Below are 519,199 nucleotides of genomic sequence, written 5' to 3'. Positions count from 1 at the left end.
ATTATCTCCTTGGCATATCCCAACACCTTACTTATAGTGATTTATGCGAACTAGTGGTAGCTGGGCAACTGTTCCAGTTTGTCTTCGAGTTTTACTGTAATGGTGAGCTCTATCAGAGTCTTGGTGCTGAACATCACCCCGTGAGAAGGCTATTATACAGGACCTCTTTACGGGCCATGTGAACCCCAAAAGTATGCTCTCCATCCTCCAGCCCGACTAGGCCAAATGTCGTTCCAGATACACCTACGCTAAAAGGAGGAAGCAACTTCAGGATGTGGCAAGGAAATATGCGCAGTTTAATCCTATAGTGCACTGTGCTGCAGTGGCTAAGTAAACTAAGCATATAAGTTAAGTTAAGATGGTATGAAGGTAATTAAAATATCTAAAGTCTATCCGGGTGACACAGGGGTATATGTATATATATATATATATATATATATATATATATATTAGGGGTGAGCGGGTTCGGATTTCTGAAATCCGAACCCCCCCGAGCCCCCCGATCCGAGTCCGATCCGAGTCAGGCTCGACTTTTCCCGCCTGACTCGGATCTGAAATCGAGGCAAAACGTCATCATCCCGCCTTCCGAGTCTCGCGGGTTTTGGATCCTATATAAGGTACCCGCGTCGGCGCCATTTTCTCACTCGGCTGTGGACAGTGAAGAGGGAGGGTGGGAGTTAGGGCTGTGTAGTGTAGTGTAGTGTAGTGCTGCTGTTGTCCACTACTTCAAAGTCCATAGGGGCTGGCTGTGTTGTGCTGTGCTGCTGTTGTTAATAGGGGCTGTGTCCACTACTTCAAAGTCCATAGGGGCTGGCTGGACTGTGTTGTGCAGTCAGTTCTCCATAGGGGCTGTGTCCACTCCAAAGTCCTGTGCAGTGTCCCAGTCCTAAAGGGGTGCTGTAGTGTTGTCCAGGGGGTGCTCTGTCCGTCAGGGGTGCTCCCCCCAAGTGCTAAAAAAAATAATATATTTTCTGTGTTTGTGAATTGTGTGCGCAGTAGCCGCACGTGCATCAACAAAGTAGTGACAAGCGTGCGCCTGTGTCATAAGTAAAGGGCCGGCTGGCTTGACCGTTAAAGGGTGCTGTAACCCCCAAAGTACACTCCAGTCCAAACCAAAAAAATAATTATTTTCTGTGTTTGTGAATTGTGTGCGCAGTAGCCGCACGTGCATCAACAAAGTAGTGCCAAGCGTGCGCCTGTGTCATAAGTAAAGGGCCGGCTGGCTTGACCGTTAAAGGGTGCTGTAACTCCCAAAGTACACTCCAGTCCAAACCAAAAAAATAATTATTTTCTGTGTTTGTGAATTGTGTGCGCAGTAGCCGCACGTGCATCAACAAAGTAGTGCCAAGCGTGCACCTGTGTCATAAGTAAAGGGCCGGCTGGCTTGACCGTTAAGGGTGCTGTAACCCCCGAAAGTACACTCCAGTCCAAACCAAAAAAAAAATAATTTTCTGTGTTTGTGAATTGTATGCGCAGTAGCCGCACGTGCATCAACAAAGTAGTGCCAAGCGTGCGCCTGTGTCATAAGTAAAGGGCCGGCTGGCTTGACCGTTAAAGGGTGCTGTAACCCCCGAAAGTACACTCCAGTCCAAACCAAAAAAAAAATTATTTTCTGTGCTTGTGAATTGTGTGCGCAGTAGCCGCTCGTGCATCAACAAAGTAGTGCCAAGCGTGCGCCTGTGTCATAAGTAAAGGGCCGGCTGGCTTGACCGTTAAGGGTGCTGTAACCCCCGAAAGTACACTCCAGTCCAAACCAAAAAAAAAATTATTTTCTGTGTTTAGCCGCACGTATATATCAAATTGATATAACATAAATGGAGGACCAAACTTTCTCCGATAAAAATAAAATAGAGAAAGATCAAGAACCACTTCCTCCTAGTGCTGAAGCTGCTGCCACTAGTCATGACATAGACAATAACATGCCATCAACGTCGTCTGCCAAGGCCGATGCCCAATGTCATAGTAGAGGGCACATACAATCCCAAATGGCAAAGTTCAGGAAAATGACCTTGAAAAAGACATTTAAATCAGCTGAAGAGAAACGTAAACTTGCCAATATGCCATTTACGACACGGAGTGGCAAGGAACGGCTAAGGTCAATCCCTAGTATGTTCATGACTAGTGGTTCAGCTTCACATGACGATGGAAGCCCTCCTCCCACTAAAAAAATCAAAAGAGTTAAGCTGGCAAAAGCACAGCGAAGAACTGTGCTTTCTAAGAAGATATCACAAATCCCCAAGGAGAGTCCAAGTGTGGTGGTGGTTGCGATGCCTGACCTTCCCAGCACTGGACGGGAAGAGGTGGCTCTTTCCACCATTTGCACGCCCCCTGCAAGTGCTGAAAGGAGCACCCACAGTCCACTTGCTGATATGCAAATTGAAGATGTCACTGTTGAAGTACAACAGGATGAGGATACTGGTGTAGCTGGCGCTGAGGAGGAAGTTGGCGAGGAGGATTCTGATGGTGATGTGGTTTGTTTAAATCAGGCTCCGGGGGAGACAGTTGTTGTCCGTGGGATGAAAAAGCCCATCACGGTCATGCCTGGGCAGAAGACCAAACATTCCACCTCTTTGGTCTGGCAATATTTCTATCCAAATCCGGACAACAACTGTCTTGCCATATGTACCATATGTAAAGGTGAAATAAGTAGGGGTAGGGACGTCAACCACCTAGGAACATCCTCCCTTATACGGCACCTGCAGCGCGTTCATAAAAAGTTACTGTCAAGTTCAGAAACTTTGGCTAAGACCGTAAGCAGTCCAGGGACACCTAAATCCCGTTGTCCTGTTGTATCCAAGCGCCTGCAAACCACACCGTCAACTCCTTCCTCGTCAATTTCCTCCTTAGTCAGGATCGGAAGTAGTCCTGCAGGCCATGTCACTGGCATGACTGACTCTCCTATCCGGGATTCCTCCGGAGGATCCTGCATTGCTACGCCTACTGCTGCCGCTGCTGCTGTTGCTGCTGCTGGGAGTCGTTCATCATCCCAGAGAGGAAGTAGGAACACCACTACTTTTACTAAACAATTGACCCTCCAACAGTCCTTAGCGAGGAGGATGAAGTACGACAGCAGTCATCCTGAAGCAAAATGTATAACTGAGGCCTTGACTGCTATGTTGGTGTTAGACGTGCATCCGGTATCCGCCATTAGTGCAGTGGGATTTAGACAATTGATGGAGGTAGTGTGTCCCCGGTTCCAAATCCCGTCTAGATTCCACTTCACTAGGCAGGCGATACCGAGACTGTACAGAAACGTCAGAAAAAGTGTCCTCAGTGTCCTGAAAAATGCCGTTGTACACAATGTCCACTTAACCACGGACATGTGGACAAGTGGAACAGGGCAGACTAAGGACTATATGACTGTGACAGCCCACTGGGTAGATGTATCACCTTACGCAGCAACAGCAGCAGCGTCACCAGTAGCAGCATCTCAGAAACGCCAGCTCGTTACAAGGCAGGCTACGCTGTGTATCACCGGTTTCAGTAAGAGGCACACCGCCGACAACCTCTTAGAGAAACTGAGGGAAATCATCGCCCAGTGGCTTACCCCACTTAGACTCTCCTGGGGATTTGTGATATCTGACAACGCCACCAATATTGTGCGGGCATTACATCTGGGCAAATTCCAGCACGTCCCATGTTTTGCTCACACAATAAACTTGGTGGTGCAGAATTTTCTGAAAAGCGACAGGGGCGTGCAGGAGATGCTTTGGGTGGCCCGAAAAATTTCTGGCCACTTTCGCCATTCAGCGACTGCGTGCCGAAGACTGGAGCGCCAGCAAACACTCTTGAACCTGCCCCGCCATCACCTGAAGCAAGAGGTTGTGACGCGGTGGAACTCAACCCTCTATATGCTTCAGAGGATGGAGGAGCAGCAAAAGGCCATTCAAGCCTATACATCCACCTATGACATAGGCAAAGGAGGGGGTATGCACCTGACTCAAGCGCAGTGGAGAATGATTTCCGTGTTGTGCAAGGTTCTCCAGCCCTTCGAACTTGCCACACGTGAAGTCAGTTCAGACACTGCCAGCTTGAGTCAGGTCATTCCCCTCATCAGGCTTTTGCAGAAGCAGCTGGAGAAAGTGAAGGAGGAGCTAAGACGGAGCGATTCCGCTCGGCATGTGGGACTTGTGGATGAAGCCCTTCATTCGCTTTGCCAGGATTCCAGGGTGGTCAATCTGTTGAAATCAGACCACTACATTTTGGCCAGGGTTTAAAGCCTATGTGGTGTCTCTCTTTCCGGCCGACACAAGCCTGCAGAGGTGCAAAGACCTGCTGGTGAACACACTCTCAGCTGAAGCGGAACGTGACACGTCAACGGCTCCTTCTTCATTTTCTCCCGCAACTGGGGCTGCCAGGAAAAAACTTAGGTATCCTAAGCAACCCGCTGGCGGTGATGCAGGGCAGGCAGGACCAAGTTTGGACATCTGGTCCGGACTGAAGGACCTGGCAACAATTTCTGACATGTCTACTGTCACTGCATATGATACTGTCACCATTGACAGAATGGTGGAGGATTACATCGGTGACAGCATCCAAGTAGGCATGTCAGACAGTCCATACCTGTACTGGCAGGAAAAAGAGGCAATTTGGAGGCCCCTGTACAAACTGGCTCTATTTTACCTGAGTTGCCCCCCCTCCAGTGTGTACTCCGAAAGAGTGTTTAGTGCAGCCGGGAACCTTGTCAGCGAAAGGCGTAGGAGGTTGCTTCCACAGAATGTGGAGAAGATGATGTTCATCAAAATTAATTATCAGCTCTTCCAGGGAGACCAGCCTCCAGAAGGTACAGAGGGACCTGTGGTGGTGGATTCAAGTGGGGACGAGTTAATACTTTGTGAGGTTGAGGATGTACACACTGAAGAGGGTGAGGAATCGGTGGATGAGGAGGATGAGGATGACATCTTGCCTCCGTATAGCCAGTTTGTGCAGGGACACATTAATTGCCAGCTTGTTTTGTGGGGGCCCAAACGAACCAATCATTTCAGCCACAGTTGTGTGGCAGACCCTGGCGCTGAAATGATTGATTTGTTAAAGTGTGCATGTCCTGTTTATACAACATAAGGGTGGGTGGGAGGGCCCAAGGACAATTCCATCTTGCACCTCTTTTTTTTCTTTGCATTATGTACAGTTTGGGGCCTAGTTTTTCTAACTGCCATCCTGTCTGCCACTGCAGTGTCACTCCTAGATGGGTCACGTGTTTGTGCCGCCCACTTGTGTCGCTTAGCATAGTCATCCAGCTACCTCGGTGCAACCTTTTGGACATAAAAACACTATTGTGAGGTGTGAGGTGTACAGAATAGACTGGAAATGAGTGGAAATTAAGGTTATTGAGGTTAATAATAGCATAGGAGCAGAAAAACCTACAAATTCTGTGATTTTAGCTGTTTTTATGCTTTTTTTCAAAAAAATACAGATCCAAAACACAAAACCCAGAACCCAAAACACGGAAGGGTGGTTTTGGCAAAACCAATCCAGATCCAAAACACGAAGAAAGATCCAGATCCAAAACCAAAACACAAAACACGAAAAGTGGCCGGTGCACACCCCTAATATATATATATATATATATATATATATATTATATTTATATAAAACACTGCGCTTTGGCATACTCAGGCTTAGGCCTCGTGTTACATTAGAAAAAACTTAGTTATGTTAAGGACATTGGACCTCATTCAGAGTCGGTCGTAAGTGGCCGCTCGGTCGTACGCCTGACGACCGCAAAACTGAAAAAGGAAGCAATTGCACGGCCGGTCGGTCGCAACCAAAGTGACGCCCATACATGAACAAAGTACCTCCTCTAGCTTGTGAGTGATAGCAGCTAGCGAACGAGTCAATCGTTGTCAGTCGCTGTATGTTAATTTTCTTCTGATGGTTGCGGCCGCTTGTGTTGTGTGCAAATTACACCAAAAATTAACAAAAAAATGTACAGAATAAGCCATCCCCATGAAATATATTTATTGTTATTATTCTCTAATGCAAACGCAACTGAATCAATTACAAGCCAATTAGCAGTGTTATTATCAACAACAAACGATTATTAGCTGTTTGCATTGTGTGGCACAAAATAGAAACATCAAACATAACATCAGTCACATTCGATAGTATCGATTGTACTCTGGTGCTTGAGAGAGCACATACCCAACCTCAAGCTGTACGATCAGCCAGGCCTCGTACCTGCTCGCAGAGTGACGTTTTACTACTTCCGGCCTTCTATGTCGGTCGTAGCAGGAAATTTATGTACGCCCCTAAGACGCCCTGAAAACGGTGAGGAACGCCTGCGTTTTTAGATCACCACCCCCGTCAACACCCACAAACGGCCTTTCATGTCAATCAACTCCCGGAAGCCACTTCCTGCTCGTAAGCCGTACGATCGACAGCATTTTGGATCGCAAGGTCTCGTACACACATGCGCACAACTAACTGTACACATGCGTGGTTTGGAAAAATCAGATGCGTACGACCGAGCGGCCACTTACGACCGACTCTGAATGAGGTCCATTGTGTAATTTGCTGTGCAGTGCAAGAAAAACTGTTTGCATGTGTGTACTGAAAAAAAAAGTTACTTTCCTTTTACTAAGGTGCTTAAAGGTGCATACACACGGTCAGATTTGTCAGTTCATTGATTTCGTTGAACGATAACGATGAACGAATGAACGATTTCATCAACGATTTGAACTAATTTGTGAACGATGGACGATTGAACGATTTCTGACAGTATTAAAATGAATGAAATCATCCAAATCGTACTGCAAACACAGTCGATGTCAGATATAGTTATCTGACATGCGGGAACGCGCATCATTGGTCGATGCATGCCCAACATGTCAAAGATATGAAAGATTGAACGATTTTTACAATCGTTATCGCTCAGATCTTTAACAAAATCTGACTGAGTGTATGCAGCATAAGACATATCAAAATGCTGATTAGTATATTCACCAGCTATGTAATTAAGGCCCTGATTCAGAGCCGTTCGTTAACAGCAGTACGCTCGTTGCGTTCCGATGTTGAGTAACCGCGCATGCGTCGGTGTTACACTGCGCATGTGCGTACGGCAGATTACGAGTTTTTTTTGTCTCGTTCATCAAATAGCGTACAGGAAGTGACATGTCAAATGTGATTGACAGAACAGGGCGTTTTGGGGTGTTGCCGGGGGAGGAGATTGAAAAACGCAGGCGTGGCGAGGCGTTTTTTGGGCGTACATACATTACCAAATGCGAACGTCAAATGTGTTCGTACCAACTCATACGTCACTGGATGATCCTCTTTCCCTTCAAAATGCTCGCACAGCTTAGGGGCTGGATAACTCGACCACAGTGGCGATGGCCTTCTCCTCCGTCCCGGCACTCCACGATGTAGCATCGATTAATCACGGCTTGTCAGAAACTCAATTAGTGTTGGATTGAAAACCGGCTTGGTATGTGTTTGGAAAGCATTTTTTTTGGATAGCACAAAACCGAACGCAGGTGGAAATCATAGCTGCTAATGTCTGGATTACACAATCAATTAGCGTACATTTGTGGGGGTGTATTTTGGCCGCAATATGTTCTTTTTGGACTATTGTAACAATAATGTCATCATGTTTAGGTTTGGTCCCTCATTTTGTGTTTGCAAGGTGATTTTTCCTCCTTAGGTAATGTTTTAAACGTTCCTTAACGAGCCCTTTTTTTTCAATGTGTAATTTTTTAGTTTGAACGTTGTTGGCTTGTGTGCCCGGATTAAATGTAACCCATTTTTACAATAATGTCAGAATACAAAGTCGTACATTTGTGGTAAATTTATTGGTATCCCACAAAAAAAAAATACACATATTTAACTCAAACATATTTGGCAGTGTTCATTCCACAATATTTATTAATTGTGCAAACAATAATTTTTGGGTAAACGAAAAATCAAAAATTAAAAACAATTCACAAGAAAGGAGGGGGAAGTTTTGGCCAGAAAGGAATATGAGGCAAGCACAGAAGGAGTGTGGGAAAAGTAGCCAATGGTGTCACCGTTTTTTCGGCCGTTTGGCTGGGGGAGGGAGGGCGCCAGACTGGGTCCGGGATGTCATCGGGCTGGCCTGTCCAGAGGCAGATGTTGTGGCCTCTGGACTAGGCACAGGGCTAGGCACATTTGGAGGATTGGCTGATGTTGTGCCAGAGGTGGAGGATCCTGATGTTCCGGCAGGAAGGGAGGTCGGCTCCACCATGTGCTGGCGAACGAGCTGCTCCAGGGCAGTAGCGATGCGGATGTTGGCCCTGGCGGAAAATGGTCACGTTGGCCACAGCATTTTGCTCCAGGGCCTCAGCCACCCATACCAGACTGGCGTCCATCCTCTGCAGAATCTCCGTATGGAAATCCGATTTAAAATTGAGTTCTGTGAGGAGGGACACTGCCTGCGAGGGGGATTGCCCTGGACTGACTTCTGCAGGGTCCTCAGCCGGATGTACTGGTTCCTCCCCTGCAGAGCCAGCAGAAATTCTGCGGCCAAGGCTCCCCTCTGGAGCAGACTCATCCGCCTGTGTCTCTGTTGGAAAAATGAGAAAAGACTCACATTAGAATCTACATATTGGCACAATAACATTTCAGAGTTGGTGACATCACAACATTTACCTGGGACAACATGAGGAGCCACAAAGTCTGGCATGTCCGTATCCATGTTGGACACGCCAAACACCTCTACAGGCTGCACACACCCCTGTGCCAGCTCTTCTAAATCAGTCAACTCCAATGACACAGGGGTGGGACCCCCACCTGTCCCCCTTGCATGCCTAGCCCTGTCCGACAATTTTTGCTTCAGGCGATATTTGAAGTCGGCCCATCTGTGGGATGAAATTGGAACCATTACTTTTTATTTGATTTTGTTTTTGGTTTTAGGGTGGTCAAGTGTTTACTTACCGCCGTTTGACATCCCGGGCTAGACGGACATAATCACCCACCCTATTGAGATCCACGGCTACCTCTTCCCACATTCTCCACTTCTGGCTAGCACTCATATTCCTGTCTGCCTGTGGCAGGATGTCCACACATTTCTGAATCAAAACCTCCATCTCCTTTCTTGTGAATTGTGGCTGCCTTTTCTTTTTGGCAGCTTTGCCCGGAATACTGGGCCCTGCAGCTTCTTCCATGTCATCCTCCTCACCTATTTGTGTAATTTTGGAGAATTGTCAACTTCACAACTTGCACAATATTATGTTTCTAATTAATCATTGAGTCAAAATGCATGAAATACTTACCGCCTGACTGTTGTCCATTGTTTCCCTGGTCTGTAGCCATGTGTGAGCTTCAAACAAGAAATACACCAGAATTGTGTTTTTGTCTCGTGACGTATTTATACATGCGTCCTTATTTTGCGGCCGCATCATTGATTGTGCGTTCCTATGATCCCTCCTTAATTTGTGCGGGAAACTAAACACTATTTATGGCTTGGGGCGTCTGGAATCGAGGTGGCGTTTATTGAATGTTGGAGGTTACGTTGGTTGGAGTTGATTGTTGGCTGGTGTAGGAGATAGCGTTTTTTGAAGTTTTTATTTTGGATTTATTCTTTTTTTGATTTCCGTTCGTTTTTTTTCCCTTTTATTTTTTTTGGTCGTTTCCAGTTTTGGTAAGTTTGGGGAAGTCTAACTTTGGGTCAATTTGTCTCTCATTCTGGTGTCGATTTTTCTAATAAGTTTTTCCCGTCATTTCATCTCTCTTAGGTTTTATTTTAGCTCTGCCCCAAAGACATTTTGTTCCGGATTCTTATATATTATCTCTTGGTAAGATCATTTGTTAAACTGTTTTGGAAATGTTCTTGTTTGTCTTTACGCAACTTTGGTTGGCCTTACACATGTAACGTTTGTTTCTGGAAATTCGAACTCTGTGTTTTTTAAATTTTTATTTACGCGGCGTTGTTGTAACTTGTATTTGCGAACAAATTAGCGCATTTTTAATACTTACTATTGTGACTTGTATTTGCGAACTAATTAGCGCATTTTTAATACTTACTATTGTGACTTGTATTTGCAAACTAATTAGCGCATTTTTAATACTTACTATTGTGACTTGTATTTGCGAACTAATTAGCGCATTTTTAATACTTACTATTGTGACTTGTATTTGCGAACTAATTAGTGCTTTGTGAAATGTTTATTCATCCCTTAAAATTGTTTGTGTTTTTTCGGGAGCATTGGTTGCTTACATTTGGCCTCAATTTGACGTAGTGTGCGCAACGTCATTTTGCTCTTTGCCCAAATGTGTGTGTGTCCCCTTTTCTGTTTTTTCTTGCTTAAATTTTTGAAAATTACATGGCCAGCATAAAATGATGTATATTTTTGTTGTGATTATTTGCAGTTTCAACATATCATGACAATACCCCGGCATGTAAGCATCAATGGATGGTATTTTCAAGCTAAGTAAAACTTATTTTTAATGGGTGGGGTAAAAAGCCTGACATTCCAATGTTGCCATTTCAGGTTGATATGGGTCGGATTGTTCTGGCCCTGCTCCCGGAAGCCGACCAACCTCAATCTCGTCCCAGGCGTAGGCATCGTAGGCGTGCAAGGCCCCAGATATTTCGAACATGTGTCACCCTTTTTGGAATGCCAGATGATGAGGTTTTAAGATGATACCGTCTTCCTCCAAAAATCATCATAGACACTCTCTCATTAATAGAGAGTGATCTTGAGCGGCAAATTGACAGTCCTACAGCAATACCACCACTTACGCAATTTATGGCGGTGTTACAATTCTGTGCCTCAGGATCGTTCCAAACAACGGTGGAAATAGTGGCGGGCATCTCACAATCCTCCTTTTCCCAGATCCTGAGGGCAGTGATGGAGGCACTTTTCAAGCAACTCCATCATTTTATTTAAATGCCTTTGGATATGGGTGCCCTTAGTGTGGCCAAGGCCAATTTTTACCAAATAGCTGGCTTCCCACACATCATAGGGGTTGTGGATGGTACTCACATACCACTTCAGCCTCCAGCACGGCTGGAGGCAATATTTAGAAACCGGAAACACTATCACTCCCTCAATGTAATAGTGGTATGTGATGCCTCCCTCCAGATCCTGTCCCTGAATGCAAAATTACCAGGAAGTGCACATGACTCCTTCGTCATCCGGCAATCAGGGATATGGCACAAATTAACCAACCTACAAGCTGGTGATGCGTGGCTTCTGGGTAAGTGGAGACCTTTAGTACATAACAATGTTAAGCTTCATACAGAGTGAGCCTGATGTTGACTATTCTTTTTCACAGGAGACAGTGGCTACCCTTGCACGCCCTGGCTGCTCACTCCTTATTTGGCTCCCACACCAGGGCCACAAAGTGAGTATAATTCCGCACTTACAGCCACCAGGCAAGTGGTGGAGCGCTGTATCGGCCTTTTAAAAGGCCGATTCAGATGCCTCCACCGCTCTGGTGGCGAGCTCATGTATTTGCCGGATATGGTTTTGAAAATTGTGGTCCTGTGTGGGATATTTCACAACATCGCCATAAGGAGTGGTGTCCCAAGGATGCCAGAGGATGTCTTACCTGAGGATGGCCCCCCCGAGGTTGGTCGGAGGTCAGTATGTGGGGGGGCCATACGCGATGATGTGGTGGCCAGATTTTTTAGGTAATTATTGGAAAAAAAACAGTGTTGATACCTAATGTGGTTGGGTTTGTTTGAGAACATCTAATTTTTTGTTAATTTTTTTCTCCATCTTCTGTTTTTTAACATAATCTTTGGCACTCCAACGATGACTACTTCCTGCTACCCTTACAAAACCTGTATGTGGACATTTTGGGGATATATTCTGGAACCCTTATTGCAACGCCATATTTGTGGAATCATGTTGGCATGGTCCTTCGTCAACCAGTTCTTGATTTTTTGTTTTGTGATGTGGTTTTTTTGGTATGTGTTGTATTTGAGATTATCACTGTGTGTTTTGTTTGTGAGTGACCACTTTGATTTTTCAGTTATGTTGATAATAAATGTTTTGAGAGTGAAATGTTGTACCTTTTTTGGAACGTTACCAGCAAGTGTAACCAGGTTCACACACGTTACATTTGACTAAGGGGTAATCCAGTACTGACGCCAGTTGAGCTAAAATGTAATTTTTTTTTAGGGTCCAAACCAACACCAAAAGGAAGCCTGTACAATAATTTTGCTTCGTAAGATTGGCCTAAGCAGCTTGCACACCAACTAGGAACCTGTAAAATGTAGAAATATCTAATTGTGACTACTCCAAAAAAGGAAAATCAGATTGTTACTGTTAGGTGTTTCTTGTGGCTGTTTGACATAAAAATACAACACACACTCTTAGTGTAAAAAAATGGAAATCCTTGCAGGAACAGTCTACTTATGTCAGGGTAAACAATCTGTGCTTTAGAAAAAACGAATGAGCCAGAACGTTACTTCAAAAATAACAATTTATTTACATAATGGGCCAAAAAAAAACAACTAATCCCTAAGGAGGACCGACATACGGTCAAGGACCACCAGCACCCCGATTATATTGTTGTGCATCTGGGCCACACAGGCGGATAATTCGGCCCGACGCCTCTGTTCCTCTGTGGGTGAGAAAAGTGTGGGGATTAATACAACAATAGTGAAACCACATAAAAAAAAAGCCAAAACCAAACTCCACCAAAAAAACAAAAACAAAACAGCATTAAAACACATCAAACTAAAATGGTGTAGGCCAAAAATACAAGGCCTATGTACAAATTCCGACAGGTGTGATATGTGTATGTGGAAAACAGCAGTAACAGGTAAAGGCAATCGCCAAAATCCCCAAAAGTTTAGCCAAAAACCCCAAAAAAAGGAACCACCCATGATTACATACAAACAGTTTGTGTCGATAAAAAACCGCAAAGAAAAACATACCGGAAGACCCAACGCCAGCTACGGAAGGCCCTCCATCGTCCTCCTCGGAGGTGGCTCCATTCCTCAAAGATCGGGGCGGGGTAATGACCGACTCCGGGGAGGGGGTCATTCTAAGAGGGGTGGTTGGAGGAGAGGGGGAATTGGGACGGAGGGGAAGGAGGCCCGAAATTTCAGGCTGAGGGTCTAGGAAGGCTGGGGAGGAGTGGGAAATAGGGGAATGACTGGAGTTGGAGTGTTGGCTGGGGGTTGGGGAGAGTGGCCGTGATCGACGTCTGGCCAGACGCTGACGGCGTAGTCTTCGCTGGGCCCCTAAAAGATGTGAAACAAATTGTGGTTAGTTTCAACACAAATCCGCGCCACAAAACAATTTCAAATCCACCCCAAAAAAAAACAAAAAAGCAGATATGAGGAGAATGAATAAATATGAAATACAGGGAAAACATGGCCATGCAGATATGAGGAGAATGAATAAATATGAAATACAGGGAAAACATGGCCATGCAGATATGAGGAGAATGAATAAATATGAAATACAGGGAAAACATGGCCATGCAGATATGAGGAGAATGAATAAATATGAAATACAGGGAAAACATGGCCATGCAGATATGAGGAGAATGAATAAATATGAAATACAGGGAAAACATGGCCATGCAGATATGAGGAGAATGAATAAATATGAAATACAGGGAAAACATGGCCATGCAGATATGAGGAGAATGAATAAATATGAAATACAGGGAAAACATGGCCATGCAGATATGAGGAGAATGAATAAATATGAAATACAGGGAAAACATGCACACGCAGTTAGGGCCACAAAGACAAACATGAAAACCACAATCCATAAAACTTACTTTCTGCGATCTGCATGCGAAAGCATGCCAGCAAGCGGGGCGTCCGCCGTTGCAGGTCCGACCACCTGTGCTCCAGCTGCCCGATATGGCGGCGTGAGCCGAAGGAGCGCAGGCGGGCCCGTACCTCCGCATATGCGGAACGCTTCTCGCGGTTGGTGATGGGTGGAGGCTGGCTGGTGATCCGCCTATCCATCACCTCCGTAAGCACCAGCAGCTCGCGCCTGGTGAATGCGGAGGCTCTCATGATGGCAATGGTGTTTTTCAAAAAAATCATTTTTGATAAAGTGCACCCAAATTTTATGATTGGCTAATGTATTTGGGTAATTAACAGGAGCAATTCTATTGGTTAGTGTATGAGTCATGTGTTCAACAGGGCCAGAAATCTGTTGAGACTTATGATAGGCTTGATGCAGTGACATGCGTAAGCAAATTTACATAAAGAAATGAACTCCGGGAAATATGCGGGCTGAAAAACAAATAGAACAATTATTTAATTGAGGCTAACATGTATTTTGACAATTAAAAGCGAATGTTTAAGCCGTACGTATTCTGCGGGTAAACACAAACACGGACATGAATAAAGTTTATTGCATTGTGTAAAAAACAAACAAAAAAAACCAATTAAGCTAATTGATATATTGATTGGCATGTTACGATTGAGGGAGGTAGGCAGAATAAACGAGCAGTTAATCGAAATCTGACAGTCCAACTTCCGGGTAGTACTAGTGCGTGCGTTCCCTTCAAGCCACTTTGGGGATGTACGCTCGCTATTTGGCACGCTCGTTAGTTAGAGGAGGGGTCGCTTGAGTTTGGGGAGGATGTTTGGCTGCGAGCGAAAATACGAGCGTGTGCTTGAATTTAAATATTTTTTTACGTACGCCGAATGTACGAACGGTCACTTGCGTCCGGGTCTGAATGAGGGCCTAAGTTCACCTGATTGTTTGAACAGAACACACACACTGCAGTGCTGAAAGAGAAAAAACTTTTTTTCTTTTCCCTTGTGTTCTTTGTTAAACTTGAATAACAGTTGCTTTGCTGAAAGAAAGAGATATTTATTTGTGTAAACTGGCTTGTCATTGCTCTTATATAAAAGAACCTAGGCTTGTGTATACACCTCCCACGTAAAAATGGAGGAAGTTTTTTGCACTATAGCAACTTTGTTGGCCTCACACCAAAAGACAGAGGAACAAATGTTGCAGCTGGTGACCCAGTCAATGGGCACAATAGGTGCTGGGGATCTACTTACCCGACCCCTGTCGGGATACCAATCATCGGGATGCCGCTGTCTGTATTTTGACAGGGGGCATCCCGACAGCCGGCATTACATACCGATTTCAGGGGTCTCTATTCGGGAGCCGGTTGCAGAACTCACCAGAAGAGGCAAAGTTGGCTCCAGCCAGAAGACCGCACTGCTGCTCAGATTGTAGAGATGGTGGTTGTTGACCAGTGTATAAGAGCCCTAGGGCGGAATATGCAGCACTGAGTCATGCACGCTGATCCTCAGAATATAGAGGAATTAATTACAGTGTTGGAGCAGTATGAGACCACAGGAAATATGACAAAAATGGCAGAAAAGAAACAAGGGAATGGACAACCCGCTAAGATAGCACCCCATTGGCCCGTGACCCAGACTGTCACCCCTCCTCAATGGAACACCGCCGGAAATGTTAGGGTAGGTTGCTTTGAGTGTAGAGAGCCAGGTCATGTAAGGTGAGGCTGTCCCAGAAAAATGAAGCCTATGAAGTATGGGCACTACGTACCCCGCTTTTTGCACGATGGTGCTCCTGGATTCCAGTCCCCCGTTAATGTGGGAAACTGTGTTACTGAAAGGTTGAGAACTCCCAGCTATTATCGACTCAGGGAGTGAGCTAACCCTGATCCCAGAGGCTGTCCTGCCCATACCAGTGGAAAAGGTGCCAGGGTTAGTTGATGTACTCTGCATTCATAGATTCACAGAAAACTTCTCCCGAGTTCGAGTGAGCCTCACCATAATGGGGTGCACTTATGAGGTGATTGCTGCGGTTGGTCTTAAGCTCCCCTATCCTATCATATTGGGACACAATTTACCAGGATTTGTTGAGCTCGAACCACAGGAACCACAGAGACAATGCTAATGTAAAGTCTCCATGGTCCTTCCTCCGAAAAAGAAGAATAGTGGAAAAGCATGGACAGTCCTCTTTGGAGAGGGAACCTCTGCACACTTAAAGTCTGAGGAAAGAAATCCACAACACTTTGCCCGGTTACATCCAGACAAAAATATTGGCAAAGATGTTATACCCAATATAGATGTTGCCATGGATGTGCTAGAATCTGCCACCCCTCAGGTTCCTGGGGCCGCTCTAGTTCGCTTGGCCCTACAGAAGTTCCGCTGGCGGACACCTTGTCAGCAAAATGGTGAAAAGAATCGAAAGCCTTAGTTCGCCATAATCAATGTTTTCTTCCCTGCCTAGAGCACAAGATAAATACACCTGGAGGAGTGGGCAGAAAGCAACGACCATATAGCATTCCTAAGGCACCGTGACAAGCTATCCGGTAAGAAGAAATTCCGGTCCCTGTACTTTCTCGCTAGACCGCTCGGATGTCGCACTGGTTCTTTGAGGGATATTTTGTCTGTGGGGTAGTGGAAAAGAGAAGAACCCAGTGTCCGCAAGAACAGAAAGATGGTTGCTCCTCTGCCCGAACACGCCATGTTCAAGGGGTATGAAGAAGACACACCTGGAAAGGTGGTTTGGAAGGCTGATGGTCTCAGCTGTTGCGAAAGGAAAAGTGCGCTTCCCCAAGTTTAGAAAAGCGAAAGGGGGAGATGAGTAGTGACAGGGGTTGTCTCTTACCTGAATTGCCTACATTCTGGTGGGATCAGCTCCCTCCAAGGGAGAGGAAAACAAGACCGGCACTTTCTGCACCTGCAATAGAAGTTTGGACCAGAGCCTGCAGAAAGTCAGCAGCACAGGAAGAGACAAAAACTCTCATAAACCTGATGCTCATTGCCCTGATGCTTTTTAGCGGCCAGGTAGTAGACTAAGGCCCGTATTCAATTTGAGGTGAAAAGTCCCGAACTTTTCGCCTGCCGGACTTTCCGCCTACATCGCACTTTTCGCCTTATTCAGTTTCAAAGGACGCGAAAACGGCACCCGGCAAAACTGAAACAGGCGAAAAGTCCTGTCAGATTTGTGGAAATAGGCCTGACACCCCCCCAAAAGATCACTGACATGGGGGATCACTATGGATACCCCCGAATAGGCCTGCTGAAGGTATTTGGGATACTTAAATGTACTCAATAGGTTCTAATTAGCGTTTTTGCATAAGTGGTGAAGAATAGCATTTAGCAGGTTTTTTTGTGAAAATAACTAGTCCCAGCAAATTTGGGGTACCTGAACATGGGGGTAGTATATTTAAAAGCTAAAGTAAAGCTTTAAAAATCGTGAAAAATCCACCTTCCGCAAGCACATGCAATCAAAAAAACACCTGGGGCATACTTGGGGACCCTCCTGGAGTCTATTTTGCTAGTTTTGAACTTTGTCCCCCAATTTTTTTTTCTTTTTCACCCCCAAAACTGAAGTAGTTTTTTGGTGTGTTCTTAATAGAGATGTGCGCCGACCCCCGTGTTTTGGTTTTGGTTTGGGATCTGGATCTACCCTGGTTTTGGATCTGGATGGTTTTGCTAAAACCTCACCTCCGTGTTTTTGTTTCGTATTTTGGTTTTGGATCTGGATTTTTTTTTTAAAAATCATAAAAACAGCTATAATCACATAAAATGGGCCTGTTTTTGTTCCTACAGTATAATTAATATCAAGAACATTTATTTCTAGTAATTTCCAATCAATTTTGACCACCTCACAATATTATTTGCTTCATCTAGTTAAGGCCAAAAGGTTGCATCCAGCTTGCTGGCTGACTAAGCTAAGTGACACAGTGGGCGGCACTAACATGTGGCAGTTCAGTTTCTAATTTCCAACACGGATACAGTGTGTTATACAATGTGGGTTGGATACACCAATAGTGCACTTACTGTGACAGCAGTGTCGGCAGAGCGGGGTTGCTGACGGTGTCCTCAGTACATGGAATGGCAGTGCTGCGGTGCTGGCAGTGTCCTCAGTGAAGTGTACCAGTGATGTCAGCAGTGCGGGGGTGCCAGCGGGGTGTCTTTAGTGCAGGTTTCCTGGCTGTGTCGGCTGTGCAGGGGTGCCAGCGGTGTCTTAGTGCAGGTTTGCTGGCTGTGTCGGCAGTGCGGGGGTGCCAGTGGTGTCCTCATTGCAGGTTTGCTGACTGTGTCGGCAGTGCAGGGGTATTCTCAATACAGGGTGCCGGCGGTGTCAGCAGAGCGGGGGTGCCAGCGGTGTCCTCAGTGCAGGTTTTCTGACTGTGTCGGCAGTGCAGGGGTGCTGGTGGTGTCCTCAGTGTGGGAGTGTCGGCAGTGTGGGGGTCGCTGACGGTGTCCTCAGTACGTTGGGCAGCAGTGCAGGAGTGTCGGCAGTGGTGGTGTTGGCAGCGGGGGATGCTGCCAGTGGGGGTGGCGGCGGTGGCGGCAGCAGGGGGTGCCGGCGGTGTCAGGCGGCGGGGGATGATGGGCGCCATCTTCTGTTCTTTTTTTGTGCTGTTTTCAGTGGGCTTTACGCTGATTGGCTGAGAGCTCTCTCAGCCAATCAGCGTTAAGCCCGCTGAAAACAAAACCTCGCGACTTGACAGAGGGGTCACGGGGTTTTGCCTCGGGTCAGAAATCCGGGGTAGGCAGGGAGATCCGAGCTAGCTCGGATCGCCCCGGATCCCCCAAATTCTCTTAGATCCGAACCCGCTCATCTCTAGTTCTTAAGTTTCTTTTTTTTATTTTTTGATGCAGTTTACCTTTGGGGAACTATCTTAAGGCTGCAGGGGGGTTCCCGCAACGTTGCACCCCAAAACCCCCATTCTGCACTTTTTTCCGCCTGCTATGCATAGGCAAAACTTTTTCATTTCACCTAGGCGGAAAGTCTTTGAAATTGAATACGGCGATACTTTTCCGCCTGGCGAAATGACGTCATTGCCGAAACTTTTTTGCCAATCTCGGCTTTTCGCTCCAAATTGAATACAGGCCTAAGTGTCTGTAGTGCCAGGGAAGGGGCGATGTTGGGAGAGCATGGCCAATTGTGGCTGCAAGGCGTGCTGGAACCTTTTATGTTCGTTAACTTATTTTCTGATATGTGCCTCTTTGTGTCCAGGCCTGTGCTCTTGTATGCTAAAGAGCAGTGTCTGCTGCCATTAAAAGACACTGCTTTACGATATATTTATATATATAATATATATATATATATATATATATAATGACATCATTTTCTACATGTGTATATATATATATAGCGTGTGAATGCGATAGGGTGATGATTAATAGATATAAATAATGATGTGGTTAAAAAATAAAGTGATAAAAGAAAAGAAAACATAAGAAATGAATAAATGATAAAAAAACAAATAAAATCAAATAAAAGTTATGGTAAAAATATATATAAAACGGAGAGATGAACACTAAATGATATGGCAATGCTGCAAGAAAAAAGTTAGTAATTGTGGTGATACCACTGAATGTTTATAGCTTGTTATTGTATATTTGTGGAGCTGGGCATCGGGGGCTGTAGATGGAGCATACTCTGCGTCGGTCTGGATTGCTTGATGTGGGGAGACACTCAGACTACCTAACTAGCTTGCCCTGATCCTACCTCTGTCTCCTGGCAGCAGTCACCTCTTCCTAGCAGTGGTGCGGTGATGTCCCGCATACCCGTCAGTGTCTTCTTGTGGAATTACATGTCAGGACTTCTCTAAGTTTATGATGTTTTTTTTACTGTCCTCATCCCAAATTATTGGGGATTTTTCCATATGCTTGCGGAGGTTACGTTATTAATTTCAATAAGATAAAATGTTTTATTCTGATTAATTGAACCAACCTGTAAAGAGTTAATATGTATTCCAAAAGGCCTAATATCTATTCCAAACAGCTTGTAATCAAGGGTAATTACATCTAACGGCAAAAAACATGGTCATGCCAATTTATGCCTTACAGGAAATGAGGTAATAACTTTGGGGGATAATTGGGAGATCCCTGGGCCAGACACCATTCACTTCCAGACTGGTGAACTGAGCAGTATGCTGAGAAACTGACATTTTGAGTCTAGGCTAAAAGTAAGTAATCCTTGCCATTGATGACCTTAAATAAGAATTAGTGTGGATTAAACTATTTATTTAAATTACTATTGTTTAATAGGCTAACCTTCCTTGTGGATTTAAATCTCCAGTAGAAGTAGATGACCAGTTGCTAACAAGACAGACTGGCTGAGAGATTGATTGTTTGATCCTATGCTAATAGTAAGTAGTTAATGTTTATCCCTTTATGATTTTTCAATAAGAACTGGTTTATTCCAAACCATTATAAAAGTGATTATTGTTTCTTAGGGCTCTATTTATTAACATTATTTTTACTAAAATAAAGTGAAAAAGGGTGTTTCCACACCCTTTTCACATTATTTTAGTTTCACCTGTAGTTATTACAGGGCAATTGGAGTAGAATTGGAGCAGTGCACTGCGGCCCGGTCATCAGGTGATCGGGCCCCAGTGCAGTATGGGAGATCACCTGATCGGGAAGCCCGGAGAAGATTACCGGAGTCCAGGAGGAGGCAAGTGTAATGAAGGGAAGGGGGTGTCGCGGGGGGGAGGGGGGTCGCGGGGGTCCGCGATCGCAGGGGGCGGGGCTTAGCGTCGGTGGGGGTAGCAGCGACGGTGGGTCGGCGCATGCGCGGGCTCTTAGTCGCGGTATTTTTTCCGAAAATACCGCGACTAGAGTGCGGATGGGATCCGCAGGGACAGAGCTTTATCGCAAGCTCTGTCCCTGCAAAGGATTTATAGTAAATCCCTGTGATATTGCCTGAATTCGCAATGCGAATTCACTCGGTAATATCACACTACAATCCGCATTCAATATGCGGATTGTAGTAAATAGAGCCCTTAGGCATATTGTCCTTAAATTGATTTTCCTGGTGGATATATACTCCTGGTAAATGTAAATAACCAGTCCCTAACAAGTAAGTATTTTTAAGGCTTACTAATATTGTAATGTGCCAATTATATATAGGTAATTACCTTATTTGTATAGAGGTAAACTAATAAGGTCCATTGTCAAATGACAGGTGGTATCCAGGATTGCACCACAAATGTGATTAAGAGTTTGGAGGCATATAATTATCTGAAGCCCAACTGGGATTAACACATACACCATTGCAGTTAGTTCTGAAGCTATATTTACCAGCATCTAAATGTTTGTACTTGTTGTTTATGTTTTGATACTGAGACAACCCATTTATATCTTAAAGACACCCCTGAGGAAGTCCTTCATGACGAAACGCGTTGTGTGACAAGATATCAAGATCCAATGTGGGCCCTACAGGCTATCAAAGAGCTTGTCCCTATAAAGGAAGACAGAAGACCCACGAGGCTGTGGGGCTATTTACGAAGCAGTGTTAGGAGACAGAGTGAAAAGTGATAAGGTGCCAGCCAATCAGCTCCTAACTGCCATCTCACAGGCTGGGTTTGAAAAATGACAGTTGGGAGGTGATTGTCTGGCACCTTCTCACTTTTCACTCTGTCTCCTAACACTGCTTAGTAAATAGACCCCTAATGGTGCGTACACACTGGGCGATTAAAGTGGACGATTGAACGATAACGATATCGTTCAGTCGTCCACTTTATCGTCCATTTTTAACACAAAAAAGATGAACGATGACGACGATGCGCGTTCCCACGGGTCGTTCGTCATCCTCGTTCATCGGGCTGACATGCAGGCCAACCTGACGACCTCGTCAGGTTGCTGCATGTCAGGGAATGGGTGAGAGAGCCCGGTGCTGAACGATATCGCTAATGATATCGTTCAGCGGCTGTGCTCAATGTCATGAACGACATTGAGCACAGCCTGCCGGGGACACACTAGACGATATCGCTCAGGGAGCATATCGTCTAGTGTGTATGCACCTTAAGTCTGTTCTCCTGGCTGATTTAGGCTGTTAGGAATTGTATCTGATTATCACACCTCCGACCACGAGAAAGAGTAATTATTATTCCTGAATTGACCCTAGTTTTGCCTTTATCCAATATGGCCAGTATTATCTTAGATGAATCCATCTTGGATCCTGTTTCCTGTTTGGGCCTATAAATAGGCACTTCCTTAGTTAAACCATACTTGAGTATCATGCTTGCTTAGCTCTTGTTACTTGCTCCTGCATTCTTTGCTTACCTGTATCTGCTTGTGTACCAACTTTGGCATATGTCTGACCTCCCGCTTGGATACTGATCTGGGCCTACATCTATTTTGCTCAGCTCCTGTTACTTCCTCCTGAATACCCGGCTTACTTGTATACCTTCTGTCTGTCATTGGACTTCAGTTACGTCTCCAGGGACGTGACAGTGGCTTCTTGAGAGTACAGTATATACAAATACAATGAACTATTCATTTGACTACTGATCACAATAACAAGTGTGTCCCTAACATTCAGTCTCCACTGTCTGAGACATTTATTTATTATTATGTCCCTTTTAAAGCTGCCCATATGTAGACATGTTGTTGTAAAAAGTATGTAATGTAAAACTTTCAAATTAGTTTTCCAAAGTAAAAAAATAAATAAAAATGACATATCTTTGAGAATAAGGCAGAGTACCATAACATACAGTACCAACCTGTTACACTTTGGGGTAAAATTAAATCCCAGAAATACCGGAATTGAGTTTGTTTTTTAATCCAGAGATTACAAAAATGGGTCAGGATTGGCTTCCCTAATCCCAATAACAGAGTCATTGGAATGCTAAAACAGCACAGTGTGATAGTTTGGGGGCTCAGATCTGAGGCAGGGCCCTTAGACTGGGCTGATGATGTGAATTGAAACCTGGAAGGCTTGATAGGACTTCTGTGCATATACCAGCGTAGACCAACAAGTGGGGACGACTCTCTGAACCACGATGGCTACTGAAACAGCGAAACTTGAACCCACCAGCCAGTTCCTGAAACCTAGTGAGAGGAGCTCAACTCCAGGTCTGAATCCCAGAAACGTGAAGCTGGAACCTTCAGCTTTGAACCCAGGTAACTGAACTAAAGGGAACTCAGGAAACTGTAACCAGGTTGGAATCTGGTAACTTGCACATTTCCCAGAAAATCAGACTGGGCAGCTGAGATATGTTCCCTAATGTAGGGACACAACCCAGGACCCACACCTCAGAACCAAGGACTGTCCAAGCAACCAGAAACTCAGCACAGACCTCAGCAACCAATCAACTGAACCAAAAGTATGAACCACCACTATCGTTTGTGCCACCAAATGTCTGATGGAAAGTGTCTGTCTCAGAAGCAGGTAATGATTCTGATGTATACTTGCTGAGAGGTAAGGCGGAAGCTGAGTGCTGGTGGTGCAGCTGGTAATGCAGCTTTGAAACGCTGGAGTTGCTGAGCACTGGTAGGTAATTTGGTAATTGAGCAGATTAAAGTAATGATCGCTGTAGACAGGTCTATAGCCTAGAGCAGGGCTTGAGAATACAGGCTGATGACAGAGTTACTGGAATCCGGCTGTTTAACAGAAGCACTGGCACAGCCTGACAATAGGAGCAGACTGGTGGTAGCGGTACTGGACACAGACTGCCAACAGGAGTGCTGGTACTGCCTGGAAATGGAGGCACTGAGTACAAATAACTGCTCAGAGTGAGCAGGAGTCAGTGAACACATGCACAATGAAGTGAGCATGGACTATAACGTCAGGTAGATGGTAGTACTGCTGAATGTTCTTGCTTATAACTGGAGTACTGGTCACAGAATACAACATATAATTGTCCCCACACTGGTGCAATTAAGAGTTACTTGAAGTGAATGGATTATATCACACCACCTACAAAGTGGAAACCCACCACCTTGAGGGAAGAGGAAAAAAAAGTCTTACTGATATATTATGTGAATCAACTGCACATTTTACTATGTCCCAAATGAGTGTAACTTTGTCCTAGTGTTCAATCCAGCAGAAAGATGACATTCTTTTTTAATTGTGGTCAAACATTCCCCATTGAATTCCATATTAGGACAATTTAAATGCCCGCCTAATCGAGTTATCAAGCCAGGCACATCGGGCAGAAGAATTGGTAAGTGTGTATACACTTACCGATCATCAGATAGGTCGTCAACCTAGTGTGTACCCAGTTTAACCTAGGAGCTAATCTAATTGAAATAAGTGTTCTTGAAAGGAGAGGAGTCCAATCTGCAAAAGGTCAGTGTTTTGTGTACAACCAAAGAGGGACTGTAATTGCTGCAGCGACCCGGTACCAACAACTATATACCTTAGACATAGTGGAATGTCATGCAATGGTAGCTACTGAATTCAATCAATCAATGGAGCTGTAGCACAGATGGCAAGGACACATAGGATATGACAATGTACACAAGCTTCAAAATGGTATGGCGACTGGGATGTCAATGGTTAGTTGTGTAACACCAGCATGTGAGAGCTGTATAAAGGGCAAGCAAACACACTGCACCTTTCCTAAGTTTGCATCCAAATCACAAGTGCCACTGAAGTTAGTGCATACTGTGTGAAAAATGGAAGTAGAATCCACTAATGGGAAACATTACTTCATGACACTCATTAATGATGCTACAAGGAAGACATTTATTTCCTAAGAATCAAAAGAGAAGTCACAAATAAGTTCAAGAACCTCGCAGAAAACCAAATAGGTCTGATCCTGAAAGAACTAAGAGGGTCATTCAGACCCACTCGCAAGCGGCAGTACGCTCGCAAGTGGGTCGATGTTCCCCACTGCGCATGCGCACGACGGAGGGAGCTCCGTCGTGCGCATGCGTGAGACCCGGACTGCGACAGCCAAGCTGTTGCTCCAGGTCTCGCACCAAAGGGGGCGTGCTGTCGATGGTGACTGACAGCACGCCCCCTTTGGTGGGCGTGCCGGGGGCGTGCCTGCCAGACGGAGGCGTTCCCATGGGAACGCCTACCGTCTGAAGCCGGCCCCACTGACATCACTAGTGATGTCAGTGGGAGTGATTTTGGCTCTGATAGAGCCAAAATCACTCCAGGGCTTGTGGCTGGGAAACCCTACCGCAGGGTTTCCGTCGCAAGTCCGATGGTCGCGATGGTCAAGACCATCGCGACCATCTTTTTGGACGCTCGTATATGCTGTGGGTGGTGACCCACAGCTATACGAGCGTCCAGGAGGACGCTCCATTTTAATGGAGGAGGGCCCTGATTCAGAGCGAGCGCTCTGGTCAGAGCGTCCGGCTCTGAATCAGGGCCTAAGATCAGATAATGGTGGACAATACGAGAACAAAGCTCTAGCCAATATCTTCGAGAAAATGACATACTGTACATCAGCGAACTATTGGAACAGAATGGCGTAAGTGAAAGGAAAAATCATTATGCTCTTCCCTCATTTGCATTTCCTTCCCTTACTTTTACTTTTATTCCATATTCCATACAATGGCACCTAACCTTTGGTTTCTGTCGTCCTACAGCTTTTTTGAGTATTATAACTGCTGTTGCAGCAATGTTTATAAACCATACCCTTGTCCTGCAATGTTTTGTAATGAGTCACTGTTTTCTAGGTACTTTGTAAGGTGCTGTGGAACCCTTGTAGCAGAATTGCCAACTTCCTGGCTGATTGGGGTGCAGGGGGATGGTGTCCAGTCTGGTAGACTTGCCTTCTCCGGTGGGGGGCAGGGAGCACCACCTGATTTTCGGGAGCCTCACGGCCATTGCGGGAGAGTCAACAAGTATGCCTTATGGCACCATATAAATAAAAAATAATATTAATGCTGAATGATTGAAGTCTTGAAAAGAGATTTTGGTCCTAAGCAGTAGAAACAGCTATTTAGCCCTAAAATCGATCACCTACAGTGGCAGTTAAGGACAAGACAAATGTTTTTCTGATTCTTTTTGTCAATAAAAATATTTTTGTTTTCAAACAGACAAGACCCCATTGCCGGAGTGGACTGGTAAAAAGCCAAATATCAGTCACCTACGTGTATTTGAGAGTAAAACTTATGCTCACATACCTAAAGAGAAAAGACACAAATGTGATCATAAATCCATAAAGTGCATCATGTTGGGTTACTGTAAACAGAGAAAAGTTACTTTTCTATGAGATCTTAACAAATACTATCATGGGCAATTGTGTTCTCCAGTTAATATCAACCAGAGTATTGTGCAGCCACAGAGACATGTGTTGCTAGATATGTCTGCAGCTGAAAGTGTGGCAGAAAGTGAGTGAGACAACAACAAATGTAAACAACCATTCGACGAACAGGAGTTCAATGAGGAGAAACAAGGGGAATCCTCAAATAAAGTATAGTGAGGAGTATAGTGAGGAGTTTGCTGGACTTATTCACTGTGTACCTCAGACACTTTATGGTCCTAAACCAAATTGTAATTGACAAGAGTGGAAGTCTATACAGATGCATCCAGTTACATTGTAGTAACGTACGCGCGCATCGCGCCATGCGATTCCCCGTGACTCCATTCTCCACAGTACACTATGGTGCGCACTGCGATCACACCATTCATTCCTATGGAGTCGCATACACAGTGCGCATACCTGATCGTGGGTGTGCATCTCGCAGTATGCGAGGCGCAATTTGCTGCGCCATCGGCAACACTATAGCTGGGCATATCTGTAGTTCCTAAAATTCAAAATAAATCTCCAAGAAGCATGAAGTCATCAAGTGTTGTGTACCCAACTGTAAAAAAATAAGTAGGAAAGAAGAAACTTGCAGTTGCACCACTTACTTTTGGGATTTAAGGGTTAATTCAATTACCCGCGGTAAATTACAGCAGGTAATCACCTGGTAGCTGTGTTAATGCCCGTTAAATGAACTTGATTATAGAACATTAACACACTTGGTTTGTCTCTCCTTGTAGCACATTTGGTACAGTATATATGCATGGGTGGTGGGAAGGGATGTGTGAGTACCTGGGCCCCACAATGCTAGGGCCATGCCCTGTGTAGGTGTACACTATAGCTTATTACTGAACAAGTTGGTGTAGCCACCCCCACACACACACACACTCTCCTGTGGCCATATTCCCCAGCTCATGGGCTGCCAGAAGTCTCAGTGGCCCTGGGTGTCTGTGTAGACAGCATAGAGGGCACAGCATATAGATAAATTGATCCATAGTTGAGACCTTAGTGCTACAAAGAAGCTAATACATTCAATTCTCAAATGTGGTTTTACAATCTTGTGACAGTAAAAAAGTGTATAGTATTGTAGTCAGATCATCTATTATGAAACAGTTGATTTAAAACCCTTTAAGATCACAGTAAGATGAAACTGACCTGGCCACAAGCCCAGTTTGCCTGCTCATTTTCATAAGGGCTCTATTTATTAACAATATTTTTTACTAATATAAAGTGAAAAAGGGTGTTTTAAATTTACTAAAGGGCAATTGGAGTAGAATTTGTAAAATTCTACTCCAAGCCATAATTATCACATAGTTTTAGTAAGCAGATTGCATTTCCCATAATTGTAATGGGAAATGTGATCTGCCTGAGATCTACTAAAAATAAAATGTGAAAAAATACCAGGGGAAGCCCTGTGATAATAATGCCACCTGGAGATGGCTTTATCCAGGGTTTCCCCCGGTTCCCCGACTCCTACTCTGCTCTAACAGGCAAAGCAGAGCCGGAAGCCGGCCCCATTGATGAGCCCACACATTGATCACTGCTAAAAAAAAAAACTTACCTGAGTCCAGGGCTGGTGAGCGGTGCTCCGGTGATGTCCTCCAGGGCTCCGATCAGCTGGTCTTCTGGTTCCTGCACTGTGACCCTGGTCAGCTGCTGCACAGAACAGCTGACTGGGTCACAGTGCTAGATGGGAGACCAGCTGACCGGAGCCCTGGAGAGAGGACATCACTGGAGCAGCAATGACCGGAGGTAAGTGAAATAAAGGGGGGGGATCACGGGGGGGAGGGAGCGCTGGGATGGTCGTGGGGGTTTGCAATTGCGGGGCGGGTGTAGTGGCGGCAAGTCGGCGCATGCGCGGTACCTTGTCACTGTATTTGTTCAGGAAAATACAGAGATAAGGCTGCGGAGGGGATTCACAGGGACTTATCGCAAGCTTTGTACCCGCAAGGGATTTTTAATAAATCCCTGTGATGTTGCCTGAATTCGCAATGCAAATTCTCAGTCGGAAATATCACACTACAATCTGCATTCTAAATGCGGATTGTAGTAAATAGGGCCCTAAATCCCAAGCACTCTGGGGATATGGTGAAGTGGTGTTTCTGGGAGCTGTGATTTAGAGATATTGCTGTCAGCTAATATCCTAGAGCCCTGCTGAATATTATAAAAGCTGGCTAAAGGACCAATTCCATTAACAATTAGGTATCTTGGTAATTGCCATTTTTCCTTGGTTTGTCTCTTCAGGCTGCTATTAATGATTTATAATTCTGCAGTGGCACAAGAAGAAGTGGCTGTAGAATATCCCTCTGAGCCCTGTCTCCACTGAAATATCCTCCTCCCCTTTCTGCCTTCCATGTCATGTTGAGAGATGTGAATCTGTGTGTGCATGTGGCAACCATACCTGTTTGGCCTCCAGAGAGTTTTTGAAAAGGACATGTTAAATTAGAAACACCAGAATTACAATCTGCAAACCAATTTCAGCATTCCATTTTTTGTTCTATAAATGCTGACTAGAAAGTGTATTTCTATTGGAAGTATTAAACAACTTGGATTACAATTTTATGGCAATTATGTGAAAATACCAGTATCATGCTTGCAAGGTCATTTTAAAACATCATCTTTAGTTTAGAGTGAAAACTTTAGAACTGTAAGTGAAACATTTATATTCATTTTGTTAATCCATGGAAATGCTCTGCATGAAAGCTGTGAGAAGAATACAATTTCAGATATCAAAGCTGCAGCATAAAAAATGCACAAGTGAACTTGAACCAGGATACACCATTAGAGTTGAAAGTTATGACTCTGTCGGAACTGAAAGTTATTAGATAATACAATTAATTGAGCTCATCTCTCACACTGTCAGGGGAATATCCAACATCCACTGGAGCAGCCTGCATACAGATAGATATTAAATATGGAATGCTAATTAAATGATCTTCAAACAACTAAAATGAATACTAAACCCATTTCTTTGTACATATTGCAAACAAATCATATGTATCAGCAAACAATAGCAAATACGATAATATATTTGCAAACAACAAACCTTGAAATATACTCCTTACTTAAATCACTGGTCCCATCATTAAAGAGAACCTGGTGCACTTGTGACATCTCCTCTTTTGTTAATTATAGCAAAGCCTATCAAACCCACCCATCAAACTCTCATTGCTAATCTGGCTACTTGTATAGTAATCAGGTTATTAGTTATTGTTGATGCTACAGTACATAGCTGTTCCGATGTCCTACATCACCACCTTAGACCAATATATACTATACTTCTCAACAGTCCCAATGTTGGCAGAACTGTCCTGACTTCATGGCTTGGATCATGAAAGTTGGAGTGGTTTTAGGACAATATTAACATGGTTGGGCAAAGTTTAGGCAAAATGGGTATATGCTTTGGTGTATCAGGGCTGAGCCTTATTTTTTCCTAATTTTCTTTATGAAAATGTTGGGAGGTATACAGTAACTGAACTCTCTCTGTTGGAGGGGTTGTAGCAACTACAGAGCAGGGAGGTCAGGGTGTGTGTGTGTGTGTGTGTGTGTGTGTGGTATCCTATGTCGACAGGTGCAGCGGCTTCCAATTCCCGACAGTCACCTGACTGTGACTTCTGGGTCAGACCTGTGATCCTCCAATAGGTATTCTGCTTCCCTTAACCCTAATCCCTACCTCTAACCCTCCCTCTAGTGCCTCATCCTCCCCTGCAGCATAACCCTAACCTCTGCAGCCTTTCTCTACTGTCAACATTCTGACAATATTGACATTTAACATGTAAATCTTAACCTAATGACTACATCCCCCCTTTTGTCTAGTACTATATTTCTAGCTCAAATGACTAAAGTATTATTTAAATTAGCTGTGGTGTAAGTGGTCCTATAGTCTGAAGGCTCTAAGGCTGATTCGGAGTTGCACGCTATTGCAACCGCATTAGCTGTAGTCGCATCTGTGACTATATATGCCAATGCTAGTGTGAGTCCTCCCCTGTTGTACATGTATGTGTGTGGTGCAAGGGCTGGGACGCCAACTTTGAGCATCTCCAGATGCTGTAATACAGCTTGCTGCGTCTTTAGATTCCACCATCGGTTGCACCATTGAAACTTGCACCAGCCCAATGCTACTGTAGGTGCAGATTCTCTGTCTGACTATGGCCTTCAATGTGAGTAATTAAGCACCTGTGTACACAACCACAGTTGACACACAGTGACCAGGGCCGGCGCTATACATTCAGCTCTTCTCCATTTGCCGGGTGCCTGCTCAGATGTTGTTACCAGCAGGCGCCCGGCGGCTCCTTCCCTGCAGCCAAAGGCTGGAGCTCACTCCTGAGCTCCACCTGCTGGTTCCCGCAGTGTGTGAAGGGAGAAGTCATGATGTCACTGCCATAATGGCAGGCGGGCGCAGGAGTGTGGCTTCAGATAAGTACAGTGTTGTGTGTGTGTATGTGTGTCATGTGTAAGGGGCACTTCAAGTGTGGGCATTGTGTAAGGCACACTACTACTGTTGGCATTATATAAGGGTCACTACTACTGTGGTCATTGCATAAGGGGCACTACTAATTTGGGAATTGCATAAGGGACACATACCCACTACCTTGTGGGTACTATGTGTAAGGGGCACTACTACTGTGGGCACTGCATAAGGGACACTACTACTGTGGGCACTGTATAAGGGGCACTACTGTGGGCATTGTGTATAAGGGGCACTACTGTGGGCATTTATGTGTCATAATGTGAATAAGGGATGTGGTGTAATGTGATCGGGCACTATGCGCGGTGTAATGTCAATAAGATTGTGCTAATGTGTGGCATAATTTGGGGTACTGTGTGACCACGCCCCTTTCTTGTGAGACCACGCCCCTCTTTTTCCAGTGCACGCTGTCCCTTTATAGAAAATGGGAGGGAGGAATCACACTTCTAGTTTGCAGTGGGGGGTGCCAATCACCCTAGCACCACTGTGACACTCCCATAAAATGCCCATAAGACAGTCCGTCTCCATGTGTCTGCTTAGCCACCTCCCAGTCATCACTCAGGAATAGATTTTCAAAACATTTTTCAGACTGTGCGTCTCAATCACAACTACGACACAGATTCTGGGCGTATGCTCGGTGCAGTATTGATGCATGTGCAGTAGCAAAAATCTGACATCGACATAGTGTGTAACTTAGAATCACGTCCTTTATGTAACAACTCAATTCTAGGTTGATATGTGAAGCTGCGCATATTGCCAAGAATTATGGTAGGAGCAACATCGCTCATTTTCCTGCACAACCCTATGGGAGTGAGAGACTTATGCAACTAGTAGAAAACAAGTGGGCCAAGGCTGCGCTAAACCTGTATACTCTGTAAGGGATGCTAAGTTAGTAGGGATTTTTTTCTATTTTAAGCAACTAGTGTAGCCTTTGCCACATGCCCCCGTTACAAGTGTTCTGACATGACGGTGCGTCATCCACATCTGAATCATCCCCAAAGAAGGTATTTTTAGGGGGGGAAATAACTTGCACAATAAACTGTAAAGAAGCCTTTACTGTCATTTTGTTTCTCATGAAAAAGTGTGATGGGTACGATGAGCTATCCCATTTCCATTATATACAGGATTCGCGCATGTCGTAGGATATCGGGGGAGATTTATCATGCCAAGAGGACAAGTGTAGGTGTTGTCCCTTAGCAACTAATCAGCTGCTAGCTATCATTTATCTTGTACATTCTATAAAATGATTTCTACAATCTTATTGGTTGTTATGGGCAACTTCTCCACTTATCCCCTTTAGAAGTTTTAATAAACATATTAGAGATTAGGGTTCAGAGATGGTTGGTAATGCATATTTTAGGGGCAGGGGGCCTGGACTGCACACCCTAGCTCTTTATAATGGGATGTGCTACCTAGCTGCGACTTAATACTAGAACATAAAAAAAAGAGAGACCAGATGCACCATACAACCATTAATAATTATACATAATATACAAGGTTTTTGACATAAATTTGGCCAAAGTTATGAGCTTAACCACCAACGTCAAGGTAACCTCATCGGGTAAGTCCCTAACACTATGGGGGTTCATCTCTGGGGCATGGGGCACCCCCAAACCATCCCAGCCAAACCACCCCAGGGCACCACACATAAATAAAAAAAATAAAATAAAAAAATGAGTGGTTAGAAGCCCATTTTCAGGCTCCATGATCTGTGTGTTTGTGACTAACCGACGCAATGTCACACCATCAACATTTGCTGTAACTTAGGGTCTACTGTAGCTTCTCTCCTGTAATGCAACTAAACATGGCCTCTGTGTTTGCAATTAGAAATGCAGCAGCGTTCCTAGACACGCCTGTGACACTACCCTAACATGCCCCTTTTTGCCATCAGTTTAGGTAACCTCCCAGTCTCCACCCTGATACACCCAGGGATTGCAAACTCCTTCTCAAGTGTTAAGGTGCCCATTCACTAGCAGACATGAACACGACTGCACGATTATGACATTGTAATCGTGCAGGCGTTTGTCAGTCTGTGATGTGCCTACACTGAACGAGCAGTCATTCAGTGCAGGCTCATCAATCATCTGCAAACATGCAATACCTGACATTATCGTCAGGTTTACCAGCATGTATGCACGATGATAGATATCTAAACGACCAGCGGGCATGCGATTGCTGGTCGTTTTAGACATTTTTGCAAACGATTTGCAAATGATTAATGAATGATTGTTATCGTTCAATCGCTCAACTTAATCGTCTAGTGCAGGGGTTCTCAAACTCAGTCCTCAGGATCCCACACAGGTCATGGTTTCTAGGTCACCCAGCAGATGCACAGGTGTAGTAATTACTCACTGACACATTTTAAAAGATTCACAGGTGGAGCTAATTATACCACTTGTGATTCTGTGAGAACTGAAAAACATGCACTTTTTGGTGTCCTGAGGACCGAGTTTGAGAACCTGTGGTCTAGTGGATGGGCACCTCTAGCGATTCCGTACGCAATTGCGAACGGCATCGCTCACTTTGGTACATGCATGCTCAGTAAGGGTTTTCGAGACTTTTTGGGCAGCAAAAAAACATTGCTCAACTGCATAAATATCGGCACTATGTCCACCACTAAATCAGGCCTTGTGTGCTTATTATAATGCAAATAGGTAGATACCAAATGTTTCCTTTCTTTTACCCAGTGAGATGGTAATGGTCCAAGGAATGATGGGAAAAAAACTATTTAAAAAAAATTATTAACAAAATAAAAGAATGAAGAATATTGAGATTACGGCTATTATAATTGGGAAAGCATTTTATTCTCATTCTTACTATACTTATCTCCTTTTTGTGCTGCCTACTGAAGAATGGCAGGCTATTAAAGGGGTTGTCTATATTCATATGACTTATTAAATGGTTAGTAGATGCCTTCCTGGAACTGTTCCTAAATACTTAATTACTTTTTAAGGACATTAGACTATGCTCAGAACACCTTCTTGTTATCAATCAATTTCCTGCATGTCCCCAATTTTGAAATTGGCAGGGATAAAATCACAAGCATGCTCACAGCACCACAAGGTATTTCAGGAGATTAATGTGCTGATCTTGTGGGAAGCAGCGATCTGTCTTGTGTGATTATGTTAGTGAATACAGGATGTATATGACAAGGTCAAAAAATATAGAAAGGTGAATGGATGCTAGAAAAGCCACACAGCAAGGAGCAAAATTATTATAGGTTTATTTACTAACAACGATTTTCTATCAACACTCTGAAATCAGTTATACCTGCAATTTACTATATTTAACTGGGGCAGATAGTTAGATCCCCAGCGATACTGTTAGGCAATGGGTAAGAGTTCACTTAACGCTTCGCCAGCCAGTTCTGTATGTTCCCCTTTAGTAGCTGATCACCAGGCAATGACTGAAAGAGCACAAAAACATATTTTTGCACAGATGTGGGACATCTAAAGCCCATGTCTCCCCATCTTGTGTCAAGTAAAAGAGGAGTTCCTTATTTTAATGCAGTAGCTTACCTAGTTTAAAAAATGTTAAGCTTTGTTGGGTGAACGTATTATTCTTACTCATGATTAGTAAATTGAGAATGTGAAACTTATCAAAAGGAAAAAACGCATTCCTATTTTCCTGTGCAGATTTCTTTTGTGACAACCTACACATAGAATCCTGCTGATTTTGGAAAGGTGGATTAATGTCAAAGCAAGAACCACAAAGTATTTCTTTGTAGTGTTTATTTTAAATAAATGTTTTCCATTGGTTCACTTTATTGAAATTTTAAAAAAATGTTTATGCCAATTTTGGTTACTTTTTTGACATGACTTTGAAGAAAAACAAATGCATTAAAAATCAGTGACACATGGTTCTATTTACTAAGCTTTGTTAGGAGATAAAGCGAACGGAGATAACGTACCAGCCAATCAGCTCCTGTCATTTTTCAAACACAGCCTGTGACATGGAATTAGGAGCTGATTGGCTGGTATCTTATTTCTGTTCATTTTATTTCCTAACAAAGCTTGGTAAATAGACCCTATAGACTGTAGTCAGGATCCCGATGGTGAGAATGCCGATGGTCACAGTACTGACAGATTCCGTCGGTGAATATTAGGATTTGGCATTAGGGAGAGGGTTATGGTTAGGCCAAAATCTGTTTTGACTGTCTGGATGCTGCTGTCTGCATTGTTACCGTCGGTATTGTGACAGTCAGAATCCCGTACCCAACCCAGTGATATTGATGCTAGAAAGTGACAAGTGCAAAAGTCAAAAAATGGCCTCAGCACAGGGGTGAGAAATCCTCCAGCAGTGAAGAGGTTAAACTATATATAAAATTTATTTTTTTCTCAAACAAAGAGAAAAAAAAAAATTTTTTTTTGTAAAGACAATGTTTTAGATTTTATTTATATGGGGAAGCTTTTGCCAGAGCAGCTCAGTGAATAGATCCTCTGGTGTGGTCTACCTCCGTCAATAACCAGCAGGAAGAAGGAAGAAGCCTTTATTAGATAGGGTAAAGCCCTAATTCTGCTTATCTCCCTTTAATCAATAGACTCCTGCAGTACGTACTGACTGACAAAGTTTTATATACTGTATGCTATATTCACTGTTTGGATTTTAATCTTTTAAATGCAGTAAAAAGTAATTTGTTTTACCTACGCCAGGAGCCCGATGCCCAGGAGCCTGATGCCCAGCATCCCGATCGAAAGTAAGCCGGGCGCCAGGTGTGGACCGCCGCATGGGGGAAGGGTTAGGTTAGCGGGGGCGGGGGTGACTTAGGGTTACGCACCCCCCAGGGAGGGTTAGGGTTAGACTAGGGGAAGGGGGGTTAGGGTTAGGCACTTAGAGGGGGGTTAGGGTTAGTCACTAGGGAGGGAGGTTAGGGTTAGGCACCCCTAAAGGAGGGTTAGGGTTGGGGGGGGGGTTAGGTTAGTTACCGTGTTCCCCCGATAATAAGACACTGTCTTCTTTTATTTTTTGGTCAAAAAAACTCCATAGGGCTTATTTTCGGGGTAGGGCTTATTTTAATTAACATTGACAGCATCATGCCCTCAGTCCTGCTTTTATCCCCATCATGGCCTCAGTCCTGCTTTTATCCCCATCATGCCCTCAGTCCTGCTTTTATCCCCATCATGCCCTCAGTCCTGCTCTTATCCCCATCATGCCCTCAGTCCTGCTTTTATCCCCATCATGCCCTCAGTCCTGCTTTTATCCCCATCATGCCCTCAGTCCTGCTCTTATCCCCATCATGCCCTCAGTCCTGCTTTTATCCCCATCATGCCCTCAGTCCTGCTTTTATCCCCATCATGCCCTCAGTCCTGCTTTTATCCCCATCATGCCCTCAGTCCTGCTCTTATCCCCATCATGCCCTCAGTCCTGCTCTTATCCCCATCATGCCCTCAGTCCTGCTCTTATCCCCATTATGCCATCAGTCCTGCTTTTATCCCCATCACGGCCTCAGTCCTGCTTTTATCCCCATCACGGCCTCAGTCCTGCTTTTATCCCCATCACGGCCTCAGTCCTGCTTTTATCCCCATCACGCCCTCAGTCCTGCTCTTATCCCCATCACGCCCTCAGTCCTGCTTTTATCCCCATCACGGCCTCAGTCCTGCTTTTATCCCCATCATGCCCTCAGTCCTGCTTTTATCCCCATCATGCCCTCAGTCCTGCTTTTATCCCCATCATGCCCTCAGTCCTGCTTTTATCCCCATCATGCCCTCAGTCCTGCTCTTATCCCCATCATGCCCTCAGTCCTGCTCTTATCCCCATCATGCCCTCAGTCCTGCTCTTATCCCCATCATGCCCTCAGTCCTGCTCTTATCCCCATCATGCCATCAGTCCTGCTTTTATCCCCATCATACCCTCAGTCCTGCTTTTATCCCCATCATGCCCTCAGTCCTGCTTTTATCCCCATCATGCCCTCAGTCCTGCTTTTATCCCCATCATGCCCTCAGTCCTGCTTTTATCCCCATCATGCCCTCAGTCCTGCTTTTATCCCCATCATGCCCTCAGTCCTGCTTTTATCCCCATCATGCCCTCAGTCCTGCTTTTATCCCCATCATGCCCTCAGTCCTGCTTTTATCCCCATCATGGCCTCAGTCCTGCTCTTATCCCCATCATGCCCTCAGTCCTGCTTTTATCCCCATCATGCCCTCAGTCCTGCTTTTATCCCCATCATGCCCTCAGTCCTGCTTTTATCCCCATCATGGCCTCAGTCCTGCTTTTATACCCATCATGCCCTCAGTCCTGCTTTTATCCCCATCATGGCCTCAGTCCTGCTTTTATCCACATCATGCCCTCAGTCCTGCTTTTATCCACATCATGCCCTCAGTCCTGCTTTTATCCCCATCATGCCCTCAGTCCTGCTTTTATCCCCATCATGCGCTCAGTCCTGCTTTTATCCCCATCATGCGCTCAGTCCTGCTTTTATCCCCATCATGCCCTCAGTCCTGCTTTTATCCCCATCATGCCCTCAGTCCTGCTTTTATCCCCATCATGCCCTCAGTCCTGCTTTTATCCCCATCATGCCCTCAGTCCTTCTTTTATCCACACCATGCCCTCAGTCCTGCTTTTATCCCCATCATGCCCTCAGTCCTGCTTTACAATTCTTTACTTACCATTATTTTTTTTCCCTCTATTTTTTGTTAGGGCTAATTATTGGGGTAGGGCTTATTTTGGACCGTTTTTCAAAAGTAAGGGTAGGGCTTATTTTCGGGGTAGGTCTTATTATCCGGGAAACACGGTAGTACTTGCCTTTAGCACAGTCGGGATTTTCACTGGTGCCGGTCTTCTGGCGTTGGCGTCCAGCGGTAATTCATACCGATCCCGAACACAACAATTGCCAGCAGTAGCCTTTAAGTTGATTGGGAGAAGCCGGAGAAAGGGCTTATTTCCATTTAGTATATAGATAGACGCCCATGTCTTAATATACACAGGCATTGTTTATTTGTCCAATGCTGCAATATAGAGCAAAGCTGCAGCCTGGGGACTGTTGTATCCCATATGGAAAGCTAGAGCAGAGCCAGGTAGTACCTCAGGGCAACATAAATAAACAACTTTCCATAATAATATACCTTTATGTCTAAAACGTACTTGAATGTGGCTATATATAATAAAGCATTGTAGTAAAAGTTGCAAGAAAGCATATATAAGCCAAACAATATGTCATCTGAATTTGGAAAACAACTTTGTTTCCAACCACTATGCAATTTATATTCTATAAATATTACTGAGACATTTATTGTACAGCAGCCTCAAAATCAAGTGATTTTTTTTAAACACAGTTGTAAACCTGATTTGAATGGAAAAAATACAGAATTCTCATATATTTTTAAAGGAGAACATCATTTTATTTGTTACTCCTATACATATTGTTTAGGGGAATTGACCAGATAATGCCATTGTTACACCCCCTGAGTTTTACATTATTGGTACAATATAATACAATATCTTATTGCTATAAGAAAGAATGAATGACATCATACACTTTAAATACCCATGTGTAGATTACTGGAACAAACAGAACTAAATTTTGCTTTTTCTTGCAAGCAGTATGTGCACTAACATATTTAATATCATCTGATTCACACAGTTTTTTCCCAGATTTATTTTCCTGAAGACCACAGATAACATAAAATTTAAATATGGTTTTAATAAAATATTGGAATGGTATTTAAATTAATTGAGTGTCAGTATGTTGGCTACACATTGTGGTGGCAGCCATTTTGTGGCCTGAGCTAATGTTTATGAGAAATGAGTTGATTAGGAATTAGTGACATCACTATCTCAGTGATGTCATTAGCTCACAGTAAATTGACAGTCTGCACTTACATAGATTTTACTTCAGTAGACAAAATGGCTGCCACCACTATGTTTATGCGATGGGTACACAAACCGAGATTGCTGGAGTTAACCATAGAGGTGTGCTTTCTTATGCTAACAAATTAGATATATGATCATGAATACTGTCTGAATCAGTACCTTTGTAGAGCTTGATCACTGTCATTATTGAGAAATAAAAAAATTGGAAATCATATAACTTTTCACTCAGGGATTTAAAAGAAATATAAAAATAGATAACATTCAAGCTTATGAAAATACTGATTCATTGGCAGAAAATACTAAAACATAAAGCATGCCTACACACATTGATTGCTTTTTCCTTCATCATTCACAACAATAAGTGAAAAAAAATATATAGTGCACTATTCGGATGGTTACATTGGTTTCTGAGGCAGCAATTTATGGAGAGACTTCATTCACAAGTTACTAGATATTTCCAGTAGCAAACAGTTTATTGTTCGATTGTAGATCATTTCTTTTTCTGGGAGCTAATGTTCATCTGAGTTGGCACCAATAAGGTGCCCATTTATTCCATTTGAACTGTTGACGCCATTGGTACTGGCTTTGTGTGTTCTTTGTGCATGTGGTACTGAATCTTCCTCATCCGAGCTGGATTCAATATCACTTCTGTCATCCTTTGACACCTGAGAATGTAAAAAAAAAAAATCGGTGAGAATAATTAAATATTGACAAAATAAAATGAATGCAAGAGACATTTATAGTTTCCAATAAATATGAGCACATGAACTTGTGACATACTGTACTTGCTTACACTTTTGGAATGACCAAAAGACTCTCCACTTACACATTTACTTACATTTCAGGATTGGACCCAGACTTGCTAGTGCGTTTTTCCTGCAGCTGCGCAAGTGAAGTGTAAAGAAGTTTGCAACGAGCATCGTGCTCAGCTACACCCCAATGGGGAGGGATCACAAGATCCTTCTCCATCCTGGTTGCCCCATTGAGGTAAGTAGAGTAATTGTGCATACACACGGTCAGATCTGTCAGACGAATGATGAACTACGTAAACGATTTGAATGATTTTACCAACGATTTCACGAACAATGAACGATTTTTGATAGTATTAAAATGAATGAAAATCGACCAAATCTGACTGCAAACACATCAGATGTCAGATATCGTTATCTGACAAACGGGAACGTGCATCGTTCATCGTTGCAGGGAAACATGTCAGATTTTCTTTCAGATATGAACGTTTTTTAAAATCGATAATGTACAAATCTGAAGGAAAATCTGACCGTGTGTATGCACTAGTGGCGGATTCAGGGGGGGGGGGGGGCACTAAGGCACGTGCCCCCTTGTCGTTTTGGATTTTTTTTTTTCATATTTATTATGCCACAGCAAAACACTCGCATGGCCACCTGCTGGAGAGGGTAAGGTCGGATCCTCCTGGCTGTCAGTCGGCCTTTTAGACCTCCCCTGGGCAGCCCAGCCAATCAGCCTCCCGCATTCTGTTTCGTGTGCTAGGCTTGTTAATCTATTGGCTCCCGCTGCCAGACACACGTGATATGTGCAGGGCAGAGAAGAGAAGCCCAGCTGCCACCACGTGGATACCATCTTCACAGTGACAGGCACATGGGCATCAGCGCCGAGGTGTGACAACGCCTGCCGCCACCGACTGCAGTTTGGACTCCAAGCCAGGCCAGCCATAGCCACCGTAACCGGGGATGACATGCGTGATGCCAGGCATCGTGGTGGTCCAGAGAGTAATCAAGTGAAGCCGTGAGGAGGACGCAGTTCAGCCAGGCCTGTTTCAGCAGCCAACACCCAAGCGGTGAGAAGATCATGAGCGGTGCGGGGACTGGGAGAAGGGCCTGGAGGTGGAATGTTGCTGCTGAGAAGAGGAGTGGGTGAGGTTGGCTGCTGTGCCAGGGCCGGAGAGTGGGTAAATAAACAGAGGAGGCTAGCTGCTGGAGGCAATGATTTTTGCATGAGACTGGTAAGTGGCTGAGTGAGGGTTCTGGCAAATGGAGAGAAGGATGGTGCTGGTCTAAGGTGAGCTACTGAGTGGTTGAGGAGGTTGATATGGGGTACATGAGGATGGGAGAAAAGGAGGCTGGTATGAAGGAGTATGAGGCCCCAACCTTGTTGACAGGATGCCAGGAGTCGGGCAATTTATGAGAGATGGGGTCCGTTAGGAGAATACCCTGTGCAGGCAACCTTCTCTCGGTGGTGCAATATACTCTGGCATTGTTTCAGTGTCTACTGCGCATGCGCAGGTCTCTGGTAATATGGGACCATGTTACCGGGGACACCTTTTCTGCGTAGGTCTCGGGTAATATGGCAAGCGCGCCTTGTTACTCGGGACACCTCTACTATTCATGCTCAAATTTCCAGGAAAATGGCCGCCATGCCATTTCCAGGTGATTTGCGCTGCTACTTCAGCACCATCACGGGTCTCCAGATAGGTAAGTATTAAACATGGATGCAGGATGTGCGGTGTGGGACCCTATGGACTCTGGGGCCCATTTACACTGTACACCCTGCACCCATTATAGATGATCCAATGCTGGGACAAGGGTGATTTCACGTTTAGCCTTTCATACTCTCCCATGGGGACAAGATACACACAGTCAGGTGTACAGCAGGGTCTGGTGGGTTGGAGTATCAGTTTAGACAACTAATGGCCTGATTCAGAGATGAGCGCAGATCAATCAGCCACCGTGTCTTTGTGCGCAGTGACTGTATGAGAGTATGCTAAAGCCATAGGAAGCATTTTGTTAAACCAGATGCCTCCTGTCGACTTCTATGATCCGCTGATGCATCCAAAGATGTAGCACTGGATTGTCTTGTGTGAACATCGGTCATTTGAGTAACCCACAGGGTATACAGGACAGTCATGCTGCTAGGGCCACTTAAGCTGCGCCCAAGAACGCAGCCTCTGCCCTTCAGCACATGTAGTAAATGGGGCCGACACTCCCATCTCTGTAACATTTCCTGTCACCACCCCATATGCCAGCACCATGTCAATCATGCTGCTGCATTTTGGGCACTGTGAGCGACATTGCAGCCATGGATCTGCACTTGCGCAGTGCAGCCACTTTGCTTGCGTAAATCTAATAACTTCAGCGATGTGTGTAAACATCAGGTTTATGTACATCTCTGAATTACACACTACAAGTCTCCACTGAATGGGGGCTGATATTAGAAGGCATGAGGTGACAATATGCCTCCATCCCCCGGGTGGTTGCAATGGTTTACTATTAAATAGGTTGACATTTGGAGAGAATAAAATAGATGTTCTTCCTTCCCCGAACGTTATTATACCAGTAACTTATGAGTGTCTAAAGAATGAATCCATGCTTTTATAAGTACACAAGACTGGTAGAGTGAAACTAAAACTTGCTCTTTAAACAAGTTATGGTTTATTAGGGGGAGATTCAAATCAAATGTTGCTCCATTCAGGCATCCGTTAGTCATGGGAGAGACATTTCTTTTCTTTGCCTCCTAAGGCAGCAAAGAGAAATGTGCACAAAGTCTGTGGTTGAGGCGTCTCAGTTGGACACCCTAACCAGGACTTTAGACGGGATTAGCCGCTGTTTGTGGCTAAACGCCGTCTATTTGGGATATTAAAAAGTAATGGGCACCTCATATGGGCAACATTTTGATTTGCTCTGATGTGTTATCATTACTTTGGGCACCCATAAACACATATGAATCACCCCCTTAGATCAACCCTGTTTCTTTGATAACTGGATGCTTGCATCCCTGGAGTCCACACACGTCGACATGTATTTTTTCAATCATTACCACACAGTTATCAACAAAACAGTGCTGATATAATAAACCATAACTTTTACAAAGAGCAAATTTGTAGTTTCACTGTAACACTTGTGGATTAATTTTTTTGACAAGCATAACCTAGTGGTGTAATCGCATTGCATGCACTTGCCAAGGAAATCTTTTCTCTCAATCTGTCAACCCGTTTTATAGGAAACTATTGCAACCACCCCGGGGAGGGGGTGGGAGATATAGTCAGCAGAGGGCTTTCTAATATCAGTCACAACTCAGAGGAGAGGCTTAGTTGTCTGTCCTGTTATTCAAGTCCAACCCACCACATCCCGCTGTATGCCTGACTAAGTTGATTTTGTCCTCATGGGTGGGTATGAAGGTAAAGTGGAATCACCCTTTTTCTCATTCCCAGCATCACATCAAGAGGGTTGGGGCCTCAAACTCCTTACAAAAATTGTGATCTTCCTCCTTATGATCTCTAACACTCACAGGTCTATCACTGAGTTCTTGTTCTCAGTCCTAGACTCACATCTCTCTCTCTCTCTCTCTCTCTCTCTCTCTCTCTCTCTCTCTCTCTCTCTCTCTGCGAGCCCATGCCTGCTACAAGCCTGAGCAGGCAATGGGCCTTTTCTGGTCGGTGACATGCTGGGCCATCGCTGAGGCATCCTGCTAAAGCAGTAGATGCTACCTGGGGTGCTGATGGAGATCTCGGGAACTTACTGTATGTGCTCTGCTAAGGACCGTGGTAGGTAGCGCATCACTGAACAAGGTACATTTTGTTGCTGTTTAGCTTATAATCTACTTACTACAGGAAATCATTGTCACCAGTATGTATGTAGGCCACAGAATTCAGGTGCTGCAATTGAAATTTGGGTGTAATTCTATTAGCCATATTTCACCTAAGTGGCTGGTATTTATTAAAACATGTAAATACTCGTCATGTCTTAAGTTAGCAACACTTGTAAAAGGCTATAAGTAGCATTACTACGTTTGTTTAAGATTCTTTGCTCATGTAATTTCTGTCTTCGGTTATTTTTGAAAACTATATTATTATTTTAGTTATGTTTTAACAATATCCTGATCTACTACCAAAAATAATTTTGAAGATTTTGGTTAGAGAGTACCAGTGCTACAGTACACGTGGCATTGGGAGAGGGGGTGCTGGGCAGGGGACGGGGCATTGGGGCAGGTGCTGGGCAGGGGATGTGGCATTGGGGAGGGAAGAGTGCTGGGCAGGGGATGTGGCATTGGGGCAGGGGGAGGTGCCGGGCAGGGGACGCGGCATTGGGGGAGAGGGGGGCGGGGTTGGGCTGTGGCATTGGGGCAGGGGGAGGCACTGGGCAGGGGATGCAGCATTGGGGCAGGGGAGAGTTCCGGGCATGGGATGTGGCATTTGGGCTGGGGGAGCTGCCGGACAGGGGACGCGACATTGGGGCAGGGGAGCGTGCCGGGCAGGGGATGTGGCATTGGGGTCGGGGAGGTTGTCCATCACAGTGCAGGAGCGGTGTCAGGCTGGAGGGCAAACACCCCTCCTCCTGTATAAAAGCATGGGCACACTGTTCAGGCGGAAATAGTCACCTGAACTGATTAAAGAGAGCCTGCAAGTGGGGCCAGTATCTGGAGCTGTATAAAAATTATATTCTTTGTAGCCTGCAAGTTGGGACAGTGGGCCTGATTCAGAGCCGCTCGTAAGCGGCCGCTCGTTCGCTCCAAGCATGCGTATGGGTCGTAATGCGCGTGCGCCAACCAGTCATTGCGGTCAGAAATCGAGCGCTCGCAAAATAGCGAGTGCCTGCTAATTTGAGTGACAGGATGAGGCGTTTGTGGGTGGTAGCAGGGGAAGGTGCTTGAAAATGGGGAGTGGAGATCCGAACGCAGGCGTGCCAAACGGTCAACACGGGCGTTTTAAGGGTGTGCATAATTAACAAAGCAGCGTCATTGACCACGTCACTTGGTTGTTTCTTAGCCTGAACTGTTCGCATGATTGCGGTAGGAAAATCCAACCACAAGCACTGCGAGCAGTTCAGACGCCTTTCGATGTACTCGATTAATCAAATAAATAGCGGAGATGACGTATGATGCGAGCGGCCAGGGGGCGTCTTTACAAAATAGCGAGCGCATGTTTCGTTCGCTCGCTCAGACATAGAGGCGTCAACAGACCGCAAAGAGCGAGCGCTCAATTTAAATAGCCGGCCCCTTTTTCTGAACGAGCGAGCGCAAATAGCGTCCGGCTCTGAATCAGGCCCAGTATCTGAGGGCTGTATAAAAAATATAGTCTGTGTAGCCTTCAAATGGGGCTGTATAAAAAATAAATTCTTTGGTGCCAGCAAGTGGGGCCTGTATCTGGGCCTCTAAGAAGAAGAGGAGAATTAATATATAAATTGTTATTTCAAGTTTAAATCATTATAAGGTCAGGATTCGAAACATTTTGTTATTGCGAAGGCCCCCACCCGGCTACTTCTTGATGACACCCGGCTGGAAACATTTTCTGGGGAGAACACTGACAGATGTTACATGCATCATTTTCATCAATGATACATAAGGTTATCACTTTCCTTGTTTCACAAAAACACTGTATTTTATTGACTTATTTTTTAACACTGGTAGTGCTACACTTTATCACTGCTGTTATGTCTATACTTTCTCTGCATCACTAATAAAAGTAGCATTTTTTCCAGCAGTCTGCAACACATGGAATTGTCTTTTATATTACTTTATACATAAAAGAAAACAGTTGTCTTCAGTTACAGTATATGCTGTTTTCTGACATGTTACATGCTCATTAATGAAAAAGAATACTATGGTTACTACTTTCCTAGCTTCACATGAACACTATTTTCCTTTGTTCATTTACTGTACTATTGCATTATCTGTTTTTTATTTGTACACTCTTTATTACTGCTGCTTTGTCTACAAATAGCATATTTTATAGCATTCGGGCCTTGTTGCGATTTCCATACTGTATTATCCAAATGTCTTTTTGCAAAAGAAATGGATATGAAAATAAATAGTTTAAAAGCTATTTTTTTGTAAATTTGATTTATTATTACCCCTAAATATATTATTGGGTTAACATATGTATATAACATTATTTTCATTTTTTGGGGCGTTTAAGCTAAGATTAAGTACTAGTCTAACCACAATTGTCTTTTTATACATCCAAACTTATAAAACATGTTTACATTTGTTTTTTTATATTTGCCAATAGGCTAAATACAAAATAAATGTAAACAGTTATAAGGTATAGGATATTACTGTGGACCTGTACCTCCTCTAGCAGGGTACATCTACCATAGACACACACAATATTATCATTGAGCACTTGGCCACACAATTGGTCACACCAATTCATTTATGGTCATGCCTGCTCCACCTCTAACTCCACCCCTCCTCTACCCCGTCCACTTATGGTGCCCCCCCCTGTCATTTTTTTCTGGATCCGTCCCTGGTATGCACCATAAGGTTATCCATAAACTCTTTGCAATAAAAAGGATGCTAATGTAACTTTTTTCTGAGAGACAGAGATTTATGATATTCCTCTGTACAAGTTATGAACATACAGTGCCTTGAAAAGGTATTCACCCCCCTTTGCATTTTTCATGTTTTGTTGCCTCACAACCTGGAATTAAAATGGATTGTTTGAAGGTGTGCATCATTTCATTCACAGAACATGCCTACTACTGTGAAGTTGTGTTTTTTGTTTTTTAGATTGTGAATCAAACAACATTTAGGACAACATAACAGAAAACTTCAGCGTGCATAACTATTCACCCCCATAAAGTCAGTACTTTGTCGAGCCACCTTTTGCGGCAATTACAGCTGCAAGTCACTTTGGATAAGTCTCTATGAGCTCGCCACATCTTGCCCCTGAGATTTTTGCCCATTCCTCAAGACAAAACTGCTCCAGCTCCTTCATGTTGGAAGGTTTCCCCTTGTGAACAGCAATCTTCAAGTCTGACCACAGATTCTCAATTGGTTTGAGATCTGGGCTTTGACTAGGCCATTCCAACACATTTAAATGTTTCCCCCTAAACCACTCGAGTGTTGCTTTAGCAGTATGCTTCGGGTCATTGTCCTGCTGGAAGGTGAACCTCCGTCCCAGTCTCAAATCACAGGCAGACTGAAACAGGTTTTGCTCATGAATATCGTTGTATTTAGCACCATCACTGTGGGGATGGTGTTCTTGGGGTGATGGGATGTGTTGGGTTTGCGCCAGACATAGCGTTTTCCTTGGTGACCGAAAAGTTAAATTTTAGTCTCATCTGACCAGAGCACCTTCCTCCATACATTTGGGGAGTCGCACACATGCCTTTTGGCAAACTTAAATCGTGTTGTCTTATTTTTATTACTAAGTAATGGCTTTTTTCTGGCCACTCTTCCATAAAGCCCAGCTCTATGGAGTGTATGGCTTATTGTGGTCACATGCACAGATACACCAGTCTCTGCTGTGGAACTATGCAGCTCCTTCAGGGTTACCTTTGGTCTCTGTGCTGCCTCTCTGATTAATTCCCTCCTTGCCCAGTCTGTGAGTTTTGGTGGGTGGCCCCTCTTGGCAGGTTTGTTGTGGTACCATGTTCTTTCCATTTAATGATGATGGATTTGATGGTGCTCTGGGGGATCATCAAAGATTTGGATATTTTTTTATAACCCAACCCAGAACTGTACTTCTCAAAAACTTTGTCCCTGACTTGTTTGGAGATCTCCTTGGTCTTCATGGTATGATGCCTCATGCTTAGTGGTGTTGCAGCCTCTGGGGCCTTTCAGAAAAGGTGTGTTTATACTGACAGATCATGACACTTAGATTTCACACAGGTGGACTTAATTTCACTAATTATGTGACTTCTGCAGGTAATTGGTTGCATCAGAACTTTTGAGAGGCTTCATAGCAAAGGGGGTGATTACATATGCACATGCCAATTTTCAGAAATGTATTTATAAAGATTCTTTTTTATATATATTTTTTTCATTTCACTTCACCAAATTAGACTATTTTGTGCAGACCCATTACATAAAAGTCAGATAAAAAATAAATAAAAATAAATTACAGGTTGTAATGTAACAATAAAGGTAAAAAGCCAAGGGGGTGAATACCTTTGCAAGGCATTGATATATAGGGGTTTGTAACTGCTCGCTCTTTGCCTGCTCTCTACCATTTTTTGACCCTTCCAGACCTGGTCAAGCACCTAATATGTCATGCCAGAATCTAGGAACATTCCTGCATCATTAATATTATTGTACATCAATCCATACTTGTCTACTCTCCCGGAATGGGCGGGAGGCTCCCGAAAAATGGATGTCATTCCCGGCAGCCCGCAAAAGAGGTCAAGTCTCCCGGCTGCCACCTGTGGAAAACCCAACATCCCTGCAGCTGCCCACTTATCGAGTGAATCTCATCATCATAGCCCTGCTCCCTACTTCACAATGCCGGTAATCTCTGCATTGTATGGTTGGGGGCGGGGCCGTGATGAAGCAAACACGCTGCCATGCCCCGTTATGCCCACCATTACCGCCGCCACACCCCGTGCAGCGTCAACCTGGTTGCACCCTCCCACGGGGCAGCCAGAAAGTTGGCATATATGCATCAATATGTTGTTATCGGCGTAAGGCAGAAAAAAAAGCAGGTAACAATAATGTTCGTGTGCCTTCAATGGCCACTAGAAATATGATGACTAGTAGATTTAGGGATCTATTTACTAAGCAGTGTTAGGAGACAGCGTGAAAAGTGATAAGGTGCCAGCCAATCAGCTCCCAACTGTTATCACTTTCTTATCGCTTAGCAAATAGACCCCTTAGTATGCTATATACTAGAGTTTTGTTTCATGGGTTAACAAACAAGAGACCACTGACAGTACCAGAACATTTACACCTGTATAATGAAAGGTATTTGTATTGTGAAACCAGCCTGCTGTCAGTTTACACTGTATGCACATTCTGTAACTGTAACTTACATGCAAAGGATTCCATTTCCCAGTCTTCCGTGATAGCACAAGGAAAAGAGCATAACGGTACAAGCGTGAGAAAATAAATATATATATGGAAATGTGGATTCTCAAGAGTAACATGCTATAATCATCCACAAAGCGACATACGGCAATAAAGCTACATTATAAGATACTTAATTATGAATCATATGTAAACAACTCCACAAACTAAATTATCCATCATTACATGAATTAAACAAGACCCTTAAGATTTATTATAAATGAAAGTATGGCAAAATTTAATATATTCTTTGTAACAGCATGCACATTTATAAAGGTGAAGTAAATTATAATAAAGGTGGACTTAAATGCAGTGTAAAGTCACTAAGGCTCACATTTCAATCTGCAAACCCACTTCCCTGTCCCTGGAACCTCTGTCGGGTGTGTCTAGTTTTGCAGAAAATGCGCATTGTGGAAACAGTTCAAATGTCCCTTTCAAGTTCAATCTACTTTATGTCATTTTACATTTGGACAACCTCTTAATATTTCTAATACATTATTACATGGTGCAGTTTCTTTATGTCTTATGAGAGGAGATATAGGAGTATATTTACTAAACGTTCTAAAATAGACAAGTGGTGGTGTTGCCTATAGCAACCAATCAGATTTTAGCTATCATTTCTTTATTGCATTCTAGAACATAATACAGAATCTGATTGGTTGCTATGGGCAACACCACTACTTTAGCTTTAGTAAATCTACCCCCTGGACTATCTTTATTAAATGAGCCACCGTCATGTATATAAATGTTTTGTTTTTAATTACATTGGTTACATTACACCTGAATAGGCTTTTCTGTAAAAGTACAACTGCAAAGAGCAACATGCATTCCATTAAAGTGTAGGATAAAAGTAAATTTTCTGAATCTCAAAAAAGACTTTTGCATGTTCATAAATGAGCAGGGTTGGACTGGCCACGGGGTACAGGTGAAGTCATCGTTTGGTCCCACTACTGTAGTTGAGGACCCATTACCTCCACTAGAGGCTAGACTCCAGATTGTACACTTGAAATGTACATTGTTACTCTACTAAAGAGTCAGTTACGTGGTGGAGCAGGACTACTGATGCATATGGAAGCTTCGTTGGCTTCTATAGAATTAGAAAAAATACCAAGATTTGCCTCCTACCAATCAAAGTGGGTGGTCACAACATACTGTACTCTTGTCTTCTCAACACAGTTCCTGCCAGAGATTGGAATGGCATTGTAGCTCTGCATTTATTCACTAACCAACAATTAAGTCATCCCAGTGGTAAGAGCTTAGACAGTTTAATTTATTTACCATGGCATGCATTTGCCTTTACTAGACCTAATGCAGTTCTCATTGAGTTTTAGACACTGGCTGGTCACTAATAGGGTCACCTCTCATATGTACAGTACATTAATGTTGTACTGTACATACTGTATGGACAGAATCACCATTATGTGCTTCATTATTATACATGTTACATTATACTGCATTTCCAGGACTATGGCATGTTTGCTGTGGAGTGCACTCTGTGCTGTGTCTGTGTCGGTCATGCATGCACTATAAGTATTTACTATATTTATAAAGGAGCCCAGACCATGCACTTTCTAATTGGCCCAACACCCTCTGGTGACTGACCACACTCCTTAAGCATGGTCCCCTACCACTGCATTCCCCCAGTGGGCCTTAATGCACCTGCCCAACACTGTATATGAGCCTTACTGAATCATACAACTGTAAAGGCAGTATCAACTGTTTGCACCTTTATAACTACCCAGTTTCAGCATATGTGAAGTGCCTTCAAGTATTAAAATAACCTATGAGACACTTAAAAAGGGTTATAGCTTATACCAGAGGTTCCCAAACTTTTTTGAATCACGGAGCCCTAGAGTGTCAGCATTGGTTTCACGGCGCCCCTAAGCCAAACGTTAGCTATTGAGAAATTCAGAAAAAAATGTAGTAAAGTAATAAAGTGAAGTAAATTGTGCTTACCTGTCATTCTTAGGATCAGCTATGTAGTGATGGACAGGTTTGAGCTTCTGTTTGTCTACATATTTACATTACATTGACCATAAATAATATGATTTAGCGCTGGACCACCAGCCTGATGCACCCCCGCAAGTGTCCCAAGGCACCCCATGGCGCACAGTTTGGGAACCACTGGCTTATACCTTTCTACAACAACAATTAAGTAATATTAAAGTATAACTACAAAAAATCCATGTCAGGGGCATCTGTTCTGTCTCTGGTGGCTGTGTACAAGTGTGCTTCTATTATTTGTGAAAGTGCATGTTTTAGAATGAAACTGTCTGCCCTGTAAAGTTTAGTCAAGTGTGTCTGCCTATTGGTATACACATTATAGTGTGTACATTATAGGCGGACAATAAGCGTCCCTCCAGCTGTTGTATAACGGCTTATTGCCCACCCCTGGTGTAGATACAAGAAAGCCTGGATCACTGTCTGTGGTCAAGCTTTATCTATCCTTATGGGTATGTTATGGCGTACATGCACTGCACAGTACACAAAAGTACGCATACATCCAGCCACAGAATCAGATGCACATAGCTCATATTCACAAGATTTACTGATCTCATTTCCAACACACACTGCACCTATTGCATTACCAGCGACCCAATATGGCGGCCTCAATGCTAGTCGCATACTATGCTAACCATATTATAAAGATAACTGCAAACTTATATTATTACTTTACAGACTAATGTGTTTGCTGGTCTATAGAAAATCAATCTTCTTACCAATCTAACACTTTTTAGCACCAAGGGCCGGATTCAATTAGATGCGATAAGCCACGTTATGGCGATAAATTATCGCGATGGCAATAATTTCGCAATAGCACAATTCAATTATCGCTTGTGCAATAATTGCATAGACAGAAACCGGTGATAAGTTTTCACCATCTCAGAGCAGGTGAAAAAAAAACTACATTTTTGGCCAAAAGTTTGGGGATTTGTTTTAGAACCATTTGGACCCCCCCAATGCTAAATTAGCCAAAAAGTTGTGTTTAATTAGCGTAATTTGTTAAATAATGACATGTCAATTTTAGTTAAAAAAAAATAAAAGTAGTGGAAAATGGGTTTAAAGTAGTGGGCCTGGTATTTTGGGGGGCTGTATAAATGCGACAGTTGTTTTAAACATTACAGGTGGCTGCTGCAGGTTTATTTTACACATTTTTGCACTTTATTTACACAAAAATATACGTACACCCATTTTAATGCACCCACAATTTACATCCAGCAGTAATTTTCTCATAAAAATATTGCTTTTTATAATTTTGCAACACTTATGCAAATACGTAGATAGCAGCCAATTGGCCCAATTTAAGAACCCAAAATACTTTTATTGCGGCCATTAATACACTTCTATATTCATTTTCTATGTCAGTTAGCCATTTTTTGGGGTACAGACTGATTTCTCTAACTGTGGAGAAACTTTTTGCCTGTTTCGCCATGAAAAATTATCGCACCTGCTCTTAATGCCAGCCAGACAGTGCACTACTCCCAATGCTAGCAATAGAATACACTGCTCCCAATGCCAGCCAGGCACTGCACAGCTCCCAATGCCAGCAACACAATGCACTGCTCCCAATACCAGTTAAACACTGCACTGCTCCCAATGGCAGCCACACACTGCACTGTTCCCAATGCCAGCCACACACTGCACTGCTCCCAATGCCAGCAACTCACTGCACTGCTCCCAATGCCAGCAACACACTGCACTGCTCCCAACTCCAGCCACACAATGCACTGCTCCTAATGCCAGCCACACACTTGACTGCTCCATGCCAACCACATACTGCACTGCTGCCGCAGCCAACCACCAACTGCACTGCTCCCACAGCCAGCCACAGAATACACTGCTCCCAATGCCAGCAACACAATGCACTGCTCCTAATGCCAGCCACACACTAGACTGCTCCATGCCAACCACATATTGCACTGCTGCCACAGCCAACCACCAACTGCACTGCTCCCAAAGCCAACTATGCCAAACAATGCACTGCACTGCTCCCAATGCCAGCCACACACTTGAGTGCTCCATGCCAGCCACATACTGCACTGCTGCCACAGCCAACCACCAACTGCACTGCTCCCAAAGCCAACTATGCCAAACAATGCACTGCATTGCTCCCAATGCCAGCCACACACTGCACTGCTCCCAATGCCAACCACACTGCACTGCTTCCAATGCCAGTCACACACTGCACTGTTTCCAAATGTCAGCCACATACTGCACTGCTCCCTATGCCAGCATCACACTGCAATGTGCCCAAAGCCAACCACACACTGCACTACTCTTAATGCCAACCACACACTACGCTGCTTCCAATGCCAAGCACACACTACACTGCTCCCAATGCCAGCCACATACTGCAAATATTCCAATGCCAGCTACACACTGCCCTGTTCCCAATGCCAGCCACACACTGCACTGCTCCCTATGCCAGCCACACAATGCACTGCTCCCAATGCCAGCCACACACTAGACTGCTCCATGCCAGCCACATACTGCAATGCTGCCACAGTCAACCACCAACTGCACTGCTCCCAAAGCCAACTATGCCAAACAATGCACTGCATTGCTCCCAATGCCAGCCACACACTGCACTGCTCCCAATGCCAACCACACTGCACTGCTCCCAATGCCAGTCACACACTGCACTGTTTCCAAATGTCAGCCACATACTGCACTGCTCCCTATGCCAGCAACACACTGCAATGTGCCCAAAGCCAACCACACACTGCACTACTCTTAATGCCAACCACACACTACGCTGCTTCCAATGCCAAGCACACACTACACTGCTCCCAATGCCAGCCACATACTGCAAATATTCCAATGCCAGCTACACACTGCCCTGTTCCCAATGCCAGCCACACACTGCACTGCTCCCTATGCCAGCCACACAATGCACTGCTCCCAATGCCAGCCACACACTAGACTGCTCCATGCCAGCCACATACTGCAATGCTGCCACAGTCAACCACCAACTGCACTGCTCCCAAAGCCAACTATGCCAAACAATGCACTGCATTGCTCCCAATGCCAGCCACACACTGCACTGCTCCCAATGCCAACCACACTGCACTGCTCCCAATGCCAGTCACACACTGCACTGTTTCCAAATGTCAGCCACATACTGCACTGCTCCCTATGCCAGCAACACACTGCAATGTGCCCAAAGCCAACCACACACTGCACTACTCTTAATGCCAGCAACCCAATGCACCTTTCCCAAAGGCAGCCACACACTGCACTGCTTCCAATGTCAGCTACACACTACACTGCTTCCTATGCCAGCCACACACTGCACTGATCACAATTCCAGCCACACACTGCACTGCTCCCTATGCCAGCTACACACTGTACTGCTCCAAATGCCAACCACACACTGCAGTGTTTCCAATGCCAACCACATGCTGCAATGCCCCCAATGCCAACCACACACTACACTGCTTCCAATGCCAAGCACACACTACACTGCTCCCAATGCCAGCCACATACTGCAAATATTCCAATGCCAGCTACACACTGCCCTGTTCCCAATGCCAGCCACACACTGCACTGCTGCCTATGCCAGCCACACAATGCACTGCTCCCAATGCCAGCCACACACTAGACTGCTCCATGCCAGCCACATACTGCAATGCTGCCACAGTCAACCACCAACTGCACTGCTCCCAAAGCCAACTATGCCAAACAATGCACTGCATTGCTCCCAATGCCAGCCACACACTGCACTGCTCCCAATGCCAACCACACTGCACTGCTCCCAATGCCAGTCACACACTGCACTGTTTCCAAATGTCAGCCACATACTGCACTACTCTTAATGCCAGCAACCCAATGCACCTTTCCCAAAGGCAGCCACACACTGCACTGCTTCCAATGTCAGCTACACACTACACTGCTTCCTATGCCAGCCACACACTGCACTGATCACAATTCCAGCCACACACTGCACTGCTCCCTATGCCAGCTACACACTGTACTGCTCCAAATGCCAACCACACACTGCAGTGTTTCCAATGCCAACCACATGCTGCAATGCCCCCAATGCCAACCACACACTACACTGCTTCCAATGCCAAGCACACACTACACTGCTCCCAATGCCAGCCACATACTGCAAATATTCCAATGCCAGCTACACACTGCCCTGTTCCCAATGCCAGCCACACACTGCACTGCTGCCTATGCCAGCCACACAATGCACTGCTCCCAATGCCAGCCACACACTAGACTGCTCCATGCCAGCCACATACTGCAATGCTGCCACAGTCAACCACCAACTGCACTGCTCCCAAAGCCAACTATGCCAAACAATGCACTGCATTGCTCCCAATGCCAGCCACACACTGCACTGCTCCCAATGCCAACCACACTGCACTGCTCCCAATGCCAGTCACACACTGCACTGTTTCCAAATGTCAGCCACATACTGCACTGCTCCCTATGCCAGCAACACACTGCAATGTGCCCAAAGCCAACCACACTCTGCACTACTCTTAATGCCAGCAACACAATACACCTTTCCCAAAGGCAGCCACACACTGCACTGCTTCCAATGTCAGCTACACACTACACTGCTTCCAATGCCAGCCACACACTGCACTGATCACAATTCCAGCCACACACTGCACTGCTCCCTATGCCAGCTACACACTGTACTGCTCCAAATGCCAACCACACACTGCAGTGTTTCCAATGCCAACCACATGCTGCAATGCCCCCAATGCCAACCACACACTACACTGCTTCCAATGCCAAGCACACACTACACTGCTCCCAATGCCAGCCACACACTAGACTGCTCCATGCCAGCCACATACTGCAATGCTGCCACAGTCAACCACCAACTGCACTGCTCCCAAAGCCAACTATGCCAAACAATGCACTGCATTGCTCCCAATGCCAACCACACACTGCACTGCTCCCAATGCCAACCACACTGCACTGCTCCCAATGCCAGTCACACACTGCACTGTTTCCAAATGTCAGCCACACACTACACTGCTCCCTAAGCCATTAACACACTGCACTGCTTCCAATGCCAGCCACACACTGCACTGATCACATTACCAGCCACACACGGGTGGGGTCGCGGGGGGGTCTGCGATCGTGGGGGGCGGGGCTTAACGATGGGGCTTAGTGCCAGGGGGCAGCAGCGATGGTCAGTCGGCGCATGCGCAGGCACTTTGTCACGGTATTTTTTGCGAAAATCCTGTGACTAGAGTGCAGAGGGGATTCGCAGGGACAGAGCTTTATCGCAAGTAAATCCCTATGATATTGCCTGAATTCGCAATGCAAATTCAGTCGATAATATCACACTACAATCTGCATTACAAATGTGGATTGTAGTAAATAGAGCCCTAAGACAGCTACACACTGCATCTTGGTCACCTTAATCACAACACCTTTGGTCTCACTTTTACTCACACTTTTGATTTCACTACCATTAACTATCTTGACATTCATGTCAAAGGATCAGATGGGAAATTACACTCAGCTACATATATTAAAGATGTAGACTGTCAGAATTTTTTACATTATAATAGCAGTCACTATAGACCTTGGAAGAACAATATTCCTAAAGGACAATTCCTTCGTCTGAAGAGAAATTGTTCTACAGAACTATCATTCACGGCTCAAAGCCAAGATCTATATCAAGCCATTTATTAAAAAGGGCTATCCCACATTTATTTTAGATCATGCCCTTAGTGAGGTTCAATAGATATCCAGGTCCACTATTCTGTTTAATAATAATACAAATAAAAACAAAAGAACTAATAACTCTCAAAATAATATGATTTCAGACAGATCTCTTACTTTTGTCACTCAATTCAAAACAGCTGCCAATGACATTAAGACAATTATTAAGAATAACATGACTATTTTACATCATGACAGACACCTTAAACCTATCCTTCTACAAAATAATAGGTTTAATCTCTTACGTAAACATGAAGCCTTTTGGATTTTCAATTTAGACACTCTTTCACCCAAGGGCCTTAACGATACTATCGAACTCAATCACTGTTGATACCTTTGGCACACTTGAGTCCCACACCCTAGGTCCCTAGGAGTGGTTCTACCATGTGTCACAGGGGATTTCTTGATCTTGACGTGGTATCAGTTGCCTACTTTGATATCGGACGCTTAGTGTATTGCTGGCTAGTCCTTATACTTTGAGTCCAGGAGTTCTCACTGTTGGGATTGGCTATTACTGACATATGGTGTTTTCTTATTCACCTATTTTTCTTCACCACATTCCCTCACATGTCACAAGGGATATCTTGATTCATAAATGTCATCAGTTGCTAACTTTTATACTGAATACCTCATGTCATGTACGTGTTGCGCTGCTGGCCAGTCCCTTTACTTTGAGTTTAAATATATCTCACTGTTGGGATTGGCTGGCACCACAACACTTATATTGACACGTGGTGGTTTCATATTCACTCCTATCCAATTATATTCATTCTTATTTATTTATTTTTCTTCAGCATATTCATTATTTATTAGATTTACACCAATTTGTATTTATCATTTAAGTATTATTTGTTGTTCATGATTTATTTTTTATTTAATATTTTATATTCTTTATTTATTATTTTTTATACATCCTTCATTGAAAGAGATTGGGTCTCTCTGTTTATGATAAATAAATTATTAGATTGATTTCTTTTACAAAATAATAAATATAAGTATGTTCCACCTACACTTTGTTACTACAGAATATGAATGTTCTATTTAAATAAATTATATTTTATTCATAATAGTGGATATCCTGATTTATATATGTCATCAGTTGCTAACTTTTATACCATACACTTCGTGTCATGTGCGTGGTACGCTGCTGGTTGGTCCCCTTTGAGTTTAAATATATCTCACTGTTGGGATCGACTGGCACCGTGACACTTATATTGACACACGGTGGTTTCATATTCACTCCTATTCAATTCACCTTCACTCCTGTTCATTAATTTTTATTTTATTTCTCTGCACTACATTCATAATTTATTAGATTTACACTATTTTATATTACCTATTATTTATTTATCATTTACATTCTTCACTGAAAGAGATTGTATCTTTCTATTTTTGATAAATGTTTAGATTGATCTCTTTTACAAATGTAAAAATATAAGTATGCTCCACCTATACTTTGTTACTACAGAATATGAATGTTCTGTTTAAATAAACCTATCTATATTTTATTCATAATAATAATGGAAGATTCTGTGATTACTCATTATGGTAAATACAAATGTTATATGCATCTCTTCTTAGTTACACCTATTTAAATGCTTATTTAAACGTTTACTTAATGGTCTTTAAAATATCTGAATATTGTCTACTATTGTTACATATATGACCAGACCTAAATAATTTCTGCTATTATTGCATTATGCACATCATGTTTAGTATAATTGTTTTTTACATTTATACTTATCTATTTTTCAGTATCATTATTTTTCAATTTAAATTTATCTTGAGTCTATTCTATTTTAAATTTTTTATATCTACTTTTAATTTTAATTTTTATATCTATTATATGAGAATGTTTATACTCTTGATAAAAGCCATTGAAAAGTGTATTACCTTAGAGATTACCTTTGATACATTTATTCTATATACAAGTCTGCTGTTACAGAGTTCTATTTCTCTAATCAATTTGCAACAAATGAGTGCCTCACCTGCAATGGATCATTATAATTTTCTAGAGTATAAGGCTCACCTATCTAAGTGGGAATTTTTACCTCTGAGGAAACGGCCAGCTGACTCAGGTCGAGAAACGCGTTAGTGTTCCCACTTTGACTACTCACTACTAAAGAATTTATCTTACAAATCTCTCTGCTATATTGAGAGGTTATACAGAGAGGGATTGTTCGGTTTTGAAGCTCAGCTCAGCTCAGCGTAACACCGCTCGAACACAAGCGGCTCTTGTCCTTCATAGCCGCACTTCAATCAGAGCCTCACCAAAACAGACGTCGCTTTGGTTCCTCCACCTTCTCTCCTGGCCGGGATCCACGAGTGTACACTCATCGGAGACACTTTGTGCTGTACAGCTCATGAACCCATTATCTGCGCCATTGTTGCCACACTATTTAAGGACTGCAAAATCTATACAGTGGGTAAGCCACCCGAGTTTTTTATATACTCTTTTATATGATCCTTTAATTTACAAGCGTTTGTTCTGGAACTTTATAACTGCTCAACACACACAGCAGTCCTTGTCACTCAATGACTCTATCCATCTAAGATTATGGGGCCTATTCATTAAACCTAAAAATTCTCTAGAGATAATTAGGTTTAGAACTCTCATGGAGTTCTACCTAATTATAGGTGGAATTCATCATTCCACCTCTCCATAAGTATCTATTCCGAAAAGCTGTAATTTTTGCGATGACAGCTTTTCGGGAAATACTTTTCCCTGCCTACACTACCTTATCGCATCTGGAAACAGTGCTGCGCATGCGCTGTTACATCTGTAAAACCAGCGCATGCGCAGCACTGCCTACAGATGCGTTAAGTTTGTGTAATGGCACACTCTAGTGCCCAGAGTCTATAACTCCGGCGCTGGCTGCGCACAGCTCAGTGCGCTGCCGTCCGCCGGGCGGAGAGGGGGGGGCCGTGTCGGAGACTGCACACGGGCCACCTCCTCTCTAGAAACGCCCCTGTGCGGCTGCATTATGTTTCACAGCATGGAACCCACAGTAGCCATATTTTGAGAAAGCTACAAGGGAGGCTGTGTGCCAGGCAGGGGCTGCTCAGGGAGTTGATGTAGGGTTGCAGGTTAGCTCAGTCTGGCACATGGAAGTGTACAAGAGGATTGCTCAAGCTGACTGACATTTGCATATTTTCACACTTGCAAAGCCGTAAGAAATCGCAGATGCACATGAACTGCTCGCACTTCTAAATCAGGCCCTTAATGAATAGTATGGGGACTTTGTGACTGTCTCTATTTCACGTCACGTCTGCACATTAGAATTTTTTTCATTTAAATGAGCTCTTCCATATAAGGTAGCCATGGAGGTGCAACAAGCATCCTAATGAAAATAACTGCAGACGCCTGATCACTAACAACTCAGAGGACATGCACAAATCAGGTCATTTTGCAGGAATAAAAAAAGCTCTGCTGACACGCACAGTCTCTGCCCTGGAAATTCATTAGACTATCTCATTTTGCAGCACACAATCTAATTTTACAATTGGGTGCGAACCGTGCACCATTCTTGCAACTACCCAGCATTCAGCAAGAGCACGCCCATCCGCAAAGCTGTTATCAGAAGAAGAGACATTTGCATCCGCAATCGTAAATCATTAAGCCAAACAAACCTTAATTTCAGTTCCCAAGTTACTCCAAGTCTGTGCTTTAGCTTATGAAAAATACTAAATATAATAAGGTCCTGAAATGATCTCACTAGTAGAGCCCGATAATGTATTTTTCACATAGCCTATATCAAAGAAACAGTACTGCATAAAATAAATTCTCAAGTAGCATCGTGCTGTATTATGCGGTTCCTGAGTAGGTCGAGCATAATGGGAACAGAGAACATAATTCTCACCTTGCCTTTAGAGATGGATTTGCAGGCGATCTTTATAATTAAGTAAGACCAGAATAGATGCAAAGATTGAAGTAGTAACAGCAGTAGATTAAAGACCCACCAGGAAGGATAAGGACCCACAATTTCCCAGCTTTCAAACAGCGTGGTGTTCAGTATCCTGCAATACATAGATGAAAGATTTTAAGAAATTAAAGTGTTGTCTCACATGATACTACTGTATGTTGTTTATTAAATAAAGCTTTTTTTAAAAACACCAGTGTCAAAAAAGAAACTTAATTTTACTATCCTCTTCCCATAGTTCTTATTGCACTACAAAATTGCTGTTGACTCTGTAACTAATCCAGAGTTAAAATGAGTGTAAATTACATAAACCAATAAATGAGTATAAACCACATGCCTTATTTCCGCTCATATTCAGAGCTCAAGTTGTGTTCTGGTCGCCACCAATAGCATATGCATGTGGGTTACGCCGGGCACATGTCACACTTACATGCCACAGGTACACTTGTAGTTAACTATTTACATTATGTGCAACAAACACATTTGATATTAGTCATCAATCTATACTAATATTATTAGAACGTCCGTTTGTTCCAAGTTGGCTCAAAAAACGTCTGAACCGATATTTATTAAAACGGTATCATTTTGTAGTGGAAACTTCTAGAAATAACCTGCACTGTGTTGCATCTCGATCTGTGAAGATAATGTTGAGCAATAACAAACACAAAATGTATTGACATTATCAATGCAACACATAGGAATGGGACCATTTGCGTGGCTGGTAAGGGTTGAGGGTGGAGAGGTGTTTTGGGGCCGCGTTCACTTGAATAGGATAGGCTACATAGCAGTCTGTGCACAGGGCACACAGTGACATATTGGTGTTAGTGGTGGGTGAATAGGATAGGCTACATAGCAGTCTGTGCACAGGGCACACAGTGACATTGGTATGAGTGGTGGGTGAATAGGATAGGCTACATAGCAGTCTGTGCACAGGGCACACAGTGACATTGGCGTGAGTGGTGGGTGAATAGGATAGGCTACATAGCAGTCTGTGCACAGGGCACACAGTGACATTGGCGTGAGTGGTGGGTGAATAGGATAGGCTACATAGCAGTCTGTGCACAGGGCACACAGTGACATTGGCGTGAGTGGTGGGTGAATAGGATAGGCTACATTGCAGTCTGTGCACAGGGCACACAGTGACATTGGTGTGAGTGGTGGGTGAATAGGATAGGCTACATAGCAGTCTGTGCACAGGGCACACAGTGACATTGGCGTGAGTGGTGGGTGAATAGGATAGGCTACATAGCAGTCTGTGCACAGGGCACACAGTGACATTGGTGTGAGTGGTGGGTGAATAGGATAGGCTACATAGCAGTCTGTGCACAGGGCACACAGTGACATTGGTGTGAGTGGTGGGTGAATAGGATAGGCTACATAGCAGTCTGTGCACAGGGCACACAGTGACATTGGTATGAGTGGTGGGTGAATAGGATAGGCTACATAGCAGTCTGTACACAGGACACACAGTGACATTGGTATGAGTGGTGGGTGAATAGGATAGGCTACATAGCAGTCTGTGCACAGGGTACACAGTGACATTGGTGTGAGTGGTGGGTGAAGGCACTGCTGCCACCAGTCTGTATAGCGCTGCTGGTCATGTGGGGCACTCCCGCTACAGGGCCCCTATGCAAAGCAACACAACCAGAGCACCTCAATTAAAAAATGTTGGCAGAAGTGATTTTATCATGGGAGCAGCTGCAGGCAACAGCTAGTTGAACTATAAACACCTTTCCTATTCAGCAGAAGCAACTCTTAACTTGCATACAGAAAAAAAATATAATATAATAAAATATATAAGTAATATAAAGCACTAATGAGTGTGTGGGAAGTATTAGCAGGCAGTCATTCACAATCAGTTGGCTTTTGCTAGTGACCATCATGATCTGTTATTTGTACCTGTCCCTGACCACCCGTAAATAATACTGCTCTCGCAGGTGCATATTCGCCTTTACCCTGGTTTGCTACGCAAGGTCAATGTAAGCTAGTATATCCCCTTTGCTGCCTGTCTTCCTCACTGTCCGGGTCTATAGACATTTGCATGCATCAGCTTTATGGGCATAATAAGTAGTGCAAATTCACGCAAGGTACACTATGCCCACAGGCGTAGCAGTAATCACTCTGCATTAGCCCTCCATCTCCTGTCTTAATATGCATGAAAATTAAAGGGTACTAAGCACCCACGCTGAAGCTTCAGTCAGTGCGCTGTCACCCTGCCATTGGAGGGTACGTGACCATGAAATTGGGGATGTTATGGCTATGTAGCCCGCTGTCCAAACTGTCTCCTCATTAATTTAACCCAGACATTGTGAGCACGCTTAGCTTGGCAGAACAGCATTAAGTGGAACATACCAACCGACTATCTCTAGAGAAGGGATGAAGTGCGGCTCTATCTCTCGTCATTCATTTCCCACCGCAACCCCTTTAATTCACCTCCCCACTGCAAATGATTCCTCCCTATTTACATAATAAATACATGTGCTTATTCCCCACCATCAGCCAACGAGAAAGAGGGTACAGGTTTCATTTAAATTCCTGAATGTCTGATGTTCAATGCAGGTGCCCCATAAATCTTGGGTATTTAGACAGTAAAATTAGTGGTAACACTGAGATGATCCTGATGGGAAGACACTTAAAAAGGTGAATAATTATAGGGGTAATGGTCATTGACGCTAAATAAAAATGATGACGAGGATCCATAGCGAGCACAGACAACAAACTGTTACTTAGGTGGGCACCTACTAATAGGTGAGAGCTGTCACAAAGTGGATAAACTATTTCTTTAACTACAGTACTATCTCATTTTCCTTATCTAACAGATAGATAGAAGCCATTGTCTGTTTCTCCTCACTCCCACCTAGCTACATCAACAGCGCATCAGCCATTATTATTACATTAGGAGTTTCTACTTTTAAATAACATTAAAGGCAGGTACAGCTGGGCATTCTGGAGCTCATTCAGACCCGCTCGCTATGCTGCGCTCTCTCGCAGCTGTCAGGGGGCGGATATGCAAATGCCGCGATCGCACGGCCAGGCTAAAGGACGCCCTCTATGTCTTAGAGAGCGACGGCAGAGTAATTGCAAGCCGCTGTAATGACACCCTCTTTTCTTTCTAAGCACAAGTCATCTCCAGGAAGTGTATGATTAATCGGTACCATCGAGAGCTATCAGAGTTGCTCGCAGCCCTTGAGGTAGACCCTACCCCGCCACAAGCACTGCGATCACTGCAGGCTGAAATACAAGCAGGTGACTTGTACAATGACGCTTCCATGCTAATTACGCATGCCCAAAGAATGCCGTTTTGATGTTCAGGCATGCCTGCGTGCGCACATCCACTCCCCCGTTTCCAAGGACCATCCCCTGTTACTACCCACAAATGGCACTATCTGTCACTCAAAGTAGCGCTCAGTCTGTGTACTACGAGCGCACGATTCCCGATCGCAGTGGCTGGCTCGCACACTGCGACACATACGCATGTGCAGATGGGCGAATATCGGTCATAGCGTGCGATCGCAGCTTAGCGAGCGGGTCTGAATTGCCCCCTGTATTTGAACATATTATTAAAGCACATTGCAAATACACAAAAGCAGTGTCACTGTAATGGGCTTATCCTTTAATACACTCAACATTATACAAACACAACTACAGTACTAACATTTTTTTTTGCTTTTATTCTTTTTTTTCAGCATATATTATACATTATTATTATTATTATTATTATTATTCACTTCTGTAATAAAACAGACATTTAACATGTTTGACCACTAGATGGCATTTATTCCCAGACAGTAGTAGAAATAAACTCTGGCTGACAATCTGCACCTTGAATAGTATGCTTCCTAGAGTATTTTGCAGTCAGCAACTCTTTAAATACGCAGATAATGGAAGCAGTAAAATATAAACAAGTACGCACATACAGTATTATAATGCTTTCTTATCAAAATAATTTATTCTTGTGCTGATTTAAGTTTACCCTTTTATTTTTATCTTCTGAACCTGATTAAATCTGGAACAGATTCAGTTTTCTGAAAGCAATTTAAAAATGTAATACATTACTGAAAGGAAATATATCATTTATTTACCAGCAGTAACTATTTGACATTATTTAGTACATAATTCAACACATAATTCAAATAAAAAAGAAAACTGAACATGTCATAGGCAACCGCAGGGGGGGGGGGGTCCGGTTGCCTGGAAACCCCCAGCCCACATTAGAAATAGTAATATAATAGAATTTTACCAGTGCTGCATGTTCTTCTCAGTATCCCAAATCAAATAATTAGCACTACCTGTGGATCTTTTAACGTGTCAGCCAGTAATAAATACACCTGTACATCAACTAGGAGATCTGGGAAACATGCACTGTTAGGGGTGCACTGCTATAGACCATCAATAGGGATAATTATTAATACATAATATATAATAATACACTATCCAGTACATAATGAGACCAATATGTACATATATGTCCATGGCAGTGCTAGGTTTTTCTGCTGCTCCCCCAGACTCCTGGACTTGCTCCAATGCTATGAAATGGTGCCCACATCTGAAATAAAAAGATTCAGCACAGGCAGGATGGCCCTACTGCCGCTTACTGTGATAGCTGGAAACCCCCCCTCTAGAAATCCTGCGTTTGCCACTGCATGTCATAGATGTTTTATCTATAATTGTTAATGCCCTAACATTCCTCTCTGTGCCAAGCAAGAGTCACACACAGACTGATTGCCGTCACCTGCCAAGCACATATACAGAATACAGTACTTGCTTACTGACCTGTCGTCAGGGCGAGAACAATCATAAAAAGAAATCACCTTTGTGTTCAATAAAATGTAAGAAGAGAAGAAATGTACAGTATAAAGGTGATGCTATTTATCTATTATGCAGAATGAGCAGTAGTGTAGCTGATGTGAGCAGTGGCGTAACTACCGAAGGTGCAGGGGGTGCGGCTGATATGTGGCCCAGACCGACCTGGGGCCCAGCCCTCCCCCTGCACCTACGGTGACGGGCCTTGGTCCGTGCACCCCCCCCTCCGCACTCCCCCCCCACATAATCCTCACCCCTCTCCTCGACTTACCTGCTCCGTGGCCGCCTCCTTCCAGCATCAGTCAATGAGGAGAGATGCCTGCCCTGCGCAGCGCGATCACGGAGCAGGTAAGTCGAGGAGAGGGGAGTGAGGAGGGAGCAGGGAGGGAGTGCAGAGGGGGGGGCCACGGACCGATGGGGTGGGGGATGGGAACCTAGGGGGGCCTGTGAAATTTTGCTATGTGGCCCCCGTAAGGTCTTGTTACGCCCCTGGATGTGAGGATAGTAATAACGCAAATCAAATTATGTATAATCATAAAATACTTTACTGTTCCACAATAATATAGTCACAAAATATTATTTTATATCATACTCAAAGCAGAATAAATTCAACAAAAAAGCATAAACAATAAACCAATAATAAAAATAAAATTATTACAAATCCTAAAAAATGCTCTGAAGCTATCTTTGCCCATCTTTATACCACTGCAGTAACATACTGTGAAATATATTATATCCACAGACAAGTGCCATATGTTGTCAATAAGTAACTTTAGGTGATATAGGCCCTGATTCAGAGCCGGACGCTCTGACAGAGCACTTGCTCTGAATCAGGAACGTCCTTCTTCATTTTTAGAGCGGCCTCCTGGCCACTCATATAGCTGTGGGTGACCACCCACAGCTATAGCGAGCGGCCAGGAAGATGGTCGCGCTGTCAAGACCATTGCGACCATCGGGCTTGCGACGAGACCCTTGTGGTAGGGTCTCGTTGCTGCAAGCCCTGGAGTGCTTTCGGCTCTATCACTTTCCATGGGAACGCCTCCGTCTGGGCAGCCACGCCCCCGGCACGCCCACCAAAGGGGGCGTGCTGTCACTCACCATCGACAGCACGCCACCTTTGTAGCGAGACCCGGAGCGACGGCTTGCCCGTCGCTATCCAGGTCTCGTGCATGCGCATGATGGAGCCGCCTCCGTCGTGCGCATGCGCATGATGGAGCCGCCTCCGTCGTGCGCATGCGCACTGGGCCAACATCGACCCGCTTGTGAGCGGGTCTGAATTAGGCCCATATTTCGATGCTGAATACTCAGGGTTAAATAGATTCCTTATTGCCAGTCACCAGAATATTTTTCCACAAGGTAGTAATTAGTAACTTGCAGTGCAAATAGAAATATTTGTTAAATATTTTCCAAACACACAGTTAACAAGTCTTCTTCAAACTCTATTCATTTAGCACATTAATGTCCTTAGCAATCTAAGAGACAATGGGCCTGATTCATTAGGGATCGCTATTGCGATCGCAGCAGCGATTACGTATTCAGTCTCACTACAAATATATGCTAATGATTGCTATCGCAATGCCGTCACAGCCTAACATAAGGACGCTCACTTCACCTTACACCAGGGGTACCCAAACGCGGTCCTCAAGGCTCCTCAACAGTTCATGTTTTAGAGCTATCCATGTTTGAGCACAGGTGGTTAAATCAAATTGACTGAGATACTAATTAAGTCACCTGTGCTCAAACATGGATATCTCTAAAACCTGGACTGTTGGGGAGCCTTGAGGACAGCGTTTGGGAACCTCTGCCTTACACATATCCGTAATACTTAGCAAGTCTGCGAAACCATCGGTAACATTGAGTAACATCGGAGCCTCACGCACAAGGTCTGACCTTACTCAGAAATTGCTAACCTCATCGCACAGTGGCCCTGTTCAGAGCCGGACGCTCTGACAGAGCGCTCGCTCTGAATCAGGGACGTCCTTCTCTTTTTTTTAGAGCGGCCTCCTGGTCGCTCGCATAGCTGTGGCTGACCACCCACAACTATAGCGAGCGGCGAAGGAAGATGGTCGCGATGGTCAAGACCATCGGGCTTGCGACGAGACCCTTGTGGTAGGGTCTCGTTGCCGCAAGCCCTGGACTGTTTTTGGCTCTATCAGAGCCGAAAGCACTCCCACGGACATCACTTGTGATGTCAGTGGGGCCGGCCCCAGACGGTAGGCGTTCCCATGGGAAAGCCTCCGTCTGGCCAGCCACGCCCCCAGCATGCCCACCAAAGGGGCCGTGCTGTCACTCACCATCGACAGCACGCCCCCTTTGTAGCGAGACCCATAGCGACAGCTTGCCCGTCGCTATCCGGGTCTCGCGCATGCGCACGACGGAGCCGGATCCGTCATGCGCATGCGCACTGGGCCAACATTGACCCGCTTGCAAGCGCTCAGCGCTCGCGAGCGGGTCTGAATCAGGCCCAGAATGAAAGCCCAAACTGCGTATGGCATCACAGTGGCTAATTTATGCACGCCCCTGTAACAGCGTTCAAACGCACTGGCACGACTGCGTTTCGCCAACTACCCCCCGTCACCACACCCAAATACTCACTTCCTGTCAATCACTCTGTGTAGTCACTGCGATCGCAGTCCGATCACAGTGAGACCTTTGCCACACTGCAATACAAACTCATACACAGAACTCAACAATCGGTCATCTGCGTGCGTAACCGCACTTGCGATCTGTAATGAATCAGGCCGAATGTCCGGTATAGCGGACTCTCAGTTAATATATAGTGTTGGTGGAATCCTCCACTGTCTGAACTACAGTAAAGCTGGGTTCACACACCTATACAATCGGCGGGCCGTTCTTCGATTTCAAGCAGTTAGTTCGATATCGGAAGAGTGTGTATGCACTAGGGGTGTGCACCGGCCACTTTTCGTGTTTTGTGTTTTGGTTTTGGATCTGGATCTTTCTTCGTGTTTTGGATCTGGATTGGTTTTGCCAAAACCACCCTTCCGTGTTTTGGGTTCTGGGTTTTGTGTTTTGGACCTGTATTTTTTAAAAAAAAATAAAAAAAAACGCTAAAATCGCATAAAATGGGTCTTTTTTTGTTCCTACGCTATTAATAACCCCGATAACATTAATTTCCACTCATTTCCACTCTATTCTGAACACCTCACACCTCACAATATTGTTTTTAGGCCAAAAGGTTGCACCGAGATAGCTGAATGACTATGCTAAGCGACACAAGTGGGCGGCACAAACACGTGGCCCATCTAGGAGTGGCACTGCAGTGGCAGACAGGAAGCCAATCAGCGTTATGGTGCCCATTTGCATGTAGCACGAACCCGGGAGATCCGTGCTACATGCATCTGTGTGATTGGCACAGAGCAATGACAGGTTCGTGAGACCCATCTGTGCTGCTGTGGTAAAAAAAAAAAACCTGTGTAAAAACAGAAAAAATGGCGTGCACCCCCCCAAAAAAGAGCAACCAGCCCCGGGCATTAGTAACCCAGTGCTGGGTGTGCTTAAATACAGGGGACAAATGACGTAGGGGTCCCCTGTACTTAAGCACAACCAGCACCGGGCTAGTCAGAACCAGCGCTGGTTGCCAAAATACGGGGGACAAACGACGTAGGGGTCCCCCGTATTCTGCGCAACCAGCTCTGGGCTCTGATCCGGTCCTGGTTCTGGAAATACAGGGGAAAAAAATTAGTAGGGTTCCCCTGTATGTTTCAGAACCAGCACTGGACTTTTTCTAGCGGGGGGCTGATGCCACAGCCAGGGGAGCCCTTTCACTGGGCCCCCCAGCCGCAGCATCAGCCCTGACTGCTAGTCAGCCCAGGCCGGGGATCCCTGGAGAGCTGGGGACCCCCCAATAAAGGGGTCACCCTCTCCAGGGCACCCCAGGCCCAGGCTGATATCCCGGGGCTATCCCCGCCACCCCTGGTGGCGGTGGGTGGGGGTTGATTTTGTGGTGTGGTGTAAATAAAGAATATCAAACATTGTCTTTACAAGTAGAACTGCAAGTCCCAGCTAGCCTGCCCCGCATGCTGGTACTTGGAGAACCACAAGTACCAGCATGCAGGGCATTAAGGGCCCACTAGTACCTGTAGTTCACCTGTAAAAAAAATGTTTAAAAAAACACAGGACACACACACCGTGACAGTATAAGTTTATTAAACATACATACACACACACACACACACACATGTACACATACTCACCTATGTAACCCTGTAACATCGGTCCACTTGTCCGGTAAAGTATCCATAGGGGACCTGTGAAAAAAAACATACTCACCATCTCCTATGCGAGGTTCTGTCCTCTTCGTTCCAAAGTAGGCATCCCCGGACTTGGCAAAAAAAAAAAACGAAAACGCGATCCACGAACTTAGTACCGTTCTATAGAACGGTACTTCCCGAATGAGAGCTTAGTGGCGGGGTATCACCATGGAAACCCCGCTGCTAAGCGTTCATTGGCTGAGAGAGGTCATCTCCCCTCTCTCAGCAAATGAACGCTCCCTCAATTGTAGTCAATGGTGGGAACCGCAGGGTAAACTTTAATAACCTTGCGGCTCCCACCATTGACTACAATGGAGGGAGCCGTTCATTGGCTGAGAGAGACAGGAGATGGCCTCTCTCAGCCAATGAACGCTTAGCAGCGGAGTTTCCATGGTGATACCCCGCCGCTAAGCTCTCATTCGGGAAGTACCGTTCTATAGAACGGTACTAAGTTCGTGGATCGCGTTTTCGTTTTTTTTTTTTGCCAAGTCCGGGGATGCCTACTTTGGAACGAAGAGGACAGAACCTCGCATAGGAGATGGTGAGTATGTTTTTTTTCACAGGTCCCCTATGGATACTTTACCGGACAAGTGGACCGATGCTACAGGGTTACATAGGTGATTATGTGTACATGTGTGTGTGTATGTATGTTTAATAAACTTATACTGTCACGGTGTGTGTGTCCTGTGTTTTTTTTAAACATTTTTTTACAGGTGAACTACAGATACTAGTGGGCCCTTAATGCCCTGCATGCTGGTACTCCAAGTACCAGCATGCGGGGCAGGCTTGCTGGGACTTGCAGTTCTACTTGTAAAGACAATGTTTGATATTCTTTATTTACACCACACCACACAATGAACCCACCACCCACCGCCACCAGGGGTGGCGGGGATAGCCCTGTGCTATCAGCCTGGGCCTGGGGTGCCCTGGAGAGGGTGACCCCTTTATTGGGGGGGTCCCCAGCTCTCCAGGGATCCCCGGTCTGGGCTGACAAGCGGTCAGGGCTGATGCTGCGGCTGGGGGGCCCAGTGAAAGGGCTCCCCTGGCTGTGGCATCAGCCCCCCGCTAGAAAAAGTCCAGTGCTGGTTCTGGAACATACAGGGGAACCCTACTAATTTTTTTCCCCTGTATTTCCAGAACCAGGACCGGATCAGAGCCCAGAGGTGGTTGCGCAGAATACGGGGGACCCCTACGTCGTTTGTCCCCCGTATTTTGGCAACCAGCGCTGGTTCTGACTAGCCCGGTGCTGGTTGTGCTTAAGTACAGGGGACCCCTACGTCGTTTGTCCCCTGTATTTAAGCACACCCAGCAATTGGTCACTAATGCCCGGAGCTGGTTGCTCTCTTTTGGGGGGGGCACGCCATTTTTTCCTTTTTTTACACAGGTTTTTTTTTTTTTTTAACCACAGCAGCACAGACGGGTCTCACGGACCCGTCAGTGCTCTGTGTTAGTGACACAGATGCAAGTAGCACGGATCTCCTGGTCCGTGCGTGCATCTGTGTCATTGAAATACACAGCAGCACAGACGGGTCTCACTGACCCATCTGTGCTCTGTGTCACTGTCAATCACACAGATGCATGTAGCACGGATCTCACGAGTCCATGCTACATGCAAATGAGCACATAATGCTGATTGGCTGAGAGCCATGACAGACGGCTCTGTCAGCCAATCAGCACTGTGCCCATTAAAGGCAAAGGCATTTTTTTTTTAAATGGCCGCTTGAGACAAAACCTCGAGATCCGACAGCAGATCTCGAGGTTTTGCCTCGGGAGAGGGATCCGGGGCAGACAGGGAAATCCGAGCTTGGGTTCAGATCGCCCCGGATCCCCGAAGTTCTGGTGGGTTCGGTTCTCAGGGAACCGAACCCGCTCATCCGTAGTATGCACGTACAATCATGTTTTGTCAGAAGAAAACCGGTCGAATCGTAGGATCACATCTTCTGTGCAGTTTAATTTTCTTCCGGTTTGACAGGGCCAAGTCGATCCAAGAGTGCTCTGTTTATGTACCTACGACCGTTCTTACGATTGTACACTAAACCAGGGGCCGCTTCTGTGGGCGCTCATAATTAGACACAGTTCGGGAAGCATTCTGTGTGTCACGCTCCTCTTCATGTAAATATTCACCCTTTTTCTGTTTGGTCTGCATTGCTGAATACATCCTTTTACTCTTGCCCCACCACCTACACTGCAAGGCTGGGCATGCTGGTGTGTGTAGTTCCACAACTTGCTGGGGTGTAGTAATGCAATTGATAGTAGACACAAGCATTCATACTTTACCTTAAAACCTTTCCCCACCAACTATACTGCAAGGAAGGACTGGCTGGTGTGTGTAGTTCAACAACTTGGTGGGACATGTAATAATGCAAGTGCATTCTTTTTTTATTTTCTGTAAAACCTTTTCCCGCCATGTACGGTATACTCCATATTGTTATCAAACATCATGGCTTTATGGCATGTCGCAGCTCAACATCAAGTTTTGTCCAAAGAAAGTTTTTATTTCTATTAAGGAATAATATACAACTTTTTGTTTTCCAGAGCATTTGCAAATATATTACACCAAGTATGGTTCTGCAAACATGTAGTGATGTGTGTCGGTCATGCCGCCCCGACAGCAGCGCATCACGTCAACATCCCGGCCTGCCTCCATGTGATGCGTCAATGCCATGGTCCCATATGTCTGACATACAACAGTATAGTTTGCAGGCCCAGAGATTTGTACTTTATAAACAGAATTTTACAGAGAAATTAGACAAAAATCACACACCACAAAAAACCTTGCCTAAATAACCATAGTGCAAACATAGTACTCCACTCTGAATTGAAATTCTTCTAATTGCATTTACAAACAGACCAAAACATTTATACTGATGCAATATAGAAAAAACAAATATTGTAGATCAGTATTTAATTTACCAACAAGGTATAAAATAAACCACTAATTTACAATTTTGCTGTGGCCAAATTCTGCTGCTTGTGACAGCTGTATTTGTTTGCCTCACTATTCACCCTGGCTTTCATGTTATAATTGCCGTCCCTGATTAATGTACATGTATGTTTTTACAGTGATCATATTTAAATGTTTACTACTTTGTTGTTAAATATGATGATGCCAGTTACCTTTGTTGCCTATGTAATACTTTGGTGATGTGTGTGTATATGTATATATATATATATATATATATTATTATCCTTTATTTATATGGCGCCACAAGTGTTCCGCAGCGCCTTACATAGTACATAGAACTAATAGGTGAACAAGAAACTTACAGTACATTACAGTGCAGGACAAGGACACAACTTATATACATTGCTGAAAGAGTGATTAAAGCACTCACAATAAGCTGCCGGGAGTTGGCAGTCACGTGTTAGGTGCCCTATGGGGAGTAGAGAGTAGAAGAAAATGTAAAAAGAAGCACATGAGGGAAGAGGTCCTTGCTCATGAGAGCTTACATTCTAATATATATATATATACTATAGTATTGACATACATATGTCCCAAATGTCCCGCTTTGGGTGGGAAAGTCCTGATTTGAAGGGACTGTACCATGTAATCATACCGGGTAAGGGATCCCTCCCCCCCTGCAGCCTAGCCTTCCCCCTAGTGCCTAACCCCTACCCCTAATACTTACCGTCGGGATGCTAGTGGTCGAGATCCTGGAGATGGAATTCTGGCACCAGTATTCTGAGTTCCGGTATTGTGACCACCAGGATGCCAACTATATCCCATCATTCCACTGCCCAGAATGCAAGGGAGGTGTCCTGATTAGTGCCCAATTGGTGCCACAGTTCTGTTGTAATTTTAGCTCAGGGCGGAAAAGATGGATGTATTTTGATGCTACTAAAGCTCTAGGTAAATTCACGTGGGACACTGCACACTCCCAGCATGGTGTTATCCTGCCCTCTGCCCTGGCAGAACAACACTTTATTTTGAGAGCTATGGCAGGGGAAAGCTAATGAAAATATTTGGGTAATGTTTCTGATTAAGTGCTTTGTGATTACACAATTACCAAGAGTAGTGCTTTGCAGTTACACTTTTTCATGGTACACTGGTTACGTTTGTTCACCCTGAAAATGTTTTCAAAGTTGGCAGGTCTCTTAATATGTGTGTATTTGTTACGTGTTTCTACTTTGTACAGTAGAAAACTCAGTACAGTAGTCAACTGATGGTAGAAGACACACTTGGGTCTGTCTTTATTTATTAAAGGCACATACTGTAAGCCCTAATTTTAGGATATGTTTATTTATCAAAACCCGCTCCTGGTGATGACTATTGCCCAAGGTAGCCTTCACTGGAGGCCTCCTGTGATGCCTATTCATTATCGCTGTCCTCTGAATGTTATTACTAACTGAGAATGGTGTCGGCCGGGGTGCACACAGGAAAAATGCTTTATTATTAAAACAAAGCATTTTTTTCTTTTTAGGTTTAATTAAGAACTTTTTTCTATTTTTTTTTTTTTATTTCTTTCACAAAATTGTATTTTTATTCTAACTTGTTCATATGGCTTTAAGTGACCAGGGCTACCCGTTGGGGTCCAAGACATATAAACATGGTCTTGTTTTTTTTGTGATGTTTATTGTTACTGTTACAAATACTATTGTCATCATTACTTTATGACATGCATCATACTCACTCCTATACAAAGCACATAATAATAAAATAAAAACTGCCGGCAATTGCAGATATTAATTAGAGGGAAATTTGGCTGCAATCCCTTCAGAAACGTTGTACTATCAATTAGAACATCAGAACCTCACACATTGTAATATAATTACCAGTGTTTGATGTTTTCATTTTTAAAATGACCCTTGTTTTATGCAGAATATAACATTAATCTAAGCCATTACCTACCCTGCACGGCCTATGAAACTACTAGTATAAAAAAACCTACGCTAAGGGATTTTTTAATCTGTTTCTGTGCCAGTGGTGTCAGCCATTTTGTGAGCTCTACCAATATTCGAGCCCCCAGCCACAGTGATGACACTAGTTCCTAGGGAATTGCTATTGCAATGTCTGAGACCACTTTATATTTCTTTTACCAGAGGCTTCCCTAAGGCAAGTCATGATTAAAACCTTAGCATCCAGCAGTAACTGTATGAGTGCTGTTTGATCTTTGCTAAATTGCTTAAGGCTTCTACAGTATCAAGTTTAACAGCAGCAATCAAAAGGTACATTGGTGGCAGCAAGGAGCAAAATCAGCCAGAATAATATCTCTCTCAAGAGAACTGAGCTGACCTGGAAAATAAACACTGCATCACCTGTATAAATTTCTCATTTTTCCCCCTGAAAATGTAGGGACTCTAAGGCAGTGGTCAGGGAACAGGAGTAAATTACCCCACATGGGGTAAAAATGAAATTCCTGGGGATAATGGACGGACAGCCGGACATGCATATGAATCATTCTATAATATAGAATGAGTCATATGCATGCCCGGCTGTGCCGCAGGGAGGCTCTAAGCCGGACGCCTGGTTAGATGTTATTACCAGCGGGCGCCCGGCTCCTTCCCTGCAGCGCAGCGTTAGCCGGAGGCTGGAGTTCTCTTCTGAACTCCAGCTTCCGGCTCTCTCCATACGTACTATGGGAGAAACGTCATGACGTTTCTCCCATAGTTCCGAGAAGCAGCCGGGCGGACAGGATGGCGGCAGATGCAGGAACGGGGATTAAGGTAAGTGTTTTTTGAGGTTTTTTTTGTACAAGCGGCACTACTACAGGGGCACTACTACAGGGGCATTATAAGGGGGAACTACTACAGGGGCATTATATGGGGGCACTACTACAGGGGCATAACTATGGGGGCACTACTACACGGGCATAACTATGGGGGGACTACTATATGAATTCCTTCCTTTCAAATCAAGGGGGTAACGTCGGCGTATCTAAATATATTTTGGGGTAAAAGGTAAAAAAGTTCCCTGATCCCTGCTCTGAGGAGCCTGTTTGTCAATGTGATTCCTTCCGAAAATTAAGCAGAAAAGATAATTTTAAGTGTCATCCTAGTTTAAGAAAAGCCTAGCGCAGGAGATATCTGAAATAGCTGCACCATTTGACAACTAACACTGAAAACCTCAGTCTTCATTATTGTCAATATGAACTGTGGTAGGATCAAGTTAAGTACGGCTCCCAACAGCTAACACCATCTTCACATTGCATTGGCTGTGCTAACCCGATGGTTAGAGCATTGCCCACAAGGGATCTTCTGATGCCTCCCCACAGCCTAAATGCTGCTCCCCACTCGGTTACAGCAATTGTGTTCTGCACATTCACAGCCTAATTGATAACCTGCACCCTAAATTCATTTCTTATACCTGCCATATGCAGCCATAACAAATTATAATTACCGGGGTGGGAAATTATTTTAGTTATATAGGCCACTTAATCTAAAATACAAGTTAGCTTACTTACCTAAGAGATCTATAAAGAACATTCAGAAATACAAGTGAAGTTTCAGAAACTTATCAGAATGAACTGTAAACTATTAAAATAAAGTTGCCACCTTCATAAAGGATATTTTTCAAACACAACACGCTTCCTGTCAGCAATTCCATTAAAGACCATTTCTGTCAGCCCTTAAATCAGCTGTAATGGCTGATGGCAGAGACCATGCCTGGCCAATTTAGATTATACACATGTAATTTTAATTGTGGGAGGGAGAGAGCTTAGCAATGCTCATCCTGAGCATGTGTAGGGACAGGGTGCATACTGTACATGGAGGAGGGTGCACATGCAGATAAGTCCAGTATAGGCCTTATTGCACATATGCTGGACTGATACATGCTAATTTTAAACATTAAACACCCACTCTGTGATGATCCGAGACATTGGCACAGTATAGATGCAAAGTTTGCTATGTACTGTGCTGCCATGCATGAGTTAATGGAGCCTGGATAGAAAACTACAGTAGACAAGCGGTCATCTCCACTACTGAGTGTCCGAGAAAAACAAGACACAACATTACACAGAGGGGAGTCTCCTCTTACAAGATTTAAGCTTCAGTACTTTACCCAATTTTGGTCAAATAAAAAAAACTATAAAAAAGAAAAACATCTGAACTACAACCTCAAACTTAATTATTTCATTTACTTCATCCTAACTTTACTCTACTTCAATCTTTAACACTAGAATGAACAACATCAATCCAAGCCCTGATACTAGCTTAAGTTCTAACCATAGTGGTGGACACATAGAAGGGAACTGCTGGTTCTACCAAATAAAGGGGATACTGTATATAAGTAAATAGAAAGTAATAATTTATGGCCTTATTTAGATCATTTCTAACAACCGAGAACCCGTATACCGGGGCATAACTAGGTATTTGAAGCAAAAAAGTGTGTAAGGGATTCTATGTACCACCCAATGGTGAAAAATGTTTATAACACATGCAACTTTGACAAGAAAGCTGGGCCCCCCTCAGCTCTGGGCCCATAGCAGCTGCACCCCTGGCACCTATGGTAGTTACGCCCCATGCCATTACAGCTATTTCTACCTCACTTCCTTGTCTCTCTTGTATTTGAGTAACTGAAGTACCAGTCTGCATACCCTTAGGCAAAACACTTCTGAAGCACGTGAACATTTGGTCTGACTTTTCTTAACTGTTCTTAAACTTGTGAACTCAGAAGTGCAGAAAACACACACAATGGACATATAGGACCTGATTCAGTTATAATTGAAGGAATGCGTTTGTGAATGGTTTTATCAGCAAAATGCCAAAACGCTCATGCTTAAACACAGGCCAATCGCCTGATTATTTACATTGTATCTAGCTTTACTCATACCCAGAATCTCCACATACAAGCTAGACATTCTTTGCTGCTTCCATTGTAATAAAGGTTACTGCTGTGAAGGATTCTTGAGTGCAGATGTGTAGATCTGATTCAAACCTACAGTATGTTGCAGTTTTTCTTTACAAAAACTGCATGAAAAGAAACGAGCATTTGAATTAAGCAAGTCAATGGCGTACAGCTAGATATTTTCAGGAACCTGCCCTTGACCTTTTGAAAAATGTTTGGATGCTGTAGGCAGAACACACAATGAGAAGGGAATTCCAATGTCCTGGCTACATAAATGGAATTGCTCACAACAATATAATAACCTGTTGATAATATAACAAGAGATATCAGACTAATCTCTTATTTCATAAGGGTCATTGATTATAAATGTTTTAAATGTTTTAAAATGAATGCTGAATACCAGCGAAGGCTATACATCAGAATTACGAGCTTCATATAGAGTCACATGAGCACTTACTGACTTCTGGGATCTCTTTCTGGAAGACCCCAGTGCCAAGTGCAGGAGTTGTGGTGGCATCATTTGCATCATCATGGCCCACTCCATGAAGTGTAATTGAGAATACTGCAGTGAACCACATCTTCAAGCACTGCCCACTTCACTAGAGGGTTCCCTGCTCTTTCCAGGAGTCTCCCAGACATTCCAGGGGAGTAGGAATTATGGTTGCATGTAACTGCATGTAAAGATGTGCCAAGCGTAAACTTGCGTTTTTGTGCAAAATATGTCTTTATGGATTATGCATGGGCAAAACTGGCATCACTATTCCATGTATATTATACTTGCGGCTCCTTGCACTTGGAGAGGCAGGGGCATTAAACAGCAAGTACAGTACAGCACGGTCTCCTCTTTGAGATCACAGATCTGAAATACAGTAGCTAATAGATATAAATATTGCATTTGCACAGGGCAACCATCAGGGGGGTACAGCCGGTACTAATGTACCGGGCCCAGGCTCAGAGGGAATCCTGCACAGTGTAGATGATCCTGATTGTGAACTGCTACAGGCCGATATCTGCCTGTGGGGGGATGCAGTCAGGAAGCCGACGGTCAAATCCCAGGAAGCCGCTGGCTTCCTGACTGTCAAATCCCGGCAGGGTACTTATGACAGGCGTCAAAACCCTGATGCCTGTCATTATACCTACGCCAGGAGCCCGACGCCCAGCATACCGAACGATGAAGGTAAGCCGGGCGGTGGGCGCCGGGGGAGGGTTAAGTTAGGGGCTCACAGGGGGGACTTAGGGATAGGCACCCTCCTGGAAGGGTTAGGGTCAGGCTAGGGGAAGGGAGGGTTAGGGTTACGCACCCTCGGGGGGAGGTTAGGTTTAGGCACCCCCCCCGGGAGACTTAGGTTTAGGCTGCGGGGACAGTGGGGTTAGGTTTAGGCACTTAGTGGGGGGGGTTAGGGATAGGCACTAGGGGGGGTTAGAGTTAGGCACCCCTAAGGAAGGGTAAGGGGGTGTGGTAGGGTTAGTTATACTTACCTAAATACCCTAGAACTCCTTGTCTGGTTTAGTCAGAGTCATTAGCAAAATTTTTGGTTAACCAGGACATATTCATTTGATTCCATTGACTTTAGATCCAGGCTTTTTTAATTTAGATGAATTAAGGTGCATAGTACAGGTATATCATGTTTAGGAGCAGCTTTTTTCTTAGACATTATTGGTTTTTTGAGTAAAGATATAACATTCCATGTGCACCTGAATAGTATATGTGAACATATATATATATATATATATATATATATATTTTGTACTTACCTAAATCCCGTCGGGATCTTCACTGTTGCCGGTCTGCCGGCGTCGAGATTTCAAGTTGAACCACCAGCCATAGAGCCGGCAGTCATTCATACTGATTCCGCTGTGGGGCCCCCTGTCACTGTTATCACTGTAGGGGGCAGCTGCGGGCCCTCCTTCTCATAGGAGGGCAGAGCAAAGGCTTCAGCACTGACTGTCCTATTTACAATCTGCATCTCTGCTGACCATCTGTCCTTCCTCCTCCCATACAGGGGATGAGTTAAGTCCCCTCTCCCCGCCCCCTTCCTGTGTTCTACCCCCTATTGCCTCTCTCCTGCTCTGCCTGGCCTGTCTCATTTCCTTACCCCTTCCAGAGTCCACTCCCTACCCCCTCCCAGAGGCTCTGCCCCCTCCTGATCTGTCCGGCCTGTGCATCTCCCATGCACAGCTGGTGTATGAGGAGCTGCAATAAGAGGTAAGTACCTTAGGGTGGATATGTACTTATTCATGTTATGTGGTTGAGGTGGGGGTATATACTTATATTACCTGGAGGGTGAGGTGGATTGAGGGTGTAATGTATGGGGGGGTATAGTAATGTATCAGGGGTGTGAGGGTTAGTTGAGGAGTATTATAATGTATCATGGGGGGGTATAGTAATGTATCAGGTATGGGAAGGGGGGATGAAAGGTATAGTAATGTATCTGGGGGTGTATATTTAAATTATCTGCGAAATAAGATTGGTTTAGGGATGTAATATATCAGGGGGTGTGTATACCTATTTTATCTGGTAGGGGAGGTAGGTAGGGGTGTGTAGTAATGAATTGTGGGGGTGTTGTATACTACTAGTTTTTTGGGTAGTGAGATGGGTTGAGGGTTGCAGTATTGTATCTGGGTTGTGTAGTAACATTTTGTGCGTTGGGGTATTTTAATGTTACGGGTTGTATACTATCTTCTTTTGGGATATCTTGAAGTTATTTGGCAATTATACTGCCTCACAGCACTGAGGTCGTGGGTTCGATTCCCACTATGGCCCTAACTGTGTGGAGTTTGTATATTCTCCCTGTGCTTGCGTGGGTTTCCTCCGGGTGCTCCGGTTTCCTCCCACACTCCAAAAATATACTGGTAGGTTAATTGGCCCCCAACAAAAAATTAACCCTAGTGTGTATGTGTGTGAGCATGTGATAGGGAATACAGAGTGTAAGCTTCACTGGGGCACGGACTAATGTGAATGGCCAAAAATTCTCTGTAAAGCGCTGCAGAATATGTGTGCACTATACAAATTACTGGTAATATATAAATATATATATATACATTTATATATATAAAATATAATATAGGGGGTGTAATAATGTCACGTTGGAGCTGACAAAAGGTTGTACTAACACACCACAGCAGGACACAGGGAAGGGGAGTCCAGTATCTTTCCTAGGTCCCCAGTGGTTCCTAATCCACTTTTGCAAGGATGGCATGTAAGAACAAATTTACTTTAATAAATCACTAGGGTCAGGGCAGTAACTAGGGGTGTGCGATTGGTGCCACGAGACAGAACTCTGTGTGTGGCACTGTCGCTTCCCCACAACCCTGTCTTCTGACTAGCAGGGTGCATGGAATGGCACCCTGCAGCCAGACTTGCTGCGGCAGTGCCACCCAGTTTTACATAGATGTGTTTGTGTTTATATGTGTAGAGCTCCATACCGCACCTCTGTATCCATTGGGCAGATGCAGTGTGGAGGGGGGTGGGACTTTTGGGTTAAGGAGGTGGAGGAGACCTGCTTGTTTCGTTGTACTGGGCCCCACAATTTCTGATGACAGCTCTGCACCTGCATAAACCGTTGTGGAGTTGATAATGACAGTTGCCACTTTGCTCTAGAGCAGGGGTCTTCAAACTTGGCCCTCCAGATGCTGTGGAACTACACATCCCAGCATGCACTGCACATAGTTTTAGCATGCTGTTATATCAAAAAGGTGGCAGTGCATGCTGGGATGTGTAGTTCCACAGCAGCTGGAGGGCCAAGTTTGAAGACCCCTGCTCTAGAGTCTAGACACTATGTGAAGGTGTATGCAACTCAAAATACATCTGTGAATGAGCAAATTTTCCTATATGTAAACAAGGCATATTTATGTTTAACTCAATAGCAGGCTTTGTGTGGTTATCTGTCCCGCTGGTGCAGCAGCCATACGTCCTCTCACCTAGGGGCATATTTATCAAATTATATTTGCAGAATATCCCCCCAAAACACCAGGTTTTAGGGGGTACCCACACATAATAAGTATTAGCTGAATGTATCCTTGGAGACCACAGCTGTTTTCAGAGATATCTGCCGCCATGGGTTTCTATGGGTACAAAATCAAGGGAAAGATTTGGAAAGGGAAAAAAAGGGAAAATAACCACTGCACCAGTTGAAATAGATGCCCTGATGTCATGTATTCACTGTATATCAATAGATGGGGGTGCTGCCCAGGACAATAACCATATATCCCTGAATCTCCTGGCCATTACTGAAACCTGGATTTTACCCTCTGACACCACTTCTCCTGCAGCTCTCTCTTATGGGGGCCTCACCTTCTCCCACACCCCCAGGCCTGGGGGTCGCCATGGTGGTGGTGTTGGGGTCCTTCTATCCCCTGGTTACTCATACCAACATATACCATCACAACCATCCCTTACATTCTCCACATTTGAAGTTCATGCTATACACCTCTTCCAACCAGTACACCTCAGAGTAGCTGTCATCTACCGTCCCCCTGGCCCTCCCTCCAAGTTCCTTGACAACTTTGCTTCCTGGCTCACTCACTTTCTCTCCGCAGACCTTCCCTCTATTATCCTCGGTGACTTCAATATTCCTATTGATATCCCCACAGAATCTGCTGCCTCCTAACTACTTACCCTCACTTCCTCATTTGGACTCTCCCAATGGACCTCCTCACCATCCCATGCGAGTGGGCATTCACTCGTTGTGATATTTCTGCTTACTCCAATTCCCCATTTCCCCTCTCTGACCATCACCTCCTCTCTTTTAATCTATCCCTCTCTCCTTCCCCTCCACTACCTCCGAAAGCCACCATCACTAAGGGTAACATTGAAGCTATCGACACTGCCTTCTTTTCTTCCCTACTTGACTCACTTCTCTCCCCTATCCTCTCTTTCTCCTGCGCTGAACAAGCTGCTTCCCTATACAATGCCTCCCTTACTTCTGCTCTTGACTCTGTTGCTCCGGCGATCACTACTCACCCTCGCAAATTCACACCTCAACCCTGGCATTCCAAATGCACCAGATACCTGCAAAAATGTTCACGAACCGCCGGGCGACAGTGGAGAAGATCACGCTCTCAGGCAGATTTTCTCCATTTCAAATTCATGCTGTCATCCTACAGTGCTGCCCTTTCCCTCTCTAAACAGTCATATTTCAAGAATCTCATCTCCTCCCTGTCCTCAAATCCCCAGCGTCTCTTTTCCACCTTCAACTCCCTCCTCTGTCCACCCCCTCCTCGTCTCCCCTCCTTGCTCTCTGCCACTGACTTTGCTAACTATTTCACATCTAAAATTGATTCCATACATCAGGACATCATATCCAACCAGTCCCCCAGCTCTCCACCTCCTCCTTTCCCGGATCACCCCTCCCCATCCATTTTACAGACTCTGACATCCTTCTCCCCTGTGACTGGAGAGGAAGTTAAGGCCCTTATCCAGTCCTCCCCCCCTTCCACCTCTCCCCTCGACCCTATCCCCTCCCACCTCCTCCACTACCTTTCTCCTTCTGCCTGCTCCCATCTTGCCCACATCCTTAATCTCTCCCTCTCATCTGGCACTGTTCCTTCTGCATTCAAGCATGCCCGTGTTTCCCCCATTCTTAAAAAACCTAACCTTGATCCTAACATTCTCTCTAACTACCGTCCAATCTCTCTCCTCCCTTTTGCCTCCAAACTCCTTGAGCATATTGTTTACAACCGCCTCACCACATTTCTTTCCTCCCACTCCCTCCTTGACCCTTTTCAGTCTGGCTTCCGTTCTCTCCACTCCACTGAAACTGCCCTCACAAAAGTCAGCAACGACCTCCTTGCTGCCAAATCCAAGGGCCACTACTCACTGCTCATTCTCCTTGATCTCTCTGCTGCTTTTGACACTGTGGACCACCCTCTACTGCTGCATATACTTCACTCCCTTGGTCTACGTGACACTGCTCTCTCCTGGCTGTCCTCCTACCTCTCTGACCGTTCCTTCTCTGTTTCCTCTCATGGCGACTCCTCCCCCCCACAGCCTCTTACAGTAGGTGTTCCCCAAAGTTCTGTTCTTGGACCTCTCCTATTCTCTCTCTATATGTCTTCTCTAGGTAAACTCATCAGCTCTTTTGACCTCCATTATCATCTCTATGCTGATGATACTCAGATCTACCTTTCCTCACCTGATCTTTCCCCCTCTATACTGACTCGTATCTCCAACTGTCTCTCTGCTATCTCTTCCTGGATGTCCCAGCGATTTCTCAAACGTAATATGTCTAAGACTGAGCTGATAGTCTTCCCACCCTCCCACATATCATCATGTCCCACTATTTCTTTATTAATAGATGGCATTACTATCTCATCTAGCCCCAAAGTGCGTTGTCTTGGAGTCATCCTGGACTCTTCCCTCTCCTTTAAACCACACATTCAGAACCTCTCACAGTCCTGTCGTTTCCATCTCAAGAATATTTCCAAGATCAGACCCTTTCTCACCCAGGATGCTACCAAAACCCTTGTACATTCACTGGTCATGTCCAGACTGGACTACTGTAACCTTCTCCTAGCTGGCCTCCCCAAATCCCATCTCTCTCCTCTCCAGTCTGTGCTCAATGCTGCTGCTCGGCTCATCTTCCTCTCCAAACGCTCTACATCTGCCTCCCCTCTTTTTCAAGCCCTCCACTGGCTCCCATTCCCTTTCAGAACCCAATTCAAGGCTCTTACACTCACTTACAAAGCCCTCACCCATTCCTCTCCCATTTACATCTCTGATCTGATCTCCCTTCACTCTTCTGTCCGCCCTCTTCGTTCACTTAATACACGCCGCCTTTCATGCCAATTGATTACTTCCTCCCACTCCCACCTCCAAGACTTTGCCCGTGCTGCTCCTCACCTTTGGAACTCTCTCCCTCTCCCTATCAGACTCTGCACCTCTCTACCATCTTTCAAACGAGCTCTTAAGACCCACTACTTCATTAAAGCCTTCCAGCTCTCATCCTAACTTGCTGCTACATCTTCCTTTCTCCTGGCCCACCCCATTCTGTGTCACTCCTGTTTGTCTTCCCCTCCCTTAAAGAAGGTAAGCTCTTTCGAGCAGGGCCCTCTACCCTCTTGTGCTTCTCCCTACTGTAATTTAATTTATCTCTTACTAGCCACTAGGGCAACCAACACTTGGCTGCTTATGCGGGCATTAATGTCACTAATATAGCAATGTTTATCCATGTCCTGTATTGTATTGTAAGTCAGTGGTTACTTTTTTGTCTATGTACTTTGTAAGGCGCTGCGGAACACTTGTGGCGCCATATAAATAAATGATAATAATAATAATAATATATACATACAAACTTCCAAGAGAGGAGAAAGAATGTCCTATATTGGCACACAAGTATGAAATATATATAAAATATAACTCTTAATAATGTAATCTATTAAAAAGCCTGTCAAGTGAAATATTAAAATGTTTATTCCAGAATAAAGAAAAAATAAAGAAATATTTAAAATACACGCTGAGTCATTATTGGCTGCTGTTTAATGAACGTAAGTATATTCAGTTAGGTATAAATAACCTTCATGTAATTTATGCGATTATTCCCAATCTTCCTCTCAAAATTAGTAACACTACACCACATATATATATAGAACAAAGTCATAATCTAATGGATATTTATAAATACACAGGTGAATCTTTTATCCATCAACAAGACATTCATTTGTCTCTTGTTGTCAAGAATTCACCTGAGAAATTCATATATATATATATATATATATATATATATATATATACATATATATATAGTGAGTGTATTAGCAATGTTAGAGACATGCAGCTCCCACTGTAGCACTCTTACTAATTAAGAATAGATACACTGTTACTGCTTTATATCACGGGTTGAAACATTTGTTGCAATAATGATCTATTGGAGTAAAGAGAAAAACTGAGCAGTTTAACAAGGAGTGTCCCATGTGCCTCTAATCAATATCTCTATACTGATGGTTTTATGATAAAACTATCGAATTAAATTATTGTAGGGTATGAATATTATTCCCTGCAGAGTCAGTAACTAGAATATAATTATTCCTATAACTATGTGGTAGTTAAAGTGGGTATCTATTACTAATATCCTACAAAAATTTTTTGCTGTGAGTAAGAGTACTAATGGTATTCAGGTACTAATTACTGGAATAAACTGATTATCAAATACATGCTGATCGTATTAACAGAGACAGACAGCACAAGGAATAATTATATTCTAATTACTTACCCTGCAGGGGATAATATTCATACCCTACAATAATTTAATTTGATAGTTCTATCATAAAACCATCACTATAGAGATATTGATTAGAGGCACACGGGACACTCCTTGTTAAACTGCTCAGTTTTCCTCTTTACTCCAATAGATCATTATTGCAACAAATGTTTCAACCCGTGATATAAAGCAGTAACAGTTTATCCATTCTTTATTAGTAAGAGTGCTACAGTAGGAGCTGCATGTCTCTAACATTGCTAATACACTCACTATATACAGTCAGGTCCATAAATATTGGGACATTGACAGAATTTTCAGATTTTGGCCTGTATTCACCACCACAATTGTTTTGAAATGAAACAAACAAGATGTGCTTTAACTGCAGACTTTCAGATTTAATTTGAGGGTAATTACATCCAAATCAGGTGAACGGTGTAGGATTTACAACAGTTTCAATATGTGCCTCCCACTTTTTAAGGGGCCAAAAGTAATGGGACTATCAACTCAAAAGCTATTTCATGGACAGGTGTGGGCTATTCCCTCGTTATTTCATTATCAATTAAGCAGGTAAAAGGACTGGAGTTGATTCTAGGTGTGACATTTGCATTTGGAATCAGTTGCTGTCAACTCTCAATATGAGATCCAAAGAGCTCTCACTATCAGTGAAGCAAGCCATCATTAGGCTGAAAAATCAAAACAAACCCATCAGAGAGATAGCAAAAACATTAGGTGTGGCCAAATCAACTGTTTGGAACATTCTTAAAAAGAAAGAACGCACCGGAGAGCTCAGCAACACCAAAAGACCCGGAAGACCACGGAAAACAACTGTGGTGGATGACAAAAGAATTATTTCCCTGGTGAAGAAAAACTCCTTCACAACAGTTGGCCAAATTAAGAACACTCTCCAGGAGGTAGATGTATATGTGTCAAAGTCAACAATCAAGAGAAGACTTCACAAGAGTGAATATAGAGGGTTCACCACAAGATGCAAACCATTGGTGAGCCACAAAAACAGGAAGACCAGATTAGAGTTTGCCAAACAACATCTCAAAAAGCCATTACAGTTCTGGAACAACATCCTATTGACAGATGAGACAAAGATCAACTTGTACCAGAGTGATTGGAAGAGAAGAGAAGGAAAGGAACTGCTCATGATCCAAAACATACCACCTCATCAGTGAAGCATGGTGGTGGTAGTGTCATGGCGTGGGCATGTATGGCTGCCAATGGAACTGGTTCCCTTGTATTTATTGATGATGTGACTGCTGACAAAAGCAGCAGAATGAATTCTGAAGTGTTTCGGGCAATATTATATGCTCATATTCAGTCAAATGCTTCAGAACTCATTGGACGGCGCTTCACAGTGCAGATGGACAATGACCCGAAGCATACTGCAAAAGCAACCAAAGAGTTTTTTAAGGCTAAAAAGTGGAATGTTATGCAATGGCCAAGTCAATTCCCTAACCTGAATCCGATTGAGCATGCATTTCACTTGATGAAGACAAAACTGAAGGGATGTAATTACCCTCAAATTAAATCTGAAAGTCTGCAGTTAAATCACATCTTGTTTGTTTCATTTCAAAGCCATTGTGGTGGTGAATAGAGGCCAAAATATGAAAATTCTGTCAATGTCCCAATATTTATGGACCTGACTGTATATATGAATTTCTCAGGTTAATTCTTGACAACAAGAGACAAATTAATGTCTTGTTGATGGATATAACATTCACCTGTGTATTTCTAAATATCCATTAGAATATGACTTTGTTCTATATATTACATGAAGGTTATTTATACCTAATTGAATATACTTAGGTTCATTAAACAGCAGCCAATAATGACTCAGCGTGTATTTTAAATATTTCTTTCATTTTTCTTTATTCTGGAATAAACATTTTAATATTTCAGTTGACAGGCTTTTTAACAGAATACATTATTAGGAGTTATTATATATATTTCATACTTGTGCTCCAAAATAGGACATTCTTTCTCCTCTCTTGGAAGTTTGTATGGGTTTCTATGGGGGCTGCTTCAATGCCGAATTTACCAAAGTCTGGAATACAACGAATTTCATTTGACAATAATTTCCAGGGGCACTTTGCTGTTGTGGCAGTGCGTCTAACCACGTCACATGCGATGGAATTTTGTTGAACCCTGGAAAAATTTACTTTTTATATTTTCAAACACCCAAGAGGGGCTTTCCTGTTGACCAGAATCCCCCCTACCTTGGCTGCTGAACTCATTTGTATACTTTTTCTTTCATGCAGGAGCAAACTGGGAATTACATTTGCCACACTCATTCTATGACGCAAAAGGCAACAACAAATCATGTTCACCTCTATAGAAATGGCGATACAAGTCATAGCCACCTTTGGTTTTTACACTCGTCGCCAATATCTCCCGGAGTGAGATAAGAAAAGCACTTTGGCAGGGCCGGTGCAAGGTTTCTTGGCACCCTAGGCATAGCTTCAGCCTAGAAGCCCCACCCCCTAACATCCCCTCCCTTCCCCCCTCATCCACACTCCCAGTTCCGCCTCTTTGGCGGTAAGGGTCCAAGGTGCACATGACTGTGCACAGCCACTTTTGTGCGTGCTCATTTTCCGAGCAGTCACACAAAATACTGTATGCTGAACAGGACTACATTCAGCACCGCTTCAACACCATAGTTCATACTGCATATTAGATTGAGCATGTAGTGATCCATCCAATATTCAATGCAACTTCTGTAATTATACTATTCCACATCATGTGTGAGCTGCCCCAGAAAGTGTCTGTAGTTTGGGCTGAATATACCACAAATGATTATAAATACCTCAGATCACCTGTATACTTTCAAAGAGGGGGAGAGGGGAAGAGGACTGACACTGCTATCTGCCTGCATTGCTGAACCAGCCAGGCATGTTATACATGAATAGAAGTACGGGTGCAGCAGCTGTCTATATAATCTGCTTCTGTTGTCAGTACTAAGTAGCAAAAGGATGGCTATTTCAGAGACTTCTTTAATTTTTGTGTTGGTGACCTCAGTCACCTCAACGGCACCCCTCAGGAGCCGGCGCCCTTAGGCACTGCCTAAAGCTGCCTAATGGTAGCTCCGGCCCTGAACTTTAGGATATACTTAGTAAATATTTAACTGGTCTATAAAAGAGATGATAATATAGTAAGTAGAGATGAGCGGTCTGGTTTTACCCGGATATATGTTCGGATCTCAAAAACTGCATCATATTGGCAATCCGGCTCTCACGTGTTTTGGATAGCCAATAAAATGAATCTGAACTTGCGCTAATTTGGCGAAAAGAACCGAGTGAAGACCGAACCGCTTATCTCGAATAGTAAGTATCTTCTGAAGTGAAAATAAAACTACAACACAATTACTAAACAGCACTGTAACCATTAAACAGGCCTCAGGTGCATATTGATAAAAGCTTAATCGTAATACTATGTGCTGTTATTTATTTGTCCCACGTCTTATAATTTACAGTGTTTGATAGTGTAGGAATGATTAATAGCTCTGTAGCGCTGGATACATAAAAGCTGAAGATGAATGCTGTAAGACTCTCAGCAGTCTCTAAAAAATAAATACATTTTTTTTAATAATAATTATTCTTCATGCAATGTTCACGATAAAAATTTAATCAGAACGGTTTGGTTTATTTTATTATTTATAGTGTAACTTATCAAGTTGCTAGTGACTGCCTTAGCTGTCAGTAGGTGAAGAGCATTACTTTTAGGGGTATATTTACTAAAGAGAGAGTTTTTAAAAGTGGAGATGTTGCCCATAGCAACTAGATTCTACTTAACATTTAACTAGCACCGTCTAGAAGAAAATAGCTAGAATCGGATTGGTTGCTATGGGCAACAGCTCCACTTCTAAAAACTCTCACTTTAGTAAATTTACCCCCTATCCATTTAAATTATCAACTCATAAAAGATGCTGCAGATACTATATATTGATAGAAGAACCACTCTACCCAACATTGATAAAGGGGTTGAAAAATTCTATGCTAAATGGGGCGTTTATTTCGACAGACTTGTCCCTCATACCCAGAGTCATATAGTCAAACTATTTGAGACTATGATCTTGAAAAGGAATCGGTATGTAATACCGCTGGCCGCATGGCTGGCAGTTCGATTCCCGGCAGCGTCCGTCCGACAGTGGAACAGATCCCGGCAGCGGCAACCCGACAGCGCTGGAAATCCTGATCGTCCCCAGGTAAGTATGAACTAACCTACCCCCCTAACCCTCCCTTAGGTGTGCCAAAACCCTAACCTCCCCCCCAAGTGCCTAACCCTAATCCCCCCTCTAAATGCCTAAACCTAACTCCCCCTTCCCTGCTGCCTAAACCTAAGTCCCCCGGGGGGGTGCCTAACTATAACCCTCCCTCCCCCTAGCCTAACCCTAACCTCCCAGGGGGGTGCCTATCCCTAAGTCCTCCCCAGGAGCCCTAAACCTAACCCTCCCCCCCGCGACTGTCCACTTGCGCCGGTCATTTCACCCTCGCTGGGATATGACAGTCGGGAAGCCGGCAGTCGGTATAATGTCAGCCGGCTTCCCGATTGCATCCCCTTGAAAAAGCTCCAAGAGGGGAGCGAAATGTGTCAAAGGGGTTAAGGAATATTGTGACCAGTGCTACTGCAACTCAAAGTGGACATTACTGCTCACCGCGACTACCCATTTACACGCAGTGAGACGTTGGCTTATACCAGAGCATAACCAGCCGATAGCTGAGATGCGGAGCAGTGCGGTGGAGCCCACATTGCGGACAGGGATGGGAAACCGTAATTAGACCGTGGCGTCGGTCAGACACTTGTGTTGAGCCATAGCTGCAACGCCGTCCTACCCACCACATGGAGACTTTGCTGTCTATCCCATTGTTATGTGGGGCATCGTCCTGGTGAACTTATCTTAGTACATCCAGCGCTTTGTACTATTATATTCAATAAGGGAGCTCCGGCGCACTACAAACACCAGCATACATTAGCCTATTCACTGGATACCAAAACACCCAATGTGTTAGCAAGCGGTGAGCATTTGAACTGAATTGTCCACATCTTGATTTAACCCAAGACTTTTATATGGGGACTTATTGTATCAATATACAGATACATTCTTACTAGGTATAAAAGTTGTAACAATTGTAGCATTGTGCTGAATACATTCTTTTTACAAAGACATTTTATGATGTTATATATATTTTTATTGTGTGTACAATAAATGTTTTTTGATTCAGAGAAGAATATTATTATTCAGATCAGTCAGGCATGTTTTATCACACAGTAGCTTGTGTTTTTGCAGTGTATGTCACACTAGCTACTGACATTAAGTTTTTGCAGCGCTGCGAACTGTGTAGGAGAACAACAATTATATAATTTGATCTATACAAAAATATATATCTTTATTCAATTATTGCAATCGTGTTTCATAAAGCTCCAGGTGTAAACTGAGGACTTCAGTTTTACTGATAATCCTCAGTTTATTTTATAGAGTTCTTTACAGAATGGTTTATGTATCATCAATTGGCATTGATACGGGTCAAGGATCACCAGTATAGTTAATCTTAAGCAAGTTAAGTTATTGTCTTGTTGTGATAGGTCTTCATTTTTCATTATTTCGCCAAATGTTGTATTACGTAGACTGTTCATTGAATTTATGTATGTACCATTTTTTTTTCCTCTCCTTGCCCTATCCTTAAGGTGGGTACACACCTAGCAGATATATTTGCAGATCGAGTAATCTGCAGATATATCTGTAGATGATGGTCGTTCATATACACTGAACGACCATCAACTTCCAGGCGGGTCCCGCTGGCCGGGGCGCAGGTTCGCCCACCTTCCCGCTGCTGCCGCTGCAGATATATCTATCCATCGGCTTTGCAGCACAGCCGATGCGATATGTCTGTGAACGACGTCATTCACAGACATATCGCTGGTACACACTGGCTGACGGGCACCTTATTTATTGGCCTATCAATATATCTGGCAGTGTGCACCCAGCTTAATTTAGATATATTGTCATACATGCTTACTGTATCACTACGTCTCTTGATTTACTGTTCTTATCTATTATTTTCATGTTTAGCCTATGCTCTGGACAATCATTGTGATATTCTTCTTTATTGTAAATCTTGAAAATCTCAATAAAAATCAGTTTAAAAGAAATAATTATCAACTCACGAAAGAATTGTAGGAAACACAACCTGAGGACAGTGCTGGCAACTAACATAGGAGATGGAAGTATAGGCCAGATTCAAGAGGGTAAATGCAAATGATAGACAATTGTAGCATATTTAATTGAAAATCTTATTGCTTCATAATTTCATATGAAGAATAAATTTATAATGAGGTAAACGTCACCTTTAAGACTTGCAGCAACATTACTTTATGTAAAGTGATTTTCTAAGATACTGAGATAATTTGTATAATTCCAAACTATCAGTAATGTAATTTGCAATAAAACTAACATGAGTAATGGACCGGATTTTAGTGTGTAATGAAGAGGGTAAAGGAACTGAATTGTAATCAACTTGCTGACACAATAAGCTCAGGAATGCAGGGTGAGTGAGGGTTCCCTGCACCAAGACATCATTAGTAGTGGTAATATAGAAGGACTTTAATATTCTGCAGGGGCAATAGCAGGATGGGGGGGGAGGGTGTTCCATATATCTATATATATATGTATATATATGTATGTATGTATATATATATATATGTATGTATATATATAATATATGTATATATATATATATATGTATATATATATATATGTTGAGTGTGTATGTGTATAGAGTATATACATATATGTGTATATATATATATACAGCATATATATATATATATATATATATATATGCATACAGAATTGCATATAAACATATGTAGATATTCTCACACACTCACACACATACATACCATGCCTGCCTACTCTCCCGGAAGTAGAGGGATTCGCGGGTAAACAGTGAAGAGACAGAGCCAGTATGACGTATTTCTAAGAAAAATACGTCATATTGGCCCCGCCCCCTCTCGACCAAACCACAATCTCTGTAAGGGACGGAGCTTAGTGACACATAGCGTCGGGCTCCGCTCCCACCTCAAGAGAGACTGAAAATGTAGGCAAGTATGATACAAACTCACACATACATACACACACACTTAACTTGGGGACAGGACTTGGCAGGCTGGCACTATACTATTAAGCCCTGCCCCCCTCGCAGCAAAATGCAGCGATTCGCGGGTCAGTCGGTAAGGGGACGGACCAAATGACACGATTCAAATGGAATCACATCATATTGGCTCATCCTCCCGATTAACCCGCAAATCACGTCATATTGTCACAATGGTGCCTGCTCTCACATATTGCCGGGGGGGTTCTTGGTACTCAGAAACCCCCCTGCTTGCGCTACTGCTGTATGTATATAAAAAAAAGTCCTCTTGAGAAATATTTAGGATGATTCAGCACCCAATGTTGGGAGTAAAATTAGGGTGATGTAGGCAGATGTTGCTCACTCCATCCAGGAGAGTGCTTGTTATTTCTCCTTATGCAAAATGCTGAATGCGAGCAGCAGAGGTGGACTTGTGCTTGCCCGTTGGTGGATGATGCCCTGGTTGAGTCCCCAATACCAACATTCATCAATTTCTTAGAGGAATGGAATGGGTACAGGCTGTGAGGTGTGGGCCCCCCCTGGACCCAGGGGCCTGTATGCGCCGCACACCCAGCTCCCATTATGGATACGCCACTGTTTTTAACACTGTGCGTTTTTATTAGGGGTGTGCACCGGCCACTTTTCGTGTTTTGTGTTTTGGTTTTGGATCTGGATCTTTCTTTGTGTTTTGGATCTGGATTGGTTTTGGGAAAAAAACACCCTTCCGTGTTTTGGGTTCTGGGTTTTGTGTTTTGGATCTGTATTTTTTAAAAAAAAATAAAAAAAAATGCTAAAATCACATAAAATGGGCCTTTTTTTGTTCCTACGCTATTAATAACCCCAATAACATTAATTTCCACTCATTTCCACTCTATTCTGAACACCTCACACCTCACAATATTGTTTTTAGGCCAAAAGGTTGCACTGAGGTAGCTGGATGACTATGCTAAGCGACACAAGTGGGCAGCACAAACACGTGGCCCATCTAGGAGTGGCACTGCAGTGGCAGACAGGAAGCCAATCAGCGTTATGGTGCCCATTTGCATGTAGCACGAACCCGGGAGATCCGTGCTACATGCATCTGTGTGATTGGCACAGAGCAATGACAGGTCGTGAGACCCATCTGTGCTGCTGTGGTAAAAAAAAAAAAACCTGTGTAAAAAAAGAAAAAAAATGGCGTGCACCCCCCCAAAAAAGAGCAACCAGCCCCGGGCATTAGTAACCCAGTGCTGGGTGTGCTTAAATACAGGGGACAAACGACGTAGGGGTCCCCTGTACTTAAGCACAACCAGCACCGGGCTAGTCAGAACCAGCACTGGTTGCCAAAATACGGGGGACAAACGACGTAGGGGTCCCCCGTATTCTGCGCAACCAGCTCTGGGCTCTGATCCGGTCCTGGTTCTGGAAATACAGGGGAAAAAAATTAGTGGGGTTCCCCTGTATGTTCCAGAACCAGCACTGGACTTTTTCTAGCGGGGGGCTGATGCCACAGCCAGGGGAGCCCTTTCACCAGGCCCCCCAGCCGCAGCATCAGCCCTGACTGCTAGTCAGCCCACGCTTGGGATCCCTGGAGAGCTGGGGACCCCCCCAATAAAGGGGTCACCCTCTCCAGGGCACCCCAGGCCCAGGCTGATAACCCGGGGCTATCCCCGCCACCCCTGGTGGCGGTGGGTGGCGGGTTGATTGTGTGGTGTGGTGTAAATAAAGAATATCAAACATTGTCTTTACAAGTAGAACTGCAAGTCCCAGCTAGCCTGCCCCGCATGCTGGTACTTGGAGAACCACAAGTACCAGCATGCAGGGCATTAAGGGCCTACTAGTACCTGTAGTTCACCTGTAAAAAAAATGTTTAAAAAAACACAGGACACACACACCGTGACAGTATAAGTTTATTAAACATACATACACACACACACACATGTACACATACTCACCTATGTAACCCTGTAACATCGGTCCACTTGTCCGGTAAAGTATCCATAGGGGACCTGTGAAAAAAAAAAAATACTCACCATCTCCTATGCGAGGTTCTGTCCTCTTCGTTCCAAAGTAGGCATCCCCGGACTTGGCAAAAAAAAAAAAACGAAAACGCGATCCACGAACTTAGTACCGTTCTATAGAACGGTACTTCCCGAATGAGAGCTTAGCGGCGGGGTATCACCATGGAAACCCCGCTGCTAAGCGTTCATTGGCTGAGAGAGGTCATCTCCCGTCTCTCAGCCAATGAACGGCTCCCTCCACTGTAGTCAATGGTGGGAACCGCAGGGTAAACTTTAATAACCTTGCGGCTCCCACCATTGACTACAATGGAGGGAGCCGTTCATTGGCTGAGAGAGACGGGAGATGGCGTCTCTCAGCCAATGAACGCTTAGCAGCGGGGTTTCCATGGTGATACCCCACCGCTAAGCTCTCATTCCGGAAGTACCGTTCTATAGAACGGTACTAAGTTCGTGGATTGCGTTTTCGTTTTTTTTTTTTTTTGCCAAGTCCGGGGATGCCTACTTTGGAATGAAGAGGTCAGAACCTCGCATAGGAGATGGTGAGTATGTTTTTTTTCACAGGTCCCCTATGGATACTTTACCGGACAAGTGGACCGATGCTACAGGGTTACATAGGTGAGTATGTGTACATGTGTGTGTGTATGTATGTTTAATAAACTTATACTGTCACGGTGTGTGTGTCCTGTTTTTTTTAAACATTTTTTTACAGGTGAACTACAGATACTAGTGGGCCCTTAATGCCCTGCATGCTGGTACTTGTGGTTCTCCAAGTACCAGCATGGGGGGCAGGCTTGCTGGGACTTGCAGTTCTACTTGTAAAGACAATGGCCCTCATTCAGAGCCGTTCGCTATTTGCGGTCGTTCGTTCAAAAACAAGGGGTGGCTATTCAAATGATCCGTTCGCAAATTGCAGTCTGTTCACACCTCTAAGTCTGAACGAGCGAGCAAAACATACGCTCGTTTATTTGATAAAAACGCCCACTGGCCGCTCGCACCATACGTCATGTCCGCTATTTATTTGATTCATCGAGTACATCGTACAGCGTATGAACTGCTCGCTATTCTTGTGGTTGGTTTTTTCAACCGCTATTTTGCGAGCAGTTCGAGTTTAAAAAAACCAAGTGACGTGGTCAATGACGCTGCTGGATTAATTATGCACACCCTTAAAACACCCGTTTTGACCTTTAAGCACGCCTGCGTTCGAATTCCACTCCCCTGTTTTCAAGCACCTTCCCCTGTTACCACCCACATACGTCTCATTCTGTCACTCAAAATAGCAGGCACTCGCTATATAGTGTACAAACGATTTTCGGCCGCACTGACTGGTTCGCGCATGCGTACTAAAAACCGTACGCATGCGCAGATGTGCGAACATCGCTCGGAACGAGCGTACTGCCGCTAACGAGCGGCTCTGAATGAGGGCCAATGTTTGATATTCTTTATTTACACCACACCACACAATCAACCCGCCACCCACCGCCACCAGGGGTGGCGGGGATAGTCCCGGGCTATCAGCCTGGGGTGCCCTGGAGAGGGTGACCCCTTTATTGGGGGGGTCCCCAGCTCTCCAGGGATCCCCGGCCTGGGCTGACTAGCGGTCAGGGCTGATGCTGCGGCTGGGGGGCCCGGTGAAAGGGCTCCCCTGGCTGTGGCATCAGCCCCCCGCTAGAAAAAGTCCAGTGCTGGTTCTGGAACATACAGGGGAACCCTACTAATTTTTTCCCCCTGTATTTCCAGATCCAGGACCGGATCAGAGCCCAGAGCTGGTTGCGCAGAATACGGGGGACCCCTACGTCGTTTGTCCCCCGTATTTTGGCAACCAGCGCTGGTTCTGACTAGCCCGGTGCTGGTTGTGCTTAAGTACAGGGGACCCCTACGTCATTTGTCCCCTGTATTTAAGCACACCCAGCACTGGGTCACTAATGCCCGGGGCTGGTTGCTCTCTTTTGGGGGGGGCACGCCATTTTTTTCTTTTTTTACACAGGTTTTTTTTTTTTTTACCACAGCAGCACAGACGGGTCTCACGGACCCGTCAGTGCTCTGTGTCAATGACACAGATGCAAGTAGCACGGATCTCCTGGTCCGTGCGTGCATCTGTGTCATTGAAATACACAGCAGCACAGACGGGTCTCACTGACCCATCTGTGCTCTGTGTCACTGTCAATCACACAGATGCATGTAGCACGGATCTCACGAGTCCGTGCTACATGCAAATGAGCACCATAATGCTGATTGGCTGAGAGCCATGACAGACGGCTCTGTCAGCCAATCAGCACTTTGCCCATTAAAGGCAAAGGCATTTTTTTTTAAATGGCCGCTCGAGGCAAAACCTCGAGATCCGACAGCAGATCTCGAGGTTTTGCCTCGGGAGAGGGATCCGGGGCAGACAGGGAAATCCGAGCTTGGGCTCAGATCACCCCGGATCCCCGAAGTTCGGGTGGGTTCGGTTCTCAGGGAACCGAACCCGCTCATCCCTAGTTTTTATATACTCCAGACATTTGAAACATTTTTTCAAATAACTAAGGACACAAAGAAATCCAGTTATATTGTATTAACATGCTGCTTCTATATAATTTATTCGACTGTGCTATTCCCAGAAATGGCAAAGGTAAATTTGCTGGAATTTCGGTCATCCACTCGGGGAGGGCGCATCAAGGTGGGAGGTACAGGGAAATCAAACAAAAATGAAAACTGGATACACCTAAAGAGGGATGCTTGGTATGCAGGGTCTGGGCTACAATATGAGAAAGCTCCTGGAGGCGTCTTAAGTAATGAGAGTCCCATCGCCGGCTTCTCTGATCCAGCCACTGGATTTGGCACACCCAGAAAACTGAGCGTGACATGCCTGTTTTCTGGAAGCTCTGTGTCACCGCCCCTTCCCCGCCCCCAAACGGCTGCAGTACTGTATGTCAATCATGCTGCAGCTTAGGGGGCACTTTGACCATCACCACAGACACAGATTTGCACATGCGCTGTCCAGACCCTGCAACATCAGAGATTTGTGTAAAGCATTGGGTTTGCATACAATTCTGAATTAGGCCCATAGTTAAAATCTCTATTACAGTGGTCCAATTTATTAATTGGTAGATGATTTTTTTCCCTTCTGTTTACAATCTGCATGATCACTTGATCGCCTCACCACAGCCAACCATTACCTAGCCACAACCACCACCTAATCAGAGAAGCACTCCCTGAGTGACAAGATCACCAACTAATCAGATACCTGAAACTGACAGCCAGTCAAATGTTGACATTGGACCCAAGATGGCTTCTTAACCCCTTTCTTGGCCGGCTCGCACCACTCATACTCCCTGAGGAAGGCCCGCGCTGGGGAGAAACGCGTTGGTGTTGCATCCACATCTTCCATACCAAGCGCTACACTATACCACAGCTAGCGCCAATATCCACACCCACAGCGGGCCATGCTACCCACCGGTCTGAGCTGATATCATTGCAGAGAACCACCTATACAACACCTAGCAGGAATCAATCCGCAAAACCCCAGGATTGGGGAATCGTGCCCCATCACACCGTGCCAGCAATGTACCTGGATATAACAGACAAGAAGGATCGATACACCACGGTCAGTCTACATTTGAGCTGCCGGAGGATGCATCTCCTGAAGGTCCCTATTGTGCGAGATAAACGTCACACGGTTAACCACACCAGGCCACCCATGCCCACGTCTCTCTGTTACATATCCACAAGTATCCAGGCACCAACCACGCATAACCAGGACGACCAGACAGGTAAGCGGGACGCTGCCCCAAGCTCTGAACAGTCCACAACACTAGGTGGAAACTAGACTCTGCTTAGCCACGTATTGGACTCTCTGAATACCGGAATAGACCATCCCGGGTACTGATAATACCCACTACCAACTTCCACTTTACAGCAAACACATGCCGCACTAACATTGTTACTGGACATCACCACTTTGACTTGTTTTGCATTTGTTTTTGTTTTGTTTTGTTGCATGTACAAGATTGCCCCACTTGTGTCATTTGCACATTACAATATTTGTTCATACCATCAACCCACATCTATGATTGCTACATTTCTATGTACAAGTACCAATATTCTGTTTATTGCTGCTGTCTATTGAGAACAGTAAACTATTATCTTGCAACATATTGGTTCCATTCTTCTTTACACATCACCCAATCATTTACCACTTAGCAATAGGTCTGAGCGCTACACAACCCAATTTTCTAGTATAACCAGTGAGGATGGGTATCCCCACTCAAGGCAGCAGTACTTCCCTTAGTTACACAAACACACATTCTGTGCGCTAGGATATCCATCCCAATGATGTTAAAGAGAAAAATGTGAAAACAAGTAGAAGAATATTCACATGTGCGGAAGTGAAGAAAGAAAAGCAATTAAAATGGTTACAGGAACCTAATAGGTATTAACGTTAAATGCTATTATATCTAATATATTTATATAATTTTCATATGATTACATTACTGCTCCAGTAACAGTGCATCAGAAATTATGTTTAAAAAAAAAGAAAATGTCTTATAGGGGCCTATTGATCGAACATTAACATTATTAGCAGTATAACACCCATATTCAGGGGTACCCGCAAATAATCAGTATCCACCAAATGTATGGACAGGGGACCACAGCAGATATCTGAGATTATCAGCTGCCGTCTCCCGTTTTTGACCACAAAAGGAGCCTCCATAGAAACCTTTCATAGATATCTTTAAAGAATAGTTATATGTATATATTTGCTGCTGTCTATTATTGTCATGAATCCGTAGGAATATTATGGAGTTTTCCCTCTTAGGAGGGAAAACCCTCTTATTATGGCAGAATATTCCTTGTTATTATAATTAGAGAGGACCAATTGTGTTAGAGGCAGGGTCACCATACAGATGTGTCCTTTTCCATCTAGCTCACCGCTGCGACTTGCGGGCACATTTGCAGATGGAAAAGGACACATCTGTCTGTAGGTCACATCTACCGAGAGTTAAGTATAATTTACAACAGTATTGATATTTAAAAGTGAGACATACTATAGTACATACATTTGTGGCCCCTAATTCTTTAATGCTGCTGAAAATATAATGTTCGCAGCCAAGTCGCGATATATTTCTAGGAGCTGTATAAACACTGATCCTAAATGTAACTGGGAAAACTGTGAGGTGTTGGATCCTGTTCTTGGCTCTCAGACCTGTGTAACAGTTGCTGATAGGAATGGTGTGAATACTGTATCCTTACTAATGCTATCAGTACAGTGTAAGCTGTGGCTGGTGAATGGTATGAATACTAAGGGCTCTATTTATTAACATTATTTTAATTAAAATAAAGTGAGAAGGGGTGCTTACACATAGTTTTCACATTATTTTAGTTTCACCTAAATTTACTAAACGGCAATATGTGATAATTAGGGCTTGGAGTAGAGCGAGTGCTCTGTCAGAGCGTCCAGCTCTGAATCAGGGCCTATTTTCCATCAGTGGTTATTAGTACAATGTAATCCGCACCTGCCAGGGAGGTGTGTAGCAGCGGCTCTGTTACAGCTATATGAACATAGGGCCTGATTCAGAGCCGGACGCTATTTGCGCTCGCTCGTTCAGAAAAAGGGGCCGGCTATTTAAATTGAGCGCTCGCTCTTTGCGGTCTGTTGACGCCTCTATGCCCCCTGGCCGCTTGCATCCTACGTCATCTCCGCTATTTATTAGATTAATCGAGTACATCAAAAGGCGTCTGAACTGCTCGCAGTGCTTGTGGTTGGATTTTCCTACGTGGTGCCTTGATTGCATCATCATGACCCCTGCCCCGCTATACAAAGCCATGATTCCCAGCAGTGTAAAGCAGAGGGAGGGACAGCAATGAAGCAAAGCCATTTGGACCACCCACTTCACTTAGGAAGAGGGCTGCAACACGCATCATGGAGTCTGGCCTACTCTGCCCCGGAGTCTGGAAATGCAGGACAGTTGGAAAGTATGAATTTACTACTCTGTTGACCAGGGCCCTCATTCAGAGCCGTACGCTCTGAGCAGAGCGCACGCTCTGAATGAGGGCCGCCCTCCATGAAAATGGAGCGTCCTCCTGGACGCTCGTATAGCTGTGGGTCACCACCCACAGGCTATACGAGCGTGCTGTTTGATGGCCGCGATGGTCTTGACCATCGCGACCATCGAAACTGCGAGCCGGAGCCTGCGGTTGAGGTTTTCAACCGCAAGCTCCGGAGTGATTTTGGCTCTATCAGAGCCAAAATCACTCCCACTGACATCACTAGTGATGTCAGTGGGCCGGCTTCTGACGGGAGGCGTTCCCGTGGGAACGCCCCCGTCAGGGAGGCACGCCCCCGGCACGCCTACCAAAGGGGGCGTGCTGTCAATCAACATCGACAGCACGCCCCCTTTGATCAGACACAACGAGCGAAGGACTTTCCTTCGCTCGTCGCGTCTGGCGCATGCGCACGACGGAGCTCCCTCCGTCGTGCGCATGCTCAGTGCACACCATCGACCCACTTCCGAGCGGACAGTCGCTTGCGAGTGGGTCTGAATCAGGCCCCAAATTTGATGCTTAATTTAAGGACTATACATCGGTCAAACTTAATTATGGTGCGTACACATGGGACAATTGACAATGATAACTATATCGTTGTTCGATTCCCCGGGTGCTCTGTACTATCGATATCGATCATCCAGCACACCATGTACCCACCAATGACTATAACGACCCGCGATCAACGATAGTAACCTGGTCGATATCGACCAGGTTGGCTTGCATGCACAGACGATGGTCGATATTGATATCGACCATATGTGCCAGCGCATCGCAGGTGGTTCGTGGCCGAAAACTGCACGATATGAACGATAACGATATGATCGATATCGTTCATATTGTCCATTTAAGTCGTACTGTGTGTACACAGCTTAATAAAACCAAACGATTTTGTAATGTAAGCAAATTAATATGTTCATTATTTTCAGATATTTTGTAGAACTGAAGTCACTTGATCATAAATACATTTCTAAATATATAAAATTACATTAGATTATGTGATATGAAAACTAGCACAGCTAGTGGCTGAAAACCAGTAAATATGTACAGTACATTCCTGCTGCCAGGCAACTAATAACTGACTGTACTGTACCCAGCAATGACATTTATATCCCGGCTGAGTGACATCACAACTTCTATTTATGATGTAAGTCAGTCACATGATCAGCCTAGGCATAACTGACACATTTCAACACACTTGCATTTTGTAAGAATATGGGAATGCATGTTGTGCTTATTAAACTGTCATATAGTATGTTTACAATTTTTAAATATTTCTGGACAATGACTGACTGGTGGGAATCCAAATAAGTTTTCCAGAGGCTTCCAGTCTTGTGCCAGCAGTGCTCTGACCTCACCTCCCCAAATACTAATGTAAGAAAACCAGTATAGTATGTAGTTGTACCAATGAAAAAAAACATAAAGAAATAGACATTTGTGATACCCTTTATACACAGACCTCCGCCTATTCATCTCATCCTTCCTCTTAGATTTACCCTATGGGACTACTGCTCTAAGGCAGTGGTTCTCAAACTCAGTCCTCAGGACCCCAAACAGTTCACGTTTTCCAGGTCACCCAGCAGGAGCACAGACGTAGTCATTACTCACCGACACATTTTAAAAGATCCACAGGTGGAGCTAATTATTTAATTTGTGATTCTGTGAGAACTGGCAAACATGCACTGGTTGGAGTCCTGAGGACCAAGTTGAGAACCTGTGCTCTAGGGTGTATGGGCTTCTCCCTAACATTCCTCTCATGGTTCCTCTGTGGAACAATAGAGTCTGCACTCCCCGTTGCTTCCCCTAAACGCTACCTGCCTGTCACTCACACTGAGAAGAAAGAATTGCAGCGTGCAACTACGGTAATGTACCTTGACGCATGCACTGTGCAACTCAGACACATGTGCAGTGGCAAAAAAATTGCTCCATTTGCGAAAACATCAGCATAACGTACAACTCTGAATCAGGCACAATAATAATAACAACAAAACTATCTTTTGCTCACACTATAAGTAAATCTCATGGCTTTAGCAAGGTCCCATATCCAAAAATTATAATGGGCAATGCACACAGCAAATTACCATACAACTGAATTTGTGATAAACACCGAGGGGATGTAATTTCAATTGCTCAATAGGCTGAGCTCTAGTTACTAAGGCACACCATCCTATTGAATATTAAACCCCTATTCACACGTTGCTAGTAGGAATATAGATAAGGATGCTGCAACATTACTACATATGGCAAAGATTAATAATGTCTGCCCCTCCATGACTGAGAACTGCTAATGACATTTTCAAATGCCAAGAGACTGTGAAAGTCTGAGGTGTTTTGTATTTTCCTTGTTTAAGGCAGTAGAGTCAGCGCCGATCAGAATATAATTGCAAGAGACAATGTTAGATGATGCTCTCCTGACACTTACACTGCACTGACTGACAACGAAGCGAAAGTTGCAAAGTTGTCAACCATCATCGCCATGCATGTCAGTGATCAGGGAATTTATAAAGAAAGGAAGGATTCGGGAAACAAGACTCCCAACAGTAACATTTACACAGCATGCAAATTAACCTGTCATACAGTGGAACTGATAATGGAAGCAATATTTAACTTGGAAGTACAATTTAGGTTGAGCAAGATGAGTGTTTATTAAAGTGCCACAATAAAAATTAAAAAAAAGCTCATTAAGGCCATACAAATCCATGATCTCACAATCTTTCTCTTCCTCTGTAATCCACATGTTCTAGCCATTTTCTCCAGAACAAATTAAGGGCCTGATTCAGAGCTGAACGCTCTGACCAGAGCGCTCGCTCTGAATCAGGGAGCTCCTCCATGAAAATGGAGCGGCTCCCTGGCCGCTCGTATAGCTGTGGGTGACCACCCACAGCATATGCGAGTGGCCAAAAAGATGGTCGCGATGGTCTTGACCATCGCGACCATCGGACTTGCGATGGAGACCCTGCGGTAGGGTCTCCCTGCCACAAGCGCTGGAGTGATTTTGGCTCTATCAGAGCCAAAATCACTCCCACTGTCATCACTAGTGATGTCAGTGAGGCCGGCTTGGGAACGCCTCCATCTGGGAGGCACGTCCCCGGCACGCCCACCAAAGAGGTCGTGCTGTCAATCAACATCGACAGCACACCCCCTTTGGTGCGAGAGTCGGAGTGATGGAAAGCCCGTCGCTCCCCGGGTCTCGCGCATGCGGGAGTGGGGAACATCGACCCGCTTGAGAGCGTACTGCTGCCCGCGAGCAGGTCTGAATGACCCCCTAAGTGTATGACAAGGTCAGAGACAAAATCAAAAGACCAAGACCAAGGAAAATAGAGTGTGGATAACAGTGCCAAGGGCAAGACATTGCACTTTCTCATTTGTGCTCTTCAAACACATGCTTTCTTCTTCGTATTATCATGTCATACTTACTGGAACATCTGGGAAACTCCCAACTGTAGACCACTGTACTCCCAGGAGAATAGTTGTCCCTCCCACATCCCACACACTTTCTAGTAAAATTAGCAGGACAGGGAGCATAATGATGCAAATCGTGGGCTGGTACCATAGCCCAGGGTGCAAAGCCCTGGGGCAGCACAACTCCTGCTTGCCCCAGCCAAACTGCGCTGTCAATATCTTATGGCCGGTGCGATGGCTATGCAAGTGGCCAGGTGCTCCGGTGTCAGTCTATCCCTGCTACCTCCTCACCTGTCGCTACATATAAATATATACAAATATATATATATATATATATATATACAGTCAGGTGCATAAATATTGGGACATTGACAGAATTTTCATATTTTGGCCTCTATTCACCACCACAATGGCTTTGAAATGAAACAAACAAGATGTGCTTTAACTGCAGACTTTCAGATTTAATTTGAGGGTAATTACATCCAAATCAGGTGAACGGTGTAGGAATTACAACGGTTTCTATATGTGCCTCCCACTTTTTAAGGGGCCAAAAGTAATGGGACTATCAACTCAAAAGCTATTTCATGGACAGGTGTGGGCTATTCCCTCGTTATTTCATTATCAATTAAGCAGGTAAAAGGTCTGGAGTTGATTCTAGGTGTGACATTTGCATTTGGAATCAGTTGCTGTCGACTCTCAATATGAGATCCAAAGAGCTGTCACTATTAGTGAAGCAAGCCATCATTAGGCAGAAAAATCAAAACAAACCCATCAGAGAGATAGCAAAAACATTAGGTGTGTCCAAATCAACTGTTTGGAACATTCTTAAAAAGAAAGAACGCACCGGAGAGCTCAGCAACACCAAAAGACCCGGAAGACCACGGAAAACAACTGTGGTGGATGACAGGAGAATTATTTCCCTGGTGAAGAAAAACCCCTTCACAACAGTTGGCCAAATCAAGAACACTCTCCAGGAGGTAGGTGTATATGTGTCAAAGTCAACAATCAAGAGAAGACTTCACAAGAGTGAATATAGAGGGTTCACCACAAGATGTAAACAATTGGTGAGCCACAAAAACAGGAAGACCAGATTAGAGTTTGCCAAACAACATCTAAAAAAGCCATTACAGTTCTGGAACAACATCCTATGGACAGATGAGACAAAGATCAACTTGTACCAGAGTTATGGGAAGAGAAGAGTATGGAGAAGGAAAGGAACTGCTCATGATCCAAAACATACCACCTCATCAGTGAAGCATGGTGGTGGTAGTGTCATGGCGTGGGCATGTATGACTGCCAATGGAACTGGATCCCTTGTATTTATTGATGATGTGACTGCTGACAAAAGCAGCAGAATGAATTCTGAAGTGTTTCGGGCAATGTTATATGCTCATATTCAGTCAAATGCTTCAGAACTCATTGGACGGCGCTTCACAGTGCAGATGGACAATGACCCGAATCATACTGCAAAAGCAACCAAAGAGTTTTTTAAGGCTAAAAAGTGGAATGTTATGCAATGGCCAAGTCAATCCCCTGACCTGAATCCGATTGAGCATGCATTTCACTTGATGAAGACAAAACTGAAGGGAAAATGTCCCAAGAACAAGGAAGGAACTGGACATTTGCAGTAGAGGCCTGGCAGAGCATCGCCAGGGATGAAACCCAGCGTCTGGTGATGTCTATGCATTCCAGACTTCAGGCTGTAAATGCCTGCAAAGGATTTGCAACAAAGTATTAAAAAGTGAAAGTTAGATTTAGGATTGTTTAGTTTGTCCCATTACTTTTGGCGCTTTAAAAAGTGGGAGGCACTATAACAACCGTTGTAATTCCTACACCGTTCACCTGATTTGGATGTAATTACCCTCAAATTAAATCTGAAAGTCTGCAGTTAAAGCACATATTGTTTATTTCATTTCAAAGCCATTGTGGTGGTGAATAGAGGCCAAAATATGAAAATTCTGTCAATGTCACAATATTTATGCACCTGACTGTATACCGTGTTTCCCCGATAATAAGACACTGTCTTATTTTTTTTTTGGTTCCAAAAAACACCATAGGGCTTATTTTCGGGGTAGGTCTTATTTTAACTAACATTGACAGCCCCTTATGCAGGCCCCCCTGTAGCAGTACCCCTTATGCAGGCCCCCCCTGTAGCAGTGCCCCTTATGCTGCCTCCCTTGTGTAGCAGTGCCCCTTATGCAGGCCCCCCCCCGTAGCAGTGCCCCTTATGCTGCCTCCCTTGTGTAGCAGTGCCCCTTATGCAGGCCCACCCCTGTAGCAGTGCCCCTTATGCAGCCTTCCTTGTGTAGCAGTGCCCCTTATGCAGGCCCCCCCTGTAGCAGTGTCCTTTATGCAGGCCCCCTTATTGCAGTGCAAGTACGGTACTTACCTGAGTCACCGCCGTCCGGGATGTCCCTTTCACTTGCGCGCTGACTGGATCTAATATGATCCAGCAGGCGCGGCCGCACAGGATCCTCAGCGCGCGGGTGACGTCATGACGTCACCCGCACACTGCATGACTGGGAACGCTGGTCTCTGCAGCATTCCCAGCTCAAAAAGAAAAAAAGGTAGGTCTCATTTTCGGGGTAGGGCTTATTTTAGACCGGGCTACAAAAGTAAGGGTAGAGCTTATTTTCAGGGTAGGTCTTATTATCGGGGAAACACGGTACATATATATATATACAGTATATATATACACTGAGATGCCAAAAGTAATGACTAGCAGCATGTAAAGGTAATGGTAGGTAGTGCCACTGTATTGTGATGTCTTGGAAATGCCCACACCTGCATCAGTTGTAATCTCACATCTCGTGAATCAGTCTGAACACTGGCTAGGCTGCTCATGGCAAGGCAACATGAATTATCAGAAATTGAACGGGGCATGATAGTGGGTGCCCGACGGATGGGACATTACCACCCACCATGGACAGCGAAGTGGCCAAACATGGGTGTTTAGTGATCATGACCAGAGACTTCTGGCCAGAATTGTCCATGGAACAGACAAGCGACACTGGCTCAAATCACATCCACATTCAATGCATATCCAGTAGGTCAGTGCAGTGTTCTTTAGCTTCCATGAGATATGGGAACTGAAGACTCACCAGAGTGCCCTTGTTAACACTACAACACCATACACAGCATCTTAGCTGGGCTCGTGATGTTGCTAATTGGTCCCTGGAGGACTGGCGTGGTGTAGTCTGATAAGTCACAGTTCTAGTTGTTTTGGGTTCATGGTAGGGTTTGGGTGTGGTGCAGACCCCATGAGGCCATGGACTCCAATTGTCAACAAGGCACTATGCAGGCTGGTGGTGGCTCCATCTTTATGTGGAGTGTGTTTACATGGCATGGGTTGGGTCCGCTCGTCTGTCTGAGCACATCATTGTCCGGTAACTGCCATGTTGCATTGCTTGATGACCATTTGCAGCCCTTCATGGACTTCATGTACCCCCACAACAACGGTAGATCCCAGTGGAATAATGCACTGTGTCATTTGCCCAAGTTGTCCAAAATTGATTAGAGAAGCATTGTGGAGAGTTCTGATGAATTTTGTGGCCATCAACTTTGCCCGACATGAACCCAATCAAGCATTTATGGGATGTGGTGGAGAGGTCCATTCCCACCAAAAGATCCTGCACCTACAAATATAAGGGAGCAGTGGGAAGCTATCCTGATGACATGGGTCAACATCTCTCCAGAGATCTTCCGTCAACTTGTGGAATCGATACCACGTCGATTTGAAGTACTTTGCCAGGCTAGAGGAGGTCCTACACAATACTAGACATCTATCCCATGACTTTTGGCACTTCAGTGTATATTATATATAAGCAGAAAAGTTCTGCACTCTCATCTATCAATGACATCGGCCAGTTAGGGGTGCTCCTCAGTAGGTGCCAACATCAGCAGCCACAATATAAAATATAGGATCCAGAGTCTGGAAGGAGGGCACACACCACATCACTGATAATAATTAGCTTGTTTATTTAAGCACTGTTCAAACTTCAGCCGAGCAAAGTCGATATTTCAATTCCACATGAATCTTCGTCAGCATGGCTAAAAGATACATTATAGCAGCAAAGATACAACATCACAGCACAGATCACAGTGCCACCACCCAGGCCACCACATTTATACTGAGAAACATGTGCAGGCAATTAAAAACAGGACGTGACATCAGAAGCAGTCACTATAGCAAAATCTTACCACAACATTTACATATATCTGGTCCTCATAGTGGTCATGTATTCAGCCCCAACAATATAAACAATAAAGGGCAGCCAACCATCTCAGAAAAGAAAAATCACTGAGGAGTATAGAAGAAACGGAGCAGCTGCGAACTGGAAGTAGAAGACCGTGGACTACATGGACACAGGGGTTTGTGTGCACCTCGTACCCTGTACCCACTATAGATATGCCACTGCCCTTCTGATATAAAGGGCAAAGCGAAAATAACAATGATTGTGGGGGCTTTTCTCACTTTGATATAAATATGCCCCATACAGTAGATATCGTATGTTGTGATGAATTACAGTAAAAAGTATTTTACTGCATTTTTTATTTGGTTTTATACTGATGTAATAATCATACACTTACAAATCTGTTTCACGACTTCACTGATAATTAGATACTGTCATATCCACTGCAAATCTTCTTGCACAAAAATATATTAGAATAAGAGCAAATAAGAATCAGTAATACTAAAATAAACTGATTCTAAGCAAAGCACTAAAAGCAGGAAAAGCTGGACGCTGGTATTATCGCATTAGAAAAAAAAGTTACTTAAGCTCCGAAAATAATCATCATTTCTCAATACAAGTCATTTTGTTCCATGTCATCATTACTTACCATAACGGGAAGAGACCAAGCCTAGCAATTACGAACACCATAGCAAACACGACAAACAGGAGGTCGCACAGTTTTTGACACTTGGAATAATTTGCCATTTTGGCAGCCTAGGAAATAAAAGAAGAGAAATTGTAACCTGACTGTAAGCTGCAACATGTTATCAACCAATTACATATTCTTATTTCCGTCTTGCAAATTATTTTTGTGCATAAGAATTAAGAAAAAAAAAACAAAACACTGGGTCTGATTCAGCAGCGTACACAATAGCGATTCCGAACGCAGTAGAACGATTGCCATTGCGCATGTTTACAAGCCGCACTACGGAGGCACAAAGGAATCCATTGCAGAGTGACAGGCTGTCAGCAGTTGGGGGTGGTGACGGGGGAGTGGTCAGACAAACCACAGGCGTGCTTGTCCATTTGATGCTGTTTCATGGGCGCGCATAAATTAGACATTTGGATTGCTTGTGCATCATGAGAGCGCTCTGCGTGCGACAAGGCTTGCAGTTTCTGCGGGTGAAGGAAGCAACAGACACCATACACCCAGAGTCCCGTCACAGCAGCGCTTTTACAAGCAGTCGGAGCAGACGGACAGAAGAAGGAACCAGCCAGCGTCAAGCGCAGCAACAAATGGAAGGTAGCAATAGGGACAGTTAGAATACATCACAGGCTGCTACCACCAGAGCAGTTTTAGAGCTGGCACAATCGGAACCCTGCACAAAGTTAGATACGGACTGTTCACATTAGCAAAAGTGGCTATTCAAACATTTTATATAATAACCAATTTTACATCCCACAGGTATTGCGCTTTTATTCTTATTTATATATTTTTAAAGTGCTCAATTATTGTCATATTATCAGTGTCTGTGACTGGTCAGAGCTGCTGTAAGTGCTGTGTGACGCCGGCATGTTTCGATGGTACCGATGTTTACGCAGAAAAGTGAGGTTGGACGGATATGAGAAAGCAGCAGTGGGCGTCCCTATGCTGGCAGAGCTTTGGCAGGCATTAGCAAATTTTAGCAGCTGCGTTCCATACGAAATCGCAGCTGCGATTGCAATTGCGATCTGTACTGAATGAGGCCCACAGTTCCAACTCAGAGATTTTGTTTTGCTTTAGTCAAGTCAGATCACAGCAGGAGGGAAGAGTTCTAAATGCATCATAAGTGGCATAACATGGATGCTCACATTTATTAAACTGGCCCCTAAGAATTAGACAGTGAAAAGAGCAGGGTAGTCTACAGGACTTTGGCCCTCATTCAGAGCCACTCGCTAGCGCAGTACGCTCGTTCCGAGCGATGTTCGCACATCTGCGCATGTGTACGGTTTTTAGTACGCATGCGCGAACCAGTCAGTGCGGCCGAAAAACATTTGTACGCAATATAGCGAGTGCCTGCTATTTTGAGTGACAGAATGAGGCGTATGTGGGTGATAACAGGGGAAGGTGCTTGAAAACGGGGAGTGGAGATCCGTTCGCAGGCGTGCTTAAAGGTCAAAACGGGCGTTTTATGGGTGTGCCTAATTAACATAGCAGCGTCAATGACCACGTCGCTTGGTTTTTTTAAACTCAGAACTGCTCGCAAAATAGCGGTTGAAAAAACCAACCACAAGAATAGCGAGCAGTTCATATCCTGTTCGATGTACTCGATTAATCTAATAAATAGCGGACATGACGTATGGTGCGAGCGGCCAGGGGGCGTTTTTAAGAAATAAAAGAGCGTATGTTTTACTCGCTCGTTCAGACTTAGAGGTGTGAACAGACTGCAATGTGCGAACGGATCATTTGCATAGCCACCCCTTGTTTTTGAACGAACGAACGCAAATAGCGAACGGCTCTGAATGAGGGCCTTTGTTCAGATTGTTGACACTGATGAAATGTTAACAATGTCGACAATCGGTGGTGCGGCAATGTGGCTGTTCCAGTGGTAAGTACCCTAAACCTAACCTTAGCCCTAAGCCTAACCAAGTGGCTGTTCCGGCATTTGTGGTTTTAGTCGCTGGTTGCGCCTAATGTCACAAAACAGTGCTTGAGGAGGCAAGTATGTTACTAAACCTAATGTCGGCATTTTGCAAAATGTCTGAATTTCACTTGTCGACATTTACAATTGTGAACATGTCAATATTGTCAGCTGTCAACATTTAAAAAATGTCAGCATCATAGACATTATGAATGTCGACATTGTTACAATCGACTTGCTGACCACATCCTCTGTAAAGCACTGATGCAGTAAAACTGTGCTGTGAAATGCAACTCCACATAAAACTAAAGATATCCATCCACCTAGTTTGCCTTGTATTGTTTTCTTGAAAAAATATAATAGTAACAATACATTTTTATGCACAATTGCGCCTAATCTACATGGTCCTTGGTGATTATTGCTAATTAGCTGTACTGGTGTTTTGCACAGGATGCAGTCATTATGTCAACATTTACATGTTGACAATCATAATGTCTACACAGGGGTGTTACTAGACCTAAGGGGGCACCATAGCAAAATTTTCATGGGCCCCCATAGGTCCCCGCCCCCCCCAGTCCGAGCGCCCCCCCTCTTGGTCCACGCCCCCCCCGCACCCTCCTCACTCCTCTCTCCTCAACTTACCTGCTCTGTGGTCGCGGTGCGCAGGGTAGGCACACACCGCCTCTCCCGGTCGGCTCCCTCTCTCCTCACTGACTGATGCTGGGAAGAGGCCACGCCTCCTCCCATTATCAGTCAATGAAAGGGAGCCGGAGGCGGAGCCATCCAGGAGGACGCAACCACAGAGAGGGGTGCTACCAACGAGCACGTAAAGCGAGGAGAGGGCAGTGAAGAGGGGGCGGGGGGGTATGGCCTGATCCCTGGCTGCACCCCCTGCACCTATAGTAGTTATGCCACTGTGTCTACACCACAATGTCAACAGTTAAGATGTTGACATTGTTGAAATGTCGACATTCTGCACTGCTCGGTTAAGGTTAGGATACGGGAGCGGAGGATTAGGGTTAGGCACTAAGGAGTTTGTTATGTTAGAGAAACCAACCACCAAAACAGACGAAAGAACAGCCATCAGTTGGAGCTGGAACACACCACTGGAGCTGCCGTACCCGTTGCACTAGGTATGCCACTGCTAGACCACCAGGAAAGTTTTGTCAACATTTCATCAGTTGAGGACTCTCGAGCGCTGGGAAGGTACAGATGTGTCCTCTGTGCGCTACAAGTCATGCTACACATAACGCAGGAGCTCTTGTGACTTTTTACCTTCAAAAGCATCTTATTCGCACAGTGATGAGAATAGGTAGCACAAGCAGCTTCTGCTGATTGAAATAATATGCGGCATGCCTATGTTCTGTGTGCTACTGTGTGCGAATAAAACACATTTGAAGGTAAACAGCTTCATGAAAAGACACTTGGTGATACTGAGTCACGCCGCGGCATGGCACAACTAGAAGGGCTGTTTAACGTGCAAGGAGGCTAGATGTATGAGGACACATCTGTATATACACAAAACATGTGTCTATGACACCCAGCTGTGACTAGGCATTCACACTCCCCCATTTAGGAAGGCACACATGAATTAATCTGGAAAGAGCCACAGGGATGTCACAGATTAATAAAGTAGAACTGGTACCCTCAGAATTAATAACCAGATGTTTACTGTATAACATAGGAATAACCCAAACAAGTTTAAAAATAACTTATTATTTATAAACAGAATTTCTATAATACATTACTGTTCTGTCCTGGACAAATGTGTTAATATAATAAAAACAGTTTTCACTATAACAGACAGTCAGTATGCAGCCAAGTATAACATTTATAAAAAAAAAACATACAGCACCAAAATATAACATATAGGCATAAAATCATATAGATCACAAATTAAAATAAAACAAGAATAAGATAACATATTTCTCACTGATGGGTAAAACTTGACGCGTTTCAAGGCTCCTTGACGCTTTCTCAAGCAGTATAAGAGTGAGTGTCAACATGATGAATTTCAATGTGATCAATGTTGACGTGCCACACATTACGACAATGTTGACATGAGGAATGTCATCATAATATACCAAACCCGTTTTGCGCAGCATTTTATTGATTTTTGGGCTGTGGATGAAATGTACATGTCCCATGTAATAATTTCACCTCAAAGTGCCAACTATTTACAAATTTTTATTTCTTTATGTGTGCTTATTAATGTACTTGCACTACGAAATATAACTAGAGAAAGGAAAAATTATCCCAAGAGAAGTACTTACCGAGGTGAGATTGCCCCCATATGAGTCAACCCTGTGATGTACTATGGCACTGTATCTTAATTATGCACGCCTCTGAAATGGCGTTAAGATGCTCAGACATGCCTGCGTTCGCATAACCGCTCCCTCGTTTCCATCGACAAACCACTGTCCCCACCCACAAACGGCTCGTCCTGTCACTCCATCTAGAGAGGCGTCTATATAAAAGGGGCGATCGCTTTGCAATCGCATGGACTGGTCGCACACTGCGATGCGTACGCATGCGCACATTGCAGACATCGGCTGGCTACGTGCAAATGCAGCCTAGCGAACGGGTCTGAATCAGGCCCAGTGACCTCACTCTGCCGTTTTGCAAAGCACTAACTAGCAGGACCAGATTAAGGTTTGAGGGGGCCCCAGGGAAACTAAATTGTAGGGGCCCCTACCAATAAAATTGTCAATAAGATATTGCTGGCAATGTTATTCAGTAGTATACTGTGTAAATATTCCCCAAACTACAAATGTGTTAAACACAATCACAATAGGCCTGATTCAGAGATTTACACAAGGCCGATAGTTAGACATATTTAGCGAGTTTTAGCCATTGCTCATGCGTGAAAGCCGTACTGCGCACGGACAGTGATTGGACAGTGATTACGGTCGCAGAGAGGATTCACTCACAAAGTGAGTGACAGGTAGTCAGTGTTTGGGGGAGGTAACGGGGGGTGGTTAGGTAAACGCAGGTGTGTCACGGCCGTTAAAACAATGTTTCATGGGTGTCCCTATGCTCAGGTAAACTTTGGAAGACATTAGCATATTTTCGCTAATGTGATTCATAAAAGATCACAATTGCATTAGCGTAAATCTCGGAATCAGGCCCAATGTACAGATGTGTCCTCGTACACTGAGAATCTTTGCACCATATGGCATGAGGTGGCCATCAACAGGGAAATGTTGCACACAGTGTACTAGAGACACTAGGCTGTGACTTTAATCTTACTGGAAGGAATCGGTATGGAATCCCGGCTGCCGCATGGCCGGCAGTTCAATTCCCGGCAGCGGCAGCCCGACAGATCAGCAGAGCCCGGCAGCGGAAGCCCGACAGCACTGGAAATCCCGATCGTCCCTAAGGTAAGCATAAACTAACCTAATCCCCTAACCCTAACCCTCCTTAGGGGTGCCTAACCCTAACCTCCCCCCTGTGCCTAACCCTAATCCCCCCTTTCCCCGCTGCCTAAACCTAAGTCCCCCGGGGGGGTGCCTAACCCTAACCTCCCCCCCGGGGTGCCTAACCCTAACTCGCCCTTACCCTAGCCTAACCCTCCCAGGGGGCTGCCTAACCCTAAGTCCCCCCCGGGAGCCCTAAACCAAACCCTTCCCCCCCCGTGCGCTGTCGGCTCGCGGCGCCTGAGCCGGGTAAATGACAGGCATCTAGATATAGACGCCGGCCATTATCCCACGCCGGGATAAAGCAACTGGAAAGCCGGCTGTCGGTATTAAGGCAGCCGGTTTCACGACTGCATACCCACTGGAATTGATGTAACAAACACACATACAAAGTCTCACATGAAGCACAATGGAAAATGGTGTGATACGCCTGGCCCGAGTGAGCCGCTAGGTCCTGTGCGACTCGTGCGCCAAGTGTATTTTTCACCTGAAAATGTGTCTTAGTCGCAAACGTTTTTTTAAGATTGCACTGATTAATTTGATATGTGACACTTATATATATAAGCGCAAGGGCGTTTCTAGAGAGGAGGGGGCCCATGTGCAGTCTCCGCCACGGGCCCTCTCCTCTCAGTCCGGCGGCTGCACGGCCAGCACCGCACTTATAGACTCTGGGCACTAGAGTGTGCCCAGAGTCTATAGCGCATGCGCAGGTCACCGGGAAAATTACCGCGGCGGCCATTTACCAGCCATTTTTACATCGCAGACACCAACGTGGGAATCCGGAATGGTAAGTATACTATGGGTGCAGGGTGAGCGGTGCATACGGGCCCCTTTATAAATATGCCCCTGTATAAGTATGTGACTGAATCTGTATACGAAGCATACGGAACTTGGCGCAACCACTGCATCAATCACTTCATATACAGGTTTAGACTCAGTCACATACAGATATGCAAGTGTCACATATCAAATGAATCAGTGCAGTCCCGCAAAGCAATTTTCACATCCATTTGTGTCATAGACGGGTGAAAGAAAAAGACCCAGGGTACCTGGCGCGCCGAGAAGGGCTGTTTGGTGTGACTGCAGCAATAGTATATGAGGACATCTGTATCTCCCAGTTTGCAGGACAGCTCATGCTATAACATATTTAACTAAATTCAGACTCCTTATTCACCTCCATTTACATTACATTGATTCCTGTACCTATTTTGGAGAATTTTGCAGACAAATGAAAGCAAAGGTATAGATTGGCAAACTTAATGCTACATAATTGTCTTATTTATCTTCCTACAATTACTGTATAATGCCAAACAGTAGTCTCTGCTGTAGTCTAGAACGTCAGCTGATCTGCAACCTCATTTGCCTGGGAATCTTGAGCCTCACCTCTAGAAGAACATCCGCCATGTCATGAAGGCACATCACTAAGGTACCTACTCGTACCATGTTGTTTACATATGAGAATGTAATGAGAGATACTGTTGCAAGATGATGAAGAAACATTATGCAGAAGTCCTGAAAGAGAACAAATATTATGATTACATGTACAAAGAGGTAAAAATGTATAGAAAGAAACAAATCAATACAGATGAATAGATTTCCAGATAAAAAAACACTAAAACATGTAGCTGAGAATCTGGCGCCCAGGACCTGCACTTCATGGAGCTACTCACCTGTGTCAGCAAAAATAAGTTTTAAAGTGTACAGGCTACATTGAGTGGGGTGTCACTGCAGCTGTTTGGCTGGCTACTGTGGCTTGTCCAATCAACAGCATTGACAACTATTAAGGGAAGAGAGTGTTCTTCTATCATTCTCCAAGTTCCTGAGTAACAAGTATAAGTTTCACTATTAGGGTTACAACACATATGAATATATAGAAAGATGTAGAGTAGTGTTCCCTAAACCTTAAATCACCCCCTTGATTCCTTAAATGTATTCCAGAGCCTCTCACCCATTGAAGCAACTACTCAAAATAAATTATTAAAAATGTTGATATAGTATATGCATAATGGTCCTGATTCTAGCATTAGCATTTGCCTGATTCCAAATCTGGCATGCAGTCATTATGTTGACATTCAGAATGTCAGCATTCACAATATTGACAAGGACATAATGCCAACATTGTCATCATGTCAACATTGTGAATGTCGACAGTCCATTTTAGGGTTAGGGATAGGCTACTGTTAGGGTTATGTTGCTGTTAAGGTTACAATCACCTGAAAATACTGGCTACATTCTGAATGTCGACATTTAACATGATGACAAAACGCCCATGTCGATATTGTGATGTTAACATTCTGAATGTTGACATTTTGTACCACACCCTCCAAATATGACTGCAGCAGCCGCCCACAGTTGCGCCCGTTTTGCGTGTGCCTCACAATCGGGCCCAATATGCAAGTATTTCTTCTTATTTATTCAAATCTCTTTATTGCTTCACTTAAAAAATATTACATACGTTGCTGAAAACCTATATATATATATAAAACTAATATTTTGGACCCATCATTCACCAGGTCACTAGCTATTGTACAGGGCTTTATTTTCCTTTCTCTTCACACACCTTCCCACCATTCTCCCCCTATTCCTCCCATCTCCTTCTATTCCTCACATCTCCCCCATAATCACCTATTCTTCCCACCTTAATCTATTTTCTCTCCCTCCCTCTCTCCCTCTCTCCCCCTATTTTCTCCCCCTATTTTCTATCCCTCCCTCTCTCCCCCTTTTATTTGCCTCTTACATGTTGCTAATTAGCTAACTGGCTACCAGAAGGAATCACTGATGTACAGATATATACAGTAGTAAGCATCTCTGTGTACTGTATATATCATGGTCAGTTTCTGTACCCAGTCATTTATTCAAAATTAATCTATATAGTATTATCACTTTAATGCAGTGGTTCCCAAACTTGGTCCTCAAGGCACCCTAACAGGCCAGGTTTTAGGGATATCCATGCTTAAGCACAGGTGATTTAATTAGTACATCAGTCAATGTGATTTTACCGTCTGTGCACAAGAATAGATATCCTTAAAACCTGGACTGTTACGGTGCCTTGCTGACCAAATTTGGGAAACCCTGCCATAATGGAAACATATTCACTATAATATTATTCTTATTCTTATACAAGTTCCCTTTATTCTACTTGTCTAATTGTAATGAGTATCTAGCCTGTACACAGCTCACAGACAATGGCTTATTGATTCCTGGAATGCATGGAAAATTATGTTTCTTTCCAAAATATATTAACATTGTCAACAAGCAGATAAATCCCAGTTGGGTAACCTTGTAATGTCAGCCAAAAGGCAAGCTTGCCACCAACACCATGTAATTATGCAATACCACAAGGCAACATCCTATTTTTAATCATCCAGCCTCAAAGTTTGCTTAGAGCTCTTTGTAAGTTTTATTATCAACATAAAGGAAACAAAAGTTACTTAAATAAATGTATGAATCTTGAGCAGCAGAGAGGAATGTGCAAAGGTTGCAATAGTGTACAGTACTGTCCAACTCAGGTAACATCATAAGCTCTGTTGTTTGATTAAGTATAAACAAATCTCAGCTATAAGTAAATTACATCACAAAACACATGTATGACATTAAAATTACTAGCTACAATGAAAGAAAAGTCTGGGGCAAGAGTAGTTCCTTTTTGTCAAACGTCACATAATATTTTGATATATACATATAATTTATACACAAACATGCCATATTTAAATCCTGCTCGGGAAGAGTCAAGAAACTATCAGAGGTATTCAATTTGGAGCGAAAATTTCAGAATCGACGTCATTTTCTCCGATTTCAATTATCCCCATATTCAATTTCAAAGAATTTCAAAAAATTACTTTAGGGACATAAAAATATGCTAGTACCCATTTTCATGTACTTCAAATCTGATGGGACCACTTTAAAAAAATGAAAAAATAACCTAAGTGCTCTTCTGCATCACTTCTTCAATGTCGGAAAAAAAACACCTGCCGCGGCTATTTAAAACCCCGACTTTCATTTGCAGGCTAAAACGTGGGTACGCATAGTGATCCCCCATGTTTTGACAGCTTTAGGGGGGTCCTACGATTTAATCCAGGTAAATCCCATTTTTTTTTGCCGATCCTATTTCGCCGGCTCCCGTTTTCGTAGCTTTTTAATTGAATACAGGGATAAAGCGGGCGCGTGCCCAATACTTTATCCCAGGAAAATCAGCGATGTGGAGCGAAAAGTCAAGCACGGTCTTTTCGCTCCAAATTGAATACCCCTGTATGTTGTATAAACAATAAAGTTTTTAATGGAAGTGTTTAGATAAAAATAGTTATGGGTTTCGCGCTATAGAGTAGTACCTCTAGCTGCTGAACACCAAGAAGGTAACCCCACCTTCTTAAATAGATTAATGCTAATAATACGATATGGTGTCTGCGCTCTGAGGTGCTTATTGTGTCATGTGTTGTTACTAAACTACGGGGTGTTTGTGGGATATATCTGTTGTAAAACGTGAGTGGGTTGTACGTGTTTTTTTAATGTCTATGTTTGATTTGAGAGCTCCCCAAATTTTGGGACTTTATTTGGAATGTCCTGGTGTAATCCACCTCAAGGAAGCTGTTGGATGGTAATTCTTAAAAACAGCAGTCCTGGTGGTGTTTGCTGGTGGGCAAAAACTTTGGGCGGAATTTTCATCTGTGTATATACAAAGTTACTGTGAAATTGTTGTGGTGGTTATTTTTGAAGTTCTTAGAATAATGGTGGGCGTGTGCGCGGTAGGTGTAACCTCCCCTTCTCCAAATGGTCTCTGTCCTGGATAACAGCCACTCCACCTCAGAAATTCACCAAAAAACAAACGCAGTATCAGGTGCTGGTGGACACTATGTTGCAGTGGTAAGTGAATATAAGGACTTACCTGGGTCCCGACGTACTTCTGCTGGTCCACCAGGTGTACCTCCTTCCGCGTAGTGAGAGGTGATGGGTGTAAAGGGCAAGAAGTGCTAGCCAATGTGTACGGACAGATCACTGGATATATGGATGAGGGGTAAAAAACTAATTTATTAATCTGCACCTAGCCCAATAGGGCATCAATCGGTGTCAGATAGTAAAATAACATTACACTGATGTAATCAGAACATGTACTGCATATAGTCTGGAATAAAAGTCAATAGCATATCAATCAGTATTGTCCCAACGCGTTTCTTCCCATGTGGGGACTTTTTCAAGGGTAGGTGAACTTGTTCTGTCCAGAAGCAGGGTTTAAATACCTTGTGTGTTAAGTCCATTTGCTGATCGCTCCGTTACTTCCGGTTTCCAGTGTGTTCGCGCCTTCTGCGTCATCCGCTAGAGCACGATTTGCTCCTTAACAGTGTGATGTGTTCTGTGTCATGCGCATGCTCTGTGGGCAGTGCGCAGACACCAATTGACCTGGCAAGGTGTTCCTAGGTATAACTATACCGCATCTGTAATTGTGATCTCTGCTATTGGTAAAAACGGAGACTTTGTCTCCAATATGCTGGCGGCCATTTTTGGTGAGATTATTTAAGCTTTTCCAATGTAGTATCGTGTAGTACTGAATCATGTGATACTTGCTTTGTTTACAATGGGTTTATGTGCATAGAACATTAAGCACATAAACCTAGACTTGATTTGCCTTAGGTTCTGCAGGAACTTGTCCATTAGGTTGTGTTCTCCACTTGTCTTTAATTTGAAATTAATTGTAATGGGTGTGATTATACACGATTAATGGGTTAGCTAGTTGTTGTACTTGGCAGTAATAATAGTTAACTTATAGTTACAGTTTGATCTATTTCTAAGTCTATAGACAATATTACATATTACTGACTTAGTTGGTTAATTCCCGTCATGGAGTCACCCCAATGTACTATTTTCTCATATTATATGAATTGATCTCTAGTGAGTAGATGTTAAATCTATATACCTGGATATTCAGGGATGTTGGATATGTGTAGTCGCTCAGGTTGCAGAGAACATATAAAGATGATGTTCTGATGTCATGGGTCTATATTGAGACCATTTGGCTTTAGTGTCCTCATTTCAAAGATCCAACGACTTTCTTTGTCATCAATCTTGTTTGAATGATCCCCCCCTCTCCAATTGGGTTCTACTAGTTCTAGTCCTACGAACTTGAGGCCATCTGGTTTACTATTATGCATAATTCTAAAGTGATCTGACACACTATGTCCGATAAAGGATTTCCTTATGTTTTTAATGTGCTCGTTAATTCTCACTTTTAGTGCCCTCGTTGTCCTTCCTACATATTGTATTTTGCAGGGGCATGTTAAGACATAAATGACATTTCGGCTATCGCAGGTGATCATATTCTTAATGTCGTAGGTTTTTCCTGTGTTGGACGCAATTAGTTGTTGTGTTGGTGTTGTGCTTCTGTAGCATAATTGCCGGCATGCTTTGCATCGTCCACAGTGGTAGAACCCCGCCTTCACTATCTCGTTGTCTAAAGTGGATTGTTTTGGATGATGTTTATTTCTTATGTGATTCACTACCAATTTTCTCCCCAAGTCTGGAGCTTTTCTAAAAACTAGATCTGGTCGTGCGGGTAAGAGTGTGTTGAGTTTCTCATCCATGTGTAATAACGGCCAATGTTTTTGCAAAATTTTTTTTATATGGTTAGCTGAATTTGTATAGTTTGTGATGAAGAAACTTTATCAGTAACCATCTTTGAGGTTTTGTCTTTGTATTCTAAGAGCGGGGCTCGTGGGTTCTCAAGTGTTTTGTTGTAAGCTTGTTCCACCTTAGCCATATCATAATCCTTATCTCGAAAAAGTTGTATTAAATCTTTGCCTTGTTCTTTAAAATCCTCTATATTAGAGCACTTACTCCTCACCCGTGTGAACTGGCTGAGGGGTACACTATTCAGCCAATTGGGGTGATGGTTACTATCTGCCCTAATGTAGCTATTCACATCTACTGTTTTGTGATGTGTTTTCGTGTGAATCTCATTATTGCGAATAAAGATGTCAAGGTCTAAGAACTGTACCCGTTCTTTACTGTATTGTGTGGTGAACACTAGGTTGCGGTTGTTGGTATTAATGTGCTTTAAAAAGGACTGTAAAGATGTTTCACTACCTTGCCATATAAAGAGCACATCATCTATATAGCGTCTCCACAGGACCAAGTTTGCCCCAAGCTCATTAGGGGACCAGATGTTACTATCCTCCCAATGACTCATAAAGAGATTCGCGTAGCTTGGGGCAAACTTGGTCCCCATGGCTGTCCCACATCGCTGTAAATAGAACTCATCCTGAAACCACATATAATTATGCTTGAGGATGAAATCTATTCCCTGGAGTAAGAAGTCTGATTGGGTGTCTCCTATTTCTGGATCCTGATCCAGAAAATATCTAATACTGGACAGGCCCTGGGTGTGATCTATTATAGTATAAAGCGATGTGACATCGCTGGTCGCTAGCCAATAGTCCTCAGTCCACTTGATGTTCTGTAATATATTCAACACTTGAGTGGTGTCCCTTAAATATGATCTCTGCTCTTTTACATAAATCTGTAAGTATTGATCTATATATTGGGAAAGTGCAGATGTTAATGAGTTGATCCCAGATGTAATGGGTCGTCCTGGTGGTTTTGTTGTATTTTTGTGCAGTTTGGGGAGATAGTAAAATACTGGTATTACGGGGTGAGCTGTATTTAGAAAATCGAATTCATGTTTCTTTAGAATCCCTGAATTGAAACCTTCTTTCAGTAGTTGGCGTAATTCCTCATGATATTGTTTTGTCGGATCTCCCCTCAATTTGGTGTAGGTGTTGGTGTCCCCCAAAATTCTGCTTGCCTCTTTAATATAATCAGCCTTATCCAGTACCACTATTCCCCCCCCCTTATCAGCAGGTTTGATAATCAAATCCTGGTCTTCTTTCAGGCTAGTCAAAGCTGTTTTTTCTGCTTTGGTCATGTTGTTCTTAGTGTATTTTGGTCCTATTTTGATTTTATCAATATCACTCAGCCTTTTCGAAGGTGTGTATATAGTGTCCTTTCAAGTGTACAGGATTAAAACGAGATTGAGGTCTCAGGGATGTGTGTTTATATTTATCCCTATCGGTAATGGTTGTGGTCTCTATTTTCTGTTCCAAAAAATACTTCTTGAGGCTTAGTTTTCTTGTGAAGTTTTTAAGGTCTTTGTAAACGGAAAATTTATCTAAATGGTTATCTGGTGCAAATTTTAGGCCTTTGTTTAGTACCGACAGTTGTGGTTGCGTCAGTATCTTGCTGCTCAAATTAAATACACCTAATGGTTGTTGGATATTGGAATAGACTCTTCTTCCTTTTTGTTTTTTTTGGTGTTGTTTCCTTTGTCCACCTCTACATCCTCTTCTACCGTATTTAATTTTCTTTTTTGTGTGAGTGGTATTCTGTTTTTTAGTAATGGTATCTGGGTTCCTAATTCTAAAAAATTCTCCCCCCATTTTTTTGCAGATGTCAAATCCTCCTGTACTGCAATGATTAGTGACTCTGTTGTATCGATATTTGTTTGGGGAGGGATAATGGGGTTTGATTCTTCCGTTGATATGTCCCTACTATGCAAAGAGTCCCTCCATCCCCTCTCAAAGGACTGTCTTACAATATTAGTGTAATGGTCTGTGGAGGGGCTCAATTCTCTGATGGAGTGTATAGAAAATTCGTCTATATCTTCCTCAATGTGTGTACTTAGATCCAACAATTCTATCAGTTCTTCACTGTCCGTTGGTTTAGTGTGTAATCTGGTCATAAATTCTTGATAGGTTAAATTCAGAGTTTTGTAAATCGGTGTCTGATTGTTGGTATCTGTTATTCTTAATGGGACAGGCTGCAAATGTCCTTGTTCTGTATTTGTGGATTTTTTGACGCCTTTCTGTATAGCAGTAATTGCTTTTTTTGCTTTTCTTTTTGATGGCCCCTTTATGCCGTACTTATCCCTTAGAATCTTAGATTTTTTGGTTTTAATAATGGACTCTTCCTCTCTGTCTAATTTTTGTTTAATTAATTGTTCTAGGGTTTTATATTCCAGATCAGCCTTGTATGGTTCCAATGTGGTATCCAATGTACAGATCTCTCTCGCTAACTCCTCTAATTCTAGTTCTCTCTCCCTGACAATAAGCTTCATCAATTGTATCGAACATTCATGTAATATTGCTTCCCATTGCTTCATAAAGCTAGGATTATTTTTATTGTGTGTGGGTTTCTTTTTTATTTTTAGACCCTTGGGTACAATGTTTTCTACAATGTACCATTGTATGGTACGTTTGTCCCACCAGATTTTATTCTCTTTGTCTAGTAATTTTTCTAGTTTCATGAATGCATGGCAGAATGTATGGTTGGGGGAAACTGCAATATTCCTATTGTTTAATTCTGCTAGTATTGTATCCGCCCTGTCTAAACGTGTTTTCCTTGAATCTAAAATCCCCATAAGCGTTGATTGGTCAGTATTTCTCTAAGCTGCAAATCCCTCAGGGAATAAGGAATAGATAAAAATAGTTATGGGTTTCGCGCTATAGAGTAGTACCTCTAGCTGCTGAACACCAAGAAGGTAACCCCACCTTCTTAAATAGATTAATGCTAATAATACGATATGGTGTCTGCGCTCTGAGGTGCTTATTGTGTCATGTGTTGTTACTAAACTACGGGGTGTTTGTGGGATATATCTGTTGTAAAACGTGAGTGGGTTGTACGTGTTTTTTTAATGTCTATGTTTGATTTGAGAGCTCCCCAAATTTTGGGACTTTATTTGGAATGTCCTGGTGTAATCCACCTCAAGGAAGCTGTTGGATGGTAATTCTTAAAAACAGCAGTCCTGGTGGTGTTTGCTGGTGGGCAAAAACTTTGGGCGGAATTTTCATCTGTGTATATACAAAGTTACTGTGAAATTGTTGTGGTGGTTATTTTTGAAGTTCTTAGAATAATGGTGGGCGTGTGCGCGGTAGGTGTAACCTCCCCTTCTCCAAATGGTCTCTGTCCTGGATAACAGCCACTCCACCTCAGAAATTCACCAAAAAACAAACGCAGTATCAGGTGCTGGTGGACACTATGTTGCAGTGGTAAGTGAATATAAGGACTTACACTTAATGGAAGTGTTTGCCTAGTTTGCCTTTGGTAAATACTGTCTTTGCACCTTTGGATAATATTTCTGGGGGAAAAAAACAGCCAGATCTCTTTGAGAGTGTCAGCCGGGAATGATGTGAACTGTGTTGCCAATTATGCTCAATTACTTAACAGAGAGATTAAAATTCCAGTTAGATAGTAATTAGGTACATCTCAGACATTTAAATGTTATTAGGAAAGGAACAATGAGTAATACAATACAGTACAGTATTATTATATAATAACCACTGATTTGCAAATCACAAATCAATTCATCTGTAAAGTCTGAGTCATCTCTTTATATTAGGGGTGAGCGGGTTCGGATTTCTGAAATCCGAACCCCCCCGAGCCCCCCCGATCCGAGTCCGATCCGAATCAGGCTCGACTTTTCCCGCCTGACTCGGATCTGAAATCGAGGCAAAACGTCATCATCCCGCCTTCCGAGTCTCGCGGGTTTTGGATCCTATATAAGGTACCCACGTCGGCGCCATTTTCTCACTCGGCTGTGGACAGTGAAGAGGGAGGGTGGGAGTTAGGGCTGTGTAGTGTAGTGTAGTGTAGTGCTGCTGTTGTCCACTACTTCAAAGTCCATAGGGGCTGGCTGTGTTGTGCTGTGCTGCTGTTGTTAATAGGGGCTGTGTCCACTACTTCAAAGTCCATAGGGGCTGGCTGGACTGTGTTGTGCAGTCAGTTCTCCATAGGGGCTGTGTCCACTCCAAAGTCCTGTGCAGTGTCCCAGTCCTAAAGAGGTGCTGTAGTGTTGTCCAGGGGGTGCTCTGTCCATCAGGGGTGCTCCCCCCAAGTGCTAAAAAAATAATATATTTTCTGTGTTTGTGAATTGTGTGCGCAGTAGCCGCACGTGCATCAACAAAGTAGTGCCAAGCGTGCGCCTGTGTCATAAGTAAAGGGCCGGCTGGCTTGACCGTTAAGGGTGCTGTAACCCCCGAAAGTACACTCCAGTCCAAACCAAAAAAAAAATTATTTTCTGTGTTTGTGAATTGTGTGCGCAGTAGCCGCACGTGCATCAACAAAGTAGTGCCAAGCGTGCGCCTGTGTCATAAGTAAAGGGCCGGCTGGCTTGACCGTTAAGGGTGCTGTAACCCCCGAAAGTACACTCCAGTCCAAACCAAAAAAAAAATTATTTTCTGTGTTTGTGAATTGTGTGCGCAGTAGCCGCACGTGCATCAACAAAGTAGTGCCAAGCGTGCGCCTGTGTCATAAGTAAAGGGCCGGCTGGCTTGACCGTTAAGGGTGCTGTAACCCCCGAAAGTACACTCCAGTCCAAACCAAAAAAAAAATTATTTTCTGTGTTTGTGAATTGTGTGCGCAGTAGCCGCACGTGCATCAACAAAGTAGTGCCAAGCGTGCGCCTGTGTCATAAGTAAAGGGCCGGCTGGCTTGACCGTTAAGGGTGCTGTAACCCCCGAAAGTACACTCCAGTCCAAACCAAAAAAAAAATTATTTTCTGTGTTTGTGAATTGTGTGCACAGTAGCCGCACGTGCATCAACAAAGTAGTGCCAAGCGTGCGCCTGTGTCATAAGTAAAGGGCCGGCTGGCTTGACCGTTAAGGGTGCTGTAACCCCCGAAAGTACACTCCAGTCCAAACCAAAAAAAAAATTATTTTCTGTGTTTGTGAATTGTGTGCGCAGTAGCCGCACGTGCATCAACAAAGTAGTGCCAAGCGTGCGCCTGTGTCATAAGTAAAGGGCCGGCTGGCTTGACCGTTAAGGGTGCTGTAACCCCCGAAAGTACACTCCAGTCCAAACCAAAAAAAAAATTATTTTCTGTGTTTGTGAATTGTGTGCGCAGTAGCCGCACGTGCATCAACAAAGTAGTGCCAAGCGTGCGCCTGTGTCATAAGTAAAGGGCTGGCTGGCTTGACCGTTAAGGGTGCTGTAACCCCCGAAAGTACACTCCAGTCCAAACCAAAAAAAAAATTATTTTCTGTGTTTGTGAATTGTGTGCGCAGTAGCCGCACGTGCATCAACAAAGTAGTGCCAAGCGTGCGCCTGTGTCATAAGTAAAGGGCCGGCTGGCTTGACCGTTAAGGGTGCTGTAACCCCCGAAAGTACACTCCAGTCCAAACCAAAAAAAAAATTATTTTCTGTGTTTGTGAATTGTGTGCACAGTAGCCGCACGTGCATCAACAAAGTAGTGCCAAGCGTGCGCCTGTGTCATAAGTAAAGGGCCGGCTGGCTTGACCGTTAAGGGTGCTGTAACCCCCGAAAGTACACTCCAGTCCAAACCAAAAAAAAAATTATTTTCTGTGTTTGTGAATTGTGTGCGCAGTAGCCGCACGTGCATCAACAAAGTAGTGCCAAGCGTGCACCTGTGTCATAAGTAAAGGGCCGGCTGGCTTGACCGTTAAGGGTGCTGTAACCCCCGAAAGTACACTCCAGTCCAAACCAAAAAAAAAATTATTTTCTGTGTTTGTGAATTGTGTGCGCAGTAGCCGCACGTGCATCAACAAAGTAGTGCCAAGCGTGCGCCTGTGTCATAAGTAAAGGGCCGGCTGGCTTGACCGTTGAGGGTGCTGTAACCCCCGAAAGTACACTCCAGTCCAAACCAAAAAAAAAATAATTTTCTGTGTTTGTGAATTGTGTGCGCAGTAGCCGCACGTGCATCAACAAAGTAGTGCCAAGCGTGCGCCTGTGTCATAAGTAAAGGGCCGGCTGGCTTGACCGTTAAGGGTGCTGTAACCCCCGAAAGTACACTCCAGTCCAAACCAAAAAAAAAATTATTTTCTGTGTTTGTGAATTGTGTGCGCAGTAGCCGCACGTGCATCAACAAAGTAGTGCCAAGCGTGCGCCTGTGTCATAAGTAAAGGGCCGGCTGGCTTGACCGTTAAGGGTGCTTTAACCCCCGAAAGTACACTCCAGTCCAAACCAAAAAAAAAATTATTTTCTGTGTTTGTGAATTGTGTGCACTGTGGCTGCACGTGCATCAACAAAGGAGCAGCGCCAAGCGTGCGCCTGTGTCCCATAAGTAAAGAGCCGGCTGGCTCATTTCTTAAAGGGTGGTGTAACCCACAAAGTGCACTACTCTCCAGCAAAAATAAAATAATATTTTCTGTGTTTGTGTGCGCTTTAGCCGCACGTATATATATCAATATAACATAAATGGAGGACCAAACTTTCTCCGATAAAAATAAAATAGGGAAAGATCAAGAACCACTTCCTCCTAGTGCTGTTGCTGCTGCTGGGAGTTGTTCATCATCCCAGAGAGGAAGTAGGAACATCACTACTTTTACTAAACAATTGACCCTCCAACAGTCCCTAGCGATGAGGATGAAGTACGACAGCAGTCATCCTGAAGCAAAACGTATAACTGAGGCCTTGACTGCTATGTTGGTGTTAGACGTGCGTCCGGTATCCGACATTAGTGCAGTGGGATTTATACAATTGATGGAGGTAGTGTGTCCTCGGTTCCAAATCCCGTCTAGATTCCACCTGCATCCTCAAAGCAGCAGCGACAAGCGTGCGTCTGTCTGTTAAAGGGTGGTGACACCCTCAAAGTGTGCTACACAAACAATTAAAATATTGTTCTTTTTTTTTCTGTCTTTGTGAATTGTGTGGGCTGTAGCCGCACCTGCATCCTTAAAGCAGCAGCGACAAGCGTGCGTCTGTCTGTTAAAGGGTGGTGACACCCTCAAAGTGTGCTACACAAACAATTAAAATATTGTTCTTTTTTTTTCTGTCTTTGTGAATTGTGTGGGCTGTAGCCGCACCTGCATCCTTAAAGCAGCAGCGACAAGCGTGCGTCTGTCTGTTAAAGGGTGGTGACACCCTCAAAGTGTGCTACACAAACAATTAAAATATTGTTCTTTTTTTTTTGGTCTTTGTGAAATGTGTGGGCTGTAGCCGCACCTGCATCCTTAAAGCAGCAGCGACAAGCGTGCGTCTGTCTGTTAAAGGGTGGTGACACCCTCAAAGTGTGCTACACAAACAATTAAAATATTGTTCTTTTTTTTTTGGTCTTTGTGAAATGTGTGGGCTGTAGCCGCACCTGCATCCTTAAAGCAGCAGCGACAAGCGTGCGTCTGTCTGTTAAAGGGTGGTGACACCCTCAAAGTGTGCTACACAAACAATTAAAATATTGTTCTTTTTTTTTCTGTCTTTGTGAATTGTGTGGGCTGTAGCCGCACCTGCATCCTTAAAGCAGCAGCGACAAGCGTGCGTCTGTCTGTTAAAGGGTGGTGACACCCTCAAAGTGTGCTACACTAACAATTAAAATATTGTTCTTTTTTTTTTGGTCTTTGTGAAATGTGTGGGCTGTAGCCGCACCTGCATCCTTAAAGCAGCAGCGACAAGCGTGCATCTGTCTGTTAAAGGGTGGTGTAACTCTCAAAGTGCTCCAAAAAATAAAAAACTATTTTTTTAATGTGTTTGTGACTTGTGTGCGATGTAGCCGCACCTGCATCCTTAAAGCAGCAGCGACAAGCGTGCGTCTGTCTGTTAAAGGGTGGTGACACCCTCAAAGTGTGCTACACAAACAATAAAAATATTCTTCTTTTTTCTGTCTATGTGAATTGTGTGGGCTGTAGCCGCACCTGCATCCTTAAAGCAGCAGCGACAAGCGTGCGTCTGTCTGTTAAAGGGTGGTGACACCCTCAAAGTGTTCTACACAAACAATTAAAATATTGTTCTTTTTTTTTCGGTCTTTGTGAAATGTGTGGGCTGTAGCCGCACCTGCATCCTTAAAGCAGCAGCGACAAGCGTGCGTCTGTCTGTTAAAGGGTGGTGTAACTCTCAAAATGTTCCAAAAAATAAAAAACTATTTTTTAATGTGTTTGTGACTTGTGTGCGATGTAGCCACACTTGCATCCTCAAAGCAGCAGCGACAAGCGTGCGTCTGTCTGTTAAAGGGTGGTGACACCCTCAAAGTGTGCTACACAAACAATTAAAATATTGTTCTTTTTTTTTCTGTCTATGTGAATTGTGTGGGCTGTAGCCGCACCTGCATCCTTAAAGCAGCAGCGACAAGCGTGCGTCTGTCTGTTAAAGGGTGGTGACACCTCAAAGTGTTCTACACAAACAATTAAAATATTGTTCTTTTTTTTTTGGTCTTTGTGAAATGTGTGGGCTGTAGCCGCACCTGCATCCTTAAAGCAGCAGCGACAAGCGTGCGTCTGTCTGTTAAAGGGTGGTGACACCTCAAAGTGTTCTACACAAACAATTAAAATATTGTTCTTTTTTTTTTGGTCTTTGTGAAATGTGTGGGCTGTAGCCGCACCTGCATCCTTAAAGCAGCAGCGACAAGCGTGCGTCTGTCTGTTAAAGGGTGGTGACACCTCAAAGTGTTCTACACAAACAATTAAAATATTCTTCTTCTTTTTTCTGTCTTTGTGAATTGTGTGGGCTGTAGCCGCACTTGCATCCTCAAAGCAGCAGCGACAAGCGTGCGTCTGTCTGTTAAAGGGTGGTGTAACCCTCAAAGTGTGCTCCACAAACAATAAAAATATTCTTTTTTTTTTCTGTCTTTGTGAATTGTGTGGGCTGTAGCCGCACTTGAATCCTCAAAGCAGCAGCGACAAGCGTGCGTCTGTCTGTTAAAGGATTACATCGGTGACAGCATCCAAGTAGGCATGTCAGACAGTCCGTACCTGTACTGGCAGGAAAAAGAAGCAATTTGGAGGTCCCTGTACAAACTGGCTCTATTTTACCTGAGTTGCCCCCCCTCCAGTGTGTACTCCGAAAGAGTGTTTAGTGCAGCCGGGAACCTTGTCAGCGAAAGGCGTAGGAGGTTGCTTCCACAAAATGTGGAGAAGATGATGTTCATAAAATGAATTATCAACTCTTCCAGGGAGACCAGCCTCCAGAACGTACAGAGGGACCTGTGGTTCCAGCAGGGACGAATTAATACTCTGTGAGGATGAGGATGTACACACTGAAGAGGGTGAGGAATCGGTGGATGAGGAGGATGAGGATGACATCTTGCCTCCGTAGAGCCAGTTTGTGCAGGGACAGATAAATTGCCAGCTTGTTTTGTGGGGGCCCAAACGAACCAATCATTTCAGCCACAGTTGTGTGGCAGACCCTGGCGCTGAAATGATTGGTTTGTTAAAGTGTGCATGTCCTGTTTATACAACATAAGGGTGGGTGGGAGGGCCCAAGGACAATTCCATCTTGCACCTCTTTTTTTTCTTTGCATTATGTACAGTTTGGGGCCTAGTTTTTCAATGCCATCCTGTCTGCCACTGCAGTTTCACGCCTAGATGGGTCACGTGTTTGTGCCGCCCACTTGTGTCGCTTAGCATAGTCATCCAGCTACCTCGGTGCAACCTTTTGGACATAAAAACACTATTGTGAGGTGTGAGGTATTCAGAATAGACTGGAAATGAGTGGAAATTAAGGTTATTGAGGTTAATAATAGCATAGGAGCAGAAAAACCTACAAATTCTGTGATTTTAGCTGTTTTTATGCTTTTTTTCAAAAAAATACAGATCCAAAACACAAAACCCAGAACCCAAAACACGCAAGGGTGGTTTTGGCAAAACCAATCCAGATCCAAAACACGAAGAAAGATCCAGATCCAAAACCAAAACACGAAAAGTGGCCGGTGCACACCCCTACTTTATATGCAGAATATTAATATAGAACTAAAATAAGTGGTACTGTATATGCAAATATTGACTTCTTATGCTGGGTACACATTAGGTCGACGGGTTTGGACGAACCGCTGATCTATCTGACGATTGGTAAGTGCATATACCAGTGGTTCCCAAACTTTTTTGAATCACGGAGCCCTAGTGCATCAGAGTTGTTTTCACGGCACCCCTAAGCCAAAAGTTTGTTATTGAGAAATTCAGAAAAAAATGTAGTGAAGTGAAGTAAATTGTGCTTACCTGTCATTCTTAGGTTCATTTATGTAGTGAGTGACAGGTTTGTGCTTCTGTTTGTCCACATATTTACATTACGTTGACCATAAATAATTTTATTTGATGCTGAACCAACAACCTGAGGCACCCCTGCAAGTGTCCTGAGGCACCCCAGGGTGCCGCGGCACACAGTTTGAGAACCACTGGCATATACACTTACCAATCATCAGCCCGATGTGTTGGGCCTGATGTCACAACTTGGCGAGCATTTAAATTTGAGCTGTCACTTACCACCCGGTCACTGCAGCATGTGTACGGGTGATCAGCCGGCAGCTCGTACACACTAGCAGATGAATCAATATATCTACATATATATTGGCCATCTTCTGTGCTGCACAGCTGACGCAATGTCTGAGAATGACTTTGTTCACAGACATACTGGGGCTACACACCTGCCAAAGTGCTCGCGATTTATTGACCATTCGATTGAACGCCCAATATATTGCCCAGTGTGTACCCAACTTTAGAAACCTATCCTAATTTAAATAGTAGGTTGCATATTTTATGTTAAAAGATCACACCTAACATACAACCTATTTTATATCAATAATGATAAACCCAACCATTTCTAAAAACTAATCTTGTACTTGATTTCCAAAATTTTTTTATGCATATGACCATCCCATGTATCCATCATATGGACTTGTACTCTCTTAATAATTTTCATGTGTCCATCCCCAAACTTTAATGAAACATGTTAGGTACAGTATATTAATTTTATTTCACACTAGCTGAACTACCCGGCGTTGCCCGGCTTTAAATCTTGAAGTTATTAAGTTAGGCATCCCGTACCAATTGCCACCCCTCTGTGAAGTTTTCATCCAAATTCATCCAGTGGAAGGCCCAGAACAGACTCCCTGGGTCAAAGTTCTGCCCAGCGTCCCCTGGTCAAAGTTCTGCCCAGCGTACACCAAAAGGAGGTCCGAACGGGACCCTAACCCCCTAAAACCTGGCCAGGATCCCACTCGATCACCTCACATTGGTTTCATCCTAATTGGTGTAGAGGTGCCTGAATGCATAACCGGACAGACAAACAGACCAATGAATTTTATATATAAGATAGAGGAGCATCTGACACCACAGTTTTCCTAAATCAGTTTGACAATAGCCTACATTACTACTCTGTGCTGTAGGAGGATCCTGCTCCTTCTACTGTCTGTCTCTCAGTGTGTGGCATCCTTGTGGCTTCGTTCCTTCCATCACATCATAGCACTGTCACATGCAACACAGGGCCTAATTCAGACCCGCTCGCGAGCGCTGAACGCTCGCAAGCGAGTCGATGTTGGCGCAGTGCGTATGCGCACTACGGAGGCGGGTCCGTCATGCGCATGTGCGAGACCCGTCTAGCGACGGGCAAGCCGTCGCTCCGGGTCTCGCTACAAAGGGGGCGTGCTGTCGATGGTGAGTGACAGCACGCCCCCTTTGGTAGGTGTGCTGGGGGCGTGGCTGCCCAGACGGAGGCGTTCCCCTGGGGCCGGCCCCACTGACATCACAAGTGATGTCAGTGGGAGTGCTCTCAGCTCTGATAGAGCCGAAAGCACTCCAGGGCTTGCGGCAACGAGACCCTACCACAAGGGTCTCGTCACAAGCCCGATGGTCATGATGGTCTTGACCATCGCGACCATCTTTTTGGCCGCTCGCTATAGCTGTGGGTGGTCACCCACAGCTATGCGAGCGGCCAGGAGGCCGCTCTAAAATCAGGAAGGACGGCCATGATTCAGAGCGAGCGCTCTGTCAGAGCGTCTGGCTGTGAATCAGGGCCTCAGTCCATAGCTCCCTCCTGCCTTCATCCCCCTCCTCACTTCATGACACTGTTCCTGTCACATGCAGGACTTGTCCTCACTAACATAATCATATAAGGAAAGAGGTCACCGCCTCCTACAAAATCAGCTCACTGGGCTTGTGACAATCCTTCAATCCTGAGCTGAGTAATTAGTATTATGATTTAACTCTATCTGGCTTTTAACTTGAATATTACAGATCACTTTATGGTGGTGTTCTGGGGTGGGTTGGTTGCATTGGCCCGGGGGGTCCCATGTTCTGGATTTGAACCTTAGGATTGTTAGGTACCCACCTGATGAGGTCACCGTGACAAGGTAGGTGGGCTTGCATTATTGGCCAAACGTGCTAAGAACCTCATTTCTACTCCATGTTAAATTGAAGAGTTTATTACAACCATACTTGCCGACATTCTGGCTGCTCCCTGCGGGTGGCGGCAGCCAGGTCGGCATAGCGGGGGGCATGGCGCAGCATAAGGGGGTGCAGTTGGGGATATTATCCGGCATTAGGGGCAGAGCGGGGGGACATTGTGTCATTTTGGCCACGCCCCTGCTACACAGTGCCAAGATTACCGGCATGATAATGTGATTCAGCAGGGGTTTGTGTGGAAGTTGCCTGGGATTCGGGGGGGTCGGCTGGGAGATTTACCTGATTTCCGGGGGGCCGGGAGCACCACACGATTTTTAGGAGACTTCTGGCCGAATCGGAAGAGTAGGCAAGTATAATGCTAAGTGTTCTGATTATCAGTATTCTTAGAGCATAGAGTGTGCACCTGCATTTACCTTTTTTATGTGTGGTACTACAAGTCTCAGCATGGTAGCACCTCTTATTATGTTTAGAAATAGGTTGCAGTCCAAGGGCCCCCCCTCCCATCTCCTGATGAGGATGGTAAATCTACATCCTAGGTTCACATAGTCCTGGGGGATGCAGTTATCAGACCAGTGGACGGCATGCCGCCGGTCTGAATCCCGACACTGAAAGGCCAACACTGGACTTAAGATAGGCATCGAAATACCGACACCTATTTTAATCTCTACACCGGAATCCAGAAGGACGGCAGCCTGAACGAGGTAAGTCTGGGGCGCCCTTAGAATTAGCCATGGGGGGAGTGTTAGGTTTAGGCAGCATAGCTGGGTTACGGTTAGGGTTTGGGGGGGGGTTAGGGTTAGGCACCCCTATGGGGAGGGTTAGGGTTAGGCACCACTGGGGGGGTTAGGGTTAGGCACGACGAGGGGAGACAGGTTTAAGCAGTAATGGGAAGGGTTGGGGTGTGGTGTGGGGAGGGTTAGGGTTAGGCTACAAGAAGGGAGGGTTAGGGGGAGAAGGGTAAGTATACTTACCCAACCCCTGTCGGGATACCAACCATCGAGATGGCGCTGTCAGTATTTTGACAGGAGGCACCCCTATAGCTGGCATTACATACCGATTTTTGTCCTGGGCTTAGAATTGTTGACTTACATCTAAAGCACTTTCACACTATTAAGATAACAGTTTTTATGTTGTGTATAAAATCATTTATTATATACACAGCATAAATATTTAGATACTCACACAAGTATTATTTTGATTTATGTTATAAAATGAAACACAGTGGGCGTTGTTGGGACAATGGAGCAGTACAACATTAGGGAAGGGGCAGGGACATGAACAGAAAAAGTGGCTTTGTGGGGTAACAAAATGTAAGTCTGTGACTGCTTATAAATTAAGATGACCAATGACCAATTAAGATGTTGTGGATAAAGAAGCCATCTTACTTCTCTTTAAGTATCCTTTAACATGCATCTGATCATTATTCGCAGCTGTCCTCCTACAAATCATTATCTCCTTTTCAAAATCTATCTGGATGGCATACTGACCTCCAGCAGGTCATCTGATGGCAGAGGGGGAAATAAATAAGAAGGAGGATCTTACACAGCTCACATGGGTGTTCCAAAACCCTGTGGTCACTACATCATGTGCCATGTGAGTAGCTGTCTGGCAAAACAAGCTAAGGAAAACTTGTATTTATTATACTTTTTTCATGGGATTGATGCTTTAAACCCAACAAAGGTATTTTTTGTTAGGTAATTTGCTTTTCACATTATGTGTAGGCAGGCCTGATTTAAACATTACACACATCTATGTTTGACAAAAGGAAAATTGCAGGAACAGTAATTTTCATAGTTAAAACCTTTTAAAATGTTTACAGAACATCACAACTTAAAAAAAAAAAACTTTCGGAGAATAATGTGCTCCCACGGTATCTGTTCTATAATCACTTCTTTGTGTTCTGTACTTCTAAGAGGTATCTACGAGAACCCGGAATTACTACCCACAACATTGCCTTCATCACAGTCATTATTATTATTTAGACAACAACCCCCAGTGTCATTATCTTTTTCAAATGAGGGCCTCATTTATCAACAAGTGATATTCTTGTCTCGTTACTAATCTTTAAATGGTGCTGCAACCGATCAGCTCCTGTCATGTGTTTGAACAGTTACAGTTAGGAGCTGATTGGTTAGAGCACCATTTAATATAGTAACCAGTGATAACAAGAATGTCACTTGTTGATAAATGAGGCCCTCAAAGTCATATTCTTCATTGTTTCAATACATACTGTAGGTGTTATTCTTCATTATCTCCATCATAGATAATTTATAGACGTCTGTAAATTTGACTACTGATTGGGTTTGCGGCTACCTCACCTTTTACTTACTCAGAAAAGGGACTTAGGGGCATATGTATCAAAGCTTGATGAGAGATAAAATTGTGAGATATACAGTATATCACCAACCAATCAACTTCTAACTTACATTTTGCAGGCTGTGTTTAAGAAATGATAGTTTGGAGGTGATTGGTTGGTGATATATATTTCACAATTGTATCTCACATCAAGCTTTGATACATATCCCCCTAAATGTAATAGGGTGTGAGTTTGGCGCTACACTCAAATTTTTTTACAACTCGCACATGTAATAGGATGCAAGAACATGGAAACTTGCTTATTACTCACATTTCCACAATTCTCAATTTTGAAACTCGCATCCAGATGTTTTCCCATGGAAAACATATAACTCGGCCAATATAATAGAGTTTTTAACTAGCACAGAATTACTTACATAAAACTCGCAAAATAATTGACCTGCTTCAGGCTAACAAGATTAGACTGAGTAGGTGCGAGTTTGACAGAAGCCTTCACAGATCAGTGAGATTCGTGAAGGATTCTGTGTGTAAAAATCTGAAAAAGTGTAAAAGTGAAAAAAACAATAACAATGTGGAGTCCCCCCCTAAAAGCACAACCAGCACCGGGCTGTGTGAGCCAGTCCAGAGTGTGAAAATACAGGGGAAAAAAAGACACAGGCGTCCCCCATATTTTAAACAACCAGCAGCAAGCTCAGTAACCCGGTCCTGGTTATGGAAATACGGGGGACAAAATGAGTAGGGGATCCCCTTATTATCCCCAACCAACATCGGACTCTTTCTAGCGGGGGTGTAATGCGGTAGCTGTGGGACCCGCTTCACAGGTTCCCCCTATCAAAGCTTTCGCACCTCACACTAGCTAGCCCAGGGTTTCCTGGGGAGACTTCATTAGTGGGAACGGCTAGATTATTCAAGTGCATTTCCACCACTGAAACCTCTCTCAGCCAAGGAACATTCAGCCAATGCATTTCTATGGGAAATGCAGCGGCTGGAGCATCATTCGGGAAGTACCATCCTAAGAGGACAGTACTATGTCTGCTGGGTCTGCTCTTGTTTTGTATTTTTTATTTTAAGAAGACCTTGGATGCCTACAGAGAACAAAGAGGGCTGGAACCAAGGGGTAGGTATGTTTTTTTTTTTTACAGGTATCGATCTGGATTCTACTGAAGAAGGGGACAGACCAGTGCTAGGGACAAGGTTACTATGTAGTGTGAGTGCAGGTGAGTCTGAATGAATGAGTGTATGTGTAATAAAATATTAAAACCTTCGCTGTGTGTGTCTTTTTGTAATATTTCTTTTGCAGGTGAACTAGAGGTACCAGCGGGCCCTTAATGCCCCACATGTTGGTACTTGTGGTTCTCCAAGTACCAGCATGTGGGAGAGGCTTGCTGGGACCTCTAGTTCTCCTGTAAAGGACAATATTCTAACTCTTTTTTTCACAATCAACCCAGCACCCACCGCCTGGGGGTGTCGGGCATAGCCGGAAACCCCTTATCGGCCTGGGGATCCCTGGAGAGGGGGAACCCCTTTATTGAGGGTCCCCACCTCCCCAGGGATCCCTGGCCTGGGCTGACTAATGTGGGGTGTGAATGCTTTGGCCAAGGTATGCCGTGAAGTCAGACCACAGCTGCGGCATTACACCACCGCTAGAGTCCGGTGCTGGTTGTGGATAATACTGGGAACCCCTACTAATTTTGTTCCCCTTATTTCCACAACCAGGACCAGCTCACAGAACCTGGTGCTGGTTGTTGAAAATACAGGGGGGACGCCTACGTCTTCTCCCCCCCCCCCCCCCCCGTGGGACTTTTCACAGCCAGGGCTTGCTCCCCCGTGTAATTTTTTAAAAATGTTTACACTTTATTAGCTTTTTACACACAGAAACCTTCATGGATCTGTGAAGGCTTCTGTCTAACTCGCACCTTGCAATGAAAGCTGCATTACATGGTGCGAGTTTACCCGCAGTTTAATTCGCATGCACTCGCATGGCAGTCAAACTCGCACCCTATTGCATTTGCAATGCGGAACAAACTAGCACCTTCAAAATGAGCAAGAAGGTGCAAGTTTATATTCACACTAAAACGCGCACCTTATTACATCTCGCCCAAGGAGTTTATACTCCAAGTTTCCATTCTATAATTTATAGTTTTCCATATCGCTGCCATCGTCACTAAAAATTACATTTTCACTGTATGATTGTGAAGTTTATTATTTGTACTAGGATTGTATCATTGTTTATCACATGAGATTCATAGTCCATGGTTACCATTCATTTATTAGACTATAGGCCTATATCTTGCATTAGTAATTTAAGAAATGTGCCAAGTGGCTTTTGCCCCTTTAATGGAATGTGTGTATGAGTCATCGCCGGTGATTTATATTGGGTCAGGCAAGAAATTCCGTAGTTATTCCCTAGCAGATCTTGCAAGTTAACACAACAGTGTCCTCCATTGATCACCCTTCCCCTAATCACAGATATAAGCAGTATGTACACACTGCATATCACATACAGGCCCTTAAAGGGACCAGGCTCTGGTACTTTTCGAGGGGCATGCACTAATCGCGGGAGACGCGGCGATGCCCCTCTTTAAACAACTAAATAAAAAAGTATCTGCAGCGCCGCACGGTGAAGAGGGGGCTGTTTGAGCCCTCAGCCAGGGTCAAATCCAGGGGGTGGGAGGGAGCAATCAGTTTGATCACTCCCACCCCCGCACAGGAGTCTGTTGCTGCTCCCCCCTCTCTTTTTTAAACCTAAATCATAATGACAGGCTATTAGTAGAATCATGTTACTAAACATTGGCCCTCATTCAGACCCACTCGCAAGCGGGCGCACGTACGTTAGGCGTACGTACAAAATTATTTAAATTCAATGGCTCGCTCGTATTTTCGTTCGCATCTAAAATTCCTCCCTAAACTCAGGCGACCCCTCCTCTAACTAACGAGCGTGCGAAATAGCGAGCGTACATCCCCGAAATGGCTTGAAGGGAACGCACGCACAAGTGAAACCGGAAGTGGCCTTGTCAGATGTCGATTACCTGCTCCTTTATTCTGCCTACCTCCCTCAATCGTATCATGCCAATCAATGTATCAATTAGCTTAATTGTTTTTTTTTTTTCAACACAATGCAAGAAACTTTACTCTTGTCCGTGTTTGTGTTTACCCGCAGAATACGTACGGATGGAACATTCGCTTTTATTGTTCAAAAAACATGTGAACCACAATTAAACAATTGTTCTATTGCTGTGGATCCCCGCATATTTTCCGGGGTTCATTTCTTTATTTAAATTTGCAAACGCATGTCACTGCATCAAGCCTATCATAACTCTCCAGAGATTTCTGGCCCTGTTGAACACATGACTCATACACTAACCAATAAAATTGCTCCTGTTAATTTCCAAAATACATTAGCCAATCAGAAATTTTTTGCACACTTTATCAAAAATGTTTTGTATGAAAAACTCCATTGCCATCATGAGAGCCTGCGCATTCACCAGACGCGAGCTGCTGGTGCTTACGGAGGTGATGGATCGCCGTATCACCAGCCAGACTCCACCCATCACCAACCGGCAGAAGCGCTCCGCGTATGCGGAGGCACAGTCCCGCCTGCGGTCCTTGGGTTCACGCCGCAACATCGGGCAGCTGGAGCGCAGGTGGTCAGACCTGCAACGGCGAACGCCCCGCTTGCTGGCATGCTTTCGCATGCAGATCCTGGAAAGTAAGTGTTATGTATTGTGGTTTTCATGTTTGTGTTTGTGGGGCAAACTGCGTGTGCATGTTTTCCTGTCTGTCCTATTTATTATTTGTCCTCATATCTGCGTGTGCATGTTTTCCTGTCTGTCCTATTTATTATTTGTCCTCATATCTGCGTGTGCATGTTTTCCTGTCTGTCCTATTTATTATTTGTCCTCATATCTGCGTGTGCATGTTTTCCTGTCTGTCCTATTTATTATTTGTCCTCATATCTGCGTGTGCATGTTTTCCTGTCTGTCCTATTTATTATTTGTCCTCATATCTGCGTGTGCATGTTTTCCCTCTATTTCTGTTTTTTTCATTCTACTCCTATTTGCATGTTTTTTGTTGGTGGTTTTTTTTTTTTTATTTGGGCCCCGGATTTGCCCAGAAACTAACCTCAACTTGTTTGACATATTTTAGGAGGACAGCCAAGACTACGCCGTCACCGTCCGGCCAGACGGCGTTCCTGGCCACTATCCCCAACCCCCAGCCAACACTCCACCCCAAATATTTCCCCATTACCCCACTCCTCCCCAGCCTTCCAAGACCCTCTCCCGGAACTGTCGGGCCTCCTTCCCCTCCGTCCCACTTCCCCCTCTCCTCCACCCACCCCTCTTCCAATTACCCCCTCCCCGGAGTCCGTCATTACCCCTCCCCGTTCTTTGGGGAATGAAGGCTCCTCCGAGGAAGAACATGGAGGGACTTCCGGAGCTCCCGTTTTGGCTCCCGGTATGTTTTTCTTTCACATTTTTTTTAACCACAAACTGTTGTATGTAATCATGTGTCGTGCCTTTATTCGTGCTTGTTTGGTTTACTTTTGGTGATTTAGCAGTTTGCCTTTACCTCTTCCTGCTGATTTCAACATACACATATCACACCTGTGGGAATTTGTACATAGGCCTTGTATTTTTGGCAGCACCCCCTTTTTGTTTTTTTTGTTTTTTTTTAGGTTTAGGAGTGATTTCGTTGTGTTTTTGTTTTTTTAATGTGGATTCCCTATTGTTTTATTAATCCACACACTTTTCTCACCCACAGAGGAACAGAGGCGTCGACAAGAGGTGGACGAATGTGTTGGCCAGATGCGCCAACATGTCATTGGCATTCTTGTGGGCCTTGACCGGCTGTCTGGCATCCTTCGCCAGTAGTTTTTTTTGTTTATTTTCGTTTTCTAAATAAATTTTTTAGTTCTAATATACGTTCTGGCTCATTCTTTTTTTCCAAAACAAAAATAGTTTTCCCTGACATAAGTAGACTGTTCCTGCAAGGATTTCCCTTTTTTAAAAGTTAGATTGTGTTTTGTATTTGTATGTTAAACAGCCACAAGAAACACATAACAGTAACAATGTCATTTCCCTTTTTGGGTGTAGTGTCAATTAGATATTTCGACATTTTACAGGTTCCTAGTTGGTGTGCAAGCTGCTTAGGCCAATCTTCAAAATCCAAAGGTTTGGACAGGCTTCCTTTTGGTGTGGGTTGGGAACCTGAAAACATATTTCAGTTTACATCAACTGGTGTCAGTACTGGATTACCCCTTAGTCAAATGTAAGGTGTGTTAACCTGGTTACACTTGCTGTTAACGTCCAAAAAAAGGAAGACCATTTCACTCTCCAAACATTTATTCACAACATAAATGAGAAATCAAAGTGGTCACTCCCAAAAAAAAAAAACAGTGATAATCTCAAATACAACACATAATAAATAAAATATTTAAATAAAAAAAACAATCAAGAACTGGTTGACGAAGGACCATGCCAACATGATTCCACAAACATGGCGTTGCGATATGGGTTCCAGAATATATGCCCAAAATCACCAGATCCAGGTTTGGTAAGGGTAGCAGGAAGTAGTGAGCGTTGGATTGGCAAAGATTATGTGAACAAACAGAAGATGGTGAAAAAAATAAAAATAAATTAGATGTTCGCAAACAAACACAAACACATTAGGTATAAACACTGTAGTTTTGGTCAAACTTACCTAAAAAATCTGGCCACCACATCATCGCGTATGGCCCCCCCACATACTGACCTCCGACCAACCTCGGGGGGGCCATCCTCAGGTAAGGCATCCTCTGGCTGCATTGGGACACCACTCCTTATGGCGATGTTGTGAAATATCCCACACAGGACCACAATTTTCGACACCATATCCGGCAAATACATGAGCTCGCCACCAGAGCGGTGGAGGCATCTGAATCGGCCTTTTAAAAGGCCGATACAGCGCTCCACCACTTGCCTGGTGGCTGTAAGTGCGGAATTATACTCACTTTGTGGGCCTGGTGTGGGAGCCAAATAAGGAGTGAGCAGCCAGGACATGCAAGGGTATCCACTGTCTCCTGTGAAAAATAAGAGACAACATCAGGAACACTGTGTATCAAGCTTAACATTGTTATGTACTAAAGGTCTCCACTTACCCAGAAGCCACGCATCACCAGCTTGTAGGTTGGTTAATTTGTGCCATATCCCTGATTGCCGGATGACGAAGGAGTCATGTGCACTTCCTGGTAATTTAGCATTCAGGGACAGGATCTGGAGGGAGGCATCACATACCACCATTACATTCAGGGAGTGATAGTGTTTCCTGTTTCTAAATATTGCCTCCAGCCGTGCTGGAGGCTGAAGTGGTATGTGAGTACCATCCACAACCCCTATGATGTGTGGGAAGCCAGCTATTTGGTAAAAATTGGCCTTGGCCACACTAAGGGCACCCATATCCAAAGGCATTTGAATAAAATGATGGAGGTGCTTGAAAAGTGCCTCCATCACTGCCCTCAGGATTCGGGAAAAGGAGGATTGGGAGATGCCCGCCACTATTCCCACCGTTGTTTGAAACGATCCTGAGGCACAGAAATGTAACACCGCCATAAACTGCGTCAGTGGTGGTATTGCTGTTGGACTGTCAATTTGCCGCTCAAGATCACTTTCTATTAATGAGAGAGTGTCTATGATGATTTTGGGAGGTAGACGGTAGCGTCTTAAAACCTCATCATCGGGCATTCAAAAAAGGGTGACACGTGTTCGAAATATCTGGGGCCTTGCATGCCTACGATGCCTACGCCTGGGATGAGATTGAGGTTGGTCGGCTTCCGGGAGCATGGCCAGAACAATCCGCCCCAGATCAACCTGAAATTCAAAGATTTCAAAGTAAGGCTTTTGACCCACCCCAAAACTATATTAAAACAACTTAGCTTGATGATACCATCCATTGCTGCTTACATGCCGGGGTATTGTCATGATACGTCCAAACTGAAAATAAACACCAAAATTACTTGACACATTTCACTCTGTGCATTTTTGTTTATAAATTTTGTGCTAGACCAAAGTTAAAATATGCCAAACACCCATTTAGCAAAACCGCAAAGCGACATTTAACACAGTACATCAAAACGGGTCGAAATGTTGGCTCAAAAAGCGAAAGATAAACCACCAAAAAGTTAGAATGATTATTAAGCTGTTAAAAATGCGCTAATTAGTTCGCTAATACAAGTCACAAGAGTAACTACTAAAAATGCGCTAATTAGTTCGCTAATACAAGTCACAAGAGTAACTACTAAAAATGCGCTAATTAGTTCGCTAATACAAGTCACAAGAGTAACTACTAAAAATGCGCTAATTAGTTCGCTAATACAAGTCACAAGAGTAACTACTAAAAATGCGCTAATTAGTTCGCTAATACAAGTCACAAGAGTAACTACTAAAAATGCGCTAATTAGTTCGCTAATACAAGTCACAAGAGTAACTACTAAAAATGCGCTAATTAGTTCGCTAATACAAGTCACAAGAGTAACTACTAAAAATGCGCTAATTAGTTCGCTAATACAAGTCACAAGAGTAACTACTAAAAATGCGCTAATTAGTTCGCTAATACAAGTCACAAGAGTAACTACTAAAAATGCGCTAATTAGTTCGCTAATACAAGTCACAAGAGTAACTACTAAAAATGCGCTAATTAGTTTGCAAATACAAGATAAAAAATGGACTTACCAAGAGCAAATATCTAAGATGCAAAATCAAAAGGTCTTTGGGGTTGAAAATAAACAAAATCTAAAATAGAAGAAATTAGGGATCCAAAAATTACAAAATATACGAAACACAATGAAACAACAATTGAACAAAAGTTAGACTTCACAAAACTTACCAAATCAAGAAACGAGGTCCCAAAAATATAAACCAACAAAGATAACGGAAAAAAAAATGCAAATCTAACCAACAAACGAATCTCCAACCTCCAACTCCTTTCTACGCAATCAATAAACTCCAGCCAAGATAACCTCCAACAATCCAAAAACGCCACCTCGACTTGAGACACACCAAGCCATAAATAGTGTTTAGTTTCCCGCACAAATTAAGGAGGGATCATAGGGCCGCACAATCAATGATGCGGCCGCAAAATAAGGACGCATGTATAAATACGTCACGAAAACACATTCAAATTCTGGTGTATTTCTTGTTTGGACCTCAGACATGGCGACAGACCAGGGAAAAAATGCCCAAGAGTCAGGCGGTAAGTCTTTCATGCATTTTCTATCAACGATTAATTGGAAACATAAGATTAGGCAAGTTGTGATTTTGTGAATTCTGTAAATTTACACAAATAGGTGAGGAGGATGACATGGAAGAGGCTGCTGGGCCCAGTATTCCGGCCAAAGCGGGCAAAAAAAAAAGGCAGCCACATTTCACAAGAAAGGAGATGGAGGTTTTGATCCAGAAGTGTGTGGACATCCTGCCACAGGCAGACAGGAATATGAGTCTAAGCCAGAAGTGGAGAATGTGGGAAGAGGTAGCCGTTGCTGTCAATAGAGTGGGTGATTATGTCCGTCTAGCCCGGGATGTCAAACGGCGGTAAGTAAACCCTTGCCCCCCCTAAAAACAAACCCCATTTTAAACCAAAGGATAATGGCTTCCATTTTTCCCCACAGATGGTGCGACTTCAAATATCGCCTAAAGCAAAAACTCGCGGACAGGGCTAGGCATGCAAGGGGGACAGGTGGGGGTCCCACCCCTGTGTCATTGGAGTTGACGGATTTAGAAGAGCTGGCACAGGGGTGTGTGCAGCCTGTGGAGGTGTTTGGCGTGTCCAACATGGATACGGACATGCCAGACTTTGCGGCTCCTCATGTTGGCCCAGGTAAGTATTGTGATGTCACCAACTCTGAAATGCTATTGTGCCAATATGTAGATTCTAATGTGACTCTTTTCTCATTTTTCCAACAGAGACACAGGCGGATGAGTCTGCTCCAGAGGGAAGCCTTGGCCGCAGAATTTCTGCTGGCTCTGCAGGGGAGGAACCAGTACATCCGGCTGAGGACCCTGCAGAAGCCAGTCCAGGGCGTGCCCCCTCGCAGGCAGTGGGCCTCCTCACAGAACTCAATTTAAAATCGGATTTCCATACGGAGATTCTGCAGAGGATGGACGCCAGTCTGATACGGGTGGCTGAGGCCCTGGAGCAAAATGCTGCGGCCAACGTGACCATTGGTCAGGCCCTGGCGGAAAATACCAGGGCCAACATCCGCATCGCCGATGCCCTGGAGCAGCTCGTTCGCCAGCACATGGTGGAGCCGACCTCCCTTCCTGCCGGAACATCAGGATCCTCCACCTCTGGCACAACATCAGCCAATCCTCCAAATGTGCCTAGCCCTGTGCCTAGTCCAGAGGCCACAACATCTGCCTCTGGACAGGCCAGCCCGATGGCATCCCGGACCCGGTCTGGCGCCCACCCTCCCCCATCCAAACGGGCGCAAAAACGGTGACAGCAATGGCGACTTTTCCCACACTCCTTCTGTGCTTGGCTCATATTCCTTTCTGGTCAAAACTTCCCTCTCCTTTCTTGTGAAATGATTTTAATTTATTTTTGTACGTTTATGTTAGCAGTTATTGATTATTTATTTTTGATAAAAAGTATCTTTGCCAGAAAAAAAGAAAACAAAATATTATGCCAATTGGTTAGTGTTTAAACAATAAATTTATGATAAAAATCTGACATTGTATTGTGACATTATTGTACAAATGGGTTACATTTAATCCTGGCCCTAAAGGCAAAAAAGGACACAAAAAACAATTTCATTTGTAAAAAAAAAAGGCCTCTTGAAGGAACGTTTAAAAAATCACATAACGATGCAAATTCCACATTAAAAAAAAAAAGGGGAGCTAATTAAAACATGATGACATTATTGTCACAATAGGCCATAAACAACAAATTGAGGCCAAAAAAACCCCCAAAAAATGTACGCCAATTGATTATGTAATCCTGACATTAGCAGGTATGATTTCCACCTGCGTACGGTTTTGTGCTATCCCAATAAACTGCTTGCCAAACACATACCAAGCCGGTTTTCAATACAACACTAATTGCTTTTGTGACCACCCGCGATTAATCGCTGCAACATCATGGAGTCCCGGGACGGAGGAGAAGGCCATCGCCAATGTGGTCGAGTAATCCAGACCCTAAACTGTGCGAGCATTTTGAAGGGAAAGAGGATGTTCCAGTGACGTATGTGACGGTCCGAACACATTTGACGTTCGCATCTGCTAATGTATGTACGCCCCAAAAACGCCTCGCCACGCTTGCGTTTTTCCATCTCCACCCCCGTCAACACCCAAAAACGCCCTGTTCTGTCAATCACATTTGACATGTCACTTCCTGTACGCTATTTTAGGAACGAGAGAAAAAAAGCTCGCAATCTGCCGTACGCACATGCGCAGTGTAACACCGACGCATGCGCGGTTAGTCAACATCGGAACGCAACGAGCGTACTGTTGGTAACGTGCGGCTCTGAATGAGGGCCTTTGTTCCTTAGTACTGTGTTTCTCCTGCAATTCATTTCTATTTTTTATTATTTGGTTTGACTACCATGGCAACCTCAGTCATATGACACATGACACAGGAAGCAGAGAGGTTTTGTAACATCCGTTCTGTATAAAATCCTTCCTCCCCTCTCCCCGCTCTCTGGGCTTGATGCAGCAGTGAACGCAGATTCCCGATGTTCAGGAATCTGCGCAGGTGCATGACTCGTTCTGCACAGGCGTATGACTCGTTCTGCGATCCCACTTGCAGACTGGAATTGACTGACAGTCTGCTGCCGTTTGTGGGCAAGGAGGGAGCGGTGATGCCATCAGTTTCCTGAAACGTAAGTGTGTCGTCGCCATTGGGGGGGAGGGAAGAGTCCTGGATCTCTGTCGGCTGACGAAGATTTCCTGGCCTCTTCCTCTCAACTGCGGCAGCCGGCTGCGTGACTCCATGGGTAACCTTAGCCGTCCGATGTTACGCAGGTTATCCAATGCTGCGTTGGACAACGCAGCTCGGATAAGTAATGAACAGGAGGCGTGATGCCTCCTGCTGCATTACCATAGCTACAAGGATCTCAATTGCAAAGCTGCCTGCTTGCATACATCATATATCTATAGCCAGTGGCGGGCTGGGCCGGGGGGCAGGGTGCCATATGCCCCCCGGGCCGGTAGACTTTTGCCTCAGTGAGGGCCGGTATCATATGACTGACGGCCGGGTGACAGGCAGAAAGTGCTCTCAGTCGCTCCGACTATAGCAGCATCAGAGCGGCTGGGCAGCACTCTCTGCCTGTTACCGAGCTGTCTGTCACCCTATGTCCTATGTAGCAGCGCTCCTTCCGAGGCCGCTCCGCTGCAGGGGCTGTGCACCTACCTCTGTGTCCTCTGTCCCTTCCCTCGGGCTCCTTCCTCTCCTCGGCTAAGGCCCCGCCCCCTCACCGGAAGGCGCCGCCCCCTCTCCTACCCTGACTGACTATATTAATCCATCACCTCCTGTCCCTGCTGAAGACCCCGCCCCCTCACCACGAGTCTCCGCCCCTTCACTGGTCTATCCTGTCTGTGTGATCTCTTCCTGTACCCTGGAGCTCCGCAGGGACCAGAGACAGAGCAGCCTTCCAGGCAGGTAAGTGCCAGTGGAGGTGTACATGTTTAAATGACAATTGAGAGGGAAGGGGGGGGGGGTGTTGGAATACTTATGCAATGGGGGGCTGTAGTTATTTTTATCTTTGGGGGGATGGGGTGTTTTAATACTGTCGGTGCTGGGGGTGATGTAATGTGTGTGAATGTGGGGGGGGGGGGTATTATTATTTTGTGTGAGGGCTACTGTATATTCATAATACCTGTGTTATATGTGGGTCACTGATGATTTCTGCATAATCTGGTGATTACTGCGTTATCTGGCAGCCATTACAACGCTCCCTGATCAGGTGGTCACTGAGAACCTCTCTGCATTATATGGCAGTCACTGCGACGCTCCCTGATCTGATGGTCCTTGTGAACCTCTCTGCATTATATGGCAATCACTGCGACACTCCCTGATCTGATGGTCCCTGTGAACCTCTCTGCATTATATGGCAGTCACCGCGACACTCCCTGATCTGATGGTCCCTGTGAACCTCTCTGCATTATATGGCAGTCACTGCGACACTCCCTGATCTGATGGTCCCTGTGAACCTCTCTGCATTATATGGCAGTCACTGCGACACTCCCTGATCTGATGGTCCCTGCGAACCTCTCTGCATTATATGGCAGTCACTGCGATGCTCCCTGATCTGATGGTCCCTGCGAACCTCTCTGCATTATATGGCAGTCACTGCGACACTCCCTGATCTGATGGTTACTGCAAACCTCTCTGCATTATATGGCAGTCACTGCGACACTCCCTGATCAGGTGGTCACTGAGAACCTCTCTGCATTATATGGCAGTCACTGCGATGCTCCCTGATCTGATGGTCCCTGTGAACCTCTCTGCATTATATGGCAGTCACTGCGACACTCCCTGATCTGATGGTCCCTGCGAACCTCTCTGCATTATATGGCAGTCACTGCGACACTCCCTGATCTGATGGTTACTGCAAACCTCTCTGCATTATATGGCAGTCACTGTGACACTCCCTGATCTGATGGTCCCTGCGAACCTCTCTGCATTATATGGCACATCACTGCGATGCTCCCCAATCTGGCTGTCACTGCAACCTCTCTGCATAATAATGTCACTGGGACACTCCCTGATCTGATGGTCCCTGCGAACCTCTCTGCATTATATGGCAGTCACTGCGACACTCCCTGATCTGTTGGTCCCTGCGAACCTCTCTGCATTATAGGGCAGTCACTGCGACACTCCCTGATCTGATGGTCACTGCGAACCTCTCTGCATTATATGGCAGTCACTGCGATATTCCCTGATCTGATGGTCCCTGCGAACCTCTCTGCATTATATGGCAGTCACTGCGACACTCCCTGATCTGATGGTCCCTGTGAACCTCTCTGCATTATATGGCAGTCACTGCGACACTCCCTGATCTGATGGTCCCTGTGAACCTCTCTGCATTATATGGCAGTCACTGCGATATTCCCTGATCTGATGGTCACTGCGAACCTCTCTGCATTATATGGAAGTCATTGCGATATTCCCTGATCTGATGGTCCCTGCGAACCTCTCTGCATTATATGGCAGTCACTGTGACACTCTCTGATCTGATGGTCCCTACGAACCTCTCTGTATTATATGGCAGTCACTGCGATGCTCCCTAATCTGGCTGTCACTGCAACCTCTCTACATTATTTAAAGCACACCCACATTAGGCACAACTTACTTACAGAGGCTATTATCATGTGTCTTTTCTCCATTGCAATGCGCTGGTGGAGAAATCGGGCCACTTACTTGTGTCTGCCCCCCAGGCCAAAAGTTGCCAGCCAGCCCCTGTCTATAGCCTGCGTGCAGCTTTGCAATTGGAATCCTTACTGAGTCAGGCCCTCTGTCTTCACTTGGCATGCTGAAAACTATGTCTCGGTCACTGTTTCTAGCAGACAAACCTTAAAAAGACATAGGGGCACATTCAGTTGTGCGCGTACATTTTTTTACCGCAGCACAAATAATTGCAGGGTTTTTGGTATTCAATTGACCGCAAGAAATTTAGCTATTATACTTTCTATACTTTCTTTTTTTCTCGCAGCCCTAGAGCAGGTGCAAAGGTGGGAAAAAAATCATTATTTTTTTTTTATATTCTTTTATTGAACAGAGTTGACCATACAATAGAATAACATACTACAGAACATTGATCTATAATACAACAGAGTTAAATAGTTACATATAAATAGTAGCAACTATTTCTAAAATACAAAACAATCGGTCATTAGGGGAGATCAATCGTGAATGAGTTCTGAGTAAGGTTAAGCGGGGGGGATGAGGTGGGACCGGGGGTGGTAAAAAAAAAAAAAAAAAGGGGGGGGGATCTAATAATAGAGAAACAGGAAAAAAAAATGTGAGGAGGCGATCCGGGGTGGGAGATGGTTATCACGAAAAAGAGAGATAAGGAAAAGAAGAAGAAGAGAGGAGAAAAGAAGAGAGATTTTAGGTGGAGATAACCAAGACCTGGGAGAAGGGAGTTTTGATAGGAAGACCAGGGACGCCAAATGAAATGGAACTTCCAAACGTTGTTATTCCTTAAACTGGTAATATATTCTATTTTTGCTATGAACCAAATTCTGTTCATGAGTGAAAAATCATTATTTTAAGGTAAAAATGTCGGACTTGGTTAAGAACCCCTGAAAAAACCACCCTAATGATTAATTAGTCAAAAGTTTGAATTGGCTTAATTAGGCCAATAATTATATGACATTTTTGGGGTTATATTCAGCAAAGTGCAGAATAATGGGTTAAAAGATGTGGGACAGGTATATGGGAGTGCTGTATGGATGGTACAAATAATAAATAATTTTTAAACGCGTTTTCAAATCAAGTCATAAACATTTTTATGCATCCCTAATATATCTACAGCGTTTACTGAAAATAAATTGCGTTCTATCATTTTTCATTGCTATTAGAAATGCAAAAATCAGCCATTTTAAAAGGGCAAAATATATTTATTGGTATAGTAATAGACATCTACACTATAATCCAATATGTGTTTGCAGTTTATGTTGATATCCCCAATTTTTTTTAATTTCCTAATTTCCCGCAGGCTTTCGAAGGAAAAATTATAGTGGCAATTTTTGTTTTTCAATTGGATAGCGCTAGACTGAGGAGCATGCATAGCCACGTTAATCAGAAATTAGGCACAATAGTAGAATTTTGCCGCAAAAATCTTGCAGACAATTGAATAGGAGCACTTTAGACACTGACTATTAGAAGCTTGCATAACGGATGCATAACTTGCTATTTGAAGAAAAAAAAATTAAGTTTTGTATATAGCGCCTACAGTATATATTATACAAAACATTCACATCATTCCCTGACCTAATGAAGCTTATAGTCTAAATTTCTTACCACACAGACACTACAGTACATCAGAAGCCAGTTAATCTGCTAGAATGTCTTTGGATTGCAGGAGGAAACTGGAGCACATGGAGGAAACGGATGCAAAAATGGGAAGAACGTGTAAACTCCACACAAACTAAGTTTGTCTTATATTATGTACCAAAAGGCAAATGTAAATCACTTTGAGTCTTATTACGAGAAAAGTACTATATAAACAACATTATTATTATTATTATTATTATTATTATTATTATTATTATTACTATCAGCCTCCATTATGCCAGTGGGTAACCACCGTTATGCTGGGTACACACTTGTCAATGCGGGCAGCGACAGAGTGACAGCGGGGGCCAGGCTGCATTTGGCAGCATGACCCCCGCTAAAGACATGACCCGTCGGCCCTGCATGTAGGGCCGACGGAGGATGTCGCTGATGACCCGCGGGAGCGTGCATCTTCAGCGACATAGTGGGTACACACTAGACGGTGTGCCCAATATGTCGCTCCGATCCACCAGATTTCAGCATAAAACTGACAGCCTCCATTGTTTATAAATGATACTCTAAAAAAAAATTACATTGTTTCCATTGTAAGCCTCTTATATTATTAATTCCTCACATAATCACAAAGGATCTAGTAAATGTTCCAGCATTACAGGATCTTTTATTAGCTTGCTCACGTCTAATCTTGGTGCCATATAAGGTGTTCTATAGCTGGAAGGAGCTGAGAGAGTGCCCGTCCTTCTTGATTGTTTATTAAAGTAAAACTATTAGCAGGAAATAAATGGCAACATTGCAGAACTTGGTTAGCTAAGAATTAATATGTTGTTTTTCCTCCCATACAAAATATTGGGGTGAACCGATTGTTTTCTATGTTACTTTGACATGCGATTTGTTATTTACAAACATAGAAAATGAAATATGAATTTGGTCCACATTGTTTAAGTAATGAACTGTACTGGTGATCTGTAAATAGGAACATATCAATAAATAAATTCATCAAGGGCTTGGACCGTTCTTAATTAATCTGTAGAACCCTTTATTTGTTCAAGGTTTAGCAAAGTTTATAAGATATGGTTATTTTGGTATCAGAAATGGAATTTCTTCTCTAAATTGTTTTACTTTTTCTGCAAAATAATTCCAGACAATAGCAAGCATATGTAATAGTGTTGTGTAAAGTACAATGCATATATTGTTTTTATGAGATATATGGTTTAAAAGTCAACTTTGTATAATGGCCTCCAGAAGATGTTTGTTTGGTGTAGTAGCTACTATTATGGCCTGTGTTTATTTTTATAGTGGACATTAGAATTCTGCTTGTATTGGCCACTACGATGATCTCTATATTGTATGACATAACAGAATGGTAATTTTATTGACAGGTGTCATTAGAGAAGGCTACAGAATGCACTGATTCTGGTTGCTGTGTTATGTCTAATTATAGCTCTAAGAAATATCAATTTACCATAAATAATCTAAAACTCTAGGTTTTGGCAATGCCCATTTTTTCCATTAGAGCTATTTGTGTTTGCTCCAGAGACCAAAAGTTGCTAGCCCTCCCCTGTCAATGATGCTATTAATATTGCTGTTATTGACTAAATAAACTATACATTTCTATTGGATTTTACATTTGGTTTACATAAGTTAATATTCAAAATATGTTTGTAAAAAGAGAAAAAGACTGTAGTCACATAAAGTTTCTAGGATAGAGTCTTTAAACATACTTTGATGATAGTAGTTCTTCCAGTTACACTCCCACTAGAAGGTGATCAGACTGAGCATAGGATTTCATGTTGTCTCTATAAGCAACTTTCTCTTTTTTATGTAGCATTTGCACCTTTTTTTGTGAAACACGTCTTTTTTCCAAGAGAGTTGGACTTGCTGCTCCCACCCCCGTCCTGGTCCCCTTATCATAGCCTATGACAAGGGTCCAAGCAGCAAAGATGCTAGAGGACATGATAGTATAACAGATGAGAGCTGTATGTAGAAGATGTTAATAGTTAGTGGCACCTGTAAAGAAAATAATATTCCATTATTTCTGTGTATAGCTCCTTCTGGAGAGTTTGAAGTGCGGTGGGTCCCTAGCCTGATTTTCCCTACCTCACCCTTTTCTTAGGAAAGTTAGGCTTGTTGTCATCACAGCAAAGTGACTTTGTAATGGGACCCACCGCACTCCAAACTCTCCAGAAGGAGCTATAAACATAGAAATAATGGAATGTTATTTTCTTTACAGGTGCCACTGACTATTAACATCTTCTACATAAAGCGCTCATCTGTTCTACTATCATTCTGTTTACCACTAATTGAGCTGCTTTACTGTAACATAGACTGTCTAGCGCGGAGTTACATTATTTGTTTAGCTAAGAGGACATATCTGTATATCTTAGGGAAAAAAGACTATGGACTATTTAACAAAAGCAATAAGCCAATAAGTCCTGCGTGAACTGGAGTCTCCTGAGTATTTAGGGCTTGTGTCTATGTATCAGATCTCCCTCCTGGTGATGACGATCGCCGGCGGTAACCTTCATTCCAGCATAGGGAAGCCTATTTATCATGGAAAGCAGCTGTGCTGTCCACTATCTATCTGTATACTTCCCCTACATGTCCAGTTACTTCCCCTGGTGGATCTGCGATCTTATTCCTCCACACAGTGACACACAGAAGAGACAGACATTTTTATGCTGGGCTGTTATTCTGATAATGCAGACTTTCTATTCCCTAATCTATGAATCAGCATCTCACGAGCAGCCAACAATACTGTCACTGATTTTTAGTAACCTCAAAGGCTCTAGTCTCATGAATAGTGCTTAACTGTAAGTATGTGACATATGTATTTTGTCTTTGGCAGATTACAGTGACTCAAGGGGGAATATCTTCTAAGAATTTAATTCAACATTTAAATTCAAAATGTACATGAAGGTTCAGGTGGGAGATTGATAGTTACCAGTGTATAAATCACATTTGTTGTTACTCTGTCTGGGTGAAAATATATAAGTAGGATTCACAGCTAACATACTGTATCAGAGAAAATAGAGCATTACAGAGACACTTGCTCATTACATAGTGGATTTTAGCAAGGAGTAGCAGGGGTACCCTGGAAGTAAACAGAGGTGGTAGAGATTGCCAGTATGGTCATGGGGTTATACAATTGCAATATGTTGGGGTTAAAGGTTAACAAAAGGGCATGGATATAGAAGCACAGAATTATAAGTAGAAAGCAAACAGGTAAGAATCAGAATGAGAAAGAAAGGGTTGTATAAAGGTGATAAAGCTAAGGTCAAGTCTGAAACAAGAATATAGAGCCAGTCAAAAAATAAAGCCATTAACAGAGTTAAAGGTGAAGTTTATTACACCAGGTAGACTGCGCCATTCACTACAGGTTATATGGCTCCAATTCCCACCTCTGGTTTCACTGCAAGGCATACAGAATATCACTGTCCATCAAGCCTTTTAGACTGATACGCTATCTACCTTACCCTGAGAGTTTATAACAGAAGGATATTGAAAACATATCATCACACTGAGTATACCTGCTATAAAGGTTACTTAGGAAGAACATCACAAAATTGTTAATATGTGAATGATTTTATTAACAATACAAATACTTCCATAAGAACTTTAGCAGGGTTATTCTATTAAAACTGCAGACTTGATTGATGTCATAGATGTGATTTGAATGTCTCCATTATAACCCTATGAAAGGGTATATGGGACACTACTAGATGGACAAGATTCTTTCAAGCTTTTGAGATATACTCACAATCAGGATAAAATATGTTAAATTAACAACTACAGCAGGGATTTTTTATTCGGATTTGTGTGGCGGTGTATTAGAGTGTGAGAACAATATATACATATATAATTGAATATACACCCCACTAATAGTTATAACAACACCAAGAAATTGTAAGACTTGGTAGGAGCGCTGCTTTGTTTGTTCTTTTAGAACACAATTTTTAAATCACATTCTTATTTCTTTTCACATTATCTATCTGTATTTTATATTTATTTTCGCTATTTGGTCTTCATAAGATATTAGAACCTTATTATTATCATTATTTACCAATAAAAGTTAAGTTTTAAGTAGGGGTGAGCGGGTTCGGATTTCTGAAATCTGAACCCCCCCGAGCCCCCCCGATCCGAGGCCGATCCGAGTCAGGCTCGACTTTTCCCGCCTGACTCGGATCTGAAATCGAGGCAAAACGTCATCATCCCGCCTTCCGGGTCTCGCAGGTTTTGGATCCTATATAAGGTACCCGCGTCGGCGCCATTTTCTCACTCGGCTGTGGACAGTGAAGAGGGAGGGTGGGAGTTAGGGCTGGCTGGTCTGTGTAGTGTAGTGTAGTGTAGTGCAGTGTAGTGTTGTGCTGTGCTGTGCTGCTGTTGTCCATAGGGGCTGTGTCCACTACTTCAAAATCCATAGGGGCTGGCTGGACTGTGTTGTGCAGTCAGTTGTCCATAGGGGCTGTGTCCACTCCACAGTCCTGTGCAGTGTCCCAGTCCTAAAGGGGTGCTGTAGTGTTGTCCAGGGGGTGCTCTGTCCGTCAGGGGTGCTCCCCCCAAGTGCAAAAAAATATTTTTTTTTTCTGTGTTTGTGAATTGTATGCACTGTGGCTGCACGTGCATCAACAAAGGAGCAGCGCCAAGCGTGCGCCTGTGTCCCATAAGTAAAAGGCCGGCTGGCTTGTCTGTTAAAGGGTGCTGTTACCCCCAAAGGGCACTCCAAACAAAATTAAAAAAAAAAAAATTGTGTTTGTGAATTGTGTGCGCAGTAGCCGCACGTGCATCAACAAAGTAGTGGCAAGCGTGCGCCTGTGTCCCATAAATAAAGGGCCGGCTGGATTGACCGCTAAAGGGTGCTGTAACCCCCAAAGGGCACTCCAAACAAAATGAAAACATTTTTTTTTTGTTTTTGTGAATTGTGAGCGCAGTAGCCGCACGTGCAACAACAAAGTAGTGCCAAGCGTGCGCCTGTGTCCCATAAATAAAGGGCTGGCTGGATTGACCGCTAAAGGGTGCTGTAACCCCCAAAGGGCACTCCAAACAAAATAAATTTTTTTTTCTGTTTTTGTGAATAGTGTGCACTGTGGCTGCACGTGCATCAACAAAGGAGCAGCGCCAAGCGTGCGCCTGTGTCCCATAAGTAAAGGGCCGGCTGGCTTGTCCGTTAAAGGGTGCTGTAACCCCCAAAGTGCACTCCAAACAAAATAAAAAATATTTTCTGTGTTTGTGAATTGTGTGCACTGTGGCTGCACGTGCATCAACAAAGGAGCAGCGCCAAGCATGCGCCTGTGTCCCATAAGTAAAGGGCCGGCTGGCTCATTTCTTAAAGGGTGGTGTAACCCACAAAGTGCACTACTCTCCAGCAAAAATAAAAAAATATTTTCTGTGTTTGTGTGCGCCTTAGCCGCACGTATATATCAATATAACATAAATGGAGGACCAAGCTTTCTCCGATAAAAATAAAATAGGGAAAGATCAAGAACCACTTCCTCCTAGTGCTGTTGCTGCTGCTGGGAGTTGTTCATCATCCCAGAGAGGAAGTAGGAACACCACTACTTTTACTAAACAATTGACCCTCCAACAGTCCCTAGCGATGAGGAGGACGTACGACTGCAATCATCCTGAAGCAAAACGTATAACTGAGGCCTTGACTGCTATGTTGGTGTTAGACGTGCGTCCGGTATCCACCATTAGTGCAGTGGGATTTAGACAATTGATGGAGGTAGTGTGTCCCCGGTTCCAAATCCCGTCTAGATTCCACCTGCATCCTCAAAGCAGCAGCGACAAGCATGCGTCTGTCTGTTAAAGGGTGGTGTAACCCTCAAAGTGCGCTCCACAAACAATAAAAAAATTCTTCTTTTTTTTTCTGTCTTTGTGAAATGTGTGGGCTGTAGCCGCACCTGCATCCTTAAAGCAGCAGCGACAAGCGTGCGTCTGTCTGTTAAAGGGTGGTGTAACCCTCAAAGTGCGCTCCACAAACAATAAAAAAATTCTTTTTTTTTTTCTGTCTTTGTGAAATGTGTGGGATGTAGCCGCACCTGCATCCTTAAAGCAGCAGCGACAAGCGTGCGTCTGTCTGTTAAAGGGTGGTGTAACCCCCAAAGTGCTCCAAAAAAAAATAAATATTTTTTTTCTGTCTTTGTGAATTGTGTGCGATGTAGCTGCACGTGCATCAACAAAGGAGCAGTGCCAACCGTGCGCCTGTGTCATAAGTCAAGGGCCGGTTTGGACATCTGGCTGGACTGAAGGATGTGCCAACAATTTCTGACAAGTCTACTGTCACTGCATATTATACTGTCCTCAAAGCAGCAGCGACAAGCGTGCGTCTGTCTGTTAAAGGGTGGTGTTACCCCCAAAGTGCTCTCCAACCAAAATAAAATAATCTTTTTTTCTGTGTTTGTATGTGAAATGTATGCGCAGTAGCCGCACCTGCATCCTCAAAGCAGCAGCGACAAGCGTGCGTCTGTCTGTTAAAGGGTGGTGTAACCCTCAAAGTGCGCTCCACAAACAATAAAAAAATTCTTTTTTTTTCTATCTTTGTCAATTGTGTGGGCTGTAGCCACACCTTCATCCTCAAAGCAGCAGCGACAAGCGTGCGTCTGTCTGTTAAAGGGTGGTGTAACCCTCAAAGTGCGCTCCACAAACAATAAAAAAATTCTTTTTTTTTCTATCTTTGTCAATTGTGTGGGCTGTAGCCGCACCTGCATCCTCAAAGCAGTAGCGACAAGCATGCGTCTGTCTGTTAAAGGATTACATCGGTGACAGCATCCAAGTAGGCATGTCAGACAGTCCGTACCTGTACTGGCAGGAAAAAAAGGCAATTTGGAGGCCCCTGTACAAACTGGCTCTATTTTACCTGAGTTGCACCCCCTCCAGTGTGTACTCCGAAAGAGTGGTTAGTGCAGCCGGGAACCTTGTCAGCGAAAGGCGTAGGAGGTTGCTTCCACAAAATGTGGAGAAGATGATGTTCATAAAAATGAATTATCAACTCTTCCAGGGAGACCAGCCTCCAGAACGTACAGAGGGAACTGTGGTTGTGGATTCGAATTAATACTCTGTGAGGATGAGGATGTACACAACACTGAAGAGTGTGAGGAATCGGTGGATGAAGAGGATGAGGATGACATCTTGCCTCCGTAGAGCCAGTTTGTGCAGGGACAGATTAATTGGCAGCTTGTTTTGTGGGGGCCCAAACGAACCAATCATTTCAGCCACAGTCGTGTGGCAGACCCTGGCGCTGAAATGATTGGTTTGTTAAAGTGTGCATGTCCTGTTTATACAACATAAGGGTGGGTAGGAGGGCCCAAGGACAATTCCATCTTGCACCTCTTTTTTTTCTTTGCATTATGTAGTGTTTGGGGCCTAGTTTTTCAAACTGCCATCCTGTCTGCCACTGCAGTGTCACTCCTAGATGGACCACGTGTTTGTGCCGCCCACTCGTGTCGCTTAGCATAGTCATCCAGCTACCTCGGTGCAACCTTTTGGACATAAAAACACTATTGTGAGGTGTGAGGTGTTCAGAATAGACTGGAAATGAGTGGAAATTAAGGTTATTGAGGTTAATAATAGCATAGGAGCAGAAAAACCCACAAATTCTGTGATTTTAGCTGTTTTTATGCTTTTTTTTAAAAAAAAATACAGATCCAAAACACAAAACCCAGAACCCAAAACACGGAAGGGTGATCTTGGCAAAACCAATCCAGATCCAAAACACGAAGAAAGATCCAGATCCAAAACCAAAACACGAAAAGTGGTCGGTGCACACCCCTAGTTTTAAGTGATATACTAGCTTAGTGCACCATTCTAAGACATTACCAGGCACCGCTCATCACCAGGCCAATACCATCCCTACAGTGAAGCATGGTGGTGGCAGCATCATGCTGTGAGGACCTTTTTCAGCAGCAGGAACTGGGAGACTAGTCAGGATATAGGTGAATACTGCAATGTACAGAGACATCCTGGATGAAAACCTGCTCCAGAGCGCTATTGACCTCAGAATGGGGCAACGGTTCATCTTTCAGCAGGGCAACGACCCTAAGCACACAGCCAAGATATCAAAAGAGTTGCTTCAGGACAACTCTGTGAATGTCCTTGAGTGGTCCAGTTAGAGCCCAGACTTGAATCCAATTGAACATCTCTGGAGAGATCTGAAAATGGCTGTGCACCGACTCTTCCCATCCAACCCAATAGAGCTTGAGAGGTGCTGCAAATAAGAATAGGCGAAACTGCCCAAATATAGGTGTGCAAAGCTTGTGGCATCATATTCAAAAAAATTTGAGGCTGTAATTGCTGCCAAAGGTACATCAACAAAGTATTGAGCAAAGGTTGTGAATACTTATGTACGTGTGATTTCTTAGTTGTTGTTTTTTTCATTAAATTAGCAAAAATCGCAAAAAAAACTTTATACACGTTGTCATTATAGGGTATTGTGTGTAGAATTTTGAGGACAAAATGAATTTATTCCATTTTGGAATAAGGCTGTAACATAACAAAATGTGGAAAAAGTGAAGCGCTGTGAATACTTTAGAAAGCAATTTCTTTTGGAAAAATAAGTATCGAGGTCAAATTTGGGGTACATGAAAATGGGTACTAGCATATTTTGATGATTTAAAAAATCTCATAAATGTGCCTGCTGCAGTCTCGTGCAATCCCAAACACCTGTCCCATCCATATAGCCCCCCAAAGTACCAGTCCCCCCACTTTTTACACATTTTCCAACACTTATTTTATGTTCGCCTGATTGGGTCACGTTGTGCACTTCCAATTCGCCTGCCTATACATAGAGAAAACGTAACGTCTGTTTACTGCCGCATAGGCGAAAACTCCTGCAATTGAATAAGGAGATAAATTGAAAACAGGCAAAAAGTTCAAATCGGCAAAAACTTTTCTCGAAATGGCACTTTTCTTTGCTAATTGAATATGGCCCTAAGTGGGAGATGTATCGAACCTTCTAAATAGGACAAGTGGAGAAGCTGTGGAGTTTTTCTTGCAGGTACGTGATTTTTACTATTCAATAAGGTGCAGGGTTTTCAGTTTTTGAGCACTAGGAGATCTTTTTTTGAGCACCTCCAGAGAATTACCAATTTTTTCTAAAAACCATATTTTTAGGAAATATTAGCTAATGACCCCGGAGGACGAAGGTACCACTTTGGAAGGTGACTAATTAAACTAATTGGAAACTTCAAATTGCTTAATTAGTCATTAGGAGGGGTGGCACCAGGGTCTTCTGCAGCAGGGTGAGTAAGTGTGTGTGTGTGTGTGTGAGCAGAGGAGTAGCGTAGAACCATGGCGCATGGAGAAAGTGTATGTCATAGCGCCCCTCCCTGTACTAAACTGTGCCATTGGGGTATGGCCAGCCTGCTGGGCAATACTGAAATGAAAAGAAAAACAGCAAACAGTGGCAGTATTACGCTGGGCATTGAGGTCCCATTGGGGGAATAGAATGCTGCGGTGATGCACTATCTGACATTAAGGGGTAGCTCCTTTAGCACTGCTTTATTTATGCATACCAAAGTTGGTGTGTGAGCCTAAGCGCTTGATCCGCTCCTGATGAAGGATTTTCTGAAACGAGTTGTGTGGAGCACATACTGGATCTGGATTATCTTTTGGTGCACTAAACCCCTGATTGTGCTTCACACGAAGCGTGTTGCGGTGGTGCCGTGCTATGTGCCCGGGACCCACAGCTATAGAAAGCTAGCCCACCGCAACCACCTAAAAGGGTGAGGACTTTTTAATCAAAGACCCACAAGGGACATTTTGCACATGAATATCCAGTACAAGTTTTATGTCTCTGTATTATTGTATGTATTTATGGAACTACAAAAAATGTGTTATAAATTTTATGCAAATGAATATATTCATGCTAAGTAACACATTGGTTTATATACTTTTTTGCATGTATAGATTCATCGTCAGGTTCAAGCACCTAGATTCACACACCAACCTTGGTATGCATATGTAACTTTAGGGAGTGTTTGCGTTGCTCTCAAGGTGTATGACTGGCTGCTACAGGTCTTGTTTAATGCGCAAGCAGTTGTGCCATTAAAACATTTTTTTTGTAACTATTTATGTATAGAACCTAGGATCTTACTTTTCTCTCCTTTGAATCATTGTTATTAGTCAATAGAAGAGATTGTGTCTAAGAACACATATCAGGGAGTGTATTTATAAACCACCTTTATTAAAGGCTCAAATATCAGTATATGTAATCTCTCAAAAATATCAATAAAACTCCCGGGAGTATAAAAAGTCACCCATAGTTTTATTATTTTCACCATACTTAACTTAAACTTAACTTCTAAAATAACGACACTGACAACTGAATAGATTTGCAATAAAGAGGTTGCAGCCAATCTATTTAATTGAATTGTAATTGATCTGTAATAGCATCGAGCATGGTGGCGAAAAAGCAGTGCTAACTCGGCTACAGCCCATAAGCGTAATGTATTACTAAGATGGGGGTGGAGATTCCACCCCCAAGTGCGAGCTATCTCGAGTAGTACCATCTCCCCTTAATCTAGCAAAGTGCTGATCCCTCTATAAGATGGAGACCTGGTCCTCCCCTAAGGCAGCAACCGACTCGCCTCCTCAAAGGGGGGATACTAGCCAAGTTCAGCTGCACTAAATTGAGCCGCCGAGGAGCACTGCTTTCCGCCAGCTGCGCCTCACCTGTTGGAAGAAAACAAAGAAATAACACTCCAACGAATAACATCGGCCCAAGCCGATTCAAATTGCAGGGTGCGTGGGTGGGATCACAACTGGAAAAGAGGAAGCTGACTCCTCCCAGTGCACTGATAACCCTAAACAGAGCCCGCCTAAACAGGTCCCTGATAGGTTGTCAAACTCTGATTGACTCAATACAAATACCAATAACATGACTGCGACCACAAACCCAGTTCTAACCAGTACTGCTACAATAAAAAACAGGGTGCTTATCTCCTCTCATGCTTATGCTAGCATTCGCGTGCTTGAAAATTCTATACACAGTATGTATTTAAATGAATAACATGTCTTTAAATACATACTGTGTGTATAGAATTTTCTTATACTCCCGGGAGTTTTATTGATATTTTTGAAAGTTACATATACTGATATTTGAGCCTTTAATAAAGGTTGTTTATAAATACACTCCCTGATATGTGTTCTTAGACGCCACCCACTTTTATTGTGCATTTCTTTATTATTGCTGGAAGTGTGGCAAAAACTTCCTGGGGGCGTGCTGCAATCTACACAAGGAGGGGGGTTAACAGCACACCATTACTGGCGCTTGGGCTAGCTATCTTTTTTAATAGAAGAGATTGTATTATATATTCTGATCATTTAACTTAAATTGACAGAATACATGTGCTAGAGTGAAATTCCACTGGGTGCACAGCTTATTACTGTAATTACTGCCCCAAGCAGCTGTCACTGGAGTGGGAACACCTATAGGAAGCTCCCTTCTCAGCTATGCTCCTACTTCACAAATATACATTGCACCTATATTAATGTGAGTACTACTAATCATGTTCTTTCTGCCACCATTATTATTATTTCAGGTCTCCTAATATTTTTAAAAAAACCTTTCAAATAACACTTTGTGGTCATGCCTGGGTACACATCATTACTTTAAATAGCAAAGCAGTAACTTTTTTAAACTCATACCTTCTAATTGAAGTTTAGGACTTTACCTCAGATGTGTCACTTTTAAGTCCATTGAAGTCCGTGAATGAAGGAGGGAGGGGATCAAAGAGGGCAGGGGAGAGGAAAGTGCTGATCAGAGAGGGAAGGTGACAGAGGCCAATAAGAAAGGAGAGGAGAGGGGCAAAGCCAATCAGAGAGGGGCAGTGACAGAAGCCAATAAGAAAAGCAGAGGAGAGGGGTAGTGACAGAAGCCAATAAGAAAGGAGAGGGGAAGGGAAAAACCAATCAGAGAGGGGCAGTGATAGAAGCCAATAAGGAGAGGAGTGGGGTGGTGACAGAAGCCAATAAGAAAGGAGAGGGGAAGGGCAAAGCCAATTAGAGAGGACCAGTGACAGAAGCCAATAAAAAAGGAGAGGAGAGGGGTGGTGACAGAAGCCAATAAGAAAGGAGAGGGGAGGGGCAAATAGTTGATCAGAGAGGGGTGATGACAGAAGCCAATAAGACAGGAGTGGGGAGGGGCAAAGAGCCAATCACAGTGTAGAGAGGGGAGGGAATTAAAGTGGTGAGAAGTGAATGTAATCAATCTGACAGGAAAGGGGAGGTGACAGAAGATGATCACAGAGGAAGGAGGGACACATGGGAGATAATCTGGGCAGTTTGAGGGAGCATGAAATGTAGAAACGGATCTCAAATCCATAATTTATCTAGGATATAGAGCAAACAAACCGAGATAAAACTAACAGGTGGCCGTCATACTTTGCAGCACCCAATGCATTCTGGGACCCTGGATGATGCCCCCTGTCCATTTTGGCACCTGGAGCTCATGCTCCACTGGAACCATCATTGTTAGACATCATTGTTAGATCATGTGTGTGAGTGTTTGTGACTGTGTATGATTGAGTGTGTGTGTGCAAGAGAGTGTGTGTGTGTGTGAACGACCCCCAGTGTGTGTTCCCTCTACCGCTCACATAATTGTGTATATTACTGCGAAAGCACTTGGCACAATTAGCATTATGCACTCTATCCTGCCGCACTCCTAAATCAAATGAGCTCTATCTACAGTATGTACAGAATGTGACAGCCACAAGTACATTAGTCATATTTCTGTATCTTATGTTTTATAGCGAAGGCAAAATGAAAAATATAGTACATTTACGAACACACCTGTCTGCTTATAGGCAGTAATAAATTAAGTTATGTAAAATGATTATTGTGACAATAAGCAATAGCATAATGTTGTACTAAAACCCAGATATGTGATTCTTATATTGCATTTGACAGAAGAACTATCACTGCTTCTTACCAACAGCAAATCTTTCAATATGTAACATTGGGCCTGATTCAGAGCCGTTCGCTATTTGCGGTCGTTCGTTCAAAAACAAGGGGTGGCTATTCAAATGATCCGTTCGCAAATTGCAGTCTGTTCACACCTCTAAGTCTGAACGAGCGAGCAAAACATACGCTCGTTTATTTGTTAAAAACGCCCCCTGGCCGCTCGCACCATACGTCATGTCCGCTATTTATTAGATTAATCAAGTACATCGTACAGCGTATGAACTGCTCGCTATTCTTGTGGTTGGTTTTTGCTACCACAATCTTGCGAGCAGTTCTGGCTATAAAATAACCCAGTGACGTGGTCAATGACGCTGCTGTATTAATTATGCACACCCATAAAACGCCCGTTTTGACCTTTAAGCACGCCTGCGTTCTGATCTCCACTCCCCGTTTTCAAGCACCTTCCCCTGTTACCACCCACATATGCCTCATTCTGTCACTCAAAATAGCAGGCATTCGCTATATTGCGAGCACATGAATTTCGGCCGCACTGACTGGTTCGCGCATGCGTATAACGATCCGTACGCATGCGCAGATGTGCGAACATCGCTCGGAACGAGCGTACTGCCGCTAGCGAGTGGCTCTGAATGAGGGCCAATGTGTGAATATGAAACAAGATTAAATTTTACCTTTCGTTTGATGTCTGTGAATTGAGAAAACATCAAAGACCAGTAGAAAGACAACTCGACAATATAGTAGTAATGCAGATCAGCTGTCAGTTGCTGCAAAACAAATACAGGTATAAATACAATTAAGTACATTAAATAATATATATTATTACTATATAAAACATCTAGTCAAATTATAAAACACAGGTGGGTCTGATTTACAGATGGAAGCAAGTGTAAATACAGTAGATGAGGTCAATGGCTGGTGAGGCACACATGTATAAAAACACACGGCCTGATTCATTACCGATCACAACTGCAATTACGCACGCAGATGGCCGATTGTTGCCTACTGCGCATGCATATGAATTGCAGTGTGCAAAGGCTTCACTGCGATCACACTGCAGTGACTACACAGACCCATAACAGAATGATTGACAGGAAGTGACCGTTTGGGGGTGGTGATGGGGGGCGTGGTCGGCGATACCCAGGCGTGTCAGTGCGTTTGAATGCCGTTACAGGGGCGTGCATAAATTAGCCACTGCGATGCCATATGCTACTTGGGCTTTCACTGCGTGCGATGAGATTAGCAATTTCAGAGTAAAGTCAGACCTTGTGCTAGTGTGCGTGAGGCTCCGAGGGTACTCGATGTTACCGATGGTTTTGCATGTTTGCTAATATTACGGATGTGTGTAAGATGAAGTGAGCGTCCTTATCTTAGGCTGCGACAGCATTGTGATAGAAATCATTAGCATATTTTCGCAGTGGGACTGCGTGCGTAGTCATAGCTGCGATCGCAATAGCGATTCGTAATGGATCAGGCCCACAGTTTTTATATCAATGCTCTAGAGCATGATAGGGAGTATGATATGGGGAAGGAGTATGACAGGGAGTATGATAGGGGAGGGAGTATGACAGGGAGTATGATAGGAGAGGGAGTATGACAGGGAGTATGATAGGAGAGGGAGTATGACAGGGAGTATGATAGGAGAGGGAGTATGACAGGGAGTATGATAGGGGAGGGAGTATGACAGGGAGTATGATAGGGGAGGGAGTATGATAGGGAGTATGACAGGGAGTATGATAGGGAGTATGATAGGGGAGGGAGTATGACAGGGAGTATGATAGGGGAGGGAGTATGACAGGGAGTATGTTAGGGGAGGGAGTATGACACGGAGTATGACAGGGAGTATGATAGGGGAGGGAGTATGACAGGGAGTATGATAGGGGAGGGAGTATGACGGAGCATGATAGGGGAGGGAGCATGATAGGGAGTATGATAGGGGAGGGAGAATGACAGGGAGTATGATAGGGGAGGGAGTATGATAGGGGAGGGAGTATGATAGGGAGTATGACAGGGAGTATGATAGGGAGTATGACAGGGAGTATGACAGGGAGTATGATAGGGGAGGGAGTATGACAGGGAGTATGATAGGGGAGGGAGTATGACAGGGAGTATGATAGGGGAGGGAGTATGACAGGGAGTATGATAGGGGAGGGAGTATGACGGAGCATGATAGGGGAGGGAGCATGATAGGGAGTATGATAGGGGAGGGAGTATGACAGGGAGTATGATAGGGGAGGGAGTATGACAGGGAGTATGATAGGGGAGGGAGTATGACAGGGAGTATGATAGGGGAGGGAGTATGACAGGGGGTATGATAGGGGAGGGAGTATGACAGGGAGTATGATAGGGGAGGGAGTATGACAGGGAGTATGACAGGGAGTATGATAGGGGAGGGAGTATGACAGGGAGTATGATAGGGGAGGGAGTATGACAGGGAGTATGTTAGGGGAGGGAGTATGACACGGAGTATGATAGGGGAGGGAGTATGACAGGGAGTATGATAGGGGAGGGAGTATGACAGGGAGTATGATAGGGGAGGGAGTATGACGGAGTATGATAGGGGAGGGAGTATGACAGGAGTATGATAGGGGAGGGAGTATGATAGGGGAGGGAGTATGACAGGGAGTATGATAGGGGAAGGAGTATGACTGGGAGTATGATAGGGGAAGGAGTATGACAGGGAGTATGATAGGGGAGGGAGTATGACAGGAATTATGATAGGGGAGGGAGTATGAATGGGAGTATGATAGGGGAGGGAGTATGACAGGGAGTATGATAGGGGAGGGAGTATGACAGGGAGTATGATAGGGGAGGGAGTATGACAGGGAGTATGATAGGGGAGGCTCTATTAGTAGCACTGTGCTTGCATACAACTCGCAGCGGTGTTTTCAGTTGCACATATCTGCCACTTGCAGAATTTGAGCCATGTGAGATGCCTCAGGGGAGTCCACATACAATTGGAGTACACTAAAGCAGAGGACAAGCACTTCAGTTACGCCCTTTAAGATGTTTTGATATTTTCAGCTGCAAATCTTGAAATACTGTACATTGAATAATGTAACTTCTGCAACTACAAGAGACAGGTTCAAAGTATTAACCTTGCCAGGGGCGTATCTATCCATTGGCCAGGATGGCACTCGCCAGGGGCGCTGGCTAAAGGGGGGCGCCGTCCAGCAGTGCCACTAGTAGTCAAGGGGAGGACTGTGGACTATCCCAGGGGCAGAACTAATGACGTCTCTCCCATAGTGCACTGCAGAGCGGGCCGTGAGGAGCGGACAGCGGCGGTCGCATCAGGAGTGGGGATTCAGGCAAGTTGTGTTTTTGTTTTGTTTTTCTTCAGTGTGTGTAAGCCTGGCATGGGGGGGGGCTACTAGGGGGCACTGTATAGCTGGTGGTCGCTACTGGGGGCATTTAATGGGGGGTGGTCACTACTGGGGGCACCAAATAGGTGGGGCCGCTACTGGGGGCACTGTATAGGGGGGACTACTACTGGGGGCAATGCAGCATAGGGAGGATTACTACTGGGGACTCTGCATACGGGGGACTACAACTGGGGGCAATGCAGCATAGGGGGGATTACTACTGGTGGCACTGTATAGGGGGGACTACTACTGGGGGCACTGCATGGGGGGGTTGCCGCTACTGGGGGCACTGCATAGGAGGGACTACTACTGGGGACACTGTATGGGGGGGTGGCCGCTACTGGGGGCATTGCATAGGGGGGACTACTACTGGGGGCACTGTATATGGGGGTAGCTGGGGAATCATTTTAAGTACTTCTTTAATTTATGGGGGGAGGGGGGCGCCAGTCCATTAGTTTACCAGGGGCGCTCGGATCCCTAGATACACCCCTGAACCTTGCAACTAGATATATGCACAGCAGTCATCTATGTACATTAAGTTGCATGTACTGCATCATAAGTTACATCTTACTCAAGTCAAAATACAGACGTGAAAAGGCAAGTGGCCAAAAACATTTTCCTACAGACAAAAGGGCTTCTTTTAAACGCAACATAAATCACCCCCTGGGTTGCCGAGGGGGGGAGTGGGGTGGGTACTAATAACCAGAGCTTGTCTGGGGTGCCCAGGCTTGGCATGGATAAGGAGAAATGCTGCACTTAGGGGCCCATTTATCAAACAGTTTTAAAACTCACTGTGTATGATAAATGGTGCTCAAGCCAATCAGCTCCCAACTGTCATTTTTGCCAGGAGGCTTTCTGACTTTTCCGGGTGGCTGGTAGCGCCACTTGATTTTTGAGAGTCTCCCAGCCATTCCGGGAGATGGTTTTATGTTTGTGTGCACTGTTTGCTATAAGCACAATGGGGGTGATTGAGACACACTGCGCATGCATCCAGTGGTTCCCACTGGGAACACAGAGCACAATTGCATTGAGATCCATGCAATTTTGATGGGCGCTTCTGAATGGTAACTGGGGGGCTGGTTAACAGGGGGAGGGTGTTGCAGGAGTGTCAGCGTCTGCTTCTGGCGCCCATGATCCGTTGGACATTCTGTGATGTGCGATAGTGCGGCCAGCTGTCCGCCGATAGTGCGACTTTGTGCGCACATCAGCGGATACGCGCTGTTGCTGGTGGTTGTCTCAAAAGGATGCTCATAGGCCACGGCATTAACATAAAGATGCAGCACCTGCAAAAATCGCAGCCACTACTGCAACTGCGTCCACCTCTGAATCACCCCCCGGTGTCTTTTTGTCCAACATTGAAATTCAGCACCTCTGCCTGTAAGTTTCCTGAGACAACGATTCTTGTCACTGTCTGTAGTATCTATAAAACTGTCCTCGCAAATAAGCCTTATAAAGGACACTGGGGATTCTTATTTTATTTGGAGCTGGCAGAATTATGGATGAGGTCAAGTGTCACATTTATCATACCGACAGTTTAAGTCATGAGAAAATAAACAGTAGGAAGGGAAGTCATGGCTTCCTGCTAGCATTTCATTTTTCTTTATACAAGAGATAAATATCTCTGCTGAGACAACAGTGACTGTAACTCAACAGGGAGGAGACCCCCAATGTGAGATGCATTAGGTAATGCAATATCCACCCAGTTCAATGGAATTTTGTTAGAGCAGTGAGATATAATCATTACGTAGCCTATGATAGAATGCATACAGATGTGTCCTCATACACCTAGCCTCAATATGCCATGGGGTGTGAGATGCCTGACGCTCTCTTTAAATTTGCATCTTATTTGCAACACAGACGCAGCAAAACACCACTCAATATATAACAGGGACTCTGAGATGCTACTTTAACTGCACATTAATTATTTTAAATGTGTAGAGAGTCGCATATGAAGCACAACGGAACTTGGCGTGACAAAAACTGCGTACGCTGGATCGCAGCACTCCGTATGCAGATTCAGACTCATTCACACACAGATGTAGAAGCAGTGGCAAACGCAGGATTTCCAGAGGGGGGTTTCCAAATGCTTGATTTTGGAGTGAGTGCGGCCAGTCCATGAAGAGGGTATAAATATCACTTAACCAGCTTTAATATGCATCATACAAAGTATATTGTGTGTCATAATTCCAGCATATAGAGGACCAGTAATCACAGAAGCCATTATATGCGGCAGTAGGGCCATCCTGCCTGAGCTGAATGTTTTTATTTTAGATGTGGGCACCATTCCAGAGTATTAGAGCAAATCCGGGAGTCTGTGGGAGCAGCAGAGGAACCTAGCACTGCCCTCGACATATATGTACATATTGGGCTCTATAGCAGCATATCCCTAACAGTGAATGTTTTCCAGATCTCCTAGTTGGTGCACAGTTTATTTAGTACTAACTGATACGTGTTAAAAGATCCACAGGTGGTGCTAATTATTTAATTTGTGATACTGTGAAGAACATGCAGCACTAGTAACAATCTATTACATTACTATTTCTATTGTGGTCATGGTGTGGGCTTAGGAGTGGGGTTTCCAGGCAGATGGAAACTAGGGGTGTGCACCGGCCACTTTTCGTGTTTTGTGTTTTGGTTTTGGATCTGGATCTTTCTTCGTGTTTTGGATCTGGATTGGTTTTGCCAAAACCACCCTTCCGTGTTTTGGGTTCTGGGTTTTGTGTTTTGGATCTGTATTTTTTTTAAAAAAAGCATAAAAACAGCTAAAATCACAGAATTTGTAGGTTTTTCTGCTCCTATGCTATTATTAACCTCAATAACCTTAATTTCCACTCATTTCCAGTCTATTCTGAACACCTCACACCTCACAATAGTGTTTTTATGTCCAAAACGTTGCACCGAGGTAGCTGGATGACTATGCTAAGCGACACGAGTGGGCGGCACAAACACGTGACCCATCTAGGCGTGAAACTGCAGTGGCAGACAGGATGGCAGTTTGAAAAACTAGGCCCCAAACTGTACATAATGCAAAGAAAAAAAAGAGGTGCAAGATGGAATTGTCCTTGGGCCCTCCCACCCACCCTTATGTTGTATAAACAGGACATGCACACTTTAACAAACCAATCATTTCAGCGCCAGGGTCTGCCACACAACTGTGGCTGAAATGATTGGTTCGTTTGGGCCCCCACAAAACAAGCTGGCAATTAATGTGTCCCTGCACAAACTGGCTCTATGGAGGCAAGATGTCATCCTCATCCTCCTCATCCACCGATTCCTCACCCTCTTCAGTGTGTACATCCTCATCCTCACAAAGTATTAACTCGTCCCCACTTGAATCCACCACCACAGGTCCCTCTGTACCTTCTGGAGGCTGGTCTCCCTGGAAGAGCTGATAATTCATTTTGATGAACATCATCTTCTCCACATTCTGTGGAAGCAACCTCCTACGCCTTTCGCTGACAAGGTTCCCGGCTGCACTAAACACTCTTTCGGAGTACACACTGGAGGGGGGGCAACTCAGGTAAAATAGAGCCAGTTTGTACAGGGGCCTCCAAATTGCCTCTTTTTCCTGCCAGTACAGGTATGGACTGTCTGCCATGCCTACTTGGATGCTGTCACCGATGTAATCCTCCACCATTCTGTCAATGGTGACAGTATCATATGCAGTGACAGTAGACATGTCAGAAATTGTTGCCAGGTCCTTCAGTCCGGACCAGATGTCCAAACTTGGTCCTGCCTGCCCTGCATCACCGCCAGCGGGTTGCTTAGGATACCTAAGTTTTTTCCTGGCAGCCCCAGTTGCAGGAGAAAATGAAGGAGCCGTTGACGTGTCACGTTCCGCTTCAGCTGACAGTGTGTTCACCAGCAGGTCTTTGCACCTCTGCAGGCTTGTGTCGGCCGGAAAGAGAGACACCACATAGGCTTTAAACCTAGGATCGAGCACGGTGGCCAAAACGTAGTGGTCTGATTTCAACAGATTGACCACCCTGGAATCCTGGCAAAGCGAATGAAGGGCTTCATCCACAAGTCCCACATGCCGAGCGGAATCGCTCCGTCTTAGCTCCTCCTTCACTTTCTCCAGCTGCTTCTGCAAAAGCCTGATGAGGGGAATGACCTGACTCAAGCTGGCAGTGTCTGAACTGACTTCACGTGTGGCAAGTTCGAAGGGCTGGAGAACCTTGCACAACACGGAAATCATTCTCCACTGCGCTTGAGTCAGGTGCATACCCCCTCCTTTGCCTATGTCATAGGTGGATGTATAGGCTTGTATGGCCTTTTGCTGCTCCTCCATCCTCTGAAGCATATAGAGGGTTGAGTTCCACCGCGTCACAACCTCTTGCTTCAGGTGATGGCGGGGCAGGTTCAAGAGTGTTTGCTGGCGCTCCAGTCTTCGGCACGCAGTCGCTGAATGGCGAAAGTGGCCAGAAATTTTTCGGGCCACCCAAAGCGTCTCCTGCACGCCCCTGTCGCTTTTCAGAAAATTCTGCACCACCAAGTTTATTGTGTGAGCAAAACATGGGACGTGCTGGAATTTGCCCAGATGTAATGCCCGCACAATATTGGTGGCGTTGTCAGATATCACAAATCCCCAGGAGAGTCTAAGTGGGGTAAGCCACTGGGCGATGATTTCCCTCAGTTTCTCTAAGAGGTTGTCGGCGGTGTGCCTCTTACTGAAACCGGTGATACACAGCGTAGCCTGCCTTGTAACGAGCTGGCATTTCTGAGATGCTGCTACTGGTGACGCTGCTGCTGTTGCTGCGTAAGGTGATACATCTACCCAGTGGGCTGTCACAGTCATATAGTCCTTAGTCTGCCCTGTTCCACTTGTCCACATGTCCGTGGTTAAGTGGACATTGTGTACAACGGCATTTTTCAGGACACTGAGGACACTTTTTCTGACGTTTCTGTACAGTCTCGGTATCGCCTGCCTAGTGAAGTGGAATCTAGACGGGATTTGGAACCGGGGACACACTACCTCCATCAATTGTCTAAATCCCACTGCACTAATGGCGGATACCGGACGCACGTCTAACACCAACATAGCAGTCAAGGCCTCAGTTATACGTTTTGCTTCAGGATGACTGCTGTCGTACTTCATCCTCCTCGCTAAGGACTGTTGGAGGGTCAATTGTTTAGTAAAAGTAGTGGTGTTCCTACTTCCTCTCTGGGATGATGAACGACTCCCAGCAGCAGCAACAGCAGCAGCGGCAGCAGTAGGCGTAGCAATGCAGGATCCTCCAGAGGAATCCCGGATAGGAGAGTCAGTCATGCCAGTGACATGGCCTGCAGGACTACTTCCGATCCTGACTAAGGAGGAAATTGACGAGGAGGGAGTTGACGGTGTGGTTTGCAGGCGCTTGGATACAACAGGACAACGGGATTTAGGTGTCCCTGGACTGCTTACGGTCTTAGCCAAAGTTTCTGAACTTGACAGTAACTTTTTATGAACGCGCTGCAGGTGCCGTATAAGGGAGGATGTTCCTAGGTGGTTGACGTCCCTACCCCTACTTATTTCACCTTTACATATGGTACATATGGCAAGACAGTTGTTGTCCGGATTTGGATAGAAATATTGCCAGACCAAAGAGGTGGAATGTTTGGTCTTCTGCCCAGGCATGACCGTGATGGGCTTTTTCATCCCACGGACAACAACTGTCTCCCGCGGAGCCTGATTTAAACAAACCACATCACCATCAGAATCCTCCTCGCCAACTTCCTCCTCAGCGCCAGCTACACCAGTATCCTCATCCTGTTGTACTTCAACAGTGACATCTTCAATTTGCATATCAGCAAGTGGACTGTGGGTGCTCCTTTCAGCACTTGCAGGGGGCGTGCAAATGGTGGAAAGAGCCACCTCTTCCCGTCCAGTGCTGGGAAGGTCAGGCATCGCAACCACCACCACACTTGGACTCTCCTTGGGGATTTGTGATATCTTCTTAGAAAGCACAGTTCTTCGCTGTGCTTTTGCCAGCTTAACTCTTTTGATTTTTTTAGTGGGAGGAGGGCTTCCATCGTCATGTGAAGCTGAACCACTAGTCATGAACATACTAGGGATCGACCTTAGCCGTTCCTTGCCACTCCGTGTCGTAAATGGCATATTGGCAAGCTGATTTAAATGTCTTTTTCAAGGTCATTTTCCTGAACTTTGCCATTTGGGATTGTATGTGCCCTCTACTATGACATTGGGCATCGGCCTTGGCAGACGACGTTGATGGCATGTTATCGTCTATGTCATGACTAGTGGCAGCAGCTTCAGCACTAGGAGGAAGTGGTTCTTGATCTTTCTCTATTTTATTTTTATCGGAGAAAGTTTGGTCCTCCATTTATGTTATATCGATTTGATATATACGTGCGGCTAAACACAGAAAATAATTTTTTTTTTGGTTTGGACTGGAGTGTACTTTGTGGGTTACAGCACCCTTTAACGGTCAAGCCAGCCGGCCCTTTACTTATGACACAGGCGCACGCTTGGCACTACTTTGTTGATGCACGTGCGGCTACTGCGCACACAATTCACAAACACAGAAAATAATTTTTTTTTTGGTTTGGACTGGAGTGTACTTTCGGGGGTTACAGCACCCTTAACGGTCAAGCCAGCCGGCCCTTTACTTATGACACAGGCGCACGCTTGGCACTACTTTGTTGATGCACGTGCGGCTACTGCGCACACAATTCACAAACACAGAAAATAATTTTTTTTTGGTTTGGACTGGAGTGTACTTTCGGGGGTTACAGCACCCTTTAACGGTCAAGCCAGCCGGCCCTTTACTTATGACACAGGCGCACGCTTGGCACTACTTTGTTGATGCACGTGCGGCTACTGCGCACACAATTCACAAACACAGAAAATAATTTTTTTTGGGTTTGGACTGGAGTGTACTTTCGGGGGTTACAGCACCCTTTAACGGTCAAGCCAGCCAGCCCTTTACTTATGACACAGGCGCACGCTTGGCACTACTTTGTTGATGCACGTGCGGCTACTGCGCACACAATTCACAAACACAGAAAATAATTTTTTTTTTGGTTTGGACTGGAGTGTACTTTGGGGGTTACAGCACCCTTTAACGGTCAAGCCAGCCGGCCCTTTACTTATGACACAGGCGCACGCTTGGCACTACTTTGTTGATGCACGTGCGGCTACTGCGCACACAATTCACAAACACAGAAAATAATTTTTTTTTTGGTTTGGACTGGAGTGTACTTTCGGGGGTTACAGCACCCATAACGGTCAAGCCAGCCGGCCCTTTACTTATGACACAGGTGCACGCTTGGCACTACTTTGTTGATGCACGTGCGGCTACTGCGCACACAATTCACAAACACAGAAAATAATTTTTTTTTGGTTTGGACTGGAGTGTACTTTCGGGGGTTACAGCACCCTTTAACGGTCAAGCCAGCCGGCCCTTTACTTATGACACAGGCGCACGCTTGGCACTACTTTGTTGATGCACGTGCGGCTACTGCGCACACAATTCACAAACACAGAAAATAATTTTTTTTTTGGTTTGGACTGGAGTGTACTTTGGGGGTTACAGCACCCTTTAACGGTCAAGCCAGCCGGCCCTTTACTTATGACACAGGCGCACGCTTGGCACTACTTTGTTGATGCACGTGCGGCTACTGCGCACACAATTCACAAACACAGAAAATAATTTTTTTTTTGGTTTGGACTGGAGTGTACTTTCGGGGGTTACAGCACCCTTAACGGTCAAGCCAGCCGGCCCTTTACTTATGACACAGGTGCACGCTTGGCACTACTTTGTTGATGCACGTGCGGCTACTGCGCACACAATTCACAAACACAGAAAATAATTTTTTTTTTGGTTTGGACTGGAGTGTACTTTCGGGGGTTACAGCACCCTTAACGGTCAAGCCAGCCGGCCCTTTACTTATGACACAGGCGCACGCTTGGCACTACTTTGTTGATGCACGTGCGGCTACTGCGCACACAATTCACAAACACAGAAAATAATTTTTTTTTTGGTTTGGACTGGAGTGTACTTTCGGGGGTTACAGCACCCTTAACGGTCAAGCCAGCCGGCCCTTTACTTATGACACAGGCGCACGCTTGGCACTACTTTGTTGATGCACGTGCGGCTACTGTGCACACAATTCACAAACACAGAAAATAATTTTTTTTTTGGTTTGGACTGGAGTGTACTTTCGGGGGTTACAGCACCCTTAACGGTCAAGCCAGCCGGCCCTTTACTTATGACACAGGCGCACGCTTGGCACTACTTTGTTGATGCACGTGCGGCTACTGCGCACACAATTCACAAACACAGAAAATATATTATTTTTTTAGCACTTGGGGGGAGCACCCCTGATGGACAGAGCACCCCCTGGACAACACTACAGCACTCCTTTAGGACTGGGACACTGCACAGGACTTTGGAGTGGACACAGCCCCTATGGAGAACTGACTGCACAACACAGTCCAGCCAGCCCCTATGGACTTTGAAGTAGTGGACACAGCCCCTATTAACAACAGCAGCACAGCACAACACAGCCAGCCCCTATGGACTTTGAAGTAGTGGACAACAGCAGCACTACACTACACTACACTACACTACACAGCCCTAACTCCCACCCTCCCTCTTCACTGTCCACAGCCGAGTGAGAAAATGGCGCCGACGCGGGTACCTTATATAGGATCCAAAACCCGCGAGACTCGGAAGGCGGGATGATGACGTTTTGCCTCGATTTCAGATCCGAGTCAGGCGGGAAAAGTCGAGCCTGACTCGGATCGGACTCGGATCGGGGGGGTTCGGATTTCAGAAATCCGAACCCGCTCACCCCTAATGGAAACCCCCCCTGCGTTTGCCTATGAGAAGTGTCACATATCAAATGAATCAGTGCTCTTTAAGCAGTTTTGTTGCATTGCATTGTGACTACGATGTACATTTGAGGGAAAAAGTTGCAAAAAAGATGCTCAGGGCAAGCCGAGTCACACAAGACCTGGCACGCCGAGAAGGGCTGTTTGGCACGACTGCAGCAATAGTGTATGAGGACACATCTGTAGCTCGAATGGAAAAATTTATATTTCTTTCTGTTTTACTTCACATCTGAACATTAAAAAGTGTATATGCCTCATACAAATGAATAATGGTGCACATACTAAACCAACGCTAACCTCCCGGATCCAGCATCTCCTTGTTCTACCTTCCTCTAGGTCTTAAGACTAGATGATGTGTGTTGTGAGCAATATTGATTAAAGATTTCCCTTGAACTTGCTGGAGTGCAGGACAAACGATATTTGGTGTACACACTAAACGATATTGTTCAGTGACGACATCCTGCCATAACCCTGAACAGGCACTTTCCGACGATATTGTCAGATTGGCCTGCATGTTTCCGCGACAACAAACATTATTAATGACCCGCGGGAGCGTGCATCATTGGTTGTTTGGTGCATGCACTCTGGACGATAAGAACTATATATCGTTGAACGATATCATTATGTTCACTTTTATCGTCTAGTGTGTATGCCCCATTACTTGTAAATGAAGATATAGAGGCAAAACGGGATGTAGTCGGAGTCCCGGAGTGCAGGATGCCGACGGTCTGAATACCGTCGCCAACCTTGTGAAGGTACCTAAGAAGTGCAGCGGTACCGTAAGTGCAGCGGTACCATAAGTGTAGCATACAGATAGCCGCATTTACTTGCTGGCGAGTCTAATTGAATTGAGCCCTATGATTGTTTCCATTTTTCTATGAGGCTGTTTACACATTCGAATACTTTGGTGGAATAAAGGAACCTCCGGCTAGAAAGGACAGATGGGGGTAAATTTACTAAGATGAGAATTTCTAGAAGTGGAGATGTTGCCCATAGGAACCAATCAGATTCTACTTAACATTTAACTAGCACCTTCTAGAAGATATTAGCTAGAATCCTTTTGGTTGCTATGGGCAACATCTCCATTTCTAAAAACTCTCACTTTACTAAATTTACCCCCTAGACACACTGTTATATTCGTGATGTTCCTTGATTTGGGGTAAGAGTATTAACCTTTTGCTTGCTGTCTAAGTAATTACCTGTTATACGGAGTTACACTATATTCAGTTTATTTCTCTAGTTTATCCACCATATTCACGGTCAAGCCCATTCAGAAAGAAAGGAGACACCAGACTACAGCTGTGGACTGACTATATTACTATTACACACATGTCACACTTTTAAAGAGTTTTTACCCTATGTGTAGTTTTTCCATTTTCAAGGTTGATTGAATTTCCAAAGACAGAAATTCCTGTTTTCTAGTAAGACACTACTACTGCACCAAGATAATGATTCTTTGGGTATACATAGCATTTGCTTCCACTGTACCACATTATTGTTACAATTTGTCTTGGCATACCCTGTTTATTTTTATCATGTTGAAACCCATTTGAAGTAATCTAGTGGTCAGGAACTAAAGAATATTGCCCCCCACACATGGAGATCCCAGAGGGAAGGTTGAACAAAAATAGTCTAATAATTTACGGTAGATAAGAAATAAAAATTTAGATAATAAAATAAATATTTATGAGGGGGCATGTCCTAGCTGACCAACATGGCAGACTGCTTTTTGAACCAGCTCTGTAAAGACAGCATTTTCCAGTCCTCCTTGTGCTCACTCCCGGCATTGCCTGACAACCTTTTGACACCTGTGGACCTTTGAAGGGGTCACTGTACTTACCAGGAGTCCAGAGATCTGGCAGGACTGCTGTGTTCTCTCTGCCCATGTCCAGCCTGGGGAAGCCCTACACATAGGCTCTGCAAAACATGCTGCTGTATACTGGTGTTATCTTATAATCCCTTCTCTGTACTGTATTGCTTTTATTTGTTTAGATTATTGGGGGTTTTTTTGTTTCTTTTAATATATATGTATACAATTGTTTTATTTGTACTTGTACATATTATTTTATTACAATAAATCGACCATTTATATATAACGGGATGCAGTCATATGACCGGCGGCAGCAAGACACAATCCCGACGGCAGAAAGCCGGCTAAGGATTATTAATAGGCGACGAAATACCGACACCTATCATAATCCCGATGCCGGAATCCAGAACGACGCGGGACCGAACGAGGTAAGTACAGTCCACGCGTCCTCATAGTGGGGGGAGGAGGGTTAGGTTTAGGGAACCCCGGGGGGATTTAGAGTTAGGTACCCCCCCGGGAGGGCAGGGCTAGGGGAAGGGGGGATTAGGGTTAGGCGCCTCCGGGGGAAGGTTAGGGCTAGACAACCCCCAGGAGGGTTAGTTACAGGGTGCGGGGAAGGGGGGATTAGGTTTAAGCACCCCAGGGGGAGGTTAGGGTTAGGCACTAAGGGGGGAGGTTAGGGTTAGGCACCCCTAAAGGAGTTAGGGGGGGAGAGGGGAGGGTGAGGTAGTTTACTCACCTCCATCAGGATCTCCGCTGTTCGGCCTGCCGGCGTCGGGATTTCGACCGCCGGGCTCTCGTCTGGCGGTCATTCATACTGATCCCATATATAACATAGTACAAATTGAGAGAAAAATAAACTCTCTTTTTTTAGGTGCACTCAATATTGTATTAAAAATTTACTTTTATTAATCCTTTTAAAAGATTTATGAAATTCAAACCAACATATAACAATAAAAATATTTTTGTAAGGCTCAATCACTGGCTATACAAAAAGCAACGGAATATTGTCAGTAATAGTTCAAAATAAGAAGCTCAAATACTTCAGTAATGTAACAAGGATCACAAACACACGAAATATAGCAGAAATCTGCGCCGATCTATACAAATTGTATAGTATGCTGAGTCCCTTTAAATTGGATCGTTGATACCTATATCCTAGGTCTCTGGATACAAATTACTCAATCAGCCAATATAGTGAATGTGGATTCCTTGTCCTGGCTCACAGTATATGCCGATATCACATTCTATTTGGTAGACGGTAACAAATGTGGTTATTCCCTATATAAAGACCACACACTACAGGTATTGCGTTAACTAGATAATGAGTATTTATTCATACATTGAAATGAATGACATCTGGAAATCCCATCTATATTGTGTGCTGATATAGACAGTTGCTGTTCCCTCTGCATATTCCCATACATAACATACAGTATAATCTTATGGTGTTCAATTATCATCGATCCAAATGATCTTTTTGGTTCACTTTAAATAAGTACAGATGGACATTAGGTTAATAAATGAAAGTCCAATGTGCATGTATATCCAAGTGAAGGTGAGAACTATCATCTGTAAAGTATAACATATTGTTTCCAAATTTTTTTACCATGGTAGCAGATCAAGTTACCTACTCCTTATCTGTACTTGGAAACAGTCTCTGTAAATTAAGGGTTAAATTTACTAAAGTGAGAGTTTTTAGAAGTGGAGATGTTGCCCATAGCAACCAATCAGATTTTAGCTATCAGCTTCTAGAAGGTGCTAGGTAAATGATAAGTAGAATCTGATTGGTTGCTATGGGCAACATCTCCACTTCAAAAACCTGCACTTTAGTAAATATACCCATTTGTCTCCTACTATGGGCGGGATGTACTAAGCATCGCTTCTACGATGCAGTACATCCCCCTGACTTCGAGTATATACCGAGGTTCATTCATGGCTTGTACCAAGAATATTGCAAAGGACAGCTCTCCCGATAAGAGCTATTCTTTGCGATGCTGCTGGGCAGAGGGACTTTCAGGTTTAACACCCAGAAGTCACTCTGGCGTCCTTTTGCACAGTCTTTAAAATACAAAACTGGTATCATCAAATTTAATGACAAAAATATTTATATATTTTGAGATTGATTGTAAAAGCCAATAATGTTAAAGCACGCTCACCGCTGATCACCACTGATCCAACGCTAATAGTGAGGGAGGCCCTGGAGGCTGTCATCTTTTCCTGCTGCAGTCCAGTTCTATCCAGGGATCCTCATACAGTGCATCCGGAAAGTATTCACAGCGCTTCACTTTTTCCACATTTTGTTATGTTACAGCCTCAGTCCAAAATGGAGAAAAACTTTGTACACGTTGTTATTATCGCGTATTGTGTATAGAATTTTGAGGACAAAAATGAATTTATTCCATTTTGAAATAAGGCTGTAACATAACAAAATGTGTAAAAAGTGAAGCGCTGTGAATATTTTCTGGATGCACTGTATATACACCAACACCTCAACATTCTGGAATTGAAGTCTTTCATTGCCTGAGAGACATTGCATCCACCCAGAGACCCTGGTAAGCCCGTTGTCCCAGGCTATAATTTCAGTAAACCACTTATTAATTAAGGGATTCTTTCTGCACTCCCTGCTTTATCCAAAAGGCCCAGCTTGAGACCCCTGGACATTTTTCCTGCATACCACCAGGGCCACCATCAGGGGGGGACTGCCAGGCCTATAGTCCCAGGCCAGAACACTTGGCAGAAAGGAAGGCCCGCCCCTACCACCCACTACTACCTCCTTCTACTACCTCCTTAAGTGAAAAGTGTACACTCTCCGACCGGTGCACCACACCGCGTCGGACTTGAATGATTTACAGGGGACAACTGACAAGGAAGCTGCCGCACCTCCTGCCCATCCGCTTGTTCAATAAAGTTTTTGTATTTCTTGAGTCGACGCACGTGACGCTACACCGCACCACTGGAAGAGAAAAGAGCCGTGCCAGCCAACACACCAGCCCGGCCCCGAGAGAAGAGAAGCCTCCTTCAATGAGTGAGGTAAGTCTGCAGCAGCCAGCATGTCATGCAGATTTGCAGACAGCCTGGCTAGTACTATCCTCACTTCAACTAATTTCCCCTGCAGTATTTCTACATACAGTACTAGCTGCCTCACTGGGGTACAGGGAGCCGGCTGGAGCTGACTTCACTCATTTACTACATACTAGTCCTACTGGAACATGGACTTTTTTTTACTAATTAGCTATGATTTGACTGCACGCCAGATGGCTGTCTAAATTTCTTCTGGGGGACAGTCCTAGTGATGAATGATCTTTGTTGATTGTTTGTCTGGTCTTCTGAAGACTCTTGCTGCCCATTTCTTGTCTACACCCCTCCATACCCTCCAAGTCCCCTATGGGGGAAGACAGGAAAAATATATTCCAAACCAGAATTGTCTGGTGGTCCTCATTCTGACATGCACCAATTTCTAAAGATATCCATCTCCAGACTGGAGGTTGCCACATCTTTTCTTCCTCTCCTGTGCCATCCTCTTCTCCAGATAGAATGTCTTTAGCAGAGGGCCGTCTACTCATTTCTCGCCTACTCTCTGACAGGAGATTAGTGAAATCTTCTCCCACATTAAGTCACTTCCAACAAAACATGATTTCCAGGCTCTGGAAAGTAAACTTCAATCTACAATTCGTCAAAGGTGGCTTCCATTCAATCAGACATGGCACAACCCTCAGATCGCATTGTAACCCTGGAGGATCATAAAGAGGCCTCTGACAGAATTGTCACCAAAATTAGGGACGGGGTGTCTCATCAATTGGTGAAAATTCACTCTTTCATGTCTTGCATGGATGACTTTGATAATCATGGGCGTCGCAATAATATGTGTGTCTAGGGCCTCCTGGAGGACATTCAGGAAGAGGTTTGGTGAAATACTAGGCCTGAACTATAATATCAAAATCTTGTTTGATAGGGCACACCGAGCTCTCTATCCCAGAGGTCTACCAATGGACACACCTCAAGATGTTATCTGTCGTCTGCGCTACCATACTCGAAAAGAATCCATTCTGAGGAAGAGTCATCAACTTGATGGGATAGAATTTAACGCACTGGCATCACTAGGGGAGTGTGGGCCGCACCGTGTGACACCATCTGAAGGGGTGACACCATAATAGCAGGGCTGCTCTTGCCTTACTGGATCCTGTCCTAGGACTTCTAGTTTACCTTCATTGCCTGAGATATCTGGCAAACTTGCTTAGCATTTATTCACAATATTCAGTTCCTGCGTTGTCTGTTAATCTTGATCATAATTGCTACAGCATTTAGCTTCTGTCCTTGGACTCCTGGATTCTCTGTATTGCTTGTGCTATCTGGTAAATCTGTCCAGATTTACTCACAGCATTCCATTCCCGTACTACCGTACCATTGCATACTGTATCATTGCATCATTGACAGTGCTATCTGCAATCTGTATGTTTATTCCTGGAATATTTGCATTCCTGGTTTACTGATATATTGTTATTTAGCCTGACACATTTTTACGGTATGCAGTCGGGAAGCCAATGGTCTAAATGCCGACCATCGGCATCTCGACTGTCTAATCCCGGCAAGTGTCTAATGACAGGCGTCGAAATCCCGACGCCCATCATTAGACCTACGCTGGGAGCCCGACACCCGGCTTACCGATCGAAGGTAAGCCGGGCAGCGGGCGCGGACCGCTGCGCCGGGGGGGGGAGGGTTAGGTTAGGGGATCCAAGGGGAGTACTTAGGGTTAGGTACATCCCCGGGAGGTTAGGGTTAGGCTAGGGGAAGGGGGGTAGGGTTAGGCACCCCAGGGGGGAGGTTAGGGTTAGGCACCCCCCCGGGAGACATAGGGTTAGGCTGCAGGGAAGGGGGGGTTAGGTTTAGGCACTTAGAGGGGGGTTAGGGTTAGGCACTTGGGGGGGAGGTTAGGCACCCCTAAGGAAGGTTTAGGGTTAGGGGGGGGAGGTTAGGTTAGTAAATAGATAAAATACTTACCTGTCAGGATCTTCACTGCCGGGCGGGAAATCATACTGATTCCATTTCTACTGTTCCTACTGCTATTTCATCTGTGCAGTATGCTATACTGTTGGAAAAATAAACCTGTAATAATTACTAAGTAAGTCTCCTGGTCAATTAACAGTTGCATCTCCTAAGTGTAATTATAACACATACGCTATTGAATGTAATTGTATATTGCCATATTAAATGTTCAGTAATTCTTATTATCTATGCTATTGAGTTTTGAATAACACTTTTTTTTAAATAAAATTAGTTTGAATTAAAAGTTACCCAAATCTAATGGGAAGATAAATTTCTCCAACATCCTTAATTCTAGCCATGCCTCTCATTTGAGATTTCTTACTAATTGGCTACAAGATCAAGAAATCTATACTAACATGTCCCTAGAATCACAGTTTTTACCCACAATGGCTTTAAAGTACTATACTTCCTTCATATCCAAGATCTGGAAGTACCACTAGAGGTCCGTGACAACCCCCTACTAATGACAACTAGACGCCCTTGGCATTCTCTATGTCATAAATCCTGCCTTAATTCTCACAAATTGATTTACCTCCTGTTTTTGCACACTCAATACTTTCAGGAGGGGGAAGCGGTCCATCCTTTTACATCCTTTCACTGCCCAGCGACCCCTGACTTTCCTCAAGGCAACTGCAAAATATGAGACCCTGCGGGCTTATCCCTTCAACTTCTCTCTAGGCCAGCACCATTACGTAAGGCCATTTCCCTCTATTATAAATTTTGAATCGAGAATCTTGCAAATAATTTGGTAAGTCATGGAATGCACCAATGGTTGACACAGTTCCCCACTCTTTCTATCACTGACTTGGTTAGGGGACTGTTGAGATCACGCACAATGCTGACTGCTAGAACATACAGTCAGGTGCATAAATATTGGGACATTGACAGAATTTTCATATTTTGGCCTCTATATGTGCCTCCCACTTTTTAAGGGGCCAAAAGTAATGGGACCATCAACTCAAAAGCTATTTCATGGACAGGTGTGGGCTATTCCCTCATTATTTCATTATCAATTAAGCAGGCAAAAGGTCTGGAGTTGATTCTAGGTGTGACATTTGCATTTGGAATCAGTTGCTGCCGACTCTCAATATGAGATCCAAAGAGCTGTCACTATCAGTGAAGCAAGCCATCATTAGGCTGAAAAATCAAAACAAACCCATCAAAGAGATAGCAAAAACATTAGGTGTGGCCAAATCAACTGTTTGGAACATTCTTAAAAAGAAAGAACGCACCGGAGAGCTCAGCAACACCAAAAGACCCGGAAGACCACGGAAAACAACTGTGGTGGATGACAGAAGAATTATTTCCTTGGTGAAGAAAAACCCCTTCACAACAGTTGGCCAAATCAAGAACACTCTCCAGGAGGTAGGTGTATATGTGTCAAAGTCAACAATCAAGAGAAGACTTCACAAGAGTTAATATAGAGGGTTCACCACAAGATGTAAACCATTGGTGAGCCACAAAAACAGGAAGACCAGATTAGAGTTTGCCAAACAACATCTAAAAAAGCCATTACAGTTCTGGAACAACATTCTATGGCCAATTAGACAAAGATTAACTTGTACCAGAGTGATGGGAAGAGAAGAGTTTGGAGAAGGAAAGGAACTGCTCATGATCCAAAACATATCACCTCATCAGTGAAGCATGGTGGTGGTAGTGTCATGGCGTGGGCATGTATGGCTGCCAATGGAACTGGTTCCCTTGTATTTATTGATGATGTGACTGCTGACAAAAGCAGCAGAATGAATTCTGAAGTTTTTCGGGCAATATTATATGCTCATATTCAGTCAAATGCTTCAGAACTCATTGGATGGCGCTTCACAGTGCAGATGGACAATGACCCTGAGTTTTTTAAGGCTAAAAAGTGGAATGTTATGCAATGGCCAAGTCAATCCCCTGACCTGAATCCGATTGAGCATGCATTTCACTTGATGAAGACAAAACTGAAGGGAAAATGCCCCAAGAACAAGCAGGAACTGAAGACATTTGCAGTAGAGGCCTGGCAGAGCATCACCAGGGATGAAACCCAGCGTCTGGTGATGTCTATGCGTTCCAGACTTCAGGCTGTAATTGCCTGCAAATATTTGCAACAAAGTATTAAAAAGTGAAAGTTAGATTTAGAATTGTTTAGTTTGTCCCATTACTTTTGGCCCCTTAAAAAGTGTGAGGCACATATAGAAACTGTTGTAATTCCTACACCGTTCATCTGATTTGGATGTAATTACCCTCAAATTAAATCTGAAAGTCTGCAGTTAAAGCACATCTTGTTTGTTTCATTTCAAAGCCATTGTGGTGGTGAATAGAGGCCAAAATATGAAAATTCTGTCAATGTCCCAATATTTATGCACCTGACTGTATAATTAACTCTTCTTGAATGTGATCATAGAATCTACCTATCCCCCAGCAGATTATTTAGAATGGGTCTTTCCGACTGTCATACTTGCCCCAGATGCACCAAGGAGGATGCTGATCTCTATCACTGTCTTTGGGAGTGTCCAATGGTCCAAGGCTTTTGGAGAAGGGTGAGGCAAGAAGCTGAGACCCACCTGGTCAACTATGTGCCATTTAGTCCTAAGTGGGCTGTCCTAGGCATTTTTCCGAGAAGGTAGAGACTTACTTCGGGCAGTAGAAAATGATTACTCGCCATATGTGCTGCGACAAAAAAGACCATATTACAAGAGTGGATAGACCCATCCCCCATCACCTTTCCATAATATAGAGACAAACTTATACCTCTTTCACACTGCCAGCAAATAACCCGGGTTATTGCACATGAATGTGAAGCTACCCGAGTTACTGTGCAGTGTGAAAGGACCCAGTTGAAATAACCCGGGTCGGGTAACGAGCAGGGTTGAACACGAGTCAACCCGGCTCACAGTGAAGTGTGAACGGGTAACCCGGGTCAAGACAACCCGGGTCCCGTTCACTGCATAGGAAGAGCGGGCGCTTGGAGAAGATATCATCTCCATACCCCAACTCAGCAGTGATGCGGGTGAGGTAATCAACCCGGCATTATTGCCGAGTCGGGACACCAGTCTGAAAGGGGTCTCAGCCGGGTCGCACCCGGGATGGATACATGTACAAATCCTGGGTACGACAAGGCACTTGTGATGTGAAAGGGGTATTTATTTCATACTTCGCATGGATTGGTTGGAGACGTTATTTGACAAGGAGAAAAAGATTTCTTCCTTTTTTGATACACAAGTAAGCTAAAGTATATAACAACTTTATTAAGCTTAACACACTCCCAGATTTATCACTGTATGCGACTTACCCAAAGGTATTAAACCCGAATTCTCTTGGGGGATCCTCCTTTCACGTTGCCCGGTGGGTGAGCACCAGCCACCTTTCTCTCTTTCCTTACTTTTTCTTTCATTTTTATATGTGTAAATTATCTGTATTCGTATTCGAGCATTGTATACTTACCTGTATATTACAGAAGTCTTGAGCTGCTATACCTTCTAGATCCAGTGGATGGGATCCTGGACGTTGATATACCGATGCCGGAATCCTGATGCCCGGCATAATGCCGACGACGCCATCCCGAAGACAACAGGATACAGACGTCGGCATGCGGGTAAGTGTCACACTTAGCTCTGGGATGGGAAGGGCTAGGTTTAGGAACCTCCCCAGGTAGGTTAGGGTCACACACCTCTGGGAAGGGTTAGGGTCAGGCTGCGGGGGGAGGGGTTGGGGTTAGGCACCGTCGGGGGGGAGGTTAGGGTTAGGGACCCCCCAGGGAGGTTTTAAGGTGTGGGGAGGGGGGTTAGGGTTAGGCACCACTGGGGGGAGGTTAGGGTTAGGCACCACCAGGGGAGGTTAGGGTTAGGCACCACCAAGGGATGGTTAGGGGAGAGAGGGGGACACTTCACCATCCGGATTCCAGCGTCGGGATTTGAACTGCCGGCAATTCATCCGCCAGCATATAATACTGATCCCCTTGAGCTACATGGTTGCCTATTTACTGTATATGTCCTATAACCGACTGTTTTTTGACTCGCTTTCTTTTTGTTTTTATAACTCTATTTTTTATTTTATCCATGCAATGTGCGCTTTTGGAAACGCGTTATGGATTGTTTATTGTATAATATTTTCCAATTCGAACGCTGGTTGTTATGTTTAACCTATACGCATATGCCTTGCTATTTTGTCAATGGTGCTTTTGCGTCAATAAATATATATATTTTTTAAATAGTTTGAATTAAAAGAAAACTATACATTTGCTTTCAGTAATAAGTAATACTTGGAGGGTCATAGGTAGTGAAAATTGCATGTAATATACAGAGTAAGATATATTAAAACGATGGATACCTCCAAAGACAAATCATTCAAACCTGGTAAGTAAGACAGCATGATAAGACTACAGTAACCATCATTTATGTTGCCACTTCAAGCGGAAAAAAATGGCTAAATAGAAAAGAACGATGCACATATTCTGCTTCATCTGCATTATATAATAAATACAACTATTAGGTATTGCTTTATATTTTGATCAAAACATTTATGTTCACAACCTAACATCAAAGGTGCTCATTGTTTTGCAAGCACTCACATCTATTTGATGTTTGAAGCATAGATAATAGATATGAGCGCAGGGAGTTTGATTTGCAAACTTAAGTGTTTTGATCACAATAAGTGAAGCCCTGATTGCTCTTTCCGTGCAACATAGCAACAGCATCAATTGTACAGAATTACCGATAGTTCCACCACTGCGTAAAGGCAATAACAGTGATTGTATTTGGTCAGTGGGCATTTCCTAGATGAAGATTAGTAAGTGTATGTCAGTAGTGCTGTGGCTCTCCATGCAATCTGATCTTATATACATTCATCAGATCTGTCAGGCATTGGCCTTAATCTGGAGTTCTTCACCTAGCCCTTCATGCAACGGTTAACATATGCAATAGATGGAGATTTTAAAATGTCCAAGGCAATTTAAATTGTGGGTTCTTTACTTAACTAGATATGACATAAATCTGATGACAATAATGATGTTTCTTAAAGGTCTATCTAAAATCAGGTTATTGTCCCATAACAAAAGCATTATTCTGTGTGCACACAAAAGATGCCATAACTGCATGTTATGTTTGGTATTTATAAACATATTCAATTTAGTCAGATGCCAATTCCCCTACCAATATGTTTTTGGATCATGGGAGGGAGCAGGAGCACCATAGCTGTAACTAGGGAGGTGCAACATGTGGCACGGCACTGGCCACCGCCTGCCAATTTTCTGTTTATGATTATTGTCACTTGTAGCTTCCTCTTCTTTTATCCACAGCATTTCCTGGCAGCTCCTATCTCCTCCCTGGTCGACTCCCCCTCTATCTGGCCACCTCCCCAAGCACCTTCAGTCACATCCTCTTTTATTTAACACACACATTTCAAAATACTGTCACACCTGGCACGTAAACTTATTACCTCCCACGTGGCAGTCAGTCACCTTACACATGGAGCTTTCTGCTCCACAATTTCTGATGGCAGCCCTGAACTCAACCACCAATTCCCGAACCAAGTGTTACCAGTACATCAAGAGTATCCTCCCTGTTGCTGATATTTTCTGCACATACACTACAAGTAGCACTCTTTCTATACCTTCAGTCAGTGATATACTGCCGGCTCCAGGCTTGTGCACAGCTGTTCTGATGGAGAAATCCTGCTGCAGGTGCAGCTTCACCAGTGCTCTCCTACATCTAGAGCTGGTGAGTTATACTGCATAATTATTGTATATCATCACTGCACCATTGTATTCACACTACATTTGGGAGTGACACCTGGATAACAGTGGTACAATGGGATGGGTACCCCTTCATCATCGTACGGGACAGATCAGATTTGTCACGGCCACATCCTTTTTTCGGGCGCGCATCTTATGTCCTTATTTGAAAATGGAGGGGGGGAGACACCAATGCTCTCTCTGGCACAAGGCACCAAAAAGTCTAGTTACGACTCTGAGGAGTACCTAGAGGTACCCATAGTGGACACATACAAACTCAATGTTAGAAGAGCCGTTGCAACGGGGGGAAGTGCCCTTCATGTGTTTCTGTTTACTTATCCTTGAATAAGCTCCTAAGACAGTAACCAGTGCACACTGCCTCATCAACCCTTGCCTACCTAGCTGCGGTGCTGTTTTTCAGCAGGAACAAACAGGAACTCAGTTCCTGAAACTTTCATTAACTATGATGTAATGTCCTGACCCAAAATTTATTTTCTATAAGATAAGTTTTATTTTAAAGGCCCTTTTGAGTGCCTTATTTTATAGATACTATATACTGTATATATATAATATATATAAGTATATATATATATATATATATATATCTTTTCTATAGCTACACCCCCAGTAGCTCCACCTTTACTTCCTGAACCCATTTGTTGTATCTTTAAAAAAGCCCTGCCTAGCTGCTTATACAACCGTAATTGTCAGTGGCTATGATTTTACTACAATGGCAAAGGAAGCTATTTTACTTTAAACCTTGTCTCTTATTTCTATGAACAGATCATGCACAAAGCGCCCCACACAAGTACACAAGTGCTGACACTCAGACTGCCTTTTTATATGGAAACTTTGTCACTAAATAGTCACATTTAATATCTTTAGTGCAATAAATCACTGTATACCAACCTATCAATCAACATCCATGCAACCCTTTGCCGAGATCTCCATCTTACTTGATTTGAAAAGTAAAACAAATAACAGACTAATACTGACAGAAACTGCAAATATAGTCTTATTAATAGTTGATTTTTCAGGACTGTTTCAATCTGGATTGAATGTTGTTGACTTTAAAAATGTGATACAATTAAAACTCAATTTTATATTTCCAGTTTTTACATCTTCCTGGCATTTACATTTTTTACCCAACACTCATTTTACCTGATCTCCTAAAAATAATACAAATTTGGGTTTTGAATTTATCATAATCTTAATTTAATTCAATAAAATTGTCCAATTGGTGGACAGTGTTACAATAGATTTTGCAATCAACATTGGCAAATTATTTATTGGCAATTTCTTAGCAGGCAGAGGAACGTGCACTGAAAAAGCATTATTCAGAGTAGCCCAATATGAGCAGAACACCATATCTGGAACCAAGATGTCAATGAGTGAAGTGGTGAGAGCTTTGACAAGACACTGTTATACTAAATGGTGAATGAAGCCACAGCCATTGCTTTACAATAGCCACTGGCTTCCTGATCTCAGTGCAGCCACTCTTCAGGCCAGAAGTACTGATTGCTAAGCAGTTTCTTAACACGTGTAGCTGAGTGTTTTTCCCCACTGCTCATCTACTTTGACTTTTGAATTTTGCTGGTTTCTCCTGCCCAGACCTCAGCTTGTCTATTGGATATTCTCTTGTTTACTGCAAGCCCTGGCTTGGGATTTTGCACTGACCTCACTATGTCTGCTGTCAGCTCTGATTTCGGTTGTGCACTGACCTTGCCTTGTCTGCCACTAGCCCTGACCTATTCTGTTATTTGAAGTCTGTACTAATTTATTTGCTGTTCTCAGTCCACCCATGTCCTATATATGGTGCTTTTATGAGCTACATGGACCTGCTTCAGTGTTTTGTCAGTGCCTTTATAAATACACATGCCAATACCCAGAATTAGTAAATCCTTTACCAACTGAGACCTGGGCATCCAAGTACCAGTAAGCATATTATGCTTTATGAGAAAGCCAACTGCTACAGACAAAGTCCTCACAATATGCTACTAAGGAACTTTTTACCATTCTACGAGTATTGCCCTAAAGACCATGACGTTTTTACTACACTCAGTACAGTGATTCCTATAAGGTTTTTGGGTGACAGGCTAAAATGAATAAACCCTAATGATATTTCCAATTAATTTTCAAGATATTACATCCAACTTTATAACCCAAACAGACATGTTTATATACCCCACCCAGACATCCATAGAATTCTACAAACGAAACTTTTCTACAAATTGCCCCTTGTGTGTCTGGAAATACAAATAAAATATTTAATTTGAGTTCAAATTCTATGTACTCTAACTGATATTTATAGATCAAAATTAGCCTTTTGTAAACCAAGCCAGAACTTAAATCATGGTGGGATCATTAGGTCTCTTTGCTAGGCCACATTTTGGTTGGGAAAATTGTCATTGTTCCACAACTAATCTATTCATTAGAACCGTCTGCCACTGTATCTGAATGGCAAGATCTAAGAAATATGGAAGCTTGATGCTACATAACTTTGCTAAAACCTATAGTGATTCCATTAAATGAAATATTCCAGGTTCTAAGGTTTGGCTGGTCATGGAGCAAAGCACCAAAGGCCAGATACTTTCACACTCCCAGTATGTCCTCACTACATTCTAACAAAATCTGAGATTAAACTAATGCTGGGTACACACTGGGGCTGATTATGAGATGGTTGTTAATGCAATGGCAGTTGCAGTCGCTCTCGCAATAGCGGTTATGAGAATATGCAAATGCTAATCTCAGCCTTTCCTTTATGCTCCGCTTTGCGATGGAGTGTATGAGTGCTGAGACGCCCACTTTCAGGCTCCATGGTCTGTGCACTTGTAATGGAGATTGCAAACACACCAACATCGGTCTCACTAGCGACATTTGAGGTAGCCTAGAGTCTACTCTAGCTACTCTCCTCTAATCCAACTAAACATGGCCTCCAAAGCAGTCGATTTGTGATTGGGAATGCAGCAGCGTCAGGGTTCGGCGCAACCATTAGGCAGCTGCCTAGGGTGGAATGACCTGGGGGGTGCCACAGACGATGTATAGCATAAAAATGAAGGATGTCTCAGCACTCATTCCTTTCCCCCTGAAACTTCTTTCATTAAATTGCCTGCTGCAGCCAGACAGGCTGTGCAGTGCCCCTCCCCCCCTCCCTTTCCTGTCCTATGAGTAATGCATGTAAAGAAAAAGCTCCGCCCCCCAGACAGCTCCGAGCTCCAAGCTGCTGCTGCTGACAGTGGTGACTGAGCTAAATCTCAATGGTGCTAAGCAGTGTAGAGAGAGGAGACCCTTCTTTCTAATAGACACAGCAAGCTTTTTTTTATTGTAAAACATCATCATCATCCTGATATAAGAGGATAAGGGTTCCCCATATACTTTATGTACTCCTCATGCTGTAAGGAGCCCTTATTCAGTAAAATTAGTACAGAAAGCAGTGGCGTAACTAGGGTATTTGGAGCCCAGGGCAAATGTAAATATGGAGCCCCCCCATGTGGGCGCGCCGAAGGCGGGTGCAGCAAAAAATGGGCTTGGCCACTTAAAAATGGGGCATGTCAACATGACACACCCCTTTATTGTCACTCTGAACATTCCTTTCCATATGCACCTTAATCCCAGTAATGTTCCTTATACAGTACCCCCAGTATGCAATGTCCCCAGTTGTGGTCCCTCTTATGCAGGCCCATAGTAGTGCCCCTTATACAGTATCCCCAGTAGTGGTCCCCCTTATGCAGCCCCCAATTAGTTCCCCTTATACAGTACCCCTAATATGCAATGCCCCCAGTAGTGGTCCCCTTTATGCAGTGCTCCTTTATATAGTGCCCCCCAGCAGTAGTCCCCCCCTTATGCAGTGCCCCCAGTAGTGGTCCCCCTTATGCAGGCCCCCAGCAGTGGTCTCCCCTATCCAGTGCCCCTTATACAGTGCCCCCAGGTAGTTTTCCTCCCTATTTAGTGCCCCCAGTAGTAGTCCCCTAGTAGTAAGTACCTTATATAGTGCCCCCAGTAGTAGTTCCCCCCCTCCCAATGCAGTGCCCCCAATTGTAGTCCCCCCCAGTTGTAGTCCCCAGTAGTGCCCCACCCCCAGTAGTGGTCCCCCCAGTAGTGGTCCCCCCAGTAATGGTGCTCCCAGTAGTGCTCCCCCCTGTAATGGTGCCCCCAGTAGTGGTTCCCCCCCTGTAATGGTGCCCCCAGTAGTGGTCCCCCTCTGTAATGGTGCCCCCCCAATGTGCAGACACACAACACAAGTAAAAAAAAAATAAAAAAAATACACTTACCTGAATCCACGCTCCGGCTCCAGCCACTGCTCCCGGCGCCGCACGTCAGTCCTCCCGGGCTGGCGCGCTCTGCATTATGGGAGAGACGTCATGACATCATGACGTCTCTCCCATTACCCACTGCAGGAGCCGGAGGGGAGCCGGCTCTTGCAGTGGGAGCTCAGCAGTCAATGAGAGTCTGTCTGACTCTCATTGGCTGCTGGTTAACACACACATCGCTGCCGCGTGGCGATGATGTGTGTTCAGCAGCAGCAGCCAATTAGAGTCTGTCTGATTTTCTTTGGCTGCTGGTTAACACACACATCGCTGCCACACTGGCGGCGATGTGTGTATTACTGCACAGCCTGAGACCGCCCGCCTCCCACCCTCCTCCTGGCGCTATTGGGTAAGCGCTCAGGGGGAGGAAAGGTCTCGGCTGTGCAGCAAAGGACCCGCGCTGGGGGGAAGCCTAGCGTCGGTCTTTTGTAAATGTGTAGCGCTGACCCCACACACTGCGGTCGGCGCTACACTGCCTAACTAGAGCGGGTCAGTACCGTGGCCGACGGCACTTCACCGGTCCTACGGCGCCCAGGGCACACGCCCTGCTCGACCCCCCTTAGTTACGTCACTGACAGAAAGTATATACAGTAAAGAACCCTCATCTTATTATAACAGAGTTATAGAGTTTTAACATTTTTTAAATAAGAAAAATGGCTTACTGCTATTATTACATTTGGGGCTGCATACCCGAAAGAAGATGGCAGCACAGAGAGAAAGTCTTTAACATGTATTACATATTATAGATTTTCTCTCTGCAGCCATATTCTCTTTTATACAGACCCAAATATAATAATAGCAGTAAGCTATTTATTTTTAATGTTAAATACTTAATTCTGAATTACCTAAAAAATAAAGCATCATGGGGTATATTAACTAAGCAAAGGATTTTCAAAACTCATGATTTTTGCAGATTTTGCCAGATTTAAAAGGGCAATAATATTTTATTTCTGTGCAATCTGTGTTTATTATATAATAAATCACCATAACATTACAAAACAAGCCTGAGTTTATTATTATTATTATTATTATTGCCCTTTAAAATATGGCAGGCAAAATCTGCAAAAATCGTGGGTTTTTGAAAATGTATTTGAACATAATTGTGAGAAAATATACAATTTTAATACTAATGATTTATGGACGACTGTGTGCCAGTGTCATCATCATACTGTAATGAAGATGGGCCTATTTTATGTGGAGACCTGGAGCTGTAGCTCCAGCTCCATATGCCCCATTGTTAATCTGGACCTGCTCCAACTACAACAGGATTTTTCCCGCTATATACCGGGATCCTGCGATCCCGGGATTGGCTTCACTGGTGCCCACACCATGTTCCCAGAGATCTTTCTACTGCACAAATCTCTGTGAAAATGGCCGCTGCACCATTTTCCCGATGATAGTACTGCACTGCCACCAGGGGACTCCGGAGAGGTAAGTATGTGTCCAGGGTTGTGGTGTAGGCACCGTGGACCCAGGGGCCCATGTGCGCCGCACAACTTGTACCCTCTAAACACAATCATGGTATTTATCCCTGGTATTCCTGTCTTATAGTTCCAATTTCACCTACGAAGCTACTAGCAGTTATGAGAAAGACAACTGTCACAACCACTGCAAATGTGTCTGTATATAACAATATTTTAATCGAACATTAAAGCTTTCAGGGTATATAGGGTCCTTGTGTATATGTTTGCCTCTGTATTTGGGAGCTGAGTACATTTTAACTGCAATTTAATGGTATGAAGCATAACTATTAGGGGTCTATTCAGCAATGATTTTTTTTACATAAAAATGCGGAGAGTATCATTTCCGCATTTTTTAAGTAAGTCCAGTATTTAGCAATGGGTTAATGGAGAAGATAATGCAATTATCTTTTCCATTAATTCCCATATCACAGAGTACCGCACTGTAGGGATCAGCCATTGATCTCTGCAGTGCTTTAACACTTTTTGCTATTCAGCAAAGCAAAAAGCATTAAATTACTCAAAAAATATTTACTTTATATAACGCATCTCAGAATGGCGTTATATGAAGAAAATACTTACATTTCCTGAAAACTGCAGGGACAGCGGGAAACTTTCCATAAAGTCCCTGCAGGATCTTGAAACTGAGCCCCAATCTGCCCTGCTTTGCGGTGACTGCCGACCATACATGCCTACTCTCCCGGGAGTCGCGGGAGGCTCCCGATTTTTCGGGTAGCCCCCCGCACGAGTAGGCATATCTCCCGCATCCCGCCCACTTCCTAGTGATTCCCCTCCCTTTTCCTAGTGAAGTGGGCAGGATGGGGAGATTTTCCATGGAAATTTCGGGTCCGTATGGAAGGGGCGGGGCTAAATGACTAAAATTGTGTCATTTAGCCACACACCCTCCTCACAGACTCACATATCACGAGGGTTTTCTGTAAGTGGGTGGGGCCTAATGGTGATTATAGTCTGGCCCCGCCCCCCGAAGATGAAAGCAGCAGATCCTCTCCGGCTGCTCCCAGAAAGGTGCCCGGCAATGTCGGTAAGTATGCCGCAGACTGGTAAGTACATTTCCAGCCTGTCAAAATTGCCTAAGTTAATTGAAATGTGTATACAGGCTTTATATTAATCTGTATACATGTATATTTACATGTTTTTATATTTAAGATGTATATATTAATTTTAAATTTAACAGCACATATATTTATACAGACTAATATACCATACTTGCCTACCCTCCCGATTTGGTCGGGAGCCTCCCGAAAATCGGGAGCCGCTCCCGACCTCCCGGGAAGGCAGGCAATCCTCCCGGCTCCCGGTGATGTGCCCGCACCCCCCCGCGCTTTTAAGTACAAACCCCGGCAGCAGGGGGGCCAGTGACGCGATACGCGCTGAATCGCGTCATCGTGGCTCCGCCCCCGTGCCGCACAATGCCAATAATAACGGCATTGTGAAGAGGGGGCGGAGCCACGATGACGCGATCGTGCTGTCACGCCTCCATGCTCCGCCCCCAATGCCGCGTCATGTGCCGGGCCCCGCCCCCTCTGGTCGCCTCACGCCCCCAGCCCTGTAAGCCCGACAGCTCCCTCCCGGAAGGAGGGAGCTAAATGTTGGCAAGCATGTAATATACAGCCTGTGTACACATTTCAATCAATTTAGACATTTTTGACAGGCTGGATTTGGACTTACCCTCGACGGTCACCGCAAAGCAGGAACAGAGACTGTTCAGTAGCACATGACTGAGTATGCACAGAAGAAGAAACAAGGGATTTTTTTCAGAATCCAGAAAACAATGCCTACTGCAACATTGCAGGGACAGCGTGTTAATAAAATTTAATAATTGATAAAAACAATATGACGATGTTGCCCGATAATATTCGGGGCAACATTGGGCCTGATTCAGACCCACTCGCAAGCGGCTGTCCGCCCGCAAGTGGGTCGATGTTGTGCTCTGCGCATGCGCACGACGGCGGGAGCTCCGTCGTGCGTATGCGCCAGACGCGACGAGCGAGGGACTTTCCTTCGCTCGTTGTGTCTGATCAAATAGGGCGTGCTGTCGATGTTGATTGACAGCACGCCCCCTTTGGTGGGCGTGCCGGGGGCGTGCCTCCCTGACGGGGGCGTTCCCACGGGAACGCCTCCCGTCAGAAGCCGGCCCACTGACATCACTAGTGATGTCAGTGGGAGTGATTTTGGCTCTGATAGAGCCAAAATCACTCCGGGGCTTGCGGTTGAAAACCTCAACCGCAGGCTCCGGCTCGCAGTTTCTATGGTCGCGATGGTCACGACCATCGCGACCATCAAACTGCACACTCGTATAGGCTGTGGGTGGTGACCCACAGCTATACGAGCGTCCAGGAGGACGCTCCATTTTTATGGAGGGCGGCCCTCATTCAGAGCGTGCGCTCTGCTCAGAGCGTACAGCTCTGAATGAGGGCCATTGTCTCTATTACTGAATAGAGCCATTAGTATAGGAATATGCAGAAAATGAGGAACTGCTTAATATTTTAATTAAACAAATTAACAAATTCTTCATGCATTAATTTACTAGATACATAGACTTTCAGTGGTGGTAACAAGCACTGTCAACAATTGTCTTTCTATTTTGTATTAATAAACTGTATGACACTAGCAGGGCCCCCATCAGGGGGGGAATGCCGGGCCCGTACAGAAAGGGGGCCTGGCCGGCAGCGGTGTAGATAAGCTCCGGGGGCATTTTGAAAGCGGCGCCGGCCACGAGCCAATCGTAGCTCGTGGACCGGCAGCCAATTAGGAGCAGCCACCGCGGCGACTCCTGATTGGCTGCCGGTTCACGAGTTCCAACTAACTCGCGGGCGGCACCAAATTTAAAATGCCAATGCCTTTCAGTCCCTGGACCATGACTCTGTGCGGGTGAGATCATGAGCGGCAGCCAGCGGGGAGAGGCTGGGCCAGGAGGAAAGCAGCCGGAGGAGCAGCAGCAGCGGGGGAGGGAGCAGCAGCGGCGAGGGGAGAACCTATTTGCTACAGCCGCTGTAAGGAGGAAGTGCTCAGAGGGGCAGGAGAGGCTGCAGGGGATCCCACTACCCATCCAGGTACAGAGACTCCTGCTTTCCCACCCTCACCATGCTCTCCCACTTGTACACTCTCTCCCACCCTCCACCTGCTCTCCCACTTTTACCCTGCTCTCCCACCCTCACCCTGCTCTCCCACTTTTACCCTCTCTGCCACTTTTACCCTGCTCTCCCACTTTTACCCTGCTCTCCCACCCTCACCCTGCTCTCCCACTTTTACCCTGCTCTCCCACCCTCACCCTGCTCTCCCACTTTTACCCTCTCTGCCACTTTTACCCTGCTCTCCCACTTTTACCCTGTCACTTTTACTCTGCTCTCCCACTTTTACCCTCTCTGTCACTTTTACCCTGCTCTCCCACCCTCACCTTGTTCTCCCACTTTTACCCTCTCTGCCACTTTTACCCTGCTCTCGCACCCTCACCCTGCTCTCCCACTTTTACCCTCTCTGCCACTTTTACCCTGCTCTCCCACCCTCACCCTGCTATCCCACTTTTACCCTGATCTTCCACCCTCCCCCTGCTCTCCCACTTTTACCCTCTGCCACTTTTACCCTGCTCTCCCACTTTTACCCTGCTCTCCCACCCTCACCCTGCTCTGCCACTTTTACCCTGCTCTCCCACTTTTACCCTGCTCTCCCACCCTCCCTGCTCTCCCACTTTTACCCTCTGCCACTTTTACTCTCCCACTTTTACCCTGCTCTCCCACCCTCACCCTACTCTCCCACTTTTACCCTGCTCTCCCACCCTCACCCTGCTCTCCCACACTCACCCTGCTCTCCCACTTTTACCCTCTCTCCCACCCTCCCCCTGTTCTCCCACTTTTACCCTCTGTCCCACCCTCACCCTGCTCTCCCACCCTCACTCTGCTCTCCCACCCTCGCCCTGCTCTCCCACCCTCACCCTCTCTGTCACTTTTACCCTGCTCTCCCACCCTCACCCAGCTCTCCCACCCTCACCCTGCTATCCCACTTTTACCCTGCTCTCCCACCCTCACCCTGCTCTCCCACTTTTACCCTCTCTGCCACTTTTACCCTGCTCTCCCACTTTTACCCTCTCTCCCACCCTCCCCCTGCTCTCCCACCCTCACCCTGTTCTCCCACTTTTACCCTCTGTCCCACCCTCACCCTACTCTCCCACCCTGACCCTGCTGCCCCACTTTTACCCTCTCTCCCACCCTCCTCCTGCTCTCCCACTTTTACCCTCTCCCCCACCCTCCTTCTGCTCTCCCACCCTCACCTTGCTCTCCCACCCTCACCTGCTCTCTCACCCTCACCTTGCTCTCCCACTTTTACCCACTCTCCCACCCTCACCTGCTCTCCCACCCTCCCCCTGCTCTCCCACTCTCACCTGCTCTCTCACCCTCACCTTGCTCTCCCACTTTTGCCTTGTTTTCACACCCTCACCCCACACTCTCACTCTCACCTCTATATTATAGATTAACATGATAAAACACCCACAGCCCAAACTTTTATATATTTTTTAAACTGGTTTACACACCAATGCCACACCTCTGCTATAGCTCCACTCACATCCACAGCAACGCTCATCTCTGACAAACTGCCCCCCCATCCCAACGGGGGGGCCCTATCTATTTTGACAGTCCCGGGCCCCACAATCTCTCATGGCAGCCCTGGGCACTAGTAGATGTACCCGGTTTCACTTGGGTAGACCTTAGATATTTACTGTTTCCATTTCACCACTCCAGTAACACATTAATCCTTCACCTCTATAGTAATGCATCCCCTCCCTCACTGCTAAAGTAAGACAATACCCTCCCTCACCTGTGTGCTACTAACACATTTTACTCCCTCACCTCTGTAGTAACTTATTCCCCTCCCTTACCTCTGGAGTAACACATTTCCCTCCCTCGCCTGTGTTGTAACACATTCGACATTCCCCTTCTTTGCCTGTGTAGAAATACAACCCCTACCTCACACCTGTAGTAATATATTACCCTCACTCACACCTGTAGTAACTTATTCCCCTCCCTCACCTCTGGAGTAACACATTGCCCCCCTCACCCTTGTAGTAACATTCCCCTCCCACACCCATGTTGTAACACATTTCCTTCCCTCACCTCATAGTAACACATTTGACATTCCCCTCCTTCATCTGTGTAGTAAGACATGCCCCTCCCATACTTGTGTAGTAACACATTCCCTTCCCTCACCTCTATAGTAACACAGTCCCCTCTCACTGCTATTGGAACATATTTTCCTCTCTCACCTCTGTAGTACATTCCCTTCCCTCACATAGGCACTTGGGATGACAGTTGGTGTTTGAATATGAACTCGGCTGCAGCCACAATGAGTCAGTCAGTTAGGTCATTGCACAGGGGACGAAACATTTTAGTCCTTTTCACCACCTTAGGAGTCGAATTTCGAAAAATCCCTTCTCAGTGGGTACCTACGTCATGGAAGGAATATTCTCCCCGATTTTCATGTTTCTAGGTCCAGGGATTTGGGCTGGGCGTTGATGAGTCAGACAGTCAGTCAGAACATTTGACTTATATATACAGTACATTCATTTTGGTACCATGTGTAATATGGAGTGTGGGCATATATCTTTTCTAGAAGTTAAGAGCTGGGAACAGGAAATCCTCTCATTGGAAGAATGGTCCTATATTTTCCTATGTGTACTTGATGTTGAGATGCACTAACAATACAGAAATATTCTACAAATTCATTCACCACCTATAACTCGTTCCTGATAAACTTCACCAAATGCTTCAAACTACTCCAAAGCTAAGCCAGGGCCAATGCAGAGAAAAAGGCAACATTCTCCTGATGTTTTGGACATACCTTAAATTCAGAGGTGGCTCCTACCATTTTATGTCAGAGGGGCTGCCCGTACAGCGGTCCTGTCAGTGGCCGGCTCCTGTTTTCCTTTCGGCTCCTGCCAGGTGCACTGTGCATGCGGAATGCATGTGGCATGGCCCGCAACCGGTGCAGGAGCACAAAACACTGGCTTCTAGGGACTGCATAGGCTGCGGTCCCTAGAAGCTGGGTAGGACTGACTAAAAGGCAGAGGAGTGCCAACCCACTGGAACCGCTCTCTCTGCTAATTGTGGTCCACACTGGCAGTCCCAGAGGGAGAAAACACCGCCCATGGTAATGTCTGCCTGCGATTAGCAGATAGCGCTAGTAATAGGAAGCCACTGCCTGTGCCAGGGAAGTTTCACTGGTATTGACCGATTTTACTAGGGGGTGGGGGGAGGGGACTGCAGCATTATGTAAAATCTGCCACTGCTTAAATTCATGCTTATGCAATAAGAGGTATTTTCCCTCATAGCTTCCATGTCCACAAACCCTTTACCATCAGATCATATGCTTCAAAAGATTCTTCACTGCATGCAACCAACAGCTGTGTAGTGGGGCACATATTAATGACCACAACCCAATCTGGCCAGTTCAAAGATCCCAGAGTCACTTAATTCATAAAATAAATACTGTAAAAATTTCTTTGTCATTGAATCCCTCCAGTGTAACCCTAGCTCCTCACATTCATCAGAACTGGTTAAGTCAGTACTATGGCAGCAAGCTGTTATGAACCCCCTGTGTGCAGTTTGAACCACAAGTCACTGAATGTAGTAGTGAATTCAGAATGAGGTTTATTGAGGGGAAAATACACTAGCAGGGGAGTGCAGATAAGTTTGATATGCAGACAAGCTAGGTAATGCAGATAAACACTTGAGATGCAGATTCATTTAACAATGCAGATATTCCTGGCACGGCAGATATACTTGATAATGCAAACAAACTTGGCAGGGCAGATTACCGAAGTTCACAGGAACACAAGTCCAGCACATAGAACACGTCCAGCAACATTTAAGAAATGCAGAAGCATTACAGACAGTTGGAAACCTGAAGGGCAGAAGTTCCTTTAGCTTGGCAGGCACAGAATCGCAAACAGGAACAGGAATACAAAGGTCTTGCAGACAAAATTACAGGTAGATTCTGAAACAAACAGGAAACATTACACATAACCAGGGCCGCCATCAGGGGGGGGGGACTGTTGGGACTGGAGTCCCGGGGCCCAGACACTTGGCAGAAAGGGGGGGCCCAGTCCTACCTACAGGCCGCTCGTACCCGTATAGTTTGACATTTTTTTTACGGAGAGCAGCAGCACTGCTGCTGTCTCCGGACGATTAGAATGAGCCGGCGGGCACTAGGGCCCGCCGTGGCTCTAACAGGCCAGTTCCGTCCAGCAACATGACTGCGTATGCATAGACGTGTCAATGCCCTGGACTCAGCAGAGGAGACAGCACTGGGCGGCATGCGCTGTACGAGGCTGACTGTGCTCTGCCTGTGAAATGGGGGGGGTTAAACACACAGAAGGGGGGCTGGCTTGACACATAAGGGGAGCTGACTTGACACATAAGAGGGCTTGAAGGAATAAGGAAGCGGCGGAGGGGGAGTGGCTGCTGATTTTATCAGTCCTGGGTCCCACAATTTCTGATGGCAGCCCTGCACACAACATTTGTGACCAACAATGAGTGCTGGGATCAGACAAACTATATAAGCAGCTGTCAGATGTGGTTCATGCTGGTAATGACATCAGCAATTACCTGACACCTGGAACAGAACAGAGTCCGAAAAGCAGCACCTCTGATAAGGACTAGTGCTGCAGCTCACATAGCAGGAGCCCTAGTGACCCCTGGTGGCAGGGAAACATACTACCAGGAAACACAGCAAAACAGAGTCCTAACACAAGCTAGCCCTCAAGTGGATGGTCCTTACACAGAAACAATGGTTCCATTCTCTTTATAGATCAAGAAAACTCTAGGCAAAATCACACACATAAAATAGATATGACACGATAGATTAAATGAGACCCCGGTCCCACCCCCTGAATCGGTCTGCTGCATCTCATTTCTGGGCCTCTCCTGGAGAGGAAAATTTTAAAGTATGTGATGGACCTGACCTTATGCATGAAGTGTAAGTTAATTTGGGTAGAGTAACCTTTACCTGCTGTTTCATATATTTGAATGTAATAATTTGCTGCGATCCCCTCAATGTACAGCTGTACATGTCACCACTTTATAAATTAAAAACATATATATATATATATATATATATATATACAGTATATACACATTAAATATATATATATATATATATATATATATATATATATATTATATATATATATATACTCCATAGACAAAAAACCTTACTGCTTCACATGTCCCATTAAGGCTGATGCCTTAATGGACGTGTTCCTTGCGCAATACAGATGCCATCACACCCTGTGGTTAACTGCAGATTCAGCACTCTCACAGAGTGAGATTGCAGTCACTCACAAAATGGTGGAGCTGCTAATTCACAAAATTGTGTGCTCATTGGAATACACACATGCAGTCTATGCAACTGAGGTCTGAGCAGTTATGTGGCACACACATCTCATTCAGTGCCCACAATATTCCCATTCAGTCACCACAATAATCCCACAATAATCCAACATCCTTCTCTTTCAATACATCCATCTCCTTCAGAATACACATTCAGCTCCCTAATTTCTAAAACTATCATACTCTGCATGTACACTATCTTCACCTCCATGCTGCTATGACTTCCCCAATTCCTACAGCTGTGTGGTCTCCTAACTGTGCTAGTTCTTTAATCCCTCATCCCCACCAATCTGTCTTTCCCCATCTGCGCCACCCTGTCTTCCTGCATCCATGCCACTCTTTTTCCTTACATCTGCTCCACCACCTTCCTCCAAGTCACACCACTCTGTCTTCCCCTCATCTGTGCTACTCATTCTTCCTTCATCTGCACCACTCTGCCCCCCCCCCTCCCAACCATGGTAATCTGTCTTCCCCTCTATCTGCACCAAACGGTCTTTCCCAATCTCTACTGATGTGTGTTCTCCCATTGTGCTAGTCTGTATTCCATCATCCGTACCAATTTGTCTTTACCCATCTGCGCTGCTCTGTCTTCCCGCAACCATGTCACTCTGTACCTTCATCATCATCGCTCTGTTCTCCCAAAGCGTACCACTCTGTCTCCCCTGCATCATAACCACTGTTTTCCACACATCTGCATCACTTTGTCCCCTCCATCTGCACCACTGTTTTCCACCCATCACTTTGGCTCCTTCCCATCAGTGCTGCTTAATGTCCCCCCCTCTCTATGCCTATATGTCCCCATCCACACTGCTCTGTCTCTTCCCCCATCCACTCCATTCTTATCCCATCTGTGCAGCTCTATCTTCTGCTCAGACCTCAGTTGTATAGACTGCATGTGTGTATTCCAATGAGCACACAATTCTGTGAATTAGCAGTTCCGCCATTTTGTGAGTGACAGCAATCTCACTCTGTGACAGTGCTGAATCTGCAGTTAACCACAGGGTGTGATGGCATACCATATATGTAGGCGTAAGCATTAATGATCAGAAATTTCCTTGCTATTTTTAGTTTTTTTGTCTATGGAATTTCATTGCTTTTTTATAACTTATTAACCATCAGGGTTTTGACGAGAAAACCAGGCCTCCTACAGGGCAGAAGGATAACAAATAGGTACACTAGCACGGGTAGAGAAGCAGACAGCACACAAGAGGTGGAGAGTCGGCTGCGGGGGCAGCCTGCAGGTGTGTGGGGCAGTGGCAGCAGCGGGGGTTATCAGCCAGTCTATAAGCCTAGGCCTGCGGTGCCCTGGAGAGAAGGACTCCTTTATTGGGGGGCCCCCAGCTCCCCAGGGATCAATGGCCTTGGCTGCCTAGAGGTCAGGGTTGATGCTTAAGCTGGGGGGCCCAGTGGAAGGGCTCTCCTGGCTGTGGCATCAGACCCCCTGCTAGAAAAAGTCTGGTGCTGGTTCTGGAAAATACAGGGAAACCCTACTCATTTTCTCCCCCTGCATTTCCAGAACCAGGACTGTCTTAGAGCCCAGTGATGGTTGTGCTGAATACGTGGGACGCCTATGTCATTTTTCCCCTGTATTTCGGCAACGAGGACTGGTACTTATTAGACAGGTGCTGGTTGTGCATAATACCGGGAACCCCTACGTCATTTGTCCCCCGTATTTTGGCAATGAGGACTGGTTCTGATTAGCCTGGTGCTGGTTGTGCATAATACGGGGGACCCCTACATCATTTGTCCTCCATATTTTGCACAACCAGTGCTGGGTCACTAAAACCCCGGTGCTGGTTACTCTTTTGGGGTGGGGGCCACGCAGTTTTTTTTTATACACGTAAAAAAATGTTTACACACAAATGCAGAATTCACAAGCCTGCATCTGCCACTGATGCCAGCTACCTCCCCTGAGTCCTACTACCCATCGCTCGCCCCGCCTAGGCCGCTAATGCCCACACTGCCGCAACCACCGCCTGCTTTCTCCCCCAAGTCTCAGCCACAGGTAATGCCCGCTACCTGCCCCTGGGTCCCAGCCACAGCATACGCCGGCTTCCTTCCCCCTGGTCCTAGCCCCGGCTACCGCCTGCTGAGGACAGTCATCTTGGTGCACCCAAGTGAAGCCACAGTGAGTACACCTGCTGAAGGCTCCTACTGAGGCAGCGCAAGGAATTGAAACTTCTTATCTCTATATGGCAGATTTGTGAGGTAATAGCTTAAAAAGTGTACATTTCTCAATTAACTGAACCCCAAAAGGCCCTACCCTGGAACAATAGCTACCTAATAAAACAAACTCCAAGTCTATATTTGTTCCCTACCCTGAGTTATGCCTTCCCCAAAATCCCCCATAGAGAAAAGCAGAAAAGTGGTCCTAATTGAGAGTTGTCCTAATTGAGAGCTTCAGAAAAAAACTGGACTTTAGATTACTCCCAAATCCTCATTTTTTTATGGTTATGCCCTGAAATTTGGCATGCAGCACCGAGCGACAGTTCTACCCACCCGTGCCAAATTTCATTACCTCCAATAGCTTTTGAGGTGTAGCCCCTTAAACACCATGCCCTCCTCTGGAATTCTCTATGGAGAAATCAGTTTTTTTCAATTCAGCCTTAATATAAGGGAATGACATATATTACATTACATATAATATATTATAATATTTTTGTGAATAGTTTAAAAAAATGTGCTCTTCTTTTATATTATTATTATGTATAGAAACAAATTTCAGTGTCCATGACTTCCTCACACAACTGTCAGCACGCTTTACATTTACAATACACTGTATCATAGTAGCTATAGACATGAAGCTGTGAATATGCATATGTATTATTTTTGGCCAGACCTCAAGTTTACCATGGAAACACTTTTAGAAAAGATTTTTTTTCTCTGGTAATGATCATATAAAACAATGTGACTATTTGTACAGTAAAGCATCTTATTTTTGCAGAAGCTACAGTATAGCTAAACAAGTCCCGCATTGGGATGAAACAGCTGTGCCCCCCCAAAAAAAGAAAATGGCCTCTGCAAAGATCAGCGTTTTCCAAATATCTTTTTAACATTCAGTAACAGATGTGATGCTCCAGGGTCTAAAAAAAAAGCCTTCATGTTGTCTGTTCATATTCTTGTCAAATATTAAGCCAGCGCTAGTTTTGCAATGTGATTTTGTGAAGCATACTGGGTTATATTGCTGTTCAAACACAGGTCCCACTGGGTGACACTGCAACCGCTAACCCCTGCGTATTATATCAACAGAGGAAAATAACTGAGAAACGGTAACTTAAAAAAGAAAATGTTAGGAAAAGTTCTTTTATGAATTTTTTTTTTATAAAATGTTCAAAAAGATTTTCTGCTCCACTATAATTTTCCACATATACTAAATCGCCCAAAATGTGTCCTCGCCCATCTTTGCTGCAGTTGCGTCTAACAGTCCCTCTTCGCGCACCTGGTTCCGTGAGACTCTGCTAGCGCTGGGCTTCTTATTTGCCTCATTTTTGCCGAATATGCAATTAAGTGGCAATGTGATGCGACTAGGAAGCACCAGTACACTGTTCTGATTAATTTGATATGCAACACTTATATATCTGTGTGCGAATTAGGGCCTCGTTTATTAACGAGTTTTATCATTCACAATGAGAGATCAAACTCATTGCATATGATAATGGTGCTCCAGCCAATCAGCTCCTAACTGTCATATATTTGAAAAATGACAGTTGAGAGCTGATTGGCTGGAGCAACAAATGTTACGCAACAAATGTTATCACTCATTGTGAATGATAAAACTCATTGATAAATGAGGCCCTTAGTCTCTCAATCAGCATGCAAATTGCTACTATGCAGCGGCCGCAGCTTTTTTCCACGCCAAGTTCTGTTTACAGTCTCAGTCACACACAGATATACAAGTGCCTCATATCAAATGAATCCGCACAGTCTCCTGGAGCACCATAGTCAGTTACACGTGACCTGACGGCTCACTCACGCCAGGTATAACATGTGGCATGGCGTATTGAGGCTGGATGAGCAAGGACATACTGTATCTGTGTTTGCCTATGCACCAGTAAAGTACAGGAGTCTCCCTGAATTTGGATAATTCTCTTGGACTCCAGAGGAATAGACCACCTGCACATATGTTGTCCACTTCCCCGGTGTCATGATGCAATCGGCTGTGCAAAAACGTGACTGAGTCGCTCAGAGATGTGGAGCGTTCCATCTCTTTCTTTACATTTTATGTCTTATTCGCATCGCAGAAGCGAGAAAAGCCGCTCACAGTATACCAGAGTCGCTAAGCTGCATCTTTTACTACACTTGGCGTGAGAAAAAGCCGCGGCCGCTGCATAGCGGCGCTTTGTACACAGATTCAGACTCATTTACACACAGATGTACAAAGGTAGCACATAAAATGGACCATTATATTCCAGCAGAGTAGTTTTGTCACTTCCAGTTGTTTTAAAGTTGCGAAAAAAAAAAAGCTAATTTTGAGCGAAAAAGACGCTTGGTGCGGCTGCTGTGCTAAAATATGGCAACGAACGGCATTATGCTGTTAAATGCAGCATGGAAGAATATACAGTATTGCGTGGTCGTACAACAGATCGTGTAGTGTGTAGGGCCACGGGATACAGTGCATCCGGAAAGTATTCACAACACTTCACTTTTTCCACATTTTGTTATGTTACAGCCTTATTCCAAAATTTAATAAATTCATTTTTGTCCTCAAAATCCTACACGCAACACCCCATAATGACAATGTGGAAAAAGTTTTTTTAAGATTTTTGCTAATTTAATTTAAAAAAAAAAACGAAGAAATCACACGTACATAAGTATTCACAGCCTTTGCTCAATACTTTGTTGATGCACCTTAGGCAGCAATTACAGCCTCAAGTCTTTTTGAATATGATGCCACAGGCTTGGCACACCTATCTTTGGGCAGTTTCGCCCATTCCTCTCTGCAGCACCTCTCAAGCTCAATCAGGTTGGATGGGAAGCGTGGGTGCACAGCCATTTTCAGATCTCTCCAGAGATGTTCAATTGGATTCAAGTCTGGGCTCTGGCTGGGCCACTCAAGGATATTCACAGAGTTGTTCTGAAGCCACTACATTGATATCTTGGCTGTGTGCTTAGGGTCGTTGTCCTGCTGATAGATGAACCAACGCCCCAGTCTGAGGTCAAGAGCGCTCTGGAGCAGGTTTTCATCCAGGATGTCTCTGTAAATTGCTGCATTCATCTATCCCTCTATCCTGACTAGTCTCCCAGTTCCTGCTGCTGAAAAACATCCCCACAGCATGATGCTGCCACCACCATGCTTCACTGTAGGGATGTTATTGGCCTGGTGATGAGCGGTGCCTGGTTTGCTCCAAACATAACGCCTGGCATTCACGCCAAATAGTTCAATCTTTGTTTCATCAGGCCAGAAAGTCCTTCAGGTGCATTTTGGCAAACTCCAGGCAGACTGCCATGTGCTTTTTGCTAAGGAGTGGCTTCCATCTGGCCACTCTACCATACAGGCCTGATTGGTGGATTGCTGCAGAGATGGTTGTCCTTCTGGAAGGTTCTCCTCTCTCCACAGAGGAAAGCTGTAACTCTGACAGAGTGACCATCGGGTTCTTGGTCACCTCCCTGACTAGGGCCCTTCTCCGATGATTGCTCAGTTTAGACGGCCTGCCAACTCTAGAATGAGTCCTGGTGGTTCCATACTTCTTCCATTTACAGATGATGGAGGCCACTGCGCTAAATGGGACCTTCAAAGCAGCAGATATTTTTCTGTACCCTTCCCCAGATTTGTGCCTCGAGACAATCCTGTATCGGAAGTCTACAGACAATTCCTTGGACATCATGCTTGGTTTGTGCTCTGACATGCACTGTCAAGTGTGGGACCTTATATATATAGGTGTATGCCTTTCAAAATCATGTCCAAACAACTGAATTTACCACATGTAGACTCCAATTAAGCTGTAGGAACATCTCAAGGATGATCAGTGGAAACAGGATGCACCTGAGCTCAATTTTGAACTTCGGCAAAGGCTGTGAATACTTATGTACATGTGATTTCTTAATTTGTTTTTTTTTTAATAGAATTTGCAAAAATGTCTAAAAAACTTTACACGTTGTCATTATGGGGTATTGTGTGTACAATTTTGAGGACAAAAATTAATTTATTCAATTTTGGAATAAGGCTGTAACATAACAAAATGTAGAAAAAGTGAAGCACTGTGAATACTTTCCCGGATGCACTGTATATCATTCCATTGTGTTGTGCCGTCGCTGGGTACATACCATTTTTGTAAGTTGTCTGCTATCTTAACAAATAAAACAAACTTATCACAGGAAAATAACTTTAGGAGCATCATCTTGAAAGGTGTCAGCGGCACAGTATATAGTTTGTACTTCTGAACAGTTTCCCTTTCCATTCAGTGCGTCTAATGTGAATCAATTTGCACATTATCTTAATGGGAATGCACTGTGGGCCTCATTCAGAGCCGCTCGCAAGCGCACTGCGCTCGCAAGCGGCTTGATGTTTATGGTCTGATCATGCGCAGCGTCCGGCGTGCGCATGCGCAAGCCCTGACGAGCGACTGAGCTTCAGTCGCTGTGGGGCTCGCTACAAGACGGGGCGGCTGCCGATGGTGAGTGACAGCTCACCCCGTCTTGTAGGCGGGAAGGGGGGGTGGTTGGGCAAACGCAGGCGTTCCCAAAGGAACGCCTGGTGTTTGAGGGCGGTCAGTAGTGGACTTCTTGCTCTATTAGAGCAGGAAGTCCACTCGGGCTTGCGGGAACCGAGACCCGTCGCGATAAGCGTGACGGACTCCAGGCGGCTCGCACAAGCTGTGGGTGGTCACCCACAGCTTTGCGAGTGGCCTGGAGAAAAAAAAAAAACACGCCCTGATTCAGAGATTCAGAGAGCGCGCTCGCCAGCAGCGAGCGGCTTTGAATCAGGCCATGTTAGCGCAACAAAATGCAGTCAATAATTAGCTTGAACAAGTTGACAACATTTTTTCAATTTTTTTTTATTGCAGATGCAAGTTTAAAAATTAAATATTGAGCACATTTGTAACACATTTAAATTCATAAAAAATGCAGTGTTTTTATTTTCATTTTAACATGTGGTAATAATGCATTGCAAACACCAGAGTGTACAAAGCCCAAATGTCTAGAACAAATCGCCAAGCCCACTGAAAGGTATTAGCTATAATGTTTTTCTTTTTCTACCGGTTGTGATTGGATTTTGCAAGCTCTACACTTATTTTCTGGGTTCCATTTCAAGGACCAGTAGGCGTTTGCTCACCATGAAATCCGCTTTATAAGCACATACAGTATGAGCACATAAAGAATCAGTACAGGTCCCCATTACTGTATTTGCAGTTTGTAAATAAGCCTTACTGACTAATCATGCACTATGAGCATATAGCCCCAGTGTGTTTATTACCTGATAAGGATAATTGTACCAGCATTGTCTTGTGTTCCAGAGCCATGGAGTCTAGGAATAAAAGAAAAAAATGACAAATTAGTTATTACAGGCCACTAACTTTGATAAATAAATAACACATGTATATATATTATACAGCAGATGGTATAGACATTTTCAGTCAAAGGTACTAAAGTTTATTTTTTTCCAAAAAAAGAGAAAGACAATAAAAACTGACCATAGAAATACAACTTCGTGCACAAGAAAAAGTTCTCTATGGGTGATCACTACTGTAAAGACTTTCAAAATAATCTTCTGCTATGCTGAACATTAGTTAATGACATGGAGTCCAGTGTTTTATAATCTATATTATTATTTCTCAGTTTATATACTGTATGTGCATAGATCACGCTGTACTCCTTTTGAGGGAATGGTAATAGATTGTGGGCAGCAAACTCACTGAATGTCTGCGATTTTGCAAAAACGCAATCTATTACATTTCCTCCTGTATGTCACGCATACAGATCTGAAAGAATAAAATTGCTTTATTCTATTAAGCCTTAAATGTGTCAGTTTAGCTCCTAATTACTAACATACTGTATAATAGCATATATTCTATATATTATGTACTTGCATAATTTAAGGTATTTGTACAGTAACTGTGAGCCTGCCAACTAGATTTCATATGTACCAGAAAAGGCAATGTTTCATAGCAAAACTTAAACAATTACTTCATGAAAAACATAAAATCTAAATTTAGCTGGAGACCTGGTATTCCACTGTTATCATTAATTCTTGTTTCTAGTCTGTGATTCACTCTATTCTATCTGCAGGACCTTTAAAGCCTCCAACGGTATCATACTGATCTGCTGAATACCACTCCCACTCAGCTACTGTACTGTAATTAAACAGGGCGTAGGGTTAAGATCAATCAGCGGCAAGGTGCCGCCAGAACGGCTTCCAGGGGCACTGCGAGATGTGTCTTCTAGCTGATTGTTGCTCGTAGCCTATATGGGTAATGGGTCCATATGCAGGCAAATACTGTACATACGCTACATATTTATATTATAGGTGTGTTATGAAGAGTCGATGTACAGAATATCGATACTCCGCATGTCGACATCAGAATGACAACATAGCCTGAATGTCTACATTCAGAATGTCGACATGTCAAATGTCAACATTTACAATGTCATCATTGGCATAATGTCAACATTGTGCATGTCGCCCATGCCATTTTCCCATAGGGGTCTTACCTAACCCTCACAATAAACCTAATCCTGAAGTCGGCAAATGTCGGGTGTTGACATTGTGTCCGTCATCATTCACAATGTCGACATTATGTCATTTTGACATTGGGTCATTGATGACATTGTGGGTGTCGACATGTTCTATGCCAACCTCGCATCCATGTCGACACTCTGGTGTTGACATACTGAATGTCGACAATCTGAACGTATACCATATTCACAATTGTAGATAAGTAACTAGAAATTGAAAGTGTAACAATTAAAATCAATCTACAAAAAAGATCCACTAATGTGAGAGTGTCTATGTTAATGGATAATATTATATCGCTGATAATGATGTGGATCAGGATGATGAATGATGCCTCGAGCACACTATACACTCTTCATGCTAACTTGTTTACAAGGTCATTGTGCAGTAAACACACCATAAAGATTGTGCAATTCAAAATCAATACACCTGTGCGGCATCAACTGTAAAAGAGTCTCAAAATATTTATAAAAACAGTTAGCATAGTGTTCATGTAATGTACCCTATCCAGAGAGCAGAATTAACCACATATGCAATAAGGCAAAACAAAAACTTGTTTTATGTTATTCTAAAACAGTGAGATGTGAAAATGAGGTTCAGGATGCTGGCAGCATATGAACAGAGATATTTCTGTAAGTACTGTATAATGAGTGTCCTACCCATCTGTCCATGTTCTACACCAGTATACTGTATGGTATTTTCTTAAAAAAGAAAAAACTTTACTGCTTTATTTTAGGATCCCATCCAAGCAAAAGCTTCAAAATGCTTCAGATGCACTAAAGCAGCAGCCCTTCTGTATGTGGTCACTCTCTGAATAGACAGCCCCCATCTCTTCCTTTGTCTAACAACAGAAACATGTTTTGGTGATATTTCCATCTGTAATGCTTCATATTGTTCATTTCAAAATGTTACTAATTCTATCGCATTCAATTTTGGCTTATGATAATATATAAAGTGTATCTAAAAGTTGCCAGACATAATATTAGAAGTTGGATCCGGAATATAAAAATGACAACGTTATTGGAACTTATGCTGGCTTTAAGTAAAGGCTATTGTTATGCTTGTCCCAGAGGTGTGCACACTCTATTGTTGGTGTACATCTCGACCTGCCCCCGTGCAACTTGACCAACTCTTACCACTTCGTAGTTCCCGGCACTTAACTCCACTCCATTCCAGTGAAGAGGGAAGAGACTGTCCTCTTTAGAGATAGCGTTCCGGTGTGTCTCCGTAGTTTGGGTAGCGGTGTGGCGCAGTGGAGTAGCACAGTGTTTGGGAGGGAGAGAGTCTGTCCCAGGCAGGTAATCAAGCAAAGAGTTAGTAGATTTCAGCGTCAGTCAATTCCAGGTCCCACCTTACACGTTTCTCTGCCTTGTATAGTGGCGGTTTCCTCAAAGGGTTTAGACAAAGAATGATCTTTACATCCCTGGCTCCATATTTAAATCAGTCTTATCCAATGGAAGCCTTTTTCACACCTGTGTTGTCACTAACACCTGGGGGTGATTTGCAATCTCAGGTGTTTTAAACAGGAATAGGGAACAGGAAATACATTTATCTTTGTATTTTTTTATGTTTCTTTTCAAATTATTATTTTAAAAAGAGAATATAATAATATTCTTACAAACAGACCATATTAATAGTCTCAGAAAAACACATGGTAGTAACAAGAATGAAGAAATACGTAATATGTATAAAAGAACACAAACAAGGTGGCATCGCTTAGTTCATCACTAAAATGACAAGATAAATATGTCAAACATATGTAGATCATTCTTTGTCTAAACCGCCACTATACAAGGTGGAGAAAGGCGTAAAGTGGGGATCTGGATTGACTGATGCTGAAATCTACTAACTCTTTGCTGGATTACCTGTCTGGGACGGACTCCCTCCGTCCTGAACACTGCTACTCCACTGTGCCCCACCACTACCCAAAATACAGAGACACGGTTGCACGCTATCTCTAAAGAGGATGGTCTCTTCACTGGCATGGAGTTAAATGCCGGAGCTACGAAATGGCAAGAGTTGGGCTGCGGCAGCATGGGGGCAGGTCGAGCTATACCCAAACAATAGAGTGTGCACACCTCTGGGACAAGCATAATAATAGTACCCTTTACTTAAAGTCAGCATAAGTTCCAAAAGCTTTGTCATTTTTAGTGGGGAGCCAGGGCATAGCTACTCGAGTGCTGTCAATACTAATTAAATAGTTAAACAGAGGTTATGGAGTCATTTCTAATCATCAGGTGCGAAGAAAAGCGTTAGGAGTCAAAACACGGGATACATACTAACTATACAGAGCTTATGTCAAATGACTCCATAACCTCATATCATTATATCACACTGTAGTGCCCTCCATATTATACCCTACCGTACACATTATGCCACACTGTAGTGCCCACACATTATGCCACACTTTAGTACATCCACATTCTGCCACACTGTAGTGCCCACACATTATACCACACTGTAGTGCCCACACATTATAACACACTGTAGTGCCCACACATGATACCCATAGTGTACTCACCAGAAACATCAGCAGTCGGCAGAGCAGCAGTCACAGGCAGCCTCAATGATTCACTCCATGAGGCTGCTGCTGATATTCACAGGTCAGAGGAGCATGTGATGAGGTTCTCCAATCAGAGCTCAGCACATGCTCCTCTGACCCCTCTGCAGAGACTAATGGGATTTATAACCCAGTAGTGCACTGCTGACTGCACTGCACCCTGGTCCTCTGTGTGCAGCTGCCAGCAAGGACAGTCACAGCTTTATGACTGCCCGGCAAGCAGCTGACCTGCAGCCTGCCATACCAAATGGTGCTGTAGACCCCACCCTCCTACAATAGAGGGCGTGGCAACAAATCACTGGGGCCCACTGGGGATTTCACCTAATCCCCGATGGCCCAGTACGAGCCTGGCTGATATATGCAGAATATATGCATACTGGGAATAAGTGCATTAGCCTGATTCTGTGTCACACGCAATGCCGATGTACATGGAGGTGAGCGATTTTTTGCAACTGTGCATCCGCTAATATCCCATAAAACTGCTAAGGCGCTATATGCATTACACTGTGTGTACGGACAGAGGCACGATTGCAATTGAGATGCACAGTATCAGAAATTGTATTGGAAATGCGCTGGACAGTGATTGGGAGATGGGTATTTAGATGCACAGAGATGGTCTGTCTAATGGGCGTGTTATGGGAGTGTCACTGAAGTGGTTGTGTATACAGAATATTAATCACTCACATTGGAGGCCATACTCAAATGGAAACTTTGCATCTAACATAGGGCTGGTCCAAGTTTCTATGGTGCGACCAATGGTATAGAAACACAACAAGCAGTATTACAGCATCTGAAGATGCTCAACGTTGGAATCTCAGCCCTTGCACAGTCAGACGCATGCTTGTACACCAGGGGAAGGACTGATACTAGCGTTACCATATCATATCAGGCACGACTATGGCAGCAGTGTGCAACTGAGAACCAGGCCCATAAAATGCATCACTATTCTATATATAATATACTGTAGCCTTTTCCATATAAAACACATCCACATAGCATTTATATGAGAACAAATTAAGTTTAGCAATAGAGTCACTTAGAGCAGATGTCTTACTAATTAGGAGGCAATGTCCTTTTCATTTCCTCTCGCTGTAAGATCTAGTGGAAGGTTAAGTGTAGCAACATACTGAAGAAAGTAAGCGAGGAGCCCCTGTAAATGTTACTGTAGTTTGTTAGGTAATTACTCATGAAATATAGCCGACAATGACAATGACAACACTAACGTAAAAACATTAAAGACCACATCATATGATTATGTAACATGATTAAACGAATACCTTTGAAGATGCAAAACTACAGTACATCTGACTACTCCTACCGTACATTGCCTATTATCTCCTGTTGCTGACTAACTGATGTTGATTAGCTATTCATGAAACATGACAACTATTGTTCAGAGTATGAAATAATTAAGGGTTGCTATGGCATTATGTTACCTTTTCTTCCTAAAGAGAGTGTACTGTATTATAATGCACTCGCAAATACAAGTACGTGGGAATGAGCAGCTAGTAAATCCTTCTTGGAAACTATTTACAAATATCATCCAGTTTGGGGGTGTAACAAGAATGGACCACAACTACCTAAATGACCTCAAGCTGTCAGCAGCACTGAGGTCATGAAAGGGGCAGAGGCAAAGTTGCCTACCCTCCCGAATTTCACGGGAGTCTCCCGATTTAAGGTGGGAGCTCTCACCACCCCGCAAAGTAGGCTGCATCCCCCGCATTCACAAAGCCCTGCATAAAAATTCAGACTGCGCATGCACAAGTCCGAAGGTAAAGGGGCGGGGCCTGGGCTTAGGACGCAGGGGGTACTCACCGGGTGCAGGGAGTCAGGAGTGTGGCTGCTACTGGCCCAGTCTCCTGGGCACGCCTTCTCCTGCTCACAGACGTCATCAGCCAGTGTCCAGCATCATTCCCTACCATCCAAGTGGGTACAGAGGGGCAATATAACCTTGTAGTGAGCGTAGCGAGCCACCAAGCCCGAAGCGTGGCGAGTGCAGCGAGCCCGCGAGGAGACAACTTTCTTCTATAGGTGGGGACAACTTTCGGTACTTGTGTACTTAAAGTACACAAGTACCATTTAAAACATTCATTGGGTTCTCTTTGCAATGAGTCCGTAAAGTACGTAAGTACCAGAATTGGGAGTTTCCCGCAGGATGCGGGAGGGTAGACAAGTATCGAGCAGTGTTGATACCGCACGCAAGCAGCCAATGTTTTCAGTCTGTGCATGCGCCTCAGTGGCACTGTGCATGTGTCGCAATGTTTACTGCTGAGAGACACAGAACAAAGTTGGACACAAAGAGAGGCAATTTCGGTGGGCATTTCTGCATGGTAACGGGGGGAGGGGTGGTTAACCAGACGTGGGCTTGTCGCAGTCAGCGACTGCATGTTAAGATGCAATTGCACTGATCGAAGCGGTCAAATTCATACGGAGACATACCACCTGCCATAAGACTGGCGCAATCTCCGATGGTGTGACTGATCCATCCGTTGGCGAACCTTAAATGCGCACAGCAGTGGATTAGAGTTGCAGCTAGTGAGCATTTCTGTAGGAATTCTGTAGGTCTGTAAGGGGCATATTCAATTGGGCGAGAGAATAGCAAAAATCCAGGAACCTGCAGGATTGTTCCTGCAAGTGCGGTATTTTTGCAATTCAATTAGGTGCAAAGTTTTTCAGGTTTTGAGCACCAGGAGGTTTTTTCCTCGCACCTCCAGAGCAACTCTGATTTTTCCTAAAATTGTTAATTTTAGGAAAAATCAGCGGGACTTGCTCTGGGACCCCAGCCGCAACCCCCCTTGAGGACTAGTTAAGCAATTGGAAGTTTTCAATTAGCTTAATCAGGGCAGAAACTAGGATTTTTGTCACCCGGGACAAGGCCATAATTTGGCGCCCCCCCAAAAAAAGTAATGCCCCTTATATCACAGTAATGCCCCTTACAACACATTATGACACACAGTAATGTCCCTTATAACACATTATGCCACAGCACTGTCCCTTACAACACATTATGCCACAGTAATGCTCCTTATACATTAAGCCACAGTAATGCCCATTATTCATTAAGCCACAGTAATGCTCCATATACATTATGCCACAGTAATGCCCCATATACATTATGACACACATTAATGACCCTTATAACACATTATGCCACAGTAATGCCCCTTATAATACATTATGACACACAGTAATGTCCCTTATAACACATTATGCCACAGTAATGCCCCTTATACATTTATGCCACAGTAATGCCCCATATATATTATGCCACAGTAATGCCCCTTTTACATTATGCCAAAGTAAGGCTCCTTACACATTATGCCACAGTAAGGCCCCATCTCCCTTCTCTTACCTACCAGGGCCATGCGGTGGGTGAACTCGGGGTGACGCGGGACGAGACTGCCACACACTGGGGAACTGTCAGTACTGCCGTCACTGTAATGTGGCACCACTTGCGAACCAATTGGAGTTCATGGACCGGCAGCCTCTGCTGATTGGCTGCCGGTCCGTGAGCACTGGTTGACTTGCGACAGGCACCACATTAGACTGACGGTGTCTCTGTGCCTCTCAAGTCCGGGATGCAGCTCCAAACCCACAAGAGCTGCAACCTAGCCTCCCGGCACCCCGTCCAATTCCGGCACCTGGGTTACATGCCCCCTTAGCCCTCCACCCCCTTGTTGCGGCCCTGGTTTAATAATTTCTTAATTACTCACCTTCCGAAGCGGTGTCTTCTGCATCCAGCCTCGGGACCTGATCTATTGCGGTGACTATATCAATGTGTCTGAGTGTATATATGAGTGAGTGTTTGTGCATGACAGGGGCAGCACAGATGGTGTAATGGTTAGCGTTACTGCCTCACAGCACTGAGGTCGTGGGTTCGATTCTCACCACGGCCCTAACTGTGCAGAGTTTGTATATTCTCCCTGTGCTTGCGTGGGTTTCCTCCGGGTACTCTGGTTTCCTCCCACACTCCAAAAACTATACTGGTAGGTTAATTGGCTCCCACCAAAAATTAACCCTAGTGTGTATGTGTATGTGTGTACATGTGGTAGGGAATATAGATTGTAAGCTCCACTGGGGCAGGGACTGATGTGAATGGCCAGATCATCTCTGTAAAGCGCTGCGGAATATGTGTGCGCTATATAAATAACTGCTAATAAAATAAATAAAAAATTAGTGTGTGCGTGTGAGTGACCCCCCCCCTGTGTGTGCCCCCCCCCTCCCTATAACAGACGCTGAGAGAACTACACCTTTTCAGCAGCCTTTGCTCCTCCAACCAGCCTGGTGCTTACCAGCAGCCTCCTCCCCAGTGACAAGATGAAGGGAAGGTTGTGGATACCCTCCGGAAACGTAAGTATAATTTTATTTCTATTTTTTCATGCGTCGCGGGGTTTGCAGCTCTGAAAACCCTGCAAGCATTTTTTTATTGAAACATTGAATTGAATCTGCCCCTAAGAGTCTAACCTCACTGTACAGTGCTTATACAAAGTCTAAAAAAAATAAAATAGAAAATGTTTAGTAAAATACACATAGAAAACAATTGACTTTAGATGTCATATACATAAGCAGCAAACTCATAATAAAAAGTATGCAAATAAAGTTTCAAAAAGCACTTTTCTTCCTCCCTCATCCCTTCTCAGGTATGATGAGACTTTATTATAAAATTTGTGTGAAACGACCAGACTACAGTTTAGGCAACGACAATATTTTGCTACGGTCACTAAATGAAGCTGCTGTGTTCGTATCTTAAACAATGGGATCCGTTCAATATCCCGACAGTCAGGATGCCAGCGCTTAGAATCACGAAACCTGTAAGGATCCCGGCACTGGCATCCCGCCGTTAAGTACTGCAGTTAGGGGGAGGGTTAGGGGTAGGCATTAAGGGGAGGATTAGGATTAGGCACCAATGGGGGAGGGCTAGGTTTAGCGTGCAGGGAGGGGGAGGTTAGGTTTAGGCACTAGGGGTGAGGTTAGGTTCAGGCACCGGGAAGGGAGAGTTAGTGTAAGGAGAGGGGGAGGGTTAGGATACTGACCGACAAGTTACGTTATCCTAACCCTGTCGGGATTCTGACCGCCGGGATCCCATGCGCCGGCATCCCCTACCCAACCCGTAATATTGACTTTGGATTATGGTTGGAGTCAAACACGACAGTATACCTGCTTTGATTTAAATAAAGTTTGCAACTTGCAGAGATTTATTCGGTTGTTATTAAGGGTGAGCGGGTTCGGATTTCTGAAATCCGAACCCCCCCGAGTCCCCCCGATCCGAGGCCGATCCGAGTCAGGCTCGACTTTTCCCGCCTGACTCGGATCTGAAATTGAGGCAAAACGTCATCATCCCGCCTTCCGGGTCTCGCGGGTTTTGGATTCTATATAAGGTACCCGCGTCAGCGCCATTTTCTCACTCGGCTGTGGACAGTGAAGAGGGAGGGTGGGAGTTAGGGCTGGCTGGGCTGTGTAGTGTTGTGCTGTGGTGTGCTGCGCTGTGCTGCTGTTGTCCATAGGGGCTGTGTCCACTCCTCCAAAGTCCATAGGGGCTGGCTGTGTTGTGCTGCTGTTGTCCATAGGGGCTGTGTCCACTCCTCCAAAGTCCATAGCGGCTGGCTGTGTTGTGCTGTGCTGCTGTTGTCCATAGGGGCTGTGTCCACTCCAAAGTCCTGTGCAGTGTCCCAGTCCTAAAGGGGTGCTGTAGTGTTGTCCAGGGGGTGCTCTGTCCATCAGGGGTGCTCCCCTCAAGTGCAAAAAAATAAATATTTTTTTGTGTTTGTGAATTGTGTGCGCAGTAGCCGCACGTGCATCAACAAAGTAGCGCCAAGCGTGCGCCTGTGTCATAGGTAAAGGGCCGGCTGGCTTGACCGTTAAAGGGTGCTGTAACCCCCAAAGTGCACTCCAAAAAAAAATATATATATATTTTTTTGTGTTTGTGAATTGTGTGCGCAGTAGCAGCACGTGCATCAACAAAGTAGTGCCAAGCGTGCGCCTGTGTCATAAGTAAAGGGCCGGCTGGCTTGACCATTAAAGGGTGCTGTAACCCCCAAAGTGCACTCCAAACAAAATAAAAAAATATATTTTTTTGTGTTTGTGAATTGTGTGCGCAGTAGCCGCACGTGCATCAACAAAGTAGTGCCAAGCGTGCGCCTGTGTCATAAGTAAAGGGCCAGCTGGCCTGACTGTTAAAGGGTGCTGTAACCCCCAAAGTGCACTCCAAACAAAATAAAAAAATATTTTCTGTGTTTGTGAATTGTGTGCACTGTGGCTGCACGTGCATCAACAAAGGAGCAGCGCCAAGCGTGCGCCTGTGTCCCATAAGTAAAGGGCCGGCTGGCTTGTCCGTTAATGGATGCTGTAACCCCAAAAGGGCACTCCAAACAAAATATAAAAATATTTTCTGTGTTTGTGAATTGTGTGCACTGTGTGCATCAACAAAGGAGCAGCGCCAAGCGTGAGTCTGTCTGTTAAAGGGTGGTGTAACCCCCAAAGTACACTCCAACAAAAATAAAACATTTTATTCTGTGTTTGTGAATTGTCTGCACTGTACGTGCATCCTCAAAGCAGCAGCGCCAAGCGTGCGTCTGTCTGTTAAAAGGTGGTGTAACCCCCAAAGTGCGCTCCACAAAGAATAAAAAATTCTTCCTTTTTTTTCTGTCTTTGTGAATTGTGTGGGCTGTAGCTGCACGTGCATCAACAAAGGAGCAGCGCCAAGCGTGCGCCTGTGTTCCATAAGTAAAGAGCCGGCTGGCTCATTTCTTAAAGGGTGGTGTAACCCACAAAGTGCACTAGTCTCCAACAAAAATAAAAAATTATTTTCTATGTTTGTGTGCGCCTTAGCCGCACGTATATATCAATATAACATAAATGGAGGACCAAACTTTCTCCGATAAAAATAAAATAGGGAAAGATCAAGAACCACTTCCTCCTAGTGCTGAAGCTGCTGCCACTAGTCATGACATAGACGATAACATGCCATCAACGTCGTCTGCCAAGGCCGATGCCCAATGTCATAGTAGAGGGCACATACAATCCCAAATGACAAAGTTCAGGAAAATGACCTTGAAAAAAACATTTAAATCATCTGAGGAGAAACGTAAACTTGCCAATATGCCATTTATGACACGGAGTGGCAAGGAACGGCTAAGGTCTTTCCCTATGTTCATGACTAGTGGTTCAGCTTCACATGACGATGGAAGCCCTCCTCCCACTAAAAAAAATCAAATGAGTTAAGCTGGCAAAAGCACAGCGAAGAACTGTGCATTCTAAGAAGATATCACAAATCCCCAAGGAGAGTCCAAGTGTGGTGGCGGTTGCGATGCCTGACCTTCCCAGCACTGGACGGGAAGAGGTGGCTCTTTCCACCATTTGCACGCCCCCTGCAAGTGCTGAAAGGAGCACCCACAGTCCACTTGCTGATATGCAAATTGAAGATGTCACTATTGAAGTACAACAGGATGAGGATACTGGTGTAGCTGGCGCTGAGGAGGAAGTTGGCGAGGAGGATTCTGATGGTGATGTGGTTTGTTTAAATCAGGCTCCAGGGGAGACAGTTGTTGTCCGTGGGATGAAAAAGCCCATCACGGTCATGCCTGGGCAGAAGACTAAACATTCCACCTCTTTGGTCTGGCAATATTTCTATTCAAATCCGGACAACAACTGTCTTGCCATATGTACCACATGTAAAGGTGAAATAAGTAGGAGTAGGGACGTTAACCACCTAGGAACATCCTCCCTTATACGGCACCTGCAGCGCGTTCATAAAAAGTTACTGTCAAGTTCAGAAACTTTGGCTAAGACCGTAAGCAGTCCAGGGACACCTAAATCCCGTTGTCCTGTTGTATCCAAGCGCCTGCAAACCACACCGTCAACTCCCTCCTCGTCAATTTCCTCCTTAGTCAGGATCGGAAGTAGTCCCGCAGGCCATGTCACTGGCATGACTGACTCTCCTATCCGGGATTCCTCCGGAGGATCCTGCATTGCTACGCCTCCTGCTGCCGCTGCTGCTGCTGGGAGTCGTTCATCATCCCAGAGAGGAAGTAGGAACACCACTACTTTTACTAAACAATTGACCCTCCAACAGTCCTTAGCGAGGAGGATGAAGTATGACAGCAGTCATCCTGAAGCAAAACGTATAAATGAGGCCTTGACTGCTATGTTGGTGTTAGATGTGCGTCCGGTATCTGCCATTAGTGCAGTGGGATTTAGACAATTGATGGAGGTAGTGTGTCCCCGGTTCCAAATCCCGTCTAGATTCCACTTCACTAGGCAGGCGATACCAAGACTGTACAGAAACGTCAGAAAAAGTGTCCTCAGTGTCCTGAAAAATGCGGTTGTACCCAATGTCCACTTAACCACGGACATGTGGACAAGTGGAACAGGGCAGACTAAGGACTATATGACTGTGACAGCCCACTGGGTAGAAGTATCACCTTACGCACACCGCCGACAACCTCTTAGAGAAACTGAGGGAAATCATCGCCCAGTGGCTTACCCCACTTAGACTCTCCTGGGGATTTGTGATATCTGACAACGCCACCAATATTGTGCGGGCATTACATCTGGGCAAATTCCAGCACGTCCCATGTTTTGCTCACACAATAAACTTGGTGGTGCAGAATTTTCTGAAAAGCGACAGGGGCGTGCAGGAGACGCTTTGGGTGGCCCGAAAAATTTCTGCCCACTTTCACTATTCAGCGACTGCGTACCGAAGACTGGAGCACCAGCAAACACTCTTGAACCTGCCCCGCCATCACATGAAGCAAGAGGTTGTGATGCGGTGGAACTCAACCCTCTATATGCTTCAGAGGATGGCGGAGTAGTAAAAAGGCCATTCAAGCCTATACATCCACCTATGACATAGGCAAAGGAGGGGGTATGCACCTGACTCAAGCACAGTGGAGAATGATTTCCGCGTTGTGCAAGGTTCTCCAGTCCTTCGAACTTGCCACACGTGAAGTCAGTTCAGAAACTGCCAGCTTGAGTCAGGTCATTCCCCTCATCAGGCTTTTGCAGAAGCAGCTGGAGAAAGTGAAGGAGGAGCTAAGACGGAGCAATTCCGCTCGGCATGTGGGACTTGTGGATGAAGCCCTTCATTCGCTTTGCCAGGATTCCAGGGTGGCCAATCTGTTGAAATCAGACCACTACATTTTGGCCACCGTGCTCGATCCTAGGTTTAAAGCCTATGTGGTGTCTCTCTTTCTGGCCGACACAAGCTTGCAGAGGTGCAAAGACCTGATGGTGAAAACACTGTCAGCTGAAGCGGAACGTGACATGTCAACAGCTCCTTCTTCATTTTCTCCCGCAACTGGGGCTGCCAGGAAAAAACTTAGGTATCCTATGCAACCCGCTGGCGGTGATGCAGGGCAGGCAGGACCAAGTTTGGACATCTGGTCTGGACTGAAGGACCTGGCAACAATTTCTGACATGTCTACTGTCACTGCATATGATACTGTCACCATTGACAGAATGGTGGAGGATTACATCGGTGACAGCATCCAAGAAGGCATGTCAGACAGTCCGTACCTGTACTGGCAGGAAAAAGAGGCAATTTGGAGGCCCCTGTACAAACTGGCTCTATTTTACCTGAGTTGCCCTCCCTCCAGTGTGTACTCCGAAAGAGTGTTTAGTCAGCCGTGAACCTTGTCAGCGAAAGGCGTAGGAGGTTGCTTCCACAAAATGTGGAGAAGATGATGTTCATAAAAATTAATTATTAACTCTTCCAGGGAGACCAGCCTCCAGAACGTACAGAGGGACCTGTGGTGGTGGATTCCAGCGGGGACGAGTTAATAGTCTGTGAGGATGAGGATGTACACAACACTGAAGAGGGTGAGGAATCGGTGGATGAGGAGGATGAGGACATCTTCCCTCCGTAGAGCCAGTTTGTGCAGGGACAGATTAATTGCCAGCTTGTATTGTGGGGGCCCAAACAAACCAATAATTTCAGCCACAGTCGTGTGGCAGACCCTGGCGCTGAAATGATTGGTTTGTTAAAGTGTGCATGTCCTGTTTATACAACATAAGGGTGGGTGGGAGGGCCCAAGGACAATTCCATCTTGCACCTCTTTTTTTTCTTTGCATTATGTACTGTTTGTGCCGCCCACTCGTGTTGCTTAGCATAGCCTTTTGGACATGAAAACACTATTGTGAGGTGTTCAGAATAGACTGGAAATGAGTGGAAATTAAGGTTATTGAGGTAATAATAGCATAGGAGCAGAAAAACCAACAGATTCTGTGATTTTAGCTGTTTTTATTCTTTTTAAAAAAAAAATACAGATCCAAAACACAAAACCCAGAACCCAAAACACGGAAGGGTGGTTTTGGCAAAACCAATCCAGATCCAAAACACGAAGAAAGATCCAGATCCAAAACCAAAACACGAAAAGTGGCCGGTGCACACCACTAGTTGTTATGACATTTCTTGTACTTTCCTAAAGTTGCATTTAGCTTTGAAGATCTGCCTTTTAACAATTACATAAAATTAGTGTAATCGTTACAGAATGTTTTTTATGAGGTTCCCTTAGTAACCAGCTAATGAACCTTTTAAAAATGCTTCTAATCTAGAGTACTTCATGTGAATTTACTAACGTGTTCCGCACACCTGACATACAGTAATCAACACAAGAAAAGCAGTTTAAAATAACAGCTAAGGGCAGTTTAATAATTTATCTGAAGTTATTCACTGAAATATATCCGGAAATGTAATAACTTTTAGTGAAGATTTAAGTGATTTCAGATAAAATATACATAATTAATATTCAAAGATGTTTTGATATTTTTTATTTATTTAGTTAATTATTAAATGGTGTATTTGCAAGCTGCACGTTTAAAAGTTAATTTGTTTATAATAAAAGGTTTATTTCAGTGAGTGACTTGCTGAAATCACAGACGAGGATATACAGGTGTTATGGTGAAACAGCAATAAACAATATGATGTATATAATGTAAATAGGAAGACTGTACCCATTACTTACAAACAATGAAGGAGGTCATCTTTGGGCTGAAGTAATGTTAATGAGAATGCAGCCTCATACCGTGCAGAGAAGGAGGTATGACTAATTGGAATACAAGTGTGGAGATGTGCCCCAAAAACCTTGCTGTGGTGTATGACACTGGGATCTGGTGTCGGATCCCAGCATTGGAGGGGCAGTCACAATGAGTGTTTGGCGACGGGACTGCCTACTGGATCCCAGCGGTGGCTTAAACAAGCCAGCAGCCAATAGGAAGTGGCTGTGGTGAGCCAATCAGGGCCAGTCATAGCCTCGCCCACTAGACGATGCCAAGCTTGAGAAGTCTGTCCATCGGCGGAGAAAGAAAGAAGGAGCTCCTGAAAAGATGAAGAGTTCCAGTGGCTACAGAAGAGGCCAGAAACCAGGGGGGTCAAATAAGACGGTAGAGGCAGCCTGGGAAGATCTGGCAGGAGCTGAGTGTGGTACAGTAGCAGCGGCAAAAGACAGCTGAGGACCGGAGAGTGCTGCAAGCAACAGAGCTATAAACAAAGTTCCCCACTGTAGCCTCTACCAACATACCAGTAGGTGGCCTTGGGCCACTGGTATCATTAACCCTTACTAGAGCACCAGGTGTTGGGCACCTGGTCCGTGGGCACAGTCAGGAATTAGGCCTGTGGGTGAGTAGGCTGACATTAGGCCCAGGATTCTCAGATGGCATTTGGCCCTGTAGTTTTGGTTGCCTCCAATAGGAATTAGTGACCCTAGGCATTAGGCCCAGGTCACTATGTTAAGTTCAGGCAGGACCTTGCCCCTACCCTTCTCCTTGGGCACTAGGCCAGGGTTGCTCGACCATGCCACTAAGTAGGCAGGCTCAAGAGCCTGAGCCCCATTTTTTCATAGTGGCTCTGGACACTAGGCAGGGCAACAGCCTAAGCCCTATTGTTATAAAGTGACTCTGGGCATTATGCCCAGGTCACTTTATCTCTATTAGGCAGGCCCTAGGCCTAAGACATTGTAAGTGACTCTGGGCATTAGGCCCAGGGACTAGTGAGGGATCGAGCAGGACGCAGTTCAAGAGTGTCACTAGTGAGAACATCTGTGTCTGTTTGTCTAGCTTTCGTTTTTTTTCTTTTTCTGGGTGGACAGTGGGCCTCGCACTCCGATGCAAGGTTGAATCTTCACCTGGTGTGTGAGTACACGTAGATGAAATTTAGGATCTGAGGCCAAAAGTACCAGTGCTGATCTTCACTTAAACCTAAATTCCTATTTTTTTTGGACCGGTTCTCTGTTTTTGGTAGGGCGTGTAAGTAATCTTGAGTAAGACCACTGTCACATCCTGTCTTTCTCCTAGACATCCTCCTTCATGTCCAAGACCAAGCTGCATACCAGGACCATCAGTTACCCAATGGCCTGAAGGTGAGAGGGTGCAAGGTAAGCCACAGGACTGTGGCTACACGGCAGCAGGCAACATCATGCACTGCATGCCCCTCTTACACAGACATGGTTTCAGTACATGAGGGCATGGTTGTACAGATAAGAATGTGGTTTGAGTAGTCATGTGTTGGGCTTATGTTGGGAGGTACTGTAGACTTTCACTTCACATCAGCTATTACATCATTGAGGGTTTTGTTTGGAAGTAGGGTCTTATACAACACTGGAACTTTCCCATTTACCACTGGACAGTCCCAAACTTCATGATGCAAAAAGGACATCACACTATTGCTTTCCATTTGGGTTTATTTGCACATTGTTCAGTAACATATATGAGATTTGGGGGTCTATTTACTAAGCTGTGTTGGGAGATAAAGTGAATGGTGATAAATTACCAGCTAATCAGCTTCTAACTGCCATGTCACAGGCTGTGTTTGAAAAATGGCAGTTAGGAGCTGATTGGCTGGTACCTTATCACCATTCACTTTATCTCCCAACACAGCTTAGTTCATAGACCCCTAAGTTATTATGCATAGTGTCATAATGGGAGCTACACTATATAGTTTATTTAACCTATATAAACTGAAATATGATGTGTAAAAGCTCACCTATAAACCACAAAAGTGCAAAACTACAGCCTGAATGTTCTTTTGAGACACTTCAAGCGCCTACAGTACTTTTGTCCAGGGCACTGCATAGTTTAGTAGGCCCACATGAAGGAATTTGCAGCAGATTTTAAAGAACACTCTCAGGAGTTGGGTAGATAGGAACCATTTCTTGCTATTTGGAGTATGGATAGGACATGTTAGTCAATCTACCTTTAACAAACAAAAAAAACAAGATTTTATCTTGTGAAATAAAACTTTTTGTGTTAGTGTTAGTCGATTTGTCAGTGTTAGTAGATGTGTCAGTGTTAGTAGGTGTGTTAGTGTTAGCAGATGTGTCAGTGTTAGTAGGTGTGTTAGTGTTAATAGGTGTGTCAATGTTAGTAGATGTGTTAGTAGATGTGTCAGTGTTAGTAGGTGTGTGTGTTAGTAGATGTGTCAGTGTTAGTAGATGTGTCAGTAGATATGTCAGTGTTAATAGGTGTGTCAGTGTTAGTAGGTGCGTTAGTAGATGTGGCAGTGTTAGTAGGTGTGTTAGTGTTAGTAGCTGTGTCAGTGTTAGTAGGTGTATTAGTAGATGTGACAGTGTTAGTAGGTGTGTTAGTGTTAGTAGGTGTGTCAGTGTTAGTAGATGTGTCAGTAGATATGTCAGTGTTAATAGGTGTGTCAGTGTTAGTAGATGTGTCAGTGTTAGTAGGTGTGTTAGTAGATGTGGCAGTGTTAGTAGGTGTGTTAGTGTTAGTAGCTGTGTCAGTGTTAGTAGGTGTGTTAGTAGATGTGACAGTCTTAGTAGGTGTGTTAGTAGGTGTGTCAGTGTTAGTAGGTGCGTTAGTAGATGTGGCAGTGTTAGTAGGTGTGTTAGTAGCTGTGTCAGTGTTAGTAGGTGTGTTAGTAGATGTGGCAGTGTTAGTAGGTGTGTTAGTGTTAGTAGCTGTGTCAGTGTTAGTAGATGTGTCAGTGTTAGTAGATGTGTCAGTAGATATGTCAGTGTTAATAGGTGTGTCAGTGTTAGTAGATGCGTCAGTGTTAGTAGGTGTGTTAGTAGATGTGGCAGTGTTAGTAGGTGTGTTAGTGTTAGTAGCTGTGTCAGTGTTAGTAGGTGTGTTAGTAGATGTGACAGTGTTAGTAGGTGTGTTAGTGTTAGTAGGTGTGTCAGTGTTAGTAGATGTGCCAGTGTTAGTAGGTGTGTCAGTGTTAAGATGTGTCAGTGTTAGTAGGTGTGTTAGTAGATGTGACAGTGTTAGTAGGTGTGTTAGTGTTAGTAGGTGTGTCAGTGTTAGTAGGTGTGTGTTTGTAGGTGTGTTAGTAGATGTGACAGTGTTAGTAGGTGTGTTAGTGTTAGTAGATGTGTCAGTGTTAGATGTGTTAGTAGATGTGTCAGTGTTAGTAGATGTGTTAGTAGATGTGTCAGTGTTAGTAGGTATGTCAGTAGGTGTGTCAGTGTTAGTAGATGTGCCAGTGTTAGTAGGTGTGTCAGTGTTAGTAGATGTGTCAGTGTTAGTAGGTGTGTCAGTGTTAGTAGGTGTGTGTTTGTAGGTGTGTTAGTAGATGTGACAGTGTTAGTAGGTGTGTTAGTGTTAGTAGATGTGTCAGTGTTAGATGTGTTAGTAGATGTGTCAGTGTTAGTAGATGTGTTAGTAGGTGTGTCAGTGTTAGTAGGTGCATCAGTGCTAGTAGATGTGTCAGTGTTAGTAGGTGTGTCAGTAGGTGTGTCAGTGTTAGTAGATGTGCCAGTGTTAGTAGGTGTGTCAGTGTTAGTAGATGTGTCAGTGTTAGTAGGTGTGTCAGTGGATTCAGTATGATTTACCACCCACCGCATGGCCGGTGGTTCTAATCCCGACAGCGGTATCCCGGCAGAGGAGGAAATCCCAATCGTCCTCAGGTACATATAAATTAACCTAATTCCCCCCCATAACCCTAACCTTCCCTTAGGGGTGCCTAACCGTAACCTCCCCCCTAAGTGCCTAAACCTAACCCCCCCTTCCCCGCCGCCTAAACCTAAGTCCCCCGGGGGGTGCCTAACCCTAAACCCCCTTCCCCTAGCCTAAACCTAACCTCTCAGGGGGGGTTCCTAACCCTAAGTTCCCCACCGGGAACCCTAAACCTCACCCTCCCCCCTCCCGCGGCTGTCCGCACCAGTCGCCCGGGTTACCTTCGATTGGTAAACTGGGTCTCGGTCTCCCGGGTTTCTGACACCTGTCGTTTAACCCTTGCCGGGATTATATAGTCGGGAAGCTGGTGGTCGGGAATCCGTCCATCGGATTCCCGACTGTTTCCCGTGTCAGTGTTAGTAAATGTGACAGTGTTAGTAGGTGTGTTAGTGTTAGTAGATGTGTCAGTGTTAGTAGGTGTGTCAGTGTTAGGTGTGTTAGGTGATGTGTCAGTGTTAGTAGGTGTGTCAGTGTTAGTATATGTGACAGTGTTAGTAGGTGTGTTAGTGTTTGTAGGTGTGTTAGTAGATGTGTCAGTGTTAGTAGGTGTGTCAGTGTTAGTAGATGTGTCAGTGTCAGAAGATGTGTTAGTAAATGTGTCAGTAGGTGTGTCAGTGTTAGTAAATGTGTCAGTGTTAGTATTACTGTATTAGGTATCAGTGCTAGCAGGTATGTCAGTAGGTGTGTGTACTTTACCTGTACTAGGTGTCAGAGCTAGTAGGTGTGTTAGTAGGCATGTGTCAGTGTTAGTAGATGTGTGGTAATAGGTGTGTCAGTGTTAGTAGATATGTGCCAGTAGTTGTACGTTACTGTATTAGGTGTCAGTGCTAGCAGGTATGTCAGTAGTTGTGTGTCAGTAGGTGTGTGTAACTGTTTTAGGTGTCAGAGCTAGTAGATGTGTTAATAGGTGTGTGGTAATAGGTGTGTCAGTGTTAGTAGGTGTATTAGTTTAGTAGATACGTAAGTGTAAATAGGTGTGTTAATTTTAGTAGGTGTATATGTAGCTGTGTCAGTGATAATAGGTGTGTTAGTAGGTGAGTAAGTGTTAGTAGGCGTATTAGTTTAGTACAAGGAAAAAATATACAATATAAGTAGCACTATGTAGAGTCCTCTTAATAATAGGAATAAAAATTCCTTGTGCGTTAAGCGCTACAGCAGCTGCAAAAAAAAACAGGTAGTTTCGTGGTCTAATATAGATATATAGTACAAACAAAAGGCAGCGCTTTGTAGCACTAAGCGCTGCTTTTTGTTTGTACTATATATCTGTTATTAGTTTAGTAATACGTAAGTGATAATAAGTGTGTTAATATTAGTAGGTGTGTATGTAGCTGTGTCAGTGATGATAGGTGTGTTAGTAAGTGTGTAAGTGTTAATAAGTGTGTTAATGTTACTAGGTGTGTATGTACAGTAGGTGTGTTAGTAGGTGTGAAAGTGTTAATAAGTGTATTAATGTTAGTAGGTGTGTATGTAACTGTGTCAGAGATGATAGGTGTGTTAGTAGGTGTGTAAGTATTAATAAGTGTATTAATGTTAGTAGGTGTGTATGTAACTGTGTCAGAGATGATAGGTGTGTTAGTAGGTGTGTAAGTGTTAATAAGTGTATTAATGTTAGTAGGTGTGTATGTAGCTGTGTCAGTGATGATAGGTGTGTTAGTAAGTGTGTAAGTGTTAATAAGTGTGTTAATGTTACTAGGTGTGTATGTACAGTAGGTGTGTTAGTAGGTGTGAAAGTGTTAATAAGTGTATTAATGTTAGTAGGTGTGTATGTAACTGTGTCAGAGATGATAGGTGTGTTAGTAGGTGTGTAAGTGTTAATAAGTGTATTAATGTTAGTAGGTGTGTATGTAGCTGTGAAGGTAGGTGAGTTAGCATATCTCCCAACATTTGGGAGGTGGGATTCGCCCCACTTTCAGGGATGTGGCTGCACTTCATGTACCCATTTCACGTGATGCTGGGGTTGTGCCCAGCTCTCTCCAAGATGCTGTGGTTCCCCCATCCTTTACCAATTTGATGCCATGCACATATACTGTATCCATTCCCCATTACTCTGCTATGCAGTGCAGCAGTCCATATTGGGACCGCCAACCTTTCCCTACCTGTGGGACACTGAGGCCCGTGGATGGGATGGCTGGACAGGGCTGGAAAGTGGGACTGTTCCACCTAAATTGGGATGGTTGGGAGGTATGGTGTTAGTATCAGTTTGTTGGATTTTGGAGAGATGTTCATCTGTTTCTACTATATGCCTTTATCAGGTGTATCCACAATGCTAGGCACCAACTGATTGTGCATGAACAGCTCTGATAACCTAGAAATGCCCTAGCAGGCTAATAGACACACTTGTACACATAAACAATTGTTTTGTAACTCATAGACCCCTATAGACCCCAAAGGAATATTACTTCTAGTCAACAAATGATCATAATACAGCAGAATAATAACATTTCATATATAATAACATTTGGGGGAAAAAATAAAACTTACTTCATCTATTTGTTTTTTACATACTAGTTTTGTAATCTGTTAGTGGCTGTCACTTGGGAATATTGTACATGAAATAAGCCTCAATGTCACTGGGAACAGCAGAACCATTTGAACAACTGTGTAAATTGCATATGTTTCATACAGATGTGAGTGTGACATCATAATCTTCTACATCAGTTTAGCAGGAGCATCACATCACATTGGAGGACGCTGTTCCTTCCACCATCTCTGGCTTCCTGCTTACCTCCATTCTCCCCCTCACATCATATCAATGCCGCTGTCACATGCTGCCTTGCCCTTGCTAATTTTTTGTCCCATCATTGGACTTGTTACTGTCTCCCATAATATTTGCAATCGTATCCTGACATAATTTGTGCAGCTATGAGCATTCTGATGATATGAATGGTTAGTTGTTCTAGCCCTGGCCCACATCGAACAGATGGCACATAAACAAGAGAAGAGGAGTTAAAGGAATATCCCAAAATATCTCTACATAAAGGCCCTGCCGGCTGCACTAGGGAAGTGGCAGTGATTTGTGCACATGGTCTACTTTGCCAGATGCCCACCAGAGAGCCCCAAAATTCTGGGAAGTAGGAGTGTGCAGGCCTGGTGACAGGGGGGCCCAGGAATGCAACTATACCAGGCCCCGAAGTCCTAGGGGGCCCTGCAGTGTACCAATGCCTGTGCCACTTCTGAAGAGATCAGCAGGGTGCAGGCATGTACGGGGGCCCCTGCTGATCACTGCAGCAGCAAGTCCAGTGGCTGGAGAGGGGGAAAAAGGGTGCCATCTGCCACCCGGTCTGTAGAAATTACCTGCAGCCAGCCTGCACGGTGCATATACTCATAGCAGCAGGGCTGTCTGTATCATGTCACTTACCGCAGTGCTGCTGGCCGCCGGGGCTTGGAGAAGATCAGCACTGTGTGGTGGGGACGGGGCTGCGCCTCAGGTCTCTCAGCCAGTGATAGGAGGAGCCCGATGTAAGTTGAACTGTCTCCTCGGATCACTGGTTGAGAGATAGAAGCAGTCATCAGGCAGCCCCGCCCAAACCCCAGTGCTCTGCCTCTCCAGACCCTCCCAGCAGCACTAGTCAGGACTCAGCAGAAGACATTGCTTGTATGTAGAGCCGTAACTAGACTTTTTGGTGCCTTGTGCCAGAAAGAGCATTGCCCCCCCCTCATTTTTCAAAGGAACATAATGCACCCAAAAAAGGGGAATGGCCTCATGGGGAAGGGCCAGGGAAGAGATTAGGGAGGCCAGGAGATGCTGGGGATGAAATAAGAGGAAGCTACAAGTGAGAATGATAATAAACAGACATTTGACAGGCCCAAACAGCGCCTCCTGACCTGTGGTGCCCTGTGCGATGGCACCGGCCGCACTACCCTAGCTACGGCCTATGTCACAGGCAGGAAGCTCCATCAGGTAAGTGCAACCTGGGGAGAGGGGGGAACATAAAATGTGGGAAGCACAGTGGGGGGATAGGATAGCACAGTGGGGGATGAGGGATGGGAGAGCACAGTGTGGGATGGAAGAGGACAGAGGGGGATAGGAGAGCACAGTGGGTGATGGGAGAGCACAGTGTGGGATGGGGGATGGGAAAGCACAGTGTGGGATGGGAGAGCACAGTGTGGGATGGGGGATGGGAAAGCACAGTGTGGGATGGGAGAGCACAGTGTGGGATGGGGGATGGGAAAGCACAGTGTGGGATGGGGGATGGGAAAGCACAGTGTGGGATGGGGGATGGGAGAGCACAGTGTGGGAGGGCACAGTGTGGGACTGGTGAGCACAGTGTAGGAATGGGAGAGGACAGTGGGGGATAGGAGACCACAGTGGGAGATGGGAGAGCACATTGTAGGATTGGGGATGGGAGAGCACAGTGTGGGATGGGAGAGGGCAGAGGGGGATAGGAGAGCACAGTCGGTGATGGGAGAGCACAATGGGGGATAGGAGAGCACATTGTGGGATGAGATATGAGAGAGTATAGTGTTAGATGGGGAGCACAGTGGGATATAGAAGCACAGTGTGGGATGGGAAGCTTACAAAAATAAATTATATATATATATAAACACACACACACAGTATATATATATATATACATACACATACACAGTATATATGTGATACCCCCAAACCAGCAGTGTTTTCTCCAGCATGGAAGGGGTTAATGGCCAGGAGTTAGGACCCTGCTGATCCCCTGGAGATTGTTCTGCCAGCCTTAAGGAGGGAAACTAGAGAGAGGCTGTTGGGGGTGGAGCTAGAGAAGCCCAGTGAGTCCTGCACAAGACTGGGAGAGGAGCAGCACACTGTGAGCAGAGGCTGAGTTTCTGGGCACACGTGGTGTCTGAGGAAAGCTGCAGTAGTGGTAGGAGCTGCACTGCCTGTGAGGATCCTCAGAGACAGACTGGCCCATGCTGAGAGCAGACAGAGGAAAGAGCCTCCTACAGAGTCTGACAATTGTAACTGTCAGCACCAGAGAGCCTGCTATTGCTGCAGAGGGACACAGTGAGTAACCAATGCAAGCACTGACACTGAGTGACCACATAGAGAAGAGAGCTCAAGAGCTGATTGTTTCTGCAACAAGGACAATCCCAGTGCACACAAGTGCAGGACAGAACTATTGCAGTGTGTCAGTGTACCTTCTGCATCAGTGACAGCTATCCAGGTACAGCAGCAAGCTATATTGTACCCATTGCAGTGAGGGAGACCTAATCATACTGCTAACACCACTGTACCACAGTATTTATTCTAAGTGACCACAGTTACAGGGACAGCACCCCTGCATCTCAGTATACAGCGATTACCTGCACCTCGTTTGTATTTATGTGCACCGACGAGAGCCTGTACAGGGAAGATTAAGTGACAATACCTCAAGGACACACAGAGAGGGACATTGTGCTCCTTATTGGCAATTTGCAGTAAGACCTTACACCAGAGCAGTTGGGTGTAATTATACTCAGAGACATTGTATTGTAATGCGCTTAGTGTTACTGATAAGTTAAACTACAATTATTCATTGCCAGTTAGTAATAGCAAAAGTGAAACAGGTATTATAAATGTCATATTGAGCAAGTTATAGTGAGCTTTGGAAAGTGATCATAAGTTAATTCAAGTAACTGTATATATTTTTGGTATTGTCGTATCCTTGCATACTTTACCTTTACTCCGAACAGTACAAGCGTGACTAAGTGTCTTAGCATAATAAAAATTAATGTCACTTTCCCCAAAGTGTGTTTACTCTGCTGGGTTCTTGGGGGTCTCCTGTCTCTCTGTTGTGATAGGAGGAGCCTGAAAGAGGAACTGCACTGATCTATGCCCAAGCAGGTTCCAGAAGAAAAGCAGGTACGATCCACTCACTGACATCCCACCAAATTGGGGGTGTTACATATATATATATATATATATATATATATATATATTAGGGGTGTGCACCGGCCACTTTTCGTGTTTTGTGTTTTGGTTTTGGATCTGGATCTTTCTTCGTGTTTTGGATCTGGATTGGTTTTGCCAAAACCACCCTTCCGTGTTTTGGGTTCTGGGTTTTGTGTTTTGGATCTGTATTTTTTTTTTAAAAAAGCATAAAAACAGCTAAAATCACAGAATTTGTAGGTTTTTCTGCTCCTATGCTATTATTAACCTCAATAACCTTAATTTCCACTCATTTCCAGTCTATTCTGAACACCTCACACCTCACAATAGTGTTTTTATGTCCAAAATGTTGCACCGAGGTAGCTGGATGACTATGCTAAGCGACACGAGTGGGCGGCACAAACACGTGACCCATCTAGGCGTGAAACTGCAGTGGCAGACAGGATGGCAGTTTGAAAAACTAGGCCCCAAACTGTACATAATGCAAAGAAAAAAAAGAGGTGCAAGATGGAATTGTCCTTGGGCCCTCCCACCCACCCTTATGTTGTATAAACAGGACATGCACACTTTAACAAACCAATCATTTCAGCGCCAGGGTCTGCCACACAACTGTGGCTGAAATGATTGGTTCGTTTGGGCCCCCACAAAACAAGCTGGCAATTAATGTGTCCCTGCACAAACTGGCTCTATGGAGGCAAGATGTCATCCTCATCCTCCTCATCCACCGATTCCTCACCCTCTTCAGTGTGTACATCCTCATCCTCACAAAGTATTAACTCGTCCCCACTTGAATCCACCACCACAGGTCCCTCTGTACCTTCTGGAGGCTGGTCTCCCTGGAAGAGCTGATAATTCATTTTGATGAACATCATCTTCTCCACATTCTGTGGAAGCAACCTCCTACGCCTTTCGCTGACAAGGTTCCCGGCTGCACTAAACACTCTTTCGGAGTACACACTGGAGGGGGGGCAACTCAGGTAAAATAGAGCCAGTTTGTACAGGGGCCTCCAAATTGCCTCTTTTTCCTGCCAGTACAGGTATGGACTGTCTGCCATGCCTACTTGGATGCTGTCACCGATGTAATCCTCCACCATTCTGTCAATGGTGACAGTATCATATGCAGTGACAGTAGACATGTCAGAAATTGTTGCCAGGTCCTTCAGTCCGGACCAGATGTCCAAACTTGGTCCTGCCTGTCCTGCATCACCGCCAGCGGGTTGCTTAGGATACCTAAGTTTTTTCCTGGCAGCCCCAGTTGCAGGAGAAAATGAAGAAGGAGCTGTTGACGTGTCACGTTCCGCTTCAGCTGACAGTGTGTTCACCAGCAGGTCTTTGCACCTCTGCAGGCTTGTGTCGGCCGGAAAGAGAGACACCACATAGGCTTTAAACCTAGGATCGAGCACGGTGGCCAAAATGTAGTGGTCTGATTTCAACAGATTGACCACCCTGGAATCCTGGCAAAGCGAATGAAGGGCTTCATCCACAAGTCCCACATGCCGAGCGGAATCGCTCCGTCTTAGCTCCTCCTTCACTTTCTCCAGCTGCTTCTGCAAAAGCCTGATGAGGGGAATGACCTGACTCAAGCTGGCAGTGTCTGAACTGACTTCACGTGTGGCAAGTTCGAAGGGCTGGAGAACCTTGCACAACACGGAAATCATTCTCCACTGCGCTTGAGTCAGGTGCATACCCCCTCCTTTGCCTATGTCATAGGTGGATGTATAGGCTTGTATGGCCTTTTGCTGCTCCTCCATCCTCTGAAGCATATAGAGGGTTGAGTTCCACCGTGTCACAACCTCTTGCTTCAGCTGATGGCGGGGCAGGTTCAAGAGTGTTTGCTGGCGCTCCAGTCTTCGGCACGCAGTCGCTGAATGGCGAAAGTGGCCAGAAATTTTTCGGGCCACCCAAAGCGTCTCCTGCACGCCCCTGTCGCTTTTCAGAAAATTCTGCACCACCAAGTTTATTGTGTGAGCAAAACATGGGACGTGCTGGAATTTGCCCAGATGTAATGCCCGCACAATATTGGTGGCGTTGTCAGATATCACAAATCCCCAGGAGAGTCTAAGTGGGGTAAGCCACTGGGCGATGATTTCCCTCAGTTTCTCTAAGAGGTTGTCGGCGGTGTGCCTCTTACTGAAACCGGTGATACACAGCGTAGCCTGCCTTGTAACGAGCTGGCGTTTCTGAGATGCTGCTACTGGTGACGCTGCTGCTGTTGCTGCGTAAGGTGATACATCTACCCAGTGGGCTGTCACAGTCATATAGTCCTTAGTCTGCCCTGTTCCACTTGTCCACATGTCCGTGGTTAAGTGGACATTGTGTACAACGGCATTTTTCAGGACACTGAGGACACTTTTTCTGACGTTTCTGTACAGTCTCGGTATCGCCTGCCTAGTGAAGTGGAATCTAGACGGTATTTGGAACCGGGGACACACTACCTCCATCAATTGTCTAAATCCCACTGCACTAATGGCGGATACCGGACGCACGTCTAACACCAACATAGCAGTCAAGGCCTCAGTTATACGTTTTGCTTCAGGATGACTGCTGTCGTACTTCATCCTCCTCGCTAAGGACTGTTGGAGGGTCAATTGTTTAGTAAAAGTAGTGGTGTTCCTACTTCCTCTCTGGGATGATGAACGACTCCCAGCAGCAGCAACAGCAGCAGCGGCAGCAGTAGGCGTAGCAATGCAGGATCCTCCAGAGGAATCCCGGATAGGAGAGTCAGTCATGCCAGTGACATGGCCTGCAGGACTACTTCCGATCCTGACTAAGGAGGAAATTGACGAGGAGGGAGTTGACGGTGTGGTTTGCAGGCGCTTGGATACAACAGGACAACGGGATTTAGGTGTCCCTGGACTGCTTACGGTCTTAGCCAAAGTTTCTGAACTTGACAGTAACTTTTTATGAACGCGCTGCAGGTGCCGTATAAGGGAGGATGTTCCTAGGTGGTTGACGTCCCTACCCCTACTTATTTCACCTTTACATATGGTACATATGGCAAGACAGTTGTTGTCCGGATTTGGATAGAAATATTGCCAGACCAAAGAGGTGGAATGTTTGGTCTTCTGCCCAGGCATGACCGTGATGGGCTTTTTCATCCCACGGACAACAACTGTCTCCCCCGGAGCCTGATTTAAACAAACCACATCACCATCAGAATCCTCCTCGCCAACTTCCTCCTCAGCGCCAGCTACACCAGTATCCTCATCCTGTTGTACTTCAACAGTGACATCTTCAATTTGCATATCAGCAAGTGGACTGTGGGTGCTCCTTTCAGCACTTGCAGGGGGCATGCAAATGGTGGAAAGAGCCACCTCTTCCCGTCCAGTGCTGGGAAGGTCAGGCATCGCAACCACCACCACACTTGGACTCTCCTTGGGGATTTGTGATATCTTCTTAGAAAGCACAGTTCTTCGCTGTGCTTTTGCCAGCTTAACTCTTTTGATTTTTTTAGTGGGAGGAGGGCTTCCATCGTCATGTGAAGCTGAACCACTAGTCATGAACATACTAGGGATCGACCTTAGCCGTTCCTTGCCACTCCGTGTCGTAAATGGCATATTGGCAAGTTTACGTTTCTCTTCAGCTGATTTAAATGTCTTTTTCAAGGTCATTTTCCTGAACTTTGCCATTTGGGATTGTATGTGCCCTCTACTATGACATTGGGCATCGGCCTTGGCAGACGACGTTGATGGCATGTTATCGTCTATGTCATGACTAGTGGCAGCAGCTTCAGCACTAGGAGGAAGTGGTTCTTGATCTTTCTCTATTTTATTTTTATCGGAGAAAGTTTGGTCCTCCATTTATGTTATATCGATTTGATATATACGTGCGGCTAAACACAGAAAATAATTTTTTTTTTGGTTTGGACTGGAGTGTACTTTGTGGGTTACAGCACCCTTTAACGGTCAAGCCAGCCGGCCCTTTACTTATGACACAGGCGCACTCTTGGCACTACTTTGTTGATGCACGTGCGGCTACTGCGCACACAATTCACAAACACAGAAAATAATTTTTTTTTGGTTTGGACTGGAGTGTACTTTCGGGGGTTACAGCACCCTTAACGGTCAAGCCAGCCGGCCCTTTACTTATGACACAGGCGCACGCTTGGCACTACTTTGTTGATGCACGTGTGGCTACTGCGCACACAATTCACAAACACAGAAAATAATTTTTTTTTTGGTTTGGACTGGAGTGTACTTTCGGGGGTTACAGCACCCTTAACGGTCAAGCCAGCCGGCCCTTTACTTATGACACAGGCGCACTCTTGGCACTACTTTGTTGATGCACGTGCGGCTACTGCGCACACAATTCACAAACACAGAAAATAATTTTTTTTTGGTTAGGACTGGAGTGTACTTTCGGGGGTTACAGCACCCTTTAACGGTCAAGCCAGCCGGCCCTTTACTTATGACACAGGCGCACGCTTGGCACTACTTTGTTGATGCACGTGCGGCTACTGCGCACACAATTCACAAACACAGAAAATAATTTTTTTTTTGGTTTGGACTGGAGTGTACTTTCGGGGGTTACAGCACCCTTAACGGTCAAGCCAGCCGGCCCTTTACTTATGACACAGGCGCACGCTTGGCACTACTTTGTTGATGCACGTGCGGCTACTGCGCACACAATTCACAAACACAGAAAATAATTTTTTTTTTGGTTTGGACTGGAGTGTACTTGGGGGTTACAGCACCCTTTAACGGTCAAGCCAGCCGGCCCTTTACTTATGACACAGGCGCACGCTTGGCACTACTTTGTTGATGCACGTGCGACTACTGCGCACACAATTCACAAACACAGAAAATAATATTTTTTTTGGTTTGGACTGGAGTGTACTTTCGGGGGTTACAGCACCCTTAACGGTCAAGCCAGCCGGCCCTTTACTTATGACACAGGCGCACGCTTGGCACTACTTTGTTGATGCACGTGCGGCTACTGCGCACACAATTCACAAACACAGAAAATAATTTTTTTTTGGTTTGGACTGGAGTGTACTTTCGGGGGTTACAGCACCCTTAACGGTCAAGCCAGCCGGCCCTTTACTTATGACACAGGCGCACGCTTGGCACTACTTTGTTGATGCACGTGCGGCTACTGCGCACACAATTCACAAACACAGAAAATAATTTTTTTTTTGGTTTGGACTGGAGTGTACTTTCGGGGGTTACAGCACCCTTAACGGTCAAGCCAGCCGGCCCTTTACTTATGACACAGGCGCACTCTTGGCACTACTTTGTTGATGCACGTGCGGCTACTGCGCACACAATTCACAAACACAGAAAATAATTTTTTTTTGGTTAGGACTGGAGTGTACTTTCGGGGGTTACAGCACCCTTTAACGGTCAAGCCAGCCGGCCCTTTACTTATGACACAGGCGCACGCTTGGCACTACTTTGTTGATGCACGTGCGGCTACTGCGCACACAATTCACAAACACAGAAAATAATTTTTTTTTTGGTTTGGACTGGAGTGTACTTTCGGGGGTTACAGCACCCTTAACGGTCAAGCCAGCCGGCCCTTTACTTATGACACAGGCGCACGCTTGGCACTACTTTGTTGATGCACGTGCGGCTACTGCGCACACAATTCACAAACACAGAAAATAATTTTTTTTTTGGTTTGGACTGGAGTGTACTTGGGGGTTACAGCACCCTTTAACGGTCAAGCCAGCCGGCCCTTTACTTATGACACAGGCGCACGCTTGGCACTACTTTGTTGATGCACGTGCGACTACTGCGCACACAATTCACAAACACAGAAAATAATATTTTTTTTGGTTTGGACTGGAGTGTACTTTCGGGGGTTACAGCACCCTTAACGGTCAAGCCAGCCGGCCCTTTACTTATGACACAGGCGCACGCTTGGCACTACTTTGTTGATGCACGTGCGGCTACTGCGCACACAATTCACAAACACAGAAAATAATTTTTTTTTGGTTTGGACTGGAGTGTACTTTCGGGGGTTACAGCACCCTTAACGGTCAAGCCAGCCGGCCCTTTACTTATGACACAGGCGCACGCTTGGCACTACTTTGTTGATGCACGTGCGGCTACTGCGCACACAATTCACAAACACAGAAAATAATTTTTTTTTTGGTTTGGACTGGAGTGTACTTTCGGGGGTTACAGCACCCTTAACGGTCAAGCCAGCCGGCCCTTTACTTATGACACAGGCGCACTCTTGGCACTACTTTGTTGATGCACGTGCGGCTACTGCGCACACAATTCACAAACACAGAAAATAATTTTTTTTTGGTTAGGACTGGAGTGTACTTTCGGGGGTTACAGCACCCTTTAACGGTCAAGCCAGCCGGCCCTTTACTTATGACACAGGCGCACGCTTGGCACTACTTTGTTGATGCACGTGCGGCTACTGCGCACACAATTCACAAACACAGAAAATAATTTTTTTTTTGGTTTGGACTGGAGTGTACTTTCGGGGGTTACAGCACCCTTAACGGTCAAGCCAGCCGGCCCTTTACTTATGACACAGGCGCACTCTTGGCACTACTTTGTTGATGCACGTGCGGCTACTGCGCACACAATTCACAAACACAGAAAATAATTTTTTTTTGGTTAGGACTGGAGTGTACTTTCGGGGGTTACAGCACCCTTTAACGGTCAAGCCAGCCGGCCCTTTACTTATGACACAGGCGCACGCTTGGCACTACTTTGTTGATGCACGTGCGGCTACTGCGCACACAATTCACAAACACAGAAAATAATTTTTTTTTTGGTTTGGACTGGAGTGTACTTTCGGGGGTTACAGCACCCTTAACGGTCAAGCCAGCCGGCCCTTTACTTATGACACAGGCGCACGCTTGGCACTACTTTGTTGATGCACGTGCGGCTACTGCGCACACAATTCACAAACACAGAAAATAATTTTTTTTTTGGTTTGGACTGGAGTGTACTTGGGGGTTACAGCACCCTTTAACGGTCAAGCCAGCCGGCCCTTTACTTATGACACAGGCGCACGCTTGGCACTACTTTGTTGATGCACGTGCGACTACTGCGCACACAATTCACAAACACAGAAAATAATATTTTTTTTGGTTTGGACTGGAGTGTACTTTCGGGGGTTACAGCACCCTTAACGGTCAAGCCAGCCGGCCCTTTACTTATGACACAGGCGCACGCTTGGCACTACTTTGTTGATGCACGTGCGGCTACTGCGCACACAATTCACAAACACAGAAAATAATTTTTTTTTTGGTTTGGACTGGAGTGTACTTTCGGGGGTTACAGCACCCTTAACGGTCAAGCCAGCCGGCCCTTTACTTATGACACAGGCGCACGCTTGGCACTACTTTGTTGATGCACGTGCGGCTACTGCGCACACAATTCACAAACACAGAAAATAATTTTTTTTTTGGTTTGGACTGGAGTGTACTTTCGGGGGTTACAGCACCCTTAACGGTCAAGCCAGCCGGCCCTTTACTTATGACACAGGCGCACGCTTGGCACTACTTTGTTGATGCACGTGCGGCTACTGCGCACACAATTCACAAACACAGAAAATAATTTTTTTTTTGGTTTGGACTGGAGTGTACTTTCGGGGGTTACAGCACCCTTAACGGTCAAGCCAGCCGGCCCTTTACTTATGACACAGGCGCACGCTTGGCACTACTTTGTTGATGCACGTGCGGCTACTGCGCACACAATTCACAAACACAGAAAATATATTATTTTTTTAGCACTTGGGGGGAGCACCCCTGATGGACAGAGCACCCCCTGGACAACACTACAGCACTCCTTTAGGACTGGGACACTGCACAGGACTTTGGAGTGGACACAGCCCCTATGGAGAACTGACTGCACAACACAGTCCAGCCAGCCCCTATGGACTTTGAAGTAGTGGACACAGCCCCTATTAACAACAGCAGCACAGCACAACACAGCCAGCCCCTATGGACTTTGAAGTAGTGGACAACAGCAGCACTACACTACACTACACTACACAGCCCTAACTCCCACCCTCCCTCTTCACTGTCCACAGCCGAGTGAGAAAATGGCGCCGACGTGTGTACCTTATATAGGATCCAAAACCCGCGAGACTCGGAAGGCGGGAAGATGACGTTTTGCCTCGATTTCAGATCCGAGTCAGGCGGGAAAAGTCGAGCCTGACTCGGATCGGACTCGGATCGGGGGGGCTCGGGGGGGTTCGGATTTCAGAAATCCGAACCCGCTCACCCCTAATATATATATATATATATATATATATACACACACACACACAGTATGTGTATGTATATGCAAAGGAGCTAATACCAGCCCCCATGTTGCTTAGGTTAAGTCCGTCGGGAATCAAGTAGCCGGTGGAGAAAAGCCAGCACAGAGAGACAAGAGAGGATCTCTTGTCTCTCATGGACGCATGGCGAGTTGAGGAGTGGCGCTGACCCAAGAAAAGACACCCAAGCAGAGACGCCTTACAAGGCAGACATAGAATAAGGTAAGTGTGGGGCATGGAGGGACACTGTGAGGGCATGAGGGTATGGAGGGACATTGTGGCTCAGCGGTTCTCCCAGAAAAACCACAAATAGTTAAGTCAGACTCTCACCGACTGGCCTGTACCTGCCAGGGACCCTGGTATGGGTGTACCTGGCCCCATGATTTCTGTTGCCAGCCCTGGGTGTGTGCATAAAGGTGCTCTAACCACAGTTCATTTCACCTTAACAATGGAAGTCTGTCATTCTCATGTGTGAAGTATTGGGAGACATTTCACAAAATTGGTCTTTTTTTTTCTATAGTAGTATTGAAAATAAAGTCAAACTTGTGATCCTCTTTATAGCCAATTTTATAAATGTTCCCCATTGTATTCTGATTGATGATACGTAAAATACATAATAATAAGCATTCTCATCCCGGCAAGGGACATAATAAACAGCATCTATATACTACAAGATCTTAACATATACAGATGAGTATATATGCGGGATGCTGCTATACAGTATGTTACTCACTCCCCAAGCTATACGTGCCAGACAGACTACAATTACTAGGGGGACGTATGGTAACGGCAAAACCAAACTATACGTAAAGAAATTTCCTGCAAATTTGTCTCATTCTTCACTGTGAAGAGATTGAGGTTACTACATTAAATTACATTATATCACATCCTGATCTTCCTATCAACTCATATTTTTTTTATCTGCTAAACTCTATTTATATCATATGATATACTGTTTAATAATAAATACATTTAACATTCAAAGTTTCTCCATGCTTCCCACTCTGCCATATATATATATATAATCTGCACTTCTAAATTTGTCCGCATTTCCAAGACTATCTGCATTCCCAGGGCTATCTGCATTCCCAGGATTATCTGAATTCCCAGGACTATCTGCATTCCCAGGATTATCTGCATTCCCAGGACTATCTGTATTCCCAGGATTATCTGCATTTCCAGGACTACTGTATCTGCATATCCAGGATTATCTGACTTCCCAGGACTATCTGTATTCCCAGGATTATCTGCATTCCCAGGATTATCTGCATTTCCAATATTATCTGCATTTCCAAAACTATCTGCATTCCCAGGATTATCTGAATTTCCAATATTATCTGCATTTCCAAAACTATCTGCATTCCCAGGATTATCTGCATTTCCAATATTATCTGCATTTCCAAAACTATCTGCATTCCCAGGATTATCTGCATTTCGAAGACAATCTGCGTTTCCCGGATTATCTGCATTCACAAGACTTGGGCCCACCACTCTCTAGTTCCGCCACTGCCACCATGTTCATATTCTTCACCTGCTACCTCCGGAACTATTTGAAGATTTCCTAAGAAGTACATCTATTATTTTTTCAACATGCAAGAAAACTGTAAATGTATTCAGCATTTGAGTTTGTTACCAATATATCATGATGGGTAGAATTGTAGTGTAATTTAATGTACTGTTGCATCAGTATGCCTTTTTTCTAGGTTTAGAAATTGTATTATAACAGAGAAAATTCCATGTCTGCATATTGTCTCCAAAACAATTTACAAAAGTGTATTTTATTCAACACGCTAATGGCTTATGGCTGTAAAAATTTCCACTTTAATTCAATCAGCATATAACCTGATATTATTAAACCTCTGGTTGTTTATGAGAACAACATGCATTAGGGAGCGAATTTCATAAACACATCACATTTTCCTAAAGGATAAGTTCGCCTTTTGGACTTTTTGACTTTTTGTGTGTGGAAGATTTAAATCTGCAGAGTTGACACAAAGGGTCTAATTTACAGTTGGAAACAAGCTCTGTTTCTTTTTTGCATAAAAAAATCATATTTTCAAACTGCGCATTAACAGCAAAATAAATACAGTGGGTGAACAGTATGCCCATAATAAGATTTGTGTATACTTTTGACAGATATGTGATATTGGATCATTTTCCTTAAAAAAAAAAATGAGCATGTATAATTTTTTTTGTCTCATTTGTTTGATTTGGTTCTCTTTATCTAGTTTTAGCACTTGTGTGAAATCTGAGGTAGTTTTAGGCCAAATTTCAGCAGAAATATCGAAAATTCTGAAGGGTTCACAAAGCACCACTGTATGTGTTATTGATGATGATGTTGATGGACCTTTACAATGTTAAAACAAAAAAATAAAAGAGAATGCTCTTTTCCCAAAAAGTGATCTAAGGACCAATGCCCATAGCCACAACTGGATGTTGTTCAATCCCAACATTAGCGGCAACCAACCCAAGCTATGAACACTGGCCTTTAGCTTACTTTTGGTGAAGGGAGCATCCTACTTTTTGTTTTAATAGCACCAGACTATGATCTTGGATTCCAAAAGTACTATTGATCCCCAATACTAGGAGGTGTGCCAAGCATGTGAGGGCATGGTAACCTCATCTACTAAAGAGGACTAGGTGCTGCAGATGCCTGCATAATGCTGAGGCTAGGAAAGTACCAATGTCTCCATGATGCAGGGGGCTAGATAGTGCAGGGATCCAGATGTGAATGACGCTTTGCCTAGGTAGCAAAGGCATATTATTATAGAGGCCAAATGGTGCAGAGGCCAGCAGAGCTTCATTCGAGCGAGTCCACAATGCCAATCCTATGGCCACTACAAGGACACAGTCATAGATATCATGCACAAAACTAGAAAAGAAAGTATTCTACAGTGGGGCACTCATTTAAGCAGTATATCATAAAATATAACCTTTATTACTATCTAAAAGTGAATTGTGTTAAAAAATAGACTCTATAATTATGGGGTATTATTCCTCAGTCTTTCCAGTGTATGCCTAGAGCTAGGCTGCAGCCGTTTTTAGGAAGGGATATATCTATATTCAGATAGATTTGCCACCTTTTATTAAGTGATTACCTCTTAAAACCCTCTATGACTGAATTAACAGTATCCTCTGCTTGTGGTTGGGGCAATGCCAGAGAACGACTGAGAGAGAGTAGATGGAACAGGGGAAGATTACAGAAGGAAATAAGAGGCAGCTACAAGGTGACAGTGAAATGCACACCCCAATGGGCCACATTGCCAAGGGTACTGATTAGTAACAAAGCAAACACAGGAAAAACCAATAGAAAAAAACCTTGGCAGCTGTTGGAGTGGTAAAGAGGTGACAATGGAGAGTCCTGGAAGAGGAAGGTCACTGGAGAAGTGAGCAGTCATTTGGGTTCTGTGGCATAAGTGGATGCAGAAATGTGATATTGTCATGCAGTAAGTGAGGAGGCATAAATTGTCAGTGATGGTAAATAGGCTGGACTTTATGGCTAGCTAAGGTGTATCAGGGGGAGATGTATCAAACGGTTTGATTCAAACCATACCATGGGCAATATTTCCACCTGTCCTCTTTATAAGCTTTGATGTATCTCCAGCTATATGGTTGGATGGAAGCTAATGAAAGTTAAATGTGTAGCTGAAGTGGGAGCATAGTGAGCTAGCAAGTGAGCAACCATTCTCGGCAGCCATCAAGTTCTTGCAGACGAACCAGAGAAGATTGTGGTGTTTCGAGGTATTCTAGAAGAGTGATCTGTTTCGCAGGAGAAGCAGAGGGTACATTAACATTTAATTCTTTCAATGCCCTGGCCTCAGAGATGTTTGTCTAAGCAGTCATGTTGTCACTATAAACCCCAGGGCAGACACTGCTGCTAGGATCATACAAAATATTCTAAAGGAGAAAAAGTCTTCCTTGTTCCAAGCAGTGTATGATTAATACTACAGATGTGACTTGTACTGTAGCTCCAGAATCAGTTATTCCCTAAAGGCAAACATGTTAGTACACACATGGATATTATGTGCCCTGTAAGAGCTATTTATTTGTGAAGCTTTTCTAAAGAAGCTCTCATCCCTGGTACATTAGGAACAAATTGCATGTTTAATTTAACCTGTATTAGGAATTCTCAGCCAACTGACGTATTTAGATCACACTGACGTTTATATTTCTAAGCACTGGTTTGCACACAAAAAAATCTCAGCTTGGAACAGATGGTGCTTTACATAATTTTAAGATAGCACAGAACACTGTGGGAAGTCTTCAATAACCATGCAGACCAACCGCACTTCATTATGACTATTCACTTTTTGACAGTAGGTCTCAATCACTAATAAAACGCAGCCACTGCAGGAGATCATTCAACCACTGAATGCTCAAGTGGCACCCTGGCTGCATCCAACTATATGCTCGACTCCCATGAGAGGAGAAAAGAAGTGAATTTCATAAAATGTTCCTATTAATGTCTCTTTTCACCACTTTTGCTTTTATTGAAAAAGTAGTTTAGTGTCATTAAACAACAGGTAGGAAGGGATGATAAATATGAGAGAAGAATAAGAGTAGAATAAAATAGAAGAATAAGAGAAAAATAATAGAGAAGTTAAACAAAACCTGTCAACTTTCTGTATATAATGTAATGCATTAGAACAATCAGTATATAAATCTGTGTTTTTCTCTTTTGTTCCCCCTGTAGCTCCATTTATAAGCTTCGTGCTTTTAGAACTAGCGTGTGCTGTAGTAAAATGATGCAACGCTCCCTATATCAGATTGCGAAAGTCCTCTCGAAGCAGCATCTTGTCTCCTATTCTACTGTAAGATTTTGCCATCTGAAAGCTTAATAAGTAATGCTGATGTTATATAGGAAGGATTAGCAAACAATAGCTTGATTACATCAGCTCAGAGGGTGCTTTATGAATATGCGACTACACAGCACTGCTATGATCAAAATCAATGTTCTCCCCAGAAATTGTTTTACAGAAGGGCGGCTTTATGAGGTAGCTGAGGGGTGGAATGGTTTAAGCCGCATACACACTTAATGATATGCTCCATGAGCGATATCGTTTCCCCTGCACTGCCGACTCAATGTCATTAATGACATTGAGCATACACACTGAACGATATTGTTAACAATATTGTTCAGTGACGGCACCCTCCCTCATCCCCCAACTTACAGAACCTGGCGATATCGTCAGGTTGCCCTGCAAGTACGGGCAATGAAATACGTAATTAATGATCCGCAGGAGCGCGCATCGTTAACGATATCTTGCATACACACTGGACGACATTGAACGCGATGAATGATAACAATATCGTTCATTCATATTGTTCAATTTATCATCTAGTGTGTACACGGCTTTAGAGTGAGAACTCAGGGGTGGACCGGAGGTAAGCAGCCGTACACCCCCTTCCACCAATTTCTCACTTACTGTTTGACGGGCTCCAGGTAGGAGAGGTGAAGGTTGTGTGTCTACAGTGCTTGCCTCCAGTGTAGGGTGGGCTGGGGTCGAGGCAAAGAGGACTCGTGCAAGGGTGCCCCCCAGCCAGGACCCTTCTACCGGCGGGAAGGCTCAGTGCAGTAAGCATTTCTGTTGCTCACAGCGCCCTCTGCTGGCCGGCACCAGCATAATTTTATGTAAGTGGATGGCCCTGGATGCCTGATACTGTGGCTCCACAATTGTCAGCTGTGTGGTGTAAGAAATATGCCAGGCGGTGCATCCGTGAAAAAGGCCTTGGGGAGAACACTGAAAATAGTGGAGTACATTGGGTAAAATTATGGACATGGATCGAGGTAGATAGGATTTTTCATATTTTAGGTCGATGTTGTTCCTGATAGATAATCATTTGGATTACAGATATCAGTAGAAAATAAACTTCTAGCTTACATAGTCATCATCTACCCCCTGTATCTGAAGTTGCACCACTAATGTCTAGCATGAACACTGTTCCATTTACATTGTTCATATAGTTGTTTTTCTCTATTTACTTGTGGGCATAAAATACGTATGAAATAAGCCAAACAATGGAGTTGACAGGTCCTCTTAATGGAACCAGATCATCATTCAATAGCTGTTCAGAACATACTGTATTCTGTTAAAAAGTTTTAGTATATGACCCTCATACAATATCCCGGGCTCCTTGGTGGTTATCACCTATAGCAGCCCTTTTTTCCTTAGAACTTCATGTGATCACCACTACTATGTTGTACCCAAGACTTATACATTTAGTTATTATTTCTTATTAACTAAATGAAGACAATAGAAAAGGATGCAATCAAAGTCAAACAAGATCAGCAGGGGCAACCGAAATTTAGGAGGCAAAAACAAGATAAGGAACAGAGCAAAGGTCAGTTTGGGAGAAGGTTTAGGTAGCATTAGTACACTTATAATAATAACAGAATATCACAGCACTCAGGTAAAAGCACCTTAAAGAAGTACTCCAGGTAAGGTGAAAGATTCAGGCACACACACCTATATGGATTGATGCTCCATACAGTCATCTCCCATGGTGCTTTGTGGTATGTCTTACAACTTCAGAAATCATGGTCTATGTGATGCTGCTGATGGGGCTGTAAACAGCAGAACCAATTAGAAACTCAAATTATGGAGGCTGCTCATTATAATTGGTCCTCCTGCTCACATGCCAACTTTAAAGTGCACTAATAGGTGGTAATGCAAGCCTGAACTACAACAGTCACTGCTTACATATGAGGCCAAGCTCTTGTCCAGCAACTACTGCTTGGTCATGCAGATGTAACAGCCGAGAAGGTGCCATGACAGCGGAGTGGGCATGCATGCCTAAGATGTTGGTGACCAGGTAGGACCATCACATAAGGACAACTGCTATTTCGAAATGTTTACTAATTTATTGCTATGAAGACATAGAATTGACATGCAAGAATTTTACAGAATTTCACATATTAGCAAAAATATTGTCAGACTGTATATTTCATGCCTTGCATAAATATATCAAAATATAAATTGAAGATTATATAAATATCTTGCCCTAACATAGTCTACAAGCCCCAGTTTCAAGAATAAAATGGTCCAATGAGAGGATTGTATTGCCAGTTACTCATCCTCATGCCACAATTCTGAAATGGGACTTGAAATTTTGCAAATCCTAATTGTACAAAAATTACAAGTAATTTATGCCGCACACTTTTGTACTGTATTTCAAGTAGATCAAACGAGTTGTACTGAACTGATGAAAAGTTACAATGACAACCCAATAGCCCAGTTCTTGCTCTCTTTATATTTTTAAATAAGTTTAACTAACATTACTGATGAAACATAAATTATCATAAAAGCCTCAAATGTTTCCAAAATATGTATAAATATATTTTTGTTACTAAAGCTAGTTGGGGTTTATTAAATGTTTAAAACAACCTAAAATTTTAATTTAATCTTGACTTCTTTACTAAGAAAGTCACTACAACTTTAAATGTATTCGAGAAATGGATCTCAGTTATTTAGAAAACAAATCCTGAGAAATGTTATTTCCTTACATTTATAAACTTCTACAGTATCTCTTCTCTCTCTATATATATAAAATAAAGTCCCCAGTTTAGGGGTCTGTCTGTTCGTTCGGGCTAATCTCTTGAACCACTGGACGTATTTTGATGGGGTTTTCACTGTTCTATACAGCAGTGGTCGAGAACCATTCAATTGTGAAAAAAAGGCATCCGAGCAGTGATGATTTTAGTGAAGCAAGTGACAGAGAAAAAATCTTGCATGAAGCTGCTGTATAAGAGCTGACCGGGGTGCTGAAATAGCAAGACAGCATATGAAACTGAGACATGGAATAAAGCAAGTCACAAAATAAACTGCTGTGTGAGGGACTGACTGCGGTTGCAGGGCCGGGGGCTGCACTCTGATTGGCTCTCTGAGATAGTGAAGGCCAATCAGAGATAGCAATGTGCCCTGCTGCTTAGCAGCAGCTTAGAGAGGAGAGGGAGTCAGGGACTGAGCAGGGTCACATCTGAGACAGACAGAGAGTGAGAGACAGCCTCCAACAAACCCCCAAAGATGCCATGATGCAGACACAGTAGCCAGGAAGGAACCAGTGGAGGCATAGCTATCAGCAATTTTAAAAATCCCATCGGAATACCACTGAATGATTTCAATTTGATGGTGGCAAACATTTGACCATTTGACCATCACCATCAAATGGTAAAAATACTAACAACAGAACAAATACTTTGATGGTTAGTAATCATCTGATTCCGATGTCCATCCCTACACTAAACCTGCAGGCGGAATCCGGACACCACTCCACCATGAAATGCTCCATCTCCAGTGTGATGTTCCCACTCAGACACATACCCTCGATAAACAGGAATCACATCTCATGGAAGTAAGCGCTGTTCTTGGACAGGAACACCATGGCAAGGTAGCTCAAGAAGCCCAGGAAACTACAGGGTAAATTATGCAAAGAGGACATTGCTCATCACCATGTTTAGCTGCTGGGGAGAGGTGCATATGGTGGTTGTGGAAAAATGCACAGGTGCCCCAGCCCCAGGGACATGCTGCTGATAATGTTTATGGTATCTGCAATACAAATCTCTCATCCATGGTCCCGCTGCCCTTCCCAGCACATCCCAGTGGCCAGGCCCCAGCCAGTTGCAGGGCAGCTGCAGTGGGGGTTGTGGTGACACTGGTGAGATGCGGGGGGGGGGGAGTGAGAAGCAGGGGGTCATGGTGAGATGCAGGGACATTTCGTTGACAATGCAACATTGTTTTGTTCTGTTGTTGATGAGAATAAAATGTGTATTGTATTTTATTGTACTGTGGTAACATGGTGTTGGTTGTTATGAGATGCAGGGGGCATTGCTCCCTGGAGAAGCCAGGGTGGGTCACTAGATTGTTATATTATGACATTCTGAAACCATTATAAGGTATTTCAAATCTATCTGAAGAAACTTGACTCATTGGCTTCATACAGGTTAGGTCTCCCATATCCAAATATTCCAAAATACGGAATATTCCAAAAATACGGAATTTTTGGAGCGTGACTGAGATGGTGAAACCTTTGCTTTATGATGTTTCAATGTACACAAACTTTGCTTAAAGCACAAAATATTGAATAAAATTACCTTCAAGCTGTGTGTATATGGTGTATGTGAAACATAAATGAATTTCATGTATGTGCACAAACTTTGTTTGGAGCACAAAATTATTCAAAATTATGTATAAAATAACCTGCAGGCTGTGTATATAAGGTTTATATAAATAAACTTAAATGCATTCTGTGTTTAGACTTGGGTCCCTTTCCCAAGATATCTCATTATGGTATGCCAATAATCCAAAATACAGAAAAATCTGATGTCCAAAATACTTCTGGTCCCAAGCATTCTGGAAATGGGAGACTCAACCTGCAGTGGCAAACGCAGGATTTCTAGAAGGGGGTTTCCAAATGCTTGATTTAAGAGTGAGTGTGGCCAGTCCATGACTAATTAGCAATTAAGCAGCTTTAATATGTGTCATACAAAGTGTATTGTGTGTCATAATTCCAGCATATACAGGACCAGCGATCACATAAGCCGTTAAATGTGACAGTAGGGCCATCCTGCCTGAGCTGAATGTTTTTATTTCAGATGTGGACACCATTCCAAAGCATAGGAACAATTTTGGGGGGTAAATTTACTAAAATTAGGATTTTTAGAAGTGGAGATGTTGCCCATAGCAACCAATCAGATTCTAGCTATTATCTTCTAGAAAGTGCTAGTTAAATGTTAAGTACAATCTGATTGGTTGCTATAGGCAACATCTCCATTTCTAAAAACCTGCACTTTAGTAAATATACCCTGGGAGACTGGGGGAGCAGGAGAACTTAGCACTGCCCTGGACATATATGTACATATTGGTCTCCTTATGCACTGGATAGTGTATGATTATACAATATTAATAATTAACCCTATCGATGTTCTATAGCAGTGCACAGGCTAACTGCATGTTTTCCAACTCTCCTAGTTGGTGCACAGGAGTGTTTATTACTGGCTGACACGTGTTAAAAGATCCACATTTGCTGATAATTATTACAGTATATTTGTGAAACTGGGAAGAACACGCAGCACAAGTAAAATTCTATTATATTACTGTTTCTATTGTGGTTATGGTTTGGGGTGGGGAGGGGGGTTTCCAGGCAACCAGAAACCCCCCCTGCGTTTGCCTATGACCTGTATTGGGACAATGGAGGTGAATAGACAACCTTTCCCCTTTTCTCCTAGCAGTTACAGACATTGTACTCCTTGTCGTTGATTAATTGAATATTTTCAAAGGGAAATACTTTATTGTATAAGTTATAGAATACTCTAGTGCAAAACTATAATGGTGCATACACACGATCAGATTTTTCCTTCAGATATGAACGATAACGATTTAAAAATCGTTCAGTCGTTCATATCTGAAGGAAAATCGTTCATATCTGACATGCCTGAACGATGGACGATCAACGATGCGCGTTCCCGTTTGTCAGATAACGATATCTGACATCTGATGGGTTTGCAGTCAGACTTGGACGATTCCATTCTTTTTAATGCAGTCAAAAATCGTTCAATCGTTCAAATCGTTCAAAACTTTGGTAAAATCGTTCAAATCGTTCAGATCGTTTAATCGTTCAATCGTTCATCTGACAAATCTGACAAGTCTGACAAATCTGACCGTGTGTACGCTCCATAAGTCTCAATAACGAAGGAATTGTTTATTCTTTGTATGAACAAACAAGAATAGCAACCCAGAACATAACCATTTCTGAGGCCATATGGAGAGAACACAGCCCAGATACAGATTGACTCGGAGCCGCACTGGCCATCTGGCAGTTCTGGCAAATGCCAGAAGATTCAACTACCTGCCAGTGACATGCGTGAGGTAAATGGCTGGGGAGGCACTGGCTAGTATCAGAGCCAGATTTACAGATACATATATGAACCCGAGGGTTCATGTGGGCATTATACAAAGGTTCAGTAGTATATAGTGCTGGAAATTTGGTGTGTTTTGATCAGGGATGTACGGAAAAGCTAAATGGGAGGCAGTGCCTCACCTGCCATACACTGTTTACTCCAGAGTTTAGACTATAAAAATAATTAGAATAATACAAAGAAGATATTTATAATATTTTCTTTACATTTTTCTTATACATTTTTATAGTCAATACTCTGGAGTATACCTAATTATGGCAGGAAAGGTTCTATCTCACCTCACCGCACATCACTGCTGCCTGACAGGCTGGTCCAGCTGCCCGAATGCTTGACCAAGCTGCTCTGCCTCCCGACGCTCTGCATGGCCATCCTGCAGAGACAGGACATGCTATGCGGGCACGCACCGTTTTCGGCATGTGTGCCGTAAGGAATGTCATGGCCACATTACAGCCCCAGTCCATCCCTGGGTTCATTTATCAGAACATTATTTAAAGAATATACTACTAACTACCAATCACACTACAGATTAATATAGTAAACATGTATTGTGTTAATTATTTCATTAAATCTAAATCAATCATATTAAATGTCATTAATTTCATAGTTGAAAAGTCTCAGCAGAGAAGCAGACTGTAGCAATGTTTCCTTATATGTTTACAAAAAGTTCCCAATATCCAGTGCACTGATATAGTCAAAATCTAGTAGAATAATAATAGGACGCAGACATGGCAACATGAAGCTTTCAGACAGGACATATAAAATTCTAACAGAAATATTTACTTGTGAATAACATGGCCAGCATCCATTAAAGTGAACACTAAACTCTCAAAGTATCGGTGGTGCAAAAATCACCCACCATACCTAGTCAACAGAGGAGGTTAATAGCGTAGCATACTGAATGTGCAATGAAAAATGCCTGTGCGTTGCATACATCTAAATGGACTTCAAGGGGATTGCAACATGGTAGCAAACAGTTCTGGAAGTGAAGGTTTGGGCCTTATAACCCCAGTATTCAGAACTCCACGCTATCTCTAGGCGGAAGGGGGGAGGTAATTTTAAGTAATGGTCAGAGCAGTTGGGCAAAGCCACTTTGCGGCCAGTAAGATTGCAAATAGAGGTGCACAGAAAATTTTGCAATGTTACTGTAGCTTATTATATATCCAAGTTTAGCCAAACATTGTTGTGGAACATTGCAATGAACTGAATCTGTGCCCATAGGAGCAAAGAACTCTCCATTAGCTCCTTTACCCACATAATACATAGTTCTCCAGGAGAGATGAGGCCAGGGACGGCGTCGGCAGATGCAGATTCTTGGCCTCTGAAGTGACCAGCACCCGGTCAGGTTACGGGAAGCTTCTCTCAATCACTATGATCCTGCAGGTCCTGCAGTGGACTAAGGTGTGGAAGAATGCATTGTTGATTATGTTCAGAGGTAGGACCTCAGGTGCTGGAAGCCAGGATGTACATGTAGGAGGAGTAAAGCATGAAGCTGTATGGGTAATGCAGGTAACAATAAGATTGAAGTCACAGAAACTGACATACCAGTAATATAGTAGATATTTCAGATGCATGTACAGTAACAGAAGAGAAGTAACAGGAAATACTAACAATAATGATACTGAGGATGCAACAGGTAACACAAATGGTGAGACAGGAACCAGTCAAAGCCAGGGGAATAAGAGTGAGAGAGGAGAGTGAAGTAACATGCCACGGTCAGGGTTTCCACAAAGTTAGTATCAAACCAAAAATCTGAGGTCTGAAAAATCAATCAGGTAATACCACAGCAGGCAAACAACAAACAATGACTTTGCATAGCTCTGATGCAAAAGGTCCTTTTTAAAGGCTTACTATCAGAGATAATCAGAGGCATCTGAAAAGTGATGCGCACAGACTGTGACCACTTAGAAGAAAAGCTGATACAATACCTGAAGAAATACTGTACATGCTGAGCATTCTCAGAGAAACAGAAAACGGAAAGCTTCTATCTTCTTTTGATAAGTGCAAGATTATGACAACATTAATGTGATCTGGGTTGGGAGCATATTATTAGGAATGGAGTCAGACTCAGATGAAGGAATCAAAAAGAATTCATAGTGACAGTGGTTTTGGAGTCCTCAATCTGGAGTGATGTTTCAGAATAGTTGTTTGCAGAATTGGAACTTCAGACTTTTAGCAAGATGGTGTGTGCCAGGAAACAGAGCAGGACTACATGTACATGTATCCAAGCAGCGGGAAATTAGAAAAGGGCGAGATGCCCAGAACAATTATAACTGTGGAGGAATGCACACATTGCACAAAGGAAACAAGGTCACGGGAATACAGGACTGCACACTAGAAACAAGGTCTAAGGATTACACAATTGCACATTGGGAGCAAGGTCACATGAGCACTGGATTGCACACTGGAAGCAAAATCACAATAGCACAGGATATGATATCAAGAAGCAGACAAGCAGGGTCTGGTAAAAGGGATTGTAAGTTAACAGGAACAGACTGGGGCTGAATAATAGGAACTGTGATCTGGCATTGATTGCAAGGACAGCCATACTTAAAGACAAGACAGCATGTGCAGCTTGTTAATTACTGGGGAAAAAAGCAGTTTTGATTAACTAAACACTTGCTGGAGAAGCAAAATCAATTTTTTTAGGAATGGGGTTCAAAATTTTAAATTCCACACAACAGAACTCCAAGTCATGATACACAACAACTAATCACAAGTTAGATTTCCAATGAAGCCTGGCAGGAGCAAGCCTCCAAATTTATACACATGCATGGATGCAATTTTAAAATGACTTGGAAATTAAAATGCCTACCCCCCATTATTTTACTGTGCATAATGACTGTAGATGTGATCAGTAAATATTAGTCCTGAAGTGGGTCTTTAAGGGCTAGTCACATTCAAGTTAATGTCTGCTTTTATATGGGGAATTGTGGCCATTCACCATTTTGATTTTTTACATATGGTTACCCTGTGTATCTTCTATTGACTGCTAGACAAATGTTCTAGATATTTACATTTATACTGTTTATTATTTAGTCTTACTGTTTTATTTAACCCTTCACATTTCTGAATAATGTCAGAACAAAAAATATTTTTTTATCGTGTGCATTTAAAGTGTAATACTAATTTTGTATTGAGATACTAGAAATGAGTGTACATAATTAATAATTCTTGCGAATACAGATTTTCACCTTTAACAGAAAACTTAATTCTCAGCAAACACAGAACAACCGGCTAATCGGTATCTTGCCTACAGCCATTCTCCACAGAGACATAGCAGAAGGTATAACATAGATAATTAATTCCAGAGCACAGAAATAAGCAACTGAACACTTCTGAAATGGATTCCCTTAGAGATGGACTCAGGTAGTTCACATTATGGTGAATATTGATTTGAAAAAAATAAATAAATGTAATATATATATATGTTTATATACATATATATATATATATATATATATATACATACACACACAACTACATAAATTAAATACAGTAAGCATGGACAGCAGTCAGTTACCGCAATGTATAACTATTTAATAAGAATAGAAGTATATGAACTGGGAGAGTATTTTTGCATATTCCAAATCCCTTCAAAATCTAGCGAGAAATAGTTGCTAGGCAACTTTTTTTTTTCCAAGACAAAGGCTAACAAAGTGCATAAACCACCTATTACATTCTCTGTTACCAGTGCTTCAATGCAATAGCTTTATGTCAACATATGAAACACATAGTGGGGGTCATTTGATAAGCACAAAGTTATGTTGTTAAGTGAATATTTTTAAAAGTGTCTGCACTTTTCAATAAACATAAGTATTATAAAATTGTATGTGCCTACCTTTTTTAGGTATCGGATCCCATATGTAAATATATAAAGGTTAAATGTAAATTTCCACCTGTAGAAAGCACAGTAAATAAATTGGTAAATAGCACAATTAAAACACATTTCACTCTTGAAGAAAGGTCAGGGTTACCTAAAAGCAAAAGAATGTAACAAGTCTCCTCCGCTAATAATATTCAACAAAATAATACAGTCAATTATTTTATTGTCCTATAGAACCATAATTATGCGTAATTAGCTAATGTAAATCACATACAAAACGTATACTTAATAAAGAGCACAGAGACTCAGGGTGTGATTCAGATTTGCACAAGTCGGTCGCATATGTGGCTGCAGTGCCTGCTCAGAAACAAATGTGTTGGCTGTGCCGCCCATATACTGTACATCTGCTTGTGAAAGTAGCCCTCATCACCATTATAGCGCTTTCACACCAGGCATATAGCTGATATCAGGGATCAGCCTGAAATCAGATGGATCTCTGCGCACGCTCAAGTCTGAACTGCATGCAATACTTTATGTGGGAATGCACAGTGGAGATGCGGCTGAAGTGCATGGGACACCAAATCATCCTGTGTTGCTCAAAACGGCAGTTGCTCGGTTACGGAGCACATGCAGGGCCTGATTCTGAGGTGGATGCAGATGCGGCTGCATCTTTTGTCACTGTTGTGTCTTTATGCTAATGCCGTATCCCATTTTTCAAACCACTGAGATGCCCACTTGCAGCATCTTAAGCTGTGTACACACTACATAGTCTGATCTTGCGGATCGGGACGACATATCGGGCACATGGTTTAATGTGTACCCGCTAGGTGCAGTCCAGCGGAACGTTCATCAAGGTCTTTCCATTGGCCTGCATGCACGGCCGATGCAGCGAACCCAGATGCCGATGCCGGCAAAGTCAATGGTGCTGGCAGTGGCTTCCCTCCCCGCAGTGACACCAGGTGCGAGAAGGGCAGTAGTGTGGTAAAAAACAGGCTGTGGCCTTATAAGTAGGGCATAACCCTGTGGACAGGGGGCGTGGCCTCACAACCCGAACCCCCATTGTAATCTCTACGGGGGTCCCGGAGGTGCGAACTGCACCTGGGGATCAGTCTGTGTGCAGTGCCGGCTCCCTCACTGTGTCAGGAGTTGAGTGCTGCATGTAATGCTTCAGTGCAGCACCCGGCTCCTGTCACTGAGGAGTCTGCACTTTGGTATCACCCCTTGGTGGGTGACACCCGGGTGCGGCCCGCACCCCCTTTGTGACGCCACTGGATGCTGGTGAACAATATATCGGGTGGTTGATCATGCAGTGTCTACCGACTGTGATATGTCATTCATCAGCACCATTGGGAGTTGCACTGCCGGTTCACTTAGTGTGTACCCTGTGTGTATCTTAGGACAGTGGGTTCCTGTCACTGTGTGAGTTTAGACAAACCATCAGTCGCACCATCAAAACTTGCACCAGCCCTGTGGTAGGTGTAGTTTCTCCATCCAAGTATTGCCTCCTGTGTGAGAGGCACCGTGAGGCCAATTCTGTGCTGCGTCTCTGCGCAGACAATCTGGATGCATGCATGGTACAAGTCAATAACATGCGCAGACCTATCATCTGCCATTTCTGTGCAACATGACAATGAATCAGGCCCCCAATCGTTAAACTCCATTTGACATGAAAACAATTCTATTGGTTTATGTATACGGCAATGTACAGTACATTATTACTGCAGAGGAGCTCAATCACCGTGCCGTATATATGCGCAAGACTTTCTGTGTATTGAATTGCAACTTATTTTGGTTGCAGATTGCTAAGGCTATGTGTTAAAATAAATATTCATTTTAGACATTTTAAAAAGTAAAAAGTATTAAACATCAGAATCTGTAAGAAATCTATGATAGACTCACCTGGAATAGAAAGAATACAGACAAATAAACTTACTGGTCTGTCTTATAAGATCTCACATACATCCCATTATGTGACAGGACTAGGTCTGCTTTCGGAAGTTTTGAACTTGAAAGTTGAGCCAGATTAGCAAGAGGGCAACTGGGGCGCCCACCCAGGGGCCACCACACACTAGGGGGACCCCCACATACAGATGTGTTCACATACATCTTACTACCTTGCACGTTAACCAGCTATTCTAGTTGTGCCATGCCGTGGCGTGACTCGGTAGCGCTGAGGGTGTTTTTGGGCAACTTTTTACCTTCAAAGTGCAAAATGCTGCATTACAGTGTCACAACTGCTGACACTGTAATGCAGCATTTTGCATGCAGATACCCCCGCAGTGGCACACAGAATAAAGGCATGCCGCATATCATTGTAGTTAGCAGGATCTGCGTGTGTGTCCTATTCACATCACTTTGTGAATAAGACGCATTTGAAAGTAAAAAGTTGCACGAAATGATGTTCAGCGCTACTGAGATGCACGGCGCTCAGTGTCAGACTGGGCTATGAAGGGCCCACCGGGGGAATGCAGTGTTAGGGGCCCATCCTTAAAGGGTATGAGCAGTCTCCAGAGGAGGTGTGGCCAGCCACCACAGAGACTTGACTAACCATTAGAGAGAGCATGGTCTGGGCTATACTGATAGTGCATGTATGATAATGTACCAGATTAATAACTATGCACTATAGTGAATACACATAACCCTGGAAATGCAGTATAATGTAACATATGCACAGTCTAGAACCAGACCCCTAGAAAAAAAGGTGGGCTCTCAGGCAGTGGGGCCCACAGGGGATTTCCCCTTTACCCCTGTGGGCCAGTCTGACCCTGACAGCGCTCACACGTTACTGTATGTTTAACGCGACTTGTAGTGCACGGAGGTAAGATGTGTGTGGACACATCTGTATACACTGTAGCTACATTACCAATGTGGGGGCTGTGGCATACATGACCTGGGCTTCCGTGTGGCATAATATGAAATGGGGCACTACAGTGTGTTTAATACATTTGTGGTGCTGTGAGTATTTTCACATTATACTCTTTAATAACATCACCAGCATATCATAATTACAATTTTATTGGTAGGGACTACCACAAATTAGTCGCCCTGGGGCCCACTGAAGTCTTAATCTGGCCCTGCATGGAAGCATCTGGTTTATATCTGCTGGAATTAATTCATTTTTAATTTAAAGATTGTCACTAACAAAATGTATGTAGTTATAGTTATGTTAATATACTTTACCTTTTAATTACCATGTTATCTTTCTGGGTACTACAGTTTACTGGAATATAATGTTGGTCATCCCTAGGGATGTAATGTTTTTTTTAACGTGCTTTTTCATATAACAGAAAAAAGCTCTTTTTGTGCATATGCTATATCTCTGTCATTTGTATCTATTCAATAACCACACACCCCAGCTTGAAACAATGGCACATTTGACTAACATGCTTGTTTTTGAATATATCAGATTAAGCACTTCATTTATTTCCAGATCACACTGTTTTAGGTCTAATAAGTCTATTCATATACTCCTGGTGCAGTTTAAAATGACAATAGTTACAGTACTTTTTATTATTTGCTTTTCTTTTTAATGGATATTTTCACATGTGCAGCAGTGAACTCTCCTGAATACTTTTATCCATAAGACAACTGGAAAATTATGCTTATTACATTTGTATTTATGATGCTTTATTAGATTTAGGTGGATTGAATACAGCATGCGCTACACTCAGGGCCGGATTAAGGTCTGTGGGGGCCCCTGGGCAACAAACTCGTGGGGGCCCCTATCAGTGATCCAAAATTATATATATATATATATATAAAATATATATATATATATACACACACGCACACATACATGCCCCCCCAACCCCACAACTAACACACACAGTGTGCCCCCCAACCCCACAAATAACACACACAGTGTGCCCCCCTCAAATAACACAGTGTGCCCCCCCAACCCCACAAATAACACACACAGTGTTCCCCCCCAAATAACACAGTGTGCCCCCCAACCCCACAAATAACACACACAGTGTGCCCCCCAGAAAAACACACTGTGCTCCCCCAACCCCACAAATAACACACACAGTGTGCCCCCCCAAATAACACAGTATGCCCCCCAACCCCACAAATAACACACACAGTGTGCCCCCCAACCCCACAAATAACACACACAGTGTGCCCCCCCAACCCCACAACCAGCAGCACCACACTTGAAAAAAAAAAAAAACATTAACGGACTTACCCTACAAGCCGAGGCAATAACACAGGAGCAGTGAGTCCCGAGGCAACAGCTGTGGCTCCTGTCTATTCAACTCTGCGGGCTTCAGACGCGGATCTTGAGGTGGTGGCCTGGCGTGGGGCTGTGCAGCATGACCTCTGACGTCACCCCTGCATTGTCTTTCAGCCCCTTTGCACAGCCTGCTTTGCCGGCCGGTGCAGCGCCGCGCTCTGAGCCCAAGTGCTCAGTGAGCGCTGCCTGGCTGCAATAACGGAAGACCGCACCAGCTAAATGCTGTACTCCGCCGGTCTAAGTAGTAGTGGCAGGGGAGAGGGTGTGGGGGCCCCCGATGTGGGGGCCCCGGGACGATCGCCCCTGTCGCCCTGCCTATAATCCGGCCCTGGCTACACTACATGGCAAAAAGTATGTGGCCAAACACCCATTGTTAACAGCTGAATATTAAGACTACAACCATGTAACCTGCATAATCAAACATTACCACTGGAGTGGATTTATAGATTTATAAACTTTTTAAACCCAGACCCTGAACAGCTCATTGAGATTCAACCTGGCTGCCACGTTCCCTGCAAATCAGTTCATCATATTCCTGTCCAGTGCAGTCAACTGTAAGAAGTGAAATTGTGAAGTGATAACACTTAGGACAACAGTTTGGCAGCAAAGAGATAGGCCACAAAAGCTCACAGAATAGAAAAGCTTAGCAAATAAAATCATCTGTTCTTAGTTGCAACAGTCACTAAAAAAACTTTCTCTGGAAGCAATGCCAGCACAAGAATTGGTCATCAGGAGCTTCATGAATTGGGTTTGATATGATATATATACAGTCAGGTCCATAAATATTGGGACACTGACAGAATTTTCATATTTTGGCCTCTATTCACCACCACAATGGCTTTGAAATGAAACAAACAAGATGTGCTTTAACTGCAGACTTTCAGATTTAATTTGAGGGTAATTACATCCAAATCAGGTGAACGGTGTAGGAATTACAACAGTTTCTATATTTGCCTCCCACTTTTTAAGGGGCCAAAAGTAATGGGACAAACTAAACAATCCTAAATCTAATTTTCACTTTTTAATACTTTGTTGCAAATCCTTTGCAGGCAATTACAGCCTGAAGTCTGGAACGCATAGACATCACCAGACGCTGGGTTTCATCCATGGTGATGCTCTGCCAGGCCTCTACTGCAAATGTCTTCAGTTCCTGTTTGTTCTTGGGGCATTTTCCCTTCAGTTTTGTCTTCATCAAGTGAAATGCATGCTCAATTGAATTCAGGTCAGGGGATTGACTTGGCCATTGCATAAAATTCCACTTTTTAGCCTTAAAAAACTCTTTGGTTGCTTTTGCAGTATGCTTTGGGTCATTGTCCATCTGCACTGTGAAGCGCCGTCCAATGAGTTCTGAAGCATTTGACTGAATAAGAGCATATAATATTGCCCGAAACACTTCAGAATTCATTCTGCTGCTTTTGTCAGCAGTCACATCATCAATAAATAAAAGGGAACCAGTTCCATTGGCAGCCATACATGCCCACGCCATGACACTACCACCACCATGCTTCACTGATGAGGTGGTATGTTTTGGATCATGAGCAGTTCCTTTCTTTCTCCATACTCTTCTCTTCCCATCACTCTGGTACAAGTTGATCTTTGTCTCATCTGTCCATAGGATGTTGTTCCAGAACTGTAATGGCTTTTTTAGATGTTGTTTGGCAAACTCTAATCTGGTCTTCCTGTTTTTGTGGCTCACCAATGGTTTGCATCTTGTGGTGAACCCTCTATATTCACTCTTGTGAAGTCTTCTCTTGATTGTTGACTTTGACACATATACATCTACCTCCTGGAGAGTGTTCTTGATTTGGCCAACTGTTGTGAAGGGGTTTTTCTTCACCAGGGAAAAAATTCTCTTGTCATCCACCACAGTTGTTTTCCGTGGTCTTCCGTGTCTTTTGGTGTTGCTGAGCTCTCCGGTGCGTTCTTTCTTTTTAAGAATGTTCCAAACAGTTGATATGGCCACACCTAATGTTTTTGCTATCTCTCTGATGGGTTTGTTTTGATTTTTCAGCCTAATGATGGCTTGCTTCACTGATAGTGACAGCTCTTTGGATCTCATATTGAGAGTCGACAGCAACTGATTCCAAATGCAAATGTCACACCTAGAATCAACTCCAGACCTTTTACCTGCTTAATTGATAATGAAATAACGAGGGAATAGCCCACATCTGTCCATGAAATATCTTTTGAGTTGATAGTCCCATTACTTTTGGGCCCTTAAAAAGTGGGAGGCACATATTGAAACTGTTGTAATTCCTACACCGTTCACCCGATTTGGATGTAATTACCCTCAAATTAAATCTGAAAGTCTGCAGTTAAAGCACATCTTGTTTGTTTCATTTCAAAACCACTGTGGTGGTGAATAGAGGCCAAAATATGAAAATTCTGTCGATGTCCCAATATTTATGGACCTGACTGTATATATCATATATGATATGTAAGCTTATAGTTATTGCGAAAGGACACAATGAAATTACAATCCAGAACATCCACATATAATGACAAATCACCATTTCAGATTGACTTATTAAGACTGACGATAACAGATGGATAAACGCTTTTCATAAAAATAGATGTTCTAGTCTTTATACACCTGAACTGTCTTTTTCGGAGGGGAAAAACGCAATGGTTAGGATGATAAGAATCTATTTCCCTTACGACAACAGTTTCCATTGCCGAACAGCACCACACAATCCTCCAATCACTATGTGCAATGCCAAGCAAATGCATACTGGAACACTTCCTACCGAAACGCGTCAGCAGTAGAGGAATGAGATCTGCAGTTTTTGTTCATGGTTTGCCATGAGCACCTTAGTTTCAGTGAAGGCAAATTTTATTACTATATCATATAATGACAGTCTAGATAATTGTATGTTTCCAACTTGGTGGCAACAGTTTGGGAAGACTTTGACATTGTTACTGTGCATGAAGTGAGGTCCATCAAAAACTCAACCCCAAGGAACTCTATTAGAATGAACTGGAATGCTGAAAGCGAGCCAGACCTTATCACCCAACACCAGTGACCGACCTCACCTGCTCTGGTGGCTAAATGGGTGCGAATTCATACAGTCATGTTCCAAAATCTAGTATAAAGAATTAACAGAAGTGTGGAGATAGCCTGCAAATGGGATACCAACTCCACAGTCATGACCACGGCTTTGGTTCCAACAAGCAATTAGGCGTGTGATGTTTGGGCACAGGGGTGTATCTAGGGATGCAAGCGCCCCTGGCAATGTAATGGACTGGCGGCCCCCTCCACCCTATGCAGTGCCCCCAGTAGTAATCCCCCCTATGCTGCAATTCCCCCAGTAGTAGTCCCCCCTATACAGTGCCCCCACTAGTAGTCCCCCCTATGCTGCATTGCCCTCAGTAGTAGTCCCCCTATACAGTGATCCCAGTAGTAGTCTCCCCTATACAGTGCCCCCAGAAGCAGCCACCCCCTTAAAGTGCCCCCAGTAGTGGCCCCCCTCTATACAGTGCCCCCAGTAGTGTCCACCCCTATACAGTGCCCCCCCTCCTGTGCCAGGCTTACACACACACATAAAAAAATACATCTTACCTGATCCCCGCTCCTGGCTCTTCTCTTGCACTATGGGAGAGACATCAAGAAGTCTCTCCCATCACCTGTTGCAGGGGGGAGCCAGAAGACGGAGCTCATGAGTGAGCTCCAGCCGGTTCCCTCTGTGGACGTCGCAGCAGCCAATAACAGTCTGTCTGGCTCTCATTGGATGGCTGCTATAACAAACAAACACACAGCCACCGCTGGTGGCTGTGTTTGTAAACTGTGTATGGCTGACCGCTCTCACTGTGGTCTGCCCTACACTTGTGGGGCCGGGTAACTAGCGGGGTAGTCCACCCCTTGGCTGCTGGTGACACTGCTGAATGGTGCCCCCCCTTTGGTCGGTGCCCCTGGCTAGTGCCATGCTGGTCGATGGGTAGATACACCCCTGTTAGGGCATCCACATTCTAAACAGTGAAATAGCAGTTGACATGGCAGTAACTTTTTAGTAAAGTGAGATTCATCTTATTAGAAAATCATCAATCAAACGGTGCTGCATGTCAAATCTTGGGGTCTACAATTAAGGAACAGAAGTAAATCTACATATGAGAACAAGTCATTTTGCTAGCCAGGGAAATACTTTGAATTATGTAACTGCATTACATTTTTCTTATTATACCTTTTTACACACCTAGATTGCTCACATGTAATACCAGGAGCCATAATGGCTGCATGCGTCATTTACCAATCTTGTTTTCATTTCCACGGCTCACAAACTAAATGTATTTTTAAGTAAGTTCATCAAGCCAGTCTCATTAAATGAGGGAAATATGATTAACTTGACAATTGTACATTTAGAAGTCTTTGTATTTAATAGGCTATTCTGTTGTTTCTGACTGTAATTACAAAACAATGTTACTGTCTTATTATTTTATTGCAATTTGAAATTGTTTATCAGGCTAAAAGTTCTAAAGTGATTTATTTAATATTACATTGTGATACATCCTTTTATAGTGCTGTTTGTTCTCCTGAACTTCCCCGATAAAAAAAAAAACTAATTAAAAGCTTAATTAGCTGTGGTTTGCCTTTACATTCAATATAGTGACAACAATAATTCAAAGGTATTATAGAATGTGTTGAAAGACCTCTAGCAGTTTATTCCATTGTTCACAAGATGCAATCAATTCTGAACAGAGCATGTCAGTTATGTTAAACCAGCTACAAGTAACAATTACTTTAAGTGGATATCACTGGAAATGAATACAGAGAGGATCACTGTCATCTGAGCAGTGCTATATAACAGAGCCCAGAACTCTTCTGCAAGTGCGTCTGTGAGTGGACACCAGTGCAATTCAGTAATTTTACGCTGACCGCATAAGTTTTTGCTAAACGCCGGCCTATGACACACTAATACGTCAGAGCAGTTATGTGCGCTCACATTGTTGCTGGCAAATCACCGTCATGAAACTCCCTATTTAACGGAAAGACATGCGCAGTAAAAAAAAACATTGGAGTTGTATGTAAACCATCGGTTTGCTTATATCTCAAATCAGGGCCTCTGTGCCTGATTCAGAGCTGGACGCTATTTGCGCTCGCTCGTTCAGAAAAAGGGGCCGGCTATTTAAATTGAGCGCTCACTCTTTGCGGTCTGTTGACGCCTCTATGTGTGAGCGAGCAAACGAAACATGCGCTCGCTATTTTGTAAAGACACCACCTGGCCGCTCGCATCCTACGTCATCTCCGCTATTTATTAGATTGATCGAGTACATCGAAAGGCGTATGAACTGCTCGCAGTGCTTGTGGTTGGATTTTCCTACCGCAATCATGCGAACAGTTCAGGCTAAGAGACAACCAAGTGACGTGGCCGATGACGCTGCTTTGTTAATTATGCACACCCTTAAAACGCCCGTTTTGACCGTTTGGCACGCCTGCGTTCAGATCTCCACTCCCCGTTTTCAAGCACCTTCCCCTGTTACCACCCACAAACGCCTCATCCTGTCACTCAAATTAGCAGGCACTCGCTATTTTGCGAGCGCTCGATTTCCAACCGCACTGACTGGTTGGCGCATGCGCATTACGACCTATACGCATGCGCAGATGTGCGAACATCGCTCGGAGCCAACGGGAGGCCGCTTACGAGCGGCTCTGAATCAGGCCCTGTGTACGTACAAAATCTAAATGTATGGTCAGTGCGACACAGACCCATATATAAACAAAAAACATTAGTTTCCGACTCAGGCCCACAAACTCTACACAGTTAGGCACCTGGTCGGGAATTATAATCATGACTCCAGTGCTGTGAGACAGCAATCCTAACCACTGTGTCACTGTGTCATCACAGTTGCATGTTATAATATATAAATTTATACTGCATCTGCATACAGACACCAGACATTTATACTGTAAATGTCCATCAAACTTTGGTGAGGTCAAATTGGTGCTGCTGCAGGTATTTTAGTTGTTTGTTATTACTCATCTTTGAGATATATTGTTGCATCTGAATAATGAAGTCTATCATGGAACTGACTTGAAATAAACAAAATGCAAGGCAGATTACATGGCAGCCATCTCAGTACCCCAGCTCATGCTACATACATGCTGACAAAGGACATTTGGGATCAGTCACCTCTGCTCAGCAGAAGCAGCCATGTTGGATGAGCCAATATTTATGAGAATGCATCCAGGTAAATTAAATAGAAACATCACAGAAGCCCGAAATTATGTCATTGGTTCTTAATGAATTCATAGGCTTATTAGTACCTGCTACAATGTATCTGTTACATATTATCTGCTACAAATAATATCTGCTATTATGTATTTCCCCACAACAGACAAAAATATGACATTGAAAGAGAATAAATACTCAAATAGATTTTAATAGGAAATATGGGAGAATGTTGGAAAGTTTTCCTCAATAATGTTATTTATTGTGTGTTCTCACTCTAAGGTTATGAGGGGTGGAGGCTAGTGTGTTAGTAAATATGACAGTGCAGTGCTTTCTCTCCTGAGTGTTGCTGATTCTTCAGCTAACTGAACTGGATAATATATACAGTATATATATATATATATTACTAGCTGAAGTACCCGGCGTTGACCGTGATTTTAAGAATGTTTGTTTACACATCATCCTCCAACCAACCTCTCCGTAGGCAGGCCTCACGGAAAGTGAGACAAACTTCCCCATCAACAGTCCTAAGGTCTTCGAAGGAAGTAGGACCTGTAACGGTGTAAAGCAAACTTCGGAGATAGAAGCATTAAAAATTTGTCGGATGTACAGTGTAAACACGGCCAAGAGCTTCTGTTGCTCTGATACCAGGATGACCATCTAAAGCGACTCCCTGTTTTCTGCGCATAAAACCTTTTGGAGAAGCATTCCATGTGTAATATTTTGGCAGCTCACAGTACAGCAGGGTCCTTGCAAAGTCATCATTTTCACACAGTTCGAACAAAGAAGTGACTGTTGTTGCGTAATATGGTATAGTCAGAGAGCTGAGAGTGCTGGGAAAGCCTGCTAAAGCTCTCTTAGATAATAAACATTAAGATCATTTCAAAACACAAAACGCTCCCTCCGAGGCCCTACCCATATGCCGTGAGGCCCCTCAATGAGTGTATAGCTAAAATTGTGGTTGTTAATTAATTAAAAATTAACAGTAATTAATTTAAATTTCAGTTTATTTTAGTTGCCTCGGCCGTGTTTTAATACACTTGTAAACTGGATTTGTATAGAAAGACAGAAGGAAAAATTGTCGCTTTAATATAGTAGAGATAAGAAAGTTCTTAAATATCACCACTGGAGGCAGCAGACAGCAGTACTGAGTGCAAGGACCCACAATGAGTGTACAGCAAAAATTGTGTAATTAACAGTAATTAATTTCGATTTCAAAGCTTTTAGTTGCCTTGGCTGTGTTTTAATATGCTCGTATGTAAAATTTCACGATCTTGGCTTGTAAACTGTGGATTTGTATAGAAAGACAGAAGGACAAATTTTCGCTTTTATATAGTAGAGATATATATATATATATATATATACACTAATTACTGATTCATTCGCTATCCTTGACATCAGATGTCATTAAAAAGTTGTCACAATGTGACATCTATAATGGATTACTCAATGGAAAGAGGCTACTATTTTATATGTCTATTTTCTTAGACATATAGTTAATAAGTTATGATGGGTTGGTAATGCAAACCTATGTATCTCATTTAGTGTGTAATGCCAGCTTGTCTGTAAACCTATACAATACACAAGCATAAATTCAGGCATCCAGCATACGTAAACAAAGCCTAATAAGCACTCGTTGACATGGGGTTAAAAAATAATGAAAGTGAATGCACCTATATCATAGTTATCAAATTTGCGGGACTCCACACCATGAGATCCTGGAGGACCCAGGGACAACTGTGAGGTTGTGGTATTGTGAAACGCGTCATCACAGCCCCCTGATTCACAGTATTTTGCAGTAGGAGGCAGGGAAATAATAATGCAATTCACAGTGAATCTTGTCATCACTTCTCTGCCCTACTCACTTCACTGCAGGAGTAGGTGGGATTGTGGGAGGGTCGCTCACTGAAAATCTTGAGTCTCCTAGATATTCCAGGAGAGTAGGCATATATAACTTGTACACACTGTAAAGCATATGCTTCACACATTTACAATTTCACTATTCATAATCATTATCACTCAGTGATACATAATGGTGTTCTACTGGTACACCAGTCAAAGTACTACGTAATATATATAACACACTATACTGCAGCACAATATAAGATACATTAATGAACATGACCTCACATTAATGCCAGATTACCTATGCTTCAATGAGCATTGTTTTTCAATGCCATGTTAGCATAGCTTAAAATGTACTGTATGTGCCGAATGTTTGTACTTCCAATTTGGCTTGTTGGAGACCTACCTAAGAATCTCACATTGGCCCAGTCCCTCATTAAATTAGGACTTAAACTGCTCTAAGACAACACAAGCTAGATTTCCTGACTAACTACCCCAGCCCACCCACAGTTCAGATAAATTATGTATCTGTAAAGTTGCCATCATATATAGATTTAAAACCTTACTCTGTATGTTTCAAGCGAAATACACTTGCAATTAATTGTCTCATAGCCTGGGAGTATTCCTCTTGATGAATATTAGGACAGTACTGTACTTGAGCACATTAAGTGAAAATTAATAACTATAGTACATGCATACAATATTAAACGTCTCTTTAACTAGGGGTCACTGTGCCCATAGTTAGACTGCTCCTTATTGTTTAAGTTGCCCAATTGCTACTTGAAGTGTTAATGTTGCATTGTAGCTAAGTAATGGAAGTTTTAATTGCATAAAATTGACATAATAACCATAAGTCAATGACAGCTAGAATCCTTGGAGATTGGCAGCAAGGGGTCCATCTGAATTTCTGATAACTATTTGCTTGTTCAGATCCACTGTGATAATTCTAAAGAACTAGAATAATTATCACAGTGGAATGGAAATCACAAGAAGACTAGTGCATGGGTCTTCAGAGTGGTAAGTAGATTGGCACAAACCCGTGATCGCTAATTATGCCCATGGATAGACATTGGTGATGCCCCCAATGTACATTTTGGTTGGAGTGCACAAGAGTATCTGCTTAATTCCATATAACAAAGCGGTAAATCTGTGATGAATGTACTTATATCTGTAAGTTATTTCACCAAATTAAGGAAATTGCAAATTAAATTATGAAGCATTAATATATTGTAGCCGTAGGGTGAAATAATGCAGTAAAGACTCTAGAACTCTAGAAACATTTATTAGTAATAAAATTATAAAGATGAAATATCACGGCCTGAAAACACGACTCTTTAATGGTCATTTATCACACAACAAATTACCTTTCAAAAGATTAGCAAAAATGCTTGAATTTGAACAATAGACAGATCAGATTATAATGATAACTGAAAATTGATTTTAGCACTGATCTGAATAGATAGTAATTAGCTAGACAAAAAAATTAATGGTGTATTCAATGAGAATAACTTTTTAAATCAGTTGAAGCAAATGTTGTGTTGTTTTGGTATCATAGTCATATAGATACAATGGGATGAATTAAATTAATGTGAAGATGAATAGCTGCGTGAGGGAGCTCAGGTTAAGTCGCGAGAACTGGCATTCTCTGACTTAACCGATTCCTGACCAGGCACACGGCAGTGAATCGAATCACCCACGATGAAATCGCTTCTGCCAACATTTTTTATTTGTATTGCTTTGCATAGGGGCCCTGTCACTGGAGTGGCCTACGTGACCAGCACCGCTACACAGACTAGTGGCAGCAGCGCCTTCACCCACCACTAACGCCAATGTCTCTGTGTGCACAGACTGCTTTGTAGACTTTCCAATTCAAATGAACACGGGCCGAAACCATCACCCCCTCACCCCTTACCGGCCTGCCTAAGGTGCCACTCCTACCTCTTGCAGTGATGATGTCCATAAATTGTTTGTTATTGCTCAGCTTTAACTTGACAGATCGAAGTGAAACAAAGTGCAGATTATTTCTAGGAGTTTTCACTACAAAATGAAGCAGTTTTCATGAAAATCAGTTTAGTAGCTTTTGCGTCAACTTGGATCAAACAGACAGACAACATTCTTATTATATTAGTATAAATAAATAAATAAATACTGTGTTTATATATATATATATATATATATATATATATATATTGGGTTTTTTGTAAGTATTCTCTAAGTTTATGCTACATACACAGGTCATGACAAAGGGTGTTTTTGTTTTGCTTGTTTTTATACTTTTTTTAATATTACACTTTAAAAAAACATTAAAGCTTCTAAGGCGTGATAATTATCACTTGGAGATAATTATAATTCTATTTTACCATTTATAGTACATGCTTTAAAAAATACAATATGATATTACACTGAAGTGCTAAAAGTCATGGGATAGCAGTATGTAAAGGTAATGGTAGGTAGCAACACTCTACTGTGTTGGAAATGCCCAGATCTGCATCAGTGTAACACCAGCTAGGCTGTTCATGGCAAGGCAATGTAAAATATCGGAGTTCGAACGAGGCATAATAATTTGTGCCCGACGGATGGGACATTCCATTTCTGAAGTTGTGTGGATATTCAACATTCCTTCAACTACGGTTTCACGTGTAACTGACCACTGGTGCTTAATGATCATGACCAATGGCATCTGCCCAGAATTGTCTGTGGTAACAGACAAGCGGCACTGGCTCAAATCCCTTCCACATTGAATGTAGGAGGTACCAGATGCATATCCAGCAGGTCAGTGCAGTGATCTGCACCAGAAGGTAGGTGAGTACTTAATTTTTGTTTTAGGTATACCCATGGATTTCTACTGGACAAGGGGACGTTCACTGGGGACAAGGTAAGTACTGTATGTGTGACTGTGTTTTTGCGTGTAATAAAATTGTTCTTTCTACAGTATTGTTTCTTTTCTCTTTACACCTAATTATGTATTTTTTTACCTTAACTATTTGGCCTAGCCTTACATCATCAATCTACGTACACAGTCTGCTCTAATATTCTATTTCTGCACAAACTATATCTCCACTTTTATTAAACTTAATCATAAATGTTTGTTACTGGTCATACACCTTTTCCAACACTGTTACTTTTACTGCAAATCTCCTGCACTTTCTCTCACATTCAAACTATTCCTACTTCCTGTTTTCCACCCGCTATTTACCTCATCCACACCTCATACCTCTCCAACTCCCCCCTTCACTCAATCTCTACCTAATCCCCCGTTTTGCCCTCTGCTTACACCTTTATCCTTCACTCCTTGTCTCCCCCTGCTCCCCTTATCTCCTCTCCTCTGGCTGCCTTCCTCCTCCTCACCTATTACTCCACTTTCATTCTCTACCACACCATGTTCCTACCACACCAATGCTAATCCCTCCTTCACCCCTCCTACTGCCATTTTACCCCACCTCTATCCACATCTCATTAAACTCCCTTCCTGCCCACCTCCTACAGGTTCCCTCCCTAGCACTGGACCCCGCACTATTGCTACACTCGATTCATCTAGAGCCACCAAATTAATCTGTCCTCCTCGTTACAGCAACCCTGATAATCTGATTCACATATCTCCAACTCACGCTGTCCCTCTATCCTGTGCCCTCTGGCATGACAGATCTGTCTGTAATAAACTGGTCCCAATCCATGACCTTTTCTTCTCCAACTCCCTGCATCTCCTAGCCATTACTGAATTTCACCCTCTGACACCACCTGCAGCTTTCTTCTCACCTCCCCTCACACCCCTCGGCCCAGGGGTCACATGGTGGTGGTGGTGGTGATGAGGTCCTTCTATCCTCCGATTACTCTTACCAACTCATACCCTCAGAACCATCCCTAACATTCTCTACATTTAAGGTTCATGCTATACGCCTCTTCCAACCAGTACAGTAGCTATCATTTATCCCCCTGGCCCTCCCCCCAAATTCCTTGACAACTTTGCTTCCTGGTTCCCTCACTTTCTCTCCTCAGACCTTCCCTCCATTATCCTAGGTGTCTTTAATATTCCAATTGATTCCTCCAAAGAATCCTATGCCTCTAAACTCCTTACCCTCTAATTTTCATTTGGTCTCTCCCAATGGACATCCTCACCCTCCCATGTGAGTGGGCACTCACTTGATCTGGTCTTCACTCACAGCTGTGATATTTTTGATTACTCCAATTCCCCATTCCCCTTCTCTGATCACCTTCTCTTTTAACCTATCCCTCTCTCCTTCCCCTCCTCTACCTCCTAAGGCTCCTATCACTAAGCATAACATGGAGACTATCAACGCAGTTTCTTTTTCCTCCAAACTTGACTCACTTCTTTCCCCTATAATCTCTTTCTCTTGCCCTGAACAAGCTGCTTCCCTATAGAATGCCTCCCTTACTTCTGCTCTTGACTCTGTTGCTCCAGCAATCATTACTCGCAGATCCACACCTCAACCTTGGCATTCCAAATGCACCAGATACCTGCAAAAGTGTTCACGAACCGCTAAGCGACAGTGGAGAAAATCACGCTCTAAGGCAGATGTCCTCCATTTTAAATCTATGCTCTCTTCCTACTGTGCTGCACTTTCCCACTCTAAGCAGTCACATCCCAAGAACCACATCTCCTCCCAGTCTTCAAACCCCCAGCGTCTCTTAACCATGTTCAACTACCTCCTCTGCCCACCACCTCCTTGCCTTCCCTCTTCACTCTCTGGCCTTGACTTTGCTGCCTACTTTACATCTAAAATTGATTACAAACAGTATGTCAGGACATTATATCCCACCAGACCCTCAGCACTACACACCCTCCTTTCCTGAACCACTCCTCCCCTTCATCTTACCAACTCTGACATTCTTCTCCCCTGTAAATACAGAGGAAGTCATGGCCCTCATCTGGTCCCCTCCCCACCATCTCTCCCCTTGACTCTATCCCTTCCCGTCTCCTCCGCTGCCTCTCTCATTCTGCCTCATCCCATCTTGCCCACTTCCTCAGTCTGTCTCTCTTTTTTGGCACTGTCTCTTCTGCATTCAAACATGCCATTGTCTCCCCTATTCTTAAAAAACTTTCCCTTGATCCTAATACTCTCTCTATCTACTAACCCATCTCTCCCCATCTCTCCAAACTTCTTGAGCATATTGTTTACAATCACCTTTCTCTTCTCCCATTCCCTCCTTGACCCATTTCAGTCTGGCTTCCGTTCTCTTCATTCCACTGAAACTGCCCTCATAAAAGTCAGTAATGACCTCCTTGCTGCCAAATCCAAGGGCCATTACTCTATGCTCATTCTCCTCGACCACTGTTCTACTTTTGACACTGCGGACCACCCTCTTCTCCTGCAAATCCTTCACTCCCTTGGTCTACGTGACACTGTCCTCTCCTGGCTGTCCTCCTACCTCTCTGAACATTCCTTCTCAGTCTCCTCTCATGACTCCATTCCCCCCCACTTCCACTAATGGCAGGTGATCCCAAGTTCTGTTCTTGGACCCCTCCTATTCTCCCTCTATATGTCTTCTCTAGGTGAACTAATCAGCTCCTTTGACCTCCAATATCATCTCTATGCTGATGATACTCAGATCTACCTTTCCTCCCCTGACCTCTCCCCCTTTCTCCTCACTCATATCTCCAACTGCTTCTCTGTCTCTCTTCCTGCATGTCCCAGAGCTTCTCTTCCCACCCTTCCGAATAACTTCACTTCCCACAATTTGTTTATCAATTGATGGCATCAACATCAAAGAGCGCTGCCTTGGAGAATCCTGGAGTCCTCCCTCTCCTTCAAACCATACATTCAGCACTGATCACAGTCCTGTTTCCATCTAAAAAATATTTCCGACCCTTTCTCACCCAGGATGCTACTAAAACCCTCATCCACTCACTTGTCATCCCCGGATTGGACTACTGTAACCTCCTCTTATCTGGCCTCCCTGAATCCCACCTCTCTCCACTCCAACCTGTCCACAATTCTGCTGCTCGACTAATTTTCCTCTCCAAACGTTCTACATCTGCCTCCCCTCTCCTAAAAGCCCTCCATTGGCTCCCCTTCAGAACCCAATTCAAGGTTCTTGCACTCACTTTCATAGCCCTCACCCACTACTCTCCCATCTACATCTCTGACCTCATCTCTCTTTACACTCCTATCCACCTTCTTTGCTCAACAAATGCATGCCTCCTCTCCTGCCAACTAAATTACTTCCTCCCACTCCCACCTCCAAGATTTTGCCCGTGCTGCTCCCTACCTCTGGAATTCTCTACCTTACCTCATCAGACTCTCCACTTCTCTACAAATTTTCAAACGGGCTCTCAAGACCCACTACTTCAGCAAAGCCTTCCAGCTCTCATCCTAACCTGCTGCTACCGGCTCCTTCCTCCCTGTCTACCCCATCTGTGTCACACTTGTTTGTCTGCACCTCCCCATTAGATTGTAAGCTCTCACGAGCAGGGCCTTCTACCCTCTTACTTACACCTTCATCTACTCCTCACTCCCCACTTGGGTACCTAATACTTGGTTTCTTACTGTACGTCCTGTTGCTTATTTAATGCAGCAGTGTATATAATCTTTGTCCTGCATTGTACTGTACTGTAAGTTGCTGGTTCACTTATTTATGTACTTTGTAAGGGGCTGCAGAACATTTGTGGCGCCATGTAAATAAAGGGTAATAATAATAATACGGTGTGTGTACTGTGTTTTTTTTACTATTTTTTTTACAGTGGGGCTACTGGGCTGACTACCTGCTGTCACTTGTAGTCCCACAAGTACCAAAGAAAAGGCACGCTGGCACCTGTAGTCCCACTGTAAAAAACAATAGTCCCCATCTATTATTAACACTATTACCCCTGCACCCACCAGCCAGGGGTGCAGGGAAGAGCCCCGGGCTTCAACTGAGGCCTGGGGTGCTCAGGAGAGGGAAGACCATTTTATTGGGGGGGTACCCACCTCCTCTGGGATCCCTGGCCTGAGATGACTAGTTTGGGATATTAATGCTTTGGCCAGGGTGACCCAGTGAAAGGGTCCCTTGGCTGTGGCATTACACTCCAGCTAGTTTGAGTCTGGTGCTGGTTTTAAAAATACGGGGAACCCCACACCATTTTTCCCCTGTATTTATAAAACCAGGACTGGCTCACAGACAGGACTCCTCCTCTCAGACAGTATTGTGGTAAGTGGACTTTTAGTTTCCATTTAGACATATATATATATATATATATATACACACACATACATATTATACATGCACACGCATACATATTATATACGGGGGACGCCTACACATTTTGTCCCCCATATTTTTAGTACCAGGAATGGCTCAGGAGCCTGTGGCTGGTTATGCTTTTGGGGGAACCCCACACTTTTTTTCTGACTTTTACACTTTTATTTTTACACTATACACACATGCAGCCTGTATGTATCTCACTGATATGTGCAGGCTGCATGTTCAGAAGTGTTTGGCTGTGGTCAGACACAGGGAACTCATGTAGAAACATGATCACATACACCACTGAAAAACACGATTCAGCAAAACACGATTCTTGGTAAATTTGAGTGTTTCAGCTATCAAAACTCTCACGTTTTTCAGCAATGCTGTGAGTGTTTCAACTGGGACCAGACACAGTTCTTAGTAAATTTACCCTTAGGCATCTACGGTTTGCCATGACTTTTGCCACTTTATATAGTATAGTGTATAGTGTATTAGTAGAGTGTTTTATATTGTAATAATATAGAGAAGTAGCAGTATGTACTTGTTTTATGTATTTAATGTACAGCAACACACCCACAGGACCATGGTGATCCCTACTGGTGCCTATAACAGATGTCTCTTCAGGAATAAAAGAGGGAGAAATGGTAAAATAAATGGTCCTTAGAGGAAGCTTGACAGTACAGTATGTATCAGATGCCCAATCAACTGAACAAAGTATAATTTCAAATCTCTAGGCTTCTTCTGCACTGATGGGTGAATCACAAGGATTACATTAGTTAGGGGAGGGGATTTTAAGCAAACTTTTTTTTCCCTAGACTGCTCTTTTTAAGCAACATTTTCTTTCATGACGTACCTCGTAGTAAGCAACTAGAACTGTGACTATTAATTTACTAATACTGAAGCTCAGTTCAATCTGCATCAGCAACAGACCTGTGGTGAGCACTCAGCCAAGCTGCAGAGATGAGACAGTTCAAAACTGTACACTCAGGCACAGTGACAGGGTGCAACAAAGGGTACCCTCATCCCGAGCCCCAAGGTTTAGAGGGGCCCCGACTGCCCCGCGGTTCAAGGGCTCAAAAAGCAGCTAGGGTAACCCTCCTGGTGACTCCTCCCTCCGGTGGGTGGCCCCTCCCCCGGCTACCCTTCTCATCTAGTGCTTGCCATATTAATGACTGACCTGATAACCCGGCGGTGCCATTACGCACAACACTGCACCGGCTCTTCTGTCCCTGCAGCCGCGGCACGTCCACCTAAGAAAAGCAGAAGGAGGCAAGAGAAGTGGCTGCAAGTCCAAGCAGCAAGCTGCTGCAGCAGCACCACCACTGTACACTCCGCAGACTGCAGGCATCCTCCTCTCAGACAGTATTGTGGTAAGTGGACTTTTAGTTTCCATTTAGACATATATATATATATATATATATATATATATATATATACACACACATACATATTATACATGCACACGCATACATATTATACAGTACATGCACATATTATATATACACATATTATACATATATATGTATATATATATATATATATATATAGGTTTAAAGCCCACAGCAACTTTGCTTTTAAATGTAAGACAGACACCAAGCACACCTATTGCAAAGCACCTAGGAAAACAGCTGACACAAGTTAGTGGGGTCCCATGATGGGGGCTGCAAGCTTAAATGCATTGATCAATTCATGAACCAAAACCCCACTGTTTTTTATTATTATTATTATTGTTAGTTATTATGGTGAGTGCAGAGCTCCTGTGATTTCTATTTAAACAATGTGGTCACATACCATGTTGCACCCCAAATCTAGGAATGGTGAGTGCTGTGGATTAGTGCTTTTTTTTTTTTTTATTCATTTTTTTAATTAATCTTTTTGTGATCACATTTTCTCATGCACCCCTTTTAACCTGTTTAATCTAACTTGTGTGAGTTGTTTTCCTAGGTGCTTTGCAACAGGTGTGCTTGGTGACTGTCTCACATTTAAAAGCAAAGTTGCTGTGGGCTTTAAACCCTGATAGCATACCCTGAGTTTAACACTAAAGGAATAGCTATTCTGAGCAATAGAGTAGGGACTTGCAGTAAAGTGGAGTCCCGTGATGAGGGCTGCAAGCTTAGATGCATTTATCAATTCATGAACCAAAACCCCACTTTTTATTATTATCATTATTATCATTATTATGATTATTGTTAGTTATTATGGTGAGTGCAGAGCTCCTGTGATTATATATATATATATATATATATATATATACATACACACACACACATATACAATGCAGAGAAGAGGGAGGCACTCAAGGGACTTTTACAAAAAAATCACCACACTGTCACAGCATAAGTGTGTCCCACATTTCGGTTTTAATAACCTTCAAATACCGAAACCAAAACGTCAGACACACTTATGTTGTGACAGTGTGGTGATTTCTTCTTATAAAAGTTCCTTGAGTGCCGCCCATCTTCTCTGCATTGGTTCATTATCTTCGGAAAGGCACCAGGGCATCTAATCCGCTCTTCAGAGCAATATATTAATATTCATATATTAGCACACGCAGGGGATTGATATGTGGTGGGGGGGTCGAGGGTATTAGGTTCAAGGGTGGTGGAGGGGGGACCCCCAGAAACATCATTGTACCGGGCCCCAAGATTTCTGTTGCCGGCCCTGTGTACACTATATACAGAACACATATTACTTAAGAAGGACATTTAATCTTTAAAAACAACAAAACAAAACCTTTATTTTCAGTGCTTTTCTAATCAGTCGGCAGGGCAAGTTAAATGCAGCGAAAAATTACCTTTTCATTTGTAGGTGAAAGATTTCCTGCAAGCTTTTATTACAGATAATGCTCGTTTACAAAGCTTCTGTATATTCTTGAACAGATATTTGACACACTGTTCAACTGTGCACTGCATGCTCTATTAAAAGTCAAGGGGATTTATCCAGCCCTGATGTAAAATCCTTTATTTGTAATTCTCAGATCTCTATTGGCTTTCATATAATACTGAACTGAAGTGACTGTACCATATCTCCACATAAAATGCACTATTGTTGTACCTAATAAATGCCCTTTATCTATTTACATGTAATCTACTTACTGTGATCCCTATGCAACATTAATTTATGTAAGTGTACGATTCGGGGTTTAACAAAGGTGGTGCACATGGGGTATGTGTCCTGAGCATTGGGGAGGGGGAAGTGCAATCAGGGCCGGATCACCTAAACACTAAGGGGCACCTGGATGTACATTATGTGGCAACTTATTGGCCTCCTATACGGTCAATAATTAAAGGAGCAGTAAGTTTGCGGCTTAACCCATCACCTGGGAACCTAGGCAAAATTATACTTCTAAAAAATGAGGTGAACAGATATATAATAGTATAATGTGGTTTTTTTTGTATACTGTGTACTGAGTTGCCTATTGTAATGTAAGTAGATAGTGGCAGTGTTTATGTACTTTTGTTTTACTGATATGTTATTTCTTTATTATTTTGTTACTTATTATATAGTACAATCACTGTTTATGTTAAATGGGGTACGGGGTGCAGGAATGATTTGGGGGAAATGTACCGTACTGTAGATTAGAAGGATATTAGAAGTCAAAGGAGTTCCATAACCACATACAGTAGGACCTCATATACTATAATGATGTTTGTTAGGCTTGTGATTTACCTCTGTATTTCATACATCAAATACCCTGTAATATCTCACGGCTCCTAAACATAGAACTTTAACACTCCTCTGAAACACACTGTATTATCTTATCTCCAATATACTTACACACACCACATATAATTAGAGACGAGCGGGTTCGGTTCCCTGGGAACCAAATCCACCCGAACTTTGGGGATCCGAGGCAGATCCGAGTTGGCTCGGGTTTTCCCGCCTGACTCGGATCTGAAAACAAGGCAAAACGTCATCATCCCGCTGTCGGATTCTAGCGGGTTTTGGATTCTATAAAGGTTCCGTGATCGCCGCCATTTTTCATTCCGGCTGTGGAGCGTGAAGAGGGAGGGAGCTGGGACCTGTTGCTGACGCTGATGCTGACCATAGGGGCTGGCTGCTGGCAACTGTTGTCCATATAGGGGCTGGCTGGCTACTGTTGTCCATATAGGACCTGGCTGTTGTCCTGTCCATAAGTGCTGGCTGTTGTTGTCTATCCTGTCCATAAGGGCTGTTGTCTATAGAGAGGCTGGCTGGCTGTTGTCCTGTCCATAGGGGCTGGCTGTAGTGCTGTGTTGTCCAGGGGGTGCTCTGTCCTTCAGGGGTGCACTTCACCCTACCCCAGTGTGAATTTTTTTTTTCTGTGTGCGTGTTAGCCACACTTGTGATTAGCGTAGGTGTGGAGGGGTGCTGTGCTGCTGTCTGTCAAGGGGCTGCTGCCTCTTTCAGGGGTTTAGCCCAATGTTAAAAAAAAAACTTTTTCTGTGTGTGTTAGCCACACCTGTCATCGGCGTAGCTGCGCAGGGGTGCTGTGCTCCTGTCTGTCAAAAGGCTGCTGCCCAAAAAATAAATAAACAATTTTGTTTGTGTGCATGTTAGCCACACCTGTCATCGGCGTAGGTGCGCAGGGGTGCTGTGCTCCTGTCTGTCAAAGGGCTGCTCCAAAAAATAAATACACAATTTTTTTTGTGTGCATGTCAGGCTAAAAGAAATTAATTTTTACCCTGTTAAAGCTGTCAGCTTTAGAGAAACAAAAAATTGGCAATGCCATTCACTACATGAAGTGGCAAGGAAAGGATAAGGCGGTGGCCTGTATTTATGATGACTGATGGTTCTAATGATAATTTAAGCCCCTCTGCTTGTAGGAGAGGTACAAAAAAACGTAAATTGTTAAGACGAGTAAGACACCGGAACCAACTGTGTGCTCGGAAAAATGACAAATCCCCGAGGAGAGACCAAGTGTGTCCCCTGTTGCCATGTGTGAGCCTGACCTTTCTAGTAATACTATACTCAAAGAGGATCCTCCTTCCACCATTTGTTCCCTTCTGACATAGACATCGAAGATGTTTCTGTGGAATTGCACGAGGAGGATGAGGAGAATATTTATCTAGTTGGTGATAACAAGGATGTTGATAATGATGAGGATGTTGATGGCAAGGATGTTTGTGTAAAAACTGTAAATCAGGCAACAGTTGTTGCCCATGGTGGGAAAAATCCAAAAGTTGCCATGCCTGGGCAAAGGACCAAAAAATCCACTTCCATTGTGTGGAATTATTTCCATCCAAATCCAAACAACCTTTGCTAAGCCATTTGTAACCATTGCCAAATAACAGTGAGTAAAGTTAAGGACCTTAACCATTTTGGAACCTCCTCCCTGTTACGTCTCTTGCAGCTCATTCATCAAATTGGAAAGGGTATTTCAAATTGTAAAACTTTGGGGACAAAAAAACGAACAACAATCAGTCCAGTGTCACCTAGCTTCTCCCTTCTATCTGGATCCAAGCCCCTGCAATCTCCACCACCAACACCTGTATCATCATCGACATCCTCATTCATGATCGGAAGTATTCTAAAAAACAATTGACTATTAAACAGTCCTTTGATAGACTAAGTAAGTATAACAGCTGTCACCAAGTTTCACAGCGGATCACTGACGCCATGACGGCTGTGCTAATATTAGATGGTGAAATACTCAAAAATGAGGGTGGAGGAAGTGTAAAAGGAGAACGAGGGGGAAATTTGTGTCCTATCTGACGCTAATGTGGATGTTGATGATGAGCATGTGGTTTGCGTAAATCAGCCAGTGGCAGCAGTTCTTGCTCATGATAAAAAGAAAGCCAGAAATGCCATGTCTTAGGTGTGGAATTATTTTAACCTTAATTCTGATAACAGTTGTTAAAACAACTGTTCCATTTGTAAAGCCAAAGTTAGCAGAGGAAGGGATGTTAACCATCTAGGCACCTCCTCCCAGTTATGTCATTTGCAGCGAGTTCATGCAATTTGTTTAACAAAATTATAATTTGTAAATTAATAACAAGCAGTTAAGTATCAGCTACCAGCAGTTTGTACCAGCACATGCAATCTCCACCAACAACACCCTCATCATCAACCTCCTCCTTAATAATTGAAGGTAGTCCTTCCAAAAAATGTTTTGTGGGGGCCCAAACAAACCAAGGAGTTCAGCTACGAAAGTGTCAGTCCTAGTGGCTAAAGTGATTGCTTTGTTAAACTGTGCATGTCCTTTTTAATATCCCACATAAGAGTGGGTGGGAGGGACAATTCCATATTGCACCTCTTTTCTTTACATTTTGCACAATTTGGGGCATTGCTGACTGACATTATTATAGTTTATTAAACTGCCATCCTGTCTGCCACTGCTGTGTGACAATGTTTCATAGATGTCCTATCTTTTTTTAAACTGCCGTGCGTTTCTGCCGCTGCTCTGTTGCTTACTTTAGCCAGCCAGCTCACTGCAGCCTTTGGCCTATATTGGTGAAAAATAGTGAAATCAATATTGTGAGCTGTGAGATGGTTAAAAATGCATGGAAATTCCTGAAAATGATTGTTATTAAGGTTAATAATACTGTAGGAACAAAAATAGGTCCAAATTATGTGGTTTTAGCTGTTTATATAATTTTTTGGAAAAAATACAGATCCAAAACCAAACCGAAAAACAAAACACCAAGGAAATATATCCAAAACCAGATCCAGATCCAAAACCAAAACCAAAACACGGGGGTCGATGCGCATCTCTACATATAATATACATCACAGGATCTCACATTTATATGCCAGACAACATTGCTTTGTGTGCAACATGCACTCTGACTGCAATGTTTTGCCATAAGCAAGATCTGTGCTACCATTAGGCAGCTTTAGGCAGTGCCTAAGGGCGCCAGCTCCTGTGGGGTGCCGTTGAGGTGGCTGAGGTCCAGTGGCGGGCTGGGCCGGGGGGCAGGGTGCCATGTGTCCCCCGGGCCGCAGCGTCATGCGGGCCGCGGGCCGGTGCAGTCTGTGTCACTGTGACACAGACTGCACCGCGTGTGTAGCACTGACCGGACGGAGTCCGGTCAGCGCTACACAGCACAAACGCACAGCCGCCGGAGCCGGCAGCTGTGTGTTTGCTGTAATCAGCAGCCACTGAGAGTCTGTCAGACTCTCATCGGCTGCCGCTGCTCCCACTGCGGGAGCCATCTTCTGGCTCCCGCAGTGGGTAATGGGAGAGCCGTCGTCATGACGATGTCTCTCCCATAATGCAAAGTGGCCAGAGGAGCCGGTGGAAGCGTCGGGACCAGGATTGGGAATTTCAGGTAAGTGTTTTTTTTTTTTTTTTTTAATTAAGTCTCTCTCTACTGGGGGCACTACCAAGGGGGGGATTACTATGGGGGCACTACCAGGGGGGAGGATTACTATGGGGGCACTACCAGGGGGGGATTTCTATGGTGGCACTACCAGGGTGGGATTACTACTGGGGGCACTACCAAGGGGGTGGATTACTACTGGGGGCACTACAAGAAGGGGGACTACTACTACTGGGGGCACTACAAGGGGGGGACTACTACTACTGGGGGAACTACAAGGGGGGACTACTACTACTACTGGGGGCACTACAAGGGGGGGCTACTACTGGGGGCACAACGGGAGGGGACTACTACTAGGGGCACTGCATAGGGGGGAGGGGACTACTACTAGGGGCACTGCGAGGGACCACTGCTGGGGGCTCTATATAAAGGGCAATACTGGGGGTACTGCATAGGGGGGAGACTACAACTGGGGCCACTATTTAAGGGACATTGCATAAGGGTTACCACTATTTGGGGCACTGCATGGGGGGTGGACTGCTACTGGGGGCACTGCATAGGGGGTACCACTATTGGGGGCACTATATAAGGGGCTTACTACTGGGGGCACAAGGGGCACTGAACAGGGGGGACCACTACTGGGGGCACAAGCGGCACTGCATAGGGGGGGATCACTACTGGGGACACTACTTGAGGCCTGAATAAGGGTGTTATCTCCTGTGGCACACGGGGGCACTGCATATGGGCACTACGACAGGGGGCTGCCCCTAATCTTTATTTTTACCTTACATTAATCCCATATGGACCCGCCTCCTCCCTGAAACACTTGAGGGGGGGCAGCGCCATAGCACGCACATTCTTCGGGCACCCTGGCTACACGCTACTCCTCTGCCAGGGCCGCCTGGATGCATTTGCCCCCCAGGCTAAAAGTTGCCAGCCAGCCCCTGCTGAGGTCTCCAGCACAAAAATTAAAGAAGTCTCTAAAATTTACATCCTTTTGCTACTTAGTACTGACAAAAGAAGCAGATTATATAGACAGCTGCTGCACCCGTACTTCTATTCATGTATAACATGCCTGGCTGGTTCAGCAATGCAGGCAGATAGCAGTGTCAGTCCTCCTCCACTCTCCCCCTCTTTGAAAGTATACAGGTGATCTGAGGTATTTATAAGCATTTGTGGCATATTCAGCCCAAACTACAGACACTTTCTGGGGCAGCTCACACATGATGTGGAATAGTATTATTACAGAAGTTGCATTTAATATTGGATACTGTCTTCATGGGATCTGCTATTCCTGCAAATGTGTGTATATAGCACAGCAACAACTGCACTACTTGGCTCTCACTACGCTTTCAGTTTGTACACGTTGTATCAGACCAGCAGATATGCCGATTTGCACTGAGCTATGAGCCAATCCTAATGACGCCCATTCTGCAAAGCTCCCCGACACAGTTGGGGTAAAACAAAATTGTACTAATGTACGGGGCTGCAAAGTTTCTGACCAGAGTCAGGTCATCACACTTGGGGCATGAGGCATAAATCTAAGTCCAAATTCTGCCACATCTGCGCATGTGCAGAACGGGTCTGCGAGTTCGCTTGCAAACTGGCAGCAGACTGACAGTGATTGACAGTCTGCTGCCGTTGGGAGCGGGGAGGGGCGGCGACAACCTCCATTACCCGAAACGGAGGCGTGTTACCGCCGTTGGGGGGGAGGGAATAGGCCAGGATCTCCGAAGGGTGACGTAGATTTCCTGGCCTCTTCCTCTTAACTGCGGCGGCCGGTTGCGGGACCCTATGGGTTACCGCAGCCGGCCGATGGTACGCAGATTAACCGATGCTGCGTTGAACAACGCAGCTCGGTTAAGTAATGCACAGGGGGCGTGATGCCTCCTGTGCATTACCATATCTGCAAAGGATCGCAATTGCAGTGCTGCCTGAGTGCAGCTTTGCAATTACGATCCTTACAGAATCAGGCCCTGTGTATGCACCGCAGTCTACATATACAACTCAGAGCAGCTACAAGCGATTCTGTATCATACACATCTCAGTCACAGGTGATCACCAGACAATAGCTGCTAAGGGGCAGCATAATTTGAAAGAGGGACTCCCGTCTTTCCTATGTGGGTGACCCCACATTTATAGCTGAACTATGGGTATGATAGGGCTTGTTATGGGCTCTCGACCATATACAGAAAAGTCTGGTGATCACAGGTCATCATCAGACAACAGGTACTAGTGGGTCTAATTTGAAAGGGGGAACGCCCTGATTTCAAATATGGGTGCCCACTCAGTTGCAGCTGTCGTTATGGGGTTGATAAAGCACGTAGTACCCTCCTCCCCATATACACAAAATATACGTTTGCTGTAGCGTGGGTTAACGTGCCTAGTGATCACAAGTGAAATATGTACTGAGAGGCCCCAACATTTGAAAGGGGAGACCCCCCTCTTTCTAATTAAGGTGCCCCTTAATTAGATGTAGCCAGGTTGGGGTAATTTTCCATACTGCATGTGGTGAATCTCTGGTGAACGCACTGTTTGCACATCTGATATTGACTAAGGAAATTCCCACAGGTCTCCTCGACCCATGGGGACAAAGTAATTTATTTTGGGAGAGCACTACCTGCTATTGTGGAGGATGAGTGGGGCTCATCCTCTGCAGTTTAGCTGTATATGAGGAGGACGAGCCCCACTCATCCTCTGCAGTGAAGAGGTTAAAAAAATGAGTAACAAATAAAATTAAATTTCAGAGGGGTATTGGCTCTCTGGAATTTGTTTTGGCTTGTAATATTGAAAATCTGTTCAAAATATTGTCTACCCCTATTCTACAATAACAGGACAAGGGTTTTGGCATCTACTCAGGTGCTTCTTGCACTGAAACTCCTTCTTCGACAGCCTCTCAAATGAGCTAAGATTCTCCTGTCGTTTAGGACTTAGCTAATTGGATTTCAGCACCAATACCAATAAATCTATGGTGGTTTTAGAGCAGAGTCCCCACCTTTGTAAATCAGGAAAGTAGGGACTTTGGGCCTGATTCAGAGCCGGACGCTCTTTGAGAGTGCTCGCTCTGAATCAGGGCGTCCCTTTTTTTTTTTTAAAGACGGCCTCCTAGCCGTTTGCATAGCTGTGGGTGACCACCCACAACTTATGCGAGCGGCCAGGTGATGGCACCGATGGTCAAGACCATCGGGCTTGCGACGAGACCCTTGTGGTAGGGTCTCATGGCCGCAAGCCCCAGTGGACTTCCTGCTCTAATAGAGCAGGAAGTCCACCTACTGACATCACGAGTGATGTCATTAGGGCCGCCCACAAACGGCAGGTGTTCCTGCAGGAAAGCCTCCGTTTGCCCAGCTATTCCCCCTGCCCGCCTCCAAAAAGGGGCAAGCTGTCAATCACCATCGACAGCTACTCCTCTTTAGTGAGAGACCCGTAGCGATGGAGCGCCTGTCGCTGGCCGGGTCTCACGCATGAGCATGCTGGAGCCGGCTCCGGTTTGCGCATGTGCAGTGGGGGACCATCGACCCGCTTGCGAGCGCTGTGCGCTCGCGAGCAGGTCTCAATCAGGCCCTTTGTCTTCTTTAAATATTTCAATAAATGAAAAGGTTGCAGTATTGCATAAGAAGTTTTAAAGACACCATACAACATTTACATTTTTACTCGAGTACTAAAGAACCGTAATCATTTCAAGAACGTTGCTGCATGTCTACAAATGTATGTTCAATTATTACTTTTAATGATTGCACCCTGCAATAATGTTATGGATATGAAAACCACATTGATGGAACCTTTAAATGCTCTAATTAGTAGAACTCCTATTACATCTGAGCTGGTAGTGTTGCCTAATAAAGAACATTATATCAATGGCGTGTCATGTTATTTAATTAACAGTGTACTCCATCACACAAAATATGCTATAAAACGGGACATGCCATCTGCTTTTAATAGTATGGTCATAGCTGATGCTCAAAACCAATTACTAAGTTGACATTAAGACTGACTGAATGCTTCTGTACATTGGCAGCAGTATGCAAAACTGTTATCATTTAATTTAATTAAACTAGGCCTGGACCAAGTTCAGAGAGAATAAATTAATTTTCAGTTAATGTAGGTGATTTATTGAAATAAGGAGGGTGACATGTACAGGACAGTCTAAAAATGTAGGGAGCAAAATGTAAAATTGGGGGGGAATGAAGCAAGTTGTAGAGCATTCTGCTACCTTAAGGGGGCACACTAGTAATCTGGGATGTTGTGTGGAGCCTTATTCTGTAGTGATTCAGGGGTCTATTCATCATTTCTAAAAAATCAATGGAGATAATTAGGGTTAGAACTCGCATGAAGTTCTACCTACTTAGATAGATAAATAGATACTTTTACCTGCCTGCTCGTATCTTACTGCAGCTGTAATCTGTTCTGCGCATGCGCCGCTTCCAGTCACAGAAGTGGCGCATGCGCAGCACTGATTACAGTTGCGGTAAATGAATATAATGTACAAATGCCCTTGGGGAACAGAGAGGAAATGCTTCCCGTCAGCAACAGCATGCAGCAACGGGGAGAAAACAGTGCAGCCGAAGCCGGAGGGACCGGAAGAGGGAGCCGGAGGGACCCGACTGAACAGGGAGCCAAAGGGACCGGTCTGCGCTGACAGAGACACCTGAGGGAGGGAGCGGGCACACAATACCAGCAGGCAGCGGAGGGGGTGACGAGCGAAGGAGGAGGCGGCCACTGCCGGAGAAGATTGGTCACACGCATACAGCGCTAACCTTAGTAAATGGTTCGGGTATCCGTTTTTTGTTTTGCCAAGACCCCACTGGATGCTACAGAGACCAGCGCGATGGAGGAGGTAAGTATAGGATCTTTCTTGCAGGTCCATACCTCACGGATTTCTACTTGGAGAAGTGGACAGATCACCTGGCAGCAGGTAAGTATGTGTGAGTGGGTAGGTGTATGCAATAAACTTTTACTTGTCACGGTGTGTGTGTACTGTGCTTTTTAACTATTTATTTTACAGTGGGGGTACGGGTGCCGCCCGTCTGCTGGCACTTGTAGTTCCACAAGTGCCAAAGGGCAGGCATGCTGGCACCTGTAGTCCCACTGTAAAATACAATAGTTTACTACTATTTAACCCTTTATTACCCCCGTACCTACAGCCCAGGGGTGCGGGGAAGTGCCCCGGGCTTCAGACCAACCCTGGGGTTTCGGGAGAGGGACCCCTTTTTAGGGGGCCCACCTGCCGTGAGATCCCCAGCTTGGCCTGACCGGCTTGGGGTTGTAATACTTTGGCCACGGAGCACCGGTGAAAGGGTCTCCGGGCTGTGGCATTACACCCTGGTTGGGTTGGTCCGGTGCTGGTTTTAAATATAGCGGGACCCCTACGCATTTCCCCCCCCTATATTTAAAACCAGGACTGGCCCTGCAGCCAGGTGCTGGTTCCTAAGTTACCGTGGAACCCTACTTGTTTTGTACCCCGTAATTTTCGGAACCAGGACTGGCTGACAAGTCCGGGGCTGATTATGCTTTTGGGGGAGGGGACCCTATTTCATTTTTTTTCTAACATTTATCAATTTTTTTACAGGTTCAATACACAAGCAGCCTTCACATATTTCACTGATATGTGCAGGCTGCTTGATCGGGTGAGTTTTGCAGAGAGAAAACACTGCAATCTCGAGTAAGTAATCTCATCTAAACTCTCATAAACTCTCATCTAAACTTGCAATTTTGGGGAAAAATCTCTTTCTGCTTCACCATTGGAAAAGTCACTTTCAGCTGAGTTTTAAAAAGGAAAACTCACCCGAGTTTTGGTGAAGCAAAGTGAGTTGAAAAAAAAAAGAACTCGATCTATATTCAATTATTTTATTATTGCTGATTATTTACACAGTTTATGTACCTATTTTGTGGATATATATGATCTAGGTTGTTCCTTTTTTTGATATTTAAGGTCTAATATTTTAATTTAATCTATATTAAATATATTAAATCAATATTCCATCTGCGCTTTCTTCCACATCATATTTCGCTTGGGTTTATCCTATTAGAGTGACCAGTCACCACTCAGAGAGCAGCAGTAGGATTATTCTTTTCTGTTAATCACAGCGCCCTTCACTGTTTGTGTTTTTATGAAATGTATGCAGCCACCTTTCTGCATTCCCTTTTACATCTTATTGTAAATGAGTGGGTGTGGTCTGCTGGAATCAATGTAGCTTTTACCTATATTGTTCCTATGCTGATAATAGTATTGGACTAAGTTATAACAACTTATGCTTACACTTAATGTATATACTCGTGTGTGTTGTATTTCATGGGGAATACTGTGAAAACTATGTATAGTTTAACATGTAGCGATTGTTGTGGGGACTTACACTGTTATTTTCATCATTAGTCTATTAGACTCGTTGTGACATCTGTTCTTTCTTTTCCCCGCACCCAATTCTCTCTCTCCCTCTTGCCTACCATTCTCTTTCTCCCTCTTCCCCATTCTCTCTCCAGCTCCCTCCTGTTCTCTCTCACTTTCTCTCTCTCTCTCTCTCTTACCCCTGTTCTCTCACTCTCTCTCCCTTACCCATTGCCTCTCCCTTGTTCTTTCTCTCCCTCCTTAACCCATTATTTCTCTTTTCTCCCATTCTCCCTCCCCACCTTATACTCTCTTTTCTTTCCTCTTTCTCTCTCGTTCACATTTTGCAGAAATATATAATAGATTTTTTTTTTTAATATCACTTGTTTATTTCACAAACCTTTGTTTTACCATATACACCAACAGCACCATGCTTCTTCACATCTCCTTTCCTACAAAAGATTCAGTGCAGGCAAGGCCAGATTACCAATGGGCCACATGGGACTACAGCTCCAGGCCTCCACATAAATATAGGCCCATAATCACGACAGCATGATGATATCCAGACACCCAGCTGGCCACAAAGTTGGCCAAAATCAGCTGTGTTAACATTAATTTTCTATTATCCTCACAAAATTATGCAATTTTTCAATATTTAAATTTTTAGTGACACATTCGTACTTTGGTACCAGCAGCAGCTCCTACCCTCTTGCATGCGGTTAGGTATGGGATGCTGGCGCCCAGGATCCCAGCGCTGAGAATCCCAATGCCGGCAGCCCGGTTAAAATACAGACAACTGCCAGTAAGCCCCCTACCCCTAAACCTAACCCTTTATACATGCAGCCTAAACCTTACTTTTTTTACTCACCATTCTCTTCCACATAAGTCCTTCACATCTCAATATTATATACTATATGTGATACCTACACCCAGATTTTCTCTTCTGCCACCACCAGGGCCACCAAGACATTGGGTGTTTCCAAGCACTGTTGAAAGGGGCACGTGGTCACTTGAAGGAGCATGGTGCAGAGGAAGCACAGCCACACTCTATGTGGTGCCCTCTGCAGTTGCTTTACAGCGATGTGGCTAAGGGGAGAGTGAGCACACCATCTTGAGATGTGGTTATGCCTCCTCTGCATTCCCTGGCTCCTAGAGAGGCCCAAGTCCCTTGCCCCCAGCCCCCTAACCCTCTCAATACTCTTTCTAACTCCATTTTTAACACTTGAAGCATAAAGATTTTCGCCCACATATAAATGTGTACTTTTGAGTGGAGTTTACTGAGATAAGATAAAATACAAAGTTTTACATTGCCTCAACTAGTGTTACCCTGACCATGCAATCTTACTAAGGCAGACACGGGAAGGATCACTTGGGCATCATCAGTCAGTTTGAATTTCGAAAACCGGTAGTAGGAGAGGATTATAATGCTGGAGCCTTCAGCAAAACCTAAAGGTAAGTAGAACTTTGTATTTTCTCTTATTATATTCAACTCCAAATAATTGTTTTGGGGGAAATTATTCTTTATCACTATTTTAACTCCAACCACGTACTAACACAAATACATCACTAGTAAGGTAGAGCAACCATCAATATACTTGTACAGTATGTGTACATTATGCACTTTGTAAAACACAGCAAAAGTAAGGAGTCACGTACATGCTCTCACAGAAACGAGTTAGAATACTCGGCTTTTCTTGATTCCTCCTCTGCCGAAACCAGCGCTGAATACTGCGCACGTCCCAGTCCAGTTGCTTCGAAAGCCCCTCTAGTCTCTTTTCATCAGGATGCTGTAAAGTACATACTGATTATTTAATATTGTATTTAAAGGAATAAAAACAATCTGGATTGATTGAGTATTTATAACACCAATAATTTAGATCTTACATATGCACTTACAAGCTACTTTCATTTACATGTTATGCTGTTTATGGACCTACTTTTGGCTGTGATTTATTTTAGCAGGTTACCTAACAAAATTTAAACTCTAGTGTATTTCATGCCCTGTGCTATTTACTTATAGCACATAATAATACACTGGTATTGTTTTTAAGTGGCTGTTTTTAAGAGTAAAATTGCCAGGAAATATGTAATTGCAAAAGTGTGTAGTAAAAATTAATTACAATAATAGTAAATTGCCTTATCAATAGGAGTATAGTTCAAAGAGTCCATCTGTCAAGGACACACACTGTACATTACAATATTCACAAGAATGCAGTTTATTGTATAAATTAGGAACCAGTGACTTCTCTGAAGCAATCATTGTATGGCCTAAATCAATATCCATAAGTCTATCAAGTCACTAGCAGCCTGATGGCAGTAAACACTTTGGGGCAGATTTACTAAGGTGTCATTTACTCAAATTGCAGATTTTTATGCACTTTGATGTGTGGTTTGTAAACTGCCCAATTTATTTAAAGCCAAACTACTTAACAAAGCGCATGAATCAAAACCCCTCAATCTCAGACCACAATCCAAATTTTTACAAATGGGAAACATGCAGATGCAATGTACTAAGTAGCAGTCTCCCAAAGTGCTTAGCAAACTGCCTCTTATTAGATAAAAAAACACATTTCTCACAGACAAGCTAGTTCAAACTACTGTACATGGTGCTTGTGCTATCACGTCTTGCAGAATGAAAAAATAAATAAATAAAGCTAAACAATAAAGTGCCTCCATTAAAGTATCTAACTATTGGACCTACTCGCCACTGGACCCAGTCCCCTGGAAAGAGGAGGGGGTGTGGGGCGAAAAAATGATTGGGTATCTGATCCTGCAGAGACAGAGTACCACTCTAATAAGTCTAGCACTGGGCTCCTACTGGCATGCCTGATCTTTCATTACCAGGAAAGAGATTTCAATATACAGAGCTAGCAAGTACTGGCAGCCTATAAGTGTTCATGCATGCTGACACTTGTAGAACTACAAGTGCCAGCTTGCACATATGCCTACCCTCCAACATGACCCCTCCCATTAGGTACAAAATGCTCTGCTCCTGGACTTCCCACCTAATTACTGATTGCAGTCACCTGTGTTGAGATAGTTATTTCATGAGAAGGGTGTTTCAGCACAGGTGTCTGCAATCATAAATTAAGAAGGAAGTCCAGGAGCAGAGCATTTTGTACCTAATGGAATGGGTCATGTTGGAGGGTCTGCATATGTGCCAATGCATACTCGCACTTGAAGCTGACTTACCCATTCTTGAATTTGAGGGAGAGTATCCTGGCTCCTAGGAAGGTGGTAAACTCTCCACATCCCGCCGCTTCTCAGGTGAAGTGGGCGGGGCAAGTGGCATGATGATTTGGTATGAATTGTACCATCATTGCACCAAGATGTCATGGGGCTGAAACACAAATATGCAATGCATGGTGCATAATTGTCAATGAAGAGGGATCTCCCCCTTCATGGACCTCCTGAAGTGGGAGTTACCAAGTTTCACAAGAGAATGCATCATAATTTACAGTATTACCATTAACCAATGGCTAGGGGTACAGAAGAGGCACATTGCTACTCAGGTGTGAGGTCTCAATCATTCTTATAACCTCTCAGAGGAACAGGTTTGGTGCTGAGTAGACTGGGCTTTCAGAAAATGGAAAGTAGGGGACTTTTAATTTTATCTTTACTGTCTGTTCATTGAAATACAAGTGAGCCTGTTGAAGTGGTTCACAATCAGACCTTACAAGCTGACCACAGTATTCTTTGTAAGACACTCTGGGGTATATTAACTGAAGTGCGGGTTTTTAGAAGTGAAGATGTTGCCCATAGCAACCAATCAGATTCTACTTAACAGGCAGCACAGACGGTGTAATTGTTAGCATTACAGGTTGAGTCTCCCATATCCAAATATTCCGAAATACGGAATAATTTTGGCATGACTGAGAAAATGAAACCTTTGATATTTGATGGATCAATGTACACAAATTTTATCTAAAGCACAAATTATTACAAATATTGTATAAAATTACCTACAGGCTTTGTGTATAGGGTGTATATGAAACATAAATTAATTTCATGTATATACACAAACTTTGTTTGAGCCACAAATTTATTGAAAATATTGTATAAAATCACCTGCAGGCTGTGTGTATAAGGTGTATATAACACATAAATGCATTCTGTGTGTATATTGGGGTCCTATTCCTAAGATATTTCATTATGGTATGTAATTATTCCAAAATACGGAATATTCCGTTATCCAAAATACCCCTGGTTCCAAGCATTTTGGATATGAGAGACTCAACCTATACTACCTCACAGCACTGTGGTCATGGGTTTGATTAACACTAAGGCTATAACTGTGTGGAGTTTGTATATTCTCCCTGTGCTTGTATAGGGTTCCTCCGGGTACACAGGTTTCCTCACACACTCAAAAAATATATAGTAGGTTAATTGGCTCCCAACAAAATTAACCCTAGTGTGTATGTGTGTGAACATGTGGTAGGGAATATAGATTGTAAGCTCCACTGGGGCAGGGACTGATGTGAGTGGCCAAATATACTCTGTAAAGCGCTGCGGAATATGTGTGCACTTTAGAAATAAATACAAATGTATCTAGCACCTTCTAGAAGATAATAGCTAGAATCTGATTGGTTGCTATGGACAACATCTCCACGAGCGGGATGCAGCAAAGGGAGAAATGCAATCAAGCCTTGAAATGCGTGTTTGACCGTATTTCTCATATGCACCAAGCCTCTGAATGCGTTGCACTCTGGGACTTTGATGTGGTGGTAACGCCATCTTCAAATGGTGTTACCCTATAGAAGCCTGTGGGCTGCTCTCCACAGAGTGCTGAGAGAGATCCAATCGGATCCCTCCCAGCACCCCTGTGGCGCATGAGTCATTCTGTGCATGTGCAGAAGAACGTCAGAGGACCTGGAAGTCCCTCATTCGCAAAATACAGCTCTTACCAAGGAGAGTGGTCCTTTGCACATTCTTTCATGCATACCGGCGTAATGAACGCTGACATGCATGCGAAGAGCAATGGGATGCGTCCCGCCTCACTTCTAAAAACCGCACTTTAGTAAATAAACCCCTCTGCCAAACTGCAAAGTAAAAACAGATTTTTCACATTTGGTTTTACTGTGTGGTTTGGCCTAAACTGCAGATGAGGGATTTACAAACGCCACACGTCGGATGCGGCCTGAGATTTCAGACTCAAAACTGCAGGATAACAAATCCATTCTTTGTCTATAAGAAGATGGCTTTCTAATAATGTAAAAACACTTAAATACATTGCCAGACAAATGGAAAACTACTTCTATAAAATCTGTTAACTGACAATCAATAACACAACACAATGTTGCTATTGTGCCGGCCCAATGGTACGCCCACATTAGGTAAATGGTACGCCCACATTAGGTAAATGGTACGCCCACATTAGGTAAATGGTACGCCCACATTAGGTAAATGGTACGCCCACATTAGGTAAATGGTACGCCCACATTAGGTAAATGGTACGCCCACATTAGGTAAATGGTACGCCCACATTAGGTAAATGGTACGCCCACATTAGGTAAATGGTACGCCCACATTAGGGTGATCTGTACAGTCACTTGTAACTTGAATTGGTAAATAGAAAGCGATGCCTGTTATTACCCAGCAGTACTGTACCTTTGTGATAGCAGTGAAGACCTTTTCCAGGATAGCATTGTGCTGGGCTTTCTGTGGGCCACTGGCTTGTATTTTCAGCGCTAACGCACACGGCTTAGCTATAAACCTAGAACAAATGAAAAGCAAAATGTTTTAATTGAGTACTAATTTATAAAAATTTCAGTAACCAAAACAACCAACTACAATCCAAAACATACAAGATAATATTAAATACAAAGCATCTTGCAGTTCAAACATAGAATGTAGCCATCATACTAATAAATAAATACATTCCAAGTTTACCATAAATGTAATTTGCAGAACACATACAATGGTACTAGATATATTATACTATACAAGCAAGCATAAAACAATAGTAACTTCGGTGCAGACTGAGAAAAATATCATCTTGTACAGAGTATACAGTATAATACATTTCCCTCCAAAAAAACAAAGAAATAAACAGCATAAACAGTAGGCCGCAAGAATGTAGTATCCTCCATTTACTAAATGTGGTCAAATGGCATATATAACTACAGTAGATAAATATCAGTTGTATATATCTACTGTATTTAACTCCAAATCCATCTACAAACCCGTAAGCTATACTGCAGGCACCTCAAACTGATTCAACGGCATTTTGGCGTATTTAGATTGTAGCCATCTCAGATAAATCCTGTTGTACTTGGATTCAGTTTTACGAGTAATATATAAATGTTTTTCATGGGATATTGTATTTTCTAGAGCAACCCACATTTGAAACTCAGGACCTGTAGTAGCCACCCAAGCTCTTGCAATACAGACCTTGGACAATGTGCAAAGATTAAGAATGTATTGTCTAGTGTGCCTGTCAAAAACATTCTCAGCCAAGGTACCAAGAGTGCAAATCACCGGGCTTAATGCAGACTGAGGTATATCTGATGAAGCAATCACTCCAATCACCTGACCTCAGAAACTATGTACCTTTGGACAAGACCACAGAAGGTGCCAAAAAGTCCCTTGGGAACTCATACATTTGGGGCAAATATTGTCAGCCCGACCCAAATTGAAGGATGCGCACAGAGGTGAGATAGGTTCTATGACATTTGACTAATTGAATTTGCTGAAACCTGATCGCTGCCATAGATTCTCTTGGACTACCAAGGGCCATAGCCCAGTATTCATCACACATTTTTTTTAAGACCGTTTAGATTAGGTGAGTGAAAAGCTTTCATAATAAAAGGTATAAAGACACGAGAGAGATTTATGAGGACCTAAGGACAACAAAAATAGCTTGAGTGCAGGGTCCTGTAAAGTCGGGAGTGCATCTGCAAACTGAACATTTAAAGCATGCCTAAGCTGTAAATAGCTGTAAATAGCTATAGAATAGCATGGAAGGAGGGTTAAATATACTACACAATTGGGCAAATGATTTCAACACGGTACCATCATAGACCTGTCTCAGTGAAGCTATTCCTCTGCTACCCAATACTTTCCCAGCTTCTAAGCATAATAATTTCGGTAGAGCCTTAGCTTTCCATAAGGGAGTATCAGGGTCAATAACTGTATAACCAAAAGCTACAATTTTTAACAAAATTATCCCTCATATAATTTAGAGATGATATGTACCCTATTTCAGCATGAGACTGGATGAAAAGGCAAACACAGCATTGGAAGCAGAAACTCTGTTTTTTTACAGTTTAACTCCATAATAGGATGTGACTGAGATATGGAATTATATTGGAAAGCTCTTTATCCCTAGATATTCTACAGCAAGCTGAATTCTTCCACTAAGTAATTTATTTTGCTGATTGTATTACAGTATACGAGTATATAGTTAAGTTTCTAGAATAAAATTACCAGGTCATTTCCTAAACAGTTGTATAGAGGTGTTAAGTTTTTGCCCGTGATCCCCTTGAAGATGACAATTGATTATTCAATCATTTGTGAGCCAAACACTCTCACTTTCTATTTCAAAGTGTTTCCTATAGTGTTAACATCAAATGCTCAATGTGTTTCTCTTATTGTATGGCACTAAAGAATACATCAAAGGCATTACAAGTATTTTTATCTTTGAATCTATTTTGGAACTATACATGTTTGTAGGCTATGCACGTTTAAAGAGAACTTTTATAAACAGTTCATAATGGTGTTAGGGGATGTAGTCAGCATCCGACAGTCAGGATGCCGATGGTCACAATACCGACTGTCAGAATACAGACAGATTGCAGAGGTAAGTATTAGAATTAGGAAGAGGCTTAGGGATAAGGGGAAGCTTAGGCACTAGCGGGAGGGTATGAGTTGGTTCTGGTTGTGAAAATACGGGGGAGAAAGGGGATGTAGTTATGATCCCGTTGGTTGTGATGCTGGCGCTCAGAATGCCAGCGCCAGAATCCCGACACCAGTCAGAATCCTGGCGCCAGCATACTGACTGCTGACATCCCAATGGTAAGTATTGGGGTAAGGGTGAGGGTTAGGCACTAGGGGAAGGGTTAGGCTGTGGGAGGGGAGGGTTAGGATTAGGCACTAGGGGGAGGGTTAGGCTGCAGGACAGGAGGGGTAGGCTGCGGGAAGGGTGGGTTAGGGGGAGGGTTAGGGTAAGGGTTATAATACTTACAGAAATCTATCGGGATTCGGACTGTCGGGGTGCCGCTGTTGAGATTCTAACTGTCGGTATTCTGTTGTCGGTATTCTGACCATCGGCATCCTAACCCTGCTGGATCCTGTACCCAACCCGGTGTTAGGAAACAATTAGGGACAACTCTCACGAAAAGTTAGAGCATTTGCATATCTTGCATCCATGTAAATTTTGGTGGGACTGTCCCGTTTTGAGGGTTCTGTTCTGTCCCTCAGCCACGATAGGGACTGTGTTGTCCCATTCACTGCTGCTCTGCCATGAATGGGTGCCATGCGTATCAATGAGAGGATGTTTGGAGGGGCATAAGGAACAGTCTAGCACTTTGCACACTCCCTACATCACATGTGGCGACGGCTCCTGTCCTCATCTTCTTACATAGTATGTAGGCATGCACACATAGAACACGCTTTTATTTTTTACTTGCAGCTTAGATATCGCTTTAGGCTCCCAAATGCATTTTAATGTGTTAAATGTAGAATTAATGTTCCAAAATGGTTAGTTTTAAGCATCGGACCCATTTACACATGTTTTACACAAACTAGACAGGCATGCAAGTGCTCATGAGGCCTTAATAACAGTATGTCAGGTTAGTTATGTAAAATCCAGACATTAAGAAATGGGATGGGTACGGGATGCCAGCGTTCAGGATCCCGTCGGTAAGAATCCCGACGCCGGCATCAAAATAGGGTCAGAATACCACACGTCGGTTGGTATCCTAACCCTCTGCCTAACCCCTAACCCTCCCGTAACAGTGCCTAACCCTAACATCACCCCTAGTGCCTAAATCTAACCTCCCCGTTCCTGCACCCTAAACCTAACCCTCCCCCCTTAGTGCCTCACCCTAACCCTCCGCCATATGTAACACACTAGTGTCTAGATTCTGGCGCCGGGCGTTCTGACAACCAGAATCTCCTCCATCAGTATTTTAACCGCATCCCTTAAGAAATACATATTACATGCTGAAATGAGTGGTGATGTCACAATTTTTACATGTTTGCAACTGTGCAGCAGAATGCATCTGAAGTCATTCCAATATATCTAGTCAACAAGTGAATATACAAATTTATTTAGGAGGTTACAGAAAAAGAACAATAAGATGGAGAGTTTACAGGATTTGTGCAACACAAATGGCTACAGCACAGACTGTCGTAGAAATTTGAAGGGGTATTATTATAAAATGTCTATTGTTAGAGGCATGTAATTGGATAGCACCATGGCAACGCTATTTACAATGTAAGGAAACAGGTCAGTACTTGTCTGATAAGATCCCATGAAGTTGGAGGATGAAGTTTTTGTATGAGCTACAATTCTATATCAATAATCATTTCCATGAAAAACACATTCTTTAATTATGTAGCATAGATATCTTCTCTGTCAGGGATGTTCATCACTGGGTAAGTCAATAATCCTCTCTGTGATATTAAACATATGCGGCCGGCGGTAAATCATACTGAATTCTAAACATGGTCATTATGGAAGTACAATGCAGGAGACAGAGAATGTAGGCGCATGGCATAGCAGCACCTCCTATTATGTTTAAAATTAGGCTGTGCAGTCCAAGCCCCCCCTTGCTAATTATGGAAGTAACCGTTTTGCTGCAGTTCTGAGATAGCACATTCCCAATTTCCTGTCAATATATTCAAATAAATTATGTTTACTTACACTAATCAATATATCTTCCCATAATCTACTTATTAAGTATTTTACTCTGACAGTTGGCTGATTAATTTCTAAAATGCATTAAGCTGCTTATGATATTTTACAGTACTGTAGAACAATATATATCGCATACGGCAGTGATAAAAAAAAAGTAACATACAATAAAACCTGTAATATGATAAGGCTGCATTTGTCATTTATTAGAGGAAAACAATAACTCCCAATTGTCCCTATCTATGTGGAATTATCTAAATTTGAGAAATACCAACGCCTATGTAAATCCCGACACTGAAACACTGAGGATGCCGGACCGATCGTCCTCTATGCGGGTAAGTATTTACTTAGCCTGGGGATGGGGGCTTAGGTTTAGGGACCCCCGGGGGGACATAGTGTTAGGCACCCCCTGGGGAAGGTTACGGTTAGGCTAGGGGAAGGGGGGGTTAGGGATAGACACTAGGGGGGAGGCTAGGGTTAGGCACCCTCCCTGGGAGGGTTAGATTTAGGGTGCAGGGAGGGGGGGTTAGGTTTAGGTACCCATAGGTCTGTATTTGATCTGCCGGCATTACATACCGATTCGTTTGATAGGACTATACTGCGTTTGTGACAATCAGCTTGGTTATCCCAACTCCCAGGAAGATAGGAGGTATGTCCACGCTCACCATGGTGACCTACACACTCCTGCCCCTGGTTCGCTCGCAATTCAAAGGGGCATGGCCTAGTACTGCACATACCAAGGAGATAGAACTGTGCTCAAATGCCACATGACCAGACCCATTTTGTACTCTGCGTACAAATAAAAGGGGTCAATTCAATGAGCTGTGAGTCAGCTTGCGGTGGGAGTGAGGCCATATGCCGCACTTACAGTATCCCCGGACTCACTAATTTTTCTTTGCAGCCAAATAGGGATGCATACAAATGTCTGCGAGTCCAGGATAAGATGAGATGCCATTGTTGCATTGCAACAGCACTTGCCCTGCTCACAGCTAATTGATTTGACCTCTAAATGTATTTGCTCTCCTTGTATGAGAACATGGTTTATCCAGGTGCAAAGTTACAGATGTCACCTCTAGCATCTTTGCCAATCACACGGCAAATGTGCGCACAGATCACACCATGCATTTAGACGTGACCTCGTGCGCCACGCTACGCCATGCCGCTCGCTATGTTTGCACCATGCAATCCAATGGAATTGCGGGTTGGGAATGCAGCGCGCGTACCCATTTGCACCGTGCAATCCAATGGAATTGCGGGTTGGGAATGCAGCGCACGTACCCATTCAAGGTTGCGCGATTCGCACCATGCGTGGCGTGAATTGCCGCACAAGCGGCAAAGATGCAGGAGGACACATCTGTACTTGCTTTTCTTTGCTTTGCTGCCAAGGTTAGCAAGACACACTCCAAATGTCACACTCCACAGGCATTAAGGGCCTCATTCAGAGGCGGTCGGAGGATGCAAGCGGTCGCTCAGAAACTGGGCGGCCACTTGCATCCTGACCGCCCACCTGTGTTGCGGTCGTTAGGCTGTGGGTTAACACCCACAGCTCTAACGACCGCTCCGGTGATGGCTTACGGGGCTTACGACGAGACCCTAGGGTAGGGTCTCCCTTGTCGTAAGCCCCGGAGAGCTTCTGGCTCTGTCAGAGCCGGAAGCTCTCCACTGACATCACTAGTGATGTCAGTGGGGCCGCCCCCAAACGATAGGCATTCCCATGGGAACGCCTCCGTTTGGGCTGCCACCCCCCCGGCCCGCCTTCCAAACGGGGCGAACTGTCAATCAACATCGACAGCTCGCCCCCTTTGGATCGAGACCCGCTACGACCGGCGCTGTCGGTCATAGCGGGTCTCACGCATGTACACGACGGCGCCGGCGTGCGCATGCTCTGTGGGGGGCCATCGACCCGGTCCAAACGCATCGGCGCTAACGACCGGGCCTGAATGACCCCCTAAGTTCCATGTCTGAAGTTAAAAATGCCATTAAAGGGTTAAAACTTAAATATCCAGGTCAGCAGTCTGATGGGAATTAAATAAAATTCCTTTTCAATCATTAAGCAGATCATCTATCGTACTTAGGTACTACTATAGCATATTTGAATGTGAATACCCCTTTTACAATTCCGACTATGTAAATGCCCTTCCCAAGAAGTACAGGGACCCAAATATATCAGCTTCTTACAGGCCAATCTCCCTTTTGAATGTGGAGAGCAAGATGTTTAATTAAATATGAGCTTAACGGTTAAACAAAGTATCGCCTTTCGTCATACAGAGGAATCAGTAAGGTTTCTTTTGTAGTTGGAATTTTTCAGCCAATTTAAGACATTTTCCGGCATCTGAATAGCTTTAGTTTATCTTAATGCAAAGAACAGGCCTTTAATCTTGTAACCTGGGATCATTTGTTTGAAATCCTAAAGAGACCCTGCCATAACATTTTATACAATATTTAAAAATGCTATACTCCTCTCCTATTACCCTACATGGCAAACATGTTTTTCTCAGACTCATTTTAAATGTATGTAGGCACCCGTCCAAGTTGCCCACTGTCCTCTTTCTTGTCTATCCATGGAATTTGTTAGGCTTGTAGCTAAAAAGGAATACACGGAAACTATTTCTTGTGATATGCTGTTATGTGATTCCAAGCCTGATACGTCAGATACAGAGGCTGTGATATATGACACTATGGTCCCCTTTTTGTGGCTGATGTGTGGTGACAGTTTGATTGACCTTTAGCTGTATGGAGGTGGAGCTTAGGGTGTGTCGTGTTAGTTTATGGTGTTTGGGTGGCTTTAGATCAGCCAATTTGTTCACTGAATTTACATCCCTACCTCCCTCCCCTTGTTGTTGTCTGTCATTTTGTCAGCTTTATTAGTTGGTGGGAAAGTACAACAGTCCAGTAGCTATCTTGCTACACTAGGTAGGCTGATTTTACCCAACTGGGGTCAGCAGCTCCATCTGGCCAATTGACTTTCATATTGGTATGGGAGTCAGAGAACCTCACTTCTCTGCAATTGCTGTTAGACCAATTAGCCAGGCGCTGTAAGATGTGAACTTGTGTAAGTCAAGTGGCTCCACTGATTGGCTGGCCATTCTTTCTTCCGCCATCATACAATTTTACTTTAATAATAAAGCTGACCAATTTTAACACCATCTATATCTCAAGTCTATTATCTACATACTGTAGAGTATTAAGGTCTTATGGTTATTTGATTATGTGTTTGGGTAGAAGCTATGTTTTTGAGTATAGGATACATTTTAGAGCATTGTCTCCTAATACCAGGCACAATAGGCATTATCAGGGATTCCTGTCACTGATCACAGTTTAAGCTAGCACACAATAAAAATCTAAATTTTGGAAATTATTGTTTCTCCTAACCCTGAATTTCCCCATACTGTAACATATACTGTATATAAGCCCCTGACACACTCAACAAGTTAAATGTGATCCGCAAACCAATACATTTTCCTAAAATCTCTTATCCAATACAAATGTTACCCATTAAGACAGTGGTCCTAGAACTGGCAAGGGAGCCACAGGTGGTTAATCCAGTCTCCAATCAAATGACCTAGGACTGCATCTTAAAGTGGCCATTTACACAGACTGTGTTACTTAGTGCAACTCTTCTGAGCTCGGTGTCACGACTCATATCTCTACTGTGACACGAGAAAACTACTTAATGCAGCAGCAGTGATCGCTCGCACTGATGGCGGCGGAATTAAAAAAAAACAAGAGCAAAAGAAATATAATGAGGCCCAATGGCAGAAGGAATCTCTCAGCAGCCATTTAGCAGAGCTGTCTTCAGCTGCCAATAAAACAAGGGCTCCTGCAATAACCATATAGCTATACTAATTGTAATTGCATGTCAGGCATTATAACGGGAGGGGGAAGGGGTCTTGGAAGGGGACTGATAAGAAAATAAATGGCATGTGGGGGAGTCTGATGGACATTACAAGACAAATGAGGGAGTCATGCCCATGGGGGAGGGTTTCATATGCATATAAATGGCATGTGGGGAGGTAGGAGCACATGTAGTAAGGTCTGATGGGCATTATAAGGAGGTCTGAGGGTATGTGGGGGATCTGAGAGGCATATAAATGGCATGTGGGGAACTTTTGCTCAATACAAAAGACGGAAGTTACTTTAGTTTGCGCAATAAATGTAGTGTATTTGTGATTGGAGCTCAGTATCATGCAGATGCTCATACACAACCTTATTCCACCATTTAACTCTATAAAAAGTATATTGCACAATGGGGATAGGTAAAATACACAAAATCACAAATAAACTGTATTGTTTTATCTGATTAATGTGGGGAACTTTTGGCCTACAGCCTGTAGGGGAACCGGTATGTAATGCCGGCTGTCGGGTTGCCTCCTGTCACAATACCGACAGCGGCATCCCGATGGTTGGTATCCCGACAGGGGTCGGGTAAGTATACTTACCCTCCCACTGTCTGCCCCTAACCCTCCCTTCTTGCAGCCTAACCCTAACCCTCTCCACCCAGCACCCTAACACTAACCCTCCCCGTTAGCACCTAAACCTAAGTTTACTCCATTTGTGCCTAAACCTAACCCTCCCCCCTTAGTGCCTAACCCTAACCCCCCCTAGTGGTGCCTGACCCTAACCCTCCCCCTAGGGGTGCCTAACCCTAACTCCCCCCAAAACCTAACACTAACCCCGCTAATTTACCTAAACCTAACCCTCCCCCCCGGCTAACACTAAGGGCGCCCCAGCTTACCTTTGTTCTAGCTGTCGTCTTCCTGGATTCCGGCGATAGGCGTCGGTACTTCGACGTCTATCTTAACTCCCTTGTAGGGATTCTAGTGTCGGCATTGAGACTGGCAGGGTCTCTTAACTACATTCCATCTGTAGGTGTGTTGTGAAATAGTTACCAAGACCCCAGGGCGCTGCTTTACAGAAAGTTTGTGAACCACTGCTTTAAGCTCATTTTGTGGAAAGGTAGAAAATGTAGGATATTTTATTATAAGATACTTGCTGATAAAGGTTTAGAAACACATCTGGTTTTCACATCTGAAGCTATTGAAAGTCATTGTAGATTGGTTCAGTGACGATGAATGCTGAACTGCAGTTTGAGTATTAACATTTCACACATTTCTTGCAAGCAGCACACCTAAACGTTTCGAAATTACATTCCTCACACACCCCCTTCTAATGCAACTGAAGGATTTCTTTAAGGACCCTTACTACACAAGGCTATATGTAGATATATAAAAAACAACACAATGCCAAATTGTGATCCCTTATGAGGCCACCCAATTCCCCCCCAGGGCTACGTAACTCTTCTTTCTCTAGTTGATATTTGAAAGGCATTGCATAATCTAATATATATATTTGCCCTGGAGTCCAACTAAAGGATGATTACTCCATACTGTACTCTCGGTTTTTCAAGTATTTGAAAGCAATACATTACGTCAACCCTTTAGTGTTTATAAACCAGACATCTTTATTCCAGACATGACAGAACAAATAACACATATTTCGAAAAGAAGCAGATATAAAGTGAGACATTTACATAATGTCAAATAAATACAGAAAAGTTCTGGGCCAAGTCACTAATGGCATGGCAGAAAAATCTGGGGGCAAATATAGGGATAAACAACATTCTGATAGGAATATGAAAGCCTTCACTGCTGCCTCTCCTTAAGAACTGCATCTGAAATTTACAAATAGGGCTTATATATCACAGGCACAGAGAAAATACTGGCAACAGAAGAAACGGGTAGATGTTTGAAATGTAAATTCTCTCAAGCTGATTTTATACATTGCGTGCTGTCATGCCGAAGAAAATCCTGGTAAATGGTTCTACACTTCAGATTCTGTGGGGTAGATGTACTAACTTAGCCCTGGAGAGAGATAAAGAGGAGAGAGATAAAGTTTCCACCAATCAGCTCCTAACTGTCATTTTTCACACAGCCTGTAAAGTGACATTTTGGAGCTGATTGGTTTGTACTTTATCTCTCTCCAAGGCTTAATACATCTTATGTCTTGAAACTTAACTTACAAAAAGATTCTGTAAGTTACTATGCATCGATAACTGGAAAGAAACTTTTCTGATCCTCAAAACTGCCCTTACCATGCTGTAATCGTTATTTTCTTTGTAGCAAAAATATAAGTATACTATGAAATTGGCTTACACTAAATCTAGTATTTCAGTAGATTAAAAGCTGAGATATTGAAGGTTTTTAAGTTAGATAGGATAAGAAGGTTTAAATTCTATAAAAAATGTGAATATGTGGAATCACTAATAACTCATATGATCCTCTCAATCACACCAGTAATAATTTACAAGGGAGCATTTCTCAAATATGCCATTGCCAAGGCAAAATATATTATCTCCTCAATATATGCATAATGGCACTAACTTATTGGTACAGATGTGTTTTCATGCACCTATGGAGAAATTTACTAAGGGTCGAGTTTAGCCAATTTGCTGGTTTTCAGTGGTAAACACCCAATTTAGCAAGTCAGTGATTTACTAAGGGCCAATTTGCATAGATTTTGCATGCCAACCCCTAATTTGCAAAACCAAATCATGGCTTCTCACAATTGGACCAAACATCCTTGGAATAAGATTGACATCACTGAAAATCACAAATTTACTAAGATTCGTGTCTGCAAACTCTCACACAAATCACCAAAATCACTAATCAATGCACAAAATGAATTGAGGCCAAAAAAAATTTGTGTTGACGTGAATCCTGCAAGGATCAGTGCGATATGTGCAGGCTTTTGTGTTAAAAGCTTATTTAAAGGGTTCATTTAATAATAAAAAAAACAATATGGGGTCCCCCCCAAAAGCACAATTAGCATCGGGCTTTGCGAGCCAGTCCTGGTATGTGAGAATACAGGGGAAAAATATGGCTTCTCAGACTGGCCGTCACTGAAGGATACAGTCCTTCTCAGAGGAGTCTCTGGACACTCCCACGTATGCCACAGCAGCCCAATGTACACAGTGTCCACCGTGACACAACAGCCTCATGCCAGCTCAGATGCACACTGAACTCTCTTCCCAGGTACTGTACCTCCCTTGGTGGGGAACTCCCTCTGTAATAACCTAAGCTGGGTTAGCCGAGAGCTAACAGGGATTTTCACTGCTACCATATTCGTAGAAGGTATTACTGTGAAACAATCTGAGATTTCTCCAGCTAAGCCGCTGATTAGTCTACACAACGCTTCCCTATACACTAGTATGGGGAGCGCAATCCATAGAAGCACGTTTGCTTTCCGTTCAACTTCTAAAAAAAAAAAATTTTCCTTCTCAGGATACCTCTTCTCCAAGGGGAGAAGAGCATGGAAGACTGCTGTCTTCTTGCCTTCTCCCTGTTCTTCCCTACCCCGAACTGACTCCAGCCAATCAGTGGAGAGAAGCAGTGATGCTTCTTCTCCATACTCCCCTTATTCTATCTATCTATCTATCTATCTATCTATTATTTGGTATTGTTGACGCCTGCTGCAGGAAGGGGGAGAAGCAGCAGCGGGTAATGGCATGCTGACTGTGTCCATCTCTCCTTTCCCTACCTTGGCTGCTGTATTCCAGGCTCTGGTAACACTGCGGGAGTTCTCTTTGGGAGTCGGGAAGGCTGAACGTCGGGTACTGCCTTTCACAAAAGTCCTTACGCTTGCTGATTCTCTCCGCCGACGGAACTTCCTGGCTCATGCGCAGAGGCATCCAGCTTGCAGAGCTCAAGATATAATGGAGTACCACTCATAACCAAAGGAACACGAAGGGGCCAGCTTTTCGGATCGCTTCTACAGACAGGAAAGTATACTTGAATACCTACTATATATCAATATGAGGCGATATATAGTGATAGTAAACACACAGCATACAGAAATCTACTTGAATAGACCCCTATATGCAGCTGAGCGGAGTCTTGCTTTAGGGCTCCCCCATCTACTCTTCTTGTCTGGCCATCTGTTAACGCATGGCTTCCAGCTGTGGCACCACTGAAAGCCATTCAGCACTTCGGACCCCCTCTCAGTCCCATGTACCTCACCAACTGGCAAATGTCATCTCAATCTATTTATACTAGTGGGTCTGGAGCCAGAGACCATCCTGCTAGTGGCATGTGCCACTGTAGCACTATCCCACACCTCCTCTGCACCTGCCACTCCGAAACTGAGAGATTGCTCCACTGGTAGGATACAGCTTTTAGGGGCATATCTATACAAAAAGAATGCAGGATATCCCCTAAAAGCAACCATTTTCAGGGGATAATCACAAATATTAATAATCCCGTGAATGTAACTGAGGGAGACCATCGTAGTTATTGGAAATATCTGCTGCACTCCCCGAGTTTCAATTGCAAATGCAGCCCCCATTTGTCTCTATGGGGACTGCTAATTAAATACCATCCCTTGAACTGTCCGCTCGCACAAGTCCAGTCTGATGACCGCACATGCACAGTAGCATGGCCAGATTCCAGAGATCACTTTACGTCTTACATATTGAAGCTCCAAACTCATTGAGTGTATTGTTTGCAGTCGCCTCACCACATTTCTTTCCTCCCACGCCCTCCTTAACCCTTTTCAGTCTGGCTTCCGTTCTCTTCACTTCACTGAAATTGCCCTCATGAAAGTCAGCAATGACCTCCTTGATGCCAAATCCAAAGACCACTACTCCCTGCTCATTCTTCTTGACCTCTCTGCTGCTTTTGACACTTTGGACCACCCTCTACTGCTGCATATCCTTCACTCCCTTGGTCTACGTGACACTGCTCTCTCCTGGCTGTCCTCCTACCTCTCTGACCGTTCCTTCTCTGTTTCCTCTCACGACACCTCCCCCACGCCACAGCCTCTTACAGTAGATGTTCCCCAAGGTTCTATTCTTGGACCTCTCCTATTCTCTCTATATACGTCCTCTATAGGTAAACTCATCCACTCTTTTGACCTCCATTATCACCTCTATGCTGATGATACTCAGATCTACCTTTCCTCACCTGATCTTTCCCCCTCTCTACTGTCTTGTATCTCCAACTGTCTCTCTGCTATCTCTTCCTGAATGTCCCAGCGATTTCTCAAACTTAATATGTCTAAGACTGAGCTGATCGTCTTCCCACCCTCCCAAATAACATAATTTCCCACTATTTCTTTATCAATAGATGGCATAACTATCTCATCTAGTCCCAAAGGGCCTGATTTAGACCTGCTTGCAAGCGGCTTGATGGTCCCCCACTGTGCACGTGCTGCATCCAGCATGTGCGAGCCCCATCCAGCGACTACTGGGCTCACTACAAGACGGGGCGGCTTTCGATGGTGAGCATAGGCGGGGAGTGAGGGTGGCAACACAACTGCAGGTGTTCCCTTGGCATTTGTGGGAAGCCCTACTGACATCATTACTGATGTCAGTAGTGGACTTTCTGCTCTATTAGAGCAGGAAGTCCACTCGGCCTTGTGGTAGCCGAGACCCTACCACTGGGTCTCGTCGCGAGGCCGATGGTCGCAATAATCGCGACGGCCTCCTGGCCGCTCGCACAAGCTGTGGGAAGTCTCCCACAGCTTAGCGAGCGGCCAGAGAAAAAAAAACAAGAAACACTCCTCTGGCAGCGAAGGGGTCTGAATCTGGCCCAAAGTGCGTTGTCTTGGAGTCATCCTCGACTCTTCCCTCTCCTTCAGACCACATATTCAGAACCTCTCACAGTCCTGTCATTTCCATCTCAAGAATATTTCCAACATTAGACCCTTTCTCACCCAGGATGCCACCAAAACCCTCATACATTCACTGGTCATCTCCAGATTGGACTACTGTAACCTCCTCCTATCTAGCCTCCCCAAATCCCATCTCTCTCCTCTCCAGTCTGTGCTCAATGCTGCTGCTTGGCTCATCTTCCTCTCCAAACACTCTACATCTGCCTTCCCTCTCCTACAAGCTCTCCACTGGCTCCTCTTCCCTTTCAGAATCCAATTCAAGGTTCTCACACTCACTTCCAAAGCCCTCACCCATTCCTCTCCCATTTACAGTACATCTCTGATCTCATCTCCCTTCACTCTTCTGTCCACCCTCTTCGTTCACATAAAACACGCCGCCTTTCATGCCAATTGATTACTTCCTCCCACTCCTGCCTCCAAAGTTTTGCCAGTGCTGCTCCCCACCTTTGGAACTCCCTCCCTCTCCCCATCAGACTCTGCACCTCTCTACAATCATTCAAACAAGCTCTTAAGAGCCACTACTTCATTACAGCCTTCCAGCTCTCACCCTAACTTGTTGCTACGTCTTCCTTCCTCCTCACCTACTCCATCTGTGTCACTCCTGTTTGTCTGCCCCTCCCTTAAAGAATGTAAGCTCTTTTGAGCAGGGCCCTCTACCCTCTTGTGCTTCTCTCTACTGTAATTTAATTTATCTCTTACTCCCCACTAGGGCAACTAACACTTGGCTCATTATGTGGGTATAAAGGTCGCTAATATAACAATGTTTATTATACATGTCCATGTCTTGCAATGTATTGTATTGTAAGTCACTGGTTACTTTTTTGTTTATGTACTTTGTAAGGCGCTGCAGAACACTTGTGGCGCCATATAAATAAATAAATAATAATAATAATATTGCAGGGACGGGTTCCTATCTGTTGCAAGGCTGATAAAAAATTAGAACTATCGGGGCCAATTCTCGATAACAAATAAAAATGCCCCTTAATCTTTAGCTTTATATCTTTAGTGAAGACTCCCAGTTTATCTCAGTATTTTCTATTACATTCGTTTCATTTGTGTGTATGGCTAACATGTTCACAAAGATGTCAAAATGTTTCAAAATGAGTCTACAACTTTTCTGTCACCTGCAAGCATTGGCGTAGCTATATTTTATGCAAGGGGTGCTATTGCTATTGAACTCAGAGGCTTATGGAGCCCCAGACCCAGTTCATATAGTTGTCTACCAAGTTCCCGAAATTGCCTGTTAAGAAATTGATTCTGGCCCATTGCCCAGGCCTGAAAACGGGGACTACTCAGTGGCGACCTCTCCCTTTCAGTAAGGCTCCACACTCATATGAACCATCTCCCACGCTCCAGCCTGTCTTCTTACCTGTTTGGCCACAGGGTCTGCAATCGTGCAATCCCATGCATGCACAGCAAACTGGCTGGCTTCTAGGGACTGCATCGGCCGCAGCCCCTAGAAGGTGGTACGGGCTTCCGTAATAGCAGGAGAGTGGCTTCCCATAGGAAGTGTTCTCTGCTATCACAGTCTGGACTGTGGGCTATGGGAACTGCCTGTTCTTATGGGACTGCCTGTCCGGTTGTGATTAGCAGGGAGCACTTACAATGGGAAGTCACTGCCACTGCTAGGCAGTCCTTAGTGGTGGATTATACTGGGGGAGGGTGGCAGTTTCACACTCACAGACACAGCTGAGCTAGTCAGTAAGCCCAGCACTGTTGGAGTAGGCTTTTCCTTGTATACAGCCTATGTGAAGCTGGCATGTGGGAATTTAGCTCAGAGATTAGGACTATCCCAGAAAGGGACAGAGTGCCTAAATTAAGAAAATCTCCACTCCAAGTGGAATTTCTTGCATTATAAAGTATCCCCTTAGGTAGGAGTTGGTTGGTCAATGCCCCCTGTGTGGCATAATGTGAACCTGGAGGCACTGTGTGGCATTATGTGTACTGGCAGCACTACAATGGGGCAAATTGTGAACGGGGGGAATACATTGTGGCATAATATTAACTAGTATGTGTGTGGTATAGTGTGAACTTGGGCACTTCTGGGGTATAAAATTAATGAAGGCACTACTATGGGGCATAAAATTAACAAGGGAGGTTGAGTATGGGATGCCGACGCTGGCATCCCGACAGGGTTATCATCACCTGTCGGTAAGTACTCTAACCCTACCCCTAAACCTAACCCTCCCTCCTCGCATGCTACACCTAACCCTCCCCCTGTAGCCTAACCCTCCCTTCAAACCAGCTTTACCCTAACCATGCCCTCCTCCCTGCAGCCCAACCCTAACCCTCACCCTAGTGCCTAACCCTAACTCTAAGCCTCACCCCACTACTTACCATTGTGATGCCGGAGGACGGGATGCTGGTGCCGGGATTCTGACTGGTGTTGAGATTCTGGCACCGGCATCCCGACAGCGGGGATTTAAACTACATCCCAACTAGAGCACTATTACTGCATTATGCATAAAGAGAACTAAGGCACTATTACTGCATGGTGCATAAAGAGAACTAGGGCACTATTACTGCATGGTGCATAAAGAGAACTAGGGCAATATTACTGCATGGTGCATAAAGAGAACTAGGGCACTATTACTGCATGGTGCATAAAGAGAACTAGGGCACTATTACTGCATGGTGCATAAAGAGTACTAGGGCACTATTACTGCATGGTGCATAAAGAGAACTAGGGCACTATTACTGCATGGTGCATAAAGAGAACTAAAGCACTATTACTGCATGGTGCATAAAGAGAACTAGGGCACTATTATTGCATGGTGCATAAAGAGAACTAGGGCAATATTACTGCATGGTGCATAAAGAGAACTAAAGCACTATTACTGCATGGTGCATAAAGAGAACTAGGGCAATATTACTGCATGGTGCATAGAGAGAACTAAAGCACTATTACTGCATGGTGCATAAAGAGAACTAGGGCACTATTACTGCATGGTGCATAAAGAGAACTAGGGCAATATTACTGCATGGTGCATAAAGAGAACTAGGGCAATATTACTGCATGGTGCATAAAGAGAACTAGGGCACTATTACTGCATGGTGCATAAAGAGAACTAGGGCAATATTACTGCATGGTGCATAAAGAGAACTAGGGCAATATTACTGCATGGTGCATAAAGAGAACTAGGGCACTATTACTGCATGGTGCATAAAGAGAACTAGGGCACTATTACTGCATGGTGCATAAAGAGAACTAGGGCACTATTACTACATGGTGCATAAAGAGAACTAGGGCACTATTACTGCATGGTGCATAAAGAGAACTAGGGCACTATTACTGCATGGTGCATAAAGAGAACTAGGGCACTATTACTGCATGGTGCATAAAGAGAACTAGGGCAATATTACTGCATGGTACATAAAGAGAACTAGGGCAATATTACTGCATGGTGCATAAAGAGAACTAGGGCAATATTATGGAGCATAAAATGAACAACCAATGTGGACAGGTGTCTCTCTAGTGCCCAGAGTCTATAACTCCGGCGCTGGTCGCGCACAGCTCAGTGCGCTGCCGGCCGCCGGGCGGAGAGGAGGGGGCCCATGTCGGAGACTGCACATGGGCCCCCTCCACTCTAGAAATGCCCTTGCACTGTTCACTTTATATCCTAACACAGCTTAGTAAATAGACCCCTAAGTCTACTCTTTTGTGCTGTTTTGTGCATTGACTATATGACGTAATGTAAGGTTTGTCCTGATTTAATCACATAATGGGTTTTAGTCAATTAACTACTGGGTTTCAAGTATAAGTGCAGTGTGGCCGCGCTTACTGGTCAAAGGCATTTTCTGCACTGATATGGGAACTGTGATTAGAGGATGAGAGTCAGAACAAGAACACTTATTATAGTTTAAAACACAAATGCTAAAGGACGGACTAAAAGGTATAAAATGCTGTTACTTTATTAAACTGAATCATAAAGAACTACAATAGATTTGCATCTCACAGGAGGATAATTGTGCGCCCACTTTAACAAATGCCATTTATTTTCTAGTGCACTGATCCTACAAATGACAAAATTATATTTCAAAACCTTAATGTATGTATAAATGTTTGTCAAAAAGCTAAAACCCTTCTTCTGTGCAGCTGTTCAACTTCAGATTCCAACCTTTAATTAAGTCAGATTAAAGCTACATTCTGTTCCAGACTCTGTCTCTCAGTACTCTCTAGGGAAACAAAACAGCGGGAATAATTATTAGTTCCTGTCCTATCAATGCTCTATCTTGTACAATTACTATAGCATACAATAATTTGTCTCTACAATTTGCTTCACCTACTGGATGACTGAAAGCTGCTTTAGCACATTTTTTATTTAATAATCAGTATGCCTTATTAGATAAATATTATTGTGCAGACATATATTTTTAAGCAAATTAATAACAAGTAAATAAAACACACATTGATTAAAACAAAGTGAATGATCAACTAAAATGTGAATTTGCAAATATGGAGTATTGAAATTTAATGCACTGTAAAAACATTAATGTTCACACAAGCACATATTAGGTACGACTTTATTTAAATCCGTGACTTAGCCTTTCTGCAAGCACAGCATTGTACAAGTAAAGTCTTATCCTATCTGTCACCCCTGGATTGCGATAATCAACTGGATTCTGCTTTACTGTCCGCAGGTTATTCTGGTAAAGCTATAACTTATTTTTATCACATTAAGAAGACCCTAATTTACTGGTACATTTCATACATGAATTAAGAAATGGCAGACACACTTTCGACCAAACGGAGGCTTATATTCTACGCACTCCTCAATTTTCCCTTAGAACAATCTCTGCTACCACTTGCAGGGAGATGTTCTATAAATGATTCTACAGGGGTTGTTTATTACCCAATCATTTTCACCTTATTGGCATAACTATCTCCTCTACTGTAATCAGGGCCGCCATCAGGGGGGGGACTGCCGGGACTCTAGTACCGGGCCCAGAGAGAGAGGGGGCCTGGCTGACAGTGACGAGGAATGCACCGGGTGGCGGCAGGCAGGGAGAAAGATCAACAGCGCTGTGACATTTCAACTATGGACTGGAGCTGTGATTGGCTCGCGGAACGGCAGCCAATCAGGAACAGCATATCCTGATCAGCCAATGTTCAAATGCTGCAGTGCCGCTGATGCTTGCGGCCTGCTCGAGTCCATAGTTGAATGCCACAATGCCTGACGCCCGATACATTCCTCACCGCTGCCAGCCGGGCCCCCTTCTCTCAGGACAGGAGAACAGGTAAGCCGGTATGCTGACCCTGCACTGTGCCCCCCCTCTCTTGTTCAGCCAGCCTTTCCTGCTCCCCCCCAGTTCAACCAGCCTGCCTTGCCCTGGACCGCCCCCAGTCCAGCCAGCCTGCCTTCCCTACCCCCCCCATGCTAGCAAGCCTTCCCTACGCCCCACAGTCCAGCCAGTCTGTCTTCCCTGCCTTGCCCCTCACTCAGTCCAGCAAGTCTTCCCTGCGCCCCCCTCATAGTCCAGCCAGCCAGCCTGTCTTCTCTGCCCCTCCCCTATTGCCCTTTCCCCCCCCTAGTCCAACCAACCTTCCCTGCCCTTTGCCACCCCAGTCCAGTCTCCCTGCCCTGTGCCACCTCCCACCACCTTGCCTTGCCATCCCTGGTTTATGCACCAATTTAGGCAACACCCCTTATATAGCGCCACCCATTTTATCCACAACTCCGACCAACTCTGCCCTATACCTAGGGGGGAGGGGGGACTGCCTATTTTGTTAGTACCAGGCCTCAGAATTACTGATGGCAGCCCTGGTAGTGTTTTTAAAAAATTCTTCTGGATTACTGTTAAACAATTTGTACTAGCTGATCTAGCAAATTATTTCCTATTGACTCCGGAGTGGGCAATATTAAGGCATTTACCGGTAAATACCAAAATTCATCAGGTTGTAAAAAATTATAACTATTTATTTCAGCTGTGGCCAAAAAACGCATTCTCCAGCAATGGATTCACCCTGTTTTCCAATGGCGTATCTGTAATGGGTGCAGGGTGTGCAGTGCACATGAGCCACTGGGTCCAGGGGGCTCCACACCCTGCACCCATATATAGTTATAATTACATATGCGCAGTCTACAGAGTGCTGCTCCGCAGCACCAGACACCGGCGCTGAAGAGCAGCAAAATATGATAGGTCACTTGCCCATGCGCAGTAGAGTAGTCCCCGGGAATAAGGCGCTGGTGGTATTTTCCCAGAGACCCGTGCATGCGTAGCAGATCCTGGCACCAAGCCAGAATCTACTGCGCTGCCAGAGAGCCTGCACACGGGCCCTCTCCTCTCTTAAAATGCCCCTGCTACTCTCCCACCCTTCTCCATGTTTCGGGAGAAATTATATTTTTAAAATGGGTAGAATCTTCTCTTAACAGGATAGATCAAATTAACAATATTTCTCCATCTGGGAAAGCTTTATTGACACTATAAATGCACATCTTAAGAGACAAATACAACTTTGTTTAGATCAACAATGTGGTATGAAACTAGAATATTCTTGCAAGACCTCGCAATTACCTACACCTAATTGGTGTTTGCATTGCTGGGCTTAGACACAGATGACTCACTTGCAACTTTTTATTATCCTCCTATTGTTCTTTTCTTTTCCTTATTCTTTGCCTTTCTCTTTTTATTTATTTCTTATCTCTAACATCTAAATCATCATATTAACACCTCTATTGTGGACAACAAAAGTAACAGAACTTTCTCTTTTGTGTATCCAAACGCAATTGTAGTTTGGAATACCGTTTATTACTTATTATATAACATGTTAACTTTGCCTGTATTAAAGTAAGATATTTCATATTGCATAAAATGTACAACAGAAAGTATTACGATGTGCTGTTGCCACCCTTTGTAGCAAGCTACAGTATTTCACATGACACTGTGGGGTAAATTTACTAAGAATTGAGATAGGTCAAGATGACCATCTCGGGTGATTTATGAATTTTTTTCCCGCTTGCAAATTTACTAAAGGCAAAAGTCGGGTGAGTTAGAGAGAGATTTCTCTCATCTCACTCGTAAAACTCGGGTGAGATAGCAATCTCGAATCAAATCACCATCGGGCCAAATCGGAAGTATTTTTCACCTAAAACATACATCTCTCAAATTTACCAAGAATCGGCATGACAAGCTTGGGTGAGATAGGAGCAAACTCTCTGTCCAAATCACTTTTCAATCTCTCAACCCCCCGAGCTGCGAGATGGTCATAAACATACACAAATCAATTACGTGAGGCCCCCCACCAAATGATTAACCAGCCCCGGACTTGCCAGCCAGTCCTGGTTCTTAAAATTAAGTATAGGGTTCCACTGTAATTTAAGAACCAGCACCAGGCAGCAGGGACAGAGCTGGTTTTAAATATAGGGAGAAAAAAAATTGGCGTGAAGTTACCCCTACACTTAAGACCAGCTCCGGACCCTTTCTAGCGGGGGACTGATGCCACAGCCAGGGGTGCCCTTTCACCTGGCCCCCCAGCCGCAGCATCAGCCCTGACCGCTAGTCAGCCCAGGCCAGGGATCACTGGGGAGTTGGGGACTCCTCCATTAAAGGGGTCCGCCTCTCCAGGGCACCCCTGGCCTAGGCTGATAGCCTGGGGCTATCCTCGGCACCCTAGGCCGGTGGGTGCTGGGTTGTTAGTGTTAGTGTGTAGTGTAAAATAAATGGTTAAATATTGTCTTTAGTTGTGGAACTACACGTACCAGCAAGCCTCCCCCGCATGCTGTTATTTCGAGAACCACAAATACCAGCATGCGGGTTTAAAAAAAACACGACATACACCGTGAAAGTAAAATTTTAAAACAACATACATGCACACTCACTATAACACATCCTCACCTAGTGGGCCTGATTCAGACCCGCTCGCAAGCGCTATGCGCTCACGAGCGGGTCGATGTTATGCTACTGCGCATACGCACGCCGGAGCCGGCTCCGACGTGCACATGCGCGAGACCCGGCTAGCGATGGATGCTCCGTCACTCTGGGTCTCGCAACAAAACAGGGTGGCTGTCGATTTTGATAGACAGCTCGCACCGTTTTGGAGGCGTGGCGTGGGGGTGGCTTCATGCTTCATGCTTCCCATGCGAATGCCTGCCGTTTGTGGGCAGCCCCACTGACATCACCAGTGATGTCAGTGGGAGAGCTTCCAGCTCTATTAGAGCCAGAAGTTCTCTGGGGCTTACGGCCACGAGACCCTACCACAAGGGTCTCGTCGCAAGCCTGATGGTTGCGATGGTCTTGACCATCTCGACCATCATCCTGGCCGCTCGCAATAGCTGTGGGTGGTCACCCACAGCTATGCGAGCAGCCAGGAGGCCGCTCAAAAAAAAAAAAAAAGCCCTGATTCAGAGCGTCCGTCTCTGAATCAGGGCCAGTATTTGAAGTAATCCATAGGGTTACCTATAAAAAAAAATCCATACTCACCTCACCAATGCATAGTTCATGTCCTCTTCTCCAAGTAGGCACCCGTGGGGTTAAAAAAAAAAAAACGGGTGCTCCCGAATCCAAGCTGGACTGAGTAAAGTAATGTGTTTCCACATACCTTTACTCCGTGCGAATGACAGGGGCACACGTGTGCCCCGTCATTAAAGGAACCGTCAGCCAATCAGCGCCAGCCAAACCATCGGAGCCAGTCCTTCCCATAGACTTCAATGCAGGGTTCCCACCATAGACTTCATTGAAGTCTATGGTGGGAACCGCTACATTGTACAATTGATGTAACCTCAAGTAACCTTGTGGTCCCTGCTCTGTTCCTGCTGCCTGGTGCTGGTTCTTAAATTACAGTGGAACCCTACACATTTTGTTCCCTATAATTTTAAGAACCAGGACTGGGGGGGGGCTCAAGTAATTTTTTTTTAAACAATTTGAGGCGAAAAGTCAGAGGTCGGACTTTTCGCCATCATCGCTGCTTTTTCCTGCCCGCTTATCCCCGTATTCAATTTGGGTCTGGTGAAAACAGGACCCGGCGGAAAGGTAAGTATCGGAAAGGTCCTGTAAATTTTCGGGAAATCATCCTAGCACCCCCCTAAACATGTCCTGACATGGGGGATCACTATGCGTACCCTGAATAGCTCTGCTAAAGGTATTTGGGGATTTTAAATGGTCTCAATAGGCGCTATTTTGCGTCATTGAGCAAGTGATGAAGAATACATTTTTGCTAATTTTTTGGGGGAAAATAAGTATTTGCATCAAATTTGGGGTACATGAAAATGTGTGCAAGCATAGTTCAAAGTCACTAAAATATAGCTTAAAAGTGCTCAAAAAAACGCACTTTCAGCAAGCACCTGCAATCCCAAAAAAACATCCCCCAATACTTCCAGACCCCCCCCCCCGAGGCTATTTCGCTAGTTTTTGAATTTGTACCCCACCTTTTTTTTTCTGCCCATTTTTTTCAAAGGGATTTTTTGGGGTGTAATTTGTGTAATTTTTTGAGTTTTTCGATGCAGTTAGGGTCAAGGGGGGTGTAAAAAGGGTTTAGGGTGGTCCGCGCAAGTTTGTACCCCAAAACCCCAATTCTGCACTTGTTTCAACCGGCATCCATTGCCGATACTTTTCCACTGGTTACAATGCGCAAACTTTTCGCACCGGCGAAAAGTTGGGGAGAAATTGAATACGGGGATAAATGAAATCGGCGAAAATGACGTCATCGGCGACAAAGTATTGCCGAAACTGACTTTTCGCACCAAGTTGAATACGGCCCCAAATTGAATACGGCCCTAACCCATTTTTTACAGGTACAACACAAGCAGCTTACACATATCTCACTGATATGTGCAGGCTGCTTGCTAGAGGGAGTTGTGCAGAGAGAAATCACTGCAATCTCGGGTGGAATAACTCACTCGAGCTTGCTTACAAATCACCCGAGAATCTCGACCTGCATCACCATCGGCAAACTCATTTAGCCTCAAATCGCCTTTTGGTAATTTGGAAAAAAAGGGAAAAAAAACTCACCCGAGTTCCAGGGGTTTAAACATACATGAATCACTTTGCAAATTGGGTCAATCCCGATTCTTAGTAAATTTACCCCTAATATTCTTTGTTGTGCATTATTACTTTACCTTGTACATTCTATAATTTTGTACGTATTGTCAAAAAATTTGAAACCTGCAAATTGTACTTTCCTTGATCTAAAAAAAAACAATTGTAAAGAAAAGTAAATGATGTCCAATTACCTCATGATTTCCAAAATGCTCAGAATTGGGAAATGTCCCTTTGACACAGGATGTGACTTTACTGGCCATGTACTTGTTCGGTAGCTAATGTACTGTAGAGGTAATTTACACAAGAGACAGACCAAAAGGATATATGTGCCACAGAGCCGTAACTAGACTTTTTGGTGCCCTGTGCCAAAAATATCATAGGTTCCACCCCCCCCCTCCATTTTTTTAAATAGACACATAATATAGTGCACCTGAAAAGGGCCACGGCCTCATGGGAAAGGGCCAGGGAAGAGATAGGGGAGGCCAGGAGATGCTGGGGATAAGAGAAGAGAAAGCTACAAGTGAGAATGAAAATTGACAGGCCCAAACAGCACCCCCTGCCCTGCGGTGCCCTGTGCATTGGCACTGGTCGCACCACCCTAGTCACAGGCCTGATGTGCCATGTGGTTCAACATTTTATGGCACATAGATGCCCTATCTTTCTCTAAGTGGATAGGTTAGCCTATAGTACTGTATTTTCAGCTGCTACAGTAATTATCCATACAGTACAGAGAGGGTTGGGTTCAGACGCCCCATACAGATGCATAGTGAGCGCAGCTCTCAGTGCGGGATCTTCTGAGTAATAAGATTTATTTTTCCTGCTACTCTTTTTATAAAAATTATTTTATGACTGTTGGTAGATGTTATAGGATTTTGTTTTTTGGGGTTGGACATCATCCTTACTATAAATGATCCGACATAAATATAAGAAACTGGTTTATCCCAATGAGACTGGAAGATTAGGCAACTTCCCCATTGATCTGCATAGCAGAGCAAATTGTGTGATCACTCATCACATCCAAACACAAGGGAGGATAATTGGATGCAGGGTCGGATTAAGGCCTGTGGGGGCCCCTGGGCAACAAACATGTGGGGGCCCCTATCAATAAAAGTTTTGTGTGTGTGTGTGTGTGTGTATATATATATATATATATATATATATATACAGTGTATATATATATATACACATACACAAAAATACATCGGGCTGCCTGCCTGATGTGTATGTGTGTCATATACAGTGCCTTGCAAAAGTACTCTCCTTTGCATTTTTCATTGTTTGTTGCCTCACAACCTGGAATTAAAATGGATTGTTTGAAGGTGTGCATCATTTCATTCACCGAACATGCCTACAACTGTGAAATTGTGTTTTTTTTTAATATTGTGAATCAAACAACATTTAGGACAACATAACAGAAAACTTCAGCGTGCATAACTATTCACCCCCCTAAAGTCAGTACTTTGTCGAGCCACCTTTTGTGGCAATTACAGCTGCAAGTCGCTTTGGATAAGTCTCTATGAGCTTGCCACATCTTGTCCCTGGGATTTTTGCCCATTCCTCAAGGCAAAACTGCTTCAGCATCTTCATGTTGGATGGTTTCCGCTTGTGAATAGCAATCTTCAAGTCTAACCACAGATTCTCAATTGGATTGAGATCTGGGCTTTGACTAGGCCATTCCAACACATTTAAATGTTTCCCCTTAACCAACTCGAGTGTTGCTTTAGCAGTATGCTTCGGGTCATTCTCCTGCTGGAAGGTGAACCTCCATCCCAGTCTCAAATCACAGGCAGACTGAAACAGGTTTTGCTCAAGAATATCCCTGTATTTGGCACCATCCATATTTCCCTCGTCTCAAATCAGTTTCCCAGTCCCTATTGCTGAAAAACATCCCCACAGCATGATGCTGCCACCACCATGTTTCACTGTGGGGATGGTGTTCTTGGGGTGATGGGATGTGTTGGGTTTGCGCCAGAGAGTGTTTTCCTTGGTGGCCAAAAAGTTCAATTCTAGTCTCATCTGACCAGAGCACCTTCCTCCATACATTTGGGGAGTTGCCCACATGCCTTTTGGCAAACTCAAATTGTGTCTTCTTATTATTATCACTAAGTAATGGCTTTTTTCTGGCCACTCTTCCATAAAGCCCAGGTCTATGGAGTGTACGGCTTATTGTGGTCACATGCACAGATACACCAGTCTCTGCTGTGGAACTCTGAAGCTCCTTCAGGGTTACCTTTGGTCTCTGTGCTGCCTCTCTGATTAATGCCCTCCTTGCCCGGTCTGTGAGTTTTGGTGGGCGGTCCTTTCTTGGCAGGTTTGTTGTGGTACCATGTTCTTTCCATTTGATGATGATGGATTTGATGGTGCTTCGGGGATCATCAAAGATTTGGATATTTCTTTATAACCCAACCCAGAATTGTACTTCTCAACAACTTTGTCCCTGACTTGTTTGGAGAGCTCATTGGTCTTCATGGTGTGATGCTTCTTGCTTAGTGGTGTTGCAGCCTCTGGGGCCTTTCAGAAAAGGTGTGTTTATACTGACAGATTATGTGACACTTAGATTTCACACAGGTGAACTTCATTTCACTAATTATGTGACTTCTGAAGGTAATTGGTTGCACCAGAACTTTTGAGGGGGTTCTTAGCAAAGTGGGTGATTACATATGCACATGCCAATTTTCAGAATTTTATTTATAAAGATTATTTTTTATATATATATTTCTCATTTCACTTCAGCAAATTAGACTATTTTGTGCAGATCCATCACATAAAATTCAGATAAAAATAAATAAATAACACGTTGTAACAAAAATGTTAAAAAGCCAATGGGGTGTGAATACTTTTGCAAGGTACTGTGTATATATATATATATGTATATATATATATATATATATATATACTGAAAAATAATGAGAAGTGTGCCTAATACTGTGCTGTATTAAGATTAATTTTTGGTACTCACAATAACCTATTTTGAGCACAAGTTTATTTAAACAATTAGAAGCTTATCTGATGTTCAGGTGGTACTTTCAATGGTCAGATTAACCCAAAACGACACTTCCAAGGTGTACTCTTTCTGTAGTAACTTGCTAGGCAGGATCAGGAACAAAGAATTCTGAATTCTTATTCTTTCATACAGAGATCCTTGCAGACAAAATGTGTCCAGAAGGGTAAAACGTATAATTAAATAAAATCTGATACAAATGAAGAAAGAATTTGGAAGAAGGTATATTGTACTAGGTTTACAGAATATGGGTGTTTAGACTTATAGCTAATAATAAGCATAATGTTTCAAACTTGTGCACTTTACAGTGGTACGAGGACAGTAAGTGTTTTGCATTTATCATTTTACAGTAGAAATTATTTGCTCTGTTTTTTGTAGTGTTGTATAAAGAGACACCATTATTTTGTTTATCTATCGACTTTATAAATGTTATCCTTTTATAATCCAATCACTTTGCTTTATTACAAAAATCACTAAGTAAATAATGTAAGTAAAATGCTAAATGTCAATCTGGTAATTATTTTATTTAATCTGCAAAAGTTTTATGGAGACTACTAAAATGCCTAATGCACAGCACACACGGCATCCTGCTGACAAGCCATATTCTGTGGTCAGATGTAATTACTGTCATGCCTACTGATATCAGAACATTCATGGTACATGGAGTGTAGCTAATGTGACCAACACAGCTAGAAGCAATTGTGCCAAATAATGATATCTTTTATTTATTTTGTTTTATAAAGTTAATTTGTATTTTTCTTTATTTAAAGCTCATTCTGTAACATTCAATAATATCATTATTCCCTTAAAATGCATGTTAAAGAACTCCTATTAAAATATATTTGCCTGCCAAGGAAGATTCCCACACTTCTTAGGCTGGGTACACACTAGGACGACGGATCGGTCAACAGACTGATCCGTCATCACTGAGGCTGATTGGTAGGCTATACACACTTACCAATACGCCACTCAATGTGTCTGGGCTGACATTACAGCTAAGCGGGCATTTAAATTTGCTTGCCCAGTTGAGATGCCGTTGTCTGTGGTTCCCCCATACACACAGCCAGATCTGTGTGTACAGGGGATCGGGATCGGCTGTGTGTACGGCACTGGCTGTTCTCCAGGGCCGAATTGATATGTCTGTGAATGATGTCGTTCACAAACATGCCAGGTGTGCACATCTGTCAATGCACTTGCGATTTATCACCCGTCGATAGTATGAGCGATACTGTATATCGCCAAGCTCAATTGAACTTGATTTCAACAACTTCTGTTTCAAGTAATTGCAGCTTATTCAGGGCCTGGGTGAGGCACGGACACTGCAGCAGCGCATGTTGGTGCTCCCTACCTACCGATGTTGTGCTGGAGCGCTATCCACAATGGATTATGGGCCTTATTCAGCAGTGCACGCTAGAGCACTGCTGAATGCAGATTCCTGATGATCGGGAATCTGCGCAGTCACATGACCCGTTCTGCGCATATGCAGGCGTGAAGCCTCCTGCTGCATTACTATATCTGCACAGACGGAATTGCAAAGCTGCTTGCGAGCAGCTTTGCAATTCCATCCGTAGCTGAATAAGGCCCTATATGTGGGCAGGCACCCACTGTCTCAATTCCCCTACTCCGACTGTAAATTAAGTCTACAGTGGTACAAATTAGACATTGTGACGTCTTAACATCCATCATCCCCTCCTTGGAATGCGCAGCAAAAAAGAGCCCAGCCAGAAACTCCAGTGGGGTGTTGTATAATAGATCGGCAGTGTCTAGGTCAGTGATTTTCAACCTTTTTTTAACTCGAGGCACACTACACAAAATTCCACAGGAATAAAACACACTACATTGGCCTCCACAGGAATAAAACACACTACATTACCCTCCACAGGAATAAAAAACACTACATTGGCCTCCACATGAATAAAACTCACCACATTGGCACCTCAGGAATAAAACACAGTACAGTACAAGTGCGCTGAGCTGACCGTCGCGGCACACTTGACAACCGCTGGTGACACACTAGTGGGCCACGGCAGTGGTTGAAAAACACTGGTCTAGATAGACACTCTATAGATCAACAACAGACAATAGGTCGACAGGGACAACATTTTGACAGGTACAAATGATCAACACACCTATGGTTGACAGTAGAAATGGTTGACATGTACAAAAGGTCAACAGTGACAAACGGTCAACACATATGGTCGACATATTTTTTTTATTTAAGCCTAATCTTCACCCTAACGCTAACCATCCCCCTAGTGCCCAACCCTAAACCTCCCCCAAGTGCCTAAACCTAACCTTAGCCTAACCCTCCCCCTAGTACCTAACCCTAAACATGCCCTTCCACAGCCTATCCCTAACCCTCAGGCAAAAGCCTAACCCTCACCCCAACACCTAAATATGTTAAAAAAACATGAAAAAACACGTGTCAACTATTTTTTGTGTTGACTATTTGTGTGTCAACCATTTGTCCCTGCCAACGGTTTGTCCTAATCGACCTATTGCACTATCGACCATTTGTCAGTCAACCTTATTTACCTGTCGAATGTTTGTCCCTGTCGACCTATTGCATGTCGACCAACTAGTATCAACCTATTGAGTGTCTATCTAGACACTGTCCACCCTTACTCCTTAATACCAGTCTAGCTGTGAGTTAGAAGATTGGGCTTTGGGGTATTGTTGGATTGTAATAAATCAAGTAAAGGACTGCGCAACTCACTTGTGTAGGTGGCAATAATGATAACATGATAAAATATATAATAGATATAACATCATATCCTATATTGGCTGACAACGAAGGCCATATGATTCTTAAAGTGTACTTGTGGCATACAAATTAGGAAAATAGTCTATATTAGCATATGTCATGGTCTCCTTATAAAGGTAGATAAGTTCATAGTTACTCCACAATTGTTACATCATTAACTAGTCTCCTTGGAATAGTATTGACCCGGCAGTGGATTGGTAGGCTCGTACAAGAAAGTTCAAGACGAGTGAGTAGAAAAATGTATGCCCAGGTGTTAATATACCCTTGTGAGCAACATTGGTCCATAGAAAATGTTAATCAATGTAATTTAAACAATACCGTTTTTGGGAAGAGTCTGTGCCTGCGTCTGCGAATCCGTAAGCAGTGCTAATGGCCTTGCGTCGCATTCTCATTCTGCGTGACCATAAGGTTGCTTGGATTTGTGAAGACGGTGAGAGTCTCAATACAAGTCCTGGCGATTGGAACATTTGTATAGTTTTGTATAGTCGCTGCGTACAAATTTGCAGCTGTGGCGGTATTAGCGCACATCTCTGAATCAGGCCCTTAGTACACTATTAGCGACTTAGGGGCTGATTTAATGATGTATGTAAACCCAATGGTTTATGGAATATACCAAATTTAGCAACACAACCATATTCATCATTATAGAACAACCAAGTACATATCGCTGACAATGGTGCAGATGTTGTCTATATAGAAGAATCCTACACAATTGTTACAGAATGTTTTTTGTTTTTTTTTAGTCAGCAAAACTTCTGTATAGGTAAAGAAACTTATATTTACTAAAGTGCGGGTTTTTAGAAGCAAAGTTGTTGCCATAGCAACCAATGAGATTCTAGCCATTATCTAGGTGCAAGATGAATGATAAGTAGAATCTTTTTGGTTGCTATTGACAATATCTCCACTTCTAAAAACTTGCACTTCTGTAAATATACTCCCCAGAATCTGATTGGTTACTATGGGCAACAACTCCATTGCTAAAAAAGTGCACTTTAGTAAAGATACCCTTTAGAATAACAATAGGTGAGGTCAATGTAAGTCTCTTCTGTGTTTTATTCTTCCATATGCATTTTCACTTTCTTCCACTGGCAATGAATACAAAGCACAGAGGAGAAACAAGGAAGTCATTAAGCCAGTGATTTTCAACCTTTTCCACCTCGAGGAACACTACACAAGATTTTAAATTGCTAAGGCACACCATCAGGCGATGTGGCGTGCGTGACCTATGAACGATATGATAATATACGATAATATGTCATTCTGAAGGTGATCTGATATATAAAACGCAAGAAAGAAGGATTCTAGATAGATGTTTTTATATTGTTCTAACTTGGACAGTAAACATATGTTTGTAATTAATTTAGAATCAAATAGATCAAATAAATCAAATCTATGCTAAAAGTATGCTAAATTAAAAAAAAAAAAAGTTGGTCAATTGCAAATTACAATAATTCTACAAAAGATTAAATTTAATTTAGAAAAAAAACGAATCACATTACATAAAAACAGCATAAAAAGCATATGTAAGGAGGAGGAGCGGGGGATGAAATTGGCACAGAAAAAGTGCCAGCCATGTAGAACACAATAAGTCAGTGGTGCAGTAATGGTCACTGCATGAGACCTATATGTTGCACATGCAACATTGTCAGCATTTTAGATCTCACATTCAAGTTTACAGGATTCTGCCATCTAAAGCAGACAATAAATAAAAGCATTTTCCAAAGTGATAAAGCCTGACCTGGCACCCCTGTTCCTAATCTGCATGGGTCATCCCGGAGAATAATCAGAAAGCTACGGCCCTGGACAGCACTAGGTGACTTGTGAGTAAGGGGGGGTTCAGCCTACACACATCCACACAGCACAACATGCTCAGGGCTTGAGGTAAGAGAGAGCCTCATGCATAACAGAGACCCAGTAGCAACAAATGTCCGGTCACTGAGCAGTAGTAACACTATGCTCCCCGGGGTTACAGTGCCCCTCAGCCAGCACTGCCCCAGCCGCAGGTAACAGGATGCAGTGGCCTCACCTTGTCGGTCAGCCGGTGCACCTCCTCTGAGCGGGACATCTTTCTTACATACACCGAGAGAAGCAGCTAGATCCCCTTCCGTAGATTGACCCTGACGTCATCAGCCAGTATCCAACTTCATTCCCTACCATCCAAGTGGGCATAGAGGGGGAATATAAGCAGGTGGCGAGCGCAGCGAGCCACCGAGCCCGAAGCGTGGCGAGTGAAGCGAGCCCGTGAGTGTCCAACTTTCTTTTTTTTGCTGGACTGTGTGGGAGGAAACTCCACTTCCCCCCTCAGTTCACGTCACTTCCAGGTACAGTATCTGAAGGGGAACTAGTCTTTTCCATACACCGAGGGCATCCGCGTCCCGTGCTGCCGACGCGGCATGCGTGACATATAACATCACGCTGTTGCGTTTCAGTAGGTCACGGCCCAGGCGCGTCTGAGACTTCCTGAAGAGAAGGGCCCAGAGCTGCCTGAGGCTGCAGTACTTTTCTGATTGAGCTGCACACTTGACAACCGCACACAGCTGTTGAAAAACGCTGAATTAAGCACTATATTATAAATACACACATATTGGTCCATTGAATGAACGATGAAGGAATTCTCATATTTATTTAGATGGTGTATGTAGAAGATACAACATAAAAACTATGTTGAGATATGTATAGTAGCATCATTATTACAGTATATTTTTAAAATAACATTTTGGTTTGAAGTTTGACGTAATAGTTTCAATTTACAACCAATAAATAGGAGAGGTGCAGAAATTACCAGTGAATGAAGACACAAGAGTAAATAATGTGACTTAAATTAATAAAAAATAGTCAATAGATCTAATCCAAGATTGTATGCATTAAATCTAACATTTAATGTATTTAATCTGAAAATGTTAATTCACTGGCTGATTCACCCTATATTATTATTATATGTAATTATTATTATGTTGCTTTTTTTTCAGTGGTGCACAAATTCAAAAGACTAAGCAAAAGAATATGACCAGTAAGCACTGCACAGGTCTTCTTAACTATGTGGAAATATTCAGTATTGAATTCAATGTTTTGGTCTTTAAAGTGATATAACATGAAAATTCAGTTTCATTAGTGTAAACGAAGATACCAAGTCTTTATAAATTAACTTCAGTTTACATTAAGGATTTCTTAATCAGTTTCTTATGGTGCATACACACGTAGCGATCAGCCACCGATACGATATTGCTGGCTGATTGTCCTGCACCCTCCTGGTGTGCAGGATGATTAATAACGAACATCCAGCACACCACCAACTCACCGACGACTATAGCGACCCGCGATCAACGATCCCTATAATAACATACTCGATATCGAGCAATTTGACCGGCATGCACGGCCGATGGACGATATCGCTATCGTTCATATGTGGCCGCGCATCGATAGTCGATGGTGAGTTGATTGGGACCATTTAAATGACAGATTTGAATGGTAACGATATCGTTATCATTCAAATCGCTCATTTAAATCACTACGTGTGTGCGCACCATTAGCTGTTTGTATCCCTCAGTCTGAAATGATTATAGAGACATTATATATAAACATGTCTTGTATGTACAATGGTCTATTTTGATAAAAAGCCAAAACATTATTGTTATTATTAAAAATGTACATGTTTAAAAAGGTTTTCGGATGAAGGTTGACAGACAAAAGGGTGACAATATATAGGTCGACACCAAATGGTCGACAGGCAATATGTCAACAGGGACAAATGTCTATAGTGCAAAATGACGACAGGTTCGGATGGTCGACACACAAAAAGGTTGCCACGTTTTTTTTTCAACATTTTTAAGGGCAGGGTAAGGGGTTAAGCGCTTGGTTGATGGTTAGGGTTAGGCACTAGGATCAGGGTTAGGCACTTGGTTGAGGGTTAGGCACTAGGATCAGGGTTAGGCACTTGGTTGAGGGTTAGGCACTAGGATCAGGGTTAGGCACTTGGCGGAGGGTTAGGCACCAGGGAGAGGATTAGGGTTAGGCACTAGGATCAGGGTTAAGCACTTGATTGAGGGTTAGGGTTAGGCACTAGGATCAAGGGTTAGGTACTTGGTGGAGGGTTAGGCACCAGGGGGAGGGTAAGGCACTAGGATCAGGGTTAAGCACTTGGTTGAGGGTTAGGGTTAGGCACTAGGATCAGGGTTAGGCACTTGGTGGAGGGTTAGGCACCAGGGGGAAAGTTAGGGTTAGGCACTAGGGGGAGTGTTAGACTTAAAATAAAAAAAAGTGTCTACCATTTTTTTTGTGTCAACTATATGTGTGTCGACCATTTTCCACTGTCAACCTATTGTCTGATGACATTTTGGTATCGACCTGTACATTGTCAACCTTTTGTCTGTCGATCTCTTTTACCACACCAGTTTAAAAAAACAAGTGTAGTACCAATGATAAATCATGATGGTTTTAATTGAAATTTATTCCCACTATACAACACAAAGTACTTGTTTTTGTGCCAAAACAAATTTAGATTTAACCAGTTGTCAATATTAAGAGCAAAAAAATGTAAATAAGTTATTTCATTAGTATTCACGCTTAGCATGTGGCTGAAGAGTTACAGTTTGGTCTCATTAGACCATGGGATCCTCCTCCACACGGTTATGTCTCCCATCCGTCTTTTGGAAAACCAGGCTATGATGTCAGTTTGCTTCAAGAAGGACTTACTTTTACCCACCCTCCCAAGAAGCATGTGCTGTTGTTGTCCCTTGCACAGTTATACCCATCATGGAAGACTGTATCTCCTTTAGAGTTACCATTGAGCTATTGCTGGCCTCCCTTACTACAGTCCCTCTCGACCGCACCATCGGTCCCAGTAATCAGCTGTGTGGTCTAAACAGACTGCAAGCTGATTACTGTAAAAAAAAAGAAAAAAAAACTGTAAAAAATATTTTTACTTACCTGACTCCAGGGACCGGTGATCGGGCCTCCGGTGATGTCTCCCCTCCGGTCAGTTGGTCTCCCATAGTGCACTGCGGCCCAGTCATCAGGTGATCGGGTCCCAGTGCAGTATGGGAGATCACCTGATCGGAGGCATGGAGGACATCACCGGAGGCCCGGATCATGATGGTAAGTGTAATTAAGGGAGAGGGGGGGTCTCTGGGGGGGGGGCTGCGATCGCAGGGGCGGGGCTTAGCGCCGGGGGGCAGCAGCATCGGCCGGTCGGCGCATGCGCGGGCACTTTGTCACGGTATTTTCACTAGTGTGCGGAGGAGATTCGCAGGGACAGAGCTTTATCGCAAGCTCTGTCCCTGCAAGGGATTTGTAGTAAATTCCTGTGATATTGCCTGAATTCGCAATGCGAATTCAGTCGATAATATCACACTACAATCTGCATTCAATATGCGGATTGTAGTAAATAGAGCCCTTTAGTCTTGTACCTTTTCATGACTTCTCAATGACCTTGTCCTGGATCTGCTTGGAATGTTCTTTTGCCTTAATTTCATAGTCTTTGCTTGGAAATGCACGAATTACCAGAGGGAGCTCGCAGAGACCAGTGTATTTATGCTGCATTCAAGTGACCCACCTTTTCTGTATGCAGCTGCACTCCAATAAACCATTCATGTAATTTGTGAATAAAGTTGGTTATTTCAGAGGAAATCTGGCATGGATATACTGTAGAAAGGGTGTGAATACCAATAAAATAAGGTTATTTTAAATTTTTTCCTAATTAATTTTGAGAAATGGTTTGATTTGTTTTTTTGGCACATTGTAGAGTACTATTTCTTGATTAATGGGAATAAACTTCAATTAAATCCATTATAGTTTCATGTTGCAACAAATCAACATTTGAAAAACCCCAAGGGGGTGAATACATTGATATGTAAGAGGGGAGTGTGCTCCTGCGCTGTCTCCTCCTCTCTGTGCAGTGACCCCTGCGAGATGATGTCACTGAGTCGTCACTGCGCATGTGCGACCCAGAGCATGCCACTGTGTAGAGTGTCACAGTACTGGACACACATGAGACTGGACACTTGTTTGTAATGGCAGGCACAGCCGTCAGCTGCGCAAGCATAAAGCAATCCACTGTTGCACTATCCACCACTGAGGCAGAATACATGGCAGTTACAAAAACTGCATAGAAATCCTTATGTTTAAAACAGGGGCATATTTATCAAAGCTTGAAAAGAGATACAGTGAAGAGAAAGAAAGTACTAACCAATTAGCTCAAAACTATCAATTTACAGGCAATGTTTGAAAAATGACAGCTAGGAGCTGATTGGTTGCTATTTTATCTCTCTTAACTTTATAGCTCTCCAAGACTTGATACATATATCCTCCAATTTCTCTCCACTTTATCTCTCTCCAAGCTTTGATAAATCTCCACTGTGTTAATTAAGTCTTCTGAATCAGGATGAATCTATTAACATTGAGTGTGACAACAAAGGTGTAACTGACTTAAGGGGTGGGGTGAGCAGGTACTAATTACCAGATCCCAGGCTTCGTGAAGGTCCGAGCCAGTCCTGAAGGTGGAGCAATGCCAATGCCCCGTAGTTGTGCACATTATTTTACAGGGAATGGTTTTCTGAGCTGGTGTGGCCTTGCTTCCCCAATCCAAACCCCGTCTCTAGGACCGGGGCCCATTAGATATATTGGCATCCCTGCAGATGGGAGTTATGCTCCATGTGTGGAGCTTACATACATCTACTGTATTTAGCAAATTGTCTCTGAAAGTATTCTTCCATTTTTGGAAGTTGAACAAATATGTAAACAACTGCACACACTGTGTAAATTATAAGTACTGACGGCCTTACACAATACCAGATATAATTTATATGGTGCCTCATTAGAGCTGTATAGTATTTACAGGCATACGTCAATGTTGCTTGATTTTGGCAAATGATTGGCAATGTGAGCTGGGAAAATGTATTGACTATTTATTACATATTAACTATAATTTTTGTAAGAATAGAAAAAAATAAAAGTTCATTGGGGGATTTGGCACAGTAGAATAATTCTGAAGAACTTGGCAATGTATGCCGGAAAAAAATGTTACTTGCAGCTTCTCTCACATTATTAATCTAAATCAGAGATGACATATTTCTAATATAATGTAGCCCACCTGCATATGCACATCGGGGATGTATAAATCAGAGCAACATGTGGGACAGCACTATCATAATGACATTTATTCTTCTGTACTATTGGAAATACCATTTATCTGTTGCAGCAGTTTTATTTAGTACATTTATGTAATAAAATACAAAAAGACCAATGGAATTTTATTATAAAAATCACTAACACTATGTAAAATCTAAACTTACAGTAAAAAAATGTTCTTGGTTTGTGACTCCATATTATAATGCAAATAATGATACAGTGCAGGAATACTAAAGTCTCTACTGTTACATTAATAGGACATCTAATGGTTTATAGTTCTCAAGGGACACCAAAAACAATTTTTAGGAGTATGTGTGGCTGTACAGAGCTTTATAACAGTGACCTACAGTAGGGCTATAAATATCATTTTAGAACTTGAAGGGTAAGCTCTGAAGCTGCTCTTGCAAATCAGTGGAGAGATGCCTTATCTATTTCTCCTGACCCCCTCTGCTTTAAGTCCATATGGAAAATACAGTATAGTCTAAATCCAAATATGCAAACCTGAACTTTCCTCCGAAATGTTCCTTTTTCCTGTGATTATTATGGCTCGAGAAAAAAATGGTAAAATAGTTAAACTAAGAAAATCCTAAGATCTTATTTTGTAAGAGTTGCAGAACTACCAAAATATTGTCTTATCTCATCCTACCCACCTTATTACCCTTTATTTATAGAACTTAAATATATCCTGAGGTGTTGTACAATCCAAGTGCTTTATTCAGGCATGTCTGCCCCTGCTGAGTGGCGCTTACAATATGATTTCCCTACCACAGGCACACAAACTCATACACTCACCAGGGACAATTTTAATCAGAAGCCAATTAACCTGCCAGTATGCCACTGGGAAGAAACTGAAGCAATCAGAGGAAAACTGCGTGAACACAGGAAGAACTTCCAAACTCCACGCTGATAGCTCCCTGGTTGGCATCAACCTCAATGTTAGCTGTGTGGGCTAGTTTACACAATTGTATTTTCTTGCAATCCTCTTTTTTTAATACTTTGACTTGCTGAAAGTCGACATCAGAGGCTGACGAGCCCGGACATCATAGGGCTCTATTTACTACAATCCACATATTGAATGCAGATTGTAGTGTGATTGCGAATTCAGGCAATATCACAGGGATTTACTACAAATCCCTTGCAGGGACAGAGCTTGCGAGAAAGCGATGTCCCTGCGAATCCCCTCCGCACACTAGTCACGGTATCTTCGCAAAAAATACCGTGGCAAAGTGCCCGCGCATACGCCGACCGGCCGCCGCTGCTACCCCCCTGGCACTAAGCTCCACCCCCATCATTAAGCCCCGCCCCCCACAATCACGGACCCCCCTCCCTTAATAGCAATTACCTGCAGTCATCGGTGCTCCGGTGATGTCTTCCATGCCTCTGGTCAGCTGATATCCCATACTGCACTGGGACCCGATCACCTGATGACCGGGCCGCAGTGTACCATGGGAGACCAGCTGACCGGAGGGAGAACATCACCGGAGGCCCGACCACCGGTCCATGGAGTCAGGTAAGTAATTTTTTTTTTTTTCGCAGAGATCAGCTTGCGGTCTGTTTAGACCACACAGCTGATCACTGGGACCGGCTCCGGGCTCTGCCTTTTAGAGCAGAGTAGGAGCCAGGTAACCGGGGGAGACCCTGGAAAACGCCACCTCCAGGTGGCATTATTATCACAGGGCTTTCGCAGGTATTTTTTTACAATTTTTTTTAGTAACTTTCGTCGGATCTGCTTACTAAAAATAAGTGATACTTAGGGGTTGGAGTAGAATTTACGAATTCTACTCCAATTGCCTTGTAATAACTATAGGTGATACTAAAATAATTTGAAAAGGGTGTGAAAACACCCTTTTTCACTTTATTTTAGTAAAAATAATGTTAATAAATAGAGCCGATAGTGACTACAACAAATCCCTGTCCTTGCCCAAAAATCCCTTGGTAGTGCCCAGGTTGCAGTGAAGAAGCCAAAGAATCAAAGAGATTTGATTTACAATGCAGGGGAGAGGGAGATTCGAGTTTGAAACGGGAAACCTCCAGGTAGGGGATAGGCAACTATGGTTGTAGTGCATTTGTAAAAGTTTTCATATGTTAAAAATGTTGCTGTGTTTTAATATAAAAAAAGCAGGAAAAATATAATATCTCCTATAAAAAGCATGTTTTATTGTCTGTGACAACACTTTGGCCCCATACCCTATTGGCAGAGTACGAATGGATCTGCTGGGTACAGTAGTCCTCCAGACAAAGGTGCTATGCCAGGATAAAATATACTTAGCCAAGGTACAGTACATTTGGTGTTGAGTATGTAATGCAGTTGTTGGTGCTGGTGTCGGTTAGCCAAACGTGGTACAGCTTAACCAGTTCTTATATTTAATGAATCAGGTAGAAAAAACAAGTAGTATAAAACAAGAATGTCACAGGTGTAACAGCTGTGTGCAGATATCAGAGCAGCCTGGAGCTTAGGGTGTTGCAGTGTGGCTGGCATAATAGTGCTAAATACACTGTACCCCTACAGTGGCGTATCTAGGGTATTTGGAGCCCAGGGCAAGTTCCTAAATGGAGCCCCACCCCCCAAATATGCACGCGCCAAAAAAGTGGGAGTGGCCACATGCCACAATGGGCGTGGTCACTGAAAAATGGGGGCACATCAACATGATACACCACTGTTTCTCATCACTCTGGGAACATTCCTTTCAATTCCATGTGCACCTTAATGCCCCCAGTAGTAGTGCTCCTCTTGCAATGCCCACTGCCCCTTATGCAATGTCCCCAGTAGCAGTGCCCCCTGTAGTAGTGCCCCTTAAGCAGTACCCCCAGTAGTGCCGCTTATACAGTGCTCCCAGTAGTGCACCCTTATATAGTGCCCCCAGTAGTGCTCCTTATACAGTGCCCCCAGTAGTGCCAGTTATACATTGCCCCCCAGTAGTGCCCTTTATACAGTGTCCCCAGTAGTGGTCCCCTATGCAGTGCCCCCAGTAGTGCCCCTTATACAGTGCCCCCAGTAGTTGTCCCCCTATGCAGTGTCCCTTATACAGTGCCCCAGTAGTGGTCCTCTCTATGCAGGGCCCCCAGTAGTGCACCCTTATACAGTGTCCCCAATAGTGCACCCTTATAAAGTACCCCACTAGTGCCCCTTATACAGTGCCCCCAGTAGTTGTCCCCCTATGCAGTGCCCCTTATACAGTGCCCCAGTAGTGGTCCTCTCTATGCAGGGCCCCCAGTAGTGCACCCTTATACAGTGTCCCCAATAGTGCACCCTTATAAAACGGTGCCCCACTAGTGCCCCTTATACAGTGCCCCCAGTAGTGGTCTCCCCTATGCAGTGCCCCCAGTTGTGCTCCATATACAGTGCCCCCAATAGTGCCCCTTATACAGCTCCCCCAGTAGTGCCACTTATACAGTGCCCCTTATGCAGTGCCCCCAGTAGTGCCCCTTATACAGTGCCCCTAGTAGTGCCAGTTATACAGTGCCCCCAGTAGTGATCTTACTATGCAGTGCCCTCAGTATTGCCCCTTATACAGTGCCCCCAGTAGTTGTCCCCCTATGCAGTGCCCCTTTTACAGTGCCCCAGTAGTGGTCCTCTCTATGCAGGGCCCCCAGTAGTGCACCCTTATACAGTGTCCCCAATAGTGCACCCTTATAAAAAGTGCCCCTTATACAGTGCCCCCAGTAGTGGTCTCCCCTATGCAGTGCCCCCAGTTGTGCTCCATATACAGTGCCCCCAATAGTGCCCCTTATACAGCTCCCCCAGTAGTGCCACTTATACAGTGCCCCTTATGCAGTGCCCCCAGTAGTGCCCCTTATACAGTGCCCCTAGTAGTGCCAGTTATACAGTGCCCCCAGTAGTGATCTTACTATGCAGTGCCCTCAGTATTGCCCCTTATACAGTGTGTGTCCTCAGTAGTGGTCCCCCCTATGCAGTGCCCCCAGTAGTGCCCCTTCTAATCAGTGGTCCCACCTATGCAGTGCCCCTTATATAGTGCCCCCATCAGTGGCCCCCCTTATGCAGTGCCCCTTATACAGTGCCCCTAGTAGTGGTCCCCCCTATGCAGTGCCCCTTACATTTATAGAACAGAAACAACAAAGAATTATTCCCCAGCACTCAGACTGAAATCAGCAATAAGATGTTAAAAACTACATGGTGGTAGATAATTCAGAGATCTCAGTTGCATATATTTGCAAAAATATGGCTAAGCCTCCAGGCCACGTCACAGCTTCTCTAATACTGGAGGTCCCTAATACTTGTTCAAATGTCTGGGGTGCAGAATCTCAAAAAGCCGGCGAAGGCCAGCCTCCGCAGGGGAGCACACCAGTGAAAGACTAAAGTGTTAGTATGTGTTAATAAGAATAAAGCAAAAACTCTGTGTTAATAGGTGATACATAGGTGGAAGGTGTATATAAAATGCTAAAAAGAGAAAAAAATATAATTTGAAGGTATTAAAGTGCTAAATATAGTGTTAAAGTGTGCCACCCCAGAGCAGACCAACCCCAGGGGGGGCACCGCAGCCCAAACTCACCCCGGGGGTGTGGTGCCCCCTGGGGTTTGTGTGGCTGGGCTGGTGTGTATGCTCTATGGCTCGTGAGTCTCTTGGGTCCGTATGTTCTCATAGAATGCCAGAGAGGACAGACGCACGTCAGAGGTTGGATCTGTCTAGCTGAGTTTCGGCAGGTCCTAGAGACCGCCGAGTCAGCTTACCTTGCAGGGTTCTGGTTAGGAAGCAGTGCAGGAGTGCACTCCTTCCAAGATGTTTATCACCTTTATTGGCAACATTGAAACATCTTTACTTTCAAAATGACTTTAAAAGTCAGCACTGAAATATGAACATACAACACACAATATATGTATACAAAAGCTGCAAGTTTACAAGAAATGCAGTAATTTGACAAAAATACAAAATAGATTAAAAATGAAGCAACTGTAGCAACAGACCTGCAATTGCATTTGGCACAAGGACGTGCAGGTCATGATTAAAATAATACAAAGAAGATACTTATGACACATATTCTGTGTCATAAGTATCTGTGTCGTAAGTGGTGCCTCCGGCTGTGAATAGTAAAAGTCTTGAAGCAAGGAGCGGGGCCAAGCCACGGGCAGTAAAAGCCCATTGAAGAATAGCAGGAGATGCAGCACCTATAGAAATGCCTCAGTGACAGGAACGTGCTTTCAGCCCACATCAAAGCACGCCACTGTCACTGTGACAGAAGTGATTGGGCATCAGCACTGACAGTGACTGTATCTGGCTGTTACTGTCAGTGCTGTACTCTCTGTGGGAGAGTGTCAGGGTGAGACTCCGCAGTGCCCAGGCAGGCAGCATTTGAGTGTTTAGTTAAATAAATTAAAATACATGGGCTTTTTTATTGTCCAGGTCTTCCATTAACTTAATATCCGCTATTAGATAAACTGAAGCTCTGAAAAAACAAAATAGTATAAAATCATAATGTCCCAGTCCCACTCCACACACTAATACATTAATAATAACTTATTTTAAAATAGAAATAGAAATATGAGTAGTCCAGAAGGTGCTGTCCTTTGGAAGGAAAGTACCGATCTTCTCTAAGTTCGAATATTGGCAATACACCACTCTCAGAGAAGAAGAACAAAGCATAGGGTTATTCCACAATATACATAAAATCTGCACTGAAAAACGAACACCTTTTTCCAACTCACCTAATACGGTGAGATGCGTTCACTCAGTGTCGTCCCTTCTCTGGGTGGCACCTAGTGTGGCAGGAGAGCAGTGCGCGCAGAGAAGCTGTATGCCGGTAAAAAGGGGGAATGGCCTCATGGGTAGGGGCATGGTTTCACTGGTAGGGGGCGTGGCCACGTGAACCCAAACCCCCGTTTTAGTCACTCCGTGGGTGCCGGAGATGTGGCCTGCCCCCAGGGATCAGTCTATTTGCAGTGCTGGCTCCCTCACTGTGTCAGGAGCCGAGTTCTGCATGTAATACTACAGTGCAGCACCCGGCTCCTGTCACTGAGGAGTCAGCACTTTGGTGTTACCCCTCGGCGGGTGAAACCCAGGTGCGGCCCGCACCTACCCACGTGACACCACTGCGTTCACTAAAAGGTATTTTTAGTGTTCACCCCAATTCATTCACTGACTTATAACGCAGGTAAATTGTTTATCGGTATATATTCCTTTTGGGAATAGTCTCACCTGGGTACAGGTACAGACGTTTCTCAAAAAGGTTGACATTAAAATGGTCGACAAACAAATAATCATCATTAATTTATTTTCAAACCCTAATCTTCACCCTAACCCTCCCCTTGGTGCCTAACCCTAACCCTCCTTCCTCGTGCCTAACCCTAACCATCAGGGTAGGTGCCTGACCCTAACCGAACCCGAATGCTCCGGTAAGTGCCTAACCCTGACCCTCCTTCCTGGTGCCTAACCATAACCATCAGGGGGTAAGTGCCTAACCCTATCTATCAGGGTAAGTGTCTAACCAATCAAAGAACCCATGTGTTGACCATCTGTGCGTCGACCATTTTCGTGTCATCCCTGTCGACAATTTGTACCCGTCGAATTCTCCCATGTCGACCTTTAGTGTGTTGACCTTTTGTCCCTGTCTACCTATTGCCTAACATCTGGGGGTATATTTACTAAAGATCGATTTTGGATTCTGTCTGATTTGCAATTTGATTTTGGTTTGATTTCCATTTGACTTTGATATTGCAGATTTACTAAAGCCAAAATCGAATGCCAAATCGAACAGAAAATGGAACTTCACTCAAAATCGAATATAGGCAAAACATCAATGTTTTCCCATAGTCAAATATAGGATCCCATAATTTATTAACATTCGATTTGCAAATCAAACGTAAATCGAACTCAAAATCAAACTTCAAGTCCCCAAATGAATAGAATAATGAGAGACAGTTGATTTGAGCTTCTAAACACCATTCTTTTGTCTGGAAATTGATTGTGATGCCTTTAAAAGTTCCCAAAAGCATGTGGGTCAGTCTGGCTGTTGGAATAATGGCTGCTTAAGGCTATGCTATGGAATGGGAAAGGGAATCTTTGAAAGAACTAAGTAAAGCCACATCAATAACGATCAAACCGTAGTGTTCACTCTAGGTCCGGCAGGAGGCAAGAAAAAGGGGTGCGGCCAAAGAAAGGGGGCATGTCTGTATGATGTGTCCCCTTTTCATCACTCCTGGGGGCGTGCCCGGCACTAACGGACATGCCGGGCAGCCCCCAAGTGCTGCGATCACTGTAAATGGATGCGCATGCGCCCGGCATCTATTCACCGTCTGTGACGGTGGAGGCAGAACCCGCAGGCTGTCTCAGCTGGAGGGCAGGGTGCGTTCTGCCCTTCAGAAATAGGGCAGGGCGCGTTCTGCACTTCAGAAATCGGGCAGGGCACGGTGCCCTGCTAAAACAGCCTAGCGGGAACACTAAAACCATGTGATAAAGGAGGAGGAGTAGTTCTCATGAATACAGAGGACTATTATTATTATAATTTATTTATATGGCGCCACAAGTGTTCCGCAGCACCTTACAAAGTACATAAACAAATTGTAGACAAGTGACTTACAGAACAATACAATACAGGACCAGGGCATGGATAATATATATTGCTACATTAGCAACCATAACACCCAGATAAGCAACAGAACATAAGCAACCAAGTGTTAGGTGCCCTAGTGGTGAGTAAGAAGTAGATGAAACTAAATTAGAGAGAAGCACAAGAGGGTAGAGGGCCCTTCTCGTAAGAGCTTACATTCTAAAAGGGAGGGGAAGACAAATAGGTTTGACACAGATGGGGTAGATGGGGGGAGAAGGAGCATTTAGCAGGGACTTTGAAGAAGTAGTGGGTCTTGAGAGCCTGTTTGAAGCATTGCAAAAAGGTGGAGAGTCTGATGGGGAGTGGGAGAGAGTTCCAGAGGTGGGGAGCAGTGCGGACAAAATCTTGGAGGAGAGAGTGGGAGGAAGTAATCAGCTGGTATGAAAGGCGGCGTGAATTAGATGAACGAAGAGAGTGGAGAGGAGAGTGAAGGGAGATGAGATCAGAGATATATATGGGAGAAGATTTGGTGACTGCTTTGTAAGCGAGCATGAGAACCTTAAATTGAGTTCTAAAAGGGAAGGGGAGCCAGTGGAGGGCTTGTAGGAGAGGGGAGGCAGATGTAGAGTGTTTGGAGAGGAAGATAAGCTATAAAAAATAAATATACCTACAGTTAAACGATGGGATCACATATACCACACTTAAGGGAGATTCAACAACAAAAATTAAAGCACATTTCCTAAAGCTAATAAATATATATAAAGAGAAGGAAATTATATCTATACAGGAATATGAATTTCTAAACATTATAGATCCAATTACACCTACAATCTACATACTTCCGAAGGGCCACAAAAATGTGAACAAACCACCAGGATGCCCCATAATTGCTGGGGTGGGGAATCTGACAATGAACCTTTCAGAGTATATAGATGCAGCATTACAACCTTTAGTAATAAAAAATCATTTTTATCTGAAATACACAAGACACACAATATTAAAATTGAAATTGATAGAATGGAAGAAAGGGATGACGTTAGCCACCGCAGAAGTATATTTTCTGTATTCGAGTATTCCACCTCATGAAGGAATTAAAGCTATAACCTGGTTTCTAGACCAAACAGATAATACAAAGGAAAATAAAACTAATAATAATAATTTCATCATTGATAGTATTCATTTTATTTTTAAAAATAATTACTTCTTTTTTGATGGAAATTATTATATACAAAAGGTCGGGACATCAATGGGCTCCAAGTTTGCCCCAAGCTATGCCAATTTATTTATGGCCTATTGGGAACATCTTACAATTTGGCAGAACATAGCTTGGGGCACAAACTTGGTGTCCTGGAATCATATATATATATATATATATATTATTCATCTGGAATGGGACAGAAGAAACAGTGGAAAAATTATGTGAACATCTGAATGACAACGACAAAAATAAATTTTCTAGATTTAGAAATATATTTAGAAGATGAAAAATCATAATGAAATGTTTTAGCAAACCGACAGACACCAATAATTACATCATGACAACAAGTGAACACCACAAAAATTGGCTGAAGAGCGTCCCAATGAGCCAATTTTTACGCATTATGTTTTATATAATATAAGACTTGTTATTTAGCACTTTGTTGTGGTCTTGTACTAGATGTGTAGACTAATCATTTATTCACAATTGAGGAAAGAAGTGAAAAGTTGAATATTAGACTACGCTACCACTTACAGTGTCACAAGATTAATTTTTTATGAATAAGAATAACATACTAGGCTATGACTTATAGTATCACAATATGTGGACGATAAACTGCGGTCTGGCCGTCAGTGTCACCAAACAATAATAATAGCGCAGCTAAGTTGCTAATGCACACACAAAACAATTTTTTTTTGTGTGGATTGATATTGATATTATTAATTTAATTTCACTTTTATTTTTTACACTGGGGAAGAGCACCCCTGAATGAGGCAGCAGCCCTTTGACGAACAACACAGACAGCAAAGCACCCATGCTGAGTGCGGCATAGACACAAATACGTGGACGATAAACTGCAGCAGTGTCACCATACAATAATAGCACAGCTAAATTGCTAAAGCACTCAAACACAAAAAAAAACACATTTCTTTTTCTTAAACTGGGGAAGAGCATCTGCCTTTATGGACTGCAGCCCTAGCCTGATGGACAGGACAAAAATACAGCAGCAGCCACAGTTAATTGACAGGACAAGTGACACAGCAGCTGCAGCACCCACTGAAGGAAGCCCCCTTTATATACTGCAGCCTAAGCCCCTTTATGGACAACACAGCAGCAGCCTTCAGGCCAAGACCCCGACTGGACACACACACTGAGTGACTGACAGTGACTGACTACATCTGCTAGCTTCTCTCTCTACAGTCGGAGTGAAAATGATGCCGATTGCGGAGACCTTTATATAATCCAAAACCCGCGAGAATCCGACAGCGGGAGGATGAGGCATTTTGCCTCGTTTTCAGATCTGAGTCAGGCGGGAAAAACCTGAGCTTAGCTCAATTCTCACCTCGGATCTGGAAGGTTGGGTGGGTCCGTTTTCAGAGAACCGGACCAGCTCATCTCTGATGTATATACATATGAACATATATATATATATTATATATATATATATATAGCAGATACAAAGAACCAGCACATCCAGTAAATTAATGCCAAAAAAATCTGTATTCAGATAGCAGCAAAGAGCGGCAGCATGATAGATAACAGTCACTGATAGAGTCCAAGCATGGTGAAGTATAATTAAATGGTATACTTAATAGAAACCAGGGTGGTCACCAAACTGTCAGTATGCATCTCACCGGACCCTAGAGCAGCAAGCCTAATCTCGACAGCTGTTTCGGCGCTGCATGCGCCTTTATCAAGAGCAGACATGCAGCGCCAAAACAGCTGTCGAGATTAGGCTTGCTGCTCTAGGGTCCGGTGAGATGCATACTGACAGTTTGGTGACCACCCTGGTTTCTATTAAGTATACCATTTAATTATACTTCACCATGCTTGGACTCTATCAGTGACTGTTATCTATCATGCTGCCGCTCTTTGCTGCTATCTGAATACAGATTTTTTTTTGCATTAATTTACTGGATGTGCTGGTTCTTTGTATCTGCTATCTACCATTACCATATGTACCGTGCACTCCCTCAATGACTCTTTTAATGAGTGCTACTGGGATTTGAACTTCTATATATATATATATAATATATATATATATAAATTTAAGATGTGCATATTATATTTATGAAGAAATTATAAATCACTTTCACTTTTCTAAAGTATGCACAAGTGTTTCCAATTTTTAGTGTGCATGTGATACATTTGGCCCAATAGGAAGTAATGAGGAAGTTGAGTTCGATTTTGCATTCTATTTTGCATTTGATTTGAGGTTAGATTTTGGAAGGGATTTCATAAACTGAACACAAAATCCCTTCTTAAAATCAACCAAAATCGAATTCAATTTAAAAAATCGAGTGCAAAATCAAATATTAGTAAATGAGGGATTTGTTAAGGGATTTTGCAGTTCGATTAAAATTCGATTTCAGTCGATTTTATAGATTCATGAAATCTACTACCAAATCGAACTTTAGTAAATTTAGCCCCTGGTGTTTATCTAAACATTGTCAACCTTTTAACTCTATCTATAGTCCGGAATACGTTGTACCAGCCTATAACAATGAATGGATGCTTGACTTTTGTTAGCAAGCAATATATATTCTGCACATCCTAATTCGAGCAGCTATATGCTTTTATTTGCACCCTGAGGGCTCTATTTACTACTATCCGCATACTGAATGCAGATTGTAGTGTGATATTATCGACTGAATTCGCATTGCGAATTCAGTCAATATCACAGTGATTTACTACAAATCCCTTGCAGGAACAGAGCTTGCGCTAAAGCTCTGTCCCTGCGAATCACTTTCGGAGCCTTATCATGGTATTTTTGCAAAAAATACCGTGACTAAGTGCCCGTGCATGTGCCGACCGGCCGCCACTGCTACCCCCCCGGGCGCTAAGCCCTGCCCCCCGGCGCTAAGCCCCGCTCCCAGCGATCGCGGACTCCCCCGCGACCCCCCCGTCCCTTAACTACACTTACCTGCATGATCCGGGCCTCCAGTGATGTTCGCCATGCCTCCGGTCAGGTGATCTCCCATACTGCACTGGGACCCGATCACCTGATGACTGGGCAGCAGTGCATATGGGAGACCAGCTGACCGGAGGGGAGTCATCTCCGGAGGCCCGATCACCGGTCCCTGGAGTCAGGTAAGTACATTTTTTTTTCTTTTTTTACAGTAATCAGCTTGCGGTCTGTTTAGACCACACAGCTGATTACTGGGACCAACTCCCGGCTCTGCTCTCCCCATTAGAGCGGAGCAGGAGTCCGGTAACCGGGGAAGACCCTGGATAACGCCACCTCCAGGTGGCGTTATTATCACAGGGCTTTCCCCGATATTTTTTTACAATTTATTTTTAGTAACTTTGGCCAGATCACATTTCCCATTACAATTATGGGAAATGCGATCTGATTACTAAAAATAAGTGATACTTAGGGGTCGGAGTAGAATTTTACGAATTCTACTCCATTGCCCTGTAATAACTATAGGTGATACTAAAATAATGTGAAAAGGGTGTGAAAACACCCTTTTTCACTTTATTTTAGTCAAAATAATGTTAATAAATAGAGCCCTGAGTATTTATTCTTAAATCAACATAAAAATATAAACAAAATTGATTTACTCCATGAATATACTCTGGTTCTCTCTTTGAAGAAACACTATTTTAAAGACATACTGTATTTTAGAAACAGGTCCCAGTGATCAGGATTGTTTCTGCTCCCGGAAAAGATTCCATATTCATTTAACAATATAAGAATGTAACATTTGTCTAGAACAGATAAGGTTTTATATATAGCTTTTATAATGCTATTTTGTGACCCCAACTTGCTAAAACAGATCCTAAGTGAAGGCATACTTTACAATGTCCTTCATCAAGATAATGGTAGATGACTCATTAAATTGCATGATTTATCAGTGCCACGAACAAGCATTTAAACCTAATAAATTAAATATAGATGTAGTTTTCACATGTATCAGGAAGTTCTAATTAGACTGAGCAGGAATTAGTAAATAGTATACTGATATATTATCATATGACTAAGCAGTAAAAAATATAATATATACATTTTCAATAAGTAATAAACTGGATGAAGAAGCAGGAAATGTACATTATATACAGTGTAATATACAGCTGCGTCCTCATACATCTAGCCTCAATACGCCACGCGGCGCGACTTGCCTGGCGACAGTGAGCCACCAGGTCCCGTGCTACTCTGCTAGCGTCGGGCATCGTTTTTTGCGGAAATCGGTCTAAGTACCAATGTGATGTGACTAGGACGCACCAGCAGACTGTGCTGATACGATATGTGACACATGTATATCTGTGTGCATCTGAGTCTGTATATGAAGCACAATGGAACTTGAAATGAAAAAAGCTGCGGCTGCTACATTGTAGCACTTCGTATACAGATGCAGAGACTCAGTCACACTCAGATATTCAAGTATCGCTTATCACATTAAGCAGCACAGTCTGCATTTTCGGCAAAAAAAGAGGTAAAAAAGACGCCTTGGGCTAGCAGAGTCTCACGGGACTTGGGGCACCATGAGGGGCTTTTTAGCGCAACTGCAGCAAAGATGTGTAAGGACACATCTGTAAGTACAATATTGCTCATTTAGTGAAATAAATTGGCTACTACATTGCATAAGTATTTACAGTGAATTTAAAGCATGCTGTCCTAATATACTGAAATGATTGCATGACACCAGAATTGTAGAAGTCTTCCCGGACTCTGGGACACGTAGGATATCCTTCTGCATCTGCACCCCGCACTTATCACTTGACCTTACACTCTGGTACTACTGGAGGCGTGTGCCACTGAGATGTTTACTTTATAATGCATTTTTGTTTACAATTTACAAGGTAACTTAGAACAAATTCCAACATTTCATTAATGGTCAAGAATGAGATATGGGGTGAATTTTACTTCAAGTCACTTTATGGGGGGAATTCAGTTCCCAGCGCGGCGATGTTGCTCCCAAGGTAAGTCATACTTGCCTACTTTTGAAAAAGCATTCCAGGGAGATTGTGAATGCAACACCTATGAGCGCGGCGTTAAAATGGACGTGCACTGTTACACCTGAGCGGCGTATCATAAAGTTTACTTAAATTCCAAATGTAATTGAGCCCCAAAGCAGCAGTTGTCGCTTAGTAAGATCTACTTGTTGATGAAAACACACTGATACATCATTGTACCTTATAACCAATGTATGGAAATGATGATCACATTTGAATGTATATATATCTTATTTTTTTTTTTTCCAAGCATATAACAGCTACATAATTGGGTGCAATCAGGGAGATTGCTAGACTCTTCAGATAGTCAGGGAGAGTTGGCAAGTATGGGGTAAGTGCATGGAACTATTCAATTGACAGTATCGCGCCCAGAACTTAAATCAGGAGATTCCTTTACTGCGACTAATGCCCGAAAAAGATGTTTGGAACAACCACCCTGCTGAGTTCCTTCAAAAACTGTGTGCAAGTGTACCTAGAAGAATTGATGCTGTTTTAAAGGCAAAGGGTGGTCACACCAAATATTGTTTTGATTGAGATTTCTCTTCTGTTCATTCACTTTGCATTTTGTTAATTGATAAAAAATAAACTATTAACACTTCTATTTTTGAAAGCATTCTTACTTTACAGCATTTTTGCCACACTACTTAAAACTTTTGCACAGTACTGTACATATTTAATATAATTCCTGCACCTATCTAACAGGGCCTACTCTCTTTAAACTTTAAACCGATAATTGTAGCGAGGGTGCGGGCGAGCGATTGTCAAATATTGCTCGGTCCGATGCAATATATAGGGGGAAAACTTTTCGGCTGCATCAGGCAGTGTAAGCCCAGCCGCGGCCGTCAGACCGACATTGCCTGTGTTCCTTCCCATGGAAGGACCAGGGAAATGTCTCCTCCCTCGGGGGCGGAGCGCAGATGTCGGGCTGATACACTGTAAGTAATCTCACACTGTATACTGCGGACATCTGCGGCTGGCAGGCTGGCAGATAAATGTCTGTCGGTCTCACAGGCATTTTATCTGCACCTGTATGCCCAGCTTTACTGCTTCACCAGGGCCAGTCTCCAGGAATATGCACACGCATGACCCAGAAAGCCAGTAAACACATGCTCGGTGGAACGGGAAGTCCAGCTTGGACTTTCAATTCCACTTGCTGAAAAAGTGAAAATAAATGTAAAAAGTAAATAAATAAAAATAAATGTCAATAATATAAATTTACTATTTAAAACAATGAAAACATTTTAATTCTTTTTAATATTATTTCCTTGGCAAAATTCTTTATTTCAATAATAAGAAAATGTTTTCATTGAAATATTTCTGCTATTGATATCCAAATAATATTATTATTAAGGATGATCTTTGAAAAGCTAATATAGATTTATAGATATTGAAAAAAACCGGAACTGTAAAAAAAATGTTCAGCAGTTTCTGATGTTTAATGTCACAATAACATACCATATACAGTAATGTGCCATCTGGGTTAACATCTATCTATTTTGCAACATGAACAGTGATTAAAAAAAAATGATGCCAGTTCGGGATAGCTGCAGCCCTTTTTGATAATGAATTATACAATAAATTTGATAAACAATTCAGGCAATGAAATCTGTATTACCAGACTAAAACTAAGTATAATTTAATTTAAAAGGTCTGTTCATGTCATGAGTACATGGAATGTTAGGCACTCTATGGAGATCATTTATAAACTGGCACTGCAGTGCAACAAGCCTGCATATGCTGTTGTATTTGTGTGATATATTTAGAGCATGGTTTAGTCAAGCAATGTGGCTTTCACTGTGTTTTATGTAAAATATACAGTACTTACCTATTTTGTGGAGCTCTCCTGCACTCCTGGGAGCAGGAGTAAATTGTCCATAAAACTTACCAGGAATTTTTCCGCGAGCCAGCCAATTATTATTTCTCTCAAGGTTTGTTTCTGGTTTATATATATTTTTCTTTAATTAAGTGATATCCAACATTAGTTTCCTTCATTTTGGCTGGCCCCTTCTCAGGAACCAGCCACATTATTATACGTCACACTTGCCTACTGTATCAGCATTTGCCCCACTCTTCCTGCTCCCTATCTCGTGAATGAAGCATTCCCCCACCCTCCACGGTGTTATTTTAGTGAGTCGGAGGTGTCGCTGTAGTGGAGCAGAGGTGTTGCTGTATTGGGGCAGAGCCGTATCGTTGTAGTGGGGTGTAGGTGTCGCTGTAGTGGAGCAGATGTGTTGCTGTAGTGGGGTGAAGCCGTATCGCTGTAGTGGGGTGTAGGTGTCGCTGTAGTGAAGCAGATGTGTTGCTGTAGTGGGGTGAAGCCGTATCGCTGTAGTGGGGTGGAGGTGTCGCTGTAGTGGAGCAGGGTTGTTGCTGTAGTGGAGCAGAGGTGTTGCTGTATTGGGGCGGAGCCGTATCGTTGTAGTGGGGTGTAGGTGTCGCTGTAGTGGAGCAGATGTGTTGCTGTAGTGGGGTGAAGCCGTATCGCTGTAGTGGGGTGGAGGTGTCGCTGTAGTGGAGCAGGGTTGTTGCTGTAGTGGAGCAGAGGTGTTGCTGTAGTGGGGCGGAGCCTTATCGCTGTAGTGGGGTGGAGGTGTCGCTGTAGTAGAGCAGAGGTGTCGCTGTAGTAGAGCAGAGGTGTTGCTGTAGTGGAGCAGAGGTGTTGCTGTAGTGCAGGGATGGTGGTGGTATTGCTGTCATGTGAGGGGGAGGCAGTACTGTAATGAGGAGGGGTAGAGTAATACTGTAATGCTGAGAAATAGTGTTGTAAAATGTGGGAAAGTATTGCTGTAATAAGGGGCATCACAATGTTTTTAGGTTGGGGGACCAAGATAAAATTTAATTTTGGTACCCATAAATTGCTGAATGTCATCCCCTCAGGGGCAGCTAAAGTAAGCAGTATAGGTAACATTGCGGTGCAGCTGCATAACATACTTACCAACATTCTGGCAGGCCCCTCCGGGAGAGGGCTGCTAGGTCAGTGCAGGTGGTGGTTTGGGGCGGCTTAACTGGGCAGTGTAGGAGTGTACCGGTGTTCAGGGGCATATCTACCCATTGGCCAGGATGGCCCTCGCCAGGGGCACCGGTCAAGGGGGGGGGCGCTGCCAGGGGGTAGATACGCCCCTGCTCATGTACACATCTGCAGAGCCGGATTACCCACTATGTAACAAAGTCGTCTGCCTAGGTCCCGACACCGGCGATTCCTTATGAGCCCGCCTGCTGCCACCATCGGCGAGGAGAGGAAGAGAAAGGAGTATACTAGTTACCCGGGGGCTGTAATTCACCATGGCTGGCCCCTCCCCCGGGACCTTGTGTAATGTGTTGCACGCCGGATTAAAGATCTGTCCAACCCCTTCCTTCTCAGCTGCTGCTCAGCTGCATGACGTGGAACATCCTTCATATGCGCCCTGCGCCTAGCTCATAGGATCCCCGGGGGCCTCCATCACAGCCACCCCTCATTGAGCCAATGGCATATGCACCTTTATCTGCTCATGGTGAAATGCTGACTTCACACCACTGCCGCCTGTCCAAAGAGTGCGGCCGTAGTGAGGAAAGAAAGGTAAGTTAGCTACATTTTGCTAATCATTAGGCTAACCCTCCCCAGTGCCTGAACCTAACCTCCCCCCCTAATGCCTAAACCTAACCTCATTCTCTCCGCACCCTAAACCTAACCCTCCCACTAGTGCCTAACCCTAACCCCTTACCCTAACTCTCCCCCCAACCCCGCTACTTACCTTCGGGATGCCGGTGGTCGGGATACCAGCACTGGTATTCTAAGCACCGGCATCCCCTGCGCAACTGCAGGAGTACTGATTGTATTCCGTTTTCCAAATCTCCTAGTTGATACACAGGTGTATTCATTACTGGCTGACACATTTTAAGAGAGTCACAGGTCTGTAAAACATGCACTATTGGGGGTCCCTGATGACTGGAGTTGGGAAACGCTGCACCAATGATGTGCGCATGATTTTAGTAAAATCTCCATCCAATTTGTAGACAAGACCCATTCATTGCACAGTCTGTATAAATATGAACACTTAAAGCAAACATCAAACAAAGGAAATGAAACTCATCGATTTACATCAAGGGACCACTAATGTATCTTTAGTTTTAGAAGTAATTGGAATCATAAATGAGGTAGTGCAGTATGGGGCCTATTCATCATCACTTATTTTCACAAAAGCAGGTGAAAATACACATTTTCACCTGCAATTGTAAAAATTAAGTTATCGGGCCATTCATCACGAAGGTAAAGAAGAAGATATCACAGATATCTCCTACTTATCTATCTTTTGCAGAATGACCCGCAGTCCCCTTACACTAGTAAGGGGACAGAATTCATCAAGCTCCGAAAATATAATATTTTCGGAGCTTGACTGCGGGAGCATTTGCAATCTTCAGATGGCGAATGCTTGTGCTCTGGCATCGCAACCCGCTACTTCCCTATGGGAAGGAGATCTGGGTTGTGATTAGGGTTCCTTTCGGATCCCTCCGCCTGCTGTCCGGCTCCTTCCACCGGACGTCGGGGCGCTTGTGCGCATGCGTGACTGAACGCATCTGTAGGCAGTGCTGCGCATGCGCTGGTTTTACAGATGTAACAGCGTAAGCGCAGCACTGTTTCCAGATGCGATAAGGTAGTGTAGGCAGGGAAAAGTATCTATTTCCCGAAAAGCTGTCATCGCAAAAATGACAGCTTTTCGGAATAGATATTTATGGAGAGGTGGAATGATGAATTCCACCTCTAATTAGGTAGAACTCCATGAGAGTTCTAAAGCTAATTATCTCCATTGAATTTTTACGTTTAATGAATAGGCCCCTATATCTGCCAATAAACATTTGTACACTGGTTTAAAATTAGAATAAAGTAGATCTATAACAATGTATGTATAATGTTTTTTCCATAGATTTAATCTATGCTTATTAACAACCATGTCTCCTTTTGATGCCTTTTAATATTATTGATAAAGTGTTTCACTCAAATCATTGGGCTTTGATTGATTACCACCTGTTTTGTATGCACCTGATTTTAGGTGCTATTTAAATGCCTGACAATATGAGCACTATACTCACCTTGAAAAAGACGCCACAAGGTCGCTGAAACGCGTAGGTGCCCCACCTGATCTGTTTATCCCTGCAACCTCTATTCATTTGAATTTTATTCTCACTTTTGGGACTACGTGATCCTCCTGACACACCTTTTGCTGCACGGACCTTAGAGCGGCTATTACACCTGCTCCCGTCTCCAGGGTTGAGCTATCCTGCCTGCCATCCGAGGATACAGCTGGGTCTACCATCCTGTCAGCCGGAGCTTTTCACCCACCCCCAGTGGAAATTTCACTGCATCCCGCACTTGTCCTCACTCTCCCCGAGTGACTAAACTGTTTTACCATCAAGCCGGAGTTCCCAATAGAGTACCTGTACTGCCTCACATGCGGCTCCACTATTTCCTTCAGCGGCTTCTCCTTTCCCCCTGACACGCTCATATATACCGGACTAGGTTTACCAGCCTCAGGGAGGAGAGAAGTTTCTCCGCATATTAAAATCTGCTGCTTTTCAGGACTTCATGAAAGTCTGCAGGTAAATTCTTCTTGGAAACCTTGCCTTGCAATATAGGCATAAATTCACCCAGCACCTCATTTGTCTAGTTGGAGACTGTCAATATTAATGTACATGGACATGGTTCTATTTTGACAATTTAGGGATTCACATTCAGGGATGGAGCTATTAGTGCTATTATTTTAACCTTTTTGCATCTGCATTTACAATGTTTATATAGATATGTTTTATTGGATATTAATTGCCATATATTTAAATATTGCATAATAAATATTTACCCTTTTACATATTGATTTGAGTGTGACCTATTTGTACTCCCAACCCCACAGTTATTTTTTATATAGATATTGCATCATCTGTCACCGCATCGGAGCAATGATGAATTGCTCCGGTAGCTGCGGCGAGTCAGAATGTTAATTGTCGGGGTTCGTTCGGAGTGGGATCCCGATAATTACCATCATGAATAGGACCCAATATTAGAAATAAAATGGGAATCATACTACATATATGGCCACCTGTGAAAACAGGTTGCTTGGAAGCGATGTTTAAACTTGTGGAAGCATTCGCCAAATCTGCAGTAATTACATACTGTACATTGGCAGCTCAGATGAAACAAGTGTATTTATTAATGTTGCGCTACCTTACCATGCTACTGCCATTCCATTATACTGTACCAATCTTCCAATATGTTATCTCAGTGAACTAGGAGGAGGTGTGTGGCAATTCCACCTTAGGGGAATGTCTGCATCAGGATGAGGGCATAGTCTCTCCCCTGGGGGCATGTAGCTCTAGGCTACCCCTTACCCCCCTTGCTCACCTCTAACCCTCTAATCCCCCTTGCTCACCTCGGTAGCTGGCCGACCAAGGGGAGGAAGCGGCCGGAATTCCAAAAAATACGCCCCCTTCTCGTATACGCATTGCACATCATCTCCGGGCATATAAGGATTAATCGAGACCATCGGGAACCATCGGAACTGGTCGTAGAGCTTAAGGTTGACCATACCCTCTCTTAAGCTCTACGATCATGTCAGTGTAAAAACCTCCCATGTCACATGTGCCATGACGCTACTTTGTTAATTATGCACTCCCATAAACCGTTTGCACTCCCATAAAACGCCGTTCGCATAATTAGGCACGCCTGCGTTCGGATCTCCACACCCCCGTTTTCAAGCACCTTCCCCTGTTATTACCCACAAACGCCTCAATCTGTCACTCAAACTACCGACCTGGCTGTGTTCAAGGAGAAATTTGTGATCGTAGCGGCTAGTTTGCACACGTGCATTGCGAACTTTATGCATGCGCAGTATAGCGAACATCGGTGGCGTACGACCGTGCGGCGGCTTCGACCGACTCTGAATGAGGTCCATGGTGCTGGTGCAGAACATACAGTAGTAACCACTGACACAGCTCTCTGCAGAGACCAGACACATTTTTAATGCAGTTGTGATTTAATAATGTCGCCCAACATCGCAATAAGAAAATTATTATTTTCGTTTGCATGTATCACAGTGCCTGAATTAGATATGTACTTAAACCCGATGATTTATGTACATATCCGATGGTGGGGCATATGTGCATGCGCAGGACCTGTTCTGCGTATGTGCTGTGATCACGGTCACCGGGGTCAGGGAGGGGGTGGCAACTCGGTCTGTTACACAAAATCGAGATGTGTTGCCTCCTCTTTGGGGGTGCGCCAAGCCCAGGGTCTACGTCATTGGACGAAGAATTCTTGGACCTGGCAGAGGGGTTATGACGGCCAGTCTGAGTAAGCTTTGGCTTACGCAGCCTGGCCGAGGGCAGCAACCATTGCGACCATGAGCTATGGACGCGGCACTCAGATCGCAGATGCATGCAGTAGGTGTCTATTTCCTGCAGACTCCTCCTGCTGCATTTGCATTTAGTGGGATGGTATTGCACAGCCGCTTCCTTGCGGTAGTGCATTACCATCCACAACTGAATCACTGCCATAGTCCAGGTGTTGGGGAAGCCTTGTCTCAGCAAGGAGTTAAGCCACGTATCCACTACACACAGGGGCGTTTCTAGAGAGGAGGGGACCCGTGTGCAGTCTCCGACACGGGCCCCCTCCTCTCCGTCCAGAGGCTGCGGCCAGGGCCGCACTTATAGACTCTGGGCATGGCGGCGGCCATTTCCCTGTACTGCACATGCGCAAACGACGGGAAAATGGCCACGGCGGCCATTTTTCAGCAGCTTTTACAGGCGCAGACACCGGAGCCAACGTGGGACTCTGAAAAGGTATGTTTTATGAGTGTAGGGTGTGCGGAGGGGGCCCCCCTGGACCCAGGGGCCCGTGTGCCCCACACGCCCTGCACCCATTATAAATACGCCCCTGACTACACGATATAATGAACGATTGAACGATAACGACTTTGTTATCGTTCAATCGTTCATTATATTGTGTAGTGGACATTGGGCCTGATTCAGAGCCGTTCGCTATTTGCGCTCGCTCGTTCAAAAACAAGGGGTGGCTATTCAAATGATCAGTTCGCAAATTGCAGTCTGTTCCCACCTCTAAGTTTGAATGAGCGAGCAAAACATACGCTCGTTTATTTGTTAAAAACGCCCCCTGGCCGCACGCACCATACGTCATGTCCGCTATTTATTAGATTAATCGAGTTCATCGACCAGCGTATGAACTGCTCGCTATTCTTGTGGTTGGTTTTTGCTACCACAATTTTGCGAGCAGTTCTGCCTAGAAAATAACCCAGTGACGTGGTCAATGATGCTGCTGTATTAATTATGCACACCCATAAAACGCCCGTTTTGACCTTTAAGCACGCCTGCGTTCGGATCTCCACTCCCCATTTTCAAGCACCTTCCCCTGTTACCACCCACATACGCCTCATTCTGTCACTCAAAATAGCAGGCATTCGCTATATTGCGAGCACATGAATTTCGGCCGCACTGACTGGTTCGCGCATGCGTATAACGATCCGTACGCATGCGCAGATATGCGAACATCGCTCGGAACGAGCGTACTGCCGCTAGCGAGTGGCTCTGAATGAGGGCCATTGAGCCCACACTGAACGATATATCGTTCAGTGCCGGTACCCTCCCTCATCCCAAACTTGCACAACCTGACGATATCGTCAGGTTGGACAGCAGGTCCGGGCAATGAACGATGTAGTTATCGTTCAATCGTTCATTATATTGTGTAGTGGATATGTGGCTTTAGAGACAAAGGGGTCTATTTACTAAGCAGTGTTAGGTGACAGAGTGAAAAGTGATAAGAAAGTGATAAGGTGCCAGCCAATCAGCTCCCAACTGTCATCTCACAGGCTGTGTTTTGAAAAATGACAGTTGGGAGCTGATTGGCTGGCACCTCATCACTTTCTTATCACTTTTCACTCTGTCTCTTAACACTGCTTAGTAAATAGACCCCAAAGTGATAGTTATGGAACTTGGAGTGAAAGAAGCTGCGGCAGCTATATTGTAGCACTTCATACACAGCTTCACGGACTCAGTCGTACAGAGATATACAAGTGTCGCATATTAAATTAATTAGCACAGTCTGCTGGTGCGGCCTAATTGCTTTGCAGTGACGGCACATTTTCATTGATTAAAGATGCAAGAAAGACACCCAGCGCTAGCAGAGTCTCACAGGATCTGGCGCGCTGAGAGGGGCTTTTTAGTGCGGTTGCAGCTAACTATAAATTTGCGTCCTTATACAAATAAAAGCAAAAACAGAAAAAATGATATAGATAGGAATGCGCTGACACAAGAAAGCAGCTGGTAAGGGGTAGTCACACCCTGCAAATACTCATAGTAAACAACAAAGAAACCAGCGCTAGTAAAGATGGACGGTTATCTTAAATAATACAATTGTCATTTATTACATAAATTCACACAATAAAAAATAAAAATAAATAAATTGCATTAAGCTACACATTAATAAATAATAAAACAAGTGACTGGCACTCTTAATGAAAAGGTCCCATAGGTATACTTAGACCAATATTTAGTGTCTCTGATCGTGTATATAGGTCAAATCAACCAGCACTCTCAGTATAAGTTCCAATAAAAAGCAACCACAAAGTGACATTTGTCTCTGATCCTGCATATATATCAGATGAAAAGGGACCTAGGACTCCTTCCACTGTATCCAATGCGGTCTCAAGCAGCCATATACTCAATAAGTGCGATAGGTTTCAACACAGTCTTTAGCACACAAGGTGCAAATAGGATAAGCTGTTTGTAAGTCCACCTGTATTGTGATTCTGGCGCTGCACTCAGTCCTGGAAAGTTGTGGGGGTCCAAAGTTTAGGATCCAATGTAGTCAGTATTTTCAGAACAGCCACATCAACGCGTTTCACTAGGTAAAGGGCACCTAGCTCCAAGGGAGCCTAATAAAGTGAAAACAATGTCGAAGGCAAAATAACCTAATTGCTGAATGAAACGGGTGTACAGTCTACGCTATGTCAGCTGTGACAAATGTTGCCATACTTGCCGACTCATCCTGAGACTTTCAAAACGGGGAGTCAGATAAGTAAGGCATGATGATGTCATCAGGCTCTGCCCACTACAGAGGAAACACTGGGGAAAAAGTAAGTAATAAGTAATAACTACATCTGTATGCTGGAGAGTTTCTAGCAGCACAAATAGAAATATACAAGTAGAATCTTATACACACTTTCCTACATTCAGCTTCCTCCTTCCGGGAGGGAGCTGAATGTCTGCTGACAGCAGGGGGCGTGGCCAGACAATGATGAAGTATTGGGGGCAGGGCCATGGGCGTGACCGCGCGATCGTGTCATCGTGGCCCCGCTCCTCTTCACAATGCCGGAATTAATGGCATTGTGAAGCAGGGGGCAGGGTCATGATGACGCGATTCGTTAATCGCGTCACTGGCCCCCATTCTGTGGGGGTTTCTACCTTTACTCTGGGGGGGGGGGGTCAGGAGGCTTACCTGCCTTTCCGGGGGGGGGCAGGCAAGCCTGATCTTATACAAGGTGCAATATAACACAAGTGGACATATTTATTAAAGAATATTTGTGGATATTCCCCAAAGATGTGTGCTTTAAGGGACTATGCTGCAAATACTGAGGGTCCCCGGGATATAAGAAGGAGGGGCCGCAGTTGATATCTCCAATATCTGCCACGGTCCCTTAATTTCCGACCACAAGGCAGCCCCTATTATATTATATATAATATTGCAGATTCTTGGAGAGGGATCCTTCTTCGTTTTCCCCCACTGAAGCATGCGCAGTCGGTCGGCCAAACATTAACAGCACAGGTGTTGACGACGCACCTAGACGTAGAGTGATCACAGAAGTTCTTATTGGAGCCCGTGTTCTGGGAAGAGTTTTTTGCTAAGTTTGCATTGCAAATTTATTTATCACATGAGCTTTAAAATTGTAGATTGTTATAAATAGGGCCCAAGGACACAGACAGACAAAACGGGAGTTCTGGTACACATAAAGCAGTGACTACACATATGCTTATAGCCCAAAATGTGAATGTACATCAGCAAATGGCCTTCAAATCACAACAGAAAGAAATACAAGAAATGATTCACACTAAGCAGTAATTTCTAGAGCATAATGAGACTATGGATTGAATATTGATCTCCAACAAATGAGTCCTTTAACTACTGTGTCGTAAAGTAAAGTCGTGCATCCCAAAAAAGGTGTTCTATAACAAAAGGTAAATATATCAGTGGTGACACCTAGGCATGGTGTGCATTTGGTCAGGGCCGCCATCAGGGGGGGACTGCCAGGAATCCAGTCCCGGGCCCGGAGAGAGATGGAGCACGGGTAGCAGCGGTGCGCAATGCACTGGGTGGCTGACAATCACAGGAGACAGAGCATAGGCTGCGCTTGAATTAAATATTGAGCCGTCCATGAGCCAATCACAGCTCGCGGAATAGCAGCCAATCAGGAGCGGCCGCTCCTGATTGGCTGCCGTTCCGCGAGCTGAGCTGTGATTGGCTCGTGGCTGGCTCCATATTCCAAATGCCGTGGCGCCGATGCTCTCACTCTACCTGCTGCCCAGTGTATTCTGCACCGTTGCCACCCAGGACCCCTCTCTTTCTAAACAAGGTATGCTACCCCTACCTTACTCCCCCACCCCAGTCCAGCCAGCCAGCTTTCTCTGCTGCTCGCCTCCCTCCCACCCAGTTCAGCCAGCCCTCTAGTCTGGCCAGCCTGCCATCCCTGCGCCCAACACCAGTCCAGCCAGCCAGCCACCCACCCTGTCTTCCCTGCCCCAGTCCAGTCAGCCTTCCCTGCTCTCCACCCACAGCCCTACCCAGTCCAGCCAGCGTTTCTTGAGACCCCCCCAGTCCAGCCAGCCTTCCCTGCTGCCCACTCCCTGTCCATCTAGCATTCCCTGTGCCCCCCCAATCCAGCCTGCTTTCCCTGTCCCCCTAAGTCCAGCCAGTATTCTTGTATAGGCAGCCTGCCTTCCCTGTTCTGCCCCAGTCCAGCCAGCCAGCCTGCCCCAGTCCAGGCAGCCTTCACTGTGCCCCCCCCCAGTTATAACAACTGCCCCCACAGCCCAAATGTTAATACCCCTTAAAAGTAGCTCCACCCACATTATCCACAGCTCCACCAACCTCTGTCCCATACCCTGGGGTGGGGCCCTGCCTATTTTCTGTCAGTACTTGGCCCCACATTTTCTGATGGCAGCCCTGCATTTGGTAGTTATGGAGGTGATTCAGTACAGGAGGAAATTGCAAAGCTACATGCAAATAGCTTTGCAATTCTGTCCTTGCAAACATGTAAATGCAGCAGGAGGTGTATGACACCCCCTGCCGCATTTCCAATCCCAGCACTGTGACTAAGGTCGCAGGCTGGGATAACCATCACGACCGATGGTTATCCTGGATGGCGCTGGGCCGCCTGCTAGCTAAGTAACCCTCGGCTTACTCAGGCTAGCCGGCTTGCGAGGCCAGGAACCTGCGTCCGAGGACGCAGCCCCTGGTCTTGCCACTCCTGAAAAATGGGGAGGACATGCCCCCGTTTCCGGGAATGCCGGCTATCCCCTCTCCCACATCACCCATTAAATTTAATTTCATTTAAAAAAAATTAGGTGGAAAGCGCTTCACAAACACACATAGAATCAGAAAAGTGTAATAGATCACTTTTTAATATACAATAATGCACAATAGTATGCTAATACTAAAAGATAAATATCTGAAGTAGCATGGAAAACTACTAACATGAATACATAATGTCACAATACCACTGGTTACAATAATAAAAAATGACGAATAGGTAGTAGATAAAATGACTAAATAGTCCCTCCTAAATAAAAATAAAGTCACTTGTAGGACCGTAATATATGTCCATAATGCTAATAGGCCACACTATAGATGAAACGATGGTGGCTCTGCTAGGTGAATAAATCAGGACAAATGGTGGCTATAGTTAGCTGATGGAATGTCCACATATTTTGCACATACCCACCTATGTTTTCTCAGGTAGACAGGTCTGTTCACTGCCGCAATAGATATATCCTCCGGCAGCACAGTAAGATCGCTGTTACTACCAGCTGTATAATGACCTTGCGGTCAGTGCTAGGACCCGTCCTCTCCTGTGGATGTGTCCATGCCGCACCAACGTGAGCCGTGTCCTCACAGCTGGAGTCTGTTGTGTTGTAAAGAGGAAATCCTACACCACTCAGAACGATTGGGTTACATCAGGGGTCTCAGCTATCCGACAGTTCAAAATAGCGGGGCCGATAAGTGTGGCTCCACGGGACAGCAAGCAACAGCTCCAAAGATGTGGGGGTGCATAGGTTGAGCAATCGTGTTCCCTTTTAACGCGTTTCACCGCTAACAGCGGCTTTATCAAAATGCAGGACAACTTGTCCATGTCCACAACAGGGTTTAAATAGCCTGTAATTGGGCTCAAACACCTGTCGGTAGTTGATTAATTCACATGTTTGGAATAGCATACCAGGTGCAGCTAATTCCTTATCCACCATTAGAATCGGTAATTCCAGCAACAAGCACATATTTTATTATTCATCTTATTATCTTAAAAATGGTAAATACTGAATAAACTAAAAAAAAAAGGAATACATAACAAAATATAAAATATATGTATAAATAAGAAGCACTCACATTTAAATGACCATATGCATATAAATATATATTCATAAAATACAATACATAAATGTATACACATATATACATACATATGTCAATTCCCAAATATATGTATCCAGATGAAAAATTAGTAATATATTAGATAAGTTGACGTGTTATACTGTAATGAGAGAATTAAAAATTATTCAAGACCCAATCGGCTGCACTCATTTGATACAAGCCAAATATATATTTGGATTATCGCAAAGGTTGCAGAAGTGATATATTTGTGAAAGGGTATGGAAACCACCATACAAATCATACTAACAAACGAAGAGAGCACAAGGAATTATTAATACCTCTCAAGCCATATATATAGAGCAGAGAAATCCAGATACAAAATTTAGATATATTGAACGTATATTTCTATAATACACATAAAGGCATGTATAGACAATGCCCAGCAATTAAATCTAAACTAGGGGTGTGCACCGGCCACTTTTCGTGTTTTGTGTTTTGGTTTTGGATCTGGATCTTTCTTCGTGTTTTGGATCTGGATTGGTTTTGCCAAAACCACCCTTCCGTGTTTTGGGTTCTGGGTTTTGTGTTTTGGATCTGTATTTTTTTGAAAAAAAGCATAAAAACAGCTAAAATCACAGAATTTGTAGGTTTTTCTGCTCCTATGCTATTATTAACCTCAATAACCTTAATTTCCACTCATTTCCAGTCTATTCTGAACACCTCACACCTCACAATAGTGTTTTTATGTCCAAAAGGTTGCACCGAGGATACCTGGATGACTATGCTAAGCGACACGAGTGGGCGGCACAAACACGTGACCCATCTAGGAGTGACACTGCAGTGGCAGACAGGATGGCAGTTAGAAAAACTAGGCCCCAAACTGTACATAATGCAAAGAAAAAAAGAGGTGCAAGATGGAATTGTCCTTGGGCCCTCCCACCCACCCTTATGTTGTATAAACAGGACATGCACACTTTAACAAATCAATCATTTCAGCGCCAGGGTCTGCCACACAACTGTGGCTGAAATGATTGGTTCGTTTGGGCCCCCACAAAACAAGCTGGCAATTAATGTGTCCCTGCACAAACTGGCTCTACGGAGGCAAGATGTCATCCTCATCCTCCTCATCCACCGATTCCTCACCCTCTTCAGTGTGTACATCCTCATCCTCACAAAGTATTAACTCGTCCCCACTTGAATCCACCACCACAGGTCCCTCTGTACGTTCTGGAGGCTGGTCTCCCTGGAAGAGCTGATAATTCATTTTGATGAACATCATCTTCTCCACATTCTGTGGAAGCAACCTCCTACGCCTTTCGCTGACAAGGTTCCCGGCTGCACTAAACACTCTTTCGGAGTACACACTGGAGGGGGGGCAACTCAGGTAAAATAGAGCCAGTTTGTACAGGGGCCTCCAAATTGCCTCTTTTTCCTGCCAGTACAGGTATGGACTGTCTGACATGCCTACTTGGATGCTGTCACCGATGTAATCCTCCACCATTCTGTCAATGGTGACAGTATCATATGCAGTGACAGTAGACATGTCAGAAATTGTTGCCAGGTCCTTCAGTCCGGACCAGATGTCCAAACTTGGTCCTGCCTGCCCTGCATCACCGCCAGCGGGTTGCTTAGGATACCTAAGTTTTTTCCTGGCAGCCCCAGTTGCGGGAGAAAATGAAGAAGGAGCCGTTGACGTGTCACGTTCCGCTTCAGCTGACAGTGTGTTCACCAGCAGGTCTTTGCACCTCTGCAGGCTTGTGTCGGCCGGAAAGAGAGACACCACATAGGCTTTAAACCTAGGATCGAGCACGGTGGCCAAAATGTAGTGGTCTGATTTCAACAGATTGACCACCCTGGAATCCTGGCAAAGCGAATGAAGGGCTTCATCCACAAGTCCCACATGCCGAGCGGAATCGCTCCGTCTTAGCTCCTCCTTCACTTTCTCCAGCTGCTTCTGCAAAAGCCTGATGAGGGGAATGACCTGACTCAAGCTGGCAGTGTCTGAACTGACTTCACGTGTGGCAAGTTCGAAGGGCTGAAGAACCTTGCACAACACGGAAATCATTCTCCACTGCGCTTGAGTCAGGTGCATACCCCCTCCTTTGCCTATGTCATAGGTGGATGTATAGGCTTGTATGGCCTTTTGCTGCTCCTCCATCCTCTGAAGCATATAGAGGGTTGAGTTCCACCGCGTCACAACCTCTTGCTTCAGGTGATGGCGGGGCAGGTTCAAGAGTGTTTGCTGGCGCTCCAGTCTTCGGCACGCAGTCGCTGAATGGCGAAAGTGGCCAGAAATTTTTCGGGCCACCCAAAGCGTCTCCTGCACGCCCCTGTCGCTTTTCAGAAAATTCTGCACCACCAAGTTTATTGTGTGAGCAAAACATGGGACGTGCTGGAATTTGCCCAGATGTAATGCCCGCACAATATTGGTGGCGTTGTCAGATATCACAAATCCCCAGGAGAGTCTAAGTGGGGTAAGCCACTGGGCGATGATTTCCCTCAGTTTCTCTAAGAGGTTGTCGGCGGTGTGCCTCTTACTGAAACCGGTGATACACAGCGTAGCCTGCCTTGTAACGAGCTGGCGTTTCTGAGATGCTGCTACTGGTGACGCTGCTGCTGTTGCTGCGTAAGGTGATACATCTACCCAGTGGGCTGTCACAGTCATATAGTCCTTAGTCTGCCCTGTTCCACTTGTCCACATGTCCGTGGTTAAGTGGACATTGTGTACAACGGCATTTTTCAGGACACTGAGGACACTTTTTCTGACGTTTCTGTACAGTCTCGGTATCGCCTGCCTAGTGAAGTGGAATCTAGACGGGATTTGGAACCGGGGACACACTACCTCCATCAATTGTCTAAATCCCACTGCACTAATGGCGGATACCGGACGCACGTCTAACACCAACATAGCAGTCAAGGCCTCAGTTATACGTTTTGCTTCAGGATGACTGCTGTCGTACTTCATCCTCCTCGCTAAGGACTGTTGGAGGGTCAATTGTTTAGTAAAAGTAGTGGTGTTCCTACTTCCTCTCTGGGATGATGAACGACTCCCAGCAGCAGCAGCAACAGCAGCAGCGGCAGCAGTAGGCGTAGCAATGCAGGATCCTCCGGAGGAATCCCGGATAGGAGAGTCAGTCATGCCAGTGATATGGCCTGCAGGACTACTTCCGATCCTGACTAAGGAGGAAATTGACGAGGAGGGAGTTGACGGTGTGGTTTGCAGGCGCTTGGATACAACAGGACAACGGGATTTAGGTGTCCCTGGACTGCTTACGGTCTGAGCCAAAGTTTCTGAACTTGACAGTAACTTTTTATGAACGCGCTGCAGGTGCCGTATAAGGGAGGATGTTCCTAGGTGGTTGACGTCCCTACCCCTACTTATTTCACCTTTACATATGGTACATATGGCAAGACAGTTGTTGTCCGGATTTGGATAGAAATATTGCCAGACCAAAGAGGTGGAATGTTTGGTCTTCTGCCCAGGCATGACCGTGATGGGCTTTTTCATCCCACGGACAACAACTGTCTCCCCCGGAGCCTGATTTAAACAAACCACATCACCATCAGAATCCTCCTCGCCAACTTCCTCCTCAGCGCCAGCTACACCAGTATCCTCATCCTGTTGTACTTCAACAGTGACATCTTCAATTTGCATATCAGCAAGTGGACTGTGGGTGCTCCTTTCAGCACTTGCAGGGGGCGTGCAAATGGTGGAAAGAGCCACCTCTTCCCGTCCAGTGCTGGGAAGGTCAGGCATCGCAACCACCACCACACTTGGACTCTCCTTGGGGATTTGTGATATCTTCTTAGAAAGCACAGTTCTTCGCTGTGCTTTTGCCAGCTTAACTCTTTTGATTTTTTTAGTGGGAGGAGTGCTTCCATCGTCATGTGAAGCTGAACCACTAGTCATGAACATACTAGGGATCGACCTTAGCCGTTCCTTGCCACTCCGTGTCGTAAATGGCATATTGGCAAGTTTACGTTTCTCTTCAGCTGATTTAAATGTCTTTTTCAAGGTCATTTTCCTGAACTTTGCCATTTGGGATTGTATGTGCCCTCTACTATGACATTGGGCATCGGCCTTGGCAGACGACGTTGATGGCATGTTATCGTCTATGTCATGACTAGTGGCAGCAGCTTCAGCACTAGGAGGAAGTGGTTCTTGATCTTTCTCTATTTTATTTTTATCGGAGAAAGTTTGGTCCTCCATTTATGTTATATCGATTTGATATATACGTGCGGCTAAACACAGAAAATAAGTTTTTTTTTGGTTTGGACTGGAGTGTACTTTGTGGGTTACAGCACCCTTTAACGGTCAAGCCAGCCGGCCCTTTACTTATGACACAGGCGCACTCTTGGCACTACTTTGTTGATGCACGTGCGGCTACTGCGCACACAATTCACAAACACAGAAAATAATTTTTTTTTGGTTTGGACTGGAGTGTACTTTGGGGGTTACAGCACCCTTTAACGGTCAAGCCAGCCGGCCCTTTACTTATGACACAGGCGCACGCTTGGCACTACTTTGTTGATGCACGTGCGGCTACTGCGCACACAATTCACAAACACAGAAAATAATTTTTTTTTGGTTTGGACTGGAGTGTACTTTCGGGGGTTACAGCACCCTTTAACGGTCAAGCCAGCCGGCCCTTTACTTATGACACAGGCGCACGCTTGGCACTACTTTGTTGATGCACGTGCGGCTACTGCGCACACAATTCACAAACACAGAAAATAATTTTTTTTTGGTTTGGACTGGAGTGTACTTTCGGGGGTTACAGCACCCTTTAACGGTCAAGCCAGCCGGCCCTTTACTTATGACACAGGCGCACGCTTGGCACTACTTTGTTGATGCACGTGCGGCTACTGCGCACACAATTCACAAACACAGAAAATAATTTTTTTTTAGGTTTGGACTGGAGTGTACTTTCGGGGGTTACAGCACCCTTAACGGTCAAGCCAGCCGGCCCTTTACTTATGACACAGGCGCACGCTTGGCACTACTTTGTTGATGCACGTGCGGCTACTGCGCACACAATTCACAAACACAGAAAATAATTTTTTTTTTGGTTTGGACTGGAGTGTACTTTCGGGGGTTACAGCACCCTTTAACGGTCAAGCCAGCCGGCCCTTTACTTATGACACAGGCGCACGCTTGGCACTACTTTGTTGATGCACGTGCGGCTACTGCGCACACAATTCACAAACACAGAAAATAATTTTTTTTTGGTTTGGACTGGAGTGTACTTTCGGGGGTTACAGCACCCTTTAACGGTCAAGCCAGCCGGCCCTTTACTTATGACACAGGCGCACGCTTGGCACTACTTTGTTGATGCACGTGCGGCTACTGCGCACACAATTCACAAACACAGAAAATAATTTTTTTTTGGTTTGGACTGGAGTGTACTTTCGGAGGTTACAGCACCCTTTAACGGTCAAGCCAGCCGGCCCTTTACTTATGACACAGGCGCACGCTTGGCACTACTTTGTTGATGCACGTGCGGCTACTGCGCACACAATTCACAAACACAGAAAATAATTTTTTTTTAGGTTTGGACTGGAGTGTACTTTCGGGGGTTACAGCACCCTTAACGGTCAAGCCAGCCGGCCCTTTACTTATGACACAGGCGCACGCTTGGCACTACTTTGTTGATGCACGTGCGGCTACTGCGCACACAATTCACAAACACAGAAAATAATTTTTTTTTTGGTTTGGACTGGAGTGTACTTTCGGGGGTTACAGCACCCTTAACGGTCAAGCCAGCCGGCCCTTTACTTATGACACAGGCGCACGCTTGGCACTACTTTGTTGATGCACGTGCGGCTACTGCGCACACAATTCACAAACACAGAAAATAATTTTTTTTTAGGTTTGGACTGGAGTGTACTTTCAGGGGTTACAGCACCCTTAACGGTCAAGCCAGCCGGCCCTTTACTTATGACACAGGCGCACGCTCGGCACTACTTTGTTGATGCACGTGCGGCTACTGCGCACACAATTCACAAACACAGAAAATAATTTTTTTTTGGTTTGGACTGGAGTGTACTTTCGGGGGTTACAGCACCCTTTAACGGTCAAGCCAGCTGGCCCTTTACTTATGACACAGGCGCACGCTTGGCACTACTTTGTTGATGCACATGCGGCTACTGCGCACACAATTCACAAACACAGAAAATAATTTTTTTTTAGGTTTGGACTGGAGTGTACTTTCGGGGGTTACAGCACCCTTAACGGTCAAGCCAGCCGGCCCTTTACTTATGACACAGGCGCACGCTTGGCACTACTTTGTTGATGCACGTGCGGCTACTGCGCACACAATTCACAAACACAGAAAATAATTTTTTTTTTGGTTTGGACTGGAGTGTACTTTCGGGGGTTACAGCACCCTTAACGGTCAAGCCAGCCGGCCCTTTACTTATGACACAGGCGCACGCTTGGCACTACTTTGTTGATGCACGTGCGGCTACTGCGCACACAATTCACAAACACAGAAAATAATTTTTTTTTGGGTTTGGACTGGAGTGTACTTTCGGGGGTTACAGCACCCTTAACGGTCAAGCCAGCCGGCCCTTTACTTATGACACAGGCGCACGTTTGGCACTACTTTGTTGATGCACGTGCGGCTACTGCGCACACAATTCACAAACACAGAAAATAATTTTTTTTTTGGTTTGGACTGGAGTGTACTTTCGGGGGTTACAGCACCCTTAACGGTCAAGCCAGCCGGCCCTTTACTTATGACACAGGCGCACGTTTGGCACTACTTTGTTGATGCACGTGCGGCTACTGCGCACACAATTCACAAACACAGAAAATAATTTTTTTTTTGGTTTGGACTGGAGTGTACTTTCGGGGGTTACAGCACCCTTAACGATCAAGCCAGCCGGCCCTTTACTTATGACACAGGCGCACGCTTGGCACTACTTTGTTGATGCACGTGCGGCTACTGCGCACACAATTCACAAACACAGAAAATAATTTTTTTTTGGTTTGGACTGGAGTGTACTTTCGGGGGTTACAGCACCCTTTAACGGTCAAGCCAGCCGGCCCTTTACTTATGACACAGGCGCACGCTTGGCACTACTTTGTTGATGCACGTGCGGCTACTGCGCACACAATTCACAAACAGAAAATATATTATTTTTTTAGCACTTGGGGGGAGCACCCCTGATGGACAGAGCACCCCCTGGACAACACTACAGCACCCCTTTAGGACTGGGACACTGCACAGGACTTTGGAGTGGACACAGCCCCTATGGAGAACTGACTGCACAACACAGTCCAGCCAGCCCCTATGGACTTTGAAGTAGTGGACACAGCCCCTATTAACAACAGCAGCACAGCACAACACAGCCAGCCCCTATGGACTTTGAAGTAGTGGACAACAGCAGCACTACACTACACTACACTACACAGCACTAACTCCCACCCTCCCTCTTCACTGTCCACAGCCGAGTGAGAAAATGGCGCCGACGCGGGTACCTTATATAGGATCCAAAACCCGCGAGACTCGGAAGGCGGGATGATGACGTTTTGCCTCGATGTCAGATCCGAGTCAGGCGGGAAAAGTCGAGCCTGACTCGGATCGGACTCGGATCGGGGGGGCTCGGGGGGGTTCGGATTTCAGAAATCCGAACCCGCTCACCCCTAATCTAAACTAACAGATATTATATAGTAGTCAAGATATCATACACATTAATAAAAATATCATACACATTTATACAAGGATATGAGGGGAACCGAAACAGGATAAATAGCTACCTATAACTGTAGTTTGCTGATGTTAAGAAAAATACATGTATAAACTAGGGGTGAGCGGGTTCGGATTTCTGAAATCCGAACCCCCCCGAGCCCCCCCGATCCGAGGCCGATCCGAGTCAGGCTCGACTTTTCCCGCCTGACTTGGATCTGAAATCGAGGCAAAACGTCATCATCCCACCTTCCGAGTCTCGCGGGTTTTGGATCCTATATAAGGTACCCGCGTCGGCGCCATTTTCTCACTCGGCTGTGGACAGTGAAGAGGGAGGGTGGGAGTTAGGGCTGGCTGGGCTGTGTAGTGTAGTGTAGTGCAGAGTAGTGTTGTGCTGTGCTGTGCTGTGCTGTGCTGTGCTGCTGTTGTCCACTACTTCAAAGTCCATAGGGGCTGGCTGTGTTGTGCTGTGCTGCTGTTGTTAATAGGGGCTGTGTCCACTACTTCAAAGTCCATAGGGGCTGGCTGGACTGTGTTGTGCAGTCAGTTCTCCATAGGGGCTGTGTCCACTCCAAAGTCCTGTGCAGTGTCCCAGTCCTAAAGGGGTGCTGTAGTGTTGTCCAGGGGGTGCTCTGTCCATCAGGGGTGCTCCCCCCAAGTGCTAAAAAAATTATATTTTTTGTGTGTTTGTGAATTGTGTGCGCAGTAGCCGCACGTGCATCAACAAAGTAGTGCCAAGCGTGCACCTGTTTCATAAGTAAAGGGCCAGCTGGCTTGACCGTTAAAGGGTGCTGTAACCCCCAAAGTACACTCCAGTCCAAACCCCCAAAAAAATTATTTTCTGTGTTTGTGAATTGTGTGCGCAGTAGCCGCATGTGCATCAACAAAGTAGTGCCAAGCGTGCGCCTGTGTCATAAGTAAAGGGCCAGCTGGCTTGACCATTAAAGGGTGCTGTAACCCCCAAAGTACACTCCAAACCAAAAAAAAAATATTTTCTGTGTTTGTGAATTGTGTGCGCAGTAGCCACACGTGCATCAACAAAGTAGTGCCAAGCGTGCGCCTGTGTCATAAGTAAAGGGCCGGCTGGCTTGACCGTTAAAGGGTGCTGTAACCCCCAAAGTACACTCCAGTCCAAACCAAAAAAAAAATTATTTTCTGTGTTTGTGAATTGTGTGCGCAGTAGCCGCACGTGCATCAACAAAGTAGTGCCAAGCGTGCGCCTGTGTCATAAGTAAAGGGCCGGCTGGCTTGACCATTAAAGGGTGCTGTAACCCCCAAAGTACAGTCCAAACCAAAAAAATAATTATTTTCTGTGTTTGTGAATTGTGTGCGCAGTAGCCGCACGTGCATCAACAAAGTAGTGCCAAGCGTGCGCCTGTGTCATAAGTAAAGGGCCGGCTGGATTGACCGTTAAAGGGTGCTGTAACCCCCAAAGTACACTCCAAACCAAAAAAAGTATTTTCTGTGTTTGTGAATTGTGTGCGCAGTAGCCGCACGTGCATCAACAAAGTAGTGCCAAGCGTGCGCCTGTGTCATAAGTAAAGGGCCGGCTGGCTTGACCGTTAAAGGGTGCTGTAACCCCCAAAGTACACTCCAAACCAAAAAAATTATATTTTCTGTGTTTGTGAATTGTGTGCGCAGTAGCCGAACGTGCATCAACAAAGTAGTGCCAAGCGTGCGCCTGTGTCATAAGTAAAGGGCCGGCTGGCTTGACCGTTAAAGGGTGCTGTAACCCCCAAAGTACACTCCAGTCCAAACCAAAAAAAAAAATATTTTCTGTGTTTGTGAATTGTGTGCGCAGTAGCCGCACGTGCATCAACAAAGTAGTGCCAAGCGTGCGCCTGTGTCATAAGTAAAGGGCTGGCTGGCTTGACTGTTAAAGGGTGCTGTAACCCCCAAAGTACACTCCAAACCAAAAAAAAAATAATTTTCTGTGTTTGTGAATTGTGTGTGCAGTAGCCGCACGTGCATCAACAAAGTAGTGCCAAGCGTGCGCCTGTGTCATAAGTAAAGGGCCAGCTGGCTTGACCGTTAAAGGGTGCTGTAACCCCCAAAGTACACTCCAGTCCAAACCAAAAAAAAAAATATTTTCTGTGTTTGTGAATTGTGTGCGCAGTAGCCGCACGTACATCAACAAAGTAGTGCCAAGCGTGCGCCTGTGTCATAAGTAAAGGGCCGGCTGGCTTGACCGTTAAAGGGTGCTGTAACCCCCAAAGTACACTACAGTCCAAACCCCCCAAAAAAATTATTTTCTGTGTTTGTGAATTGTGTGCGCAGTAGCCGCACGTGCATCAACAAAGTAGTGCCAAGCGTGCGCCTGTGTCATAAGTAAAGGGCCAGCTGGCTTGACCGTTAAAGGGTGCTGTAACCCCCAAAGTACACTCCAAACCAAAAAAAAAATTATTTTCTGTGTTTGTGAATTGTGTGCGCTGTGGCTGCACGTGCATCAACAAAGGAGCAGCGCCAAGCGTGCGCCTGTGTCCCATAAGTAAAGAGCCGGCTGGCTCATTTCTTAAAGGGTGGTGTAACCCACAAAGTGCACTACTCTCCAGCAAAAATAAAAAAATATTTTCTGTGTTTGTGTGCGCTTTAGCCGCACGTATATATCAATATAACATAAATGGAGGACCAAACTTTCTCCGATAAAAATAAAATAGGGAATGCTCAAGAACCACTTCCTCCTAGTGCTGTTGCTGCTGCTGGGAGTTGTTCATCATCCCAGAGAGGAAGTAGGAACATCACTACTTTTACTAAACAATTGACCCTCCAACAGTCCCTAGCGATGAGGATGAAGTACGACAGCAGTCATCCTGAAGCAAAACGTATAACTGAGGCCTTGACTGCTATGTTGGTGTTAGACGTGCATCCGGTATCCGCCATTAGTGCAGTGGGATTTAGACAATTGATGGAGGTAGTGTGTCCCCGGTTCCAAATCCTATCTAGATTCCACCTGCATCCTCAAAGCAGCAGCGACAAGCATGCGTCTGTCTGTTAAAGGATGGTGTAACCCTCAAAGTGTGCTCCACAAACAATAAAAATATTCTTCTTTTTTCTGTCTTTGTGAATTGTGTGGGCTGTAGCCGCACTTGCATCCTCAAAGCAGCAGCGACAAGCGTGCGTCTGTCTGTTAAAGGGTGGTGTAACCCTCAAAGTGCTCCAAAAAATAAAAAACTATTTTTTTAATGTGTTTGTGACTTGTGTGCGATGTAGCCGCACGTGCATCAACATAGTAGCAGCGCCAAGCGTGCGCCTGTGTCATAAGTCAAGGGCTGGTTTGGGCATCTGGTCCGGACTGAAGGACGTGCCAACAATTTCTGACAAGTCTACTGTCACTGCATATGATACTGTCCTCAAAGCAGCAGCGACAAGCGTGCGTCTGTCTGTTAAAGGGTGGTGACACCCTCAAAGTGTGCTACACAAACAATAAAAATATTGTTCTTTTTTTTTCTGTCTTTGTGAATTGTGTGGGCTGTAGCCACACTTGCATCCTCAAAGCAGCAGCGACAAGCGTGCGTCTGTCTGTTAAAGGGTGGTGTAACTCTCAAAGTGCTCCAAAAAATAAAAAACTATTTTTTTAATGTGTTTGTGACTTGTGTGCGATGTAGCCGCACTTGCATCCTCAAAGCAGCAGCGACAAGCGTGCGTCTGTCTGTTAAAGGGTGGTGACACCCTCAAAGTGTGCTACACAAACAATAAAAATATTCTTTTTTTTTTCTGTGTTTGTGAATTGTGTGGGCTGTAGCTGCACTTGCATCCTCAAAGCAGCAGCGACAAGCGTGCGTCTGTCTGTTAAAGGGTGGTGACCCCCTCAAAGTGTGCTACACAAACAATAAAAATATTCTTCTTCTTTTTTCTGTCTTTGTGAATTGTGTGGGTTGTAGCCGCACTTGCATCCTCAAAGCAGCAGCGACAAGCGTGTGTCTGTCTGTTAAAGGGTGGTGTAACCCTCAAAGTGCGCTCCACAAACAATAAAAATATTCTTCTTTTTTTTTCTGTGTTTGTGAATTGTGTGGGCTGTAGCCGCACTTGCATCCTCAAAGCAGCAGCGACAAGCGTGCGTCTGTCTGTTAAAGGATTACATCGGTGACAGCATCCAAGTAGGCATGTCAGACAGTCCGTACCTGTACTGGCAGGAAAAAGAAGCAATTTGGAGGTCCCTGTACAAACTGGCTCTATTTTACCTGAGTTGCCCCCCCTCCAGTGTGTACTCCGAAAGAGTGTTTAGTGCAGCCGGGAACCTTGTCAGCGAAAGGCGTAGGAGGTTGCTTCCACAAAATGTGGAGAAGATGATGTTCATAAAATGAATTATCAACTCTTCCAGGGAGACCAGCCTCCAGAACGTACAGAGGGACCTGTGGTTGTGGATTCCAGCGGGGACGAATGAATACTCTGTGAGGATGAGGATGTACACAACACTGAAGAGGGTGAGGAATCGGTGGATGTGGAGGATGAGGACGACATCTTGCCTCCGTAGAGCCAGTTTGTGCAGGGACAGATTAATTGCCAGCTTGTTTTGTGGGGGCCCAAACGAACCAATCATTTCAGCCACAGTCGTGTGGCAGACCCTGGCGCTGAAATGTTTGGTTTGTTAAAGTGTGCATGTCCTGTTTATACAACATAAGGGTGGGTGGGAGGGCCCAAGGACAATTCCATCTTGCACCTCTTTTTTTTCTTTGCATTATGTATAGTTTGGGGCCTAGTTTTTCAAACTGCCATCCTGTCTGCCACTGCAGTGCCACTCCTAGATGGAGCACGTGTTTGTGCCGCCCACTCGTATCTCTTAGCATAGTCATCCAGCTACCTCGGTGCAACCTTTTGGACATAAAAACACTATTGTGAGGTGTGAGGTGTTCAGAATAGACTGGAAATGAGTGGAAATTAAGGTTATTGAGGTTAATAATAGCATAGGAGCAGAAAAACCAACAAATTCTGTGATTTTAGCTGTTTTTATGCTTTTTTTTCAAAAAAATACAGATCCAAAACACAAAACCCAGAACCCAAAACACGGAAGGGTGGTTTTGGCAAAACCAATCCAGATCCAAAACACAAAGAAAGATCCAGATCCAAAACCAAAACACAAAACACGAAAAGTGGCCGGTGCACACCCCTAGTATAAACATAAATATTAATAAAAAGGATACAAGTGTATACTAGAGTTCATACACAAAGCAGATCTATACAATACCCAACAATAAAGTCTAAATTGAAAGATATTTAATTGTACAGGAATACCATATATATGTATAGAAAGGATTTAAGAGAGACCAGAGGGAGATTAGAAGAAGGGGGTAGCTAGCTACATCTCCATTCAATCATACATCAGATGGTAAATATAAATAGCGAAAGTAAAAATAGGTACTCTGGTTTGCTAACCCTAGAAAATACACAAGTCAAGTGTATCCAGGGTGGGTACCTTGAATTACAAAAGTGAGTGTGACAGGAACAGTAGAGCATATGGTTAGATGAATTCAAGATCTATTGTCTCATTGAGACCCTGTGGACTTAATGTCTGCATTTTAAGAATCCATGCGGCTTCTTGTCTGCATAAGTGTCTGAACCTGTCACCACCCCTTGGCATCTGTGGAATCTGCTCTACGCCCACCACCTTGAGACCGCTAGGGTTACTAGAATGATGTTCCAAAAAGTGTCTAGGTACACTATGGTTGACACATTTCTTGATAATATTCCGTCTATGCTCAAGGAATCTTTGCTTAAGTGGCCTGATTGTACGACTGATGTAATATAAATTGCATGGGTATATTAACAGATATATCACAAATTGTGAGTTGCAGTTAATAAATGACCTAATCTCAAATTTAGTTAGAGCCAACAAAGCCGACACGTATTTAGTTTTATTTAAAATGTGAGAACAAGTGATACATTTATTGTGATTACATTTAAAGCACCCAAGTACTTTAGGGCCCATAATGGTTTTTTGCACTGAAATAACATCTGAATCATGTTTGTTACTAAAAACACTGGGAGCTAAGATGTTTCTTAAATTTGCGGCCTTTTTAAACACTACAGATGGTTTGTGTTCATGGGTGGTCTTCAGGATGGGATCTGTTAACAGTAGTTTATAGTTGTTTCTCATAATACCACATATTTTATTTGCAGCTACATTATATTTAGAGATAAATGTTGGTCTCAAAGTATTGAAATTAGTATCTATATTTTCCTTATTTTTCCCATCTTTCTTATTCTTAATGGTACCTTCCTTATCAAGATCCAAAATAGATGCTCTATCTAAAGATTGTGAAAAGTCAAATGCTTCATCCAAAACTGCTTGTGGATATTCTTTCATAGAGAAATCTTTCATCAGTTCATCCGTATGCTCACGGAATTTGTTTACTGATGCACAATTTCTACGGATTCTGTAAAACTGACTTTTCGAGGACATTATTAAGCCATTTCTTTTTATGATTGCTAGTATATGGTATAAAGCTAGAGACATCAACTGTTTTTCTAAATGTAGAAACCGAAATCTTATTCTCTATCACTTCCAATGTGATGTCCAAATAATTGATCTGTGAAGGGTGACAAACGTGTGTTAATAATAAACCAAAAGTGTTATTATTCAAATAACTAATAAAATTTGTGATGGAAGAAACATCCCCATCCCAAATAATAAACAAATCATCAATATATCGGCAGTAGAGGACCAGGTTCGTGATGAATTCCCCGCCCCACACAAGCTCATCCTCAAGGCGGCCCATGTAGATATTCGCGAAGCTCGGCGCAAACCTTGTCCCCATTGCTGTGCCAAGTGTCTGTAGGTAGTGACGGTGATCAAACAAAAAATAATTATGAAAATAATTGTGACTTAAAATAAATAAGATGGATGACAAAATAAATTTACGCTGTCCCTCTGAGATCCCACTATCACGGCTCAAATACCAGTCGGTTGCTTCTATTCCCTTACCATGGGGAATATTGGTATACAGAGCTTGTACGTCACAAGTCACGAACAGATAATTAGATTTCCTGGGTTTCCCTGAAAAACAGTTGATGTCTCTAGCTTTATACCATATACTAGCAATCATAAAAAGAAATGGCTTAATAATGTTCTGAAAAGTCACTTTTACAGAATCCGTAGAAATTGTGCATCAGTAAACAAATTCCGTGAGCATGCGGATGACCTGATGAAAGATTTCTCTATGAAAGAATATCCACAAGCAGTTTTGGATGAAGCATTTGACTTTTCACAATCTTTAGATAGAGCATCTATTTTGGGTTTTGATAAGGAAGGTACCAATAAGAATAAGAAAGATAGGAAAAATAAGGAAAATATAGATACTAATTTCAATACTTTGAGACCAACATTTATCTCTAAATATAATATAGCCGCAAATAAAATATGTGGTATTATGAGAAACAACTATAAACTACTGTTAACAGATCCCATCCTGAAGACCACCCTTGAACACAAACCATCTGTAGTGTTTAAAAAGGCCGCAAATTTAAGAAACAGCTTAGCTCCCAGTGTTTTTAGTAACAAACATGATTCAGATGTTACTTCAGTGCAAAAAACCATTATAGGCCCTAAAGTACCTGGGTGCTTTAAATGTAATCACAATAAATGTATCACTTGTTCTCACATTTATAAGACTAAATACGTGTCGGCTTTGTTGGCTCTAACTAAATTTGAGATTAGGTCATTTATTAACTGCAACTCACAATTTGTGATATATCTGTTAATATGCCCATGCAATTTATATTACATCAGTCGTACAATCAGGCCACTTAAGCAAAGATTCCTTGAGCATAGACGGAATATTATCAAGAAATGTGTCAACCATAGTGTACCTAGACACTTTTTGGAACATCATTCTAGTAACCCTAGCGGTCTCAAGGTGGTGGGCGTAGAGCAGATTCCACAGATGCAAAGGGGTGGTGACAGGTTCAGACACTTATGCAGACAAGAAACCGCATGGATTCTTAAAATGCAGACATTAAGTCCACAGGGTCTCAATGAGACAATAGATCTTGAATTCATCTAACCATATGCTCTACTGTTCCTGTCACACTCACTTTTGTAATTCAAGGTACCCACCCTGGATACACTTGGCTTGTGTATTTTCTAGGGTTAGTAAACCAGAGTACCTATTTTTACTTTCGCTATTTATATTTACCATCTGATGTATGATTGAATGGAGATGTAGCTAGCTACCCCCTTCTTCTAATCTCCCTTTGGTCTCTCTTAAATCCTTTCTATACATATATATGGTATTCCTGTACAATTAAATATCTTTCAATTTAAACTTTATTGTTGGGTATTGTATAGATCTGCTTTGTGTATGAACTCTAGTATACACTTGTATCCTTTTTATTAATATTTATGTTTATACATGTATTTTTCTTAACATCAGCAAACTAGAGTTATAGGTAGCTATTTATCCTGTTTCGGTTCCCCTCATATCCTTGTATAAATGTGTATGATATTTTTATTAATGTGTATGATATCTTGACTACTATATAATATCTGTTAGTTTAGATTTAATTGCTGGGCATTGTCTATACATGCCTTTATGTGTATTATAGAAATATACGTTCAATAGATCTAAATTTTGTATCTGGATTTCTCTGCTCTATATATATGGCTTGAGAGGTATTAATAATTCCTTGTGCTCTCTTCGTTTGTTAGTATGATTTGTATGGTGGTTTCCATACCCTTTCACAAATATATCACTTCTGCAACCTTTGCGATAATCCAAATATATATTTGGCTTGTATCAAATGAGTGCAGCCGATTGGGTCTTGAATAATTTTTAATTCTCTCATTACAGTATAACACGTCAAATTATCTAATATATTACTAATTTTTCATCTGGATACATATATTTGGGAACTGACATATGTATGTATATATGTGTATACATTTATGTATTGTATTTTATGAATATATATTTATATGCATATGGTCATTTAAATGTGAGTGCTTCTTATATATATATTTTTTATATTTTGTTATGTATTCCTTCTTTTTTTTAGTTTATTCAGTATTTACCATTTTTAAGATAATAAGATGGATAATAAAGTATGTGCTTGTTGCTGGAATTACCGATTCTAATGGTGGATAAGGAATTAGCTGCACCTGGTATGCTATTCCAAACATGTGAATTAATCAACTACCGACAGGTGTTTGAGCCCAATTACAGGCTATTTAAACTCTGTTGTGGACATGGACAAGTTATCCTGCCTTTTTGATAAAGCCGCTGTTAGCGGTGAAACGCGTTAAAGGGAACACGATTGCTCAACCTATGCACCCCCACATCTTTGGAGCTGTTGCTTGCTGTCCCGTGGAGCCACATTTACCGGCCCCGCTATTTTGAACTGTCGGATAGCTGAGACCCCTGATGTAACCCAATCGTTCTGAGTGGTGTAGGATTTCCTCTTTACAACACAACAGACTCCAGCTGTGAGGACACGGCTCACGTTGGTGCGGCATGGACACATCCACAGGAGAGGACGGGTCCTAGCACTGACCGCAAGGTCATTATACAGATGGTAGGAACAGCGATCTTACTGTGCTGCCGGAGGATATATTTATTGCGGCAGTGAACAGACCTGTCTACCTGAGAAAACACTGTGGGTATGTGCAATATATGTGGACATTCCATCAGCTAACTATAGCCACCATTTGTCCTGATTTATTCACCTAGCAGAGCCACCATCGTTTCATCTATAGTGTGGTCTATTAGGATTATGGACATATATCACGGTCCTACAAGTAACTTTATTTTTATGTAAGAGGGACTATTTAGTCATTTTATCTACTACCTATTCATCATTTTTTATTATTGTATTCAGTGGTATTGTGACATTATGTATTCATGTTAGTAGATATCCATGCTACTTCAGATATTTATCTTTTAGTATTAGCATACTATTGTGCATTATTGTATATTACAAAGTGATCTATTACACTTTTCTGAATCTATGTGTGTTTGTGCAGCGCTTTCCACCTAATTTTTTTCTTATTCTTACTGTTGGGAAGATTGGCAATTATTCCCAGGTGGCAAGCGGCAGCATTTATCACCTGTATAGTTCTACTTGATCAGTGACTGCTTGGTGCCTGATATATTGTATCTATCACCCATTAAATGCCTCTGCCTATCAATCAGGCAGAGGCATAGAAGGGGCTGTCTGCGATCACGCAGGACCCGGACACACAGATTCCCGATAATCTGCTTGCGTGCAATGCTGATTTAGCCCCCATGTTACATAGAAGCATTTTTAACCTGACAGGTCCAACAGATATGAAACAGGATGATTTCACCATATTACAAAAAATTGGGAGTCTTTTGGACATTATGGGATAATCTTCTTATTTATTGTCACTGGCACTGTTTTATGTACACTATGTGAAGCTGGCAGAGGCATTATGCATTCTGATTGGGGGAGATGTATTCCATGCTTGTGTGTGTGTGTGCGGGGAGTGGTCGAGAGAGATGTGCTCAGCACGTGTCACGGTGTGTGTGCACTATGATGGGGCGGGGGAGATGTGCCCAGTGTGTGTGTGTGTGTAGAGCCGTAACTAAACATTTTGGTGCCCTGTGCCAGAAAAACCTTTGGTGCCCCCCTACCGTAAACAGGGCGCGCCGCAGGCACGCAGACAAAAAAGGGTTGTTGTCTTGTAGGGAAAGTGCATGGCCACACTATAGTACCCGCAATTAACATTAGCCACATAGTAGTGCCCCTTATTCAGGGCAGGATTAAGACCTTGGGTGGCTCTGGGCACTTAAGACACTCCCCTGTGTCAGCACAGCCCCCCACTCACCATCATGCCTGTCCCCACTTGTACACTGGGCAAATTAAAAAGGAGGGGGTAACAGCAATTAAAACGGAGGTGAACAGTAGGGTAATGCAAGGCAGTGGAACAGTATTTTATGTGTACATAAAGTATAGAGACATACACACACATGTACATACTGTATATATATTTAGAGATACAGACACATATATATGTGCATACCATCTTTTCTCCAACTTGTATCTAGCACAATAACATAGAGTGCAGGGTAAGGAGATGATAGAACCAGGGGCGACGAGAGGGGGGGGAGCGGGAACAGATTACCCAGGCCCGGGCTTCCTGAGGGGCCCGGCGGGGGCCCGGGTCCGACACCGCCCTCCCTCCTTCACAGGAGCTGAGCTGCAGTTGGAGACTGCTCGTGGCTGCTGAGCAGCAGCCACAGCAGTCTCCTATGCCTGTGCGGGGGAGCGATCACACTGATCGCGCCCCCCCCTGGCTTTGCCCGGGCTGAGGGGGCTCAGAGCGCCCCCCTCCGCGGCGCTGCAAATCTTTTTTATTTCTTTTTTTTTCGGCAAGGGGGCATGGCCACACCTCCCGTGATTAGGCCATGCCCCCTATTACCGGGGCCCGTCTTGGCTCTTGGCGGCCCTGGATAGAACCCCTATTCCGTGCCCACCCCATCCGTATCGCTCTACTTTAGCCCAGGGAATCCTGTGCTCTCTGCTGCTTACCTTTCTTGTCCTCCTCTCCTCCGTGCTGCTGGTGCTGCCTGTCTCCTCCTCCTGCACAGACCCGCACCTTATGGAAGCAGCTGCAGACAACGATCCATCATCCAAGTTACAGGGGGAGGTCAGGTCACCAGAGTCAGTGGCCACAGTGACAGTGCAGTGGGGGGAGGAGGAGGTCTTGTTTGACAGGGACACACTTTCCTCCAGCCTTAGAAGACGCTACACAAGACAGGGAGGAGGCGGAGCACAGGGGGAAGGCAGCTGCAGCGCTACCCGCTGTAATATGTGTATTAGTAGTGATGCGCCCGGCAAAGAAGCAGCCGGGCACATCACTACTATTATACATTGCAGCGGGCAGCCGCAGCAGATGAGAGGCAAGCTAAAAGGGGGTGATCGCAGGTGGAGTCGGCTGGCTTTGCCCACAGGGCATGTGCACTCTGTGCACCGCCCACACCACCCTAGTTACTGCCCTGTGTGTGCGTACGGGCGTGTGTGTGAACTATGATGGCGTGGGGGAGTGGTCGGACGGAGATAGGTTCAGTGTGTGTATGCACTATGATGGGGTGGCGGATTGGTCAGGGGGAGATGTGTGTATGCGCGCACTACAGATATGTCCACATACACCTATCCTCATATCGTTCAAAATAGCCCCGCTTACCACGCAGCATAATTTGCATTTTAGTTGCATCAAAACAATAATCCTAAGTACCTAGGGCCTGATTCAGAGCCCCTCGCTGGATGCGATCTCTTGCATGATGTGTATGCAAATTGTGTAAGCAGTGCTGCCGCACAGCAATGCTTTAGTACGCCCAGTATTTCTTAGAGCGCAATCACATAGTGTATGCAGACACCCACCAGCCTGTTTTAAGACGCCCACTTGTACACGTCATGTCCAGGAAGTGTATGCAACCATCGGTACATCGTGTAACATCGGATGCTATCGCAGCGCTTGAGGTTGACCATACCCTTCCGCAAGCACTGCGAGCACTTCAGTGTAAAAACAAGCCAGGTGACGTGTACTAAGATGTTGTCTTACAATTATGCACACCTCTAAAACGCCATTGAGATGCTCAGGCACGCCTGCGTTTGCACCTCCACTCCCCCGTTTTTAATGACCAGCCCCTGTTACCACCTACAAACGCCTTCCCCTGTCACTCACTCTGCTGGGCTGTCTATCTGCAGCGAGCGAGTGCATTGTGAACTTTCGCTAAGGTATGCACAGGCGCACTACGATGCATACCATCGACAGCAGCGAGAGTATGCATCTTAGTGAGCGGGTCTGAATCAGGCCCCTAGTATACTACAAGCGAACTAAGACACAAAATTGCGAAAGGGTTAAAAGGAACAAAATGGAGGAAAATGCATCAGTAATTGCGATTTGCTATAAAAAGACTAGTACTAAGTATCTAGTACACTATAAGCAAAGTAAGATGCAAAATTGAGAAAGTAACAAAATTGTGGAAAACGTATGCAGTCAGTGTAAAAAGGCAAAAGACAGATCTTGTGACTTATGCAGAGGCAAAAGATAGATGACCGAAGCCATGCATGGTTATGCTTTATCTGCAACTTTATACTAATGCCACTATGGGCTAGGGATGATCATCGATGGATAACCACTGATAGTCGATGGTTTTGACATCGATGGTGGTAATCCAATGGTTCACCACCATCTATGGCTCAGAGCCATACGATGTCACCCCCCCCCTCCATGTGGCGGGACATGGAGCTTAGCTCCGCCCCGACATGATCTGCAAAGCCCAGCCCCCACTACCTGATTGGCCCGCTGTCTGGCAAGTATTAAAACAGGGATGACCAACGATGGATGAAACCATCAATGGCTAACAGACAATGGTCTCATACCATCGAATGAACCATCGATGGGTAACCTACCGATGGCCATACCTGCTATGGGCCGGACTCCGAGTTGGGAATAAAGCAAAGCAAGAAAGAGCAAGTAACTCTGCACCTGGACAAACCATGTAGCAATGCAAGGGGAGCAAATACATTAATTTGCATGCAGGGTAAATACTGGCTGCTGTTGCAAATAGCCCACAAATGCTGGACAGCTTTATTGTTACACTGCGATTTAGATGTCAGTTTGGATACACCCCTCCCAAATCTAACTCTCTCTGCATATTTTACATCTGCCCCACCTGCAGTGCAGCATGGTTCCACCAAGATGCAGTTACTTGCTCTTTTTTGCTTTGTTCCCAACTCATGTGAACTAAGGGCCTGATTCATAGATGGACGCTAATGTCGCCGCCACTGCTGCAAAATGTACACAGCGACTGTGCAAAAATCTGCAAATGGCGCAAGCGTCATGATTTGTATTGAGGCCCCAGCGGCAGCTTCGCAATCCAAGCGATTGAGTACAAATACGCAGCACTGGACACAGATCAGTCAGTCTGAGTTACCCTATGTTTACTCAGAATGGACACCGGAACTGAGACGTCGTAACCATATTTTCTGCGTATATGGGATCCCTATGGCAGTCTGCAACCTGTCCCAAAAACGATCATGACACGCCTGCATTTAACCCGCCACTCCCCTGTTACCTCCCACAAATGGTCTCTGACTGGCAATAACACTTCAGCCAAATCCTTGCAGCGATCACTCACGGTAATGAAACTTGCCACATGCGCAATGTGACTTTGCAGCAAGTGCAGGCCACCAATAATAGCTCAACTGCGAAAACATCGGCAATGCGTCCATCTATGTACTAGGCAGGGGCGTTTCTAGAGAGGAGGGGGCCCGTGTGCAATCTCCAACACAGGCCCCCTCCTGTCTGTCCGGCAGCGCGCTGAGCCGTGCGCGGCCAGTTATAGACTTTGGGCACTAGAGTGAGCCCAGAGTCTATATAGTATGCGCTGGTCACCGGGAAAATGGCCGCAGCAGCCATTTTCTCTGTACTGTGCATACGATGGGAAAATGGCCGCGGCGGCCATTTTCCAGTCGTTTTTCACAGTGCCGGACCCCCGCACCGACGTGGGACTCCGGAGAGGTAAGTAATAATATGGGTGCAGGGTGTGCAGTGCGAGACCCCCTGGACCCAGGGGCCTGTGTGCCCCACACACCCTGCAACCATTATAGATACTCCCCTGGTACTAGGCCCTACAAAATTGAGAAAAAAAATTAGAAAACCAAGGAAAAAATAGCTAAATTGAGGTGAAATGTATATATGGGATATATACATATGTGCCAGGGAGCACAGACTTTCCATTACAGCATGCCCAGGTGTGGGTACTAGTACCTGCACACCCATCCCTTCCCAAAAGTGAACCTAAAAAGAACACAGCCCCATAGGACATGCACCTCCTGCTAATTCAGTAATTTCACCTTTGCTTATGAATATTATGTCAGGCTACAAAATGACTGCCTACGGGTAAACATTATGGACCAAGCTTTGGTCATTGGCCCAGTGCTGTTTTTGCAATACTTTTAAAGGTTCAGTTATGGCAATATGAGATTTGTATATACTTATTGTACAGTATTTTGCTTATCTATGTATAAAGACATAGGAAAGCAGCTGATCTACCAGTCTCTGTAGTATTTTATCCAGGATAATCAATACAGCTAATCTATATACAAAGCTTTCATACCATGTGCCCCCACTTTGTTCATTTCTTTAAGCACACTGCCTGCCAATAATATTTATATCCTTCTGTCGTCTTTCTACATCCCCCGTTTGTTTATTATATAATATTATTTCTTTTTGAACAAAATAATCACACACCTTCTATATGTATTATTTAGGCATTACAAGTAATAGGAAAAATTCTTTACTCTTGGACTATTAAATATTATGTGGAATATGTATATATATATGGTTAAACGCGAGCAGTGTAGATAAAACGAATGTGAGGTTGCTCTGAAATCCCCCTTTAAAATACAAGACCACGAAAAATATATGATCATGTAGAAAATATAATGGAGTATAACTCACACAAAGACCACATTTCTTGTATATCAGTTTCATGTACAGTATATTTAAGTTAAAAACATAAAACAAAACATAATGTTATAGTTGCCTGCCCTTCTAGGATGTCCGTGAGATTCCTAGATCTTTGGAAGACAACCCAGATTCCTATTAGATCAAAGTGGGCGGGACAATATGAAGCTGCATAAATCAAGCCCCACCTACCTCGGTGATCACCAAGGTTTGATGACTCAATTGGTGTCTATTTGGCCAGTATCATCAAATTGATTATACAAATGGCATCATCAAGTCATGCTCTATGCACCTCTAGAGTATATGGAGATTCCTAATCTGTTTGAAAAAATCACAGGGAGGTATCCAAGTGTTTTACAGAGGTCACCGTCCTCTTTGGCCATATAATATACATACTTGCCAAACTTTGGCAGATCCTGGAATGGAGGTCCAAGTGCAGGTTTTCGGAGGTGTGGCAATGAAATCCTTGCCACTATTGCCCCGTCCCTCAATGCAAATCCTGTAAATTCCCACATCACACAGTGGGAGTGGGGCCATGATGCCACAGCAGAAGCCACAGAAGCATGGACTCTACAAGATATCTGAAGAGGTCCTGTGGTATCTTCTGTCATGACGTTAACAGACGATCTTTTGACTCCTGACTTGTTTTTTGCAAAATATACCACAGATGCACTATTGGCCTAAGACCTGGTGAATTTGAAGGTAAGGGCAACACCATGATCTCTTCATCATGTTCCTCAAACCAGTCTCAAACAATCTCGACACTATGGCTGGGTGCATTATCCTGCTGAAAGAAGCCTCTTCCAACAGAGGGCCTGATTATGAGATTTATACAATAGCGATAATTACGTAGATTGAAAGATTTTTAGCCATTGCGCATGCGTGAAAGTCGTACTGCGCACACACAGCAATTGGTTTGCGATTACGCTTGCATAGAGGATACACTCACACAAAGTGAGTGTCAGGTAGTAATAATTTGAGGGCAGGGGCGGATTGGGATGGAAAACCAGCCCGGGAAATATCTGAAAGCAGCCCAAATGGAGGCAGGGTCTTTTGAGGGGGTGTGGTTTGTTAAGGGGGCGGTATTGATCCTCATTGAGCCTGATTCTGAGTCTGAGGCAGTCACGGCCTCCCCTACAGTTGTGTGAGGGACTTTATGCTAATACTACTACAATGCCCTTCCCTGGTGTAAAGGACTGAGACTCCCATTGTCAGTGTATGAAGACACTGCAATCATGCTTTGTACATCTTTAGACGCTACCATCAGTCACACCATTGAAACATTCACCAGCCCTACGCTAGGTGCAGATCATCTGACCTGAGTATGACCTCCAGTGTGAGCAATTCAGCGTCTCTATACGCAACCACTTTCAGCAACACGTCTGTGTCACTACTATAACACACCCATACTATGCTATATCTGCGTCTGATTAGCCAGCCCCATGTAACTGCCCACATTTCTAATACACTTCTTTGTGCATGTGTCTAAATTTGTGCTGCGGCTCTGTACGAACACCACAAGGCTACATGCACGGAGCAACCCAGACGTAAAACATTGCACAGGTAAACCATAAAACACATTGGCCTTCACAGGAAAAAAACAAACAAACACAAACACTGGCCCCCACAGAAAAAAAACAAAACACATTGGCCTTAATAGGAAAAGACAAACAAATTGGTCCAAAACAGAAAAAAAAAAAAAATATTGCATGAACAAATGAGCTTGATGAAATAAAATGTCAATTCCCCATTATTTCAATCAGACATTTTTCGGGCACCATGTACCCATAGCTATGTGCCATCTGGTTAGATAGGTTATATATAGACTTATGTATACTATATAGATGGCTATATAGATTAATACACGCTCTATATAGATTCAGCATATACTATATAGATGGATACAGGTCGCATTCAGTACTATATAGATAAATGGTAGCTACAGTGAATGGAGATATACTATATATAAAAATAAAAATTAATCATAATAAACAAAAAGCACTAATCCACAGCACTCACCATTCCTAGTTTATTATGATTAATTTTTATAATTAATCATTTTTGTGATCACATTTTCTCATGCACCCCTTTTAACTAGTTATTTAACTTGTGTCAGCTGTTTTCCTAGGTGCTTTGCAACAGGTGTGCTTGGTAACTGTCTCACATTTAAAAGCAAAGTTGCTGTGAGCTTTAAACCTTGATAGCATACCCTGAGTTTAACACTAATGTGATGGCTATGTCCATGTTATAATTCTGAGCAATAGAGTAGGGACTTGCAGTAAAGTGGGGCTGCAAGCTTAAATGCATTGATCTATTCAAACAATGTGGTCACATACCATGTTGCACCCCAAAACTAGGAATGGTGAGTGCCGTGGATTAGTGCTTTTTGTTTATTATAATTCTGAGCAATAGAGTAGGGGCTTGCAGTAAAGTGGGGTCCCATGACAATGGGCTGCAAGCTTAAATGCATTGATCAATTCATGAACCAAAACCCCACTGTTTATTATGTTTATTATTGTTATTATGGTGAGTGCAGAGCCCCTGTGATTTATATATATATATATATATATATATATATATATAATGCACATGTGGTCCGGCTCTCCCTATGGTATAATAAACAACACCGGGTGCCCCCACAAATGAACGAATAGATACTTCCCAAATGGTGCAGCACTCCTGGATTTTCAAAGAATATTGAAGCAATGGCAGGTACGGCAACGTTTCAGTGCCGGGTTTTAATAGTACGGCACTACTGGTCTGATGAAAGTGCCATACTATTAAAACCAGGCACTGAAACATTGCCGTACCTGCCATTGCTTCAATATTCTTTGAAAATCCAGGAGTGCTGCACCATTTGGGAAGTATATATATATATATATATATATATATATATACACACACACATATATATATATATATATATATATATATATATATATACACACACACACACACACATATACATATATATATATATACACACACATTTTATATATATATATATATATATATATACACACAGATATACTCATACTCCCTAACAATAGACCCCAGCATGGAGACAGAGTGCAGTGAGGGGAGGGTGATGCTCAGTGCAGCATGAAGGCACAGTACCATTTATGGGAGTGATGGCTTCTGCTGACTTTGTGTCACGCGGCTCCAGGCGCTGCTGCTGATGCCGCCGCGGGTGCAGGGGAGCCGCTGCGCTGGACGGCCAATGGTCCTGACTCCTGAGAGGCGGGCAGGAAGGGTGCAGCTTCCGGTTTGCGCTCTCGACTGAAGCGCAAATTCCGGAAGCATGGCCGCGAGCCCGGGCCGGCAGGCAGTGTGAGCCGGCCCGGCAGGTAATGTGAACTGGCCCTGCGGGGGGGAGGATGGGACCGGCCCAGCGGGAACCTTCCCGCTGTCCTGGTGGCCCAATCCGCCCCTGTTTGAGGCACGTCGGACCGTTCAAACCCTGGGCCGTTACATAAATCAGCCATTGCTATTTCCTTCGCCACATGAGCCCTGGAGAGACGCTGTGTTTCAGACAGGTCAGACTTCACGCTGATGCAGGTCATCGGATGGATATGAGAAGGCAGCAGTAAGCATTACTATGCTCAGGTAAGACTCGGAAGACAATAGCATAGTTTCGCAAATGCAATCCATAGGAGATCGCAGTTTCTAATGCATTAGCGTGATTCTCAGAACCAGGCCCAGGGAATACTGTTGCCATGAAAGGATGTGTGTGGTCCGCAACCATATTAAGGACGGTGTTACATGTCGAATTGACACCACATGAATGTCCGGACCAATGGTTTGCCAGCAGAACATTGCCCAAAGCATCAAACACCCTCCACCAGCTTGTCTTCTTCCCTAGGTAAGTTATGTACATGTATCTGGACGTCCATATGATGCAACAGAAACCGTAACTCATTGGACCAGGCGACCTTCTTCCATTGATCTATGGCCAAGTGTGTATAAATGTATAGAAAGACTTAAACAGTTCTGTGACCTACTGAAAAAAACCTGAAAACTTGAGATGCTACTTCCGCTTAAATTTATATGTGTATAGAGCATACTTACCGACTTTGTACGAATCCTTTCTGGGAGCAGCCCGCGCAGGTCCGTGAGGAGGGGGCAGGGCCAAATGACGTGATTTGCATCATTTAGTCCCGTCCCCTCACTAAGGACCCGCAAATTTCTTGTCAAATCTACCCATCCTGCCCACTTCACTAGGAAGTGAGGGCGGGATGCTGAGATCTACCTATTCCTTCGGGAGGGTGCTGGGGGCTGCTCTAAATATTGTGAGCCTCCCACGACACCCGGGAGAGTAGGCAAGTATGGTACAGAGCCAGTGGTCAGTGGCATAACTACCGTGGGTGCAGGGGGTGCAGCTGCAATGGGGCCCGGGTTGCTTCCAGGGCCCGCCGTTCCCCCTGCACCCAGTAGTCACGCACGGATTGGTCACCACTCACCTGTCAGTCCAACGCACCCAGTCAGCCGGCCAGGGAATGAATAAGAGTAGCAAAGGCACATGGGATTTGTAGTTTATCTTCTATAGCTCAGACTCTGAGCAGTGAAAAATTAACTACAAATCCCATGAGGCTATGTGTAAGGGTCGGGCTAGGCAGCATCGGACCGCAGCTGCCGCACCATCATGCCGAACAGCATCTGTCATATGCTGTGATCCGTGAAGGCAGTCGGGAGGGAGTGATCGTGGTGACTGAGCTGTCCGGCTGCCGCTGATTATCGGGGCTGGCTGCTTCTGCTGATTCAAGGTATCCTGGTCCCTGGAACCTGAGCCTCCATGCAGTGCCTCTGACTAAAGGTATGCCCCGCTCCCTCTATGAGTGCACTGCCACACACACACACACACATATATATATATATATACATATATATAATATATATATATTTGTGAGAAAAGAGTGCACTCACCAGGGACAATAGTAAATATTGTATTATTCAAAATTCACAGCACAGTAGTTTGGGGGGGAGGGGGGGCCCTTTCAAGATTTTGCTATGGGGCCCACAACTTTCTAGTTACGCCCCTGCCAGTGGTGTAGTCAGTTTATAGCCTGAGGGAGAGCAAACATGGAAAAATAGTCTCCCCAGGCCCAGGTGTTTCCTGCGTGCCCCTCGTAAAGTTTATCAGACCATCCGCATGACTTCTCCTGTATGTCCTGCAGTGGCGTCCCTCCCCGTGGTGTCCCCTGGTGCGGGGCGGGATGCTGTGCACGAGGCTGAAAAAGGGGCGTGGTCTCGCGGACAGGGGGCCCAAACCCCGTCGTCCCGACTCCCGTGCTTTTTACTGGGAGGGCCAGGGGGGTGCGTGCAGTGCCGGCTCCCTCACAGTGTCAGCAGCCGAGTGCTGCACTCAATACTACAGTGCAGCACCCGGCTCCTGTCACTGAGGAGGAGCCTGCACCTTGGTGTCACCCATTGGTGGATAACACCCGAGTGTGACGCCACTGATGTCCTGGCTTGTAGCCGCCTCATCTGTATGTCCAAAATTGCACCCTCCAATCTGTATTGTGCTCCCCCATCTATATATCCTGTATTGTACCCCCTTACCTGTTTCATCTGTATTACAGATGTGTCCACATACATCTATCCTCAGTGCGCTACAAGTCGCGTTACACATAACATGTGAGTGCCATGTGACACGGCAGCTCCTATTTCTTTTCAGGAATCCTTTTCCCCTAAAATGCACCTTATTCGCAAATCAATGCAAATAGGATGCACAAGCAGCTTCTGCAGATTAAAATGATATGCGGCCTATATTCTGTGTGTGACTGCGGGTGTATCTGAATGTGAATCACTATAATGTCGCATTTTGCATGCAGACACACCCGCAAGTTGCACACAGAATATAGACATGATGCATATCATTTTAATCAGCAGAAGCTGCTTTTGCATCCTATACGCATCGCATATGTCCTGTAGAGTAGACCTCCACATTTCTCTGTTTTTGTATTGTGCCCCCATACCCTCATCTGAATGTTCTGAACTGTGTGCCCCCCATCTGCATCTTTGGTATTGTTCCCTCTCCCCCACCCCAGTTTCTGTATCCAGTCCTCTAAGGTGGAGTGCTGACGCTTCCAGTCTCTAAACGTCAGCATTGTGACATCATTACGAGTCTTTCAGACTGGCATGGATGCTGATTAGGCACCTAGCTATATGTACATGGACATAATATATATATATATATATATATATATATAATTATATATATATAGAGAGAGAGAGAGAGAGAGAGATAAGCTTCGAAAGTAATTATAGCCACATTTTTAGTTTAAACTAAACATCCCCTGTACGAGTACTGTGATGACAAAATCCTACACAAATTCTTCTTTACACTATCAAAGGTTCTCCATTAACTTAATGCAAATATTATGCTGCTGCACTGCAGAGAGTACTAATAATTATAAACCATCAAGTTTGTTCGAATAAATTTCAGTTTAATGAACCATAAATTATGAATACAAAATTACTTCTGGCGTATTTGTAATATTATGTATTTTAAAAGCCCAAACAAAAATTACAAATAACGGTGCTGCCTCATTAATTTATAAAAGAATTTATAAAAGAAAATTTTGTTCATGCTCCAAAAAGCTACAAATAAATTTCTACGCCGTTAATACACACTATTTTAATATACAATGTTAATACGTAAGGTTTTATATTTGCAGTTCTATAAATATATTTTAGACTTTCAGTCAGTCTCCTATCCCCTTGCCAATCTATACACATCTAGTGGGAGACTGCTTGTCTCTGACCTGCCATTCCTACACTGTGAGGCTCATATAGAGTTGGATATATTCTGGCAGAAAAACTCAATGCACCCAAACAGGTGCAGTGTGTAGAGCTAGACGTATGCCAAGATGCATCCAGCTCTGTAAGGTTAGCATATGCCAACAGTTTTACACCAGGAGAGAACAGTGGTATTTGCGCCTGGTTTACATTAGGAGATATGGCTTAAGTGATAGTAATACTAAATGCTTAGCTTAGAGTAACCAATTCTTAGACAAGATATTATTTTAATTAAATATATACTAAATATATATCTATGTGCGACTGAGTCTAAATCTGTGTACGCAATTCTATCATGCAGTGGCCGGGGCTTTTTTCCACATGAAGTTCCGTTGTGCTTCATTTACAGATTTAGTTGCACACAGATATGCGACTTAGACTGTCTTCTGGGGTTGTCTCATGCTGCAGCCAAATTGCACTCAACAAACTGCTGGATGCGACAAGACCACACACTCGAGGGAGGGAGACGATAGGCGCAGGCCAAGTCGTGGCTTTTTGCAGTTTAATTTCTGATTAACTTTATCATGGTTTTTAACTTATAATTATGTCAACGTTCTTTTAATACGGCCTCTCATACCTTTGTATTCAGCGTCTCATTCATTTTCTTCTTCTCTCTGTCTGGACATTATACTTCCGCTACTTGCACACCCTACCATACGTAACCTACGCAGTGCGCCTCAGATGGCTGCCTTGGATGGTTCTTTCTTAGGCAGGATGAACAAACACATGGATCTATTCATTCAGTGTATTTCATATTACAAACGTTTCAGTCACCGGTATATGTCATGCAGAAACTGCATCACTGTTTGCTGTATTTGCTATTCCCTGTTTGTACCAGGTACTTCCACCCAATACTATGCCGGTGTGCTGGTATGCTATACTTCCACTGAAGTGCATCCTCCATGGGCACAATAAGTACTGAAAAACTTTCCCTGTCTTACCCTACCAAGTGATTTTCTGTTCACAGTCTGTGCAGGTAGCTGACATGCTGTCAGCGGTGTTCACTCTGTCCGTTTTTTGGCAAGCGGCTGCACGATCACTCTGCTCTGTCCTGAATGTTGTAAGCTGATAGTCACCTTCACCAACATGACAGAATGGATATATAACATTAAAACTCTACACCCAGATGGCTTAAATTTGGATTTTGACCTGGGGGCCTGATTCAGAGCCGGACGCTATTTGCGCTCGCTCGTTCAGAAAAAAGGGGTGGCTATTCAAATGAACCGTTCGCTCTTTGCGGTCTGTTCACGCCTCTATGTCTGAACAAGCGAACAAAACTTGCGGTCGTTTTTTGGGAAACTGCGCCCCCTGGCCGCTCGCATCCGACGTCATATCCGCTATTTATTAGATTAATTGAGTACATCGACCAGCGTATGAACTGCTCGCTATTCTTGTGGTTGGTTTTTCCTACCGCAATCATGCGAGCAGCTCTGACTATAAAATAACCCAGTGACGTGGTCAATGACGCTGCTGTATTAATTATGCACACCCATAAAACGCCCGTTTTGACTTTTAAGCACGCCTGCGTTCGCATCTCCACTCCCCGTTTTCAAGCACCTTCCCCTGTTACCACCCACATACGTCTCCTCATGTCACTCAAAATAACAGGCATTCGCTATTTAGCGAACAAACAATTTTCGGCTGCACTGACTGGTTCGCGCATGCGTATTACGATCCGTATGCATGCGCAGTTGTGCAAACATCGCTTGGAACGAACGAGCGGCCGCTTACGAGCGGCTCTGAATCAGGCCCTGGGTTGAAGTTATGAAAAGCTTTTTACTATTACTATATGACTCTGAATATATGTCTTATTTATTTTATTTCACCCTATTATCTGCTCATGTTTTAAAATAAAGTTCTATACATTTTTAGCAAGAAATTATTTTAATATGGTAAATAGTGCACTTTAAATGGATCTGCTAGAATGTAACAGTTTTATAGAGACCACTGACATCTGTAACCTTTAAGCTTAGTTTTGTTTCCTTTTTTCAACTAACTTTTCATATTTTAGATAAAAAAATCTTAACTGTTAATTTTTTTCACCTTTTAAACATTTATTTTATTTATATATATATTTTCTTAAGTTATATACGGGGAGCTGTGGCTGGCGGGGTGAGCACCTATACAGGCTGGATACCCCCGATGTATGAATTAGAGGGTGAGTTCTGGTAACTTACAGAACAGGAGGGAGCTTATCTTTATATGCATCACTATTCGCTACATCTGGTACGCAGAAATATTTATTTACTATCCACTCTAAATGGCTGAAATTACTACACTATAATATATGTATGGGCTTGGCTGGAGCCTTTTCATTTAAGGTCCATATAAGAGGGTACCTATCTCCGGAATCTATCGGCAGTTGTTTCCTGACCATATGAGGGAGACCTGGACATCAGATAAGCTTTATTGAAAGTTTTTGTTTGGTACGCACATTACTTATTTTGAGCACTATTTGCTGTTATTTAAATACTACACTATTAGGCGCACGTCTTCTTATTTTTCAGCATATATATATATATATATATATATATATTTAACTTCTTTTTTTTAACTTAAATTTAATATATATTTTTTTGCTATTACTTTAGGCATATTTATTGTATTTATTACACTTAATTCATAGCGCTTTCTGGTACCACACATAATCCTACATAGTGCACCCAGGATGGCTGCCTCATCTGGTACCTTTCGTGGGTAGAATATATAACCCGTGGAAGTTATTTCCCGAAATGTCTGCACCAGCCCTGCAATATACTTTTGTGCTGTCTGTTTCAGTTGTTTTTAATTATCTCTGTGTAATTTTCTATATTCTGCAATACCAAATCCTTATACAATGTACCATGTATTCTGATGTCTGTAGAGCGACTATGAGTCCTACGGGAGAAAAGCGCTTTGTAAATAAAATAATAATTATTATAATAATATAAAATTAATCAGTGCAGTTTCCCGGTGCGTCATAGTCGCATTCAGCTGAAAAAGATGCTACGCGCAAGCAGAGTTGCACGGGACCTGGCTGATCACTCACGCCAGGCATCATGCGTATGCTCACCAGTGTGGCGTGTACAAGAATACTGTCCCTCTGTAGAGCTGAAATGTACTGGAGAAAGTCATCTGTCATCCAGGTTTACAGCGCAATTCCCCCGTCCTGGATGTAATGGATGGTCTGGCTTCCTGCAGTTATGTGGACTAAGTGGCTGATCTGCAGACTGATAGGATGTTGAAGACCGGATTCCAGTAAAATGGCTCAGTAAGTTAGAGCATATAGGTAGATCCTATGGAATTATGAATTGGCTACTTCACGCGTTTCGTTGCCACCAGGGGCAACTTTTTCGAAACTATATCTAACATCTACAAACATTATACACCCATCACACATATCATTAAAACCACTGACCATTACAATGGTACCTGTCAAGGGGTGGGATATATTAGGCAGCAAGTGCACAGTCAGTTCTTGAAGCTGATGTGAGTAGGGAAGAGATGGCACCAGTATGCACTACAGGAGGCAGTATGATGCTTTCGGCAATGTTCTGCTTGGAAACCTATGGTCCTGCCATTCTTGTGGATATTACTCATACAGTATGTACCACCTATCTAAGCATTGTTGCAGACTAAGTACACCCCTTCATGGCAATGGTATTCCCAGATGACATTGGACTCTTTCATCAGGATAGTGCACCCTGCCACACTGCAATAATTCAGAAATTGTTTAAAGGAACATGATAAAGAACTTAAGGTGCTGATTTGACATCCACATTTCCCAGATTTCAATCTGATTGAGCATCTGTGGGATGTGCTGGAAAAACGACAGAGCCGTGAAGCCCCTCCTCACAACTTACAGGACTTCAAGGATCTGCTGCTAAAGTCTTTGTGCCAGATTCCACCTTCAGAGGGCTTGTAGAGTATATGGGGCCTATTCATCATAACTAAAATTTCTCTGGAGGTAATTAGGTAGAACTCGCATGGAGTTCTACCTAATTACCGGAAGAATTCATCATTCCTCCTCTCCATAACTATCTATTTCGAAAAGCTGTAATTTTTTCGATGACAGCTTTTCGGGAAATAGATACTTCTCAATATCTGCTCTAACTTACCGCAGCTGTAATCAGTGTTGCACATGCGCTGTTACATCCGTAAAACCAGCGCATGCGCAGCACTACCTATAGCTGCGGTAATTCTGTGTGAAGAGGGGCCGGGGTCAGCTCCTGTGTTAAGTGTCTTCATGAAAACTAAAATAATGGTAGTTAAGGAAAATGTCCTTAAAAACTTTATTTTAGTGTTGATGAATAGGCCCCTAAGACTCGACGGGTCAGAGCTCATTGGGCAGCATGATGAGAACCTACACAATATTAAGCAGGTGGGTGTATGCCACTGAAATAGTGATCCATTATGAAGTATTGATAAGTGACAGAATAGGAATGCTTTGTTTTACAAATCCATATTTTTTTTAATCTTTTGTGATGACATTTATTGTCATAAATTATGACAGTAGATGCTATTGACGTGGAATAAATAGATTTAATTGCATATATATCAGGTTTCCAATTTGTGCCAAAATATATAAACAGCGCTGCTTTTTCTCCTTTTATATGACACTATGGGCTCTATTTACTACAATCCGCATTGGTAATGCAGATTGTAGTGTGATATTACCGAGTGAATTCGCATTGCGAATTCAGGCAATATCACAGGGATTTACTACAAATCCATTGCAGGGACAGAGCTTGCGATAAAGCTCTGGCCCTGCTAATCCCCTTCAGAGCCTTATCACGGTATTTTCGCCAAAAATACCGTGATTAAGTGCCCGCGCATGCGCTGACCGTTCGGCGCTAAGCCCCGTCTTCGGTGCTAAGCCCCGCCCCCCGCGATCGTGGACCCCCCGCGACCGCCCCCTCCCCCCTGCTTACTTACTCCCCCTCCCTTACTTACACTTACCTGCATGCTCCGGGCCTCCGGTGATGTTCTCCATTCCTCCGGTCAGGTGATCTCCCATACTGCACTGGGGCCCGATCACCTGATGACCGGGCCGCAGTGCACTGTGGGAGACCAGCTGACCGGAGGGGAGTCATCACCGGAGGCCCGATCACCGGTCCCTGGAGTCAGGTAAGTAATTTTTTTTTTCTTTTTTTTTTTTACAGTAATCAGCTTGCGGTCTGTTTAGACCACACAGCTGATTACTGGGACCGACTCCCGGCTCTGCTCTCCCCGTTAGAGCAGGGCAGGAGGCCGGTAACCGGGGGAGACCCTGGATAACGCCACCTCCAGGTGGCGTTATTATCACAGGGCTTTCCCCAGTATTTAAGCTGTGGGTGCTGCTCCCGACCCGCTGGAAAGGCAGGCAAGCCTCCCGGCTGACACCTGCCCCCCCCAGACTACTACTAGAAACCCCCGCATTGGGGGGGCCCGATGACGTGATTTGCGCTGAATCGCATCATCATGGCTCCGCCCCCTGCTTCACAATGCCTTTATTTTCGGCATTGTGAAGAGGGGCCGGGGCCACGATGACGCGATCGCGCGGTCATGCCCCTGCTCCCATCCCCATACGGCCACGCCCCCCACTGTATGCAGGCATTCACCTCCCTCCCGGAAGGAGGGAGCTGAATGCCGGCAAGTATGATTATATTATTTAATATTCAGGGACATATTTATTAATAATTGTAAATTGCTGGTGCACATTAACAGTCCTTGAATAAATTTGTTTTCCAGAGCTGTTTATGACTGAGGGGCAGATTCATCAAATCTTCTAAAAGGACAGGTGGAGAAGTTTTGCATAACAGCCAGTCAGCTTATTGCTGTCATTTTATAGAATGTATATGATAAATGGTAGTGAGGAGCTGGTTGTTATGGGCAATTTCTCCATCTGTCCTCTTTAGAAGGTTTGATACATCTCCCTCTCATGATAAGCTGGATGCACAATGCGATGCGAAGGGGGATCCAACGTCTGACATATCGGACGGTCCCCCCACACAGTGCGATCGGGTGGCCGACAGCCCGATATGTCGGCTCCCCCTTCCCCACCCGCATAGCACTGCATGGGATCACACATCGCATCCCAATCGACTGAACCTGCAGTAAGCTCTGAGGGTGCGATGTATGACCCCATGGGTGCGGTCCGATATCATGCCCATACACGGTACGATAGAGCAGCCAAATCGTACCAATCCGTCGCATCGGCTGCTTTATTGCACCATGTATGGGCACCTACTGTATAGAGAGCCAGGACAGCTCTTCCGAAAATCAGCTGTCCAGGGAAACCTGTCTTCTGCCATTTAAATGTAAAACATCAATGTCATGGCTAAATGTATGCATATGTGCTCAACAGTATCACTGCTACATTCCTCATAAAAGCTTGTTGTACTAGAGGTGGGTGAGACCCCTATGACTAATATTTATCTGAACTGACTGTGCTGCATGGGAGGTGTCCCTGGATTTCAGGATTACACATCGCTTTTGTGTATAGGAATATAAATTGCAACTTTAAGTACAATTGAGCTGGCATGAACAGAACTGTGTTGAATTATACCGCACAGAAGTGTTTCACGTTATACTGAGTTGCTGCTTGATCACACAAGAAACGATTTAACAAGTATAACACATTTGATCTGCAGCCCGACCAAGGGAATAGTGTGCCTGGCTATATATCATTCAAGATCATGTGTTCTGAACAATTATCTATATAAACTCGATGGAATTAGTTATAATGCAACACGTTGCTACTAATTTAATCTTTGTGGTGATCTGACATCTACATTTTGTATAACTAACGATATTCATTAAAAAAATTATATCTATTAGTGGATAGCTGCGCCCCCACAGGATATTGACCAACTGCCTTAGCTTCTTTATTTTGGAAACGGAATCGGTATGATTTATCGCCGGACGCCTGTCTGGCAGTTGGAATCCCAACAGCAGCTGTCCGACATGGGCGAAAATCCCGATCGTCCCTAATGTAAGTATTCACTAACCTAATTCCCTCCCCTAACCCTAACCCTTCTTAAGGGTGCCTAATAGGGATGAGCGGGTTCGGTTCCCTGAGAACCGAACCCACCCGAACTTCAGGGATCCGGGGCGATCCGAGCCCAAGCTCGGATCTCCCTGTCTGCCCCGGATCCCTCTCCCGAGGCAAAACCTCGAGATCTGCTGTCGGATCTCGAGGTTTTGCCTCGAGCGGCCATTTTAAAAAAAATGCCTTTGCCTTTAATGGGCAAAGTGCTGATTGGCTGACAGCCGTCTGTCACGGCTCTCAGCCAATCAGCATTATGGTGCTCATTTGCATGTAGCACGGACTCGTGAGATCCGTGCTACATGCATCTGTGTGATTGACAGTGACACAGAGCACAGATGGGTCAGTGAGACCCGTCTGTGCTGCTGTGTATTTCAATGACACAGATGCACGCACGGACCAGGAGATCCGTGCTACTTGCATCTGTGTCATTGACACAGAGCACTAACGGGTCCGTGAGACCCGTCTGTGCTGCTGTGGTAAAAAAAAAAAAAAAAAACCTGTGTAAAAAGAGAAAAAAATGGCGTGCCCCCCCCCCAAAAAAGAGCAACCAGCCCCGGGCATTAGTGACCCAGTGCTGGGTGTGCTTAAATACAGGGGACAAACGACATAGGGGTCCCCTGTACTTAAACACAACCAGCACCGGGCTAGTCAGAACCAGAGCTGGTTGCCAAAATACGGGGGACAAACGACGTAGGGGTCCCCCGTATTCTGCGCAACCAGCTCTGGGCTCTGATCCGGTCCTGGTTCTGGAAATACAGGGGAAAAAAATGAGTAGGGTTCCCCTGTATGTTCCAGAACCAGCACTGGACTTTTTCTAGCGGGGGGCTGATGCCACAGCCAGGGGAGCCCTTTCACCGGGCCCCCCAGCCGCAGCATCAGCCCTGACCGCTAGTCAGCCCAGGCCGGGGATCCCTGGAGAGCTGGGGACCCCCCCAATAAAGGGGTCGCCCTCTCCAGGGCTCCCCAGGCCCATGCTGATAGCCCGGGGCTATCCCCGCCACCCCTGGTGGCGGTGGGTGGCGGGTTGATTGTGTGGTGTGGTGTAAATAAAGAATATCAAACATTGTCTTTACAAGTAGAACTGCAAGTCCCAGCAAGCCTGCCCCGCATGCTGGTACTTGGAGAACCACAAGTACCAGCATGCAGGGCATTAAGGGCCCACTAGTACCTGTAGTTCACCTGTAAAAAAATGTTTAAAAAAAACACAGGACACACACACCGTGACAGTATAAGTTTATTAAACATACATACACACACACACATGTACACATACTCACCTATGTAACCCTGTAGCATCGGTCCACTTGTCCGGTAAAGTATCCATAGGGGACCTGTGAAAAAAAACATACTCACCATCTCCTATGCGAGGTTCTGTCCTCTTCGTTCCAAAGTAGGCATCCCCGGACTTGGCAAAAAAAAAAAAACGAAAACGCGATCCACGAACTTAGTACCGTTCTATAGAACGGTACTTCCCGAATGAGAGCTTAGCGGCGGGGTATCACCATGGAAACCCCGCTGCTAAGCGTTCATTGGCTGAGAGAGGCCATCTCCCGTCTCTCTCAGCCAATGAACGGCTCCCTCCATTGTAGTCAATGCTGGGAGCCGCAAGGTTATTAAAGTTTACCCTGCGGTTCCCACCATTGACTACAATGGAGGGAGCCGTTCATTGGCTGAGAGACAGGAGATGACCTCTCTCAGCCAATGAACGCTTAGCAGCGGGGTTTCCATGGTGATACCCCGCCGCTAAGCTCTCATTCGGGAAGTACCGTTCTATAGAACGGTACTAAGTTCGTGGATCGCGTTTTCGTTTTTTTTTTTTGCCAAGTCCGGGGATGCCTACTTTGGAACGAAGAGGACAGAACCTCGCATAGGAGATGGTGAGTATGTTTTTTTTCACAGGTCCCCTAGGGATACTTTACCGGACAAGTGGACCGATGCTACAGGTTACATAGGTGAGTATGTGTACATGTGTGTGTGTGTGTGTGTATGTATGTTTAATAAACTTATACTGTCACGGTGTGTGTGTCCTGTGTTTTTTTAAACATTTTTTTTACAGGTGAACTACAGGTACTAGTGGGCCCTTAATGCCCTGCATGCTGGTACTTGTGGTTCTCCAAGTACCAGCATGCGGGGCAGGCTAGCTGGGACTTGCAGTTCTACTTGTAAAGACAATGTTTGATATTCTTTATTTACACCACACCACACAATCAACCCGCCACCCACCGCCACCAGGGGTGGCGGGGATAGCCCCGGGCTATCAGCCTGGGCCTGGGGTGCCCTGGAGAGGGTGACCCCTTTATTGGGGGGGTCCCCAGCTCTTCAGGGATCCCCGGACTGGGCTGACTAGCGGTCAGGGTTGATGCTGCGGCTGGGGGGCCCGGTGAAAGGGCTCCCCTGGCTGTGGCATCAGCCCCCCGCTAGAAAAAGTCCAGTGCTGGTTCTGGAACATACAGGGGAACCCTACTCATTTTTTGTCCCCTATATTTCCAGAACCAGGACCGGATCAGAGCCCAGAGCTGGTTGCGCAGAATACAGGGGACCCCTACGTCGTTTGTCCCCCGTATTTTGGCAACCAGCGCTGGTTCTGACTAGCCCGGTGCTGGTTGTGCTTAAGTACAGGGGACCCCTACGTCGTTTGTCCCCTGTATTTAAGCACACCCAGCACTGGGTTACTAATGCCCGGGGCTGGTTGCTCTTTTTTGGGGGGGTGCACGCCATTTTTTTCTTTTTTTACACAGGTTTTTTTTTTTTTTTTTACCACAGCAGCACAGACGGGTCTCACGGACCTGTCATTGCTCTGTGCCAATCACACAGATGCATGTAGCACGGATCTCCCGGGTTCGTGCTACATGCAAATGGGCACCATAACGCTGATTGGCTTCCTGTCTGCCACTGCAGTGCCACTCCTAGATGGGCCACGTGTTTGTGCCGCCCCCTTGTGTCGCTTAGCATAGTCATCCAGCTTCCTCGGTACAACCTTTTGGCCTAAAAACAATATTGTGAGGTGTGAGGTGTTCAGAATAGAGTGGAAATGAGTGGAAATTAATGTTATTGGGGTTATTAATAGCGTAGGAACAAAAAAAGGCCCATTTATGTGATTTTAGCGTTTTTTTTTTATTTTTTAAGAAAAAATCCAGATCCAAAACACAAAACCCAGAACCCAAAACACGGAAGGGTGGTTTTGGCAAAACCAATCCAGATCCAAAACACGAAGAAAGATCCAGATCCAAAACCAAAACACAAAACACGAAAAGTGTCCGGTGCACACCCCTAGTGCCTAACCCTAATCCCCCAGTGCCTAACCGTAATCCCCCCTCTAAGTGCCTAAACCTAACCCCCCCTTCCCTGCCGCCTAAACCTAAGTCCCCCTCGGGGGTGCCTAACCCTAACCTTGCCTTCCCCTAGCCTAACCCTAACCTCCCGGGGGGGTGCCTAACTGTAAGTCCCCCTCGGGGGTGCCTAACCCTCCCTCCCCCTACCCTAAGCCTAACCTCCCGGGGGGGTGCCTAACCCTAAGTCCCCCCCCGGGAGCCCTAAACCTAACCCTCCTTCCCCCACGGCTGTCCGCGCTCGGCGCCTGGCATCATTTCGATCGGGATGCCGGGCGCCGGTCTCCGGCGTCGGTAAAATGACAGGCGTCTAGATTTAAACGCCTGTCATTTAACCCTCGCTGGGATAAAGCAGTCGGGAAGCTGGCTGTCGGGATTAGGTCCGCCGGCTTCCCGACTGCATACCTTGGAAACAATATATAACAAGGCATCCTAATGACATAAGGCTTCTTAAACAGGTTTAATGTTCTTACGACAGATCCTTGGAAACGGATTGTATTTATTTTATTTGGTCTTTTTGAGGGTTTTTTTCTCTACATTTTTCTTGTTTTACAAAGTACTGTAAATGCATGGTTATAATAATATTATGTTATTGTTTATATTATTGAGTATAATTAGAAATATGCATTATACATTACATATTGCCTGATTAAAAAATATTATTTACCATTGCCTTAACGCAGAGACACTCTTGCGAAAACAGCTGTTCCAGCAAAGAAGTCTTTTGAGGTCCATTGAATGGCGCATCAGTCTTTTTCGACTACAATAGTACAGGCTGAAAGTGCGCATGTGCAGAATTAAGTTCGGCCAAACGCAGTAAGGAAGTGTCTGTCTCGGATTATTTCATTTTTGTTACCGTGAGTTAAATCCTGGCCATGTTCCATCTATGTGGAGTTCTTTCCATGCTTGCATGGGTTTCCTACGGGTGTTCCAGTTTCCTCCCAAATCCCAAAACATACTTTTAGGTTAATTGGCTTCTGACAGAAAATAACCATATTGTGTATGTGTGTCCATTTGATAGGGAATGTAAATTGTAAACTCCACTGGGACAGGGACTGATGTGAATGACTAAAATAATCTCTTTAAATCGCATATGTGTGCGCAATATAAATTACTCATACTTGCCAACTCTCCCTCATTGTCAGGGAGACTTCCTGAAATAGCAGTAATCTCCCTGTCTCCCTGAAGAGTCTGCCAATCTCCCTGATTGTACAGTTCCTTACCCCCATTATGAAGCTGTTATATTTTTTTTTAAAAACAAAATATTTACATTCAAATGTGATCATTAGTGTCATTTCCCTGCATTGGTTATTATAAGGCACAATGGCCCTCATTCAGAGCCACTCGCAAACAGCAGTACGCTCGTTGCGTTCCGATGTTGAGTAACCACGCATGCGTCGGTGTTACACTGCGCATGTGCGTACGGCAGATTGCGAGCTTTTTTTCTGTCGTTCCTAAAATAGCGTACAGGAAGTGACATGTCAAATGTGATTGACAGAACAGGGCGTTTTTGGGTGTTGACGGGGGTGGAGATGGAAAAACGCAGGCGTGGCGAGGCGTTTTTGGGGCGTACATACATTAGCAGATGCGAACGTCAAATGTGTTCGGACCGTCACATACGTCACTGGAACATCCTCTTTCCCTTCAAAATGCTCGCACAGTTTAGGGTCTGGATTACTCGACCACATTGGCGATGGCCTTCTCCTCCGTCCCGGGACTCCACGATGTTGCAGCGATTAATCGCGGGTGGTCACAAAAGCAATTAGTGTTGTATTGAAAACCGGCTTGGTATGTGTTTGGAAAGCAGTTTATTGGGATAGCACAAAACCGTACGCAGGTGGAAATCATACCTGCTAATGTCAGGATTACACAATCAATTGGCGTACATTTTTGGGGTTTTTTTTTGGCCTCAATTTGTTGTTTATGGCCTATTGTGACAATAATGTCATCATGTTTTAATTAGCTCCCCTTTTTTTTTTTAATGTGCAATTTGCATCGTTATGTGATTTTTTAAACGTTCCTTCAAGAGGCCTTTTTTTTATACAAATGAAATGGTTTTTTGTGTCCTTTTTTGCCTTTAGGGCCAGGATTAAATGTAACCCATTTGTACAATAATGTCACAATACAATGTCAGATTTTTTTCATAAATTTATTGTTTAAACACAAACCAATTGGCATAATATTTTTTTGTTTTTTTTCTGCCAAAGATACTTTTTATCCAAAATAAATAATCAATAACTGATAACATAAACGTACAAAAATAACTTAAAAACATTTCACAAGAAAGGAGAGGGAAGTTTTGACCAGAAAGGAATATGAGCCAAGCACAGAAGGAGTGTGGGAAAAGTCGCCATTGCTGTCACCGTTTTTTCGCCCGTTTGGATGGGGGAGGGTGGGCGCCAGACCGGGTCCGGGATGCCATCGGGCTGGCCTGTCCAGAGGCAGATGTTGTGGCCTCTGGACTAGGCACAGGGCTAGGCACATTTGGAGGATTGGCTGATGTTGTGCCAGAGGTGGAGGATCCTGATGTTCCGGCAGGAAGGGAGGTCGGCTCCACCATGTGCTGGCGAACGAGCTGCTCCAGGGCATCGGCGATGCGGATGTTGGCCCTGGTATTTTCCGCCAGGGCCTGACCAATGGTCACGTTGGCCGCAGCATTTTGCTCCAGGGCCTCAGCCACCCGTATCAGACTGGCGTCCATCCTCTGCAGAATCTCCGTATGGAAATCCGATTTGAAATTGAGTTCTGTGAGGAGGCCCACTGCCTGCGAGGGGGCACGCCCTGGACTGGCTTCTGCAGGGTCCTCAGCCGGATGTACTGGTTCCTCCCCTGCAGAGCCAGCAGAAATTCTGCGGCCAAGGCTTCCCTCTGGAGCAGACTCATCCGCCTGTGTCTCTGTTGGAAAAATGAGAAAAGACTCACATTAGAATCTACATATTGGCACAATAGCATTTCAGAGTTGGTGACATCACAATACTTACCTGGGCCAACATGAGGAGCCGCAAAGTCTGGCATGTCCGTATCCATGTTGGACACGCCAAACACCTCCACAGGCTGCACACACCCCTGTGCCAGCTCTTCTAAATCCGTCAACTCCAATGACACAGGGGTGGGACCCCCACCTGTCCCCCTTGCATGCCTAGCCCTGTCCGCGAGTTTTTGCTTTAGGCGATATTTGAAGTCGGCCCATCTGTGGGGAAAAAAGGAAGCCATTATCCTTTGGTTTAAAATGGGGTTTGTTTTTAGGGGGGGCAAGGGTTTACTTACCGCCGTTTGACATCCCGGGCTAGACGGACATAATCACCCACTCTACTGACAGCAACGGCTACCTCTTCCCACATTCTCCACTTCTGGCTTAGACTCATATTCCTGTCTGCCTGTGGCAGGATGTCCACACACTTCTGGATCAAAACCTCCATCTCCTTTCTTGTGAAATGTGGCTGCCTTTTTTTTTTGCCCGCTTTGGCCGGAATACTGGGCCCAGCAGCCTCTTCCATGTCATCCTCCTCACCTATTTGTGTAAATTTACAGAATTCACAAAATCACAACTTGCCTAATCTTATGTTTCAAATTAATCGTTGATAGAAAATGCATGAAAGACTTACCGCCTGACTCTTGTGCATTTTTTCCCTGGTCTGTCGCCATGTCTGAGGTCCAAACAAGAAATACACCAGAATTTGAATGTGTTTTCGTGACGTATTTATACATGCGTCCTTATTTTGCGGCCGCATCATTGATTGTGCGGCCCTATGATCCCTCCTTAATTTGTGCGGGAAACGAAACACTATTTATGGCTTGGTGTGTCTCAAGTCGAGGTTGCGTTTTTGGATTGTTGGAGGTTATCTTGGCTGGAGTTTATTGATTGCGTAGAAAGGAGTTGGAGGTTGGAGATTCGTTTGTTGGTTAGATTTGCGTTTTTTTTTCCGTTATCTTTGTTGGTTTATATTTTTTGGACCTCGTTGATTTGGTAAGTTTTGTGAAGTCTAACTTTTGTTCAATTGTTTTTTCATTGTGTTTCGTATATTTTGTAATTTTTGGATACCTAATTTATTCTATTTTAGATTTTGTTTATTTTCGACCCCAAAGACCTTTTGATTTTGCATCTTAGATATTTGCTCTTGGTAAGTCCATTTTTTATCTTGTATTAGCGAACTAATTATCGCATTTTTAGTAGTTACTCTTGTGACTTGTATTTGCGAACTAATTAGCACATTTTTAGTAGTTACTCTTGTGACTTGTATTAGCGAACTAATTAGCACATTTTTAGTAGTTACTCTTGTGACTTGTATTAGCGAACTAATTAGCGCATTTTTAGTAGTTACTCTTGTGACTTGTATTAGCGAACTAATTAGCGCATTTTTAGTAGTTACTCTTGTGACTTGTATTAGCGAACTAATTATCGCATTTTTAGTAGTTACTCTTGTGACTTGTATTTGCGAACTAATTAGCACATTTTTAGTAGTTACTCTTGTGACTTGTATTAGCGAACTAATTAGCACATTTTTAGTAGTTACTCTTGTGACTTGTATTAGCGAACTAATTAGCGCATTTTTAGTAGTTACTCTTGTGACTTGTATTAGCGAACTAATTAGCGCATTTTTAGTAGTTACTCTTGTGACTTGTATTAGCGAACTAATTAGCGCATTTTAAACAGCTTAATATTCATTCTAACTTTTTGATGGTTTAGCTTTCGCTTTTTGAGCCAACATTTCGACCCGTTTTGATGTACTGTGTTAAATGTCGCTTTGCGGTTTTGCTAAATGGGTGTTTGGCATATTTGAACTTTGGTCTAGCACAAAATGTATCCACAAAAATGCACAGAGTGAAATGTGTCAAGTAATTTTGTTGTTTATTTTCAGTTTGGACGTATCATGACAATACCCCGGCATGTAAGCAGCAATGGATGGTATCATCAAGCTAAGTTGTTTTAATATAGTTTTGGGGTGGGTCAAAAGCCTTACTTTGAAATTTTTGAATTTCAGGTTGATCTGGGGAGGATTGTTCTGGCCATGCTCCCGGAAGCCGACCAACCTCAATCTCATCCCAGGCGTAGGCATCGTAGGCATGCAAGGCCCCAGATATTTCGAACACGTGTCACCCTTTTTGGAATGCCCGATGATGAGGTTTTAAGACGCTACTGTCTACCTCCCAAAATCATCATAGACACTCTCTCATTAATAGAAAGTGATCTTGAGCGGCAAATTGACAGTCCAACAGCAATACCACCACTGACGCAATTTATGGCGGTGTTACATTTCTGTGCCTCAGGATCGTTTCAAACAACGGTGGGAATAGTGGCGGGCATCTCCCAATCCTCCTTTTCCCGGATCCTGAGGGCAGTGATGGAGGCACTTTTCAAGCACCTCCATCATTTTATTCAAATGCCTTTGGATATGGGTGCCCTTAGTGTGGCCAAGGCCAATTTTTACCAAATAGCTGGCTTCCCACACATCATAGGGGTTGTGGATGGTACTCACATACCACTTCAGCCTCCAGCACGGCTGGAGGCAATATTTAGAAACAGGAAACACTATCACTCCCTGAATGTAATGGTGGTATGTGATGCCTCCCTCCAGATCCTGTCCCTGAATGCTAAGTTACCAGGAAGTGCACATGACTCCTTCGTCATCCGGCAATCAGGGATATGGCAGAAATTAACCAACCTACAAGCTGGTGATGCGTGGCTTCTGGGTAAGTGGAGACCTTTAGTACATAACAATGTTAAGCTTGATACACAGTGTTCCTGATGTTGTCTCTTATTTTTCACAGGAGACAGTGGATACCCTTGCATGTCCTGGCTGCTCACTCCTTATTTGGCTCCCACACCAGGCCCACAAAGTGAGTATAATTCCACACTTACAGCCACCAGGCAAGTGGTGGAGCGCTGTATCGGCCTTTTAAAAGGCCGATTCAGATGCCTCCACCGCTCTGGTGGCGAGCTCATGTATTTGCCGGATATGGTGTCGAAAATTGTGGTCCTGTGTGGGATATTTCACAACATCGCCATAAGGAGTGGTGTCCCAATGCAGCCAGAGGATGCCTTACCTGAGGATGGCCCCCCCGAGGTTGGTCGGAGGTCAGTATGTGGGGGGGCCATACGCGATGATGTGGTGGCCAGATTTTTTAGGTAAGTTTGACCCAAACTACAGTGTTTATACCTAATGTGTTTGTGTTTGTTTGCGAACATCTAATTTATTTATTTTTTTTCACCATCTTCTGTTTGTTCACATAATCTTTGCCACTCCAACGCTCACTACTTCCTGCTACCCTTACCAAACCTGGATCTGGTGATTTTGGCCATATATTCTGGAACCCATATCGCAACGCCATGTTTGTGGAATCATGTTGGCATGGTCCTTCGTCAACCAGTTCTTGATTGTTTTTTGTAATTAAATATTTTATTTGTATGTGTTGTATTTGAGATTCTCACTTTTTTTTTTTTTTGGGACTGACCACTTTGATTTCTCATTTATGTTGTGAATAAATGTTTGGAGAGTGAAATGGTCTTCCTTTTTTTGGACGTTAACAGCAAGTGTAACCAGGTTAACACACCTTACAATTGACTAAGGGGTAATCCAGTATTGACACCAGTTGATGTAAACTGAAATATGTTTGCAGGTTCCCAACCCACACCAAAAGGAAGCCTGTCCAAACCTTTGGATTTTGAAGATTGGCCTAAGCAGCTTGCACACCAACTAGGAACCTGTAAAATGGCGAAATATCTAATTGACACTACACCCAAAAAGGGAAATGACATTGTTACTGTTATGTGTTTCTTGTGGCTGTTTAACATACAAATACAAAATACAATCTAACTTTTAAAAAAGGGAAATCCTTGCAGGAACAGTCTACTTATGTCAGGGAAAACTATTTGTGTTTTTGAAAAAAAGAATGAGCCAGAACGTATATTAGAACTACAAAATTTATTTACAAAACGAAAATAAACAAAAAAAACTACTGGCGAAGGATGCCAGACAGCCGGTCAAGGGCCACAAGAATGCCAATGACATGTTGGCGCATCTGGCCAACACAATCCTCCACCTCTTGTCGACGCCTCTGTTCTTCTGTGGGTGAGAAAAGTGTGAGGATTAATAAAACAATAGGGAATCCACATTAAAAAAACAAAAACGAAATCACTCCTAAACCAAAAAAAGAAAAACCAAAACAAAAAAGGGGTGCTGGCAAAAATACAAGGCCTATGTACAAATTCCCACAGGTGTGATATGTGTATGTTGAAATCAGCAGGAAGAGGTAAAGGCAAACTGCTAAATCACCAAAAGTAAACCAAACAAGCACGAATAAAGGCACGACACATGATTACATACAAACAGTTTGTGGTTAAAAAAAATGAGAAAGAAAAACATACCGGGAGCCAAAACGGGAGCTCCGGAAGTCCCTCCATGTTCCTCCTCGGAGGAGCCTTCATTCCCCAAAGAACGGGGAGGGGTAATGATGGACTCCGGGGAGGGGGTAATTGGAAGAGGGGTGGGTGGAGGAGAGGGGGAAGTGGGACGGAGGGGAAGGAGGCCCGACAGTTCCGGGAGAGGGTCTGGGAAGGCTGGGGAGGAGTGGGGTATAGGGGAAATATTTGGGGTGGAGTGTTGGCTGGGGGTTGGGGATAGTGGCCGGGAACGCCGTCTGGCCGGACGGTGACGGCGTAGTCTTGGCTGTCCTCCTAAAATATGTCAAACAAATTGAGGTTAGTTTCTGGGCAAATCCGGGGCCCAAAAAAAAAAAAAACCAGCAACAAAAAACATGCAAAAAGGAGTAGAATGAAAAAAACAGAAATAGAGGGAAAACAAGCACACGCTGATATGAGGACAAATAATTAATAGGACAGACAGGAAAACATGCACGCGCAGATATGAGGACAAATAATTAATAGGACAGACAGGAAAACATGCACACGCAGATATGAGGACAAATAATTAATAGGACAGACAGGAAAACATGCACACGCAGTTTGCCCCACAAACACAAACATGAAAACCACAATACATAACACTTACTTTCAAGGATCTGCATGCGAAAGCATGCCAGCAAGCGGGGCGTTCGCCGTTGCAGGTCGGACCACCTGCGCTCAAGCTGCCCGATGTTGCGGCGTGAACCCAACGACCGCAGGCGGGACCGTGCCTCCGCATACGCGGAGCGCTTCTGCCGGTTGGTGATGGGTGGAGGCTGGCTGGTGATCCGCCTATCCATCACCTCCGTAAGCACCAGCAGCTCGCGCCTGGTGAATGCGGAGGCTCTCATGATGGCAATGGAGTTTTTCATACAAAACATTTTTGATAAAGTGTGGCAAAAATTTCTGATTGGCTAATGTATTTTGGAAATTAACAGGAGCAATTTTATTGGTTAGTGTATGAGTCATGTGTTCAACAGGGCCAGAAATCTCTGGAGAGTTATGATAGGCTTGATGCAGTGACATGCGTTTGCAAATTTAAATAAAGAAATGAACCCCGGAAAATATGCGGGGATCCACAGCAATAGAACAATTGTTTAATTGTGGTTCACATGTTTTTTGAACAATAAAAGCGAATGTTCCATCCGTACGTATTCTGCGGGTAAACACAAACACGGACAAGAGTAAAGTTTCTTGCATTGTGTTGAAAAAAAAAAACAATTAAGCTAATTGATACATTGATTGGCATGATACGATTGAGGGAGGTAGGCAGAATAAAGGAGCAGGTAATCGACATCTGACAAGGCCACTTCCGGGTTCACTTGTGCGTGCGTTCCCTTCAAGCCATTTCGGGGATGTACGCTCGCTATTTCGCACGCTCGTTAGTTAGAGGAGGGGTCGCCTGAGTTTAGGGAGGAATTTTAGATGCGAACGAAAATATGAGCGAGCCATTGAATTTAAATAATTTTGTACGTACGCCTAACGTACGTGCGCCCGCTTGCGAGTGGGTCTGAATCAGGGCCAATGATCCCTATGGCTACATGCATTTTCTGATAAGTATCAGTGTGTTGTCATCAACAAATATTACTAACTGCTTTTGGTCGCATTTACATTTGGATGTAAGTCAGTATTATGACACACCTCTCAGATGTAGCAGTACACGTCCACTTTACCGCCGCGCTCATAGGTGGTGCGTTCACAATCTCCCTGAAATGCCTTTTCAAAATTAGGCCAGTAGGAAATTACTGATAATAAATAGATAGAAGAACAGAATGTGCCTCACTAACATACTGAACAAGTCTCTGCATGTCTTGTAATTCCGTGACAGCTGAAGAGCCGCTGGTTATAGTTGCGCAGCTCTGTCTTGGGACAGTTTGAGTGATGAGGCACTACTTTAAAATAATTCCATTGGTGGTCAACCAAGGGGTATGGCAATTTGCATGTTATATGCATAACCATCTTGGCTTGAAAAATAAGCCTCTGTCATAGCCTTGGAAGTAGAGGTTCCGAACTGGGCATGAGCCATCTTTTCTTAGTCACCTGATCTCAAGCCCTCCTAATACCTTGAAAGCACATAGAGTCGGGGGTGCACACAACAAGTGCTGGAACAATTTTCCACCACGAATTATGCCCTGGTCTTACCACTGATGCATTGGGCAACATTTTAATTTTAGTATGTAAGAAAATGTCCATTTAGAAATTACTGTCACCTTCACCTTTCTAAAATCCATATTTACAAGTAATTTCAGGTATTAGCTCTGCTGAAACAATAAAGCAATTCATGGTCTTTATAACTAAAGCTCCAGAAAAAGCAGCCCAATCATTAAAGATCGAGATAAGCCACTGAGGTCTCTTCTAGCAGCGATGATATATGCAATTTGATGCTTTCCGTCAGGATGTACGTATTTGTCGTATTTGTCACATTAAACTACAACATACAAACCTTACATTTTGGGAAGATGTTCAGTATCCCCGTAAAAGTAACCCAAACTACTCTGGGAGATCCGAGAACGGAGGTCCAGAGGGAAAGTGCAGTGGAGGTGGTGACGCGGCTTACATCAACTTGGCCCTGCCCCACCCCACACTGCGCAGTGGGCAGGATCTGACAAGGTGTCTTGCTCTTCTAAGACAGTACCATAATTTAGAGTTCAGGTTCAAGCCCATGTTGCAGGGCTAGGTTACCTTTCATATATTCATAGGGAGGTGCATCCAACTACTTTCTTTTTCTATCATTGTGGGGAAGATGCAGGGCTGGAATAACAATGGGGCGGGTGGAGCTACAGCTCCAGGCCCTCTATTGAAAATAGGACGACAGGTACTTCTGTAGTCTAGACAGTGATGGCAGGAAAAATAAATTCCTGTCACCACCAGCAGCAATGCGAGGTCCAAAGCACTGGCTACACTGCCCATTCATCTAGCAGCCAGAAGCCCCGCCCTTTTATTAACGGTCACCGAAGCTCCGCCCACCCACCCACTATACCTTAAGCCAAGACCACCACAGCACCCCAAGGTGGCCTATAGCCCTACGCATTAATTTCCCCCAATCCCTCCCAAGAACCTTGGCAACTGAGTTGGCGGCACCTGGGCACTGAATTTATAAGAAAAAAGGAGCCACAAAGTATGAGCTAAAGAGAAGTAGAGTGATGGATGATACCTGGCTGAGGAACACCTGGACACCGGGCAGCTGTCAGCATCTGTGAGGTGAAGTCTATATGCATCCCACAGGTTAGTGTACTTTCTGGTGCTGCTCTGTGTTGAGTGTTGTGATCTTACACTGGGGCTGTGTGTGTGTGTGTATTTATATATGTATATATATATATATATACATACATGCACACACACACAGCCACACAATTCCGCTGTCCTGCTCCCTCTCTATTCGCTGTTCCGCCCCCCTCTCTGCTGCTCTGTCTAGCTCCAGTATACAGAGCAGGTTCTAGACCATGTGGAACCCTGGGATTTTCATTTGGGATGCCCCCCCTCACCCTCATGCACATGCATACACACACTGCCCCCATACCCTCACCGACACACATACTGTCCCCATATGCTCACAGACACACACACTGCCCCCATATCCTTACATACATGCTGCACCCATAGTCTCACACATACGCTGCCCCCATAGCCTCACACACACCTCTTCCTGCAGCTGCTCCAGCCTCCAGCTCCGAGTCCTTCCACTTCTGGGATAAGATATTATATTATTGCCTAAATTCACAACATGGAAATTAACACTTTTACACGAGTTCAGGAAGCATCTCTTGCCGGAACACGGGTTCTGAGGGTTTACCGCACATGCACATCCGTCAGCCTGAGCATGCGTCATTGGCTACAGACTGAGAAGGATGTAAAAAATCGGTGTTACAATAGCCCATAGGCTACACTGGGCTTCACTTTCCAGAACTTGGTAAATCAGACAGCATAGCATCCACCATAGAAACTTATGGGAGCTGAGTTGTGGTCGGAAATGGAGGAACCGCTGCAGATATCGGAGACATTTGCTGCGGTACCTCCTTCTAAAATCATGAGGATGCTTAATATTTGCTTGTACCCCCTGAAAACTGGTGTTTCGCAGCAGCGCTGGTCACACACCCTGCAATGGCACACTATAGGCCCTTCATAAATTTCAGCTCCAGGCCTATGTGAACCTTAATCTGGCACTGGAGAAATGTATCAATTCTTCTAAAGAGGACAAGTAGAGAAGTTGCCTATAGCAAGTGCTGCTATAAAGCTGCTATAATTGTTGGTATTAAATAATAGTTAGAAGCTGATTGGTTGATATGGTCAACTTCGTCAAAAAAACACAGTTCCACTAATAGATTTATAAAATCTCAAGAACAATTGGGTTATGTATCAAGCAGCATAAATAGTGGAGAATTGGACCAGTGGAGAAGGTCCACAAAAAAAACAATCAGCATCAATGTAGCATTTATCAAGTACATTCTATAAAATGATAGGTAGAAGCTGATTGGTTGCTATGGTCAACGTTTCCAACAGCCCTCTTCAGCAGGTTTGACACATCTATCTGAAATGTCAACATTGTCAACTGGATAAGTATTGGGACCAGGACATATACCCATACTGTAGCTTGAAAAACTGTTTAGTCTTAATCATATAGCACCTAATTATTTATATATTACCATCAGTGGCGTTACAAGGAGTGTGGGCTGTACCCAGGTGTCACACTCTGAGGGGTGACACCAAGGTGCAGGCTCCCCCTCAGTGACAGGAGCCGGGTGCTGCACTGTAGAATTAAGTGCAGAACTCGGCTTCTGTCACATTGAGGGAGCCGGCACTCCGCACCTCCGGCAAACCTCACCACCCCAGTGATAACCACGGGCCAGGGTTCAGGCTGCGAGGCCACGCCCTTTAACGAGGCCACAGAGAGAGTACAGTCACAGTAACAATATCTGTTTGTTTGTTATTTCTCCAGCTCTGAGGCGGGTCCCACCCTCGATCCCGCCTCTTGCCAACCACGCTGCAGGGGTTTTTGTGCATGCGCACATCATATAAATAGTTTTTACCATCAAATTCTTTTGATGCAATGGTAAGTTACCATCGCATCGAAAGTTTCAATGGTAGAAACCCAGCCATCATTTGATGGTGGGATTCCCATGTCCATCCCTACTACTGGGTGAATCCCATGAGACTCTGCTGAAGGGTGATAGGAGCATGTGCAGAGCTCTGATTGGAGGAGCTCATAACATGCTTCTCTGATCCTTGGTGATCAACAGAAGCCTCATGTGAGTGATGCATCTGAGGCTGTGTCTGCACTACCGACTGACTGAGGCTGTAACTTCTTATGAGTATAGCGTATAAAAATAAAATTTTGTATTTATTTGACCACTGATCCCAATAACTAGTATGTCCCTAACCCTCAGACTTGACCTCTCAGAGGCCGGGATGTACTAAAGGAAAAATGTGTTGAAAACCCCGTCTTACCATATCCCGTACCCGACGCTTCGCCGCCGCCTTGCAGTCGCCCAGCACTGGCCCCCAATCACCTGAGTGTCCTGCATGCCGGCCCGTGCTCCTCCTGGGTCCTCTGCCTCCTCCTCCTAATCTTCTTTCGAGTGCAGGGAGGAGGAGGAGGAGCCCGGAACTTCCTGCACAAGTCACCAGCAGGAAGTTCCCGAAGCTCGGAGGGGGCGGGCTCCCACGGAGATCCCCTCACTTGGCGTTGGCTGCTTCGCAAAGGGTAGCTCTTATCACAAGAGCTGTCCTTTGAGATACTAACCACATATGTTAGTACATATGCGATTAGTAAGGGTGTGGTGACTGACGGTATGTACACCGCAACCTTAATACATCCAGCCAAGAGACATTTACTATACCTCTTTGAAAGCTGCCCATATGTAGACATATTGTTGTAAAAAGTGCAGAGCTTGGCGGTTCTCAATGCGTCCATCTCTGTAATGGCATATGCACCTGTTTATGGATAGAGAACAGTAGTGCACAGTATGTGCCAGGTAGAAGCCAGGAGAAATCACTAGTACAGTATACAGTATTTGCCTGATTTACTGCAGTACTATCCACTAGGGCGGCGATAGCCAACCTGACACACTTTGGGAGCCACATTGCGTGGTCCTCTAACCTTTATAGCAGCCGTACATGGGGATACTGTGATATAGATGATAATATGTCAGGCTAGTATAATGGGGACAAATGATAAAGTAGAATTAGTACTACTCCTATAAAATTAGTCCAAGGAGGTTTGGCTATGTTTGGTATGGTGCTAATTATTTATCATGTGGTAGCTAAGGGAAGAACAATTTGTCTTCCTTGGAGGAGCCCTGCGGTTGCCCTCTCACTGGGGGGAATTCAGTTGCTGGCACTGTGCTTTCGGTCATAGCCGCCTTGTCCATCTTTGCTCATACCGGCCAGTAAAGGTAGTGTATGGCCAGTAATTTGCAACTATGTCACTGGCCACAAAAAAAAAGGCATGTCTCCATTTTGTGATTTATTGAACTAATGTTTCAACAGCAAACACAGTATGAACTATAACAGAGGCAGAAGTTTTCCATCTTTGGTACACTGAGCAAATCATTCCGAGTTGGACGTAAACACAAGTTGCAGAATATTTGGCTGTAACTTTCTCTTTTTTTTAGTGTCCACATGTATTTTTTCATAATATGCATTTTTTTATTCCAGACACCTTGCACTTATGACCCTGTGTATCAAAGTAGCTGAGACTGGGGCTGGACGGGCGTGTAGTCACAGCTAAAGCACCAGGGGTATATTAACAGAGGAGGGTGCCAGTGTGCAGTCTCCGTCCTGGGCCCCCTCCTCTGCAACCGGCTGCCGGCAGCGCACTGAGCGCAGCAGACTCTGGGCACTAGAGTAAACCCTAGTGCTCTGTCGGAGTCTACTGCGCATGCGCAGGTCTTTGGGAAAATGGTCGCGGCTGCCATTTTCCAGGCGATTTGTATAGCAATGGTACCACCGACGCAGGACTCCGGAGAAGTAAGTATTTAATAAATGGGTGCAGGGTGTGTGGTGTAGGTCCCCCCCTGGACCCAGAGGCCCGTGTGCACCGCACACCCTGGACCCATTATAGATACACCCCTGCAAAGCAAAGTAGGGGAGTGTTGATGTGAATTGTGTCTAAAATTGCAGGCAAAAAAAAGTCTAAATGCATGTTTTAACCTTGCTATGTATGGCTTAGATTAACTCCAAAGGGCCAGCTGAAAATTTTTAGTTAACAATATTATTGGCTACCAACTCTAATTGTCTTATATATAAAATTCATTGGTCTGTTAGTTTGTTCAGTTATGCATTCAGACACCCCTGCATCGATTGGGATGAAACAAACACGAGATTGTCCAGTTGGATCCTGGCCAGGTTTTAGAGGGGTTAGGGTCCTGGTCGGACCTCCCATTGGTGTGCGCTGGGCAGAACTTTAACCCAGGAAACCTGTTCTGGACCTTCCACTGGATGGATTTGGATGAAAACTTCACAGAGGGGTGGCAATTGGTCTGGGATACCTAATGGAGTGGTTGGGGCCCCGGTCAGACCTCACAGTGGAGTGCATCGGGCAGAACATTCCTTATGGGTGTGTTGGAAGAGCTGCTAATTATTTTTAAAATGTTGACAGTTACATCCAACTTATTGGTAACTTAATAACTTGAAAATTTAAACCTAGGCAACGCCGGGTACTTCAGCTAGTATTACATTTAAAAGGCAGGATTGTTTACTATTTTCTTAGAAGTGAATTTAATTCCTGATGGAATTAAATAAAATATCACATTGTAAACTTTCTACAAAGCCATTTGTATTGTAAGGACATTTTCACAATGATTCTCCACTTTAAACAGTTGTCAAATTCTATAATACAGGTTACAATATTGTACACTATCTGCATATAAATGCACTAGCTCCATTCTGTATGTATGAGTTTCATAGTCTATACAACAAATACAGTACATCAATCTGATCTAGTCAGAATAATATCTTCTCCAACCCCTTATGAATATTAATGACACTCATTAAGTTTGTGTACAGCCGAAACAAGCCAGCGTTCTGTGACTGCATATTAATCTATAGCTAAACCTGCTTAACATCCAACTATTGCCATGGGCTGCCTGTCATTAGCAAAACTCTTCCATCCAATTCATTCTTTTTCTACCATGCTTAGCAGAAGCTGAAAGCGTTGTGACTGGAGGGCAAGTCTCACTTGTCAGACATCAAGTAGTCATTAGCTCTTACATTTCACCTATAGACATACCCACAAGTCCATCGACTTTTGCCAGAAATTAAGCTTTTAGCTGCTGCAGCAGCATCTTTTGTAATGCGCAGCTGTCAATCAATGCTGTACCTCTCAAACGGGCATATTTATCAATATTATTTTTACTAAAATAATGTGAAATCAGGTGTTTTCACACCCTTTTCACATTATTTTAGTATCACTTAAATGTATTAAGGGCTTTTGGAGCAGTATTCATAAACAAATCTACTCCAAGCCCTTAAATTTGCATATTTTTAGTAGGCAGATTGCATTTCTCATACTTGTGATGGGAAATGCGATCTGCTTCAAATGTACTAATGCTCAATTGCAAAAAAGTCCCGGAGGAAGCCCTGCAATAATAACTCTATCTTCAGGTGGCGTTATGAAGGTTTCCTTCTAGTTCCCCGACTCCTTAACTACTCTGCTGACATCTAATAGACCGAGCAAAGCTCGGAGCCAGTGTCTGTCATCAGCCTGTGTGTTGAAACAGACTACAGGCTGATCACAGAGGTGTAGGAGAGATAGAAAATAAATAAAATAAAACGTACCTGTAACGGAAGGCTGATCAATGATCTCCTCTCTGTGATCAGCTGATGTGTTATCTGCACACAGAAGATCACTGGTCCAGATAAGTAAGTTCTACACCAAGAGCAGGGGGGCTAGGGCAGAGACAGAGGGAGCGGGGGAGCGGAGACAGGAGAGGAGGCAGCTAGCCGGGCTGCAGCAGGGGACCGGGGAGTAGAGGCAGGAGCAGGGGGCCGAGGAAGAGATGCAGGGGGCCGGGGAAGAGAGGCAGGAGCAGGGGGCCGGGGAAGAGAGGCAGGAGCAGGGGGCCGGGGAATAGAGGCAGGAGCAGGGGGCCGGGGAATAGAGGCAGGACAGGGGACCGGGGAATAGAGGCAGGAGCAGGGGGGCGAGGAATAGAGGCAGGGGGCGGGGAATAGAGGCAGGAGCAGGGGGGCAGGGAATAGAGGCAGGAGCAGGGGGCCGGGGAATAGAGGCAGGAGCAGGGGGGCGGGGAATAGAGGCAGGAGCAGGGGGCCGGGGAATAGAGGCAGGAGCAGGGGGCCGGGGAAGAGAGGCAGGAGCAGGGGGCTGGGGAATAGAGGCAGGAGCAGGGGGCCGGGGAAGAGAGGCAGGAGCAGGGGGCCGGGGAAGATAGGCAGGAGCAGGGGGCCGGGGAATAGAAGTAGGAGCAGGGGGCAGGGGAATAGAGGCAGGAGCAGGGGGCCGGGGAAGAGAGGCAGAAGCAGGGGGGCTAGGGCAGAGACAGAGGGAGCGGAGACAGGAGAGGAGGTAGCTAGCCGGGCCGGGGAAGAGAGGCAGGAGCAGGGGGGCAGGGAAGAAAGGCAGGAGCAGGGGGCCGGGGAAGAGAGGCAGGAGCAGGGGGCTGGGGTATAGAGGCAGGAGAAGGGGGCCGGGGAAGAGAGGCAGGAGCAGGGGGCCGGGGAATAGAGGCAGGAGCAGGGGGCCGGGGAAGAGAGGCAGGGGGCCGGGGAAGAGAGGCAGGAGCAGGGGGCCGGGGAATAGAGGCAGGACAGGGGGCCGGGGAAGAGGCAGGAGCAGGGGGAAAGGGAATAGAGGCAGGAGCAGGGGGCCGGGGAATAGAGGCAGGAGCAGGGGGCCGGGGAATAGAGGCAGGAGCAGGGGGCCGGGGAATAGAGGCAGGAGCAGGGGGCCGGGGAAGAGAGGCAGGAGCAGGGGGCCGGGGAATAGAGGCAGGATCAGGGGGCTGGGGAATAGAGGCAGGGGCAGGGGGCCGGGGAAGAGAGGCAGGAGCAGGGGGCCGGGAAAGAGAGGCAGGAGCAGGGGGCCGGGAAAGAGAGGCAGGAGCAGGGGGCTGGGGAATAGAGGCAGGAGCAGGGGGACGGGGAATAGAGGCAGGAGCAGGTGGCCGGGGAAGAGAGGCAGGAGCAGGGGGGCTAGGGCAGAGACAGAGGGAGCGGGGGAGAGGAGACAGGGGAGGAGGTAGCTAGCCGGGCCGGGGAAGAGAGGCAGGAGCAGGGGGGCGGGGAAGAAAGGCAGGAGCAGGGGGCCGGGGAATAGAGGCAGGAGCAGGGGGCCGGGGAATAGAGGCAGGAGCAGGGGGCCGGGGTATAGAGGCAGGAGCAGGGGGCCGGGGAAGAGAGGCAGGAGCAGGGGGCCGGGGAATAGAGGCAGGAGCAGTGGGCCGGGGAAGAGAGGCAGGAGCAGGGGGCCGGGGAATAGAGGCAGGAGCAGGGGGCCGGGGAATAGAGGCAGGAGCAGGGGGCCGGGGAAGAGAGGCAGGAGCAGGGGGGCGCATGCTCAGACACATTCTCATGATATTTTTTCTGAAAAATAAAGTGAGAATTGTGCTGAGGGGATTCGCAGGGACAAAACTTTCTCGCAAGCTCTTTCCCTGCATGTGATTATATTACAATAAATGATAATACATTCGAGTGATATTTCCTAAATTCATAATGCGAATTTAGGCAAAAATATCACACTGCAACCACATTTTAAAGGTGGATTTTAGTAAATATGCCTTAAAGTGAGAAGCAACAGTGTAGACTTCAAGAGACTAGCAAACAAGTGTACGTAATTGGTATGATGTCCCGGCGGCACATCCTGACGCCGCCAGTCTAAAAGGAGAAGATCCCGACGGGGCAGGTAAGTACTCTATCCATACCCCTCCCCCCCCTAACTCTAACCCTCCCTTAGTGGTGCCTAAATCTAAACCTCCCCCCTAGTGCCTAAGCCTAACCTCCCCTCGGGTGTGCCTAAATCTAACCTGCACTTACCGTACTCTAAACCTAACCCGCCCGGGGGGGTACCTAACCCTAACTTCCCCCTGGGGGTGCTTAACCCTAACCCCCCTCCCTAGGGTTGCCTAACCCTAACCTCCCCCCTCAAAACCTAATCCTAACCCCTGCTACCAGGGGTGGATTGGGATGGAAAATCAGCTCGGGAAATTTTTGGAAGCAGCCCTAGTGAGACGGGGACTGTTGAGGGGATGAGATCCCTCCTTATAGAGCCTAATTCTGTTACATCTGCATCTGATCAGCCAACTCCCTGTAACAGCCTATGTATATCATACTTGCCAACTATTCCTGATTGTCAGGGAGACTCCCTGAAATAGTATCTATCTCCTTGTCTCTCTGAAGAGCCTAGCAATCTCCCTGATTGCACTTTACCCTTCATTATGTAGCTGTTATATAAAAGAAAAAATAGAGCTATATACATTCAACTGGGATTATTAGTATAATTTCCCTGCATTGGTTATAAAGCACAATGGGCCTGATTCAGACCCACTCGCGAGCGGCTGTCCGCTCGCAAGTGGGTCGATGTTATGCACTGAGCATGCGCACAACGGAGGGAGCTCCGTCGTGCGCATGCGCCAGACGCGACGAGCGAAGGAAAGTCCTTTGCTCGTTGTGTCCGATCAAAGGGGGCGTGCTGTCAATGTTGATTGACAGCACGCCCCCTTTGGTGGGCGTGCCGGGGGCGTGCCTCCCTGACGGGGGCGTTCCCACGGGAACGCCTCCCGTCAGAAGCCGGCCCACTGACATCACTAGTGATGTCAGTGGGAGTAATTTTGGCTCTGATAGAGCCAAAATCACTCCGGAGCTTGCGGTTGAAAACCTCAACCGCAGGCTCCGGCTCGCAATTTCGATGGTCGCGATGGTCTCGACCATCGCGGCCATCACAAAGCACGCTCGTATAGCCTGTGGGTGGTGACCCACAGCTATACGAGCGTCCAGGAGGACGCTCCATGAAAATGGAGCCCGGCCCTCATTCAGAGCGTGCGCTCTGCTCAGAGCGTACGGCTCTGAATGAGGGCCAATGATCCCTATGGCTAAATGCATTTTCTAAAACGTATCTATCAGTGTGTTTTCATCAACACGTAGATATTAGTATCTGCTATGGGCCTAATTTACATATTTTTATATCAATTTTATGACACGCCTCTCAGATGTTGCAGTACACGCTAACTTTACCACCGCGCTCATAGGTGTTGCTTTCGCAATCTCCCTGAAATACTTTTGCAAAAGTAGGCAAGTATGAGGTATATCCAACACATTTCTAATACACTTTTTGCATGCATGCTTCTGAATCAGTACTGCAACTCTGTACACACACCATCGGGAACCATCCGAGGTGCAACTCAGACACATGCACAGACGAAAAACATTGCACAGGAAAAAAACACACACATTGGTCCCCACAGAAAACAATACAATACATGAGCCTCCACAGGAAAAAATACAAACACATTGGCTTCAATAGGGTAATAAAACACATTGGCCCTTACAGAAAACAATAAAACACTAAGAGGGGTATTCAATATGAAACGTTAACTTCACTGTCAAAGTTAACGTTTCATATCGGAGTTTTTACCTGCGTTAAAGTATCAGGCGCGCGCCCGCTTATCCCCGTATTCAATATAAAATTAACGAAAACGGGAACCTCCGAAGTTGGATTTGCGTAAAGGTAAAAGTTGTAAAAACATGGGGGATCACTATGGGTACCCCCGTTTTAGCCTTTAAATGAAAGTCAGGGCTTTAAATAGCCGCAGCAGGTGTTTTTTCCCGACATTGAAGAAGTGATGCAGAAGAGCACTTAGGTTATTTTTTTCGTTTTTTTAAGTGGTCCCATCAAATTTGGGGTACAGGGTACTAGCATATTTTTAAGTCCCTAAAGTAAGTTTTTAAAAATCCTGCAATTGTGCAGCTGCCGCTATAAATCTATTCTAGAAAACATCTACCGCATACTTACAGAATAGCCCTGAACCTATTTCCCTATTTTTAAACAATTTTTTCCAATTTTTTTTTTCACCCCAATTTTTAAATTAATTTTTTGGGGTGTCCCTATTTTGTTTTTAAACTTTTTTTGAGTTCTTTTTTAAATGTCATTCCCAGGGGTGCAGGCTATTTTTTTAAGCCTGCACCCCTAAACCCCAATTCTGCACTTTTTTTCGACACCTATTCAATGGTGAAAAGTTATCCCCGTTTTTTAACAAAGACTTTTCGAACCTGCGATAAGTCTTTGAAATTGAATACGGTGTAACAGTCAAACCTGCGATAATTACGTCAAAAGTGCGATATTAACGCAAAAACGATGTTATCGCTCCCATATTGAATACCCCTATAAGGGCTCTATTTACTACAATCCGCATAATGAATGCAGATTGTAGTGTGATATTAACGACTGAATTCGCATTGCGAATTCAGGCAATATCACAGGGATTTACTACAAATCCCTTGCAGGGACAGAGCTTGCGATTAAGGTCTGCCCTGCGAACAAAATACCGTGACTAAGTGCCCGCGCATGCGCCAACCGGTCACCCCTGCTACCCCCCGGCACTAAGCCCCGCCCCCCAGCGCTAAGCCCCACGATCGCGGACCCCCCCGCTACCCCCCTCTCCCTTAATTACACTTACCTGCATGCTCCAGGCCTCCGGTGATGTTCTCCATTCCTCCTGTCAGGTGATCTCCCATACTGCACTGGGACCCGATCACCTGATGACCGGGCAGCAGTGCACTATGGGAGACCAGCTGACCGGAGGGGTCATCCCCGGAGGCCCGATCACCGGTCAATGGAGTCAGGTAAGTAAATTTTTTTTTTTACTTTTTTTTTTTTTTTTTTCAAGTAATCATCTTGCGGTCTGTTTAGACCACACAGCTGATTACTGGGACCGACTCCCGGCTCTGCTCTCCCCGTTAGAGCAGAGTAGGAGGCCGGTAACCGGGGGAGACCCTGGAGGTGGCGTTATTATCACAGGTCTTTCCCCGATATTTTTTCACATTTTATTTTTAGTAACTCTGGTCGGATCACATTTCCCATTACAGTTATGGGAAATGCGATCTGCTTTACTTAAAAAAAATAAAACACACTGACCCCCTGACAGGAAAAAAACCCCCACATTCGCCTCCACTAGAAAAAAATAGGGTGGATAGCGTATGTCCTGCAAAAAACAAATAGTCACCCAAGTGCAATGAATATAGAATGCAATATAAATAGTTCCTGGATAACGTAATCCTGGAAAAAGTTCCTTGTCCAATTAAGGTGAAGTTCTTTAAAAGAGGGGTTGGAAATAAAGTTAATAATCCAAATAGTCAGCTGAGTTTACTATAAGACCAGGGTAAATTATTCCTCTGATTCCAATATAGATTGTTCTAGGCGTCTTCACTTTCCCATTGACCACGTCAATCATAAAAACGAAAAAGAGAGGGAAAAAGGACTAACATAGTCTCTTTTTCTTTTTTATGATTGACGTGATCGATGGGAATGTGAAGACGACTAGAACAATCTATATTGGAATCAGAGACTATTTGATTTTTGTATTCACATATCCTTTTGGTATTTTTAGGGAGTATCTATTGACACCCTTAAGCTGCACCAAGTGGAGCGCAGGTTTTTTCCTGTTGTTGTTTTATTTATTGTATGTCCTGTGTCTAAGGGGGAATAGAGTGGTGTGTGCACATCCCTGGGGTGTGGGGATGGGGGGAGTGGGGTGGTAGTGTGGGTCTGTGTATGTCCCTAGGCGGGGACATACTGTATATCTAGAGGCCGAGTGGTAGGGCGGGTTATGGGTATGTTCCGGAGGTGGGGGTGATGGTTAGGGTGGGTACTGTACTGTGAGGCCAAAGGGTAGGACTGGTTAGTCAATCGCCCCCCACCAGAGCCAGCCCTTGGGGCACAAGCTCCATATTCTCCGCCGTTGGGGGCAGGATGGGAGTAGTAATAGCTCGAAGCAGGGGGCAGAATGAAAGTAATAGTGGGAAGCAGGGGGCAGGATGGAAGTAGTAGTAGTAGTGGGAAGCAGGGGGCAGGATGAGAGTAATAGTTGAAAGATAGGGTCAGGATGGGAGTAGTAGTGGGAAGCAGGGATCAGGATGGGAGTAGTAGTGGGAAGCAGGGATCAGGATGGGAGTAGTAGTGAGAAGCAGGGATCAGGATGTGAGTAGTAGTAGTAGTAGTGAGAAGCAGGGGGCAAGATGAGAGTAGCAGTGGGAAGCAGGGATCAGGATGGGAGTAGTACTGGGATCAGGATGGGAGTAGTAGTAGTGGGAAGCAGGGATCAGGTTGGGAGTAGTAGTGAGAAGCAGGGATTAAGATGGGAGTAGTAGTAGTGGGAAGCAGGGGGCAAGATGAGAGTAGTAGTGGGAAGCAGGGATCAGGATGGGAGTAGTAAAGGCAAGCAGGGATCAGGATGGGAGTAGTAGTGAGAAGCAGACATTAGGATGGGAGTAGTAGTAGTGGGAAGCAGAGATCAGTATGGGAGTAGTAGTGGGAAGCAGGGGACAGGATGAGAGTAATAGTTGAAAGATAGGGTCAGGATGTGAGTAGTAGTGAGAAGCAGGGATCGGAGTAGTAGTAGTGGGAACCAGGGGGCAAGATGAGAGTAGTAGTGGGAATCAGGGATCAGGATGGGAGTAGTAGTGTGCAGCAGGGATCAGGAGGGGAGTTGTAGTGAGAAGCAGGGATTAGGATGGGAGTAGTGGGAAGCAGGGGGCAAGATGAGAGTAGTAGTGGGAAGCAGGGATCAGGATGGGAGTAGTAGTGGGAATCAGGGATCAGGATGGGAGTAGTAGTGTGCAGCAGGGATCAGGAGGGGAGTTGTAGTGAGAAGCAGGGATTAGGATGGGAGTAGTGGGAAGCAGGGGGCAAGATGAGAGTAGTAGTGGGAAGCAGGGATCAGGATGGAAGTAGTAGTGGGAAGCAGAGATCAGGATGGTAGTAGTGGGAAGCAGGGATCAAGGTGGGAGTAGTAGTGGGAAGCAGGGTACAGGATGGGAGCAGTAGGAAGAAGCCGGGGCAGGATAGAAGTAGTGGTGATAAGAAGCAGGCAGGATGGGAGTAGTGGTGAGAAGAAGCAGGCAGGATGGGAGTGGAAGAACTCACCTGGAAGAAGTCATCTCCACAGCTCCCGGGTCCCGGCCACCGTTTCTCCCTCCATGTACAGTACTGACAGTCGGCTCCTGCTCCCATCTACATAGCTACAGCAGCGCTCACCCCTCTCTTCCCTGCGTGGTTTAGCTCATCTCAAGCCATAGGCGTAGCGTGGAGCTATGGCGTCTGGAGCATGTGCAGGCTATGCTGCCCCCCTCCCCCCACACAATATTTACATAGCTAATTATGTAATTAGTTAAAATATCTGACCCTGACATGTACAATGAGGGGTAGATGTTCCTCCTCCTTGTGCCCGCTCTCTGCACAGCGAGTGCCACTACAAGCCCTGCATACTCTGGAGGAACCAGAAGGTAAATCCTGTCTAAATTCCAACAGTGGAAGCATGGATTGGAGATGGATGGGACCCATGAGCTCCCTGTATAGCTGCACAAAGGCAAGAGTGAGTCTCAACAGGACCCGGCTCGTGGTGCCCTACTAGGATGGCAACCCAAAAGCCCTGTCCAGCAAGTGTCAACGAAGAACAAAAGGCCAAAGTATGTGAGGCCATGGAAGGAGGAGCGGTTATTGATCTGGGCAAGTGGCTCTATGTCTGTGATATAGGGCTGTGAGGTAATACGTCTCAGGGGAAAGATGGGGCAAAAATAGAGGAAAAGGGAGACAGGAACGGGAGGAATCAGTGAAGAGCGTAAAGCCTATTTCACATCTGACGGTTTTACCCAACCGGCAAAAAAACAGACAGAAGCAGTCAGTGCCTTTCACATGGAACGACTTTGAGACGTTTTTAGTGTGTTTTTTTTTTTCACTTCGTATTATGGGCATGCGCCGGTGTGTGTGAAAGGAAACATTATTTCCTATACACCACTGGCTTGCAGGGACGGCATGGGCACGGCACGGCAGCCGTCCTTCTCAGTGGATGTTCCCGGCTGTAACACGGCGACCGTGCCGTGCCCGTGCTGTGTGAAAGGATCCACCTGCTTCCATGTATAACTAAATTTATCACCGGCCGGCCAAAACCGGTAGGTGTGAAATAGCTCAAAGAGAGCCACAAGGAAAGGGGGAGAGAGAGAGACAGAGAGAGAGGGGGGTAAGAAAGGGGACAAGGGGCAGATATAGAGATATATTAGATAAGACATGGATAGAATCAGGTGGAAAGAGATAGAGAGTTAGGAAGGTGGATAAAGAGAGAGAAAAAAACTCTGCAATGCTATGCTGGGCTCAACAACTAGCGACCCAGCAAATGACCAGTACAACATACTAGTTATATATAAACACACATACAAACAAGCTAGCATGGTACCTTCTGCATAAATATATTTTATATTAAACCAAAATTATACAACTCTGTGGGATATATTAAAAAAGTATACTTAAAATGTTTGATCTTCATGTGATACCACACTTCTAATAATTTTAAACAGTACGGAGAGTAATATGAATTTCAATTTTACACAGCCTGTATTGTACAAAGAAAAATGGATAAATAATGAAAAAAAAAAAATACAATGCAGGAAATGTGACTCCGTTATCAGTCACAAATTCAGATAATGATTGTACAGTATATTGATTGGGTACAGTGTCAGTACACCAGGCAGCTCTTAATGTAATGTAGATAACATGACATTATGATCTGCAGTATACAATAAGTTAAGGAAAGTTTCTGCTGGGACATCCAATTATATATAATACACAGTATTGTATTAAATACACAATATTATTATTATTATTATTGTAGTTATCTAGACTAGGGGTGTGCACCGGCCACTTTTCGTGTTTTGTGTTTTGGTTTTGGATCTGGATCTTTCTTCGTGTTTTGGATCTGGATTGGTTTTGCCAAAACCACCCTTCCATGTTTTGGGTTCTGGGTTTTGTGTTTTGGATCTGTATTTTTTTTTAAAAAAGCATAAAAACAGCTAAAATCACAGAATTTGTAGGTTTTTCTGCTCCTATGCTATTATTAACCTCAATAACCTTAATTTCCACTCATTTCCAGTCTATTCTGAACACCTCACACCTCACAATAGTGTTTTTATGTCCAAAAGGTTGCACCGAGGTAGCTGGATGACTATGCTAAGCGACACGAGTGGGCGGCACAAACACGTGACCCATCTAGGAGTGACACTGCAGTGGCAGACAGGATGGCAGTTAGAAAAACTAGGCCCCAAACTGTACATAATGCAAAGAAAAAAAAGAGGTGCAAGATGGAATTGTCCTTGGGCCCTCCCACCCACCCTTATGTTGTATAAACAGGACATGCACACTTTAACAAATCAATCATTTCAGCGCCAGGGTCTGCCACACAACTGTGGCTGAAATGATTGGTTCGTTTGGGCCCCCACAAAACAAGCTGGCAATTAATCTGTCCCTGCACAAACTGGCTCTACGGAGGCAAGATGTCATCCTCATCCTCCTCATCCACCGATTCCTCACCCTCTTCAGTGTGTACATCCTCATCCTCACAAAGTATTAACTCGTCCCCACTTGAATCCACCACCACAGGTCCCTCTGTACCTTCTGGAGGCTGGTCTCCCTGGAAGAGCTGATAATTCATTTTGATGAACATCATCTTCTCCACATTCTGTGGAAGCAACCTCCTACGCCTTTCGCTGACAAGGTTCCCGGCTGCACTAAACACTCTTTCGGAGTACACACTGCAGGGGGGGCAACTCAGGTAAAATAGAGCCAGTTTGTACAGGGGCCTCCAAATTGCCTCTTTTTCCTGCCAGTACAGGTATGGACTGTCTGACATGTCTACTTGGATGCTGTCACCGATGTAATCCTCCACCATTCTGTCAATGGTGACAGTATCATATGCAGTGACAGTAGACATGTCAGAAATTGTTGCCAGGTCCTTCAGTCCGGACCAGATGTCCAAACTTGGTCCTGCCTGCCCTGCATCACCGCCAGCGGGTTGCTTAGGATACCTAAGTTTTTTCCTGGCAGCCCCAGTTGCGGGAGAAAATGAAGAAGGAGCCGTTGACGTGTCACGTTCCGCTTCAGCTGACTGTGTTCACCAGCAGGTCTTTGCACCTCTGCAGGCTTGTGTCGGCCGGAAAGAGAGACACCACATAGGCTTTAAACCTAGGATCGAGCACGGTGGCCAAAATGTAGTGGTCTGATTTCAACAGATTGACCACCCTGGAATCCTGGCAAAGCGAATGAAGGGCTTCATCCACAAGTCCCACATGCCGAGCGGAATCGCTCCGTCTTAGCTCCTCCTTCACTTTCTCCAGCTGCTTCTGCAAAAGCCTGATGAGGGGAATGACCTGACTCAAGCTGGCAGTGTCTGAACTGACTTCACGTGTGGCAAGTTCGAAGGGCTGGAGAACCTTGCACAACACGGAAATCATTCTCCACTGCGCTTGAGTCAGGTGCATACCCCCTCCTTTGCCTATGTCATAGGTGGATGTATAGGCTTGTATGGCCTTTTGCTGCTCCTCCATCCTCTGAAGCATATAGAGGGTTGAGTTCCACCGCGTCACAACCTCTTGCTTCAGGTGATGGCGGGGCAGGTTCAAGAGTGTTTGCTGGCGCTCCAGTCTTCGGCACGCAGTCGCTGAATGGCGAAAGTGGCCAGAAATTTTTCGGGCCACCCAAAGCGTCTCCTGCACGCCCCTGTCGCTTTTCAGAAAATTCTGTACCACCAAGTTTATTGTGTGAGCAAAACATGGGACGTGCTGGAATTTGCCCAGATGTAATGCCCGCACAATATTGGTGGCGTTGTCAGATATCACAAATCCCCAGGAGAGTCTAAGTGGGGTAAGCCACTGGGCGATGATTTCCCTCAGAGGTTGTCGGCGGTGTGCCTCTTACTGAAACCGGTGATACACAGCGTAGCCTGCCTTGGAATGAGCTGGCGTTTCTGAGACGCTGCTACTGGTGACGCTGCTGCTGTTGCTGCGTAAGGTGATACATCTACCCAGTGGGCTGTCACAGTCATATAGTCCTTAGTCTGCCCTGTTCCACTTGTCCACATGTCCGTGGTTAAGTGGACATTGTGTACAACGGCATTTTTCAGGACACTGAGGACACTTTTTCTGACGTTTCTGTACAGTCTCGGTATCGCCTGCCTAGTGAAGTGGAATCTAGACGGGATTTGGAACCGGGGACACACTACCTCCATCAATTGTCTAAATCCCACTGCACTAATGGCGGATACCGGACGCACGTCTAACACCAACATAGCAGTCAAGGCCTCAGTTATACGTTTTGCTTCAGGATGACTGCTGTCGTACTTCATCCTCCTCGCTAAGGACTGTTGGAGGGTCAATTGTTTAGGAAAAGTAGTGGTGTTCCTACTTCCTCTCTGGGATGATGAACGACTCCCAGCAGCAGCAACAGCAGCAGCGGCAGCAGTAGGCATAGCAATGCAGGATCCTCCGGAGGAATCCCGGATAGGAGAGTCAGTCATGCCAGTGACATGGCCTGCAGGACTACTTCCGATCCTGACTAAGGAGGAAATTTACGAGGAGGGAGTTGACGGTGTGGTTTGCAGGCGCTTGGATACAACAGGACAACGGGATTTAGGTGTCCCTGGACTGCTTACGGTCTTAGCCAAAGTTTCTGAACTTGACAGTAACTTTTTATGAACGCGCTGCAGGTGCCGTATAAGGGAGGATGTTCCTAGGTGGTTGACGTCCCTACCCCTACTTATTTCACCTTTACATATGGTACATATGGCAAGACAGTTGTTGTCCGGATTTGGATAGAAATATTGCCAGACCAAAGAGGTGGAATGTTTGGTCTTCTGCCCAGGCATGACCGTGATGGGCTTTTTCATCCCACGGACAACAACTGTCTCCCCCGGAGCCTGATTTAAACAAACCACATCACCATCAGAATCCTCCTCGCCAACTTCCTCCTCAGTGCCAGCTACACCAGTATCCTCATCCTGTTGTACTTTAACAGTGACATCTTCAATTTGCATATCAGCAAGTGGACTGTGGGTGCTCCTTTCAGCACTTGCAGGGGGCGTGCAAATGGTGGAAAGAGCCACCTCTTCCTGTCCAGTGCTGGGAAGGTCAGGCATCGCAACCACCACCACACTTGGACTCTCCTTGGGGATTTGTGATATCTTCTTAGAAAGCACAGTTCTTCGCTGTGCTTTTGCCAGCTTAACTCTTTTGATTTTTTTAGTGGGAGGAGGGCTTCCATCGTCATGTGAAGCTGAACCACTAGTCATGAACATACTAGGGATCGACCTTAGCCGTTCCTTGCCACTCCGTGTCGTAAATGGCATATTGGCAAGTTTACGTTTCTCTTTAGCTGATTTAAATGTCTTTTTCAAGGTCATTTTCCTGAACTTTGCCATTTGGGATTGTATGTGCCCTCTACTATGACATTGGGCATCGGCCTTGGCAGACAACGTTGATGGCATGTTATCGTCTATGTCATGACTAGTGGCAGCAGCTTCAGCACTAGGAGGAAGTGGTTCTTGATCTTTCTCTATTTTATTTTTATCGGAGAAAGTTTGGTCCTCCATTTATGTTATATCGATTTGATATATACGTGCGGCTAAACACAGAAAATAATTTTTTTTTTGGTTTGGACTGGAGTGTACTTTGGGGGTTACAGCACCCTTTAACGGTCAAGCCAGCCGGCCCTTTACTTATGACACAGGCGCACGCTTGGCACTACTTTGTTGATGCACGTGCGGCTACTGCGCACACAATTCACAAACACAGAAAATAATTTTTTTTTTGGTTTGGACTGGAGTGTACTTTTGGGGGTTACAGCACCCTTAACGGTCAAGCCAGCCGGCCCTTTACTTATGACACAGGCGCACGCTTGGCACTACTTTGTTGATGCACGTGCGGCTACTGCGCACACAATTCACAAACACAGAAAATAATTTTTTTTTTGGTTTGGACTGGAGTGTACTTTCGGGGGTTACAGCACCCTTTAACGGTCAAGCCAGCCGGCCCTTTACTTATGACACAGGCGCACGCTTGGCACTACTTTGTTGATGCACGTGCGGCTACTGCGCACACAATTCACAAACACAGAAAATATTATTTTTTTTGGTTTGGACTGGAGTGTACTTTGGGGGTTACAGCACCCTTTAACGGTCAAGCCAGCCGGCCCTTTACTTATGACACAGGCGCACGCTTGGCACTACTTTGTTGATGCACGTGCGGCTGCTGCGCACACAATTCACAAACACAGAAAATAATTTTTTTTTTGGTTTGGACTGGAGTGTACTTTCGGGGGTTACAGCACCCTTAACGGTCAAGCCAGCCGGCCCTTTACTTATGACACAGGCGCACGCTTGGCACTACTTTGTTGATGCACGTGCGGCTACTGCGCACACAATTCACAAACACAGAAAATAATTTTTTTTTTGGTTTGGACTGGAGTGTACTTTCGGGGGTTACAGCACCCTTTAACGGTCAAGCCAGCCGGCCCTTTACTTATGACACAGGCGCACGCTTGGCACTACTTTGTTGATGCACGTGCGGCTACTGCGCACACAATTCACAAACACAGAAAATAATTTTTTTTTTGGTTTGGACTGGAGTGTACTTTGGGGGTTACAGCACCCTTTAACGTTCAAGCCAGTCGGCCCTTTACTTATGACACAGGCGCACGCTTGGCACTACTTTGTTGATGCACGTGCGGCTACTGCGCACACAATTCACAAACACAGAAAATAATTTTTTTTTTGGTTTGGACTGGAGTGTACTTTCGGGGGTTACAGCACCCTTAACGGTCAAGCCAGCCGGCCCTTTACTTATGACACAGGCGCACGCTTGGCACTACTTTGTTGATGCACGTGCGGCTACTGCGCACACAATTCACAAACACAGAAAATTATTTTTTTTTGGGTTTGGACTGGAGTGTACTTTGAGGGTTACAGCACCCTTTAACGGTCAAGCCAGCCGGCCCTTTACTTATGACACAGGCGCACGCTTGGCACTACTTTGTTGATGCACGTGCGGCTACTGCGCACACAATTCACAAACACAGAAAATATATTATTTTTTTAGCGCTTGGGGGAGCACCCCTGATGGACAGAGCACCCCCTGGACAACACTACAGCACCCCTTTAGGACTGGGACACTGCACAGGACTTTGGAGTGGACACAGCCCCTATGGAGAACTGACTGCACAACACAGTCCAGCCAGCCCCTATGGACTTTGAAGTAGTGGACACAGCCCCTATTAACAACAGCAGCACAGCACAACACAGCCAGCCCCTATGGACTTTGAAGTAGTGGACAACAGCAGCACTACACTACACTACACTACACAGCCCTAACTCCCACCCTCCCTCTTCACTGTCCACAGCCGAGTGAGAAAATGGCGCCGACGCCGGTACCTTATATAGGATCCAAAACCCGCGAGACTCAGAAGGCGGGATGATGACGTTTTGCCTCGATTTCAGATCCGAGTCAGGCGGGAAAAGTCGAGCCTGACTCGGATCGAACTCGGATCGGGGGGGGCTCGGGGGGGTTCGGATTTCAGAAATCCGAACCCGCTCACCCTTAATCTAGACACATACTGACCTATGACAGTCACTAGGGGTGGAGACACACTGGAATGCACATTTGGACCAGTATCTGGTGTAAGAAGCTTCATGTAACAGGAAAGTACCAGAACCTTCCTTCTACAGCAACAGCTCAGCCCCTGAGGGGGGAGGGGGAGATGGGGGGGGCTTAAAGTGAAATTACCGTGTTTCCCCAATAATAAGACCTACCCTGAAAATAAGCCCTACCCTTACTTTTGGAAAACGATCTAAAATAAGCCCTACCCCGAAAATAAGACCTAACAAAATCCCCATTTTGTCCGGTCCCTGCCTGTGCTACACTAAAATGCCCCCAGCTACGCCCCCGCATGAAATGGATGCCGCTGTTAAAGATTTGACAGTGGCATCCAATCACAGCTGCAGGGTCTCACTCTCTCACAGTGAGCGCGCGGCAGCTGGCGTTCGGGGCAGCGTCATTTACAGCAGTGCCGTGGAGGAGAGGAGAGAAAAAGAGGAAGAAAAAAAAAGGTAAGTAAAGAATTGTATTGAATTATTGAAATTGCTGTCAATGTTAATTAAAATAAGCCCTACCCCGAAAATAAGCCCTATGGAGTTTTTTGGACAAAAAAAAAAAATAAGCCAGTGTCTTATTATCGGGCACACAGCAGTAGAGCCAGCCAAACAGTGTGCTCAATCAATTGTCCGCACAGGAGAAAGAGCAGGTAATGTTTCAGCCAAAGGAATGTCATCTAAGTATGTGTGTGTATTCTGAATCGGGGAGGGAAGGAGGGGGAGGTTTAGGGCACTCCTGTATGCATACCTGTCCCTTCCGTTATGGTCCCTAGTGGTCTAATTACTCTGAGGGGAAAAAAAGTAGTACTATTCCGGCCAAGACGCCGCTTCCTGTCAACCTCGGCACCTCCACTTGCTACGCCCCAGCCTCCAGCATCCCCAGGGGATGGTCTGACCAATCACACAGAGAGGGGGGATAGACAGGCGTCAGAGGGTGAGGGAGGGGACACAGAAGCCGGGACCTTCATGTAAACGCAGCAGCCGGCCCTTGCATTCATAGAACAACACGGACCAGCTGGCTTGCGGCGTCAGCCGGCCTGGCAGAGGGGAAGATGGGACCGGCCCACCATGAACTTTCCCGCTGTTCCGGTGGCCCTATCCGCCCCTACCCGCTACGCTCCCTAAAGCTAACCCTGGCTAACGCTCAGGGCTCCCGGACTTACCTCGTTCAGTTCGTCATTCCAGTGTCGTGATTAAGACAGGCATCAGTATTTCAACACCTATCTCAAATTCCTTGTCGGGATGCGGATGGCCGTATTGAAACCGGCGATCATAACTACATCCCAAATGCACCTACAGTATATCAATGTAAGTAGTCAGAGGATGTTATTCATGTTAATCCCTTGGTGCCCTCTATATGCAGCCACAAACTGCAAAGGGCGAGTCCCACAGGCCCAGCAGTTAAGTGATAACATTAAAATTCTGTTGTATTCATATATCTAAGAAATGTCTACAGAATACACACCTCACACAAGACACTGCAAAAACTTTGTCACTTACTCATTATCTCCCACATTGACTAGCTTGTAAGGTCCTGGTCACTAGCAATAATAGGCCACAATGCTCTAGCTGCCTTGGGAAGCACCCCACTAGCAGTGGAAAAAGTAGTTACCCACGGGAAGCGGTCCTGTTTAGTTTTTTTAGACTTAGCAGATAATAAATCATCTCTATTGAGACTGAGAACACGTTGCTTGGCTGACAATAGCTGCTTTAAAGGATAACCTCGAGTCCGGAATTTGTGTATTACTTCATCCAAACATGCTGGTAACTCGTCCCAATTGCAATTTGCTAGTAATACGAGCAGTTCTTAACATCTGGGAGTATGGTAAACCCCTTTTGAGGGATGGTGGATGATGGCTGCCTGCCGTGAGAAGCGTATTTCTATCCGTATCCTTGTGAAAAACAGAGGTACTAATAATGCCTTCAGAGATTGTGATTTTCACATTTAAAAAGTCAATTTCTTTATTTAATCCTGACAACTTGCTTTATTATTTTTTTCACATGTGGGTCCTCAACTGGATCACTCATTTTTGTTATTATCTTTCTGATCATATACTCCTTTTTTTCACATATGCAGTAGCTTTAGTACTTTAGCTATGGATTTGATTGTGGTGGTTTAACTTTGGTTATAATTAGCTTTACTTTTTCATATCTATGTGTCTTAAGTGTTCGTACTTTTTTCTTTTATTTACTTTACTTATATTTTTCCGTATCATATGCTAATTATGTTTTTTTTATTTATATTTGTATATTTTTTTGATGTAAACAACTTTCCCAGTGGGTCTCTTTATTTCTTCATTTTTCTATATTAACCTTTACTGGTCTCTATAGATAGTAATGAGTCTATCAATTGTTTTTTACATATGTGATTAGTGTATGTCTTTTTTTGCTTTCTTTGCCTGTCAGACTCTCCACAGCCGCAGGAGCGTTGTAAGTTGGCATAGCAACCTCTGGAGGTGAGATGGGATATGCCATCCCTAGGACAACCTGTGCCCTTTGGTCACGCGATCGCGGCTTATGGGTTGCTGTGGCCAACGACGCCAGCACCCAGCCGCAGTAGCGTCTTAGGTTGCCTAGGCAACCACCAGAGGTGAGTGGGGTGATGTCATCACTGGGCGACCCGCGCCCTCCAGCCACGTGAACGCGACTGTGGAGCAGCTTGTCCTTGTCTCCTTGATCGGGTGGGGTATATAGGTAAGTGTTTTTTGTGTGTTTGTGATTGTTTGTTTTTCCTGACGACGGGGCCACAAGGGCCTTGAAACGTTTAATAAATTGGCATAACTTATACACCCTGGAGTGATGCGCTGTGGTCTGTCGTACACTGCGACAGCACACTTTGGATTTCTACATAACTTATTGTGCGAGCACCCAGGTACTTTTTTATGCAGAGGAACACTGAGTGCCGAACCAATCTATTTTAAATATATATATATATATATATATATGGACAAAATAGTACAGTATGGGAGATTAACATAAATGAAGACTAGGGTAAACAGGAAGAACTTAAATACATACAATGGGAAATAAAACGTACATATAAATGAGACCGGAGTAATCGTAACCCATTTTGACGCAGGGCATCAAGCAGGAATATATTTCAAGAATTCAGATACCCAAACCCAAATAACAGAATATTAACTGGATAGGTGTCTGAAGGCGCCATCCAGACCCCACCTCCTCGGAAATACAGAGAAACAACAGAGGAAAGGGTATGAACTAGCTAAGGAAAAGAAAACTCCAGGCTTAGATAAAGAAATCAAATCTTCAATTCAACATTTGAAAAGTATTGAAATAACAGGTAAACATAATGAGGAAAGAAATTAAATAAATCCATTTGAAAACACGCATCTAACTACGTCCCAGAAGAATGGACTACAACACACAGACACCTCCAAAGACCCCCAACCCTGTATGGCCACCTCCAGTGGCGGATTGGGCCGCCGGGAGGCCAGGTCAGTTCCCGCTGGGCCGGTCCCCTTGGTGGCCGGCAGCCGCCCAGCCCACTCTTCAATGACCAACCCGCATCCCGCTGACGGCGCCCCCTCCATCAATAATCTAACCTCCCTCCCTCGGGCCTCCGCACCTCCCTCCCGCTGCTGCGATCAGAGCTTAGCTTAGCTCCAATTGGGCAGCTCAGCTGCACAGCTCCTGCACAATTTCAGAAGCTTAATGACATTTTTCTTTAAATATATATGGCTGATGGGGGAGCCCGGGGTCATCAGTCAACATTGACAGCCCCCCTCTGCGGCCCACCTCCAGACTCCAACACAGGCAGCAGTCAGCAGATGCAAACTGGAAGTTCTCCGGATCCACTATGTGCGGTGTCCCCTCCTTCCCTCATCCTCCGTCGCCGGCTATTACTCTTTGGGACATCTCGTCCTCCTGTCTTCTGGGGCTGTGGGAGATGATGAGGTGGACCACTCAGGAGTGTGTGCAGCTGGGCATGGGACGGAGAGGAGCGGGACACGGATGGCAGGGGTTTTCCAACACACTCTTGCTGTGTGAGGATGATATCATCGTTGAGAGAACGACGGCAGTGAGCTGAGGTGACCCTACAGTGGAGGTGATTTATTATTGTTCAGTTTCTTTCACTCCTATCCAGCCCGCTTATTCCGACTATTACTCCCATCCTGCCCCCTGCTTTCCACTATTACTCCCATCCTGCCCCCTGCTTTCCACTATTACTCCCATTCTGCCCCCTGGATTTCCACTATTACTCCTATACTGTCCCCTACTTTCCACTATTACTCCTATCTTGCATCCTGCTTTCCACTATTACTCCTATCCTGCCCCCTGCTTTTCACTGTTACTCCTATACTGCCCCCTGTTCTAAACTACTACTACTCCCAGCCTGCCCACACTATTATTACTCCAAGCCTGCACCTGATTTGCCATTACTACTACTCCCATCCTGCCCTCAGAACCACACTACTACTACTCCCATTCAACCCCCTGCTTCTCACTGCTACTATTCTCATCCTGCCCCATGTGTCCCACTACTATTACTACTTCCATCTTGCTTCCCACTACTGCTACTCCCATCCCAACCCCAGCGGTGGTGGAGTTTATGAAGTTTATACTCCAGGTGCTAGTTCTGATAGGGACGTACACTGCGCACCCAATTTTTTTTCTTGCGCAGGACAATGTGTTTTTTTTTCTTGTGGGGTCCAATGTGTTTGTATCTTTACCTATGGTGGCCAATGTATTTGTTTTCTGTAGGGGCGAATGTATTTGTTTTCTGTAGGGGCGAATGTATTTGTTTTTTTCTGTAGGGGCGAATGTATTTGTTTTCTGTAGGGGCGAATGTATTTGTTTTTTTCTGTAGGGGCGAATGTATTTGTTTTCTGTAGGGGCGAATGTATTTGTTTTCTGTAGGGGCGAATGTATTTGTTTTTTTCTGTTTGGTGCCAGTGTGTTTCATTTTTTTCTTGTTGAAGCACATGTGTTTTTATTTTTTCATGTGGGGGCCAACGTGTTTTATTCTTTCCTGTGGAGGCTAATGTGGGTTTTTTTCTGTCGGGTGTCATTGTGTGTATTTTTTTTTACTGTGGGGCCCAGTATGTTTTATTTTTTCCTGTGGGGGCCAATGTGTTTTTATTATTTTCCTGTGTCCAGGCCAAAGTGTTTTATGTTTTTCTTGTACATTGTTTTTCATCTGCGCATGTGTCTGAGTTGCAGTGCGGATCAGACGCATGCACCAAGTAGTGTAAATGTGTTAGGTGTTCCTAGGTGGTTACAGGGGGTTGGCTATAGAGACGCTGAATTGCTCACATTGGAGGCTATACTTACATGGATGATCTGCGCCTAACATAGGGCTTTTGAAAGTGTTAATGGTGCGACCGATGGTGGTGTCTAAAGTCTTCAGGGGTCTATTCACTAATCCTTGGAGAGAGATAAATGGAGAAAGATAAGTCTCAGCCAATCAGCTCCTACCTGTCATTTTTTAAACACAGCCAGGAAAACTGACAGTTAGGAGCTGATTGGCTGGGACTTATCTTTCTCCATTTTATCGCTCTCCATGGATTATTGAATAGACCCCTTAGACACTGAAAGTGGGCGCTTCAGCCCTTGCATATTTGGACTGTACACCAGGGAATGACAGTGTAGCAGTATTAGCGTAAAGTCACAGACGAAACTGTAGCAAAAAACGCAAGAACGGCTGCAACTATGTCCAACTCAGAATCAGGCCCTATGAGAAGGGAACCGCACCCTCGACAGACCCTGCTTCCATAAATTTCCCAGGTTGGTTTTCCATCCCAATCCAACTCTCAATTCCAGGAGGAGGAAGAGCAACAACAGGAGTATCACAATATAAAGTTATCATAGGAAATGTTATCCAGGAAGAGCTCAGGGAAAAAATCTTTGTTACTTCTCACCGTGGTTTATCAAACAGAAGAGAAAATGGCGAAGGAACAATAACAGGCACCGAGCATGAATCCAGGATATGTACAGGGGCATTTTTCTTTTCCTCATTCTCAGGCAAATCCTCCAAGTGGACCACAGAGAAACACAGATCCGAGCAGCCAAAGGATAAATCATTGTGAAACTGCGCCACACATGCTGACACCCGTTTCCCTGATTTGAAAATGGCTTGAAGGATAAGCTCCATGGACCCCTGGAGTCAAGATGGCGGCTAGTAGAAGATTCTGGCTTATAAGATGGCGGCAAGCAGGAGATTCTGGCACACTCACCCCCACAGCAGCTGGAGGAAAGCAGAGGCTAAGCAGCAGCATCCAACGGAGAACTCACCAAGTCACACCTTCGCCCAAGGAGGGCAGCACAAGGGAGGTGTGGAGTCTAAACAGGCTGCAGGATCAATGAACAGGATCGTAAAAGCTGGAAAGCTCAGGACAGACATCCTACTCCATTACCCACTAAGTCACGCCCCCCTCCAAAAGCTATTCTACTCAATTACCTCACCTCTACACAGTTCACACAAAATTTACATATGTTTTCTTTCTACAATCGCTTATTCTGCTGACCCCAGGCCAACATTGCTGTGTGACTGTTTCATATAGCCTACCAAGAAACTTTTACCTTTGCAATCAGGTGGGACTAAATTGCAATATGTAACACTCATCCTCATGTTTCAAATTCCTATTTCCTATACATGTAAGTTTGTGAGCAGGGTCCTCTTACCTTTTTGTCTGTCTGTTATTAACTTGTCTAATTTTATTACTAGTTTGTACCCAATTGTAAAGCTGGGCACACACCTATGCAATTATTGGGCCAATCAGCCAATATTGGCTGATTGACCTGATAATTGCATACGTGTGTATGCTGGAGTGTTAGCCGATAAACGGCTCCAGACGCTCCTGCAAAGGTCAGATCGGGAGGTCAGGATTTATATTCCTGTCTAAAAATTGCGATCCACTGCCTCACCTTGAAGAATGCACACAATTAGCTAAAATTAGATCAGTGTGTACAGGGTGCACGCAGATCCCATAATCGCTCCGAGAATCAGAGCGTTTATCAGATCTGCAGAGTGATTTGAAGAGTGGGTACAAAGCTTAATGTGCTACATAATATGCTGCCACAATATAAATACATTTTAACAAGACCATCGCGGCCATCGGGGCTTGCGATGAGACTCTAAGGTTGGGTTACGGCAAACGCAAGCCCCAGGAATCTTCCTGCTCTGATCGAGCAGGAAACTCCCCACTGACATCACTGCTGATGTCAGTGCGGCCGTCCACAAAACGGTAGGCGTTCCTTAAGGAACGCCTCCATTTGTGAAACCACCACCCCGCCCCACCTACAAAATGGGCCGAGCTGTTGATCTCTTTCGCTCTCTTGTTCTCTCTCGCTCTGGGGCTTGCGCACGCGCAGTGCGGCCGCTGCACGTGCGCAGGACCAAAATATCGACCCGGTTGCGAGCGCTCAGCGCTTGCGACCGGGTCAGGATAAGGTCCACAGTCCTGGACCCACATTGCTTAAAAAAGGAGCTACAGTAGTAATTGAGTGCACGTGTAAGTTCAGTTCTACAACGCACTTGTATACTTATTGTTTTATGCTTCAGCAAAAAACAAAAAATTGGATGCCCCTTTTTTTTCTCTGCTGATAGTGATCACAAAACAAAATAAAATCCCACAAAACTTTTGTGACCAAATTCCTGCCCCTCTCCATTTGTGAAATATTATACACGTCGGTGGGCACCCACAAATTGAATTTATCAGCATGGGGTCATTCATCGCATCTGCTGTGATGCAATGAACGAACCACGGGCACGGACAATCAGGCGTACACACGATGCAATCCACCCGATATATCGATCTGATCCACACTGGAATGACATATCGTGCACAGGATCGCATAGTGTATACCCAGCTTAAGACAGCTGATACAAACGAAGGACCATGTTGTTAGAAGACTAGCACCTATTCAATAAGGGATGTCTCTCTTTCACCTGATTACCCATCGATAAGTTAGTATACAAATTATTTTTAAAAATTGAAACATGTACATCTATTGTGCCACCTGCTGTAAGTTATTGTGCATTTCAGACTTGGTTTAGAAATGGATTTCACTCCTTTTGTTGTGATGGGTTGTTTCCTAAATGGCTTGCTCACCTCTTTATGCATCTGTGACTTTTACAATGCACTCCCCACTTGTTTAAAAATATTGTATTTAAAATAAAAATCACACAAAAAGTGGTTGGAGCGTAGGAGGTATATGTAAACAAATATGAAGGCATTATTAAAGGTGCACAGCCACTAGACGATCTACTCCATGTCCAATCTCTAAACGATTTTCCCTTGATTTTTTCCCTTGAAATTTTATCTTTCAGTCTGAACGATTTGCAAACGATCTTTAATAGATCAAGTGAAGACAATCAAACGACCAGCGGGAGCGTGCATCGTTGATTGTTAACGACCAAACACTGCACGATTTATAAACGACTTTTTAACGATTGAACGATAATGACATCGTTATCGTTCAATCGCCAGCTAAGATCGTGTAGTGGATGCCCCCCTTAAGAATGTGGTGAGCCCACATTCTGAGGCATAAAGCTGGTCTAAATGCATATTATTCCCTCCATCTACCCCTAATCTGTAACCCCAACTTTCTTGACGGCATGGCTGCTCATCCCTTCACCATGTGGCGATCGACGGGCATTTCGAACATTAGATCTTTAGTTTCCACAGATGAAAAACGCCTCCTAACGTATACCAGAACCTCAACACAATTTTCAATAATTAGTTCTTATCCTTTAGCATTTCTGTGGGTATGTTTTTACCTTACTCATGTTTTAAAGCACTTTTCTGATAAAGACTGGGACAACACGTTGGATACTTTTCTGACGTAGCCGGTGCCAAAACGTAGAGCAATATTGATCCATTACACTTTTTTGAGAGATATAATAGACCATACTACAATCTCTGGAGGTATGTCCAAGTGGTTAGTCCACTTCCCAACTTTAACGATACCTATGATGGAAAAAGCTCTGGAATTTTCTCGAAACACTCCCAGCTAGCATGTACACTGACCTCTTTTTAATATACAGTCAGGTGCATAAATATTGGGACATTGACAGAATTTTCATATTTTGGCGTCTATTCACCACCACAATGGCTTTGAAATGAAACAAACAAGATGTGCTTTAACTGCAGACTTTCAGATTTCATTTGAGGGTAATTACATCCAAATCAGGTGAACGGTATAGGAATTACAACGGTTTCTATATGTGCCTCCCACTTTTTAAGGGGCCAAATGTAATGGAACAAACTAAACAATCCTAAATCTAACTTTCACTTTTTAATACTTTGTTGCAAATCCTTTGCAGGCAATTACAGCCTGAAGTCTGGAACGCATAGACATCACCAGACGCTGGGTTTCATCCCTGGTGATGCTCTGCCAGGCCTCTACTGCAAATGTCTTCAGTTCCTGCTTCTTCTTGGGGCATTTTTCCTTCAGTTTTGTCTTCATCAAGTGAAATGCATGCTCAATCGGATTCAGGTCAGGGGATTGACTTGGCCATTGCATAACATTCCACTTTTTAGCCTTAAAAAACTCTTTGATTGCTTGTGCAGTATGCTTCGGGTCATTGTCCATCTGCACTGTGAAGCGCCGTCCAATGAGTTCTGAAGCATTTGATTGAATATGAGCATATAATATTGCCCCAAAAACTTCAGAATTCATTCTGCTGCTTTTGTCAGCAGTCACATCATCAATAAATACAAGGGAACCAGTTCCATTGGCAGCCATACATGCCCACGCCATGACACTACCACCACCATGCTTCACTGATGAGGTGGTATGTTTTGGATCATGAGCAGTTCTTTTCCTTCTCCATACTCTTCTCTTCCCATCACTCTGGTACAAGTTGAGCTTTGTCTCATCTGTCCATAGGATGTTGTTCCAGAACTGTGATGGCTTTTTTAGATGTTGGTTGGCAAACTCTAATCTGGTCTTCTTGTTTTTGAGGCTCACCAATGGTTTACATCTTGTGGTGAACACTCTATATTCACTCTTGTGAAGTCTTCTCTTGATTGTTGACTTTGACACATATACACCTACCTCCTGGAGAGTGTTCTTGATTTGGCCAACTGTTGTGAAGGGGTTTTTCTTCACCAGGGAAATAACTGTTCTGTCATCCACCACAGTTGTTTTCCGTGGTCTTCCGGGTCTTTTGGTGTTGCTGAGCTCTCCGGTGCATTCTTTCTTTTTAAGAATGTTCCAAACAGTTGATTTGGCCACACCTAATGTTTTTGCTATCTCTCTGATGGTTTTGTTTTGATTTTTCAGCCTAATGATGGCTTGCTTCACTGATAGCGACAGCTCTTTGGATCTCATATTGAGAGTCAACAGCAACTGATTCCAAATGCAAATGTCACACCTAGAATCAACTCTAGACCTTTTACCTGCTTAATTGATAATGAAATAACGAGGGAACAGCCCACACCTGTCCATGAAATAGCTTTTGAGTTGATAGTCCCATTACTTTTGGCCCCTTAAAAAGTGGGAGGCACATATAGAAACCGTTGTAATACCTACACCATTCACCTGATTTGGATGTAATTACCCTCAAATGAAATCTGAAAGTCTGCAGTTAAAGCACATCTTGTTTGTTTCATTTCAAAGCCACTGTGGTGGTGAATAGAGGCCAAAATATGAAAATTCTGTCAATGTTCCAATATTTATGCACCTGACTGTATACCACAATAGCTATCTGTCTCCACTTAGGCGCTTCCGAATGGGAACTTCTGAAAACCATTCATGCCCAAGGTGCCACCAGGAGGAGGCAGATACTTTTCACTGCATGTCCCATAGTGAAATATTTCTGGCACTTAATTTGCAGATTTGCAGAGGCTAGGCTAATAAATTATGTCCCTTTCACCCCAGAGTGGGAAATTTTAGGAATTTTCAACCCAGGTTTGCGGATGACTTTAAAAAGTAAAAAACTTTTGCTAGCCCTGAGTGCAGCAGGTAGGAAAACAATACTGCAAGGATGGCTGGATAGCTCGCCCTCTCAGTTGCCATTATTTTTGATTAAGCTTCTTTTCTTATTTAAAATGGATTGGGTAGAAACACTTTTACAAAAAGAAAAAACAGTGGAGCGTTTCTTTTTAATATGGGAGCAATACATTCAGGGCCGGCTCGAGGAGGAGCCTCGTCCGGTGCAGAGTGGGACTCTGATGCCCCCTTACCCTGCATTCGGCGAAGCCATGCGGCGAAGCCATGCGCTTCCGTCCACCCCTTCTAAATTACGCTAATTGGGGGCGTGAATTGAATTGCAATTTCTTGTTGTACTAATTTGCTGTTTATAAAAATACAACAGTTACAAACGCAGACTCCTTCAATGTTTGTAAATAGCACCTTGTATTTAGATTTTATGTCATATTGTACATGGAATTGCTATATTTGTCTTTTATTACAAGTTTTCTACAATGCCTCAATAAAAAAAATGTATAAAAATAAAGAATGTGGTGAGCCCAAGAGTGCCACTTAGGGCTCAGCACAGGGGTGAAAACAATGCATTAGCAGTAAAGGGGTAAGGCAAACCAAGGCAGCCTCAATTTAGAGATGGAAATTGTAACTTTCATGGTGTGGTTCCAGAATATAAATACTTGTTTCTGTCCATTTACATCATTGACAACCATGCATATTTTTGTGTAAACCAGCCTCCCATATCCCATAGAAGTGTGCAATCCGGTGGCTTAATAATACAATTCACAGCATATCACATCTTTGTGGCCCCACCCCCTGCAGTGCACTGGCACAAACTGCGCAGTGAGGGATTGGGCCATGATGACGCAAATCCCACTTGGACCTCCCCTCTGTGATCCCTTGGAGAGGAGGCAGAAGAGGTATGTTGTACACTGCTATGTTAGTGCTATATCAATTAAGAATGCTATATTGTTATTTTAGAATATATATTAATAATTTATTGACAAGGGCATAACAAAAATAATTGGAAAATATTTAAGGGGTTTAGCTCGAGAGAACACACCAACCTTGAGACATCATTATCAATGCAATCTCTGTTTCTCAATTCCAATGTTTTTGGCTACATCCCAGCCCCAGTTTGAGTTATTACACTTGGACTGTGCAAAACTATAAAAGCACAAACGCAGGACAACAATTCTTTAACATTATACTTGATGTTTGTTTTAAATCTCAGTTGCAACAGCAACAATTCCCAATATTGTTTTTTACATTTCAAAGTTTTCATATTGTTTTATAAATACAATTAGATGTGTACTAATAATTGCACATTGTCCAACCCAGCATTCCGGAGTACACTAATACAGCTCCAATTTGCTACCTACTTACTGACTGTAAATTTCAGATAGTTTAAAGGTGCATACACACGTAACGATTTTGTAACGAACGATTTTCTGTCAGATTATCTGTCAGATTTTCCATTGAAAAGGTGAACGATTTTTTGAACGATGAACGAATAATGGGGGTCATTCAGACCCGCTCGTGAGCGGCAGTACGCTCGCAAGCGGGTCGATGTTCCCCCACTGCACATGCGCACGACGGAGGGAGCTCCGTCGTGCGCATGCGCGAGACCCGGCGAGCGATGGACTCTCCATCGCTCCGGGTCTCCAACCAAAGGGGGCGTGCTGTCGATGTTGATTGACAGCACGCCCCCTTTGGTGGGCGTGCCGGGGGTGTGCCTGCCAGACGGAGGTGTTCCCATGGGAACGCCTACCATCTCAAGCCGGCCCCACTGACATCACTAGTGATGTCAGTGGGAGTGATTTTGGCTCTGATAGAGCCAAAATCACTCCAGGGCTTGCGGCAGCGAGACCCTACCGCAGGGTCTCCGTCGCAAGCCCGATGGTCATGACCATCACGACCATCATCATGGACGCTCGCTATAGCTATGGGTGGTAACCCACAGCTATGCGAGCATCCATGAGGATGTTCCAAAAAAAGGTAGGAGGGCCCTGATTCAGAGCGAGCGCTCTGGTCAGAGCGTTCAGCTCTGAATCAGGCCCAATGTTCCTTCCCTTAATGAAAATCGTCATGTTGGACAGTCTGAAATGGACGACGATGAATGATAACTACAAATGGGAGTGTGCACTTGTGATTATCGTTCATCATTTTAAGTCATAAACTGAACAATTTTTTTGAACGATTTAACGATAATGACGTTGTTATCAACAAATTGTTCAAAAAATTGTTACGTGTGTATGCACCTTAAAAATTCGTGGAACCTTGGCTAAAAAAGCAAAAGTATGCAACGCCACAGAAATGTTTCCCACCTTTATGCTATTGAACACAAACATGAGGCTTTTTTACATAAATTTAGTGTACCAAACTAACCAGTGTGGGTATACAGAATATAGGAATACTGTATACTTTAGGTACTGGTACACCAAATCCCCTACAAAGACATATGATAGAAATGTATACTGTTAAATTGGCAGCCATACATAATAAGTAAAACACCTGTTTGGTTAACTGTTTTTTTAAATTGCAAAAAGAAGAGATTTTTCTTTTTAAGGCTTTTTATATATACAAGAATTTCACTTGAACTGATATCTGCAACTCCGAAAGTGAATGTGGTACTGTACTGTCACCTCTTCCCAGAATGATAATACTCATAAAACAGCAAAATGGGCCTGATCGGCACTGCAATGCTGAACAAAAATTCCCGATGGTCGTGAATCTGCACAGGCACCGGACCCGTACTGAGCTTGTGCAGTACGGGTCCTGCGTGATCGGACGCAAAGCGGCAGGAGACTGTCCGTGATTAACAGTCTGCTACTGTTCGTGGGTGGGGAGGGCATGCTGCCGCCGTTGAGAGGGAGAGAAGAGGCCAGGATCTGCGGCAGCTGACGGAGAATTCCTGGCCTCTTTCCCTCATCTGCGGTTGCTGACCTGCATGACCCTCAGCCGGCCAAAAAACACGCAGACGGTCCAATGCTGCATCCAAGGACGCAGTTTGGATCATTAATGTTTGCAGGAGACGTGATGCCTCCTGCTGCATTAACAAATTAGCAAGGATGGAATTGCAAAGCTGCTTGTGAGTGGCTTTGCAATTCCGTCCTATGCTGAATGTCCCCCAATGTCATACAGTATTTGTACACACTTACATTTCTGTGTTAAAGTGGAAGTTAGTAGACAATTTGGGCTAAATGATACATTAATAGAGGCAAGTTAAATTTTGGTAGATCTTGAAGTTAATAGGGTTTGGCCTGATAGTCGTGCCAGTTATATATTGCTAGGTGCAGGCTGCAACAGGGGACATGCAGCCCCCAAAATGGATCACTACTAAATGATTTAAGTTGGCAACCTACTGGCCTAATTAATTATACTTTATATGGCGAAGGCCACCTATGTGCAACCTATATGGGTGCATTATTTAGTAGTACAGCATTAGTCTTTTAGAACTGCAATAGTCTATGGAAGCCCTGTAAGACCAATTATGAAGATCAATGTCAGATAGTAGTGGATGTGGCTGCATCAGACTAAAGGCCGGTACTTACTAGACAATGTCTAGTGTGTCAAGAATAAAAATGAATGAACTGCGCTAGGTATGTCTATACAGCTGCTCAATTAAAAAACATCAGGTATGGAAAGGGAAAACGAGCGCTTGTTAAAACTAGATCAAGGAAAACAAAAAAAAACAAAAATTAAACAATAAAAAAATAAAAAAAATAAAATAAAAAAATAAAAAAAATTATATGGACAAACAAACAAACAAACAAACATAAAACACTGAAACCATATGTTTAAGCTCTTTTAGGAAAAATTGATGGCAGGTCCAAGCAAGCGTGCAGTGGTATGTTAAATCCAATGCGACCTAGCTATCCCTACCTTAATCTGTGGCTTCTAGTGCTGGCAGCGTGTTGAATCGCCTGCACTGCACAGGAAGCTGCACGAAGTGTAAGTGGGGTAGCGGTGGTTGTGAGCAGTGGCACAGGATGGCATCAGCAAGTCAGGAAGATCGTCAAGTTGTAGTCCAGTAATGCTCCACTGTTCTTCCTCCACACTATATCAGGGGTCCAACGCGTTTCGTACCTGCATAGGTACTTTTTCAAGGATAGTTTCCTTCTCTCTGGTTACTTCCTTTTATAGGGAAAACTTTATTAACCAATAAAAAAAACCGGAAGTGGTCATCATAAAAATGGCCGAAAAGAGCGGTAAGCTCATGGGCCAATGTTAAAACATGTGGTTTCACAAAAAATAATAAATAAAAAATAAAAAATAATATAATAAAAAAATAGGACAACATTGAAGACGAACATACAACATATAACTAAAAGATAAAAGTGAAGAAGGGGGAATATTTCTATAAAAATACATTAAGCTCAATATCTACATTAAGTCCCAATGGCTGTAAAGTTTTTAATGAATAAATCCATTTGGTTTCATTTCTTTTTAGTATGTCTACTATATTGCCTCCTCTCCAATGGGGGGGAATTTTTTGCATGCCAACAAATTTCAGGCCAGATGGATCTTGATTATGTTTCTCCAGAAAATGGTGAGACACACTATGAGTTTTTAATCCTTTTTTTATATTATATATATGTTCGGAAGCTCAAATTTTTAGTTGTCTTTTAGTTTGCCCTACATATTGATGCCCACATGGGCATTCTAAAAGATAAATCATACCTTCTGTGTTACACGTCAATTGATTTTTGATTCTGTACTCTTTCTTGTCTTGGTTTGAAATTAATTTGGTAATTGGTCTTGTATCTGCTTTTTGGTTTTTGCACCCCTTGCATTGTAAACAAAAATGAAAACCTGGTGTTTTGGTAGTTCTTTGTTCTTGTTCTGCCACTGTAATATAACTATTGGTTAGTTCCTGTTTAAGATTTTTTGCTCGTCTGTAGATTATTTTAGGTTTAGGAGGAATTTGTGTATTGAGATCTTAATCTAATAGAAGAATGTGCCAGTATTTTTCTAAAATCTGTTTAACTAATTAGCGGCCAATTACGTAGGATTAGACAAAACTGTACTGAAGAAAACACCTTTTTAGAACAAAGTGAAATATTGAAAGAAAAATTTATACAGAAGGGATATAAAGAAACTTTCTTACAAAAAGAAATAATGAAAGTATCTAAACTGAATCGGAATGAATTGATTCAATATAAACCGAAATCAAATGATGTTGGAACAAATAAATTCACTACTAGTTTCATTACCCAATTTAGTACAGATCACAAAAAAGTTGAACAGATTTTAGAAAAATACTGGCACATTCTTCTATTAGATAAAGATCTCAATACACAAATTCCTCCTAAACCTAAAATAATCTACAGACGAGCAAAAAATCTTAAACAGGAACTAACCAATAGTTATATTACAGTGGCAGAACAAGAACAAAGAACTACCAAAACACCAGGTTTTCATTTTTGTTTACAATGCAAGGGGTGCAAAAACCAAAAAGCAGATACAAGACCAATTACCAAATTAATTTCAAACCAAGACAAGAAAGAGTACAGAATCAAAAATCAATTGACGTGTAACACAGAAGGTATGATTTATCTTTTAGAATGCCCATGTGGGTATCAATATGTAGGGCAAACTAAAAGACAACTAAAAATTCGAGTTTCCGAACATATATATAATATAAAAAAAGGATTAAAAACTCATAGTGTGTCTCAACATTTTCTGGAGAAACATAATCAAGATCCATCTGGCCTGAAATTTGCTGGCATACAAAAAATTGCCCCCCATTGGAGAGGAGGCAATATAGTAGACATACTAAAAGAAATGAAACCAAATGGATTTATTCATTAAAATCTTTACAGCCATTGGGACTTAATGTAGATATTGAGCTTAATGTATTTTTATAGAAATATTCCCCCTTCTTCACTTTTATCTTTTAGTTATATGTTGTATGTTCGTCTTCAATGTTGTCCTATTTTTTTATTATATTATTTTTTATTTTTTATTTATTATTTTTTGTGAAACCACATGTTTTAACATTGGCCCATGAGCTTACCGCTCTTTTCGGCCATTTTTATGATGACCACTTCCGGTTTTTTTTATTGGTTAATAAAGTTTTCCCTATAAAAGGAAGTAACCAGAGAGAAGGAAACTATCCTTGAAAAAGTACCTATGCAGGTACGAAACGCGTTGGACCCCTGATATAGTGTGGAGGAAGAACAGTGGAGCATTACTGGACTACAACTTGACGATCTTCCTGACTTGCTGATGCCATCCTGTGCCACTGCTCACAACCACCGCTACCCCACTTACACTTCGTGCAGCTTCCTGTGCAGTGCAGGCGATTCAACACGCTGCCAGCACTAGAAGCCATAGATTAAGGTAGGGACAGCTAGGTCGCATTGGATTTAACATACCACTGCACGCTTGCTTGGACCTGCCATCAATTTTTCCTAAAAGAGCTTAAACATATGGTTTCAGTGTTTTATGTTTGTTTGTCCATATCATTTTTTTAATTTTTTTTTTTTTTTTTTATTGTTTAATTTTTGTTTTTTTTGTTTTCCTTGATCTAGTTTTAACAATCGAATGTCTAGTGTGTACCGACCTCTTAAGCGATGGCACATGGGTAGGGTTCCAGCATCGTCAAGTGCGTACACACTTGCCGACGCCGGCTGCGATTGTGGGGGCCATGCTGCATCCGGCAGCATGGCCCACGCTAACAATGTCATCAATCGGACCTGCACGCAGGTCTGAAAGGCGATGCCACTGATGATACACGGGAGACCGCATCATCAGTGACTTTGAAGGTACACACTAGACGATGTGCCCAATATGTTGTCCGATCCGGCCGGATTGTACGACATATCGTTTAGTGTGTACCCGGCATTAGGGACGGGTGTGTCAAGCCTTGACGAGAGATTAATTTACAGACTGTGCTAGAAAAATTACAGGAGCTGATTGGTTGGCACTTTGGGGTATAGGTACTAAGCCTTGGAGAAAGATAAAGTGGATGCATTTTTCAAACACAGCCTTTAAAGTGACAGTTAGGAGCTGATTAGCTGGAACTTTATCTCCATGCACTTTATCTCTGTCAAGGCTTATTACATAGACCTGTTTATCTCACCATTGTGTCATCTCTCCATGCTTGATACATCTCCCTCAATCACAATATTAGTCCTATAGCGCTCCCATAGACTATAATGCTGCATTACTGAATGATGCCGTCTGTGGCTGTACATTGTACAGATAGGCCAATCATTTCCCATTAGTCAAAGGGAGCTTCTTTGCCTAGAGGAGAGTGTGGTAAGAGCAAAGCCAGAAACAGGATAAAGAAAGAGAAAGCCAGGAAGGAGCCCAAGTCGCAGTTTTGTGTTGAAAAAAAAAATGTGTTGCTTTTTTCCAGCTTTTCTATGTGTTAACACCATACTGAGATGGCATTCCCAGAACAGGTATCGTTGTAGTACATGTACCGCTGCTATTTTTGATAAACAAGCTCCTCCAAGAAAAGACATGGAGAAAGCCATAACACTGTACAACAAATGAATACTTTTAATTTGTTTCCTTTCTAAAAATAGTCATACATTACTAATTTGAGGTCAAGAAAAACTAAAATGATTTGAGAATGTTTTTACTAGCTCTATTTTTTGAGCTACACTACTTGCACTATACTGTATGTTCATTAGTAATATAGTCATAGTGAAAAGCTATTTTAAAATAATCTGATATTTTCTTGATAGAAAATAAATAACAGTTGTTTTAATTCATTCAATCACAAATAAGAACACAAACATACAGCATACGAAACAAAAATACAGCATACGAAAGTACTATCTAATATAATGGCATATTCATGGTGGTGCTTTCTCTTTGCTTGTCGCTTGTACTCCTTTTCTGGGGCATCTCTTGTCACTGTCCAACAGTAGTGATCACCTACCCTGATATCTTTGTTCCATTGCTGAAATGTCTTGGTGGAATCGCTCACTATGCTTGTAACTCAGTGCACCACAGTTATCTTCTGTGGGTAATCCCATGAATCGCATATATTTGAATAGGGGAGGGGACAAATAACTGATTCATTTAATTGGATCATTAAGCCCCGCCCCCTCTGCACGGAACGCAGATTGCTGGTAAGATTCTCTCCATTCTGCCCCCTTCACTAGGAATACCCCTACATTGTCATAAATGGGCTATATCTCGGACCTCAGTGCCCTCCTACCTAAAAATGGAGCGGCCTTCTGGCCGCTCGCATAGCTGTGGGTGACCACCCACAGCATATGCGAGCTGCCAAAAAGATGGTCGCGATGGTCAAGACCATCGCGACCATCGGGCTTGCGACGAGACCCTGCGGTAGGGTCTCGGTGACCACAAGCCCTGGAGTGATTTTGGCTCTATCAGAGCCAAAATCACTCCCACTGACATCACTAGTGATGTCAGTGGGGCCGGACCCAGATGGTAGGCGTTCCCATGGGAACGCCTCCGTCTGGCAGCCACGCCCCCAGCACGCCCACCAAAGGGGGCGTGCTGTCAGTCACCATCGACAGCACGCCCCCTTTGGTGCGAGACTCGGAGCGACAGCTTGGCTGTCGCTGTCCGGGTCTCGCGCATGCGCACAACGGAGCTCCCTCCATCGTGCGCATGCGCATTGGGGTAACATCGACCCGCTTGCGAGCGCCCTGCACTCGCGAGTGGGTCTGAATGACCCCCTGAGAGTTTTAAATGTCATATTCATTCTTTGCATGCTGAAATCAATTAGAAGTAACTATTTTCACATCGGAAACATTTTCATTGTTGTGCAGTGTAATCGGAGATGCCAGTAACAGGCTGTGCTTTTCTGTGGTGCTAGTCAGGGGTATGAAGTCCTGGCATCTTCATTTTTTCTATTGGTCAATTTTTAATTCTTATTATAACTAATTCCAGATCCATGAAGAAATCTGCACACTTATGGAAGCTACTATAAATCTTGGGTCACCGTGTAACTTTAGTACCAGTATCTTTTTTCCTGTAGTAGCTGCACTTTTTTGTAGGAAAAAAAAAATCCCGGTTATGGCTTATTTTTGCATCGCTCAATAAATCATATAGGTTACTAACGGCAAAAACTCCTCTGTTAGTATGCTTTTGCATATTAAACAGTGCCCAAACATCTGTTAAGTGATGAGCTGCATAATTTTAATAAAAACATTGTATTTTTCATGAATAATTTAGCAGACTTTAAACAATAATTTGATTTGTTGAAATGAAACTATATGTATATGTTTTTTTGCAGGCATTTGCACAAATGTTTAAGCAAATATCAGATTTAGCTGTGATATGTGTTGAGTGAACCATTTAATAGAATTGCACAACAAATTCACTGTTAAAACTTGTAAAGCTCATATGATGATGACGGGACATTGCATGATGTGGAAAATATCATTATTCGCAGGTAACCGAATAGCCCACTTAGTGATTTCTAGCGTGCACAGTTATTACTTCACCACTTACTGCAGTAAATTATACAGTATGATTTAACGAACCAAGTTAGCAAGGAGAGGCATGTGTTAAACTGCTGGCAATGTGTCTGGTTGGGGACATCACTATATTTAATTAGCATGTGCATTTCCCAATACCACCATTGCCAGAAAACATTTAGTAAAGCAAAGACTGTTCGGATGGACATTACTGGGAGACACACGAAACGCAGCATATTAGATACACCATTCTGACTGCCACACTGATTTGCCCCTAGGAAGAGCTATGTCATTGGGCACCTTTGTGAAGATGTTTCTACATTTGTTTGGTATATTTTTCCACCATGGAGGTATTAGTGGTGAACCGCCGCTCGTAAGCGGCCGCTAGTTCGTTCCGAGCGATGTTTGCCCAACTGCGCATGCGTACGGATCGTAATACGCATGTGCGAACCAGTCAGTGCGGCCGAAAATCATTTGTTCGCTAAATAGCGAATGCCTGCTATTTAGAGTGACAGAAGGAGGCATATGTGGGTGGTAACAGGGGAAGGTGCTTGAAAACGGGGAGTGGAGATCCGAACGCAGGCATGCTTAAAGGTCAAAACGGGCTTTTTATGGGTGTGCATAATTAATACAGCAGCGTCATTGACTGGGTTATTTTATAGTCAGAACTGCTCGCAAGATTGTGGTAGGAAAAACCAACCACAAGAATAGCGAGCAGTTCATACGCTGGTCGATGTACTCAATTAATCTAATAAATAGCGGACATGACATAGGATGCGAGCGGCCAGGGGGCGTAATTATCCAAAAAATGACCGCAAGTTTTGTTCGCTCGTTCAGACCTAGAGGCGTGAACAGACCGCAAAGAGCGAACGGTTCATTTGAATAGCCACCCCTTTTTTCTGAACGAACGACCGCAAATAGCGTCCGGCTCTGAATGAGGTCCTATGTGTGAGCTACTAGAGGATGTGTGGAGTAGAGGTGGGGATGGGGAGGGAGGAGTTGTGATAAGTATGGGAGGGGAGGAGGGGGCTATTTGTCGGGAGTGGTGCACCGTCTACAGGAGTAGTAGTACTTACCTGCCGGTAGGTCTTTGGGGTGGATGGTGCGGCCGAGATGGTTATAAGTGAGTAGTGTGTACTTTTCTTCCTGGCATACTCTGCTGGTTCGGTGGTTGGAATGCAAGTGATGCAGGATGCTTCTCGTTGGAAGGAAGCGGACTGCCCTGGTATGTAGATGTGCCCCACAAGCCCGTGAGGTCTTGGGGTGTCTTTATGCTGTAGTCGTACACAAGGTATGTATGTGTCGTCCACTGGTTAGCTATTGGCTGGGCTGGTAGGTAACCCTCCTCTCAGAGGAAACCTGCGTGACATGCTCCGGGCGTGAAAGGGGTGTGGTAACCGGGACTGGACCTCGATGCTGGTCCAGTGTAAGGTGCAGGTCGCTGAAGGTGCTGACGGCTCCCTGGACCAGTGGGTGTCCTGTGGTACAGACGGTGTCTGTGCGCCTGCGTAGGGCAGATTGGGTGCTGCACCTGGCCTTGCCACTCCCTGAAAACGGGGTCAACACGCCCCCGTTTCCTGGAATGCCAGCCGTCCCCGTCCCCACAACGCCCCTTAAATGCCTCTGCCTGTCAGTCAAGCAGAGGCAGAAAAGGGGCTGCGTGCGATCACGCAGGATCCGTTCTGCACATTCGCAGAACGGGTCCTGTGAACACTCAGATTCCCGATAATCGCGTAATGCTGAAATAGCCCCAGAGACAACAAGCTGTTATTTTGTCACCTAGGAACGTTTCTAGTGCTTTAGGGGTCATCCAGATCTGTCCTTGTTTTTACACTCTGCACATATTAACAGATTGTATTAGTAAAAGTACAATACATAGAAATGGCATTAAATAAGCATCTGCAAATGGCCAGCTATCATATGGATGTATGCATCTTCCAAGTGCATGTATGTGTCATGACCTGGTCCTTGAGGTTTCCAGTCAGAGGAATGGGAGTCGGTGTGACTAGGTGGGTAGGCAGCAGTAGACAAGGAGGAGGTAAATACGACTTTCTCATAGGTTAATTCCAGGTGTTGACGAGACCTGACCAGAGGCGTGGAGTCTAACTCATTGGTGGTTTTCACCAGTGACCCCTCCAAATGGGATATGGGCTTAGCTGCGCCCAATGAGCAGGTCGCGGCCCCTGGTCAGGGACCCAGGAATTAGCAACTGACAGGTATATCACTGGAGAATATTGTTAGTGACTGATGCTGAATAACACAGAGAATATCACAGCAGGGCCGAAACTAGGATTTTTGTCATCCGGGGCAAGACAGTAATTTGGCACGCCCCCTCGCCTGGTAATTCCCCCATAGTAATGCCCCCTGCAGCAGTGCCACTATAGTAATGCCCCCTTCAGCAGTGCACCTGTAGTAGTGCCCATATAATAATGCCCCTGTAGTAGTGTTCATATGGTAATGCCCCCATAGTAAAGCCCCTGTAGTAGTGCCCATATAATAATGCCCCTGTAGTAGCGTTCATATGGTAATGCCCCCATAGTAATGCCCCTGTACTAGTGCCCATATGGTAATGCCCCCATAGTAATGAGCTTGTAGTGTCACTTACACAAAAAAAAATACTTACTCTTAAACCACGCTCCTACGTCCGCCGCCGTCTGGTCCGCCTGGCTGCTCCTCGTAACTATGGGACGTCATGTCGTCTCTCCCATAGTGCCCGTGGGGAGTGCCAGAATTTGGAGTTTAGGAGAGAACTCCAGCCTCTGGCTACAGCGGCGCTGCTAGGAAGGAGCTGGGCGCTCGCTGGTAATAAAATCTCAGTGGGCGTCTGGCTTGGAGCCCCCCTGCGGTGACGGGCTGGAGGTGCACATGCACCTCCAGCCCCCCCGCCCTAGTTGCGGCCCTGATCACAGAGACTGGTAAAGCACACGGAGGATACAACAGCGTGGAGCCTGGAACAGTGATCTGAAGCTAGCAGCTAGTGGAAAAGAGAAGTTGTTCAGACAACTTCCTGTTTCCTGGAGTCCTGCTTTATATCCTTAGGTAGCTGTCCATTGGAAGAGAGAGTCAGCTGATGGATGACCAGGCTACCATTGGTGGAGGGTTCGGTCAGGTGAGACAGACAATATGGCTGCGCCCATGACCACCACCGCAGGAACTCCGATATGGAAGATTGTGTGAAAGTCAAAAGGACCCCGGGGATAATACTCAGCGTGTCACCCGCCGTCGCACCTGGCGTCTGATAGCGTGGCTAGTCAGGGGAAGCCGGCGCATGGTGAGTAATGGACGATCCCAGGCTGAATTCTGACAGTATGTAAAAAAGCCCTTAACCCGTCTTTCAAATGATGTGGCCCCTAGCACTTACACCCAAGTGCACCTGTGACCATTAGACAATATCATCTTGACCTTCACAAATATGAAGTTTTCCATAAGGGTAGAGCACATTGTACCCTATCTTCCCCATAATGGACCAAATTCACTTGGGGACACACTTGTATGAAAGAGGGCACTCTCCTCTTTCAAACAACGTGCACATATTTATAACACTGGGGAACAAAAAAATATTATTTTTTCTTGCCAAGGATTTAAGATCGGTTTGAGAGTACCCGTGGGTCCTATTTCGCATAAGATCTTCGCAATAGCTGAATTGGCTCCAGTTTTCAAATAAATGGAAAATTATAAAATTCAATTATTTTCTCCATTTGAAGTACTTTACCTTTCTAGTCTAGGCCTGCTTTACTTAACAGAATCAACTTAGTTTTGTTTTTTTAACAACTACCCTCTTTCAACAATAACAAGAATTTGTTTTATTTGTGATAATGTAGCTGGTAGTCACGTTTGAGACACAAAACACATTCATATCTCCTCACTAACGCTGGGAGGAGGCGTGGCTAGTGCACTGCTGAGCCTGCTGGGACATCCTCAGACCACAGCCACGCCTCCTCCCAGCATACAGAGAGGAGCAACGGAGAGGACCGAGTGACGCAGTTAGCACACCTCCTGTTCCTTTGTTCGGTCCTCTCTCTGTCCCACCACAACCAATTTCCCGCCGTTTGGGCTTGTTTTGTTCAGTACATCCTCGGCTTTTGTTGGGAGTTAGCACCGAATGTGTGAAACAAAACGTTTTGTCGTAAAAATGAGTTCTGCTCTGAGACAGTGTACTAACAACCCTGATGTTTTTTTGTTATATTTGTGGCAAATATAGTGTTGCAAAAGAAAGAAAAAATATAACTAAATTCGTAAAACAAGCATATCAGGCATATTGTGGACGTCACATAAGTCAGCAAGACAAGATTTGGGTGCCTCACAAAGTTTGTAGAACCTGCATGGAATCACTCCGCAATTGGACTAAAGGTGATCGAAAAGGACTTAATTTCAGTATACCTATGATGTGGTATGAGCCAAAAGATCACTTGAGTGACTGCTATTTTTGTGCTGTAAATGTGAAGAGTATGAATCAATTTAAGAAACGCAAACGGGAATATCCAAGTATGAAAACAACTGACTCCACATAGCGAAGATTTACCTGTCCCATCATTCAGTTCTTTGTGCGAAGTTGAATGTGATGATGTGGAAATGTTAATTTCATCCAGTGCAAGTGACAACACAGATGAAAGTGAGTTTAAAGAAAGTTCCTCTACTCCAGACAAATTTTCTCAATAGGAACTAAACGATTTAATTCGTGACCTGAATTTATCGAAAAAAGGAGCTGAGCTTTTAGCATCCAGACTTCAAGAAAAACACTGTCTTGAGCCGGATGTTACTATAGCGTTGTATCGAAATATAGAGCAAGCCATACTGCCGTTCTTTAGCCAAGATTACAATCTTGTGTATTGCAACAATATTCCGGAACTTCTCATTTTGATGGGCTTACCAGAATATCGAGCAGGAGACTGGCGTCTCTTTTTGGATAGTTCTAAAAGGAGCTTAAAATTCATATTACTGCACAATGGGAATAAATTTGCAGCGATTTCTATCAGTCATTCAACAAAATGGTAAACTTTATTCTTGGGCAGCAAAGTGGATATACTAAGTATCCTTGTCACATATGCTTATGCGATAGTCGTGCAAAGCAAAAGCACTGGCAGCAAACCGTATGGCCTCCAAGAGAAGTTATAACTGTAGGAGAAGCCATCATCATTCATGAGCCATTAATTGACAGGAAAAAAATCATACTGCTGCCTCTCCATATCAAACTGGGTCTAATGAAACAATTTGTAAAAGCGTTGGACAAGTCAGCCGATTGTTTCACGTATAATTGTCGAATATTTCCATCTCATAGTATTGAAAAATTAAAGGCAGGAATTTTTGACAGCCCACAGATATGGAAACAGGGGAAGGATCCAAATTTTACATCTATGACTGAACCCGAATCTGTAGCATGGCTGAGTTATGTGTCTGTCATTCAAAATTTTTTAGGCAATCACAAGGCAGCCAACTATAATGAATTCGTCCACAACATGCTAAAATGTTTTGAGAAAGTAGGTGCCAACATGAGTATTAAAGTACATTTTTTGTACAGCCATTTAGATCACTTCCCGTCCAATCTAGGAGATTTAAGCGAAGAACAGATGAACGATTCCACCAGGATATTCATGTAATGGAAAAAAGATAGCAAGGAAGGTGGGATCATCACATGATGGCCGATTACTGTTGGAGTCTACAGAGGGACTGACCGCAACAAGAATACAATAGAAAATAGTAAAAAAAACGGTTCTCATAGCTTCCTAACACTTATGTATGTAATTATCTTGTGTCTTTTTTATAACATTTTACGACTCATATTTAAACAGAATTAAAAAAAAATCTTTTAAACTATTTTTAACATTGTTTAATTTAATATTTCATAAATATTAAAGACATATGCATATCTCAAAAATAGAGCCAATTGAAAAATAAGCATGGCATATTCATGATCAGGAGCACAAAATTAATCGAAATCGACTCTCAAATCCCTGTTCCTCAGTGTAATTATTGTTAGGTGATCACCAAATCAGTACAGAAGAAAATCACATTTTCCCCAGATGCATACCTCCCAACTGCCCCAATTTAAGCGGACATTAGTGTAGATATCGCTTCCCCAAACAGTAGTATGGGGAGAGCGATTCATAGAAACACGGAAAGCTCAGTTTTACGTTTCGCTTCTAAACAAAGTTTGCCATCTCAGGATGGTTGTCAGGGTTCAGCCTAGGATCGGCCTCTCTCACCTCCTTGCCGGCTTCCCCTGACTTCCTTGCGGTCAGACGTCTGGTACAGTGATGGATGTGGGGCTGAGTATTCTGCCTTAGGTGCTTTTTGCGAACTTCCATGGTCGGCTGTGTGTGTTGGGGATCGGAGTTCCCATCATGGGCGCCGCCATGACAGTTCCTCTCATGTGACAGTACTACTAACCTATGGTAGCATGATTTCAGTCAGCTGATGCTGTGCTCCAGTAATCTGCTACCCCTGGGTATAAATCCGCCTCCAGAACTCCAGGAAGATGCTGTTCAACTTCGTTATTCCAAGTGCCTGTGTTACTCCCACTGTTGCTTCAGCCTGCTCACAGTTTCCCAGTTTCCTGTATTATCTTCCATGCTAAACCTTACTCTGAGACTTTAACTTTCTCACAAGTACCTCAGTGTTTCATGTCCCTTCCCTGTGTGTCTTTGTATATGTGCTGCTAATTCTATTGCAGCTTTCCTGTGGCTATTACCCTGTATCACTGAAGTGTCAGATTACCTGCTGGTATTAATTAGCTCACAGCTGGTCCTCCCAGCACATGTCTGTGTCAATCTGCTCTGTGTCTTGTCAGTGCAAATCTGCACTTGCAGTTAGCACTCTCCCAGTGTATGCCTATCTTCTCTATATGTCTTGTCTGTGCAATCTGCACCTGCATATATAATTATTCCCAGTATTTTGCCCAGTACCAGCATTTCTAGCTCTCCCAGTATTTGGCCTTTGTCCAGTACCACATTTCTAGCATTCCCAATATATTCCTTGAGTCCACTCTACTCTTGTATGTGCAATCCCCAGTATATGTTTGTGCTTTCCTGCAGATTTAGCAAACTCCAGTACTTGCCTGTGTCCACATCTCCCTGAGCTGCTGAGCTAGTCAGCTCCTGGATTTCTTAGTGATTCTCAGTACTTTCTCAGTAATCTCATGCAAGCCGGTGATCAGGATTTCTCATTGTGATCCAGTGTATCTCCAGTGTTCTAGCAATAACTTAATATAGTTTCCGGTCTTCTGCCATTCCCAGGTACCTGTCCAGAGGGCCGCGACCTGCTCACTTGGTGCAGCGGAAAACCAAATCCCAATTGGAGGGGTCACTGGAGAAAACCACCAAGTGAGTTAGACTCCGCGCCTCTGGGCAGGTCTAGCCAAACCTGGTTTCGGCCGCAAATAGGAGACCTAGACTCAGTCACTCCGATAGTCACCTGAACCCCCCGGCTCACCGTCCTCCACAGAGGATCACTTTCACTGAATTGTGACAGTTTGAACAGCCTAATATGCAAGCCGCCGGGTTCCAGGTTGAAGCAGGTTTTCAGGATTTACTCTTTCGTGTGTCTGCACAGGAGACAGCTTTGCAATCCGTCAGACAGCAGCTGCAAGAACTCTCTAGTCAAATGACGGTTATTCATTCAGTTCTAGCTGCTTTGTCCCCAGACACACCACAAGTTCCGCCAGTGAATTCTCCACAGTTCCGTTCCAAAGTTTCAATTACCCCTACAGATGAAAAATTTTCTGTGCAAGCTAGTGAACCTCTCAAGTGTCCTCTGGTTCCCCAATTTTCTGATATTCATGACCCTGAACCTTTCAAGAGTTTCTACTGGCTTCTAGAACAACTACAAAATCTCCGTCCCAAAATTTTTCAAGTTATTTCCAAGCTTCTAGTGCTACTCCTGACTTGACTAACAGCTTTTCCAAGCAAACTAAAGTAAAGCATCAAAGTTATTTGCGCCCTAAACTTACTGAGGTTGAACGTCAGCGACGTGTTTATATTGCGGTTATGACGATCACTTTCTTAAGGACTGTACTCTGCGCCCACTGAGAAGTGGGGATAAGTGTGTGACTCCTAATGTCTGCGTTTTCAGTTCTCCCCATCATCCATCAGTGATTCCCGTTTCTTCAGTTACAGATAAGGAGGTGATGTCCACTAAGCAAAAGAAAGTGTTCAAGTTTTCGATTGGGGCCCTGCTACAAGATGCTTCAACCCTCGTCTCAGAAAAATTGGGAGGATATTTCAACCGTCTAAAGTCAGGGACACTACTCATTCCATTTCTACTGGTCACGTCCCAGATTCCATTTCCATTGGTCCCAGTCCGGATTCTGTTTTTCCCAATGTGGGACTCCGGTCAGTGGCCCCAGGAGGGGTCTCAACTTCCTTGCCCCGAGTGGGGGTCCCAAGTCTCGCACCCCAGGAGGGGGTCCCAAGTCTCGCACCCCAGGAGGGGGTTCCAAGTCTTGCACCCCAGGAGGGGGTCCCAGGTCTCGCACCCCAGGAGGGGGTCCCAAGTCTTGCACCCCAAGAGGTGGTCTCAAGTTCCGCACCCCAGAAGGGGGCCTTTGTTTCAAGTTTCATGCCCCAGGAGGGGGTTTCAGGTCTCTCTCCTCAGAAGGGGGTTACAAGTGGTGTACCCCAAGAGGGGGCTTTCATTTCAAGTTTCACACCCCAGGGAGGGGTCTTAATTTCGAGTTTCATGCCCCAGGAGGAGGCCTTCGTTTCGAGTTACACACCTCAAGAGGAGGCCTTCATTTCGAATTTCACACCCCAGGAGAGGGCCTTCGTTTCGAGTTTCATGCCTCAAGGGGAGGCCTTCATTTTGAGTGTTATTCCCCAGGAGCGGACCATAATTTCAAGTGTTACTCCCCAAGAAAGGGTCTCAAGTTCCATACCTCAAGAGGGGGTTCTGAGCCACTCACCCCAGGAGGAAGTCTGTGTTCTTGCATCCCAAAAGGGGGTTTCATGTTGCGTACCCCGAAAGGAAAAGCCAAGTCAGCTTCCCCAGAAGGGGGTTTTAGGTCCCATACTCCAACAGGGAGTGTCAAGTTCTGTACTCCAGGAGGGGGCCTTGAGTCTCTCACCCCAAAAGAAAGTTTCAAATCTTGTTTCCCAGGAAGGGGCCTCAAATGCTATCCCCCAGGAGGGTTTCTAGTGTTATACCCCAAGAAGGGATTTCAAGTGTCACGCCCCAAGAGGAAATCCTCATTTCAAGTTCTTTACCCCAGGAGGGGGTTTCAAGCCTCTTACCCAGAGAGAGGGTTCCTAGTGTCCTTCCCCTAGAGGGAACTTCAAGTGTCTCAACCCAGGATGGGGTTCCCAGTGTAATACCCCAGGAGGGGATTTTCAGTGTTATGTTTCAAGAGAAAGTTCTTGTTTCAAGTTCTTCACCCCAGGACAAGGGTCCAAGTATCCTACCCCAGGATGGGGTTTCCAGTGTTATACCCCAGGAGGGGATTTCAAGTGTTACGTTTCAAGAGAAAGTCCTTATTTCAAGTTCTTCACCCCAGGAGGGGGTTTCAAGCCTCGCACCCCAAGAGGGGGTTTCAGTTTCCTCACCCCAGGAGGGGATTTCAAGTGTCTCACCCCAGGATGGGGTTCCCAGTGTTGTGCCCCAAGGGGGAATTTCAAGTGTTATTCTCCAAGATGGGACCTCAAGTGTCTCACCCCAGGATGGGGTTCCAAGTGTTATACCTCAATATGGGATTACCAGTGTTATACCCCAGGAGGGGATTTCAAGTGCCTCATACCAAGATGGGATTCCCAGTGTTAAACCCCAGGAGGGGATTTCAAGTGCCTCATCCCAAGATGGGGTTCCCAGTGTTATACCCCAGGAGGGGAATTCAAGTGCCTCATCCCAAGATGGGGTTCCCAGTATTATACCTCAAGAGGGGAATTCAAGTGTCTTACCCCATGATGGGGTTCCCAGTGTAATGCCCCAAGATGGGGTTTGTGGTGCTATTCCCCTGGAGGGGACTTCAAGTGTCTCACCCCAGGATGGGATTCCTAGTGCCATCCCCCAGGGGGGGATTTCGAGTATTACATTTCCGAAGAAGAGTTCAAGTGTCTTACCGCAGGAGGGGGTCTCAAGTCTTGTACCCCAAGAACAAGGGTTTCCAAGTGTTACTCCCCAAGATGAGGGGTCAATCTTCATACCTCCAGAGGAGGTTTCTAGTTATGTACCCTGGCAGGGGGTATCAAGTCTCATAGTCCAGGGGAAAGTCTCAAGTTTTATATCTCAAAAAGGGATTTCAAAATCTGTATCCCAAGGAAAGATCTCCGGTTCTTTACTCAAGGAAGAATCTTCTAGTGTTGTTTCAAAGTCAAATGTTTTAGTGCCCCATCAGTTAAGAGGTTCACAAAATGACGCTACCACTATACCTATGGGTATCCCTCAGGATCCATCTGATGTTTCTATGCCCATTCTTTTTGATGGAGATATAACGCAGTATTATGCCTTGGTGGATCATTTCATCGCTATTATGACATCCTCGCCATGGTCTAAAATCAAGCCTACTAATGTAGTAAAATTTATAATTTCATCTTTCCAAGGTAAAGCTTGGGACTGGGTTGAGCCTATTTATGATTCAAAGGATCCGATGCTGTCAGATTTAGTAGCCTTTACTGCAGCAGTCATTAAAGAATTTGGTCCAACTTATCCTTACAGTTCTCTCGAGGATACTCATCTCAACAAAGTCTCCAGTTCTGGGGTACCACCCTCTACTATTAAGCTCAGATGCATTTCTTTGAGTCCTTCTCAAAAAGATCCAGTACAAAAACAAGGTGTCCAGAAGGATAAGACTCAAGGAGGCATAAGGATGATGAATTATAACACAGATTCTGACTATGATCCTGAGTACGATGAAAAAACAATTTCGGTAGTTCCCATGAAAGACACTTTGCAACTTAAGTCTTCTTCTTCTTCAAGTGGTTCGAAAAAGTCTCGGAAAAAGAAGAAGAATCAACTATTTCGTCCAATTATTAGTCTCAGAATCCATCTGGTATTGGGAACCTTGTTCTTCTAAATTTTCCAGTTCTTATTGTATCTTCAATCAAGATTTTCGAGTTTCCTGTGTTTTCCAAATATATATATATATATTTTTTTTTATTTTTTATTTTTTTTGTGTCTTTCTGAGGAGCTCCAGTTGAGCCTTTATGGGTGTTTGGTGCCCACCCTAAAAGGAGGGGGTACTGTCAGGGTTCAGCCTAGGATCGGCCTCTCTCACCTCCTTGCCGGCTTCCCCTGACTTCCTTGTGGTCAGACGTCTGGTGCAGTGATGGATGTGGGGCTGAGTATTCTGCCTTAGGTGCTTTTTGCGAACTTCCATGGTCGGCTGTGTCTGCTGGGGATCGGAGTTCCCATCATGGGCGCCGCCATGACAGTTCCTCTCATGTGACAGTACTCCTAACCTATGGTAGCATGATTTCAGTCAGCTGATGCTGTGCTCCAGTAATCTGCTACCCCTGGGTATAAATCCGCCTCCAGAACTCCAGGAAGATGCTGTTCAACTTCGTTATTCCAAGTGCCTGTGTTACTCCCACTGTTGCTTCAGCCTGCTCACAGTTTCCCAGTTTCCTGTATTATCTTCCATGCTAAACCTTACTCTGAGACTTTAACTTTCTCACAAGTACCTCAGTGTTTCATGTCCCTTCCCTGTGTGTCTTTGTATATGTGCTGCTAATTCTATTGCAGCTTTCCTGTGGCTATTACCCTGTATCACTGAAGTGTCAGATTACCTGCTGGTATTAATTAGCTCACAGCTGGTCCTCCCAGCACATGTCTGTGTTAATCTGCTCTGTGTCTTGTCAGTGTAAATCTGCACTTGCAGTTAGCACTCTCCCAGTGTATGCCTATCTTCTCTATATGTCTTGTCTGTGCAATCTGCACCTGTATATATAATTATTCCCAGTATTTTGCCCAGTACCAGCATTTCTAGCTCTCCCAGTATTTGGCCTTTGTCCAGTACCACATTTCTAGCATTCCCAATATATTCCTTGAGTCCACTCTACTCTTGTATGTGCAATCCCCAGTATATGTTTGTGCTTTCCTGTAGATTTAGCAAACTCCAGTACTTGCCTGTGTCCACATCTCCCTGAGCTGCTGAGCTAGTCAGCTCCTGGATTTCTTAGTGATTCTCAGTACTTTCTCAGTAATCTCATGCAAGCCGGTGATCAGGATTTCTAATTGTGTTCCAGTGTATCGCCAGTGTTCTAGCAATAACTTAATATAGTTTCCGGTCTTCTGCCATTCCAAGGTACCTGTCCCGAGGGCCGTGACCTGCTCACTTGGTGCAGCGGAAAACCAAATCCCAATTGGAGGGGTCACTGGAGAAAACCACAAGTGAGTTAGACTCCGCGCCCCTGGGCAGGTCTAGCCAAACCTGGGTTCGGCCGCAAATAGGAGACCTAGCCTCAGTCACTCCGATAGTCACCTGACCCCCCGGCTCACCGTCCTCCACAGAGGATCACTTTCACCGGATTGTGACAATGGTGTAATGTCTCTCCTACCCCATTCTCTGATTCCGGCCAATCAGAGGAGCCCAGGGAGAGAGTTGCAGAGGAAAAAAAAATCTTCCCCTGCTTCCCCAGCAGCACCGCTCTCACCTGTAAATACTGTAGTGTGGGTCACCTCAGTCTGCTGACTGCCAGCATCAAACTGATGCCATATATAGTGAGAAATATAAAACTAGATCGATAATGGTACATGAATAGACACCTAAATCAGTGGCTCACAAACTTTCTCGAATTACGGCACCCCTAGGCCAAATGTTTATTAGGAAATTCAGAAGAAATTATTAAATGAAGTAAAGTGTGATTACCTGTCATCCTTTGGTTCATTTATGTCGTGGTGGACAGGGTCGCATTTCGGGTTGTCCACATATTTTATAATTGGAAGCCACTAGCATTAGTAAATCTACCATAAATAATTTGATATTGGCCTGGACCACCAACTCATGACACTCCTACAAGTGCCTGGCAGCACCCCAGTGTGCCAAGGCATCATGGTCACCGCTGCCTAAAACAGTCACCTTAAGACAGTGGCTCTTTCTCCAAATAATAGTACTACAGTCAGCCTAAGATTGTTGCCTGGAACCTTATACTTTTCCGAAACTTGAGAGAAGAAAAGAGGAAAATAACTAGAAATCTTCCATGTAATGTAAAAGTTGAGCAGCAAAATCAGACATCATTCAAAATCAAGAGGCAATCACACAAAAAGACTGGCCTTAGCAAACTGTGTAGCCGTGTTTACAGCATGGCTGTGCTGAAAGCTTTTCCTTTTTAACTTCAATAAAATACTGATTACATAGAAAAAAACATGTTTAGATAAACAGGGTTTGTCTGATTTTATTTCAGTACACATAGCAGAGACTTGGACAGCAAATTAAACTTTCCTGGCATGCGCTGTGGTCCACTGTGCATGTCATTTCCTGCATTTGCCTCTGTTTCCAGTTTGGCTGTGTGACAAACTCAGTATGGGTGCAACCATCTTGAGTCTCATCATGTGATCACTCCTGCACATATCCAGATCATGCATTACTCCACATGATCACAAGAGTCTATCTGCTCCCAGAACAGCCTATTTAAACCATACATGCCTACTCTCCCGGAAGTCGCGGGAGGCTCCCGATTTTTTGGGTAACCCCCTGCACCACCAGTAGAGTAGGCACTTCTCCCGCATTCCTGCCCACCCTGTTTATCACCCATTCCTGCCCACCTCCTAGTGAAGTAGGCAGAATGGGGGAGAATTTCCAGGGCAATCATGGAATCCCGTGTAGGGGGCGGGGCATAATTACAGAACCACTTCATTTGGCCCGTCCCTATTTAAATTTGCACCAATTTACAGCGAGGGGTGGGGCTTGACTGTCAGGCCCCGCCCCCCATCGTCTCTCACCTGCTTCTCCCGGGGAGGAAAAAACAAAAGCGACAATTATGATTATGGGGTTTATTCATCATTACTTAAAACTCGATGGAGATAATTAGGTTTAGAACTCTCATGGAGTTCTACCTAATTACCGGTGGAATTTATCATTCCTCCTCTCCATAAGTATCTACTGTATTCCGAAAAAATTTCATTTTTGCGATGACAGCTGTTCATAAAATAGATACTTGTCCCTCTCTACCTTAACTTACCGCAGCTGTAATCAGTGCCGTGCATTCGCTGTTACAATCACAAAAGCGGCGCATACGCAGCACTGATTATAGCTGCGGTAATTCTGTGTTCATCCGCCACCCCCCCCCCGCTCACCCCTTCCCCACTCCGCTCCCACCTACCTGGCCGCCTGGCTGCAGCCGTGGACCCCGACCTCCCGTCTAAATTTTTTTATATTCTCAAACTTTACTGGGTTTTTTTTTCGTTAAACTTTGCCGAAGAACACAGAGCAGCAGCCGGAGCCAGAGGAGGGACCAGGGAGTGACGGAGGGATCCGAGGAGGACCTGCTCACACTGAAAGCAGGTAAGAATAACCCGTTGTATGCCATATGAGAGTGGCATATAGCAACAGCATCAAATTCCGAAAATACATAATTTTCAGAATTTGATGAATAGTCTAATTTCTACATCCCCTACATACTAATGTATGTGGAGATTAACGCGGACAGACTAAACCAAAAGATATCAGTGATATCTCCTGTGTTAAGCAGGCCTGGCGACAGGGAGGTCCAAAGTTTACCCCCGTCCCGGGCCCAGAGGCTTAGAGGGGCCCGAGCTTTGTGGGCTGAAAATGGGGCTACAGTACCATCGGCTACGGTAACCCTCTTGGTGACTCCTCTCTCCGTTGGGGGACCCCTCCCCCTGCTACCCTTGTCACCTAGTACTAATGACTATCCTGATGGCGCCATTATGCACAACGCTGCGCCGGCACTCCTGTCCCAGCCTCCTTTCCTGCTGCCGCGGCAACCGAAGGGGAGCAGAGCTGTGGAAGGACCTCTTTGTGGTAAGTGGACTTTTACATACACACACACACATATATATATATATATGTGTATTTATATATATATATATATATATATATATATAGTATGGGGTGCACTCACCAGACTTCAAGCCAATTTATTCAGTTGATATCTTTATTCCATCATAGTAAAAAAATCTGACGTTTCGGTCCTATTTGGACCTTTGTCAAGGTACAATAATCAGATGCAAATAGTGCCTATAAATACCCATAACCCCCTCCCCCTGATATTAAGAACAAAGAAAAAAGAGACATGGACAAATAGTATTAAACATCCTAATGCACACAGAAATACATAAACAACCTGTATATCCTGGAGTCCTAGTTCCAAGTATTACATACAACCAGCACCAACACGCGGGACTTGTAGATAATCACAAGCACATGATGACATATCCCAGCTGGTATGTGTTAGATTACCTCATATCCAATAGTGCTTATTATCTTATGACCTCATTCCCTAGGCGCACACTGTGCGTCACTACAGTCGGCCATGCACTGATGGAGAAACCTTGCTATACCGTTCCATTAGCCGGATGTGCGCTGATAGCGGCAGCCAGGACTACTGTGAGTACACATACCCCGGCTCTCAACCGGTAGTGCACTCACAGCGTCACATCTCCTAGCAACCAGGGTCTCCGAGATCGCACAAGACCCCAGCATTATACACAAATAATAAATTATATACCACATAAGTTGCATAATACAGGTCGTATATCTATATGTTAGCTATATATCAATCACAATTAAGTTGGATATAGGTCCAAGGGGCATATTATCACAGTAAATCACATACAGATACATAAGTAAACCTTACAATATGTAAAAAATATCAAGTAAGTAATATCAATATTTAATCAATTGGACTCCGACACGATTTGCAAACGATGGAACGATTGAATGATCGTTATCGTTCAATCACTTAACTTAATCGTCTAGTGGATGGGCACCTTAAATCTGGAAGAGACTCCCAGCCTATGTTATCCTGCTTCCAGCGTTCACCTGGTCTGCAGCACTACTGCTGCAAGCAAATACCAGTCCCAGTCTGGTTAATCCCGCTTCCAGCATTTATCAGCTCTGCAAACACTACAGCTTCCAGCAAATACCAGTCCCAGTCTGGTTACTCCCGCTCCAGCATTTATCAACTCTGGAATACTACTGCTTCCAGCAAATACCAGTCCCAGTCTGGTTACTCCCGCTTCCAGCATTTATCAGCTTTGCAAACACTACAGCTTCCAGCAAATACCAGTCCCAGTCTGGTTACTCCCGCTCCAGCATTTATCAACTCTGGAATACTACTGCTTCCAGCAAATACCAGTCCCAGTCTAGTTACTCCCGCTTCCTGCATTTATCAACTCTGCTAACACTACTGCTTCCAGCAAATACCAGTCCCAGTCTAGTTACTCCCGCTTCCAGCATTTATCAACTCTGCTAACACTACTGCTTCCAGCAAATACCAGTCCCAGTCTAGTTACTCCCGCTTCCAGCATTTATCAACTCTGCTAACACTACTGCTTCCAGCAAATACCAGTCCCAGACTAGTTACTCCCGCTTCCAGCGTTCACCTGGTCTGCAGCACTACTGCTGCCAGCAAATACCAGTCCCAGTCTAGTTACTCCCGCTCCAGGCATTTATCAACTCTGCTAACACTACTGCTTCCAGCAAATACCAGTCCCAGTCTAGTTACTCCCGCTTCCAGCATTTATCAACTCTGCTAACACTACTGCTTCCAGCAAATACCAGTCCCAGTCTAGTTACTCCCGCTTCCAGCATTTATCAACTCTGCAACACTACTGCCTACAGCAAATACCAGTCCCAGTCTGATTATTCCCGCTTCCAGCATTTATTAACTCTGGAATACTACTGCTGCAAGCAAATACCAGTCCCAGTCTGGTTACTCCCGCTTCCAGCATTTATCAGCTCTGCAAACACTACAGCTTCCAGCAAATACCAGTCCCAGTCTGGTTACTCCCGCTCCAGCATTTATCAACTCTGCTAACACTACTGCTTCCAGCAAATACCAGTCCCAGTCTAGTTACTCCCGCTTCCAGCATTTATCAACTCTGCTAACACTACTGCTTCCAGCAAATACCAGTCCCAGTCTAGTTACTCCCGCTTCCAGCGTTCACCTGGTCTGCAGCACTACTGCTGCCAGCAAATACCAGTCCCAGTCTGGTTACTTCCGCTTCCAGCATTTATCAATTCTGCAGCACTACTGCTGCCAGCAAATACCAGTCCCAGTCTAGTTACTCCCGCTCCAGCATTTATCAACTCTGCTAACACTACTGCTTCCAGCAAATACCAGTCCCAGTCTGATTATTCCCGCTTCCAGCATTTATTAACTCTGGAATACTACTGCTTCCAGCAAATACCAGTCCCAGTCTAGTTACTCCCGCTTCCAGCATTTATCAACTCTGCAACACTACAGCTTCCAGCAAATACCAGTCCCAGTCTAGTTACTCCCGCTCCAGCATTTATCAACTCTGGAATACTACTGCTTCCAGCAAATACCAGTCCCAGTCTAGTTACTCCCGCTCCAGCATTTATCAACTCTGCTAACACTACTGCTTCCAGCAAATACCAGTCCCAGTCTAGTTACTCCCGCTTCCAGCATTTATCAACTCTGCTAACACTACTGCTTCCAGAAAATACCAGTCCCAGTCTAGTTACTCCCGCTTCCAGCATTTATCAACTCTGCTACACTACTGCCTACAGCAAATACCAGTCCCAGTCTGATTATTCCCGCTTCCAGCATTTATTAACTCTGGAATACTACTGCTGCAAGCAAATACCAGTCCCAGTCTGGTTACTCCCGCTTCCAGCATTTATCAGCTCTGCAAACACTACAGCTTCCAGCAAATACCAGTCCCAGTCTGGTTACTCCCGCTCCAGCATTTATCAACTCTGCTAACACTAATGCTTCGAGCAAATACCAGTCCCAGTCTAGTTACTCCCGCTTCCAGCATTTATCAACTCTGCAAACACTACTGCCTACAGCAAATACCAGTCCCAGTCTAGTTACTCCCGCTTCCAGCATTTATCAGCTCTGCAACACTACTGCCTACAGCAAATACCAGTCCCAGTCTAGTTACTCCCGCTTGCAGCATTTATCAACTCTGCTAACACTACTGCTTCCAGCAAATACCAGTCCCAGTCTAGTTACTCCCGCTTCCAGCATTTATCAACTCTGCTAACACTACTGCTTCCAGCAAATACCAGTCCCAGTCTAGTTACTCCCGCTTCCAGCATTTATCAACTCTGCAACACTACTGCCTACAGCAAATACCAGTCCCAGTCTGATTATTCCCGCTTCCAGCATTTATTAACTCTGGAATACTACTGCTGCAAGCAAATACCAGTCCCAGTCTGATTACTCCCGCTTCCAGCATTTATCATCTCTGCAAACACTACAGCTTCCAGCAAATACCAGTCCCAGTCTGGTTACTCCCGCTCCAGCATTTATCAACTCTGGAACACTACTGCTTCCAGCAAATACCAGTCCCAGTCTGGTTACTCCCGCTTCCAGCATTTATCAGCTCTGCAAACACTACAGCTTCCAGCAAATACCAGTCCCAGTCTGGTTACTCCCGCTCCAGCATTTATCAACTCTGGAATACTACTGCTTCCAGCAAATACCAGTCCCAATCTAGTTACTCCCGCTTCCAGCATTTATCAGCTCTGCAACACTACTGCTTCCAGCAAATACCAGTCCCAGTCTAGTTACTCCCGCTTCCAGCATTTATCAGCTCTGCAAACACTACAGCTTCCAGCAAATACCAGTCCCAGTCTGGTTACTCCCGCTCCAGCATTTATCAACTCTGGAATACCCCAATCTAGTTACTCCCGCTTCCAGCGTTCACCTGGTCTGCAGCACTACTGCTGCCAGCAAATACCAGTCCCAGTCTGGTTACTCCCGCCTCCAGCATTTATCAACTCTGCAGCACTACTGCTGCCAGCAAATACCAGTCCCAGTCTAGTTACTCCCGTTTCCAGCATTTATTAACTCTGGAATACTACTGCTTCCAGCAAATACCAGTCCCAGTCTAGTTACTCCCGCTTCCAGCATTTATCAACTCTGCAACACTACAGCTTCCAGCAAATACCAGTCCCAGTCTGGTTACTCCCGCTCCAGCATTTATCAACTCTGCTAACACTACTGCTTCCAGCAAATACCAGTCCCAGTCTAGTTACTCCCGCTTCCAGCATTTATCAACTCTGCAAACACTACTGCTTCCAGCAAATACCAGTCCCTGTCTAGTTACTCCCGCTTCCAGCATTTATCAACTCTGCTAACACTACTGCTTCCAGCAAATACCAGTCCCAGTCTGATTATTCCCGCTTCCAGCATTTATTAACTCTGGAATACTACTGCTTCCAGCAAATGCCAGTCCCAGTCTGGTTACTCCCGCTTCCAGCATTTATCAGCTCTGCAAACACTACAGCTTCCAGCAAATACCAGTCCCAATCTGGTTACTCCCGCTCCAGCATTTATCAACTCTGGAATACTACTGCTTCCAGCAAATACCAGTCCCAGTCTAGTTACTCCCGCTTCCAGCATTTATCAGCTCTGCAAACACTACAGCTTCCAGCAAATACCAGTCCCAGTCTAGTTACTCCCGCTTCCAGCATTTATCAGCTCTGCAAACACTACAGCTTCCAGCAAATACCAGTCCCAGTCTGGTTACTCCCGCTCCAGCATTTATCAACTCTGGAATACTACTGCTTCCAGCAAATACCTGTCCCAGTCTGGTTACTCCCGCTTCCAGCATTTATCAGCTCTGCAACACTACTGCTTCCAGCAAATACCAGTCCCAATCTAGTTACTCCCGCTTCCAGCGTTCACCTGGTCTGCAGCACTACTGCTGCCAGCAAATACCAGTCCCAGTCTGGTTACTCCCGCTCCAGCATTTATCAACTCTGCAGCACTACTGCTGCCAGCAAATACCAGTCCCAGTCTAGTTACTCCCGCTCCAGCATTTATCAACTCTGCTAACACTACTGCTTCCAGCAAATACCAGTCCCAGTCTGATTATTCCCGCTTCCAGCATTTATTAACTCTGGAATACTACTGCTTCCAGCAAATACCAGTCCCAGTCTAGTTACTCCCGCTTCCAGCATTTATCAACTCTGCAACACTACAGCTTCCAGCAAATACCAGTCCCAGTCTGGTTACTCCCGCTCCAGCATTTATCAACTCTGCTAACACTACTGCTTCCAGCAAATACCAGTCCCAGTCTAGTTACTCCCGCTTCCAGCATTTATCAACTCTGCAAACACTACTGCTTCCAGCAAATACCAGTCCCTGTCTAGTTACTCCCGCTTCCAGCATTTATCAACTCTGCTAACACTACTGCTTCCAGCAAATACCAGTCCCAGTCTAGTTACTCCCGCTTCCAGCATTTATCAACTCTGCAACACTACAGCTTCCAGCAAATACCAGTCCCAGTCTGGTTACTCCCGCTCCAGCATTTATCAACTCTGCTAACACTACTGCTTCCAGCAAATACCAGTCCCAGTCTAGTTACTCCCGCTTCCAGCATTTATCAACTCTGCAAACACTACTGCTTCCAGCAAATACCAGTCCCAGTCTAGTTACTCCCGCTTCCAGCATTTATCAACTCTGCAACACTACTGCCTACAGCAAATACCAGTCCCAGTCTGATTATTCCCGCTTCCAGCATTTATTAACTCTGGAATACTACTGCTTCCAGCAAATGCCAGTCCCAGTCTGGTTACTCCCGCTTCCAGCATTTATCAGCTCTGCAAACACTACAGCATCCAGCAAATACCAGTCCCAGTCTGGTTACTCCCGCTCCAGCATTTATCAACTCTGGAATACTACTGCTTCCAGCAAATACCAGTCCCAGTCTAGTTACTCCCGCTTCCAGCATTTATCTGCTCTGCAAACACTACAGCTTCCAGCAAATACCAGTCCCAGTCTAGTTACTCCCGCTCCAGCATTTATCAACTCTGCTAACACTACTGCTTCCAGCAAATACCAGTCCCAGTCTAGTTACTCCCGCTTCCAGCATTTATCAACTCTGCTAACACTACTGCTTCCAGCAAATACCAGTCCCAGTCTAGTTACTCCCGCTTCCAGCGTTCACCTGGTCTGCAGCACTACTGCTTCCAGCAAATACCAGTCCCAGTCTGGTTACTCCCGTTTCCAGCATTTATCAACTCTGCAGCACTACTGCTGCCAGCAAATACCAGTCCCAGTCTAGTTACTCCCGCTCCAGCATTTATCAACTCTGCTAACACTACTGCTTCCAGCAAATAACAGTCCCAGTCTGATTATTCCCGCTTCCAGCATTTATTAACTCTGGAATACTACTGCTTCCAGCAAATACCAGTCCCAGTCTAGTTACTCCCGCTTCCAGCATTTATCAACTCTGCAACACTACTGCTTCCAGCAAATACCAGTCCCAGTCTAGTTACTCCCGCTCCAGCATTTATCAACTCTGGAATACTACTGCTTCCAGCAAATACCAGTCCCAGTCTAGTTACTCCCGCTCCAGCATTTATCAACTCTGCAACACTACTGCCTACAGCAAATACCAGTCCCAGGGGCCTATCCATCAACACTAAAATAACAATTTTAAGGACATTTTTCCTTAATTAACATTTTTTAGTATTCATTAACACAGGAGATATCACTGATGTCTCCTGGTTCGCCTGTGTTAATTTCCACATTCCCCATACATTAGTATGGGGATATGGAAATTAGGCTATTCATCAAATTCCAAGAATGATGTATTGGACCAACACAGAATTACCGAAGCTTTAGTCAGTGCTGCGAATGCGCCTCTTTTTGGGAACGTAACGGTGCATGCGCAGCACAGATTACAGCTGCAGTAAATTAGTGTAGATAGGGAAAATTATTTGTTTTTTTAAATGCTGTCATCGCACAAATTACAGCTTTTCAGAATAGATACTTATGGAGAGGAGGAATGATGAATTCTTCCGGTCATTAGGTATAACTCCATGCGAGTTCTAAACCTGATTACCTACATCGATTTTTCTTAGTTATGATAAACAGGGCCCCAGTCTAGTTACTCCTGTAAGTATAGAAAAAAAGTCAAAACGATAAAACAAATTTAAAGTAAAAACAGCAAGAAGGTACATGCTACAATATAATATTACAGTAAATTCATCCGAATGTGAAAATCCAGGTAACAACGTAGTGAGCTAGCAGTAGTTTCCTGTGGCATAGCAGGATTTAGTCTATTTCCATACAGCTAAGTACACCAATTTTATCATAACCTTCAGTCAGCTCCTAGAGCAGGTACCTGAGTATTACATGTAGGGATGTGCAGGCTCGGATAGGTTCGAGTTTGCACGTGGAGTTCGGATTTTTCCCTCCAAAAAAACGGAACTCAGAATGAGGCAAAACGTCATCTTACATGGACGAACATCATCATTCCTGGTCTTTTGTCCAGGAATGATGATGTTCGTCCATGTAAGATGACGTTTTGCCTCGTTCTGAGTTCCGTTTTTTTGGAGGGAAAAATCCGAACTCCACGTGCAAACTCGAACCTATCCGAGCCTGCACATCCCTAATTACATGCAATCCAAAGCTGAGGCATGCAAAGAAGCAGAATGATGAATGATTACAGTTGTCCGCCTGTACCCTGGAGAGCAGCTTTGTGTATGTGAAACTGGTTTTAAGCAGCAAAAGCCATCAATGAATATTTCCTGTATAAGAGAGCACTGATTGCAAATGAATGCCCCAGCAGGTTGTTCAAAAGGATGGGGATGTAAATGGAGGGTAGGGGCCTTTAGCAATTAAGGGTATTATGCCAGTAATAGGTTTCCAATACATGTTATTAGATATTTATTGCATACATTAGATACAGAAGACAATGTATATCAGCTGCGCCCAGTTTTATGCAAAGACGGATTTAACCAATTAACAATCTAGAATGGAGAGAAAACTCAAAATGTAAACAGCAGGAAATTTGTTTCTCAGCACATGGCTTGTTTACGTAAACAAATATTTTTCTAAACCTTGTAAAGGTTAATCATATTTTGTATAGCCCCAGAGCTGGTCCGAGAATAATTTCGTTGGTAAGCAAATAAAGATTTTGGGCCCCTTAGTGGAATAAACAATATTATAAACATATAAAGTTAAAACACTATGGGGCCTACAATTTCTTCATAATTTTATGTATCACCGCTATGTACTAACAGCCTAATACAGGAGATTTGGCACATGGCAGTATTTAGTAAATAGGAAAACTGTGGTGTTGTCTATAGCGAACAATCAGATTATGTATGCATACCTTCCAACAGTCCTTATTTAGGTGGGAACGTACAGATTTGAGGCTCTGTCCCGCTGCCTCACCTATGCTACAGTAAATTCTCCTAGATACTTATTTATGATAAGTATAGGAGCAAATAAAGGGATTTCATACCCCCCTTCATCCATGTTTGCTTATTTTGATGTTTTCCTCTACGGGAGGAACTAGGAGAAGAAAAGCAGTTGTGAGACGATGGGGACGGACGATGACGGTGTCATCATTAGGTCCCACCCCCTAGGTGCAATATGTTCCAATTTATGCAAATTTAAATATGGACAGGGCCAAATGATGCAATTAACATAGAATTGCATTATTATACTCCGCCCTCTCCTCACAGACCCACCAATTACAGGTAAGTTTCTCCTCATTCTGCCCTCTTCTCTAGGAAGTGGGCGGGATGTGGGAAGAGTGCCTACTCTTCCATGTGCACGGGGGGGGGTTACCCAAAAAATCTGCAGGTTCCGGGAGTGTAGGAAAGTATGCCATCATAAGAGGTCTCAACAGCAGGACAGAGGGCATGGTCACATGAAATGGGGTTATGGCCACTGTAAACTTCAATTAGTTCCCAACCACTGGACAGTCCATCAAAAGTGGCATGGGTGGGAGCCAGAGGCATGGGAATGATGAAACATGCAGGATTGCGGAGACAGTTATTATTCCATGTACACATAATAACATCACTATTTTTCTCTTACTTAATCAACTTGAAACTTTCATACCAATGCACAGGCCCGGGCTTGTGGGAATACTACATATGCCTGAGCCTATGGCAGCTCGTTCTTTCTTCTTTTTAAAACAATTTTTTTTTTTGTTTTTGAACTGTAGAATTGTACTTTTTACTTTATTTGTCATTTATTTGTGTGTTGAACCTTATAAAAAGTGAAAAAGTGGTCAAATGGAGAAATTGACCATAGCAACCAATCAGCTTCTAGCTATCATTTATCAAATACACTCTTTAAAATGATAGGTACAGTAGAAGCTAGTTGCTATGGACCACTTCTCCACTCTTTAGATGGTTTGATACATATTCCCCTAAGCCTGGAGAGCACAAATACACAGTAGGCATTACTCTGTTTAGCAGAAATAATTTAGACACAAAATGGCAAGGCCATAGCTAGGGCTGTGCAACATCTTACACATGGAGCAAACTGCTCCTGCAAAGGAAGCCTCTAAATTCTGACTATATGAGACACAATATACTGTTCTATATTGGCATCTCTAATTGGATCTCACATTTCTTGGGTGCGAGCATTCATGTACTGTATGGCCATGGCCAAAAGTTTTGAGCATGAATGGTCTCAGGATGCTTTACTGTTGGCATGACACAGGACGAAGACTTTTGGAGGATGGCCTGGTGTCAAGAAAGGCAGCAAAGAAGCCACTTCTCTCCAGGAAAAACAGATTGGTATTCTGCAAAAGGTACAGGGATTAGACTGCTGAGTACTGGGGTAAAGTTATTTTCTCTGATCAATCCCCTTTCAGATTGTTTGCAGCATCTGGAAAAACGCAGTCCTGTGTTATGCCAACAGTAAAGCATCCTGAGACCATTCATGTGTGGGGTTGCTTCTCAGCCAAGGGAGTGGGATCACTCACTATTTTGCTAAGAACACAGTCATGAATAAAGAATGGTACCAAAACATCCTCCATGAGTAACTTCTCCCAAACATCCAACAGTTTGGTGACAAACAATGCCTCTTCCAGCATGATGGAGCACCTTGCCATAAGGCAAAAGTGATAACTAAGTGGCTCAGGGAACAAAACATCAAAATTTTGGGTCCATGGCCAGGAAACTCCCCAGACTTTAATCCCATTGAGAATTTGTGGTCAATCCTCAAGAGGCGGGTGGACAAACAAAAACCCACAAATTCTGACAAATTCCAAGCATTGATTAGGCAAGAGTGGGCGGCCATCAGTCAGTATGTGGCCCAGAAGTTGATTGACAGCATGCCAGGACAAATTGCAGAGGTCTTAAAAAAGAAAGGTCAACACTGCAAATATTGACTCTTTGCATAAACTTAATATAATTGTCAATAAAAGCCTTTGACACGTATGAAATGCTTGTAATTTTATTTCAGCATACCACAGTAACATCTGATAAAAAGGTCTAAAAACACTGAAGCAGCAAACTTTGTGAAAACCAATACTTGTGTCATTCTCAAAACTTTTGGCCATGGCTGTATGCGAGCTTCATAATACAAACTCGCACCCAATTGGACTGACCTTCATCTCCACTGACCTATCCCTTCTAATAATTATCATTTACTTTTCTTCTCTTACACCAGTCTTTCTCCTTCTTCCCCTTTTGCTCCCTTTTTTCCCTACCCTCTACCATACCCCTAGTAGAAGTACATAACTCATATTTTTCTCCTTTCTCCTCTTATATCGATTGTATTATCGCTACTTCTTATGCTGGGCATACACGGCCAGATAAAATGTCTGTCAGACCGACAGACATTTTATCTGGCAGCCTGCCAGCCGCAGATGTCGCCGGCATACACTGTGAGAATTCCCTCACAGTGTATCAGCCGGACATCTGCGCTCCGCCCCCGGGGGAGGAGACATTGTTCCTTCCATAGGAAGGAACACAGGAAATGTCTGTCTGTCGGCGGCGGCTGGGCATATACTGCCCGATGCGGCCGACAGTTTACCGGTAAATATCGCATCGGATGGGCATGCTGGACAATCCGGCATGCCCGACCGAGCAATATTTAACCCTCGGTCGCCCCCCCACACGCTACAATTATCGAGGCGATCTGCCGATATCAGGCTGATCGCCCCGATAATTGCAGAGTGTATGGCCAGCATTAGTTGGCACACTACTGTACATTTTGCTGTGCTATATTTCAACTGAATGATGTGTGCCCTGTTCACTTAATTTATTTCTTGTTGTTACACAAAATGCTAAATAAAGAATACAAGTTGCTTGTTAGCACTATTCCTAACTGGAGGCTCCCGAAACCACCCTGTCCTGGCTGCAGCCAATCAGCTGGGCTTACGTCTCTCTTACCATGCACAATAGTTCCACAGAGAAAAGCCATCACTGGGGCACATCTGAGCACATGAGAGACTCTTACTTAGAACAATATGCACCAGAAGCTTCTTTACAATCAGGAAAAGAGTAGGTGATTTGCACACAACAGCAACTAATTAACATTTGAATACCGGAGCATCTGCACAGTTCAAAGATATTTATTAATCTTACCAACAAATTATACTGCACTTTACAGAAAATGTTTAATCACTCGCAGCAGCCCTTGTCCCCGTGGACATTACAGTCTCAACTCTTTACAACACAACATTAACATTAACCGACCAGTGTATTTTATTGCACTTTTAGGAGGAAACCCACACAAACAAGGGGAGAATGTAAAGACTACAGAGACAGCGCCCTGGTTAGCATAGAACCCATGGCCCCAGCACTATAAAGCAGCAATGCTAACCAGTATGTCACACTAAATGTATCCATCATGTTTCACGTCTCTGCTGCAGGTAACTACAGTATGTTAGATGTGTGTGTGGGGAGGGGTTTGCTTCAGTAACTGCACAGGCAGGCAGTGATAGACAGGCATTCAGACTTGCTCTGCTGAAATGCATGGGCCCGTATTCAATTAGCCGCCATAATTTCGCCACAGTCGGCAAAATGTAATTTTCCCCTACATCGCGTGTTTTTGTAAAATTCACTTTTCGTGTGCGCCCCCGGTTTTCGTCCTATTCAATTCCAAAGGACGAGAAAACGGGACCCGGCGAAACGCAAACACGCGAAAAGTGCTGTCCGTTTTAGGGAAATCAGCCTGACACCCCCAAAAAGATGCAATAACATTGGGGATCAATGTAGTTGCCCCCAAATAGCCCTACTGAAGCTATTTGGGGTACTTAAATGCTGTCAATAGCTGCTAATTAGCGTCTTTGCACAAATGGTGAAGAATAGCATGTAGCAGTTTTTTTGAGTGAAATAAGTAGACCCAGCAAATTTGGGGTACATGAAAATGGGTGCAAGCATGGTTAAAAATCGCAAAAGTGAAGTTTAAAAAACGTGAAAAATGCACCTCCAGCAAGCACCTTCATTCAAAAAAACACCTCCCCATACTTGCAGACCCCCCAATAGCTTATTTCTCTAGTTTTTAAGTTTGTACACCAACTCTGTGTTTTTTTGCCCCCTTTTCAATGCCAATTTTTGGGGTGTTCCTCAATTTTTTTTAGGATTTTTGTAACGCAGTTAACCTTTTGGGACCTGTTCCCACCTTTGCACCCCAAAACCGCATTTCTGCACTTTTTCCGCCTGCTATTCATAGGCAAACTTGTCCGCCTATTACATTGCATTGACTTTCCGCTTACGCGAAAAGTCTTTGCAATCGAATAGGGGGAAAATTTTCCGCCTGGCGAAATGACGTCACCCGTGATACTTTTCTGCGGATTCGGACTTATCGCGGCTAATTGAACGGCCCATGGTGTTAATTTGTACATTAGTACACAGAGGCAGAGCCAGTGATGTCACAGCAGGTTAACAGGCTGTCCATAATGGAGTCAGGAGATGATACTTTAATAAACTGTACTTAATGGAAAGATTAGAGAGCTCTACTGATGAAAATAGCAATATAGACCAAGCAAACTTTTTTTCACAAATAAAGTCACACTTACAAATGCCAGGAATAAATTGAGCAGACAGTATAACAGATAGTCCAAGCTATGCCATGCTGCTCCGGATAACCACGATCTGCGACTCATTTTGAGATAGCAAATTTCAACATGGAATGTGGAACACGTAAATCATTATGCAGCACTCAATCATTTTTGTGCGTGTCTGTTCAAAGGGGCAACCCCAAAATGCATATCAGGGACGCAATTTGTAGTTAACCCGAACAAAATTCTTTACCATATTGATCTGATTATTTTTGATTTCCTCAGACATTACAACAGATTTACATTGTGTATAAAAATATTCAATGCACAGACCTACTGTCAGATTATCTTTAAAATAACAAAAATAAATAAATCTTGTAAAAACCATAAAACAACTAAAGATGGAGCTACCCTTTTAAATCTGTAAACTGCGAGAATCTGAACCTTAATTAGATTTGGTTTTGCATATCTGGCATCAATTTAAAGCAATTTGCATGTTCAAATAGCTGCCAAGCAGGTGCACTCTATACAGATATAGCAGAAAGCAGTGAGGTCCCACTTTGACATGAACAATGTACTGTACTTGTACATTGTATAATCGGTTAGTCAGTTTAAATATGGACACCTTTAATAATTATAAAGTGGTGTATGACTGTATGTGTATATGTTTAATTCTATATTTCTATTCCATATCCATACAGCACTGTCACTATAATCTCAGCCCATACCATGTAAATTAATAGCAGATAAATATAACGGCCTCAGACAATTTTTGAAAAAAGTAACATAGGCCAAGTTTATTGCAGAGTTAAGAGTTTATGAAATGGAAGTGGCAACAACTGTTTTGGAATATCTAGGACGGAGATCACATATGTGGGGACATTTATCATATGAAAGTTCTGATTCATGACCGTTTCCCATAATAATGGCAATGACATCAAAATCCAACAGGGCTAAAAGAGAAAGTTATTTATACCCAGTTCTGCCCTTGTAACCAGTGACCACTCTCAAATGAAGGAGTGCTACCATTCTGCTTACAGGGATGCATGGCATTCCCGAGAACAGTCTTATGTGTATTATTATCATCTATTATTAACCAGTACTTATATTGCACCAGCAAACTACACTTACTTTACAGAGAATATTTTTTATTAAACAGTCACGAGTTTATAATACATTAATTGAAAAAACAGCTTCAGGAAATAAGCAAATTCTAAACTAAAATAAATAAATAAATAAATATACCCCTTCAGAGTGTTGCTACAGAGACCGCAGAAATATAACAATATTTTTATCAAAAGATAATTATGATGGATCCAATCACCTGCAGGGACAGGCGAGATGAGACCGTGACAGCCAGCTTCTACTGTACCTGATATCCTCTATCACAAATTTATCACAACCCTTTATGACATATTGTAGCAAAGGCTAAGAAATTTTAGGAATCACAAACAACCACCCCCACTCTCAGAATAGCATCATTCCACACTAGGATCTGTAACAAATAAATCACTGCAGATAAGAGAATACACAATCAGCTGGCATTATAATCATTTTTGCATTTAGTAACCATTTCATTTGAAACCTGTGACTGTTAAATGACAGCGAAAATATGAATCCTCAGTACAAGACTTGATTTCCTTTACAAATCACCAGCATCAAAGGAGACATGGAGTTGACCTCTGCTATAGTCAGTATTGCTGAGGACTTCCAATCACATTCACCTCCTACTGACAGTAATAGCACAATCTGTTGAAAGCTGAGATAGATTATAAAACCCCACAGTGCGATATCTGTGTTATGCTACAATGGGGATCAGCCAGAGTGGACAGCACCAGACATCATCTCCTAAATTCAAGCTACCTATCCTCCAAGACCAACTCTGCAACAGCATCTAGTCACATACAGTACACAGGCAAATGATTCCTGAATTAGATTGCAAGTTTTTTTTTTATTATTATTATTATTAGTTTTAAGAAGCACAGTTGATTGGCACTTGTAAGTCACTTTGATTAAATGTCCACACCTGACTACAGAACTGCTGCAGAAACTCTTGGCAAGCAATGCCTACTTCTTACTACTCACTAGGAGGTTCTGCAGAATCTCAATTTCTTTTCCAAAGAACTTTCTGAGTGGGTTTGCAAGCTGTCCCTATACAGTATATGCACCATAGAGGGTGAGGGGTAAGTGATGACTACTGGGGTCAACTCTGAGTTTGTAAAAACAAAACAGCCAGGTAGTGCACAGTGAGCATTGCAATGCTTTGCTTACCTCTCAAAGAACAAACGTATCATAAAGATGCAGAATGCCAGAGGTAGGGCCAAGTACAGGTCCTCAGCTTGGGGGAAAGTAGCTTCCTCTGTGTTCTTCAGATCTGCCCAGGTTACATTGTGAGGCAGCCAAAATCTCTCATTCCAAAACCAAACCAAGATACCTGCCATCTTGAGTATTTGCACTGTCTACAGTGATGGGCTCCTATGTGACTACCTGCAGCAGCTGGCAGAAGGATGCAGAGCAACGAGGATGCTGCTGTCTGGAGGATGTATAGGTGACTGTGGGATGTAATCAGTCTCAGCTCTGCCTCTATTCCTCCTCTCTCTTCCTTCTCATCATTAGGAAGAGGCGGACTCTGTCTGCACTCACACACAGGAGCATCTGCAGATGCCTGCAAGCCAGGCTCAGTCTCTTCCCATGTAAGCATGCCTTTGATTGGACAGTGTGCGCAGCACTATTCCCTGCACTGGGAACCTGTGCTTTATTGGGTACTGTCTCATGTATGTAGTGAAGGCTGCACATTGCATCTGATACAGTGTATCCAGCATTCAGAGAAGTGATGACAGCTGTGCATCCGGCAGTGTGTAGCCAAATCTCTGTACAAAGTTACAGCTGTAGGATCTGATTCTCAGGTCTAGGTATGAAACACAAGAGTCTTGCTTACAGTACTATACGCAAACAGGGAAAGTATAAGAGCACACCTGCTTTACCAGTGGCAAACGCAGGATTTCTAGAAGGGGGTTTCCAAATGCTTGATTTAAGAGTGAGTGTGGCCAGTCCATGAATTAGCAATTAAGCAGCTTTAATATGCGTCATACAAAGTGTATTGTGTGTCAGAATTCCAGCATATACAGGACCAGCGATCACATAAGCCATTAGATGTGACAGTAGGGCCATCCTGCCTGAGCTGAATGTTTTTATTTCAGATGTGTGCACCATTCCAAAGCATAAGAACAAGTTTTGAGGGTAAATTTACTAAAATTAGGGTTTTTAGAAGTGGAGATGTTGCCCATAGCAACCAATCAGATTCTAGCTATTATCTTCTAGAAGGTGCTAGTTAAATGTTAAGTAGAATCTGATTGGTTGCTATAGGCAACATCTCCATTTCTAAAACCTGCACTTTAGTAAATATACCCCTGGGAGACTGGGGGAGCAGCAGGAGAACTTAGCACTGCCCTGGACATATATGTACATATTGGTCTCCTTATGCACTGGATAATGTATGATTATACAATATTAATAATTAACCCTATTGATGTTCTATAGCAGTGCACTGCTAACAGTGCATGTTTTCCAACTCTCCTAGTTGGTGCACAGGAGTATCTATTACTGGCTGACTGTCTTAAAAGATCCACATACGCTGATAATTATTACAGTATATTTGTGAAACTGGGAAGAACATGCAGCACTAGTAAAATTCTATTATATTACTGTTTCTATTGCGGTTATGGTTTGGGCTGGGGAGGGGGGTTTCCAGGCAACCAGAAACCCCCCTGTATTTGACTATGTTTACTGTCAACATGTCTCTACACATATATACAAAAATACATTTTACACACACTGATAGATAGATAGATAGATAGATAGATAGATAGATAGATAGATAGATAACACACTTTAAACATTTTTTTTACCTTTCCTTCATAAAGATTATTGTAAATCTATTTATTTAGTGATCAATGTATTTTCTAAAATGAGCAATATTGTATTATAAATGTATTGTTCCTATTAATAAGAACTTTAAACAAAGAATGAGTGTAGTGAGAATGTCCCCCTGTTCAGGTAAATATGGCTATTTATTTCCTGCTCTTCTGAGGCATCTTATGTGCTAGCAACCCATATCACCCAGAGACATCTAGGTTACCCTGAAAAACAAAAAACACTTTACTGTACTGTAGGGGGGCACCATGAGTGGGCACTAGACTTGCTCCTTAGATGCTTTAGGGACCCTCATTGTATTCAATTCATATTAGATACTGTTTAGCACTATTGTAAAATACAATTTAAAGGATGCAAAGCTATCCCCTCTGTGTTCCCCACCTTCCTTATGTACAGTCAGGTCCATAAATATTGGGACATTGACAGAATTTTCAGATTTTGGCCTCTTTTCACCACCACAATGGTTTTGAAATGAAACAAACAAGATGTGCTTTAACTGCAGACTTTCAGATTTAATTTGAGGGTAATTACATCCAAATCAGGTGAACGGTGTAGGAATTACAATGGTTTCTATATGTGCCTGCCACTTTTTAAGGGGCCAAAAATAATGGGACTATCAACTCAAAAGCTATTTCATGGACAGGTGTGGGCTATTCCCTCGTTATTTCATTATCAATTAAGCAGGTAAAAGGTCTGGAGTTGATTCTAGGTGTGACATTTGCATTTGGAATCAGTTGCTGTCGACTCTCAATATGAGATCCAAAGAGCTGTCACTATCAGTGAAGCAAGCCATCATTAGGCTAAAAAATCAAAACAAACCCATCAGAGAGATAGCAAAAACATTAGGTGTGGCCAAATCAACTGTTTGGAACATTCTTAAAAAGAAAGAACGCATCGGAGAGCTCAACAACACCAAAAGACCTGGAAGACCATGGAAAACAACTGTGGTGGATGACAAAAGAATTATTTCTCTGCTGAAGAAAAACCCCTTCACGACAGTTGGCCAAATCAAGAACACTCTCCAGGAGGTAGATGTATATGTGTCAAAGTCAACAATGAAGAGAAGAGTTCACAAGAGTGAATATAGAGGGTTCACCACAAGATGCAAACCATTGGTGAGCCACAAAAACAGGAAGACCAGATTAGAGTTTGCCAAACAACATCTAAAAAAGCCATTACAGTTCTGGAACAACATCCTATGGACAGATGAGACAAAGATCAACTTGTACCAGAGTGATGGGAAGAGAAGAGAAGGAAAGGAACTGCTCATGATCCAAAACACACCACCTCATCAGTGAAGCATGGTGGTGGTAGTGTCATGGCGTGGGCATGTATGGCTGCCAATGGAACTGGTTCCCTTGTATTTATTGATGATGTGACTGCTGACAAAAGCAGCAGAATGAATTCTGAAGTTTTTCGGGCAATATTATATGCTCATATTCAGTCAAATGCTTCAGAACTCATTGGACAGCGCTTCACAGTGCAGATGGACAATGACCCGAAGCATACTGCAAAAGCAACCAAAGAGTTTTTTAAGGCTAAAAAGTGGAATGTTATGCAATGGCCAAGTCAATCCCCTGACCTGAATCCGATTGAGCATGCATTTCACTTGATGAAGACAAAACTGAAGGGAAAATGCCCCAAGAACAAGCAGGAACTGAAGACATTTGCAGTAGAGGCCTGGCAGAGCATCACCAGGGATGAAACCCAGCGTCTGGTGATGTCTATGCGTTCCAGACTTCAGGCTGTAATTGCCTGCAAAGGATTTGCAACAAAGTATTAAAAAGTGAATGTTAGATTTAGGATTGTTTAGTTTATCCCATTACTTTTGGCCCCTTAAAAAGTGGGAGGCACATATAGAAACCGTTGTAATTCCTACACCGTTCACCTGATTTGGATGTAATTACCCTCAAATTAAATCTGAAAATCTGCAGTTAAATCTCATTTTGTTTGTTTCATTTCAAAGCCATTGTGGTGGTGAATAGAGGACAAAATATGAAAAATCTGTCAATGTCCCAATATTTATGGACCTGACTGTATATTCACCTCTCCCATGTCCCTCTACCTATGCCTCATAATGGCTCACCTGTGTCCCATACCTCTTCCATGTCTCTATATTTGTGTGATACCCCTGTAGGTGTTCGTGGTCTAATTCATACACATAAATACAGTTAATAAGATGATAATTAATGTATGTACACTGCAGAGATATGTTGGAAGTTAGAAACAGTGAATTCATACGTGTACACTGTGTTAAAGCAGTTAAAAATATGCTGGTTTATATAGGTATCGTATGTTCTTCTTGTGGACTAAGAGGGCTGCTCCCTTGTTTCTTTATCTGTGCCCCCCCCCCCCCCCCTTATGGAGAGGACATGGTGCAGCCTGCCCTTGCTGGACTCAGAGACTGGTGGGCACACGGCAGGGACACTTACATTGCAGCCGCAATATAGGGGGAAAAGCCTATATTAAGCTAAGTGAAACAGCAGGAGAGCGACGTGTGCGGTCGGCGGGAAGCTGATCCTCACGCGACCGCTGGTTATAAAAAGGAGGACTCACGGGTGATGCTGGGAAGAGCCGCCTGAGGAGAACAAGACCTACCATTTAGCGCGGTGTGGGTCCAGCGCTGCCAGGGGTGAGAGAGACTCTTGAGACTGCCGCCTGGAAGCTGTCGGAGCTCAGTTGGAGGAAGCAGCATCAGCGGGGCTACCTCCGGACGATCCCCTTCTGTGAGAGTGACAGCCGGAGGCTGAGGCAGAGTTTCCCTCAGGATTGGTTAGACAAGCTCATGACAAAAGTGGGCAGTGATTACCCTCCCTGATCCACCCTGAATACAAACCCTGTCAGCATTGTTACAATATCTCACTTGCCATAGTTAGTGCATCGCAGCTGGAGGGAGAAAGTTTAGCAAGCACTAAGCAGCCGGATCATTGGGGACTTTAGAGTAAATAAATTCAGAGTGCAGCAAGTTCCCCTATAGACAGCTCTTCATCCTTTAGGGAAAGTACAGTACATAAACCTGATTACTCAGCTAACAGCAATAGAAACTGTATATGTCAGTGAACAGTCATACCCTCAGGCAGGACGCAGGCAATATAACCAGGATTTAGCCAGGATATCTTGCAAATAAACTGCTACAAATCACTTAATTGGGCCTCATCCAATACATTACAGTGGATACAGTTTTTCACAGCTACTAATAAACAGATATTGTTGCATACAGCCCTATACTCAGGCAGTCTACCCAGTATTATCCAGCAGGAGAAAATATAGAGGATTACCAAATGTACATTATTATCTGCAATGAGTAACGTTACACTGTTTAGGAAACATCAGTGCAGGACTTTGCCTAAAAATAGAGCATTTCTTCTTTTGCTCCAAACTTCATTCTTCAACCCGGGCAACGTTGTGGCAATTATTGGTTACTAGATACAGTAGAGGCACACATGCATGTCATAAGTGGATAAGATAATATGGTATGCTGTTGGTTTTGTGCACCAAATAACTGGGGATTATAGTTTATCCATTCATGCTAATTACATTTGAATGTGAAGTTATATATATATTGGCTGTTAACCCATTTGTGTCCCCAGTCGGACGGAGAATCCAGAGTTCCAGTCTAATAAATTGCATGGATTCAAGTGTTAATTTATTCTCTTAAAAGAGTGTCCATTTTATTGTAACATAATTGTTTTGCTGTAATGTTAGTGTGAAAAATTGCCTTTGATCGTATAAAAAGAAACTGTTAAATAAATATATCTTGTAAGTGTTTCCTATTGCCTGAATCTACTACTTACCATCTGCACGGGTTCTGGACTATTCAGAGCTGGGGATCTGGTAAGAAGCTAGACTGGTAAGACAGCACAGATGGTGTAATGGTTAGCATTACTGCCTCACAGCACTGAGGTCATGGGTTAGATTCCCACCACGGCCCTAACTGTGTGGAGTTTGTATATTCTCCCTGTGCTTGCGTGGGTTTCCTCCGGGTGCTCCGGTTTCCTCCCACACTCCAAAAATATACTGGTAGGTTAATTGGGTCCCAACACAAATTAACCCTAGTATGTATGTGTGTGCGCATGTGGTAGGGAATATAGATTGTAAGCTCCACTAGGGCAGGGAATGATATGGATGGACCAATATTCTCTGTAAAGCGCTGCGGAATATGTGTGCGCTATATAAATAACTGATAATAAAAAAAATAAAATACGTTACACCACACTCATAAAAGACTCTAGTATTGACTTTCAGGTGGGTGTTACATTTGTGTTGTAGTGGTCTTCAGTGCTGCACTTCTTATGACAAGTACAAGTTAAAGAGGGATTTGTTACTTGTGTAAGGGCTGTATTTTGGCCTGGGGAGGGCGCTCTCACCTGGAAGGTGACTGGTGGCTTTGGGCTGCTGGAAGAAGGCTCTTGTCATATACGGGGATGGCGCCACCTACAAGGTGTGTGGTAGATAAATATCTTGATGTTATACCCCTCTGTCTTATGCCCCTTTGTACAGTACATTTGCTTTCAATTGTAAAAAAGTTTTTACACTCTTTCTGTAATGTCAGAATGTTTTAGTTTTGACAGAAAGAGGAAAATGTAGTAAGAATCATGTTGGGATGCAATCCATTCTCACACCTAATCGCTGGAACGTTTTTCACCACAAGACACACATTTACAAAGCATCGTGTTTGCTTGCATTTTGTTATTCGATGGTGTAACTAGTCGTGTTATGACGTGCAAGATCAGTCAATTAAGGTGTTTTTCACAACTGAATTCGCAACTGAAATTGCAAATGTGTAATATGACGGAACTCGCACCCCCCAAATTCACATGTGAAATCGGAGCAAATGGAAGAAAATCGCAAATGTAACAATTGGTCAGAATTGGCTCATGCAGTGGCATCACCAGGGTGGTATAAATACTTCCACACACCACCAAGAACACGTACATTGGTGGTATTAGTGTTGGATGGAGTGTGCACAGTCAGCTGAGTATCCTGCCTCAGCCATGCTTAGCAGCAGAAAGAGAGTGAATTAGTGGGCTTTTATGAGCGTCCTGATTAAGTTTGGGCTAATTATAATGATTTACACAAGTCAACACGATTTTTAAAATAAGTGTGTTGATTTTGTGCATTGAGGTGTGATATGGGTGCGTGTCTTGTAGATTTGGCAAACACGATTCTTAGTAAATTCGTGATTTGCATTGATACTCTATTATTTTGCCGATGTTTGCTTCAATGGTGATTTGATGCACTGTTTTGCGAAGTCATGTTTGACATGTGATATCCAATGGTAAATTCCCGGATTGCAGATTCGCACTTTTATCACGTAATTTGTCCAAATCGACTAAACACAATGGTTAGTAAATTCTCCCCAAGAAGTGCAATCCCCTGTTGCATATATACAATGCCTTGGAACTGGCACTATGGAACTGCCTTCCATAGTGTCACTGCTCTTACACTACAGAACCCTTCTCACTAGCATGGTGATTGTCTGAGGCAAATGCATACAGGTCAGATTGAGGCATGATAAAAAGTATGAATAATTTCCCCCTTGCTCTTTATTTTACTATATAGCTTACAACATTTGCAACTGGAAAATGAGACAAATTAGCTCAAGCTCCTGAACCGCCATAACCGTGCCCTACTCCAGTCATATCACGATCATTTCTAACAAGGTCACATCACTTTTAGCTTCAGAAAATAGGAACTCTCCCCTTGCAGAAAAAAATGTACAGTACAGATCTGTTTTTGTTCTCATTACATTGTGCGATTCTCGGGCCCACATGGCTATATCTCTCAGATGGGGCCGGCAATTGTGTAATATGTATGCGGCACCAAGGCATGACGGTGTAAAACCCATTGTATTAGCTCCCGATATAGCGTGTGTAGCAGACATTATGTTAGTTCCGTTGGAAAGGCAACATTTGGAATTTATAGTGTGTACAAAGATCAGCCCGATCCTGCATATAAAAAATGTTGCCTCAACATTTTGAAGTGCAGATGATCGTTTGAAGTAAAGTCATTATTGTGTAGAGTGTACGCTCCACATCTGGTGCTACTAGGATCGATTTGATTGTTTGAAAGTGTCTAGTGGTTGGCAAATCTGTCAAGGGTGTACAAAGCTGAACTCATGTGTGATAATCCTCTCTCAGTACAATGTGGGTGTATCTATCTATCTATCTATCTATCTATCTATCTATCTATCTATCTATCTATCTATAATGTTCTCTATTTCCTTCTAATTTCCCATCAGGCCAGAGAAGGTAGACCACTGTTTCCCCTCACAGCCTTTAGACTGTGCCTCATATCAATCATACTGTCCCAACGTTAGTTGTAAGATGGCACGGTTAGTGGAAACATGGTCAAACATTGAGGTGCGTAGTGCATACTTACATAGTTTGTAAATAAGCTTTCTGGGAGCAGCCTGGACAGCTGCTCCTGCAGGCTGATTTGGGGTGGGGCCAGGCTGGTGACGTAATTAGGCCTTGCCCCTTTCTCCGGAAAAGTCTGTGATTCGCGGGTCCACGAAGAGGGGGTGGTGCTAATTGCATTATTAGCCCCGCCACCTCCTCACGGACCCACAAATTCCCCATTGAATCTCCCCATCCTGCCCGCTTCACTAGGAAGTGGGCAGGATGCTGGAGATCTGGGGGTGTGGGGGGCTACCCAAAAAATTGGGAGCCTCCTGTGACTTCTGGGAGTGTAGGCAAGTATGGCGTAGTGTGATCAGATTCTGCATGTAAAGGGCACATCAGTAGCTGAAATCACGTCCACCACAGATGACAATTTGTGCTGCATTGAATGTCTGATTCAGGAGGACAGACGCATTAAAGTTAGTGATATTGCTGGAAAACATGAACATCTCTGGGTACTGTGCACATCATCGTTCATGAGTAATTGGGGTACAGGAAATGCAATCAGTGTTTATGCTGGGTACAGAAGCAACTCACAGAATGTCACAAAACCAATAGGATGGGATTGTCTCTCGTACGCGTGATGTGATAGGATGGAGTGCAGGATGTAGTGCAGTTCCTGCAGCGTATTGTTACACTGCATGGGTGCATCATGTGATACCGGAGATGAAGCAAGCATCCATGACATGGAAAAACACATCGTCCCCACCTTCAAAGAAATTCAAAACAACTCCATCAGCAAAGAAGGGCATGGCGCCCGTGTTTTGGGATCACAAGGTCGTGCTTCTTGATGATTTTTTCACCAAGGGAGATACTGTGAATGCTATCTGCTATTGTGGCACATGCGAGACAGTTACAATTCATCAAAATCGACGTGGGTTGCTACGAACACGCATCGTATTGCTGTACGATAACCCCAAGCTACACTCAGCCAATCGCAGGCATGAGTTCTTATGGCACTACCATTGGGAGGTACTGGACCATGCCCACTACAGCCCTGACCTTGTACCAAGTGATTTCCATCTCTTTGGACCATTGAAGAAGCACCTGGGTGGAAGGTGATTCGCAAAAGACGGTGAAGTTCAGTAAGTCATCATGTCCTGACCGCAGGCGCTTGACACTGATTTTTTCTATTCTGGGATAGATGGGCCTACCCACCGCGCCCAGGTAACCTCTGAGGGTAGGTCCCTAACCTACTAGGGTTGAAATCCAGAGTACAGGACACCCCCAAACAGGCCCAGCTGAGCCACCCCAGGGCATCACTCTAATAAGAGAAGGTGAAGTGTAAGAAAGTATAAGATAGATAAGAGCAGCCACTGCTGCATATATAAGAAGGTGAAAAATAGAGGTTTAAACATAATACATATATATTAAACAAACAATAAAGGTGCTATAAGTGCAAAAAGGAAAATGTGTTTATAATGTGATGCCCTGAAGCAGCCCAACCAAAGCAATCCAGGGGACCCATGCCCCAAAAATCAACCCATAGCTGCACTGCAGTAATAGAATTTTTAGGACTTACCTAGGATTGTGCCTTGTACTAAGATGCAGTCAAAATGCCAGAATCCCTGCTTAAAACCAATGGGGGAGGGGTGCTAATCTAGGCTGAAGGCATCTCAAACCTTCATGGAGCACACTAAATAGAGTATACAGAAAAGGGGGCCCTAGACTGCACACCCTGAATATATATATAATGGGAGGTGCTACCTGTGGAGACTATTGTTGCAAACACAAGAAGAGAAAGTACAAGTGCACAACTCCAACATTACTGATTATATATAATACATATAATACCTCTATGTATTGCAAAATTCTATTGCAGTGTGCCCTGGGGTGGCTCAGCTGGGCCTTTTTGGGGATGTCCTGTGCTCTGGATTTCAACCCTAGTAGGCTAGGGACCTACCCTCAGAGGTTACCTTGGCACGGTGGATAGGCCTATAACCATAGCCATGATTATGCTAAAACCTCTATGTATTGCAAAATTCTATTGCATAATGTATTATATATAATCAGTAATCTTGGAGGTGTGCATTCTGGGATAGATGCCTTGGTTTACATTGGAACAAATGCTCAGGCAAGTATGAGGACAATGTGAAAAAATAGTCTGTACCAAGTCCATACTATTGAATATATGTATTTGTACACGTTGAATTAATTTATGGAATGTTAACTAATTTAACCACTCTCATACATGTACAGTATATATAGACAGTGTATATACACGTATATATATATATATATATATATATATATATATATACATATACGTATTTATTAATTTATTTAGTCAAAATCCAATGAACCTACCAGTATGTTTTTTTTGGGGGTGTGGGAGGAAACCGGAGCCCCCGTAAGAAACTCACACAATCACAGGAAGAGCTGTTGTTAGTAATTGTGCATGAGGGGCCAATGTTACTTGATGTTACCGATGTACACGCAGGACTGCAAGGTATTTCGGATGTGAGATAGCGGTAGTGGGCATCTCTATGCTGGCTGTGCGACGGCATTGCAATAGCATTCATTAGCATATTTTCGCAGCTGGTCTGCGTGCGTAATTGCAGCTGCGATCGCAATAGCGTTCCGTAATGAATCAGGCCCTGGCATATAGATTTTCATGCAGTAGGCACACTTCATCAAAGAGTTTTGAGGTCAGAGTCTCTTAAATAGAAGTGGAGCTAAATAAATCACTAATAATAATAATAATAATAATATTAATAATAATAATAATAATAATAATAATAATAATAACGTAAACTAGTTTCTATAGAGTTTCAATTAAATAAATTTACTCTTGGCCATTCTTTTTATTGTCTTTAGTATAATAATAATAATAATAATAATAATAATAATAATATACATAAAGTGTCATTCTCATCCTTCTGTAAATACAATACAAGCAGATTGGATATTATGGGGTCAATCCAATTAGGTACGAATTGCGAGTAGTGAGTTTGTTTCTTGAAACTCGCAATCTTCGCATTGATGCGTGCTCCCGAGAATTCGCCAATCCAATTAAAAATGCCTATTTGCACTACTTGCAGCGCAGGGGTGCAATATATCAACATACCAAAATCATTTATGTGAAGGAATTTGTTCCGACACTTTGTCAACTAGTACCATTAGGGCCTGTTTTGCCCACCAAACACCCTGACTACTACATCAGATCCATGCTGGATTGTGTCCATAAATACTGCTCTTTTTCATTCTTTTCAGACAAGGATTTTTTTCAGGGTGATGTGCAATAATAGGATATTGTGGCTATATGGTGTTATACATTGATATTGTGCAAACGTCCTTGGTGTATTTTATTTTGTATAGTTATTCATTTACAGTATATATACCTCTATAGAGAGATTATGATAATTTTATCTTGGTAATTAAACATATTGGAATTTTATATTATTCATTTGATTTTTATTTATTTATTTGTTTGTGTACTCTCTAAGGTCAGCGCTTTCTTTACTAGATGATTCAGGAGTGCGAATTGACTGCCAAATGAGATTTGAGAGAAGTGCATTTAAGAAGTGGCGAGACCATCCTGGACCCCCCAAAATGGACAATTTTGTTAGCAGAACCGCATAGAGGGCTGTTTGTAGGCATTAAGAAGGTACCATAGCTTTTTAAATGGTGTCAAATGGCTGATTTGTGCTTTTTTTTAAATATGTAAGAAAATGAAAAAATAACTTTTCATTTAATCTTAAACTAATTGAACAAAAAAATGCAAAAAATTAAGGAAAAAAGGTGATTTTGGGGTACGTTGAGGGCACCTTGAAAAATAGAAAAAAAAATTATGAAAAACATTTTTTTTTTCAATTTAAAAAATGTCGTAATTAAACTTGGGGTGCCTAAACTAACGAAAAAGTAGATTTTGGCGTAATTTGAGGACAATTTGAATTTTTACCCCAAAATATGACATGTAATTATTGGACTAATTAAGCTAACTGGAAACTTCCAATTGCCTAATTAGTCATTAGGGGAGGGGGTGTACAAGGGTTTCAGCACAGTGTCCCGACATTTTAAAAAAAGCAACTCGCTCCTCGCAACTCGCACCTAATTGCATTGGCCCCTATATATAGGTTTATACATAACCTGACTGTCGATGCAACAGCAAAAAAAATATTTTGTGCAAAATATCAGTCCATGTCCTTTTGGAGCTTAGAGTCTAAATTCCCTACCACACACACACGTGTGCACGCACACACACACACACATGCCCATTTTTGTCAGCAGCCAATTAAGCCTAATGTTGATTTTTTTTCCTAGGACTATGGAAGGCAACCCATGCAAGTATGTGGAGAACATACAAACACCAAACAGACAGGGACCAAGGCAGCAACACTAACTACTGTGAAACTGGAGTTTTGCATCAATTTAAGAAACCCAGAACATCTACTACTGATTTTATTTAAAAATAAGATTCTCTTGAAATTAAAAATGTGCCATGCTACAATTCTGAACAAAGCACTAGAGAATGATGTGTCAAATAAGAGTGACATTAGGCATTTAATATGCCTGGCGGGTGTTAAAAACCTTTAGGTTTGGTCAGCGGACACCCTACTGGGGTCAGCAGCACTCCCGGACCAGGTGGGCCTTATGTGTTGTGTCATTGGTAGGGCAGTTGTATACCAGGGATGGGTAACCTCAGGCCCGGGGGCTGTATAAGGCCCTTGGAATCATTTGGTCTGGCCCTCTGAGCTTTTTTCTGCTAGCCTCATTTGGCTAGCAGAGTGCCTAGAATGGCACCCTGCAGCCAGAATCTATTCAGCAGTGCCGCCTGGGGCACCCTTAGGATGCTTCAGATAGTCACACCGCTGCCCTTGCTGCTCCCCGGAGCATCCTCAGGATGTTCCGGGCATTGCTGTAATCACCGGTGATTGTGGCCCCGTCCCCATGTGACATTATGCGGAGGGTGCATGGCCTGAACCAGGCCCGCAAATAATGTTATATATATCAAAATGGCCCTCGGCAGAAAAAAGATTCCCCACCACTGTTGTATACCTTGAGTGGAGTATGATGGATTTACAGAAGGTCTCCTACTGTATCTAGGCCTGGGGTGTTGGTTTTTCAGATGGTGATACTGTACCTCCTTAATTCTAAATAACATATCAATTTAAAATAAAGCTGGCCATTTTCCCCACCAATATTTGCCTCGGTGTCCTTATTTTAGACAAGTTTATGTTATCGTCAACTGGTTAGTGTGGACCGACATCAGCTATAGAGTTTAGAGGCTGTCTCTGGTGTGTCCTGTCATGTACATGATAAATGTGATGCAGTTAAATGGACAAGAGAAGGGCACTTCATAAATGTGAACTTTGATTCGACCTCTATTCACTATAATTACACAGAGAGAGAGAAAGAACTGTCTATTTAGACCAAGTATAGAAAATGAAGAATGTTTTCTATTTCTACCCAGATAGTCTAAAACCAGAGTATCTGCTTAGGAAAAAATCCCAGAGATGATCTGTCAGTCATAATGTTATTATTTATTATGTACAGTAATTATTTTGTTGCTCCAAATAACATGTTTACAAGAATGGATGGAAATATCAATAGTAATGTAACACAAAGAATTTTAAGATGTTTTGTATCATAGTTGCCCAATGACCTGGAATTTCCTGGGACTTCTGAATTTGGGGGAGTTCTACAAGCACTTGGGACGTGGGGCAGCTTTCTTGCATGCCACCCACTTTCCTGTGAATCACGTCATCACAGCTCACCCCTAGGGCAAAAAGTCATGGGAAGGGGCCGTAGTGACGTAATTCATAACATCACACCCCCACCTCTCCCACCGGGGCTTACCCTTCGATGGATCTCCCAGATGGATGGGATTAACAGCATTGCAAATTAGGAACACAGCTGTAATTACATGATTCATAGTGAATAGTATTATCACAACCCTTGCCCCATCCATTTTACAGGAGATGTGGGCAGTACAAGGGGTGTGATAATATGATTCGCTATGAATCGCATAATCGCAGCTCCATAATGCCATCAAACTTGGCAAAATGTGTGTGTGTGGGGAGGATTATGCAAATCAGTGTCATGCCCTGGACCCTCCCACCTGCACGTCCCTCTTGACAAATCTCTAGGAGGCCTCCCAGCAAAAGTCGTAAAGTATGCTTTGTATATGTAATTTCTGTACAATGCACCCTCTGGAGGTCATTTTGCAAGTGGAAAAAGTGATTGCATGCATTTCCACATTGTTAGTGTGCCCAGCATCAATATAGTACCACTTCCATATTCCAGTTACAGAACTGGCCTTCAAAAAACTTTCTGCTTGACTTTTTGTGGGATGGTGGGTCCCAGTGGAAATCTGCATGGTGCATTTAGGGTTATAGGTGGGGAGAAAATGGGACACAAACCCCTTGGCGCCAATAGACAAATTGATAATTTATTTGACCACAAAACATGAATGCCTGAGTGACTGAACAGGCCAATAGAATAATGGTGGATGCCCAATAAAAAATAAAGTTCAATTACCTTAAGATGTTTGACTTTAATAACTCTGTCTAGAGAGAGATGAAACACATCAGCAGGTTCCTTTCTCCCCATATCTGGACCATGTGACTGCATGATAAGATTACAGGACTGTAAAAGCTTTTCTATGCAGATGGAATATTGAAGCTGCACAGGACAACGAATAGGTACCAACAAGTGTCAGCTCATATACTGTATCTCTGTCTTCTTTTGGATACGGGTTGGAAAATTAAAATTGGTTCCTCTTTCTTCTGATACCACAAGCCAGCTGTTTATCAAAGCCGATGTATTAACAGCATTACTAACTAACTAATGCTTTGTGACATATTTCTACAAATTAAGAGAGCAGCTACTTTGCAGTATTTATGAGCTGTATGTCACTGCTTGTCTTTTAAGTTCATTGTACTTGTGTCGTATTATAGAGCGGGGTAAATTTGACTAAGAATTGGGTTTGCCATGTTTAAACATTCTGGGCAACACTGTGATTCGCTTGAGTTTTTTGCAAAAAAAGTCACGGATATACTAGGAATGGTGTTTACCTGTCTATTTTGATCCGATGTTGATACTGATCGTGTTGTATCGTGTGTAAGTTCAGTCTTATTGGTCCTTCTCAATACACTCCGCTGAGCACTGCACAGATCAGTGTGATCTATGCAGCACTTTTGTGTTACAGTGTAAAGAAAGAATGAAAAAATATAAAAAAAATTGGCAAGGGGTCCCCCCTCCAAAAGCATAACCAGCCGGGAAACTGAAAGCCCATTCTGGCACTGAAAAAATGGGGGGAAAATGGTGTAGGGTTCCCTTGTATTTCCAGTAGCCAGCACCTGGCTCAACTGACTTGGGATTATGCCATAGCAGGGACACACATCACGGGGTCTCCCTTGCCAAATCATTATTCAGCCCCAAACTAGTCACCCCAGCTCTGGAATTTCTTGGAAATTGGGGACCCCTAAAAAAATGGGTTCCCCTCCCTAGGATACCCCAGGTCTAGGGTGAATCCCGGGGATATGCCCTGCACTTCTTAGTGGGTGAAAGATAGAAATTAACAGTAGTATTGTTCTTTACAGTGGGACTTCAAGTCCCAGCAAGCCTGTCCCAGCATGGCGGCACATGAAGAACCACAAGTGCCACTATGCCCAGACAATGCAGAACACCTGTACCCCCACTGTGAATAAAATATTGAAAAAAGGTACGCGAACACCAAATATGTTAACACTTTACATTCACGCACACACTGACACTATATACTTATTCTTGTCAATTAGCAAGGTGGCATGGGGAGCTTTCTGCTTTACTTCTGCAAAGCTCAGCATGTGAGGTAATAATTCCTGGATGAAGGGTTTTATGGAGGTGCATCAATAGCATATTAATGTCCTTCTTGATACAGTAACAGAGAGGGTGTTGGGGGAACATACAAAGTTTTTAAAGTCCATAGAAACTATTGTTAAATGTCAGAATAAAGTGTTTATTTCGGGTGAAAATTATATCCCAATAACAGTGCAGACTAGTGTCCATTCTGTGCAACCTCTATGGATGTGTAAAGATCAAGGGCTCCATGTACTATGGGGAGATAAGCAGGGGCATAGAGAACCAGCTCAGTGGGAAGGGGTGGGGCCTAATCGGGGAGGTGTGGCCACACCCCCTTGCGGGGGGGAGTTTGCAGTGCCGCTGCACGCTGGGGAGGGGGCGCTGTGAGTCCCTCGGCCCGGTACAAATCCAGAGGGGGGGGGCGCAATCAGTCTGCATGCGATAACAACAGGCTTGAATATCCGAGCCGCCATGGGCACCTATGGTGTTGGCAAGTGACCCAGCTATTACTAAGATAAGATGTCACCGTCAGCTGTCTTCTTCAGCTTCCTCACCTCTAGCTGCCGATATCTGCTTCTCATCATGTGAAGACTAGTGAAAAGCAGGAAGTGAGCTCTGTCACATTTGTCCGGTTGTCAATATAGATTGGAAAAGAAAATTAACTGGAGGACGGGTTTAGCGCATGCGCAGAAGTTAACCAGGATGCGTCATATGCCTCTGCTGTCAGCGCAGAGGAGGTGACAACATTCATGTTCCTCACACCCCATAGAGGAGTGCAAGAAAATGAGCAGGGATTGTTTACTGTATTAAACGGTAATTTTTACACAGGACTAATTTTGCGGTAATTGACTCCTTAGAATATCTTCAGTTGGATCTTTTTTCCTATACAGCTTGAAAGAAGTTCACTCTATATTTGATGGAAATTTAAAAAAGCATTATAATTTATTATAATATATTGTAATTTATTTTACTACATAAACTTGTTCAATGTAATTAATATTTAGTATGTTATATCTCTTTAGTATATGTATGCAGGGAGAGCATCCATCCTAGCACCTATGGTTGGTTATAAATAAGAAACAGGCTTGCCAAAATAATACTTGCTAGCTTTTTTTTAATGCTAAATAAATTATCAGGTTTATTTATATTGTATCTAACACTATAATGTCTGTTAGCAAGCAGAACGGCTGTAAACTCCTACCATGGTAGAACCGCTCTTCAGTTTAGAGCTCAATATTAAAAATAATAATAAAAAAAAAAATTGCAGATTTCTAATGACAAAAAAAGTTATGTGCTAGGAAAATAGTCTACAGACGATAACTCATTAGCTCCCACTAGTGTTAATAAGTGGAATGATGCTAAAGAGGGAGAAAGAGCCTTGTAAATATTTTAGCCTCACGTTCCTTCAATAACAGACCATCAAAATTCTGTTTACTGCTTTAGGTCTGTAAGGATTTCATTCTGAAAAGAAGACTGCACAGATTATCGATATCTAGGCATCAAACAGCATCTTTACCGGAAAGTTCATTCATATTCATCCTGTGTAAGATCATATTGGTAGATAAAGCACAACGCACTTTAAGTTCTTGAATCTTTGACAAGGTTAAACATTGAATATATCTGTAAACAGAGTGGAACAAAGCTCCAGTGCTTATTATTGTAGATTAAACACCAAATTCCAAGAAAAATGTGCATATCCTCTAAATTTTTAATCTGAATTTATAACTTGAATTGTGGCAATAGTTGGAATCACCTTTAATGCACATATTTAAATGCTCGAATGCTTGTATAAGCTTGAGAGGATATAAGCAGACTGTTTTTTATTGGAGCAATACTAGTTAGAGCTGGTTTGGTGTTGATAATTTATGATTGGTGGTCTGTGGTTGTCAATCAAAATAACTATCCTATTAGCTGCTCCGTTTAGGCGGGGTTTAGCAGTACTATTTGAAGGCGGTGGAGGGGTTTAGCTCCCTCTTACCAGATTGTGATCCGATCTGATAACTACACTGTGTCTTCTGATATACTGTCTGGTGTTTTTTCTATTGTCCGTCCCTATATACTTTTCTAATTTATTTTCTAAGCTACCTATACCTCGCCCTTCCCTTTTTACTTCACTTTTCCCCACTTTTTTCCTTTCATTCTTCATATTTCATTCCTTTCTCCTCCCCACCTCCTTCATTCCCCTCCCTCCTCCCGTTTTTTCTACCGTCAGCTTACCTTCGGCTGTTCTTTCATTTTACATTGATAGCCATGCCCCGTCCAAGGTGCAGTGCTCCCCCTCCCCGCTGCTTGGTTGAAGCAGCGAGATCCCTAATGGTTGCCGCTACTTCATCTGTCACTCGCGTTGCGCGCCTGTCAGCAGCGCGCACTGGCCCCCGCCCCATCAGATGGTGGCACAGAGTCACAGGCATCCTCCGCCATCCCCTTCTTCCAGCCTGCAGGCTTGGCTGGCAAGGAGATCGGCAGGTGGTACAGGCACCCCCAGCTCGCGGGCCTCGCTGTTCACTGCCGGAGGTGACAGACAGACAGCCCCGGCGGCAAGCCCCGCCCACCAAGTTGCAGGCACCATTTGAATTGCTGAGAAGGTTTTAACTTCTCGGATTCCCCCCCATGGTTCTCAGAGTCGGGGGTTTCAACTTATCCCCTATGAGCAGCGTGCACTTTTCTCCCAGGGGCCATTTAGTCGGGCATTTAGGCAGCTGTCATTCTTCACTGGGTGGGGGCTCCTTGCACAAGCTGGTTGTCCCACCCAGTGGGACGCAATTTTCTAGTTTTGTCTCTCCCATGATCCCCCCTCCATTAGCTGCAGCAGGTAGTAAGGCTGGGATGCAGGCATTGTATTTTGTTCAGGGCGGTATGCCCGCGATGGGCTTCTATTGGTCCCCTTATTTTATCCAGGCTTTGGGGCATCAGCCATTGCAACCACAATTCCCAGGGCCTGTTCAGCAGTTTTGCCCCACGCCCTAATTCTATGTAAAGCTACATCACCAATTAATGTTGATGTTTTAGAGCGATGGTTAAACCGTTATCCTCTTAAGGAGGAGGCAGAGTTTTTAATTCAGGGTTTCAAAGGTTTTAGACTGCCATTAGTCCGGCCGGTTTTAGTGGTAGCCAAAAAAAACTTGAAATCAGCTAGGGATTTACCAGAGGTGATAGCAGAGAAAATAAATTTGGAGGTCAGAATGGGTAGAATGTGTTGTCTTTTTACTTCACCTCCATTGTCTAACCTTTGTATTTCACCTCTTGGTGTGGTACCAAAGAAGGAGCCTGGAAAGTTAATTCAGCACCTGTCTTACCCGGAGGGTGGTTCGGTGAATGACGCTTTAGATCCAGCAGACTGCAGCGTCACTTACCAGTCATTTGAGGATGCCCTTAGTATAGTGCAGGGTTTTGGGAAAGGGGCTTTGTTGGCCAAGATAGATATTGAGTCTGCTTTTAGGTTGCTTCCCCTTCATCCTGGTTCCTTTCGTTATATGGGTTTTAAGGTGGGCAGTTCATACTATGAGGACAAATGTCTACCTATGGGCTGTTCAATTTCATGCTCCTATTTTCAGTGTTTTAGCGCCTTCTTACAGTGGTGTATTCAGGCGGGTACTAATCAGTCACGTGTCGCGCATTACTTGGACAATTTTTTATTAATAGGGCCAAGTAATAGTGATGTTTGCAGTGAGCTGCTTTTTTCGGTTCAGGCTTTTTTGTCGGTGATTGGAGTCCCCATCGCTCAGAAAAAGATGGAAGGGCCGTTAACTAGATTGTCTTATCTAGGTATTGAAGTCGACACCGATTTGGGCCTATGCAGATTACCCTATGATAAGGTGCAGAAACTTAATGATTTATTGTTAAGTTTGGTTTCAGCTAAAAAGGTCTCTTTGAAGCAGCTGCAGTATTTACTGGGTTTACTTAACTTCGTGGGTTGAGTCATTCCAATGGGCAAGGTATTCTGTCGAAGGTTGGAGCGAGCATCAGCGGGTGTAAAGAAAGCCCCAGTACATGATTCGCCTGTCCGTGGAAATGAAAGACGATTTTAGGGCATGGTTGAGGATTGTATTTGGCTTTTTCCCCGCCAGTGGCCAATGCCGAGCTACAGTTGTATAGAGATGCAGCAGGGTCATTGGGCTTTGGTGCGTTTTTTGAGGAGTCATCAAAGGTCGGTTTGCCAGCAGGTGATAAGGCTACTTAGGCGTTTGGTTTTTCTTTATCTGTCTAGGAATATCAATTTTCAGCTAAACATGTTCCTGGAGTTGAGAATGAGATTGCGGATGCGTTATATCATTTTCAATGGGAGAGATTTAGAGCGCTTGCACCTACAGCAGCGGTTCACAGTTTGTTTTGTCCTGATTATGTTTGTCAGATCATAAGACTGGCATTGAAGGACTCGCATTGAGGGCACTGGCTCCTGGTACTTTGAGATCCTATTCAGCGGCTTGGAGCGAATGACAGGCATTCATTGCAGACAAAGAGGAGGGTAAGAGCATTCAGGATGTTATGTTGGAGTTTGTCTGGCGTTGGCAGGAGAGCGGACGTTTAAAGGCGTCTATGTCAGGTGCTTTAGCAGGAAATTCTTATTTTGCTCGTTTAAATGGTTTGGTGGATCCAACAAAGTCTTTTATTATCTCTAAAGCGCTGAAGGGATGGGCAAAAGAACAAATGAGGTCGGGTGATTCTCGTAGGCCTATTGATACAGGGATGCTAAAGGATTTGGTAGTAGCAGTTTCCGGTATAGCGAAACATGATTTTGAGTCCAGTTTGTTTAGTTTGGCTGTTGCTTTAGCATTTTTTGGGACTTTAAGAGTGGGGGAGTTAACAGCAGTAAATAAGAAGTCCATTAATACAGGTATTCTTTTCGATAACGTTATAGTTAGATCCAATTTGATTCTTTCAAAAATACATAGATCAAAGACAGATCAGTTGGGGAGCGGGCGTTGGATCTCTGCCCCATCGCATCCGGAGCTGAGCATATGCCCAGTAGTTTTGACTGCCATTTACAGCCAACGCAGGCCTAGGGGAGGGGTACAATGGTTAGCGCATGCGGATCTTTCTCTGCTGTCTAGGTTCCAGTTCACAAGCATTTTCAATAATTTCTTATAGCCCTGGGCTTGCCAGTTGAACTTTACGGCACTCATTCATTCAGGATAGAGGTGGCAACATGTGCGGCAGAGTCAGGTTGTTCGGCTGAGTCAATTAAACATTTAGGTAGGTGGAAGTCTTCTGCGTTCAAAAGTTATTTAAGTAGCGACAAACTACAGAAGTAGCGGTGCTCCCTGCGAGTTTGTTCTTTGGGAAACCCAGGCCTTATGCCACCCGCCGCTAGGGGGGATTTGGAGTTCTTTTCACTTTTGCCCTCAAAGACATAGAGGTTTTGTGTTGTTCACCTCCATCTGGGTCGCCCAAATAGCTCAGTTTTTTCCCTTGCCTTGGTTATATGTTAATGATTACACGTTACTAATGCTTTGTTATAAATTTTCGCATTTACAGTTTTTTTGGGAAAAGATTGTCGGGTGTGGATTGTAGGACACTCTTTTGGTTTCTGGGCTAGCAGACACCCTTGTGCCAGGTCAGGTCCTTGCGGAATCTGCTAGATCGGGTTGAATGGATGGTCTTTTGGACCTTCTTTGACAATCAGAGAGTAAGTGGGAGGTCCCGGATTATTTAGTGGTACATTTAGGTGGTAATGATCTGGGTACCTGTAATGGAGTGGAGTTGATTATTGCCATTAAGCGGGATCTGAAGTTAATTGCTGAACATTGGCCACAAGTTAAGCTCTGTTGGTCAGAGGTCATCCCACGCAGGTTTTGGCGTGGTACACACAGTGGCCCAGCTATAGATCGGATCAGGAGAAAGTTGAATGCAGCAGTGTCCAGGTTTGTAGTTGGTTTAAACGGGAGTGTTGTGAGGCACCTGCGTCTTCGTTATGAGGAGGAGCAATTGTATAGTCCAGATGGGGTTCACCCGATGGATGAAGGTCTAGAGTTATTTGTCGCAGCCATTATGTCTTGTTTGGCGTAGAGTGGAGGTGTTTTTAGGGTCTTGGTAGTGTGACGTGGTCAGAGTCCAAGTTTGTGTGGCGGAAAGCAGTGCTCATCGGCTGCTCAATTTAGCACAGTAGATCTTGGCTAGCATTCCCCCTTTGAGAGAGGCGAGTCGGTCATTACTTTAGGAGAGGACCACGTCTCCATCCTAAGGAGGGACCAGCACTGGGCTAGTGAAGGGGAAGTGGTATTACCCAGGATGGTTTGCGCACGGGGTGGAAACTCCACCCCATTTTTGGTAAATAAATCCTTATATGGGCTGTGGACCGAGGGAGCACTGCTTTTTTCACCACCAGGCTTAATTCTAATTCTAATTCGTTATTAATAAATTTGGCTGTGACCTCTTTTTTGCAATTTATACAGTTGTCGTGTCTTTATTTATTATTTAGTTAAATCTTAAGAGTGGTGTGAAAATAATAAAACTATGGGTGACTTAAAAGTGTACTTAACCCCAACAACTGTTGAAAATGTGATTGCATATACTAGTTTCAGCATAAGGTAGGGCATTCCATCATGGTTTTCATTTCTTTACTTTGTTTTTATTGATATAGAGGGACACAGTGGTTGTTCCCAATTGTATAGCATTGAAATGTGAGCGGTTATTCTCAGCTTGGGCTAAGGATTTTAATTCTCAAAGGATGATGTTTGTTAATATTTATGGGGAGATTTATCAAAGCTTAGAGATAGATAAAGTAGAGAAAGATAAAGTACCAACCAACCAACCAACTTCTAAGGCCGAGTACAAATTAGATGACCCGGCAATCTTGCTGATGGTCAGAGCAATTTACCTTCGCTCCGGACCATGCAAGATTGCCGGGACACATTACCCTGTCATGAATTGGGGTCTTAGCACCCCTTACAAACTCAGGCATTCATTTATTTCGGTTTCCAAGACATCTCAGGGACGCCTCCATGTGATTAACTAATGCACCTGTGGGCTCACCTGGTCAGCCAGGCCAATGGCTATTCATCACTTCCTATTTTAACCAGTTCCTGGGAGTAACTCATTGCAAAAACAACGTGTTCCTTTCCCAGGATGGTTCTAGGCTCTAGGGTTACTCCTTGTATTCCTGATATCGTGTCCTCTGTGACTCTCATTGCTATTCCGTGGATTCCTCACTATTTACCATCTCAGCTTCCAGTGACATTCTCTGTATCCATAGCCTGCATTCCATCTGCTGCTGCAGCTTCCACGCTGAATACAGATCTGCTCCAATCACTTAATTCAGCCAACGAATATACCATTACCTGCTTTCCACCTGCCGCTGTGTATCATCACCTGTCAGTGCTGCAGCTTCCACGCTGCATACAGACCTGCTCCAACCACTTCATTCAGCCAACGAATATACTGTTATCTGCTGCTGTGTATCATCATCTATCAGCGTTGCAGGGTCCACGCTGCATACAGACCTGCTCCAACCACTTCATTCAGCTAGCGAGTATACCGTTACCTGCTTTCCATCTGCAGCTGTGTATCATCACCAGTCAGCACGGCAGCTTCCATGCTGCGTACCAACTTGCTACTCGCTACTCCTCAGTGCAGCCCCTGTCTTCATTCCACTTGCATTTATATACATGCATTGCATATACATATATAGCACATATAGCAAACATATCAGACATACACAAACATCTCATACATACACATATAGCATACATACACACAGCATGCACACACATCATAGTTGCTGAATTTCTGGCTGCTCCTTCCGGGAGGGAGCAGCCAGATCGGTAGGGCAGAGGGGCGTGGCTGGCAAAAGAGGGCATGGCTGGGTGGATGACTGACGTTTGTGAGCATGATGTGGGAAGGGTCATGCTATTGTGTCATTTTGAGCCCGCCCCACTACACAATGTCGATAATACAGGCATTGTGAAGCGGGGGTTGGGCCAAAATGACGCGATTCGGCGTCAATCACATCACTGACCCCCCTGCTGCGGGGGTTTAACAGTTAATCGCGGGGGGTGGGCGGGGGTGGGCTTGCCTGCCTTTTCAGGGGGCCAGGAGCTGCACCCGATTACCGGGAGGCTCTCGGCCAAATCGGGAGGGTAAGCAACCCTGACACACACACATAGCATACAGTACATACATACATACAGTGCACATACACAGCATACACACACATGGCATATAGTACTTACATAAACCAAGGGCTGAGGAGGAGGAGGAGGCTCACCGCCGCGGCTACCCTAACAGATGTTATGTAAGCGGAGCTGCTGCTGCTGGGCATGCGCATCAACTCCCTCAGCCCGCTGACACTTCAGAGATGGAGACAAGGTTGTCTCCGTCTTTGAGAAAAAAATTGGTTTGATAGCTCCATGTGTGAGGTGTCTGACTGCCATGTGAGAGGTGATAGGTTAGAGTCCCGGGTATGACAGTATTTTGAAATGTGTGTGTTAAATAAAAGAGAGTGTAAACTTGCTTCGGGAGGTGGCCAGAGAGGAGATATGGGCAGCCAGGAGATGCCTGGGATAAAAGAAGGAGAAGCTACAAGTGAGAATGATTATAAACAGAAAATTGACAGGCCAAACAGCGCCCCCTGCCCTGCGGTGCCCTGTGCCATGACACATGTCGCACCACCCTAGTTATGGTCCTGTGTATGGCACCATGGACGGGATGTATCAAGCATCACATTTTGGATGCGATGAATCCCACGAATAATCACATGCATACCGCCGTACATCGTATGCATGAACATTTAAGCAAAGGACAGCTCTCCTGATCAGAGCTGTCCTTTGCGGTGTGGGGACTGCCGTGTTTGCACCCAAGAGCCCTACTGCGCATGAGCAACTGTCAACCAACGCATGCTCGAGCTGCGGGGGACCCTGGGGAAAGCACTGATAAATGCCATCTATAGATGGCATTGCTTAACAGGAACAAACTGCTTGGTGCATACGGTAATTGCGCTCAAACCTCTGAAAACCGTATTTTCTCAGGTATGACTGCATTTTTTAGCATAGTGCATCCTGCCCCATTTGTGTTATTTAATGTGCTGTTTGTCAGTGTGTTTATAGTTACTAGGCTTTGAGAATTGAGCTTATAGAGCACTGAAACATATGACATCATTCAAAATACAGCTGTAAAGCATAGTTGCCCACTTTCTATGAAATTTTAAAGGAGACTCCAGACTTTTGGGGGATAGTGGGCTACTCTCCTGCATACTTTTCTGCGAAGAGGGCTGGTCAAGGGGAGTGATGATGTGATTCGCTAAGAATGACATCATCGCAGCCCAATCCCTAAGCCATAAAGTAGTAGAACAAAAAGTAGCATAATGAAGGATAAAGCAGAAGGAAAAAATTCACAGTTTACAAATCATTTTGGGATCTGTATTTCTAGCTTTTTAACATAAAATTATGTAGAAATTGCAGTTTCTGCATAATTTTATGAATTGCTGCTATGTACTAATAATACAATGCAGGAGATTTTACAGAAATTAGCACTGCAGAACGCAGTCCCCATTATTATCAACAGGGACTACAATATCAGCCCGATGTGCCAAACTTCAAAAAGCAAAGCTTTTCGGAGTTTGGCCCCAGTAGTTTACACCATCTTCAGATGATGTAATCTGCTTTAAGCCTATGGGGCTATCTAATTAACCGCTTCGGCGACAAACAGGGATTTTTCCCCAATTACCCCTGTTTTTCGCCAATGTTTTTTTCCCCATATACTATTTCGGACGAAATAATAGGATATTTCTCCCAAAAACACATAGAATCTTTGATAAGGTTCATGAGCTACTGTATGTGTTTTCACCATTTCGGTGGGGGAAAAAATGTCAATTTTCGTGGATTTTTCCCGGGACACATCAGGATATAACTCGCAGGGACAGTGGTTACTGCAACCGTTGTCCCTGTGAGTTCCATTGGTTCATTAAAAATTAAAATATCTGCTGCAATACGGAACCTTAACACAGTGGTTGGCAGATCTCCAAGATGTGTTTGATCACAACCAGGGCCCTATCTGTGTGGAATTTATATGTTCTTCCCATTTTTGTGAGGGTTTCCTACAGGTTCTCTTGTTTCTTTTGTATATATCCAATATATTATAATAAGCTTCAAATAAAAAAATCTTTGTTTCATCTTTCTTTCATGAACAGAAATGTTCTTTATGTTGTCTTCACTATATTAACTTAATGTTAGAAGTATGGAATGTGGTCCATTTACTGAGATCATTTTGTGTCCCATCTTCCTTATGTTAATTTCTGGACCTCTAGCCTCTGCAGCTAGGTTAACCAAATTGGCTGAAAATCATTTTGTGTTAATTGTCCGAATGCATATCAACATCTCACAAGGGCTGTCAAATGCAGTCAGACAATGAGTGTGTATGCAGTCATCATCCAGAACTGCTGCTGTATTTGCCCAAACACTGAACAGCTTGATCAAACTAATTTTTTTTAACATATATGACCAATGGGAAGATGTATCAAATCTTGGAAAGAGATAAAGTACCAACCAATCAGGTTCTAAGTGTCATTTTACAGGCTGTTTGAAAATGACAATTAGGAGCTGATTGGTTGGTACTTTTACCTCGCTCCACTAGTACAGTCACTACAAGGAATTCTGCTAATTCATGTAATACTGAGGGAATGCCACAGGGAGAGCGGGGTAGATATGGGACCTTAATCCTGTCTGTCTCTCTCTCTATCTAAATCAGCACCATTATTGTCCACTTCCCATTTACCCTAGACTGAAATAACATAGTTAATAATACATATGTGCAATTATAGTCATACAGATTAAAAAATATATTATGGAATCAAACCCATAACTTTAGTGCTGTGAGGCAGCAATGCTAATCAGTGCACCACCATACTGTCCTAAACATTGCATCACTTACTCAACAACATCACCAGATTACAATAGAATTAAGTACTAAGGGGCCTATTCAACAACACTAAAATAAAAATTTTAAGGACATTTTCCTTCATTAATGCTATTTTAGTATTCATGAGATCATTGATATCTCCTTGCTAAGTCCCCCTGCGTTAATTTCCACACTCCCCATACATTAGCATGGGGATATGGAATTTATGCTATTCATCAAAGTCCGAAAATTATTTATTTTCAGAATTTGATGGTGTTACCATACGCCACTGTGAGGTGGCGTATCGTAGGTAACACTTACCTGCTTTCAGCTGGACATGTCCCCCGGCGTCTTTCTCCATTGCTCTGGACTCGCCTCTGGCTCCGTCTGCTATGCTGTCATGTGTTCTACCCAGCAGAACACAATAAAGTTCAGAAAAAAAAAAAAAATGTTTTTCTTTTCTAAACTACTGAGTTCTGCTGGAGAGAACACATGACAGCATAGCAGACGGAGCCTGAGGCTGCTGCGCGAGCAGGTAAGTCGGGGACACGGGGGGGGGGTGAGTGGAGGAAGGGAGGGGGGCCAGGTGAGCGGAGGGGGGTTGAGAGGGACACACAAAATTACCGCAGCTGTAGGCAGTGCTGCGCATGCGCTGGGTTTACGAATGTAGCAGCGCATGCGCAGCACTGCTTCCAGCTGCGGTAAGTTAGTGTAGATAGAGATAACTATCTATTTCCTGAAAAGCTGTCATCACAAAAATGACAGCTTTTCAAAATAGTTATGGAGAGGAGGAATGATGAATTCCTCTGGTAATAAGGTAGAACTCCATGCGAGTTCTACCTAATTACCTCCAGAGAAAGTTTAGGTATGATGAATAGGCCCCTAAATTATTGAATTAACAGTACAAAGATGACCAATGATGTTGTTCAGTCATTAGAATCACCTTACCGGCCAGCCAATTCACCTCTTTGCCAGATAAAACTGCCACAAGGTAAGGCCATACGCGATAACTCTTTGTGTTCTCTACTCTTTCCTCACATGAGTAATTAATGATTGCATTAGTCATTAGAAGAAAGGGATATATCACATAATTGGAAATAGTGCGACAGCTGTTGTTCATGTGCTCTCTGCCTTATACTCAGAAACTTCATGTTGGTTGTACAAGAAGTTCAGTCAGGATTTCAATTTGAAACATACCCAAAAACTATGCCAAGCGCCATACACCTACAGTATTTACGATCGAGGATATTTCTGTAAAACCAGGGGACAGATTATTCTTGTTAATGATGACAAAATATGTTTATACGGTAATGCAGTGTAAAGACCCAGGAATGAACTCATTTGACTCCATCTACTGGCAGAAGTTGTATATCATAATGGTTATATTGGTTTTGCATTGAGATCATTACTCAATGTTGATATAAGCCATTATGGTAACTTAATTTTCTATTGAATGGACACTGTTGGCAGTCTTACCTCATGATAAAAAATATTCCCAAATGAGCTGACTTATGCAAAACCCAATAAGAATTTCACATTCTTGTGCTGGATCAATGTAGTGTATATAGTACTTGCATTTCCCTGCATATTATTACACTTTATTTATATTGTGCCAACATCCTGTGCAGTGATTTACATATAATATTTAATCATTCTCAACAGTCCTTGACAGTGTTGATCTTATAGTCTAAATTATTTATCACAAAAAATACACTAGTGTTTATTTTAACAGATGCCAATTGATATACCAGTATGTTTTTGGGCTGTGGGGCCAGCACCATAATTGGGTGTTTCGGCGCCCTGTGTCGGAAACACCCCCTGAGTGCAAAACATCATGCTGAGGGGGGTGGGACCACCAGCGCCCAGAAGAACAGCAGTGCTCAGAGCATCCTCACACTGCTCCTGGGGGCTGTAGAGGCTGCTGTGTCCATGACTGGCATGTCCAGAGCGATTCTGCGTGCAGGGTGCTATTCCAGGTACCCTGCTAGCCAGATGCAGGTACCGCAAGGTAGCAACGGTGCCACCAGTAGTGCCCTGCACTCTGTCCGGCATCACTGTTCACACACATCTTTTTACGGTCCTGTGTGGGGCAAACCAGAATGCCTTTAGGAAACAAATGGCAAGAACATACAAACTCCACACCGATAGCATCCTGGTCAGAATTAAACCCGTATTCAATGTTTCTAGGGCTCATGCAGACTTGAACATACCCCTGTTCGCAGTGTTCAGGTTTTGTTTTACATAGTGTGGGATATGCAAACACTATTCGGCAATGGGAAGAATTGTAATGGATAATGGAAGTATAGCTTAGCATGATGAGAAAATGATTGATAATAATACAGTATATACAATAATGCTGAGTTTGATATTGTATACAAAGTAATATTATGGGAGCAGATTAGTATTGTATCAGATAAGGAATATTATGAGATATTGCTCTCATTGAGGACATTCTGAAGTTTATACATGGGATTTGTACATACATGTGTCCATGATAATCCCATAGGAGACAAAGAAAGATAGCAGCAATGGAAGTTAATATACCTACATACAGATATTGTGTCATCTATGTTGAATTGCTGCATCTTAGATGTGTAAGATTATGTTATTGAAAATATGTTGTAACCGCGATGTAGTTATGAGACCGGAGGCCACTTAGACCGAAGAGATTTAACATAGGTGTCAAAATACCGACGCCTATGTTAATCCCGACGCCGGAACGCAGAGGATGCCGGACCAATCGTCCTCTCTGCCAGGTAAGTATACACTTAGCCCGGGGATGGGGGGGTTAGGTTTAGGGACCACCGGGGGGAATTAGGGTTAGGCACCCCCCAGGGAAGGCTAGGGTAAAAGGGAGTTAGGATTAGGCACTAGGGGGTGAGGTTGGGGTTAGGCACCCCTCCGGGAGGGTTAGGTTTAGGGTGTGGGGACAGGGGGTTAGGTTTAGGTACCCATGGGGGGGAGGTTAGGGTTAGGCACTGGGGGGGGGGGTTGGGTTAGGCACCCCTAAGGGAGGGTTAGGGTGGGGAGAAAGGGTTAGGGATAGCTTAAATACTTACCCTGTTGGGATCTTCATTCTCCTGTCTTCCAGCGTCGGTATTACATCCGCCGTGCTTTAGTCCGGGGTATTTCATACCGATTCCGTTGTAACCATACTTGCAACTCTCCCTGACACCCTAAAGTCTCTAGCAATCTTTCTGATTGCACCTGATGATATTAAAATTAACCTCTATATACCCCTGCCTGTACCTTCTAAAATCCTTCCTATAAACCTCTAAGGATGACGCTAATTTGCGTATGCAGTCATACAGTAAATAAAGACTTAGACCTGGAATCTGTGGTTCCAAAGCACAAGTGTTATTCAAGTAAAATTTCAGATAGTTACACGCAATTGATCCAGACACAATTTAGGCGCAAAAGGAATTATCTAGACCCAAGTACAGTATACATACGCAGCGCTTCCGGACCCGAAGATAGGCATCAGCAAGAAACCCCTCAGTCAGCATTCAGCAAGAAGACTAAAGACCCAGTGTTGGAGCACACATATTTATACCCCCCCAGAATAGACAGGACAATAGAGAAGTTTGCTGCTGATGTCATTGGTTCCCAAGGGAGAAGCATGTTACAAAGCATTTAACAGGCTTGTTCAAATAGACTCTCCCTGCCTCTAACAGCTGGGTGTCTTTCCCTTCCCGCCCCCTGTAACATCCTAACAGTTGTTCATGAAATATACATTTTGTTGCTTGTAGCCTCTGCGATCCATAACTCGGGAATGCATGATGCGACCTCCCCACCGATAACACCGGAATACTGTAAAAAGAGTACGCATCAGTACAAAACCAAACACAACTTGTTTAGCTTGTATAAAACCTTAGTTATCAAATATCTTTATTTCACAGCGTTTATATTAACTGAATAAACTTAAATCTTACATCTTAAAGCTAATGGAACCTTGTAAGTGAATATGTAATGTGTGAGTGTACAGGGTTTGATATGAAGACACTAGTTAACTGGGGACAGATGCATGCGCATTTAGCTATTAAACGTTATTTTCATTCGGGGTCTTAAGCATAATGGCCTTCATTCAGAGGCGGCCATACGGTCTATGGCCGCATGGCAGCCTCGATGTTTGTCAAGTGTGCATGCGCACGAGGGAGCCGGCTCCTTCGTGCGCATGCATGAGACCCGCTACGACCAACAGCACCGGTCATAGCGGGTCTCTTTCCAAAGGGGGCGAGCTGTCGATGTTGATTGACAGCTCACCCCATTTGGAAGGTGGGCCGGGGGGGTGGCAGCCCAAACGGAGGCGTTCCCATGGGTATGCCTACCATTTGGGGGAGGCCCCACTGACATCACTAGTGATGTCAGTGGAGAGCTTCCGGCTCTGACAGAGCCAGAAGCTCTCCGGGGCTTACGACAAGTGAGACCCTACCCTAGGGTCTCGTCGTAAGCCCCGATGGTCGCGATGGTCTCTGACCATCGCGACCATCACCCGAGCGGTCGTTAGAGCTGTGGGTGTAAACCCACAGCCTAACGACCGAAACAGAGGCAGGTGGTCAGGATGCAAGTGGCCGCCCAGTTTCTGAGCGACCGCTTGCATCCTCTGACCGCCTCTGAATGAGGCCCAATGTGTGTATGTAAAATGGTGAAAGATGCAATCGCATGATGCTAATAATTGTGCATTCGCTACTGCTCAATTGTGCGTAATGTGCGGTGTTTATGCATGAGATTCCATCTATGATGGACTTAACATATTTATATATATATATATGTATATATATATATACATACATACATATACACACATATCGTTCCTCACTCACAGTTTCAGACTGCAATGCAAATGTGATCTCCAGCTGTGAAACTAAACCATCCTGTCTGGGTATGAAACTAAAACCTGTTTGGATTCAGACAAATCCAATTGTGTAGATCAATGCCTGGATTATATTACAATTGCCAACAGGGATTCCCAATTTGTATGTAAAACACTTACAGTTTCTGGTACATTGTCTATTCTATTTAGATTATCAAAAACATTGCCATCTGTTCTTAGCTCGTGAGTTGTAAGTTAAAATGACGCTGGTCGCAAAATGGCGTCTTGCAGATTCTTGTTTCTAAAATGGAGTCTAGCTGCCATTCGCAAGATGGCATCGTGCACGCTTCAATTTTAAACTGATCTTGTCTCAGCCAATTATCCAGCTTTGACAGTCCACCCTTTGATAGCGAACAACATGCTATCACAATCTGCTATTAGAATTTAATTTAGGCTTACATTTACATATTATTTAGTGTTATTATGGGATGGCACAAGGTGGTTCTTAATCCATCAATAATGTGTCTCTTGGAGGGGACATATAACTACTATTATACGCACACCGCAGATCTTGGAAGATCATGTGAAAGGTGTGGGAATGCACCAGTCTTATAAAAGCAGTCTTGAAGGGGAATTGAGACTTTACATTATCTGAGGTGTTCTTATAAATAACATTTCAATAATACATTCTATGCATGGCTAAATATAATACATCAAACGATAGTATTTCCTAGTTCAGGGTTGTAATGCAGTTCTATATTTACCTCGGTATACATATTGTCATTACTGACCATCATCATAGTTTCATTCTTACGTTTTACTCTGTTTTTACATTTTCCACACTTCAACACAATAGGAATACACCGGACGCATATGCCAATTATTATGATGACAATCAGTATAAGGATTAAGAATTTGCCTATGCTGGCGATCACTTCCTGGACCCATTCCCCTAGGCCTGAGAACCATTTCACTGGGTTCAGCCATGAAACCCATCCTTCTATCTTCTCCCCTACTTCAGCCACTGAAGCGTTATGGTTCTTGCGAAATTCCCACTTTAGCTGCAGAATTTCATCCATCTTCCGGTCTATTACCTCCTTGGGGTCGCTGGTATCATTGGTGACATAGGTGCAACATTTTACTCCGAACTGGGTGGCCAATGTTACGCAATACCCTCCAGTAACAGCAGTTAAATAATTCAGCACTAGCCTGTGTTGCACCAGTTCTTTCTTGTACGCTTGCAATTCTCTCCCTGTATACCTGAATGTGTCATCGTACATCTCGGTGATATTATCTATCAATTTTGCAAGTTCCTGAATATATCTAAAATTTAATGTACCCCGAGCAATTCTGGTGGGATCCAGTGCGACTAAAACTTGAAAGCCAGTTGTCTCACTAATTAACTGAGCGGCTTTATGCACATCACCAGTTATCATATTTCTCTTGCCTCTGTGTTCATATTGCGTGTGAAGATATGGTGATGGTATGTTTTTACGTATACCAAGCATTTCAACATGTGTGAGGGTCATAACTTCAGGAAGTATTCTTCCCAAATAACATAACAATTACAATACTAAGACTGGTCAGACACTCCCCTGGTTTGGTATAGCACTCTTCCTCCTGAGTCCACTCCATCAGCTCTGCCATCAGCTCACATTTCCTTTATCGGTCCTCCATCACAGACACTGGGTATCCCCAAACAGATCATCACGACAGAAACTCTGGAAAAACAGAACTAGGATGACCACAGCAGACCACTCCATTGCTGGAAGCACTGATCTACACATTTCTTTAGCTCAGATATCTCACCGTCACCTTTTTAATCCTTCCGGCACAAGCTCGCAATCGACAGGCTCACGTTATCGGCCTTGTCTCCGCCTTGTATCTCCACTGGTTGGTTAACCTCCCTATAGTGAGTGGAATGGACCCACGTATCTCCCTCGGCCACCCTTTGTGGATGTTGTATCGTCAGATACAGACCTTTCCACCGATCAGTCAAACAACCTGAGCTAAAAAAATTTGGATCATAACAAATTCTCCAGATTTGACATCATGACAGTTTGCATTAAATATGTTAGTTAATAACACTTTCAATTTCTGTTATTCGCATTCATCTTCGTGAGACCCTGTACAGTAACCTCATTATCATATTTTCACATGAGGCTGCCTGTTTGAACAGTATCTCAAAGGGGGGCAAATAAAGGAAAAGACAGTCTTGGATAATCTTAGTGTTGTTACCCATCACCTTACACATGTTCTTGGAAACGTCACCTGTAAAATAAGTCCCCCTATCATTTTTAATAATTCTAGGGATATAGGGCCTCATTCAGAGGCGGTCGGAGGATGCAAGCGGTCGCTCAGAAACTGGGCGGCCACTTGCATCCTGACCGCCCGCCTCTGTTGTGGTCGTTAGGCTGTGGGTTAACACCCACAGCTCTAACGACCGCTCGGGTGATGGTCGTGATGGTCAGAGACCATCGCGACCATCGGGGCTTACGACGAGACCCTAGGGTAGGGTCTCACTTGTCGTAAGCCCCGGAGAGCTTCTGGTTCTGTCAGAGCCGGAAGCTCTCCACTGACATCACTAGTGATCACTAGTGATGTCAGTGGGGCCTCCCCCAAACGGCAGGCATTCCCATAGGAACGCCTCCATTTGGGCTGCCACCCCCCCCGGCCCGCCTTCCAAACGGGGCGAGCTGTCAATGAACATCGAAAGCTCGCCCCCTTTGGAAAGAGACCTGCTACGACCAGCGCTGCCGGTGTGTCTGCATACAGGTTACTGCAATGAAATCTTGTTATTAATAGCTACTGCTCTAAATAATTCCTGTGCCACTGGGTTGGATAATATTCCAAGTAGTCGACCTCAGCCTGGCATGGCTGCCGTTTATCCTTATCAACCTTGTGTCCTGTGAGTGGGAGACAAAGCACAACAGTTTAATATCATTTAAACATGACCTAAATACAACAATAAATCGTCCACATTCTACACTAGAACAGATCCATCGGCAGGTTGAAAAGATTGTAAACAGTCATAGGAGCCTGGGAGAAGATACTGGGGTTACCTATGAACGCATGGGAAACTCGTGTTCCTGTGTGGTGTTCTTCACTTTGCAGTACTTACTTATGTGTCCCGCTTGGTTGCAGTTAAAACATGTTTTTGAGCGGGTTGGATGAAAGGATTGTTGTGGGAGTTGAGCAAGAGGGAAAGGTGGTGGGTATGGGTATGGAGGATAAGGGTATGGTGGGAGGTATGAAGTTTGTGGGTAGTATGAGGCCTGTGGTTGTGTATGATATGTGGGGTAAGGATGTGTTTGCTGTGGTGTGGGATTGGTGAGGACGTGTAACTGTTCAGGTGCAGGTGTGTGTGTGGGTGCAGGTGTGTCTGATGGCTGTGATGTTATTGTCATTCCCTCCAGAGCTTGGATACTGACAGCCATTAGTTTTTCACTCTGGGTCTCTCTCTCTTCTTGGAGATGTTTTTATCATGTTCAAAGGTGGTTTCTATGAGGGTATCTATTGTGAGTCCCCGCAGCCAGGCTGTGAGGTCTGAACCCGAGTTTTTAAACTCTCTTTCAGACCGTCCACAAGTACCGTGACTATCATTCCCCGGTGGTGAGTGCTATCTTTAATATCCTCTATCCCAGTGTACTGGGTGATAGCCTGCAGAGCCCGCGCAATAATCTTCTGCAGTTTCACTCTCCTTCTGCTTAATGGTGAAAATTTTGTTCCAGTTAACTACTAACTGGAAAATATATACCCAATTGAGTTACAATGCGGGAACTGTTACTTTAGTTTACTTGGTCTGTTAAGGGAATGTCACCATCCAATACACAATCCGTGATAAATTTTGTCACGTCGGTATTGCGTGGCAGACAGGCCCTTAACACCACATGTCAATCTTTATTAGTGGGTTCATGTGAACTACCCACATTTCTCAAAAATCTTTGACATTTGGCTAATTCCTTTTCTGGGATCGGGGAAATCATTTATGATGGAATTTAGTTCTGCTCTTGTCCGAGGACAATGCATTACTACTTCCCTCGTGGGCACTATACCGTTCACATCTGCATTTCCATTTGGAACAGTTATTGTCTGAATGGGATGCAGACCGGTAGCGCTGCTACCTTTGACCTGATTACATAGCTAGGGGTTTAATCTGCTGCTGCTACATATGGTATTAACAACTTCCTCTACGGATGCAGAGTGTGTTAACACTTCCCTTGCTGTTACCACTGGAGATGGCGGCACCACCCGTGATTGTGGTGATGCAGCATCTATCATTTGCACAGCATGGGAAATGGCAGACATTACAATAGGCTCATCATCCACATCATAAACATTTTCTTTATGGTTGCTTAAGAGAGGGTACAAATTGCTTGTTAAATTTTTATGGGTATTTTTGGTAACTGTACTTGCACCTCCATCCACATAAGGTGGGGGAGGTGAGCGTGAACTGCTGGCAATACTCTCCACGATGCAACCTTGCCACACGGGCGCGCCATTTTGCGGCTCGCCCGTATTGCAATTCAGCGTCGCGGATGTATTTTCTGGCAATGTGCTCACGATGCTAGTTTGCGTCGTTTGCACATTTTTAAGCCACGCATCCCCCCAAAATATTTAACCTTTTTCTCTCGGGAGCGCATCAAACTGATGTGATCCCAGACATTATTTAATACATCCTTATCAAAACTACCAATTCTGGGAAACGGTCTAAAACTCTTCATCGTCATTTTAAACCATACATCACAATACCTTATTGCATAAGTACCGTACTTAGTATGCATAATACGACGGGCCGATCCAATCTGAGCTTTCATTAGCAGCACATCATTGTCTAACATCTCTACTGTTTGCATGGCTCCAACTCTGAGACAAAATCCTACGCTTTTCAATATAGATTTAAACTGGTGAAAGACAATCAAGATACTTTCACTTACCTGTGGACAATTTAAGTCGGCGGTGCCCACACACCTGGATAAGATTTGAAAAAGGCAACTTCCACACCCGGATAAGATTTAGAAAGGCAACTTCCACACCTATGGGAGTTTATATGTCGGCTACTCCCACGCACCTCTCTACAACAAAGACAACATGTACACCTGCTACTGTGTATAGAACGGTAAAGCTACTTACTGAGCGGCTAGACTAACCCTTGCACCTAGCCCTTAAGGATCATACGATACCCTTAACTTTGTTCAACAAATATTCACTGTTACACACTTTTTTCCTGCGCAGAAAAATACACGTTAACCCAGATATTGGTAATAATTAAAAAATGTAAACCTCAATGGCTTAGTTCAAACACGTGGCAGCACAACCGGAAGTACGTATACGCTATTGTGCGACCAGCCACATAAAAAAAATAATGCGACTAACACACAACCGTATAATGACTTTATTAACTGTGTACGCAAAAATGCGTCTTTTCTGTGCGCAAAACTGTGACTCAGCCGCATACTCAATACTACGGCACCCCTTTAAACGCTAGGTTATATCAACAGAGGAAAACAAACTTTTTCCTTTCTTGTCCCTGGATTCTAGTCAGCTTCCTTTGCTCACACGAAAACGGATAGCGATTTTTCAGCACAAAGCAGTTGCAGGAAAACCCTGCATGTAGCCACTCCACCCTTTGCTGAGATATCGATAGCCGTATGTGCCGTGTGAGTAGGTAAGTGACTTCACTCGACGAGCCCCCATCTGACGATATTAAAATGAACCTCTATATACCCCTGCCTGTACCTTCTAAAATCCTTCCTATAAACTTCTAAGGATGATGCTAATTTGCGAACGCAGTCATACAGTAAATAAAGACTTAGACCTGGAATCTGTGGTTCCAAAGCACAAGTGTTATTCAAGTAAAATTTCAGACAGTTACACGCAATTGATCCAGACACAATTTAGGCGCAAAAGGAATTATACAGACCCAAGTACAGTATACACACGCAGCGCTTCCAGTACCAGATGTTAGGCATCAGCAAGAAACCCCTCAGTCAGCATTCAGCAAGAAGACTAAAGACCCAGTGTTGGAGCACACATATTTATACCCCCCCAGAATAGACAGGACAATAGAAAAGTTTGCTGCTGATGTCATTGGTTCCCAGGGGAGAAGCATCTTACAAAGCATTTAACAGGCTGGTTCAAATAGACTCTCCCTGCCTCTAACAGCTGGGGGTCTTTCCCTTCCCGCCCCCTGTAACATCCTAACAGTTGTTCATGAAATATACATTTTGTTGCTTGTAGCCTCTGTGATCCATAACTCGAGAATGCATGATGCGACCTCCCCACCGATAACACCGGAATACTGTAAAAAGAGTACGCATCAGTACAAAACACGACTTGTTTAGCATGTATAAAACCTTAGTTATCAAATATCTTTATTTCACAGCGTTTATATTAACTGAATAAACTTAAATCTTACATCTTAAAGCTAATGGAACCTTGTAAGTGAATATGTAATGTGTGAGTGTACAGGGTTTGATATGAAGACACTAGTTAACTGGGGACAGATGCGTGCGCATTTAGCTACTAAACGTTATTTTCATTCGGGGTCTTAAGCATAATGGCCTTCATTCAGAGGCGGCCATACGGTCTACGGCCGCATGGCAGCCTCGATGTTTGTCAAGTGTGCATGCGCACGAGGGAGCCGGCTCCTTCGTGCGCATGCGTGAGATGCATAATGTGTGTATGTAAAATGGTGAAAGATGCAATCGCATGATGCTAATAATTGTGCATTCGCTACTGCTCAATTGTGCGTAATGTGCGGTGTTTATGCATGAGATTCCATCTATG

General features: G+C 44.2%; 1 protein-coding gene across 2 annotated transcripts; it reads right to left on the bottom strand.

Moving 5' to 3' along the window:
- Positions 1 to 37,711: 37,711 nt before the first annotated feature.
- Positions 37,712 to 481,291, bottom strand: CERS6 (ceramide synthase 6). 2 transcript variants are annotated; one of them, XM_088474898.1, is made up of 11 exons: positions 480,920 to 481,291; positions 295,147 to 295,252; positions 291,196 to 291,326; positions 256,561 to 256,618; positions 209,013 to 209,063; positions 163,337 to 163,429; positions 114,733 to 114,861; positions 107,980 to 108,086; positions 59,461 to 59,617; positions 47,872 to 47,895; positions 37,712 to 38,814 (listed from the first exon to the last, which is right to left on the bottom strand). In XM_088474898.1, exons 1-11 carry the CDS (start codon positions 481,087 to 481,089, stop codon positions 38,659 to 38,661), a joined length of 1,182 nt encoding a protein of 393 aa, XP_088331024.1. In that variant the 5' UTR covers positions 481,090 to 481,291; the 3' UTR covers positions 37,712 to 38,658. The 2 variants fall into 2 exon arrangements, with proteins under 2 accessions (XP_088331024.1, XP_088331025.1); XM_088474899.1 differs by lacking the exon at positions 47,872 to 47,895.
- Positions 481,292 to 519,199: the final 37,908 nt, after the last annotated feature.

The sequence above is a fragment of the Taudactylus pleione genome, unplaced genomic scaffold, assembly GCF_031769625.1.
Source record: "Taudactylus pleione unplaced genomic scaffold, aTauple2 ptg000156l, whole genome shotgun sequence".
NCBI lineage: Eukaryota > Metazoa > Chordata > Amphibia > Anura > Myobatrachidae > Taudactylus > Taudactylus pleione.
The sequence above is the reverse complement of the archived record's forward strand: the minus strand, read 5'-3'. Positions and strand labels throughout refer to the sequence as shown.

Bases quoted from the DNA above. Each gene is read 5' to 3' on its own strand.
- CERS6 (XM_088474898.1), bottom strand. From the start codon at position 481,089: ATGGCAGGTATCTTGGTTTGGTTTTGGAATGAGAGATTTTGGCTGCCT. The intron at 256,619-291,195 runs GTACGTGACTCC...TGCTTTCTACAG, and splicing joins ACTCGTTTCTGTGAGAGCAT to GTGGAAATTTACATTTAACC. The intron at 38,815-47,871 runs GTAAGTTACAGT...TTACATTCTCAG, and splicing joins GGAAATGGAATCCTTTGCAT to GTGTCAAAGGATGACAGAAG.